Raw genomic sequence first — 531,087 nt, 5'->3', positions numbered from 1 at the left:
AAGAAAGCATCAGTTCATTATTTGACCCAGTAAATGCATGTAAATATGTCAATTGAAAAGTACATAAAAAAAGACTTGCCACAAAATGAACCTCGCTTGCATTAATCTCTCGTCGAAAACTACTCGCAAACTTAGAGCGCACTAAAGCGACCAAAGCACAGATTCCTTCCGGCGAAACCCATTCAGCGCCGACTTCAAAATGAGCGCTAATGAGAGCAGATGGTGGTGTGCCCTGGCAAACCAAATCAGCGTACCGAGTTATGTAGCTTGTTCGTAGCATGATCAAACTTAACTTTGAACAGGATTCCAACAAATACAGAACGCATCAAAGTGAATGCGTTTCAATGGAAGTATCGAACAGTTTCAATGCGAAGCGCAAGCATAACCGTCCACAATGGCATTCTGTGCCATGATGCACTGCAATGTGCAATATATTCTACAAGCTGGTAATATCCCAGCGCCCAGGATATGTATCTCCCGGGGGATGATAATTTAATAGCTATTGCAGCACATCTAAAAGCATGAAAACTTCGGACTTCCTTTTCCGAAATCTACTGGGATTTTTTAGCTCCCCCGAAACTAACGTTCAACCCACATCACCTTCAAGGTTGAAGCTTTAAGCTGCGGACGCTTTTTCTTCCGAACATACATTGGGCTAGTGCCCGCCCACCACCAGCACTCGCCCGTATCCATGCTCGCCACCCGCCTTCTGTCAGCCACCTGGAACACGGCGATGGTCGTGATCGTAAATCAAATTATCGAGCACTAAATAACCCGTTTGCTGGTGGGCGCTGAAAACGAACGACTCTCGTCCACGAGACACTCCGTGGCAATCGAGGCAATGGGTGTGGGTGTGTGTGTGTTTGTGCCAAAGGAATACCGGACCGAGGGCGACCGTACTTTCTAAATTGAATGTTCATACTGTTCCAGCTGTTTCCAGCAGCTTGGCTTCTTTACTGCTGCTGCGGCTGCTTCGTTCCTCATGTCTGTCCACCCGTTGCGTTGTGCGATTCATTTCACCCGGGTCCCGTAATCAGGGGATTACATTTTCACTATCGCCGAGCACACCGAAACCCCATCCCAGCCGCGTCAGACACGGCGGAGGTGGCGACGGACGGCAGCACGGTGGCATAAACATCGCCAACGAATCTTCCCGCCAGCATGAACAGGGAGCGTTTTCTGGTGCTTGGACGTTGTGCGCCCGCCGGCCCGCTTCGATGAGTTCATCTTTCGACACCAGGTTGCTATGACACGCATCCACCCGCCTACCAAGACACGGGCGAGCGGGCTGATGGCTGTGGCGGTGGAACAAAGACACACACACACACACACACACACACACAGATCAGAAAAAGCGAAAGAGCAAGCAAAATTAAGCCATAAGCGAAGCCGAACTGGCAACTCCTTAAAACCCCGTGAACGAATGAGGAGGAAAGAGATGGGAGAGAAGAGAAGAAGATCGCATTTTCCAGCGGAAGCAATAAATTAAATATCCCAACCCTCGTCGTCGCTTTTTGGGGCAAAATTCGAACACATCGGTTGCGTTTTTGCTCTCTCTCTCTCTCTCTCTCTCTCTCTCTCTCTCTCTCTCTCTGTCTCTCTCTCTGTCTCTCTTTCTTTGCGTCGTTCCGACTCGCAATGATTCGCCTACTATGCGCCGAGCCGTGGGAAGGGGGTTTGGTCTTTCCACTTCACTCCCTTCCGTGCTGCACCTTCCATTACTGGGCCGTTTCGATTATCTTCCCATACATTGATCTATTGCCGTTCCCTTTCCTTTCCACTCCATCGTACAGTAAAAGTGAGCTTTTCGCTTAGAAGACGCGGCGAACCTTTTCTCTGCTCCTCACATTCGCTTTGCCAATGTCACTAATCATCCTTGCGGGGCTTAATGCTCCCCTCTCTCCCCGCGGCTGCCGTCTACCCAAGCCACCCGGGCAGTTACCATCGATACGGTGGCTGGTAATCTTTAAATTAAAGCCAACTTTCTCACAAACTCATCTCTCCACAAGCCGCGGTCCGTACCACGGGACGAAGGTTACGGCTGCGGCTAGGTACAAGCCCACCACCAACAGCCCATCTGAGCTGAGAGATTCTGTGCGCCTTACGAGAACGAGAACGAATGAACGCAATGGAGAAAGCTTTTTTCTGCCGCTCACTTTGTCTTATTTTTAGCATTTTTCCTAGTTTCCCCCCCATTACCTCTCCGGTACGGATAATTTATCGAGATTGGCAGCGGGACGGTGCTGAGAAGAAGGCACACCCTCCAGGTGCGTTCTTTTGGAGAAATTGCAATTAAATCGACTCCAACACGGCAGGACAAATTAAATTTACTTATCGAAAAAATATGATGACCATGTATAATGATATGGGCGAACATTTAATTGCATCTATAGATCAGAGGAGCCAGCTTGCAATGCTACGGTGCCAATGGACACTAACCACTGGCTTTGGCATCACACCGAACGCCCGAAGCTAAAGGCGAAATATTACCGTAATGAACGGTTAATTAAAACTTGTGAACCTTGTGAACCTGTCGGTTAACGAATTCTTGATTGTACCGAATGGATATTATTATTTATTGAATGCCAATCTATGATTAAATGAACATTTAATATACAAATTTCAACATTGTATTAAATATCCTTTTCTCTTATTAAAATCCTCTTTTTTTAAATATCATTAACAGACGGGCACAATTGAATAAATCAAATTTGAAAATGAAATGTTCCCGATTTCCGTTCTTTTTTCTTCCTCACATTGCCTCAAGGTCAAGCAAAGCAAAGGAAAAAAAAATCATACCCAAAACCACAACACGCTCTACCGTGGCGCAGCGAAAGAGAAGTAAAACGTAAAGCCACGAGCTTAAAACTAATTATTGCTTCATGCGCGATGGCACAACCGGTTTCCATTATCCGGTCGATGGAAAAGAAATTAAGACACATTTAATCCCAAACATTGTTCCCCTTTAGGGGCGAGGGATAGGTGGACGAATGGTGGAATGGCCAAAATCAAAGGCCATCTCCCCCCCCCCCCCAACACCCATAAACCGAGCGTAGAAGCGACCGAGACAAAGGCTTTCCGGCCCCGTAACGTCAGCCATTGCAATGGTTCCGGTGGCGGTGCCAAAGAAAGTAGTGGAACGAAAAGGAGGAAGGGCGAGAGAGATACTACTTTGGAAGGCAAGAAAAAAAACACACTTCCGCCTTACGCCTTCCCGGGGAACGAAAAAAGAAGAAAAAACTTATCAAAACTGAAATCGCAACAAGACAAGCCGGCTGTTGCAGCTGCTCCCGGTGCTGTCGAGCCTGTTTCTTCTCGTGCACACCCACATCCCTCCCATTGCCTCACTCCTCTTCTCCACCATCCCTGCCATCAGCCAAACATAATTGCCCAAGGAACCGCCGATAATCGGAGCGATGGAAATTGAAGGCGAAGCGGTTTTAAGCAAGCGCTTAGCGAAACATCACAAACTTTTACTTATCCCTTGTCCCGGCCAAGAATGAGCAAGTGTGTGTGTGTGTCTGTGTGTGTACTTGTGTGTGTGTTTTTTTTTCTTAGCCTTTGTAGAGACGAGCAGCAGGCAGATAAGCGGATACGATACATCGCCAAAGCTGGCACGGGAGCTTTCCGTGGTAAAAACTTTAGCTTTGTTTCCAAACCCCTGGGCCGACGCTTTCCATGGCCATGATAGGCCGGTGGCGGAGGGAGAGGGGTTATGGTAACAGTCAAAAGTGAAATAGTTTAAATGAAAAACTTTGTATGGATTATTTTGGTTTCTTTTGTTGCACCTCCTTACCCCCTATTCATTACACCTCTTGCACACTGTGAACGCGCCGTGGGCTTTGCGGGTTTGCAGATTTTGGTACCGTGGCCATAATGAGTAACGCGTCGACGCAAAGAGGCAGTAAGCAGGGTTGTAATGGAAAGTGCTATTTTAAATTAAAAAAAAGAAGACCAAACAACTACAGCCAAAGTAGGTCTCAGCAATTAAAACTTTAATTTCTCATTTTTTGGTCCATTGCTTGCTTTTTAAGTGTGGCTGTGTGTTTGCGGAAGCAGCTGTGGAAGACTTGCAGGCTAAGGAAGCGATCGTAAGCGGAAAGAACTAAATCGTGTGAAAACTGTACTGAATTGCAGGCGATAGCAATAACTGTTACCCAGCCGGAGGGGACGCTAATTTGGAGTGTTAAAGGTTTTCAATGTTAGCAAGGTTAGTTGCTAGGAATTTTTTTCCTACTTTTTATTTTCTAGTTTTTTTCTGACATGCTGTTTAAGCAGATACATTTCTAAACTAAAGAGAAAATTTCACTTTTTAAATGGTTTAACGCACAATTCGAACAAAACTCTGCGCCACCTTTGAGGTCGCTAAATAGCTCGATTTTGGTACACAATTTTCAAAGCTTGTTTTTGACAGTTAGATGAAAAAGTGTTTTCAAACATTCCCACATAACCAAACACTTTTTAGGGCCAATTGTGTATTTTCTGCACAAAACCTTGTTTAAATATGTATATTTCCCTCTCATGAGCGTGGCATAGAGTAGTTTTTTTCCAGTATTTCATCACTTAAAAACAACCACAATCAGGAAACTAGCCTCTTAGCTTTGGTCCTCTTGAGCTGCACATGATTTCGTTCTAATTTTGGGCACTGATTTTGTTATAATTGATAATTAACTATCGATAATTAATCGATAGCTATAATTCTATCTTTTCTCGATGTTTGTCTATTTTTTAAGTATAAAAGTATGAACAAACGTGGTAAAAATGGCCGGAAATGCATCCAGACCATTGCATGCACCACAACTCCAACCTCAATGTATGCTGCGATCAAACTATTGAAGCCAAAGTGAGTTGATATGTTAGGTGGGCTTACCCAGTGCAATTTTCACGGCTAACTGCAGGACTCCACACAGCATAACACGGAGCGCAACATAACAACTGACAGCTGCCAATCGCTTCACAAAACGCTTGCGGAAGGAGGTAAAGTGTTTCATTAACTGTCGGTTATCGCAGTAGGGTGGTAGCTTTTCTATGAGCAATGAGTGGTCTACTAAGGATATTCAAAACATGTTACCAGCAAAGAAGCGTTTTCGGAAGCGTTTGGCAGCTGTCAGTTGTTATGTTGCGCTCCGTGTTATGCTTTGTGGATTCTTGCGGTAAAAACTAAAATAGGAAAACTGGTTTGACAGTTACATCCATAACAAACTGGGTGCTTTGATAATTGTTCTATATACTTTTTTCTAAGTCTATCCTAAGTTTCCATAATTCTACACAATATTTGAGAGCAATCGCAGGTCTGTTGAATGAAACAAATGGATACAAGCGCAAGCACTCTTATAAGTTCCTCACTTTGAGTATGATAGCGTATTTGGTTCGGTTGGTACACTGCTCCTTGCTCGCTGGCTGAACGGATTCAATAATTGTTGCCAATATATCAGATTTTGCGAAGGAAATGTTTTTTTTGGAAAACAGTAATCTTCAGATCATCGTTTTAATCCAAGAACTGGTCGTCACGTATGTTTTTTTGGCTTATTTCTTCGTGCTACGCCTGACTTACGAATTACAACATATCATTTCTGCAAGACATCGTTTAAACTTCAAAGCATGCTAGATTTTGTTATCGAAGTAACGTCAACGAAGTATTGAATTGTGTGTCGATGTATTGGTGAGGAAGAACACCATAAGTCATCCTGATCAAGGTGTATGGATATTAGGAGGTGAAGTGCTTCAGCGCAAATTGACATTTCACGACATGCCATAACCGCGCGGCTACATTAGGTGAAATATACAGCGAAATGAACTATTTGACAGGTGATATATCTGACAGATTCAGCTAAAGGGTTGGGGGAGACACAACATCCGCTTTCGAAATTCACTTACAAATAATATCTTCTTAAGCAGAACATTCACTAATTGGAAGAAATTTTGAACTGTTGGTTCAAAATTGATGAAATACTGGATATTGAAGTTATTCAATGGATTAAGTTATGATTGTGTGCACGTTATTTGTTTACATTGCACATCAGCTGGATGCTGTGATGCTTTATCCGTCAGATATTTCGCCTGTCAAATAGTTCATTTCGCTGTATACTAGCCTCGCGGTAACAATACTGGGGGCTCCGATATAAAAATCGGGAAGGGCTGGAGGGGGGGGGGGTATAGAAAATTGTATACGATTTGACATAACAATACTCAATGATGGCGTCCGGCAAACGTGCTAATAATTCACCTTCTAAATAAACACACCTTGATCCTGATATATGCAATCACTTAGATTCAAGCTTTTTCATCTAATTGTCAAAACTTTCCCACACTTTTTGATCAATTCTTCTGGGTGACTCGACCTCTGTATTATAGTGACTTTGGTTTTAACAGTCTGACCTCACCAATTGAAGTGTAATTGCCTATCAACGATTGTTTTTGTACGTTTTAGTTGACACGTTTGCCCATAAGATTACAGTTTGAAATGTGTCTTATTCGGCAATGGTATTTTTGTGCTTTCTTTTAAATCAGTTTTTCGATACAAATGCGTCCTTTGTAGTTGAACTGTCTGCCAACTATAACACAAAAAAAAAACTAAAAATAATGTAAGCTATAAAGCGTTTAACTATTGAGGGCTGACTGTACAACATACAACTTTTATTGCAATACAGCGAAGGAATTGCAGCTGCCTGTGAGAATATATATGTGTTTAAATTTAAATATTAAAATTGGGGACACAAAAACATTCGCTGACCTGCACACATTGTGAGGCGTTACAGTTGTGCAGCAAATTGCATGCCCAAAAATGCGACGAAACGCAATCAGCGCGACGTGCGCCTTGCCGCAGCTGCGCAACACTGCAATCGGAATTGCATTTGTAAAAGGGAAATGCATGCCGGCAGTGCACCGCTTCCGCCTGACATTCCGACCATTCCGGCCATTGCTGGCCGGAGCCGGAGGAAGAAGACCAATAACACATCCCAGCCGCACATTCCGTAGCGAATGTGTAATGACAGTGTAATGAGAGCAGCGAGCATTTTGTGGTAATGTTCGTGATGATTTTCGCTTAATGGAAAAGTTCAATTATCCGCTCGGGACGGGCCAGCTGTTACAACGATAGAACGATTTGCTCGTGAGAAAAGTCCCAAAAAGATGCATTAAATGCATTTAAAAATGCTTACCAAACTCTATCTTGTATGGACGAATTATTCCACCAGAGCACAAGTGGGCAACGGCACGGCAATTCTTAATAAAACGCAAAACACCCACTCAAAGCAAATACCACACGAAACGGAATTGCTTCCCTTGTTTGCTGCAAACAGACCATGTTTCACCGGTATTAAGAAACAATCGATCCTGATAATCCCCCACCGGAGTGCCGGGCGCTTGGATCGGGGGTTTGCAAAACCAGCTCAAAAAGGAACATGAAAGATCATGTAATTTAAATACATCATAATGATAACAATCACTGGAAACAGCACGGCTCATTAAACATCTCGAATGCATCGCCGCACACACACGCACACAGACGGAGAGCGTGTAAGGGCGGAGTTAGAGGGAGGTAGAGCCCGTTCCATCCGCCTCAGCCATATTTGATTGCCGAAGTAAACACGCACATAAAACATCCGGCCGATGTTGGTGCCGGTCGGTGGTATGCAAGCGAATAAAATTTCACCTCCAAGCAACAGCAACAAAAGCGAGCAATTCCATCAGCTACAAAAATTATACTTACCACCCACCCACCTACACACACACACACACACACACACACACACTCACAGTGAAGCGTACCTTATCGTGAAAATTATTTTCCCCTTCACAAACGCCTTTGCTTTCGCTCGCTCTTCGCACCGAGATAACCCACAGAAGCTTTGTTTGCAGCAATGTAAAAAAAAAGCTCATTTCATTTTCGATTCAACATACGACCCCTCTCCAATCCCCGCACCCCCACGCCTGCCACGCTGATATACGGGAACTAGAAGAGCTTGGGTGGGTGATGTTTTTTTTTTTCTTCATCCCGACCATATCGCATATGTTATGTGCTTAATCAAAGATGCAAATTTTGCTCCGCGCACAAAGATGTTTCTATTTTATTTTTCTTTTTGCCCCTTTATTTTCATTCGCGTGCGTGTTTTTTTCCACCCGTTTACACTGGCAGAAAATGTGTGTGTGTTTTTTTTTTGCGCTGTTATTTTGCCATTGCTGCTGCCACCACCCTCCGGTGCGGTAATGGTAACGAACGCGCAAAACAAATAGAAGCAAGCGCGAGCGAACGCTTCCAACCAACCACTCGAACCAGACGCTAAAGGCGTCGGAGGCGATATATAAATAAGAATAACCATCATCATCAACATCATCATCGTTAGCGCGACTGCTTGGATGGATAGGAACCACGTGACATAAACTGTGTACCACCGTCCCGGGCTGGTGAAGTGCATCGCGTGTGCTGAAGTTAGAATGAATGATCTTATCGGGCAGGTGGAAGGCACTGTCTCCAAGCAGCCCGAAATATAACGACACTTTCCAGCACATTATCAATATTAATTATTGTTGACATGTTAAACACACACACGCACACGCATCTCACAACAAATCCACCCATCCTTATCGCGGGGGATGCAACTCTGTGGGGGCTCACCATAAAGTTAATCCTACGGCACATGGGTCAGTCCAGGTGAGCACGCTTTGATTACTACACCCGATAGGATATGGCGGATCGGCACCATAACGATGTCGTTAAACGATCTTCTATGACTTTGTTGATGCCCCCATTTTTTATTAGCTCCTCCTCATACCTCATGGCTCTATTTCAAACCGCGTAGCCCCACGGAACGATCACCCACGGGGCAGCATATCGATCTTTTTACTGCTTCATAATTGACACGGAGACACTTCGCAAGCTGCCGGTGCGTGCCGGTTGAAGATGAGCTATAGTCCTACGCGGTGTATATACTTTTGCTAGATTGTACCACAAAAAGGCCGTCATTTTATGGGGTTGGAGCGAAGCGCAAACGAAAAAAAAAAACAAAACAAGGAAACGAACGTCCCGTTGCCACGGAGGCGGTAACAGCGAGTGAGAGCTACTTCGCGACGTTCCCTCCCATCAGCACCCACATTGGAAGGGAACTTTTATAAAAAATACATACCACGCATACACACAAACAACAGAGAATGCTGCTCGTGTGACAAAACATAAAAAAACGAACAAAACTCAGTGGTCCTCGCGCCACAGGGATGCGTCCTCGTTCAAATTCTCGCAAAATACAAATAATGGATTCAAGCGCTCGTTTTTTAAGCTGATGCAGTATTTTAGATAGTTTTATGTTTTGTAGAACTGATATTTGTGCTATGAATATTTCTGTTTATTTAAGAAGATCTTAAATAAACAAGAACTTTAAGCCATCTTAACTGTGTCATGCATTTTACTAAATATCATCAGGCTATTATTGTCTAGAATCGGTTTTTTTTAAACTCCCTCCTGGGCGCATCGTACAACCTTTTTCAGAAGCTGCAATTTTTTAACAGAAAAAGTAAAAATTCATCCGAATATACGGTGTAAGGTGGATGCACTAGGCGTGTGTATTGTAATATTTTATAATTGAACCAGCTGACCCGACAAACTAAGTTGTTCCGAAAAAAACTAAAATATTCCATTATTGCTTTTTTACTTGGGATATTTGTATCGTGCCCGTCGTCGATAGGGGATCTCAAGATCCGATCATCGAGTGTAAACCGCCAGCCACCTTACACCAAGTGTCAAAGTGCTGTATACAACACAACAACAATCCTGCTCTTTGTATGGGAGTTAGAAAATCATTATTAAATTAATTTTAGTGTAATATTTGAACGATTTTTAAGTCTTAAAACCTATTCTCATACCACCATAAGGTGTGTGCAAAGTTTCGTTGAAAATGATCCAGCCGTTTCGGAGGTTGCTCGCAACAAACACCGTGATACGAGATTTTTATATATATAGATAGACGAAATTCATAACCATTGCGAGAATAATCATTGTTTGATGAATTGATGATGAATTGTCAACATCTTAACGTGCAGCTGTCAATTAGGAAATGGAAAATAAACCTCGGTCAACGGATGTTTCGCCGATATGAAATGACAGGTGCACATGAACACACAAATTGATCAATTTTCCACAGAGTATCATGGTTATCTCAACAAGTGCACGGTTTCCCTTACACCTGCAGCTACTTTCCGTTATTCAATATTTTAAATTGGACTACAATAACTTGTTGTGTTGGAATTGGCTGCGCAATGAAGCTATCACATTACCAAACGCACTACACCAACGGTCTGTGCCTCACCACTGAAGAGGGTTTCGAAACGTTTCCTCATAAAAATGCGATGAAAAATATGATATTTCTCGTATAGTTGATCCGAACATATTCAATTGTTCAATGTGGGATTCAATTGTTTTTGCTTTTCCCCCCACTTTTCAGCTTGCGGTTGTATAACATATGCCTTTTAGGGCATTCAAATGAAAAACGACTCTTTTTGCGTGGAAATTTATGTTTATGATTGGCGTAAGTATGAGCAAATAGTCGCATCATTGCACGAGCTACGAGTAGTGAGATCAATTTCAATATCAGAATAATATGTACATCTACCCACATTACACGTAAATACGCAGCAAGGATGAATACACTTCGGTTATTCTGACGCTGTTTCACTGTGGAAGCATTTTGCAGTATTTCTTTTTTACGAAAAAATCCCCCCCTGTTCCATGTTGCCGACCACTGGCGATCGCAACCGCAACCACCACCGCAATTCGCCCGGAAAAAGTTGCCCCTAAAAACCAACCATCGGCCCCTGTTTCCGGTCGCTGACGTCGTCACCGTTAACGCTGGAATTATCTTCACTTCCCGCACAGAAAAACTGGTGTGCGTATGTGTGTGTTTGTATGTGTTTGTATGCCCTTGCACCGTGAATTGTGATTTGTGTGACGATGGTGGTGATCCATTTTTTTAAGAGCAGTCATCAAAATTTACGCCCTCACGCCGGCCCTGTTGCTCGCCCCGAACCGGATGGAGCTGGGCACCTTTTTTATGACCTTCTCCCTTCCCCCTTCCCCCGGCACACACTCACGCACTCGCATTTGTTATCTCCGGCTATGCTCCCTTCCTCGCAGTATCCAACGACAATCCTCGCGGCCGTTGCTAAACTGGCCCCCAGCGGAGCCATTGGGTGCGTTGGGGCGGTCTCCACAGGATATCGAGTGGTTCTAGTTTATGCGTGTGTTTCCGGTCGGCTCCCTGCACAACCCTGATCCTCGGTGTGCGTTTCCCTTCCCAAGCTGTAATCGGAAGCCGATAGGCAACGGAAGTTATCCTCCACCATTACAAAGGTGTGTGTGTGTGTGTGTGTGTCTGTGTGTAATCGGAAGCATTAAAGCAAAGGATTACACCCAACCATACTGGTGGCGCTCGAAATTGAACGGAAAGGAGCACCTTAAGAGGCAAAAATGGGAAACGAGAGAAAAAGAGAGAGAACAAAGTGCCCAATAAGAAAAAGAAAGGGTAAGGGAGAAACAAACTTCTTTCGTTCCGAAATTTATGCTAAACAAATTAAAGCCATTAGATTTTATGAGATTGGTTTTTGAGCCCCAGGTCGGAAAGAGGATCTCTTCACCTTCACCTCGGCTGCTGTCCACTTTGATGCGTGCACAACTCCACCCAGCGGTTGTCCTCTAACGCCGGTGGGGTGGCGCTTGGATGATGGCAGCAGGAAGTAGAAAATATGACCCGTTTCATAAAGAGTTATGGAATAATGACAAGCGCCATGGCCAAGTGGCAGAACGTGGAACACCGGAAACTGTATATGTTGTTGCTGTTGTTTTTTTCCCCTCTTCTTTCCTCGCCCTTTTTTCCAGTGCTGAACGAAATTCGGGAGTTTTGGCTCCGAGCGGATTGTACAATTTGGATTCCAGCCGGAAAAGAGATTGATGTTTATTTTAGCCCCAGAAACCCCCTTCCGGAGCGCTCATCCTCCCGCGGCCGGCCAAGGGAACGGGAAGATTTCCTCAAGTTTGTCTTCAATTTATTTTTATTACCATATTTTCCCCCCCTTAATTCTTTTTTATCTTTAACTCCTTTTGCCGAAATTCGTTTGCTGCGGTTTGCAGTTTCGAGTCTTCTCAGTTCGGGAAAAGGGGTTCGTTGCCAGTAGTGTAATCGGTTTGTGTGTGTATGTGGTTTTTCTTCCAAATCGAGCTGGCTTCCTCCATTTGCGTTCCCGCCCTGCCTACCCATCGTGCTGCAGATTAAACGAAGCTCATAAATATCGTCTAAAACCCCCCGCTGCTTGCACCACCACCACCACCACCACCGCCGCCGTACATGGTTTGTGCTCCATCCTTTGGATGGTCCGGGGGACGATGATCTGCTCATTGCTGCAAGCGAGATGAAAAAACGGAACGCCAGCCCGGAAATCGGGAAAAAAGAAATATGCCCAAATAAAGGACCACCCCTCTAGCCTTGGCGGAGTGGGGCATAAGGGAGGAAAGAAGAAAATAAATAATGCAATTCCACAACCAACAGCGAACGAGGGTAGCGCCCGTCCCCGGCCGGGCGTTGTAATGCGAGGGTTAAAAATGGGAAACCATCGTCACCGACTCTGCGAGCAAATGAACGCTTTTCCACGGTTGGTTTTTCTTAAGAAATGCGACCCAAAACCAACATTCACCACTCGCCGCCCCCCTCCCCCCCTCTTCCACTGGCTGTCAACACTGGTTGGTGGGACATGACAACAGGGGGGAGGGCTCCTCAGGTGCTCCAGTCAGAACAGAAAGCATCTTGTTTTTGGGTGGGAGAGGATAATTTTATTCTGCCCAATCTCAAATCACACCACAATTGACACTCTCAACAACTCGCTCTCTCCTTCTCTTTCTGCTTCTCTACAATGTAGGAACCAATTTCTCTTTCTGTCATTCTCTCGCTCTCTCCTCACTCAACCTACCTTTCCTATTTATTATGATTGCGACAGCATATGATCAAGAGAAGCGAGTAAGTCCGCGACCCCGAAAAATAAAAAAAGAAAATCCACCAATCGCAGCAGGCTGGCTTGCGTTTGCAACCAAACGATGATGGACGGCAGTGGCAATGGTTGCTACGAGTGTGTAAAGCATTTACCGGCCGTGCGGGAGTACAAGTAGCCCGTCACAGACGCCCATAAGGAATGGGATGTGTATGTGTCTTAGAGCCTCGCCGAGCCCGAGCGCGCCCCTTATAAAAGGATAAGTATTATTTATGTGCACGTCATCGGGGCGGTACGGATAAATTGTGACTTTGCCGTTACCATTAGCGAAAATGTCACCCGTTATGAGACACGCACTTGACTGTAGCGCTTACGTCGGTCGGGTAATCAGAGCAGGGAGCAGAATTTATGCGTATTATTAATGATGATACACCGGAATGGGCGGGATTGCGTCTATGATCAGTCTGCAGGGAGTGGGAGTGTGGTTATGGTTTTTGGAGGAGGAGGTAAAATTATACTCGAAGCTGATTACATGAGCTGTGCGCTTTGATTATCCGACAGGCCCGATTATCCCACACGTGCGTAGTTCGTAGAAGCGAAGGAACCACTAGTACGTGCGGTGTGAAGGTTGAAATGATCTTGCTCAAGTGACGTCATTCTAAACATTGCTTCATTCGTTCGTTCGTGTTGTAAACACAGCTACGTTTCATTATTCAGGAAGAATGGCCTTATTGCTTTAACGGTACTTAAAGGTACTTAAACTGAGATAAAAGTGATAATTTACCTTTTATTTAATAATGAGACTTTCGCCTAACTAACTTATGTTCCTTGGCATTCAAGCTAACCATCAAGCAGATGCATTTGGGAACGTTGGAAGTAGATACACTTCAACATTTCACAACTTTCCACGCTCAATCTTCAGTAGATCAAGATCAGAAAGAGAAAGAGAGAAAGAGAGAGAGAGAGGGTTGTCATGTTTGGGACCGATCAAAATCGATCTGGTCGATCAACACTATCAAATGAGCTGTAATGTGATCGAACGTTCGCGGGGCCGTCGAGCGCCGTTGTTGCGGGTAGTCAGTTTTTACTGACATGAGCCGAGGTGGAACGAACTATTCGAAGCGGACTGATTTGACCGTCCAGGCGATCATGGAAACCCGGAAGGAATTTCCCTTACTGGAAATGTTGGAGTTTAGAAGCCTTACCTTGGGTAGGGGCACATAACTAAACTATTGAAATAAGTTGGTGAAGTTTTAGGAAGCGTAACGTCCTAACTTGGCAGTCCGAACGAATCTGATCTGCCGTGATCGGAATTGGTTTTATTTATGCTGAAAATAAGTTATGGGTTTCGTCGCACATGTGGCAAACTTGGATATTATTGCAACGCACTGTAAAGTGCCGAAAGCTTTTAACCTTTGTAGGGTTCCGTACACACCTTTACGTTTCCGTGTCTATTGAAAAACTAATACGCGTTCCTTTATCAACACTAATACTACAAACTGATACTAAGTACGCTAAGTAAGGATGATTACACTACTACCATTAAATCTTCACTATTCATCGTTGCGCGAAAACGTAATCAACCGAATTTACACTTAATTTGCGATGCACGGTTCGATGCAGTAACGGATTAGCAAATTACGAATTAAACGATGGTGGATCAAGCCGGGCTTACACCTTTAGCGCGTTCTTTTGATTTGATGAAAATTGACGTGGAAAGAGATGTGAACGAAATAGGTTGCGAGATAAGACTAACTTAATTTTATTACTGTACAAATTCAACTTGAAGATTTAATAGTAGTAGTGTAATAATCCTTACTTAGCGTAGGTAGTATAAGTTTGTAGTATTAGTGTTAATAAAGGAACGCGTATTAGTTTTACAATAGACACGGAACCCTACAAAGGTTAAAATCTTCCGGCACTTTACAGTGCGTTGCAATAATATGCAAGGTTGCGACATACATTCGGTTTTGGAATGTGTTTTTGTCCTAATGAAATGTTATTGTTAATGGTAACAATTTATGAATTAAAGTGTTGTGATGTGTTTGTCGATGTGTGCCTATGCTGCGGTTTTACTACATTGCGAAAGAAGGTTTCAACTCTTTTGCTAAAGAATGGATGTTTTCGTCGCTGAGCTTACAAGTTGCCATGCGTTCTCGGTTCACCTAGTTTGCTGTAGTAACGCCGGATTTGCTTATTATACGTGTTTCTAGTGTTTTCAGTAAGTGTGTTACAATTGTTTTTATCTGAACGGTATGGCCTGAACTCTTCCGGTTGTCTTGTTATGGTATGATCTGATTTGCTGAGTGTGTTGTAATGAATGAGTCTATAGTGTGGTTTATAGTTTAAGTTTACAGTTTTAATACAGATATGCTACAGAGCGTACAATCTACGATTCGTGCACTACTCCAAAAGCGACCAACAAGACACGAAAAAATTACAAAAAAGAACATAATAATTTTGCTACTGAACTGCTTCCTCAGACTGTTACAATAAGATGACCGGTTGACAGCGACCTAACTTTGTCCATGTTGACCTTTGACCTATGGTAGGTGAAATCATTGATAAAGTCCATTCCGCTGGGTGTGCTACCATCAGTTTGGTACTTGACTACTTCATCTACAATCCAAGGTTCTTTGCCACCTGCTCGATCCCTTGCAAGGATTGAAATGCTCCAACTAGTATGAATAAATAACCAACCGTAATAGATCAATTTCAAATATTGAATTTATGGAAAATGTTTAAAAAGCTCATTTATGCTAAAACTGTAACTGATTGCTGGGGATAGGATAGCAGAGCATGTTGTCAAAAGGGGTTTACAATTGATTTAAACTACGTTCAAAACGGAACACACCTAACTTCTCCCAATTATGCATAGCTAACTGTGCCGTACTGCGGATGCATACCGAAACTGCACCGAATTAATTATAAACCTTTATGCCCCTTATTTTTTGTTGGCATCCCTGCCCCTGCCCCCGACCTACCCGCGCGAGCAGGAATTACATCAGCGCTGAACATTTCTCTCACCATAGTTACACACTAACTGCATTAGCAGCGTTATTACGCGTATTATCACCACGACCATCTCCCGTGTGTGCATTACTCCATTAAATCATTTGAAGCATTCCATCCCAGCATAACATTTACATATCACAGCTCCACCACCTGCTCCCCCCACCCCTGTTTCCGCTGTTCGTCCATCGTTCGGTTGACGAACCAGCAAAACCACTCGATCAAATCGCTACTGATTTCCGCTCGGTTGAGTCATTAGTCGACTGTGTGGCCCGGAGACTAATTTGCCCCGAAGCTCGAACTAAAAACCCGTTCAAACATCCCCCTCCCCCCCCCCCCTAAATGAGCAACATTCCATTGCCAGTCAGCCGCCCAAACCGCTAAGCTTCCGAACCGATCGTAAATTACTCACCCGTGGCCATATCGGTCATTAACGGACCTTTTTTCCGCAAACTGCAGGACCCGGCGGGCAAAACAGTACCGTGCGGTTCCCTAGCCAACAACCATCAGCAACACCAACCACCACACTTTCGCCTAGCAATTGACCACCGGCAACCGACACCCGGCATCTTCCGTTTCAACTACTTCGGATTCGATTTAGTGATGATTTAGTTGTGGTACGATTTATGAGATTTGCAGTTAGTTTCTGGGCTTTTTTTCTTCTGTATTATATTTAGTTATTGTTGTTGCTTTCGAGAAATTCTACAACCCATAGCACCAAAAACGGACAACGATGGCCACATTCCGGTGGCGTTAGCTTCCGGAGTTTTTCCGCATCCGGTCCCATCTCGACCAAACCGTACCTGAGGAACGGAGTGTTTTTCTATGACAAATAGTCAATTAACTCTGAAGCCCGGAGTCGACTGATTTATGGTATTGGAATAGCGAAAACCGAAACAGTTGTGCAGTTCGATGTGGGGAAGGGGATGAAGGTGTTGTTGGACGTTAAATGCCACCCCCTTCCCGACACCGGTCAAGTAAAAAGCGATACAACATTGCGCCAACAGCACATACGCTCATTAAAACATGCGCCACTGCCATAAATCACGCTAATCCACGCCAAACTTGGCACGCGGGGCCAAGATTTGGCACACAGAGCGGTGGAAGCGCGGGTAGGGCGAGCAATTGAATCACGACAGGAAATTCATGATCATTTGAACCCGACACTCCTCCCCGGTTCCATGGGGACGCTGGGGAAGAGGTTAGGGCGTATGCATCCTGCCCCACACCCGGGCTAATAGACGAGCCGCCATAATTGCTGCTGTTTCGATGATTGCTCTCGAGTTGATTGTTCCCATGTTAGTTCATCTAAACACACACACACACACACACACACAATTAAAGGTTATATCAGGATGACTAACTATCTGCTCCTCGACATGAGGCTGTATTGTTTGACGCTCGGTTCCGCTCGCGGTGCCACCCGCCGGCCGGGTTCGGTTGTGTCTAGCGTCGTGCTATGTGCAGTAACAATTGATAAATAATGTCATTGCTGATGAAAAGTGACCCCACGCCGGGGAGTGGGGACTCCAACAGTGGACGGTACCTGCACCGGTCGACATTGTCTCACAGTTCCTTCCTAAATTGTTATCATTGTAGTCATGACTGACACAGTATATTTCCCGCGTTTTGTACAGTTTCGTAACCGCTGTGTGGTAGTATGTTTCGCATTAAGGGTATTGTGTTCTAGATTTTGTTTATTTAATAAGTTTTTTATGGACTGTAATTACCTCATCAGTATTGCATTGTACCCCTGCGGTCTTAATGGGTGAAATATACAACGAAACACTATTTTACATGTAGAATATCTGACAGGTAACGCTAATGGGTTAGGGGAAATACAACATCCACTTTCGATAATCACTCAAAAAGAATATCTTTTATAGCGAAAAATTCACAACATGGAAGAATGAATCAATTATTTACCGATAGAAATTAACGAAATGGTCGATTTTAAAGTTCATGGATGAATGTACAGTGGCTTACAGTCGCTCAATTCATATTTTCCTCTATCATCTGATTTTGAGGCTTGCTGGACGGTTCTATTACCTCACTTATTGGAAACTCATTTTTCACACATCGTTGATGACACTCCTCAGCTATGGTTTTACCAAAAAAAATAGACCAATATCTACAAAAATCTTTGAAAAACAAGCATAAATGTCAAATATGGCGAGAAATTTACGAGGCATTCACTGAAAGTTGGATAGTGTCTATGCTTTAGCGAATCACCATATTGGCCAACAGAGTTCAAGAAATTAAATAATTATAATCAATAGTTATTGATGTAACGGTTGCAACGCTGAATTGATAATAAATAGTTATTGATGTAACGGTTGCAACGCTGAATTGATACTCCATGTACGCAATTATTTTTCTTCTTTGGCACAACAACCGTTGTCGGTCAAGGCCTGCCAGTACCACCAGCGAGACATGGCTCTCAGTGACTTATTGATTACCATAGCAAGATAGTCAGTCCTACGACGTATGGGGGCACGATTCATTCGGGGCTTGAACCCATGACAGACATGTTGTTAAGTCGTACGAGTTGACGACTGTACCACCAGATCGGCCCAATCCATACGCCATTGATAATCTATATTTAGAACACCAGTTCCAAAAATTAACATTAACAAATTAAATCTCTATTATAAAATTGTAGTAACGGCAGATCAGCGTTACTTTCCAGCGGTAGCTTGGATGTTTTTTGCTTAGTTTACATCCATACAATGGCAACCACATCCATCATGAAAAACGCAACGCCGACTTAGTTTTTAGTGTTTTGAAAGGTAAGGAGAAGAATGATGCAAATTAGAATTCAATAGATCAACGCCTTTCTGTGGTTTTTCGAGATGTTTCCATATATGGGCCTAATTTTTGGTTTAAGCATAGTCAAAGAATGTCATCTAGGACGTGTAAGTAAAGTTTTCCAATTAGTGAACCGAAGAACTGTCTAGCAAGCCTCAAAGTCAGAAGATATGTGTCTTATTTTAGGTGGCCACCACTGATCCGGATGTATGAAAACGTCGAAACAACATTTCTATAAAAAGTAACTGAAACAAATAACCTTTTTTTAGGGGTTACGGGTCATGCCGGCCTATATTGGCTTTCGATACTTATTAAGTACCACGTAGCCGTATCCTTGCTTAGGGCAATAGTTTATGGGATGGGCATGATCTTAAGGCGTTCGAATTGACGATAGTACCGCGGGAACCAACAGGACCAAACAATAGGAAAACAAATTGACTGCATACTTCCATGAGCGAGTCAGTTTCAGGTATTATTCAGGTCTCGAAACATAAAAGGAAGCTGTATCAAGACCTTACGGCGACCTCACTGTCCTGCAGCGTATCACACTCGCCAGGCTCCGGAGGGCTGACCATGTTGTACCTATGGAAACGGACCATAGGTCCCAGTCTGTAAAATCTTTTAGGGCATCCACAAGGACAGAGAAGACTATGTAGGCCCAAATGAAGGTGGCAAGATTGCGTGGATGCGCCCACCATTAAGACCGGGATAACGGACTGGCAGACGAAGGCGCGAGACCGTGAGCGGTTTCGGAAACTCCTGAGGCAGGTCAAGACCGCAAATTGGTTGTAGTGCCGGATAAGTAAGTAAGTAAGTATCAGGGCTTGACTCCGGCATCTGTTCCAGGACTGATATGGAATCTTAGTCAGTTCAAGGACCAGTATAGGTTTGGGCTCAGTTTCAGTATAGGAAGGTTTCAGTATATGTTTCAGGATATGCATTGGGTCAGGATCAGTTCCTAGACCATTATGGTTTCAATGTAAGTTCTGGTGTGGGTTCGCGATCAATTCCAGGACCATTACGGCCCGTATAGGGTCAAGATATATTCCAGACCCGGTATGGTATGGTGTCAGGATCAGTTAAAGCAGTGTTCTCATACCTTTTTAGGATCTCGGAACACTTGGGTTTGAAAATATGTACATTTGTCGCAACCCGTAGCTATTTGGGGCAAACATTGTATTGACTTAGTTCAACGTTTTTAATCAACAATATGTTTAAAACATATTCTAATGTTTATTTCTTTTCACGGGCCTGTTGAAAATTTAATCTTAAATATGAGGATGAATTGCACGACATGTATTGTAATATGCTTTGCTTTTAAAAAATCTTTTTTTTTTCGCGGACCACTTCTGTTAATGCCACAGACCACAGGCTGGAGGTCAGTGAGTTAAACGACCGGTAGGAGATAGAGATCAGTTCCAGGGTCAGTTTTATGACTAATTCTAACATCTATATGGGATTGGAATCAGTTTCAGTACCAGAATGTGTTCTGCAAAATTCCAGGTTTGACATGGGTTCGGGATTAGTCCCAGGAGCGACCAGAATTTCGAATCATTTTGCCTTAATGCATCCCTTCGAATTAAAAATCAAATGGAATTTGCGTTGTATCCTTAAGTTATTAAATACCTCAGTAATTATCTTGCAAACCCTGTAACCGAGCCAAATAAACTAGCTAACTGCAAATGCTTTTTCATGAAAATTGTACATAATGGCATGATTTTTTTCACGAGCAAAGTCAAAGGGTGGCGTAATCGATATTGAAAGACGGTATGCCGATACTCAGTTTAAGAAACCATTTAGGAATCCTCAATGTCTGGCAAATATCTGATATAATGCATAATAAAAGCTTGCGACAGGATATTAATATATTGTTTCCACGATTACTATACCACCAAACTGGTCCAATAAGTGGACCATTAAAAAAAGATACTTTTTTAATGAAATTAGTTCAATACCACAATATGCAATTCAAAACGAGGCAATAAAAACGCAAAAGAGTGAGTGAAGTATAGGTGTTTTGTTCTGTGGTCTGCTTCCCTGTACTGCTAAAAAAATCTATAAAACATCTATCAACTATTTCCCACACATGGTATCCACATACAAGGCTTGTATTCTCGCTCTCCTTTCTCTCATTTATACCCCCAATTGCAACCCCTCCCAACGCTACCCATCACGCTACTGAAGTATGGTATCATCCGTTTCGACAGTACACGGGCACAGCATGTTTAATAATTTTGATCCGTTCCGTTTCTCGCTATTTATTTGCAGCAATTGATTAATCCCCCAGCAGTTTTGTGGTGCAGAGCAGGACAAGCGACGGTTCAAGCTGACCATAGTTCATATCAAATATTGCCATCCTATCAAAATCAATTACTTTCGGCAAAGCAGCGGCTGCGAGGGGCTGCTGCACTGTGCCGGACCAGGGATGCTGTGTTTGTTATGTTGGTCTGTGTTTTATTAAATTTCATCGTAAAAAGCTCGCACAGAACTCACACACACACACAAACACAGTGTCATCTCTGTCAGCCATAAAACATTCTCAGTAGCGATATGCATATTTGATCCCCAATTAGTAGTTCTGGTGATTGATTGATTGATTCATAGACAGAACTACACGATCGTGCATCGTTGCATGGAGAAGGTTTGGTGCACGGAGAGGATTCGTTGTTTGCCGACGAACGACAGTGCAGTGGAAATTAATTGCATGAACTAGCTCTATGCCATACAATCTTTCATCTACTACGGCTTCCACTAAACCACTAGATGATACTGAACGTTTGAACGTTATGTTTGTGTTTATGTATGTTTTTACTCTGTGTGGTATCTGAAAGCAGTCAAGAAACGGTCCTCTTTGCGGTGTATTACAATGAATGTTTTCTCAGCTTACGGTTCAAAGTCTCCCCGGGTGGGGAAGGATTGAAGAATGTTGTTGTGAAAATCTTTTATTCTACCCTCCCAGCATCTTGGCACCCGTCGTACCCGCCGCTCCCAACAGCAGATACAGACGGAGGAAGGACGGGTCGCCTTAGTGAAAGCGGTGCCGTTGTGAAATCACTGTTTATTGCGCGGCGCTCGCAGCATACGCACACCGGCCAAGACCACCGGTGACAAGGGTAACGACAGGTAGGGCTAAAGTTTTGCTGAATGCTGAATGCCCTTTAGCTGCACGACCCGCCGCACCCGCCACCCCGGGGGTTGCAGCCATTGTATTTGCGACCCGGGTGCTGGGACGGAACGACGGGAAAACAAAAGGGTGGATGAAAATCCGTTCGTCCACAAAATGGGTACAGACATTTGCCTTTGTGTGTGTGTGTGTGTTTTTCTCCTTCTTATTCTTCCTCTCTCTCTCTCTCTCTTTGCCTTGCTATATTTCCTAGGATGGTGGATGTCTTCCCTGCGGCTTCCCAAGCAGCGTTGTTGTCCCACAGGCAGCAGGGATTTGAAAGTTTTTTGTGTGAAAATGAAGTGAAATTTATATTCATTTTCGGAGCCAGATTGTGGTACCGGCCAGCCATTGTAAAGGGGAGGTGACGTGACACAAACACCGTGAATGTGTGACACGGGCCACAATCTGGGATCTGTGGTGATGGCGAAATATTCCTTTCAATTCATTTCATTCATTAAGACGGCAAATGCCCAGCTGGGGCACCTCGGCCCCATGAGTTTGGTTTCGACTGTAGCTCAAGTTTATTGAGTTTGAGTAGCGGGGTTTTTTGGCAAATGGTTGCTTTTGGTGCATCAATTTAGAGCGCCCAAAACCGAGTTAAGCCTCAGGGAAATGTTGGATGCAAAAACTAAATGACAACAAGTTTGACGTGTGTCAGAGCATCTATTTTCACTTCTCCGGGTGCAGTTCTAGCAAACTTTTCGATAACCGGGTATTTGGACGGTTCGGTTCGCTGCTATCAAAGTCAATTACCAACAGCCAACAGCTCAATTGTGAACGCTCGATGGAGACGCCTAGTAGCTTGTAGAAAGCGTGCCATGTATCGAATTTTCATTTGCTGTTAAAATTAGTAAAAAAGAACTACAAATGAGATTACATGCAAGCTTTCTTGTTTATCACAAATGGCCATAAAACACTGTTTTTGAGGCCAGTTTCCAATCTTAACAAAATTATTCATTAATTGCAAGAAAACTTGCAACTGCTCATTAAAAACAACCTAAATTAAACCATTCCTTTAGTCACACAAATACAAGCCTACAAAAGGTGTAACTTTCAGTAAAATTGGAAATTTAAGACAAAAAAAATCTAATTCAACAATAAATATAAATTATTATGAATTATCTGATAACAACTTGCCACGAGACGTTTTCATTCGCATTACTCAAGAGACTCGTAAAATTGTCGGTCGGAAAATGCAAAATGGTTAAACATTTTCTCCATAAACTTATATTTACAGACTAGAGTAAAGTCGATGAACCTTTTTGTAACGTTTGCGTCGGTGTAACGTTAACATACTAATGTATTCAGTAGAATTTGGCATTATTTTAAAAAGAAAACCAAAACACATGAACATATTAAGTGTGCTTGGAGCAGGTTCCAGGAAGCAAAACAAGCAACGTACAAAATGTGTACACAAATCAATGAAATTTTACCAAAAGCACTCATTTATTTCAACCTATTCAATGCAAATATTTCTCTGGAATCGTAATCATACGCACAATCACAACCAAAACGCGAACCACCGTTCCCAGCAAGCTAATCGTTCGTCATGCAAATTTTGAAATTTAGCATGTGCTTTGTATATATATACCGCCTGCCGGTGCTCTCCAGCCGCGATCTTTCCACCACAATCCCCCAACTCGATCACCCCTTTTTCCCAAAACGAGCATGATGGAATGTTGGGCAATAAAATAATTTCCTCAAACGAATTTATTAAACCACCGCCACTGCCGCCGCCGTTAGAGGCCGCCGTTAGAGGCCGCCATTTTCACTCTCAGTTTTTGTTTTTTTCTATATTTTTGTATCATATACGTTACCGTGTACGCAGTAGGCTTGCGTGTGCTTGCGGTTCCGTGCACAACCTAGGTAGAAGCGTTAAACTCTATCGGACCATTTTCGGACAAAACCACACACTCCACGCTTTGGTGGAAAAAGCTACACACAGGCAGTAGCAGCAGCAGCCCAGTTGTGCCCGCTGGTGCACAAAAACCCCAAACAGCGGTCGCTGGCCAGGTAGCCTGAGGTACAGGTGAAAGTTCAGCGAATACGAAACCGTAACCACCATCGCCGGGGCCTTTGGCCTTACCGGTGCGGGGCAGGGTACGGTGAAAATGCAAACGATGCCGTTCCACACGGCCCGTGGACGTGGACTACGGTTTTGTGTGACTGGAGCCACCGAACAGAGAGATCCGATTTGCCTTTAAGGTCGTCTCCCGTTACAAACACCCACGGTCTCACCTGTTTCACGCCGGCTGGTCTGGTCTGCCAAAACACACGCGAACAGCAACGCGCTCAGCCCATGCCATGCACCCACTGGGTGGGTGAGTTATAATTTATTTGAAAATTTAATAAACCATAAAAGCTCGTTTTCCCGACGGCGGACAACCGATACCAGAGTGCCAAAAACCTTACCCCACCGGCATCTGCAAACTGCTCTAATGCCGGAACCCTGTTTTTATGGCTCGAAAAGTACTGACCGTGTTTCGAGATTGGAGACCAGTCCAGTGTTCGATCGTGTTATTCATAGTAACTGGTAACGAGACCGATAGGCTTGCTGCGATCCCCTTACCTGGGCTTCCATCCTCAACGACGCGCGCCGTATTGGAGCTGAGCGATGGATCGCTCGATTGTGTTGTCGTCAAGGAGTTTTTTTGCTAGCTTAACAAATCACAGCCAGCGGGGAAGAGTGCACGTTTGTGGAAGTATTCGTTCCCAGTTGCTATAGTATCTTTTTTCAGAGCAGTTCTATAGAATTTGTCATATACGACAAGCAACAACGGAATGTTTCAGGGCTGCACTAGAATCTGTCGTTCAACATTGTTTGTTGGCATTTTTAAAAAGCTATCAGTGCATACCACCATCAAATAAATCTTTTATAAAACCGGCAAAATTTTTCTTCAATGCGCAAATACATTCTTGTGTTGAAATCAGCTATTATTAAGAATTACTGTCACTCATTTGGTAACGTTTCCATTTTTTCTTCAATTTTATGATTTTATACCTTGTTTTGTTTTTTTTTTAAATAAATGCTATTGTAAGCACTTTAAGCGCTGCGTCAAATGAAAGCGTATGGCGGCTTTGCTCACGGCTCAGCTTTGTATCTGACGCTCAGTGATTCTCTTTAGAACGAATGAGGGAGGAAAGAAAGAACGAGAACGACATTCGCTTCGCCGCTTATCGCAATGAAACAAAAAAGCAGTGCTGCAAAATGTCACTGTCAATGTCATAAAAAAATCAAAGGTCATTGATAATCAGAGGTGATACTCAAAACGATTGGTGTGATCAATGCATCGTGACATTTTTGCGACCAACGCTTGGTTAGTCACTATGTCTTGACTTTTTTTTACTGTAATCAGTTCTGCAAAATGTCACTGACATAGTCATTACAAATTCCGGCTGAAACAAAATAATGTCAGCGTCACGAGCTCTACTGTGATGATCAGAGGTGAGACTCGAACTGTTGTTGCGACCATCACATGCTTGGTGTGCAACCAACTCTTGGTCAGTCACTGGGTCGCGACATTTTCAGTCGGTGATCATCGTGATGGTCATAGGAGATATGCGGTGCGTGCGAGTGGTCCCAAGCCACAAAATGAGCATGTTTTCTCGCTCTGTTTGACCCGACAGATAATCAAAACAGATAGAGAGAGAATGCATGCTCATTTTTTGCTTGACTCCACGCGCCAAGCATATTCCAAGAGTTTCATTTCATTTCATTTATTAATTCAATATCCGCCATCAAGGCTAAATAAAACAGACTTAAAACTAATTAAACCATAACAAATAAACAAAATAATTCATGAAAAACTAAGCCTAACTAAACTAGTCTTGACCTAGCAAAAACAATTAAAGAAAAAAAACATAGGTAGAGACTATCATAAACTTAATGAAAACTTAGAAGAATAATTAAAGAGTTAAATTAGAAGAAAAACTACGGTTACGGAAAGAGTTAAGAGAGGAGTCGAAATCAAAGAGATGGTAAAAGTGGTTAAACAACCTGAAACAGGATAGAAGAGGATCATTGAAAGTATAAAGAGTATGACGTGTTTCAATTGACAGAGGATCACGAGGACGAAGGGAACGAGATGGAACATACAACGAGATGGACGAGAGTAAATCAGGAGCATGTCGTGATTATCACCGATAGAAAATGTCACGACCAAGTGACTGACCAAGAGTTGGGTGCTAATCAAAATGTCACCAAGCATGTGATTGAACCACCAGCTGTTTGCGTGTTACCTCTGATCATCTCAGTTATGTGCGTGAGCTGATTTGAGGTTCGTTTCAGTCATGAGTGTTGGCGACTAAAACAGTGGCATTTGGCAGCACTGTTTACAGCCAGAAAAAATCATGAATATGCTTGCGCTGGCTTTAAGCTCAGCGACTCAAGCGCTTGACTCAAGCACTCGCACGTTGCATTCGGCATGTCATGACGCACGTTCATTGAGTATCAGCAATAGGTATCAAGCTACCACGGATGTGTACATTGTATTCGTTGGTGAATATCTCGTGATGCTCATAACATTTTGCAGCACTGCAAAAGAGTGATAACAGTCGCACGAGAACTTGTCGCTCTCATCATCTCTCACTCGAAAAACTGTGACGTCAGGCCGGTGGTCAAAGTGTTAAGTAACACGCAGCCGGATACTGTCAGTTATTGTCACGTAAAACGGTCCAACCAGGAAGCTTGAACCCACGACGGAGGTGTTGTTAAGTCGCGCCGATGAACGGCTGTATCATGGGACCGCCCTGTAGATATCCCCTCTTCTCCCCTTTTCGTTACCTCCTAAAGCGGGTGTAATCGAATCAAGCCAGCTCCAAAGGTTCCAAATTGTCTGCTAAAAATCTCATTTTGCTCAACCACAGCAATGCCGCACACCGGGTGCGACTGGGTTCCCAGGTTGACGGTGCTCTATCTAATTTGATACAAATCATTCCAGCTCGAAGATCACCAACCACCACCGCGCGTCTTTCGCCGGTTTTATTTATGACTTTCAAATAACCCGGCCCCAGCGTCACCGAATAATGTCCCGAAAACGATGAGTAATTGAATAATTATACATGTAAATGTACAGCACCGAGGGCGTGTGCTGCCTCTCGACTCCACCTTTCTCCATTTCACGTTTTCTCTTGTTGGCGTGTGACTTTATAAGTCAAACATGATGTATGGATGTGTTGCTTCCATCCGTTGGTTTGCTCTTGCTAAAAAGCTGCAGAAAGTAAAAGTTGCGGATAAGAAAAATAGAAATCTTGCCACGCTTTAAATGGCCACGTTCCCTACATTCTGCAGCGGGGTATATCTTATCAAATTTGTGCTAATTGTTTGTACCGTTCTTTATGTAGGCCGCACACACACACACATGATAACATTTCACTTATCTGGCGTAATGAGAGAAGCCAAATTAATTTGCACATGCTCGGCACTTGCAAGAAAAAAGTCACACAAAACCATCGCACCATCGCGGCATGATGGCCGCGGTTGTGAAAACGGAGTCGAGCGCTGGGGCAAATGACGTCAAGTGACTTCTCGCGGTGGGCAGGCCTGCAGGCCCTGACGGTGAAAAGTCAACCGGCACCAGAAGCCTTTTTATACTTGGCGCAAAAAGACAAACAACCGACCAAAAGTTCAACAACCAGCATTGATACATGGGGCGGGCCTTTTCTGTTGTGCGTGTGTGCAGGAATGCGTGAAAGAGGAGTGTAATTGAAAACACCAACAGTGAAATGCGTCCATTGTGTTTGGCTTAAAAATACTCCACTGGAAGGGTATCGCATTTTGTCACAGACATTGGAAAGCAGAGGAATTTGGATGGAGATTTTTTTAGCGTTTTTCCATTCCATTTGCTCAATACCGGCCGAAACAATATCATATCACTCGTTAGACGCTGACGGATATGTGCTAGGCGTGGTCAATGCATTCCAAATAAGGGGCTAGATTACAGTGAGCACTTTTGTATTGTTATTGGATTTTGATAGAACATTCTTTACCCAGCTTCATTGTTGAATCTGTCTTTGAGCTTGGTTAGTCTGTTAGACTGTGCTAGGTGAATATGTGCAACATACAATAGTTTCAAAAGTGGCCCTTCTATTTGGCGTAACGTCCTAACGCGTACATGCCGACCTGTACAGGCTTTCGAGACTTAATTCATTACCACGCAGCCGGATAGTCAATCCTTGCTACGGGGGGACGGTCCATTCTAGGCTTCAACCCATGACGGGCATGCTATTGAGTCGTTCGAGTTGACGACTGTACCACGGGACCGCCCCAAAAGTGGCCCTGTTTTTGATGAATCCTGTGTTCGAATGTGATATTTTCAAAAGCGTATAACTGTTTTAAAAAAACAGTTTTGTAAAAAAAACAGTCCTTACACCCCGACGATCCCAGAACGTGTAGAAGCAAGACGAACCTAGCGTGTGAAGCAGAATCTTCCACGAAGCAACGGTCACAGAGATGTACATCAAAGCTATACTTCATAGTTTGAGAGTGTTTAAAGTCTATTTAGCTGTGTTTTTGTAGAAAGATATTGGCTGAATTATACTTACTTACTTATCCGGTGCTACACGCTGAATTATACCCTGCTGTTTTTGTTCTACAGCTTGAGAAAGTAGTTCACCTCAAAGAACCTGTCGCGACGGACGAAGCTCACATATGTCTCTGAGACATGAACACTGTCCAAATCTGGCGAAACCTTCTTAGCCGCGTTCGAGAGGAAGATGTTCAGAAGGATTTAGGCCCCCGGATGTGTGGAAGGACAATGGAGGAGCCGTTATAACGACGAGCTATACGAGATGAACGGCTACTTTTATCTGTCGTGCAGTGTATCAAGCTCGCCAAATGGAATGGCCATGTTGTACGTACGGCCGTCCACAAGGACAGGTGAGACAAGGCCCAAATTGAGATGGCAAGATGGCGTGGAGGCGGCCGCCATTAAGGTCGGGCTAATGGAATGACAGACGAAAGGGCGAGCCCGTGCGCGGTTTTGGACTCTCCTGAGGCAAGCCAAGACCACAAAGCGGTTCTAGTGCCCGATACGTAAGTAAGTAGTTATCGATTTGGACGAAACTAGGGATAATTTGATGAATTAAGCAAGACACAAACGGCTTTGTAACTTTTACAGTATCTCTATACTGTCCAACACTATGAACCGTCAAAAGACCTAATAAAGGATTGGATGTCATGCAATTGATATTGAAAAGTGCAATTTTACCCAACTCCAAGTTTAAATTATGATGACAAACTAATAAATCCAAACCGCCCCAAAAATGTGAAACAAAAACTAACCTTCGCAATACCATGACGCATGTCCACCGCCAGCCTCATTCATTGTTTTACAATTGCAAAGTAATAAACTACCTTTACAGCTTGACAGCTTGATTGATACACTGGCTCGGGACCTTACCGCACGATGCTTACTTACCTTGTGTGTTTTTCTTTTCCATAGCAATTGAATTTTATAAGAGAGAGAGAGAGAGAGAGAGAGAGAGAGAGAGAGAGAGAGAGAGAGAGAGAGAGAGAGAGAGAGAGGCACGAATCACTGCAAAACAAACTGCACCTTCCGCCTGAACAAACCCAAAACAAACACCGTTCTGAGGCGTGTGTGATTTATGATCAATCCGCTTAGCTGCCGTGATATTCATTCTTTTCCCTACAATTCCCACTCGAAAACACTCGATCTTGCACTTTGACAATGGCATGTGTATGTGCACGTAGAAAATGCCCCGACCTGCCCGAAAAGTTGGACTCATCACTCAGCCTCTGCCCGGTGACAAAAGCTCCACAAAGTTGAAACAAAAACAATACCCCAACATTTGGCCCCAGATCCCTCCACCAACTTCACTCCCAGAGCTCCCAGGGTTTCAGGGCACTTGCTTAAAACAACACAAATCATATTGAACAGTTTGGCTGGGAGAGGGTCTTCCTCCTCCTCTTCCAAACTATCCATTTGCCTTCCAGCCAGATCCAAGCATGTGCGTGCCAAACCATGGGTCGTCGTACCGCGCCGAGTGCAGTCCCATGTTTTCGTGCACTTGAAATAATAAACCATCTCTTTGCTGATAGCGGATTGTGCATGCCCATAGTTCCTGATGTTGCCCTTTTTTTCATGTTTTCACCGTCCGCACCGCCGCATACGCGAACAGGACAAAAAAGAACAAAGAAAACAAGGACACCCATTATCACAGACATCAGTGAGTTTGGTTAACCGATATCGAGAAGTGCATTTTTCCCTGACGGACGATCCGGTGTTGAGCTGTTGTTGTTTTTTTTTTTCTTCGTCTTTGCGGCCAACTCTCAACTCACGGTGTCTCGCCAACAGCTGACTTTAATCGTTCAAAATTTCATCCAACTCACCTGTAGAGGGGAGAGTTTGCTGGCAACTGCTTTTGTTACGTTGTTTTGTGATTTATTTACGCCCATCTTCCCGGAAAAGGGTGAAAATCTGAACACATTAATGGATGCATTTCGTCATCGCGCACCCGTGGGAGTCAAGGGTACGTGAATGAATATGAAACTCTGCACTTGCAAACATGCGATTGAGGAATGTGGCCAGAAAATGAGCTATTGCGAGGCCCGAACACATGGAGACATATTGCATGGCATTGAAGTGAAAAAAAAACCCGTACAAATTGGTCGGTGGTGTGTAGTTTGTGGATTAACGCAGTTATGGTTTTATACAGAGAGATTTTACAGCAGTTCGGACACATTCGTAGCACTTTCTGATATTATTGCATGGATTTTTTGTTGGCGATTTTAACAGGTTTTGAATTAACGTCACAAGGAGTTCAAAAAGTGTGCCAAAAGCAAAAGCCAAGTGGTGAGAAACCTTCCTACAGTTGGACTTCTATCAACTGCAGCTCACTGTAGACTGCAGATATAATTGAGAAAACTTTTGGGCAATTTCCTCGGGAGCTCAGCTCAAATAATCTTGGCAAGAATTTCAATCTGCTAAAATAATAACCCACCACTATCCGCGCTCGAAGCTGCCCAAAATGCAATCCAACACGAACTTCCTGCTACCAATTCAATGCATTCTTAAACGCATCCCAAAAGTGTCCTTTGCCTTACCTTGGCTATACTTTCCCACTGCTAGAACTACCATACACCCAGGATGTATCGGAATCCGGGTTCGGAAAGCGGCAGCATCACTCCCCGTTCCTTCCCACTGACAGTGCACACCGAACAGTGCAGCGCAACGGACAAGTACTACGTGCACGATAAGGCTGCACAATGCGTTCCCATCGCGCTTGCAACTGCACTGCTGCACCGTGTCGAAGCTTCCGGAGCGCCTACCGGAAGCGAAAGCACTGTGTGGCTTTTGTCTTACGCTGATAAGCCATTACAGTGGAAAGGGGCCGGGCAGGAAAGGTAGAACTTATCTTCTCCTTCCCCCTGGGGTGGCTGGCTGGTGGTGCATGGAGGATTGGACGGCTAGAAACGTTGGCTGTGCGGTTAGCGATCTTTACCACACGAAGCGTGCATTCGGTTCACGGTGGTCTCGAGACATGCGACTCAAGATTGCGAGATTCTTGGCAGCTTGTGCATAATTTAAGGTACGTTCGCGAATGGAAACGCTGGAAACATGATACTCCCTTCTTTGCTGGCGTGAACTAAGCCAGCTGATTCTTGACAATGTTATTTTTCTTCTATTGCAGCATCCCACTAAAGGAAACAGTTTGGTCAGCATTAACATGCAAAGAAAGTTATGGAAAGTTGGTTCTTTCTGTTGGTCGTCTTTGGTGTCATCTGTCCTTATGGGTTGGGTGAGCTGTGAATTCTCTTTTCTGCTTTGTGCTGTAAAGCGTCGTTTGGCTTCGCCATACTCAGAGCTGCACTGTAAATCCGATGGAAGCTTTCGTTTCATCAATTGATGTTGATTGATGTGCTAAAAAATTTGACTAAAAATGTATACTTTTTTCAAATTTTGCTCCTCTATGGGTTTGTTATTAGACTGTTCGGAGAATAGATTTATAATTAGCCAAACCCAGAGATACAGTTTGGTGTATGAAAGATTTAACCTAAACTAGTGCATCAAGTTTCAAAGTATGGTAATTATAAACAGTCCACGATCCGGTTTTAACTTGACAATATTTTGAACAATAATTTCAATACATCGTTGACGAACATTTGAACCTTCAAATTGGTAGAATAAACAACTTTTCCATACAAATTAACAGTTACAACAATTCCACTGACGCTGACTCGCGTAGCTCATCTTCTTTTTTCTTTCTCAAACAAAATTTCCAACGGAAATCCCCACGTGGCATGCAATGATTGCACCGCACTAGCGACATCTATTGCGAGCTAGCGCAAACAACCAACTCCCGTCCATCGTCGGCTCGGATCGACAGTAGCCCAAACGTCAGCCCAGCCTGACAGCGGGCGTCAAGCGAAACGTCAAGCGCTCAACCTCGCACGCTAAACCGTCTGACAGATTGGAGAAAATAAACAGTGAGCACAGAAGGAAAACACACGGATTCGTCTTGCGTTCGGCGCTGTGCCTAGTGTGCCATTATTCTGTGTGAATTTGTTCGACAAAGACGTTCTCTATCCGGCCCAATGAACCGAAGGTAATGTTTAGTTAGCTGCGCTGCTGTGTTGTTGTGCTTAGACAAGAAGATTCCGGGCATGAGTAGGATTGAATTGGAGGCGATTACCTACTCCCGTATGCCCCCACCTTCACCTTCACAGTGGTGTGCAAAAGAAGTGAGGAAGAAGTGGTTCTAAAGCGTTTGTGTATATGTTTGGCATTTTGGTTCGCTTGGTGGAAAACCCACGAGCACCTTTTGCTGCTTTCGTAAAGTGCAATTTACTCAGAGTGTTGAAAACAGTGGCACGTTAAATGCCCGCACCACAGTCGTACTTCTTCTGCTCAGTGTGCCCGTGTGTGTGTGTGTTGTGGGTGTGGGTGTGTGGTGTATATTGGTGCCCGTTCGGTGTTATTCGTGGTGTGCGTTACTGCACTTTACGGTAGAGTCCGGGCATGATAACGAGCCGCGTGTGTGCGAGAGACAGACTGAGAGCAAAAGAGAGTAACGGTGTGTGTGTGTGTGGGATTTTCACTCACGAATCATCTTTGTACAACATGCACGACCGCGACTGAATGGAAAGGGGTGAACCATCCATCATTACGCAGGTGTTGGGCGGAATGACAACGGGCACAGTGGTGCTCTCGAACACACCAATACACGGGCAGGCGCGTAAGCACGCGCACCTTTACCACCGTCTACACCGTTTTCTTTCTCTTTGCGAATGTGTGTGCGCGTGCGGTGCACGCACAGCAGCCCAAAGCAGAAGCAGCAAACCTGCTCTCGCTCCTTCTTTCTGTCTCTCTCCCTCTCTCTCTCTCTTTCTATCTCACTCACTCACTCTCACACTGTGTGTATCGTATCTCTACGTCGCCGTGCAGTGATTCCTCTTGCTCGGTCAGTGCTGTGCGCCACCTCTAGCAGTGTGCTTCGCGTGTGTGCCGCGTATCGCGTTGAGTGTTTTGCTTGCAGTGACCAAATACCACACACTCACTCTCATACATACAGCCACCCACCCATGCTGGTGTGGGCGCAATGCAGGGGGAGGGTGTAGAACGTGGTAGAATTTTGTGAATTGCAATCGCCCGCTGGCAGGAAATCAATCGGTACGGTGTAGAGCAGCGTTAGGTTAGCGTACCTCGCGGGAGGAAGAAAAATACGTGTCACTGCGTGTGTGTGTGGGGTGGAACGCGCGGGGGTGTCGTGAAAATAATAAGAAACCACCGTCCAAACTCCGGATAAGTTTCGTGTTGGTGCACGGAGCCACCGTGTGCGTAGGTGTGTAGGGAGCAGTTTGCAGCGTGACAGCACCCCCTGTGCGTAGGTGTGTATGTGCATTTGCGTGCGTGCTTAGGCTTTCTTTCACAACCAGCAGCAGCAGCAGCAGTGAAAACAAAAGAAGCAACTGCGATAAAGTGCAGAAAACGAGATCAATGAGACGGGCTGTTGAACGGGGGAGAAGGGGAAGGACGGGGTCAAACGGACGAAGAACGGAGAAGCAAAAGAGGCAGGCTGAAACAAAACTAAGTAGCCTGGGCCTGGTTGTGAAGAAGTGGACGAAAACCGGATAGATTTCTTTGAGCATATTTGAGCACTAGCGGACGCACACACACACAAACACAGGCACGCATACACATCGTCCAAAAGGGGAATGTAAGGGGAAGGAAGCAACAGCAGCAATAGTGGATGGAATGTTCTTGTCCACTTGTGCAGCAAAACGGCACACACAGAGCGAGCCTACACACTCTCTGCATCCCTCCCAGCTCTTTGTGTGTAGCGTGCGCTCGCTCATGTGTGTTTGTGTGTGTATGTGCCTGTGTGTATTATTTTTTCCCTTCTTTCTTTCTTCATTCCGTTTGCAAGCGCAACGGGAACTTGTTTTTCAAGCAGAAGAATAAGACACACAATCACACACACACGCACACAGGCGCGGGGTTTCTGTGCTGCACGGGCAGCGCTTAGCAGCTAGCAACCAGTATCATCAACGGTGTGTAGTAGGCGCGCACACACACATACACACAAACACACACAGACCATGCAGGGCCCGTGTTCGCGTTTGTTTGTGCGTTCTCGCGGTAGGCTGGCTGACTGACTGGCTGCTCTTTTCTCAGTCTCCTTCAGTCCCCCGCGCCGTTCTTTCGCTCGCCGTCCTCGCTTCATCTATAGTGCGCGCGCGTGTGTGTGTGTACGTGAATGATGATTGTGTGTTCGCGCTTGGTAACATTCCTGTGTGCTGCCCGTTCATTAAATCCACTCCCGCTGTAGTACCCCCGTCGCTGTGCCGTGAGAAAGCATCGGGGCATGTGAGAGGCAGGAGGTTTTTTTTTTCTGGTACGATGTGTGTTGGTTGGACCGTCTCCCAAGACAGTCCTCAAATGCTGTGCACTACACACACTCCGGCGTGGAAAGGTGTGTTTTTTTTGGAGCGATGAACCGACGTACTAAGAATTAAGCGGTCCCCCCTACATTTTGAAGCCTCCATTTATTGGGAAACGATTGGTCAAAGCACAGGTAAGTCTCAGCTTATTCCAGTCCGGTTTTAATCAGAATTTATTTTAACTGTATTACATACTGCACCGTGCTTACACAAATTTCATAACTCCCCGTTGTCCGCACCGTGTGGTGGATTGCGTTCTTCATGTTTGTGTTTTCCGTATTATTTCCACACACACGAAAATTCTGCATCGTGGAACTTCACATCTCACAGTAGAACACAAAAAAAAACCACAACACACTGATACAAACACGCACACGTATGGCATGTAGAACCAGAATTATCATTTACGCTCCATCTTGCCGTCTCTCTCTCTATCTCTCTCTCACTCTCATGCGCATCCTTTCTCTCTTTCTTTCGCTCTCCTGTACGCGTGTGTACGCCAGACACCAATGAACGAACGCAGCGAAAACGGTACGGTTACGTGTATCGGTCACGCATTTGAGAATTCGTTGGAATTTTCCCATGATTAGCAGCGTCTTCCCTGCGTTCTTGATGATGGAGCATCATCATCGTCATCGCCGCCGCCATCATCGTCATCATCATCATCGCCCCGTGTGCGTACCCATCAACAGCATAAGGAAGTGTATCTCTCTCTCTACGTGCGATTATGCTTATTTTAGTTGAAGAAAGAAGTAGGTGATGGATAAGAGGTGGACGATGGTGATGATGACGGTAATGATGTTTGACAAGCCAAAAGGATAAAGTTTTCTTCTTGCTATGTGCGGTGGTGGGAACACATGATAATGGATGATACATGACCCGACGAGCGCCTGTTTTCCGGGGCGCAGTTTGTGTGTTTGCTACATTACGCTCCCTACTGCTCCACACGCGTTCGTTTGACGGCCATCGGAATGTTAGAGAACCTGGCGTCAGGAAGGAGCCGACTGATCGAACATAATATTAATTCGTAATTTTATAACAACGATTGTAGGCAATCCCGCTGATAACGTGTGTGTGATGTTTTTTTTTTTTTACTTCATTAAACCCGGGGTCCCTCCGAAATACAATAAGGATTCGATTCCATTTCTTCCTTACGATTGTACCCAAACGATTGTTTCGGTGTTTTCGGCACATTCAGCTCAATTTTCCTGCAGAATGATTGTCTCCTACCACATCCGTTGCGTTTGTTTTGGGACCCAGTTCATTGACGTGGACCCACTCGAAACGGCTGTCCGATGCGCACGGGCTCCTCTCTTCCCTTCCACCCTTTCCTTTCTAGCAGGTGATGGAAATGGTGCAGTGGTGCACAACACACAAGAGTGCAACAGGGCTGTTCAGGGCAAATCAGCAGGAAGGTTCTGTAAACTGTTTGACAGGTCGTGGCAGGTCCTTTTTGACAGTTCTCGCAATCCAACCAAACACTCAGCACTCAACAAAGGGTGGCCCCTCCATCGTGTTCAGGGCCTTCAGGGTGTAGAAATGGCTTCCAACATTCATCCCGCAAATGACCATATCTTGACAATTGCAGCCCGGAATTTGACAGAACTCCAGAAGCTACTAGTGTTTTTGGACACTAAAAGTTTGCGACCAACTGCGTGTGTGTGTGTGTGTGTGTGTGTGTGTGTGTGTGTGTGTGTGTGTGTGTGCGTCTCAGTATCGCGTTTCTAGACGGACGCACGCGCGCAGCCTCTCGTATCATCGGAGCTCGCAGGTTCTCTCTCCCACTCTCTCTCTCTTTCTCGATCTGCTTTTCTCATTTTTTTGAAAACATTCTCCGAGCAGCGGCTGTATGTGGGGTGGTACGTACCATCCTCTCCCTCTCACCCCCCCCCCCCCCTTCTCCTTGGTGTTGGGATGGAGTTGTGCTTCATGCTGCCTTCCATGCCGACCGCGTGTACACTCCCGTCCTAGGTTCACAATGAATTGGGCAGCCCAGGTTCAGAGCAATGTCATCATTTCGAACCGACGAAGAACGTAGTAGGAGCGTGTGTGCGCGAGAGAGAGAGAGAGAGAAAATTAGAAAGAGAGTCATGTTCTCTAAACGTGATGTGGAGTTGTATTTTATTATGTGTGTGTGTGTGTTTTTTTTCTTCACTTGTCTTTCTTTCCTTTCGTTTTCCCCTCTTCTTTGTTTTTGTGTTTAAACGTTCACTGTCGCGCTTTGCCGCGCTGCTAGTTGCCTTTATTGCTGCTGCTGTTGTTACTAGCACAATCCCCCGTAGCTTTTCCAAGAACGACACCGAACGTCCCATCGGTCGAAAGAACGTACACCAGAGGGGAGGAGGTGCACAGCATCATCATTGCCAAACGGGTTGTGTTTTTAAAGGGAGAATGGACGGGAGGAATTGAGCTTCCCGAGTGCGTTGGAAAATAACTTCCAATCAATGAATTGAGCACCACAGAACCCCAAGCGCGCGCTCGTGTGTGTGTTTGCGCTCACTCCACGCCACCACCAGCGGAACAACATCGCTCGCAAACCAGAAGCTCCACAATTGTTGGTTGTACGTTGTTGTTGTTGTTGGTTCGTTGGCTGGCTGGCTGGTATTCACTGTCCATCCCACACATTGCCACATGCTCACAACGGTCGATTACGGTCGTTTCATTAGCTTTGCGCTACTCGCTGGAAGCTTTCGGCGTGTGTTTTCATCTACAACACTACGGCTAGGGCCCGACATAGCATAAAGCAACATAAAAGCTTTTGCTGGGAACAAACCATGCTACCATCTCTGCTCCACACCAATACGCTGCTCCGATGACGACGCACTCAGAACGAATAAAAAAAAGAAAATGAAGTGCTTTATCCCTGGGACACCCACGGGGGACACTCGGAAATAAGTAGAAAGCTTGCTGGAAAATCGCACATCAACCCTCCCCAACTACATTTTGAATAAATGAGCATTATGTTTTTTAGTAATGTTGATGATAACCGTGTGTATGTGTGTGTTCTGTACCATCGACCACGGCGACGCTCAGCGAAAACCATCAACCGTCAAATGTGCATTGATTTGCCCTTTTCCAGGGAAGCGACACACGCATACAAACTGAGCACAACACATCCACACTGCACGGGGCACAATTTTTGCTCGCCCAAACCACTTCCACCTTCTGCTGCCCGTCCTCCACCTTCTTGTCTTTTGTGTCCCTTTTTTTATAACTACATTTCTCAAAACCGTAAACAGCGAATTCGTCCGCAACTCCCCCACCCACGGTGCTACCTCTTACACCCATTGCAACCGGTCCCTGAATATGAACTCAGTTTTTTGTGTTATCATAAAAAAGCAGCAAAATTGCCGTTTTACAATCTACAAGCATACATACACACACACACACATAGCTACAACGATTAGCGGGGGTTCGGGTTACTTTGACCGTTTTGTTTAACTTTTCCTCGCTGCACTGATAGTACTTCTGCTTTTCCTCCACCTCCTATTCCCTCGCCTGAGCCTCCTCCCTGACGGCCTCCTTCTCCCAGTCGGCCCTGCACATCCCTGCCGGTTTCGTGTGCTGTTTGTATATATGTAGTTTGGTGTGTTCGACGTCTGCTTATTGTTTTTCGATTCATTTCGCCTTCCCCCCCTCCTTTTGCATTGTAATCGATAGTACACCACCGCGAACCGCCCCTGTTTTGTGGCCTTTTTTCACCCACCACGGTCGCCGCCGGTTGCTTCGATCGACAAAATCGTTGTCGGAACACTTGTCAAACTGTGTGCTGCAGCAACAGCAGCAGCAGCAACAAGAACAAGAAGAACAAGGGGTTGGCAAAAAAAGAAGAAGAAGAAGAAAAGAAGAAGGGGAAAAAATGCACGCACCCACAAAGTTGTGTAGTTTTATTTTATTTATTCAGCTAACAAGCATGTTGAGCTATTTGTTCTACAAACGTGTACAAACGCAAAACAAGAATCAATTTACGATTTCGTTTGCCGATCAACAACGGCGCGGGAAGGGCGGGGTGGGGGACGGAACTTGCTGTTTGGTTCATTAACCCCCCCCCCCCCCCCCCTACGCCTTGCGCCCTGTGTTGTACAATATTCTGTTTTACTTTTACCGCTTAATTCGCTTGTATAGTTTTAAGCGTGACATTGGTGATTGCTTCCAAAGTTTTGTGTTTGCTGATTTTGCTGACGGAAAACAAAAACGCGTTCTATTCCACTACAGCGGTCCAGTTGGGGGCAGCAACGTAGTTGCGGGAAGCGTGACTATTTTCTTTGTGCATACAGTTCGATTCTGTTCGCCTGATGACGTAGCCGGTATGATTTCTGATTCCAATTAGAATTTCCCATCTCCAACAGGCAGCTACAGCTGCTGCTGCTGCTCTGTTTGTTTATTGTGATACTATTACCACCAAAAGAAATTCCCATCCTCCCCATGGACAAGCGGACCGACCTGCTGCCCTGTTCTATTCAGGGCGTATTGAGTGTTTTTTTTTTGTTCTCCTCTCATGATTATTTCTTCTGTCTGAGTATGTGTTAATTTCCTATGCAGGGAATGCTCTATCCGTTTCAATGATTCATCTAAATTGCCCAACATTAGAACGGGAATTAGCACGGTCATATGCTGTTGCGAGTAGATGTATTATTTCTGCAAGATCAACTCTATCTATCTTGCGTGCTATCGGTTGTTTGAAAATGAAAATTTGCATCATATTTGGTACAAGTATGGCTTTTTTATTGTCTTTAATTCAACGACCGCTACTGTACCTGCAGACGTGGCAGCTTGTTTGAATTGGGCGATTAATTACAGTCCATAAAATTAAAGTTCAGCTAACAATGGCGTGGCGAATTCAAAAATGTTTGGCAAAGTAATACGGCAAAGCCATCCTTCTTGAATAAAAAGATACGTTCGTCGCTTGCCGTTTTTCCTTTGATTACAATAAATCTTGCTGCGAAATGAGCTAATCATTAGTAGTTTTCTTCATCTTTTCATTATTCTGCTTGTTCTAAAACATGATAAAAAAACATACAAACAGGAAGCAATACAACTATAATATCAAAACCCAATTGTTAACAAAGTCGCCCGAAGAACAAACCTTGCCGAATGTTCAAGGTTATTTAAAATGCTTAGATGTAGATTTGTTTACATGCATCTACACTTTAGTACGATTGGGTCAAACGGAACTGGTCCGATCGTGTGGCATTGCTCACCACCTACCCTACTCCTTCAAGCATCAGTAGCTTACCGTTGCTTACCCTCCCCGGTTGGATTGTTTACCAATCGATGAAGAAGCGCGACTCACTCATCGTGTACAATTCTACTCAAGCACCGATCCCCACGGAATACAAACCGGCGATAGAAATGTGTGTGTGTGGTACTTGATTTAAACCACATAGCAACTCGAATGATTGACTGAATCCTCCCTCCCAGCGGTAGTGGGTGTGTGTGTGTGAGACAAGATTTGTGTGCAATCATCAACCTCGGTGAGTATGTGTGTGGGTGGCATATACATATGTACATATGTATGTAGTCACAATGCTGTACCGTCTGATCGAACTTTGCTGATGGATTGAAACCAGCAGAGTACTACACCTCACCCAGAGAGTTAGCGTGTAACATTCACAACAACAACAGCAAAAACGATACTCCTATTGGATTTCGTTGTCGTTGTCAATCACAGCGTGTACCGGCTAGTGATGTGCTCTCTGCAGCTATCTGAACCCACGGTTTCGATCCGTCTCCGGTTATGGGTAGTCCGAATCCGACTTCGACAAAATCGGAACCACTAGAGCTACGCCCGGAGTTGAAGTCGTGCGGAGTCGGCCGGAATAGGAATCAAACTAGAGTCGGAGTTGGTCAGTGTCAGTGTGCACTTCGTAAATAGGCCTTTGTTACTAAGAATAGCGATTATACTCCGGTCAACTCCGACTCCGAATGACACCGACTTCGCAAGACTCCAGGCGACTCCGTGTGACGTCTCCGGATAATGATAATCGAACCTACCTTCCGGAGCCGGATCGTAGTTGACTCTCGGATTTATTTTTTCCAACATTTTACCCATCACTAGTACCGACGTTTATCATCGCGCAAAGCTTTATGTTGGATTTGGGTTTCGTCGCGGGGCAACAACTACAGTAGCGCACCGAGTGTCGTTCGGAATCGAATGTTTACAGGGTTTCGAATCATATAAGGGAATAGTTCAATCAGTTAGGGGAATGTTGCAAATCGGTAGGGGAATATTGCATGCAAGCTGTGGATGTTTGCAATCACTTAGGGGAATGTTGCAATCGATTAGGGGAATTTTGCAAGCGTACTGTGGAGCTGTCATCAGACGGTGGGTGCCGGTGTAAAAAGCTTCGAATTGATACCGATGATGTTTTTTTAAAACATCGTTTGGAGTTGTTTTCGTGTGGGATTCTGATGTACACATGATAAACTAAAGAAATCCTGCTGCGGAGCCATAATTAAACATGATAAGTTAGTAAGATTGACGAAAACATTTTGAGGTATTTACAGCGGCACCCACAGTCTGATGACAGCTCCACAGTACGCTTGCAAAATTCCCCTAATCGATTGCAACACTCCCCTAGTGATTGCAAACATCCACAGCTTGCTTGCAATATTCCCCTACCGATTTGCAACATTCCCCTAACTGATTGAACTATTCCCTTATATGATTCGAAACCCTGTATCATGAGCTCTGCCCCCACACGCCTCAACTTACTTACCGAGACCCATTTGGGAGTGTATAAAACCTTGATTTTACTAACCCCTTTCATAGCCGAGCATCATCATTGATCGTTTAGCGCCGGGAAGGGGGTTTGTTGTCAATGGAGTATGCTCCCCAAAATAGACTGTGAAGTGAGACTGTGTGTGTGTGTTTGTGTAGTTATCATGCAGCTTACCACTCGTTTATTGCTACTTAATGCGAGGATAGTAAATCCACCACCATCCACTTTGGTACGGGATTTCGTGTTTGTTTCTATGCGGAGTTGATTAAAGCAAAATCGCTCGCGCATTAAAGTGAATTACATCTAGAGCACGATTAGCGATGCGTTTTTTTTTTGTCCATGTCCATTTGGTGTGCACCAAAAATAACAAGAAAGGTGTTTGATGAAGGTAGGATTTAATTTTCCTATCATCGTTAAGATCTAAAAATACCTATTTGAATCCGCTCACCGCTTCCTATGGGGAGCATCGGTTACTATGGGAGACGACATCCTGTCTGTGCTGATGTTGATGCTGCTGCTGCTGCTGCTATGCGTTTGCGCTGACAACGACGCTTCGTCGAATGGGTGGCGTTGATGAGAAAAAAAAAGTTCGATCATCGATACAACCGCTCAACCTCCCCCGGGGAGGGGTTGTTCAATCGATGAAATGCGTTTTTCGCTCTTACCTGTGCCAGCTGCTGCTCAAATGTGCTATAAATAGGTGCGCTTGTTTGGGCGATTACCCACCCATCCGCGGCAACGCTGTGTTAGGCAATCGTTTTCACATTTGCTTGCGTGGCCCGTCGTACCCAAGGTGCTGCTGCTGGGTTTAGTTGTGGACCACCGAGTACATCCTCCCCCGGAGTAGCTATTTGCCTATCACTAGCACCGACAGAGAGTGTGTTGTTGTAGGGCGTGTGTTTCTTGGAACCAGCGTGGCAAAGGTCGCAATATAATTTTGCTCCACGATCAACTGACGCGCGAATGGTTTTTCGAATGGTTTCTTCCCACCGTACGGGGCGAGGGAGTAGCATTTCTGATGAGCTGATTTATGCTTGGTTGGCCACTAAAGCAAAGGTGACACTCACGGGGACTGGCATTCGGAGAAAAAGGGATGCGCTTGTGCGAATAATGGGTCGAAAATTGATATTTACTTTACACCGACATCCTACGGAATCATTCCGCCCATGCAGATTGCCGGAAATATGGTCCGTCTCTACCACCAGGCAGCCTACTTGGTCGCCAAAAGTTGCTCCTGTTATCAGGTGAGGCAGTAAATAAACTATGGAACCTTCTCGGAAATGTGGCAGTTTCACCATCGCGCCTGTGCGCCCTTGCCCGTATCGAAACCGTTTCTGTCGTGAGTGAATGTACCATTCATCAAATGTCAAACTTTTACAATAATGTTTGCCTACCCCGCGCAGGGAATTGAGTTTTCTAGAATTTGATCCATCCTCCCTGAATATATTGGAACACAACCAACCCAAGCGGGACCATTTCACTGTATGGAATTAAAAGTCACAAAATTATATTGAAAACAAAAAACAAACAATTCGAAAAGGAAGAAAAAACTCAGGACAAATGCATATGCTAATTTACACATCGGCGTGTATAATATGCCACCCAAGTGACTCATAATTGTCGTGGTGTGGTCGCACCGGAACACAGTGTGTTAAGCGGCGCGAGGTCGCCACGGTTCATTGCCATTGGCGGGGTGTGGGAGAGTGGGCCCTGTTGTGGCGATTGACGACGACGGCAAGGGTTTTGTCGAGAACGAGAATGACTTCTAATGACGTTACATCATCGTGCCTGTGTGTGTTTGTGTGTGATCGATTGATCTCGCAACCCTTTCCTGCGCGCGTGTCCAACCGTCCGTAGCGGCCGGGGATGCCTCACAAAAAGGGGAGGTCGGAGCGAGGGGAGCGAACGCAAGCACTTCTACAGCCGGGTGCCATTTACCTCTCGATCCTCTATTGGTAACTGCTATTTGCAATGCCAGTGAATCATAGCGGGATATGAAGTCTTTTTTACATTAGCTTGTATTTTATTTTTAGTTGCACAAATGTTCATCGAATAAAAAACGAGACACCGTTTCTAATGATTTGCGAAACATTCAAAAATTCTTCCGAAAGCTAGCACATAATTCCGGTGAATTTGGATGAATGTTGGAAATAATATAGATATATCGTTTGCTTCCTCCAGCGAGGCATCACCCCAAGCGCTGCGAGCGACACACCAACTTTTATGTTCGCTCTCACCAATGTACCAACCTTCCCCGAACAAAGTACAAACGTATTTTCCAGTAGTTCTCGGTGGTGGAACCTTTTTCGTTTGATTTTTTTTTGGATTCTTGCGTTCCTTTTTCATCCGACCTCGTCCAGGCTGTCGGATGGCAGTGGAGATCAGTTTCAATTGCATCTCATTTAGAGCCTATAGTAGGCACAGTGAAATATCTCTGAGGTGTAGCCTCTTCAAGAAGAACTGTTTCTTTACGATGTAGATTTTAATGGTCCCTTCATATTGCATACATTTTATGTCTCTTCAAGATAAATATCTCCTTAAGGCGAATATCCTTCCAGCTGCATATGGGATTTGGTCGCCGAAATTCACAAAAATATTGGTCAAAAGAGGCCATGTTTTTCTCGTGGTTTCTTGGCTACTTCATAGCAACATCTTCATTAGTTTTCCTCAACAAAAATATCTCTCTAAGCAGACGGTCCACTGAAGATTCACCTTAGAGAGATTTCACTATTACGTCGTTTTGAACGGTTTGATTTGTGTGTAGCTTTGGGGGGTGATTGTGTGAATCATCGCGTGATGTGCTGCAGATCGTGCCATCATGGGATGAACCAGAAACAGCTCCCCAATGAAGCGGTGGGTTATTTTGCACAATAATTAGAATTAATCATCGCACGTCGTAGAGACCACCCACGCTCTTTATGTGTGGCGCATGTTGGATTTAATCCAAGGGGTAAAAAGGCATTCCCATGGGTGACTGTAAATTGGCAAACATGGGGACAATAAATCAAATGTCATCTTAGGAAAGCAATAATTAAATAAGTCGATTATAATGAGACGAAATAATAAACAAAGTCATTAAATAGTGCTGCCGTCCTAGTGTTGGGAGATTCAAGATTCGAAAGATTCAAAGATTCAATCCCTAGAAAGATTCGATCGGATCGGATTTCGTCTGTAGAATTTGAATCCCTAAAAGATACATTTGGGATTGGGATTCGTTTGCGATTCGATTGAATCCCAATTGCGTTTGGGATTGCAACTCGATTGGGTTTGGGATTCGATTGGGATTGCGATTCGATTGGAATTCGATTGATATTGAGATTAATTTTTCCCATCACTATTCTGTGCCCATTTGATCTAATATTAACATTACTACAAACGATGTTGCGCAAACCCCTTCCCCCTCCCTCTTACACCCAACGACGGTAATAGTCTTGTGGCACCGCACGATTGTGAGTGTGTGCCTCGTCGCAAAATTATCAATGAACACACATAACAAACACACACAGTTACACCTACACCCAAATACGATACTGAAACACTCGCAGGGCTGTGGCGATACAGCGGCGAACGCCTCCCTGCTACTACAACCCACCAACCCACCCACCCACATCCCGACTGTCTGCGACAGGCGAACAGTTCTCGACGGCCATGTGTTTTTCATCACACACACAGCACAACATACACGAGCCGGTGTTCACGCTTGAAAAAAGGGCAGCCAAGACGCGCGCTGGCAGGTGCCGAGTAGTGGGCAGTAGTGTGGCGCACCAGCAACAGCAACCAAGGGAGCTCCAGCAGCTATCTTCGCGCTTTCCGAATTGTTTCTAGCGTGGTTTTTCTTCGTGTCTTGCTTTTAAACGTTTCATGCTTTTATTTTTGAGAAAGCACCACCACCCTTCCTGCTCCGCCACCAGCCACATGCCATGGTGTGGTGAAGTCGTTTTCATTCATCTATTTCCAACATTGTGTTCATTGATTGCATTACTGGTTCGTGTGTGGATTGGTCGTCGTCGCGGTCGAAGATGGTGCGATATTGGAACGTCTTCGACGGTCGTTTTTTTTTTTTGGTTTTGTTACATTTTTCTTTGCAATTTATGATAAAAGCAGTGCATGGCACCAACTCCCGTTTGAATCACGACGTATTTGTGTCGCATCGTATGACAGCTGTCAATGGTCCGGGACACCGATAAGCAGAATGATTTGCTATCAATCGTGTCCAATCGAAACGCGCTTTATCGTTGTCGTTTGGTGCTACAAGCTGCTGATGAAACAGGCAGTAAAAATTACACAAACCCCGTATCATGTTGTATGTAGCGTTGTGTCCTACCAAATATTGGGAGGTTTTAAAAAAAAGCGAGGAAACAACTCCATTTCTGTATCCGGTTTGAGTGCACTGTTGGCTTTACTTTGCTGGTTTAACGCATCGACCTTGTGGTGGTATGAGTTTGATGCACACCACATAAGCTCCTCTCTCTCTCTTCTCTCTCCCTCTTCTCTCTCTCTCTCTCTCTCTCTCTCTCTCTGTTGCCGAACGGTGTAAACAGCAATGTATGCGAAGAACATAATCAGCAGCTGTTAAATCTGCGTTTGCCAAAAAAAAACGACACACGTTTCTTTTTCGTTTAGACCTTAAAACAACTCTACCACCACCGATGTTGTTTGTTTTATCTGCATCAATCGATACGTGTGGTGCTTGGCGCGATGATGGTACACGCGGCAAGATTGATGGCTTGGTGAATGTGAGGTGGAATGATTTCGTCAGCAGCCGCCCCGAAACCCACGGAGAGCGAAAAGCGTTGAAACAACAGCCCTTGTGTTTGTTCGTGTAGCCGGAGGGATGAAAAACACTTGACCGAAAGAAGTCTTATTGTTTGCATTACAGAGATCTCCGTTTTATTGGCTCGTTAAGGCGATCTCGTTTGAGCCAAATGATGCTGAACTGAGTGTAACATTCGTATTTGATGTTATGAGGCTCTGCATAAAAGATGGCAACTTATTGGTCTCTACAAAACGGCAATAGTGATGGATGTGTAACTGGTCCGTCCGAATATTCATATCCGTAGCGTAAATGCGATACAGACTCGTTTCCTCGATAAATCGAGCCTTTATTATTTCCCTCAATCTGTGTGTGTGTGTGTCTGGTTCGGCTTGAACGTTGGGATGCTTATGCTGCTTATGTGCGGTTATTTACAAAACGATAAGCAATCACTAGCACACACACTCACACGCTGACAAGCATCACACACCGAATCGTGATATTGTGAAGGTGAACATGAATGTGTCTCATTCAAACTGACTTTGCAGGGAGCCGCGCAATGAAGCAGGGCATCCAACCCAAACTTATCGACCGACGAACCGGGCGATAAACCCTTGACACTGAATACATGGCGCACAAATCGTGGTCTATTAGTGTTTATTTTGTTCGTTTGGTTGGCTTTTTTAAAAAGATGTTTTCCATAAAAGCAGACTACAAAATCTCGAGGGATGCATGTTGTATTTTGAAGGATTTTCCGATAGATTTCAATACGCTTGTAATTGATCTTTGAAACATTTATGAATTATATGTCAACCTTCTATATCGACGAGACTTGCCCTAGGTTTTATTCACCGTTCGTTCATTCGATAGAGAGAAAATGAGAGAGAGAGGGAGAGAGAAACCGATGTCAGCGATTAAAAATGGCTGATAATGATAGGGGAATGTATTGCAAATAAACGGTGCTACATTTGTCGTAACAAGCGTTAATTAATTGAGCTATTCAGTGGTGTTATGTTTCCTTTAATATCACTTGCGCTGGGATACATTCCCTAGTTTTCGCTAAATAATACCTAATGGCAAGCAACACCTTCCCCTGTACCAGCTGTGGCCATACGTATGGCCTTGAGTGACGTCTGTATGTCTCTGCAGGGGCGATTCGCTCCTTTACGATGTCGGTGTTAGCCTAGCAACAGCGACAACAAACCCTTTGTTTACCTAGCGGGGAAGAGAGAGAGAGAAAGAGAGAGAGGTTGAATTCCATTCAACAATATCACGATTTCAGTACACGGGGAAGGTAATGGCCGCGGTCCTCCATGATGCCGTGGTGCAATCGATTGTACGGGAAACGACCTCCTCGCCAAATCGTGGACGCGCGTTAAAAATGTGTTTTCTTTGGTTGAAAAAGACAAAAGGCTAAAGGGGCACTCGTTCTCTCTTTCTATACGGCTCGTAGGGAACACTCTACACACGAAGCAAACAAAACTCACGATAAGAAAGAATAAATTCACTCCCCAACAGTGTCCCAACCGAGCGTCAAAACGAGAGAGATAGAGAGAAAGAGAGAGAGAGAGAGTGAGAGAGTGAGAGAACGAAATGGTGAGCGGATGAAAATCGGAAAGAGAATGATAGCTCGCGAAAAAATTCGCAACCATCATCATCGAATAGAGCAGAGAGGATGAAGGGCAGCAGAAAAGTGAAGAGCAATAACCCCTTCCCCACTTTCAGCCACCTAAACCACCCCCTCCACCAAGGCGAAAGCGAAAGAGAGACACGGAATCACAGCACAAGCATGAATGGATAAAAGCAACGGGAAAGTTTTGGTGGCGGCGTTTAATGGGAAGAGGGAGAGGGAGGGGCTGTAGCTTCTGTTTTCACGACCGAGAACCGTGAAAAGTCGCCAAAGTTTTGCAAAGCGCAATGGTGGACGGAGTAGCCAATGCAGCAGCGAATAAGCATCATCATCATCTAGTGTGTGTGGGGAGGAAGTGTGGGCTTGTTGGGGGTGGTGAATCTTGACAGTACCGCCCGCGCCCGCCATCTTCCTCGTGTGGGCGCACAGTTTTCATCAATTTTTCACCTTTTTCAACGTTTTGTTTTTAGGGGTTACATGCGGTGACGCGGGTCGTTATCTTCGCGGGGCTTTCTCCTTGCTTCTACTACACACAACCGCCACCATCGGTGGATTCTTGTGGCCCTCCCCTCATCATCGTGTTTGTTGCTGCACCCCTTGCAGTGTGGTTGTAAAGTGTTCGATTTGCACACTCACACATATACACACACTGATGGGGAGATAGGGTGGATTTATAGGGATGTGTAAATGTATGGGGAGTGTTTTATTTTTCGCTTTTTTCATCGCACTTCGCTCTCTTTCTCTCTCTTCTCCTTCTCCGAGATGCGGCGGGACGCTTGGCACGTTTTTTTCGGAGTGTCAATGGCAAGGACGCCGATGTTGGCTGTTGTTGGCGTGTGTGTGCGTGTGCGTGTACTGTGTGACTTCAGTTTTGTGGAGCATGAAAATGTTGTCGCAAACCGCGTTATAATGGCTCGATCGTACATAAATGTGGAGCGTATGGAGTAAGATTTCATTTTGCAAGGGGAGGAACGAGGTTTATGCCTCAATGGTAATTTGAGGTTTGTTCCACTACTTTATAAACTCGTTCCGTTGCCTAAATAAGGGTGATCAATTTTAATTTAGCTTGAGGACAAAAAAACCAGCGGCAACATTTACTGCTGTTCCAGCTCAAGCTCCCCATGATCCAATCGGTGGAGATCCGTCACCGACTGCCCCTCTCCACACGCACGCACACACACACAGGCGTGCGTCGTGTTTTGGAAGAATTTGCGAAAATAACTCCCCATTTATGATCTCACTTCACACTGTCGCCGAGAAGAAGATCCCCAGACGTCGAAGGTACACGCTCGCTCTGTGAAGCAATGCTGCTATCCCCGTGGTGGCTTCGGTAGACATTTTTAGCATTCGAGTGGAGTCAAAACCGGTTGGTTGTGGAGCATATTCTCGCTCGGGCTTATGTTAATAGATTCGGCAGTGCGGAAGGCTATCATTTTCGCGTTACTGCCGTTTTTTTTGTTTGGTGGCCTGTTCCAGCGTGTTCGATCACATTGATTGTATGTGTGGGTAGGCGATTTGTTTTTTTTTTTTTGCGCAAAGTATTGTGATCCAAAAAATAATATTTTATTCTGTGACGGATTACAAGAAAGGAAATTTCTTTTCAAAATAACCTCATCATTTATTATTGTAGATGAACAATTAAGCAAATAATACAAAAAAGTGATCTTGTTATTATTTCGCTTAACTTAAACCCTTCTTCCAATTGATCCAAATATTGCGCAATTTGACTGTTTTAAGTTAAGCTTTTTTCATTGCTTATGATGTTTTTTTTTGTTCAATTTGCAAGGGTTTTTTTTTAATTTTGCCTTGCAATCTACTGGGTTTTCCAAGTCAGTTTTGAATATAAACATTGTTATTTACCGCATCCAAGATGGTTTTCAAGAGCTGTCAAATGGTTTATTTGTTTCAAAATGAAATTTCAGTTTCAACACATGATTTTCAACACATAACAAAGAACTGTCCAGCTCAATCCAGCTTGAGTCGTGTTGAAAATCATGCTGTAGAAATTAAAAACTATTGTGATGGAAATGAAATGTCAGATCGATATGAAACAACATTTTGCATGCGATGAATAACAATGTTTGCATTCGAAACTGACTTAAAATCCCTGTAAAACTAATATTATGTAAATTACTTAAAAATTAAAAAAATACAATCAAAACAGAGTGTTGCAAGCTACATGTGTACAAAATGATAAATAATTAAACTGATATGTTTTCTTATAACTTAAAGTAAATAATATTTCTGATTGTTATTTCGTAAAAGTAATAAAAAATAGCACCTAGTTAATTATATATTAGTTTTAGAGCATTTAGTTGGAAAATTGTCTGCTAATATTGCTAGTCTTGTTTTTGTTTTTGTTACAAAACATCTCGATATATTTTCGTGGCGACATACATTGGCGCCTTGGCGATGGCGATCATCCAGAAACTACCAATAACCTCTAAAAACACAATATTCATATTTAACTACCTTTACTACCCGTCAGCGAGCCTGAAGCCTGCTGTAAACCTCGAACGTAACCCCTAATGGCTGGGGTACTCTTTTAGTAATCGGCCATACACCATCCCATCAGCTGTGTTTGTTTGTTACCGAGCAACTAACGACTGTTCCGAGCAAACTAACGACCATCGGTTTGCACTTCCTCCCCTCTTCCTTCTTTGCCGGCTGCAACCAGTAATCGCTTCACAAATATATCAGCTCAATGAAATTGATGCACACCAACACCGCACCAGCACCACCTCTCTCTCTCTCTCTCTCTCTCCCGCTCTCTCGCTACACTCCCTTTTGCGATAGAGCGAGCAAACAAAGCGCATACTAGGGACGTGTGACTCTCGCTGTACACGGAGACGCCTCTTCTTCAAACGCGCGCGTCCGATGCAATCGCAGCTCCCTTGCAAGTCTCCGCCCGGCGAACGATGGCCACCGACAGGAGAAAGAGGAAAGGCGCGAGTGGGGGGGGGAGGGGGGGTAGGTGGTTTAAAAGCGAATAAACAGAAGCAAAAAAAAGCGTTGGAAACGATCCATCTACTTTTAGTCTTGACCGTGGCAACTGTCGTACGGGATGACGGGATGATGGTCAGAGGAGCGGGAAGAAGGTAAAGAAAGGCCACGACAAGCGAGTCAAACACAGCTGTCAAATCCACTACTCACCTACCATCAGCTACCGTAGGAGGAGGGAGGGGGCGGACGAGCAAGATAACAGACCAGCTGCAAGCGGCGAGATAACGACGACGAGACGCGCGATGATCATCGCTCGGGCTGCGGCGACTAACAAGCGTTACTTAAGCGTGTAACGTGCGCGCACACTCTAGCACACGAGTACCGTGGACAACAGTCGTGCAAACAAAAAACGCGTCACCAGTACGCGGCGCAGCTCTCTCTGCTGCTGCAGGCGGCAGTTCCCCGACATTTCAATCAGCCGACCATCATCATCCTTATCGATGTGTGTTTGATGGCGGTTGATATTTGATTAGTTGCGCGTTCGTCTCTCTTGCCCGCGGCTGTTGCTGATTGTGATTGTTGGCTCGCACTATCTATCGCATGGCCAATTATTGTCGGTAGATTTACTGGTGTGTAAGCCTCCGTTCAAACACAACGGATAGCGTTACACCGATACCACCGTGCATCGTACCAGTTGCTCGGAATGGCCATTTGTTCTAAATAGTGCACAGTGGTTCACCTCAGCGCGTTGGGCGGACTTTTCAATTTTCTGCTGTGATGAGTGATATGAATCTTGAATCGAATCTCCAAAGGTTATTTATGAATCTTAAGGATTCATGCATCTTTCAAGAATCTTCAATCTTTAGATATTTATGATTCCTTGGAGATTCATAAATCTCCAGGGATTCATGAATCTTTAGACATGTAAGATTTTCAAAATATTGAATTTGCGGGCTCCCATGGTACAGTGGTTAATTCGCACAAGTTAACAACATGCCCATTGTGGGTTCAACCCTCGCATGGACCGTCTCCGCATAGCACAATACCAAGGATTCTCGAAATCCTGTATAGGCTGGCATGCCAAAGTTATTGCGTCTATAAGAAGAATAATAAGATTTTGAAGCTTTATGAATCTTTGGAAATTTATAAATCCCTAGAGATTCGAGAATCTTTCGAGATATATGAATCTTTTGAGATTCATGAATCTTGCCAACCGACATTCAGGTGCATTCAATCATTTCAAAGATAAATTCAGATTCATGAATCTGAATCAGATGTATCCACTACTAATAAGACCCTAGTTTTATGGGCCAATGCGATCGCTCAGAATTCAACTACTCTGTTAGACACCCAAATGGCGTCACCATAATAATAATTATATAATTTATCATTATTTTTATTTGATTTTCTCTGCTCAGCAATTGTACCTTACGTTGCTTCATAGAAGTTTTGAATGGTGTCATTCTTGAGTTCTAGGTACAAGAAACACTCCAAAAGTAATTAGGAAAAACACGTTTTGCTTTGTTCTTTACATATTTAATATCGTTATCATATCTTCAAGTACTGAGTTCCTGACACGAAATTTCTTTTTGCACAAAAACTTAAAAAAATGTCAAATTCAAGTTCTGCGGCGGTCAAAACAACAAAAGATCGCAGTTAAAAGTGATACTAAAAAAGTACCTTAAGCAATAATTGTGTTCATAATATATTTGTAACAAGACAAATTAATTTCAATCTGTGCACATAATATAAAGGAAGAATAACGTACCTTTCTAAAGGTGTTTGTATAATGTAGCCATCTATGTATAAACCACATAAATAGATGCTTTAAGAATTAAATTAAAACAAATTGTCCTGAAACCATGAAATTGGGAAACATCTTTAATACGAATAATATCCTTTGAAATTGTCAATCGAAATTGTCGAAATTGTCAACTAATTAAATATACCATCTTAAATTCTCCCCCTAACATCCACCTACACCCCTCTGTGCGGTGGCGTTGGTGTGTTTGCGCACACCAGTTTAAACCCAACACAAAAACACAAAAAGCTATGTGTTCGAGCTGTGTTCTACAGCTACAACCCTAACCCTTCATCAGCTCACGGTTCACAATTTGCGATCGTCTACAGCGCGTTCGTGCACAACAGTGTGTTTGTTCTACCGAAATGTATCGCTGCTTGTGAATGGAAACACGTTACATTGATATCCGTCGCCGCCGCCGCCGCCGCCGCTGCCGCTGTGTGCGCCTTGGTGTAGTGTAAACGTTTCTGCCATCTCTCAGCAGCGCTCGCCCCACCGCTCGGTATGGCCGCCACGTTCGTTTGCGAGACAGATGGCGCTGTTTACAGTGCGCTCGGTGACGCACGTGAGTGCTGCTTAATATGTGTAGTTCGAGGCGATGTCTCAACTGGTGAGTGAGGAAGAGTATGGAAAGAATTTGGGTGTTAAATTCAAAGGAGAATGGGCATTAGAATTAACATGTAGCCATAATGTATAACACTACAAAGCTGTCAAATTGTGATCAAAATAGTCTCTTTCCGCGCTTTCAAGCCGCAATACTATAAACATTGCCAACTGATGAACAAATTTATTGCAAAACGGACATTAGTTTGCTTTTATCACACAGTTTTTTTTTACGTTTAAGCAGGACGCTCAACTCTCGTTTGCCGCCGACGACCACCCTCTGTTTGGTTTACGTCATCAGCACAGTCGCTCTCTGGCTAGGCTGGCACGGGTCTGTGGTTTTGTGTCAAAGCAAAACAGTAGCGATAATGGAAAAGCTCTCGGCGGCAGTGGCGGTGTTGTGTGTATGTGTATACAAACGTGGCCGTACGGCAACGGGGCCTCACTTTGTCCTTTATCTTAACCGTTGACATTGATGAGTTGACATTGAAACCAGCAGAGCTTGCGCGCGTTATGTTGGTGTTTGATGCACCCCCCCCCCCCCCCCCCCCTTCCATAACTGCCACGCTTTGCCGCCTTTTTGGTGGTGAATTTCACGAATTTGGTTTAGTGTAGTAACCTTTTGGGGGGCAACTACCGATAACAACGCGCACAGCAAGCATTTAGCGGCTGCGTGTTGTGCCTCGCGTTTGCTAATTAACAACGCGGCTGTGCCTGTGTGCGATGTTGTGCTGACTCCGTGTTTTGCTTGACAGAGGTAACTACTGACACAAACCTACACACACACACGTGTCACTAATATACCCCGTGGATGGGAAGGTATTCGCGAGAGCAGCGGAGATTTTGTAGGCAAATGTTTTGGCCAAAAAAAACGGTCAACATTTCCTGGTCACGTTTAAAGAGCGTCTCGGCTCTGCACACTTTCACAGCGTGAAGAAAGACGTCAGGACCCACGGGTGCCATTTTTTGTTGTATTTTCCCGGGATGGCGGGCAATTTGCGTAATGATATTAGGTAATGGTATTTACTATTGGCTTTGCGTCTAGCTCTGGCGTCTGTTCTACCCGAGAGAAACAATAAAACACACCGATATGTATTTTTAAAAGGGAAAATACCAACAAATCTTCTGCGGCATGCTGCCCGTGCACGTTTTTACGATTTGTGTCGAATGAAATGAATCGTTTAGTAGTTGTAGTAGTAGTAGTAGTAGTATACGGTTGAGTGCAGAAACTCTCTTTGCGTGCGCTACATTGATTCATCCTGCTGGCACTGAACTGACTGATGGAAAGGGGCATCTCAAACAAAAGAATGACACACAATAGTGTGGAGCGCCGTTGCGCAGTGAACGGGAAAGAAGTGCAATTAAATGAAACTGAGCCCCAACCGTCATTCCCAACGCGTAAGCCAGCGCTACAAGCACTCGGTCGCAGTGGGACACATACAGAGAGAGAGAGAGAGAGAGAGAGAGAGAGAGAGAGAGAGAGAGAGAGAGAGAGAGAGAGAGAGAGAGAGAGAGAGAGAGACAGGGGGGGGGGAAAGAGCTGGCGCGCGAACGTCCAGTTGTCGTATCGTGGTGTTCCGCTGTCGTTAGTCAACCATTTTACTGATCGCGAGAACTTAACCCTTCTGTCTTCCGCCGCCCGCTTCTACCACTCCTCCACCCAGTGATACGACATCGCGACCATTTGCCATTTCTTTGGATCCGTTTTCTGTTCGATGGGATTTCGTTTGTGTAAACTTTGACTGGCGCGAGCCAGTGGAAGTTTGTGTTGGCAGCGTAAACATGCCTCCACTCTGTGGGATGTTTGTAGTGCATCCAACACTCACAGTTGTCCAATAGAGTAGACGGTGCAAAAGGGTGTGCAATCACAAGAAGTAGAACAGCAAAACGTGGGAATGAAGAAACACAAAAAAACAAACATGAAGAATGCATCACACTGCAATTGATGTTTTAACACACATCGGTCGTGCATTAATGAGTAATAAAGTGTATTAATGTACCGTTTTCCTTTCTCTCTTTCTCACTCTATTTCCAGATCCGATCCGAGGAGGAACCAATTTTCACCCCGAGACAGTGAGCGACAGTCCAAGGGGGGAGGCTTTCTCATTTCCCGTGTCTTGCACTCGATGTGCAAAAAGAACAGGAATCCCGATCCAAGGGCATCGTCTCAACCTCCATACGTGGAATGGAAACTTTTTCTGCCGATTCCTGTATGACGCATTTCTGTCTCTCGATCGCGTTCTCTCTCTCTTCCTCTTGTTGTCTTGTAGTTGGCACCACCTACCCTGTGACGCCTTGTGTAGAGTAGCGTGCCAGCTGCTGCCGTTGTGTGTGATGCTGATGTGTACATCCTAACGGGTTGACGGAAGGAATGCTCTCTTGATTAATTATTAGAGTGTCTCTGCGCGTGGTGGAAAAAAGGCCATCAGGAAATTACATCGGTTGGGAATGGGAGGAAAATGAAGAACATTCGCCACCAAGCGCTGTGGGCTGGGCAGGCTGCCAAACGGCTTCGGCGAGCTGGTTGGGAACAGCTCCTTCGAATGTTGTTCTGCGCCGTGGCGATATTAATCCGACCTGACTCTTGATGAACATGTGTGTGTGTGTGTGTGTGTGTGTGTGTGTGTGTGTGTGTGTGTGTGGTGTGTGTGTGTGTGTGTGTGTGTGTGTGTGTGTGTGTGTGTTGTGTGTGTGTGTGTGTGTGTGTGTGTGTGTGTGGTGTGTGTGTGTGTGTGTGTGTGTGGTGTGTGTGTGTGTGTGTGTGTGTGTGTGTGTGTGTGGTGTGTGTGTGTGTGTGTGTGTGTGTGGTGTGTGTGTGGTGGTGTGTGTGTGTGTGTGTGTGTGTGTGTGTGTGTGTGTGTGTGTGTGTGTGTGTGTGTGTGTGTGTGTGTGTGTGTGTGTGTGTGTTGTGCTTAGACCCGGACAAGTCATGTACATCAGCTACGAAGCTCTTGCAAACATGATTAAAAAGAATAGAAGATAACGCGATGGTGCCAAAAGAGAGCGCGATTTTACTTATTTTTTTTGCTTCGAACAAAAAATCCGTACTACTGAAACAACCCGATTTCGATCTTCATCATTTTTGCATCCCTGCATCGGAATGACCGGTTTTAGTTCGTATTATTTGTGCTAGTTTACGAACCTAAAAATTGACATTACAGCTTTGGCACGCTAAGCGACGAACTTCGAATCGGATTTGATCTTAAACTTGATCGTTAACAAATGAAGCATTGGTCATGTGTGGACTTTCCCTTGTTTTTTATGTAAATAGGAATCACGTAGACCTCAAACAAAGAAACTTGAAAATTAATCTAGTATGATGCTTTATTTTTGCTACATCCGTTCCAACAATCTCACCAGAGCATCTCCGTTCGTGCTTTACCAATCTACCTTCCATCTCGCTGGCCTGTGCCTGTAATACCTCACTTTGCCCCAACACCCAATACTAGAGATTATGGCACAACAACAAAAAAGCGCTCCTCCCCGATGTTAACCAATCTGTGGCGGGGCCCCCCTTCACGCAGCGCACTACATTGTAATGTAAATCCAAACTTACATATTCAACGGAGCCTTTGTCCCTCCAGTGAGTGCCAGGGTTGATGTGACTCGTCCGTTCTAGTGTGACCCATCATCGGTTTCTCCATCGCTTTTCCCCCCTAAATCATCGCACACACCACTGCACACACTTGGTGGATTTTTCCGCTGCCGTTTCTTTTTTCTGCACACAACACGCTCTCTTTCTCTCTATATATCACTCCATATATATACCGGGATTGTTGTATCGCTGTTGGCGTTCTCTTTGTTGTACTATAATCCCACCTTGCACCCTTACCACCCCCTTCTGGTCGTTCGTGTCGATGTGGTGTCTATGGTTTGGTACGGTTAAAATTCGCGATCGCCATCACGAATCTTACTGCCCTCTGCAGCTGATGTCATCGTTCTTCCTCTTTGATTCACCCCATTCGCACACACACTCACACACACACACACACACACACACGGGCGCGCGCTCGAATTGCTTTGGAACGGCGTTGCAGCAACATGCACGATAAAGGCAACAAAATACGCGCGAGCTCTCTCTCTCTCTGTGCGCTTTTCTGTGGTGCTTGCGGAGAATGTATGGGGAGAAAGGCAGCCGAAGCAGCATAGAGCATCATCATCCTGGGCCATCGAGCCGTGAGCTGGGTGTACAGAAGCGTTCTGAAAACAAACAAAAAACCGCTGTTGCTTGATAGGGCAATTGAACGTTCGTCGCTTGCTTGGATTTAGTTTTCATTTGACAGGACAGACGGGAGACCGTATTAGTGATGTGATTTGTGGAGTGCACTCACCACTCCTATCCGACTTCGACTATTGTTGGTCCGATTCCGTTGCCGGCAAAATCGGAACCATTAGGTCCGCCCGGAGTCGGCGTCGTCCGGAATCATCCGGAGCCGTGCGAAGTCGTCCGGAGTCGTCTGGAGTCGTCCGGATTCGGATTGGTTTGAAGTCGTACGGAGTCGTCCGGAATCGTCTGGAGTTGCCCGGAGTCGTTCGGAAACGGTGTCGACCGTAGTCCGGCGAATTCCTCTGGGCGACGACCCTGGACGACTCCGGACGACTTCAAACGATTTCGATTCCGGACGTCTTCAAACGGTTCCGACTCCGAACGACTCCGGACGACTCTGGACGACTCCGAGCAACTCCAGACGTCTACGCACGACTCCGGACGTCTCCGGATGACTACGGACGACTACGCACGACTTCACACGACTCCGGACGGCTCCAGACGATTCCGAAAGACTCCGGATAATGCTGGGCGGACCTATATTAGTCGACTCCAGAATGTTTGCCAACTTTACCCATCACTAGACCATATAATAGACTTCCGTTTCTCGTACATCCTGTGGTAGGAGATAACCTTAGGAAGACAAGCATGCACAGCGGCGTCGTGTGTGTGTGAGTAGTGCCGTAGTGGGATTCAGATTGAGGGTTTATTTTCGGCGACGTGCCGTGAAAATTGCACGTGATGTATAAATGGTTGCATTATAGTAGTAAGTTACACTAATACTATATTCCTTTTTCCCCCGTTTGCTCGTTCCCTTCGTTCCACAGGCCGATGATGTTTACTACGTGAACTGTGGTTTGGCTGTTTGATTATAAAGTGTACAGTGAAACGATACGTGTGTATATGTGTGTGTGTGTGTGTTTATGTATCGTGAGTTTGTAAATATAGTAGCAGTCCAGCAGAGCAGCAGCAGCAGCACCACCACCACCACCACCCTCTTCTCTATAGGCCGTTCTTCTCCGGTGCAATAGTGTGTTGTAAATATAAACGCGACTCTTCTTCTCCAACCAACAGTGCAATAGAAGTGACAGTTGTAATCGTGCCCAAGTAGCACTAAATGATTCGATGCAGTGCTTGCGTGTGTGTGCGTTATCACTCCTTGAAGTGTAGGAGTGCGTGTCACAGTGTATAAGTGCGGCAAGAGTGCGTGATGTGATTAGTGCAACGGGGAGGTTTTTTTTTTGGTTCTTCAATAATAAAAAAAAAGATCAGTTCTTAAGTTATGTGATACATCGCGCACCTGTTTCCGCTTTGGCTTATTGTTTCGTTGCCAAGCGTGTATTTGCGGGGTGCGAGCGTTTTGTTGTGTATGCATCAGGTGAATGTGGTGTCGTCGTCGGTGCCGTTGTTGTGTGGTGGCCACCGCTCGTTTGCAGCAGCAGTAGATGGAATCCGCCGCGTGCCCGTGTCTGCCCGCACGGTGAGACCATGGTCCCAGCAGCAACAACAACAACAACAACAACAATGGGCATCATCGTCCGGCGATGGACGCGGTGTGCATGTGTCAAGCCGTAAAGCCCCCCCCCGCACCGTGTGCGCGTGAGTGTTGTGTGGGGTTGTCCGTTCGGCGGGTGTGTGGTGCAATGATACGATAATGGTGTTGGTGCATGTCGCATCCCGCGCTACTACGCTACTTACCCTTGGTACGCGATCGCCCGTCGTTTGCCGTTGCTGTGTAGGAGGCGTCGACACCGAGCCCGATACAAAGCAGAAAACCAACGGCCACAGCGAGCGCGGTGGCGTCGTGTTGATGTTGTGGAGCCCCAGCGGAGAAGCAGGAGGAAGAAGGGGAGTCCCCAGTTGGCGAGAAAGTGGGCCGAAGACGTGTTTCCATCGCCAGTTTTTGCCCATGCAGTCGCCAAGACGGGGTTAGGAAGGAGGAAATGAATCAAACGGTCGTGCGTCGTGAATTTCTGTGTGTGTGTGTGTGTGTGTGTGCGTGTTATGTGCAGCGACAAACAAATCATGTTCACGCTTGATGTGTAGTGAAGTAGTAGCCGAGTGAAGCAAAGAAACAGCATCACAAACCCGCGAAAGTGGGGGGGAAGGGCACGCACGCGAAACAATAATACCTCGGCTGCAGCCCCGCGCGCGCGCGTTTGTGAATCCTTGTGAAGTAGCTTGACAACAAACAAACAAACAAATAAACAAACGTAAAACCCGAACCACGACGCACAGCAGCGACAACTGGTGCAGTACAGCGGGCGGCACATTACGACAACACCTTTGGGAAGTTTGCCGCAAGCTTTGACAAACACAGTCGCAAGGACGTGTGTTTAGTTCGGGAAGCAGCAGTGAGCCCCGCTAGGCAGCTTAACCGTCAAATCAGTGGAGTGAAGCAACAAAGTACAACAAGCGACATCTATCCACCTGCAAGGATAGATACTGCAAGTGCAAGGTAAGTTATGAGTTATTCATTGCAAATTCAAATACATAAAAAGATACAAGAAAACATTGAAGTAATAAGAGAAAGACATTAGCCATTCGGAAATGGACTGTGCCTATCTTGTTAGGTATGGACAAATCTGTCGAACGATCGAGTCTTCTTCTACTTCTTCTATTTGGCGCAGTGTCCTCGCGGACTTGCCGGCCTGTACAGGCTATCGAGACTTAGCTCATTACCATGCAGCGGGATAGTCAATCTTTGCTACGGGGAGACGGTCCATTTGGGGCTTGAACCCATGGCGGGCTTGTTATTGAGTCGTTTGAGTAGACGACTGTACCACGGGACCACCCCTATCGAGTAAAATATACTAATTGTCGGTGTAGTGATTATTAAAACAGTCGGAAACTAATACATCCCGATTGTCCCGACTCTAAACCTTTGCCATTTTCCTTCGCATCTGTAGGTGTACGTGTGTGTGTCTTGGCAGTGCTTATTCCAATGGTTCTGTGGTGTTGTGTTGCCAAGCAAATGGGCAGACACGCTGCTCTGGCCGCCCCAAACAGTGCACCGAGAGCCGATCCACCAGAAGCAACAACAAAAACACGTCCACTCGAACCATCCTGCCCTACTATACCTACTACGGTCAGCGTTTCTTACGCAGGAGGACGAAGCAATGAAACAGAGAGAAACAAAGATGAACAGAGAGCACAGCAGCGAGCAGAAAGGGTTAATGAACGGTAAAAGGAGCGCGAGAGCGCGGGTGACCGATGTAGAACCGGGGGCTCGGGTGGTGCCTGTGTAAACACAGTGTTGGCTATATTTACTTTAAATTTATATTTATAAATCCTCCACCGGAGAGATGTGCGAGAGAGCCCATCCATTTGTAGGTTCTCGGTGTGTTGCTGTTCTGGCCGCTAGGGAAAAGGGGCAGTTTTATGTTGCAGATGCGTCTGTGTCTCTGATGGAAGCGTGGAACACACACACACACCCTATCGCGTACACATTGGAGCTCCCCGGACGGGGATGGGGTACAAGGTGCATCTTCGTCTGCTTAACGGTTAATGATGGTTGGGGCAGGTAGCATGGTGACCCTACGACGACGAATCACGACAAGCCAAGGGGCGAGAGTAAAGCGGCTTTGCAACCGCGCGCCTGCAGAAGGGAAGGGAGCTGTGTAGAATGACATCGATTTCAGAGTCGATGGGCAAAGGGATGAAGATAATGTCTAATGCTCACGCCACAGAAAATGAGAAGAGAAAATGACCACAGCAGAACAAAGCAACGCGCAGAAGCGCAGGTATCGCGGAGATCGGATCGCGATCCACATGCGCGCACTGCCCGTAAGGTGGGCCCTTTGCTCGATCGCAACTGATAGAACGATGGAGTGAGGGAAAGAGAGGGGGAAAGCGAGGGAATAAGAGAAACAAAACGCAGCAGTTAAGACGCGAAGATGAGCACAATATCAATAAATACGTATCATTGCACGAAAGGATGCTGACACAGTGGAGGCTGTTGCATGAACATTGCGTTCTTGTTGCACATTTTTGCACGTCTTTCCCTCCTAACAATCTTGGTTCACAAGTAGTGGAAAAAACCGGTACCGTTTTCCGAAAAAGGAAAAGCATTTGAAGAAATAAAAAATGCTCATGCAACAGGGGGCAATACTAAACTTGTTTGTGGAGTTTATTTGTCCAGCACGGGCGAAGTATGCAATATGTAGGGACACTGCGCATGGTGATAGCATGTGCATGGTTGGTAATTAAAGACATTGTATTTTCGATGGGGTGTGCTATGTGAATGAGTTGTCATCATCGGTACGCACACATCTGGCGAAAGAATTGCAATGAAAACGATTATAAAATATGGTATTCCGATGATTGAAGCATCACAGCACCAAATTGGGAAAGATGGACACTCTGTCATGGGCGGGAAGTGAGATACTGAAATATTTTTCTTTTTTATTTGCTTCTGCTATGTGTCAATTTTTGGGGCATATTGGTAAAACAAAGTAAACTTATTAAATTTCCGACGTTTTGTAGCATTCTATAATAATTCAATGCAGTGTATTCGTAATCAAATTCGTGAGCCACTGTATGTATTATCATCACACGCTATTAAACCCTAACTGTTGCTGGCCAGTTTCCAGCAGTGAACTTCTGCTCAGGTTTTTAATATGCACGCAATCTTAACAGGCGTGTTGGTGGTGTGTTTCGTTATCATGTGTTGCATGTTTAGTGTAATATAACAATGTATACGAAACACGAACCTTGTCAAAACAGAAATGCGTAAAGATGTGGTTTACTTTCCCTTTTTAAATAAATGGGCACCTTTTGTAAAACACCTGCCACTCATTCAATAAATTCTGTTCCATTCAAACAGCCTTTGGTGTTCTTGAAGTTTTTGCTTCGTTCGCTTCACTCTCTCCTACCCCGCCATAGCCACCCAACCTAAACCCTCCGTAAGCTTCACTTTTATCATCGCTTGATACAAAAGCTACGGTTTTCTATGACCTTGGCACATGTGCGTGTGTGTGTGTGTGTGTGCGTGATGTAAAATGTGTGCTGAAAATATCGCACATACCGTTACGACGTGTCATTCCATCCCTGCATCCAGCCCATTTTTATGCACACGATGCTGAAGCAAGGAAAAAGAATATCAAAGCTTTGTTTCATTGTGCCAACGGCGATTGACCGAGGCCCACGTTTTATAATGCGTAAATTAAAGCTCTCTCTCTTGCTCATGTATTGAGCGGCCCTAGAGGTGGTTTATTACACTCGGAAGCTTTCAAAAGAGAGGGCAAAGTGCGTCAATCTTACCCACACACACACACGCACAAGCGCGTTATCAAGCCAAAATCCTTCTAGGCATTTGCTGTGCGTAAGAAGCGTTACCGCCCAATCACCTTCCTTGCTGTCTACCGTCAAGCTTTTGGTTCCAATGGCTAAATGCGGCACAAAAGCTCTGTTTGATCCCCTGCAGTAGTGCCTTCTACCTCTTTAGGGGAGGGAGGTTTTTGCGCTAAATCCTTTTTCGATTGCGTTCGGATGCTTGTGCTTCCCGGCCATAAATAAAGTATTTAGCTTTTTGTTATAATATCCAACACGTTGGCGATGTGTGTGTGGTTGTGTGGGGTCTAACGTATCCACCACCCAAGGAGGAAGTTTCGCGGAAGGAGTAAAGAAGCTCGATTGCTTTTAACGATCTTCCCACACACACACAAACACCCAGGGGAGTGAAGGGAGATTAAAATGTAATATCCTGCCGTGCGGCGATAGAACGGTCGCGACCCTAGCCTGTGCCAAACATGCTATGTTGGCCAACAATTGTAATATACACCCATTGTTAAAAATCACTCCACTTCCCTCCTAACAATTGCATCCAGGCAGCATTTTTGTTCAATTAGAAAGGGGAAAATTCCTCATATTATCACGCCAGCGACCAACATTGTCTTTCGTGACAGGTTTACAATCGGCAAACCTATGCTATTGATGTCGGTGTTACTTACTTACTTCCGGTGGCGATGTTAGCAATAAAAATATGTTTGCAAACGCTTTTCATAGCATACACGATTCTCTTATATCATACGGCGAGACAGTTTGGGAAGGACGCGGAAAATAGAACAAGAGTAGAATGGTTTCTTCTTGACGAAGGTGATTTGGCCGCTTATATGTGCATACCCGACACGCGATGCCATAAGAGATCATGGGAGATGATTGTTAAGATAAGAAAACGTGCCCAAAACGAGACTACAGGCTTAAATATTTGGGTGTAATGAAGGAGCAGATTGGTAATGTATCGAGACCGATGACGTACAAATCTTTTGGAATAAAAAACTGGCGACAATGTACCATTTTAAGCAAGACGTACTTGTTTGTATATTTTGAGGCTTCCGTTTATTATCCTGTGCCTTCTTTCGTCAATCTATTTCTCCCGGTCCTTAGCGTGACCGTCTTGACCCCATCTTGTCTTACCTCTCTGTTGTTATGGACAACTCAGAAGGATTTTAAGGTATATGTATTGATGTGTATAACATAGCCATCCCACAGCGTTTCGTTGTGGTGACTGCTTCAATCTCCCTCTACACATATGGGTCCGAAAGTCCTTCAGAGCATCTTGCTCTCCAACGGGGCTAAGAAGATTTCGTCGGTTCTATAACCCGTGATAGGTGAAATCATGACTTCAAAAGTGCGTTCACCTGTGGGTTTCGTCATCCCAATGCAGGTCGGGATTTTTTAGTAGGATCACAGATTGTACTCTGCTGCCTGTGCTTGATCCCAATGAGGCCTATACCATCACCGTATGACAAGATATAGGATGACTAAAGATGTTTTTCGAAGGGTTTTCCCTCGCGTCACGGATAGCCCTATCTAGTGCCAGGTTGAACAGGATATAGACGAATTTATCCCGTAAAATTTGGCAGAAAACTCTAGATGATAGCTGAGAGTTTTCCATCAATCTTCACTTGAGAAGTACCCTTGGGTCTAAGCAATACGGCAAAGCCGTCCCTCCTGAATAAAAAAAGTACACCTGGGACATAATCATTCAAGCCAGCTGCATCAATTTGGTCGGGATTTTAAAAGAACTCATTGCGACATACATTTCTGGCGACCTGGCCATGCCTTCGTATGCAGTTTTTAAGTCTGTAAATAGATAGTATTTTAGTGTGTGTGCTAGTTTGTTATGAGAGAGATGACTTGTCCATCACTTTGAAAATAAAGTCAGAAACTAACGCTACCGAAACTGAAGCAACCGGTCAGAAGTTATTCAGTAGTCAACTATTTTCAGTCCCAATTGACGTTTGGTGCGCATAAACATTACTGTTTTACAGTAAAATGTTGTAGTACTACTACCATTCCCCTTTCGAATGGGCTGTTAACATCGATCAGGTTCCTCCTTTTTTACACATCATTATACCCATTAATGCCCTCTTGTTTTTTTAATTACCATTGTATTCCACACCTTCCTCCACACAAATGCCCCGGATCATGAGGGGAACCAGGCTAGCAATGTTGCCAGCAACCTGAAGACGCGCAATGAATGTATAGGCAGTGAAAATCTCGCACCTATTTGCATATCTCACACGATGTCTCCCTCAATCATATTCCGACACCGGCGGATGTCACTAATCACTGCCGATCGTTTAGCGCGCGATCGTGCTGTGCGGAGGAGATTTGAATTTACATTTACAATCCACCACCACCCACGGCAAATGATGATCGAAAGTAAAACCTCCTCGCTTTGCGGTGTGCAAAACCGTTCGGCTTATTTCCCGGAGAAGTGGCCGCTACTATCGCGCTACAATCGTTATCGAGTTGTTGCATTCGGTGCAATCTATTTCCAGCCCACAATCAATCGTGGGAAATAGCAACGCGCATCGCCCCTTTGCTCGATGGATACACGATGCGGTCTAGTTGTGAAAATCTCGCACTTAGAAAGACGCCGCCCCGAGGTGCTTTAATTACCGCTGGCTCTTGAGCCTCGGGGCACTACTGGCATTCCAGTGCGTTTCGTTTGTCGGTTTGCCTACCGCATAATGTACGATTTCTCCCGGCGCCCATTGAGTTCTCTATTGCTATCCGGCTTTGGCACTCCGGTCGATCACGGCTGAACCATGGGGAACTCTCTTTATAGTTGATTAAAAATAGTTTCTGTAAAGCAGTTTGTGGTATAGTAGATTGATGAGTATGCTCTAATAATAATTTTTTTTTTTCGTTTTCTTTTTAGGCAATTCGGAACATATGATATATTCCGAAAAACTATTTGTAGAACGTGACAGACATCCAGTACACGGAATCGTCGACAAAATTGCACCGTGATCATAATCGCTTTCACAATGGCGGACACTGATAAAAGGATGGCAGTGTTGTTCATGTAGTGTAGCGACTGCATAAAGCTAATCGAGCGCCTAAATAAAACAGGTAGCGCCACCAGGAGATAGGAGAAGCAAAAACAAAAAAGCATTTAAAAAAGCAGAAAATAGCATATATTCAAACATTAGCCATAGGAGCGAAAGTGCCAAGCCTTGATGCGGCCCGTTCTGCCCAACCTGCACAGCTGGGGCAAGCATGATACCGCAAAAACAACCGACGCCAGCATCAACATCAGCATCATCGTCGTCCTCATCGCCATCGCACCATCAACAGTCCGTGAATGCTAGTGTCACCGTGGCCCACAGCAACAGCTCCAGCATGACAACGACCGTCGTCGCCGTTAGCACCGGTCCCGGAACGGCAGCGACGGTCGGTCCATCCTCCGGGACAACGACGACGGTAGCGGCGGCGTCGTCGGCCGCGTCCGAGAAACCCGTCACACAGAATGCGACACCACGGCAGCACCCGAAAAAGCGCAAGTTCGATCTTGCCGAGCTGGAGGAAATGGAATCACATCGGCCGGTACCGCCGCCACCGCTGCCAGTTCCACCGGCTGCCACGCCCGCACTGTCGCCTCCGGGCGGGTCCAACGGAGCGAAACAAGCGACAACACAGCCGATGGACACCGGAGGAGGAGGAGAGGATGATAGAAAGGCCGGGAATCGTGGTGCGCTGTACGAGCAGTCTGCTGTCGCATCGCCAAACGCATCGTCTACCGGAAACATCGCGGTATTTAAGAACGGCGAGCCAGAGGAAAACGGAAGCTTTGGTGCGTACCATCATCAGCAGCAGCAGCAGCAGCATCATCACCACCACTATGGTGCTACCAATGGTAGTTTTGGTAGGGAAGGTGACAGCCCTGGTAACCATCATGCCACCGACGTACGGACAGGCAATAGCATTTCCACGTACGATGTGCCTGTGCACCATTCGGACCGATCGCACCGTGAGCCGGTGGACAGTCGGGAGCGGATCGTGATGAACTCGGTTAGCCACCGGTCTCAGCTAAGCAGCAGCCCCGGTCAGGGCCCGCAACCAGCAGGTTCACCCGCAAGCAACGGTTCCACGGTGGTGCACAACGCACACCAGCACCACCGTGGCAGTCCGGGCGCAATGATCAATCTCACCTCCGTCCCGACCACGGCAACGCTGCTAACGATGGTACCGGCCGGTGGGAAGGCACACCAGCTGCAGCAGCAGCAGCGTTCGTCGCTCTATTCGCATCAGCTTCACCAGCACCAGCAGCTGGCATCGGGGCGGCATAGTCCGAGCATGATGATCGCTGCCAGTAGTAGCATAAGCAGTAGCACTAACAGCAGTACCAGTAGCATTAATAAGTGTAGCAGTAGCAACAACGGTGCCACCTTGACCTCTTCTCCCTCTCCCTCCTCCTCCTCCTCGTCCACTATCGCCACGATGAATCGATCTCAGAGCTATACCATTTCCACGATCACGCTGCAGCCGCAGCCAACCGCGTCGACGGCAGCGTCACCGTCACCCGGTGCCATCGAATCATCTAGCCAGTTGCATCAGCAGCAGCAACAGCATCCAGCGATCGGACACAATCGGCAGATACTGCTTGCGGTCGATCCTGCTACTATAAGGCACCATCAGCAGCAGCAGCAGCAACAAATTTTACGATTGCAGCCGTCGTCCGCCACACCGGAGGCGTATTACGTGAGCAGTAAGAAGCTGCACACGATGCCATCGTACGGGTAAGTTTAAGCGACAGACGGCGCAAAAAAGGGTTGCATTAAATAGGGAAGCTACATATATCGACGGCTAACCTCTCTCTATCTCTCTCCGATGCACGTTTATTGTCTTGCGCGTTGTTTGCGCTCCGCCAAACCACGATTGGAATTGCTAACCCAAGCGAGTAGAATATAGAATTTGGTCGTAAAAAAATACTATCATGTAACGGAAACGAAATTGGTTCAAATAGAACCTCACAAACTTGCCTCATTCAGTGCACTCGTAGTTTTCGCGATTCACGCCCTACCGCTCCAGATTCGACGATTCCTTTTTTGCAATGATGATTGTCTGAATACAAACATTACGGTACAGACCTTCGTTAAAAACATTCGGCGTGCTGATTTGAATACTATACGCCTTGAGCGGGATGGATCCGCGGGGTACTTATCGTCTGCTCGCTGTTTTCTCAAACACCGATGTAGTAGAGAGCGGGCTGGTCCAATCTCATACATAAACAAAACAAACTTCTACAACTGCCGGCTCTGCTATCCATACGATTAGAATTTTCTAGTGCGTCTTGGTGTGTTACCCGATTGCTAATCTCATGTTTTCTTCGTTCGCCCTATTTCACAGCTCACCGGGAAGCTACAAACCTTCCCCGACGCCGCCATCGGCCGTTAGCAGCGGGAATGCCACATCGACACCGTCGCCCGTCCATCACCACTCGGGCCCGACGTCGTTCTCCATGCCGCAGCAGCATCACTACCAACATCAACAGCCGGGTCAGCATTCCCAGCAGCAGCAGCAGCAGCAGCAACAGCAGTTCCGCCAACAGTCACCACCGGCACCTCGTCCATCGTCCTCGTCCAGCACGACCGCCCAGCTGGAGCCAGTTCAGCTTTCGGCGGCCAGCGGGCAGCAGCAACAGCAGCAGTACAGCACTGCTCCCGTTGCACCCGCTTCCCCACTGATCGACCTCAGCGAATGGATCAACCATCGGGTGCTGGCCCGCCGGAAAGACGTGTACGACTCGGGCCGCATACGGGCGACGGCCGCCCCAGGGACCGTGGTCATTGGGTTCGACCAGCCGGAAGGCAGCCATCAAACGTACGAAGGTGTGCTGGACGATGTGCACCACCAGCAGGATATCATCGACGACGTGTGCCCGGCACTGGCCGATCTGCAGCCGGGTGTGAGGGTGTGCGTTAGGGCTACCTGTGTCCATCCGCATCCCGTGACGTCCAACGGGGGGGACGTGTTTGTCGAGGGCATTGTGAAGGAAGTGCACGGCAACAAGAAGCAGTTTTCGGTGCAGATTGCGGGCGGCTCGATCGCAGACAAGCAGGAGGTACGGGGGTGTACACTCAAAATCAAAACACATTTTCGTTACCGAACATGGTTCTAATTGTATTCCTTTCATTTCATCCATTTTTCCACAGTTACGAATAGTGAAACGGGTTGATATGCGCCTCCTGAAACCGCCCTGGTGGGACGAGCTGGAAGATGCGCTGGATAGCTATAGCGGTGGCCACACGGTGTCGGCAGTAGATTGTGGCCCGAGCCGGCGTAACACAAACGATCATCATCATCTTCGTTCCCATGAAGGAGATAGTAGCACCGGAAAGTTACAACAGCAGCAGCAGCCACCCGCCATAGTAAGCTACGTCCTAGCAACGTCGACCAACAGCGAACATCAACTACACGGCAGTGGTGCCGGAACAGCAGGACAGCAACAGCCCGCCGGCACTGCCGCCACCATCATCTACACGAGTGGGGCACCGTACAAAAACAGCATCAGCATAACGCAGGGTCGTGGTGTGGCCAGTGCCGGCCTACGGTACGATCCATCGCTGGGAGCAGCAGCGGCAGCAGCAGCCGGAACGAGTGATCAACAGCAGTTAAAGCAGCAGCTCCATGTGCCATTGCAATTGCAGCACGTTCTACCAGCAGCAGGAGCGGGATCGGGTGAAGAGCAACAGCACCATTACCGCAGCGCTGCCACCTCACCATTCCAGTCCGTGCAGCTCACGATTGGTGGCGCTGCTACGGATCATCGTGATCGGGATGGGGTGGAGACCGCACACTACACCACTGCTGCTGCTGGTGTTGCTCACGCGCGCTCTCATTCGCTGCATCACGTGTCGCATCCGGTGCAGGTCGGGATGTCTCCGGCGCCGGCCCACAGCAGCAACAGCAACACGATCGGCAGTGGAGCTTCGTCAGCATCAGTGTCGGGTGGTGGTGTCGCTGGTGGTGGTCCTCCCAGCAGCTCAGTATTAAGGACGCTCAGTCCGGACGATCTGCGCATCGCGAACCGCAGTTACGACAACGAGAGTGACGACGAAGTGCGCAGCAGTTTTCCCATGGAAGGAGGTAACGACGTCGTTTTTATGCTTTTGATTTCCCCAACTCATACATAGTTCACCTCTCACCTTCTATTTCACTTGCAGAAGCGGAAAAATACTCAGGTAGCAGCAAGCGAAGCAGTATGCAAAGCCGTGGAAGTACCTCAAGCTTACTGGACCAACGAAGTACACCTCGATCTCAACCTGCAACCCCAAGGTACTTGTTGTGGCGATGGTGTCACGTCACATGTTTAGTGAAGGTAATGTAATTCATTCGATTGATATAATTCTCGGTCATATCATCAGATCTCAAGCGGCCACACCGCACCGGTTCAAGAAGGGCGATGTCGTTTCCACGCCCACCGGCATACGGAAGAAGTTTAACGGCAAGCAGTGGCGCAGGCTGTGCTCGAACGAAACCTGTTCGAAGGAATCTCAAAGACGAGGCTACTGCTCGCGGCATCTCAGCCAGAAGGGTAGCAATGCGCTCCGGTCGTCCACCAGCTCGGTGACGAATCATTTCAACAGGTAATGGCTGCTGTTGAAAGCTTGAAAAAAGGAGCTTTATGGGTCGTTTGGAAATGAGTTAAAATTGATACTCAACTCTTTATTTTCCTGTTTCGTTGCTTGCAGTAGTCGATCGAGCAGCAAAACACAGCTAGATGAGGAAACATCTAGAGATTCGGAAACTTCACCCCATTACCGGGTGGCGGGACGGTTCGATCAGGACGAAACGGATGCGGCCAATATGCTGGGTAAGTTGAAATACTGTTTTCCGCGTCAGATACCAATGGCAATAGCATAGCATAAGCTCGTGAGACGTTTTTCAACCAGTACAGCGGTCACAAATATATGAAAGCAGTTGAAAACTCATCCAACTAGCGGCAAATACTGATGTTCTTATTGCGAACTCACGTGGCAAGCAGTGTAATGTATCGGCACTTGGTAATTTTAATGGGATTTTTTTATTGTAAAAGAAAAAAGCAGTAGTGCCCAATGAACGCTATTAATGCGGAACGCAAACATACCGCGTATGTGAAATTTCGCGGTTTTCTATAAATTATTTTCGTGTGCAGCTTATAGTTAATATAACGAATAATTTTGACTGAAGTAAGTGGCTTTAGTCACTACATTAATTATTTCATTTTCACTTTTGAATGAATTGAAGAATTTATTTGCTTTTACAGGGGAATCTTCCTGGGATTCTCATAGTTGTGGGACTCTGCCTTGACTCCTTCTTAACGGAAGTGAACTTCATTTGATGGAAAGTAGACTCTATGGCACCCTTTTTGGATAGACTCCTTGTAAATTCTTATTTGATTTGTCCAACAAGGGTGCAATAGAGTCCAATTCCCATTACATTAAGTTCATGTAAGAAGGAGTAGATAAAGTGTCCCTCAGCTATGAGAACTCCTGGAAAACCCTGTAACGATTGATGTGTCAAATCAATGCAATTTTTGCTCAGAGAACTGTCAAATATAGACACGACACCCGCGTATTTCGGGGACCACCTGTAATATACTAAAAAAAAAACAATCCGAGTTCAAATGTTTAGGTTGACACGATCCTTGACAAACTGATTCGAAATGGGACGCGGCAGTTCCTTGGAACGGAAAGCATTATATCATTGAAGAACCGTGTCTCTGCGGTGATGATTGGCGAAAATACCTCGTTCTGCGTGATTTACAACCGAAATTCAATTTAAACATATTTCTCAGAACTGAAATAAAACACTCAATTCACTGCACAAGATTCCCGTTCTTAGAAGAGCAGAAAAAAGCAAACCCAAAAGTTCAGTGATTAGTTCAGGTGATCGTAATTAATCTCCTTCGCTAGAAAATATAGCCGCCACCGAACCGAACACGAATAACGCGAATGAAGTGGGAGCCTTTCCGTCCGCAAGGCGCTCCTATCCGTTCTCGCACTGGGCGTTTGCACAACACCAACACACACGCACAGGCAGCCAGTCGGACGAACGTTGATCGTTGAATAAACAATCAGTCAAAACGGACAATGGGTTCGAGATTTTGTGGGTGTGTGTGTGTGTGTAAATGGTCGTCCACTAGTAAACGCATGCAGCGACGGGCGCACATTTCCAAGAAGGACTTTATTGGCATTTACACACCCGTTGAGCACGGGAGCACACGAGTGAGAAGGAGAGTTTAATCAAATCGGTACGCCCGCCGGCAGGAACAGTTTTCAAGTGAAAGTCATCCAACTTCCTTTCGGGCGTTTTGTGTCGTTGTGAAGGCGTAATTCTAAAAATATTTGTATGCTTAAATTAGTCACTTTAGGCGCGGTTGTGCTGCTACTGTTGGTTGCGAAAGTTTCAGTGCGAAAAGTATGAACTTTATGAACATGAACATGTACGATCTGCAAAGTGGTGCCGAACTGTACATTAAGTGTTTGCGTAAGTGTTGCTTGCACAATCTCAATTCTTTTTGGTGGGTTTTTCTTACGCTGGCAATGGGATAAGAAAAGGATAGTCAGTTAATTATTTGTTTCATTGCGTTCATAGCAAATATCCCAGCATCGATCCACTGAAAAGATCGCCATCTTGTTAAGTCAGACTTCGTTTTCTGTGTGTGGGGAGCATGTGTATGAGTGAAGTTTATTTGTTTTATCAAACACTGATATGTCAAGGATTGATTGTTACCGTTTGATTCTCAATTATTAAACATATTTCCATTGGAAAATAGTCCTTTTTTGTATTGGGAGAATTGTTCTATCATTTGCACTACTATCCAACTAAGATGCGGTTCAATTGATGGTTCCTCTCTTTTTCTCTTTATCCAACACAGTATCACTTAGCAGTTCCCGCTCAGCGACTCCGAGCAATTCGTTCTCCTCGCCAACCGGGCACGGATCGTCCCCGCTGGCAACACAATCGCCGGTAATGATTGGCAACCGGCAGAACCTGTTTCTGCCGATCGGCAGCCCGGCACCGTCCAACGATCCGCACGGCAGTATCGGCAGTGGCGGCAGCAACAAGTACAAAACGAATACTCCGAGCCCGAGCCCAGCGCACGTCATTGGCGGCGGTATCGGCATCGTTGGTAGTGGCGGGCCTGCTGGCAGCGGCCATCACCATCAGCTGATTCGCCCGGAATCGCTGCGGCCAACGCAACCGGCGGTCAGTGGTGCCGGCGCCGCGCCACCACCGACCGGTCACGCGACCAGCGTTATACGTATGTCGCCCCTGTACTCCCAGCATTCGGCCCATCCGTCGGCGATTTACGCCAGCTATCCTGTGCATGTGGCAGGCGGTGGAGGTAGCTCATCGGCGGCACAAACGATTAACGCTTCTTCACAGCAACAGGCTGTAAGTGTGGAAGCTGTATCGTCTAATGGCGTTGCCCAACACCAACAGCAGCAGCAGCATCATCAGCAGCCGTCGCAACATCAACAGCAGCTACATCAGCAACAGCAAGAACTGCAGCAACAACAGGAACCGCAGGAGCAACCTCACGCGCTGGTAACGACCAGTCGATCGCAACCGATCTCCGGTCCGGCACAGCACGTTGCGCAATCAGCGTCGCCGGCCGCCCTCCACCATCATACGATCATACAACAACAGCAGCAGCAACAGCAACAACTGTCGCAGACGACCTCCCAACAACAGCACACAGTGTTATTAACCAGTCAACATCAGCAATCCTTAACCGTGCCAAAAAACGGCATTAGCACGGGTTCCACCTATCAATGGCATGCATTGCTTCCGATCATAAACAGTCCGTCGGCGATCGCCAAGAGCAACCTCCATCCACATCATCAACACCACCACTACGCGCACATGGCGCACTCGCAGGCCTACGGACCAGCTGCTGCCGCAGCAAACACTGCTGCTGGCCCACCATCATCAGCGGCAACGACGGCGGCGGTTGCCTCGCAGCAACCATCGCCGATTGGAAGCTCCTCCGCAACGACAGCCAAGCCGTCGTCGGCGGGCGCATCCTCGATGGTCATCGTGCCGTCGAAGGTGTACTCGTCAACGCCACCGCCTCCTCAGCCAGCCGCCGGGGAGGAGATGGTTTCGATCGACGACGACGACCAGGGAGACGATGATGTCTTTGAAGCAGAGCCCGTGAAAACAGCAGCACCCAGCACGAAAAACTCTACCGCGCAAGGTGGAGCAGGAGAGCAGACAAACAACCGGTATGCGGCCGGTAACGGTAATAATGGTAGTGGTGGTGGTGGTGGTGGTAGCGGTGGTGGTAGCGGTGGTGGTGCCGGAAGCCATCAACTGTTGCGCGGCATGGACATAGAAGCGCCGGTCACGGTCACGAACAGTAAGACAAGTTCGGCCGAGAGTGCCGAATCGATCGCAAAGCGACGAACGCAATCATGCAGTGCAGCGCTGCAGGCCGCCGCCGCTGCAGCGAACGGTGGCAGCAGCGGAGGTGCCGGTGGAGGCGGAAGTGGCAGCGCTACGCCGAAGGAACCGCAGAGTCCGCTGAGCAACAAGAAGGACGCTAAAATACGGCGCCCGATGAACGCGTTCATGATTTTCTCCAAGCGGCACCGGGCGCTGGTCCACCAGAAGCATCCGAACCAGGACAACCGAACGGTGAGCAAGATCCTGGGCGAATGGTGGTACGCACTGAAGCCGGAAGAGAAAACCAAATACCACGAGCTGGCGAGCGAGGTGAAGGAGGCGCACTTTAAGGCACACCCGGAGTGGAAGTGGTGCTCGAAGGATCGCCGAAAATCGTCCTCCTCGGCGAAAGAAGGGATGGTTGGTGGCGGCGTGCCTGCGTCCGGTAGTGGGCCGGGCGGGTTAGCATCAGCGGGAGGTAACAGTGGCCGAGGCCGCATGGATTCGTTCGACGGGAACGATTCGTTCGATGAAAGAAGCCCCAAAACGCCGTCCGACGTGGCAATGCCCTCCGTTGGGGGAGGAACGTCCGCCGGGGGCGGCAACGGAAGCCAGGCGAACGATATCATTCCACTGACCGTTGCACCGTACAACACAATTGACGAAACACCCGAACCAGCGTCCGGTGTGATGATGATGCTGCCACCGACAACGACGGCCAACCACGGATCCGTGGCTTCGTGCAACACTGGCAGCCAACACAATCCGGAACCGATGGTTGTCGATACGGCAAGCCGCTCCTCCTCGCCGTCCCACCAACGGTACGCCGAGCCGGAGGGGCGGGAAAAGAACGACGAACGGATGGATATATCCATTACCGATGAGCAGATGGACGAGGGGGGTGATGTTGCTGAAGACGATCAGCCGATGACGATCGCGGACGACGAGTCGGTACCGCGAAAGGCACCACCGTCCGCGCAATCATCGAACGACGCGGCGGAGCTCGATCTGAAATGTGCCGAAAAGGTAAGCGACTCGGATGTGGAAGACATCTCCGGCAACGCCAAGGGCAAACAAAACCATGGGGAGATGAGCTCGTCTCAATTTACTGCTAGTTCTTCCACCAAGGTACGATCAAGTGTAATCGATGGGGCGTGTTGTGTTTCCTTTTAAGTTGTTCTCTCCTTTTTGTTTGCGGGCATTTTTGGCGTGAGATGGTCTCTATTTGTGTTCAGCTTATCAGCCATGTTTCGAGAGCTCTCTATAACTCTGCTACAACGACTTTGTTTTGAATTTGTTTACAGGTTTCACAATCGACGGTTTCAAACGACTACCATCACGGCAGCAATGGGGATGTAGCGACAGATTACTCCATAAAAACACTGACAACAGCAGGCAGCAACAATGGTGGCCAACCACCAACAACACCCGGTGGGCCCAATTCCGCCTCGCTGGACGGCTCTTCCACATCGTTACTGACGTGCAAACCGAAACCTATCAAAGTGGGTGCGATTGGCAGCAGTACTTCTACTGCTACTACTACTACTACTACTGCTACTACTACTGGCGGAAGTAACACCGCTGGTTCCGGTGCAGATAGCAATGGCAGCAGTGGTGGCAACAGCGTAGCTGCTGGAAATGGGGCCAGCGTACAGGGCGGTACCATGTACCAGCATCATCACTCGCATCCTCACCATCACCACCACCATCCGATCGGGTATGCGTACAGTAGTCCGAAGAACCCGGTTGGTGTTTCACCATTCCAGCCAACAGGTAAGCTCTAGTGTGATATGGAGGACGTAGGTAGGCGGCACCGGAATGAATTCATTATTCTTCATGTCCGTCCTTTAGGAGGAGCATTTAAAACGATGCCACAAAGTCCGAAAACCCTGGGCAAGCAGGATCATCCATCGTATTTGCTCTCGCCGGCGCCATCAACGCCGACGGCGTCCTCAATTAAGATGGAACCGGCAGAAAATCTAACCAACAGCAGCAGCAACGGCGGCACCCGTAGCAATGTCGATACCATCTTCAACTTCTCATCCGCTGCCATAAAGGAACAACATCTGCAGCAGCAGCAGCCAAACTCGCTGTACCACGGGGGGAACGATCAGCAGCAGCAGCACAAATTTCTACTGGCCGTTAGCAGCAGCAGCAGTAGCAGTGTGGCAGAGCCAATGTCGGGCGCGGTGGCCGCAAACTCAACGTTGACCGTTACACCGCCGAGCAGCAGCTGCTCCTCGGAGGGTGGGGCAAGTAGCCTCAGCAACAGCAGCACCAAATGTAAATCGCTGTTAGAGTTTAATCCCACCATTTGTTACACGATCTCGAACGTTAACGGTAGCCATGCAGCCGCCAGTAGCAATGCAAACCATAAGCCTAGTACTAACGCAATAGTGATGAGCATGAAGCAAGGTAAACTAATCATGGATGTTGTGAACACTGCTACCAGTACTTGTACTACTACTATTACCACTAACACCGCTAGTGCTAACGAACCTACTAATCATCATCACAAACTGAGCCGTACAGATACCACTACCGAAAGCAATCATCATCCAACTTCTTCTCATCTAGATGTTGTTCACCATTCTAACCATCAGCTTTCATCATCCACGACACATTGCATAAATAATACAGCTAATCGCTCTTCTACTTCCGATGTTGTCATCACGAATGCCATTACTAATAGTATCGCTACTAGTACCACCACCACCACCACTACTACTATCACTAACTCTACTACAACTTCCGCTACCGTTAAGCCTTCCTGTCCGATTGATGTTGTACATAGCGATAAGATCTCTTCTTCATCTACCACCATCACCACAAACACCATCGCTCATGCCGCGAAAAAACCGTTGAATGTTGTGAATGTTGTAAATGTGACAGCAAATGCATGTGCGGTGGGCCCACCACCGCCAGTGACGTCCACCAGCAGCAATGGGGCAGCGTTGATGAACGCCGTGGGAACGCCTGCACAGGGAGGTAGCGGTGGTGGTAGTGCCGCCACCACCCCTCCTACCACCGCCTTTATCATCAACACGTCCAGCGGTGGTGGCAGTGCCATTCTACGCCCTGTCCAGCCAGCGATGTCAATGATTGCGAAAATGGCAAACACAACCACACACCAACCACCAACGCAGCCCCGTTCGGATGCCGATGAATCGGCCACCGGTTTGCAGCCTTCGGTCGTGTACGAAACGATTCTGGTCGAACGTCCAGCGCAAGTGAAACACCAGGGATCGACCTTCACGACCGTCCCGTTTAACGGTGCACCATCGACAGTGATGCCGCTAGCCACGAATGGATTGATGTTAGCATCCGCTTCTACCGCTGGCGGCAACACGCTGAGTAGTACGGCGTTACCGAGTGGAAGCATTATCGTATTATCTCAAGCATCGCTGAACGAACTTCTGCTGCATGGTTCTTGCACAACGGCAGCACAACATCATCAACAACAACAGCCCCATAACGAAACTAACGGCAACAACACAGAGCCAATAGTGGCAGCGAGCAACAGAGATAACTCCAAAAAGCTACTACTAACAGCTGGTGGAGGCACTGCGACAATCACTAATCTCATCAGTTCAATCACAAACACCTCAACTATGCCCTTCTCTTCCATCCCCTCCCTTCCATCCTCGTGTAATAGCGGTAGTGTAGTCAATGGGAATATCTGTACCACTAGCATCCCCATCAGCTCATCCCTCAATGTGACTAATTGTATCGTTGTGCCTGATCATACTTCCTTCACTACCACCTCTTCTACTACTGCTACTACTACTGTCACCACCTGTGCGACTACCATTGAACCATCCAGCACTACTAACAGTGCGGCAAAATTGTTAACATATACCATAAGCAAAAAAGGCATCACCACTGCTACCTCTTCCTCCTCCACCTTCCCCTCCGCCGATCATCGTGCTCCTCAGTCCAGCACCTCCGACCCGTCCTACATCAACATCATTGCCACCACTTCCACCACCACCACTACCACTTCTACTGTCCCCACAAACAATTCAACCATCATGAACAACAGCAGCAACACGAAACAGACGATTATAATGATCAATCCAACAACTTCAACAGTTCTACCGGTGGCATCATCCTCCGCACCGTCGTCCGTTGCTGCATTGCCCACATCGCTGACGATGTCCTCGGTTGCATCGTTACATCCGCTGCAGCAGCACCATCAACAGCAGCACCAGCACCAGGGTGTTGGCGCTACTGGCGGCTTCTCGATGCTGTCCACCATCAGCACGGGCAGCGGCGCCGGCGGTGGTGTACTGGCAAACACCGTCACCACCAACGCGAACAGTGCCACTGACCTGACGACGGTACTGCCAGCGGCGAGCAGCAGCAGCAGCACCACGACAACCATCCTTGCATCCGCCGCCAACCAGCGTCTACCGGGCCGGCAGAAGCTGATGCTGTGTCCACAGGTAAGCAGGCAGCAGTGTATTTTCCCGTGCGCTTGTTATTTATACAGTAGGAAGCTTCTGGCTGGCTGGCTGGCTCTCCTTTACCAGACCAGCTGGCTTCAATTGGATTTTTCTCGCTAGTAAATCATTTTTCAGTAGAGTTGACACTAGATTTATTGCTATCACCACACTGCATCATAGATTCATTCATCTCATCTCATCTGCAAACCCACGATTCGACTCCTCCTTGTTCCCCACGTGCCACCAAATTCCTGTTCCAGCCGATCCATTTGCCATCAACCTCTACTGAATTCCCTCCGTTGCTAAAAAAAAGCTTCCCAAGATGTCCTGCACACCTCTCAAAATGATTCAAAATCAACACTGGCTCTGTTGGATGATGTGTTTTATCGCTGGATTGGCGCATTATTTGGCAAGCAACAAACAGTCAACCATCATTTCGCGCGTCGAGCCTCCTTCGCCCTCGTAGCCGTAGTTTAACCCACCCAATTCCTGTTTCTCCTGCCTTCTTCTCCCCTCCTGGAATGTTTTAGATTTTTTCTTAGGTATACCCGAAGGCACAATTTCTCCCCTCAAAATTGATTATCTCTGTAGCTACGTAGTATCTTTTACCGCATGCAATGTGCGCTTCCAAAGCACGCACTACACACATGAACACATAGACGCTCCACGTGTGGATGATGCTTAGATATTTAGTCCTTTTATTTTTGAGTTTCTTGCGTAGCTTTTAGTGGAGCGCAGTTGAACGGGGGGGCTCCCTGTAGGTTTCTCTATTCATTCACTGTTCAAAAGCACCGTGTTCTTGTTACGTCGTCGAAATAGTTAATTCACATTTTGCCCCGTTTCGATTCTTTTGATTTCAAGCGAATCGCTGCTTCTCGATGCTGCAGTTTACCGTTTGTTAAGTAGTTTGTTAAGTAATGATGCGTGCGAATTGCTACCGCTTGATTGCTCTTCTTTCTTTTTCGGCTCCGTTGAGCCTTTCCCCCACAGTCTCTCAAGTTCCTTTTAAGTATTGTTTTTTTCGCTTTTTGGTTATACTACTAGCTAGCCTCCTTTGACTAACGGTTCTTCCAACTTACACATACTTACTTACTTCTCTCAATTCCAGTTTGCCCTAGTCCTTCCCGATCACCAACAGTTTACGCTGACCGATCGCTCTAAGATTTCGTTCGCGAATCTTGCCACGGCGACCATTAAACCGGCCCAGGGCAACACTATCTTTGCCGCCGTCCCCTCCCCCTCATCCTCCTCCGCATCCCCTTCCTCTTCGTCTACCACCACCGTCGCATTTGCACTAACACCGTCGCCATCCTGTTCCGCATCCGCTACTACTATCACTGGCGCATTGCGGCCAGCCAGCAGCAACGGAACCATCCAGCCGCCGACGGTGGCTCACGTGAAACTAACCAACATCCTTCCGACAACAATAACACCACCTACTTCATCATCCACCTCTTCATCATGTTCCAACACCCTCACCACCACATCACATTCTTCTTCTTCTTGGTCGTCGTCCTCGGCGTCGTCGGCGTCGTCGTCGAGTGTGCTAATTAAAACGCAGTCGGCAACGGGCGCAATCGTTCCGAATGGTATTGGGACCACCAACGCTGCCGGTGGTGGTGGTGGTGGTACTACTACAATAAACGCGTCCATTCCCGTACAATATTTGATCCAAGGCAAGATACCGAATCTTCTCATCTCCACAACACAGGGCTACCCGGCACAGATTCAGCAGTCGCCGCATCACCATCCGCAGCAGCAGTACGCCACGATCAAGCAGGAACCGCCGGAATCGCCCGGCGCGAAACACTTGCTACCGGTAACGCCTACATCCAACACTGCCGGATCGGTGTACGGTAGTAACAGCAACAGTGGTGGTGGTGGTGGCTCTACTGTGCCCTCCGGTGGTAGCAGTGGTAACGAACGGGACGCTTCGAATGAGGAGGAGGACATGGAGGAAGATTACGGCGAGGGCGGCGATGGTGGCACAGCGGATGCAGCAGCTGCTGCAGAGAGCAAACAGTTCATTTTGGCACCGACGCCGGCGCAACTAGGTCGCGCTCCGCTACAGCGGCGTCAGATGAGCAGTGGCGGCTGCAACAGCAACAGCAACAGTAACAGTGGTATGTTGCAACCGGAGCAGCAGCAGCAACAATCGGCGGGTAGCAACAATGGTAGCATCACCCAGCAACAGCAGCAGCAGACACCGATGGAGGATGACGGTGGTGATGAAACGGCGAACACGTCGAACGAACAAAACAGCCACCACGCGCATCATCAGCACCATCAGCACGCCTCGATGCCGTCTGCCCTGCCGACACCGACGTCCGCCTCGATGGAGGACTACCACAGCCAGATCTCGCCGTCCACCGCTAAGAAAGCCTTCTTTCGCAAGGCGAAGCCCGACGATATGGATAAGTAAGTAGTATTGCGCAGCGGTCTGGCTGACGGTATGCGTGAGCGTTTTTTTCTCCAGTGACTGACCCCGAACCATTCCAATTGTTTTGCTTTACGCAGCGTTCTGCGACAGGTTGACTTTGAGAAAAAGTTTAAAACACTACCCCAGTTCAAGCCGGAAGATTGTCACTCACCCAGTGCCATTATGGCGTCGTCACCACGTGTGTTCACGCAAAACTATCGTAAAAAGCAAACCACGACTCACAAAACGCGTAAGTATCATTACACCCAGCACCAGTTTATGACTGTTTCGGTGCATCAAGTAAAAAACTCTGCTTTCGCTTACAGTGGTGCCGGATGAAGATCAGCATAACAATCTGCATTCGGATGGCAGTGCGCCTCCGCTGTCCAGTACTGCCACCCCGTCCAGCTCGTACGTGATCGGGAATCGATTTTTCGGACCGGATTTCAACATGGAACAGTACAAAGGTACTGCACTGAATCAACCGAGTTCTCCCTTCCAATTGGCATCCACTAAAAGAGTCCCCTTTACTACACGTTCCACTTTCAGAAATGTCGGCGGAAATGGGCCGGGGAGCGGTGGGAACTGGCGCCGGAATGGGCGGCGGTCCCGGTGCTGACGATCGTTCGCCCCGAACGCCCAAAACGCCGTCGCAACGATCGGTCAATTCGGCGGAAGAAAAGGGTCACCGGAAGATACTCGAGCAGCGGCGCAATCTGGTGGTGCAGCTGTTCAACGAGCACGGAATGTTTCCGTCAACGCACGCCACCAACAGCTTTCAGGTGCGTTATGCATCTCGCTTTGCTTTCGGGTTGGGCTTTGGTTGGGCCGCGCCAGCGCGCTCTGTCTAGCTTCTAATATTCTAAATACGCTTTGTATGTGTCCGTTTTTCCACCCCACAGTTGGCACACAGCGACATATTTCCGAACAAGCAGAGCCTGCAGCTGAAAATACGCGAAGTGCGCCAGAAATCGATGGCCCAGCAGCCAGGTTTTACGCCACAGTCCGCTGGTCCGATCACTCCGACCGAAATTAGCGGTGGTAAGTTAGACCAGCCTGTGTGACGTTACCGCTCGAATCGGCAACATTTTTACCCACGAAAACGTGCTTTCCCTCCTTTTGGTGGTGTTTTAGGTCAGTCCGATAGCAACCAGCAACATTCGTTGTTGCATCAGCAGCAGCAGCAGCAGCATACTCAACAGACACAGCTTCACCATCAACAGCAGCACCAGCAGCAACAGGAACACAGCATCAACTAACTCTAACTCGATAGTGTGTCGGACGATAGGCTTTAACAGTTTAACAGTTAAAGGTAAGAGCCCAGAAAAATAGCTGACGAGCTGGTTTCCTCGCTTTACGAATGGGATGACAAATAGTAAGCACGAATACACGATATCATCAAAATACAAATCATCAATTACAAATTAGCGGGAATGATGCAACAAAGCGAGGGGAAGCGAAAGAGAGAGAGAGAGAGAGAGAGAAAGAGAGAGAGAGAGAGAGAGAGAGAGAGAGAGAGAGAAAGAGAGAAAATAGAGAAAAGTGATAGTGGTAGGTGGTAAAAATTTTAGCTGCTAAAAGTGAACGAAGTAATATTGTGTATAGAGAGATGCCAGGGCTCAACACACATTTGCGTTTTGTTTCGTGTTCTTGCGCATACAACATTCACTTTCCAAACGGCAAAGCATGGTTTGAGCGCGGACAAAAATGTTCTTCCGTTTAGCGATTAATGAATTGCCAGAGTTATATTATAGCAAAAGCAGCAAGCAAGTTGTGGTTGGTTACGAACGTAAAGAAACGGAAAAAAAACGATTTATATCGCAAACGATGAAGTAAAACTTCATATCCGAGTAGCAAACTTCTTCTTTAACTATATAAAACAAAACAACAAACACTCTTTTTCCAGCAATCAATGCCCCAATACAATAGCTCTACAATAGCCCCCAATTAATATAATCATCCTTACAGCAATAATAGTGTCGCCATTCCTCCTGCTATATAGTTGCGTTATACAGCATAGGACCCCTCATCATACGTACGACAGATCGCAGTTAAATACGACTGGGGTGGAAGCAAACATTTATCGCTATTGCTTGTTCTTCTTTTTCCTCTGTTTTACGTACCGCAAACAAATCATCTACAAAACACACATTCGCACACACGCATACAATACCTTTATGTTAGGGAGCTTCTTAAGTACGTCGTTTCTTATTAGTGTCCTTGGCTAAGAGCTGCAGATTGATGTATAAAGAGAAGTAAAACAAGATGTTGCAACCGAATGTGTCTGTTCGTATGTACTGCTCCCTTGTAGGGACGGTTCCGTGGAACAAGCAGATTCCTTATTAGCTCTTGTTTGTTTAGAGATGACTCCGGTTTATTGTTTTCGTTTATTCTTTATAGTCTATGCTTACGACGCCGCAGCCGGCAGCAACATTCGCACTTGATGTGAGATAGTTCATAGTGGGCAGGGGGCAAAAGTGTACAAAGCAAGCAGCAAGATCATGATGATGATGATCATGTTGATTGTGTAAATTTACTTTCTGTGAAGAAGTTGTGAGTGTGTGTGTGTGTGTGTGTGACGCCACACCGAATGTGATGTAGTAGATGTGTAATGCAGATTATAGAACAATTGCAACAATATGCTATGCTGTACATTAAAAAAAAGTATATCATCCAAAATGACAAGTAGCAATCATGTTTCTATCATTGATTACGAGTAACTTGAAGCAAGCCGTTCGATAGAACGAAAGCAAAGGAATGGAACGAAAGTACTCACAAATCGTCGTAAACCACGTACACTTTTCGTGTAGACGGGGAAGACAGCCAGCCAAGCCAGCACGTGGGAGGATCAATCCGGTGATTTTAGTTTTAGTAAATCCTTGTCAAAAAGGTATAGAGAAAGAGCAAACGCGTTCTATAAAAAGAAGTTATTTTCTCCCGATTATTATCTTAAGTTGAGAAGAAAAAGATGTCGGGGAAGGTAGAAACGAAAGAGATATGCATAGAGAGGGCTATGGAGCAATATATGATATCAGTGCAAGCGTACACGACACATCTGGTTGCTAACAGCAACCGAAAGGGCGAACGTGTACACGTGTTTGTATATACTGGACATCACGGGAACACATGTGTTGTGTGTGAGTGGGTGTGTGTGTGTGTGTGTGTTTGGAACCCTCTTAGTGTCTTTTCCCCCCTCCATTGAATGAACTTGATTAGAAACAGTAACCAAAGTGTGTGTTATTGTGCGTTAATGAATTGGATGACAGAAACAGAACAACCGTCAAAAAAGTGACCGCCATTATTGTTTCCATTGTTTTCACACAATTTGTATATCACACATTGTTTGTTTGTGGGTGTTAAACAAGCAAAAGTACAACAAATATACTGATCGTAGTGAAATTTGATGCAAATAGTAAATATATGGAGCGCAGCTTTTCCGTTAGTTCGTCCTGTGTGTGTGTGTGTTTGATAATGAAATTAGAGGAAATGGCGTACGTGTGTGCACTTTTGTAACCAAGGTTTTGCCTGTGATGATTTGATATCAGGCACTGTTATCACAACAAGTAAGATAGGCAGGAAACGCAGTATAGAGGGCGTGAAAAGTGATCAGAGGAAGGAGAAAGGCTTGTTTTTGTAAGATACATTTCTATGATTTATTACTTTTCGGGTTTCATCAAACCAACCATACAGAAAGAGTACAAACGTATTTGTTTACATAATGAACTAAATTATTCCATCCAAATTTGATCGATTTTACTTTCTGGGTCTTGTTTATACGTTTTACATTAGTTTCGCATTGCGCATTTGAGTTGTTAATCCTCCGTTCCTTTTTTTCTATGTTCTATGTTTGTGTTGCTACTCTTTAGTTGTCCCTTTACTTTCAAACCATTTTGCTTAATATTGACAACAGTGGGATTGTCTGGGTCGGAAATGGCTGCCTACCCTCAGTTAGAATGCGCTCTCGTTTTTATATGAAAGTGCAAACTTAAAGATATAATCTTAAAGATAAAAAACACACACACGCACCCGCACACACAAACCCAATCCAACACGCTTTTTTGGTGGGCCATACGGAGGAAAATGGAACATGTGTTTTTCTCTCTCCAGGTTTATTGATAAACACAACACGACGCGTGCACTGCTGTGTTGCACGTTTGTTTCTTTTTAATTAGTAGCGTAAGATCGATAGAAGAGAAATTAAGCTGACAAAAACCACACAACACACAGATAGACAAAGGCTTGTTATGAGCGGAAGAAGTGGCCGGCGGCAGGAGGAACTGCACGTTTATTTTATCTGTTTTTTTTAATTCAATTGAGATAAAGTAAAGCCACAGAAGCAAATGAAATTGCAAAGCGTGAATGTATTGGTGGAAACAGGCTGAGAAAGGTGAGCAGCAACTAACACAAATGCGCGTGATTGTGTGCCCCTGCATTGTGTAGCATGCATTATTGACACATCAAGAAAAAAAAAATACAGGATGATGAATGATATATGTAAAGTGTGTGTCTGTGTGCGTAGAGGTAAAGCGCCATTGGCTATTAGCGGACGATGCGGAAACAAACCACACAGCAAAAGTAATTCTAGTAAACGAGTGAGCTAATAGCAAATCCCCCTTTCAGTAGTTGTGCAATTAGGATATAAGAAGGACACACCACAAAATGAAGCTGCATTGTGAAAAGAATTATCATATTGTATATGATTGATTATAGTAGAAAGCATAATTACTATCTAGCGACAGCATGGGCCAGACCGGTTGAACATATACGATGAATACGATGGTACATTTGTTGAACGAGTATGTGTGTGGTGCGGGGGACGAAATTCGCATATTAGCCAAACAAGCACTCCCAGCACCCAAAAAGTCAACATCATCATTCTCCTAACCCCATCCTCCTATCCCCTATCCCATACATTAAGCAACGTTCGGAAAAATTAGGAAAATCACATTTACAATTATACTCTTCTCTACTCGTTCCGCGCAACGTGTGTATGGACGGGGCGGGGTCGGATGGGGTATATGTTGTGTGTTAGAAATATAGGTTTGATGGAAACCACCGTGGCCACACACGCACACCCATACACAAACAGACTCAACAAACGGGCGACGATGCTCTGATGATGATGATGATGATGATGATGATGATGATGTGCTAATATAAACAAAAACGAACGAATTTCTAAAGTTTTCCTCTTCTTTAACTCACGATGCAAACAAACAGACAAACAAACTGGAATATTGTATACACAGATACACAAACAAACAAACAAACAAACATGAACGAGCAAGTGAGGGATGCATTATATACATAATAATAGTGGAAATGAAATGACAAAATGATCACACAAATTAAATGGTAAAATAGAAGAAAAAATATGATAAAACAACAAAAAACAAACAAACAAACAATGTTAAAATGCCTGTAGGGCGACCTGAGAAATGTAAACATTTGATATACAACAAAATGCGCACTCGCTAACTGATAAAAAAAGAAAGAGAGGGAAAGAAAGAGGGTAGAAACAAATGATAGCATTGAAGCATATAATTCCAACGCAGAAGCCGCGCAGCAGCACACTCTCCTCTTTATGTTACGGAGTGTTGTGGCTCTAGTAGTGACAATTTGAGGAAAAAAAAGTCCATAAAAATAACATATTTTTACCCCAAAACAAAAATGGAAAGAAAAGGTTTGTGTTAGTAGTTAAAGTCGAGAGGCCAGGTGCAAGTGACATAAAAAAAAACTCCCAAATACACAAATGTTGAAGAAAAGCTTTTTTGGTGCGTTGTGTTTGTTTGCTTGCATGCATTGCTTTTAGCTGGGTTGTGTTGACACGGTTCGGGGTGCAGTTTCGGAACCGTCTTTGAAATTCTTTCGTAATTCTAATATCTAACAATCCTTTTCACCTTTGAAAGGGGGCTCTAATTTTTCCGATTCACAGCACTTTACTCGAGAGTCTTTTGAGGTACAATTCCGTAACGGAAATTTCACATGTTCCTTTAAAAGTGGTGAAATATTGCACCGGTTGAAATATTTCCTCCTTCATCGACTTGAAATATTTCAACTACAATATATGCCGACTTTCATTTTATTGACGATTTTTTTCCTTTTATAGAAACGAGCATACCGAACGCAATTAATGTGATTTTGTGAAAACTATTATTTACCTGCTGTTGCTCGTACTGATTGGTGCATATTGTGTCGTACACTCTCTATTTGTATTTTCCACAGCCCATCCAGTATCAAGGCTGTCAGACAATGTCGACATTCGTTCCACTGCACTGAAATTTTGGCGTCCTGTCAGCTTTCATCGCGAACATCGAAACGAATGGGCAAAAAACCTCGAAGAAAAACGCCTCTGTCCGCAGGCAAAGCGAACAATTTCTAGTTCAATCGTGTTGTTGTGCAGCATTTTTAGATGTTTTTGTATCGCGTGCGTTATCAGACGTCCGATAAAAAGTGATTGTGTGCGGGGCGGGCATATTACCATTCGCTAATAATCGTCGTGCAGTGTTCGTCAGCTACGAGCGTCATCGTCGTGTAGGGCAGGGTACAGCAAAGAAGCGGTCCCCATCATCATCAACGTAGTAAACAGCGTACTGACCCAGTCGCTGGTAAACCCCATGGAAATGGTGTCTCTGGGGCCGAAAAAGGATGGAAATCCTAATGCCGAATTCTTTACCGCGCCGGAAACACTGCAGAACTTCGAAACGGTGCGGCTGTGGTTGCAGAAACACTTCAAGAAGGTAAGGGTTTTTTTTGTTCGCTGTGTATTGTGTCCAGTGAGGTGAGCCATTTTGTGTGTTGAAAATGTACGGCGCGCGGGTGCTGCAGTTGTGGCAAGTAATTTGTGCTTTTGCGCCTGTGTTGCTACTGTTGTGCTTGGTTAATGCGGCAAGCCAAGGAAGCGATTCTATTGATGGGAGCAGAAAAATGTGGCCGCAAAGTGCAATACGGGCGATATTTGATTGCCAAAAGGGTCGTTAGTTTGGAAAGGGATGTAGGTGGAGGTAGGTGGCAGGGGCAAGAATACCGGGTTCGCAGCAGGCTTGGGTAACACAAGCTGTCAAGGGGCAGTTAACCCTTAGCATCGAAAACATTCAAACCCTTGCGGATCAGTACAGTTTTGTTGTTGTTTTTGTTGAAATGTTTTTAGTAATTATTAATGATGGTTTTGTGATGTATTTGCTGTTTTATTTATATTAGTTTCTTGCACCAGATCCACCGACAAAGGAATCTTTGGCCCATTTAATTATACAATTCATTCAGTATCAGGAAGCGAAGCTTGGGAAAAACTCTCAAGATCCACCAACAACGCGTTTACCGGTAAGTGGAGTGAGTGGGCCGTCTTTAGATCCTTGTTGCACTTACAAACAACACAGCATGGTGACCTTTTATCTCGTTAACTCTTTCCGCTTCCGTAGATACGATGCTTTATGGATTTCAAACCGGGCGGTGCCCTCTGCCACATACTTTCCACTATGTACCGCTACAAGGCGGAGCAGCGCTGGCGCAAGTTCGATTTCACCGTGAACAAAAACCCGATGCGCAAGGACCCGATCGGGCAGATGGTGCTGGACATCGAGACGGCACTGATCGAGGCGGAATGCATGCGCCTGCCGATCGTGTACATCCGCCCGGAGGTGGACCGTGCGACGGCGAACAAAATCACCGACATCGTGACGAACCATCAGGGCGAAATAACGGTCGATGAGGAAGAGGCCACGCACATCATCTATCCGGTGATTGATCCGCTGCCGGAGGATTACGCGCGACCCACGTTCCGGCGCGATAAGCACGTGATGATCCACTGGTACTACTTCCCGGAGTCGTACGACACTTGGGTGCCGAATTCGTTCGACTTGCCCGACAACATCCCGGAGAGTCCACCGTCGCCGGCCGAGCGCTGGCGCGTGTCCGCCTCGTGGGTGATCGATCTGGACGAGTACAACGAGTGGATGTCAGAGGAGGACTATGAGGTGGACGAGGGGGGACGCAAAAAGGTGCACCCGCACCGGCTCGGCGTCGAGGATTTGATCTCGAGCGTGGCCGGCGGCGGTGGCGGTGGGGCCAGCTCGGAAGATAAGGTTAAGAAAACGCCCAAGGTGGTGAACTCGAAGCGCAAACGGTCGCCCTCGCCGGCTGCCGGCAAGGGTGGCAAGCGGAAGAGTTACCGTTCGCCGGCCGCTTCGTCCGCTGCCTCCTCCTTCCAGAAGAAGCCGCGCGCGGATGACGAGGAGTCGGAGGATCTCACCAAGGACATGGAGGATCCGGCGCCGGAAACGAACATTACCGAGGTGAAGCCGAACATGGGCAGCTCGGGTGCGTCGGGCCCGGCAACGCCGCAGCCCAAGCGCGACCCGGACATGATGCCGATGAAGTACGCCACCGTGACCGATCTGGACGACGAGATGGGCATGAATGCGGGCGGCGCTGGTGGTAGTGGTGCGGGCGGTGGCGGTGGCAGTGGTGGATCCGGAGCGGGCGTGGGCGGTGGCGACGACAGCCAGGCGGGCAAGACGAGCGACAGCAGCAATACGCAGGACTTCCCGACCGGCAGCAAGGACGATCTGGAGGACAACGTGACGGAACAGACGCACCACATCATCGTGCCGTCCTACTCGGCCTGGTTCGACTACAACTCCATCCACGTGGTGGAGAAGCGCGCCCTGCCCGAGTTCTTCAACGGGAAGAACAAGTCGAAGACGCCCGAAATTTACATGGCCTACCGGAACTTCATGATCGACACGTACCGGCTCAATCCGACTGAGTATCTGACCAGCACGGCCTGCCGCCGCAATCTGGCCGGCGACGTGTGCGCGATCATGCGCGTGCACGCGTTCCTCGAGCAGTGGGGCCTGATCAACTATCAGATCGATGCCGATTCCCGGCCGACACCGATGGGCCCACCGCCGACCTCTCACTTCCACGTGCTGAGCGACACGCCGTCCGGGCTGCAGCCGATCAATCCGCCCAAGACGGCCCAACCGTCCGCGGCGAAGAATTTGCTCGATCTGGACAAGAAGGGGGCTGTGCTGGGCGAGAAGAAGGACGAGCTGGCACCGGGTGCGGCGGCGGCGGCAGCGGCGGGCGCCAACGGTGGTGCCGCGCCACTGATCGGCCCGGACGGCATCAAGGTGGAGCAGGGTCTCGTGCCAACGGCCGATCCGAACGGCCAGTTCGGCCTGCGGTTGGACCAGTACGCGAAGAAACCGGCCGCGATGCGCAACAAGACGGCGGCCAGCATGACGCGCGAGTGGACGGAGCAGGAGACGCTGCTGCTGCTCGAGGGGCTGGAGATGTACAAGGACGATTGGAACAAGGTGTGCGAGCATGTCGGGTCGCGCACGCAGGACGAGTGCATCCTGCACTTTCTGCGGCTGCCGATCGAGGATCCGTACCTGGAGGATGACAACACGTTCCTCGGTCCGCTCTCGTACCAGCCGATCCCGTTCAGCAAGGCGGGCAATCCGATCATGTCGACCGTGGCGTTTTTGGCCTCGGTGGTCGACCCGCGTATCGCGGCCAGCGCGGCCAAGGCAGCGATGGAAGAGTTCGCCGCAATCAAGGTAAAAACGGAGCGCCGAATTGCCACCTTGACCAGCGGTAAAGAAATAATACGGCTCTTTGGTTTTGTGTGTTTCAGGATGAGGTGCCCGCTTCCATGATGGACGCACACCTGAAGAACGTGGAGAAATCGAGCTTCGGTGGAAAGTTCGATCCGAATGCGGGGCTGGCAAGCAGCGGTATTGCTGGCACGGGCGCCGAAAAGGACAAGGAGGACGAGTCGGCGGACGGCAAAACACCGGCAAGCGGTGGAGCGTCCTCGGCAACGTCCGCTGCTGCAGGTGGTTCCGGGGCAGCGGTCGCTGCGTTGACTCCTGCCACACCGACCCCGGCAGCTGGCGACGTGGAGATGAAGGATGTTTCGAAAAAGGATGATGCTGCCGGTAAGTTGCAATCGGTTCAATCTAGTAGGCTAGTAGCAACGTGCAACCAAATCGGTATAGTGCTCGTATATCGTACGTGGCAAGACGTGTTTGTGTTAGTATTTTAATACTTACTGCTTCTCTATCCTCCACTCCCATCGGCATTTGCATGCAACGTCCTTTTCCCTTCTTTTTGCTCTTTATCTTCCTCTTTCTCTCTTCTCTCTCTTTCGCTCCCTGTTCCGTTTTGATTCATTAACGTATGACAAAAAAAAATGTTCTGAAACTGAATGGTAATGCTTTAGAAAAAGAAAAATCTTCCGATGAGACAACCACTGCTACTAAATCGCCTGATTCCGATGCTACTACAGCGACGCCAGCGGGCGATGCAAACGCCGGCAAACCACCAGGAGCGGCCAGCGATGCCCCGTCCGCCTCCCCAGACGCGAAGGAAAAGGATGGCAAGGATGGTAAGGATGCTGCTACATCCTCGTCAACAGGCACGGATGACGCGGCAAAGGAGAACGGCGGCTCCACCGATCCGAAGCTGTTCAACGAGGGCAATCTGCAGGCGGCAGCAGCGGCTGCCCTTGCCGCTGCCGCAGTGAAGGCGAAGCATCTGGCCGCGGTCGAGGAGCGCAAGATCAAGAGCTTGGTAGCGCTGCTCGTCGAGACGCAGATGAAAAAGCTCGAGATAAAGTTGCGCCACTTCGAGGAGCTGGAGACGACGATGGAGCGCGAACGGGAGGGGCTGGAGTATCAGCGACAGCAGCTGATACAGGAGCGCCAGCAGTTCCATCTGGAGCAGCTGAAAGCGGCTGAGTTCCGGGCGCGCCAGCAAGCCCACCAGCGCTTCCAGATGGAGCAGGGCCAATGGCAGCAGCAGCAGGCACAAGCGCAAGCGCAGGCACAGGCACAAGCGCAAGCCCAGGCGCAAGCACAGCAGCAGCAGCAGCAGCAACAGCAGCCGCCACAGGGTCCGGCAGGGCCAGCGTCCGCTGCCTCCACCGTATCGGCGACCCACTCGAATGTGCATCCGTCGCAGCAGCAGCCACCGCATCTGGGCGGCGCCACCACCAATCCGGGAGCTAGTGAGTCCGATATTCAAACCCATGCGCACAGTACCACCAGCACGATAGAAGCACCGCACTAACATTGCGCTCCCATTTTTTTTTTGCTCTCTCTCTTCCTTTTTTCCCCGTCGCCGTTCTCCTTCCAGATCCGCCAAAGCCGCCATCTATCGCTGGTGGCCCGGGGATGGGGCCGGGAGCGCCTGGACCAGTTCATGCAACCAACAACCCGGTTCAGGCGGCGGCGGCAGCAGCAGCAGCAGCAACAGCGGCACCATCAGCACTGCCGGCGACAGCATCCTTACCACCATCGGCCAGCCAAGCACCGCCGGCCGGCATGCCAGCGTCCAACGGTATCCCCCCTCCTACTTCATCCACCCCCAGCTCTACCCAGCCGCCCTCTACGAATCCTACCGACGGCATTACGCCAAATAGTATAATGCCCACGGGCGGACCGGCTGCACCATCCGGGGCGGCTATTCCGCCTCCCTCGCCACACAGCGACCCAGCGGCGGCGGCGGGTGCAGTAACAGCACCTCCCGGAACCGTCGGAATTCCCCCGTTGGGGGCGCCCCCCTCTGGCCCTGGATCGCACCAGCCGTCGGCAGACCAGCAGCAGCAGCAGCAGCAACCCCCGGCAGCGCCAGTGGCGGCACCGGCTCCTACCGAAACCCTGCCCCCAGCACCAGCAGCGCAAACGACGGGAGAAGGTGGAATGCAACCGGTCACGGCAATGGCGACCGCCACCAATCCGTCTCCATCGTCGGACGGGCCGGGAGAGCAGCCGGCAGCACCAGCGACGGCTCCGGACACGACACCGGCGGCGACCGGTGCAAGTGAACAGCAGCAGCAGCAACATCAACAGGACAGTGGAGCTGCCGGTGAAGGGCCAGTCGGTGGTCCGCCAGCACCGCCACCATCATAACTCCGTAGGAACATCCTCCACCGGAAGCGGCAGCAACAGCAGGAGGGAAACAGCCAGCCCGCGATCAGCAGTCGTGCCGTCGTCGTGCGAGGCCGGGCGCGCGGTGGTGGCGGACGAGCGGCAAGCGAGGGGTCGACGGCACCGGGGGCAGCGGCATCACGGTCTGCCCGCCGGCGCGGCAGCTGAAGAGAAAAAAGAGGGAGTGGGAGAGGGAGCGAGCGCAGGAGAGAATTATTAGAACACACAGACACATAGACACACACAAACACATACAGATTGTGTACAGAAAATGACTAAAAATACTGCGCTAGCAGCACAGACGAAAGGAATGAATCTTTTGATTAGCGTTAGTTAGTTTGGGGCGTAACACAGGGGGAGGGGGGAACTAGATTGCTTGATAAGTGTATGTAGGAAAGCATAAATAGTGACGTTCACCTTATCCCCCCGACTGTCCCTCTTTGTCTCACACGCACGCACAGTTGGCACCTCGCTGCCATAGCAACTTGTACTCCACGTATCTCCTGTGAATATGTCTCTTCAATGTGTGTGTGCAAGTGGTTCTATTTGGAATGCGAGGGTTGCATATGTGTCCCATGTTTTGCCGAAGGGTGCAAAGTGTGTGTGTGTGTTGGAAAAAATGTAATTAACGTCAACCATATGTGTACCGCGCGTAGTATGTCGCCCGTGTCTCACACACGCACACATGCACAGGATCGATTAGGACGACGTTTTTATGTTGTGCGTTAATGTTAGTTAATTTAAAACCCATGGCACAGCATACCAGCTCCATGCACGCATAGCCGCCTTTGTTTCAGTGGTTCAAAGCAACCTGTTTCTTTCGGTCCCACACCAACCACCCAACCAACAACACACACGCAAGCAGACGCGCAATGCATAATTTCTTCTTGCGCGCTCTTGTCTTGTACGATATGCGTACGCTCGCGTTCCCATTGCGCGTGTTTTGTATCGCGTTTCTTTTTCTTTTTGTTTTGCTATTCCTTTTACCACCATGTCCAGAGTAAGCATAGATGTAATAGTGACGATAACTATATTTTTTTTTAATGTATGACAAAACAGGAAGGAAATAGCAGGTACGAATAATAAACAACACATTATACTTCTAGTAGTACCACGACACGTGGAACACATGCATAGTTTTTTGTCGCGGAATTTTGAGTAGAAAAGGGAAAAGCAGTTTTAGAACAAGCGGACAGTGTTGTACACCATTACTACTACTATAATAATACAGCTACTTCTCTACTACAGCCACAGCTTCGGTGGCCCTAGGTGCATTAAGCGAACTACGAATAAGTGAATAATAAATTTAAATTCCCTCTATCGGTATAACAAAAACAGCGTGTGTTTGCGACAACGGCCTATCGTCGCTTTGTTACTTTTCATTACCATTTGCATTTAAATTCAATCCCTTTTCCAGCAGTGTTCCAAATGAATGATGGGCCTGCTGCAGTCACTTTTGCAATTAGGCCGGCGATCGTCTGCATGTAATGTCTTTTTTGCCCTCCTTTTCGGGATGTATTCGAAACAGTGGTCGAACAGAGCATGGCTGAGTTGCTTTTGAGCAAAACACGTAATAATTACTACTGTTTATTGTATCATATATTGATGTTTCACAGTCCAAGGAAGGTTGCTGTTGGCTTAGTGTTATTGTATTAGTGTTGTTTTTTGTCTGCCCCTCCCCTCCCACACTAATTACTCATTGCCGATCATTCGATCTTTAATTGCGTTACCACAATACATACCACACGTTAATCGAAACCGTGCACAGTAAGTTCGAAACTAAACGACATCTTTTGAAAAGAAATAAAATCCTGCACAAAACCCATTTCGACATTTTGCCAACACAAAACACCCAAAGACGCTTTCGTTCGCTTCAGTTCTTCATTAACTCGCTCCCCCCCCCCCCCCCATGTTTTACAATATCTCTTACTTGCGTCGTATCGACGGTGTTAGCACACCCAAACTTTGCCCTTTTGAAGGCAGCGCGCTTTCACGACAAGACAAAACGAAACCTAATCGAACATATACGGCGTCGTATCATCCAACACCGTTGTGGTGGAGATCGATTTCGAGCGTGCATATAGGTTGAAAACGTATTTCCACTCCCCTTCTGTTCACCTTATGAGCAATGACTTATCACACTAGAGGCTGGTAATATTTACGTTGCTTTACACGTGAAATTAAATTATAACGATATTGCCTGATTGTTGCATCCGATTCCACCAACCTTATCACCGTTTCCGGAGTGATGTGGGACGACGGGCCATTGAGGCTAGGAAAAGCGCCTTGCAGCAGGAAGCTAGTGCAGAAAGCAATCCGCATTCGTTGGCATTGCCAACGATTCCTCCTCTTCCTCCTCCTCCTCTTCTTCATCCTCCTGTTCCTCTTCTTCTTCACCCTCCCCCTCTTCCTCTTCTTCTTCACCCTCCCCCTCTTCCTCTTCTTCTTCTACCTCTTCGTCAACCTCTTCACCGACAGCTGTTGCGGGTGGTGGCTCTTCCGTACCAGTACCATCGCCACCCTCGCCGTCGAGCGTCGTCTCGTCCAGATGGGCTACGACCAGGGGCAGTGCGGCGGTGTAGTGGTACTGCCGCGGCCCATCCACCGGCGTGCTGCTGCTGCTGGTGCGCGGCTGTCAAATGCTGTAGTCCTTGTTGAAGTTGACCTCGATGTCGACGCGACAGATCGGACAGTGCTTGTTCGTCACCAGCCACTGGTCGACACAGTCCTTGTGGAACAGGTGCATACAAGGGAGGCGGCTGGGAACGGGCAAGGGAAAACATGTTAGTGCCATTTGCCGGCACGCAAAACCTAACCTGTACGCTGCAGCGGCACTCACCGAACGTCATTATCAATTTCGAACTGCGACAGACAGATCGTACACTTTTCGCTGTCCTCGTCCGTCTCGCTGGCGCGCCTTAACCGTTTGTACTTGTGCGGGAACGTGTGTGTTTCGATCATTTCCTGTGCGGAAGAGGGAAGGAAGTTGGTCGTTACTAGGGAAGCTCCCTTTCCCATGTGCAGCCGCCACCGTAAAACACCTACCTGCGTGGCACCCCGACTGGTGCAGGAATCTTCCATGACACGCACGAACCGATTCAAGCTGGACAGCAAGCTGGGCCGGAACTGCATATGTGTGTGTGTATAAAAATAGGGAAAAACGAAAACCTTTGTGAACACATCTGCACCTACATCGGCAATCGGATCGATCTGGCACCAACGCCCACTTACCCCAATGCTGAACTGGATTTCCGAATGGCTTCCGAGAAAGTTGCCCTGCGTCGGTATGTGATGGTACATGTGATGATGCACGTGCTGATGGTCGTTTCGCCTGTCGGGGGGGTGGAGGAAAGAGTAGAACACACACACACACACACATAGTACTTCCTAGTTCATAGCCCAAGAGCCCATTAATAGCTAACACTTACCGGAACAGATAGTTTGCATCGCTGGTAACACGCCGCAGCGGACGATGCACGCGCAGATTCAGCCCCTGGTCGGTCGACGGGGCCGGGTTCGTGCGCGGATGCGTGTTGTGCAGGTTCGCGTAGTACCGATTGAACGGTGGCATCGTGCTGGTGCGCACGGAGATCGGAAAGCGAACGTAGTCGGTGGTGCCGTCGCTGCCGGTGGCGCCTCCACTGCCGCCTGCCGCGCTGCTGTCATCCGTAGCGGACGGCGGGATCGATGAGGGAGGCGGTGGCGGTGGTTGACCCCGTGTGGCACCGGCCGTACTGGTGGCGGACGAGCCACCGCCCCGGAAATTCCGAAGCTGGACAATGTTGTGGCGGGGGCAGCTAACCGGAGGAACGTCTTCCTGATGTGTCCGCTGCTGCTGAGCCGCAACGGACGAGGAGGAAGATGACGAGGCAGAGGAGGACGAGGAAGTGGTGGAGTGGGCATTGCTGCTGCCCGCGGCTGTTCCAGCGGTTCCCGGTACAACAACGGCCGCCACCAGCGGATACATCCCGTCGTAGTGTGCGCCCCGCGCGCTGTAGCTCGTCATCGGGGCCACCCGGGAGGAGCGATGATGCAGGGGCGGTGTCGCGGTTCCGCCGTTCATGCCATCCCCTCCCCCACTGCCGGCCCCATTCACGACGGACATCATGCGGCGCTGCGCTTCCGCCGCCTGATGCTGCCGCAGCCAGAGCGACTCGTGCGGCGCGTACGGGTGGCGCCGCTGGATGACCGTTTCGAGCCGGCGGTGCAGCTGCGACGCCCGCTGCCTGAGCGCGGTGAGGCTTTGGGCCAGGTTGAGCGGGGGCGGTGACACGGACGACATCGCCGGCAGGGGGACACGCGCATCGAGAGAGGCGGACGGGCCCCAGCTGCCGCTGCTGCCAGTGCCTTCGGTGAGCGTATGGTGGTAGTGCTCGAAGCCACCAAACCTGAACCCGTCCACCACGTGTGGTGGTAGGACCGTCGGCGGCGGCAGTGATGGCGGTGGTGGTGGTGGAGGAGGAGGCGGAGGCGGTGGCGGTGCTCTCGATCCTCCGGGCACAGCGGTGCTGGCAGCAGCTGCATTGTTGTTGTGGTCGTTGGTCCGGCGCAGTACCGGCGGTGTCGGGGCGAGCAGCTCCGACGGCAGATGGTGGTGGTGGTGGTGGTGGTCGTCCGGTGCGTCTAGGTCGTGGCAACTTCCCAGCGGATGACAGCCGGAATAGTCGATCGGACTGTCCGAGCGGGACGGGTAGGACGATGGGGCGTGGTCGCGCCTTCGCGTCATCACCAGCGACGAGCCGGCATGGTGGTGGTGGTTCGCCGGTCCGCCGGCACTGTTGCGCCACATGCTGTTCGGCGAGTAGTGCACGTTCAGCGGCCGGCCGTGGCTGTAGCCGCCGGCGAAGCTGCCGAGTGATGTGTTGTCAATCACGGAACCGGCCGAGCTGGACCCAGCCGCCCCGGCAGAAGGCACGTCTGTACCGTGCGTCGGCCCTCCACTCCCGTATGGCGGCTGCTCGATGATGTCCTCCTCGTTCGATACCAAATCGACCACATCCGGAGTGATAGCAAGACCACTGCCGCCACCGGTCACGACGTTGCCTGACACCCCGTCCATCTGGCGCTGCTGCTGCTGCTGGGCTCGGGAGGCAGGCGAATAGGAGGTAGATAGAATGGGCGAGGGTGTGATCGTTTGCAGCGCGTGCAGTTGATGGTCCGGTCCCCGCGGGCGCTGACAGTGCACGCACTCCTCCGACAGGAGGTGATGCGAAGCGTTCGGATGTGGCTGCAGGTAGTGCGGATCGTTCAGCGAACGGACCAGCATCGGGCAGCGGACACAGCCGCAGTCGCGCATCGCCAGGTCCGTCGGTGCTGCACCCTCCTGGCGCGGGTAATGCCACCGGCGCATGTACCCGTGCCTGGCCGCGCTCGCCGCCGAGTAACTGCTGTGACTGTCCGGTACGCTCGCCAGTGACGATGGAACTCCATCGAGCCGGCGCTCATGTCGACCGGAACCACCGGCAGACGAGCGTGGATTGTGCGCACCGGACGGTGGTGTATTGAGGTGGCGCGAGCGAGCGGAGCTGCTTACCGGCGGTGTGCCGGTACGTACAAAGTGCGTGTTGAGCAGCTTGTGCGAGGAGGATGCTGGAGGGCGCGGTGACCGGTGATCCATGCCCGAGCTGCGCAAATCGGACGGTGCGGCTAACTCACGGCGGCTGCGCTTGTATTGGAGCGCGTGAATAAGATAGCGGCGCATCACAGAGGTACTGCCGCGTTCCATGCGCAGCCGCCGCAACCAGGCGGAGCGTTCCTGTACCCAGCTCGGACGGACGCCGGAACTGCCACCGGCGTGCTGCGCCGACCGCACCACCTCCAGATCGGTGTCGTCGTCATCGTCCGAATCGTTGGTCAGATCGATTGGTTCCGCCCGGGAGGACGGGTGGCGGTTACGGGTGCGCCGCTGGCGTCGTAGCACACCGCTGCTGCTGCCACCATCTCCACCATGCCCACTGGCGCCACCGGCCACAGACGCCGTGTTGCTGTACGGAGCTTTATTACCACTCGCTTCGGTCATGCGCTCGATCATGATGACGTCATCGTTGTCATCACTAATGCTGATGCTGCTTGAATCGGTGATCCAATCGAGCTGCAGATCGGGATGGGGATCCAGCGCCTCCGAACCGAACAGTCGACGGGTGGTGTCGGATGGGTTCGTTTGCTCGTCGTTGCCTGCCGGCGCTTGCGATTCGCCGGCTGGAGTTGCTCCATCCGCTGCTTGACCTCCGGCCCCGACGGAGACCGAACTCGATGCAACCTGCGTTTGCGTGTTGTCCACTGCCAGCGGGTCCATCGCAAAATCGCCCTCCGTCTTGCTCTCGCCAACCGCACCAACGTCATCCTCCACGAGAATAACGTCCTCCTCCATGCCTGTTTTGATGTACGCTCCATAACCATCTCCAACGCCGCCACCGTCGTTACCACCTTCGTCGTCCGTATCGTCGTCGTCCTCGTCGTCATCATCATCGTCGTCATCGTCGTCGTCGTCGCTGTAGAACGGAATGCAATTTCTTCGCCTGTTTAGACGACTCGGCACAAACAGCGGACCAGCAGCTGCTTCGCCACGCCTGGGCCGATTCAATCCGCTCGGTCCCGCTTTGGACGGTTCGGTGGACATGGTTGATTGCAATTGTGACGTACCACTGCCGGCGCCAGTATCCGGTGCGTCTGGGGCGCACACCAAACTGAACGATTGTGACACAACGGGTCCTGCGTTGATGGGCACGGCAGTATCATCGGCTGTACCGCTGTCCATGGCAACCAGTGTCTCGTTGTCCAGGGTTATCTTCGCATCCTCCGCCTGCTCGTGTTCGATTTCAACGTTTGACAGCGGTGGTTTTACATCCACAGGGGCGGCGGTTCCACTACTGTTACAACAGTCCGTTGTTGTGGCCGCCACTTCCTGCTTAACTGTAGGCGCACTCTCACTAGCACACTCGGACGGAACTTGTGGTGGTGGTGTGGGGCGAGTCGGCAGCTCCTCCGATGGTTCTAATTTCACGATGCCCTGTTTCGTGTCCGGTAACGAAACGGATTCCGTTGATTGGATGCCAGAAGATGAAGGAAGAACGGGTGCCATTGCTGCTGCTGCCGGTGCCGGTGTTGATGCAGGAGAGCACGAGCAACACTCTCGCTTAATCGGTGGACTGTTTCGCTCCTCCCGATCAGGTCGTGGTTGCGTGCGGGAACATTCCTGACAAAAGCACCCACCACCATCACCATCACCTCCACTACCGCCGGCAGCATTAGAATCAGTGGCAGGTTCCTGTTTAATCGTAGGCCGGCTTGAGGAGAGCGCCAGCAAATCGGGTTGCTGTTGAACCCGTCCAAACACGCGAGACGATTCAGCGCTGATGCCGGATCCGCTCGGCATGCCACAATCACCTCCATTGATGGTCGGACCGTCAACGACACCACCACCACCACCATTAATGCCCACTTCATAGGGTTCGAGTTTGACTGCGTCCAACATTTGCAGCGGTGGCTCATCCCGGGTCGGTGTGGGTGGTGTCCGACAACCAAACGCTCCGTTAGGAACTTCCGTCGGTGGTTCCGTTTTAATCGTTGCACCACCACCCGTTGTCGCACACGGCTCCGGGACGGTTGTTGGTTCAATTTTTACCCCCACACAGCCGGACGAATCGGAGCGTGGGGCCGGGGCCGGGACCGGGACCGGGACCGTTGCTTCCATCGGCCGCTCCCTCGTACAGTTCCCATTGCTGTATCCATTCCAGCAGTTGCTGCTCAGTGCCGGTGGATGGTGCTGCTGCTGTGCAACGGCGTCATCGTCGAGGAACCGTTTGCGAGCGCGTCTCACCTCGCTGCTGGTGGATCTGGGTGGCATGTCGGCGTGATCGTTGGTAGCGTACCCGAACGCCCCGGTGGACGGCGTGTAGCTGCTACCCTGCTGCTGCCGGTAGTGCACCTGATACGGGTGCTGCGTTGGAGTCGGCGCAGGGGTATCATTGACAAAGGTGCGGCCTCCGTGGCTCGCATGTGTGCCGAATGTGCTGCTGCTGTTCGACGACGACGACGATGACGACGAGGTGGCCCCGGACTCACCCGGATGAAACTGGCGATACATCGAGCCGAATCCGCTGTGATTGTGCTTCGAATAGTCGTAGCGGACCCGCGTACGGGACGAGCTGGACACGGACGACGAAGGAAATACTGCGGCCGGTGGGATGGGCATTATCGGGGAGGGCGGTGCTGGTGCTGCGATCGAAACGTTCGGGTTGGAACTGCGCAACGGGTAGTACGACCCTGCTGCACCACCACCTGATCTAGAACCTGTTCCGCTACCCGTTCCCGTTACGGCTCCTCCTCCTCCTTCACCCCTTTCGCTGCGATCGCACATGTACAGACACTCGTCGCCAAAGATGTCCGGCACGGCGTGGGAAAACTCCCGATTGGGACGGGCAACGCGCATCGGGGTGGACGGTGCCGGTGCATAATCGAGCGAATTGCTCCCGCTAGCAAACAGCGATGGTTCGATATCTCCATCATTTGACCCTGTGGGAAAGGAAGGGGAAAAGCAGTGATTAGTTTCATTATTAGATGAAAAGGGTAGGAGTGTGTGAAGCCAGCATATATACCCGGTACTTCCGGTGCAGCGTCGACGTTCGATTGTATGGCCGTGTCGAAGATGTCTCGCAAGCTGTCCACGGTCGATGGAATCGTCGTGTCGAACAGGTTCCCCTCCATCCATTCCGAGGGACATCCCAACGGCGTCGGGGAGCCACCAGCAGCCACAGACAGGTCCGGTGGCACGTAATCATCCTCGCCGTTGCTGGTGGTAGCGGCTGCAGTGACCGAAACACTACCACCACCGCCAGCCCCTTCTCCAATCTCCCCGTTCATTAAACTAAGCTACTTCCTACTGCTTCTTTGACCGTCACACAGTTGTTATTGCGTGCGCTTATTTTTAGATAAGCCTTTCCGCTAAAGAGTCCTCTTATTTTAACGTATGACCAAACTGACGCGTGCGGGAATGTCACCTACGGCTGCACCCAGCAAGCAAACTGGTGTGTCATCTGGATCGCAGCAGCCGTTTCATTCGGCCAACACTTTTCTCCGTTGCCGTTGCTAACGCGCACGCAAGGATGGTGTGCACTCACAGCCATAAAAAAAGAAACAAATGTTTCGCCAACAATCTTCCTGCTGGCCGCAGCCCTTGCCCGAGCCAACGACGGCGCCACACACGAAGCTAGAACGTGTCGTAAAATGCACACCCGACACACAGCCTTGCTTGTGGGAAGCGGATTGGAAGCGACACACAGCGCGTTGCAACTACACGGGCCTGCACACACTACACCACTTGCAAGTCCGACGGCAGTCACCTACACGCACGCAGTACGATTTCATCTTCACCGAGCACACTTGCGTGAAGCCCTAGCCCTAGGGGAGCAGCAGGGCGGAATGGTGAACGTTCTTTCACGTATTCTCGGAACTTGGGCGTTAGGGGGTAGGTCGTTAAAAAAAGATTCGGACACAGGTTTTCGCAGAATATCGGACCTCGCACCCCCAACGCAGTCATACACATACACACACACACACTATTACACCACCACTGTGGAAAAGGCATACGAGCACGGAAGTGGAGTGTCTTCTCGCTGCAGCGTATGCGATTATTGGAACGTCAGCTGCAGGGGAGGATTCGTTTAGAGGAAAACCCCCCTTCTATGACCACAACCAACCAGCAATGGGCGGCGGTCTAAGTAGCTCTCGAAGCACTTGGTTCACCTTTTTATCATATGAGCGCTATGTGTGAGCACCACACGGCTGCAATCGACGGGCAAAGCAGTAATGGTGCGGTGAAGTCATTCGGTTCATATCTTTTACGACGCAAATGCAAATCGCACATATACGGAACACAAACACACAGGATCCACCACCGATAGGGGGACCCCGTCTACCTCGACATCACAGTACACACACACTCACATACACTGCAGTTTTTGCGTTTTGCCGTCGTTCTGTCTTTGGAATTTTGGCCCTTTTTCCCGCAACGATGCAGCAGCGAGGCAGCAGTGCGGGGTGGAAAATCAATCCGCTACGGTGCGGAACGCAGCAACCAGAAATGGGTTTCGCTGGAAAACCGAAGCACCACCACACTTCAGCCGCGCACGTCCATCGCACATCTGTTCCGAGCTCGCTTTGTTGACGATCATGGCAGGTGTGATAGTAGTGGTGTGCCTACCGTCTGTGCAAAGGTGCTTGCAGGGACGGGTGTCTTTCGCATAGCGCTGAATGTACAAACAAGGCAATTTGTCGGATGGATTGTGGTTTTTAGATTACAAATACTGTTGAACTAAATATTTACACAGTAAAAATGTAGCAATTATCTTTATCATGAGCAAAATCACAAAAATTGTGCAACTGTTTTGGTGTGTACCTCGTGTTTCTATGAATCTTGCACGAAATTTGACAGGATGACAGACGAAGGAAATGAATGTATCCACCAGGTGAGGCAATAAAAAACGACTGATAATTTTCAATGCTAGAAATAATTGCTGAATAATAAAAACGACATTCAAAATATTTTGATAAAAATAGTCAAAAATGATATTGAAGTAGCAAACACGTTCTGTTTGCTAAACTGCTTTCCTATCACCCGTCTCATCGACCGTCAAACGCACATTCAATATGGTGGAATGTCACGACGAGCTCGGTCGCGTACCAACCCGACCGTGTGCACAGTTGCAAAACAAGAAGAAGAATCAGCGAGGTTTCTTTTCGGTCATCCACGCTGTGACGGCAGCACTCTGGTAACTAGTTTCTTCGCCCTTTTTCCGTGGAAAGCGAATATTTCCGCACTTTCCACGGCCCCGCACGCAGTAGCAAAGCAGTGTGAAAATCCCCGCCTTCCGTGCTCGATTTCGTTTCAGCAGTACGTTTGCGTGAAGCAATCACCAGCCACATTGCTCGGTAGCCATGCCGAAGAACAAGGGAAAGGGAGGTAAAAACCGTCGTCGCGGTAAGAACGAGAACGAGTCGGAGAAGCGCGAACTGATCTTCAAGGAGGATGAGCAGGAGTACGCACAGGTCACAAAAATGTTGGGCAACGGCCGACTGGAGGCGATGTGCTTCGACGGTGTGAAGCGGCTCTGTCACATCCGTGGCAAGCTGCGGAAAAAGGTAAGCATCAGTGGTTGGGGTAGGGGCTGCCGCCCCTTGCAAGGTGCATTGGTTGGTGGTGTGTACGTTCTTTCCCCACTCCCCACTCTTATACTGCCTTCACGGGACAAAGAGCATCGTGCGAGAGTGCGTGGAAAGCATCGTTGCCTTGCTACTGGAACTTTATTTAAGGGATGAGTAATACCCGACTGTGGGAACATTCCCGACCCGTCAGCACAATTTTGCCAGTTTTAGGAAGTAGCTTGTGGTGGGATTGTGGGGGGTAGTAGTGGAAAGCAATTTTTGCGCATCGTCAATGACACAAGCCAGTAGTGAAATGCAGGTCAACCAAGCCATGCACACCACCCAACTCGCTTGCATACGTGTGTGACGAGGCGAACGCGCAATTAACTAATAACACTAATATCGCACCCTGCCTTTATGCCTTGGTGTGTGTGTGTGTGTCTCCTTTTGCTGTGTTTACATTTTACAAACAGGTCTGGATCAACCAGGGTGACATCATCTTGATCGGTCTGCGAGACTACCAGGACTCGAAGGCGGACGTTATCCTTAAGTACACGCCGGACGAGGCCCGAAATCTGAAGACGTACGGCGAGTTCCCGGAGTCGGTGCGCATCAACGAAACGGTGACGTTCGTCGAGAACGACATGGACGACGATATCGAGTTCGGCGACGACTACAGCTCGTCGGAGGAGGGCGACGCAATCGACGCCATCTAATCCTGCCGCATGGCCAACAACAGTTCCAACATCCGTTCTCCACCGTGTGGCGGTGTACGACAGACAAGAGAGGAAACAGCAACAGCAGCAGCAGCAGCAGTACTGTTTAACAACAGAAACGGAACCACAGCCACCAATAATTAACAGCAAGTCCATACAACGCTGCAGTATGATGCAATGTAACGAATGATGCGGAAGGTGCTTGTGTGTAGTTCTGTGAGTTGCAGTAAAATATTATTGTTTTGTGAATCGAAGCCGTGGATGAAGTGAATTGTGTACTGGAAGGAAGGATATGGCACGCGGTGGGGCAGCCGACAAGTGAACTATTCGTGTTGTATAAGAAGTTCCAAATTTCCAGCCGAGAAGAAAACCGTTTATATAGCACAGATACACCTACATAAACACACAACAACCGGATTTGTGTTCTGTGTCGTTAATTACGCAAAGAAAGTCGTCCTAGTGTGGTCATCCGCCTTGAAACCTCGAAGGAAGCTTGGAAGCTTCGGCGTGTGTAGCAAAAGTGGCGTCTGTCTGGTAGTAATTAGTCAAAACAGAATGGTCATGCTGTGCAATAAGCTTATCGCAAATGATGTGCAGCATTGTTTACCAAACATTCGTAGCGTTTAGTTTCCGAAAACCATACTAATTGACAGTGGCCATGAAATGCACAACAAATCGTGCTAACATATTAACTGGTCCTCATCTGGTCTTCCTTCATCAAAAGACCAGTGTTGGTATTGGCTAGCTGTTGGTGGAGTTACAGCTTTAACCAAGGATTAACGAGACAAGGAAATAAGTGATGGCGACACCGCCAGCGGATTTACTAGTAAATTCCCGCGTAAAGCTGATGTTGAATGAACATCCTTTAGAGTTCGCCCAAATCTATGACCTATGTCGAGTCAAATGATAGGCACGCATAGTAATTTTAGGTTATTCTCAAGCAGAAATGGCAAGATACCGCGCGTCACAGAAGACGCAAGGTTACTGAATGGCAAACCGGAGAAGTTGTTGATATAAGAATTCACTCCCCACCTTACCTTTAGATTTTAGATAGTAGTTTTTTAACCGGTTTTTCTTGTTGCTCTTACTATCCACATACCAACAGAGATATATGATATATATTTTTTATGTTTCGTCAGCCATAAAAAGGAAAGGAGGGTAAATGGGGCAATACTCTACAGGATTTTCTGTTTTCAACTTATCAGCACAAAGGTAAACGCAAATATAAAACCGTTAGGATTTGACTTGCAAGCTCTCCGACGCAAAGCACGACGCAAGACACCGATCCGATTCGATCACACCATGCGCAGCTGAAGCTACTTCACAATAGCTGCGCGCGGGTAACTGACACCGCTGCACGCCGTGTCCACGTTTGCGCAGCAGTTGACCGCGGCCGGACTGCACGATTGGCAGCAGACCGCCCCACTGGCGCACGGCTCCTCGATGTACTGCCCGGGTGGCGCGTAGCTCAGCTTCTGCACCGTGTCCGAGTCCATCGGCAGGTTCGGTGGCTGGTAGCGGGCTCGCTGCGCCCACGGGTAGTGCTCTTTCTGCGGCAGACAGACGGGCATGTAGCTTAGCTTCTGTGTCGTATCACTCTCCATCGGTTCTGGGGGGAACACGGGGAACAAAACGGGAATAGTATAGGGAGCGCGCACAAATACAAGTACACGGTTACTTACCCTCCGGACGTTTGTAGACCAGGATGGGTTTGCACGATTTCGTCGGCACAATGTTTTCCTTGTTGGCCGGGTAGGATAATCGGTTGACGGTGGCACTTTCCACCCGTCCCGTTGGCATCTTGAGCGATCCTTGCGGCACGATCGGGTCCCGCTTCGCTTGCCCTTTGCAGACAAAGTCGTGCCGCTGCGTGGTCACCTCCTGCATGGGCCCGTCGCCGATCAGCGGTGCGGGACGGGGACGGATCGGTGCCGGCCGTTCCGCATGGCAGTGGGTGGCAAAGGATGTCTGCAAAAGGCAGGTGGCAAAAAAGACAAAGGAAGAATTGACAATTTTGCGTCATTTAAATTATAGCAGAAAACGACAGAATCGAGGCATGCACTCGCGTTTTAGGATGTTGGAAGGCAATTAGAGCTTCGTTCGGATTCGAATGAGCCTTTGGGGGAGTGCTGTTTGTATGTACATCATATCGGTTTTAGAAGCAAATGTAAAAAACAAAATCAATTTACAATGATTATTTTGTGTAAAACGTGACGGTTCTGGTTCAAGGACAAAGTGTGTGCACCGTGAGCAATTACATCATTCAGCTAGAGAAAGGGCTAGTAGTAGTAGTGTTAGTAGTAAGGATGTACTTTCCTGCAATTACCTTGAATCGATAGCTGAAGCGTCACACGCGTTCGTTACGTGAAACTTAAAATGGCAGTGTGCACGGCAGAACTTTAAACTCAATCTACGCGCAAATTACGCAAACGTCTAACACACGTTTGATGATGATGCTTACGTCCCCTCCCTCCCTCACACACATTATACCAACAACAACACTACACCAAATGCAACACAACGCTCTAACTAGTACCGAGAGAGAGAGAGAGGGAGGAATGTGGCTCAGCGGCTCAGTGTCCACACATCAAACCGTCCCGAGCGGCCGAGTCCGGCTCGGGTCAGAAAAAGTTGGAATGATCCACGACATAGCTAGGATATACCTTGTACACGGTGTCGTCGTCTAGTCGCTGCTCGGCCACGCGGAGATTGGCGACGGGGCGTATCGCGGGCGGCCGCTCGCCGCACGTGGCACTGTGGTAGCTCTCCTTGTAGACTGTCTTCGATTCGAAACCCGAACCGGCAGGTACGGAAAGGTTGTTGTACGGCAGCACCATTTTGGCCCGCTCGTTCGCGCAGCCCGGCATGAAGCTCTTCTTGTACGTCGTCTCGTTGTCCATCGGCACGTCGGGCGGCTGGTAGCAGGCGCGCCGCGCCCACGGCACGTCTTCCTTGGGCGGTGGGCAGATCGGACCGTAGCTGAGCTTTGTGGTCGTTTCCGACTGCATTGGGACTGGCAGAGAGGAAGATAAAAAAGATAGTAGAGTAGGTGCAACAATGACCAGTGAAGGTTAAAACCAGGGCACCCGCACTCACTCTCGGGACGCTCGTACTCGCGCATCGGTTTGCAGGAGCGGGCCGGCTCGAAGCTGGCCATGTTCGGGCAGCTGTAGGACAGCTTGTTCATCGTCTGCTTTTCGAACGGTGCGCTGTGCACGTGCATGTGCCCCGGCGGGACGATTTTGTACCGCTTTGGTGTCGTTTTGGCCACGTAATCATGCCGGCTGGTCGTCACCTCCTGCAGCGGTCCCGGCTGTATCAGCTGATTGCCGGTAGGAACTATCGGTTGCGCTCGATCTACATTGTTGTAACCAGGGTAGGAGAGCTGCAGGGAGAAAACGTGGGTTGTTACGGGAAATTAATTCAATCATCAACACTAGCGACATCTGGGACTCTTTTGTACTAAGAGCTAATTTTTTTTTTGTAATGCTTCACACTTACCGCTGTGACGGTGGTTTTCTCCAGACTGCCCGAATGTGGCACTAGATGACTCTGGGGCTTGATCGGTAGCGGGCGAGCATTGACGACCAGCTGGGGATCGGCATTGAAGGACGTTTTGTAGGTCGAATCGCCACCGAACTCCACCTCGGGCGCTTTGTACGTTACGATCGGCTTGCAGGACTCCCGTTTCGGTGGCTGGACGTAGCGCTGTGCGACGAAAAGGCGGATCGGAAAAGCGATTTTCACTAAGCAGCAAGCTATTTTACAAACATCTGCTCCCTCCCCGGCTTACCACACGCTTCATGGGCACACATCCCGGCCTACCGCAGGCACAGTTACAGCACTGTGGCATCTCGGCCGGGCAGCGGTCAGCCGCGGGAACGGAACAATCGTCGACGACGATGGCGGGCTGCGCACAGGGCTCGGCACAACACGGGTAGGACGGATCGAGGCACGCTGTGTCCGGAATTTCTCCACCGGTTGGTGCGCAGCAGGGAATTTGGGGCGCTGCTAATGGTACGGCAGCCTCATCGCAGTAGACAGTGCAACCCGCTGCACATGGATCCTGCTCCGCGACTAAGCACACTCTGTCGGGATCGGACAGGGAAGAAGAAGCATTCAAAGGTCATGGATAGCACACACTCACACACAGACACACAAGCAGCGGATTAAAACACGCGGCTCCACATTACCGCCAGGAATTGGCAGGGTGAATTGGGTCCTCCAAACCTACCTACCCCCCACTCCAACTCCCACAAACCTGCACAGTATCGCCCGATTGTTGCGAGGATTATTAAATCAATAATACCTATATTTACGCTATTTAAACAGTTCCCCATCGGTGAGGTGATACATCCTCTCCCACACACCTTCCTCTTGTGTCCTCATAACGAGGCCAAGAGCATCCGTGGCCTTCGAAAGGAGCGGCACACACTTCGGAACAAGCAACCCCACGACCCACCCGTCTCCGCTACCAACTCACCCTTCCGTTTCGGCCATCGGGACTTGAACTTCCGGTTTTGAATGGCTTGAAAATTTCGAACCTAAATTTGGGCAGCTTCAGGCGTTCGGAACGGCGCGGACGGACACGCGAGGGGGCACGATCCGTTCGGGATGGGATGGTTGCAAAAAATGAGCCCACTTTGCTGTGCAAGCAGAAACGTCGCAGCCTGCTTGGTTTTTTTTTCTTTTCGTTTTCCCACGGATTCGCTTTTCCGCGCGCTGCATTTCCAACGCGACCCCACGCTATTATCCGTGGCACGGAAACGGAGGAGGGTGGGCGGGCGCAAACAAAAGGGAATGGGTATGGCCTACTGGTAGTTTGTTTTGGTTTTTGGATAGCCAGAATGTTGCTTTCCACTGGCACATGACCCGCTTTCTGCTCGCTGGGGGGGAGGTGGGTGGATGAGTGTTCATTTCCAGGTCAAACAGTAACGAACGGCGGTGCACGTGGGACGACAGTGAACCGACTGGCAGAACACCCTACTGAGCTGCCACTGGTGTGTGTGTGTTTGTGTGTGTTGTTCTCGTTTAAATTGAGTTTTTTTTGCGTGTAATGTTCTTCTATTTATTTTTGGTTCCTTTTCTTACATCGTTGCTGTCTGTTTGCGAGCATGAAATTTGGTATCATCCTAATTATGCATGCCCCACTTGCGATTGTCCGCTGGGTGTACTTAATGATCCTGCAAAGCTGTCTCGCGTACCGTTCGCCGGGAATTGATTCGATTTTTGTTCTGCAAAAGGGAAATGCAGCTTTTTTTTACCAATAATGGGCGACTACCGAAGGCCGCGCGTACAGGAACAACATTAGGGACAAGCAGGAAACGTATTTCTATTTTAGTTTTACTCCTCCCTCCTTCCCACCGTTTTGGCCTTGGAAATCGAAGCCCAGCGTCACAGTCCATGATTAAATAATGCCCCAACAAAAGGTTAACAGCACAAGACACTACACCACTGCGAGCCTTCTGTTGCACAACAAACATTAATTCAAACCACACCTTACAAATGAAACGAATCAGGCTTCATCGGCACTTTTGGGAACATTTGCTCTCAAGTTAAATAGTGTAAAGAGGTGTACATTTAGCGGAAGAAGCGTAAATCATGCGTAAAACCTACAGGCCACACAGGTTGCTAGAGTGTTCATTAGTGCGGATTTTTTTTTGGGTAAGCACACTCATTGAAGCGGAAGTGGTGCGAATTCCATCCTTATCGTGTCGGGCGATCGTGAATGTTTCACATTTTTATAACACACAATTTCAGTTTGGAAATGAATACCCTTGGCCATCTACCCATTCTGATCGAATCGTATGTATACTGTCCCTCAACACGCACTGTGTAGCACCAATCTGTGCGTGCAAAGCTAATCACCGTTGGCTGTGTCTTATGGGATGTGTGAACCACTTAGGCACGTGTCACGCTTCGTTCACGCTTCAGCCACTAGACAGACACGAGGAGGCAAAGGAGAAGGGAGGTGATATTGACGGTAGAAAACGAGGAAAAAGCTCCGAGCTTACTTAATAAAACGCGAGCGATCCAAAAATCGAAGAGCCCACTGGGGCACGCCACAACACCGCCAACAGCAAGGAGCAGCGGCACAAGAACCGAACCGAACCGAACCAGGGAGCGAAACTGAATGCCGAAATAAAACCGTCCCGCGAATGGACTCTCCAAAACCGGCGGCGGTTCGACTCAAAATCGACCAGCGTTGGTTGGGGGAAAACCGAGGGGCGAGAGAGAAAACTTCATTCAAATGCAGGTCAGCAGGGTGGTGGCAGCGTGGGAGCTCACAGAAGAGGGATCACATTCGAGAAAATGAGAAAAAAAGCCTCATCGTCCTGTGTTGCGAGTGAGCGCACGGTTAACACTAACACACAAGCGGCCGAGCAAACATACCGGCGGTGCCTTAGTTAAACTCCCCCCTCCCTTGTGGAAGCTTCACGGTCGAAAGGACGCACAGCCACACACTGCTGGCGGGGGTGTAACGTCGAGAAAGAGAATTAGAGAGTGAGAGTAAGCAAAAAAAAAGCAGGGGGAAAATATCCTTAAGCAGCACCGCTCATGTAACGGTAGGAAAGAGTTGGCTGAAAGGCCTCACAGCTGGGGGAACGGTACAAACATTTCCAAATCCTTGTCCCACCTGGCAACGGACGGCGAAGGACGACGAGTTACGCGTGTAGCCAATCCAGGATAATACGGTGGCTTACACTTTAGATTGAGCGGGTTTTATGCTCCCAAAACGGTGGTACGCGTTGTTACACGCATTTCCGAACAAATTCACACCCTCTTAAACCAATCCCTCCCCCCCCCCCCTGCCCACCATGACGCCATGTTTGTCTTGGAGCGGGCTAATCAATTTCCTCTATCATTGAGGCAGTCCTGCTTGATTGGGAGAGACTTGCGAGGAATCCGACAAACGTGCTGCGACGTTCCTTCATCCGACACGCGGGGTTTAAACAGGTCACGACGACGTGGTACTGGTACCGATGATAGGACAATGCGATGGGAAGCGCAACCACGTGTGCATGAATTGTGTGCAGAAATGCGAAGGACATCGATCAAACACACACACACATTTACTACTGGGAGGGAGGTGGTTCTCCTGCTGTTTCCTTCCCTTTGTTTGTGTCTACCCGTTTCCCCTTACTTCTGTGTCTGCTTCCGCTCTTACGCGATGCGCGAACTGTTGAACATCGATAAATGCACACAAAATACAATCAGGAAAAGGCAAACACACACACACACATTACTAACGAATATTTGAAAAACTTTTGAAATTAGGTCGACGAAGAACGGATGGCGGTTTGTCGTACCGAGTTTGGTTTTGGCTAGCTGGCTGGCTGGCTGGCTCACTGACTGTCTCGGTGGATAACTGCAAAATGTGTTGTGCCACTGTTTGCTGTAATTTGTAGATCGCGTGTCTGGTGAGGATGGTTTGTTGCGAACATTACGAGGAAAAAAAAACAATTAAAACGGTGCATTAAATATTACTTTGGTTCAGTTTCCTTTTTCTCAATATGTAACGTCCCCGTTGGTGTTAAATGCAATGGCGGAAGAAAGAAAAATTTCAAATACCATGTTTGTTAGTAGTTTTAATTATATTTTACAAACAAGATTCCAGAGACAGTAAAGGAAAGGAAACCGGAAAAGAAATGTGTTTTTGCCACAAACACACAAAGAATCGAACAAAAAGAACAGAACGAAAGAAAGCAGGAAAAGAGCCAGCCGGGAGATAGATCCACACATACACACACGGGAAGTACTTCCAAAGTTCATGAAATTCCGTGTGGCACAAATAAAAATTTAGTAAAAAAAAACACTGCCTCCTCCCTACTCATTCTCCTCTCCTTGGTGTGTGGTGGTGTGATGGCCAAGTATAATTTTGTTTCCTAATTGCACAGAATACCACATGTGCATCATTTGCGTGCTGCCGCTGCTGCTGTTGCTACCTTTTCCGATGCACCACACACACACGCGCGCACACATACACTCGTCCTTCTTTGTTCTATCTATTGCAGAAATACTTCCTGCCTTTCAGGCACGTACACACACCGTTCGTAGTACACCGATTCCTTCTCGCTTACACCCGTACACTCACACAGACACCTGTGTGCTGCGCGTGAGGTGTTGGGTGCATTTTGGGTTGCTTCTTTCCTTACGCCATCTTTCCCTCCACGCTCCGAAGGGAAACGAAATTCCAAACAGAGAAAATAGTCCCATGGCGCCCTGCCCTCCTTCTGTGGCTGGACCATGAAGAGAATGATCCCCTGGAAACCGAACGAACCATTCAACCAACCTCCCTCCCCTAATTAAACTCTTACTGTATTCACGCACCCCGAGGAAAGTGTCCCAGTAATGGTCGCCCCGTGGGCTAGCGAGTAATTGCAGTAACGTCCCGTGTTGCACCCCCTCACCCTACACGTCACGCCCGACCTGACCTGACTGTTTTCGATAATCGATTACTTGCGTATAATATAGTAGTAGTAGGACTAGTGGATATAACTTGATTATGCAGTAACTCGCTTTCGTGTACTGATGACTTTACGTTGTTCGTTTCACTTTTAGCGTTTATCCTAGGGAAACGCTTACTTAGATAGGACACCGAAGCATGCCGTGAATGCGCGCGGCACCCCCCACGCTAGACTAAACCTTCGCGCGTGTGGCGCGTGATGTTTGCAAATCAATCCAACCAACAATATAGTTGCTATTATACACATTTTTGTTTTGTTTTGTCGGTAAACGAAACAGAGAGAGAGAAAAAAAAACAAATAATTAAACAAGAAGAGAAAAACACACGCGCACACAATCACAACTAGTAAAATTAAAACTGAACCTGGCAGCGCTAGGTGATGCCAAACTCCCCATCGGTTTCCCTATCGCAGCCTGAGATAATAATAATAATAATAATGGTCTGTCCTATGTGTCCGATGAGCCGGTTCCCTATACGGTGACGACCCTTTCTTGCCGCACACACCTTGTCGCCGCATCGTTGTGATGAAATATTATGCTGCCCTACAAGATTCGGCCTCATCGACTACGTACCGGCGAACAAACGTCCGCCGGGAGTGTGTATGCTTGTGTGGTTTAGTGGTTTTGTGATTACTTTCGAACCTGATTTAAATATTCCCTAGTTGTGTGTGTGTATATATAAACGTTTAATATGTACCGTTGCACTTATTGTTGGTATTGGGTTGTTTTTTTGTTTTTTTGTATGTTCGCCCTTTTCCTTTTTTTCGTTTAAATTAACTACCTGCACACTTGTGCACGCCTGCAAACTAACTGTTCCTTTCTCTCGACTCTCCTTTTTTAACCAGTGCTATTATAGAACTATATGCAGATCTTCCAGTTACCCTTCCGAAATAGACAGCGTACAGTAGGGCACCGTTCTATGTCGCCTTCCCTTTGCTCACGCGGGAGAGATTGCTTTCTCGCCGTAGCTTAGTGTCTTGGTGGCCGAACATGCACGCGGTACACACCGGCACACTCCCCTAACACCAAGAGAAGAATGGACTCTTGTTTTGGAAGCGCTGCTGGAATGAGAAAAATCTCGACGATCCCGGATTAACTTTCGATCTGAAACGTAAGAGAGGGCAAGTTTAATTTTGGGGCTCACTTTCTGCATATTAAACGGCAATCTTACATTTACAAAACGTGCAAAGACAAGCATAACAAAAAATAAATAAAAATAAAATACATGCAACATTGGGTGGTGTAAATAAAGAGAGGCCACACTCTGTTTACTGTTGTTAATTGGAAGCGCTAAATTAATACATCTGGATCGTGCAAACCGAACTTAAAAAAAGGAAAGAAGGGATGCTGTGTGTTAGTATAAACCGAACCGAAAAGCAGCTACGAAAACGGCTCCAACGAGCCATACATGTGAGGTACACACAAACACACAGCTGTACAAGTGTGTTAGAAGCACAGCGTGTCCGCGTCGGAAGCAGTGCGTGAAATCCGGACCAACCTCTCGACGATGACGGCCGGCATCTGGACCAGCTGGACCGGGCTCTTGCCGTCCTTTAAAGCTTGCGTTAGATTCAGCATCTGACCGCGCATCACAGACATCTGCCGCTCGAACAGGCCCCGGTCGAAGCCCTTGTCCTGCTTGAACAGCTCGTACAGCTCGTTGCACAGCTCCTCGCAGAAGTGCGGATCGGACAGCGACGGCAGCACCAGATCCTTGATGTCCTGGCTGAACGGTTGCTTCGCCTGCGGCAGCCACGCCCAATGGTACGGGTAGGCGCGCCACGAGTCGGGATGCTTGAACGGGAACGCGAGCCCGTTGTCGATGGCGGCGATCCGAATTTCGGGCAGCTGCACCAGATTCCAGTCGGTGTGTTCCATCATCTCGAGCCGGCTGCTGCTGCGCGGGATGTACCCGTTGCCGTTGGCCGCCGCGATGCCGTTCACGCCGTTCGGTGTCGTGGCCGCCGTCGGGCTGGTCGGCAGGATCGACGGTTGATCGTACTTGATCAGCCAGTTGTCGTTGCCCCGGTCCGTGTTGCGGATGATGTAATCGAGCACGACCAGCCGCTCGAACTGTAGCTGAAACTTTTGACCGAGCCGCGTCGGCAGCGGCTCCTGCTCGAACCGGCGCAACCAGTAGTCGGCATCCTTGTACCCGTCGACGAACAGCTGAAACGAGCCGGTCTTCGGCGGGAGCGACATGCGGTTGAACCGAGCGGCCGGAATGCGCTCCTTGATCGTCTTCTTGATCCGTGCCTTCTGCCGGTCGATGCGCGGGTAATTGAACGTTTCCGACACGAGGCGCACGACGCGCGTCTTCGGTACGATGTTTAGATTTAGTTTTTGGTCCACTAGACTAGCTCCGGCCTCCGAGAGATACCTGCCGACACAGGGGCGAGAAAGTTTTTCATTAGTATAAGGAAGGGATTGCGGTCTCTCACTCTCTCTCTCTCTCCTTCTTACCCTTGGTTCGGTATCAGACAGGCGCGTCCAAAACAGCACGGACAGCACAGCTTGTGCATCCATTTGGTCCACTTGGGATTTAACCTTCCGTACGGTTCCTCATCTTTTGGTTTAAAAACGGCAATTACTTTCTGTAAATTACATTCAAACAGGAGGTTTTAGTACATGGCACAGGTGCGTGATCTAACCTTACACTCGGTAAAGCGCATCGAGCTTCATGTACGATTCATACCAAAATTTCTAGCAAACTGCTTCAAGCGAAAGAAATTCCCCATACATCCAATTCGCCCCAGCTGCGGTGCGCACAAATGCACAAATTGCACAACGCAAACACTTTAGCCAACGACGAATTGAATGAGCGAATCGTTTTGGGTAAGAGGTTGTTTATGCTGTTTGCTCTCCGGTAGGGATAATCGTCTTAGTTTGCTTTCCCGACGATCACCCAGATGGTGGATGAGCAGCAGTTTTACTTATTCTTTTTTTTTACTGACTTTAACGGCGGTGATTAATGTTCACTTACTTTGGCGGGATTTTTCACAAAGTAGGACCCACTGCTGCCTTGGTAGATACGTTCCGGATAGATGCCAGCATCGATCGCTATTTCTGCCGAGTACACTAGGTCACTGAAGTGAGGATCATCTGGAGAGTTAGGGGAAAATGGTAAAAAGAAACAAATGTTTTAGTATGTATGTTTTATACGACGCATTTCGCATTGTTACTGTGCAATACGTGAAATTGAAGTTTTGACGTGGCTTCAGTTCTAAAGCCGTTTTATGAGTATGGTTTCACTTTAAAGTATCAGTTTATTATGTGTTGAAGGTGAAGCAACACCAATTATTCGTATAATACGGATTGGATTCCCTTTCAAAACAGCATAGATCAATACAGCGGAAAATGTTTACGTGGCAGATACATTAAGCGTCCTTTGACACTCTTTACCAGCCACCACATAATACAGATGTTTATATTTATATATTTTGTATTTACGTCTGGCTGTTGCAAAACTATATTGGAAGCAAAAATAACACCATTGTGTTTTCTGACGTTTTTCACTTTTCCTCACTTCACCAACGTTCTTGAGGACAGGCGCACGAAAAAGTGCACCTAGTTTCTTATCAGTCAGACGGTATGCGGTTGTTGTTTACTACACACCACCACTCTGTTCTGCATTCGTCTACAATACCGTGCCATTCGCATACGTACATCGTCGTCCGCCTCCGCCCTTGCTCCGCTTCCTCACACCCAAAAACCCACGCCAGTTTACACGCAACTAACACCGTCGTTCTAAGGCGCAAGCTGAATGAGGTTATCGCGAATGGAAAAGCGTATACAGCGCGCGTTCGGATTCGGTTCGTTTCATTTTGACCATAACGGCTTCTCCCCCCTGCCCTCCCATCTTCTACTCTCACGGCCACAAAGGAAAACTGGGTTGTAATTTTAATTAGTGGCTTTTGCCGAAAAGTGGACGCCGGTTTGTTTCAGCCACAGCAACGGGTTTTGCGGTGCCCGGAGGCAGGCAGGCAGGCAGACATGCCACATCCATTTTACGCGTGCATTTAAATCCGATTAAAGATTTGCCACGTTTCGTGCAACCCGAGGTCGCGCACTTTACGGCCCCAAATCAATGGACGCCCATCGCCACACCACGGGCAGCGCGAAACCGACACGAATATTTGCTTAAATTAAAGGTGCAATGGTTGTGAATTGGCAAAAAAAAGAACTCTGCTCCTCAACAAAGAACGCGCTTTGGCTTGTGTCCAATAAGCGTACAAAACCGACCATATCGAGAGCCAACCCCCCTGGCTGGGATAGTAATAATTGTGGGAAGAGTACGTGTGCTTTCCCCATCTATTCTGGGCGGCTGAGTTGGTATGTGGTATCATTTTGCCTTCAAGTGCACTCTTCTGCTGTGCATCGTAAGAACATTTGCAGCCAACGAGTTCTTGCTGCTACTCCTGCTGATCCCCAAATATAGCGATTCGTTCGTTTCTTATTCAATATTCGCTTTCTTCTTATGGAACCACTAAACCGAAAAATACCACAAGGAGCCATAGCGAAACCACAGAGACAGAGAGAGAGAGAGAGAGGGATAAAGGCTGTTCAGATAATTCAATTTTTTGTTCGAATTATTTTTGGAAAGTACGGAAATGGCGCTCTTTGGACATCAACGGTGGTGCTCTATCCAAGGTCGGGCGTTTTTTTTTTCGTCGAGCTACATCCACACACACATACACACACAAACCCTGTACGGTTTGGAGCGGAACTGAATCATCGCGGCTAGAAGAATAAGATGTCCTCACCACACCGAAAGGAACCGAAAGCTAATCGATACTTTTGCCTTCCACAAGGGGGAAAAAGCTGTAGAGCGATAGGCACACTAAAATGTAAACAAAATTTCATTAATACCAATGCGTCCCCGAATCGGGGGCATACAACATTTTCTCTCCAATATGCTTAGTTGCCGCTCCCTTCAGTAGCGGTGACACAGTGTAGAGCAAGTGCAATTGCATTCAGCCGAGCATTCGCTTGCCTACTGCCGGGGCACCGTCGAGATGGGGTGGAGAAGCAAAACGTTTTCTCGAAATTACCATAACACCGTGATCGATATCCTTCCACCGTTCGCCTGTGTGGGATGAGGGTGGTTTTGTGTGCTGACCACCGTTCAACCCCTTTTTCTTCCGATAGACGCAAAACCCCTTCCTTTTGGGGGACACTGGAGGAAGCAATAAATGTTCTAGGAAGCGTGTGTGTGTGTGTGGTGTGTCTTGATTTGCCCACAACAAACCCGACCCAAACCGCAGAGGGTGGGATAAATGTCCGCATACAACCATTCTTTGCGTTTGCTGTCCCTCTTCAGAGTGGGATCGACGCAGGGTTTCCCTTCTATCCTTTCAATAGCAGAACTACAGAAACTACGAACAGAAACTCCCCACACGCACAGCTGGCCTAAATCTCACAACAGTCCTACTGTAGCATACTTCACGTGGCGCACGGTCGTCGTACTGCCCCCCCGAGCGCAAGGCAAGAACCACGTGACCCAAACGCAAACAAATGAGTGTGTGCGTTAGAAGACTACTTCTCCTTCGCACGTACGGTTTGTGTCGTACGCTACAATACTTCCACAAAGGATAATATGCTCCCTTGTCCAGGCGAGCTCAACTGCGTCCTTTGCATGTTTTTTTTTTCCTCCCTGCATAGATTCCTTACGCGTGTCTGTGTCTATTAGCCAACCATTTTACCTGGAATATCGTTGTACGGATAGTAGTCCTCGTCATTGATAAGAAATTCTCCGTTGATACATTCGACACGGGTCGAGCCGTCGTGCAGACCGGTACCGGAACCTTCGCCGGCCAAGCTCACGATGGCGGTGTTGAACTGGAACGTGTTGTGGCTGGGGCCGCCGTGCTTCACCCCAACATCGAACTGATCGTCGGGTGGCGCAATAATGTTGCCAACCGGTCGCCCCGGACCGTGATTTAGTCGGCCAGCCGCTTCACCGGCGGGGCAAAGAACTGACCCCGCCAACAGGTCCGCCGTGCCCAGCAGGTACGTGGGATTGATCACGGAAAGCGGACACCCGTCCGCCATCGATAGCGACGAGGAGGGTGGTGTCGTGAGCCGCCGATCGGGCTCGTCCTCCGCCACGCCATCACCACCACCGTTCAGCGGTGCGACGACATTACTATCGTCCAGGATGAAAATGTTGGAATTTTCCACGAGCATGGTGCGGCCGCATGAGTGCACGGCGGGGGGAGCTGGGACTGTTTTTACAAGGCCAACAGAGTCGCAGTGGCGTTCGTTCCCTGTCTCTGTCCCTCTCACACACACACACGCGCGCGTTGGGGTGTTGCGTTGGTGGAGTAACTTAATTACTGGCTGCACACACCTACACGTGTGACTGCTTGCTTCCACGCCACGAGGGCATTATAATCCGCCGGAACAAGGATGTTCCCTGCGCGCGAGAGGTACACCTTTGCGGTACACCAGTTCAGTGGTTCAGTTGCTTGCTGTCAAAACGGTAACGAATGGTGGAGAGGGTGGCATATCTTGAGCACGGCCAAACGCGTCATCAATTTTCCAGATAACTGCGGACGCCGTAGGAGACAGCGGCACTACGTAGTAAAATATCACACTGATGACAAATGGCGATAGAAAAATAAAAAAAACACACACACACAATTCCAGGCCACTTATTAATCACGGTCACTGTGTTTACACAAACATGCTTCAGATGCAAACCGACCCCGACTACTGTGATTTGCTTTTCCCAACTGTACACACACACACAGATGTACACACTAACACATAAAGAATTTTAACCACAACCACCCCTGCGTTCAAGGCGCGATATCGTCGTGGCCTGCTAATTCAAGATGCGGGCGACCCAGGAGCGGAGCTGAACAAAAAAACCAACGCAGACTAGCACACGAAGCGACAACTTTGTCTTAGCAACACGGTTCAGTGCAAAAACCATGACCAGCGCGGCACGACACGGCAGCTCGGAAGTTAGCAGGCGGGAGGGCGTGCGGCAGAAAAGGAAGCAGCAGTCAGTAGCACAACACAGGGCACACACACGCGAACAATCTTCCCCGGGGCCAACGCCGACCGTCCGAGCCCGTTCCGACGGTGCTGTACACAACACCACCACCAGACGTATTGTGCGGTCCCCGCGCGCTGGTGGTATCGCTCGAAAGTGAAAACTGCAACTGGCGAATGGCGCCACGGCTCGGCAAGCCTCGAGCTCGAAAGCTCCACCGAAACTGCCGTGGCCGACCGGCGGTGGAAAATCAGTCGAGCTTAAACGACCGACGACGACCACCACTAAACAAAACCGAAGCTGTGCGTTTGTGTGAGTATGCTGGCCCCGTACAAGGGGGGGGGGGGGACCATTAGAGTGGAACTGAACGCGTGCTGAAGGAAAAACGCCGTGGAAACAGTGACGTCTGAAGTGTGGGTTTGTCACCGAACGGTGGTCCTTCCCTCCCACCACCCATGTCCCGACATGACGGCCGCTGTCAACGGCGGTGGTGAACATTCCATGAAAAAAGCTTCGTTACTGTCGTATCCTTGCTGTGTTTGCCATGGTGTTCTGTAGTGTGTGGTGTGTCGTCATCGATTCCTTTCGGAGGTTACAAGTGCTTCTAGGAACATCTTTTCCGCGAACCAGTTGTACGAGGTTGGTTGACTCGAAAAGCTCGCCAAAGTTCCCGTTCGGAGCTTTTACGACCAACCCTGGTCGGTCGTACCACAAAGCAAAAGGGCGCCGGAGCTTTGCGTTGTCAGCAAGTGAAGCGATCCGTACAGGGATGCATTTTGGTTGTTCGGTGCACACTTGTCAGGAACCAAAATATAGGCGAATAAGTGTAGTTACTTGGTATGAGCACAATTCCCGAAATTTTACATTTAATTTCGTAAAATCGACCATCCGGTCAAGGCGATTGTGTCCAGGTATAGCACATACAGTAAGAAGTGTTCTGGGAGCATTCTTGATGTAAACAACCCTTGCCACTAAGCACTATTAGCATTAGTAATTGCATACAATTCGTGCTGTTAAGCAAATGGGCAAATTGTACTCGTCTCCTGCTTAAGCGAACTTAAACTACCTTCAGTGCTGTAATGTACTAAGGAAAAAGGCCATATTTTATACCATCCGTTCCGCTGCCGTTCGAACGTGTAGCTACGTTCCGCTGCCGTTCGAACGTGTAGCTAATCAATGAAAACGATGGACCATTGCAACGGTCCATCCCGCACCACACACGCACACAAAGAGGAATGAAACAACGAACAGCAAAATAATGGTTCGTGCTTCACTGCCAAGGTTAAGTGCGTGCATGATGGCCGTGCTGGAAAGTGGGGACGACACAGTAATACTTAGCCGAATCTTACGATCAGTTTGGTTTCGTAGCCACAATAACAAACGGTTTTGCTTGGTCGGATTTACTACCAAGCTTACTGAATTCGCTACGGAACGATTAAGTGGCTCGTCGTCGTTAGTTTGAATGCTTACGAACAGCGTCCCTGATAAACTGGTGTAATTCATGAAATCGAATGCTGTTCATAAAGCTGTATTACACTTTCATGGACGGGACAGCACCCGGAATGATGTAACAAAATGGGACAACCATTTTAATGATGAAGAATTTCAAACATTCTGACAAAAAGCAGCGACATTTCGAGAGCTTATTACCCCGGCACCCGGCAGTGATAAGAACATGTCGCCCCGGAAGAGGAAGGACTTTTTGCTGCTGTTGTCGCGGCCGGAACGAAATAGTAATACGAACGCTACAAAAAACTCTCCTGCCACCAATTTGTTGTGCAATGAGTCGTGTTCTCGCTTGAGAGCCAGCATCTCCATCGTGCTGGCGTGGCTGGCGAGAACTGCGATAAGCCCTGGTAGGGCAGCCTAGCTGTGGGGCAACAAACGGCACACCATTATTCGAAGTAAATCAATCTCCCGTCGAGGGGTTGGTGCCGCTGTTACCCAACCCCGACACCGACGGCAGTAGCAGCAGCCATTTGCACTGCGCATTGGAATGAGTGAGAGCAGTTGTAGGGTTTCCTTCGAATGACGTCCGTGGGGGCATTGCCTGACGAATTGCAACGCAAAACAACCTGCTCTAGGGCTTGTTGCAATTTTGACTGAAGTTCGGGCGGGGTGTAGCTGTCGCATTTGTCAAGAACAGCGTGCTTTTGCAAAAGTGCATAAGCGGCGCAAGATAAGCGTCCAATACATTTTCTCTTCTTAGCTTTCGGGGCACAGCGGTATGCAGCATGTTTGCCAAAAGATTAATCATTTTGCGGTTGCGCCTTCCAGTTGTATCACACACACACATACCGCCGCTGCAAATCTTTCATCATCCCATTTTCAACAGGGTCGTTAGGAGGGAAGAGACCCCCCCCCTCCCCATTAGCATACACCGCCTTGGGAGCGATGAGTCATGGAGTTTGGAAGAGGTGTTAGTACGTGCGTATGTAGCGGGCCACTTACCGGGAAACTGATTGTACGTAATCTCATGATCGCGCGACCCCAGCAGGGGCTGCGACTCTCGATCGATGCCGGAATCCAGCGTGATGCCTTCGAAGCTAACGTCCGGCAGGACGAGCGGCGTACCGTCGCCGGTGTCCACTACGGCGATGGTGGCGGCCACGGTCGCGGCTGAGGTTGCGGACAGCCGCGACGAACCTTGGTGGTCGTAGTGGTGGTGGTGGTGATGGTTGTTCACGCTCTGCTTATCGGCTGCAGAGGAGGAGGTGGAGCACGGCAGCAGTAGGTCGCTTATGATTGCATCGTTCACGCCTCGCTCACCGTGGCCCGCTGCTAGCGGCTGCGACGCTGGTGGCGGTAGTTGCTTTTGCGGGTGTCCACCGGTGGCACCGGAAACGAACGCTAGATGATTCACCGTCCCGGGGAGTGTGTGTGTGGTCGTCGGTGGTTGCGCTTCTGCTGCTGCTGCTGCTGTGTGTCCGTTTGATGTTACGATGGCACTGGCGGGATTCGTCGTGCTTGTGTCTCCGAAATCCAGATCCACAAGCGTTCCTTCGGAGGTCATTTGACCGATGCTGTTCTTTGTTATCCGACGGGTGAAACCATCGAACACAACCACGCACACTTGCACTAAATGGGTTTGGACAAAGGGTGGAGAAGTTCGTTTTTCCTACTTTTCACTCGTTCGCGCTGGGAGGGGGGAAAAGCCGTGGTTCACTACAGTTGCAGGGGCGGTTTGCACGACACTGGTAGGGTGGCTGGCTGGCTGGCTGGCTAGCTCACTGGCAGCCCTATCCTAAACCGCACACACGCGCAGCATCAATGTTCGACACGGATGGAGATGTTGTTTGGTCGAGCAGAACACACTGGCAGCCTCACCCGTGAAAGGTAGACCCGGTCCGCGGCACACGCTAGACTGGCTTACCAACAGTTCACCGAAAAAAGCGGTCGTCCTTCGCGCGTGGTATAGAATTCGGCACTGAACCTGTGTTGTTTTGTCCAACGACTAATGTGGTGGTGGTGCTGGTGCTGCTGGAAGGCACACAGAGCTCATTATCATCTGACGTTGTGCTTGTGTGTGCGCGCTGGGGAGACACGCAATTTCTACCAACAACCCGTTTTACCGATTCTGCGGACGATGATGGCTTTCTCGCCCAATCCGAAGCGCCAAACGGAACCGTAACTTGAGGAGGATTGCTTTTGCTGCTGTTCACCGTAAAGCGGTAAAGAGAAAACAAAACTTCCGTCGAATTTGCGTTCCACCCCAGCTGGTCTTTCTTGCAGCAACCTTTTTTTTTTATTTAGCAAACTGACTGATTGCCTTTTACTGGCGCACCAACACAGCCGCACTTTTGTTCCGTTCCGTGTGTACACAATGCACACAGTGCACGGACGCACGCACACAGATTCTGTGTTGCTGTCATCTGCGTCATTGCGTCAAACGCGCACCCGCAAAACAAATTTGAGCAATCGGTGAGCTCACATGAGGTACGGGAACGGAACCGAGCAGCGGTCGCGGTCCCTCGGTGCGGAGCACTCGTGCAGGCGGGCGATATTTTTATAGCACAATTTTATCTTATGTTAATCTTGAACTCTGTCCTGTTATTTCTCGTTAATAAGTACTACTTCATATCACAACAGTTACGGTTAGCAGCTTTTACGCCTATGGCAGTTAGCAGTTATAATTACAGGCGGTCCCCGAGATACACGGTACCCAAGCGCCACAGATTAAGCTTAAACGACTGGAAAATTGAATATCCATAGGAAAAAAATGAAAGCTTCACAGCTTCATTGGTTTGATCAATAGATGGCGTATTACAACTCATCATTATATTGCTATCCTTTTCTTGCAATGTGTTTCGACAAGTTTCATCTTATAATGACCTATATAGCCTTCTAACTTTCTGAGCAAAAATCTATATGAATGGTCGTGTGGTCAGATACGTGGGTATCAACACCAACGACCATTACTCAAATCTCACTTGCTTCAGTACTGGTGGTTTCTGTTGGAGTTCCCAAGCGCCACAGATTAAGCTTAAACGACTGGAAAATTGAATATCCATAGAAAAAAATGAAAGCCCCACAGCTTCATTGGTTTGATCAATAGATGGCGTATTACAACTCATCATTATATTTCTATCCTTTTCTTGCAATGTGTTTCGACAAGTTGCATTTTATTATGACGTATATAGCCTTCTAACTTTCTGAGCAAAAATCTATATAAATGGTCGTGTGGTTAGATACGTGGGTATCAACACCAATGACCATTGCTCAAATCTCACTTGCTTCAGTGCTGGTGGTTTCCGTTGGAGTTTAGTATTTAAACAATCGTATCGCCGTTCTAGTTCTAGCGATGCATAACTTCAATGCGAAACCATACAACAGTACAGAGGAAATGAGAAAGCTCTCCTCCAAGCGATGAAGCTCAACTGGTTGGGGTATCCCACCAACAGATAGCGCCACCAGCTTTTTTGCTATTTTTAGAATGCATGAGTCGTTTGGCGTCTGCTAAACGAAGTCTTTCTATATTCCGTTTAGGTAGAGAACTTGAGTCGTTTAGAAGCCGTTTAGTGGTCGTTTAGTGGATTTGTGGCACTTGGGTTTAGTATTTAAACAATCGTATCGCCGTTCTAGTTCTAGCGATGCATAACTTCAATGCGAAACCATACAACAGTACAGTACAGAGGAAATGAGAAAGCTCTCCTCCAAGCGAGGAAGCTCCACAGGTTGGGTATCCCACAAACAGATGGCGCCACCAGTTTTTTTGCTATTTTTAGAATGCATGAGTCATTTGCCGTCTGCTAAACGAAGTCTTTCTATATTCCGTTTAGGTAGAGAATTTGAGGCGTTTAGAAGGCGTTTAGTGGTCGTTTAGTGGATGTAGAATGCAGTAGCAGTGACAGAGAGGGACAGCATGTACAAGTAGGGAGAATAGGTTGACAGTTGTTATTGAACCACCGCCGAAGACGGGCGAATAAATATTACACCGAACCAGAACTCTACAATTGGCGCAGTCGGTACGATTTTTTGTTGGTGGTGTGTAAAACGTGCAGATAAGAGATGATGGAAAGAGTGAGTCTGGGGAAAAAAGTTGTAGCACGTAGCGTTTTACGAAAGAAAGGAACAAAGGTGAGTTCGGCAAAATCCCGAAGCATTGTCCCAAACGTGGAAAGTAAATGACAGCCATGTTGCGTACCCAATCAACAAAACTGACGCTTACTAACAGAACCCAACAAACATTTTAATATGTAAGAGCGAGAAAGTATGATTATTTTTGCTGACCGGGAAAAGAGAATGAGAGTTTGGTTTGAAATCTACAGCGCAGTTTGGCAAACTAAAAAAAAAAATAAGAAAGAACATGAAAAATCGAGAAGAATGCAAGTCCGGTTGAAGACCGTAGTACATACCCAAATAATACTATTGATTAAAAAAAGAGAATGCGTGTCCGGTTGAAACTCCGCAGCGCAAAGTAGTGTTTGTAATAAAAAGAGACTTTGAATAAATATAATTTTAAAATAGCATGCAAGTCCGGTTGAAGACCGTAGTGCATATCGAAATAATTATAATGATTATAAAAAAGAATGCGAATCCGGCTGAAACCCCCAAGCGTACAGTGTTTGCAGAAACAGAAAGATGTTGAAAAAATTTCAATTTAAAAAAAGATGCGAGTCCGGTTAAAAATCCGTAGCGCACTAGTTTTGATGAAAACTGAAACAGTAAGAAGCATGCAAGTCTGGTTAAAGACCGCAGTGCAAATAAAAATATTTTATAAAAAAAACAAACAGTCGTAAAAGGAGATGCGAGTCCGGTCGAAGACCGTAGCGAACAGCAATCCGAAACAAATAAAATGCGAGTCTGTTTACAAATCCATAGCGCAGTTTTTCCATAGTAAACAGGCAAGTCCGAAAGATTCGAAGTGCCGTAATAAAGTTAATGTGAGTCCGGTGTGATTCCGTAGCACAATAAGGGCAAGTCCGGAGAAATCCGTAGTGCCATATTGTAATGAGAATGTGAGCCCGGTATGATTCCGTAGCACAAAAGGCAAGTCCGAAAGATTCGAAGTGCCGTAATAAAGTTAATGTGAGTCCGGTGTGATTCCGTAGCACAATAAGGGCAAGTCCGGAGAAATCCGTAGTGCCATATAATGAGAATGTGAGCCCGGTATGATTCCGTAGCACAAAAGGCAAGTCCGAAAGATTCGAAGTGCCGTATTAAAGTTAATGTGAGTCCGGTGTGATTCCGTAGCACAATAAGGGCAAGTCCAGAGAAATCCGTAGTGCCATATAATGAGAATGTGAGCCCGGTATGATTCCGTAGCACAAAAGGCAAGTCCGAAAAATTCGAAGTGCCGTGTTAAAGTTAATGTGAGTCCGGTATGGTTCCGTAGCACAAACGGCAAGTCCAGAGAAATCTTTAGTGCCATATTGTAATGAGAATGTGAGTCCAGTACGATCTAGTATGAATATCCAGTATGTAGCACCAAAGGCAAGACCGAGGAATTTCGAAGTGCCGCATTAAAACTAATGTTAGATCGGTATGGTTCCATAACATAGAAATCAAGTTAGAAGAATTGCCATACTAAAATAGGAAAATTGATATTTTGCAGCATACGCTGACGACAAAAGTAGAAAGGAAAGTATAGTGGTGGAAAAAGAGATTAATCTGGCAAGCCAAGTTGTCACATAATAGACAACATAGATTAATATAAAAAACAAGCTAAAGAGTGGCTGGCAGCGCGAGAAGCTCAATGTGCGTGACATCTTGAATGTGATTATGTGCGATAAAAAGAATGCGATTCCGGCTGTTATATGAAGTGCACAGTTGCACATAAAAAAGCGATAAAGAGAGACGGAGAAAGAGAGAGAGATAGAGATAGATAGAGAGAGACAGAGAAAGAGAGAGAGATAGAGATAGATAGAGAGAGACAGAGAGAGACATAGAGAGAGAGAGAGAGAGAGAGAGAGAGACATAGAGAGAGAGAGAGAGAGAGAGAGAGAGAAAATAAAATTGAAGATTTAGAGAAAAAATACAATTGAGAGACAGGATACAGTAAACAAAAAAAACGAAAAGAATGTAGAGATAGTTTGTATTATGTGATAACATTTAATAGAATAAAACAAAATTAGATGTGGTGCTGACTTTTGATTAATAAGGCACTTTTGATGCATAAAAAATACAATAGGCAAATTTTGTTAGAGTCTTGTTAATTAGGAATCTTGTTGATAACTTCAAAGAAAGTAATGTAATGCGAACGAAAATCGGGGAATAATTCCTACAGTTAAAAATAATTACATAAAATCGTTAGTCATGCATTTATATAAACAAACGGGATTTGTTTGCAAATCAAATGCTAATACATCACGACAGAATTGTGATTCAACCGAAATGCACATGATGATAGATAGATTAGAAGACTTGATTATAAACTATGGATCTAGCTATTGGAGATTGAAAAATAATCAATTTGTTGATTTCATTAATCGTTATTGTGTTTATCCAACAACATGTAGTATTTTAAGAATGCAGTTGCTTTGGAGGTTTGTGGTAATGATAGAGTATTTCAAAAATATTAGAGGGAATCATTGCTCTTCCTATGCTTCTGATACAATACCAAAATTGATAACAGGATACAAGTTCAAAAAAAAACATTGGTCCGAAGGGTTTACTCGCTATAATAGCAATCCAGATAGATTGTCCAGATCTCCAGATCCAGATCGACCAATCCCAATTTCAACCCATTCCAGATGGAGCTAGGCTAATTGCTATGATAGCTGCTAGGATGAAAGGACGTCCAATTTGTCAGCCTACTGACCGATTTTGGTACCTGGTTTAGAGCAAATTAGCGATAAGTTCGGTTAAGGTCTTGAAGTAGGGTTGAATAAGGTCAACGCAAACAGCTGGTAAAAATTAGGCTCCATCGAGGATAGTAGCCAAAGCAATTAGAAGAAGACAGGCATATGATTGGACAAATGGGCAAAATTATCTACGCGAGCGAAGGTTAAAGTAATCGAAATGAAGTCACTAACAGATTGATACACACGGACAACACAGAGTAACAAGCTGATCATGAAGATTATTAAAATAGGATGGGAAATTAATTTTTAAATGCTTAACAATTAAAAAAAGAGATCATAATGACTACTTAAGGTAGTTGCAATCTTACATCGCAAAAAAGGGAAATGAAAATTCATTACGGACAAAATGAAACATAAGGTTAAAAAAAAGAAGAAAGAAGAAAATTTAAGAGCATATACAATAACATGTTTGATATTTTGCCACACCTTCCAGTACGTGTAGATAGCAAAAGTTGGTGCAGGAAAAATCATTCCTTCATGGAATAAAGAGTAACTGACAAACATTTTGGACGAGTCCCAGGTCAGTAGATTATACGTGAGATAAAAAAAAGAATTCAAGTTTGTAAAACCAGCCCGTAAGACCAGCCCGTAAGACCAGCTAAGATGATATCTGAAAGATAATGTCCATAATAATGTAATGAAAGATTATGTAATGTCTATTGATCATGGTGAGACTGACAAAAGCTAAAATGCATCGGAATGAGTTAGGAAAATAGGGAAGAGTAAAGTTAACAAGAAGTATAGATACAAAAGATAGTTCGAAGAAGCGACGTATTGTAGGAATTGTGATAAATAGAAGAAGTAAATAAGACAAGAATCAAACATTACTGCAAATATGTAGAATATACGTAATTTATGTCAAATAGGCTTTGAGATGTTGAAATAAGTAAGCGTTGGAATAGGAATCTACCTTGCAAAAAAAAAAAAGTCAGACATGAGTCATCGATGAGGAGAGTTATAAATGTAGATGTGTTTGAAGTGTTAAGAATGAAGTCAAGCAAAGAAAGCGAGAAGGAAGATGACACGGAATTTATAGGAGCAATGCAGAAGCAAGTGACACCGGGTAGAATTGAACCAACGAAGGATGTTGAAGCGGTTGAGCGCAGATCTCAAAGAAAAATCAGCTGTAGTTACAGTTACATGTATCGGATAAGTATTGAGTTTGGGAATTTTAAATGAAAAATGAAATTATTTTGAAAAATAATGTTTTTTGCAGCTTATCTTTAGCGTAATGCACAGGACTGTACCCTGAATCATGATGCAGAGAAGTCCTTCGAGGTAGCCGAGACACGGAAATGTACTACACGCAATAGGATTTCAGAACACGGAGAGATGGAGCACATATATGATACAACCATCAAGTTACTAATGCTATGAAGGAAGTGGAAGAATAGAAGATCGAGATGTAGATGTACAAAAAAAAATCATTTGCAGGAAACCACGACAGAGTAGTCAGAATCATGAAGTATTATGACAATTAAAAAGTTAGACCATGCAAATTTGGTTTTTGTTAGGATTTAAGGATTAGACGTAGATGTATATACAATCGATATTGTAAACCGTGAATTGTTTGCTTTAAGTTGAAAACCATAGAAAATCTGTATAACAGAATATAAGAGAGGCTTTTTTTTCACTGTTTTTCTTGGAGGAGGAAAGGGATTGTAGAATGCAATAGCAGTGACAGAGAGGGACAGCATGTACAAGTAGGGAGAATAGGTTGACAGTTGTTATTGAACCACCGCCGAAGACGGGCGAATAAATATTACACCGAACCAGAACTCTACAGTGGATTTGTGGCACTTGGGTACCTCTTATACGCGGATTCGGAGATACGCGGTTTTATAAAATTTGACAGTACTTTGAGCAAATTGTAATACTTTGACACATGAATTGTCAAATCCCAAATAATGTTCTTTTGGATCGAATGTTAAAAACCATTTAATGTGGTTTAAAATTGTTGTATTCAGTCAGATTCATATCAAATAATTAATTAAGTTGCTAAAACCACCCCTTACTTGCAAAATTATATGACAATTAGTATTATTTTGGTTGAAAATCACGAGATTCGACTTGAGCGGAAATTTGAGATTCGCGGTATTTTGTGACCGTTTTCAGTCCCCACTAACCGCCCAAGTGACATTTTCGAGCAGATTGTTAGCGTTTTTCGAGTTGCTGGAAGCTTAAAGAGCAGGCTTAAAACTGGCTTAAAGAGCAAGCGATGTTGCAGAGTTTAAGCTTATTATAACAGTTGAAACGTCAGAGTGAAGCGTTTTTTTCTGGTGTCATTTTGAGAATTGTCATCACGTTGTGCACAAGCTACTAGCCCAAAACAAAACATGCGTACTCTTCAATCCGTATCAAACAAAAAGTTTATTATAAAACACGCTTCACGTTGTTTTGTTATTTTCCCTGCGTTTCTCCACTATTCTGATACTCCTGGATACATCGTTTATTTCTTGTTACTCAGTGTTTTGGTTGTTGAACACCGAGGACGAAACTGCCAGCTTCTTGTTTGTCTGGCTTCTACCGAAGTTCTGACATAAACATGTTTTCAAGCGTTTATATGAGACAATGGGTTCCCAGGTGACAACTGTTCTACATTTTTAGCTTAAACTCCTCGTGAACAGCTCGATTTAACCCATTGCCTCATATAAACGCTTGAAAACATAGATGTGTGAGTGAACAACGATGTGTTGAAGCGTTGAAGTTAATGTCAGAACTTCGGTAGAAGCCGGACAAACAAGAAGCTTGCCGTTTTGTCCTCAGTGTACAACAACCAAAACCTTGAGTAAGAATAAATAAACGATCTATCTAGGAGTATCAGAATAGCGGTGAAACGCATGGACCAAGAAAACAACATGAAAAGTGTTTTATAATAAAATTTTTGTTTGATATGGATTGAAGAGTACGAATTTTTTGTTTTGGGTCGGTAGCTTGTGCACAACGTGATGACAATTCTCAAAATGGCACCAGAAAAAACGCTTCACTCTGACGTTTCAACTGTTATAATAAGCTTAAACTCTGCAATATCGCTTGCTCTTTAAGCCAGTTTTAAGCCTGCTCTTTAAGCTTGTAGGAACTCGAAAAAGGCTAACAATCTGCTCGAAAATGTCACTTGGGTTAAATCGAGCTGTTCACAAGGAGTTTAAGCTAAAAATGTAGAACAGTTGTCTCCTGGGCGTGTATCTCGGAGACCGCCTGTATAGCATTCAGCTAGAAGTTAGAACAGCTGAAATTATAGCATACCTAAGGCCTGAAATTTGAATAAGTCTTATTTTTTTAAATCCAAAAAACTACACTAAATAATAATAACAACAAATAATGGTGGATAAAATAAATTTTAAAAATGTAATACAAAGGTTATCAAATTTTTTAGCAATATTCGAGCAGAAGATACTACTCGAAAACTCGCAATGTTTAGCGGGCACAAATGTGTGTGTTTATGTTGCACGATTGGCCGCTGGTGGTGGCGGAACCCTACAAATGTTACTTTGCACCGGAGGAGTTTGTGAGAACATCTTCGCTTCCTAGAAGTTGTAAAACAAATGATCAGCTGATCGTGTGGGAAAATCAAAACAAATCATTGATCTATCGCGCGCATGTGTGTGTGTGCGAATCTTTTGTACGAGGAAAATGTTACAGCACTGGCAACAGTCGGGAGATTTCCGTAGGTTTGAAAACGATCTCGTCGATTAATTTTATATATTTATTTACATTGCCTTGTTGACTTTCTAATGACGTTGGAGTAATGGCAAATCTTTTCCTCAACCCATGCCACAGCCTGAAGATAGGAATGCTCGTCGCAGGCCATCATGGTCTTGATGTACCGTCGGGACAATAAAATTTGATTGAACAAGACAAATTGCCCCGCGTCGTGTGGTGGTGAAAACAAAGCCACAAAAGGCGAAACAAGTCTGTTGACAACAGGCCCGTTTCCCGCATGCTGGTCTGGAATTGTTTCAAGTATCGTTCCTCTTCATCCTCCGTAACGATCCAATCACCCCTTAGATCGGGTTCGTTTGTCTTGCGATCTTTTCACGCTGTCCTTCCGGACGGCGGCGCAACAAACAGGACCGTTAAACGAACAATTGGCACGTTTCCGGCATTTCTCAACAGGTACGCCGAAAGAAGAAGAAGAAAAAAACAACTCACAAACTCCTTCTAAACTGTTCCCAAGTTTGTCCCAAACTGTACACGATCGGTCGGTTTCGGGACAGCCGAATGACTAGCCCTTTATTGAAACCGTGTTTGCGCCCCACACCTAGCACTGCACGCGGTCGTCTGTGGCGCAGAGGGCCGTTCCCCATCGCTCCACACGCTGTGCCTCCTCCCCCCCCTTGTCGAAACCAATTCCATTAGTTATTTATCTCTAAATGTGATATGTTTTATGGGCAGTATGTGCATCAATTTAATAAACGGCTCCACTCTCGGCCGGCAGCAGCGGGTCCAATTGAATCGAGCAAAAGGGGTCGCTTAGGGCGGCACTTCGGAGAGTACCAACGTCCACACACACACACATAAAACGATCCACGGCTGGCGCGGCCGCGTGTGTCCAACGGAAAAGAACGAAGCAGATGATCATGATGATGATGATGATGTTGGATCAAGGGTCAATCTCGTGTGAAGATGATTCAAATGCAATTGCTGCTGCTGCCACCACTGCTGCTTGTCGGCGAACAGAGCAAGGAGAGACAGCATCGCCCAGTATCGCGAGGGACTGTTGGATTTAGTGCAACCGTGGGCAGGCGGTTGGAACGGTTCAGTTTCTTCAGTTGCGCGTGGTGCGGCAGCATATTTCCGACAAACAAAAAAAAAAAAAAAAAAAAGGGCTGTTACATTCCGTTGGTGCATTTTAAATTTGCTTCTTGCGTTCGCGCTTGTCGATTTGTCAAAAGCACGTTTTTGACGTTCTCGCGCGCATAGCGCGACACGGCAGGCCACACAGCAGGCTGGGTACGGTGATTCGGATCGATATTGGAGCGCTAGAACTTTTATCACCTACCGGGGCAACACGGTGTCGGTCCAGGCATAAGGAAAGCATCCCAGCAGGCGCAAAGCAACGCAAAGGGTCGCCTGCTGCTGTTGGCGCTACTGTTTTGTGGCATTTTTGGTTGTCGGTTTTGGTGGTGGGTGCTGGGCGCCTTCAATGTGAGCGAAAAGGGTGGTCTCCTTTCATTGACCAGTGCCAAAGTGATAGTGTGTACCACGCAGCGTGTGTGCCAAAGGATTGAAAAGGTGGCTCGCCTCAGTAGCTCGAAAAAATGGGTGTAAATGATAGTGAAGCTCGCAAGGATTCGATTACATCATCGCTCTGCTCGTCACATTTGGATCTGGAGCTGCTGCAGCGAATGTTTGTAAAGAATGAGCCAGATGTAACGATTGACTCGTACGAGGTATGGATGTTGGGCGGGTTGGTGAACAAGAATTGGTACAGGTCGGAACAATGTCCCCCCAAAAAAGCAGTTTCTTTTACAATTCGTGAGCTTTTTGCACGAGGAAAATAAGTTACAATTTCCTTTCAATGTGTTCGTATGATTTTATTTGAGATTTTGTCTTTTAAATGCAATTAAAGCTTAAAAGTGGTGTAAAACCGGTCATCGCCATTATTCTCCTGTCGAATATCGATTTTTGTGTGGGCGTTTAAAGTCACACAGGATGACATTAGTGTCTTCGAAGCTCTGCTTCTCTTAATTTAACGCTTTTTTGTTTCTCCTCATCAGGAAGCACAAGGGTCGGGACGCGGCGACAACTACACGGCCGCCCTCTTCCGCATCGCGCTCAAGGGCCACACGCTCCCGGACGGCGGCACGAAAAAGCTGAAGTGGGAAAAGAGCATCATCTGCAAACGGCTGCCGGACTGCAAGATCAAGCGCGAAGCGTTCAAAAGCGAAGCGCTGTTCCGCAACGAGGTCGTGTTCTACAACACCATCATGCCCGAGTACGTGGCGTTCCAGCGGCGGCAGGTGGAGACGGTCGGCGCAGGCACGGAGCCGGCGAGCGAGCGGCTCTTTCAGGCCATCCCGCACTGCTACCTGGCCCGGGACGATCTGATCGTGCTGGAGGATCTGCGGGTGCGCTCGTTCACGATGCCGGACCGGCAGGCGGGCCTCGGACCGCAGCAGCTCGAGGCGGTGCTGGCGGAGCTGGCACGCTTTCACGCGATCAGCCTCGCGTACCAGCGGCGCCATCCGGCCGAGTTTCGGCAGCTGACCGGCGCGCTCGAGGAGGGCATCTTTTCGCAGGCGAACGAGGAATGGTACCGCCGGTACTACGACGTGCTGACGCGCAACGCCATCCAGATGGTGCGGCAAACGGTGCCGGAAAAGCGGGACCATCTGGCCAAGCTGGAGGCGTTCCTGGGCAACTGTTTCGGCCACCTGGTGGAGCTGGTAAACCGGACCAGCGAGCTGTCGGTCATCTGCCACGGCGACTGCTGGACGAACAACATCCTCTTCCGGTACGATGACGCCGGCGCAATCGCTGAGGTAGGGAATGCTGGACATGCGGCCAGCGGAAACGTCCGCAACTGTGCGTCACCGATGCGTCCCGAAATGCTTTCTCTTTCTCTCTCTTTCTCTCTTGCAGACGTGTTTGGTGGACTTTCAGCTCATCCGGCACGGTTCGCTAGCGCTCGATCTCGCCTACCTGATCTACTGCTGCACCGACGGGGCGCTGCGCAAGAAGAGCCTGCAGCACTGGCTGCAGACGTACCACCAGCAGCTGGTGCGCTCGCTGCGGCTGCTGCTGGGCGGCGGTGGGTTCGCCGAAGCGTTCGGCTCCGACCAGCGGCTGTGGGAGCAGATCGGCGACGAGTTTAGGGTGTGCGCCCGGTTCGGGCTCGGCGCGGCCATGGACATGCTGCCGATCAGCACCTGCTCGTCGGAGGAGGCGCCCGATCTGTACGCGAGCGGGACGGAGACGGCCGCCACGCCGCCCGAGCTGAACGTACCGCCGAACGAGCTGTGCCGGCAGAAGATGACCATGCTGGTGCTGGAGCTGATCGATGGCGGCATGCTGTGAGGCGCAGAAACGAAGGAACGCTGACGGTGGCGGTTTAAAGGCTCTCTAGAGGCAGGCGTGCCGGTCGTTACTAGCGATACCTGAGCGTTGGGACCTGCGAGGGGAGGGTCCGGGGAATGTTGGCAGTATTTTAGGGGCCCCGCAGGGCTGTAGCAAATGTACTATTCGTTAGTCAACTGTGCCGATTATGCACTATGCTCGTGCTCGTTTATGCTACCCAATGACAATAAATATATGATATTATTATTATGCACAATCGCTCTCCAATCGCTGGCTTTTCTTACAGGGACAAATCAAACGCATCGAGCAGGTAAGTATGTTTTTGCTTCTTTATTTATCAGTGTTTTACCATTAACCACGGAGGTTGGTGTAATATTAAATGGGTTTTGTTTGTTTGTTTGTTTTTTAATGCTAAACGCGCACTGCTTATCTTACGATGGAAAACTTGTTCGCCCAACTCGCGCGAGTGTATATTTGGAGCTAGGTATTAATATTAAATGAAACAATAAGGCGACAAAACACAAACGAAGAAGCGACCATCGAAACAAGTGTTTTTTCTCTTCTTCTTCTATCGCTACAGGTTGGCGGTTTTGTTTGTTTTCCACTTCAAGCTCCCGTATGCAAGGCCCGTTACCAAGGGCGGCCCATGCGCGAAGAAAAATGCACGTCACACATACACACATACGTCCTATATGTAAGAAAAAGTAACATAACAAAACCACCTGACCAAACACACGCTCCAAAACGTGCGGCTATCGAGGCCACATCTAAATCGCACAGACACAAAAAAAAAACATGCTTTCGGTCCCATTCTTTGACAAATTCTAGCAAACTTTGGCTTGTCCTTCCAGCGTGTGAATAGTAAAGGCTTTGCTAGTGATTATCTTAATTGTTAACCCTAGCTAGTGGTACGCAAAAACAAAAGATTGAGAAGAATTGAAGCACAAAGCTCATTCATTCTATCGTAGTATCATTAGTAGCTAGTAGTAGTAGTAGTGCGCGCCCCGAAAACAAGCAACAAAGCTCTACCGTTTCACATGTGCTTCCTCATATCAATGTTCGTTTTCGTCTCAATTCCCAAATATTTCACGCTTAGTTATACCCTCGATTTCCCCTTTTTCCTATACCAGAGATGCGTATTTATCAAGACGTTGTGCGTAAATAAATAGATGATGCTTGTTGTTTGGTGTGTGTGTGTTACAGATTTGGTTTAGACTGTTGAGATGAGTGTGCTGAAACTGAAACTTAGATTGCTATCAGACAAACGACCTACACACTATTGCACATCCGCCGAACGCTCGCTGCCCTTCTGTGTGCTTTGCTGTACGTCACCTACCGACAGTTTTGTACTCCGGAGCATCCCGAGCACTTAAATAAGCCGTATAATTGTTCAAATGATCGCATACAGTGCAGAGGCAATAGGGTTTTAAAATTTTGTAGCAACTAAAGCTATTAAAGATAGGGATTTTTACGCCTCCGCTCCACTGTCACTGTCACCCTTTCCGTAATGGTTAGCAGCACAATCGACACAGCAAAAGATCAGTAAATTAAGTTAAATAAATTTAAAATGATGATACATTCATGTTTGCAAAGCTTGCCGGTGTGCCTCTCTTAAGGAAATAGCGCGCAAAAAAAGTATTATAACTCGCCGACGCTCTCTCTCTCTCTCTCTCTCTCTCAGACAGGCGCTGTCCGAAGTCGTACCTCTATCGTTAAATTACTTAGCTGATTGTGTTTCTGCTCTGGCCAGCGCCTCTCGGAACCGGATACCGGAACCGAACTGAACCGCTAGGGGAAAACGTTTTCCTTTTGGGGGGCGCTTTGATATGGAAGAGTTTGGGCCAGGAGGCCAGCGATTACTTCGTCGCGGCTGCTCCTCTTTCAAGAAAACTATCCCTATGATCGTACCAGCTGCTTCCCCCAGGTTTCCGGTCGCGCGTACTGCTTCTTCTTTTTCTTCTTTGGATGGGTTGGAGGTGATAGTGTTTCGAGAGGTAACTTTGCCTACCATTGCCTGCCCCGCCCGGGCTCTTCCGAATGGGTGTGCGCGTTGTTGCTGTACGCGGCGGGACGTTTACCAAAATCCGGACGACTTGCCGCCGGGCGGTGCACGGACGCGAATACACGAGCGTGCCTCCGATTTGTCCAGTTCCTCTGCAATGGTGTAGGAGAAGCGAGAAAGGTTAGAACAACTTCCCAACTAGCCCCAACAACCCAAGGGGGGTTTGGCCCCTGTCCCGCGTCCCCGCCTTACCACTGATGGAGAAGGTCGACTCCTGCATGTTCTTCTGGCCGTCCGGCCGATGGCCCCGGGCACTGTGGGGCGTGCTCAGCTGCGAATCGCCCGAGATCACGCTCAGCGCCGGCCCCGGGATGTACTTCTCCGGCAGGGCGTACGTATCCGGGATGTCCACCTCGTGGCCCGACTTGGCGTTCAGCTCCAGCCCCTGGATGCCGTTGCGCGCGTGCTTCTCCTCCAGGCCCTCGTCCGGGCGGGCCACACCGTTCAGTGCATCGTACACGAACGACGGGTAGACGGGCGTCTCCAGGAACGAGCCCTGGCCCTCGGCGACGCGGATCAGATCGTACTCGACGCACACGCGGCCCCGCACGATCACAAACTCCGGCACGCCGTGGCACTTCATGCCCTCGAAGATGTTGAAGTCACAGGCCTGATGATGCGTGCTGGCCGAGATGGTCCGCACCGCCTTCGGATCCCAGATGAGCAGGTCGGCATCGGACCCGGGCGCAATGCGGCCCTTGCGCGGGTAGAGGTTGAAGATTTTGGCCGCGTTCGTGCTCGTGATCGCCACAAAGCGCTGCGGATCGATCAAACCCGTCTGGACGCCCTTTTCCCACACCACCGACATGCGGTCCTCGACACCGTTCACGCCGTTCGGGATTTTGGAGAAGTCTTTCAGCCCGAGCTCCTTCTGGTTGCGGTTGAACGTGCAGTTGTCACTGCCGGTCGTCTGCAGATCATCCCTGGGAGGGCGAAAAGTAAGCGTTGCGTTAAAATTTGCCATCAAAAGTGTTGAAAATGGGTAAAACTACCACACTCAAACAACAACAAACAGAAAATAAAACAAACAAAAAAATAGCAACATAAAAGCAACAGATAAGGCAAGGCTGCCGCAGGTTGGGGCTGGTTTGGGGGCAAACTTACAGCGCCAGGAACTTCACCAGATGCCGGGGCGTTTCCGGATCCTTCCGAATCGGGGGGCTGGTCGTGTAGTAGACCAGTTGGTTTGGCTTCACGCTGGTGAGTGTGCAGCCGAGCGAGCTGGCCAGCGTTTCGCCGTACACTACCAGACCGCGGCGCTTGGCCTGCGACAGCTGTTCCGCAGCCAGCTTGCTCGTGACCCGTGTGACGTACAGTGGGGCCTTCGTCTATCGGGGCGGAATGTGGGGATGTATGTGTTTTTGATGATTTCGTGGTTTTTCGTGGAAGATGTCGGTGAAGATGATGAGTTCGTGGTGTAGTTTCCGGTGTGTCCCGCGAGGTGTGTTCGCGTTTGACCCATTTTTTGTAGAAGATTAGAAGCAATGTTACACATTACGATGAGCAGTACACACAAAGCCACACACACAAATGGGGTAAATTTCGCAGGTTTTCCAGTTCGCAGCATGATGGAGAAAATAATGTTTGAAAAAATGAAAGCAAAGAGCTTTAGTGGTTTTAGTCGCATTTTGGGTGTTGGTGTTAAGGCTTAGCACTGCAGCAGCAGCGGCAATGTTGGAACCGGCAGAATGTTTAGTGGACAGCACGACGAAAAGCGACCCCCCTCTCTTTTCAGAAAACAACAACAATCAGCACACAAAACAACCGTCAGTCGGCGACGTCTTGGAAATGGAATGATTCTCCCATTTGTTGCATCTTATAATAGCACACCCCAACAACACAGCTGCTGAGCTACTTACTGAGCTAACAGCTTCATCAGAAACTCGGGCGTGGTCGGGTCCGGTCTCAACGGTGGGCTCAGCACGTGGGCGGCTGCATGGTGCCAGCATTTGTCGTAATAGTGCGTACCGTCGGTACCGAGTGCAGCCGCCAGCGTCTCACCGAAGATCCCGGTGCCGTTGTAACGGCGTCGAGCGCGTGCCACCTCAATGCCGGCCGATTTGCTCATTACATGCACGACATACAGCGGGCAGTGAGCCTGCACCACACCAGCAAGGGAAAAGTTATGCGCCGGGCGAAGCGACACAACCGAAGGACGAAGGACAGCGTTGGAAAGGAAAGATGAGAAGAGTGTACCGGAACAAAAGAAGAAGAAGAGAAAAAGAAAGAATAGTAAAATATAAGAAAAATAGGGTAAAAGATGAAACACGTTGAAATTAAAAAAGATTTAAAGAGGGGATAAACCGATACATTGGAATCATGCATACATTAGAAGTAGAAAAGGAAATTAAAGAAACAGGAACGGAAATCCGATCCAAACAACACCGGGTGGGAAAGTGAAAGTTCAAGTTCGTGCTGGATGGAGCTGTTGCGTGTCTATCGGCACTTTTCCATTGACCCCCGCTGCTGTGTAATATCCTTGTAGCAATGTTATGAGTTCAATCGTGTGCAAAGGTACAGAGTAGGTCAAGTACTCGCTCAGTGGAGTTTTAGGCTGATGTTTTCGTTTTCCATAACTAAGACCCTCCAAGGTCTTCACGCAAACAGTTGTATTATGGCATGAACCATAGATTAACCTTAGATCAGAGGCATTGGACCTACTGTTGTTGAAAGCTTATTTATAGCTCTGTAGTCTGCCCAGGCAAAAGACCCAGGCCCATCAAACAGGTCGCGCCAAACACGCTCAACAGTTATGATTCTGCATTGCAGTAGAAAAGATGAGGAGGTCCTCTCCGCATTTTCTACAAGACTTGCAGCGGCAGGGAAAGATATGAAGTTTTGCCATTTAAAGATTAGCAGAGACAGCTGGCGATAACGTTGTACAATATTTCGCGTAACAAAACTACGCCGTTTGTTGTTGTTTAAGGATGCTATCTAATCTGATACTGGACGTCAAATATAGCTCAATCTTCTATTGCAGATTGGTGCTCTTGAAATCGTCCCAAAACATGCTGTGGTTACCTCAAAACTGCCCACTCCATGATAGCTCCATCTAATCTTATCACCGCTCTCCGGTTCTACCGACCATTGCAGTATCATTAGACCGTAGAATTCAGTGACACTTGTCAGTTGCCCTTCTGCTTCGGGTTTTTTTTTCGGGAGAATCCCAAAAGGCCCAATAAGTACGTGGCAAAGAAACATCTCCCCGTGTACCTACCTGGTGCGCAATAACGCAGGCGCGATTGGTGGCCTCGGCCTCGACTTCCTCCGAGCGGGATAGCTCGTGCCCTTCCGGTCCGGTCACACCCTCGGTCAGCAGTTTGGTAACGTTCTTCGCTATAATGTCCCCATTTTCCGCGTGCACCATCGCAACGGCACCGAGCTCCTTGCACGTCTCGAACACCTCGTACAGCTCGGAATCGTTCAGCTGGTACAGGCCCTTGTACGCCATGAAGCATTTGAACGAGTTGACGCCACGCTCCTGGCACAGGATTCGCATCTCGTCCCGCACCGACTTGGACCACCAGGTAATGCCGACGTGCAGGCCGTAGTCACACACCACCTTCGGGTCGGCCCGGGCACGCCAAGCATCGTACGCTTCGAGCAGCGATTCGCCCTTCTTGGGAAGTACAAAGTCCACTGTGGAAAAGGGGGCCAAAAAAAAACCATCAGATTGGAGGCCGTTTTTCGGGAAGGGTGGAGTGGTTCTTCTACTTACGTATAGTTGTGGTGCCGCCGGCTACTGCGGCCTTGGTGCCCTTGTAGAAATCATCCACCGAGACAGTGCCGCCGAACTCGAGCTGAAAGTGTGTGTGCGGATCGATACCGCCGGGCATGACCAGCTTGCCGGTCGCATCGATCGTGCGGCACCCACCGGGCACAACAAAGTCCGCACCGGAACCAACGTATCTGCGTATGGAACAAAGCAAAATATTTTCAAAAAAAAAACCCGGAGCTTAGCTGGATGGAGTGTTAGAGGCCAAAACGATGGATCGATTTTTGGCAACTGCGGGAGTCCCGCCCGGAGTACAATTTTATACGCTGGCCCGGTGCCAAACAAGCGCTGATAAACTTCGAAATTGCAGCTTGGCAACGAGCGCACTGCCGCATTATGGATAGAATCCCATGATTGTCGCATTTGTCAAACGAACACGCACCCCTACCCAACTCCAGCCCCCTCTATGGCATACTTACCGCACAGTTCCATCCTCGATGTACACGTCCGCCTGTTGCATTCCATCGTGGTTCACGACGTGGCCGCGCTTGATGTACAGCCGATTTTGCGCACTCTGCCGGAAGAGAATGGACGGGGAGGAAGAACACTTTCATTACTCACATCCTTTGCAAATTTCATTTAAATTCCCTAGACGATTCCCCGCGAACCCGATTACGCCATGGTGATTGAATTGCTTTTCCCACAAGAAGAACTTCTGATCCCCTCCACACCTCTTCATCGTTCGGTGCGTTTGCAAGTTCCATGCTTGAAATATCCTCTGCCGGCACCGTATTCGTGGACGATTCGGACGTTACTGTTTCGATTTGTGTCGAGGCGTCGGCCGTGCCATCGGTAGACCGAAGATCACGACAGATAGGTTCTTCCAATCGGGCCTCCGGTTTCGCCCTGCCGTTGGCACTATCTACCATTGCCTCGGACATCTTATCGAACTCTAAGGGACTGGTAGGAACACAGTGAGCTTAAAAGCAAACACACAGACTTGTGAACCACAACACACAAGCAGTTTCGTCTTAGCTGAGGTCAAAGATTAGAATGAGGGCAATAGGAATGGCGAAGGTATGTATCGGCTCGCCTGTAAGGTTACTACGATTGTATGTGCGCATTGCAGAAGCGAGATGGTTGCATGGTGTCGTTCCCAACGCTTACTGCAACTAAGTATTCATACAGGTGATACAGTGTGGTTTGATATTTTATTATTTGGCCAGAAGCTGAATTTGGGTAGAAATTGACAACATTTTCGTTTTGCCACATTTTGACAAAAACAAAGAAGAAAAAACAACCACAAAACGAATTTGCATTAAAACCAAGCAAGCAGACGGGATATATTCAAGTCCTTTGTAAGACGGGTCCGGTCCATGTGAGTATCGAACCACGATCTGGTATTTATAGTAGCCGACGTGTCTTGTATCAGACCATTTAACCGTCCCGTCCGTGTTATGGATATCCATTTTACAAGCTATTTAAATGTGTAAATAAGATAACAGTCACAGTCGGTATCCGAGAAACGCGGTTAATGCGTTCCCAAGATCAAATATCCGCGTGGATATAATAATATCGCGACTATCAGCCAAAAGCCGGGTAATATATGGGTTATTTTTCGGTCACAAAATGATTATTAATACAATTCGGACAGAATTAATTTTACTGAATTGAAAGGGAGAATTATTTTACACTTGTCTATTTATGTGTCAAATCGTTTTTCTTCCTATCCACATATCTCGGGAGCAGCCAGTATTCAGAATTGGCATACGAAAACTTATTAACTAGTCACTTTAAAATTAAACCATAAGAAAAATACGCCTAATTGTAATAATCACCCCGCAAAACAATGGCTGTATTATGCTACGCCTTGTTTCTAATGTAGTTATAATTAAACCATTTCTTTACGGCTCATAGCCCGCTAGGTAATCAATAATCTATATTTAAAAGCCACCCCAGGTGGCCCAAATTGGCAAACCTCTAATGTTCTACACTCCCCCGCAATCCCTTCAGCCAACACCTCGGCCGTAAAATAGTGCGAAACAGAGTTTTTCAGCAAAAGAGGCCAACGTTACGTCCATACAAAAAAGAAACTCTTTTACGCTGGCCAGCCTCAAGCACAAGAACGTACAAGTTGTTATCTAACATTGGCCCTTTGCAGCCCACTGCTAGTCCCCTTGTATCTGGTCAGTGTAAAACTCAAAGCTCCAAAGCATTCCGAGGCACTGTTGGCTGCCAGCTCGAGTAGCTTTAATAACAACTTAATTGGGAATGTTCACGCAAACGTTGGGCCCGCGGGCTTTCTTGAAGGGCAATAGAATTAGTCAGCAAATTTAGGCACACGAAAGCCAGCAATCGATTCGGACGGAGGTACGTCCTTTCACTCGCCAAACTGTTTTGAGGGAAGTTGGTTTGGGATTGAAATTGAAGCGTCTATCCCAAAAATCACCAAAAAAAAAGCAGAGCTTACACGATCACGTGTAACTGGAAAGAATTGAGCGTAAAACAATTGCTTTTTTGTTGTTATTGGTTTGTGTGTTTGCTTCCTGGTTTGTTGCAAAGCGGATATCTGTGGGTGAGATTTCAATTTATCGCCATGTTTTCCGTACGACAACACCGAGGTTGGGTGAAAATGGTGAAAAAGAAAAAGCTTCCAAATGAGGCCACTCATTTGTTTCGGAGGGGCTCAAACAAATGATTGATTTTTAATTTCTTCTTTTTTTGGGTTTTCAATTGATGCTGCAGCTGCTGAAGAAACAACTCCAATAGAAGTAATGCAGTAGAAGTGGAAAAGCTTCAAATCGCCACAACCGTATCTTAAATCGTGGCAGAACCGTATCTTAAATCGTGGTGTAGATGGTGGTGGTGCCAGTGGTGCTTCCTTTCCAATTTAAATCGGTTAATCATCGTTGGGAGGGGGAATGAACGCGTGGAAACGGTCCAAAGAACGGGGAGCATTAACACATAATGAAGGGCATGAAGTGTGTGCGATCGGCGGCTGGAGTGTGTTGGCAAGATTTAGCGGTCGTAGCAAGGCTTCCTCGTTTTCAAATGCTACATTAGGCAATGATAGGCAAGAACAATCCAAAGAAAAGGTAAAAAACCCAACCCTAATACTACAAAATGTGAAGAGCTTCGTGCCGGCTTATGTTTTAGCACCCCATTTTTGTGCGTGCCCGAAATGCTCCTTCGCTGGATGCTTTTCTTTGTGCAGTTGTAACAGTGCAGCAGCAAATAAGCATACTGCACTTGAGATTTTGGTTCTCTTTTCGATGGGTTTCGAGCGGCTGCTGTATTGGTATTTGAGATGCACTTCAGCCGTTAAGCACTTCGATCAACGGGAACGCACCTCAACGGGAACTCGTCGTTTTGTTTTGTTTTACACCGAGTTATGCGTCCCAGCGGCCATGGTTTGCGATTGTCCATGCGAGAACCTGCTAGCATTTATTGTCAATTGTGCCGGCAGCGACATCCGTTGCGTGTATGATTCAATAGCTTGAGGGTGTGCTGAACGATTGTAATTGCGTTTTTTTGCTTCCAGTGACACCATTCCAGTAAACCAGGCTTAAAAACGGGGTGAGTAGCTGCAATATTGGTTTAGTTTTAATCACACATTTCGTGGGTAACCGTTTTAGTGCAAAACTGTGTCTATTTTGTTATTTTAATGTATTTATTTATGTATCTACCGACTCTCCCAATCACTTGTGCACGTCATTGCAATTTACTTCCCGCTTAACCATTTCTGTGCATTTGCCATATCGCAAGTAACAATTCAACTAAAGGGGTCACACAATTAAACGAAATCAACACGCGACGCAGCGGTCCGTCTGCCGTCTGCCTGATAAGCAGGTCTCCTGCACTTTCGAGCTAAATTATATGCCACAATTTTGTCCCAAGAGAAAGCTCGGACCGTACCAGACACAGGGACCCTCCGCTGGCTTCTCCGATAGCGATCGTTTGCTCAATTTAGCCAATCTGACACATGCGGCGTAACATTCCTCCCCAGAACCTCCAATACACCACCACCGCCTGGTCGGACGGCGTTTTAAATGTGGCAACCCTCATTTCCCAATTAGCACCCAAGCACACACACACACGCACGAAAGGAGAAGGGGTCATCGAACGGTGAAATGTTGTTTTTTGTCTTCTTTTTTGCCATCCGGAAGGCCTCTTTTGGGCGATGACCAAAGGAGCTGACGTAACGTCCGCCTCGTGTTTTCTCCAGTTCCGGACATGGACGCGGGGTAATCGTGTACTGACTAGAACAGCACCTTCTTTCGAGTTCGTTTCTTCGCGTTTATACCTCTCCGGTGTAATGGGGGGAAAAGCCAGAATATAGCGAATGCACGGCGGACTCCCCCCTCCCACAGTTCCGGTCTGCTGCGTTGCACCATCCAACCCGGGAGCTGGTAAGGTGCTGTTGGTTTGTTGCTTCCCTCTCCCCACTGTTTTGTATTTGCTGCATAGAAGCACTCTCTGATTCGAATTCAACACCGCTTCGAGATGGTTCTATTCTATTGCTCGCGTCTAGTGCTGCTGCTTACCACCGCGCACCGGAAATGGGCGGTTGGTGGTGCCAGCCGCAGCCGCGGGCCAGCAAACAACACAACTTTCCGCGGCCAGTTTTGAGCAACAACAAGCTTTAATCGACACAAACCAAGCACCGCGAGCCCTCAGGTGCAGATGAAAATTGTGGGCCATTTATGCCCCTTCCCTCCACAAGTAAGGTGATTGCACCGGTTTGCCCGTGTCTAGCAGCAAAAAGGGGTTTGCGAGGCCATTTTGGAGGCCAAGAAGCCTCCTCTTTTAAACCGTACTCCACCACCCAGCGGAGCCAAAAACACGCCCCAATGTTTCCCCAAAACACTCTGCGAGGTCAAAGCGAGGAAAAATGATAACAACAAAAAAAAAGTACAAAAATTGAATTAAAAATGACAACCTGCCACCGGGTTGCGACAAATGAAAGCAACTAAGTGAAACTTAACCTTCAGCCAGCCCTCCGGCAAGCATACTATAAGCGAGTCGCGGAAAATCAATAAACACCAAAGCCAACAGGCCACAAAACAGGCCACCAACCGTTGAACCGAGGCACTCCGATATCAACAACAATTCTTTGGTGCACAAGGAGAGAAAGAGCCAAAAAAAAACATGTAAATAAGTCAAAACACGATACATCGACTAGCTTCCCGTTTGCAGGAAATGCAAACCATGCCTCTCCTATTGGGTGGGAAAAAAACACCCTAAATAATGTCTCCTCCTTACGATCGGCTGAGGCCGGTGCGAGTAAGCGAGCAGGGGGAGGACAGTGTGAATCATTTCGGGACGGATTATTTACGAAGCGTTCGGTTCGGTTGCCGGGTTATTAATAATTCATGGACATGGACTGTAGACTGACGAGACACCATTAGGCAGGCGAAGGGTGAGAAGGGATGGAGGAAGGGTGTAGAACGATGGAAGGTTGGGACGGTGACGGTGTGGTGCATGGGGTTGCATAAGGGAAACAGTTTATTGCCGGATCGTGTATTACTTGATTGGTGTGCGTAGTAGTGCAAGCTAGTTTTATTTAGACTGTTTGGAGAGAACGATTCCGTCGTCGTTTATTTCTATCTGACTGTGTAGCATTAACAGTAAAAGAAGTTTCCCCCTTTTCTGTGGCTAGTGGAAAATTGTTAAACAGTGCATTGTATGGCAGGGAATGCGGGATTGGCAGAAGACGCGATGGATTAAATAAATTTCCCACTTATCGAGATTTTGCTCCTACTAAATGGTTTGTGTTTCCCCTTGCATTATTATGTGTGATAAAATATAGCATTTAAATATCACTAAATAAAACTATATTTTACACTTTTGAAGTTAATAGGTACTTTTTTCGATTATAGAAGTGCTAACAATAATAAGCAAATGTTTAAAATTGTAAGATTTTAGGCATTGCTTATGCTATCAAGCAGTATTATTTCATTCCTCTATTTCTAACACCCCCGGCAAGACATTCGGCGCAATTTAATGGAATTAACACCATATTCATCATTTATGGTATGCATCGGTAATCGGTAATCGAAAAGAGAACATGAGCGACACAAAATCAATAAAACCAATCACCCAATTGGAAAAGTGAATACTCAACTAGCCAAGGATAGATTGAGCGATAGGCAAACTAAGCGGACGCGTTATGTTCCCCGAGAAACGGATTAACATTCCCTGCTGGATTATTGGATTACTAATAAAACAAAGAAGAATACATTCTCAAGAACGGGCTAATGTATAATTATTGTTTTTTACATTTAGCTGGGAAAAACATCTTTTTGCTCATACAGTGCAACCTCTCATAATGAGTTTAATCCATTCCAATGTCCTTCTCGTTATGCGAAAAACTCATTGTGCGGGAAGCTCTTTTTCATGCAATTTGTATTAAAAATTGAAATAATTGGTTCTAGGTCAAGAAAAGTACACATACAGGGATTATATGCATCACAACCGTACGGAACACCTCCAAGTGGCAACGGTAACGCATTCATCAATTCTCAGTATCGAAATCCTCAGTATCGAGAGCCTCCAATATTGTCAAATAAGAGGGAAAGAAATGGAGCAATTAAACTGAAGATACTACCTCACTTACTACCATCTGAAAAGAGTTATCTGGACGAGGAGTGAACGAGCCCATGGCCCGCCCCGGCTTTTGGTTTCGATTTTTGTATGGCTTCTCGTGAGTGTTGGACTGGCAGTGGGCGTTAATGTGTCACCTCCCTTACACTTTTCCTCCACACTTATATCTGCCTCTTTTGGAAATAGCTTGATATTTAACAATTCTTAGTATTGAAACTCTCGAAATGATCACGATTTCTTATCGGGAACAAAAATAAAATTGCTCGTTATGCGAGATTTTACTCGTTAAGAGGGGTATACGCAGAGCATTTAGATTAGCTCGTGTTGCGAAAAGATCGTTATGAGGGGTTTCAATGTATTTATTTCAATGCATTTATTATTATACGGTTTAAGCATTCTCGATAGAAACGTTCTACGTTTTCAGAGGAATTAATTTCCTCGCCTATTACAGCACTAAAAATTGAATTGATATTTTCCAGTAAAATGGAACATTAAGTAAACGTTTTTCTTACAGTTGACTGAATAAATTCTCATGCAAATGAGTATTTAAATTTTCGCTAATCCAGGTCGCTCTAACATGACTCTTCGGTACCTCGTTCATCTTTCACCTTATCGCGTTTCCCTCCTCATTGGCTCGATTACGTGCGCTAGCAGTTTGATAAATGGTTAATGGGCTGCTTCACACCAAAACAAGGCTTCATATCTGAACAACCAAAACATTCCCACCAAACGATACTCCCTGATGCCGCGCCTCCCCACCACCTGCGCCCCCACCCCTTGGCTTACCTGCAGATGAATCGGCACTTTCTTCACGGGAGCCGGTGTTGGGGATGCCATTCTTTTTGTTTTTGTTTCGATTGTTCACGCGTATCACTTATCGACTGCTCTCTGGGTTGCTGGATTCACGGATTCACGAGAAGCACTTGCGGCCGTAATCTTGTGCCCGAGTTTTCACACCGAAAGGCTTGATTGAGGCTGCCGGTTTCCCGCAGATTTCACACTGGCAACCCTTTTCTTTTCACACTTTTCCAACTCACACACGGTTCACACGCGTCAAAGTGGTATTGTTTTTTTTTGTTTGTTTGTTTGTTTGTTTGATGTTTTGGATCTACTATTGAGACCGCTCCAATATAACGTCACGCCTTACCTCGCACAAACACCTTCCCGCGATGGCAACGTGCTCATCAATATCGCATTAACACTGAGCAGAGCACTCTAGATCGTCGCTGGAAAAGAGAAGCACACAAGAAGCGCATTATTAACCGATGTCTAAGATGCGTACACCAAGAACCACCCGTCACCGGGGCGGTTCTTTCCACAACGAAAAAACGGAAAAGACGGCAACTTTCCATCGACAAAACGAGTGATCATTTGCGTTACCATTGCCGCGCTAAAGAGGCATCAACTTTTCGACGCCAAATTAGTGTTCGCGGTTGTGTTAGCTCATTAGCGAATGAAATACACACACATTCGATTGCGTTCCCGGCTGGAACACCCAGTTCCAGTCAATCGTACGCCAGCGTTTCGCTTCGCTTCGTTTCCTTTTGCACTTGATCGTTTGACTTCCGTTTGGGTGCTGCTGCTGCGGCTGCGGTGGTGCTTGGGAAAAGGGTTTCGGAAGTTTGTTGATCCAATTTGTACTATCCTACCCCTCTCATCTGCCCCATCGGGAGCGGACGGACGTGGCCGGTAGTAGTGCCGCCCATAGGGTGTTGAATTTCGCCTCTTTTTCCCTCGTCTGTCACCGTGCGGTACATATGGTTGTGCGGTGACATCGTTACACTTGGCCACCCGTGTGCAATGGGAACGGTTTCGATGTTGTATAGTAATTCGATTAAGCTAGAAACAGACCGCTTGCCGGAACTGGGCAAACGGTTCGAGGTAGAGAAGAAGTTTTTGTCTCCAAGCCATTGGCGGAAATTGAAGAAAATCTGCTTCGAATACCTGCGTCCAATTGGAGTTCCTGTGAGTGTTTCCCCCTAAAGAAAATCATTTCCGGGCGATTGACTAACTAATCGGACTAACTATGGTTCACTTATTCACAGGCAAGAAATGAGCATCCCTGTACGATAAACCCCTTCGGTACACGTTGGCTAAAAGCAACGAAGCGTAATGCTCGGTGCGCAACTGTTTGCGCTATTATTTAACGCATTCTACGCAACACGTGGCACAGCAACGAGAAACGGCTGGCCTAGCGAGACGAACGCAGGACGGAGAAGAGCAATGATCGCACATATATTTTGGTCGGAGAGTAAGGCGGGCCGGGAAAGAAGATTAATGCACACTTACACACACACACACATACATGCACGCAAGATGCCCGATTGAAATGGTCGGTCTACAAAGTGATCAAACAGACATGTCCATGTTTGGTTTGGCTCGTTAAAGCCTTTTATGCTTACCCCCCTTTGGTGGTATGCGCGGCACAGGTACCGTCTCATAATCGTGATTTCCTCACGCCAAGAACGTTTCTCTGAGCGATCGAGTGATCGTGTTTTCTTTTGGTAAATGGAAAAGGTGTTCGTGGAGAAAGAGTGCCGCACTGTTTGTGCTCTTACGATCATTGTGGCGGTGTTTTAACGGAGCGGCAAAGCAATACACAACACCAACAGCACACAGCTTCTCAGTCGTCGCTTGAGTAACAAGCCCGACTCGACCGCGGTACGACCAGTTTGATGTGACGTGAAAGAAGTCACATGTGCATGATGTTTTGAAGGGCTTTCAAAGCAAATCACAAATATGAATCCAAGCCACTTGCCGAGAATTTTCACGGCAAAGTGTGAGCAAGGTTATGTTTTCTTTGGCTGCCTGTGGCATCTATTACTACAGCCTCAAAAAACCAGGGCGCAACTTCTACCCGACGGTACAAAAATGTAGAACGTTTACCATTGGAAGGGCATAATATTTTCAAATCAATCGTTGATAGTACCACCACTGAAACGACTGCACGAGAAATCGGCAGTATCGGTCCCCCATCTACAGCTGGCAATCGGTAAACATTAAACATCATCATTACACTCCAGGAACAGGAGACAGGTACGCGATTCATTGGCATTCAATCCTATCAGCCCCATCGCTTATGGGACATCGTAAACAATACCGTTAAAGTGGACTATTATCAGCTCCGCACACTTATCGGCCATCATTATCGCTATCAACCGCAAAGCGATAGTGGTAACAATAAAGTTTATGGTTATGGTCTGTAAGTCATCCGACGCCGGCGTCAAACTGTAGCAATAGGAGACGAACCCTTCCCGTGGAACTGAATTTTCCCACTAGACACTATTTGCATCTCCCGTTGGTGGACATGTAATCCAAAGATGGCGTTGCATAATCTCCTCACACGTCGCCGATGACACTGAGAATGCAGCCCGGGCCGTGGGACACGATCTACGACAACTTGCGGACGGCAAAGCGCGACATACGCAAACGTAAGCATTCACTTCTAACAGGAGATTGAGACTAATTTTATGCCGTTCACCAGAACGTGTCGCTGTGTCTACTCCTGAAATCTAGATAAACTTCAGTTGCCCATCGTTCTCACTGTCAGACGGGACGGGATGCACCAATTGGTTGGTAGTTGTTTTGTTCTGCTTTTCGAAGGAGATTTTCACACACACGCACACACACACACACACACACACACACACACACACACACACACACACAGAGAGGTAGAGGGTCCAAAGGGTGGGGTTTGAATTTTCAACACCGGTGGAAATGGCTGTGAAAATCTAAAAATAATCCCCCGTCTACTTGGATCGAGAGCAGGGAACGTACGATCGACCAATCACCAAAACGACGACGACAACGTGAACCCCGGGGGAAAGGAAAAGTCACGGTCGTGGTAGAACCCGGTTTCTGCTATCACGCAGTGAACGACCACCAGCCGGAAAATGAACGCCTGCCCTCCCCCCTTCGGTGGGATGGATTGGGGCATGGCTTTAAATACATTACAACGACCACAACGAAAACAAGCACCAAGCGAGCAAGCGAAACGGTATTGTTTTCCGGCATTTTTCCGTCCATTGCAGTACTACGTTTTCACCGATTCTGGGCGTTGGATTTTCGTTAAGCCGATGCTCGATGGACGACAGATAGAGATAGAGAGAGATAGGCCGTGGATGAACGGTACGGCGGAGTCAATGACCGACCGGGTTGGAGAAGCTATCCGTCTATCGGCATTAATATACCCATTCTGTTTCGATTCCAATGGCAACGTGTGTAATTCGGTTCTACCTTTGTGCAGGGCTTTTCGCTTTTCATCTCCGTCTTTTCGCCTCACTTCACGTGCGAGTACGGGGTAGCCCCTTTTTGTAGAACGATGGCGGTTTGGTTCGCCAACAGCCAGTCGGAGAGTTAGTCAGTCGGTGGCGATTTTATCATTAAAATTGTTTCTCTCCCTCTCTCTCTTTCATTCTCAATTTTTTTTAATATCTCTCTTATACTCTCCCGTATGAGACGGTACACGATTCACTTGTTAGACGGAGATACCCCCATTCCCTTCTGTTTCGAGAGGGTGAAATTAATTTTCCTTTGCGCGATTTTTCCACCATACGTGTGGCGCAGAGCGTGTGCGCACCGTGTTAGGGGAAGTCGCTGTTTTTGCTGAAACAGTGAGAATAGCAGCAAACCGGACGGAGGGTGAGTTTGGGCCACAATACGATACGGTGCTGCTGCTGCTGCTTCAACGCTTCCGGTTGCCGGTTTCGTCTCGTGGTGCGTGGTGGGTTTTACTGGCATGCTGTATTTATTCCCCTCCTGTTGAATCGTTGGGACATTTTCACCCACTTTCACTTCACTGTGCCGCTTTTCCGAGCGATGGAAAGGGTGCGTACGTGCATAGAACACAGTTGACGCACTCTCACACACACACACACACACTCACACACACACAAACGAGAAGAAACCGCCCAATGTGCGTTTCAACAGTTCTGTGAAGGGGGTGTGTGTGCAATTTCGGGGTAGGGTTGCACTTTTTTATGATAATTCCGTCCGTGCTGCGATGATAGTGTGTGGTAACGATGCACCATTACGTTTAAACAGACACACGCACACACACAAACAGATCAGTTTTTTACCAAGTGGTATGGTACGCACGCGTCCGTATGCACTGTACACCGGGAGGGAGCGGGGGAAAAGCATACAACCGTAGCAAGTAGAACTAGACAACGTGGGGAAGATGGTACACGGGGAGAGCCTTCATAAACAACGCAACACAACACGGGTCACCACGGGAGGAAAACCTCTTCACTGCAAGTGCGCTACCTTTTTCCCGTTGTCCCATGTCCATGTTGCATTTCTAATCAAATTAATTTTTCATCGATTTATCTCCACAATGCAAAGAGGTTTCTCACACCAAACAAATACACACACACAAATGCACAACCAGATCAAGTGTGCCATCATTCCGCACGCTTTCGGGTTCGGTGGCACACTTTACCTTCCGTTACTTATTTCTTTTCCCTTCTATTCCAACGCCAACTACGGATCGGAGGCGCGCCCCATATATACCAGGCTGGGCGCGGGGAGGTGGGGCGGGGCGGAAAGCTGGCTGTGGGATCTTTACAACTCCGCTGGCTAGCTGCCGAAGCGATGATAGTTTATTTCGCTTCCCTGCCCCCTATCGCTCCGTTCAACGGGACAGCGATGGAAATAATGCGATGAAAAACACAGCCTCAACCCACACACACGCACACAGAGTTACACAGCGGGAAAGGGGGGGGCAGTCGTGCGCGCCTTGGCAATAGTTGCGGAAGTAGGAAAATGTTCCACACAAACCACACACACACACACAGACACACACACAAACACACACGCGCACTTGCAAGTCGGAATTGCGCTATGGGTGGATTAGATGAAAAACGAGCAATATTGGTCGAGGGGCTGTACGACGAGCAGGAGCAGGGAGGGATGATGATGAAACGTACGCTAAAACGGGGGCTGGCTAGAGAGCAGCGCTAGAGAAAGCACGTCCACTCGCGGCGAAGGAAAACAACGAACAGAAAACGCATCGCAACCCGACCGGGCACGAACCTTCGCGTTCGGACCGGACCAGCAGTTGAGCGAAGCAACGCGCCGTGCTCACCGTTCTCGCGAGAGCGTATTTGTGTGTTATAGCGAAAGAGAAAGAAAGAGAGAGGGAGCGAAGTTGATCAAAACATAGATAGATCGGCAAGATAGGAAGAGGCGACGACGCTCCGGTTTGGGGCAGATGGGCCTGCATGTTCCGGTTCCCGACGCTATTTTTTTTTAAACAAAATATTAAATTAAATTTATGACTGTCTGTGTTAAAATTGAGCTTTAATCGGGGGAAGATAAAATATAACGCAACAAACGGATAAAACACTGGTATCGTAAGGCCCGTGCAACTGAGAGATAATTTCGAATATTACCTTATTCGCAATAAAATACATTGCAACAAGTTTCATCTTATCGAGCGATTTACCCAAATTGGTTTGCACTGCGCCTTGCTGTTTTTTTTTTTTTGCTTTTTCTCGCTGGTTTGGCAAAGACTAGAGTGTAAAATACAATTAAATTACTGCGAAAACCTATAACCAACGGGCACTGGAGAGAAGCCAATCGGGAATCGGCTACGAACGGTATTTGCGCTACTTAAGATAAAATGTGCGTCGTCCAAGAAGAAGGGACCCCGGGGAGGAAGGAATCAAGCACTCGGGTGCTACCGAACCAATCCACAACGACACCGACCGCCCGTCCTACTACTCCTTCGCATGGTGATACTTGACGAACGCGATCGCTGCCAGCTCCTTGCAGAACTCCTCCAGCACCACGATCGACTCGAACAGTGGGTCGTTGATTTCGTCCTCCTCTTCCTCGACCGCCGTCCCCGCTGCCGCTGACTCACCGACGCATCCCGCATCACCCGCCTCCCCGCAGTCTTTGTGGTAGAGGGGCGGATTGGACAGCAGCCGGCGGCCCGTATCCTTGATCTTCTCCTGAAACCCGTCCACGCGCGGTATCTCCGACAGCAGCTGGCGGGCAAGAAACTGCATCACCGACCAGAGGGTGGTAGCGCCGGCCGCGACCGGTATCTCCGGGTTGAGCAGTATCTCGTGCAAATACGGGTGCGGGAAGAGCGCCAGCTTGGACAGGATCGCAATGACGGCCAGGTTCAGCTCGTACGGCTGGGTGTTCATCTGTTTGACGTGCGAGAAGAGGAGCTTCAGCAGCGGGCCCTCGTAGAAGCTCTCCTCTGAGATGCCACTGTCGCCGCAGGTCTGCAGATCGATGGCGTTCGTCTGGCTGCCGTCGGTGGTGTACTTGGGGTTTCGTTGCTTTTTCGGCTGCTTCATCGGGGCCAGCGGAACGACCGTCATTAGCCCGACGGCGCCGCTAGTGGACAGTGGCGGTTCGACGCTCGTCCCGGCAAGCGGCGACGAATCGCCACTGTCCGGCCAGATTGCCTCGACCGGCCAGCTGAACCCGTGCGTTTTCTTTATCCACGTCTGGTAGTGGCGATTGGCGTCCTGCATGTACTCCTCGTAGCAGATGCCGCCCGCATCGCTGACGATCTGTCTTGGCAGCAGCAACAGGAAGCTGCAGGGGGTTGCAGGGGAGAGAAAGCAATCCATTAGAAGGGAAATTGAAAGTCTGTCTTTTGCTTTGTTTTGCAACAACGTACTGATTGATGACGCGCAAAATATTGCTTGGGGCAAGGGTGCGGGACTTGATCGGATCGTCCGCGCTGCCACGCCGTCGCTCGCGATTATCCTCCTCGTCCGACCACGACTGGATGGTGTGCGCTGTGCCATCGTAGTAGCCTCTGGTGTTGATGTAGAAGAACAGCATGCCGTGCAGAATCTTTTCGTGTGGATTGTCCAGCAGCGACTGTTGGGAGAAGAATGTCTTTCACTCCGTGTCCGTTTGTTACCTTCCGCGTACCAACACTCACCTCTACGAACTGCAGTGTCGGCAGGAGAATGTCCGTATTTTCGTGCGCATTCTCTATTAAAATCGTAAGCAGACAGTTGTTAATGTCCATCAGTTCATCCTCACCGATGAGCCAGTTTGCAATTTCTGGGAAGAGAACAAACTTAACCATCAATATCATACTCCTCTACCACTGTAAGACCCCAGCTGCTCTACCTACCATCCAGCAGTGCTTTCGATTGTGTCTTTTTGATAATTTTGGCCGTCAGCACCAGCATAAAGGGCGCATAGCAGCCGACCAGCGCCGGTTCGATGTAGCTGATCAGCATTTCGTCGCGTACGCGCGGTCCCAGCTCAGGCACCAGCAGTGCGCTCTCCTTCAGCAAGCAATCACAATAGTCCAGCCAGCAGAGAAAGGCCGTCAGCTGGTAGCGGCCGATGTAGTGCGGCTGCTCGGGATCCCGCGGGAACAGCCCCCAGGTTACGTTGGCATCTTCGATATCACCGGTGTCCATATCTTCCGGAATTTGCTGACAGTTCGACGCAAGCCGGCCGGCCATCATCGTTGCGAACCGGCTGATCGTGTTCCGGATCGCCTTGCACGAGGGCTGCAGTGTTGGCAGCGAGGCCAGTATTAGCACGCCTTCGCACGCTCGCACCACTATGGTGCTATCCTGAGGGTGACAGGAAGTAGGTAAAGATTTAGTTTGGTTAGAAGCGTAAAACCGCACTCGCCACTTACCGCACTATCCAGATAGCTAACTATCGCATCGAACAGACTAAAGTGATCCTCGTCATCACAATCACAGCTTTCGGATTCTTCTCCACCGTTTCCACCATCGACCGGTGGCAGATGCTGGGCGCTTTCCTCCCTTCCCGCCGACGGCCCTTCGCTCGCCTCCTCCGCCACCAGCGAGATGCGCCGCGAGTCGTACTCAATTTTTGTGCTCACAAACAGCGGATTGTTTACCGGTGCCTTGTTCACGCCCAGCCCCTTCCAGTTGGCCAGCATCTGTGCGGAATGGTGGTGAGACTTGAGGAACAGGTTGACCAGTACCGAGTCCTTGCGCACGAGCCCGGCCACCGTTTCGAGGAACAGTATTTCCTCGCGCTCGTACGGCGAGGCGTACGTGCCGCTGCAAATGTCCACCAGCCGCTGGACGGGCTGGAATATGCTGGCATGCCCGAGCGGTGGACACTTGAGGCAGGACAGGAAGCGTCGCACCCAGTTCAGCACGATGTAGCGCGCACCGGGTGGCGTATCGTTTACCGCGAACTCGATCAACACATCCAGCGGCCGTGCGCTTAGCACGAAGTCCATACATTCGGCCTTTGGTGGTGGTGGTGGTGATTGGCTTGGTTGGCTTGGTTTCGCTGACACGCTTTCCACGCCGCTGCTCGATGAAGCGTCGGTGGCGGTGTCCGCTTTCGTGGGAACCTCCAGCCGCTGCTGCTCTTCGCGTATCAGTATCTGCAGCATCTGGTCCAGGTGCGATGGAATGTTGGTATCGTTGATGTGTATCTTTGGTACGGTTTTATCGGCGACGTAAAAGTTCTTCACCAGCCGGTAGTGATAGTCAAAGTCCTGCAGGGCTGTGGGGGGTGGTGCGAGCTAGTGGGCAAGCAAAGAAGCAATTAGAAAGAGTAAGCTGGTGGACAAGGAAAAGCAAATTCTGATAAATTATGTAATTTGAGCGCGAAATTACTCCATTCCACGTGGAGTCAGCGCCATTGGCCGGATAGAACACGGCTGAAAGGTGTTCATTTCAAAGCAAACGCATACACCCGATAAAACCATCTGTACAAGAACAGTGCATTGCAATCAAGGTTCGCTTATCGGGCACTTACCACGTCGGCTGCGGTTTGCAAAACTTCCGACAGTTTTCCAAACATTTTATCGATTTCGGTCAACTTTCGGCAGAGAAACATCAACTTGCGTACGACGGTTGGGCTCGGCGTGCTTTGTTCACGTAGCAATCGCACCGATTATTGTGAGCACATGCTTTGGACCGTACGTGGGCACAAACCGCGCACGAAATGAATAGTTAAGTACGGCAATTACCACACCAAAACTTTGCAAATTGTACATTTACGTTTTTGCACCCGTTCTGTATTGATGTTTTTTCTCGTTGTTTTCGTGTGTTGCTTGTGTTGACAACTGAATGCACTTGGTTTGACATTTGCGATGCAAATCGATGAAGGGGTATCGAAATCGATGAACGCAAATGCAATGATAACAAAAAGAAATAATAATCCTGTTTGATTATTTCCTAAATTATAAAAATACAACATGCTTTTGCAAAAAATATGTATTTTACTTTTATTCTTCAGAAAAGAGCCGCCAATTTATGACGCGTTTAATTATGTTTTCCGCGGTTTAATCGAATGCGTGAAATAATCTCACTCGATTTTCTCCACATTTGACAGCGGGCGGTGTGTGCTGGTGTTGGTGTGTTCGTTTGTTGCCGTCAAAATCGATTCCACGTCAAGAAAGTGTTTACATTCTGTATTTTCTTTTTGCCGTAGCAAACGCCGGGCGCTTAATAAAATGGGTAAATATTTCAAAAGGAAATCATTTTCCACGACCGTGTCTAAGTTTGTTTTATCAACATCCTTTTCTCTGGGTTATCTTTGCAGCTGTATCGACCTCGGTTTCGCTAGTGCTGGCGTCGCTGTCGGCGGTGCTCATCTTTTCGGGCATGCAAATGTATCGGCCCCTGTTGGCTTCCTCCCAAATGGCCACAATCTTCGGTGGATATCTTGGCTCGTGGCTTTTTATCCTTTCCCTCACGGTAGGTAGTGAGCGTGTGGTGCAATACGACGGACGGAAGTAGCTAATTCTGATATGGATGTTTTTCTTGCAGGCGGTATCAAACCTGGAGGCGACAGTGCTTGGCTACGGATTCCAGGCCAAGTTCTTTCCGGAGGTTTCCTTCTGTCTGGGCATCGCGCTGTTCGCCTGTGGAATGGTGCATCGTGTCTGTGTGACCTCTTGGTAAGTGGACCACGTGGCATGTATATTATTGTACGATCCGGTTGGTTAGTAAATATTTGCTTCCACCTACTTCCAGCATATTGTTCTCCGTCGCCGCCCTGTACTACGTAAATAAAATCTCGCACAAGGTACACAACGTAGCGGTACAGGTGGATAGTTACGCCAGCAAGAAGAAGAAAAAGTGAAACTGTCCATTTGGAGTTTGTGGTGGTGGTGTCCATCATGCGAGGGCCGCAATGCAATTTTGGATTTTCATCACTTAGCTGTAAGAACTAACAAACATATTTCTACTTCTCTCTGCTATTCGTCAGGTCAGTACTCACAACGGCAAAAAAAAACTGATGAATAAATTACATTCTTAGACGCTTGCTCTTATGATGGCAAGTGGTTTAATTTCTCTTCTTCTTCTTTGGCGCAACAACCGCTGTCGGTCAAGGCCTGCCAGTACCCACTAGTAAAGTGAGCTTGGCTTTCAGTGACTTATTGTTACCATAGCAGGATAGTCATTTCTGCGTATGGGAGCACGGCCTATTCGGGACTTGAACCCATGATGGGCATGTTGTTAAAGTCGTACAAGTTGACGACTGTACCACCAGACCGGCTCGGTTTAATTTAATCATTCAAATTTTTACATCCGTTTTAACAAATGGAGCAATTGTCACAGTCGAGGACACAGATAATAAATATCTATGCACTTCTATGGCTATGTATGAGAATGGTTTGAAAGAAACGTTGAAGACAAAATTTGGGCAGTAAAAAGCAAAGTAAAACATTGTAACTCCTTCACTGCTTATGGCAAATGCATTTAAAACCCAAAACAGAAGCGGTGTGTCATTAACATGTAATCAATTTCGGATAATTCAATCGCCCTCAACAACACCTTCTAATGGATGTGTTGTGTTTTAAATATGTTAACTAATTTTATTAGTCAATTATCTAAATGGTTTTCTTTTTGTTTGCTTGCTCTGACACTATCCTTTCCCCAGTGTTTACATTTTGCCGATATTATTACGCCTCCGTTTTCTGCATTTTGGTCGATTCTGTGAGTTAGCATAGCCATTGAAACATGAGCAGTTGCTCTTACACCATTCCCCCTCCCGAGGTGTAAGGCCTTCCCAATTGTTAGTGGTGTAACAATTTTCTTCTAACAGCAGGTTGGGGGAAAAGAAAAATCATTATCATTATCATATTGTTACCATCAATTTGTCGCCATATTTCTGTGGGGTGTTTACTGCCATACTGCCGCAAAGGCGTTGTTTTCTTTCGTCTCTAATTCTTCTCCGTTTTGCATAATTAGTACAACCAGTTCGTATTACGGTTATTACCTTCGCGATGGTTGTTGCTACTAAAATGGAAGTATTGGGTAACGGCCCTGCAAACAGTGTATACACCCCGTACTACTGCTGCTGCTGATCAGTTGGAGTTGTTTATGATTTGCTATCAATTTGATACAGGTTTAGCTACTCTACTTTTATGTAAAAACAAATCAAATTAAAACGAAATTGTATGACGTTTTTTCATCGTAATTAAACAAATTTTAGTTTGCACCCTTATTGGTCGACCATGGAGCCATAGAACAAACCGAACTATGTGTGTGTGTTTGTGTTTGTGGAATGGCAACGGAAATTTACGTACATTATGCTCTTTCCTGCATCGTTCTCAACCATCACAAACTAATGGTTTAACAAAAAAAAACTTGTACATATTTACACTGTTACAACATTTGTGTTTGGTTAAAGGTTGACTAGCTGTTATGATAATTTAATAAACAAAAAAGAGAAGATAACAATTGTACGTAGGTAGGTTAAGTAAAACAAAAAGCTCGCGATGGAGCATTTTTCCTCGCACGGTTTTTTTGGTCGAAAATTCATACAAACTGCTCAAACAGCACCACATGACACGATCGTTTGCGGGAAGGAGTTTTCGTAGTTTGGGATTAAGGGTGAGTGTGACGACGCCAGAAACGCACAGCGGTTTAATCAATCGTTCCTCATCGAGGGAGGGTTTTTGGGCAACACAGTGTAAGTGCGTTAAGATCGTTAAGAGCCGTTTGCAGACCGTTTAGCAAACACGACCGTTTGTCAATTATTCTATCATTTGTTCTTTCTACTTTCGCCCTCTTACTGTGATTTGCATACATGCTGCTTTTTTACATTCGCTCTCCTTTATCTCTTTTCTCACATCCACACTATTCGTATCGCTTAGACCGCATTTGTGAATTTTAGGGGGCTTTTTTGTGTCGCTTTTGGTGTACAATATTCACGCCAGTCTCTTGTCAGTCAAACAACACAACAACAACAACATAGAACAATCCCATTTTAATCGTGAAAATGATAGGACTGATCAAACAAAAATAGCGGATTAAACAAGATAGAAAAAAAAATCAACAATTCTCTTTGTTTTTGGTTCACCAATTAATAAAACTCAACATTGCCATATCAACATTGGTCGGGTCAGGTCGATCCGATAGGGCTGACCAAACAAATGCAACCGCGCGCGCGCACACACACACACATACACCCACTCACACACCCACAAATCCGATGAATCGATCGGAGGCGTGATTGCCTTTCAATATGCACTCATGTACCGGTAGAAGAATACTTTTTTAAAAACATTCAATTCATAACACCTCTTCTTCCCTTTGCATTTTTGCTCCGTGCAATAATTGTCCCAGGACCTTCTCACCCATCGCGTTATTGTAATCCGCTGCAGTTTTGTGCATTCTGCTCCGAAGCGATCGGTTGCGGGGGAGAGGGCGAGGCCTTTAAGAGATTGGAGTTTTATTGTACATCACACAATAGCGCCACCGCTTCCACCCAATTGAAGCAAACCCATTTTAATCTCTCCTTTTATTCTTCTTTGCACAATTGAGCACAATGAAAGCATTTTGTGTGTTTGTATGTGTCCTTGCATGGGACCGATTTCATCCCATTTTAAATTTCAATCGAATTAATCGACCTGTATGCATTTATATGTATATGTGTTGAGCGGTTCTTCTTTTAGTGAGCTTAAATGCACTTCTCAATGCACCGCGTTCGACGTTTTGTATGTGTGTGTGATGCTATGCTGTTATCTATAATTATGCTAACATTCACTCCCAATATCGCTTACATAGAAGCATCATTCAAATCCATCGGTTTTTGTTTCATCCCCCACACTTAACACTGCCCTCGTTCTCATCCTTTCCCGCCGCTAAACAACAACAAAGTTCAAATTGCTATTAATGTACGCACAGCAACAAAAAACGTTACATCTTCGATGGCCACATTCACACACCACACTCATACCTATGTACAACATCGCGCTAATATCGTTTCCTATTATTGTTATTATTACTACTGTTATTGTTATTAATGTTATAATTAGGTTTAGTACTGCAGCACGTTGCACAGGCTTTCTGGCTTGTTTCCCACCGTTGATATTGGCCTAAAACATACAGAACACATGTTTTTTTTTGTATTATTATCATATGATTGCAAACGTTTCCCACAGTGTCTACGAACAGCCAGCCACCGTTTGCTTGCTGGTAGAGTATTTTTGAATTTTGTTCTATTTTTTCTCTCTCTCTCGAACGGGCTCGAAGGCGCCATCAGCGAGGGAACTAATCGGGTAGAATCAATTGCAGCTAATTAATTTGTAACCTTGCTCACGAAACACTAAACCGAAAACATTACCAAACTATCTAAGAAAAAAAAGAAACCCGCTCATGAAATAAATGGAACTAATGCTGCACCAACTGTGAGCGGAACCGGTTTAAAAGAGTGTATTGGAAGCTTTGTATCGCTACAGTTCCAGCAACAGGATGTGGCCGGGGTAAGTGCCTCCTTATATGCCGCTTCAACGAAATAAGTTACTTGGTTTTGTGGTCCTTAATATTATTGTAAGCTTACAGCAGATACACTCATCTTCGCACTTGGTTCTGTTCAGTATTAGATCGCACCGCCTGTTGGAGTGCGCCTGAGCATTTGCTAGTTCTCTAGCGAGTGTCTCCACTCGATAGCAATGATTAGCATGTGTTGCAGAGATATGCTGGGTTTCTTCCAAATACATGCAGGTTTTAACACACGCTTAGAGAAAAGGTGGAAGTGAAAGCGAAACAGCAAGGCAACTGAAGTATCGCCCTTGTTTCATTCTCACTTTCACTTGATCACTTAACGCCTCGCGTCCGCGATATGGATGATCGATATGGATCGAACTGGTTCACATACAGACACAACTCCCCCGAACCAGTGTGATATGGTGAGATGTTTGCTTGCTGGAATGGGTATCTCTAACGTAATGCAGCTGCCCTAGCAGTGTGCATGGCCTTAACCACTATATTAACAACCTTCGTTTTTTTCCTCCCCTAAAAGACACCCTAGTTAGTTTCTCTCCCCTGCTACAGTCCCTTCCTCATCCTGCTGCTGCTGCTGCTGCTGCTGCTGCTGCTAGGGAGAAAATACACGCAAACTTCGCAGCAGCGTCGCGAGCACATTCGCTAAGCACTCCGCATTGAGGGCGAGCTGACCTGCCCCGCCCGGACCCACGCGCACGCAGGCCAGCTCCCGGAAGCTGGACGCCACGTCGTGTATCTTCAGCACGATGTTGCGCGTCTGCAGCGGTGCCGACGTAGTGCGCGTCAGGTCCTGCGCCAGCTCGGTGATGCGCCGCAGCGCCGACAGGCAGGCGGTCAGATGCTCGGGCAGGTGGGTCAGGTTCGCGTCGGACATCGATACGACCAGATGCTTCGAGGCGGTCACCAGATGCAGCGCCTGGTCGGTCAGCTCGTCGCGGGCCTGCTGGAAGCGGTCCTCGTCGATGGCGCTGCCACCGCCCGCCGTTTGGGCGGCGGAGCAGGCCGCCGCCACCTGGTCCAACTTGACCAGCAGGCCCGCCATCGCCACGTCCGTCTTGGCCATCAGCGTGTCGACGTTCAGCACGTGCCCGTTCCTGTTCGACAGGATCGGACTGCCCGGGTTGCTGAAGGTGATGCCGACCAGCGCCGGCGACGCGCCGCTGGTCGGCAGGGACGTTTTGCGGGACAGCTGGGGCGAGCAGAGCAGCGTCAGCTGGGCCCTACTGTCCGGCGGCGGGTTCTTCAGACAGACCGGCGGGCAGTCGCTGTGCGAGCGCTGATGGCCGGCGGCTGGGTTCGCCGGTGCGGGCAGGCTCTTCCCCTTGTCCGGCTGGGCGTCGTCCGCTGCGTGGTGATTGAACGCCCGCTCGATCTCCCTGTAACAGTTCGGATTGCGGTGAAGATGGGGCGACCCGATGCCGGCCGTCCGGACGGGGGAGGAGTTGGCGGACAGGGACACTACACCCGCCGGATGGTGCAGATGGTGCTGCAGGTGATGGTGCGGCAGCGGCGGCACCGGGGGTGACGACTGGTGGTGATGGTGAAACTGGTGCACATGGTTCAAGGTGTTGGTGGTGTTGGTGGTGGTGGCGTGCGGACTGTTCTTCAGTATCGGGACCGGGCTGCGCAGGATGCAGGGCTTGATGGGTACCGGAGGTAGGGGCGGTTTCTTCGGTGGCAACGTGGCCAGCAGTGGCACCGCCGGTGGTGGTGACTGCTCGAAGCGGGGCGGTAGCGAGGGAGGATCGGCTGGACCGAGTTCGTAGTAGTTGCCGTTCGTTCGCCCCGCCCCATACTGCCCCCCGGTGGTGGTGGTGGTGGATGGAGGCGAGCGGGCAGGCGAACCGAGCCGCAGCTGCAGCTCCGCACTCTTGGGTGGTCGCTGTGGGGGACTCGGCTGGTTGGTGGAGGTGGTCGTGTGCGGACAGGGTTTCGGTGGAAGGGCCAGCGGGGGGACGGTGTCGGTGGCAGCAGCGCGCTGCTGCTCTTGTTCCGCGTCGCCGTTCTGTTTGTCCTTCGATTTGGACTTGGCGCAGCACGAGAACGGACCTTTCCGATCGACGGTAGGATACTCGATGACATGGCCATTCGATGCACCATTACTACCACCACCACCGACATCACCATTCATCATACCCTTGGGGCCATGGGTACCGTTTGCCGTTTTGGGTTCGTTCGCCGCGCCGGAAGCGGCCACCGCTGCCGCACTGTTGCTGTAAAGATCGTACTCCGCCGTCTCGGTGGTGGTAGTGTTGGTGGGGCCCTCCGTCGGTGGGTAGTACACCTCGAACCGGGTCGGATCGTACGCATACTTTGCGAGCAGCGCACTCGCGATCGCACCGTTCGCGACGGTCGAAGGAATCGACGGGCCGCCGTTGGTGGAGCCGGTGCGCGGTCGCGGCACCGGCTGGTGGTCCGCCTCATAGTTGAGGTTCTTCAGCGTGTTAATGTTATTGTTCGCGCTGACCGCGGCATTCGGCTTGGGAGGGGTGGTATGGTTGGGCCGCCGGCCGACCGGGGAATGGTGGGTCGGGTCGGATGGCGGGTGCAGGGGTCCCGGCTCGGTCCGATCGCTCAGCCCGGGCGGCGGTGGGATAATGTACGAAAGGATCTCCTCCGGCGTCAGCTCGACGGCCGGCGTAATCTTTTGGGTCGGGGGCTCTATCGTTACCTGCTTGAGAAACTCTTCCAAATCGCCGGTGGTGGCGGTGGAGGTGGCCGCTGCTGCGCTGCTGCTCGCTGGAGTGGTCCGGCCTGGAGGCGCCTTGTTTGCACCCGTGCCATCGTCAAACCCGGTCGGCGGCACGCTCAGCACGTTCAGATTGTCCAGCTCGTCGGGCGTCTGGGGTGGTGGGATCGAGCGAAGATCGATAATGTCCGGATCGGTTTCGATGATCGACTCATCGCCGAGCAGCTCGTACCCGTAAAGGTCGGCCAGCTTCTTCGCGGCCAGATCGGTACCGTCCGAGCCGAGTTCGCTGGCCGTGCTCGCCTCCTTCAGCTGTCGCAGATAGTCCTTCAGGCTCGTGTCCCGTCCCTCGTTGCCACTGTCCGGACTGTGCAGCCCGAAGCTGGTGCGGATGGTTTTGTTGCGCGCATTCGCGCCGCCGGCACTGTTTGTGGCCCCGTGCAGTGCCAATGGTAGCGTCTGCTGTGCGTTGTGCTGCATTGTGAGGCTGCTGGTGGAGCTTTGCGTCGTTTTATGGATGGGCGAGCTGTTCGGGGTGTACAGCGACTCGGAGTCACTTTCGCTCTGCGACAGATCGTTGCCGAGCGCCTGCAGATCGCTCAGTATCTGGCTCAGGCCAGACACTTTGCGCTGGGTTTTGGGTGTGTTCTGGGCCGACGAGCCGACCGGCCCTTCCAGCTTACCGTTCAGCTCGGCGAACGGGGCGGTGTAGATCGAGCTCAGACCCTTTGCGATCCCATCCAACCCCTGGTTGATGGTTTCCGTCAGCAGGGTCAGTGAGTCGCTGTGCTTCAGCACACCGGGACCGTCCTCGTTCGAGCTTTGCTTGCTGCTGTTGAGGCTTTCGCAGTCACTCTCGTCCACGTCGACCGAGGTTTCGCGCCAGAAGTTAAGCTTGCCGACCGGTTTCACGTCAAACTCGTGCCCATAGTCGCCGTGCTCGTTCAGGTAGCGTTCCGAGCTTTCGACCATCTTCTGCATCTCGGCGACGCGGCGCAGTACCTCCTCGTTGCGCGCTTCCGAGACGGCCATCGGGATGCCGCCGATCTTGCCGCCTGGAGCCACTGTCCCATCCTTGGACAGGCGCATGGTATCCTTGCCGTTCGCTTCGAAATCGTACTCCTGCAGGCTGGGCCGGGTGTTCTTGTTCGAGATGCGAGCGCTGTTCGCGTTGCGATCGCACTCATCCGACCGGCTGGACGAGCTGATCGAGCCGGTGGCACTGCGGAACCCGGTTGAATGGTAGGGCGGTGGCATCAGGAATGCTATGCTGTGCGTTGGCTTCTCCGTGGGCAGATAGCTCCAGCCATTGCTGACGACCGTGTGCTGCGACAGGTACGGGGGCGCAATGTCCTCGATCTGGGTGTCGCGCTCCTGCTCCAGCGGCAGTTCCTTTCCTGTGAATGTAGCCGGTGATATAGTTGTTAGAATGAGGTTTGAATTTTAGAGCACGCAAGAGGGCTTCACACTTACCGGCCATCAGTCGGTAGTAGCCCGCCAGCACTATCGCAAACTCAGACGCGTCGCGATCTTCCATCGCGAAGTGTATGACACGATCGGGACTTATAAACACGGTCACCGTGTTGGAGACGTCATCGTCGCGCGTGACCACCACACGGATTAGTTCCTCAAGATTGCAGATCGGTTGAGGCTGGGGATGAAGAAGTTAAGAGGAGTGAATTAGAATTGTTTAGATTGTGAATGTCCTAGCGGTAACAGGTTGTTTGGAAAGAACTGTTGCCTCAGACTATAGAATAACCGGTTGGCAGTCATTTTGCTTGCGTGTAACTCAACTCCATGCTGTTGTAGGTGTTGACCTTTGACCCGAGAGGGGCGAAATTTTGAACGACTTCAAAGAGTGTTCACCTTCTCGTACGTAAGTGGTGTTAGCATCAGTTTAGTCTTTCACTTGTTTCCCAGGTCTTCTGGCTCGATAAGAGACTCGCAGACCAACGTTTTCAATGCGCATGCCAGGATATGGGTTGATTTGAAGAAGGTGGTCTCAACCTTCAACTATCGAAATCTCCTTCCGCAGGAAGTAAACCTAATCCCGGCGTTAGATCATTCGTGGTGGCAAAAGTATTGGGAATTCTTCATCTACTTTCAAAGTCAATGTTAATACCTTTAGCAGTTTGACCGGTATTTTAAAATATGTTATTGAGTTATCTTTTTGTACATCCCGCTTTGAAAACTATGAAGTTATGGTAGGCATCATGTATGTATTCTGTCATCTTCTCCAAGATCCAGTATTTTTAATTCACTTTCCCATAACTCAGTAATAATTGAAGAATTGATGGATTTTAATTTCTAGTATACGAATACGAAGTTGAGGCGGCAAGATGGCGTGGAAGCATATTGCATGCATATTCACACACACACACACACACACACACACACACACACACACACACACACACACACACACACACACACACACACACACACACACACACACACACACACACACACACACACACACCTATAGCAGTCTTTTGATTGATGAGCCTTTGATGATAAGCCTTTGGAGACCCTTGTACCAGCCACAATAACTCTTAAAAAATAACTACAATATGAAACAGTGGCCAGTAATTATGAACAACCTTATGGCTTACATTCCATCATTTCTTTTGCCAAGTCTCGTTAACACAGAAGCACTATAACGATAGTAACTGAACCATGATCGAAGATCCATTAGACGACCATGTTTATCGTCTTCCGATAAGCTCATTACATCAAACTTATCCCACCAGTCTTATCGAAACACAGGTACACGTAACAAGACTTTTCCAGATAGTTTATCTTCCCCCAAATCTATGCAACCACTTCACACCGATGCATCCATCCTCATTAATAGCACGACAAGCAAACAAAGTTGTACAACCGCTGGCCATGCGGGAACGGTAGAAAAGAAGAAATAAAAAGAAAGATCATCCTCCTGAACAACCCCAAACTTTGCGCTCGCTGTACCCTCAAGAAAATGAGAAAATAAGGCCAAAACTTCAGGCAAAAGGAGAGAAAGCGAAGCTCAACGAGATAAATGAGGTGTCAGCCGTTGAAGCTAGCTTTACCGCTTAGCTGCTTTTAACGCAAATTATCCTGCCTCTGAAACAAACTCATCCAGAAACGGGCAAAGATTTTCCAAGAATCAATCATGCTCCACCCCTCTGCAGGTTTGTTTTTTTTTGTGGAGGTGAATTTTGTTGGAAACTTTTTCCGGGGGAGCGGTGTGGAAAAGTTTCGCTTCTGCGGAACGTTTATATCATTCTCCTTCCATACCCGGCAAGTTGCCAGAAACGGTCCCTGTGACTGAGATCCTTTCGGAAGTAGTTGAACTTGCAGCAATGAATATGAGTATGCATACAGGGAAATTCATCCATAAGCACAGAAACTCACACAGCTTGATATCTCGTCTGCCTATGGCCAAATTGATTCAATCCATTCACCGTAAAGCCTACCCCCTTCAAGGAACTGGGGAGATTCGTTCGTTTTGAGGAGGGGGGGGGGACATTTTTCGTCTGCCGAAGATATATTTTTCAGCAGGTGGTAGTGTATGTTCGCTCTCTCTCTCTCTCTATCTCTCTCTCTCTCTCTCTCTCTCTCTCTCTCGCTCTCTTGTTCTCTCCCTTTTCAACACTCAACCGCCAATCGGGGCACGATGGAAGCAACAGCATCCAGCCAAGCACAGGAACTCATTCTTTCGCTATAATCGGAAAACTTTTAAAACATCCGGTACACTGTAGAACTATTTTCCTGTGCGCGTACGTTTACGTTTCACTTCGAATCATAGTTAAGTGGGATGGCAGAGTAGAAAAAGAGAGAAAAAAGAGAGAAAGATAGAGACAGAGTATGGAACTTTCGGTCTTATCCCAAATGGTTCAACGTGCTAAAAGCAGTTGCGAAGTAATAAGGTTATGAAGGGAACTGCTTGGAAAGATTTGTTCACACCGCAACCTGAGGAGGGTGCGGAGGAGCTGGGGCACTAGAAGCAGTCTTTCGCAAATCTTTTCGCAGTATACGTATTCATTATGAATGGGAGTTGGTGTGCTGAGCAAAGTTTACTTTTTTCATCAAAAGCTTCCTGGCGTTCCGAGATTGGGCTGGAAGTGTTACTAATTCCTTTTTTGTTCTTCAATTGAGGCGATTTAAGCTCATGCCGTTCAGCACTGTGTACCTTCATATAGTTTTTTTTTGAGCTTTTGGGGTTCATTTCATGAATTTAATGAAGCAATTGAAAGTTTTCCTGTTTATATTGGACGCTTTAAGTTAAACTTAACACAATCACATTCTTTACATTCACTCACAACACTGTCAAAAGGGCAAAAAGTTGACAAATTAAAATGCAAAGATAGACGCTACTCTCGAAACTACAATAAAGTTTACAGAGCAAGCAGTAAAGTAGCAAGCAAAAACGATTTGTTAGAAGCTCATAATGGAAAATTGGATTCACGACGATGAATGGCGGTGAATTACTGGCCCTGAAAACCTGAATAGAGCAGAACGGGCTCCCTGATTAGCACCACCATCATCACGATCAATCGTAGATCGTCACCTCTCCCCGGAGTAATCTGTAATTACCATCCATTTCCAAGACTAATGCCTCGTCAAACAGCATTTTCTAAAAGCCAAACAAATCACGCTTCCGGTTCGAGGTGGTCTTCATCGTCACCGTCCTGATCAATCCTGCTGGAGTTACTGGGCCAGCAGGAGTTACTGGGTCGTGAAGACTGCTTGCGCTCTCCAGGAGCTCGCGGGAGGGAGAGAGAGAGAGAGTCAAAATTAAACAGCGGCCACCGTGAAAACGTGCGAGCGAAGAAAAAATGTGCGAATCTTTTTGGCGCACCGTTTTGCAAGTTGTAAGGTTGATCGTTATGCCGGTTACGTGGCGATACGGGGATACTACCGCTACACACACACACACGCGCGCGATCCATCACAGTACCAAGCGGTTGCGCTATTAGGGCGAAGGTGCGTGCGCGTGAGGATGGATAATAAATTCTCATTAAATATTTGCCCTAGATTTTCGTTAACAGATCTCACGGGCGGAGTGGTTGTTGCTTTCATTCCGTCCCGTCGTCCCATTCGGAGGCCCTACATTTCCGTCCTGTTAAATGGGTGGGGGGAGGGGCGACTGGTTTCTCGAACCGTCCCTTGAAAGTTTTCTTGGGAAATTGTTGACCAAGAGGTGAAAGGGACCCGAGGGATTGCAGAGAGGAGCAGCAAGCGTGAACCGTGATTTTCGGAAGATTGGTGCTTAATTACAGCTCGCGGGCAAATTAGCTGCCTCTCGAGGGTGTGTATGTGTGGGAAGCAACTTTGGTCTCGTTCCCCCCCCCCCCCCCCCCTCTTAGAAGTGGAAGTGTATTGGGCAAAAGTTTGAGGCAACAGTTTTCCGGTTCAGTAGCAGTACAGGATGTTGTTTCCTGCCCTTCTTTGTACATATGACAGTAGCTGCTTCCGTATGCTGAATGACTGCTTTTCATGGACGCCGCGCGCTCGCGGTTTAACCGTTTTAATCGAAAGAAAATAAAGTTTAAAGCATCCAGCCCAGTTTACTTACCACCGTGTTGCGTACGCCAGCAATTTGGCTCAACCCGAACCGGGGGCTAACGAGCAGGACCCGCTCGACACCGTCGCGCTGGTTCGTGCTGAAACACTTCGCACCGTAGCTCGGCAGGCCGGAGATGATGTCGAGATAGTGGATTTTAGCCTGCAACGAGAGGCGCAAACCGTACTTGGATGACTGCTGTGGAAATGGACCGGTGGGGGACCGGGGAAGCCAACACATACCTGCAGCTGGGTGAGCATTTTCGTAGACGAACCGGTCATCTGGGAGTTGAGCTTCAGGAAGTGACCGAGCAGCCGTCGCAGCTCCTTCCGTTTCATTCCTTCGATCAGCGAAGCAGGCACAAAGCGATCCAGTCCAAACTCTCGTCTAGTCGCGGTTCAGGGAGTAAAAGAGGGGAAGGGACAGCAGAGGATAGAAATTTGATTAATATTAATTACAAAAGTGCGAAAGAAAACGGCGGAATTCTGGCACGCCACGAAATTAAATCAAATGACCCCAAAATGTCAGCACACTGTATATGAGTGAAGCTCACGTTTGACCCATGGCTCCGTACAGCGGAGAGCAAAATAGGAGGATGAAAATAAGTCAGCGAAACTTTCCATGCGCACATTGTTTTACATGCTGCGAAGTAGCTTTCGGTTGTGAATAAATTCTTCGCCCGGGAAACTTGTACGTACGCCCTCCGACGCGTACTTGTCGCCGCGTGGTTGCGAACACGAAAGGAAAATCTCTACATTAAACACGAAAGAAAAACTCTCGCACCAGCGAAAACTTTTCCTTCGTAAGTATCTAAACCACACACACACACATACACACTCTCTGCTTGGTCCCTTGCATCTTGTCATCCCGGCCGCACGGAACTGCACTGCAATTGCACAAATATGTGTCACCTTGTAGGCAAGCAGGATGGAGGAGATGGCGGTTCGTTGCCACTTCGGTCCGGACAAATCCGGATACTTAGCGCAGTGGTGTTGAGCGGTAAGCAATCCAGCCAAACTTTCCACCGGCTTCCATCCCGGACTGGAGGACGGTTGGGGTGAGTGGGCGGCAGAAGAAAATATCCGAAATGCCGGAACACTTTGCACAAATTGAACTAATTGCATGGCAAGGCGGAAGCGATGGGTTTGCATTGTCATTGTCTTAAGTTGAACGTCGCGCGTTGGGAATGCTTTGAAACACTAGCGCGCACCAGCGTTCCACGTGGCCCTGTAAAAAAAAGGGATGAGGGACAGGAGAAGGATAGTTTGGAACAACTTTTCACTTGCCATGGAGTTGTTTGTGTTGTTCTTATTATTAAGTTCCCGGCAGCTCTCTGCTAAGGGTACAGTGACTTTGGGCAAACGATCCGTTTCATATGTGGCTAGCGGGGTAGAAGCATCGTTTAATGTGTGTGTGTGTGAGGGTGATAAAATATTTGACAAAAAAAAAGAACCGAATAAAAGCGAACACGGAAATGCTCCAAAAGTCTCTTGCAAGTTTTGCGTCGGCAAGAAAAGCACGTTGTCTTTCGAAAGCGCTGTGATTGCGTGGACCCATCGTTTGTAGCGAATGTTTTCTATACAGTTTTTGTTCTTCATTCAGTGTGTTTTTTGCCTAACGGCCCTTCCTTGCACCTCTTCTTTCTTCCGCGTACTTACTCAACAGTTTTTACAGTCAGTTTTGCTGGCGAAATGTTGTTTGCCAGCGCGTGCTGGTGCATGTGCAGCGCCGCTAGGCGTAGGGCCACCTCGGGCTGCAGCTCCGGTGCGAACCGCTCCTGCGTGACATCGTTGCAGCACTGCAGGAACAGATAGTCGAGCGCGTTGAGGTCCTTTTGCGCGAGGGCGGCGGCTGACACGGGCACGAACGTTACCCGGAACAGGCAGCGCAGCTTGTGCGCACCGGGCCGTGCCGCTATCTGTTGGAAGGAAAAATGAGATTGTGTTAAGGTGTATTTGACTGTAGAGAAGACATTTCATATTCATCGTCATAATTTTAAATTTCTTCAGCATGATTTTCAATACGCCTCAAGTTGGATTTATTTTGACAGTTTTTTGTTATGTGTTGCTAATCATGTATAAAAACTGAAATTTCATTTTGAAGCAATTACACGATTTGAAAGCTGTTCAAAAAAATGTTGGCTTACATTAATTGATAGCACAGCAAAAGTACACTTTGCAGTTCGTTTTTAAAATAATGTCTTGCAATGAATCTATTTGTTTGGTTTTAGACTACATTTTTGGTACAATATGTTTTCTTTATGTTTTAGTGAACTTCTCTCTCCTGACACGTCAAGTCAAGCTTACAGAGAGCTTACTTTTTGTTTACAGCTACTTAAAAGTGCTAAAACAAATTTTAAACAACGAACAAACTAACAAACTCCTTCCTGCACGGGGGGAAATGTAATCGCTTTTCAATTAGTGATTGGCATTCCATCGATTTCCATCATTTCCTAATCCTTAGAGTCCCCCAAAACCCGAAATGCGAACTTCGAAAAGATTGATGAGCGCACAAAACTTCCGACGCTTGCGTATCCATGGGTTGGCTGCGTTTGTGTGCCGCAGCAGTGGCTGTAGAAGCTGTACACCCTTCACACCCCTTTCCACTTACCCGTGCCACGGTTTCCTGCGGGTCCAGCAGGGTCAGCTTGTTCCGCTTCAAACTTTTCACGTGCTCCACCACGAGACTGAAGTGCTCACCGGCGGTTAGGCATAACTTATCGCGTAACGAAGTAACAACATTCTGTGGAAGGGCAAGGAGAAAACCACGAAACGAGCAACAGGTGGAGGTAGGGAAGAGAAAAGAAATGAAAGGAACAAAGATGTAGAATGATTAGTGAGGGTATTGGCAATTGAAATGCTGCTTCACAAAGGCGCAAAAGCTTTGCTTTTACAGAATCTCATTATGCTGGGCGCGCGCCCCGCTTACGGGAAGTTTTTGGAAGCAGTGAAAGAGGGAATGGTAACACATACCTGTACAGTGGTGGTCGAGTCGTACTTGAACGATTTGGTTTGACCGTTCTCGAGGAACACTTTCAGCACGTTTGCCATCGGCGGCACGCACAGATCGCCGAGGGAAAAGGCAGATGGCTGTAATGAGATAGGCGAGATAGAGAGAGAGAAATAAAGCGAGATGTGAAACAGAGAACACACGATAAGAAGGCTACACAAATGGAGCAAAATAATTACAAGATTTCCTTTTTGGGATGAAATTTTGCATTCCCTTTGAAAGATAATTCCATAACCGCTTCCGGCCAGAGCGTTTCATTATCCTGACGCTTTAAAGTCGGGACAAAAAAATAAATAAATAAATGGAAGGCAAAAATTCTAACCGACAAAATGAGTGTAGAATTTCCGGTTTATCTGATTTGCGTGTGAATTATTCAGTACAGTAACAACGCCCAGAGACTGCCATTATCTTATGAAACATTTTAAGCACAAAAAAACAGAAACATTAAAATTTCCCTCCTTGCGAGCGGAGCTCGTTCGACTGCATTGGCACGGGAAATTAATTAATCTCCGGAAAGAAAGATCGTTCGTGTCTTGTGGGAAATATGGAAAAAATGTTTACGAAACAACCATTTTTCTTGTGCAAACACCACCGCAAAGATCTGGCCGAAGCAATTGGTCAAACAGTGCTGGGAAATGGAATGAGTGAGTTGTTGGATTGGGTTTTCCTGTTTCCAATCCTCCGTCGTGTGCCACCATGCATTGTTACAAGGCAACATTAACAACAACAGTATCAGCAACAGCAGCATCGTCAGGAGGCATTTCATTCGGGCTGGATTTAAAATATTGCCCAAAGCCTCCGAGTCGTTGCCAAGGCAGGAGACGCAGCCGTGCGTTGTGGGAATGGAGCTTCCCATCCTGCCGGTCCCGACTGGTTCATCCCGTAAGCCCGGTCTGAGGAAGTGCTGATAACATTGTTTCGTTGCATTTATTCCTCACATCCGGGTTGCTCGCTTCTATATTCCCCCGGCCCACCACTCCTTGCTTCCTCCGCGATGTCAAAGTCAACCGTTGGTTGTTGGAAAAGTAGTCATCGGAAAGCTTTTCGGGGGAAAGTTTTCTCTCCGTCCTCTGTGGTTGGAAGACTCCGTTCTCTCCCTGTTTGCTCGAGACCCCCCAACACTTGACCTACAGCAGTGCAAAGGGGGCCAGACAAGGGAGGGTTGAGTGTAGTTGCCGGATTTTCCAAGGATAATACTGTGGGCAGAAATTTGCCAGATTAATTATTCAGTAACCGACGCTCCTGGCGTCCGACGTTTGGCGGGTGCGGTAAAGCGTCGGGTTTTGGACGGGTACAAAACTGCAATCGGGCGACTGGTGTAGTGCGGACACTACGGAACTACGGATAGTTCCGCACCGAACGTTGGGCAAGCTTCGACTGCAACGCAGGACTTTTTCAAGCGTGCTCGACTGAAGTGAGCAGATATGTGTGTGAGTGGCTGGGCGAGTGTTTTTGCAGTGGAAGATAGAAGGGAGGGAGAGTAGTGGTGGCATTTAAAAGCTGGATGTGGTGAAATGTGTGGTTTTTAAATATTTATTTACTAACAAGGGTTATGATGCCAGGAACGGCGCACTGGGAAATAGTTTTACCGAATAGCCGACAGGATTGCCTGATGGAGAAATAATAACGAGTTTTGAAGAACGGACTTTTCTTTTCGATGGGTCTGTTTATGTTTGACATGTTTGGTATGAAGGAAAAACAAAATAGGGTAATCCTGAACAAAAAAATGTATATATAATGTTTTGGCTTACTGCATGACTATATGCATGTATAGTTTCTGTACTTTTTATGGTACTATCATGAAATGCTCGTAAAAAAGTTTAGATATTATTGCCAAAATACAATGAATTTGAATAAATCAACCACATTAATCATAATAGTTATGATAAAAACTTCTTTTCTGCTTCTTCTTATTTAGCGAGAAAGGTTCTATCCAGTGCTGCAAAATGTCATAAAAAATTATCACTGTCAATGTCGTAAAAAATCTGACTGAAACAAAATCCATGTCAGCGTCACGTACTCAATTGTGGTCATCAGAGGTGATACCCAAAACATTTGGTGTGATCAATGCATGCTTCGTGACATTTTTGCGACCAATGCTAAGGCAATCACTATGTCATGACTTTTTTACTGTGATGAGTTCTGCAAAATGTCACTGACACTGATAATCATGACAAATTCCGGCTGAAACAAAATAATGTCAGCGTCACGATGATCAGAGGTGAGACTCAAACAGTTGTTGCGACCATCGCATGCTTGGTAACATTGTGTGCAACCAACTCTTGGTCAGACACTGGGTCGCGACATTTTCAGTCGGTGATCATCTCGATAGTCATGGGAGATATGTTGTGCTTACGAGTGTTTACAAGAAACAAAAATCACCATGGCTTCTCGCTCTGTTTGACCCGACAGACAATCAAAGCTGACAGAGCGAGAAAGAATGCTCATTTTGCTACTTGGGACCACACGCCAGGTATATTCCAAGATTATCGTGATTATCACCGACAGAAATTGTCATGACCAAGAGCGTGACCAACAGTTGGGTGCTAATCAAAATGTCACTCAGCACGTGATTGATCCTCCAACTGTTTGAGTCTCATCACTGATCATCTCAGTGGTGTACGGGAGGAATACCCTTTTGTCTTTCTTAACTTAACTTATTTTCAACTTATTTGTTATGATATTCGTTTATATGAAGCGGTATTAATCTGATATTTGCCTTAAAACGTTATGAGTGACCTTTTCACCTTTTAACTTTTGATTGTTTATAAGAGATAAGTTAAGAGATATATAATTTATATAATATTTTACCATAATATATCATAAATAACATATTTTACACGATAACATACACATTTTACATTTTACACTATAACAACAACATAAACTATAGTGTTTACATGTATTGCATATTACAAAAATGTTATATTTAAGTTATTACTAATCATAAATAGGTTTCCATTAGCTTGCAGGAAAATTAATTATTTACTTTAATTTTGCTTTTCAAACTCGTAACAGTTGTTGATGTCGTTTTATTTTTTTACGAGGCTTTTTAGCATTCGCCTCTCGAACTTGTAACAGTGGAACATTCATAAAATAGCAATAAAAATATTGAAAATATACCAATTATTCATTTATTTATTCATTCCTAATTTCCTTTCGTTTGATTTTTTTTTATTTTCACACAACATTTCCTGGTTTCATACTAAGCATTTTAAATGTAAGCAAAGTTCCTGACGCGCCATTTTCAACTCAAATTACCAGCACATATTCATTATCAGTTATGGGGAAATCGCGAACGTGCTTCGAATAGGTGAGCCACAATCAAAGGTGCTACAAACAAGGCTCCTACACACCTTCAATCACCAACGCCAATGTGGTTCAACGAGTTGTGTAGGTCCCGATGAAGGGGAAGAAGAAGAAGAAAAAAACTAACACAAAAGTTACACCGCTACAACATTGCCATGATTTAAATATGCTAATGCTACCACACACCATGGCCCCGGTTAAATCAGGACAATTTTTTACCCACCCCCTAGGGGCGTGATTTCAGCAACATCGATAACCACCGCCACCGCACACAGACACACACCTATACTCCCTCACACATACGGGTACACCATGGAATGCCGCGGAGTAAAAGGTGGGCCAATGACATGATCGGGACCGCGGGCCGGAACAATCGGAAACATGATAAGGGTTTCAACATTTCCTCCCTCCCCTCGCCCCTCCTCACCTCACCATGTCGCTCCATTACCGGCACACAGTCAACAGAGCTTGTAATGGAGGCAAAAAAAGGAGCAAAACGAGGGTGTGTGAGCACGAAACAGCAAGACCGAGTGTGTTACGGGTCAAACAACGGTACATATCCATAACCTCACACACACACATCGGAATCATGTATCATTTTCCACCGTCTGGCGGTGTTCCAGCACACGCTAGGAATATGTAGATGTTGCACTTTCTTTGTGAAAAACGATCAGGAAAAGAGCTCACGTAAGGGAAAAGTAGGTGAAAGATAGAAAGACAGAGCAAGCGAGAACGACAGAGCAAATGTGAGTAGGTGTAGATAGGAATTGGCAGCTCAAATGGATGCTGGAAGGGTTAAATAAAAGATAGATTGCGGTGGGTCGCAAAAGTATTATCGGCTAAAGTGGTTCAGCGAGTTAAAGGCTGGCAAGCACACATCGTTCACGGCGAGGCTGGCGATGTTGTTGGCAAATGAACATAGGAAACATGGAGAATTGAAGGAATCTTCTTAAAAATTAATTCCACAGCACCGAACGTATGTAGGGTAGAAGCTTTTAAAGATTTAGGCTAGATAAGGAATTTACTTTAAAAATGAAATATTTTGTCCAATCGTGCAACGTTGCCAGTTCGTGGCATTCCCGCCCCCTTTCAACACTCCTCACCATTCGTCCCCTCCCTGTTGCCGCAACTCAGAAGGAACACATACGGCGCGATGAGCGTAAGAACAGTTCCTTCGCCCGATAAGGACAGAAACAAACAAGCGAGCGATAAGAAACAGGCTGCCAACAAGATGGTGCATTTGCGTTTGGCAAGGAGCAAAATAACTAGGCGACATGTAGCCGGATGCGCAAACATGTTGCTCCGCCAAATGGTGGAAGATTTGCCGCCCAAAGTCGCACATGTTCCCGGCACGAACAGGGGGCGGAGGGCCAGCCCGAGGAGGGGGACAACGCGAACCGGGAATGAACGTAAGATGAGCAAACAAGGCGTACTCTGCCGGTTGCGCAGAGATATCATGTCATAAGGCACACACAATCCGCAGACTAAATATTTGGATTGTTATCGGCGGTAGTGGTGGTGGCGACAGGGGCGGGCAAAGCAAGGAATAATGCCAACCCGGCTAACCGGAATGGAATGCAAACGAATGAGCGGACGGGATGTGCTACAATTTTCCGTTGTCATATTTTCTTCCTCCCTTTTTTTTTTGCTATTCTCTTCAACTTCTTTGCAATATCTCGCTAGCGCAGATAAATTCCGAGAGCAGGTATTATCTGATCCTGTGCCCCTTTTCCGCGCCGACTTGTGGGATGTCTGCATGTTGTCTCGTTGTCTGACGCCCCCCTGGTCCAAGTTTTCATTCGCTGTGCAACGGGCCTTCGCCCCAGAATCAGCTCGAGCGAGGGTTTATGATTCCCTTTCGCCGTTTCCTGATTGACGTGTTTCCCCGCTTTCATTGCGGGGAGTTTTTAAAAGCGAAGTGGAATGAAAAATCGAATCAGCGGAAGCAAATCGTTCGCCACCAACGGGCAACCCACCGATACCGATGATCAAGGGGGGGGGGGGGAATCAAATTTTCCATCATTATGCTGAAACAATGCAAAACGGTGCGGGCAGCAGCATTTTGGCTCTGGCAGGATTTTGCGTTGGCAAAAGTGACGGGCCAGAATCCAATCGCGCCCGTTGCCAGCGCTGGCAGATTTTGGGCGAAAGTAATAATTGAAGAGATTTGCGTTGGAGTGTACTGAACGTTGCCATGAGAAAGAAGCCGCTTGATGGAGCCTCAAGGATCGGTGCGCTTATACAATGATGCTATAATTTACTGTGATTGATATTGTAGGTTGAACAGCCAACCAAGTGTGCTTTTAAAAATGTTGCAACTCCCGACAACAAATCGCCCTTGATTCTTCGTTCGTGCTTGGCAATGACTGTCAGATCAGTAATAGGAAATGGTGTAAATGCGATCACGGTGGTTTTGCATTGCCAGATTGAGTGGCATACTACTGTTGGCTGTCTTTGCAGACGTACTTTGAGGAGAGCTAATGGCTTATTGTATCAAGCATCCAGGATCTTCCTAACATCCAGTGTCACATATTCGATTATTCACCGCTCTTGAAAAATGAACTGCCAAGGAAATGGATAAAGAGTGCCTATTAGCATGCTTGCCTGCACCAATAAGTCCATCTTGGGAGCGCTTCAGCCATCAAACACATCAGCAGCGATTGATGACAATTGTCTTCAAGTGGTGCTAAGATGTCAAACGGATGCCGTTGGTTTCTTTTCTTTGGTTTTGCAAAATATTCCAAAGTGACGGGGTTTGACGGATGGATTTTGAAAGGTTTTAGCATCATAATGCATTTTTCTGCTGTACGTTAAATAATATGTGCATTTTTGGTGTTAGAAACTGAGCCTCTCGTTTGAAAAGAATCGATAGAATTGATAGTGATTTGGAATCTTCGCGTCAAAGTCTCCACCTTGTATCGTAATAAGGTACTTCAAATACATATCCTCCCGTTCCCGCTTGTTTGCTGTTCATAATTGGGTAGGTTTGGCGCATAATCAAAATTATTTCCCTTAACATATTTTTGCCAGCTTCCAACCTATTAAAAGAATGTCGGCAACAATGTCGGCCACGCAAGTAAAGTTAACGTAACATTGAAATCTTAAAAAGAGGTTCAACAAATTCTTCTTCAAGTGCCGAGATAAACAACTCCTACGGAGAAAAGCGCTATGGGAACCAGGGGCCGGGATGTTGCGTACGACCTCATTATGAAGTAAAAGCATTTATGCGGATGTAGCGAAGTAAAACACTTCAAGTTAAAACATCTCAAGTTAAAACAAAGTTCAAGCAAAACACGCCTCAAGCAATAGCGCGCGCTTCAGAAACGCAACAAACATAAACAGGTAGTCAACCGTTCTCACGGTTCAAACGAGGAAGTGACTTACGCAATTCATAAACCATAGGTATATGTCGCATTAAATATAAATAAAACTTGTTATCAAAATAGTCATAGTTACAGTTAGCTGACCTATATGCGGTCAGCAACTAAATAGCATATAAGAGATGAAAACCTAAATAAAGTAAGCGCATTCGAACACAAACCTCAGAATCGCTCGTTTCTTAATAGTCGGAGGCACTCTCCGGTCGACGAAGGAAAAATATACCCGACTCGGTGTAAAGCACCGGCGTTGGGCGCTGCGACGGAGCAACACATCCGCCAGCAGCATTAATGGTGGCTCCAGAGAGGAACTAACGACCTCCTCGTAGTGAATAGCACGTGATTCAGTCCAGCATAAGCGCCGAAGCACCGTGAGTGAAATAGAACGGCAACTAAGTGCGTAAAACAGCACGACCGCCAAAAAACCGCGAGTGAAAGTGCGTAAAATAGTGAAGATCACAACCGTGAGTGAAATAGATAGGCAACAAGGTGCGTAAACCAGCACGACCGCCAAAACACCGCGAGTTAAAGTGAGTGAAATAGTAAGGATCACAACCGTGAGTGAAATAGATAGGCAACAAGGTGCGTAAACCAGCACGACCGCCAAAACACCGCGAGTTAAAGTGAGTGAAATAGTAAGGATCACAACCGTGAAAGAAATAGATCGGCTACAAGGTGCGTAGACCAGCACGACCGCCGAAACACCGCGAATGAAAGTGCACAAAGCATTAAAATCAACACCAGGAGTGGAAAAGAACGGCAAATAAGTGCGTAACTAAGCACGACCGCCGAAACACCATAAGAATAAGGTGACATCATAAACAAAACCCGAGAACCGTTAGCGAACCCTAGAGCACGGAGGGTACCGACAACGATATAAACAAACTAACGGCAAAACGTCAAAAAGCCAAATCAGCAAAAGGCTACGCCAACGTAGTGACCATTCGGTGGTTACACAGCAAGGTCGGCGACAACGAAATAAAAACAACGAGTAACAACAATCAGCTTAAGTTTCAATGGAAATAGCTGATTAAAAACATCGAATTAAACAACAACGAGTAGGCTTACTCGGTTTGGAACGGACAGCAAGCAGTGACTCATCGTCAGGTCCAACAAACAAAACGAACAGCGAGCGACTAGCGGCAAGTCCACCGGCGTCTCCAAGCAGCAAGCAGCAAGCAGCGACTCATCGCCAGGGCCGGCAAACAAAACAAACAGCGTGCGGATAACGGTCAGTGCACCAGCGACTTCAGGCAGCAGACAGCGATCGCAGACGTTCCAAGTAGCAGAGCGGGGCCGGCAATAACGTGACTGAAGAAAGCATCCAACCTACTAGAGACGACTATACAGCAGTAGTCGGACCAGAGAAGAACCCACCAGATCGACTAGCATCATCAGCAAGCGGACATCCGTGATACGGCAAACACAAGCATCTCAAACGCTGAGTGAGTAACAATGGAATTCATTACTAATCCAAACGGTCATTGTAAACTTTGTACTAACAAAGATGAGTGGGGGAAACAGGTCAGTTGCACGGAATGCGACAGGTGGTTTCACCTGAGTTGTTTGGGGGTAAAGAGTACCCCAAAGAATTTCGTATGTTCAAAATGTAAGAAATCTGAAGAAGAAAGGAAGGAGATAAAGAAGGCTCTAGAAGAATCACAAAGACTTTGCGAATTATTAAAGGAAAAAAGAGAGAAAGAATTAGAACAAAGTAGTAACAATAAAAAGGATTTGGAGCGGTTACAAGAGGAATTAAACGAAGCCGCTAACGATGGGAAAGAAATGCGTGAAGCATTAATTCAAACAGAGAAATTATTGCAGGAAAAGATAGATAATGAAAAACGAAACAAAGAATCACAGAAGCAGCAAGAAGAAGAAATAGAAAGATTGCAGAAGACTCTTGAAGATCAAATCATAATAGAACCAAAAAAGCAGGAAACAAAACAATTGCTAAGCGATAATGCTCCGAAACCCGAAACAAGCGAGGAAAATATTTCGCTTACCGAAAATATTAACAGACTTGTAAGCGCACTAACTGCTAGTTCTTCTGCTGGCAAAAGTACGCTTATGGAACTTCCTGAATTTGATGGTAGTTATAAACTATGGCCTCGATTTAAAACGGCCTTTGATGAAACAACTAAGAAAGGAAATTTTTCAAAGCTGGAGAATCTGAATAGACTACAGCGATACTTAAAAGGGAATGCATTAAAATCAGTCAGTGGTCTCATGTTAAGTCCTGATAATCTCGAGAAAATTATCGACCGATTAGAAAAACTTTATGGTAACCCCGAAAGCGTCTACAAGTCTTTGCTTAACGATCTCACAGCTTGCAGACACATATCAATAGAAAATCCAACATCAATAATAGAGTTTTCTAACGCGTTGAATAATATGGTAGATAATATGAATCTACTGGGGAGAACACAATATTTAAATGATCAGAGGCTCTTAAGCGACCTCATAGCACGGCTATCAACAGATCTTAGAAATAAATGGATTGCAAAAACATTAAATGATCAAGAGATTCACACATTAAGTGATCTTGCATTATGGATAAAACCAACCGAAGACCTAGCGGCAGTGTTGGTAGCAAATGAAAATGGTCAGAAATTTCGAGGGCACCGATTAAATGCTCACTTACAGCCCAAGATGTATTCTAAAGACAATCATTGTCTGGTATGTGGAAGGGCTCATGAAACAACTCAATGCCAAGAGCTCATAGATAAGCCAGTATGGCAGAGATGGAAACTGTTAACCCAAAGGGGCATTTGTACTAATTGCTGCAAATACAAAAACCATAAGGCAGTTAGCTGCCGCCTTCCTGCTCAATGCAGAGTGGAACGTTGCTCACAAAAACACCATACGTTGCTCCATAGGAAAGAGGAACAATCCCCATCATACATTCCTCCACAAAGATTAAACTTCCACAAAGAGGACAGAAAGCTTTACTATCAAATCATACCGATCACATTATATCACGAATGTGCGGAAATAAAAACATTTGCCTTGTTGGATCCAGCGTCAGCAACAAGTCTTATTGTTGATGATGTAAGAAAACAGCTGCAACTAACAGGGCCCAATATGCCTCTTAAATTATCGTGGACGAATGGAAACATACAAGACGAACCACATAGTCAAATTGTTTCTTTGAGGGTACGTGGGCCAAATAATAAAATGCTCAGCATCAAGAATCTACGCTCGGTGAAGGAACTCGACCTTCCCAGACAAACGGTAGATGCTAAGAAATTAAGCAAGATGTACAAACACTTCAAAAATATCGATTTAGAAAGTTACTATGATGCCATTCCCACAGTTTTATTAGGTCTCCCACATGCTTATTATACTCAAAGCATTGGATATCGCTCCGGAAAACCTAACCAGCCAGTAGCTCAAGAGACTCGTTTGGGATGGACAATATTCGGAGGAGGAAAACATTATTGGCAAAATGATATAAACAAGTGTAGTCCTCTATTTACAATCAAAGATCAAAAAGAAGAAGATGAAAAATTAATGTCGTCACTCATGCAGAAATTTTTCTCAACTGAAGAGTTTGGAGTTAAATCGAACGAAGCGCCAATGCCAAAATTAGAACAGCAGGCACTGGAAATTATGAAGGATACCTTGGCATATAAGGAAAACCGATACGAGATAGGATTACTTTGGAAAGAAGACAAACCACAGTTACCAAATAGCTATCCCCAAGCCCTGACAAGATTAAAATCACAAGAAAGAAAATTAGAAAAGGATGTTGAATTAAAAGAATGGTATCACCGAACTATTGCGGAATACCTAAGCAAAGGATATGCTCGAAAGGCTACCCCTGGGGAGCTGCTCGAACATAACCGGAAGATAAACTATATTCCTCACTTTGCTATAGTAAACAAGAACAAGTTTCCACCTAAGCCTCGTCTAGTATTTGATGCAGCCGCAAAAAATGAAGGAAGGTCACTGAACTCATTCCTCCTATCCGGTCCTGATGCTACCACATCTTTATTTGGTGTACTCATCAGATTCCGCGAACACGAAATTGCTTGCTCTGGTGATATAAAGGAAATGTTCCACCAGGTAAAGGTTAAGCAAGAAGATCAGTGTGCCCAACGTTTTTTGTACAGAGAATCTCCTAACAAAGACCCTCAGGTCTATGTTATGCAGGTAATGACATTTGGAGCGACATGCTCCCCAGCATGCGCACAATTTGTAAAGAATCAAAACGCTCTAAAATTCGAACAACAAAACCCAAAGGCGGTGAAGGCAATTACCGATAATCATTACGTAGATGATTATCTGGATAGTTTCGCCAGTATTGAAGATGCTGCCAAAACAGTAAACGAAATCATGACAATTCATAATAAGGCTAATTTTTTTATACGAAACTTTGTGTCAAATTCTCATGAATTGATAAGCTCTCTTCCTGAGAACAGGAGAGCGAATAAAGAGATGCATTTTATCGAAAACAAGGATGATACTTACGAGAAAATTCTTGGCATGCACTGGGACACGAGAAACGATACTTTCAGATATAAACTGAAAATTCCACCACTAGAGGATAAAAAATTGACCAAAAGGAATATACTTTCAAATATAATGAGAATCTACGACCCATTGGGCTTGGTCATCAATCTCACTACGGAATCAAAGGTCCTCATGCAAGAACTATGGAAGGAGAAAGTTGACTGGGATGATGTATTGCCAATTAACCTCCAAAGAAAATGGCAGGAATGGCTCGACGCTATAAAAACTGTTGAAGATATTAAGATCGTCAGATCCTATTCAAACATTAAGGGAGACTGTCGCAGAGAGCTGCATACATTTGTAGACGCCTCAGAAAGGGCTTTCGCAGCCGTTGTATATCTAAAAACAATACAGGGTAACACAGTAAATGTCAATATTTTGGCAGCTAAGTCAAGAGTAGCTCCCACAAAACCACTTACTATACCAAAGTTAGAACTTCAAGGGGCAATACTTGGTGTAAGACTTGCCGATACCATTAAAAAGGAATTGAGACTGAATATAGATGAGGAATTCTATTGGACAGATTCAAAGACAGTACTAGGATGGATCAATTCAGAAGCTCGCAATTACAAACAATTTGTGGCATGTCGAATAGGGGAAATTATCCATCGAACATCAAGAATTCAGTGGCACTGGATAGCTTCAAAAGACAATCCAGCAGACGAAGCTACGAAACCTAAACAAGGGCACTCGATATGGCTAGAGGGTCCAGATTTCTTGAAACAAAAAACATTAGCAACCCTCAAATCGGAACAATTTGCTACAAACATAGAGATCCGACCGGTGCACATGATTAGAGAAAAAACGGTGCAATTCAAGGATTGGAAAACGCTTTCAATCGACTGGTGCTCTAGTTGGATACGCATCAAAAGAGCAGTCGCACTAGGCTTAAAGTTCATAGAGAAACTAGAAAAGGTAGTAAAGCATCAAAAGCATTCCTCAACAATAGATAAAACAATTCTAGACCGAGCAGAACATGTTCTTCTGCAGAAATGTCAATGGGAATCCTTTCCAGAGGAAATGACTAATTTAAGCCTGGGAAGACCCATTCCCCAGAATAGCTCTATAAAAACATTAAACCCTTATGTGGAAGACGGCTTGTTGAGAGCTAAAAGCCGCCTAAATAACATAAACTACTTACACCTTGATACAAAATGCCCAATAATTCTACCAAAAAGGCATCATGTAACCGAACTTGTAGCAAGACACTACCACTTACGCTATATGCACAAAAAAATGGAAACGACTATTGCAGCTATTCGACAAAAGTATTGGATAATAGACATACGCGCCGTCGTTAAACACATGATAAAAAATTGCCAAACATGCAAGAATGAGAGGGCAAAACCAAGTTACCCGATGATGGCATCACTACCTGCGTGTAGAACAGCAGCGTTCCAAAAACCGTTCACACACACGGGAGTCGACTACTTCGGCCCGTTAAACGTAACTATAGGAAGAAGAGTTGAAAAAAGATGGGGGGTGTTGTTTACTTGTTTAACGACACGAGCAACTCATCTGGATATTGCAAACGATCTAAGCGCAAATACGTTCATAATGTGTCTTAGAGCAATGCAGCACAGAAGGGGAAAGATAACTGATATCTATAGCGATAATGGGACCAATTTTGTTGGAGCTCATAATCAGCTGAAAAAACTAATAGAACGTTGTGCAATTGAGGGTACTAGGTGGCACTTTAACCCACCGGGAGGGCCACACTTTGGAGGTTCTTGGGAACGACTCGTAAGGGAAGTAAAGAGTCTGCTCCCCACTAACAAAAATTTTCCGGAGGCTACATTGAGAGCAATCTTCACGGAAATTGAATTCATCATAAACAATAGACCACTGACCCACATACCAATAGAGAACAGTGATGATGAAGCACTTACCCCTTTCCACTTTTTGATAGGCTGTTCCGGCGAAGCCGAACCAAGCACGTTGGAAACGGAAGTGACCAGAATCAACTGGAAGATCGCCCAAGGGGTTGCTCGCAATTATTGGAATCGCTGGATATCTGAATATCTACCAACAATTGCAAAACGGGGAAAGTGGCACGACCCTGCGAAACCGCTAGAAGTAGGAGATATAGTAACCTTCCCTGACGAAAACAAAACTGGGAAGTGGTTGAAAGGGAGAGTAACAAAGATATACCCCGGGAAAGACGGACAGGTGAGATCAGTTTCATTACAGGTAGGTTCCACAGAACTCCGAAAACCTGTTGTGAAACTAGCTGTCTTAGACGTTAGAAGAGGCGAAAATCTCGAAAACACAAATTCATTGCAAGATAAAGAGTCTAGACGCAAGGATAAAGAATCATCAAAAAATAAGGATAGTAAACCTACCGAACGGCGAAGAATAACACGATCGTCAAGATGAATAGGTGGACAACAGTAGTAATGATGTTCGTCAGTTCCGCATTTGGTCTAACAATAACACCGATTACGGAACCTGGACTTTTCTTTGATCACTTAGGGACGCTCCTTATTGAAAGAGGAGCTTGGGAAACTACGTTCCATACAAAAATATTCCCAAAAAACGACACCAACATATTAACACAGATAAAGTACGATTTAAACGAAGCGTTGAATCCAATCAACGAGACTGATACTAAGGTTCAGAAGCTTAGGGAAAGCCTTATCGACGAATGCAATTATGCTATCAATCTCGTCAAAGAGGCAACAAAATTCAGAGTTAAACGCAGTGGCGGAGTATTCGGAGTCTTGAAGGATTTTATTTTCGGAGGAAATGAGATAGATGAGCAACTCTCGCTGCTCAAATCAACAGAAGATTTAAAAATATCCAAGATTTCAGATAAGTTAGATGATGCGAATAATAATCATAAAAAGATAATGGAGCAAATAAGTGCTAAGGTAGCAATGATAGACGAAGGAGCAGCCAAGCTCCGGAAAGACTGGAACGAAAGTAAACGAAACATTTTTAACAAACACATTCAAGAAACAATTATGCTAGGGAATACACTAGTTCAACAAATAATAAATAAGTATCAAACTTTAAGGGTAGATCCCTTGAGTCATTTCAACGAGCTAGAAACCATTTTGGACATCAGATTAAGGTCAAACAATGACGTAACGATTGAGGCTCCTATATTAAGGAAGAAGGAATTAATAGCAGGAGAAGTAATACTTCATATAGAACATATAGTCATAAGCAAGGATAAATTTGAGATTTTTGATATAATTCCGATTCCAGACTTTACAAACGGTACAATACTAAACATAGAAGAAACACGTGTAGCAGTAAATAATGACCAAAGCTATGTATATCCACATGAGATGAAGCCTATTAATACAACTCACTATCTTTCATCTAAAACCATAATCAGAAAAGAAACAGATTGTATAGTTGCCGCACTCCTGCACATATCAATTCCAACAATTTGCTCGATATCGCATATAAAATTACCTCTTACTAAATTCTATATGTTGAACCACCCAAACCAAATACTGTATTACTCCGCGCAACCACAGGAGATTTTTTTGAATTGTAACGGCACACTTACGAATCCCGCCTACAACACGGGCATTATCACGCTTTCACCGGCATGTAAATTAGAAACCAGATCGATGGAAATACGTCCGGTAGTGGTGAAGAAAAACGAAATATTCAAAACATATTTTAAGCCAATGAAGGAACTACCGTTTAAAACCGCCGTTTCTAAAAACGTCATTTACTACATGTTAATAATAACAACGCTCGCGCTCATACCATTAACTATATTTGCAATTTTTACGATTAAAAGATGTAATAGAAGACGTCAACGTCCTCCGCCGTTTAAGGCACCAACAGAAGCGTAACCTCTCACGAGAAGTTACGGGGGCCGGGATGTTGCGTACGACCTCATTATGAAGTAAAAGCATTTATGCGGATGTAGCGAAGTAAAACACTTCAAGTTAAAACATCTCAAGTTAAAACAAAGTTCAAGCAAAACACGCCTCAAGCAATAGCGCGCGCTTCAGAAACGCAACAAACATAAACAGGTAGTCAACCGTTCTCACGGTTCAAACGAGGAAGTGACTTACGCAATTCATAAACCATAGGTATATGTCGCATTAAATATAAATAAAACTTGTTATCAAAATAGTCATAGTTACAGTTAGCTGACCTATATGCGGTCAGCAACTAAATAGCATATAAGAGATGAAAACCTAAATAAAGTAAGCGCATTCGAACACAAACCTCAGAATCGCTCGTTTCTTAATAGTCGGAGGCACTCTCCGGTCGACGAAGGAAAAATATACCCGACTCGGTGTAAAGCACCGGCGTTGGGCGCTGCGACGGAGCAACACATCCGCCAGCAGCATTAATGTGGTTCCCATACCGGGAATCGAACCCGGGCCTTCCGGGTGAGAGCCGGATATCCTAACCACTAGACAATATGGGAACCACATTAATGCTGCTGGCGGATGTGTTGCTCCGTCGCAGCGCCCAACGCCGGTGCTTTACACCGAGTCGGGTATATTTTTCCTTCGTCGACCGGAGAGTGCCTCCGACTATTAAGAAACGAGCGATTCTGAGGTTTGTGTTCGAATGCGCTTACTTTATTTAGGTTTTCATCTCTTATATGCTATTTAGTTGCTGACCGCATATAGGTCAGCTAACTGTAACTATGACTATTTTGATAACAAGTTTTATTTATATTTAATGCGACATATACCTATGGTTTATGAATTGCGTAAGTCACTTCCTCGTTTGAACCGTGAGAACGGTTGACTACCTGTTTATGTTTGTTGCGTTTCTGAAGCGCGCGCTATTGCTTGAGGCGTGTTTTGCTTGAACTTTGTTTTAACTTGAGATGTTTTAACTTGAAGTGTTTTACTTCGCTACATCCGCATAAATGCTTTTACTTCATAATGAGGTCGTACGCAACAAGCGCAATAAACTGCTTTGTGCGTCGGTGACACGGGACGGGAAGGTTCATGGTTGTTTTGTCGGCGCGAGCAATATTCAACATTCTTAAGCGAAGGGCCCCCACAGTGTTGCCGTTGGAATTGTTGTTAGCAGGTCGGTGGCTTTAAAGCATACCATTTTTGCGTCCCACCGGGGGCAGTTGGGAGGGTTGCAAAAAAGGTAAATCTAAACTTTCGGGTTTTTTTTCAATTCTTGTACCTACCGCGAGTGCTGCAACAGGAGGGGAATAAAGGTTGATTCGCTTTGAAGCGAAATGTGGGTTGATGAATTTTTCCGGCTTCCGGATTGATGGACTGGCGGTGCGCGCACACCAAACCAACACACACACACACACCCCGTGAAAAACACATCATTAGCAGAGGCGGTTTGGCTACCTTTTTGCTACGCAGCTTCTCTAATCCGCATGCCAACCAGTTTGCCGAGCACAGGGGGAACGAGTGGTTGGTTGCACAGCCTGCGAGCATTATTAAAATACCATAAATCATATATTTAAACCCTCTCCTTGCCCATTCGCAAGATCTCCATTTTGAACATACCCCTGGCCACAGTGGCTGTGTGGTTTTGTTTGGTTTGGAAAGAATGGAACGGAAGGTAGCAAAAGGAATGGGCGGGAGTTTGGAGGTTGCACTTGCCCCACGAGTTGGAAAGAATTTGATGCCGACCGGAAATTATGAGTTATTGCCGAAGGACCCGGGCAGGGGCAAAAGGGAATGATTACATATTTATTTATGGATTAGGTACAAAACCAGGGGGGGAGAAAACAAGAGGGAAAAAGGTAGCACACAATCAATAAAGGCGATGCGTGGAGCCCTTTGTTTTTCTTCCCTTTGATTATTGGTGACGTGCTTGACGAGCAAAAGCAGAGAAATTTATTATTCATTAACCACATGATAACAGCACGAACAGAGGAAAACCAGAGCTTGATACTCTGCCCGTAACAATAATTTGTTAAACACATAAAAACAATACATTTTCACGCAAATACAATCATTCAAGTCGATGGTGCACCATCAACTGTGTTGCACGGTACAATGCCTTTCCAAGATGGAGCGCAATCACAATAGCTTGTGTACATAAATTGGAAGTTATTATGCTCAACAATGTTCCCCGATTTCACTGCATCCCATTATATCCGCCATTACGGTACAGAGTTGTGATTTGCCAGGCTAGGCCGTGAATCCTCTTTCCCCCGCAGTAGTAGCTTGCCGATCCCGAAGGGTCCACTTCGGACCATTTCGGTGTGCGGACGGAGTTTTTGTCACCATCACAAATTGCCACTTAAACCCTTCCGGAATCCGGACCAGCAACAGAAAAATGTGTGCGACCTCTCCAGAAAAAAGGGGTTTTGCTCACAATCGAAATGGTGGCAAAACCGGTCGTCTTGCGCCTTCGCAATTTGCGGTACCCTGTGATTACATTCATCGCATCCCTTCCCTTCCTTTGGAGCTGTGTTAGCGAAGAGAAGGAGGGTTTTTTCCCACCTATCCTTCTGGAACCTTCTACTGGTAAGAGGTTGGTGTGAGCTGCGATACAACGTCGTCAAGATTTGTCGTACAATGTGGAGGGGCGCACTGGCCAGAGAAACATTACCTCCGACAGCTTCCAGGGGGGGGGGGGGGGGGGGGGGGTGGCGGATATAAAGCTGCTCCGAAGGGAAAAAGAAAAGTCAAAGAAGGACACAAAAAAAAGGATGCTAATCTTAAGGTGCCCGAATCATCATCTGGCCAATGTGGCCCGAGCGCCAATGACGATCATCCATCCCGCGTGATGATGATCCCGGACCGGAAAGCAAAGTTCCATCAGCCGTGCGAGGCAGAATGTTTCGCAACACGACACAATGGCAATAAGCATCGGGACGGATCGGAAAGCTGCACACGGCCACTCCCGACGGGCACTAGTAAAGTGGTAAAGGTGGTGGTGTAAGTAAGTCACAGCCAACAGCAAAAATAAAAAGAGAAAATAGCAACAGCAAAAAACCTCGCCCAGCCACTGTGTTTTATCTTTACCAAGAAGAAGGCTGACTACCACTTTCGGTTCAACTTTATTAAGACCCGGCCCCATGCTGCCATGCTTTCGCTCCGTTGGCTCCGGTGACCATTTAGGACCGGGCAAATTGCCAAACCACTGCCATTCGCCAGGCGTAGATGGCAGCTGAGTAGCGTAGTGTGCCGTGTTAACTCTTTTCCTGCCCCGAGTGTTCCCGTCTGGCGAACAACCTAATCAGCGGAGTAGTTTCGGGGCAGGTTTGCCTTGGGTTGCTTTCTGCTCGGTGACCCCGTACAAGGATGGGATGGGTTGGCGAAGCGTTTACGGGCTTCCGAGAAAATATTGCGGAGAGAAAATTGTATCGAAAATGGATCTATTTATAAATAAGTAAGAAGGAAGCGCGCACCGGTGTTGGGCCCGGACCAGTTGGGCACTTCCGGCTGTGGATGACAAAAATCCGTTATTTCCGATGTGTTGCTAAGGTTCTGACGGTGGGTCACGGTGGCGTTGTGTGTAGATGCAATAAAAGTTTATATAACACGATAAAATTAAATTGTACTTTGCTTTGGTAAGCAGTCACTTGGCTTGTTCTTTTTGTGTTTTTTTGTAGCCCAAAAAGCCCATAATATTGGCCGATAAGGGTTTAACGGTCGAGTGAGAGACGTTTGGCGAGTAGTTTGTACATTCTTATTGGAGTTTTCGAAATAGGGCCAAATAAAACAATGTTTTCGGTAATCTAATTTTATCACTTAACAATTTGCGTTTTGGCGAAGTGATTAGTCTCCTTGAACAGTCATTTGAAGCGAAAAAAGCATATTGAACGTAAAGCTCCAAACATACACACGCATAAGCGTTCACCAAACCACAACTGCAAGATGGAAGCAACTGATAGAGATAAGCATTGGGTTCGTTTTCCATTACTAAAAGGTCGCGATAGAAGCTAGCTAAAATGACATCGCTACTGCCGACAGCTGATCCTGCTGACGGTGTTGCTCTTGCTCTTCCCAACACGCACCACACATCCACATTCAGCCATTGCCATTTGTCGGCCACTGGGCTGGGATGAAATATTCCGGGCAACTTTTTTCACTTAATGTCAACTGTAAATTATTACGGTTTACACAGGGACAGTGGGTCAAGAACCGCCCTGGGTGCAAAGAAACCCCTGGTCTCCCCTAACCCCGGAGGCAAGAGAAACCACTCATCGCAAAACCCCAAAGACGGGCTGCGAACCATTCCATTTTCTAATCCTTACGCCGAGTAAGAGTTCGTGACCTCTTTGAGAGCAGCTCGAACACCCCCCCGCCAGTGTGAGGTGGTTGCGGTTTAACATCTGAAATAATTTCGTGTTTCACGTGAATAATCATCAGCATCCTTTTTTTTTTATTTTATTTTCGGAGGGATTTCCTTCTTTTTGCTTCGCTTTCTTTTTGTTTGACTTTTGCTCACTCGCAGCAAACGTTCAGGCGGGGCGGTTTAGCGGGCCGTCGGATTTGGTTGGAGTGAAGCGATGTGAAAGATGATAATTTATATAGGACTGGGCAAGTAAATTCTAATCCTGCCGGCGCTTCGGACCGGTTTCAAAGTCAGCGAAGGATTAAACGAATTTGGTTAATGTTTTTGGTTTAGTTTTGCAGTTCGGCAATGCGGAGAGGTAATGGCCTTACACAGATGGCTGGAAGGTAATAGCTGGGGAAAGCAAAGACGATGATGGGAAGCTTCGGCGTGACTCGTTGCAAGTGATTTGTACTCAATTGTCATATGAAGTATACAATTTAAAAATTGCTACGAAAAATTTTACATCAGACTTGTCCACATATTAGTTGTGTTTAGTCATTGGCTATTTATTGGGGTCTTTCATTTTGTATTCTTTTGCATATGTAGTATTTACTGTATTTTACCTAATTTATTTTACGTTTGATCCCTCTATCTTTTTGTGCAAAATCCTTTTCCCTTGCAAATTAAACGAGCTAAAACGGGTCTAGTTGACAGCAGCTAAATGAAAATCAAACACAAGGACGCAAGGAGCGTGTGCCGATAAAAATGTTATAGAAACGAGTTTACATAAGATCAAACGGCCGATATAGACCAACGGCAACAAAAAAAAGGCAAACATTCGCTGGCATTTCTTTCGCGATCCGGCGTCCGGCAGCTCGACCGAACGAACTAATTAATTTCTGTGTCAACAGAAAACTGTCATCAAGCTAACTAGCAGTTAATGTGGCCCGGTGCGCAACCTGACCGAACGCCGCCCGAAGCTGGGTTGGTACTTGTTTTACTCTGCACACAAAATAAATGGCCCTATTGGATGACTGACCGGTCATTTCACCAGGCAAGAGAAAGAGAATAAGATAGAGAGAGAGAATGAGGAAGAGAGAAAAAACAGGACCACAACTTTTACAGTAAGGAAGGTAAAAGATTGGGCAACAAAAAATAAACCCATTTCCATGCGTTTCACTTTAAATCAGTGTACTCTTCGGTGAGTGAAGCTGGTCCTCTTATGATCCCTCCTTTCGTTGCCTCCGCTCTTCCGCAGCGCACTTTAGCGCAAAACGGTTTACCCGGCATAAAATGGGTCTAATTATGTTCCGGCATGATGGGTTTGGAGTGATTTTCCTGCCCTTGTCGCCATAAAGTGGGCTCATAAAGCAAAAGCGGGAAAAACACTATGCATGCCTGCCCACTTTCCCGCTCTCTACGCACCGGGTTTGCACAATTTATCCTTGGTAGTATGGCAAGTTTTTGCAAATGAAGTGAAACACAAAAAAAAAAAACAAGCAGACAAAAGTTAATCTAAAACGTAACTAAAACATGGATAAGCAACCGAGCAAAGTGTTTTGCGGTGGTTAGTTGAGCTTTATAGGTCGTAAATGTTGTTAGCACAAACTCATTTCCACCGAGACGTGATTAGCCGCTGGATCGAGCCAGCCGAATCGAGGGTGCTAATTTTGTGCCCCTGCCACGCGTTTAAAATCATGACCTGGGCCTGGAAATGAGCTACTTTCGTTAATTTCCTCCGGCAAGGATTACTTCGACGGAGCGATCAGCAGATTAATGGGATGCTTTCGCTCTCGGTTGCGTTTTCGATTTATTTCGATTAAACTGTTGGCAAGCTGAGCTGGTGGGGATGGTGTATTAGTCGTGGTGAATCATTCACCGGCTAGCGCTAAGCCAAAGTGATGGAACATGAATTGAAACGATACAGCAATTATTTAAGTAGTTAAGCCTTTTATACTACAGACACACAAACAAGTTTGACCAGTCCGGTTTAATACGTATAGTACATACACAAGTTTAGGTGCAATAATTTAATTAATAATTGACAACAATGAACATTTAATGCAAAATGTGATTTTTTTTGCTCTTTTTTATGTTATGGATCGTTGCCCTTTTCGTGAAGCATCGAGGTAAAAAACTATACCCAACGGCTGTTTCTACCTAGCAGATGTTACGTGACGCAGGAATGATGCAGGAAAGTGTGTGTGTGCTATCGACAATAAGTACCGATCGATTATTATCTTAAAATGATTAATTATGATGAAGAACCAATGAACACACCGAGAAGCGGCGACTCGTTGCGGTAATTGTTAACAACCATCCTCTTTGGGTACATGTTTTTTTGCACTGTAGTTGTTCTACACCATCACGGCACTGCCGGCGCCACCAGCAGCTCTGTGACTTTCTGCTTCTGGTTTGGTCCTTTTTTTAACGCAAAATCGATGAGTGAAGTTAAGAGTCGCTCTCGGAACGTCACGTACTCGCACGGGCGCACAAAGTACCGTGCGCCTCCATCGAAGACTCCGACTGTGCGAAACAAGCAGTGGGGCGCGCGGTGTTGCGGCGAGGTACGATGGGCATGTTGGCGTAACAAAAAAGAAAGCTTTATAAATTTCACTCATCCTTCCAGTGCATGAAAATAGCGAGCGTGCCATCGTGGTTCCAGAGGGCATGCATCATTATCGTCATCGTGATTAACGATTTTCCGGCCGCGGGAGAGTGAAATGGCTGCGACAAAAGTGTGGCGCTTTCCCCGGCCGCCCTTCCGACAATGGCGTGTGCGTTCTGGCAAATCTTTCGCGTTGCTAACGAGTCGTTCTGTGAGGGTGGCAGTGCTTTCTTACAGGCTTTTCTACGAGTTTATTATTTGACTGATGATGACAGCATGACGGTAAAATGGAACGCAACAGTTTCGTCAAAGGCGACGTAAAAAAAGACGTGCCTCGTGGAAAAAATGGGCAATCATCTCCAACCCCCCCTCCCCCCTTCCCTTTCCACCTTCATCAGCTTGCGGCGCGATACAACACGAGCCAGGAGAAAGATGTAAGCTACTCCGGCCTCCGGCACTCCATGTCATCGAAATTATTATGATTAATTTAATTTTGAAATTTTATTATCATTCAAACAGGCTTCATTGGTTGCGACGAGAGAGACAGCGAGCAGGCAAATCGGCAAAATGTGCCGCGGAACTAGGTGGCCGGATGCGTCGGGGCCGGGGGCGGAACTTTGGCAATTTGTTGTGATAAATGATTTTACGGTGGGTGTGAAAGCGGAAACCGCCCGATTAGATCGCTAGTTGACGGCTGAGCACAATATCCTACAACCCTTTTGCCCCACAAACCGCTTCCCCCCCCCCTCCCTCAATGGTGTCGAAAGGGATGTTTTGCGTGTCGATCGGTAGCCGGGTGCCCTCCGCAAAGGGGCAAGGAAAAAGTTGATCAGGAAGTTTGAAGGAAAACAATGGTACAACACTGCTGAGCATAGGACGGCCTGTTGTTTGACGCAGCAACGATGGCAGGCAACCCATTTGCGATAAGTAGGCGAGAGTCTCAAGTGTTGATGGCAACAACAAAACCCGATTGAAATACAATAGGACGATTACGATTGATGTGTAGCTAACCAAACTTTTTATCTACAAAGGCTAAATATATTTTTATACACGCGCGCAACAATCAACGCTCGACGTCTCTCTTCGCCTTAGTCAATGATTATGTATCAAGATTATGTATGTAGGTTCAGATAGTTATTTCGTTTGCATGAAGCAAAACATGTCTGTTGCAGGTACGATCGGTTGAACGATGAACAGCGGTGAACAGGAGAGACCTGATCTATGGTACGCCTTATCGAAAAGCTTCAAACCCAATTAAAACACGCAAGAGCTGCCGATTCCAGTAGTTCAAATGAACAGACTGGGTCGTCCTAGTTCTTCAAAACGAAACGATTTTCCCATTTCTTTACCAAACCACATAAAATAAAACGTCAAAACCAAACCACCAGCATATGTCACTAAACTTTGGCGGTGGCGGAAAAAAATCCATACGAAGGAAAAGTAAACCATTTTTCTAAATCTTTATCGCTAAGTGTCTGTTTGCAATGGAACAAATTTGTGCAAATCATTCCTAACGCGCACAGCACGAGTTCACACGGTAGCTTTTTCATCTTTCCGGCTGCTATAGTACAAAAAAAGCGGTTAAACAGACCGATACACTAAAAGGAGCCGCCACTTCAGGTGCCGAAAAGAAGTGGCCCACCTGTCTCGTAAATTCACCTCTTAACTAGCCCACCTCCCCAGGTGCCCAGGGCAATGGGAGGCATCGTCTGATGAAGCACCAGGGAAGAGTTGGTCCGTGCGGGACTTGTTTAAATTTAATTAGTTCCGTCCGTTCAACCGTTTCCATGCCTGCTGGGGTTGAGTTTCCGCACTGCCGTGTGTTGTAGGGTGTGTGGCGATGGTTGAAGAAATTGGCAAACTTGTCCACCTTTGGAAAAGGGGTTGGTCCATGTCTACCTCAGCCCATCCCGTGCGTCCCGTTCTTGGCAGTCTTTTTTCACTGCCTTTTTGTGCAGTTCGTGTGGCGTAAAATACTGCCAACGCAATAATTGAGTAAGTAACACACACACACACTCAGGAATGGGGCGAACCGGAAGCATAAAATATAGCCCTCGCACTAAAAAAAAAAAAAAAAACCCGTAGCAATGTGTGGCCTCAAGTGGTCCTGCTGCGCCCGAGCAAGCCACTGCACACATACGGGGGAAAAAGTGAATGAAATGGAAAAGAAAACAAAAAAATGCGCACACACACAATCGTTGTCGGTGGTTAAATGTCTTTCGTGTACTTACCGGAAATAATGGCGCCCCGTTAACGCAGACACTCTCGGCAAACCGGACGCGGATTGGGCGTGATTTCAGCTTCGCCTTCTTGCCCGCCGACAGCAGCGTCGATTTGCGGCCGACCGCATTGTAGAGCTGCGGCTGGCATACCAGCAGCGTGACGGAGGTTTCACAATTTCTAACTAATTGTATCACATGGTCCCGGGGTGCGTCTTTGACGTCCTCACCGTTTACAGCTAATATTTGGTCACCTGGCTCGAGCTGAAAAGGGAACGGAAATGGGTGGCCAAAATCAGGCTCGGAAGCTCGGTAAAGGAAGTTTTAACTTTAAACCAAAATGGCTAGTATAAGCTTTGTGAGTGTTGCAGTGTGTTTGACTTTAGATAATAATTTCAGATCTTTTAATGTACAATGTTTCAATGTCCTTAAATATAGTAACACATTTAAAACAGGTTTTAAGGGCCGCAATTGTTGTTGCCCATACTCTTCCGCTTTGCAACCACAATTGAGCGCAATGACGACTTACCTTATTTACACTAGGGCCACCTTCCGTGACGAAACGCACGATCACAGGCTTTTCGCTGCCGGCCACGAACCCGAACCCGAGCGTGGGGCTCCGCTGCAGTACGACGACACGCGGTTCGGGCGGTGCGTCGTTGCCATGATGCCGTATCGGTTCCTCGTAGGTGGTGGTTTTGTTTAGGTGGCTACAACACAAATAAGAAAACGAAGCGGTACGATGGTTAGCCGTGAGTAAATCAACCGCTTAACCGTGCATTGATCCCCGATTTCACTCACTTTATGTAATACGGTTGTCCCTTTTGGTCGATTGCCTTTTCCCAACCGTACGGCAGGTCGTTTGTCTGCACCCAGTTCTCGATGGGCGGTAGCCAGCCAGCCGTGCGCGTTATGTGACTGAAAAAGTGGTAGCGAAAAAAGAGGACAGAAAAAAGAGTGGTGATTAATAAATCAACTTGAAAGTAATCATTACAGTGAAATGGTTCTCTAGCGGGGCTGCCAGGTGGCGATGGCAATAATCATAAATTAGTATGCAACAGTTGCGCGATACGACGATGGTTTGGAATCGTTGCGATTTGTTCTCGGTGGAATCATGATTTTGCTAGCTCCCGAATCGCATCCAAAATGCTGAAATTTTAATCACGTTTTATTGTATATTAATTGTTTTGCTGCGGTGCCATTTTTGTTCAGTAAATCTTGAACGGGATTTACAAAGGCAGTTTTTAAGCAAATTACACTTAGAAGGTGTATTAAATTATCAAATGAATCGAGTTTACAAGATACGATTGGTCGAACGATGGACAATTAGCATGATTTAGCTACCATCACAGCAAACCATTCACCGTGTACACGTTTATTTAATTTCAAATGGGAAACAAAGGCACAAAATCATGAAGCTTGTAGAGGTAATATCTCGCATTTCCACCTAACGCACGTTTGGGGAGTGGAATTACAATCAATACGATTTAGTTGCTAATTAAAATTATATTTTTCCACCAGATTGGAGAACATTCGGATTACCGGTTCCACCGTACTGTGTTGCAACACAATACCTAACGAGCACTTGTAATGAGATGGGCTGCGCGTTGAGTGGTAATTTGATTTCCAAATTTAGAATCGCGCATTATTGGTCCGCTTGGTGTAGAGTTCGGACCGGGGAAAGTGGCTGAAGGAAAGGTTCACCTACTGGTCGATGTGGCGTTATCAACATGCAATGGTTATAGGTATATAATTCATAAACATTTTCTCAAAAATGTATGCTTGAATATGATTAAAGAAGAATAAATGAATAAAATTAGCTACAAAAATAGACAAGTTTTCTGCGCAAATAAAAGTACAAAGTTGCTTCAATTTACTGGAAAAATGCAAATTTCTATGCTTTATCAAAAAGCAATCCTCAATCTAGCCATTAATTGCGATTAAACGTTCTTCTTCCACTGCATACACACATTAAATCACAAATATCAACGAACGATTAGCTCGTAGAAAGGTTACAGTTACATGTGGCTGAAGATAGCTAAGATTGAGATATTTACCAGGATTGGTTGCTAACGAGGATCGACACGTCAAACGAGCCCGAACCCCACCCAAGACGACAAGAGTGGCATATAATGAATTTAATTTGGCATGCTGAAGATGAAGTTATTTATTCAAATACCGCGCTGCTAAACCGTTTAGAAGCCGCCTTGGCAATGTGCGCATACCCTCGAGCCAAACGAAGCGCCCTGCTAGAATGCGAGCAGAAACTGGCGCCTACAATGTTGAGTAGAGCGGCGACACAGACACGCCGAACACTAGAGGGAAAGCCACCGAATGAACGAAGCGCCCGTGCAAAAATTAATTTAAATCCCGTACCTTTCACACCAGGATCTTTTGTGTTCTAAAGCGGGCCGTGCGCCGAGGATGAGAAGGAGTAAACGCTTGTTGTAATTTGATTACTGCACACCGGCAACCCACACACGTTGATACAGCGGGGAATAAAAGCACCGCGTATTACAGAGGCATGGTCGTGAACATTGACGTGTGGTTCGGTTGTAAATATTTTTTGTGACAACCGTGCTTTGTATGGCGAGAAACTATTTTACCGCGTTTACGGTGCGCGTCAAGCACCATGCGCCTCCATGGCGTCGGCGGCAGATGGAGACGCCTGGTGAGTTCCTTTTAGTGCGATAATTGTATCAGTGAGGATACGTTTTGTACTGATAAATTGAAGCACACAAATACTTTTAGTGCATCACTGAACTTTGGAACAATATTTTCGATTGTTTCTGTTATTATGTTGTAAGTCTTGCGAAACATTCATGTTATAGGCATGAAAGTCGTCATCCGCTAAAGTAAATAAAATAATCAAAAGCACGCTTTTGTAAACAACCATAAATGGTCGTGCTGGGTAAAGCAATCCCAAGAAATCGATATGAAATGAATTTAAAATTCAATTACCCTGTTGGAAACGCACCTACCACCAGGGCGTGACGCAGCGTGATGTGCCACATGAAAACAACCATCAATTCCGCAGCAATCAAATCTCACTCACGATTCAATTTGCCGTTCAATTTTGCTCACACAAAACCGCCCTCAATCACTTCTCATCACATCAAACCAAAATGCACAACGAACCAGCACGAAGTGTCAGTTAAAACTTTTAATTTGTCTGCGAAAAAAAAAACATTGAACCGTTTGACGAGAGGGTGAACGAAAACTGGCATGTTGATATTTGCCTGACAGAAGCATTACACACACACACGCGCGCACACCGTACATGTCGTTCAAAACAGCGCGGTAAGGTGATAAAAATTTTATGACCCTACGTCGCTTTGCCATTCGTGGTGCCCAATTCGCGCTCCAGAGAAAAAAAACAAGTGTTGATTGGTTGCCACTATGTGGCAACTCGTCGCAGTTTTGAAACCTTTCCACGGGTAAACGTTTCCAGTATGTGCAACCGAACGAATGCGAAAGGATTTGGTAGCTCATAAAGCGTTTCGTTTCAGCGCCGATGAGCGCACCGCGCCCACGCCAGAAACCGGCCTCATTCTAAGTGTTTGAGATTGTTCGGGGAAGTGTCGTTTGGTCCATTACAACACACGTCGTAATATGGTTACCGTTTATCCCTTGTCACTGTACACACACACATGGGGTGTACAGAGTTGATGGAAGGACAGCAAGGGAGCAATGTAAACGGCCGTGTACGAGGTAACATTATTTTCCGTTTGAACTGGTGGTTCATGCTAAAGGCATTTAAATCCCATGCGAATTGATATAAACGATGTTTACAGCTTGTCATCCGGAGCGGGTTTTACGGGCGCGGTACTACACTGTTAAGCGTGAAGAATTGTATGTAAAAAGCACAAACACACAAAACAAAACAACGGCAACGGCATATCCCCATCGAGCTGCTAACTGTTATCGACGTCGAAGCTTTATGTTGGATTTTGTTTATTACTTCCGTTCTGGTGGCAGCACACCCCGACCCACCCAGTGGGTTGTACATTTGATTTAAAATTGCTTGCTCTCGCGAAACCGCGAATGTTTGTTCGCACATCGTTGTAGTTGCTATTTGGCTTGTAAAATAAAGCGCCCTTTGATGTACTGACAGATATAGACTTTTTTATGTTGTAAAACAATGCTGTTGTGTACTGTTGCTTTGACTTATTAAAAAGGATGTTATTGTTGAAACCCAGATTACATCTCGCCACATTATGCATGCATTGTTTATTTTTTACCATCTCTTGTTTCCCTTCTATTTATTTTTACAATGAAATTTCAAGCGATCCATTTCAAAATAGTACTGCACCGAACGTTTAATTAGCGCGAGCTTTAAAATTTATTTTATCGCCATAAGGCACACCACACTTTTTTCTCTGTGATGTGTTCTTCCCGTCAAAACTGAATGAAAACGATGCTCGACTGCACGAGATCTACGCGGAAAATGATAATTTTTCATTAATTTCGCTCTCCTGCGCAGTGGGCGAGAAAATATTTACTACCCCTTAAACCGTACCGTTTAATGGTTGCGGCGGTTCCGGGGCACATCAACGCGGCATCCTTTTCACCCTCCAGGAAGTCAGTAACATCATTTACGGACGGTAATTGAATCTGATAAAACGAAACAAAAAAAAAGCATTCGTTCCCACGAATTTTCGGTCATGTATGGCTGCCCGTCCTGTTCACCGGCCGTTTGCTGTGGTGCTTGTGAACGCCAATGTGTCATTGGTACTTTCCCTGTGGAAAGTTACTTGCCACAAACAGCCATGCCGTGGTAGAATTCGTACCTTGCCTTTCCTTTGCCTCCACTGAACAATTCTACCTGAGGGTAAAATCGACAACATTTGACCAGCATATCCTTTCGCTTCAATTTCTCGGGAAAATGTGTGATGAGGTGTGCCGAAACACTACAAAGTAAATCAACACTGCAATGGATTAAAAACAGTACAATTACAGCGAAATAAAGCCAATTACGCGGTGCGCGCAGGGTTAATAAAACAGAAAGCAATCAAAACTTCCCTTCCTGCCCAGTTTGGCAAGAATCACAGCCACCATTTATGTACCATTCCCCTTCAAAGTTTCGTTTGGGTTAGTTTTTTTTCTTCCTCCCTCGAATCCTCAATACGTAGTTTAAAGGTAGCGGAAAAAGGCAGCGGCCAGGCGGGAAGAGTTTACACTTTTTGTACCAAACCATAATGCGATCATCTCCAGTTAACCTGCTAAGGGAAGTTTACAAAGCTTCGCTAGAAGAGCTAGAGAAAAAATGGCCCAGAACTACGATATCTCTCTACCGGTATACCCTGACTGCGCCGGTTGCTGCCTAGAACGGGGGTACGATAGGAGCGGGAAAAGTGCGGTAAGTTATGCACAGTTTCACCCAACCCCGTACCACCTGACCAGAAAATCAACGCACGAACGACGTAACGGCTCGAACGAGCAGTGAATAGATGGAGAGTGTAATAAATTGCGCTAATTTAATCGCTCGTTATCTGGCGGTACGTTTCAGCTTCCGACGAGATTTTTTTCTTTCTTCTGTGAACCACCGGGATGCTTACTTTTCGCTCGGATCATTTCCCACTCAAAACTAGGGTGTGGTGTGGTCTGATATCAACTAAAACAACAAAACAAAAACAAATGCACTGAAGTGACAACTCGTTGATTGCAATCACAAGAGCACTTGGCTGTGTTGGTGGCATACTGTTGTGATTGTTTTACCAATTTGGGAAGTGCGAGCAAGTTCGTTTTGAATAATGCGAAAAGTAATTCAATTTTTCAGTCGAATCAAATAAAAATCACGTAAGTAATTAGATTAAAAAAAACGATATATTATTTACGAATGAAATTACATTTTAATTAAATTTTTCTATTATTTTTTTTTATCTTATGCGAATACCAAAAAAAGGCATGGATTGAAATGATGCATGACCAAAATTGATTTATTTTGCAGGTTTCATAAATTTGTAACAAAAAGCTCATCAAACGTTCCATCGTTCAACCATACATTTAAAATTTGACATGGTGAAAAGAGCTGCAAACATAAACTGCCTAACCCATTACGGGCGAACCCATTACGCCGAGGCGCATTAACCAAACAATGGCAGGCGGAAACTCCTTTCGCTTCTAATGTAAAATGAGATTGCTTAGTGGGCAGCATTTAATTCCGGCTCCGATCGCCGAACGACAATACCATTTACACACTCTGTTTACCGTAATTGCTCACCACGGAGATCATAAAATCGGAGGCTCTAGCACTCCCCGGCGCCTCCTTAAGACTAAATGACCCATTTGAAATTGTGCTTATCGTTCGCATTTAGCTAGAGGACGCTACGCTGCCGCCTGCCTGTGCATAAATCATACCAGCTCCGGCTCCTTAAAAGAGCTGATCTGTGCGCCCTGCTGCCATTCGACCTGCTGGCGTAAATCAGGCAGATGGGTAAGAGCTAGGACGTAAGCCATTCTTGCCCATACCGAATGGTAAGACAGCAATCCAGCAGGCTCAAGGGGGCAACGCAGTACGGTTGAGCATGTCTCACTTTTCGGCAGACAGGAGGGGGTGGGGGTGGGGGGGAAAGCATAACAGTAAACAAATCAGTTGCCGCTTAAGAAGGGCTTTGGTCGACTGCGCTCTCGTCGTAGCCGCGCGTCTCGGAATGCTAGTGTAGATGGTTCTTTTTCGCCTGTTGTGTTTTGTAAGCACGATATTTTAAACACAACCTCCCTGGGATGGTACTGCGGTCGTTTGCACGTTTGTAGTTAATTTAGCAAAGCTTGTAGCCGATATGATGAATGTACTGCCTGTCATGTGAACCAACCGGCTTCCTGTTCGCTGAGCTGGAAGTGCTGCCAGTGGTAAAACGCACCGTGTGCTGCGTTGATTTGTCGCAAACGCAAACAAAATCATGCTCGTTACGTGGTTATCAAGTTCACATTAATTATGTTTGTGGAGCGACGACTGTGTGCTTCCTTCGGCAAGTGATAAATATTTGCTCGATGTGTCGGTGGGCGGCACAGCAGCGTGATCAATACGGATGTGACGACGAGCGCTCAGCGGGATGGAGGTCTCTTTCTGTGAAACAACATTAATGTGCTGTCGGGAGAGTAAGAATTATCAAACACATTATTGATTTTTTTTCAATTCTTTACTCTCTTGAATCCCACTAACCAAAGCTAAACATTGGCGTACTTTTGTACACAAAGACGCTCATGGCAGTAGCAGTAAAATAAACATCAGCTCTTTACAGCACCATTTTGTTGCGCTTAAGAGTAATCGCAGAGCTTACTACAGAGTAGTACGCTAAGCACGTTTGTAGCAAGCGCGAAAGAACGACGCAACGATGCAGCGACTTAGCCCGGTGCTCGCATTAATTAGAAGGGAAATTTATTCTGTTTATGCTAGTGTTTTGTCACCTAATCGAGAATTGCAGATGGTAACAGCTCCTCATCCCCACGCCCATCGTTAGGCGCATAAGCAAGCACACACACACACACACACACACACACACACACCACACACACACACACACACACACACACACACACACACACACACACACACACCACACACACACACACACACACACACACCACACACACACACACACACCACACACACACACACACACACACACACACACACACACACACACACACACACACACACACGCACACTGTATCGTTACCTGGTTCTCCGGTTTTTCTCTCCAAGGAAACCATAAACCATACGGTTTAATGAATGAACGCTTGGTCCTCCATTCGCTTACAGCAGCAGTAGCAGCATCGCTAACACAGCGCTGGCAGATGAGGTGTTGAGGGGTGAAGAGTTTTGTAATTTGCACACCGAAGAAATAGTTCGCACGTACCGCACTCCCTCCCGGGCATAGTGGGTATATATTGTGCTGCATGTTAGTGTCAGTGAGACGAACGAAAAACAGGGCCTCAGAATCGTTTCGTTCGGTGCGGATGTTAAAGGATGATAGGCGGCGGCGAGGAAGCGTTGAAAGAATGTTGCTCTCCATTTCTTATCCTGTCTGGTTGGCCGGATTTGTCTTCCGCAACAGCGAGGCAAAAAGTGTCTGAATGAAGCAGACGTTCAAAGGAATGACAATTCCGGTTGTTTCGTGCAGCATATGGCAGCAGCAGCAGCCACCGCACACCGGATACGTCGGTACACAGCACGCGGACGGCACCGACAAAGTCACCGTGTCATGGGTGATGTGTAAATACTTTAACAGCGGTTTTCTTAGTGCAAATGTTGCCTACCTGCGAACCAAACAGCAGCTCTGCTTGGTAGAAAAGTTAACTCCTATCCGACCGAAGGATGTGCGCTTGTCTATGATGGTACGATCTTTAAAGGTTCATGTTACGGCAACACGGGACACATTGAAAAAATCACAGTGACGCGTAGGGCTCGTTCCCGAAAGATACTGTCGGAGGAGTTATCGAGCCGTTCCGTATCGTTCCTTTGTGCTATCGCTTTTGCCAACCATCGTACCATCGTGAAACATGCTCACTCGTCTCGTTCGATTTCAACATGTGCTGTTGCCTAAAAGCAAAGGCGTACCGAACAAAAAAATAAACGAAAATGATGCATCGAGACCGTGCGATGTATCGTTGCTAGAAAATAGTTTAGAGCCTGAAACCCATCGCTAGCAAATGGTTGTTTGTTAAAAGCAAACTAAATGGGAAGAATTCTTACAGCATACGTTTGCAGGGGAACTTTTGCTCTGCCTACAGACAGATGAGTTTCTGCTCGAAAGTAGCCGTGCAAATCTGTTCGACCCTGTTGCAGTATGATTCACAATACATTTCACTCATGTATTGTATCAGATTCACACAGCAGAGGTGTCTAGGAAAGGGAATGCAACAAATAGCAATACCATCCATCATACTGCCAACGGAGACGGAGATACGGTAAAATCGAGAAGACATGCATTTGCACAAAATCATTAAACCTTTTTCTATTGTACTTTGTACTGAGAGGGTGAATGATGTGTATGTGCTAGTTCCCCTTTAAGCTGTACAACATACTTCCGCAGTGATTGGCAAACTCCTACACAGATAAGTAACGTTTCCACATATTTCCCTATGATAGCGTTGAACATTACGACGAATAATTCAATCAACTAATGTAAAATAAACAAACCAATTAAATAGATTGATTCGCAAAAATGCATTGCTGCAGTGCGCGACTGCCGGGAGCGGTTCATGGGAATCAGTTTCATAAATGGTTGCACGTGCAAACGTTGCTGCTCGGTTCCAAAAACGACCGAACGTTAGCCTACGTACTGACGAGACCTGATGACTGCGTAGAGCTTACACTTCAATGAGGTGTCTCACCCTTCAGACATGCATTTAGTAATTGGTTTGCATACCACAAAAACTGCCATCACACATCTCGACCACAGTTCCCGCAGTTTGTCAATTTCCGCTGTGTAGGTTCGAGGAAAATTCAGCGCTCAGCATCAACACATACTTCTATGCATAGATCTGACTGTGAGCTTAACGCATACTTGTGCATTGTTATGCTAACAAACTTTCAATATCTACGCCTAGACAGTTTTTAATGGATTTGTGTGTATTTGTAAGTAATGGAAACAAATTCCGTTGGAATCTTCTTAGCTCTTTTTTTAAGCATTCCTTTTACTTAGACTAAAAAAGTAATTTCCAGGTCATTCATAGGAGTTAAGACAATAGCTAGAATGACAATTTTAACGCAACATAATTAAAATTGGCTAAACTGACTTTACAGCATGCTTCTTTTAAACATTTTAAAACAAAACAAAACAAAACATTTTAAGCTTTTCAGCAATTTTGGATTTCTATTAAAACATTTTTCATAGCTGTACTGCATTTTTTCATAAATAACAGAATGATTTCCATAAAGAAATACATGTATAGAAATAAATAAAAGGCCAGCTTTGAACAATGCACAATGTAATCTTTCGAAAACCTTTGTAATGTAGTCGGGCTTTGCATAAAGAAACATTTGTATAGAAATCAAAAAACAAAAATATAACAAAAAAAAAGACCAGCTTCATCAACACACAACACTGTAATCCTTTGAAAACTTGTAGCAGGAAAACGTTTGTAGTGTGCTCGTGCTAAAATCATATTGATCTCTGAACATGAAAAACAAGCCGTTAATTGATACTGACACACTATTTATAGTGCATTATAAAGAGCTAGCGCAGCGCATTCGACGAACCGTGCGCGAAAACAGAACAAAACATAACAACAAAAAAACTCCACAATACCTTTGATGACGATATCAAAAACACTACAAAAGCGCGGGTGACATAAAAGCCCACCGTTCTGATGCTACCACGTTTTTTTTTTCTTACCGGCACGTGCCCGAACGATGCACTTTCCGGAAAAGTCGAACCACCGAGTGACACTCACTTAGAGCGCGACTCATTTGACTGAGCACTACTACATTCTGCCGAGCGCTGTTGCTTTTGTCGCTCTAGTGGTGCAGAAACGTGGGACGGACAAAAAAAATGGGGGAAACACCCAACCAGCAAGCTGAAAAACTCGCTGATGGACGATACAGAAAAAAACACTCTCAGCGGTGTGGCTCACGGCATCGGCTGCTGAAATTGACCCATTCTGCAAGTTATGGGCGCTCGTTTCATTGCATTTGGTACGCCCTGGGTTTCCCGCAGCACGGGACACCGTAATTCGCGAACGTGATTATGTTTTAGCGCATCATCAGCGATCTCCACTGTTTCCCCCTCCGGTGGCACCCGTCAACAGGAGCGCTTGTTTCCCCGCAAAACCGGAGCGTTTCGTTGGTGGCTCGTTGGTGCATGATCCGGAGGTTGTTTGGTTGGTTTCTCTTTCTTTTAGGTTGTTTTTTGTTATCGTGCTGGGTTCTTTTGCTCTTCCGTACAGCGGGCGGAAGGATTTCGTTTATAAAAAAAACCCCTATTCGTTAACATCATTTGCACCAGAACGTTCGCGATAGTTTTTCATCATACCGTTCTGATTCTTTGCAGTCCAGCGATACTGGAGGGCTCCGGGCGCATCGTGGACGTGCGGCAGCACCGGCGGAATATGGAGGTCTTGTTAGTAAGCGACTGCCTAATCCTGCCGGTGGCAATGATGCTTGTCCGGTGCGCCAGTGCCAGCCAGCACAGCATATTTGGTGCTGACGTCCGAGTAGTTGTCGTGCTTTTCCCTTTGTGTGTGGCAAGTGCTTATTTTCAGACCAGTGTGTAGCTTCTACTTTGCATGATCATTCACCGGTTTGTTTGAGCGGTAATCTATCTACGGCGAGCGCGCGCCCTTTGTCTTGCTCCTCCCGTGTGCAAAAGCATGACAACTTTTCCATCACGCCACAGCAAACGGCACAAAGAAGCTTCGCGGAATCTTCCTATGAGTGGATTATTTTCTGTCCCGTGGTTTTGTTCCTGTGCGGCCACGGTTTTCGAAGGCTATTTTTAATCATTCCACAGTGTTGCTGCTGAAGCGGTGGAATGATGGGTTTGGCCTTGGTGTTGCGTTTGTCAACTTTACAGCGACATCGGATTATGGGACGTTGTGTTTCTCAAACTTTCCTCAGTGAAATGCATTCATAATAATTTAACGTATCAAGCACTGTGGAGGTACCGTCCATCGAGAAGGGAAAATATATCCTCCGCAAGGTAGGGCTTACACGTTAATGGTTTGTTGAATGCTGCTGGTTCAGGGGAAGCTTTTTTCCATTTTCCCTTCCCAGCAAAACGGAAACAAAATCAACCCACAATGAAACTGCTCCCCATAAAGTGGTTTTTAAGCTTGAACTGTTCTTGGAAATGCAATAATGATCCCGCACTAAACCCAAACGGTATGGCCGCAGTCTCCGCCACTTTGATGGATGACGCGAATAAAGCCGCTAAGGAAGCTAGAGCCAGCGAATGGGAGCCGACGGGGAGCAGCATCCGACGGTGTAATCCTTCCCCGAAATAGACACTCGCATTGAAAGCATTGGAGGGATACCACTTCCTGGACACTCCGCCCTTCCCTCGCTACCCTACTCAAAACCCCTGCTGCTTCGTAACCGATAGATACTGTTGCAGTGGTGTTACTAAAACACACACACACACCAACAACCAACCAAGCTGCGATGGTTTTTGTGGGGTGAAAATCAAAATGATGGATTTAACGTTGGATTCTCCCCCATTCCGTGTGCTGTGTGATGCGATTTTTACCAAATTCCAAAGCATTCCTTTGCGTCCGCCGGAGCTTCTTTTTCCCGCTTTTCGCCAGCTACTGCCGAAAGCCGATAGCTTACGGTCGGTTTGCTTTAAAACAGCTTCAGTGTCTCGGCTCGGCTCGGACGGGATTTAGGCGAAGATTCGGTTTTTACCACACGAGAGAGCAGCATCCACTCAGTCATTCCGTTACATTTTTACAGCCATTTTCTTTTGCATTTTACATTCCTGCTTTTTTTTTACTTTTTTGTGAAAGTTCTACCGCTGGTGTGCCACCAAAATACGAGCCGTGTTTTTGGCTGGTTGGTGCTACATTTTGATGGCGCTTTGGTTTGCTAGTCAGCGCTAGACGCGCCCTCAGCTTGCCAGTGTATGTGGTGCCGGGTCTGTCCCGGCCATAAGGTTAGAAAAACTCACAAACACACACATCTCCACCGGCAGGATTTCTTTCTTTTCGCGTCAAAGTGAGGTACGTGGCGTGCCCACCGCAAGCGCCAAGCAGCTATTTGGTTCCGTTTTTCTTTCTTTTCCTCTTCAAGTGCGCCCATCCATCCGTCATTCGTCAAAGCTTGCGCGCTGACACGCCGTGATCCTTTAACGCGATGAAAAGGATGACGATGGTTATAAATGTAATCCGTAATTGACCCAATTTTCGCTTATCTATAGGCGTTCTTGGGTGCGTGCCGTGTTACGTAGGTGCTTTCTGTTTTTCGCATTACTAGCACTCTACTATGCACCCTTTTTTATATCTTTTAAGTTTTTGACACACTCTCAGTACAGTACAGTACAGCAAACATACACTCTTCCATTTTTTTTTTCGAAGAAGCGCAGTGTCTTCGGTACCAAACGATCTTGGAGCACACCCGGAAAGCCACAGGACGACCCCCCAAAGCCAACGAAAGCAACAAAAGAGGGCCATTTGTATGCAAAAGGAAGCATTCCACATTAATGTTTATGTATACAAGTACTGTTTACCGAGCGTCGAATGGGAGCAGGCGTACTGGCCGAGATGTGGGAACGACCACTGTGGGATCTCACAGTGCATTAAACTTTGATACGGGGAGGGGAGATACTTTGTACAACCCGTTACAACATTCAACCCTGTCGTGCTTCTCCCCCATTTTTCCCTGTACGCCGAAGGGAGCTCAACCGAGGGGATGTTGTACAACATAAATCGTTGAATCATGTATTTTAGAGAATAACCTGAGGCGACCCGCGGTAGTTGACGGAAGGTGAAATCGATTCACGTGCCAGGGAAACTGTGGAAAAGGGCATGTATATCAAACAAAAAAGAGGCAACAAAAACAAGTCCGATTGAAAAGCCACGAGGGCTTAGCATTATAAAAAAAAACGCACGTACGAAGGGATAATGCAACGCAATGTTAAATGGGTACGCAAATATTGAGCATTGTAAAATAACGCACCTACACGCACCTACACAATAAAATAAACGCTACAGCGATTATTCGTTCAATGAGTGCGTGCTGTCATCAGTCAAATGCATTCTATTTTCTTTCCACGAATGTATTGTAGTTCAATTGAAAGCCCTAATGAGTGACATGCGCCATTAGCGTGCAATGTATGGATATTGTAATTCTTCATAATTTATGATTGGCTAACGAAAAAACGGTCAATTGTTATGAATGTTTTGTTTGAGCAAGTGATTTGCTCTTTTGTCAAGTGGGTACGTTTTACAAAAGAGTATCGGGTTTTTTTGGATGCTTGAAGTGCTCACAATAAAAGTGCGTGTACAACAAGAACAGGAATGGAAACCCACATGCATTAAAATATAAAATAAAAGATTTCCATTGTGCAATTCAACTCGTATACAACCGTTTATTCAACAACGAACATGCAAAGGGCACCGCAAAACGCATTCACGTAATGGTAGTAATTTGGGTGGCGAACTTGTTCGACCCAGTTGCCGAACATTCGTGTGCTGTTGGCTCACAGTTTAGCCACGTTCGGACCACCACCAAAAACAGGGCAAAGAATCCATTGAAAGCCAGCACAACCACCGCACAAATATCCGGCGAGCTCCACAGCATCAGCAACAGCCCAAAGAACGCGTACGGCTGCAGGTTAATTAGTGTAAAGGTAAGTCCCAGCTCAGCCACTGCATTGTGCACCGGTCCATAAAGCGTTAGCAGTTGCTCGAGTGCAGTTGCAACGGCGAAGCTGTTCGTAATCAGCGCAAACCGAGCAGCGATCGGTTCCTCCAGATAGAGGTAGAGCACGCCGGCAAGAAACTGACTTGCGAAGGATGCCACCATCAGATCTGCCGTACGCAGGTATATCAGCAGAAACCCGAACGTGGAAAATACAGCCGCCACGTAGAACAGCTGCCAAAACACGCCGAACAGATCGTCGGAGCTGAGGAACGGCAGAAATGGACGGAGTAAGGTTGAGTTGTCTGTCAGAAACCTGTAATTGAATAGGGCGTTGATGAGTCACTTTCCAGTGCGATATGTGTCCGCTAAATTACCATTGGAAAAGGATGCTATTTAAAGCAACGGTTGCTATCAGAATCACCACCGTGAATTGGTTGAGCAATACGTAGCTTAACTTTTGCGCTGAACTGGTCGCTGCGCTTTCGCGACTGACGCAAGTGCCACATAACAGCATTGGCTGACAGATGCCCACTTGCAGCAACGCAATCGCCAAATTGAGCGTGTACTGTGACAAAGCAGGATAGATTGTACCCAGATCCGCAACGAACGGCTGTGTTGCCGAACCGAGGCACAACACTAAGGCGCCCGCGATCAGATAGTAAAGCCGTTCGGCTTTCGGCGAGCACACCACAAGCTGGCAAAGGTACAGCACCAGCTTCGCTGACCAAAACAGCTCCGAAAGGCAGCCAATGTACCGCAGCTCGTAGGAAAGGAAGTCGGGAATGTGAAGAAGTGCGTACAGCAGCGCAATCACTGGGTGCGCAAAGTGTACGATCTTTGCCAGCAGGTCGATCGACACTTTCTGCGGGGCGGCAGCCAGCAACAGCACCGCCAACACTCGCGGTACGTACAGCAGCAGATGGTAGTGTATTTCGATGTCCTCCTCGCCCGGATCGTCCTGCTCGGGATCATGGTAATGGGACGCTACACTCAGCAGCACACCGTCGTCGTCCTCTGTCAGGGCGAGCTGCTCGAGCTCCCGCTCTCGCAGGTAGGGATCGTACCCGTAGGAGGTCAAAAACAGGGCCACCATTGTCAAGTGCAGCACCCACTGTCGGCCCCATGACCGACATCTCGCACCGTCACTGTCACTTTCGCGACCTTCGGAGCCGCCCGGTCGGTAGCGCGGATCACTACCACTGCCACCGTGGTGCATGATGTGCAAGTTGCAACTGACAGGCTCGGGTCGGCTGGGCCCACACACAAACCCCGTTCGTCAATCGTCATTCCGGTTTAACCGTGCCGGGCCCATCAGGGTGGCGCCACCAAACGGTTGCATGCCGCGGAGCTGGAGCGCCGTTGCTCCGGGTTACACCCCACGCGCGCAACGGGCGGAAAAGTGCAGTTTGTTGGTTCGATAGTGACTTCCGCGATAATGATCCTTGAAATGAGCGGGCAAGCGGGAGGGTTTCATGGCGTGAGGCCAACAGCGCCAACAACAACTAAAAACTTTGCTTCCGGGAAAATGTTCGTTTTTTTTTACTTTCCGTACACCAATTTCTACCATTGTGTGAACTTTGGGGCATCACGAAACGTACAGGTCATGAAAGCTTTCTAGAATTGAAACGCTTGTTTATGATCCCATTAGAATTCCAGTACAGCAGGTGCAGCTTGAGCAAAAGCTTTTGTTCACATTCCAACTAGAAAAGTAAAATAAAAAACCTGTAGCGTGTCACTGATAAACAAATGGGTTATGTGAATGTTTTTTTTAATTAAAAGAGTAACTAAAGGCATGCTTTTAATGTCACCCGGTTTTTTTTAATTAAATTATTTAGGTTTACCTCCACACTAAATTTGGAAAAGACATATTTTTCCACCTTAGATTGAATGTAGTAAAACGAAGCTATATTTGCAATAAACTGCCCTTTCACTAGAATATCAATTTAGTATTCAATTAACCGATTCAGTGATACGATTCAGAAATAATGCTGACCACGCAATACTCCCATTCACTTTCCTCCATCGACAACGGTAAAAATCAATTCAATAGATTTGTTTTCATTTCCCTTCCCCGAATGCGAAGTTTTCTTTTTCGGCTCCTTTGAGGCTGTGTCGGCTTTTGTTCACACGCTATCCAAGGACGGGCGGCGAGGATTACTGTCGAATCAAATTTTGGCACACCACCCCTCTCTTTACGTATACGCTTCTCGCGCTTTCTCCATCCAGTGTATTGTTGTGGTTATTATTTTTTCACACACACACACACACACACACACACACACACACACACACACACACACACACACACACACACACACACACACACACACACACACACACACACACACACACACACACACACACACATCATTGTCGTGCCCGATCATCACAAATCCATCACGTTTCAGTGAACAAATCATTGCTGTTCGATTCTCTGTACCGAAGTGTAGGCTGGTCGTCTTTTTTGAACCAGAATAATGAAAATGCCACCGACGATGAGGCTTAAGGCGCGTTGCGTATTGTTGCAGTAATAGAAAACTGTAACGGGAAATCGCCTGTCATCGGAAACAAGCGGAAGCAATTGACGGAAATTTGGGTTCGCTTTATTGATATATAGCAGCCAGCATGAAGCCGTGTTGGCACAAGTCGAAGAACAGTTCGGGTCAAGCACGTACAAATGGACCAGTTTCTTGATAACTTGATAAGTTATTGCACATATAGCAATCGTTAAAGTCTTTTGAAAGTGAGGTTTGCATTAAGATATAATAAAAAAGATTGTGTTCTATATTTCACTCAACATGGCGAGCAATGCTAAACCCATGTCCAAAGAACCATTTCACACGTGGTAAATACTACATCGCAACGTTGCCACTACTCTGCAACAAGGGACGATAGTTTTCAAGCCAGTGTAAAGGTTCGAGCTGCGGTTTCAGCACGCAAAAGTAAATGGTTCAAAACTTTTGATCAGAACTCAATTTTGCCCGGCCCCGGCTGGACCGATGCCCATCAAGTAATATTGCCGACGTCATGTTGCTTTTGCGTAAAGCTGGGCACAAGGATTCACTCAACCATTGAAACCACATCGCACACACTTTTATCAATTCCCTGTTAAGTCGATCAATGGTAAACTTTTCATCGGACGGTTTCGGAAAATAATCCAGATGAAGGTGTGCATGGCAGAACATCTAGTTGAAACTTTCTACTAACGGGAAGATTAAAACCACATGGCGACAAAGCATTTGAGCGTTTCTTTTATGCTGTATGACGTGTTAAACTTTAACTAACTTTGGGTACACGTTTTGGAGCATAAATGAAAAAATCAACCTGTTCAACAGTTCTTTGCTAAGCTTTTCACAATGCATGGAGCTCTGGTAACGAAATATGAACAATTGTTTCGAAACGAGCTGTTAGCACAGCACAGGACGAACCTACTAACGAACCTTAACTCAGCTCGAGAGGACGAACCAAAAAAACTTTAGCCATTAATGAGGGTTCAAAATTCATTCAACCTCTATGAAAATTATTGCTAGCTCCAGCAACGATGCATTGTGTTCAGCAAACCCAATGACTGAAATGAACATGGTTCTGGAATAATCAAACTTAATCACATTCTATCTTGATAATTGTGCTGGAGTTAGGTGCACACTGGTATAGTCATACCACTAGCATGGGAAAGGGCATTATGTGTTCATGTTCAATGGTGATAGTTTATTTTATTGAAACTTTAACATCCCTGCCGTTAATGTACGATTAGGAAGATTGCTACACTAGCCTAAGAGTACAGCTACATTACCGACAACGTGAGCAGAATTAGCTATTTTTCAGATGTAGAGCACTCATTTCGGTACATGCATCAAATGAGAATGTGTCGAGTATTTAATATTGGAGTGTAAACTAAATCCCATTATGTTTGGTTTAAAATAACATCAATATTCGTTTTTTAATAATATAAAATCAACAATCTGATGTAAACATTATTTTGCAAACGTGTCAATCATGGCAAGAATTAATAAATTCCAGCTCATCTACAGATCGTTAGGATCGATTTTGATGATTTAAGGATGTCATTTTCTGGAACCTTAAAACTCAATCGATCAACTATTTGATGTATTATACCTCTGCCCCTTGCCATGGTTACCACGCAGTTGGATGAAGCTTTTCCGTATAAACACAGCTAAAATCAGGGCCAACGATAACACTCATAACTTTTACATCTTCGTTACATTACCGATGATCCTAAATCAACATGGTTGGTCCAAACGTGAGGGTTCGAAATTGAAAGATTTATGCAAAGGACGATATGTAAACATCAGAGTTCCGAGAATTTTTGTTCAGGCTCGATGATGACGCTATGTGTGTAAGAATAAAGATATTGATGGCAAAATGGTCAAGAGTTTAGATCAATACCCTAGCTCTTCACAACACGTTCTGCATGGTTCTAACAAAACAGTTTTAATAAAACGGCCACATGAAAGGAAATATTTGCATATGTTTTTATTATTTAAAAACAGTCTATATGAACAGCACGATGTACAGCAAGTGTGTAAAAAGACAACCGCACATAGCACACAAATGGAAACAGCTGTTGTGGTGCATATTACTTCCAATTGGTTTCACAATTTTATGTATTTTCAACCGGGCAACTCTGTACCGTCCCTGTTATCGGAACAGTCGTATGCTGAGAGTGTATGTGTGGGCTCAGTTGCGTGTACTGTAAATGATATTTGGCACATCATGTGTAGTGCATCACGAAACAAACGAAGGATAGATATGTGGATAAGCATCCAAGAGTGCACTTTAATTCTACCATCATTGCATTCAAACCATTAAATGACCCTATCACACATGTCGTCGACGCCATGAGACAGCTGAAACGCTTCTTGAATAAAAGACAAACTCAAATTTACAAATATATAGCGAATGCAAAGGACAAAAAAAAACACATTTATAAAAACCAACCAAACACACCAGCAATTGTTGCTCGTGGGCAATATATTAGACTTTACGTTTCAATCGTTTTGTGCTAGTGCTAGTGCCTTTGTCATTGAAAGCAAGCACGATAAACATTATCCTCAGACACGAGTAACGGAAAAGCTAGGGCGATAAATTTCACTCGAACCAAATCCTTAAAATCCCTTGCTTAATGCAGTCTGGCTTGTCCCGGTCTGGTCGAATGGCTCTTTCCAAGCATCACTACAGCACACCGAGGATTGGAGGACTGCCTGCCTGCCGCCCGCCTTGCTACTCGGATACTCACGGGTAGCAGCAATCAATTTAGTTTTTGTGTCCGCCGCTCGTGCAATGGTTGCGAAAACTCCAATGAAGCATGTTGTTTATGGATTAAAGGCTTTTAACGAACGGTTCCAACTGAAATGTGTGCACTTGACTGGTTGCAATGTGTGAACATGATGTAGGGTCAATAGCAAAGCAATAATATTGGCACCATGTGTATGAACTTTATGCGTCTGCACATTCATGTTAGCGCAGAAACTGCTTACCAAAAACATGTCAACAATGTTTAGCAGTATTTTAAACAAATTAAAATCCATTGGAAATTAACACAACCAACGATGAATTGTGGTACTTTCATTCTAATGAGAAAAAAGCACCTTCCCATACTCTCCACGATGTTACAACACAGAAAATGCTGCCCTGTGAAAGGACGGAATGAACGGCTATTGATTTTCGTTTCGCGCTTTATCGATTGCTCTGAAGCGTGTTGGGTGGCGCACCCTATTCCTTCCAATGCTTGAGCATGACCGACTTGGGAGGCGGATTATTGAAACGCACCGAAGCGGAATCTTTTTCACTCTCTTCTATACCCTGAAAGTGGAGTCACTCTTCAATGGCAACGCGACACTAACTGCCAATATAGACGATATTTTATCCATTTATCGTGTCGTCCCTGTCGTCAGCCAATCAAACGCCACGTTAGGCGGGCACTATCGGCAAGTCGGAACCGGCGGATGCCTCGAAGGTATGGACCGACGGAACGACACCCTCCAGTGGCAGTGATTGATTGAAAATAATGCTTGCGTTGCACGTTGGGAGTTCTTTGTATGTGGTAAACCATACGTTTACGTTTTATTTCGTTATATCGCTGGCACCATATTAAGTGAAGTAAGCTTTGAAATATAAACAAATGAAAAGCGTAAACGAATTGTATACTTGCTATTTATTTTCAATTGTGTTTTTGTCTTCTAAATTGTAACCAGATTCAAAAAGTTCTGGCCGACTGTTATACATCTGCACTTCTGGATTTCGTATACCTGTCAACTTCACTCTCCGTATCAGTCTTTCCCTATTGTGTAATATTCTCCATAGATACTCACCTGAAATGAAAAGAAATAACAATTTCAAATTAAGAAATGCAACAATATTTTCCATAAACAAAAAGCTCCTTACTGTTACGATTATGGTCCTTCTATTGTGTCTGATGTATGAAAAAAGCTCTGAAACGTAATACGTTACACGGTAATGGATGTATATTGCAGTTCAGTGGAACACTCTTACTGTAATACAGCAGTAAGCGCTGAACATGCGAGTCACGTTTTAATTGAACATTGATTTCCGCGAACCAGGCAAACAGGCATTCCGAGCCGCTGCTAGCTATCGCACAGTGGAGACCGTAAGCGATAGTATGGCTTTTCCTTGCATATCGCACAATCACTGATGCACAGAATATCTCGAAACGTGACTGTGGATGGGTTTATGAGTAGCGAAGTGGTGAAGAAATAGTGATAACTTCTGTACCTCCATTCGAATGCAGGTGGCTGCTGACGATGCAAACGTCGCACGTACAATGAGCTATAACCGCAAATATCATCCTGCGTACGACTGGGCGGACGGTAACTGTCAACTGTCAGTTCGGTTCGCTTAGACGGAACGCATTGAGGACGTAATGGATGATGATTACATGCGGGGACGAAATGTTCTTTCCACGCTGCATTTAGCCAGAGACAGAGGTACTATCCGGGATTTATCTCCCCCGAGCTGAATCCAAAATGTGTACCTATTTCGCATGAGAATATGACATGGTTTTAATTTCCTGCCCAGGCCATAGCCACGTGCATATGAATTATGAGCCTGATGTTAATTGTACGACTCTGTATGACTCTGTATGACGCTGTGCTCATGTTTGCAACCCTCTTCCATAAATAGCACACACAAAAATCAGAAACCTCAAATTTGCCTTCACCTCGCCGATCCGAAGATAGTTGATGAGGGAAAGGAGAGAGAGAGAAGGTAAGGTAATGTCCGCAAGGCCTGTAGTTGACACTTCGTCACGGTGATTCCCGCGGTAGAAGTGCAAACTGCACCGTCGTCGCCACAGCGGACGAACACACGCGAACGGACCGCTGAAATAAACACAGACGCGTTCCGGATGTTGATGACGACAGCTCGAAAAAGGTGCTAATAGGTAATCAATTAGTGGTATTGATGGAATCCGCACTCGCCCACTATAAACTAGGTTGCACAGGAGGCTCCCAGTACCGTTTGTGCTTTGGAACCGCGCGCACGCTCATGCAGCGCCCGACGGTGTTTTGCTGAACCTGATTTTCCTCCCATCCGGTGGCTGCTAACGCGCGTTCGTTGTGATTGATTTGTGAGGTTAGCTTACCCAGTCAAAACTGCATCCCTTTGCCATTGTGCATCAATATTCAGTGTGGTGCTTAGCGCAACGAGAAGATGACAAAATCGGTGCTGGTGCTTATGGCGACCGGCGTGCTGCTGGTGCCGGTGCTGTGCTATTTTGCGGCTCTGGCCACACCCGGCCGCCCTTACGGTGGTGCTGGCGCACCGATCTACGTGGGTGGTGGTGTTCGGCCAGTCATAGCACGACCTGGGTAAGTGTGTGGGTGTGAGTGTGCATTAATTTTTGCACACTGTTCCATTTCCACTGAACCATAATGCTCATTAAAAACTTTTGTTCTTTTATGTGCTGCGCTGTTTTTTATTTTTGTTTTGTTCTTTGCTTTGCATCTCCCTTTTAACAGCATTTATCGAGCGCCTGTTATTTACCGACCGCCGGTTGTGGTGCAGAAAGTAATTCAACCGGTAATCATAGCCCGCCCGGTCGCACCAATTTTGGCTGGTTGATGAGCGAGAATCTCACGGTTGGTGTGGAGTAACACCAATCAAAATGGCCGAACCAATGGTGTCTTTTGTTAGAATTAATTTGCACATTTACGCTTTGCTGTAATATACTAAAAAATAAACTAAATAAACAAGTTATGCCAACAAAACAATTTGGCAACTTTAACCAAGAGCTGATCTTTCGCACTCCGCACAAACAAGGTGATAAAGATGGTGCGTCATCACGTTGGTCACTGCCGGCTCAGCGGCCACTTTTCTCGCAGAAAAACGATGATTCCAGCGAATGTGACTTCATTTTCATAAGCTCTCTCGCATGTTGAACATCATTTCCGGTAGGCTTTTGTGCTGCGGTGTGAGTCTCCGTGTGTGCTCCAAACGTTAGCATCAGCGCACCGTTTAACAGCTCGCGGAAGGAGTGGAGCCTGAAGCGAATGGAGCACAGTGAACCGTGGCTTGCATTCAACAACGTACCCGAACCCGAACAAAAGGCCACTGCAGCAGCCAAAGCACGTTTAGAGGATTTGATTTAGAGGGATGCAAGCGATGCAGCATTGCTTCACAAAAGCCTGCCTCCCCGCTTCAACACCACACGGTCACCTCATCATAAACAGCTGGTCACACACAGCCGAAGGAGGCCTGCACGGTGTGCGATAGCTGATGGCTGTAGCTAATTTATTGCACTTTCACGTCCAGTGCACCGTGCTCCGTGGAGAAAGGAGTGCAAGGATGAACATGTCGATGTGTGTGTGTGTTTGGTTGTGTGGGTGCAGTGCAGCGACAAGATGATTTTAACGTTTACTATTATTCGGTACGGTAAGCGCACGGTGAAGATGGCGGAAGATCACGGTAGACAAAGACGTTCGCTTGTTCGTTGGTTGGTATTATTTTTAATTTCCCATTAACAGTTTGTCGGGCAAGGGTTTAAGATTAATTAGATGTCATTCAAACGGCGCACCGTGGCTGAGAGACTGAACCACCCGATGGCGAACGCCCAGCAGAAATGGGGGAAAGAGTAGTCGACCCATCGGTACGGTGCGGTAATTGTCTGGAGCCGGTTGACATCGGTGACAACGTTGCCACGTGAGCCATGCTAGTGTGTGCTAGATGTGCACGGCTCATTTACGACGGCCAAGGATGTGGTACGCAGGTGTGCGCAAGCTGTTACGAAGCGAAAATAGAGTTTAATCCTGGCCTTGGTGGAGTGTTTAAGCACCACATGGCACTATAAAATGGAGGTAGCAGATGGTACACCATATAGTTCCGATTAGCAGCAAAGCGCGATTGATGAAGTTTTGCTGGATAAATACATTACTATGGGAGTACGAATGAAAAGTAATAAACAGGACTGTTTGCAAACTGGTTACAGGGCAAGCAGGTTTTTTAATAAAATTGTAACGAGTTATAAAGCAGCAAGGTGCATGGCTAACATTTTAATATGATCCTAGGTTAATTAAGTTATTCCAGTAAAGTAGATCAAATACACCCATTCATGGCACAAATCATTGCTATGTTATCTATCATAGTTAATGCCATTTGTGGGATAACAGCTAAAGTTCATCATCCTATCAAGCAAATATTACGAGCCAAGCGATTAGCTCATCATCATCGCACAGGGAAGCTTTTGCTCAAACACTTCCGGTTTTCAGCCTCTGCCAACACGAAGGAGGAGCTAAAGGACAAAGTGAAAAAAAAACCAGCTGCAAACACTTTTTTCCGTCATGTCATTCACTAATTGACATCCACGGTCCTTCTGATGTCCTTCTGGAGAAATGAAAAGTTCATCTCGCACCTTCAACTTCCACCGTTGTTCAATTTCTAATCTTGGCACGGTTGAAGACACGACACATAGCCGTCGTAAGATATTCATAGACAGAACATTGGTTTTGCTGTTTGCCTGCCTTCTTTCGGTGCTTTCCTTTGCCCACAACGCTCTGTCGTTCCGGAGACGAAATTAATTAATTGAAAATGTTTGAATTTCATTAGTGCGCGCCGCCTAGCGTCCGTGTCGATGGTACCAAATTTCCGGTCAAAGTTCGGCACAGCATTTCCGACCACCATTAGACCGCATCAAAATGTGTCCATGTGTTTGGGGCTTAGGGTTTCGCTCTCGTTTGTTTCTATTCGTCGTGGGTCGTTTGTTTCTATCCTTTACCGAATATTGCACACTTTTGTCCTAGCTGTACATGCATTTTCAGCTTCCGATAAGGTCAGAAAGATAAGCAGCGACACACATATCCACCGGCTCAAAGGACTACGCACCACCGGGCCTGGTAAAAAAGAACGCACGTAATCTCATTAAATTTACATGAGGCTGATCAAAATCTAATTACGAGATCGAACCGTATCTTGGGATCGAGCGGCCGTCGCCGAAACTGTGTGGTCACACGGTAGCAAAACGGTTGTTAGATTTTTTTTCTTTAGTGACTCCGGAAAGCGAACAACTCGTCCTGGGAGGACCCGAACGAACGAACGAGCCTAATCGACACCGACCGAGAGGATGGATTTAAAAATTCAAGACCAATGATTTTTCAATCGTGTCCGGCAGCTCTTTTTTGTGCCGTTTGCCGATTTTTGTCCTAAGTTGGGATCATTTTTATGTCTCCGACGTGTTTTTTTCCTTTTTTAGTTTTTTGGTGCTTTTCATTTTCATTTTCCTTTTTTCCGGAGTGAGGCGGGGCAATCAACAACAGCACACACAAAAAAACCGACCGGATGCTTTTTTTTTCATTGGAAAACGGCAAAACCAAAAACAAAAATCAGCACACGCACACAAACGCCTCAACAAAAATGGATGGTTTAATCAACGGAAGTACGCCATTACTGATTCGGATTGAAGGGAGCTGATTTCAATTCAGGGCTACCCGAGGATCGCCGCCTTCCGGCCAGCCCGACGACGAGGAGCTCGCTCTGTTCGCTTCATATTTATCGATTTTGCTAATTTTAGTGACATTCTGGGTAGTGGTACTACCGTTGGTGCCGGAGCAACGGTAACCGAGCCAGCATGGTAAGGGTGGTAGGCATGGTTCATCAGTAGAATGATGATGGATAGAGTAGAGTTTGGGATTTGGGAACGATTTATGCTGGCATTTGATTACTTCCGAAAGTCGGGAATTTTCATGCGAAAGGGTTTACTTTGGTATTTCATACCGACGAGGATGAATAATCTTAGCATCGACTTATTTCTGGTATTAGCGACACGAGTGGCTAACGAGAAGACTGGTAATACAAATAAACGGTTATAATTATGAGACCAACTGTAATTATTCAACATTATATACTGATAGTCGGCATTTCATTGTTTTTGTTTCGCAATTGTATATAATGTTTCTGCATTTTCATCACTAATCAGCACTCGCCGTTGCTCATAATAAAGATCTAAGTTAGTATTTTACTTATTCTACAATAATGTATGCACCATTGACTGTGTAGAATTCTAGATTTCATACAATTTTGTGGGTCCATTGAAAGCATTTTTCGTGCTTCCTATTGTTATTCCCTTTACAAAACCGATGATGCACTTTGTTCAGTTGTTCCTTTCATTTACGCAAGCTTAATTTCTGCAACGTATGATTATACTTTCGACAGATTGATGGCTAATGCGATAGGATGCGATAGAATGATATCAATTGAGAGAAAATGAATCCATAGAAAGATTTATTATTAGACGAAATCAGCAACATTCATAAAGGACCATATCAATGCTTTTGAAAACCGCCGTTCTTTGACCCAGCGCTCAGTACTAAACTATGAACAGAGGATTTATGAATAACTAGTTAGCTTGCAGATTCGTACACAAGCGACTAGTCGCACGACCTCATAACCGGACGAGCAGTGGAAGGGAGTAACCAGTGTATTATATATTTGAATTGATGAAAACTGCGGCCATGAGGAAGTACGAACATATGCCATAGTGAGTGAGTGTGGCATAGATTTTGAATGACACACAATCACAAATACCAAGGAGAATTGTAAAGTAAAATAAATCAAGTAAAGTGTATAAAGAATTATAAATATTGAATGACTGATTATTTTTCAAATTAATTAATCTATACCAATCTGAACTAAGTCGACATACACAACTTGTTATAACGCATTGGGTTTGATGACAAAAATTGACAACTTTTGTATATAAAAAAGATAACTTTCCCACGTCTGATGAGCGAGTAAGTAAACTACAAACTAAGAAGCTGTAATATACCATCGTGGATTTATTATCCATCGACTTGGAATATTGTTCTACGATAAGCAGTAATTCGATACTACCATTCCATTAGAGGTGAAGTGGTAGTCATAAAGTTCGTAATCAAATCTCGTTCCCATCGCTCCACTTTAACCACTGTCATTCGAAGACAGTAATTGTATCAATCTGCACACTGCATGCAAAGGCAAAGCGGGGCTCTGTAAGCTACTGCACGTTGTAACTGATCAACATCAGCAACCATGATATCATCTTTCTCCGACCGTCTTTGCTCGGTTGTTTCTGGGTAAAGTTTTTGCATTGACATAGTTCTTGCCTTACCAACCGCCGCGTTGCACTTGATGGAAAAGCAAAGAAACGGAACGTAGTTTGTCAGCTATAAATACGATGTACATCTTAGGTCTCCTCAGTCACAGTGTACGACACTTAACCATCGAAAGCGTGCTCGAACCAAATTGTCGTATCGTGCAACGACAACTTCTGTAAAATTCATTTAAAAATGAAGTTCTTCCAAGTGGTGAGTGGCTTGTCCCTTAAATTTGCTTCGGTGTTTGAAAATGACCACCAAAACCTTAATTCCTTTTCTCTGCGTGCTTCATCTGTTACAGTTTCTAATCCTGTGCGGTTTAATTGCATCCACACTTGCCGTCCCGGGACCTCTGCTGCTAAAGAAAGTGATTGTCAAACAGCCAATATTCGTGAAACCCGCCCCCGTCATCGTCCATCGACCGATTGTGGTGAGAAAATTCGCCTCCCGTGGTGGATGGTGGTAATGCGGATGGAAAGCTACAGGGCCCATGGAACTTCCCACACTTCGGTACACCGATGGAGCAAACAAATCTTATTATCGGTCTCCTGGCTGACTTTTACCATTCCTATTGCCGCCACTCTCACAAATCCTCTTGGTGAAGCATTCCAAATCACTGCATCGATGACATGATCCAATTAGAATTGTTACCGTTACCGAATGAAGGGCGTTTTATGCATTCGCACATACCCAGAAATTGCTTCAATTAGACGAAAAGCAGTCCACTCAGCAGCAGGGCAAGCGTAAAACTGACGAGAGCGTACAATAAATCGATTAACAGGAAAGTTCCTGGCAATCCGTTACGGTTACTACCCTGTTAAACGGCTTGTTGAAGTGTTTCCTGCATCAGTGTCAGATCCCCTTTCCATCTGTGTCTGTGCGTACGTTCCGTATGTGTGCCCAATTTCGGTTGTTGATTTTTACACATGCATGTTCCCTTCGATTGCGCCGAGCATGTGAAGCAAATGAAAACCGCCGGCTGTAATCCATCCCGAAACGAGAGTGTTAATGGTCCCGATATCCCTGAGCCTTCCGCAAGTCCATCTGTGCTGCTCTGCATATCATGAATTGGATCGTACCGCTTGAATGGGGCACTGGTGGAGGGTGGTCAAAAGTGTGGCAAACCAGCCCTTCGCAAGGACACACCGGAAATTTAGCAGCAGCAGTTCTCATTTGCAACAGCATCTAGGGCAACATTGAACCAAACCGAACACCGGAAGAAAGTCCTTGGATTTGGGTATGGTTTCAGCTTCAATGATGAGGACACTCGTAAAATCCAGTCATTATCGTAAAACTATATACGCTCTGCTCTTTTTGGTGGAAGAAGAAATGGTCGGACAGAGCAAGAAAAGAAAAACAACAGGAACAAAACGGTTGGGAGTTCCCAATTTCATTTCTCGTCGTTGCTCCACAGCTACCACTGCAGGATGAAGCCGTTTGGGAAGCGCGCTGGGCAAGACGGTACCACCTATCTAAACCGGATTAGTACCGGTCGGGTACGGGTTGTACGGGATTTATCTGGGCGGAACTTACTTACCAGTAAATGACCGGTTGGCAGGTTGTTTGGTCCTTGGTGAACGATTAGTGCCAATTGAATTACCTGTCCCTGAAGGAACGCTTTCCCAGCACGGCTCGTGCGCACAAAAACCTAGCACGGCGGATAACAAGACAAACAGCATGAAAACGACATCAAGCGACGAGAACGCAGGGATCTCTGGTGGGGACTTGGCCCACATGAAACAAACAGTGTTGGCTGAAGTTTTGAATTGAATGCCATGCGTTTATGCAGAAGCCAGTTTAGATTCACTTGTGCTGAAAGTGGGATGATATGGGTCCGTGGGTTGGTAAATGAAATTATATAAACCGATGCCTCTACTCCTTCGAACAGAAACCTTTACACACGGTGCGATACACCCAGAACGGTACATCGTTTCAATCTGGCAGAAATTATACTCCTGATCCTTTGGGAAGCAGAGTGTTGATGTTTGCTCATGCAAAAATACTTCAATTAACTTTGCGGCAAACGAATATTTACTTTCTATTTCTTGATTGCCAGTCTCCCCTTATTATAGAATGCGCTGTGGAATTGTACATTACACATAAGGGGAAACTTGATCTCCGGACAGCTAGATTAGCAAAACAATTGCTCATCTCACACTGAAACAGTGTGCGTGTCACTGTTAACACTGAGCCGGGTAGACACATGTCACGTCGCACGTCAGCAATCGGCCAAACCACTGTCGATTGGATTGAAGCTAATTTACGTGTTTCCTTTCAACGTGTAAAGTGAACGGAAGACAGGAGGCGCTAAAGTCAATGCAGCTCTACTGTTCTACAGCACGGGCACAGTTATCAAACACACCAGATGGCATTGTTTTGACGAACAAACAGATATCCCAATCCTTACGTTTCTCGTTCCTTTTGCTGGTTCATATAACGGTCACCACTTTCTCAAGTGCCAAGCAAACATGGCGAATGGGATGCAGGGCCACACCAATCAATCGCTGAAGGTTTGTAACATTGTGCTTAATTAGAGGCGAGTGTTGCATTCTGCTGTGATGCTATGGAATGTAACTGAAGTATTATGCACGAATGGGTGAAGCGTTTTGCATCAGCCTGGTGGATGTGTCTCCAAACCTTTCAACCCCCTAAAGTATTACCTTTAAAAATTAAGTAAGGGAAACAGATTCATTCTGAATGAAACAAGAGATTTTTACCGGCGTTGTAGACTGTTCTATATCGCATTCCTGGCGGTAAGGTTCAAATTCAATCTGATACCTATCTTAGCAAAACATTTCTGTATCTACTTAAATGTTTTCTGCTTCCTGGATTTCTTTTGAATTTATTACTTTTTTATTATTATCTTGGTGCCATTACCAAGTGCAGACTTCCTACAAATAATTGAGTCTTTTATGTGCCACCAAAGTGAAGAATCAATTGGTGCCCGTTGTCACAGAACCGGGCAAGATGGTTTAATTAACAATTGGCGAGCAATTGATGACCTGGAGCAGATCAATGTTTGATTGTGTTCTTCTCCATCAAGAGACAGACAGACAGAGCATGATTACACTTATCTCTAAGTAGGACAATGATGGACCGGAACCAATTCAACGGAGTGGTACTTGACGCTCGATGGGAAACGCTAGCATCGTACAGTGGAACAAAATGAGCCACAAACACATCACCGCTCAGCGTAAACCAAACCGAGAAGTTCACATTCGTACCTTCGGTAGAAGTTGGATAGAGGTTATAGTTTTCATAGAAGGTAGTACAATAGCATAACCTTTATTTAACGACACCGGCAGACTTTGTACAGTCTACTGTTTTGGTTTTGTGTCACAAAAGCCGAATATATTTTCTAGAACAAAGAATCAATTATAAACGGTACGTGATCTCTTAGAGTGACAGTGGCAAAGTGTCAGCGACAACATCAAGATATAGCATGTTGAACCCGTGTAACCGGATCGATTATTGCACATTTTAAGATTGAAGACTTCATAAAAGGGCGTTTCTCGAAGTAGTATGTCTTTCTACATCGGCAGAGATGGTACCAAAAGATGGCAAGGGAGAAGCGAAATCCAAGCCCCAGAAGCTCTCTGGGGAGCCTCCGTGGGAAGGACTGGCATTCTTCACGTGCCGTTCGTATTATCCTAGCTACTTGAGCAGAAAATTGCTCGTCATATTTGTGCTATTAGCGCAACGGAAAATTGATTGTCAAGCGTACGCACGAAGCCTCCCGCCGGGAGATCTTTTCCGCGGAAGATGTTATTGCTTTTGAGTGGGCCAAAAAAAAAAGACGATACACATTCATGATCCGTTGTGGAATGTAGGAGTCGAGCCGTTGTCATTGTCTCTGTTGCCACTTTACCGTAAGCTTCACCATTACTGCGTTAAATGAATATATTGATGGATTGTTTCAATTTCACAGTGCTGAGCATTGGAATAAGAAATCAATGATGGCACGAGGATGAAGGTGCATGTGTATGATAGCGAGGGACAGGTTTTTGTAGTCTTTATAAAGCTGATTCAATGGATAAGATTCAAATAACTTTAAAAATGAAAAAGCACTTCATTGTTTTTCGTATGTCATTACAAAGATGTCTAATTGAAAGTAACTAGTAAAGTAATTTAAAGCACATTAAATTAAATTTAATATTAGGTAAATAAATAGTAAATTTAAAATCCTCGTTACACGCAAGCTCATCAAAACGCCAAAACACGAAGTCTAAATATGAGTCCTTTTTGTTACATATTACTTCATATTCACGATTCGGAAAAAATAAAGCAAGGAAACATTGCTGCTTATACAAGCAACTATTTTTAACAGTACAACAGAACCCAACAACACACGTCCTACAATCATGTTGAACATCTACATTCCAGGATGTGAAGTTGTGTACGTTTTTTTTTATTTTTTTTATATTTTGGCTGTCGTCATAAAAACAGTATCCGAAGACACATTTCCAGGACTGCTGCACAAGATGAGATTTTTTTCACCCTCATATGCAAAATATCAAACCCCTCGAACCACGAAACGTGCTACGAACGGGAAGGAGCTTTCCCTACTGCCATCCCTGCTCCGGTGTCTACTGCCAGAGTCTTCGGAGTGCGTAGTTTTGTGTGCGGAAGGAAAATTAAATTGAAAGAGTTTTATAAATTGAGTTTTGTTGTCAGGTTCGCTGCATGCAAGTATTACATTCTCGACTTCGCGAACCGAGCAGCGATGGAGACGCCACAGTTGCTTGGCTGCCGGTTGAGCGGTTGGTTAGTTCCCTCCGTGCACCAGCAGTCAGCCAGCCGATCGGAATGAACGAGCTCGCTCTGTACGAAGTTTTCGCTCGGTACGATAGGGTGTGCTTGCGCAAAAGAGATGACTGAAGCTCTTACGGTTGGGTGAAGTGAATGGGAATGAAATTTCTATTTGTGCAGGAAATGCGCTTAAGCATGAAGAACGTAACAGCGTGCCCGCTCGATGGGACAATCAACGTTTGTTACCTTTTTTTACTGTCGCTTTATTTTTGCATTTCATTTCATTAAAAACGTTCCTTCCAGGAAAGCATTTCTTCGCACGAGTAATGAACAAAAAACGGTTTCTATATTTTTCCAAAGACACGCACTGTCTGGTTGACAAAATTAATTAAATAAAACATTTATTTTTCAACAAAAATACAACCGATTGAGACTGGTAAAGAGCTGAGCAGATTTACGATATGATCCACTGCCGTCCAATTTGGTGCGTTAGATATAAGTATTAATGTTCCCTTTTCACATAACCCTCGAACGGGACACCAACGGGCTGACAAATGTATCCGATAAACATGGATAGCTCTATTAAATTGGGTCCGGCAGTCCGACCCACCCGAGCCAACCAAGGGACACTACTATCGCCGGGGCCAGATCTCGCCGTTCTGTTTCGCTCCAGTACTTACTTGCAGTAGTAAAGACGGCCATCCTTGGCCGTGTGGGCCGTCCAGCCTTCCTTCAGCTGCTCCTGAAGCGTCTCCAGATAGCGGCTCACGTCCTGGATCGGCGGCGTCGACGAGGCACTGGAGGAGGAGGTCAGTGACGAGGGTTGCTGGGCCGAAAGTAGGTTCGGTGCATGTTGCTGAAATTGGTGCGGCTGCTGGTGCTGCTGTTGCGACTGCTGCTGATGTTCGGTGCTAAGCGTTGGCCCGGGCTGCAGGAGCATTCTGCTGCGGTCGACGTCCCGGCAACGACGTTCGACGTCGTTATCGGAGCGAAAGCAGAAACCAAAGGACTATCTGTTGTTGCAGGCAAAGGGGGAAGAGATACGGGGGACAAGAACGTAAAAGAAAGTTAGATCGTGAAATGGGCTGAGCGGTACAATTAATAGATAATGATCAGACCAATTAAAGGCTAATAAACAGATTTCAGAAGAGAAAAGCCGTAAAAACTAAATTTAGCTAATTTAATCCAGAAGAGTGTTTGTCTCATGTTAAATAAAGCCTAGTTCCTGACAAATTACACACAGGAGTGACAGTGTCATAAAGTCTTCACTTTGGTTCAGATTATTGGATGGTTTTGCATTGCAGTTTTTTGATTGCACTCAAATTCCCACACGAGTCGAAGAAAATCGATCAAATTAAATCACAAACATATGTATCATTAAACACATTCCAAGCTGTGGCATAATGCTGTCATACGAAGTACGTGTGTATTGTTCTAGCGAGCGCTTATCAGCTCACCGCGTGGTACACACCATGTCACAAGCAAGGTTCGCCAAACGATGCGAGACTAGTGAGCGCACCACTCACCACCAGAGTCTGAATAACAACCGAGCTGTACCTAATCTTTCAAACACAATCAGCCCAGTTGCCAGCCACACGTCCTGTCACAAATCGTTAAGCAGACAACGACCTGGTATGAAAATTGTATGTGGCATTCATGGCCGACGTTTGGGTGGGCATTTCCCTTCAAACGTAGATCTCTTTCTCATTCACTGTCTGTCTTGTGTGTGCCATTGAACCGTGCGCATTGAATGCAGCCGCATCACAAGCGGCCCAAGTGAGAGAACTGTTTATGACAATCATAATTGCAATGTGCTTTCCTTAGTGCCGCGCGCTTGATGAAACCTTCGACCGTCTTTGCTTTTGCTAAAACAAATGCGGCAGAAACTGCTATTTCAAAAGCAAAGAAAAGCTTTGAGCTTGAGAATTATTCCATTGTTTTTTTTTTGGTTTTACTTCTCGTGTACTATAACGCTTTGACAGCAGCATCGCATAGAAGGTGAAAATAATGGCAAACCATGCGGTGGGTGCAGTGTTAAAGCAGAAGGACACTTCAACTATCTATATCGTTTTTCATTAACCCTTCGGTGATGAGTGGTTAGAATAAGATTTATTTTCTTTTGTAACAAAACATAGGATTCTCAGCAGAAACTTCTGAGTTGAGTATGACTCTATAGAGTCTAAATTTATCACGTACAATACATAGTGTAAAACTAATGCTGCAAGTGTGTTAAACAACATTTCCAGCAACCCACAGCAGCAGGGTTAAACCCAGCGACGTGCAGTGCACAAATAAATTATGGTTGAGCGTTGATGACGAAGACATAAATACTGGAATGTTGAGTCTTCAGAAAACTGTAGAAAAAAACACACACACACTAACACGAAGCAGAGCGTGCTTGCCAGCAGGATCTACTGGATGTCTGTCTTCATAATTGAATTCTAGCGCATACCAGCCGGACAACGAACGCTTTTCCGGCATCTTCCATCCACTCGCATAGGAAGTTTTTCTTGCCTTAATGGCAGTGTCTTCGGCTACATAGCACAAACTGTTTTCTCCCACGCCTCTGTGTGTGTGGGTTATCGGGAGCAGAAGAGTGAAAGGATACAGCCCCCTACAGTTGAAGCCTTTTAGCTTCGAAACGGGCGAAGCAATTGAGTTTTGTGCAACAGCTGCGCTTCACAGCCGCTGTCAGTCACACTCACGCCCTGCAACGCAACCAGCACCAGCTCTCGTCCGTGCGATGGTGATGGATGAGTTTCAACCTCCTGCCGGGCGCCACTTTCATGTTTAATGCTTTTTAAAAAAAGGCTCGAGTGTTGCGAAGATGAGAGATTGTTTCCGACTATTTGGCGAGCTTCTTGCCCATATTGCTGCTTTCCCAATCCACATTCGCACAAGGGTTGGCCTCTTCATGGCAAACCGCAAACCAGTCAGACGAGAAAATGCATGTTGTAGAAATTGCGTGGGTTTTCACAGAGGTTTTATTCATTACGCCAAGTGGTTATTATGCAATATGGTGTGGTAGACGTTGAAATTGTTTTTATCAATACCTATTGTTAAGAAAATGTTACTACAAAAACTACTACCGAAAAGTGTGCAACATCATTTATGGAAAACAATATTTGTCCAATATGCGGGGGGTTTTCAACAGAATGAACATTGGTTACTGTACTTTGTTTTCAAGTCAGTTTAACTTGGTGTATGACAGTAATAGTCGGCCCTGCGTAACCGGCAGCCGGTCCAAATAAAGATCGTTACACGTCCGGTGCGTCGCATTCGCGTAGATCCGGCAAGGGATTATTTAGAATGAAAGAATATTTTTCTTTCTTCGATTGACCCTTCATTCCCATGGATTGTGGTTTCGTCTGGTTGCCACATCCCACTATAACAATTACGCTTTTGTTTATCCATTCAAACGAGCGAAATGATTGCGATGATGATTACGCTGATAATGACGCTGATGTTGATGATACTACTCAGTTTCTTTACTGTGGCTAGAAATGTGAACAACAATTTCAACATGTTTGTTAGCAAGCAGCCGGAGTGAAAGTCCTGATTTTCTTCATGACAGAGCACATTGTAAATGAAAATAAACATCGCTTTGTTGGTTGCAATTGTGATGCAATGCGGTTTTTAAATTGATGGTTTTGAATTTGCATGCAACCTTGACGTCTAAAATCATAAAATCAATGACCGAAAGCACGACATCAAATAACTGCGGTTACTTGCAGCTTGACTTGGAAGAAGTGGTTTCTAAATCGAAATCGAGTTTCGACAAGTACATTTTCCTACGACATTCCACCAAATTCTAGTGTACAGAGAGTCACCGTACAGCACCGATGGGATTGCAATTTCCGGTCCTGCCATTGGTCAGCCATCAAATACGAGGACATGTTTAGTATGAAAAGCATATGCAAAGCATGATATGCAATTTTGTACACGAGAAGACTAAGGGATGCCGATATAAAAATACAAAATATTTGAACAACATTCTGAAACCGAGTTGAATATTGTATGGTAATTAAAATCTAGATACTATGAATATATAATTTAAAAATAATATTTTTAGGAGGCTTTTATGATGTTAGCCACCCGTGTTGTATGGAGTTTGACACTGGGCAGCTAAGTCAAACTAGCATCAGTATTTCGAGCTACTTTATTTCATCCTGAAAAATATGCTCATGCATTATACATTGTTTTGTTCGACTTTTTTAAGTTTAATATTCAATGTTAAGAACAAATAAATAGCAATACGGCTTTTATGGACCGTTCCTCATGAACAAAAAAAAAACAAATAAACAAAATCAAATCAAACGCAAACTTAACAAAGACCGAAAGTGTAAACTTATTTAATACAAGAAAAAAAAAATTTATCGTTGATTATTTTTTCCGGCAATAGCCAATCTAAAAAAATAAAACTGCATTGCACTCATCAAAACAATGCTTGGCTAACGATACCAGTGTTGTGGAACGTGTAGAAAATATAAATTTAATGGCTACACGCATCATTTCTCGTTAAGCTATTGGGAAAATTTATTCCTTAAATTTTCCTCGTAGAGAAAAATTTTCGGAACATTTTGGGAAGCAGTGCGACAGTAGGCGCTCTCTTTGAACGCATGAAATGAGCAGAAGTTTCAGCATCACCGGCGAGTTATTTTCGTAACGACGTTCGCTACCATCTCATAATTGTGATGTGCATAAGCAATCGCAAGCTTCTCCTAACACATGAATATTCAATCAACCGCTATCAACTTTACTGGCATAATTTGGTGTGTGAACCGTCGTTTGGGGAATTAATTGAATTTCTTTCATTACTTCATTCATTAGTTCCGATGAATGAATGATACTTCGTACTATTATGACATGTTTTTTTGTGTTCTAAATATTCTTACCAACATAATATTGATACGAGTTTTTAGAAGGTGTTCGAGTAGAATCACGAAAAAAAAGGTTTTCACACAAGCACGTTTTTGCAGCTGCTTTATTGGTAATTCACTTATTTTATTGTCCAAGATCAAGTATATCGCACCAAAACAAAGCGCTCAAAAAAGGCGTGCTTCCTATCCCCCTTTTTTGATTCAACTCCCCGATGACGCGTTAGTTTTTTGGCACTTTCCCCTCTTCTTTCGGGTTACCTGATGGTAATCATCGCTTTCAGCCGCCGCGCACGTTTCTTCTTCTCAATGCCTCGGCAGTGATGCCATCATGCCCCGGTCCCTGCCATCCTATATGAGAGCAGTGGTGCCATCACTCCCGAGCCCGTCAAACATTTTTGGCACGATGGCAGTGGTGCCAACAGAAGGATTAAAAGATTTTAAGGATTCCAATATGTTGATGTTGAGATCTTGTATTTTTGGAAGCTAAATTGGTCATATAAATTCTGTAAAAATTGATCAATCCTTAACCCGATAGCTACACAATGTTAAATTTAGGACGTATTGACTGAATAACATGTATACAACAAGAACCGACACCAAAGTTTGAAAACAAGTAGTCAAAATTTTTCAAATACATAAATTGTGCCCCTCGTCCATTGATCTTAGCCAAAATTGACAGCATCGAGTGTTTTCTAGACGAAAAAGTACAAGAAAAGATTGCCTATCTAGGGGCTAAATATTGCTCACCAAGGAGCTGCTAAAGTTTCCCTCCTAACAACCTGTATCACTTAACATTTTGTCCAACAAAAAGCTCCCATCGCGACGACGCGATGACATTCAATTAAAGCATCTCCTAGCCCCCCAGGGGGCAAGGCAGGCCAGGTGTTTTACGGAGTTTCTTGTAGTTGGTTGTCGTTGTTGTTTTTTTTGTTGGGTACTTTGTTATAGCTCCAAAAACTTTTCCAGCCCGCCTGGCAGATATAAGTCATGCTGGATGTGCGATCCTATTAATAAACGCTTCCCGGCTATGGGTAATGTGGTGCCACCGGCGCTCCAACAGTGGGAAAAGCTTTTCCTCCCGACATGACATTGTTCGGCCGAACTTCCGCCCGTCGGTGGCGATGGAGATACGCACGAAGCTGCCGTAGGTGCCATGCCGAAAACTTTTACAGAAATTCCACACGGCAGCCTAAAGACGACGGCGACCATGAGGATGAATTCGACAGTGAGCTTTAGCTGCGCTCGACTCCGATGAAGATGCCTCCAAAGCCGCACATCATCTTCGTGACGCGCTGCAAAGTCCTGTCTTTCCCGCAGGGTGGCACATTCAAACGTGTCATGTTCGAATTTTCCGATCCATCAAAAGGGGCTCCAGCACCGTGGAGAAGCAGGAAAAAGGGGGGGGGGGGGGGTGGGAGGTTTACCAACCAACCACCGCCGCGTGCTGTCGCAAAACGGAGCTAAACGAAAACTTTGCGTAAGGATATTAATTCACCGTCGCGAACAAACCACCAGCACGACGAACGAGGAATGTACAAAGTTTCGTTCGTTTAGCTAAGAATTTAAAGTTCGCATATATGTGACGAGGCCGTGACGCGCAGATGTGCGGTGGAAGACGTACGTGTCCGGCAGCACGAGCGAAAGTCGTTGAAAGTCCTTTCTAGGCCCGCGCCTTCGCAGACAACTCTATCACGAAACAGCGAACATTCTACATTTTCCCTGTCGAAAACATTCGCTTTCCGTGGGTGGTGCATATGTGGGTGTGTGTGTGTGTAAGAGACACTGAGAGAGAAAGAGAGAATGGGAGGGAGAACGTGAGAGGGAAAGAGAGAGTCAGAAAGAGAAGGACAAAGCAGACAGAGGGACCGCAGAGTGTAGGACCGTATTTGTTGAATATAAGTGCAAAGTTCGCTGAATAGGAATTTATATGCTCTTTCGCGATTTCGCAATGTTTGGCATTTAGATCTCAATAATTGGTCGAGAAATATGTTCCCCAATAGTACGCTACAGTAGAATGAAGATCTATAGCATAAAAGCGAAGATTCATGACAAGCATGTTTTGTGGTGGTTGTGGTGGATGCTGTTTCATTTCGGGTATTTATAGCATTTACATGAATTATGATTGCACGTGTAACTTGAAACAGCCAAAAGAAAATAGCACTACGAGCTTATATAAGCTAATGTATTGGCAGGATGTTATCATGGAGTAAATAAAAAGTAAAGTATTGTAAGGCTTTCGCAGTAGTCCTAAGAAGACGCATGATTTTGGCGGAAATAGTACAAGACACCATGAAGCTGAGCATGTATGACTCAAGGTACGTTTGTTTTTCCTTGAACCATGCGGCACTTGATGCAATGTAACAATCAAAGAATGTTACATTAGTATCGCGTATGCGTATGCGAGTATAAATTTCGTTTTAAATTTCCAACAAACACTTTAGCGAAACATTTTCCTCCCAACGATCGGCCATGGAGCCTACATTCCTAAGTAAGGCCACAGCCAGTTTACCAAACCATTGGCTGATTGGCGTTTCAGAATTCCACACAGCATTAGAGAGTAAGTGAGATACACATAGGACAGAGGGCACAATAAGACCGGAGCAAAACTGCCTGTCGGATCAAATGTCAACAACCATACGCTTACAAAACTGGTGCTAAGCCGCCGAAAGAGTCGACCTGATATACCGACAGAATTTTCGGTGCGCTACACGCCAGCTAATCCCACCGTCGTAATCTTCTGATCCCATCGCCGTGCCATTTGAACGGTGAGCCTTCTGAATTCTCTCCCATCCCGCTCGCCATATTCCGCCCAGCATTCTTCCGGATGGCAAATGTCAAATCCTGTCCGATTGGAGCATGGCGGGGGAGTTGGAAAAAGTTCTCCCATCGAGCATCGCGCATACTTCCGTCCCCATTCAGTGGAAGGCATACACGCTAACAAGACGATGGTGCTGCTGCTGCGGCGCAATATAGTTCACTGCAGGCGTCATTTGGGGTGAACCTTTTTTTTCTTTTCGTTACCTTTCGTCATTTCCCCCCCGCATCGCCGGTTCCGGATGTACGGAAGTATCGAATGTGAACCGAATCGGATTCTTCCACAACAGTATTTCGTGGGATTGTTTATGTCAGACGGCTGCTGCTGACACGGCCGTAATCGAGCCGTGCGCCGCTGGTTTGGCGGGAGGAGATTGAGCACATAAAAGAATTTTTTATTTTTTAAAAATGAATGTGGTAAAGCCGTTTCGTAAGGTTTGTGTGTGTCCCCAGGCAAGCACAATATGTTCTGGCACTGTTCGGTTTTACGGTTTCGGATGAAGTTCAAAATACTTCAAACGATATTTTATTCCAAAAATAAAATATTACATGAAATATCTGATATAATCTAAATCAGACATACTAAAACACCATTCACGTTCAATTTCAAAGTTACGTCAAATTTGAGTACGCAGGTTCTGTACACCGTAGCGCAGCAGCAAAGTTACCTTACTTCGAAACATTCGCAAAAGTAATTTTAAACATCTAATTGCGACTAAATCAAAACTTGAACTCCGTTACAGGTCGTCACGCAGTTGCGCAGCGAAAGGAAAGTTTGCTTCTTTGAAAACTCTTTGACACTGACACGCTCCGCTGGTCGTTTGCCTTCGGCAATTTACAATAACCACTTCGTTACGGCTTTTCACCTCCCAATATCTAACACAATCTTCTTGCTCTCCGCTGAAATGATTTACATCGCCGCACCAGATTCGCCGCATCCGATTGCTTAGCTAACCATGCGAAAGGAGAAAAATCACCTCTCACTTCATCAACATTCCACCATTCCACCGGCGCTTCGTTTTCAGGCCCTTAGTACAAATTGTACCGAAGTTGTGTTGGAAGCCGGCACATTTCTTACGCTTAGCTATCATCCTGAGCGAGCTTGAGAGGTCCTTGTGACGTTTCAGAATGACAACGAAACATTAATTATTTAGTGATAAAGCGATCGAAAGCGGTATTTGGACAATCTCAACAGATTCGAGGCAGCAAGATTACAACCAAAGTAGGGACTAGTGTATTGTGGCTCGATTAGTTGTCCAATTTGAATTTATAGACTATATATGTTCATATAGCTATATTTTCTTATTACCAACCAAGAAAAGTACTTCACAATGTTCAAGCGGCGTAAAAAAAAGTCTTAACAAATTGTTACGAGTCAAAAAGGTATAAGGTATAAGGAAATCATTAGCAATCGGAGAGATCTGATTTATTTTTTCTAAGTAACTAGAAGCTTCACCAACCGAAATGTCAACGGATAATCTACTTCTCAGGAACATGCTATAACCAGACTTAATAGGAGTTGTACGTCCCACTTAAAAGTTTCGTCAAAATGAAAATGACAGAACGAAACGATCAACAACAACACACACCGGACGACTACATGGCAAAAGCTAGCAGTGCTTATGTGCTGTAACGAACAAAGTTACAGCATCAAAGCAAATCGTGCGAAGATGCAACGACAGTCGGGACGGAGCTTTCATCTTGCTCATTAGTATCTCCATATGATTTCAATGAAATTGCGACGAGTAGTCACACCATTGCCGGTAATGAACCAGCCCTGTCCCGTAGTGGAGGAACACCGTACAAAAATGGTGAAGTAAACGGGTTTTATAGAAAATAGAATTATTTAAAAGCAACAAAACAAAGAGCAGTGCAATATGTTTGCTATTTCTCATTCATTTACATTTAAATAGTTCTTCCATTCAATTTGCGGGACAAGTATTGTTTTAACATACTAAAAGTTTGAGTAAATATGAGAAGAAAAAACTAATAAGAATGTGCCAACTAGAACGATTTACACGTCTAGAAATAAAATTATTTTCGCAAAAATGTCGCATGCTCGTCTGTCTTTCATTAAAAAAGCAACCCATTGAAAACAGTAAAAAAGTAGACACAACTAAAAACAAAGTTGAAATACACATGTATTTTAGCAGATACTGTTCCATTTTCTACACTGTGTCACCCGGCCAAGATTGTGTGTGTGCTAGTTTTTCTATGATATCAAACTCCCTGCATCCCACTCTAACCATGCTGACCTATTATTGCGTTTAAAAAGATTGCCGTTATGCAACAAAATGTAACGATTGCCTCTAGCCATAGGTGTATACACACAAACACACACACACACACGCACATTATTCGAACCAAATGAAAACTATGCCATGGGTTGCTTGAAAAGGGAAAACCAACGTTTTCCCAGTTTCCAATTCTGTGGAAAACGACATCCCCCCACCGGCTGTCTGATCCATCAGAGGGTTTCCCCGTTAGGGAAACTCTGCTCTAGCCCGGTATTTCCTTCGCATCTGTCGTCAAGTGGGACACGTCGCACTCACTGCCTCCCCCTCCCCGAAGGGGCTATATTTAGCAGCAAACTTCATGACGAGTGAGAAAGCCCCGAAACCACTTCTCTCCTTACCACACTGGCATGCGTCCGCAAAGGGTCACCACCGTACCCGTCCCATCATCTCGCTGCGAGCCATATCTGCTCTAATTTATCCACCACTCACACAGGATGTAGCCGGAACACGGGAGAGTACGGTTCCGGAATCTGTCTCTGTCACGGTGTGCTTATGGGGTCTATATAATGAATGACGTTTTGATTTTTTCCCACAAATTTTATATTTTTTCCTTGTTGAAACATTGACCAACGAAAGACAAAACAAGCCCAATCATTGCTTCAGTTTGCGTTCATGCACTTTTCGCTTGCATTTTTATAAGTTCAACGTTCTCTAAACGGTATTGAAAAGGCAATAAAGACTCTAAAATAATCAAATAAAAGCCAAACCCCATTGATCAATAGCCTACACTGATAAACCGATAATCCAAACGAACTAATTGCTGCTAAACGATGCATATTAATTGCCAATTATGCTTCACTCGCACTAGCGAGCCATTGAATTTGCAAAATTCTTACCATCAACCAAGCAGCCTCTCCAACAGACAAGCTGGAAAGATGCTTGATTTGCTCCTAATTGTATCACCCTCTTGAGAGTGTCTCGATGCACCAACCCACCAACAACCCCGGAGGGACGATTTAAACCGCTCGTGCATTATGGAACAGCGAAGAGAAAACAAGACCGATAAGAAGTGTCTAATGTGGTGCACTCGAGCGCTCTCACACCATCTCGCCACTGTCTGAGCATCAGCTCGGCAAATCAGACCAGCAATAAAAAAAATATATATATATCGATCTGAGTGTCATAACGATATTTAAGTACCTCACACGATACGTCTAACACTGCCAATAACCGATGCCGTCACGTCCCTGCTGCATGCGTTAGGGTGGTTTAAGCATCGGGCAAACCACACCAATCAAGTGCTGCCGCTTCTTCTGGTGTGTAATTTTTTTTCTCACTCTCTCCTCCTCAGTTTTCCCCGCTTTATCGATATCATCCACATCCACTCTTCTCTCAAACCATACAAAAAAGTACTCTCCGAAACTGGTCCCCACTGGGCACACAACTGGCTATGCCCGTGTAGTTGCGCCTGCTCTTGCCAACCAAGCAACGGAGCTAACGCACGTTCTTGATGTAAGCGGGCCACAGAACATCACCACAGAACGGTGCGCGGAGCAGAGTGTGTGAAAAGTGTGTCAAACACAGCGTTCGGGGGGGCGACATCCGAGATGCTGTCGTCGTTTCCTTCTCCGACTGGTTGGCCTGAAGTGGCCATTTATGTAACACACTCGATCGGTGGCACACTCGTCACAGGAAGTGGGACGCTGCTGCTGCCACACCGGGAACCCGCCCGGAACCGGTTTCCATTACATGATTGTGAATGGGAAGATGGGGGAGACCGCTGTCGGATCTGATTCCCGGTTTTCATTTCACCAGTGCCATGTTCCACATTTAGCCCAACCTTGGCTTTGGCGTATCATTGCGGCGTCCCTTGCGTTTGCCTGCAGTCCAGGGAACTACGCCCGACATTCCAATCAGCCAGAGGCGTGTACTCGGTGGTTCACATCGAATCGTTTCGCATCCGACACTACTTTCCGCTAACTACAGCACAATCGTGTAAGATGCGGTTTAGTTGTGATTTTTTTTTACTCCAGCATCAGTATCTTGATCTTTGCCGGTCTCATGGTACAGTCGTCAACTCTTACGACTTAACAACATGCCCGTCATGGGTTCAAGCCCCAAATAGACCGTGCCGCCATACGTAGGACTGACTATCCTGCTATGGGAGGAAATCAATAAGTCACTGAAAGCCAACCCAACAAAGTGGGTTGGCAGGCCTTGACCGGCATCGGTTGTTGAGCCAAAGAAAAAAAAAATCAGTATCTTGAAGAGTAACGCAATTCCAAAGTTTGCAAAAAAATGAAACGATATGAACATGAACGAACAACGAATATATCACACATTGTACCACAAACCGGGTGATACTCATACTAACTCCTACATACAACAGACAGAATGGGCGAGACACAACTTCCCGGTTCAGCACTGCCCTCGTCCATCCAACTTCTTCCAAATGGTCATTCCAACTAACATGTCGGAGGAACGCAGAGGTTGGCAATCGGTGCGCACGGGTCGTGAAATAATAAAAACAACAATAAATGTCAAATCGGGAATGGACTGAGCGAACCGAATGAGGGAGCACAGCAGCAGTAGCAGCGCACCAGACGCCTCGCTAACTGATTTCAAAACGAAAGTGTCCACAGAGGGAGGGAAGAAAGTTAGGCACGGGCGAACCACAAATATGTTGTGAATGATCCAAACGTGTGAAGTTATGTCGTTTTTCCTGCTGCCCACTGTAGCAGGGGTTCTTCCCCACTCCATATCTTTATCCTTCGTTTCCTCGTTTGCTCGCAACTGACAACCCGTTGAGCCGGACCCGACGGCAATTGGCGGTCGGAAGGGGCAGGCAGTCATGCGGCAACGTGTGCGTGTCAATCATGCTCATGGACTCGGACAGTGTTACGTTCCACCGGGATGGCTGGATTGTCGCACGTCAAGAGAATAATTATCCATTAAATTTGTTAGTTTTTCGCTCGACTGATTGACACTCCACTTTGGACGCAATTTATGAGCGGGCGTTGTGTTCGGCTCGCTCGCGATCGCTGGGAGAAAGGCTCGACAAACGTTCGTTGGCTTAATAGTGCGTTTCAATCGGTTAAAGCGTTAATCATACCGCTTTAGGTGGCAGAGGAACGCTTGAAAGGTAAACGTAGCGAAGGGGAGATATAAACGCTCTTCAATAAAGAAAACATTCCCTTTTACAGGCAGCAATACACCGCCGAATCGATGTATTTTTTTTATTGTATAGGTTAGATAGGTCGTGAGTGCTACACTAATTTTTCCTATCAAGAACAAATGCTAATATTTGACGTTTGTTTTGTATCAAAGGTTTACTATTTCTTTAAAATGCAAAGCTAGAATTGATTCCTGAAAACTATCTCCAATACACGCTTGATGAGTCTTATTAAATTGATGGCCAATTCTATTTTTCATAGTGTTTTTTAAATGTATTGGCTAGTTTGCCTGTCTTATTTGGCAAAAAACGCAAAAAATAAGATTTTAAGTCAAACAATTGTTGGAACTTCTATATTTACATAGATTAATGTATTACATTTGGGGTTATAGTTTAGTTTTGTAGCAATAATACTCTGTCAAAAGTCTTACACTCTACCCATAGTCTGGTGCGAAATATTTTGTGAACAATCTCAATTTGGAAAAAAAAAAGTTCAAGGATAATATAATCTTTTTTGAAAGTATATATAACATACTATACTATGTTATAAAGTATATAACAAACATTTCAAGCATTTGATTATTCATTACTTTTGTTTCTTGAATGAATTCTTGATGAATAAAATCGTCGATCGAATTCATCATTAAAACATACCTTGGATTCAGTTTATCGTAAAATCAATAAATAAGTCTAGGCTACAAGTTCTCCTACAATCCAAATCCAATCATAATTATGTCTGGGTTTTCCGTTAGTTCAACTTTTTTTACTACTTGACAGAATTGAGATTGTAACACACGACAGGTAAGCTGTTTAAGCATTTTCTGTTGCTGATATCTAAACCATCGGAGCTAGCCCAAAATCGAATGCTTTAAAATAATCAAAACGCTACTCGCTGGGGGCGAAAAAGTGAGACGCATCGTTCAGATGAATTTTAAATAATCCACATTTCACGCCGAGACATGTTTACACAATCAAACGGTTTCCGACCGAGGTTACCCACTAAATCACCTTTCTGTCGTGGTTTTTGCCTTAAAGGCGACTCCATAAATTGACAAACACACAGCTTTTTCATCTCACAGCCACTGGATGGAAGTTGAAATCTTACCACACACAGAAAGCAGAAGAAGACCACAGCCGGAAAGAGACACTGGTTGAACCGTTGCACCCGAAAACTCCCAAAGAGATGACTACATCGCAACGGGGAGGAAGCCACTCGTTATTGATGCGCAGCAGCTGACGTAGTTGTCGCGCGTACCTGGAACTATAGAGTGAGGGAAACAGAGGAAGAAGAAGAAGAAGAAAACAAAGCAAATAACGCATTAGAATCTGAACTTTCCGAACAACCCAAACGCACCCCCGAAACAAAAGCATAAATCATAACGCATTTCCAAACACAGGCGCTATTTTTCATCCCGTCCCGGTCAGGGCAGCGGTGCCTTTACACAACAGGGTCAAGCGAAGGCACTGGATCACGCTGGATACCGACAGCACACGGAAGATGCTCGCCCGCCTAACAAACGGCAACGATAGTTCACCCATTTTTCGTGTCAACCCCGCCTTTTCTTCCCTACCCGCTTTGCTGCGACACGATACCGACCAATTTGTCCAACATCGGGGCTAGAATATAAAACAACGAACGAACGAACGGGGTGGACATATATACCCCTCCGCCGGATCCAATGCCAAGCAAAATGGTTCAGAGCATTTCGTTCGAGCGGTAACGCACCGCAACAAACGGTAAAAGTTGATGCCCGGAGATAGCCCTTGCAACAAAGACGACAACTGCGGCGACATATCGGGTCCGGCCTGCTGCAGCACCTTGTTAAGGCAGGGACACGGCGGAGTGAATGATCTTTCGCTCCGATATTAACTGGAACAAATGTAAACACTCTCGAAACACACCAACACACACACACACACACACACACACACACACACACACACACACACACACACACACGCAGTCGTGGCGGTCTTCGAGCGGCAGGGCCCATTCCACCAGCGAACCTGAAATAGAAACCTCGTCCCAAAACGTGTTCTAGCGTGTCTTTTGCTTTCCACCTGCTCTCTATCTCTCGCCAGCATTGCTAGCGAGCCTGTTACCCGCGGATGCGTTGTATCCGATCAGCATTTGATTGGGCCAACACTCTTGTCTGGTATATGAGCTATTTCCAAACACACCCATCGATACGGTCGATAAGGTCCTGGCATTCTCGGGAATGGAACACGGAACCGCGTTCTTTCACTTCAATCTTACGTCCGAGCAACGTGATAACTCTCCGATTGCCCCGGCTGGATTTCGCACATTTGACGTTGAACTTGCTAGCTTGTTCCGGTTAAATCGGTGCCCTCGTCTGTCAGCGTCAATCCCAACGCGTCCGAAAACAAATAAACATGTCACGAAGTGACGGTTGGGCCCCTCCCCTCCACCACACGAGAAGTTTGAGGTTTGGTCAGTTTTTTGAAAATGTGCACAGGTTATGAAATCCGCACGTAGTATGTTGCATTCTCCGTTCGGTGCAACGTTGACGAACGGGCGACCAAATCTACCGATATCAATCGGTACCACGCGCTCCACATAACGATCGCCGACAGCCGTTCGACTTTTGGGAATGGCGGGAATGGAAAATGATGTTTTAAACTATTTCTACGTCTAGACGCGTGGGTGACGATGTGTTAATCGCTTATCGATTTCGAACACCAACATATCGCGCAGGGCGCCGGGAATCGTTTACCATAAACATTGCGTTTTATCGTGAAAACCACACACACATACACACACAACGGGCAGACGTGACGTGATGATGGCGAATGCCGTTGCGGTGGTGAAGGACGAAATGTTTTATTCATACTCGTTTTCGACTCGACCGATACCGGCACGATAGAGGGGTTCGATTAAAAATATATATTGATTGAAATTCGGAGCGAGCGTGTGACAGGCAATTGAATTGAAACACAGCGGGGTTTCGCTTAATTTTGGCGCTCGTCGGAAGCGAGCAATGAAGTGAAAAGCAAACGATTTTTGTTGATCTAAACCGTTGCCAACATTAGGAAGCTTAGGGAGCTTCTGCAGCATACTTTAATTCGTGCCACACGAGCCACAACAGTTGATTAATCATTTCGAATTGCACCTTTACCGCCACACCACATCGCCTCACGCAGACAGAGCACCATTTATCAAGCGCCGTGTTTAGTTCCGGGTGGATCCGTTGGGCAAAAGGTAAGCAAATTCGAACATAAATCTTTCCACCCGAACAAATCCCAAGCGCACCCGCGGGAAATCCGGACGAAAATAAAAATGCTCCCGAAACGAGACCAAAGCAAACAAAGCGCGACCGATAGCATCGATCGGAACAAAATAGTTAACAAAACGGACACATCTCTCTCGCTCCCGGTCTCAATACAATTGGCCGCGAAATGCGGGCCAGTTCATCGACCGGCTCGACACCCACTTTGCCCACCCAAATGCACGCGCACACACGCACACATGCGCCGTATGTTTTTGATCCGATCCCATTCGTTCTCCCACGGAAAGGAATCGGAAATCGTTGCTGCCAAAGAATGCTCATCGATCACGTCAACGCGCGTCAAGCCGAGTTTCCCGGTGGGGCCGAGGGGGGGCGAGTTTCGGTTTTTCGTTTTCACAATCACTCCATCGTCGTCATCGACCCTATTCATGTGCTTCCATACCCCACGGGCAAACAGCCAACGCTCCTCCTTTCCGACTCTCCCGCTTTCTGTCTTCCTCTCCGTCGAACAATCAGCAAGCCAAAATTGCAGCGAACGAAAGGATCTGCGAACGGCTCTCGAGGCTCGTTTACCAACGTCCAAGTCAGCGTTCGGTGGGCGATTAATCATCGCTGCGCCGCGGAAGTCGTCAGCCCGAGTACCCTTCGGGTAAGTCACGTCTTGCCGGAAAACGGCACTTTTTCTTAAGGGGGGTGGCGGCAAGGCAGGCGACACACTAGCGGTTAAACGTGGGTGTGAGCAAGCGGTTCGCCTGTCTTGTTTTTATTTTTTCCTTCAGTCGTTGGCCTGGGGTGGAAATTAATGCGCCCGTTTGTCGTTCATCAAACTTCAAACTCAGCAGGCAAACACACATCCGTCACGCATCGGAATGATCGGTCGGGACCGATGCCACCGGTTTGCTAAGTGGGTGAAAACAGAAGCATCCCGCCGTTTCTGTTTCGTTGCAGCGTGTCCGATCGGTCGGAGTGTGGTTTTAAGAAGAAGGAAAGCACATGCTGTGTCCAGACTGAGGGGAGCGCCGATAAGCAAAGAATAACGAGAATTAGCTGGCTAAAAGTAACACTCGCGCAATCGAAGCGATATCGAATTTAACAACTTTTCTTCGCCCGATGATGGGGAAGCTGCAGAAAGAAATAAACTTTTATTGCTTCCATTACCATCGACATCAACTGACTTTCTGGACTCTCTTAAGTGCGATTGAAGCAGTCTGGTGTTTAATGAAAATGTCTGCCAAATGATAAAATTCATGAAACACAATTTAGTTATTGGAATTCCACTGTTCTTTTTCTTCTGTTAATCCTGTACTATTGTTTCAAAGAGAATGCTAGAATTCATCAACCATATATTTCATATGACGGTACCAAAATTCAACAAAAAGCATGATGTATTTCTAGCTATCACATTACACCCAAAACATGTTACATCCTTCATCAGGTTCATCATTCATCAGAAACCTCACAGCTTTGAAATCGTAAAGCTTGCAGACACTTGCAACTGCAAGCAATTTATTTGAGATGATAAAAATTGCATTCGTCTACCATCTATTACCCCCCCCCCCCCATCCAGCTCGAATCCATCAACCATGCTGCACCACAAAAGAACAATTCATCCGCAGCCCTACAAATATGCCGCGTTGGATGTAGCGCTTCTCTGCACAGCACAAAACCCAAGAACAGAAGAATAGTTATTCTATGCGCTTCTCCTTTCCTTGGTGCCAGACTGTCGTACAACAAAACGGCCGCATTCGAGTGTTGGAGTGTTTGCACGTTTGGGAAAACATTTGCATAATACAGTACAAGTTCCTGGCGGCCGTCTGAATTTTGCAGGTAAACAAACGAAATCGCCCCAAAGCGCAAACCCGCTCTGGCCCGATCGAATTGTGTGCGAGCTGTCTCTTAGGCTCGATTTTGCAATTCGCAGTACAAATCTCAATTCCAAAGTCCGGGAAATAGGCTTCCAGGCGGATTGTTAGCGAAGAAGTTTTGCTTGCTTTCCGGACGGAGGCTGAAATTCAAGCGATGAATTCGTGTTATTGTTCCTGGCGAGAAGTCAAATGCAAAGTCACGAACATTTTTATCTAACAATCGGGCGATGAAATAATCTTTTCCCAAACTGGGGGCGATCAACATGGCGATGGTGAGCTGGGTTGGAATTTCTGGGTAGGAAATCCCAGGGGACAGCACTTTTGTTCCACGAGAAAATGTGCTAAGAAAGACGGGGTTTTCGTTTTTAAAAGCTTTGTCACTCGGTGTGGAAAAGCGAAGGAATCGATAGTAAAAAGGGCTGATGGCAAGTTGGCAACCAACACGGATGCATTTCCTCTAACGAGCAGCACCATTCATTGTTCCGGGTGGATTGTTAGACTTCTTCACCATAAACACACGTAAAGTAAAGAATGCATTATTGCAATGCTTGAAACGAATACACTTGATGCAACTGTTCTGCAATACCTAACAGAGTTTAGCGATATATTTGTTTAGCCCGTACACACTTCAAACAAGACATAAAGGAATATTTTGAATAGCGGTTTTGCATGTTCATCCGTGCTACAGCTATCACACTTCTCATCATTTCCTAAGCTCTCAAATTATGACCTTTTTGTAACCGTTACACGGTTCATCAAACGGCTTTGTTCGCCATTCAAGAGGTTATCGATTTTTTTCCTTCTTTCTTCCTATCTCCTCACAGCACTATCGAACGGTGTGTGCATTTGTTTGGTGCAGTGCCATCAGCGTTCGTCTTTTGTCATCTTCCTTTCATTTCCTCACACGCACACACACACACACAAACTGCAACCGGATAGTCTACGAAGAAAGCGGACCGCCGCACGATGCTGTGCAGCCCCATAATTCACTTCACCGTCGTTTGTAACGCTGTAATGGCTGTTTCGTTCATCCAGCACAACTCGTAGATCCCCCTTACCCCCCTCAGACATTCCTTCCCATCCGCGAACAATCCATCTTTCTCACTTCATCCTTAGCAAAGGAAAGGTACCGCAAGATGCAACGGAACGACACAAAAAATCAAACTATCATGCAGCTCGCTGCAACGTCATCATACCCGCTTCATCGTCAACCGGTCGGAGTGGAGCTGCATTCGGATCACGGAGCGTCTCTACCCTGCCTACCAAACAGGCGGGGCGGCCAAATATAGCTTATCCGCCCATTCCCGTCGCCCGTTTGGCTCGCCATCGTTTGTATAGCTTACATTTTCCATCGAACGCTTTCCCGTGTTTGCACTTCGCCATAGAGGGGGGGGGGCTCTCCTCCTCGGACAGCAAACCGCAGGCAGCCCCGTACTGCATTGTTCAGTTTGGCCTCCCGGTATCGATCCCGGAGGTCGATGAAGTGGACGCCAAAGTTGCTGCAAATAGCAGTGGTCTTATCGGGCGCATTCGATGACAGAGGCTAAGTGAACGCGAGCTAGGGGAGAAAGCGCAAAAAAAGCATGACAAAACATGCCCATCCGGTTCATCCTCCACCGAACGGTACCGGCCATCAACGGGTACGGGAATGTTACCAATTTTGTACACGATCATCGCCGCATCGGCATCTTTCCGATGGATTTCCCGGACACCCGGCAACATGCATTGATGCTCACCCGAACACAGCACTGTTCGTGCATTTGGAAACATGCAGTCAAACCTATGCTCGCTCGTCCACGGGCATTGTGCCTGTGTGAAGATGCGTACATTCACCGAGCATCCAATCAAGCACAGCTGCTCAGTGGGTATCACAACGGCAGCGCGGCGGAAGAATGGGTTGCCGAAGAGATTTTCCGCATCAGTTGCAGTTGCTTTTCCCGCTGCTTAAGGGCTTCGAGCATTGCACTCCCCGGGGCCCAAGTCCACACAAAGAGGGTTCTCAAAACACAACGTCGAAGGGGGAGCCGGGAGGGACCGTTTTTACATACACATCGTTAAGAATATTGCATCCCCAACGGACAGAATGATGACACGTGGCAATAAAAAAATCCCAACGGAGTGAGTGTAAGCAAACATCTCATTTCTTTTAACGGTCCATTTTTGGTGCACCGAACGTCGTACAAACACTCGCCGCTATCAAGGTATTGTGTTTGAACATCTTCGTGGCGTTCTGTGTCATATCTTTAAAGTTTATTTAAAATACTGTTCATTAAAAATGGTTGGAATGTGTTGACGGTACATGAATTTTGACCATTATAAAAATAAATCAAACATTCACAAGCACTTTTGGTATGCAAATAGTGCAAACGACGGCACAACAATGATACTATTCCATTTAGCTTTCCATTTTAATCATTCATCCGGCTACCGTGCCGGCACAAACATCATAAGAACATCCTGTGGGAAGTAAAATATTGAAAATGCACTTTGAGCCCATTGGGAGTGATACCGTTGGGCCGCATACTCTCTTCTTCGTACATCAATCCCTGCAGAGGCGTTTAAAGAAAATCAATTCTACCTCGGGGAGTTCTTTGCTGAATAATAAATTAAAGTTCTTGTGTTGTATATATGCACTGCACTTGATATTTGTATTTGATAGCAGACAATTTTATGGGAATAACTTTAAGGTTTGTATGCCGTACTTAAGTTATTGAAGAACGACAAATAGCTATTGAATAACACGGTCATGTTAGTCTCGTGAAGCGTTCTTGGACCAGCAGCAGCAGCAGTATCATATATGGACATTCATTCAGTATTATTCAAATAGTGTGAAGTGTTCGAACAACAAAACAATCGAAACGCTACACATACCGCTTCAATATGAAAGATTCGCCATTTTCAGATACTATTATTAACACCTGGATCGCTTGTTTTTCATTAGACGTTCTGCTACTGTTGCTGCTATGCCTTCATATGCTTAAAACGGAAAATCCTCAAACACTCTGGCAAATTTGGCAAAGGTGCTTTGCCGGAAAACTTTCCAGCTACAGAAAAGGATCACCGACCACATGCTCGACGAGAAAGATCAAAGAACACGGGCCCAAAGAATGGGCTAGCATGGAAACCTCGCTAAACGCCTACAGTAAAACATGATCGGGGTGTGTCTAACCGCAGACAGAGCATTTGCTAACGCACAACATAGGATTTAGCAGGGAAGCAACTAAGTGCTAACCCAATGGCACGGATGTACGCTGGGTAAACTTCGCAATAACATAGCTCGCCCACTGCAACAATGTTTAAAACTAGTGCCACAAAACACACACGTACAGGGCAGCCATACTTCAAAGCAAGCAGTTACAGGAACCCGAACCCGTGCCGTGCAGACGTTGAGCGCCGACAATGGCACAGACAGACAGAGATGTATAATGTTCTTTTTGCTGGAAATTGAAATGAAGAAGAAAAAAACCCGTGGAAATGATTTGCAAAAATCACAGACAAATGTATGTTTCGAGAGATTGAGGCACATGCTTTTCATGGCCAAGTCTGTTGGTTAGTGAAGTTATCTCAGTCACTGTGAGTGCTGCTTCTTTACTGTATGTTATTTCAAGCAGAACTTCAATATTACCTACCCAGGTTAAAGTGTTCTACATTCATATTTCATGCTTTAAGTCTTTTTCCATAACATTTCATGGAAGGTTTCGTACTGTTGAAATGAAATGATTTTGTTTTTTAAATGATATTTTAAGAACTGCATATTCATCACTAGCCATAATCAACCTTTTCTCCCCATTTGACGAACTTCACAAACAGCCACAATCGGAAGAGTGCAAAACCATAATAGCGTTTACTTGCGATGACATGCAGACAAAAAACAGTGCCACCAGAACATCGCATCCCAAACCCACACACACACACACACAGGCGAGCGATGATGAAAGAGCCAGTTTCCGGTATACTTCATGGATGTCAAAAGGGAAAATCCCAAGTACGTAAAGGGCAGCAGAGTCACATAAAAGGGAACATAAAATAGGCCAAAAGTACTGTACAATTTTTCCATTTTCCGCCAGCCCTTGGCACGGGTGGGGCAGGAAGTACTTTTTTGTTTATTTTCCCTTTTTCTCTTGCAATTCCACCCAGGTGGAATTTGCGGTTCCAGCACGAGGTGGAAAATAATTCTCAACAAAAAAAATTAGAACGATGTGGCTAGTTGTGTAGCGAAGGTATTCGCGGTTGCTAAGTAAAATGAAGGTGACCTTAAAACGAATCTATTCGTGGCTGGCCATTGAAACCAGGTGGACAAGCTTTCGTTCAAAGTTTCACACAGAGCTGGTGGTATATTTTAAAGCTTTTAATTGTGAGCGACGCCGACTACAGAATTATCAATCAGCAACATTACATTGAGCACTTAACTTAATAAAGTACGGATTAATTAAAGCTTAACTGATGCGCATGCAAGCAGCATAATTTCACATACGTTCACATATCATTACATTGAATCTCATATTTCCAATGGCAATGCAACCGATACGATAAAAGCCTGCTCCCCTCCCACCACGAGGAAAAACATTCCTGCAGATTGCCGCCGTTTTTGGGAGATTTTTTCCCACCTCCTGCCTGTTACTGATACACCGATACGCTTACTGAACGATGACGTGATTAATTAACATCGTGAATAACGAGTAAAGCTTTGACTGCTGCCCAAGCTCCTCGCTGCGGACCGTTCGCTACCAGTCGCTTACATGGTGGGCGCGCGCTGACTGTATCCCTCCAGTCTCGGGGCTGAGCGAGTTGATTCATCGCGCCCGGAATGAATAGCGCAACGATCGAATTTATTATCATAATTTTATCCACCCGCCACCGAATGAGTTTACGGTAGAAGATGAAACAAAACAAAAAACAAAAAACCAAGCCACTTGCAGCCTGCTCAACCAAAGACGAGGCGCTTTTCATGCTGGACCCGCGAGGAAGGTAAGCATGATGAGTAGCGGCAATTTTATTACAATTATTATCTGTTTGCCCAACTCGAGACTAAGGCAAGCCTAACTAGATAAGGTTGAAAAGGAGCAGGAAGGCGGTCAGAGTGAGATGAGCAAAAAAAAAAACAAAAACCAACACGCCCAAGTGTGCTGGCAAAGCGCAAATTATACCATTCAGGTTGAAGGAGGGAAAGGGCAAAAAAAGTCAAGAAAAATACACTTTTACCATCCAACGTCTTCTTGCAGCTTGCAGCAAAGATCCTTTCACGGACATCTATAAAGAAAAGCGCACACATTCACGTCAGCTCAGTAGTGCTGTGGTATCCCGTACCTTGTGTGTGCTCGCGTTAACGCACCGGGGATCGTCTTTTCGGGTGGTGGCTTTGATTCTGTGGCCCCTTTTCTTCCCTGCCGTATCGGTGTCAGCTTCCCGGACGTAGTGAATTGTATGTAGAGAGGGGGGAAAAATACACAACCATCTTTGGCACCGTTCTATCATGGGTGGCTTCAGTGCGGTGGCCTTTAGGCTAACACCGGGGCCTCGGCCAAGATTACGCTCAGCCCCTATATCAACGTTGATGGTGATGATGATGATGGCGAGCTTGGGGATGGTTTGCCAAAAAAAAATGGCAAAGAAAAGCAACGTCGAAAGGTGCAACCGTGCCAATGCCCTTAATCAGCACACACACACAAACACAAAGAATAATTTTCCGCCGAAGAAGCACACCAACAGCATAATCCATATGCTGCCAACGGTGGATAGTGATTAGAATTGGTGCCCATCTGTGGTGACACTCGATTATCGCTTAAGCGGGTTGTGGAAGTATAATACCCAACGAAAAAGGAGAAGGTAACGCGGAAGCTAAAGAGTGAGGGGGCCGAAAAATCGCGCCCAAATCAGCAGTTTAGCGCTGCAAAGGTTTCTCCATTGATATTCATGAACAACCCACCCAGCCAACAAAAAAAAGCTCTCTACGAACAGAATGAAGAGGCACAAAAAAGTACAACTCTCCAAATAGCAACCGTGTACCGTGACACCCCCTGCCAGGTGTCTTATGAATTACGACGAACGACGGGCGCGGTTAGGATGCCACTACGATGGCAATAAGGATTAGCCGATAGGCAGGAGGCAACTCCCTATCTAAGCATATTTTTTGCCACGTTGTATTTCCCACAGATATCTCGACGAGAAATTTTTACCCTGCGTTACTGGCGAAGGAGTGAGAGCACCCGAGTTTGGCTTATACAGTTTGACCTCGTGTGGTTCTCGGTGTGACTCGGCGTCGGAAAAGCAGAAAAAGAAAACAAGCAGCAGCAGCAGAAGCTAGCAAATTGCGAAACCTTAACCAAAACCGACATTCTTCACCCGATTTAATCCATCCAGTGTGTTGCGACAAGGGCGGACAGTCGGGAGACAAGAGTCGGGAAAATATTGTCAATTTTCCTACCTGGTTTTACGATGAAAGTATCCTCAAGTAGGGTGAAGTAGATGAGCGGGGAAAGGGAGGAAGACCGATTTGATCATAAAAATAAGCGTAGAGTAAAAAAAAGGAGTAAAATACATCTTCTAAACCATAAAAGTCTTGTTTTTCGCAACAAATGGTGATGTAAAGGGTTTACGATAGGGTTACGCAGAAAGTGTTGACAGATAGCAGAGATTGGATTTATTACTATGTATAGGACACTCGTTTTAGCAATGAGTAATAGACATTACTAACTTGAAATTGGACCTTGCATTACAATATTGGTTGTATTTGCGATTATTAATTCAGCTGTATGCACCAAACTTAATACAGAGAACAATAAAGATATTAGAAGAATTCCTTCACAAATACACACACGGGTATTGAAAGGGAACACTCTACTACGTAACATCAGCAATCACACTGTCTTTGCAGTGCAGTTTTAAAGCAAAATGTTATTATCTATCGAAAAACATTTTAGAAATCATATCCCTTTTCTTGAAATAGTGGTTAAAATGCAACAACCGTCTATCACAATGCATAAAATTCCTCTCTTCCTTTGATGAAGCAGCGTTGGCCAGCTAAGTTGCAAAACGAGGTTAAGTTGTACCGCTGGTTAAGATTAATTCAACATTTAAATATTCAATCCCAATGCAGATGTCGCGGGTAGCTTGCGCTCGATTTGTGCGCATCCGCTGCGGCAACTCTCCGCCACGCCAGACAGTTCAATTCCAAATTTGGTCACACGCCACGGTATATCCTCCACCGTATCTCCCCTTCTGTGATTGATGGCACTTACTGGTTACGCTCGCTTCTCCCCAGCAATTTCAACTTGCGCATCAACCCGCAACAAACAACCACACAGCCAAAAGCATTCACGTTCTACCCCTACGTCCACATTAGGTAATTTCAATCCACTCACGTTTCTGGCCGCAGGAAATGTGGGTTGTTTTATTATTTGTGTGCTACCGACCTTACCGGGCTCAACCTTACCTGGTTGCCACCTCCCCCCCCCCCCCCCCCCGGACCGAGGCCTGGTGTGCATCTCACAGTGCGGAAAGTGTGTCGCATTTTGCATACAATGTTTTCGGTATGACATTTCCAGTCGAACATGTGTGACCGATACCGGCGGAGTGAAAGAATTTTTGCATATCGATACGTGTGCGACCGGTGAGCAAGTGAGGACAGAAAGAAAAAAAAACAACACACATACTCGCCATTAATGTTCGGTATGCAGGGGAGCAGTAACGACTTCTTCAACTGCACTGGTAGTACGTTCTGTCGTGTGCGGCACGAAGACGGCAGTACAAAACTCCACACCAGCTGTTCTACACATTGATCGAACTGGTGTAGCCAATTCAATTGCTCAAACACACACACATATGTCGTGTTTCAGCAATTCTTTGGGGAGCATGTGTGGCGGAGCTGTTCGACATTCAAGTCCCAAAGCTCATTACATTCAAATTATCTTCCTGCAGTGTACAATGGCGATTACCTTCTTGCTCCTCCGAGCACGCCCAACGGCACACGATTACTGGTGCAGTCAACAGTATTGCATTCTTTACATTCCCTACATCCATCTAGACGACTGTTTGTTGAAAGAAGTTGACCTACTATTGCACAATCTGTGGTTGAAACGCGTTAGCCGAAAGGGTTTCATGTGCAACACACACGCGGTGAATAGCAAGGTTGAACGGTTCAACTTACAATGTACCTCCCAGATAAGAGCTTCAAACTAACTTCTCTAGTACACTTTATACTTTATCCGATTTTAACTGTGCTCCACACATTGCACAGGTATTGAATTGTACCCAGTAAACCGGGGTGCCACGGATAGAGGCACACACACACACGCTTCACTCGCGCAAAATCAAAGCACGGATGCAGATTGTATCGTACATTCCTCTCACACACGCTGCAAGTGCAACCGGTGGCTTTGTAATGCAGCACTATGTGTAATTTGCAATTCGAAATGCTTCCACCAACCCCTGGTTTTGGTTGGAATTGGTTAAGAACCCAAACCGGTGTAGGGCTGAAATGAGATTGTGGTTCCGTGCCAAAACCCCAAAGCACACGGTTGCTGAATTGTAAATACTTCCCCGTACACACACGCTGATTGATTGATTTATGTTACGGCGAGATTGTGCGAGGTTGGTAATACCGAAAAGCTGCAAAGCACTCTTACACAGGTTTACGAAGGTGAGAGCACACAAAAAAAATGAACGGAATTAGTGCTATGTTGGCTTTCTAGTGCGAAATAGAAATTAGAATCTGAGTTTTCAATTTCGAAATTTACCTCAGTTGCAGGCAACGCACGAGAAAGCCGTTTGTGATCCTTTTGTGCATTTTAATCGAATTCCTATTGCACCGACTGGGATTGAAGAGTTCAGTTGAAATTGTGCCAGTGCTATACTGGGTAGGACTGTTATTAAAAAGAACTGGGAAATTTGTTCCACCAACAAAAAACGCACTTGAATTATTCCTTATGTTACTTGATGAATGGGCCGACTTCTAGCAACATAGATCACAAGTTAGTCAATCATGCGTTGAAATCAAGTTGATGTTCGACATCCTCCCACTTTATACACGGCGCCTTTGCACGTAGCATTCTATTTCTGGAGATCACCGAAGCGCCTAACATTGCTTTATCGCCAATTCCCCAACTAACAAACCACGGAAAACGAATCAAGATTAACCCGCCCCCCCCCTTGCCCCCCCGCTGGCTTTCACAAACACAGGCGCCTGATTGAAGTAGACGCTTTCATTGATGAAAACATCCGAGAAAGCACATTCACTCCATTTCGTTGCCCTAACCGATTCCCTCTCCGGTCCAGTTTTGGAGTTGGGTCTGGCGATGCTTCAACACGAGAATCGCCTTCATCACGCCACAAATGGAAGGAAAACATTTATCCCGTCACCGACAGTGCGATTTCACGTAGTGAAAGTCACGTATGTAAACCTGCTCGCGTGCCTACCGTACGGAGCGGGTTCTGTTCTGTTTGTGCGGTGGCAGGATTTTCCTGGAAAACGGGAAAAACGATCTTTTCCGAAAAAAACAAAGGATACTCGTCCCTTCTTGAACCGAACTAGTACGTACGGTGGGGGAAGAGCCTTGGTTTGATCTGATAGACTAAAGGCAAATCGGCTAGGAATGGTGATGGTGGCGATAGTACTGACAGACGGCTCTAACCTCATTCATCTGCAACAACAAAAAACCGGGAAGTGCAATCAAAACTGCTTGACCAAATAACTCTCGGAAGGCAACGGCCAGGCCGACAGAAAGGCTGCGGATTCGGCTTGCGGAGATATTGGGAGGAAAAAGGTAAACAAACCAATAAAACTGTCATGAAAATGTGATTGAGATTCAGCAAATATGGCTGAATTCGAATGATGACACACCGAGTGGCGGCATTTTGGGATGCGGAAAGAGGAAAAACACACCGACCAAGAAAAGCTGGTCGATATTTCGACAGCAAGCGTGGAGTTTTCCTCACGCGAGAAGAAGAATAAAGGCAAGATAAGCGATCAGTCGGAGACAATATTTGCGCCCTGTGGAAGTAAAACGAAATAAAGATCCCTCATGGCGACGAATTCATTTTGTTTTGATTGGAGTAGATATTTATTTGCATCCATTTCTCCTGGCTGAGCTGGCTTTTCGCTGCTGCAGACAGTTTGTTCTATCTTCTGCACCTTTGCATAGTGTATGTCCTACAATTCCTACAAAAAGTTGTTATTTCCCTGTATGTAATGTAACTGATGGATGTAATTTGTTTTTATTCAAATTAAATGCTATGTATTATCCTACATGACCTATTGACTGCTCTTTAATTTAACCAATCTTCTAACGAAACAAAAGCAAGGTTATATTACGTTTGCTTGTCTCTCACACACATATAGATTTTGTGAAAATAATTTCAATCCTTACATCCCAACAGTACGAACACGCTGCAAGCAATCATAATGCGCACATTCGACACCACGAAATTCAATTTTAAATCAACCATTCCAGTTGCTTCCGGTGTTCTGATGCTCCCCATCGCAGGGTCCAGTGCCACCGTCAAACTACTGCGCACACGCACACATAAAAGAAACCAATTATGAATTTCTGCGAACTGCAGCTCTACCATTCATTTGGTAACTTTTAATTTAGCACTGTAATTGAAAACACGTTTCCACTGGCATCGTTCGGTTCGGTTGCCGCTGGGTGCTCCTTTTATTGGTCCCCATTCCACAGTCCCCAATGATTAGCATACGTTGCTGAAAAGCCTCATTAACAGCTGAACGACTGCGCATACGAGTGCCATTGTGTGTGTGTGTGTGTTGCGGAGATTTTTTTAAGCATTCATTAGCATATTTAACACTTCCTACTTCCCGGGGCACCGATGAGCCGGAGCCCCAAACGACCACACCACAGGCACCAGTTATCCTGGATGTTTCATGAGCGCGACCAAGAAATGACTAGCAGCGAGTAGTATTATTTTATTTTTTGTTTTTCTCTGCTGCCCCATTTTTTGTTTCATGTAGCGGAGTTCATGCTGGTGAGTTTTATTTTTTGCCTTCCCGCACACAAACGGTACACCGACGACGACAAAGATGCAGCCGATATGTGCCGCCCCATGGTCCCCATGGAGTTCGGTTGGCACTGAATGGATCTCGTTTAAACTTCCGCAAAACTTTGCAGCACCAGTAACCCACGGCACGGTACGAACGAACGGACGTGTCTGCTGTGAGTGCCGCCGTGCTGCGGCAGAGGAAGTATAATTAGCTCGTAACCTTCAACTTAAAAATCTGCTTTCTGCTGCTTTTTAAATTTGTTTTCTTTATTTTCCGTCCCGTTTCTTTTTCTTTTGGCATCCGTTTCGATTCGCGTAGAATGGCACTTAACGATCTATTTGTGGGGAGGGTGGTAAAGTTAACTTCCCAAAATTGAGTTTCGAAGTTGCTAATGGTGTTGGGCTGGCGCCGTTGTCGGGCTGTTCCATTATCCTCGGTGTGCAATCGAATGAATGACCCCGGTGCGTGCGTAGCAGGAACTTTACGTCAAATTGTTTATTTTATAGTGGTAAGATAGTCAATCGTAATTAATAGCTGATATCAATACTTGGACATAACATTGTTGTTACAGGAGACAAGTGATATATTGAGCATATTGATAACGCAACGCACTACAGCTATTTCCATAAAAACACACACAACAGATGTTTAAAATTTCACAAGCATTACGAAACACCAGAAAACACAACTTTCATTCTACTCTAATGCTCGTTGAAATGACCAAAGCCATGATGCTCTTAGGATCTGAAGCTTTAAAACAACGATGCTATCCGTCGGAAATGCTTGGAGTTTGATATGATGGCCAGATTGTTTCATCGACCGGCACAAGAAACACCTTGAATACCGAGGGAGAGGAAAACATAGGTAGTACAAGTGCATCTGCAAAAACTGAACATGCTGCGCTTCTCTCTTTCTACTTCATTAGGATAGCAAAGGATTTGCTCCGAAACTATCACATGACATGTACCATCTGTTTGACTTTCGTAATCTCGGCACGGCATGGCTAAGCAGATGCACAGACCATACCTTGATGGATACTCGTGTAATCTTGTGTTCTTCCCCCACTAGAAGTTAATCCTGCTTGTGAAATGGGTTTGTTGTTTGTGCAGCAGAAGTAGCCGCAGGGATTATTGTTCCACAGTTTTGTACCATTAATGAAAGTGACATTCCTTTGATTAGAATAAAATACTCATTACAGTTTAATTTGTCATTGAACATTCACTGTTATTGCTTGGTTATTAAAAAGTATTAATGGTATCTTTCTATCCTTTCATATTTCAAACTGAATCGTGAAAGCTAATCAGTAGTTATGTCATTTGAGAAGATTTGCAGTGATGTAAAGTAGCTGATAACAATATTTAACAATAAAATAAAAGAAAAGATTCAGTGTTATGATGTCGAATACCATCCCACACGGCAAATGTAAAAAGCACTCAATATTCTTTGTAATCGAACAAAACCCACGCTCGGTGTAAGTGTACTTACGATTCCCAATAAGTGGATTTATAAGAGAAAAACACTTGCTAAAGTGTACCAAAACTCTTAAACTCCAGAAAGCTACACCACGCTTCAATACCGAAGGGTAAATCGAAATCAAACAGGAAGCAATAACCCATACACACCCAAGCACACACACACACACACACACACACACACACACACATCGTCACGTGAACTTTAAACTCACCTGAGCGGAATCCGACGTTCGATTGGAAACCGTCGAAAGTTCTATTTTGAAAAAAACCCCATCCGACCGAACCGAAGGGTAGGTAGGCTTTACAAACAAGCCACAGTGCAAATTTTATTTATTTATTTATCGAAACGAAAGTTCAGACGCTCTCCCTTGACTCTCACTCCCGTGCTTCGTGCCTCGTAGGGAGACATGTGCGAAGGTGAAGATGGAAAAACTCTATATCGTGAACCTCTTCTTTGGCCGTAGGCGTATTTGTATGTGTGTGTGCCCCATCGTTTGCCAACGGAACTACCATCGGCAAAAGCCGTCCTACCACTCTCCACTCTCCTCTTCTTTCCGATCGACCCACTCCACGATCAGTCAGGTAGAGCCCACGAGAGTGCACCGGCCCGGAACGGAATCGCTGGATGGGCCTTTTTTTCTAAGCACTTTTTCCACCCTCTTTCCTTTTGCCGCTGCTACCGGGGTGGATTGCTTTCTTTCTCGCGCGTTAGGTACGTCAAGTTTCAGCGCCACCCATCCCCCTTTGTCTTCATCCGGCACTTTGTCTCCATCCAATTCACCTACAAAGACGAAGCTAGAAGCTTCGAACAGAATTCAGTTTCGCTTTCGTCTCAGATTGAAGCTGTTGTTTCAGTTTCACCATCCGTCGGCACCTTTACCTTTCACACCATACATTGTGACAGGAGAGGTAGGCGTGTGGGGCGCGTTTGGTTTGGTTAAGAATGGAAAGAAATCTGATACTGCTTCCCGAAGTCCTTTCCGCTCCTCCTCTGGTCACCTTCTCACCCGGGGGGGGGGGGTCCAGCTCCCGACAGCTCCAGCACAGCTCCCGAGCGCTCGTTCGTGTGTCGATTTATTTCCCATTTAGTTCAAAGCAGAAGTTCCTCCCAAGCGGAATTACCGTGAGGATAAAGTGTTTCCTTCCTGTTTTCGTTTCCCCCTTCCTTTTCTCCTCAGCTCCCTCTTTTTGTTTTTTTTTCTTCTTTTTGCTGCTGCTTCCCATCCCCGCTGGAAAGTAAACATGCGAAATAAATCAATTCCCTTGGCCTTATCCACACTCAAAGGTGGCCCTCCGATCGAAACAATGGAAGCTTACCGGTTTTGGTGGAAGGAGTAGTTCTTGATATCAGTTTTTTTGTCGTTCCATTCGCCACAATCTGGAAGGCTCGATAACGTGCGATTTGGGCTGCTTGTGGTGTGAGCCATTGAACATTTTCACGACCGGACGACTTCCTTGTGCCGAGGCGGAAGACACATTTTCGCAACCCCGAGCCGACCCCAATAAGTATCCGTTTGTCTTATTGTGACACCATATATATTCTAACGGCCCGCACTAGGTGACCTTTGTCTTGCAAATGGTGGTGAGAGTATTTTCGTATCAATCGACGAGGTCTATTCAATTTAATAATGTCACTTGCTTGTCACACGTGGAAGGATTTACTCACGCTACCGGGTAAAGGTTATTGAAGTTTTGTACGAATTACTTCGGACCCGTTTTCTCTTATTGCGTGTGTTCTTGGTGTGGGCATGCTCTACATAAAGTTCATCCTTCATCTGATTCAACACAATAACCAACACCAACAAATGGTTGGATCAGCATCTCTCCGCCCATAAGCAAAGAACGCAAGTATGTATCACTCTCCGCACAGGCGGGGGTAGGGAAGACAAACGAAACCAAATAAACTGAACCTCGTTCGAGGGCAGGGCGAGTAGATGTACCAAGAACATTACATCAAGCGCCCAACGGAGTTCAGCGCGTTTACAAAATTGAAACCTTGTCAATCAATATAAATATCATTTGACGCCGCTCGTGCAATCATCGCACCATCGTCCTTGCTCGAGCCTTGTAGCCTGAGGCTGACGCTCATCTCCAGCACCGTGTATCATGTATCGAGTCGTACACTCTGCTCCACAGTCAGGCTATGTTTAACTGTTTGCTTCTTTCTACCCATGCAGCGTACCGTAGCGACTTGTGTGACGACGACTTGCTGCATCACACACTCACTCCACTCTATCAACTCTCTGCTGCCGGCGTTCACTCAAAACCGCGCTTTTACAACGTTGTGTCGTCTATTGCGTCAAGGCCTCTAACCCATCTAGTAACATTCCCGTACACGACCAAGATCCTTCTCGAAAAAGGATGTTCGAGATGGAACAATACAGTCCCCACCTCTCTCTCTCTTTCTCTGTGTGTGTCAGTGTACGAACCTGCCACACGTGCTCCCGCCGTCGTGCTTCACCACCAGCACACACCTTTGTACAAATTCAATTTCCCAGCGACGTTACACAGTGCAGAGAGCTTGCCCATACTTGCCCACCACTCCATGCTTCCTTTCCTTGGGCAACTTTGTTTTCCATTGCTGCGTTTGTGGCATAGAAAACCACGGGAAGTACGTGAAGAGTATCTTGCCACACCGTTGCGTTTATCGTTCGCATTTCCGTCGTCAACGACCGAAAGATTGTCTAGCGCTTCGGCATACCGATTCTTTGCCAAGCCTTTTTTTATTCCAACACACTCACATGTGGAAAGTATCATTCAAAGTGCTGCTTTAGCAAGTGAAGCGAACCTGCACACAGCTCAATTCAAACGTGCAGCGACGACTTCAATGCCAAAAAGGCACAAGTCACATCCCGTGGAACGCGTGATGGCAAGTAGTAGCCAAACAAAATCAAGAAGAAGCAACACCACATGGAGAATGATAACAATAACAGTTTCCGGTGTTATCGGTCGTCGAACACATTTCCCTGAGCCATCGGCAATGCTGCAGCCGTGATGATGGAGGATGTTGGTTGGCGCATTTTTCGACACCTTCAACAAGGTTTGCCTGTTAATGTTCGTTGTCAATCCGGATGGATATGGCATTGCAAGTAAGTTAAAGCGAAATGTTACATTTTCTGCGACCAATAGTTGAAATCGGAATTATTGATTGGTTTATGTTGAAGTTTTTGATAATTTTGATACTAAAAGTAATATTTTGTTGTAGCTATTAGTACCAAATATAAGTATTTTGGTTGTTGAACTATTTTTTTAGTGATTTTCAATCTGAAATGTATATTTGTAGAGCTAAGTAAGTGTAAACAAGCGCACCAACCTTTATTCTACGAGGGATTCTTAGTTTAGATGTCCATATCACCTACCTGAAAATAAAATATTGTAAGAATAGCATTAAAACTACATAATTCATCCGAAGGGTTTGTTACTACAGTCAACAATCAATTAAATATTGATTTACATAGAAAAACCATGGGACCTTGTAACGTCTGTTTCAATACTAAAAACGGACAAGTTTTTAGTATTAGAACAGTAATTACTTCTTTAATATCATCGCAGGATTATATTTCTTTGGTAGCTCTTTCCCCACAACACTAATCCTCCAACTAGACCGTAAAAGCAAATAGGTAAAGCCCAACTCAAATACACTGAAAGCAATGGCGGCATCTAAACTGCTCAACAACATCGTTGAGGAGCTTACTGGCCGTAAAATGCGTACTGAGGCTTAAGAATGCATCCCCGCTTATTACGCTCATTACTTACAATAATCCAATTTGTTTACCTGCCTGAAACTGGAGCGACTGGCCCCAACCCCAAGGAAGGCCTTCCCCTGCGCAAGAAAAAGTGTCTGCAAGGGGCAGCAACAATTTAACATCTTACCCTCCCATTACAGGACAGGACCGAAGAGGGCAAAATATCCTCTTTAAGTCGGTGAAAAACATAACGCCAACAATGCGTGACCATTAAAAGGTAAGTTCATCTAAAGTTATGCTTTAAGTTTGACCAGGTAATTCCACTTTTTTGCATAAACACTGAAGATGATTGTATGAATATGAAGCAATTATTTAGCATTTGTAAATAACATTTTTTACAGTTTTTGACGTTGGCCATTTTACTTCAATCATTCGTTGGTTAGTGATGACAAAAAGCCCTGAGAGGTCCAACGCCTCTAATTAATATGAAAACATCAACTGGTTAGTAAACTCATTTAAAAATAGGACCCAATTTTAAATAAGTCAAATACTTCAAATACTTAACTGCTTTAAGCTTTGCTGTCAAAAAGTAAACCAAATTATTACGTACACCTTTTGAGATCTTTCAAACACTTTCTGCACCAGAGAAAAATACATCTGTATCACCTTTCTGACTCGCAAACACACATAAACACACGGGGGAGAGTTTTTTAAGTTTGTTTTGGTTACGCAAACTGTGTCGGTTTGCTAGCCACTGAACAAAGACAAACAATCACCACGTGGTGCGCTGCTACTGTCCCAAATAACCCCCCTTTGCGGGGCGCCACTAAAGCTTTCCAGCAGCCACTGCCTGCCGTGCCGCCGTGTGGGAAGCCATGAAAGACAATGATCGAACAATTATCTCATGGGCACCGCACAGCATCCCACACAGCCAGCCCGAGCGGGTGGCATCGTTCTCTAAATTCACCCTGAACCCTGGCACAAAACGCACCCAAACCACAGAAGGTCGAAGCGCGTTCAGCTCTCGTCGCATGGAAATTGAGCTGCGCACGCTATGCCGTTTCGAATCGAGCGCGCTTTAAATTCGACTCGGAAGCAAACTGATGGAGTAATACACTGATGCGTGATGAGCAGGTGGCGGAGAAGGGAGTGGGAGAGAAGCATTGTGCGAGGAGGAACGGAAGGAAGCTGTAACGAATCAACACAATTGCGCTGCGTTAGGCACAATGCGCTTTCAGTGAGAGGCCACTTCACCCGGCGGCAGGCGCTGGCGTGAACGAGGTGCGAATATGCGCATTGCACACGGTCACTACACCACCACCCACCATCGCCGAATGCGGGTCAGTGAGAATGGAAAGAAAAGTGTTTGGTCGGTCCCGTGGACTCTGGCGACGGGGAAACGATTTCGTAAGCCACACAACACATACCGGGATCTGTCGCAGGAATGAAGATGAAGTGGCAAGGAAATTGCTTTTGTTGGGAACAATATTGTGAACAGCAGTACAAATTTTATGGAAAATTCCTCATATCTTATAGTTTGCAAGCATCTCAAGCCCCCAGTCGGCATGCAAATGAATAAATAAACAGCGTTTGAATGGATTCCATCCACTAGGTACAAAGTCAAGTTTGGGCGTTTGCGATGCGATGCGAGATTTGTGCGGGGGGATGCGAGATTTGTTCAAACTTCCCAATCAGTCCAATTTGTTAGTGGGACTCTCCTACACAAGAAGGCTCATCACAGGCCGGGGCGTTACAAATGAGCAAGATAATTTTATGGCCGCCCAAACGCAGCCACCGCAAACCGAGGCGCACCGTACCCCACACCCCTTCGAGCGAAAGTAAAACCCAGCATGTGGCTCCGTAAAGATCTGTGCAACGTGGAGAGCGGGGGCGATAAGGAAAAAAAACGGGGGCACACGGTGCACGCAAAGAAAGCAAAACTTCGAACGAATAACCAAAACAAAGTGTAAGATAATAATGAAAATAAAAGTTACAGATTACCGTACTGCATTCTTCCGACGCCGTCCAGCGCCGTCTATGTCTCTCTCTCTCCCAATCCCTTTGTCTTGCGCTTATTCCGTTTCCTGATCGAGGCGTTGTGGCTGGAGATATGTCTCACCCTTGCCCATGCCTGGTGGCCCAACAACACCCGTTTTCGAGTGTTTCTCGCGCCAAGCAGATTGCGAAGTGCGTGATTTGGCCAGCATAAAGTTATGCTATTGTTGTAAACTTATAAAACACCAACAAACACGAGTTGAAGCTACGCTGCCGACTCTTTCCATTCCCGTTTGCTTGATGCCCGGCTTCGGCGTTCGTTTATTATTTTTCCCCTAACCGTCGTTCCCGCCGCGTACACGCATTTGCAAACAATCCCAGGGAAATGGCGGTACCCGGACCGGATGGCTCTTCCCGTAGGCCGGGGCCGTCTTGGAGCGCTTCCCAGGAGCGTTGCGCCACTACCAAACACCATTACAATAAATAAACAACAGCGCCCAAAACCCGACACTTCCCATTTTGTGTTCGGCCGGGCCCACGCAATCTTAGTTGTAACATTTTTTTGTTGTTGTTTCCTCTCCCTCTATCTCTCTCTCTCTCTCTCTCTCTCTCTCTCTCTCTCTCTCTCTCTCTCTCTCTCTCTCTCGCTCTCTCTGCTCATGTCTCTTCGCCCGATGCCCGGTGGTATTGGATCGTAAAATTGCTATTCGCACCGTGCTCAACTCATCTCGCCATTGCCATTTCGTAACCGTGCGTGTGTTCTCTTCTCCCGCGGGCTGGCTCTTCCGCACCGAAGAAAACTCCACCCCGACCACCACCACACCGTTTTCTGCGCGCCCATCAGGGAGAGGAAAAGATAGCAAAACCGTCCACCTGCCTACCACTCCACACCGTCAGCGCGAATACCTGATGAAATGGAATGGCGCTTCCGGCGTGAAGGTTCATTATTTGAGCATTAGATATCATAAATTGGTCAGCATTATCCGGATAGCGGATAGTAGGTTAAGTGGGTCGGTACATGAGCACCTGCAGCCTTCGTTTCGGGGAAGCTTTTCCTGTTACATTTCTCAAATCACTCGGAGGTAGCCCATGCCAGGGCTCTGACTATCCTCCAAATTGGTTCGATGTGCACAAGTAGCAGCTGCTTCGCCACAACCGCTACTACGGGCAGCTTATGGGAAGTTGGAATTTGGAGAGGGAATGGATCTTGGGATTTGGATGTAAACGGGCTACACACACACTGTTGCTTTGGGCATCTTGACCTGTTTTTGATTTTATCATCTACTTGCCCAGCGAAGGAGGGTGGATTCGTAACGCGCGAAGCACAACCTAATTAAATGGCCGACATAATTGGGCACTGATGAGCACACTAGAACTTTAACTGCTTGAGCATGGGCTTAGGTATTGAGGGTGTTGTACACACGAAGCAGACGGCGGAGCTTTATGATGCGAATAGCAAACACTTAAATGCATCAACATGCGTGCAAGAGCAAGATAAACACTAAGACAAAATAGAACACAATAATTCAAAACAAACCGGTTTGGTTTTAAAGAACGTTTCATAAAATAAATGAAACATCGACCGCATACACACAAAAAATGCTGCACCATCATGGCAACGATTCTTGGAGTTGCGTTAGCTCCTATCAAAACAACAACACCAAGCAAACTGTAGCAAATTAATTTATCGTGTAACGAATGCTTAAAAGCACATTCAGACACACACATACACACATGGCCCGTCTATCAATCAACATCTTTTACAATATTTCACTTCCGCTAGCCAATGTATGCGGCCCACCCCATTAGCGCTAATCTTTATCGGTGCCCGGCAGCAGCAAGCAGCAGGGCGGCACTCATGCGTTCATCTTATAATATCCGCCCGCCGCTAAGCCGCACAGGCTAAAAGGTTCCGCAAAAAAGCAAACGTAAAAATACCCCTTCCCGCACTGTAAACCGATCTCCGAAATTCTGCCAATGTGTTCATGCTTGGTGGAGCGCACGCGGGGCGACCGGGAGTTGGCGTTCGGCATTGGCGAACTTATCGTATTGAGCCCGTCCCCCCGTCTCTCCCTGTTAGTGAAATGGAAGGGTGCTGAAATTAATGCTGCCAAAACTATATTGCCAATGCCGAGGTCATTGAAATGTTTATGGAGCTGATGATATGATAAAAGCATTCCCGCCGGCCCGCCAGTAATGCACACGATCGGTTGCCTCTAATTGTGGGTTACGCTTGCTGGTGGTGTGCGTGCTCGGTTCGGGCTTCGAGAATGAAGCCGAAATGCGTGGTAATGGAGTTAGTGCAAGCTGTATTACGTAGTGTAGCAAGTATTCACGCCATTCTCCAATTGCCAGAGGTGAAACGAACAATGTTTATTCATCTACAGTACTTAAACATTTCGGGTCGGCATTTGGTTATTTCATGTGCGCTACACGATAACCAATTTCGTGTCTCATTTGGGACTGTATGCCAACGCAGTTTTATCCAAAAAAGGTTCAAAACAACATGTTCCTTCATGTCCATTTTCTCTCCTGCCTCCTTGCTGTGTAATCAATCAATTAATCTGTAAGAGAAATGTTTCGTATAAAAATAATGTCAACCAACGATTAAAACCAAATTGCGTGACCGACAATGATTAAGCCCCCCGTTCCCACGAATTCGTTCATTGAAATCGATTAAAAGTGATTGCTACCACAAGTTCCACCATGCTAATCAGGGGGCCTTGGGAAACGTGATAAACCAGAGATATCAAACTAGTGGCCCGCGGGCCAAATGTGGCCCACGAGGTCTTTTGGTGTGGCCCGCGACCGCTTGAGCCAACGTTTATTTGTAGAAGCATTTCTGCACAAATATGTGATGAACAATTTTTTAAAGAAACAACTTGCATTTTAGCTTCAGTCTCATACTAATGTATAAAACCCGGAATGTCCGGAAGTATCTTACCCATCTGTATGTGGTTTTGGAACATGACTTTTTTATTTTTAAGCAAGGTAATACTCAAATTACTTGATGACAAGAAAAAAAAGTATTTTCTATAAGAAAAAGACTTGGAAAAAATTACAAAATCACTCAACCAACAGGAATTTAAAACTCAAGCTCTTAGATTTTGTGGCATATTGTTTTGGGAAAGGTCGAAGTCCTCTTTAGGTATCAATGCAGCTTAGAACATTTTACTTCTGCAAAACGTGTAGAAAACAGATGAAATCAGATGTCAGCACAAACACGTATCACTTTTGATAGGCTGTTACAAACGATCACAAGCTTTCCATGAGGCATACTACCAAGATCAATGTGATTAGAAAAAAAAACAGGTGGGCTTATGGCTCTGTTTTTGATGCCCATGGTGAATTAGGATTTCTATGGATATTGGCTGGACGGGAGTAACGGTTACGAGAGACTTGTGTGACACCTTGGACTACCCGACCGTCAAATTTCAGATTCGTCCAAGTCTGGACTCGACTGGACGAACCGATCTGTAATAGTTTATGGAGCTTAGGCAGCATCAAAAGTAAGAATTCACTGTTTTTAACGTACTTAAATGCTGTTCACAATTAATAACAGTTCAAAAATATTGATAATCAAAATGACACCAATATCAAGATAAAATTTATTTTTCTCTATTGGAAACTAACGTAGTCATGAGACATGACCAGTTTTTGTCATTATCTTTGCGTACTTATCTTGTTAGTTGACTCAAAACTTTGGAAATGTATGAAATATCAGGAGTCTATAGCTATTTGAAAATAATCTGATAAAAAAATTTACATTAAAGTTTTAACTAATGCAACGTAATTATTATGCCAAAATGAAATGGCACTGCTAAAGATCTGATTTTTGTATCATATAATATTATAAAATACTAGGCTGCGGCCCGTACTACTATTTTCAGTACCATTTTGGACCGCGTGGTCAAAAGCGTTTGACATCGCTGTGATAAACTCTTTACTTAACGCCGCAATCGTAACGCAAACGAATCGGGGTGGACCGAAAGGGGGGAAACATTACGCGAAAAGGGGCAGCTAAGGGTTATGATCGATGGGCGTCCGTACCTGTCCACCCCGTTTCACCCAGTTCTACCCGCCGGTAGTAATGGCGATTATGGTGACCCGTTAACAAATGAAACCATCTCGGAGCGTTTTTTTTTCTTCTTTTTTTGTGTGCGTGACCAGAGTGAGAGAACGAAAAGAAAAGCTGAAACTCACGCCATTACTTCACGCCTTTCATCACAGGCCGTCGTGGCGCGTCTCACCTCTGCCCACACGATGGAGGTCACGAGAGAGGTTTTCCCACTTTTTTTTTTCTTTTGCCTCCCAGTGTACCAATATTCCGGACATCGAAAAGGTCACAACGGCCACATGATTTAGCACTCAGGCGGCAGACGACGAGTCGAAGTGCCGCAACGTTACGGCGGGCGCGGGAAAACGCAAGGAACATTTTACTAAATTTAAGTTGTAAAACTTTGTAAAGCAACCACATTAAGTAATGGCCGAGCACTAGCTCAATCACACTTATTCGTTTGTAAGTGCATGCAAATATACTCTCACAACCACAACAAAAGGAAGACATATTTAATTTCTAGCACAATGTCCCATGACTTGCTGTCATAACGTTTGCGACAGAAATTATACACATACCGCATTTTTATTGCATCGGGTCCCATTGATTGAAAGCGTACGTAAGCGGCGTACAGCTCCACACAGAAGCGGGCGTAATTTGTTAACCTTTGCTCCCGATCACACGCCACCCTCTCAGACAAAGGTCACGCCGGTCAGTGTGCGATGCCGACCGTACAACGATACGGCCACTCACCAGCACGGCAACGCGTAGGGGTATCGGGTTCATTTAATGCTGGGCTCGCCATCACTAAAAGAAAAGAGTGGCGTGCCGTGACTGGATTACGAGCGAGCCGAGCGGTCCGGAACTTTCATTTATGTGAAAAGAGTGTAGGTACTTTTTGTACTTACCATCACATTGCTGCTGGCTGAATACCCAGCACCATCGAGAATCTCGATATTGCAAATGTGAACAGTCTGGCGCTCAGTTTGCAGACACTTGAAAGCAATGCCATGCAGCTCTGTGCTTGGTAAGTATGCTTTAATATCCAATTCCAATTCCACAAAACAACTCGTACGATCTGGCTGTGTGCGATATCTCGTAATCGATCAGTGTTGTCGACATAGTAATAGTGCTCACCCTGGGAGACATACGAAGCATTCGCCGGTCAACATAAACCCCTTAACTTAAACAGCGGGTGCACAACATGGAGATACTGGACGTTGGTGCGGGCACTTTCATGCCACTGGTGCCCCTGGCGGTCTCGGATGTTGATTTGCTTCGCTTAGTTCTGGGCGCGATTATTGATGCCAAGGCCGTCGGCTGCAGCATCGATCGCGACGCACGCGGATAATTCGGTCGCCTTGTCCGCCCCACGCCAGTGGTCCGCCAGCAGGGTCTCTGCGCAGCGATGGAACCGATGCGATGGAAAGCCATTTTTGATTTTAAATGAGCGACCGATTGGGGCGAGAGCGACGGCCTGTCCAGGTGCGGGACGGCCTGTTAATGAGCAACGAAACGATTCATTGAATTTACAATAGCACCACAAATTGGTGCTGTCATTGTTTCTCGCCGCTGTTCATTTAGATTGCATCAGTTACAGCGGCCGACAACGAGAGATCGTCGCTTTTCTTGTGGAGTTTTATTTTTGTTTTGTTTTACTTTTTTTTACATTGCATGCCTACTGCGATGCTGCTGCTTACATTAACAACAACACCAGCATGCGTATTTGCCAATTGTTCGAATTAACCTTCACAAGCCCGTGCGGTTCGCCTGGAAAGTGCCCACCCTTGATGTCGATTAACGTCAAATCCGCAAAAAATTGCCAACAAAAAGAGCAATTTAAGTTTTTTGGGGGTTTTAGTTTACAAGACCCGCACATACACAATCAACACCATTACGTGCATAAAACGCACACACATGAAACAAAACAAATCGAAAGGAGTAAAAAAATGACCCAAACAAAAAGAGTCATTTAGGGCAAAGCAATTCCCCCTTTTTCCGAAGCCATGTGGCATGGAATTAAAAAGGGCAAAAGGCGATGTTGCAGTGTCGTTGTGCAATCTGGTCCAGGGTGCAGCAGCCAACCTGTGAAGGGCATTTTTAAACATCTCCTTTAAGCTCGATCCACTCTCCCAGGTTTTTTTGAGAAACAACACCCAACAGCCTTTTAAAGCTTTGGATGCAACATTAATTACACTGTTGCAATTCGCTCATTTGCTTCGAACCGAACGAGCGCGACTGTACGTGCCGGGCCCGAACTGCCAAATCAACACATTTATTGGGCTTGTACTACCTTCCCCATAATGGTAAAACTTGGTGCAGCAGCAGAGCCCGCGGGCACTGCACGGCTTCACAAGAAGAGCCTCCACACACACACACGCTCAATAAGCAAAATCATTGTATTGGCCCTCAGAGTGCATACGGGACAGCAGTGAGCACCAGATGTCGATGATTGTGCACCGCAGCACCAACTCCTCCTTGTATGCGAAGAAGCTTGCCGGTCCATTCTTCTTGCAAGTGAGCTTTCAGAGCAACAGAGACCCCGTAGGCAATGTCGGTCGTGCATCACGTGCCTGCATCAACGCATTTCACTTTTTATGCACAGCCGGCCGAGCGTGGCAATGTTGTGTCGGTACTCGGTCGCCGCCAGGTCGGTGAAGAAGTGGCGCGTGTGCCAAAAAAGACACACGAGGACGCCGGCTATGGCGTCGGAGCGGCTTCTTCAACAGACAGAGGAAGTTTCTCGCTCACGGATGCATCGAGAACATGGCCAAGTATGGCTCGAGTGAAAATGATCGTAATTGACGACAGGGTAGTAAGGTTGAAGGTGAACCCGACAAGCTGAGTTTGAAGATGTTAAAGCGAAACCTCCAGATGCTGCAGCGTAATGTTCGTCTTGAGATCTAAGCAGAACTTCACCACTTCACGGCATAGACACGCTCGGTTAGCACGTTCTACCAGACGGGATATAAAAACAAAACAGATTGTGCAATTAGCAAGCGATCTTTGAATCCAATAGATGGTAATGTAACACGAAACTGGAATTTCTAATATCCAGAAACTGTTCAACAGATTATCCAATTCTATGATGAAGCAATCATATGAAACCAAAATGAGTCTACAAAACTTGATTAAACCAGTCGTGTAGAGTTATTCCAGCTTATAACCAGCCTGCAAGATACTGAAACGTACTGTTGTCTCCAACTTAATCCGCAATATAAAAGAGAAAATTGCACATGTCTTAAGTTTGGCAAATAACCATTATTTACACTTAGATCACATGTTACTAAATTTCGACAAAACGTGATAAATCATACATCTATCGTGTGTCGAAAGCATGAGCTTGCTAACGACGCACCAACAAAACGGCCCAAATCTTCAGCCTCTAACCTTCAGCAGAGCACAGCGAACAAACGTTGTAGACAAAGAAGAAACAAACCAACCGCCTCAAAGCATACACGGGGTTTGCGCTAAGCCACGCTGCACTCTGGCCAGGCTGCCGCTGTTTGTCCGTGGTGCACGCCTGCGTTCCGTCGTCTCTGCAAAGATGCAATCGTCGGTAATTTATTCAAAACTTTCAGTTTCCACTGCGTAAACCGCTCCGCACGGGGTGTCCCTCCTCGCCCGACTACGGCCGTAATAGTGTTCACGAACTAATCGGCCCATCTTCTGCGCCGAAGACGAGCGGGCACAAAAGTGGGCCATTTTGCTAAACGACTCACGATGGCGACAGCGAAAACGACGGCTAAATTAGCGGTGCATTGCGTAACACACACCGGTGGATGGCGCCCGATTGTGTTTGTGTCGGCTTTTTTTTGCGCCAACTGCGGAACTTGCCAGGTTTGGGCCAGGTATGGGTGTGCTTTTGCGTTTTCACGACCGTGTCTAGGAATTGTCATCATGGATTGTTTATTGTGCAGTAAGAAGGCAATGCAAATTCAGAATAAAGTATGTCACAACTTCTTGAAGTTATAATCATCAAACAGAAAAATGATTTATGAAATCCATTCCTTGATCATTGCCACCTCCAGAAAAGAGACTCCAGCTTGTGCACATAAATCTGAAAACCTGGCGTTTGCGTCATTCAATAAGCTCCCCTGGGCGTCTTGACACCTGACGGGAGTTGGGCTGGTTACGTTTCATTTACGACGCTTTCGCACAATACACACTAGGCAGCATATAATCGGTTGACGCTGATGCTACAATATGCTGCAACCAGGCCTATCACTTCGCTTCACAGGGCGACCACTTTCGCTGATGAATTTATTGTTGTTTTTTTACTCATATCTAGGCCTTGCTTTTTCGTGCTTCTTCTTCCTCTCCGGCATCAGCTGATTACCGCTTTTCTCCCACCACCAACCTGTCAACGAATAAAGCATCATAAACGTGCATATTGTTCCGGCACACGCTGCCAATATTAAAACACGTTCATCGTCGTGTGGCGCAAAACAAACGCACAACTTTATCGTTCTGTGTTGTCTGGTTGTGCCCGTCGTCATCGTCTCCAGCTTCTTCCACAGCCGCTCTTTCACAAGCCGTACCCATCGGTCGAGCGGCGTGAAGGGCTTGAATGTTACCATCGCCAAAGAGAACGCCCTTACTTATGCACAAACATAATCACACACACACACACACACACACACACACACACACACACACACACACACATACACACATACACATGTACAAATGCATACACCAACGTTTCAAACGCACCCGGTTGGTGCTTTACGTTGGCGCGATCACCTAAACGATGGGTCTTAAATTATGCAACAGCGTGATTAAATCAGATTAAAATTTAATTACAAACTCATTGCCGGGGCTTTGGCGGAGCTAAGCGCGCCAGCCAACCGCCGAAACAACCGGGCTCTCGGGGCTTTATGCTTTATGGGGCATTTGCGAAGCAAAGGCACAAGAGGATGGCCCCCGCACCGGATCCGTTGCGGAGTGAGGAATACTTTTACTTTTTTTTATTTTGGTTCGCACTGTTCTTTCGCTCAAAAGTTTTCATGTGTTTCGATGATTTGGCCACGCGCATCAGCTTCCGGTTTGGTGGGCCGGCGAAGGGCTTAACACGGCTTGAGTGGCACACGAGTTGCGGGATGTATGTGTGTGTGTGTGTGTGTGTATGTGTGTGTGTGTGTGGGTGTTTCGAGTACCATATTTTACAACACATTCGAGGCAACACCATCACTTCAGGATTATGTTGAGTGCAAACAAATTAAGGCCGTGAGGCGGGCTCTCCCGTTTAATTTAATTTTTATTCATGTTTTTTTCCTTCCCATCCGGGTGATGCTGGGCCCAAGGACAAAGACTGTTGATTGAATGCTGATGAAATGGTGATGGTTTACTGTGTTCGCCAAACACATCTCCTATTTACAATGCAGATGAAGTTAAGGGTTTAACGTGCGCTTTAAAGCTATTTAATTCAACGAGCGCTTTTATCTTTTAAAGCGATACTGGCAGAGCCAAATCAATCAATTTAATGGCTACAACAATCTACTTCCGGAACAAAAGTACAACAATAACAATATTACAGCATTACAGCGCGTTTTTTTTTGGGATCGCAACAAATGGTTGCCGTGCAAAACATTCAACAGCACGATAACAACATCAATCGAAAATGCCGGCAGTAGAAGTTAACAACTAAATTACTAACAAGCCCGATGGGGGGCGGGGGCACGATTGCTTCGCCTGACTTGCGGCCAATTTTTCGGCACAGAAGCAGAATCCGTACCAAAACACAGAAGCGTAGTGGAACCAAATTCGAAAATAGACTGCCCCAAAATGGTTCAATCAAAAAGTTTATGGATACGTGTTCGTGGTGTGGAAAAGTAAAAAAAAAAATACACACATCTAACGAGCGGTCATCCTCGAAATAGAAGCAGCACAAAAAACGAAGGCTTGAAACATCAACCCCGAAACGAACTACGGAAATGGGTGGAAAACTTTCAATTTTATCCAATCAATCACTGAACTGTTTCACGTTCTACGGTTGTTGCGAGCGACCGGGAAGACGGTAAGGGATATGGTTCGTTTCGGGCAACCCCGTGGCAGCGTAATGTATCGGGTACAATTTGAAAACCTCGAAACGTGTTTACGTGCTGTTGTTTTTTCAGTCTAAATCCACGCTGTGCAAGCATCTGGCAGCAAACTAGAACATGGTTTGAGGTGTGTAAATGGGACTTAACAGGAGAAAGAAGGGCGAAAAAAGTCCAACCAATAAAGCGGATCCGGGGTTGCCGAGGTGCACACATTCGTACACCGCACTGGACGGAACGGGAAAGTTGATTAAAAAGGACCGGTGACAGTGTCGAAACGGAAGTATGGCCCGAAGTACATTTCCGAAAGCGGGACCATCCCGACCAATCGAATGCGAAATAAATGTGCAACGATAGATCGCTGGCACCCTACACACACACACACACCCTCCGATTACACCCCGGTGCTTGTATCACGCGGATCGATTTAAAACTGCTATCATAGCATTTTTCGTCCCAAGTCCCAGTAAATAAAAAAAGGTCCGCCCAAATTGGGATTGGTTCAGCCGGCAGCGACTTTCCCCCATGCACGGCGGCCCAAATATGGGTGGAAAAAAGGCGTCCCCCACCCTCTAGCGTTCCAAATGGAATCCAAACAGGATGAACGGACAGAGATGTACGAATTGAAAACACATCGAAACACACACACACACTCTCGGAGTTGATGACATTCCATAAAATTGTTCAAAATACCCCACGGGGCAAGGGAAATGGCGTTCTGCACGCAATGAATTTTAATCAATCACGCTTCAAACGCATCCACCTTGCGAGGTGGGAGGGGGGTGGGCAGGGACTGGGCGCAACTCCACGGAGTCTTGGTCAAAGGGGGAAAGACGCACACAAACACCGGTGATGGCTGTCGATTGGTTTGGCGAATTCTGTTTCCGGTTTTGCACGACTCCGGGCTCCGGACCTTTTGGAGTAGAGCACGATCACTTTCGCCGTTTCCGGGGCCTGCCTTAACGAGACGACGAGCCACGTTCACAGCATGGCTCTGACCATCGACGCTGCCCCGAGAAGTTGGTGCAGTACTAACTCGCGATTACAGTGGTTTATTATTTGTTTTCTTTTACTGAGCGGATGTTGCGCGATAAATGCTCGAACGTGGAATGAGTGATACTGAACAACGATTGAATTTTTAACGATGTTGACACCTGATTCAATTAACTCAAAACCAGCGACACGCAATGTCGTAAATAATATTTTATAGCGGCGCTTGCTGTACACAATAGTGGTGGGAGCTCGGAATTGAACCTACTCGATTCCGATGCCGTGTTCGGAATCCATTCCGGAGCCGATTCCGATGCTGCAGTCGATTCTCATTCCAGATCCGATTTTGAAGTTGACTACGGAACCGAATCCGGAGTTGACTCCGGAGCCGATTTCGGAATTGAATTCGGAATAGGTAGCTGAATCAGAATTGGCTTCGAAATCGGAATGGACCTGGGAATTGCAATTTGTTCCGGTAACAGAATCAGCATTGACTCCAGAATTGGAATAAGCTCCGGAATGAGAATCAATTCTTGAATTGGAATAAAAAGTTTCAGAAGCGAAATCAGTTCGGGAAACTACATGAGAATTGATCGTTTACAAGTTGAAGTTTGAAATCAATACGTAGCATCATTGGATCCGAACATTTCTTCTCATGGAGATGCTGAACCCGGTTTAGAATTCGAAGCCGATTCTGATTTTGAAGCCAATTCCAATTCCGGAGCCGATTTCGATTCTGGAACCAATTCCGATTCCGGAACCGATTATGATTCTAGAACCGATTCTCTACTATCCGGAATCAATTCCAGAAAACTTCGGAACTAGCCGGAATCGATTCCGACGAAAACTTCATTTTTCCCATCACTAGTACACAAGTGCTTTATATTCGGGGATGAAGCAAAACAAGCAAACTATTATTATGTATTATATCACCACCTACATTAAACATGTTCAAAGGTTTTGATTAACAGAAATAAGGCAAATATTTAGTAAAACTAGTAAACAACTTTCCAATCTAGCTTTAAAGATAGATAATAAAAGATATTCAATTGTATATTAAATTTATCATCATCATTTCACTAATTATGCCTCACATTTTCACTTAATTTTAAGCGCTGCAATCTGACAAATTTTCATTATTAAATTAAGCTGTCCTGGTGTACCCTCTCCAAATAACGACCTGCCATGAATGTTAAACGAAACGAATCATTCCATTAAACATTATGATAGCGCTAATCACAATCCGACCGGCTCGAAAGTATCCGTGTCTCCACCAGTGAACATTGATTGAAGTTCGACCGTTGGCAGTAACACACGCGGGCGCAACCGCGAGCATTTCCAACACCAAACATACTTTCGACCATTTCTCCAAGCAATCGAGCAAAAAAGGTAAGGTGCATTTACTTTTCCACATCGATGCCCTTCCCCCTCGGGTTCGTCCGCCATACCATGAGCGGCATTACACGGCCCACCAGTAACAGAGGATGACTTATTAACGTTGCCCAAGCGTTTCGATGTACGCGCCAACATTAGTGCCAACATTAGCAGTGTGAATACACACACACACACAAACACAAGAAGGGGGTTTGTCGAACCGAAGTCATCGGAATGTCTTCATGCATGACCAAAGCAGCAAGAAAACAGTGAAACCGAGGAATCTCACACAACCGAAACGCTGCGCCGCCACTGTGTGCGCTCCCTATTTGTGCTTTATGATGCAAAATCACACTCTCTTATCGCTAGCATAAACTGCGTTGCTTGTCAAGCACCTGTGAACATGCTTGCTTAACTTTGGATAGTAGTTTTGAGGATTAAAAATGGGTTGCCGCTGTCGAACAGAAGATGGGATGAGAAACAGCTCAACCCCACAGCCACATCACTTGATTGTTCCAATCAACTGATCTTGAGCTCCGAAGCATGATCTGCAGCATACTCGCATTTTTGGAAAGGGATAAACCGAGGGTTCCAATGCATGTCGCGGTCGGCTTCAGAAAGTTTCGGCAGAACAGGAAAGCCAGCACAGAAGAATGAACCGCTCGATTATGTCTGCCGAACCCCAGTGGCGAACGGGCGACCGCAAGGTCGACGACTTGTATACCTCTCGACCGCAGACAAGTGGCGTTCGTGTGCTAGGGCGACCATAACCATAATGATTGAATCGATCTGTTTTCACTACACACAATTCCACGTGGCGATGCGTACGCGTACGGTGCGGTACGGTTGCCGGTGGTTATACCGGTTAGGGGGAGAAAAGCTCCCAGCAACTTGGCGGCACGCATAGCTCTCCCACTTCCACTGTGCCGGAGCAGCAAGTTCATAATTCCGATTCCACCAAGTGTCGCCGTACTTTTCCTGTACCCCGGTGTGTCAGTCACCGATCCGTCCAATTGCTTCATGCCCCTTCGATCGTATGCCCACTGGTTGCCCTGCCATGTCCGGATAGCAAGGAGCACATTCGGCATGTTCGTCACGTTCCTCGGACACTCATTGACTACAGCGCGTTCCGTCGTCGCTGGCAAACCCAGACCCGTCGTCGGTTAACCGACCGTACACAGCCGGTATAATGAAGCTCCCGGTACCAAGCAACCGACCCATCAATTTTGGTCTTAGCAATAACAGAAGAAACACCCATCTACACACACACACACACACACACACACACACACACACACACACACACACACACACACACACACACACACACACACACACACACACACACACACACACACACACACACACACACACACACACACACACACACACACACACACACACACACACACACACACACACACACACACACACACACACACACACACACACACACACACACCACACACACACACACACACACACACACACACCACACACACACACACACACACACACACACACACACACACACACACACACACACACACACACAGACACTCCATCACGAAAACAGAAACTGGAAAAAAGGGTTTACAAAACTGAAGCCAAACGTAAGACCCAGCACGAAGACGACCAATACCGGGAGACCAAAAACGGCTTGTGTGAGTGTGTGTCGTATGAATAATTTTATCGAAAGCTTACCCAACCGATCCGATTGTGGTCCGGGATATGCGTTTTACTTATCGGTTCATCTGCTCCAAAACCAACGGGAAGGTTTTCTGTGTATCTGCACGCCTTTGCTGTGTGCTTGCTGGCCCTTTCAAAGCTTTAAAGTTAATGAAAGCGCATTTGCACATAAATCCCCCCCGGGAGGCTTACCAATTGTGCCTTGAGTGCACGAAAAATTAATTAAATCGAACACAGCTTCGGTTTGGTGCAGAGCACGAAATCTTGTCTTTTAGGCGAGAAGCACACGCCAGTATGAAATTATTATTATTATTATTATTATTCTTATTAATATCCAGCAAGCTTAATGTATGCTCCGTCTTCAAGAATAATACATACACCGTTTGCACACTTTGCTGCCCAGCCCAGGCTGCTGCTGTTGGAAAAGGGAGAAAAACAAACAAAACTACCAGAGAACTCAAACTCTTGGGGAATGGTGCATGCTGTCAGTACACCGAGCCTTTAAGCTTAATGTAATTACATTAACGGACAGCAATCGGAAGCAAACTTCATTACTTGATGGCCGCTCAGCTCAGCTGGCAGCGTCGTACAAAAAAAAAGTCAGCATATTGAATCATCTCGTCATACGGTGAGCCAACCGTCCATCTACTGACAATTTCGAAGCGTTCCAGTCGAAGCTGTCTCGCCAATGGTACGCAGTCAAGGATCGTCGGTCGATTCGTTCCGTCTGTTAGAAACTGTTTTATTTTACTTCTTCTTCTTCCTCGTTCGCCAAACCAACTCATTGCGATGCAAATCGTATTCAAATGAATCAATACGCCCCGCACATGATCGGTGCTGCCCTTTTCTAGTAGCAGCCAGGCAGTGCTGGAGAGTACCGCCCAACCAAATACTGCTGGGCTAAAAATCAATCGCTTCGCTCGACCCACCCACCCAACCGACACGACACAGCGAAGTGCTTGTGAGGAAGGAAAAAAAGAAAACACCGGTACTCCCTCACGCTCCCGGTTATAACCGTCGGATCGATGATTGACTGTGTACCACCATCGGCACCCAGAGTCGGGGGTAGAGTTCGTTAGAATTTTTGGCCCTAAAATAAAGTACGCATAAACATACGCAATACGACCCGCGTTCATGTTGCGACCGTTTCGAGTGCTAGAGGCGAGCGAATACACCGACATTTACCAACACCGTTGATGAACCAACCGGAGGAACGGTGGGTGTACAAGGCGAAAAAAAAAATACAATCTCACAAAAAAATGAATAATAAAAACCGCACACCGACATTAAGATTCACTGCTCCCCGTACTCCTTCTTCCTCCGAACCACCACTAGAGTACGTCTGGCTGGAAAAATCGCCATTTCGAAGGATGGATCCGCGGAAGGACCCGCGGTAGACACAGGAAACGCAAACGAACGAGAAAATCAAAGTCAATTCCCGCAGCAACTTGTGCAGCATTTCCCTTGCCAATCCACCGTCTACCGGCGCCGTCGTTCCCAGTACCCTCGAATGCCGCGGTGGCCTAAAGGTGTTTTGCTTTGCTTCGGACGCAAACATTATGTATATGTAGGCAGGAGAGTAAGATCTTTCCTTTTTTTGTTTTGCAAATACTACTATCAGTAGCAGGCCTTACGCCGAAGTTAGCGATCCAAAACATTCGATCCTCATAAATATGTACACCAATATCTCTGCGTCATCATCTTTCCCAAGCCAACCCCGACAGTAGCGAAGGCTGAGTGGCACGGCGGCCCTATTTTTTCCGCCTAATAGGAAATGGTTACATTTTTTTTATAGAGATTTATATTTCCTGTTGCTTTTCTCTCATTGATGCTTTGCGTACGTGCGATACCAATCTCAGACTTAGTATCGTCGGAATAGTTATTCTTTCCAATGAAAGATATTTGAAGAGGAAGTTGCAGGTCACCCACTCTCTCTTTCTTTTTCGATTGCGATCGTAGTATTAAACGATATTAGAAGCATCATTTTCACATCTTTATGGGTGGATCAAAATCTGAATAAGAAAATGATTCTGATTCTCTTGTTTACATATGTGCACTTATTGAGAGTCAGTGTGTGAGTGAGAATCCAGCAAATGAATGTCAGGACTCAACACAGTTTATATGAATCTTTTCGTTATTTACTCTTCACTTGTTTATGATTCACTTTTTCACAATTTACTGGAAATTCACTATATAGGACGGTGAGTCACTAAACTGCCTAAAGAACGAAGCGTTAGTAGGCACGAGGAAAGAGTGGATGGAACCCCAAAGTCTGAAATACTAGTCAGTCCTAAAATCTGAACAACTAGTTCTACCCGGAGTCGAAGTCGTCCGAAGCCGTCCCTAATTGGAGTCGTCCGGAATCGGAGTCGTCCGGAGTAGGAGTCCTCTGGTCTCAAAGTTGGAGACGTATTTTCATCGTTAAACTCTGACCCTAAAGACTTCGACTCCAGACGACTCCGATACCGGACAATTCCGACTCCACACGAACGACTCTACCTCCGACTCCAATTCCAGTCGATTCCGACTCCTAAACCGGGCGACTACCGCACGATTCCGAACGGACCATCCCGAGTTGATTTCCAAATTTTCGGAGGCGGATCCAAGTCAACTCTGGATTTTTGCCATCACTAGCAGTGAGTCGCTGGAAGACGCAAAGATCCCGAAAGAGTAAGTCACTAGTCAGCGTAAAGAGTGAGTGAGTTGCATCCCACAGGATTAGCGGAAGGCTTTAAGTGCTAAAGTGCAGTAAGGATAAGTATTCCCTATAGTCAATATTCCGCTAATATTCAACTCACTAAAAATTGTTATTACTCTCATTTAAGTTGACTATAAGCTTCCAAGGCACTACTCTATACGGTTATATTACATTCATGCAGCATCTATGAGCATGTTCCCACTAAAAATTGTGAACCGTGTTCCTACAAGCCTTTGTCAAAGGTTATCAAGCAGTGCAATTCTAATATAAACAACGTTTTAGTAATTGATGCCACTCAAACCAATCAGTATTTAATTGTAAAACAATTTCCTCAAAACGGGGATTACCCGTCACGATCTTGCCGTTTCATATTATTTCACCTATCAGCACAAGAACGTTTGCCTCCAGCGAAACGTAGAATAAAACAATCACCTAACGCCTATCTCGCTGCACCTTTACTAATTCTTCCCGCTTGCGTGACTGTGACTCCCCAAATATCGACCCTCCCCCACCACAAAACAGTCACGACACGGAACGAACAAAGTAACACGCTGGTTCTGCCCGCAACACTTCGTTCCAAACCGCGGCGCCATCGCGCAAACCCCAACAACACCCCCCCCTCCCAATGTTCATTCCAAGTTCATTTTCGTCCTCGTCAATTGCAAAACCACACCACTTCATAGCAAAGAGGGAGGCCAGCACCGAACAATGCATGTTCGTGATTCATATTTGACCACAGTGCCCCGTTGCACCGCACTAAAAACCTCAAGTGAATTCCCGCCAGGACTTGGTCGGTGTACTTGTTGGCACCTTCAGCACACGACGTGAGGTAAGCCCAACCCAACCCATCCCAAATCGTTTGCGGTTCTCCATCCAACCCAAACCTGCAATCGTTTTCAGCTCGTGGGAAAATGGGTGATGTTTTTTTTGCCACCCGTCCGCCAATGTTGCGATCGACGAAACGTGCAGAGCAGAGCCGGGGGAGTGCTGATCCGGCAACAACACATCAGCGCCCATGGTACCCCATGGAAAGGTCGGTTGGCCGACCGAAAGACGAGAAAAAAGATGCTTTATTGATTACCTTCCGTCGGTGACATTTAACCGCCACCGAAGCGTGCCAACCCTTTTTGTTCCTTTTTGTCGGTCTTTTTTTTTCTCGAGATGTGTGTACCACGGTGACTGCAGGCGACACCCACGGACGGAGTTTTATCGGTAGTTAGTTTGTTTTATGTACTACACCCAGTCCCACCAGAACCAGGAGTTTTCCAACGTGACCCGATTGTTCCCGGGTCCGAGATTGGTTTGGGGGGGGGGGGGGGGGGGGAGGACCGTGCAGCACCACAATCGTACCTCTCGTGCCGTGCTCGTTCTTTCTTTCGCGCCAATCGGATGGCATAGAACTAATGGGCTAGACGACGTCCTCCCTGGGTCGCACCCCTTCAGCAACGTTTACCGAACAGCCCCCGGTGTGTGAACGATCGGCTGCTTCATCGCAACCAGGTACGGCGGTATCGTGACATGATTTATCAGCTTGTGCTCACGGTGTGCGCATAGGAACAGTTTCCTTTTCGGTTTCAATTTAAAATGCAGCAGTAAATGCATTTCGATTGTGTGACCTGCTTTCCTTTCCTAATATAGGATACGGGTACAAACTTTTCATATTTCAAACGTAATCCATATGATGAGCAGGGAGAAAACAAAATGTTAAAACGTAAAATAATCTTTTTTCCTATTTCCCTCGAAAGCCCTAATAGCACTTTAACGCTGCACTATAAAATCCCAACCGTAAGCTGTTTCTACTTCCCTCCAAGGTACTCAAAACTGCACGCCTCGTGCAAGCTGCGCGGTTCGAGACGACGGCTCGAAAGGGAAAAAATCTATTGCCTCTAGCCAACATATATTTCCTATCGAGGCGCTCTCTAACACATGATCCCATTTATTAGTCGGCCGCTCGTTCATTCCAAAACAAATGCCCGCAAACGTAAAAGGACCCCCGCCATCGCGCTCCCCCGTTGACAAATGGGAAAAGGGAAAGAAAATGATGATGTCTCTAAATGGTGATGTGAGAGGAGGAAAGTGTGGAGGGGAGAGAATTCCTGCACGTTCCTTGCATTTGTCCCACCCCGCTCGTCCTTTGCTTCGATGACAGTTTTACGAGCGAAACAGATTAGATTGAGCAAACGTGATGATCGTTATTGGTGACCTTTTTTGTTAGTAGGCGCTCGTGTGTGTGTGCGTGTGTGTGTGGATGAGCCCGACTGAAGCCAAATTATTCCCCGTAGGATTGACAAATGTTTCTATTTACCCAAAATAGGCCTAAAGACATTTTCCTTCACCCGGTGACTGTGGGACATTTGCGTCGAGACTGGTTAAGAGAGAAAGGCAAACAATTCAAGCCTCTGGATGTGATTTGAGAATTATTACATCAACAGTGTTACGATCATCCCCCAAGTCTCCCTACCCTCTATCACAGGGCCCCCAATAAATCTCAAATTAGGTTAGTAGGGATAAGAAATGAAAAACAGTGGCCCAGCTTAAAAAAAAGGCAAATTGAAAAAGCGCCATTGTTGTGTTGTGTGGTTTGTGGCTGTGGGAAAAATGCTGCACCAAATCTCAGCCGCGTTGTTCGGTGTTGCAGCATCCAAAAAAATAATCATTTCCCCTGCGTTGGTGCGAGCGCCAGTGACGACACCTTTAATCGAAACGACTCTCCTCCCTCCCCACGCCGCAGCTACGGTGACAATGCTAAACCGCTTCAACACCTTTTTTGCAGCACTTTTCCAGCAGTTAGCAGACAAACAATCACCTACCTTTTGTGTTTGAAATCGCGCGTCTGGCTAGTTTCCTCCGACTTGTGTATGGCGTTTGTGTATGGCGCAACCCCTGGCCACTGAACGGGTTGTGTTGTTGTGTGTGGGTGACTGACTGCGGGGCAGGTGACAACCGTGGTTTCTGCTACCGCGGGAATGGGCTTACCGCAGCAGGACCGAAGCCGATTGGGGCAGCTGCACCTGTTGGCGGTGGTTTCCTGTTGCTTCGATAACGTCGCGCTGTTCCCGTACCCAAGTGACAACACTGCGCCCGCACCGGCCGGGCAATAAGAGCTGCATTATATTTTCATCAACACACACAGACACACATACACGCACGTTCACTGGCCGCAATAGAAGCGCCGGGCCCCGGTGATGGACAGTGAATTAATTCCCGCCAGCGAAAACTTTATTGCACACAAACACCCACCCACCCACCCGCCAAAGAGGTGTTCCACCGTGAGAACCGTGGTCGGAACCTCCCCCCCTGTCGCTTTACGTAATGCACTGCACTTTCATTAAACACACACTTGCACGCCTTCACATACACAGACACGTACGTTCACTGCACCGGGGGGAGATATTATTTAAAATCATGAGCTTTTTCCGCTTTTTTGATAACTATTTTATTGTTGCACCCACACTTGTAACCGCTTGCACTTATTGCCCACGAGCTGCGCGCAGATTTAAAATATTTTTCAACACACACACACACACAAACATGCACACACGCTCAAGAACTCGTTGATGAACTTCTCAGTTTACGTCACGGAGAGACACTTGTGCCTGCAAATAAGCAGAACAAATATAAATTATACCACGCTCAGAACAGCAGGCAAAGTTGCCTCAAGAAATACAAAAAATGAAATAACAAATGAATAAATATATAAAAACAGTTGCAATAAAAGTATATAGAAAGAGGCCTTTTTTGTACATCCATGTTGCATCATTGGTTCAAGCCTAGAATGGAGCGTCCTCCCTCAGCAACGACTGACTATCCGGCAGTGTGGTACTGACATAAGTCTTAAAAGCCCTATATAGTCCGGCTCGTACGCGTAGGACGTTACGCCAAATAGAAGATTTGTACAAATTATTTTTTAGCATTTTTTAATCAACATTCATCCATCTACAACCTCTATTGTGCGCAAAGATTAAAAGTTTGTCTAGTTTGAAAGATTAACTAATTTGAGAAAGTTCATCGGAAAATTGGTTCTCAGATGTGTTGTCACAAGTTTTATATGAATAATCAAATTTATTCTTTAACTATGAGAATTGTTCAATTTTGACCTATGTTTTATGTTAATGTTTGTGCAAAATCGGAATGATAAGGCAAGTGGCTGAAAAGAGAAGGGAGAATTAAAGCAGAAAACCAATAACCGCGGATAATCAACCATTAAAATGATATTATGTTGCATTATGTTGCAGTGTTGCACAAAAAAAAACACACAAAGACTGCACACAAGTAATGTATGCACTCACACCGATACGACCAAAGCTACCACATTCCTTTTCTCTTTCATGTACTGTGGTGATGCTTCAGCTGCCGAATGGCAATACATTGAACGTTTGTTTGTTTTCGTTTGCGCATAGCGAATAAAACGGCAAACCAACCGACACCGGACCACAGCGTGAAAGCTGCAGTTTGAAATATATTATTTTAGCAATGCACTCAGAAATCCGGTAATGCCACCCCCTGGAGTGGACCAGCTTACATCCCCCCCGGCAGGCACAGAAACCCAGGAAGAAATAAACGACGTGCAAATGTGTGAGTAGTATGGCCTGTAGAAAACGTAAAAAAACAACAACAAAGTTTACGTTTTTGTTCGCAGCAAACAATGTCGAGAATTATTCATCACCTAACCCCCCACACACACACATACATACAAACGGTCACACTTGCAGTATGTGGCAGTATTTATGATGATGCTATATCTCACCAGCAGCAGCAGCAGCAGCAGCAGGAAAGATAACGTGAAAATTCGAACCAAATGGAAATGTGCTAAGGGGCGCGCGCGGGGGCCTTGGGAGGGACAAAAAAGAAGAAGACCACAACAGGACGGACGGACGATAGAATTCCAACCCTATGACGTAAAACGTTGATAGCTTGGCGGCAAACAAAAAAATCATACTGCAACCATTTCTTTTTTTTAAGCTCAAACTGTGACAATTGCATGAAAATTTTTCATTGAGCGTTTCCCATTGTTTTCGTGCGCCAGATTTTCTCACTCCTATGTATGTGTGTGTGTTTTCGTAGCTTCTCGTTCAGCTTTCAGCATGTCCGTCTGCTAGTTTTCCGGTTGGCCAGTATACGGGATGATTTTTTGAGAAGGGATGCGCAGGCACGGGGAGCAACTTTCTCGTGAATAAAAATTGCAACCCTCCACCTCCAGCATCACAAAAAAAAATGGATCCCGGCCGGCCAGCCTTGCAAACATCACACCGCCAATCATAACACACTTTCGAAGCAATCGTTCTTGCTACTACTTTGGGGAGAACTTTTCGACGGGTTCCCTCCATTGTTTTACTCTTTTGTCGGCTCGCTGGTATTGTTGAAACCACTTGAAATGCTTTCATTTTCACATTTGTGTCCTTTTTTTGAGGGGGCGGGGGAACAGTTCTACCCGAAGACATTTCCACCGACAACTATTGCCGCGTTCGGTGCAAGCTGTTCGTTCGAATGGTGGTCAGTTTTTTTTTTGTTTGATGAGTTATTCTGATTCTACCCACTGGGAATTGTGAAACGCGTTCGATAAAAAGTAATCCCACACCACCAACTGGATAGTACTTCTTTAATCCAATGTGTGACAGTTGCTGTCTCAGTTCAGAAAGCTGCACTTTTGCGTCACACGTTTTTCAAACACGCTTATCAAACACTGGCAAACGTTCGATAGCAATCATCGTGCAAGAAATCAGTGGAATTACAGGGTGCGATGAGTGCTGAAGGAACTGAGGGTCGAACTGATACGGTGAGATACCCTTTTCGCTATCTTGGTGCATTTTTCGTATCATTTGATCAGCGGTGAAGCTTACAGCATGCTGTAGATGTGCAACGCTGATTGTGTGCTGTAAAGATAAAACAAGAACAAACAGAAAAAAAACATTAAAAAAGATGAATTACAATGCTACAAAAAAGTGTAAAAGTTCTTCTGGAATAATGATTTGAACTGTCATTTATTATGCTACACTACAAGCAAAGATGCATGATTTCATCGACCCATCGAGCAGTAGCACGAACAATGGTTGGAAAGAAAAGAAACGTAGAGAGCATAAGCATTTCTGTTTAGTGTGCTGCTCCACCGCTATACCATCATTACTTTCCAGTGTCGGTGGAAAAACTTTTGCATCACTTGGGGGCAGCACTCAGCCCACACATCCGGACAAGGGAGGTGTGAGAGCGACTGATGCAAAGATGATGAAGGTAAGGTGTCGGCGTTGACGGCGGTAATCGAATATTTGTCCGAAAACATTACGGACGAGACTTCGCCAGAACGCCACTTGGTTTATTATCTTCCTTTTTTTTTGTTGTGCGAGTGCTGCCTCTTTCCAGCAAGATTTGTTTCTATTTTGTTATCCAACCTTTGGGAGTACAACCCCCGTACCGTCCATCCAACCGTCTTGGACAGCGAGCTGCTACCAGCCCACTGGTTGTAGGGATGCGAAAAGAAAGAACCACGGCAGCAGTGCGGGACAGGGATTTTGGGGGGCGTTTGTTTGATGGTGAAAGTTTAATTTGATATACACACTGTTGTTATTTGTTTGATTTTTCTTTACGTGGGGCTTTCACCGTGTAAGAATTGGACAAAAACATGAAAAGAAAGATCTAAGGAGAAAGAGGCACACCGGGGGGCGAAAGGGATGACAACAGAACAAGTGTACGCTTTCGGCTGTAAGATGAGGATCAACTGCGCCTTTCCGTCTTGAAATGGTTTCAGCGTTATTTGATTAGCATCAAGTTGTGGGTCCCGTGTCTCGTTCATCTCGTGCAAAAATTGGGCTAGCTTTGTGCTACAACTTTTGCAACAGAAAAGAACCGAAGCTTCATTTTACATTTCCATTCTAATAATCTCTAACTAAAAAAGCTCGCTGTAAAAAAAGTAGTACAAACATTTAACAAAAAAAACACCACCCAACCTGCCCTATGCTTTATTGCGAAGCCAACGAAATAAAATAGATATAAATTAATGGCCTGCCTGAGATAACGATCGCTTTTTTTGATGGTCGTAAATCGGGGTAGTCAACAAATCCTACGACCGACCGAGTTGATCGTAAAACTTGTCACCTTACGGTTGGAAATAAATGGCATTTGTCAACAGCAGCAGACCTCCCCGTCGCGCGGTGGTGAGCGCTCGGCAAAAAAACAGGCAAACATACCCACCCCTGGCTCAGCAGTAGCAATATAGCGTGGGGAAAAATAGCCCAAAAACCCACCCAGCCGCTCTTCCATGTCATCTTCCACCCGGGACACTTCCACCACGCCACGCGCCAACAAACTTGTAAAAATACGAAAAATGCCATTCCACCTGGATGCTAATTGCGAAATAACATTTTCAAACACAAGCACACACACACACACAAACAGTTCATAGAGTCAAGGTTACCCACCGGGGCGCTGGTCGGAATGCTCTACTAGGTCCAACCGTGAAGGCACGACGGCGAAAGAAAACTCCGGCAATCCGCAAAAAAAGGCAACACAAACATCAAAGGGATCGGTTTTTCGGCTGTATTTTCCGGCTCGTTTTACGTTCTTTTGTCGACCGGTATGGGGTTTACCATCTCGGGACAGTTTTTTTTTTTTTTGTTTGCTTTCGTTTGTCGCTGTATCATGAGCTTTACCGGCCTCTCTTTTTGCATCACGGTGTCACGGGAGAACCTTTTGGGGTGAGCATTTGCTCCGCAGGACCTCACTTAAACCAGCGGTAATTCTATGTAATACCATTGAGAGCGCTGGTTAAGTTGGCCATTTCTTCTTCCAGAGACTGCTTTGTGCTGCGCATCGTGAGCTTTTTGCTGCCTCGATCTGAGCTTTCCAGAACCCAGGGAAGACACACACGGGCAGACACTGTAAATTCTAACACTGGTTGTGTTTTCAGCAGTTCCCAAGTTGGTTGAGGCCAAGTACTAAAACATACCAGCGGATCAGTTTTTCAACATTGAACATGAAGAATGCAATTCGAAACAACAACAAAGCTAGGACCAGTTCTGCTTAAAGCACGCCAAACCTTACCCGCGCAGGGTTGATCGAAGTACCGACCGTTCTTATTGAACTTTGAGCCACTTATTGAACATTAGGGTCCCTTTACGAGACACACCCACACCCCGACACACCGCTATTTTTTGGCTGCCAAATCATCTACCAGCCTGGGTGGGGTGGACACACGCCGAGCTGGAATTTAATATTCTACGCAAACTGTCTTCCGTACCGGCACAAACAAAATCAATCGAGCGTAAAATTACATCGAAGCCTTTCACTGCGAGCCTTCCTTCGCTACCTCTCGCATGGTGCAGATGCCACACAAGAAGGGGATGTGGATGAGGGGAGCAAAAAATGTAAAAGATCTAGAAACAGTTCTGATGCTCATGCCAGAAGAACGAAGACGCCGCCGGTGAAGCTTCAAAAGCGCTAACGTGATTGTTCGCACGGGTGTTAGCTGTCGGACCCAAAATAGCAGCCCCTCCCGGTCCGTAGCAGTATGGCCAGTGCCACGAACACGGCCGTAAAACATAAGCCCTGTTAAGCTGATGAAGCTGTTTTTCCTAATACTGCTGCCGATTGTTTTCATCCCGTCGAGCATAAATACCTTGCCAGCGGCGGAAAACGAAAGCCTGCGACCGACCGCTCGCCACCGACTGTCGAACGTCTTCGCCCATTAGCGGAAGGCTTTAACACACGACACGCCATAACCATTTTGGAGCGCTGAGGCACTGTCAAGAATAAGTCAAGCGTACAAGCTATATACGGTATATACACACCCTAGCGAGCTTTCGAAGTATTGGTTCAACTGCATTCTAGTATCTTGGGCTGTTGTTGGCCACTTGGAAGGATGCGACAATTTCGGTGGTGAAATGCTTGCCACTGGTTGGGCTAATGCTATAGGATGGCTCTTGAACGAAACTCGCAACCCAGTAGGTGTGTGTATATTAACGGTTAATGGTTTGTGAAGCAACAAATAGCACAATTTTTGCTACTAGATATTATCGTACAGCCCGTGGGCAAAGGACTTTGGGTTCGTACTGTAAACGTTAACCGGGGGCGAAGAAACTCAACGCCACAAATGAGCACTTTATCGAATGTCGTTAGTGCTAATTGACGCGTTATTTGTGGGTGGATAAATTTCCACCCGCCGCATGGAAGCCTTTCTCGCACAACAACTTTACTCCATTAGCATTACGACGGCAGGAGGAAGCTGTTAGTGGTTCATCGAATTTCATCTCGCACTTGTACCCAGAGGTACAGCGCCAGACAACGCACACACCGGAATGTTTCTTTCTGCTGCTGTGCTATGTTTTCTTAGTCCATTAACATCTTTAGTGATACCATTAGCAGTTACGGTGTGTTATAATTGTTGGAGTAAATTTTGTATGATGTACTACTATGCGCTTTGCTGGTAACACCAATTCTATGTAGCTTAGGTTTGATCTGAAGCGAAGAGATCTGGATTTAACAAACATTCCAAGAATTTACCAAAGTTCTTGAAGACGATCGTTATACGCTAGAGACATAACCGCTCATCTCCTATTTCATAAGCTCTCAAGATTTACTCTCAAGTTGATAAGCAACATCTACTTAAGCAGGTTCTTTACTCCCTCTAGGTAAAAATAGATCTAACGAATATTAGCACCACTACACTTTCCGTGGAATACTCCATGATATTTTCAATCGACGGACTTTTAGTCTTTATAAGAATTTGTCCTAGAGATGAAAATTGGTCAATGCTTCATCCGGCAACTTTGGATGGACGTCTTGGTTGGACAATGAAATTCCACAAATGTTCCCCATGGCATTGCCATTATTTGCATTGGATGGCATTTGTTGTTGTGTTGTGTAATAATTATAACTTTTAAAACATCAACAAAACAAAATCTCCAAAGACATCCTCATTTACAGTGTTCTATAATGAGATCCACAAACATCCTGCTCCAGAAAAAAAAACCATTACATTAACGAAGAAAACAATGGACAAACTAACAGAAAACATGATCCACTAGCTGATGATTAAAAAGATTATGTACAAAGGACCGGCCGAAGCAAAATCTCATTAGTCGCACGGAACGGGAAGCCAGCGGCGGATAAAGCAGAAAAAAGGTTCACTAAAACTTTCCACTCAGTTTCCTGCTCACTGGCATGCAAACCAACCAGACAACCAACGGCAGTAGTAAAATCCTGGCTCAAGTTTTTCACGGTTTCATTTTCCAACGGTCAGTGTACACCACCGGCGACCACATTCATGGTTGATATTACAGTTTCGTGCACTGGTACGTTCCGTGCTGCTGAGAATCCAAACAAGTTTCTAGAATTTGCAAGAAATAATTTGCAGAAACAGTGCTTGACTCACAGGGCAAGTGTGGTTTTGCAGTGTTTTTGTTTTGCCTTCTTCTAATTTCCATTGCATCTTTCCAGCCAGCATAAACTACTGGAGGTGTTACCAAACACTCCAACCCGGTGGCGGCAGGTCGAGAAGGGGTGAAAATGGTTTGACCGCTGACCGCAAACAGGTCGGTGACCGTCTCGAACCGGCAGGACCGGAAAATTGCCGTCTTTTTGTGCACGTAAAATAATCTTTGCCTTCCAGTGCCCTGCATGTTCGCTGTAGTTGTTTCATTTCCCTGCACCAGCCACCACGATGGTGTGATGCCGCTTATAAAAATCTGCACCCAAGGTAATGGCACGTCCTAGCGTGGAAAGGGCGCACAAGGACTTGGAATTTGAGGTTTCTTTTTCTCTCCTGCACTTGCTTAGTGCCGCATAGTAATCGTACGCCCGGCATACGGCTGCCCCTAATCTGCAACCTTATAGAAATCTACATCCCACGGGGCTACAACACATCAAAACGAGCACATCATAAACGACGTCTAGCGTACAGGTTGGCGTCGCTAAAACGTTTAAACTTTCCGACCCACACATTCCATGTTTTGCGACAAACTGTACAAATTACTATTCAAACACGCTTCCGGCAGAACCATGACGGTTGACGATGGTATGGTCGATCCGGCAAACGCTCGTGTTCGATGTAAGGGTGGAAGCATCAAACACCACTTCCGACCGCACCCACACAACGATTCGTATTACACATACGGCAGTGCGGCTCAAGATGACGCAGTACGAACGCAGGTCCAACGCCACGCCACGTTCACCCACGGCCAAGCGGTACGATTACCAATCGTTGCCACGCGACAATCGCGTCTCACCGGGATGACATCATTTTTGACGCAATGTCAAACCGAAGGAACAGTTGTTTACTTCAGCCCCGAACCTGCTTGGTAGAATATGGCCGGCGCAGAAACAACACACGAGACGAGACAGCGCGAGTGCGCCAAAAATATACCAACGACGATCGTTTGAAACGTTTGAAGATGAGAGGCTGATCGAAGATTGAGTCAGCTCCAAGATGCGCTGGCGCCAGTGCCGAGAGTTTGTTCTGTTGGTGGCCAGTTCGGTTGTGCGTTGTGCCACTTCCCCTACATTGTGCAACAGTGCCATCGTCCCACATTCGTGCTGGGGCGACCACGAATGCCAAATGATGTTTCAATATTCATCCGCTTGAACCATTCATAAACTCCTTCCTATGGAATTGGTAAGCGAGTCATTCTCGGCCAAGATTTCTTTGCCCCAGGATGTAAATGGATATAACCGTATACACAGATCGACACATCTTGCAAAGCGAAATACAACACCAGCACTAACCGTGCTATGAATGAGAAATCAGTACTGACCTACTTACTACTGAGGTTTAAAATAAAAACAAGGGAAAGGAGGGAATACTTTTCAAAGACTGTCACCTATGTGCTGGAATGCTGTTGGAAGAATTAAATACATAGAAAAGAAATGATCATGATTAAGGAATGCGCCAAAGAGAAAAAATATAAAGTAAGCAATTTGCCATACACTTATTTGAATCATTTCCTATTCTAGCACGATGGATATGTATCAACACGCTAACAGAGAACATGATCAAAATTAGACGTCATACAACGATGGTGGTTCCATAGAGCCGTCAGCAAAGGCAGGGTTTTCACATATCGCATGACACGACGACTGCTTACGATCCAATCATCTGGGCTTTTATTGAAGGATAGTCTCGCACGTAGCAAAACTTTATCTATTCAACTTATGACTTTATAAGTAAAAAGCCTTATGACCTTATGTGAAAAATGACGTCATTGAGGTCACGAAGAATAAGAAGAATAAGCCATGTTAACAAACTCTGTAATGTAATGTGGTAGGTATAGACGTTCCAACTTTTTGACAAGCCAGAGCAGTGTGCCTGCCTTTGGTTCCCAGCGAAAAAATCCGCATACCACCATCGTGAACATTGGCTAATCTTATAACCGCACACAACCACATTTGTGGCGCAAACCTCTTCATACACCAGCACGATCATCCGATCCCACATCTACTAAAAATCGCACAACTGAACTGAAATATTAAACTGGGACGCACTTCAAATCACCACCACCACCAACGAAAGAAGATGGCTTCATCGGTAAAGTTTACATCATTTGTCACCACAGGGCAGCGTGTTGGTATGCTGGAGAAAGACGTGGAAAACGTAAACGCCCGGCAATGAGACGATGCCATACGAAACTGCACAGTGTGCGCGATTTTCTGGTCTGTCATAATAAATTATTGCCGTCGTCGCTGATTCGATCGCGTGACAGCTGCTGCTGTGCCAATGAGGGGACATATCGGACCGGTATTAGCCAACGAGAACTCACCACACACAGTCTGTGATAGCAGCAACAGCAGGTCCATTTTGCACACCAAATTAGTTGAGACGGGGTCCATGGTTTGACCTGGAACACACGAATGATACCTTGAAACACCCGAGAGCACACTTCCAAACATAACCCCTTGCATGAGCGCAACGACAAACGCTCCCCTGGCACAATGGTGGAGATTGATTCCACACCACTATACACCATTTTCGGTAATCGTTCTTCACGTTAGCCACACGCGACGAACACGGCGTCCGAAGTTGCCTCTGGTGATCTCCACACTTGCGGGAAGGTAAACGTGGAACCGTCAGTCGATGGGTCTGATGTTGTTCGTGTTGTTTGGTTTCCGAAGCATAATTCCCACTGCAGTAATACCCCTGCCGGTCACTGTTTACCTGCACAGCGCCTAGAATGCGCTATTCGTGCAGAAGTTGGCACCATCAAGTCAGAAAATTATGATACCGCACACGATTTGCATGCGAGGTACACCGTATTTAGGCAGCTTTTGATGCTTCGGGACTGTTGATATTTACTCTCCTTTTAGGGGTGGATTAGCGATGGGTGCGACCACTCTACGGTCCACTTACCTGGTTTGATGAAGATGGATGCAAAACTTGAAGCCGTATTAGTAAAAGGCTTCTCAGAGTATATGCAACAATCTGATTGCATTCTATCCAGAAGAATTGAAGAACTTTTTCACCATAATATATTTTATCTTCGATTCGAATGTACTTTAAATGTTACTTCGAATGACCAAATTTCAATCAAGACTTGGCGAAGTCATTCCATGACTCTATTGCAATGGAAATGAAAATCCAATGAAAATAAGCTCTCAGTACCTAAAACGGTCTTTCTACGCAAGCAAATCAAATCTCTGTGACTCTTAGTGCCAGATACACGATGTCTAATTGCACCATTAGCACACACACACAGTACAAGCTCTCACGTCACTGGTGTCGCCAGTAGTTGGCTATTTTCCCACACGACGCGTTCAGGGGGGATGTGAAGCGCATCGTTCATGGAGTGGCGGAGTGTGGAAAATTACACTCCATTGTATCAGTCGTAGTCGTCACAAATCGTGGAAATTGTAATCTCCGCTCATTCTCACCTAAATCTGTCAACACCAGACACATGCCCGCACCCATCGTCGGGCCCGTCGCCACCGGGGCCTGTTGCGTGCTGAACATAATTTCCAAACACCAGCAGCCGTTATTAGCAGCTCACCGCTCAGCATGTCTAGAGGACCATTACACACAAAATAATAAAAAAGCCCTTCTTAGAAATTCGGAAATCTCTCTCGCACTAGCAGACACCTTTAATGGGGCATTAAATTCGGACACTAAAACTCAAGTCATTTATGCGCGTAATAACTGATTTGGCGAAAGGTTTCGCACCACCCTCATAGACAAACAGCAGTTCGCAGTCGTGTTTCATGGCTGCCTTCGGTAAATTTCTACGCTGGAAGCGTTTTTTGTTTATTTTTATAGTATTACATTTTATTACCCTCTGACCGTCAATCATGAACCATACCCATCCCCCAGTGCATATCCACGGGCATGTGGCTTTGCTGCCCACTGCTTTCCAGAACCGGATGTGAAGTGTAAATAGTTTGCCCAAAAACTATTTGCAGTACCGACCGCGCGGCATCGGGTCATCAGTTCCGCTGGACGTACTTCTGCAGTACAGACCATCGCACTACCGCACAAACCTCGGCTCGGGTTACCTGCACAAACCAAATAGCTAAATAGTATTCTTCCGGCCATCGTTAGCCAGTCCATTTGTAGCAGCGTCAGGCAAATCGGGGGGAATGTCCCTAAAAGTCAGCGCGCGTCAATTGCCGCCATTCCGTTTGCCGCACATGCATCTGACGGCTGCTGTCGGTCCGAAGTACCGGTGCAATGGCGGTACCATTTCGCAGACGCATTCCCTCCTTCCACCCAAGCAAATCTAATTGAAAACACACACACACACCCACCGTACTTGGTGGGTTTGCGACGGATAGAATCGTGTCCAATCAGTCCCCAGCAGGCCCAGACCGGAGCTCCTAGGCCCTCCGTTCCCTTCCTAGTGGCACCGGACGGGAAAGCTCGAAACGTGCCAACTACAACGTGACAGAATTCGCCATTTCACACAAACCGGGCTGCTGCTGCTGCTGCCTGACAGCGCGCGCAAGTATTCTGTTGGATGGATTCGTTTCATTTTGCGAAACTGCGCCCGGGCGATTCGCCATGCTCGAGAAGAGATATATTGCTCCTGGTCCGGCTTCTTGACACTGTGTGGGCCCGTCGTGGACACCGCTTTCCCGAAGATTCCCAAATTGTGCGCCTGACGTACGGTCGGAGGTGGGCAGAAATTTGATTCGCGGCATCCAGCAATCCTGACAGCATCGGACGCAGAGCCCGTGTTGGGCGAGGGTTTGGAATTGGGCGGAAACTTTAATGTGTGACAACAAATTACGGTAAATCAGTATGCTTTATGTGTCAGTGTGGATGACGCGCGCGTACACCGGACAGTGTGAAAGATATGCTGCTGTCCTGTAGGGCGCATAGGTTCGGTCGGTTTCGGTTGGTGCAATTTTACCAACATTTTGCAAAACGAATAAAAACATTTTCTTATCAGTGCTATTGCCATTTGATTGATGCATCCCCTGTATCCTCTTCCTGTCACGCGCAGTTTGGGTCAGAAATTAATTTGCACGTCCATCATCCTCCTGGACAGCGCAAACAATGGTCACGAAAATAGGTTGCGAACGACAAACACCGAAATAAACACCACAAAACTGCAATACACTCCTATTGTCCATTCCGTTCCAACAGTCCCACACTGATAAAGGCCCGGCTGGCTCCCCCAAGGTTGTTCCTCCATAGGTGTGCGTCCTCGCAGTGTATGGTGGAAGTATTTTTATACCCACCATCATATCGATCATCGAAGACAAAACGGATCAGAAAACTCAATTACATTCTGCTCAATCCTGACCGGCAACAGCAGCAGCAGCATCTCCGGCCGTAGGAAGTTCCTGCTTCGAAACACATGGACAAGGAGACGCATTTTATCCCCAGTCCGCCCGTGACGATGACTAGCGGGGATTAAATGCTTTACGTCCGGCACAAGGATGAGCATGCCGCCCATCTTTCCTGTCGACCATCATCATCATCATCATCTTGTGCAAACAACAACAACAACAACAACAACCTTCATAAATTTATAGCAGAGCGGGACAGCTTCACGTCACAAATCAATTTAGTGCCAACGTCAAGCCGTGGAGCGATCACTTCTACGTGGAAGCGACCCATCGCACGCATCGCTCCCATCAAGCCAGTGCGGCCCGGGATGGTCGACGGATGGTCTCACCCTCCCGGTGTTCGGCACAGAAATAGAGTACGGCTTGGCCAAGGTGTGAGGTAAGCGACGGAGCACGCCGGGAGCCGTTGAATTGCGCGCGGTGGTTGTGCCCGTGGCGCGAATGAAACGGCACGGAGATAAATTCTATTTCTTCACGAAATAAAAACCCACACACGGCAGCGGCGCGAGCTCATAAATTTCAATTCGAGAAGCCAAATCCAAAAATAATCCAAAATTTCTTGCCCGGCCAAGCCCCGGGGATGCCGACGGTGGCTGTTGTCTGTTCCAGTTCAGCCCCCCGAAGGGCAACGGGCAGGACGGTAAAAGTAAGAGCGCGATCCCTTCGCACCACGAGCATGACCACCGCACCCCAAAAACCAAAAAAAAATAAAACTTTGCACTTTTCCTATTTTTTCTACCTTTTCTGCACAATATTTCCAATCCGCTGGTGAGACACAGTGGGACATCACAAAGTAGGAGTAAGTGGATTTATCAATTCAACGCATGTCACCGACGTGGAGCACGGGCCGGGCCAATGCCGAGCGAGCGCAGGGCATAGCCCGGGGCGGGACACTCCGATCGATTTCGATTCAATTAAAAAGCAATAAAATTAAGCCTTCCGGAAACCATCTTTGTGTCGTTATAGCGCTGTCGGTTTTGGCGTTGGAGGGAATCGGGTTTTTTTTTCTTTTCCTTTTTCTTTTTTGATTTCGCAACTTTTGGCTGACCCGAAGGGCGACAGATCGATATGACTTTTATTTAGATGGTACCAACAAAAAACAGAAGGTGATCAAGATAGGAGTAGGACACTGCCACGAGCCCGCAATGTACCAAAAGCCAATCGATTCTGACCACTCACCTTCGGAGCCGTCTCGCTGCTTGTCTGGTCGTATGTGTTTTTCGTTATCTTCAATTATACGTCATATTTTTCCAATTTGAATAAATGATTCAGTTAAGATTGAACGTCACCACTTTTGGTAGTGATACGACCTTAGCTCCATAGAAAGAGCGCGAACAGTTGGAGGTAGACTTTACACTGCTGTCTAACTAGCTCACTAGAAACAGTATTCTTCATTTTGCAATCTTCCACGCAATCTACCGTAGTTTGTGTTTGCATATTTCTCACGTCAATCATTTGACAAATCCTGCTGACAGGCACCGTAGGGGCCTTAGCTCGGCAATCATCGTTTCTTATCAGTGCAAAAGCCAAAACAAAGTAAAAAAAACCAATAGCAACACCCGGCCCATCAGCCGCCAGCACAGCAGCACGTTACCGCAACGTAGATCGCACGATTGTTTCAGATTTTGTGGTAATGGTAACAATATACACGACACGTTATAGGAAATGTTGCAGTCGTTGCATTGGATGCACCGATAGCCCGTAGTTCGTTCGCATCTGATGCAAGGCGTCTCGTCGGCCGATGGCTGATAAGCGGCAATTCCAGCTGGAATGCAAACGTGAGAGGCCAAGTTTAGCTGACAATAGCGACGACCGATGTCGTGTACCGATCTCCCTACCGATGGGCAAAACGGGAATGGGGAGCGCAGTGTTTGCAAATTGGGCTAGCAAATACTGATAGGGAGATGTGTCCTCTAGCGATGTTTCTGACAACTCGAACTCGACACAGTGGCGCATGATTTATGGGAAAATATTTGCTCCAAGGTATTTGGTCCAAAAAGGCAATGCGCAAGCTGTAACGTCGATATCTATTTCAGAAACAACATCATATAATAATTCGAAAGTATTAAGCAAATCGTAAGACGACGATTCAACAGCAACAGTGACATAAATCATCCAACCCGCTCGCAAACATCGTTCGTGATTACCTTGTGCCGGCTGACGCACGAAACACTGTCCTAAAACCGCATCTCGGAAACCACCAGGCCAAGCCATTTCTCGCAAATCTAACTTTCCTACACGCTCAAGTTTCCACTCCCTGCAACTGGGGTGCCTCCCGACCGCTGCCAAAGTGCACCGATATATCATCACCTCAGCCAACCAAATTCAATAGATACGCAACGTGCACGCAAAACGTGACAGACGCCACAAACCTCATGCCGCAGAACGAAATCAACTCACAAACGGTACGACCTGCAGGACAGTAGGAAATGGGCTTCGCAGGTCGAGTGCAGCGGCGTTGGCGTTAAAATGCAATCGTGTCAGCATTACACACCGACGCTCCCCGCCAACAGATCAGCCAAACAGATTGCACTGGAAAGGGCGAGGAGATATGGGTTAGGAGGAGGTTTGTGTTTTAAAGTAATTAAAACCTAATGGTCCCACACGCTTGCGTTAACCGCCCGGCAACGTGCTGCCGGAAAGGATGTGCCACTGTGCGGTTGCACATGCAGTCGCGGCGTGCTTTTCACCACTGCCTCTGAACAGTTGCTTTAGAATAGTTGTGGCAAGCAGTTGCGGCAACGTTCCAGAATCATCAACTTCTTTGCCTTACCTGCACTAATTGATTGCACAACTCTTGCCTTACCTCACACCCAAAAAGGAAGTTGGGTAGGAATTACTGGAAGAAAAAGCGTCCGCCACATCTTGCCGAATCACTTTTGCAAAAGTAATTCTGACGCTCAAAATCTCCAAACAACTCTGAAAAATATTATTTTTTATAATGCAAAGCACCGAAACGAACTGGTCAGCATGGCAAAGCGCTTCTGTCCAAAAGCTCTACGTCATCTGTTTGGCAATGGCATTAAAATACCCGACGAGGAGTGAGTGAAACCTCCACAGATTGATAGCGAAGTTGAGTTGGGTTGCGTTGTGATAATTAACTGTCCAGCCCAGCAGTTGTAGGAGTTCTAGCGGCGGGATCTAGATGCTGGGGAGCAGCACGGAAATAATTATGTTCGGCTTACAGGCCATCATAGAAACAGATTCAAACTATTCCACTGCAAATGAAGGCTAATTTTCTACTCCAAACGGGCAGAGTGGAAGGAATTGCAAAATTTAACTTTGCCTTGCTTTAGTTGGACGATATCAAAATCTAAATCTAAAGCATACATACAACAACGTTAGCAAACTTACCTCAATGTTCTGCACCACAGTGAACGCAAACGACAGAGTTCGCAGCATCCGCAGCAACTTTAACTTGTTTCACGAAACCCGTACAGTGCAGCCTTCAAATTAAGTCATCATTTCGATGCTCTCTTTTCTACCGGCCAACCTCGTCACGGGCAGCAAAATTCAGAGTCATCAGCTCTCAAATTGTGTGTGGCCCAGCGTTTGCTTCAAAGACGGTTTCCGCACTTGTTTTCTTTGGCTGCGTTGCGTGTTAATCGCGATTGTTACTGTCGGCATTCGACGGTGGAGGTTAGCAAAATAGTGCGCTGGCATTGGAGTCTGCGTCTGCTCAAGGCACCAGCAGGTAGCACATTATGGCACACTGCGCGCTGCAGGGTACGGCCACCGACGAAGAAAAGGGGAGCGGACAAAAACCACGTAAGAATTAATGGCCTTGCTTCTCGTTTGCGTTTGCCTTGGCTCACGGTGTACCTACACATGCACATGCACTTTTACACCCTTCATTTCACTTTCATCTTACAGTGCCGCGTGTTCGTTTTTACTTGCCGCCGGCTGGTACCGCCGCTGCCATGCCTCAAGGTAGTCTCGCCATTTTCGGGTGAGGGAGATGGGGGGGGTGAGAAAAATATGTTCTCTAAGGGTGGGTTTTTATTGTATAGTATAATTTGGCATTATACTCACACAACCGGAATGATAAAATGAAAAAAAAAATAGCCAAACCTATCATTGAGCAACCTTTCCAAAAGAAGACAAACAAACATAACCCAAATTTTTCTAAGCTAACACCTTCTGTATGATCAATTCTTTTCACCATTTTTTTCTCGATTAGACAACATCGAAACATCTAATTAGCGGTAACGAAAGGTTTAAAGCACGGTACCCACCGTGGCACGTGAACGATCGATTTGCGCTGCGCATAATGTGCGTGTGCGCTCTGCGACCCGTTGCCGCCAGTGTGACGAATTTAGCATCAGCATAGGAGAAAACTCGATGCTCGATGGAACGTTCTCTCTATTTTTCTTTTTGCTTGTACTCCTCTATTTTTTACCAAAAAGCTTCCCCCCCCACAGCTCACGGATGTTCCAATTTGTGCTGGACTCTTCTGAGTCTAGAGCAAACCTCCTAACAGAGTTGCGATCACCGTCGTGTCATGTCTTCTGTTGCTCTAGTTTTCGATCACGTTTTCCCTCACCCAATCCCGTCTTCTAAACGTCCAAGAAAAAGGGCAGGCCCGGCATCAAGCAGGCTTTGCGCTGATTGACATGCTTGAATTTTGTCCTTTGGCAGCCGACTCACACACGCCAACAAACACACAGAGCACAAGGCACTCTTTGATCTTTGGCAGAAATATATTAATATTTCACTTGCATCACAAAAACAACACAACAAAAACTGTCCAACGCCACACAAGGAAAAAGAACGCGTTCATTCAACCTCCGGCGGCCAGATTCTTAACGAGCCGCACAGACACGGGTTAAAAGGGGGGAGGGGTATTCTTGAAATGTTGCTGTTTGGAACGTTAAATGATTCTGCAGATTTGGCACAGCGAGGGTGCACGACAAAAAATAAAACAAAACCCACACACCCGCCCATTGAAGCATATTAAATCACACAACACTTGAGCAGGGTTTGATTTGCATAACTGTTCCCTTGCTTTTAGTTCTTCGAAGCAGAGATTTTTTTTTAATAATGTGCACCGACATATACACACACACAATCACAAAATATAATTAATTTGTTTGCACTTTCTTATAATTACAGTAAAGGTTGCAATAAAATTAAAATTAAATTTAACCGTGATAGTGCGTTTGACATTTCTTTCTATTGTTTGTGAACCCCTCAGTGCAAATCACCACACACACACAGTTGCGTTTTGTTGATGGAGCCTAACGTCGCCGAATGTCGAATGGCCTTTGGCAGCTGAACTGAACCCAGACGACGGGGAAAAAAACGGCCTTTGGGACTGGCACACGAATGCAGCATAAAACGTGTCACCACAAACTACATCGGATAGAAACACTCACACACAGCCACCTTCGCACCATCGTTTGGTTTCACAGCAGCGAGCAGCCGCAAAGCTTAGGCCATTTTTGTAAAGCGCTTGGCCCTAAAAATCGGGCAATATTTTACAACAAAACAATACAAAAACGCAATCCACCCGCTAGACACAAACGCACCAAACACACACACACACACACACAACACATTCCGAATAGGCGACGAGCTTGAATGGGTACCGTTGGTGTGGGAGGGTGGATGGGAGCCGTCAGACTCCAACCACAAACGCACACCTTCGTCAAAACCGCACACACTCACTCCGCCACACAACGTACCACGACGATCGACGCACACACCTTTCACACCGCTTGCCACACACATAAAACCGGGGGTCCACAGCAGGCCGAACCCAGTGTACGTGGGATGGGGGGGGGGATAGGGGGGAAAGGTACAAACAAAAACAGAAAACGCTCCGCTCACCTTTGCAACGCTTACTGCACACGCGAGTCTTGTGAGCCGGTTTTTTTGCTTTTTGCACGATTGAAAGATAAACGCTTTTTGCTCTGTTTTTTGTCTTCTGTGTGTAAATCCTACTGAAGATACCACACACACACAGACACAGACAGTCCCACGTACACACACGGAGAGGATAGCTGTTGCGCCGTTTCGTGAAGCCGACGAGGTAAGCACGCACGACCTTTCGCTAGCACGATCTCGGAAATACTCACAGCCACCAGTGCACGGCAGTACCATGAACGTGCCAGCATCGCAGCAACTTCGAGGCTGCTACGATTCGCGCTGTCGACTCTCTCCGCCGTACACACAAGCAGCGGTGAGCAGCGCAGAGAGTGCGTGAGAGCAGGGTTCGTTGGGAGCGCAGCAGCGTACGCGCGCACGTTTTGGTTCCTTTCGAAAGGGGAGTTTTGCCCCATACGGTTGTCAAACACGCAGCGCCAGGAAAGGCACAGTAACGGAAGGCAAAGAACTGCCAGCATAAACGGACAGTACCCTGAGTGAAATGATTCACTTTCTTAGCACAATTATTGTGATTTTTGTGCATAGAAAGTAAAGCACTAGAACGTTGCTACGATTTTTTCATGCTACAAACTACCGAGTTGGACAGCCCTGCTCCCAGCTGCTCCCCGCATTTTCTAACGGCACACACTCTCTCTTTTGCTACACTTTTTCCCCACCATTCGCTTCCCTGCTGCGCGGGGTGGCCTTTGAGGGTGGAATGTTGTTTATGTTTTTGCTCTCGCAGGCATCGCATAACATTCCCGCTCCCAGTGATGAGTTGCGTTGCTGGCCGAGGGGTTGTGAAGCGCGGGGAAGGGAGAGTAGTTGTATGCCTTGGAGTCACAGAAAAACTGTTGCTTTTGCCCTTCGCTATTCGCGACACCGGTGAGAATTTCACCAGTCCCTTGCTCCTTTTTTTTGTGTTGTCTGTTTGCTTCGGGTGGCTCTATTGGGAAAGGGGATTTAGCTCGATCGACTCACTGGCGAACGCTCTCGTTACATGGCCATCGAATGTGTTCTGTTAGGCTGGAATCGCATGGAAAATTGGACCATTCTTTACCTTTCCAATTTGCGACCGATAATTGTTTACATTTCAATTCACACGACCAGCCACCAGTTTCTTGGCCGCCTTCGTCGATAAAGGTTATTAGTCGAATCTGGACAGACGGATACAGAAACACGGATGAGAAAAGTTACCCAGAGTGTTGCTCGTATCTAAGCAACAGTTTGAGAGCGCGCAAACGCTCAGTTACGAAACGACTTTTGAATCAGCTTAGCTTCCCGATGGAAATCGATGAGCTGTTTGAGTTCAAATCTGTCGCATGAACACTCCAATTTTTGCGGTCCGATAGGCCATACCTGCTATCCGACTTTGTTTCATGCTGGGCCATGATTTTTTGGACATTCTGTCACTTCAATATCAATTATTAATCGAATGGCGAAATAATAAATATAAGAATTTAACATTGCCCAGTCCATGGCACTTTCATGAAACTGTGCATTGAGCCACTCGAATCAATAACCCGTCGAGGAATGGATTTGCACAGATTTTCAGTGCTTCGTTGAATTGAGCAACTTGTAGTGTCTGAATCATCAGCCACGTGTGCAAGATGTGCAAAAATTGTGAAGGACACAGCCCAAAAAAGTAGATATTGTGAATTGAATAAATATGACTAACATCCAATAGCTGCTTTTTTCACTAGTTCATTTTCAAATTTAAGGTTTTGCGGGAGCTTGACAATTTGCCTGGACAGTCTAAAGTTCGTGCTCGAATTCATTCGAGCAGCCACTTGGGTACTGACTTAAGGAGAGTTTACATGGAACCATGTCAATCTTTGCTTATAAAAAAGCTCTTCAGGCTTTTTGATTTATTCAATTTTAAGCATTTCTATTTCACATTTATGAAAAGTTTTAAATTTTTTAATGAGTTTGATAAATTTTATTCATAAATTAAATTTGTACATGTTTGCGTGCTTAAAATTTGACACTTGCCAAACGTCAACCCGTATAAACGGGCCCTAACTTGCACAAACAAAAGGAAGAAGCAGAACAGTTCGCACACAAGAAAACGGTGTGATGATGTGACTAGAGCAGTGACGCGAAAAAGTGGATATAACTCTGAAAAGAAACTATTTCAATTCCTGTTGTGAATTCTATGGACGAACGATTGTAACAAAGAGCAAGACGGCTTCCACCGTGCATCCCCCTTTCCTTCTCCATCACGCGAAAAACGCGAAGGAAAAAGGGGTGGTTGCGTTCTGGGCGACTCGGGCACACTTTGGTTGTTAGGAAGGTCAGCGGAAGGAAGAGAAGTAAAGCAGAGGAACACATTCGCGAACATTTGTTGTGTACCAACAAGCTCCGAGCTTGCCACCTTTTTTCCCGAACAGTATTCTCTTGTGGTGCGAATGAGCGTAGAAAATGTGTGAAGTTTAGTTTTAGTTTTTTTATGTTTACTTTCATTCATTCATTTGTGTTTTTACCTTAAACTGTACGTTTTACCAATACTGTGACGCCGCGACCTACGTGTGACCCCGCGCAATATTCACGCGTGCAGCAAGCGTTTTGTGTCAGCTTTTCCTCGCCACACCGTACGCGCATTGTTTTCGGCGACAAAGGACGCCAACAACAGCATTGTGTCGAAAGTAAGCGAAAAGAACATTAACATCCCGAACAGGAAACCGACCACGAAAATGGCCGACAAATGGGTGGGCAAGTCGGTGTCGATACACTGCCGGAACGATATCGGCATCTTCCAGGGTATCATCAAACGCGTCACACCGTCCGTCGTGGTCATCACGAAAGCGGTCCGGAACGGGATACCGCTCAAGAAGAACAATGTGGAGGTGACGCTCAGTGCGGTCGACATTGCCAAGCTGGATCTGATCTCGTGCAGCAACGTGCCCAGCATTCCGTCGAAACCGGTGGCCACGGTGGCCGCCAACTCGGGCATGGTAACCTCGCTGGATGACCAGTACGACGGGCTGAAGCTGATGAATAATGGCAAGCAACATCAGCAGCAGCAGCAGCAACAGCAACAGTTCCAGAACGGCACCGGCAGCGCATTCAAGCTGGCCACCAAATCACCCGCTCAAAGCAAGTATGCAAACACACCGAACAACACGACGCAACCCGTCGTCGGGCAGGGCAAAAGCACCGCCAGCAGCCACCCGATCGACATTAACAATGGCAGCGCCCAAAACCACATGGCGTCGTCGTTCACCGGCGGGTTCGTCGGATCGTTCGGCAATGGGCGACCGGTGGCCACCGTCAGCCAATCGCTACCGCACGTGGACGGTAGCGCGAAGAAGAACGGCGGCAACGGCAACGGGAAGACGTCGCGCAGCCGGAAGAATCTGGCCAAGGACAGCACGTTCGGCTCGCCGGACGACGATCCGCTCGAGATGGAGGGAGACTTTGATTTCGAGAAGAATCTGGCCCTGTTCGACAAGCAGGCGATCTGGAACGAAATCGACGCGCACCAGACGAAAGCGTCCGAGGCGGCCGCCCGGCAGCGCAATGCGCCCAGCTCGGCCGCCAAAACCAAGTACCGGCACGATGAGAATGTGCTCGTGTCGACACCGGCCCAGTACCGGCAGATCGTGGTTCAGCGTGTGGCGTCCCGCGACGCGCAGGAGTACGTGACGGACGAAGGGCTGGTCATACCGTCGATACCGGCCACCCTGCGCCACACCGTCGAGGAGTACGCGGTCAGCATGGGACTGTCGCGGGAGCGACAGCACGACTTCCTGGCCCGTGGTGCAACCGAGCTGGCGCTGCAGCTGCTCGGTGGATCGAGGCGCCTGACGCCCAACAACCAGCACCAGTGGCCAAAGATTGTGATCGTGTGCGAGGGCAAGCTGGACGAGGTTGGCATATCCACTGCCCGGCAGCTGGCCAGCCACGGTCTGGAGACGGTCGTCTACCTCTGCTCGCTGACGGAAGCGACGCAGAACAGCTCGGAGGTTCCGCTGTACATGGCGACGGGCAACAAAATTTCCGTTGATGTTAATAGTAAGCGTTTGTTGCGGTGTTCAAAAACAACAAAAAAAAAAAAGATCGATTAATACTTACTAAATTTTTCTCTCTCTCTTTTCTTCAACTCCCCCCTCGGCAACAGCTCTACCTCCGTGCGATCTCGTGATCGCCTCGGTGCAGAACCCGCGGCTGACCGATCAGTTGCGCAAATGGATCAGCTACAGCCGGGCGCCGGTGCTCGCGATCGATCCGCCCGGGGCCGGTCTCGAGGGTGTCTCGATCAAATGTTCGATACTGCCCATCCTACCGCTGGACGGGATCGACCAGAACGATGCCTGCGGGCGGTTGTACCTGTGCAACCTGGGCATCCCGAATCAAATCTTCCGCCGTGCAGGCATCACGTACAAAAGCCCGTTCGACAAGTTTGTCATTCCGATCCACCGAAGAAAGGACGAGTAAGATGACGGACGGGCACCCATGACAAGATAGAAAGAGGGAGAAAGAGAGAGAGCGAGCGAGAGAGATTTATAGACAGCGTTTCCGTTTCCATGCGGAGAACAACACTTTTATTTCCGGTTTATTCACGTCTTCTATCAAAAAGGTACAACACCTACCAGCTCCTACACCAATGGAAGAGACATTAAAATTCCGAAACATCCTGTTCCGATTACAAATGCAAAAAGAAAACAGAAATGCTCCGACCACAAACGTAAAATAGACTCGAGTGAAAATTCTTCTGCAATAAACAAGGCAAACCAAACCCCCCACATAACCTCCCGGCAAAACACAGCAAACCATGGAATTGATTTACTTAGCAGGAAAGAAACGTTTCGTGCTGCGCACACTACAACAATGGACTTTCTTTCTATTGTCAGACATCAGATAAGGCGCGATTTATAAAATGCATTCTCTTTTTGATTTATTTCAATTTTATTGAAAAAAGTATGGTGTCGACACCGTAAGCAGTGCCATCATCTCATTCGTATGGCTGATTCTTTGAGACATTCTTCATAATATACACAATGTCGAGTGTAACAACAGTCAAGCTTAAAATAGGGCGCTCCTGCGAGCTGGTAAATAGTAGATCTTCTCCTCCCACGCCTCAACGAACGTACACAACGCGGTTCTACATCTCCTCGACGGGCTCCAAATCCAGTATGTTCAGTATAACCCGCAGCATATCGAACAGCGAGCGGATGAGGCATAATCTGGCCAGCATGACCGGTTGCAGCCGTGGTCTGTTCTCCGTTAAGATTCTAACCCTGCGGTAATACTTGCTCAGGCACTTGATCAGGCACAGCGTAAAGTTTAGCAGCTGGTACGGTGCGATCCGTCCGTCCGGCCGGCCGTACCCGATCGTCTGCTGGATCGTGTGCGGGAAGCGCATCAGGTACGCGTACAGCAGCAGCCACTCGTCCGGGTCGGTCAGCAGCGAGAAGTCAATGTCGGCCACCGGCGGTATGGCACTGCCGGCGCCCTGCTCCACCAGCTCGGTGTGCTTGCGCAGGATCGACGCCAGCCGGGCGTAATTGTACATGATGAAGGAGGCGCCCTTCGACGAGCACTGGTTGCGCAGTATGCCCTGCTGGCTGCGCATGTCGATCACGTGCGTGTGTCTGGTGTGCAGCATGTCGACCATGGCCGCCGACCGCCCGAGGCTCGACACGAGCCGCTGCAGTTTGCTCACATCCGGCAGCCGCAACCCGTACCGGTGCTGCGCGATAAGCTGCATGTCATTCGCGCGCAGACCGATGTACTGGGCCGCGTTCTGTATCTCGCTGCCGGTAAGCACGCTGCCGCACAGCAGCTCGATACACTGCTCCGGCACCGCTTTGCTCTTCTGCTGTACAATCTTCACACGTGTAGCGTTCGCGGCCGGGCAATCGACCAGCTGCTCCTCGTCTGCCTGAACCACCGTGTATCCGGCGTGCTGGAAACAATTTTTCACCACCTTTCGCAGCATGTCAGCCCGGAATTCCGTCAGCGACATGGTGGTCCACTCTTTGTCGGTAGGCGCTTCGATGTAGATGGTGCCGGCGGTCGCTGCACGCGCATCGGCTTGCCATTCCTTCTCGACCAGCGTGGCACGAAATGCGGCGACCCGATCGAACCAAATGTGCACCACGTTATTGGCGATGGATATGGCACCGAACGGCAGGGGCCATTCCTTGCTCGCGGTCAGCAGGGCCTGCTCGTCCAGGATCAGCGCGCTATCGGCTTTGCTCTGCACGAGCAGATCGCCCATCTGGCAGAGGTTTTTGTCCAGCAGTTTTATGACGGGTGTGTGGCCCCGATCTTGCAGATAGGAGTGCAGTAGCTTTTCGGTTTTCGTTAGAATTCCTTCCATTTCGTTTGCTTTGCAGTTTGAATGAGTGTTGTAGCTTCGCGCGGCGCGATCAACAGTTGAAAGGCGAATAGAAGCTGGTCGCGAACGATGTAAACAAACATGACATTTCGTGTCGATGCGGGGGTACCAAGGTGAACAGAGAAGCAAAGGTGTCCTAACGTCTGATTCTTATAAACATTTACATTTGTTTCAAATTGAGTACCAAACTCATTATAAAATGAGCGGAAAAAACTGAAAATAAATTTTTAGACACATTTTAATAATTGAATTCCCTCTCTGCACCACTCATTAGACGTTCGTGCCAAAAGCAGCATCCACGCGTGCTCCGTGTGCAGCAACCTTGGCCGGCTATGTTTCGCATCAGCTGTCAACACTACGCAGCGAAGGAGAGGAGACAAAAAAAAACTGCGACCGAAAGAACATCGTGCGGAACGGGACCGAAGTGTGGAAGAACATAAAGAAATTAGCCCCACATACCACCGCTCGGGCCACGGTGGGGGAATTTCGTAGCAGTTTTCGTTTCCGGTGCATTGATCGGGTGCGTGTGGTGTCCGTCTCGTCTTGCAGCATCGTGCGATGCATCTCGGCCACCCCCACGGGCACAACCTGAGTGGATGCGATTCTGTGTAATTTCTCGTGATTCATTGCACGCGCAGCAGGCTGAGTGAGAAAAAAGGGTCGTGCGTGTTCGCAAGATTCGGCCAGCAACATTAGCCCCTAGCACCATCGGCAAAAGCAAAAGGCTACGCAGTACAAAAGCATTGTTCTAGGGAGTAGCGGGGGGAAAAGGTCGTGGAGCGGACCGCGTAAGTGCATAATCGGGCGAGTGCAGCCCTCCCCATTTGTCGGTGCAAAACTCTGTCGTGGGATGCACCCCCCAGCACCCAGTGTGAAGTGTGCATGAGAGGGGTAGTGGCATGTGCAAACCCATCCCCGTATTCCCCCTGTTCCAGTGCAGCGCAAACCCGTTCCGCCGCACTGCCGCACTTCGCTCGATGACTAATCCATCCAACCGTATCGTCCGGCGCAACAATACCGTGGTGCAGCTGGCGGTGGTGGTGGCGGCGTAAAACACTCCACCCAGGACGGGCATGCGATCGCAGCCCAGAGCAGCATTCAGACGACGCTACTACTACTATCGCCGCACGGTCCGTCACCGTCCGGTTCCGGTCCGGCGCAGACTATCGGGTTAGACGTCATGACACCGCAGCGACCACCGCGGCGAAGGGCCCAGTCCGTGGGCAACTCGAGCTACGGCTCGAGCCCGGCCCTGTCGTCCCACACGCCCCGAGGATCACTCTTTACCGCTGTAAGTATGGGTGGGCTTTTAAGGGTGTGTTGGTCCGTTCGCGACGGGTTGATTGTTCCCGACCGAGGACATTTTCACAAAAGACGCTGATGCTGCAAAAAAAAAACAGCCTCTTCTAGCACATCGCTTCCGGCATGCGAGTCGTTTGCGGCTTTTTCCATCGCACAAAGGGGACGACATCGTTTCCCGTTTTCCCCGTGTTGCAATCCCGGTGGGGATGAATTTTGAAACGTGTGTCGCATTACGGCAAGTAGTAGCAGAAGAGAAAAAAAAAACAAACACACACACTGCTTCAGGTGGACACTATCTAAAGCTGTTTGGGAGAATGATGATAGGCCTGGTGGTGGATGCACTGATAAGATAGCCCCGCAGGATGGATGTTACGGTTCACGGGAAGGAACACACACCTATCGGTTCGGTCGACACTGCTCGCCCAGCGGATGAAGCACATCAGCGTGATGTGCGTGTGGGAAAAGGAAGGTGTGCAGAATGTGAAACGATTGTTGTCAGCATCATCTCTCACGTGGACGAACGTATGCTAGCTTATTGCTAGCGAACGGAGGGATCCACGGGAAGGGGCCAATGGACTGTCGGGTGGTGGCACAAAACAAAACACAAAGTGACACAAGAGAAAGCTAATCATTTATGCCGCTTATTGGGACCATTTGACACAACCATTTTGAACCAAAGCCGTATCTGCTTGGTGCAAAAATGCTGATGAAGCGAAAATCGTTATCACTCATTTCTAAACCGATAAGCCGATGGGAAGTTTGGTAGAGCAAGAGAGCTATTGGTACAATTGAATTGATTGATAATGGAAGCACTTTCACTACTGACGTCATTGGGGGCGATTCAATGTTTGCCAAAGTTAGGTTCGACTCTGTCTTTCCGACCACTTAGCAGGCGTAGATGGTCTAGGAAGGGCATCGATTTAGGTTGGCAACGGGATTTGTGATCATTCGAAATGCACCTGCTGTCAAACCTTATCACTCGCTCGCAGAACTTTTAGCACACACTGATAGTCGGAACATGGATGGGCACATGGAGGGTTGTGAATCCCTTTTCAGATAAATTAATTTTATTTTTTTCTTAAACTTTTGCCCTTTCTCGTTGCTTTCTCGTTCAGTATGCCTAACAACAGACTCTTCCGTCCCAATAATCTTAGGTACAATTTGGCAGGCCAAAATGTCGTTTCCGGTACAGAATTTTGGGTTAGAAAAATGGTGCTCTAACACTCCAACACTCTCACACCGGTACGCTTCTAGTTCGAACCAACACATTGGAGATATTATTGGGTATTTCCGCAATCGTTGCCGGCGCGAAGCTACACACCAACTGGCGGGTGGTCCGCGTGGTGCGCTAATAACGCTCACGGTCGCTCGCACGGAAACTGGTTGTCACCTGTTCCACACCGTGAAATACTAATTTGTGATATATTTATACACACTCACAAACTTCAGTTCGCTGTTTCTCTTTACCTCTCTCTCTCTTCTAGCAGGAAGGAAGAGACTTTTGGGGCGTTTGTGTGCAAATATTTACCCCGTCGTCTAACAAACACTTTGACAAGTTTTCGTTTTCAAATGTCCAAATCGTTGTACATCACAAGACACGGCACCCACGTTAACGGGAGCCGTAGCTCAACTGGGCTATCTTTTTTCTTCTCTCCCTTAATCCCGATTCAAACACACACGCACGCACACTGATATGCTGCCACGCAGAATCGATTCTTCCCGTGCTGCCCTTCTCTCGACTTATCTTGCCACAAAGCCAAGATCAGTGAGATGGAATTTTCCCACCGCGTTTAATCCCGGGTGGCTTAATTTCCAAATCAACGCCGATAAACGATAAACGGCGCGTATCGTGGCTGTGAGTCAGCGTGGCAAGGGCCACTGTACCAGAGCGGCATGCGAGCAACTTGTTTTGGGCTACCAGTAGCTGCTGGCTTGAACACAGTAGTGTGGCGGCAACCCTTTCCGGTGTCCGGTGAGCAGTTGATGACGCAGGATACATACACAAGTTGCGCTGTACAGTATGGGTAGCCGGGTATGAAGGGAAGGCGGACAAGTGTATTCCCTCGTAACGCTGCCCTTATCTGCCATTCACTATCGGTGATAAGCGTTGAGGGCAGACAGGGTTTCGGTGCAAAAAAACCCTTGCAGAGCTAGTATGTGTGAGGTCTCTCGAATGTCTTGCTTCACGTCCTTAGCATGTAGTGGATGGATTTTGTGTGGGGGTCTGCAAGATACACTGTACACCCCAGCCCGCCGATTCCTTCTCTCTTCTACAGTTACGTTCGTTTGTCACGGGGCGAGTTGAGTAAAACGCACACGCAGCGACTAAAGGGACCGCTAAGTAGGGACGCTCTCACCAACACTGATCTAGGCAAGCCACCCCAGCAGACATCGCCCTCTCAGCACCCGGCATCTACCCAGCAGCGACGACAACAACGACGCCTGCTACGATATCCTCTGCGTGTAATGTACCACGACCAGTATCGCCACCACTACCGCGCACACACTTACAGGCCCGGTTGGGCGATAGACAGCTAGGCAGAGTGTTGTGTAGTGGAACCAGAAATAGCACCACACACAACACAGTGTGCACGTTCGGTCGGTCGTGCGGTCGGTCGGTCAGGCGGCCTCGGTCAGGCTCCAACGTTCGCACACTACCAAAAGTCCGCAAGTGTGCAGTGAGAGTCGTTTTGCCGCGATTGTGTGTGTCGATGAGTCGGGTGCGTGTACATGGTTGCGAGCAGATGTTGCCGCGGGTTTTGCTGTTGCTTGTTGCCAAACTGGGTGCCAGTTGTGTTTCATCCGGGTGGAAAAATTGCGTTTTCGTGCAGCTTGAAGCTGCGCGCGGCCCCCTGTATAATTGTGTTTTTTGAGAAGGAGGCGAAAACAGTGTCCCCGATGGGGTAAACATTTCAGTGACTCAAAATTAAGTGCGACCAGAAACGTTAGAAAAGGGAAAGGAAGCGAATCGGAGTGCCCTAAGGGGAGGGGGTTATAGTGTTCTGTAGCGGCAACCAACAAATCGAACGAAATGACGCGAACCGGGATGTTGATCAACTTGGTAGGCAATGATTGTGAAATTAGATTCTTTCTAGTCCCCCAGGCTGAATGGGTTTATAGCACAATTTTCCACCATATTCGCAGATTGTGATTATTTTGGTCGTGTCGACAGGGATTTGCTTGATAAGCAAGGGAAGCAGCAGCGGAAACGCGCGCGCGTGATTAATGAAATCTGCCAGTGCACTTGTGTGGTTGTGCGTTTTTATTGATTAGTTTCTTTTTTCTTTTCTTTTTTGCAAATCAATCCCGCTTCGTCGTACCTCCGGGAATGCTGTGACTTTCTTCCTCCAGAAACACGAGTTTGCTAATGTACTTTCTTTCTGTCTGTCTCTCCCTTTTCTCGGACCTTCTATCGGGCCGACCCTGTTGCATCATCAATCGTTGCTGGTGTGGGTGATGCCGTTGATGCTACTGACCGAACCACAAATCGCACAGAACGAGGAAGATGTATGCTACGTACGCATCCGGGTCCTGGGGGCGAGCGGACTGGCCAAGAAGGACATCTTTGGCTACAGCGATCCTTACGTGAAGATCGAGCAGAACACCATCACCGGCGACGTCAACGTGGACCACATGGTGACGAAAACGAAACGAAGGGTAGGTAGTAATCCTGGTCCTGATTCTCAAATCACTCCCACCCCCCCACTTCCCTAACCGCATCTAATCGCACCCCTTTGCCATCCTCTCCCACCAGACGCTGAACCCGGTCTGGAACGAGGAGTTTGTGTTTCGCGTCAAACCGAACGAGCACAAGCTGGTGTTTCAGGTGTTCGACGAGAATCGGCTGACGCGTGACGGCTTCATGGGGCTGGTCGATCTGACGCTGATCAATTTGCCGCACGAGAGCGACCAGCGCACGATCGCGCCGCAGCGGTACACGCTGCGGGCCAAGCGCCAGTCCAGCCTGCGCGTCAGCACGAAGGTGCGCGGCACGCTCGAGCTGTACCACGCGATCATGCGCGACGACGATCCGGCGATCGGGCGCACCCGCACGGCGATCGGCGGCAGCAATCGAGCTTCGGCCACGAGCACACCGCTGGCCGCGCACCGCAACGCCGGCCTGTACCCGCAGCAGCAGCTGCCCCTGAACCATCCGCAGCATCCGCAGCACCGGCTGCACCAGCTGGCGTCGCTGACGGCGCAGCCGAACGATGCGCTGCCGCCCGGCTGGGAGGTGCGGCAGGATCCGGTCGGCCGGATGTACTACGTGAACCATATCGCGCGCACCACCCAATGGGAGCGGCCCACCATTGGCCCGTCCCAGCCCGGGCTGAACGAGATGGTGGCCGCGTTCCAGCGTCGCTTCCACATCAGCAACGATCCCGACAATGGAGGCAGCGGTAGCAACAACACGAGCATGGTAAGACCACGTGTCCTGAGTGGGTTGTGTGCACAGGATCATCATATTCCGGGGGATTTGTTTTTTTGCGCAAGGAGTTATTTTTTTTTTTTAAGTGAGATGTTTTGTTTCTGGTTTTTGGTCCTTTCTCCAATGTGGCTGTGCTCAATTGTTTGTGTTTATCGGACACGTACCAAAAGTGGGTACAGTTTGAAAATCATTCTTGTGTCTTCCTAATATGGCATATCTCATGTGGTGTAGAGTTTTATCCACAAATCTACATATAAATGTGGCCAAAATCACTACAAAAAACATTGCTTTTGAAAAACAAAATCTGAGACATGCTTAAATGTCCATCGACAGGGCCGAACATTCTTCCATTGCGCGGCCCACTGCCACAAATGTTTGTTTTTTGTACCACGTCAGTATCGCCACGCGCTGCGCGAGTGTCCGGCGAACCACAGTCTCTCTCGCCGCGTCCATCTTGTGTAATACCCACACGCATTCAATCCGCAACTCGCATCTCGTTTATTCCACCTGTACGCCCATCCCGTGTTTATATTTACCCCGCTCTCCCTATTCAAGGCCGACACTGTCAGTATTACTTCGGAAAATGGCGACACCACCGCGGCGGCGGTCGGGAATAGGTCGGGCGCCCCCGGTATCGGCTCACCGATGGTGCTCGCGGCCGACCACCCGCTGCTATCTACGCTGATGGCGCAGTCCGGCGACGGTGGTGGCCGAGGCACGGCGGTGGCCACTCCGGAACGTCCCGCCAGTGCACCGCGCGGCGATGACGCGGAACCGACGGTCGAGCTGTCGCCATCGCCCTCGGTCGCTTCGATTGCTAGCAGTGGGGCGGGCGGTACGTCGATACGCCCGATACGTCCGGCACCTCCGCCGCCACCCGGAGGCGGCGGCGGCGGCTCGTCAGCGTCGTCGGCCCGCGCCAGTCCCGTCGGCACGCCGGTACCGAGCCAGCGACGCCGGTCGTCACCCGGCAGCAGCGAAAGTGCACAGGCGACCGCGATCGAGGCAGGCAGCGGCGAAGCGGGAGACACTTCTGGCCCGTCCGCACCTATCGCAACGGCTGACGACGAACAGCCAAACGCAAGCGCGCCGGTCAATGGAAGTGCGGAAGGCGGCGCCCCGTCCACTGTTCCACGGGAGGTTTGTTGAATGTTCCGTTTCTTTTTTTTACTCCTTTTGTTGTGCGCCAGTGGAGGGTGCAAAGCGTCTCTGGCTGGTTTCTATCTTTGTTTGTTGCATCGCTCACCGACGAGCTGCCAGTGTGCAATCTCGCCCCGTTTCTTGCTGTTTAACCCTCTTTAATAACCCTCATTTCACCCTCATTAGCGCGTCCTTTTTCTGCTACCGCTGCTTAGCTAGTCGCTACTACACCTTAACCCTTACCTTTAACCATCCGATTCGATACTGATTTCATGTACTGTGGAGTAGTGGTGAGCGTAGTTTGCGGCCAGAAATGCTCGCAATGAAGGTAGAGCTGGCATGTCAAAATTACTAACGGTTGCAGTGTAGCGTGCGTTTCGTACATAGATTAACTCTACTACCTCCATATCCTTTTCATCCTCTCTATCTGTCTTCTTCTCAACAATATTCTCTCTCTCTCTACCACCATCCTTCTAATCCCGTGCTGAAGGTGGAAGGGAGATATACGGGACCTAGGTGACGGTCTTCCTGTAACTTTGTTCAATTATTTCACACTTAATCATTTACCATGGTTACGGGTTGTGTATGTATCATCATCATCCAGATTGTTTCCTCATACTTGCTACACGCTATACACGTTCGGGGAGCACTAGGGAGGGGTGCAAGTTACTTAGCCGTTTTTTATTTCGTTACACACTCACAGAGGTTTCCAGGGTTTCTCATAGTTGTGGGACACTTCCTCGACTCTTTTTTATGGGAAGTGAATTTCATCTATGGGAATTGTACTACATGGCACTCTTTTTGTACAGGCTCTTTGAAAATTCCTATTGGATTTGTCCAACAAGGGTGCTATAGAGTCCAATTCCCATTACATGAAGCTCTTTTCTTATAAGAAAGAAGTAACAAAGTGTCCCACAGCTATGGGAACTCCTGTTAAACCCAGTATTGCATGCAATGGTGGAAAACGGGGGAAAATGACACATTTCTACGCAGCAAGCACAAGTACACCACGTACTCACTTTCTCCCGGCAATCTCGGCTCTCCCCTTCCCCCGCAGGTCAGTGAAACTGCAACGTCTTCCATCGGTAGCGAACAAACCGCAGCGACGACGCCCAACCGACCGGACACTGCCGGTGGTGGGCCAGCGGTGGCCGTACAGCCAACATCGCCGAGTCATCCAACGACTCCGGCACCGACGGCACAGCCGAACGCGACCGGCCTACCGCCCGGCTGGGCCGTCCAGGTAGCGTCGAACGGGCGGCTGTTTTTTATCGATCACATTAACAAAACCACCTCGTGGGTCGATCCGCGCACTGGCCTGGCCAGTCCGATACCGAGCGCCGGGTCCGACGGGGTTGCGGCGGGCGGTGCTGGATCGACCGCCGGCAGCGGCCACGGCAGCCGGGGTGATTCGCGCTCCTCGGACGACAACCTGGGGCCACTGCCGGAGGGCTGGGAGGAACGGGTGCACAGCGACGGGCGTACGTTTTTCATCGATCACAACACGCGCACGACGCAGTGGGACGATCCGCGGCTGTCCAATCCAAAGATCGCTGGCCAGGCGGTACCGTACTCGCGCGACTACAAGCAGAAGTACGAGTACTTCAAGAGCCAGCTGCAGAAACCGAGCAACGTGCCAAATAAGATCGACATCAAGGTGCGGCGGGCGTCCATACTGGAGGATTCTTATCGCGTCATCAACTCGGTCACGCGGCTCGACCTGCTCAAGACGAAGCTGTGGGTCGAGTTCGAGGGCGAGACGGGGCTGGATTATGGGGGGCTGGCGCGCGAGTGGTTCTACCTGCTGTCGAAGGAGATGTTCAACCCGTACTACGGCCTGTTTGAGTACTCGGCGATGGACAACTACACACTGCAGATCAACCCCAACAGTGGGCTGTGCAATGAGGAGCATTTGAACTACTTCCGGTAAGAGAGAGCGAGAGAGAAAGATAAGAATCCTTGTGCCGTAATCGCGCGTCTAATCAATTTGTCGCCTGTCCAGGTTCATCGGGCGCATTGCGGGCATGGCAATCTACCACGGCAAGCTGCTGGATGCGTTCTTCATCCGACCGTTCTACAAGATGATGCTGCAGAAGTCGATCGACCTGAAGGACATGGAGGCGGTCGACACGGAGTACTACAACTCGCTGCTCTACATCAAGGAGAACGATCCGAGCACGCTGATGCTTACGTTCAGCGTGGACGAGGAAAGCTTCGGCACGACGAACCAGCGCGAGCTGAAACCGAACGGGGCCGATCTGGAGGTGAGCAACGAGAACAAGGACGAGTACATCCGGCTCGTGATCGACTGGCGGTTCGAGGCGCGCGTCAAGGACCAGATGCAAGCGTTTCTGGAGGGCGTCAGCTCGCTGGTGCCGCTGCATTTGCTCAAAATTTTCGACGAGAACGAGCTTGAGCTGCTGATGTGCGGCATCCAGAGCATCGACGTGAATGACTGGAAGAAGAACACGATGTACAAGGGCGACTACTACGCGAACCATGCGGTGGTGCAGTGGTTCTGGCGCGCGGTCCTGTCCTTCAACAATGAAATGCGCTCCCGGCTGCTGCAGTTCGTGACCGGCACGTCGCGCGTCCCCATGAACGGGTTCAAGGAGCTATACGGCTCGAACGGGCCGCAGCTATTTACGATCGAGAAGTGGGGCACGGTGAACAATTTCCCGCGCGCCCATACCTGGTAAGTAGCGTGCGGTCCCCCCTCTGGGTTGCACAATCCAGCACAGTACGACGCTAACGTTGTTCCCTATTTGCAGCTTCAACCGGCTGGATCTGCCGCCGTACGAGAGCTACGCCCAGCTAAAGGAAAAGCTAATCAGCGCAATCGAGGGCAGCCAAGGTTTTGCCGGCGTCGATTAATGCGCCTCCCCCCTATGCTGCGGAACAATACTGGAACACGAGTAGGGCATGCAACTCCGCGACAACATTGTGGCACGTATACCTGCACGAAGCGGTTCTTTTTTTGTTTTGTTTGAGATTAAGGCAACCTTAATGCCTTTTTTGTAATTGTTGGTGCCCACGCTGGTGGACGCACGGATGTGTTTAAATGAGTTTGGCATGTTTCCCACATCCCAAGCTGCAACTGGCCGGTTCCCACTGGTAATGCAAATACGCAAAACGGAAAGCCATAGGTAAATGACTCTACTCGTGCATTGATACACACACACGACCCAACACATTCCGTGGTAGAAGATTACTTATAAATCAGATCGCCTGTTAAAGAAAAGATAGAAACTAAAAGAAAATAATTATTTATCGGCCCGCTCTCGGGTGGTCTTTTGCGAAACCGAGTAAAATGGTTGTACATCGGAGTGAGCAGAGAAGGCAGAATCAGGGGACAGTACAGGAAGTGCACTATTTTTAGGAGCATGTTATCCTAACCGTATTAAAGTAGAGAAGCAACCAACAGAAGACACCACATGCCGCCTGTCAAGTGCGTGTTGCGTAATTGGCGCTTTCTATGGTTTTGATAAGAGGATTAGTGCCTTCAGCTACGTTTCTCTGTCGTTCCTTTAAATGTTTTTAAACGCACTTTTGTGTAAAAAAAAAAGAAAACTTCACAAAAACACGCCCATTTAACACATACACACACACACACACACACACACACACACACACACACACACACACACACACACACCACACACACACACACACACACACACACACACACACACACACACACACACACACACACACACACGAAAACGAGGTCAGGCAAAACCACACGCGATTCCAAAACGTTTCATTGGGTTGTGCATTGTAAAGTGAATTGATTTTAATTTCATCTTGCAGCGGAGATCGGTAGACTTTTAAGAAGCACACATACACACTTTCGTTTGCATCACACAAACACACGCGCACACACAGGCACCAAAATATATTTGAAAAAGGTTAGAAAACCAGAGGTTGAATCCGTAGGCAAGCACAGGGAAAAGTCCGGTGCACGTATTATTTATCGGGAGCTCTGTGGCGCTTTGTGTAGAAAGTGTCGTAGGAAAATAAGGACGTAGAGCTATCGTTACTTATGGATTTAGCCACTAGCAGCAGCAGCAGTAGCCAGGCCACCCCACACCAACGACCCGCAAAACGGCAACAATAGCTTTACAGTTAATCTTCGCGAAAAGATTATGCCGGAGAATTGAGGAACAACCGCCGTGTCTCTTCTTTACCCCCTCAACCTGTTCGGCGCACAATGATTAAACGTGATTAGTGGGATACGATAAGGTGTGTTAAAAATATCCCGTAGCAAGGACTCCTTCTGCGTGGTACTCAATAATTCCCGAACCCCTGTATTGGCCGGTATGGCCGCGTAGATCGTTACGCCAAGAAGAAGAAGAAGAAGAAGAAGGTGTTAAAAGTGTGCGTTGTAAAATTACGCCAAAATGTTGCTGGTGGCTATCGCCACCGTTCCCCCCAAAAAAAGCCACCCCTCTTATCCATCCTCTATGCTATACTATCCTTAGTAGTAGAACTATCGTGCGGTAATCAGTACGCAAATCCTGTTGTCCACGTACCGTTGGTGTAGTGATTTAGTTAGCAACCGCGCGAATGTCGCCGTCGTTGCATCCGGTGGGCTAATTTTTGCACAATTGATATATGTTTATTTTTATTCGATCGGGAAAACGGAGCGAAACAGTATAAAAGAAGCGGTTGAAGTATGAAATAATGAATAATGAAATAGTAAAGTGGGAATTGACGTAAACGAAGCGGAAACACATACAAAAGTGATGCTAGTTGTAATATTTGGTAAAAAAAAGAATACACAAGAGAACAGTAATAAAGCATTACAAATCGGTTGCTGGAAGTGAAAAGAGTAATGAACTTTTCGAGCGATTTGAAAGAAACATAAAAATACCTTATCGACTTAATAGCAAAAAAATCCATTTGAATGAATTTTATTAAACACACCTACTCATACGTCCGGCACTGTCGATGGCAGCTTTCTTCTTCCCTTTTTTGTTGTTGCTCCGCAGCTGTCATTCGCATCGCACAGGAAAGTCAACAAACGACTCCCAGAAAAGAGTAGGATACAGACGCCCTCCCAGCTATTACGTGGTGTAAATAAAGCCGGCAAGCCATAAAATTAATCTCGTGGTCTGCGTGTGGACATTTTGAGGGCCGGAAATGCAACGTTCGCATCTATTTCTCCTCTGCTTGGCCGGCTTGGCACTAGCCCAAAGCGTCCATGCCGAAGCCAAATTAAAGATTGGCGTAAAGAAACGCGTCGAAAACTGCACCGTGCGCACGAAGAAGGGCGACCTGGTGCACATGCATTACACGGTAAGGGGCTAGTAAAGTGCACTTCACCCTGCATCCCTAAGACCCAATCAGGCGATCCAGCACCATTAACGACGGTTCCTTCGATTGCCCCGGTATCTCCTTCCAGGGTACGCTTGAGGATGGCACCGAGTTCGACAGCAGCATTCCGCGTGGCAACCCGCTCACCTTCACGCTTGGCATGGGCCAGGTGATCAAGGGCTGGGACCAGGGGCTGCTCGGCATGTGCGAAGGCGAGAAGCGCAAGCTCGTCATCCCACCGGAGCTGGGGTACGGGGAGCGTGGGGCCGGCGAAAAGATTCCCCCCAACTCGGTGCTCATCTTCGAGGTAGAGCTGGTGAAAATCGAACGCAAAACTGAGCTGTAACTTTAGCGACGACGGGGCAATAAAAGCGTCATTCAGCGTTTGTGTCGTAAGTAAGTTTAGTAGCAGTTTAGTTTATTTTTGTGGGATTTGTTACATCGTGAAAGATGGCGTGCGCGCGCGGACATGAGCGTGTGCCAGTCAGTACAGAAGGATGAATTGCGGTAGGTATGATTATTACTATTACTCTAAAGTATCGGCTAGGGGCAAACGGACGTGCTAATACTTCTTGATAGCTTTCCTTATGAGCGCCAACCGCTGTTTGTGTGCCTCGGTCACGGTCGCTCGCTTGTAGGGTCTCAGCTCGTCCGTACCGAAGCCCGGTATCCACATGTTCCAGTTACGTTCTGAAACGGGGGGGGGGAGGCAACATTCGTTATCGTATTTTGGCACCCTTTTTCGGCGAAGCCGAGCCAGCTTCTTACCCAGATGCAATTGCACGTCTCGCACTTCCACCTTCGGCACCTTGCGATGTTTGGCCAGCAGGCACGCTGCGTTCACGGTGTTTTCGACGAAATCGTCCGCTATCTGTAGCAACAGCTCTTCCACCTCCTCGTCCAGCTGCTCGGTCGGATCGATTTCGCGCACCAGCTCCTGCAGCCGCGGCTTCGTTAGCAGCTGCGTTGCGCTGTCCGTCCCACCGCTGCCCGACGCGGCAGTCGTGCCGGCCGCAGAGCTGCCCCCGGAGGAAATCTTGGCACTGGAGCTTCCGCCGATCGCGTTCGCTGTGGCTGCCGTAGCCGGGCTGCTTTGGGACGGTGACGCCATGCTGCTAGGTGTGGTGTTGATATTGCTGTTTAGTATTGGAGCATTAGAGCAATAGGACATTTTAAGGGCAATCAGAGCAATACATTTAAAAGAGTAACTAAACGAAAACGATTCCCTTTTCGATTAACAGTTAAACAGTTAAACACAACAGAAAGGCAACAGCTTTGGCGTGTTTTGTAGCCTCACTTCTGTGCTGTACTCCATATGTGTCGTAATTTCTGGGGTTAATGGAAGCAGTTTATGTGTGCTGCATAACGCCAGCTACTAAAGAAACCATAGAAAACATCAATTAAATTAAACGCAAATCTACGAACCTCCTACACGGCAGCGCGTATGTTGACTGTGCTGGTTTGTTTGGGGTTGAGGAAATATAGTTTGACAGCTGCTGTCAAAATGACAACAAGACGTTTCGTAAATTCGTAATCAAATTTGTACCTTTTTTTTAATTTCCTCATCGATTCGGTTAATATTAACAACAAATTCGTATTTTTACGTTTTTTGCATTGTTTCTCCCTCCAAAGTTGAGATTGTTTCTCATAGAAAGAACCGAACCAATAGTCTGATCATCTGTTTTTTTTCCATCGTGTAAGTGTGTGCGTGTAATCACCCCCCCTTTGGTAATGTTTTGATGGAACATGCAACTTCCAGCAGTGCTGTCGTTGGGGCTGTGTGCGTAGGGCTCTGTTCCGTCAATTAAATAGTTACGTCGTATGAGCTCGCACATTCGGCTGAATTAATCGCACAAACATCTCGCTTGCCGTACACGAACGCAGCAACACATCGCAGCTCCAGAGACCTTATCGTCCCTGTCAACAGCAGCAGCAAGCAGCAGCAAATACAGGTGGTTGGGCTCCGTTCCAGGCACGGGGTTTTGACGTAATCAACCCGGGCAGGAATCGCGCCTTTCCCGCATCATCGTGCTTTTTTCTACCGTCGGTAATTTGGTGTGCTTCTTTTGCAGCAAAAATGTCACTCCTTCGAACTTTGGGTACCGTTCTGGCAAGACGTAGCCCGCTCGCTCGGCCTCCATCCCGGGCCGTGGTTAAGGTAGGTGACGAGCACGCGATGACCATAGCGGAACCTGGTTCTGCATGCATCAGCACACATCCACCAAGCTGCAACAAAATATTCACCCTAACCCGCTGTCCTTTCTGCCCGCCAGTGCCTTTCGTCCGATGCCGCTTCACAGCAACAGGGCGCGAGCGGGCCCAGCTCGCTGCACGCAAAGTTCCCCGGCGCCCTGGAAGCTTCGTTCGTGACTACGCCGAAGCTGGCACTGCCCGAAAGCATCGAACCGATCCCGATCTATCGCGTGATGAACAGCGAGGGTGTGATCGACGATCCGTCCCAGGAGCCGAACCTCGAGCAGGCGACCGTGCAAAAGATGTTCCGCGACATGGTGCTGCTGAACACGATGGACAAGATTCTGTACGAATCCCAGCGCCAGGGGCGCATTTCCTTCTACATGACCAACTTCGGCGAGGAGGCCAGCCACATCGGATCGGCAGCCGCCCTCAGCCCGGAGGACTGGGTGTACGGCCAGTACCGTGAGGCGGGCGTGCTCGTCTGGCGCGGCTTCACCATCTCGAACTTTATCAACCAGTGCTACGGCAACGCGGAAGATCAGGGCAAGGGTCGCCAGATGCCGGTCCATTACGGGTCGCGCAAGCTCAACTTTGTCACCATTTCGTCCCCGCTGGGCACCCAAATTCCGCAGGCGGCCGGTGCGGCCTACGCCTTCAAGCTGCAGCCGAACAATCAGCGCTGCGTGATCACGTACTTTGGGGAGGGTGCTGCTTCCGAGGGCGACACCCATGCGGCGTTCAACTTTGCGGCCACGCTCGACAGCCCGGTGATATTTTTCTGCCGCAACAATGGGTTCGCCATTTCGACGCCCTCGAGGGAACAGTACCGGGGGGATGGTATTGCGGGCCGGGCCGCCGGGTACGGGATGGCGGCCCTGCGCTTCGACGGCACGGACGTGTTTGCCACGTACAACGCGACCAAGCTGGCCCGCGAGTACGTGCTGCGCGAGAACAAGCCGATCGTGCTGGAGGCGATGGCGTACCGCATTGGGCACCATTCCACGTCGGACGACAGTACCGCGTACCGGCCGGCGGAGGAGCTGGAGGTCTGGAACACGGTGGAGCATCCGATCGCGAAGCTGAAGCACTACATGCTGCGGCGCGGCTGGTTCGACGAGGCGAAGGAGAACGAGTTCGTCAAGTCGGTGCGCAAGCAGGTGCTGTCGCAGATTAACCAGTCGGAGCGCATCCTGAAGCCGGACTGGCGCGAAATGTTCCAGGACGTGTACGCGGAGATGCCGGCCCATCTGAAGGAGCAGCTGCGCGCGATGGAGGAGCACGTGGAGCAGCACCGCGAGCACTACCCGCTGAAGGATTTCAAGCAGTAAGCGTTGCGAAGATGGCGGTTTTGTCTTCCCATTCTGAACCTCGTTCACAAAACAAAAGTGCATTTATTAGCTAGGTAAAGGAGGAGTGTAGGATTTTCGGAGCGAGAAGAAGTTGCACGAAACGATATTTTCATGGCCGCGGTTCCATTCCACGGTATCTTGTTGTACCTTTTGTACGTTGTGGCCTAATGTTATTGCTTAAAGCAAACGCATATATCTAATATACTTCCTACGCATAATATAACGCACCTGCTGGTGTTCTGGTGTGTTTGTGTTTATCCACTCTAGCGATGAACTGAGAAATCTTTAAACGAATAGCTGGTAATCTCTTTGGGCACGCTAAATACCGCCTTGTCGATACGGCTGGATGGACTCCCCTTCGTTTGCAGCCAATGTTTCCTGCAAATCCAGCGAAAGCATTAACAAGAAGAATAAAACAGACACTGGCAACAGTTGCTAGGGACGTGTCGACCACGCTTACATTTCATTCATCGGCTTCTCTTCGCCTTCGAGCTGTCCTTTCACGGTGCCATCGTGTGTGTTCATGCACCAGCCGCGTAGTCCCAGACTTGATGCCTGTTTTTGCGTGAACTGCAAGGTTCGTGAGACGAACATGCGATTAAAATAACACCAGCCCCCTGAACACGCAGTCTATTTTCGTACAACTTACCTTGCGGAAGAACACACCTAGAACAATGCAAATTTGGTTTTGAATAAAAGGTGTTGTTTATTGGTGCATTCTAAAAAACGCAGGCTTACCCTGTACAATACCAAACACTTCGAAATCACAGATGAACAATTTTGACGACATCTTCGGCTCGAGCGTGCGTTCGATGTGGTCCGATTTTGCGTCACGGTTGCTTCTTGCAAAGCTTTCCTCACCCGTACGGCAATCGGCGTCGATTTCAGATGCACCGCAAACTATTCCATCCGTTAGTGGCCGGGTTGCTATGATAGCGGCGCAGGATATGAAAACAAACAACAAATCAGCTGTAATCATGGTGATTTATGTATAAATGTGTTAGCTGTCAGGGGTGCTCAACGGTAGCAACAAGAAGCTGGCCAAATACACGGAAATGGATTTTATTTAATGTTTATTTTTGAAGCAGAAGTAAAGGCAAATTACGTTGTATTTGTATTGTTTTTTTAGAATTGAATAATTAGATTAAATAGTGGCTTTGATTGTATCACTATTGTTTGAAAACAATCTACGACAACCGGTTGGATAAAGTGTACTGAATCGATATCTTATTTTTAGATTAAACATCTGCCATTAATGAACGTGACAAAAAATTCTCGTGAAAAGATTTACATGTTTTAATGGCTCTAATTTAATCTGCTGCCAAAACAGTTTATTTCAATGTATCGTTAACGCCTCGTTTCAAATTATTCAAACATCGAGATCACACCGTGACAGCTGGTTTGACGTTCAAACGTCTTATTCGTAGAAAAAAAAAACTAAATTGCCTCTCCCGCAATCAGACGTTTGCCAGCTGTCAACTGCCGAGATCGTTGGCGCCAAGCAAATGTAGCGCACTCAAGGTACAGGTTTTGAGCGCGTAAGCCACAAACAAATTGCTGCCCCGCAAGCGAACGAAGCTTCGTTTTTCTGCGTGTCGTTTGCCCATATTTATGCGCTTTTTGGCGTATCCCACCGGCAACAGTGTAGCGTAAGTACGGCAAGCGTCACAAGATGCGGAAGCATTGTCCTTAATGCTTGTGCGCCCCTCTTTGCAGCAGCCCCTTTCGGACGCATCTCGCCAGGAAGGCCCGAAAGCAAAACAACAAAACGACGCGATGCCGCTGCTGAAGCGAAAACCGCTCCAGAAGGTCCCCGACCAGGAGCGGCTCAAGGACGGCGATGAGGTGTTCGTGTGTGAGACCACGGGAGAGCTGTTCAGCGATTACGACGATTTCTTCAACCGCACGATGCTGCTCTCGTCCACCGTGTGGAGCTGCGCGATGACGGGGCGATCCAATCTGACGTACGCGGATGCCCTTGAGAGTGAGAAAGCAGCCAAGCGAACGCTCAAGTCATTTCCCACCGCACTGAAGGGTCCGATCCTGCTAATCGCCTCGCGCACCAAGCGCACCGCAATACACGAGCTCGCCAGCGATGTGCACGGGTATGCAAAGGACGTGTTCTTCAAGGGCGAAACCGTGTACACCAAGGCGGCCGACTCGGAAACGGTGCGGAAGGGTAAGATCGTGCGCGTGGTGCTCGGCGAGCTGCCGAGCGACCATCAAAATCCGTCCCGCTTGCTGTACCAGATCGTGGGCAGCGATGACGAAACGCCCGCCAGCTACACCGTGCGGGGTGATGCCGTGACGCGCGAGCGCAACTGTCTGTCGCGGGAAAAGTGCAAGCTCTTCCTGAAACAGCACGTCGAGCTCGGGCCGGATCAGGTGCTGTGCGTGAAGAAAGCATCGCTGGAACAGTTTGTCACCTCCAAGGGCTGCACGGACGATAAGGTGTTCTACGGCCAGACGCCCGACTTTGGGGTGTCGAAGAAGCTGCTTACAAAAGAAACAACCACATCCGGTAAGGGCGAGAGCAAGAAAAAGGCATTAGCAGCAAAAGCAGCAAAAGCAGCAGCAGCCGGTGAAAAGAAGGTGAAAACAAAGGAAGGCAAACCAAAGGGACCAAAGGGAAAGAAGGAGGCCGGCCTAAAGGATGCTGCTAGCAAGAAACAGCAAAGTATGGCGAAGTACATGCAGCAAGCCACGCCGCAAGAGTTGGAAGCGTTGAACAAGAAAAAACTGGACGAAAAGAATGCCCGCGCCGAGGAGAGGGACCGACGAAATGCACTGGCAAAGGAACGCAAAATGACAGAAAGGAAGCTGCTGCTTTCGTACGTGGCAATGGCGCTGAAGCAATACGACTCAATCCACGAGGACCAGGAGCTAACGGATCAGCGCGTTTTGCCCCCGGCCCGGCCGGTGCAAACGCAGCTCGGTGCGGAACATTTCCCGAGCTTCATGTTCATTCTCGAGTTTCTGCACCAGTTTGGCGACATACTCTCGATCGAGGAAAAGTTCCCGGGCGGTGTCACGATGGAGCTGCTCGAGCGGGCCCTGCTGGGCAGGGCAGTGAATGGGCCGCTGAGTGACATCTTTCAGGTACTGCTGTGCACACTGTTTGCCGCGCTGAAGGAGTCACATTCGTCCGAGGAATCGAACCTGCCGCCGGAAACGCTGCGTGTAGTGAACTGGTGCCAGAAACATTTCGCCGCCAAGCTTACCGAGCTGCCCATGGATTCGACCACCGTTACCGAGCTGCTGCGGCTGCACCTGGTAGCGTACGGGCAGCCGAACCATTTCGGCGACGCGTGCTTCACGCTGATACGCGACCATCCGCAGCTAATGCGCACCCTGACAACGCACACCGTCTTTCAACTGCCTACTGCGATGGTGTTACAGGTTCTGTGCGCTCTCGTGCACCAGCTGCTGCAGCTCGACGAGGTGCTGGAGCGGGTAGAGAAGGTCGGGGAAGCTCGCGCCAAGTTCAATAACAATCGGACGGCCCAGCGTCGGCTAGCGAAGCGGACCGCTTCGCTGAAGCAGGCGGCACAGGACAGCATGATGCGAGAGATGGCCTCGCTGATGATGGTCGGCGACCAGCCGGCCGACAGTGCCGAGGTGGAGAAGGGTCGCGCACGGTTGAAGCAGAAGCTGCAGGAAGAGCTGGCGCAGATTGAGGCGAACGCGAGCAAACAGCTGGCGGAACTGAAGGACCATTACGAGGGTCTGAAGCTAAGCTACGGCCTGTACGAGGTGTATCTGGGGTCGGATCGTGCGTTCCGCAACTACTGGAAGTTTGAATCGCTGCCCGGGTTGTTTGTGGAGCACGACGGAACGTTCGCTGGGTGCTGCTCGGAGCGCGTGACCCCGCATCTGCCCTGTCTGGTGGCGTGTGATCCGAAGCTGCGCAAAAAGTACATCACCGATGCGATCCTGAAGTGTGCTGGCAATAGTAACGGCTTGCTGGACGGCGTTCTCGCTGGCAGACAGGAGCAGAAGGATTCGGACATTTGCGCGCAGCTACTGCTGCGGGGCATTGCACTGCAGGAAAAGGACGAGGCGCGCAAAAAGAACCCTTTTTCGCTGGCTAAAGCAGGGGAAAATGCTTCCGTGGCCGAAGATACAGCGGATAATAAGATGGAAATCGATGAGCCGGACAGTAGCGTCCCTCCCCCGGCAGCACCACCCACCAACCGCGAGCTGTTGATGTGCACTGGCAATCCGGAGGATTGTACTGTGCATATTGCAAGTCGTCAAACGGCCCCCGGAACAACCTGGAGCTACTACGCAACGGCCGACGAGGTGGATGCGCTGATTGCGAGCCTGAATGAGCGCGGCTTGCGGGAAAAGTCGCTGCGCAAAACGCTCGAACAGTATCGCGATGGTATAGTCGAGCGGTTGAAAAAGTGTCCGGTCAAGAGCCTGTCCCACAGGCAGCCATCGGAAGCTGCTTCCGCCAGGGCACAGCACAGACGGCAGTGCAGCACACTACCGGTACCACCAGAAGCGGTAACGAACGAAACGCTGGAAATGATGTTCCGTGACCAGTTGCTGGACATGGAGGGACGCATTCATGCCGGCTGCTTGGGCGAGCTGAAGGTGAACAGTATTGAGAAGTGGCGCACGGCGATTCTGAACCGTTCGTACGATGCGCAGATCACTGGCCAGCTGCAGTGGGGCGTAAGGCGTCGCAAACGGCTGGAGGAGATGTACTCTTACGAAAAGTTGGACCAAGACTCTTCCAGCGAAGATTCGGGCGTGGAAGAGACCGAGGTGGCGGACGAGATCGATTTGGCGAAGCTGCGAGCACGCGATCCGGGCTACGGGGACCTAGATAGCGCGGAACGCTCCGAAAATGGGACAGACGGCATGGCGCTGGCAGAAACATCGGACGAAATCCAACGCACCGTACATTCGTTGGCTTGCGCGTTGCTACAGGTGGCGCAAAGCATTGAGCCCAAGTTCTTGCGCCACCCGTTCGGACCGAAGGGACGCTGCAAGGATCGGAATACGATCGCGACGATGCAATTTCACGGCCAAAAGCGGCTGCTCCAGTGGGAAGGTTCGCTGATGCGGGCGACCTCCTACTCGCAGCTATTTCTCCACTACCACATACTGTACGATGCGCTGTGCTGGTCGCGCTCGATCGAGCGGGCCGTGTGCATGGTGTGCAGACGGAAGGGTGACGCCAACCTGACACTGCTGTGCGACGAGTGTAACCGGGCCTGCCACATGTACTGTCTCAAGCCGAAGCTGAAGAAGGTCCCCGAGGGCGATTGGTTCTGTACGCTGTGCCGCCCGTCGGACGACACGGGCATTGTCACTAGAAAGCGCACGCAAATCATCGAAGATCTCGATTTGGACTCGGACAACGATTCGACGGCTGAAGCGACCAACGAAAGCGAAGATGACGAGGAGGAAGATGAGGAGGAGGAAGAGGAGGAGAACGAGGACGAGGCAGTGATGGAATCGGAAGACAGCACCACAAGCGAGTCGGAAAATCGGGCAAGTGATGAGGCAACAGACACGGAGGAAGCGTTTGAAGAGCAACCAAAAATTGTGCTGAAAAAAACCCCTGCCAAAACTATCAAGAAACAGGAGGCAACGGCGGCGGCGGTGACGGTGGCGGCTGACAAGCAGGCTTCTCGTGGTGTGCGGGCCGCAGCTCGCAAGCAGGAACAGGAGAGTGCCACACGCAAATCGTCCAGAAATTCGATCGCCGCCAAACGTGCGCGGCTTTCCGATGGGCGGGAGTCGAGCGAAAAGAAGACACCGGCGGTGGTGGAGAGGAGTAGCCGCTCGAGCACTGGCCGTAGATCGACGAGACTTTCCGGGCGTGGAGGAGGCGAAACGTAAATCGGTGTGTGAGTGCATTTTTTAGATAAATTATTCCATAGCGCGGAGGATAGACATTGCATTAACAAATGGTAACTATTCTAATTTTTATATAAGTAACGCCTGAAACAGATCGATTTTTATCCCAGCGACATAAACTTTTTTTTTTATTTTAAACATTTAATTCTTTAAAATAGGCAATAAATGCAAGACTTTCTACTTTAAATACATGTTTTGTGAACTTCATTCCAATGTGAGTGTATGTAATAATATTACAAGAATGTAACAAACAGTTATTATCGATCGCAGATCACTCTTCGGTTTACTTTCCAGAACTCGAACCTGTTCATGTTGCAGGTATTAATGTTAACCCAATTCCGATTCTTGAATTTTAATGCCGGAAGTGTCGGAATCAAATCCGACCCGCGAGTGCAACGACTTCGGGTCGGGTATTGAACCTACCTTAACCCGACCCGACCCGAAACTCGCCGCATCAACGGGTTTCTAATGTTTTCTTGCACCTACCGGAGCCGTTGCACCTACTGAACCTACTTGTACCTTTTGGGTCGACCTGAACGACTTCGGGTCGTTTATGAATGGCTCCGATCCGATAGGTTTGGGTTGACCCGCCCATGACTACTGTCTAGAAATAATAGTATAAACATTGATCGCAAAATTAATATTCCAACATAGTACTCAACAGTTTCACCTACGACAATACAAAACTGGAAACCTGTTTTGAAATGCCAAACAGCAATCGGGCACTCCTGAACCCGAACTCCACCAGCCAACGCTGTAGTGTAAACGGAAAAAACGACCACCTCTTTGGCAGCTGTCAAGTACTGCCGAGAACCCACCCCTAATCAAAGTGTGCAGGCAACAAAACAAAAGACCTGAAAGCAACTACGGTGTTGGTGCGTCGCAGGGAGGAAAAACGGGACACGCAAACGGGCCCCAAACACCTGTCAAAAAAGACGGGACAGCGCAATCTGCGAAGGCACAATCCGCCAACGACGACGATAACGGCAAACAATAACAACAACAGCACAACTAACAACAACAAGCAGCAGCAGCAGCCACTTCCAGTTTGCAACCCTCGCGGGGTGTTGTTTTGTGCGAACGTGAAAGAGACAAAGAGGCAGAAAGAAGAAAAGTGAAATCCCATCCATTCCTACCCCCACCGACCCACCCGCCCAAGTTGAAAAGAGAAAGTATCTGGCGCTAGTGGGTGTCTGTGCGTGTGTACGTGCGTGTGCGGCCAGTGGGAAGTCTTCCTTTGGCCATCGCCGTATCGTGCGTGTTTCCGAGACGGAATTCTTCTCCACCATCGCACTGCCACAGTTGCAGACAATCCCGCGCAGCTGACCTTCCGCCCCTTTCGGTTGGCCGTCCTCACTCGCAGCTGAGAGGTCTAAGGGCGCAGGGTGGCACCGCTTTGCAGACAGTGGTGGGAATCGGCCAGAACGTCGCAGAACGGAACGATAGCTGTGTGGTATCAGGAAGAAAGGAAGGGAGAGGAAGAAGCTGGTGTAAAAATGGTTGGTGCAAGCGGTGAAAAGTGAAACGCTCTCTGCACAAGGGAGGGAGTATGCAGCCGAGAATATAGTAAGTGCAGGGTCACATTTCGTCACCAGCGGAAAAAATAACCATCCTCACCACGCAGTTTCGAAATAATGCTTCACTAAATCGCTCTTCTTACGTGACACACAAATCCGTCGTATTCGGGCGCTCGAAAGTGTGTGTGTGTGCGTGTGTGGCTGTGTTACTTTATTTTTCTTTCGCTTATTTTGTGCGTCGCGCGTAACCCCTCTGTGTGAGTGTGTGGCCACAAGGCAAGGAAAATAATAAATAAATACGCAAACGTAACGACGACCGCGCGCGCGTCTCAGCGCCGCCCCGTTGGATGGTGGTGGTGGTGGTGCCATACCGCGCTTACAGCCAGTGGTCGTTCACATTTGCGATAGGCCAGCACACCAGTAAGTGCGACCAGATAAGCGTGTGCAACCCGCTGCTAGGGGCGAGGAGAAGAGGAGAGCAGCTCATCGTGAAACGCGTGAAACCGGAATCGGCCTTGCTGGCATGTGTTAGCGCTCGCAACGCTCCTCCGAACCGGGTGTTTGCCGCGGATTGCACGGGTCGACGGAAAATGTGTGACCGCTTCCGGTGCGGTAACAGTGGGTAGTAGTGCGTGGTGACGTTGTGTGGTTTGCGGCCGTTTGTGCCACCGTTTGTTTGCTCATCCTCGGCGAGAGTGAAAAGATCACACCGGGATCGCATCGGGATCGTTTCGGCTGCGGACAACGACAACGGTAACGGGCGGGATAAGCTGGGTGAACTATATCTGGGTCATCTGGTCGGGGTACTGTTCGCGCTACTGGTCAACTTGGAGGAGGCGGCCCGCTTCTGGTCGAAGATACGGAGAAAAATGGATGGCACCAGTGGAGGAGGAGGAGGAGGAGGAGGAGGAGGAGGGGGAGGAGGTGGCGGCGGCACGGGTAGCAGTGGTCCCGCGAGCTCCTCGGCCCCCGCCTGCCTGATGGTAACCGACGACGTAGCCAGCTATCTCGGCACCCCCACCACCGCCTACCCGCACTACTCCTCGTCGCGGCACACGCCGGGCAGCCGGACGCCCGCCGGAACTTCCCCGGCCGGTAGCGCGCTGATGAATGGCATCACCTCGGCCGGACGGTGGGAACCTTGCGGGGCGGCTGCGCCCAGCATGGTGCCGCGCAAGAAAAGCTGGTCCGAGCTGAAGTGCATCGTGAACGAGACGCGCCGCCAGATGGCCACCACGATGGCGGCCTCCTTTCCGATGAGCGTGAACTTTCGCACCCTGTCCGATGGGCGGACGCGCGTCTACTTTCTCAGCCCACCGCCCGCCAACGGCTGGGACACGATACTGTTCTACGCGGACGTACCGCCGGCGGGAGAGAAACGCAGCAAACTGCTGCCGGCGCTGGACGCGAACGAGGAGCTGGAGCCGGACGGGGACAGTGATGGTATCGATGAGGATGAGGATGCGGAGGGGGAGCGACGGTCGGGAGCGGGCCGGAAACGACACCTTCCGTGGCACCAGCTGCTGGAGTCGGTACTGGGCCACCTGTCGACGAGCAACTCGCGCGAGGTGCAGCTAATGCTCGAGCGCAAACGGCTCTCGATCTGGGGCATCACGTCGTACGAGCTGCACAAGGCGAGCGGCAAAATTGTGTTCCCCGCCTGCAACACACTCTACCAGTGTTTGGACACGGGGTACGAGGTAAGGGAACAGAAACACACACACACACTGCCCCCGTCGAAATAGTGCCAAATACTTACCGAAAACGGCGTGCTCGTTGTTTTATTTTTGCAGGAAAACCCGCTCTTCCCGTCGGAGCTACGGATCTTGCAGCGGGCGGCAGCGATCGATCCGCAGATCTGTCCCCAAAACTCGGACCTGGTGGCGTTCGTGTGCAACGGCGACATCTGGGTGGTGCACACGCACAGTGGCCATAGCGAGCGGCTGACGTACGCGCACGACGGGCGCCGTTCGTTTGCCGAGGATCCGCTGACGGCGGGCGTACCGTCGTACGTGATGCAGGAAGAGTTCAGCCGCTACCAGGGCTTTTGGTGGCAGCCGGAAAGTCACGGTAAGTTTGATATGTGTGTGGTTTTAGGTTCGCGAGCGCCCGGGATGGGCTGTTTGCAAATGGCGGTGGTATCCGAGCTGCTGTAAGTGATCTTTTCACTTGATTAAAACGAAGATCATGATCGTACGCTTGCATCATCATGCGGCAAGGGCAATGAACGGCTTGTGTCGCGGTGGTTGCTCTGTACCACACGCCTCACACGGAAAGCGTAATCCATCGAGCGTAAAGATTGGCGTTTCGCAACATGTGACATTCAGTGTTTTACATGTTCTGGCACAGGCGAATCTGGTTTCAATCGAACGCTGTAAAGCTTCCAAGGGCCGTTGGGAGGGTGTAGAATGAGCGACACGGGTGGAAGGCAGTACCAGAACGCCAATGGAGCTTCAAATCGTAGTTGTAACTTTTAAGTAAGACGATGCAATAGCACCTAACCGCTAGTCGGCATCCGGTTGCAACTGAGCTGCCCAGCGGAAACCTTAGATTCCTGCTTGGGTGCACTCACAGTTTATCGATATTAGTATCGTCACACTCTCGGTATCTATTTTTATCTACCCGTTGAAGCTTGAAGACCGTTAATTCCAATCAAAAATCAGCGAAATCCCTGCAGTCAATGGATAAAAATGTAATTATACGAATACTCGCCTTAGCGTGCTTCTTGTGCGCACCGACATGACGCTACAAATCACAGCGAACACTAACACAAAACACCACCACGATCGGACGCGTACGGTCTGACCACCGAAAGCTCAACCACCACCATTTGCAGAGAGCGCATAGATTAAACCCCTCCCGATGGAACAACAAACCATAGGGTTAGGCTTTTTTCCTACCACGCTCTACCCCACCACGAGGTTGTTTAGGGAATAACAGAGTGACGGCACGTTGTTTTCGCGATCGTTGCTGTTAATTGCACACCCAAATTGGAGGTGCATTTTGCGCGTGTGTGTCTCCACCGACGAAAACGGACTTGCAAAAATGTATCCTCCTGTAACTTGTAATTTTATGTGCCCACTAGTGACCATAATATGTGTTTATGTGTTTTGTTTTAAAGATTGTAATGGGAGATTTGTGGGGAGATTGTACACATTTCTGTTTTTTTTTAGTATCAATTTGAATTTTTTTTTATTACACTGAAATGAGGATAGTGATCATTATATTTTCACTGCTTAGAGAAATGTGTTATTACGGAGATATGTTGGTCTAATTTGCCATTTATGGAGAATATTTCTCATTCAAGAGAGTTGTCTGGTACTCAAATGCTGTATATAGGAGCTTCTTCGGCAGATACCACAGAAAGGATTGGCTATCTGCAATAGTAGCAGAGTTACATGACGGACAGTGTGTGTGTCTTGTTTCCTGTTAAAGAGACACATCCTGAGATCCTTCCTGTTAAAGTTAGTTGCTTCTGAATTGAAGAGCTTTGACTCAGAAATCCATAGCCTCTATGCTATTTACGGATTTACGCACTATCGAATAAGTCTTTGCTACGGGGGTATTTGATTTGTTCATATGAGGTTTGAACCCCCGATCCCTTGGCGGACGTGTTGTTAGGTACTGCGAGTTGACCATTGTACCACGAGAACGGCCCGACGTGGAACGTATGTAGAAGGATATGTAGGCTTCTGTGCAATGGTTTATGTGGCCTTTCTGGGATATTATGGAAGCAATTTTAAAGGAAATCATGATTTTTTTTCACATGTCACTAGTTCACAACAGTACTAACGCACTCTGCCATCAACTGACACTGGTCACCGAAACACTTTCGGGTCAATGGCTCGGCGAACGAACCCAACGGCATGTCCAAAATGGGGTGCATCTATTGCGTTGGATGCGTTTTTGTATTTCTTTTTTTTTTGTGGTTCGGTAGGCTTTGTTGACGGTGAATTGAAAACCAATTTAGTGTAGCATAATTAGAAAGCAATAGAAAACCACACTCCATCGCATACGCACACACACACACACACACATGGTAAAATGATGAAAATGAACAAAGAAACCGATCGAGAGGTGCACGACGACGACGCGTACACGACCTTCACCGTATCTGACCGCAATCTCCTTTTCAGATCGGGTGAACGGTGTGCACTAAGCGGCGAAAGACATGGGGTCCAGATTTTTCCACCGAATTGATGAGAGTGATGATAGGATTGAAGCTTTCCCAATATTACACTGGACGGTTGCTACATCGACCAGACAAGGGGGCGCAGTAATAGGCCCGGGGGCTGTTTGTTGCTAAATCATATTTAAGGGTTTGGACATGGGGAGACGACACGCTGCTATACCATTTCGTGCCAACCATGTACGATCGCTCTTCAACAAATTATTTGTTAGAGTTACACCTTTTTTATCTGTAGCTAAACGTACATACACATATTAAAAAGCGTTGTTATGTTAGAAGTTAATCTATTTCTAAGCAGCCATCGGCATGCTCTAAGAAGAATGTGGCGACCAGTCCTCTATTTCCCCAGGCGTTATCGGCAGCGGACAGCAACCGTTACGCGTTACTCGCGTTGTGTTCGGTTGCCGTACGCATTGCATTGCCGAAACAATACGGAAAGCGGTACGCAAACAAATCACATTATCAGCGTTTGATTGCGTCTTCGAACGGTCGATTGGGCCAGAGCGATTGTTTCACACCTCCTCAGCCGATGATTGACTCCCAGCAGTTGCTGTATCGCTTTCGTACAGCGTTGCTGCTAGTATTGCAGTTTGTATCACCATGTTGTGGTGCGCGTTTTTTTCCTCTCCAGAGTGCCGGAGTGGTTATAATTTCACGACCAATTTCGCCAGCCAGCCTGCCAGCCAGCTAGCACCTCGTGCACCGTTTCAACATAGAACGTGCGCCACAGTCAGCATACGCAAACTGGTGCCCGCCCCCTCACACACGAGCTTATCGGGTGCATCAGCACGCAGCAGCGAGGTGGATATGCACATGCATGCTTGAACGCATCTCTTGCACAGAGCCTATCGCGCGCACAGGTCGTTTGTTTTGTTTCCTTTGCGCGAGGTGTGCCGATCACTGCACCACTGCACCGAACACTGCGCCGGTCGGTAAGCGATCGTTTATCCACTATTACATTGGCTTTTCTTTCTGTATGATTGGTGGGCGCGTTTGTTCTTCAAAGTTGATAACAATCGAATAGTGAGCTGGTTCATAATAGCTTGCTTCATTGGTAGTACGCATTTTTATGTATAAATCGTTTCAAAAATTATTTAAATTTATCTACAAACAAACGCTTTGCTGCATTCCCACAAGTTAATGCTATGTGTAATGCGTACAGCAATATTTAGTAATCTTTTCAAAACATTAGCAAAACCAACACAAATTAAGCCATTTAGACTTTTCTCAATAATGTTTTGGAATTAAGGATCCGGATTAAGGATTAAGGATTAAGCAAGATTCAGTGAGCAATTTTTCGAGCAGTTTTTTTTTTTTCATTCCGAAAGTCGCTGGATCGCACGAATCTTTGCTTGTAGTCTTTTGATAGGTGCAACGAAGGTGCTTTTCATTTAGGGAATAATGCTCCTTCTTCTTTACCTTTATTCTGGCATAACGACCTACGCGGTCATGCCGGCCATTAGAGGCTTCCGAGAGCTATTAAGGTACCACTCAGCCGGACAGTCAGTCCTTGTTTAAGGGAACGGTCCTTACGAGGCTTGAACTCATGACGCTGTTAAGTCGTGCTAGCACCAAAATATATATTAATGCATATATTTAACATATATTAATTAATATGGTCGAGAAATTTCCGTTTTCGAATTCCTAAAGTATATTGATGTAGGGCAAAGATTTGTCACCAACACATGGTGTCGTCTGAAGGAGCGTTATGATCTATGAGAAGGCGAATAAACGACAAGCCAGCGCTTTGCCTTTTGCCAGCATAAATCTCCGCATTTGTTTATTTTGATAGCATATTGGCTAGAAAAGCTAGCCACTGTTAATGATTCAAATCTTAATAAAAAAATCGCAAAATTAAAAAAAAATCGCGTGTCTTCGAATGCGCGTAAGTCGAGAACCCCGTAACTCGGGAACGGACTTGTAAAAATGACAGTCGAGCAGAAAGTGGTAGAGCTCGTATACACAAACAAAACGTATAATTTTAAAAATATAGATGTTCAGAGCACTAAAATGTGTTTTTTTTTAAGTTTCTGCTTTAAACCACCAACGTATAGCTTCGATTGTTTGCTATTGCATTTCGACATTCGTCCCTTCGTACGTTCCCCTCTTATCTTTCTACTTCATCTCTAAACTTCCCAACTGTTGCACAAACTAATTCGTGATTCAATATTGACGCACTAAAACTTGACACACACACACGTATACATTTTTCTGATAATTTGATCCCGAAACGTTATCGATCACCGACAATCGTGCAGCGTGCAGCGATCGTCGATCGATTTGGGCGACGTGTGCGAAATGATTAAAAATGCCGCCCGATTGCGAGCAAATAAATCTTTACGTAAAACAAATACTCTGACTGCTTACTTACTGTCACCACCGATCACGGCGGTGTGCCCCGACCGGACAGTTTTGTCGGATTGATCTCGTGCCGATTCGATTCCGCTTTCCGTGCTTGTGTGATTGACGCGCGGAGGAAAAATGCACGCGTGCGCTGCAACGCGCGCAACATTTCGATTGACTGGTCGGGGGGCGCGCGAGCTCCCTGTTGTGTGTTATGCGTATTTCGGTTTTTTTGGATTCGTTTGTGTAACTTTAGCACAACGCTTTTCGATTGCTTCGATCATTAGTTGCTGCACAAAAGTTCGTCCGACTTAAAATTGCAACAAAAATCGCTCCTCCGTGTATAACACATGCTCGTGCAAATGCCAATTCCTTGCACTACTTTCGGGGCTTGTTTTTGAAGATGCGTGTTTGCACATCGCGTGGCACAATTTTCGTTTACGCACGGACCAATTGCTCCCGAATTTTTGGCTCCAAAGGGTGTGTGTGTGCGCGCGTGGTTGTGGGCAGTCACCCACAGTGGAAAGGCGAAAACCTTTCGCATCCACGTGGGAAGTGTTAAGAAAGTCGGTACGCAGAGGAGGGAGAGAGGGCAGCAAGAAAGGATTCCCCCCACAGAAGTCACGTACGTAGTGTAGGCCTGACGATAGCCCGCCTCAAGAAGAGGGCTCCTTCTGTTCGGGGCCCCACTACTCGATGCTTCGGTGGAGTTGCATTTGTTCGTACCCACGAAAGAGCGTATAAAACGGCTCGGTGGTTAGCGGAATAGCATCATTCGTCGGTGTTCTGCAGTAAGACACAGGTCGAATCGACAACCAGTGTAGTGTCAGTAGCTAGCGAGCAACAAGTGTACAACTCTAGTGCCTCTAACCTTTATCGTGTCTCCGTGTGGCTTTGAGCTTCCTCTACATCTATACACACGCGTCTCATCATAATGAAGGTAAGCCGTGGGCGTTATTCCGGCACTGTATTGATTTTGACGAGCCTGAACCAAAAAAAAAAAAACCGCGTCACCATTTGCAGATCTTCATTGTGCTGTCCGTGGCGTTGGCAGTCGCAGCCGGTGCCGCCGTCGAAGGGGGCAAGGCGAAGCGGGGCGTCTGGGACTTCGGGTCCGGCCACGAGTCGTCCTTCAGCAGCGGCGGTGACTTTGGCGGGCACGACTTCGGCGGCCACAAGGAGGAGGAGCACGTGAAGCATGTGACGATCGTGAAGAAGGTCCCGGTCCCGTACCCGGTCGAGGTGACGAAGCATGTGCCGGTGGAGGTGAAGGTACCGTACCCGGTCGAGGTGGAGAAGAAGGTCCCGGTGTACGTGGAGAAGAAGGTGCCGGTCGTGGTGGAGAAGAAGGTCCATGTTGACCGGCCCGTCCCGTACCCGGTGAAGGTCCCGGTCAAGGTGCCCGTCATCCACAAGGAGTACGTCGAGGTGCCGAAACCGTACCCGGTGCATGTGGAGAAGCCGGTCCCGGTCTACATCAAGAAGCCGGTGTACATCGAAAAGACGGTGCCCGTTTCGATCCACATCAAGAAGAAGTCCCACTGGCACTGAGCCGCGAGAAGGGGCGAGAAGTTCCTAGTTGGGTTATGGAGGGTTAAGTTGTTGTAAATAAATAGACTCACTAGAGAGAGAGAGATACGTGCACCGTGCTCTGTCTGGCTCTGATAGACATGGTGAAATATTAAAACATTGGCTTTTTTATTGTGTGTTCTTCATTACAAGTAAGAGGATTTAAGATTTATATGGTTTAACCAGTTGGGCCTTGTCTTTTTGATCTTGATTAATTCGGAATTTTATCTAAAGGACTCTTAAGGTCCTCAAAAAATCTCTGAATCATCATGCATATGGTTTGACCAGTTGGGCCTTGTCTTTTTGATCTTATTTAATTCGGATTTTAATCTAAAGGACTCCCAACGTCCTCAAAACATTTTAGAATCATCATGTATATGGTTTGACCAGTTGGGTCTTTTCTTTTGGATCTTGTTTAATTCGGAATTTAATCTAAAGGACTCCCAAGGTCTTCAAAACATCTCTGAAGAGATCCTCGTGAAGATTACGTGAAAATCATATTAACGATCATTTATAGGGCGTTGTTTCTCAACAAAGAGCTCTTTCTTGTCCGTCTTCTTAACCGCATGTGTGGTCATCCCGTTAAGAAGCGTTATCGTAAATTATGCTCCACCGATTGATAAAAAAGATTACATAACGGAACTCCACCCTGTTTCGAACCTTTTGCGAGATCCTACATCACTTTGCTCCATTAGCTCAGCACCCACCAGTTTTTGTGTGAAATGGAAGAGATTTATGTCCCTTTCCCAACCACCTCTAACTCTAATTTAGATCATCCCTCTGACTTACCAGCGTGGTCCGAAGACCGTCTGTATACTGGACACAGACTGGCGACGAACCCTTTCGCGATCGTGCTGAATAAGGATCGATCATGTAATAATTACACATCAAGCCAGCGACAGACAGCGGGGGCACGCGTTTTCGGGTCACTGGGCCATTAGATCGCGTCTCGAAGTTATCGAAAGTGAAAAGTGCACTGGCCTTACTTGTTTGTGTGGCGCTTGGTGGTGGTGGCAATGGTGGTTGGTGCATTGCTTCGCGATAGATCGAGATGAATCCCGGCGCGGCACGGAGTTATTTAATGCTCTCACTACTTACCACTCACCGTACCAGTGTTTCGTGTGTGCGAATGTGTGTATGCTTATGCGCCTTCTTTTTTGCCGCCACCATTCATCGTTTGCAATCACTCGCGTTCACTTACAACTTGATCGCATGGATGCACCGGGGCGAGAGATCGTTAAGATATTGCAAAGGAAAAAAGAAGGAAAAACAGGGATAAAACTCTCGAACCTACCAACTCCACTTGCACACGTCGTCAACGCCGCCGCCGGCATCCTTGTCCTGTAAGAAATGATAATTATCATGGGTTTCGGATTGGGTTTTGAGGTTAGATCGATGGGGTAGTGTACCGGTACGGGTGCAAATAAAAGGCATTAGACGAGTGCAATTTATGCATTATCGCTAAAGTCGATCTGCTGATGGTTGCTGGATTCTTGTGCAATCTTCTGCCACTGGAACGAGCTGGGAGGGATGGGAAGGGGAAAAGTTGTCCGAGCAATAGGGGGGAGAGAAAAGAAAAAAAGGCGTCTCTGAAGTAATTAAACGAGTTCGGGTTTCTGTTGTTTTTTTTTTTTTTTGCTTTTGCGCAGTGGTGTGTAATCGTGTTAACAAATTGAGCCATAGTAATTGTGTTTAATTGAGCTCAGTAAGGTATGGAACGGTATGAGCAAAAGGTAAGCTCTCTATATGATCAGATAAGCTGAAAGTGTTGATCGAGAAGCGGACAAATGGACTTTAGGTGGAGATTTGAATTTCGTTGATTTAGCGTTGACGTACAATGTTGTTTGTTTGTTTGTTTGCCTTTCAATGTTCCTATTTCTTCCTGGTAGAGGAGGAAAGAAGCGAGTAAAACGCGTAGTACTTCTCCCCGATTTAACAAAACATCGGCATTTTCAAATCAACATGTACAGCGAAACGCGTGCGCGTGCGCATTTCACACGTGCTGATGGCGACGACGGGACGGTTGCCCTGGTGACTGCGCAAGGAAAACCTGCGCAAGACACAGACCATTTGGACAGGAAATGTGCGCTGCACCGTCCTGAAGAGGTTGGCAAACGGTTTTTCCTACCATTTACTACGCAGTTCTCTGCTGCATTGTTTCCCGACTTTCCCAATCCCGCTACCGGTTTCTCTGTTTTGCTTTAAAGTTCACTAATGAGTGAACTCTTTGCTAGAAGCGCGCCGACTGGTTGCGCGTGTTGTCGGTGTGTGGTTATGAAACTATCGCACAAAATGTTCGCTTGTGGAGGAGGGGTTTTGCTGCCCGAACGTGGGGTAAATCGGTATGTAAACACATAAACCGAGCCAGGCATTACATGCTGAGAGTGTCGCTCCACTTTATCGTGATTGTTGTTTTGTGGCCAGCTTGATGAATTGATGTTGCATTTAAATTAAGTGTTGAAATTTAAAACACTAAACATTTTGTTCGAATTAAGTTGTGGCAACATTTTCATACCGTGCCTTTTCCTTTTCGCTACAGACGAAGTCTACCGCATCGTGTACGAGGAGGTGGACGAAAGTGACGTCAGCCTGTACACCTTTCCCTCGTCGCAGTCGGCCGGGCGGGACTACGAGGAGTATCGGTTCCCGCGTGCCGGCACACCGAACGCCAAGTCCAAGCTGAAGCTGGTCCAGTTCCGGCTGTCGGAGAACCTGCGCATCACGGACGTGTGCATCAAGGAGCTGCAGTGCCCGCTAACGTTCGCCTTCCCTTGGCTGGAGTATATTGTGCGCGTCGGCTGGACACCGGATTCGCGATAGTAAGTGTGCCACATTTCACAGTAGCCGCCAAGCCACACTAGGTGTTTAATGCCATCTTTCTTCCCCACAGCGTTTGGGCCCAGCTGCTCGATCGGCCCCAGCAGCGGCTCGAGCTCGTCCTGCTGCCGGTGGACAATTTCTGCGAAATCTACAGCAGCTCGTCGTCGTCGCCCAACTGCGGGACGGCCGCCACCGGGGGCAATGGGGCCGGGTCGCAGGGCGCAGCATCGTACGGATCGTCCCCTGGACAGCAGCAGCCGCAACACCAACACCACCACCACCACCATCACCACGGGCAGCAGCAGCAGCAGCACCATTCGCATCCGCCGCGAAAGTCGTCCTCCGGGTGGCGCTCACCACTGGACAAATCGACGACGCGCCCGCTGCAGGTGATCTACACGGAAACGTCCAGCAGCTGGGTGAACGTGCACGATGTGCTGCAGTTTGTCGAGCTGTCCGAGCAGGAGGTAACGTTCCTGTGGGCCTCGGAGGAGTCGGGCTTCCGCCATCTGTACTTGGTCACATCTAGTCTCAGCCCGAACGGTTGCAGCAGCAGCAGCAGCAGCAGCAATAGCAATAACCATCACAGCACAAACTCCCATCCAACGGCACATCCAAAGCAGCAGCGGGAGGGGGCACACGGGACGGAGGTGAGTAGCGGTGGCGCCGGGACCACCGACCACTCGTTGCCATCGATGGCCTGCATCGGCAGCACGCTGGTAGCGCGCATCGTGCAGAAGGTGACGCTTACCGGCGGCGACTGGGAGGTGCTCGGGCGCAACGTGTGGTACGATCGGGCCCACCAGCTGGTGTACTTTATGGGACTGCGCGAGACACCGCTCGAGAAGCACCTGTACGTGGTGAGCCTGGCGCAGCCGAACCATCTGCGACTGCTCACCATGCCCGGGTACTCGTTCACCGTGGAGTTTAACGATGTAAGTGTGTTTGAAAGGGAAGGAGCTTGCGTATTGTAGCGTGCAGTACACGATTGATCGATTCATTTCGCGCCACAGGATTGTACGCTGTTTCTGCAAACGTACTGTAACATCTCGACCCTGCCGTCGTGGGAGCTGGTTCGAATAGCGCACGACAGCAATACGGCGAACGGAAACGGCTGTAGCCACGGGCCGTCGCTACCACCCACGCCGATCGACGCGCTGCGGCTCAGCTCGGTGGGCTATCTGACCGAGGGCGGGCCCTCGGAAAATACTCAGTACAACCCCTCGATCCACAGCCCGCAGATCTCGTCCGGGGACGTGCTGTACGCGATGGTGTTCAAACCGCACAACTTCATGCTCGGCGTGAAGTACCCGACCGTGCTGAACGTGTACGGCGGGCCGGAGGTGCAGACGGTTAGCAATACGTTTAAGGTAGGACATCGTCGACGGTTTCGCTTCATCTGTTTACGGTTCTGCGGGATGCTGGATTTTACGTCTCTCTTTTTTTTGCCCTTCTTTTTGCAGGGAATGCGTCAGCTAAGGATGCACATGCTTGCCTCACAGGGTTACTGTGTGATATGTGTGGATTCGCGTGGCTCGCGCCATCGGGGCGTTGAGTTCGAGTCGTACATCCGGTGCCGGATGGGTACTGTGGAGCTGTCGGATCAGGTCGAGGTGTTGCGAATACTGGCCGACCAGCTGGGCTACATCGACATGGACCGGGTGGCAATCCACGGCTGGTCTTACGGTAAGAAGGTCGACTCCTTCGCTGTGTTTTACTGCTCTTTTTTTTGCTAATTTACGATGGTGCCCTTTCCCCCAGGTGGCTACCTAAGTCTGATGGGGCTGGTGCAATACCCGGAAATATTCAAAGTTTCCATCGCGGGTGCACCGGTCACGAGCTGGGAGTACTACGACACCGGCTACACCGAACGCTACATGGACCTGCCGGACAGCAACCGGTCCGGCTATGCGGCCGGCTCGGTGCTCAACTACATCCAGAAGTTTCCCGACGAGTAAGTCAAGATAGAGCGAGAGAAAACGGCCGGGAGGAGGAAACTAACTGCAACCATTCACACTCATTCTCCATTTCCAACACACTCTACTCCCCAGGGACAATCGGCTGCTCATCATCCACGGACTGATCGACGAAAATGTACACTTTCACCACACTTCCCAGCTGGTGAGCCGGCTCGTGCGGGCGAACAAACCGTACCAGCTGCAGGTGTACCCGAACGAGCGCCACTCGCTGCGCAACCTGGAGGCGAGCAAGCACTACGAGACGAAGCTGCTCTCGTTTCTGCAGAACCATCTCTGAACCAGCGAGCCGAACAAAGCGAAACCACCAACCGGTCCGGGAGTGGGGTGCGGTAGGCGATTGCGCCACCTCCTATGCGCTTCCGGCTCAAGTCGCAGGGGCTGGACGATCTGGAGAAGGCTACGGCACGGCAGTACCTGCAGCTGCTTCTTCGTACACTGCCACCAGCGCGATCAACGCCCTTCGTCGTCTCTCTCAGTGTCGATGGAATCAATTCCAGTGGCGATCAACACCACCACCACCATCACCAACACCACCACTACCACCTGCTCGTTGCGCTCGTGGATGATGAGCCTGATGCGCAAGTTGCGTCTGTTCCGTGTTCACGCACTGTTCGAGCGGTGCTAGAGCCGAATGGAAGCGCATCGGCTGGAGCAGGATCAGTGTTCGCTTTTGTTCGCTCACGGGGTATATACGCTTGTGGCAGTCGCCAACGTGGTTGGCGCAGTAAGTGTGCGCTCGTCATTCTCTGAGCGGTTTGTGTGCTTCTAATACGCACAGTCGTGCCACGAGTAATTGCGGAAAAGTGGAAAGCATTTGTGCAAGACTAAGAAACGAATCCTCCGATGCTCTAATCCGGGCTTGTGCTAAAATAACCTCCCCCTTTTCCTTCGGCCAGGGATACATTCGGCAAGCGGGTCTTTGGCGAGTGGGGTAAGCAAACACCCAGTACCCAATCTATTCGCCAACTAGAACAAACGAACAAAAAAAAAACAAAATCATGTGCTCACCATGCTCGCCTACCGGCCTTACCGGTTTGCGGGCGCTGTTGGATTTTATGTGTAGTGCGTTTTTTTTTCTTCTTCTTTTGTTTAATTTTAGTTGTGTTCCATTTGTTCATTCACGGTGTGTTTTGTGTGCAGTGCTGTAGGACAGGCCGTTAGTGCGAGCAGCTTGTTGTGTTTCGTTGCTGCAGAGCGAATCATAGTGCTAAGCGCGTGTAGATAAGGGCGTGCGCGCGAGAGTGTCGTTGGAGCCGTGTTTTGTTTTCCCGATTTTTACCCACATTTGCGCGATCGAATGGGCAGTGTTCAGCGAAAGGATCCCTTTAAGCTTACCATATAGGCATATTAAACGCTTACTCTGCAGAACGTTGTTAGGGTGGTACTGGATCAGCCACACATACACATACACACCCTTACCCATGAGAGGGAGAGAAAGAGAGAGAGAGAAAAAAGAGAGAGAGAGAATCACACGGTTTTTAGTCATTTATGAGAAATTATGTACAGTGTGTTCTTTTTTTCTATTCTGTTTGCGTTTGCGCTCGCTACACGGAGCTTCGGTTGATGTTTGTGTTGTTACAGCTTTTAATTTTTAAACAAAAATATATACATTATACGTAGGAAAAGGATTGCGATATGCATATATTTTTCACTCCGATAAAAAACAAACAATTTGCGGTTGTGCATAGAGCGTGTTGTTGTATATTGACCGGCGTGTTCCCTTTCGCCCCGATGAGATCACAGATGAAAGATGTTGACCGTTCGCTTCCTCTTCTTTGGTGCTTTCGGTGAGGAAAACTAATGTAATGTGCAGCTAAAACGGGTTAGCCGCTTTGGCAACTCATTGCAAAACAAACACAAACACACACCAACAACATATTTGCGGCTTTCTAATTGGAAAATGGCAACGGTACGCTTAAACTCATGCGCCGGTTATGCCGGAATCGTGTACATCGCAAGGTGGCAGAATGATGTGTTCCGCGTGTATATGTGTTGCAGATTGGAAAGTGAATAAACTCTAGCATGAAAAATTCTAATTCTAAAGATAGTAAAAGTATGGATATTTTCCGTTTATGTATAATAATTTTTGAAAGAAAAACAAACAATTTCCGGTCAATGTCTTCGGTTTCGTTGGTTTTATTCTTATAATCAAAAAAAAGTGATCATGTTTCGTTGAAAGGTATCTAGTCGAGCGACACACTAACTTACAATCTGACATCAAACCAAAAGGTAAAACAGAAGCAAAAAAAAAACAGAACTGGGAATGAAGGACGACTCAATCGTCCTCGTCCTCTATCGTGGCGCTGGTTTCGCTCCTTTCCGATCTACCGCTGCCAGCCTTGCACTTGTTTTGTTCGCTTTTTTAAAATAAATAAGTCTAAGAAAAAACATAGTTTTCCCCGCTAACAGTAGTTCACTCGCAACCGGGCTCGGCCGCACCGTTTTTTACTCCGGCTGGCGGTAGACACCGTTGAACAGCACCGACCGGGTGCCGTAATCGTAGATGAGGAAAACGAACGGATGGTTGCAGTGGAACATGGCCGGATCGGCCGGGCGGGACGACCGGAACGAGAACGCTACGGTCGCGGACGCAGCCACCGAACCTTCCTCATTGACCTCGATCTTGGACTTTTGCAGCACCTCGTCGAACAGGATCGGTTCGCGGCCGTCCGTGAACGCATCAAAGTTGGCCCCCTCGTCGAACAGCTGGCCCAGACCCATCCGCTCCAGCACCGGCTTCATCCCGACCGTCTTCTCGATGCTGAACTTGGGCAGCTTCACGTCGACCTTGCGCGAAATGCCCTCGTTTACCACCTCGTGCAGGATGTCGGTTTCGGCGGCCAGCCGGCTCAGCAGCTTGGACAGTGCGTTCGGTTCGGCCGGCGGCAGGAAGACAAACATCGACACCTGATTGTCCGGATTGGCGGCGGCCTGCTGGTACGGCCCATCGTCGGCATTGTCTGCGCCGGGGCCAGCACTGTACGGGAGCTCGAGAATGTGGCAGCCGAGCTTTTCGTTGGCAGCTGGAAGGAAACGGTGAGCGTGTGATTAAGTGATACGCGTAAAGCGGACTCCAACCGGGGGGGTCAAAGGTGAGAAGGCCTCAACGCACCATGGCTGAACGTTCCCTCGACGTGCATCATGTCGACGAACTTCTGCTGGTCGGCGGACACGTAAAAGATTTCCTTGTTCGTTTCGGCCGCCTTAAACTTGGTCTGCCACGTGCCCTGTGAGTGAAATGAAAAAAAGGGAAAAAGGATTAACGTCTGAAGCATTCAAATCGCTTCCTCACCACCACTCCTTTACCTTAAAGTAGGCCGCATTCGCGACCGCTAGCTTGGTGTTGCGCGTGATCGCTCCCGGCTCGAGCAGATCCTTAATCTGGCCGCGGGTCGCATTCTCCACCCACCGGTTAATGTACTCCCGCTGCTCGTCCGGCTGCGTCTGGTAGTCGAGCAGCTCGATCGTGTCGGCAAACTTTTGCTGCACGCAGGTCGACACGGGAATCTGCCGGCCGAAGAACAGCTTGTCGGCCGAGCTGAAGCCGACGGCATTGCTTTCGCTGAACCGACCCCGCAGCGACTTCCGGGCGGTATCGTACGCCTCGTACACGGTCGTCTTGCTGTCGGCCCACTGCAGGTTGAGGCTGGTGCGGAGCAGCTTCTCGGTCGTGTCGCGCGCCCCGAAGTACATCATCAGCAGCACATTGTACAGGCTGTAGGGTGAGAAGAAGAGGTTTTCGTTCGGCGTTGCCGTGTTGATCGCGTCCAGCAGCCGCAGGGTAAAGATCGATTCGCCCTTGTACAGGCGGCTGCGCGACTGCTCGAGATCGGTCGCCTTTTCCGCCTTCTTCTCATCGCCCGGTGAGCATTGGCCGTTGGTGCCGTGGTGGGGCACGATCAGCAGAGTTAGGAGCAGAAGGGGGGCAACCGTGCCCAGATGGTTGGAAAGTTTCATGTTTGCCCGTGTGGTGGTGGCGTTCCTGGGTGGATAAAAAGAGAAGAAATTGTACAGAGGATTAGTAACTTCATCGCGTAAAGCATGAAAGCTCACATGAGTATAAAAAAAAACGTTTAACTGCAGCGTAAAATCCCCAAGGATCGTGCCTCAAGGATGGGAAACATTGAGCGCTTCATTTGTGCTTCAACGGTCGAGCTCTGTAGCGCTCTCGGTAGTTTATGAGACATGATGCTATGCGTCTACCGGCGCTCTCACACGGTCATGGTCAAGTGTTGCGTAGCAGCCGCATTGACGTGCATGGGATTGATTAATGAGGGAATTCCCCAACAGCTGCGGGGCAGTGCCGTACACTTACTTCCCACTTAGCGCCAACAAACGATTCAATGCCGATGGAGAGAGTTTCATCTTAATTACTTCTGTAAAGGTGTATTGCTTTGAAAGCAGTTTAGGAATAAAATATAAATGGAAGCAAATTAAATTTCCGATCTCTTGCCAAAGGTGCATCGATAGAAGAGATGGAAACTAGTGGCTCTTCATGGTTCTGTTGCACATGTCAAAAGGGTATCTCGCTTAAACGCATGCATAATGTATAGATTCCTATTCGAATCCCATCAGTCCGTGCTTTTTTGATTAGAATGGGGCCTTCTTGCATCACTTCATCACGGATGCACTTCAGTCGATTTACTTCTGTACCGCCATAGAATGATTGCTTTTTTTTCCTACTTAAAAAATAGAAAATAATTTTTTGTAGCAAAGCTAGGGTGTGGTAATCATCGTGCGATAACACGTCTATTTTCATTTCTTTGTAGGATGCTCATCGACCGGTGCTGCTTTTGCTGCTGTTGTTTGGTATGGGAAATCGACCGTATCAGAGTTTAGAGAGGGGGAAAGGGCCGATAAGAAGGTCATCTCGAAGTGATTTGTTTTGTGTCTTTTTACCCTGGCTTTCTCACTTCTTCGAAGAACACCACCAGCTAAAATACGAGTGCATTGCATTCTGTTAAGGTCGGCCATTTACAAAATTTGAATAGAAAATATAGACGCTTATTGAAACAAAATTTAAAAAAATGCCCTTATTTTTGTAACGTTTCAAATTTATGTTTTAAAATCAATTGCACACAACACTGGTGCATAATTAAAAAAATAACAACAAATGGGGGCTTTACCAAAACACATAACGGTACTTTGTAATGCAAACGGTGGATGCGGGAACGATCTATTTAGATAAATGCCAAAGGTTTGAGGACAGCAAACCGATATTTTTGTCTGTTGTACCATTTGTTAATGCAATTTAAATGAGCACAATAACGAGCATTTTTTACGACGCAGTTTTTACCGTCATGCCCGGTTGCTTCCAGTGCCAGCAATGAGAGACATTTTAATGTTGTGTTATATTTGTGTCCGTTTTTTTGTATTTTTTTGTTTGTTTTGCGATGACGTAAGATGGAAAAAGTGAAAATTGTTGCAAATAAATGAGTAACAAATTTGCAAATATAATTGAATTATCTGTTTCAAGAACATATCGTTTTAAAACCATTGTTTCCCTTTCTGGTTGAATGACTTATAAATTGCAAGAAAAAAAAAAGAAGGAAAGGTTATGTGAGTTCGATTCCACGGCCAAACTGATTCGTGCGAATAAAAGAAATAAAAAAAACGCTCCAATTGTTCAATACACATCAACTTAATTCATTTGTTGTACGAAAACCGCAAACAATCGATGCGATCGTAGGAAAGTAAACCTGCGATCACGTGTTACACCGCTGCCTTCTCGGGCTTTGTGCAGTGCGCCGACGGGGAAAGGGGAAAGACTGCACCTGCACGTTGCAAAGTGCATCATGTCTCTTCGGCTTTCCACAGCGGTACAAAACAACGCCACATCGAATTTTGGCCCCAAACGGTCGGCTATGCGGATGTGTTTTGTACAAACACAGGGAAAACTTTGCTGGGAAAATCCCATTCCTCTGTGTTACCATTCTCTATAGGATTAAAATAGCTTTAGGTGCAAGGAAACCACTTTCTTCGGGAATTTGAATGGCAACATACTTACAGTGCACATGCTCGATACACAATGCATCGAAACATCCGCCTGGGTTGTGTTGGTGGCAGTGTGCAAAGTTTCCCCCAAACTTTCCCAAACGGAACTGCTGCTGGCAAAATCCGCCCGCATAACCTTATTAACCGGGAATGCGCCCGACGGTGACGGAGGCTAGGCCGCGAGGGGTAGGGTAGGTGGTTGTGAGCCATGAGTCACTTTCATTGCATGTGGGTGGTGAAACAATGCTCCTCGAAACATGTCGGTGGTGTGGCAGAAGCAGCAGAGCATTCGAGAGGGCAGGGAGGGCGAGGGGTGGTGGGTCATACTGTTACAGCGATACAGTCCGAAATACGAGCGCCGTAATTTGAATATCAAGTCCTTGAAAACAAAAATGCAAATTTTGTATTACAAAAAAATCTTTACCCCGTTTCGGTGGGGAGGTCTCCTTGGGTGGAAGGGACGCAATGGATTAAGCCCGAAAGCGAGCTTTGGTGACGTTTTTGTGCAACCAATTCTTTTCCTGTAGGTATTATTCGGCAATTATCCAATAGGAATCTCGAATCATTTTGCCCATGAGATTTCCAGTTTGATTTCACTCTTAGTAGACTGTTCCAACTTACAACGCTTCGTAGAAACTTAACTGAACCGATGGATGCCGGAATTAATCGCGCTCTCCTTCCCGCCCTTTCCGCGTGTGCGACAATGTTTCGTCACGCACTGTGGGCAATCGAATGCAAACGAACCTTTCATGGCACACACAAAAAAAAACAACACGCACACCCAAACACAAACACAACTACGCGGACCTCTACAAACGAACCGTGGCCGCTTTAAACAACATGGCTCAAAAGTCGGTTGCGCGTTTGACTCATCCAAACCTCCCACCCCTTTGCATTGCCCACCTACACACAACCACCCGACGCGATAAAATGCATTCGAAGTGGTAACGGACATTGGGTCATCCTCGGTGGATGTGCTACTGGACGCCATTATGTAACTTGGATAGCGGTTGCCTGGTTTTGGGAAGGCCAAACTGTGCGTGTGTGTGTGTGTGTGTGTGCAAACACAGACAGACACACTCACACCCTGTCTAGGCCCTTCCGTCAAACAAAATCAAAGCCTGCTGCGTTGGTGGGGTGTAGGCAGCTTGCGTTTGCTGCGTCGAAACGGGGTTGGAAAGGAAAGGTTGCAATCGCCTTTGTGGCCTTTTTCCTGGCTTTCCTTCATTCTCTCTTTCGTGTTTCGTGTTTATTACTTAACCCACCTCCGTAAGCACCCCTTCGCACCCCTCATACACACACACACACACGCACATACAGGGACCGGATCTTTGGCACACACACACACAAACGCGCGCGCGATCAGAGTGAGAGTTTGTGCGGCGGTTCAATGCGTCATCTCAACGACCTCTTTCACAACCACCTCGGTTCGACCACCACCTTTTGTATGCGCGTCCGCGTTATGCGATAATTTGTGCAGCTTTCCTGGGGTGGTGTCTGAAGCAGGGAGGGGGGGGGGCAGAAGCAGTTTCACTTTCAGTTGCTTTCTTCCGCAACCAGAAGCGGCTGCGTTACGGAAGCTGGGACCGGAGTTGCTCTTCCGTTACGCAGCTTCCGTGCCACGCGAGGTTAATCGAGCGAGCGAGGACAGCAAAGAAGAAGAAGTAAAAAAAAATATGGTGGTTTGCGGCTATGGTTGGCCCTGGATTTGGTGCGCGTTTCCGATCACCATTTTATTTGTACGGTTTCGACGGGTTCTTGCTGCTGCTGCATTGTGATGGGTTCATCGGAACACCACACTGCGTAGCCTTCCTGTTCGTTAGGAAGAGCTTTGTTGTGGTTCACGGTAACAGAACTAATGCTAAACACCAGTGCACTTTAGTACAAGTTCCAAGTCACAGCACTTTAACAAAAACACGATCTTCTCCAACCCAAACTGCTCGCCTAACAACGCACTACAGCTGCCCGCTACTAACCTTTGCAATGTGCGCACCCGAACACTCGAACTAGTGATTGGTCAAGCTACTAAAACACAACGCCACTATTCCCGTTTCGGCTGATCCGTTCCCAGGGTTGGTGGAAAAACGCAACACCACCTCGTAAAGCTCGTCCGGTGCGCGTCCGACGCGGTTTATGTTTGCTGCGAAACTGAGTAGGCCGTGCTAGTGACGACTCGCTTATGACTTTGGTACGGGGCGGCACGAAACACGCCGATACACGCACTACCACACCAGTCGCAGCAGTGCATACTAGCACTATTGCAGTGGCGCTTTTATATTTTCCTGTAAGTAATTCTATTTCAGGAGTGGTTTTGATTTTCGCAAACAAATTGGTGGTGAAGTGTACAATTTATTAAAAACGTAATAAAAAGTAAGCTGCTGTAGCTTTGACCAGAAGTGTACGGTGAGGCGATGCGTCATGCTCCCAGTAGCGTTCGTGCGAGTGTTTTTGTTTCCAACGATCTTCTCTCGATCACTGTTGCAGCTTAAGGTTAGATAAGAGATTTGTTGGAGGCCAGATAGAAGGATGAGCTTGAAAGCTTTTCTCTCTCTATCTCTCTCTCTCTCTCTCTCTCTCTCTCTCTCTCTCTCTCTCTCTCTCTCTCTCTCTCTCTCTCTCTCTCTATATATATCTCTCTCTCTCTCTCTCTCTCTCTCTCTCTCTCTCTCTCTCTCTCTCTCTCACTTATAGTACTTGGAATACCGAATTCGATGACACGCGATGTGTGTGTGTGTGTTTTTTTTAATTCAACTCTCATGTAAGTAGCCTACTAAGGACGGCAGTAAAGTACTTCAAAGCATCACAGCCGTTCCATTGTGTGTCATCGCAACACGCACAAAGGACATCAGGTATTCACGTCAGTGTCTAGGTTCTGGAGCACGATGCGGCTACACAAAAAGCAATCTTATCAATCCTAGCCGGAAGTCGGAACCGGCAAGGTCGATCGGTGCCAATGACACGATGCTACAGTCCTACCGGAATCCCCGCAATGTTCGCGGCCAATCTATCTTTCGTTGCTATCGCAAAAGGGAAACAGAACACAGCACGTTCCGTTGCCAAAGTTGTGTTAGGACGTTCGGGAATCCTTTTTGGGATTTTTTTTTCGTAGCAACCCACTGCAAATGCTTTACATCATGTTTGCCGGGGCAAGGCGCCTCGCTTTAAGTTGCGGGCCAAATGTGAATGATCTAGCGTTCGGCGTTTGGCCCTGACCAACGCGGTAAAGGTGAACCGGTGTGCAGAAAGCAAACAGTCTGTACAACAAAAAAAAAGGCAAAAACACATACAAACTCCCCCATTGATCTATTGCCCGGCAGTGGGGTGCGTATCTGTCGGGTGAGTTATGGTTATTATGGGTGGAGAGTGAAAACAAGACTTTACAGGAGGAGTTAAGAACATCGATGGAGAAGAATATACGTTAGAGGAATATAGGATGGAATGGGAGGGGAAGGCAATCAAAAAAGATAAATAAACAAATGCAAACGAAAACTAAAAGCTTACCGGGTCTTCCAGAGGTTCTCATAGTTGTTGGACACTTCCTAGACTCTTTTTTATGGGAAGTGAACTTCATATGGAAATTCTTTCGTCAAACAAGGGTGCTATAGAGTCCAATTCCCATTACATTAAGCTCATTTCATCGATGAGAACTCCTGGAAAACCCTGTCCAACAAGTTAAGATAATTGTTGCATGCTTTAGTATTAGTACGCTTTAGTTTAGATAATGATTTACTACTCTTATACTACTACTCGAATTACCAATTCCAATCACTCTAAATAGTCAACTGACCGGTTCGCTGCCAAGGCATAAAATGTACCAATATAACAAGCTTCCGTCAGAGCTCGACGTGATGACGTTCGTTCTTTAAGAGCCCCCTGTTTCGATGTAACGAGTTTTTACAATGCACTTGCACATACCAATGGACCGGTAAAATGCAGCGGACCGGCTGCTGCTGGTACCGGCCCTAATGCATATTGCCGGTAGTAATTAGGGTATTTCCCGCACTTACCGCGTCGCGTGCTGGTGGTTGCTGGCCGGGGTGCGGTTGTGCAACTGCATAAATATTTACACTTCAACAACCCCCTCTAACACCCCCCCCCCTCCTTCCCGGGCTTTTAACCATTGTCTTCGCCCATCTGTGGCCCTCGGAGTCGGTTGTAGTGGTGGGTTAGAAGAATTTGTTCTATACTGAGGGTTTTCCCTCGAGACGTGACCTAAAACGGACAGTTCTAAACGAAATTGCAAGGTGGTATCAATGTAGAGTTGAATGATAATATTTACGAGCTGCGGAATAATTTATTTAATCACCGAGATGTGCTAAAAGTGGCATTTGAGCAATGAGCGTTTTTAGCAAATGTTGTTTCATAAAGGTGCTAAGGTAGATGAACCTCCGCAGCGTGACACATTCAGGCTATTTTGTATTCAAAAATAAATATTCTTGACGCCTTATTAATGAGGAATCAATCATTGTGCCTAATGGTGACATTTTGCCATAAACTGTTGCAAACAATAAAGTGCATCTATTTTTGTACAAAATCGTAATCAATAAATTTACATTGTGGTTGTTACATGTGGGTTTATGCGCACATAATGTTTCCTTGTTGCAACGTCAAGGGCACGATTTTTGATCCACCACCCGGAAACTGATCACTGTTGGCTTTTGGTTTGTTTCGCTTCCGCTTCTGCAATTGTTATGGTTTTTTTTCCAACTTTCTAACGCATATTCTTCCATTCACTGATAAGCTAGCCGCTTCCATGCTTAACGGGGCTCACATATGTCTATCGGCGTAAAAAAAACCAGCGAGCGCTAAAGAGAAACAACAGTTTAGCTAAACAATGCACCCACTCAACCGCAGGCCGGCCGGCTGATTAGGCGGAAATGGATTATTGTTTGATGGTTTCAAGGTATAATCATAGCATGGTAATGATGTAGTGCACGGTCGTGGGTTATGGTCGAGATTGATCGCGAACCGTGCATACAGATATGTACCGTTCACTGCGAGATCAGAACTTATTCTTATTGCTAAAGCTATTTGTTTGTGTTTGTTGGGGTGTTTTGCTGTGATGAGGTACTGTGAAGTCGATGAGAATATAAGAACATAATTTTAAAATATGACCTAGAAAGTCTTTTGTAGATTTGTTAGTTAGTTCTATTAACATTGATGATGCTATGCAATTAAAAACATTGCCATTTAGTCAAGTTCATAAGCAAAGGGGAACTAATCCCTATGAATTCTGGAATTGATTTAAACTGATAATGCTCGTTCCGGAGCATAATTTTCTCAATTAGAACGATCGGGATTAGGTTCGAAGGTATTTTAAACTTAGTAAATTTGTTCGGAATGATCAGATGCACGGAAAGATGTTATGTATCGGCAGGGGCGGATTAAGCACTACGCAAACTTAGCGGCCGCGTGGGACCCCGACGTCTCAAGGGGGCCCGAGGAAAGGAACCCCCCTCCCGCCCACAAATAATTTTGCTTCGAAATCTTTCTCTGGTTTAGAAATTCTCTTAAAACTTCTCGCTCGTCACTTCAGAAGTGCCTACATTCGCGTGACCGCATGGAGCCTCAACTCGTGTTAATCCGCCACTATGTATCGGGCTATTCAGATCGATCGAAATAGTTTCTTTCTTTATCAAACAAAACTTCGTTCTTAGTTATTCAAAACTATTTTAAGTCCAACTCTGGTGATCCCACGAGCAAATATCGAATCTTTTTCAACTCTGTTACTGATGTCGAATCCATCCGAGTCTTGGAACAGGTCTCAGATTCTGCTGCAGTGATGGCACCAAATGTGTGGCATTGGGTGAGGAAATCCTTAGACAAATTTAATTAATTTAATTAAAAGAGACAATTACCAGGCAATTAATTTCCCACCGTACACGTTAATAGCAATGTAATGCACATTCATTTTTAAAATTATTTCTCTTAAAAAAATCACTTCTTCTCTTGGACGGCAGTGTTGGTTTAGCGCGCACTGTGGATAAACAAAGAACGAACCACTCATCTCTACGACATAAACACAAATTTTGCCCTCCCCTCCCCAACCCCACAGGCCAAGCACGGTTTTCGCGAGCTCGCCAACGCTCCAAATCGGTGCGATTTTCCCTCGCGGGCGATTATTTTTGTAAGGCGTTTCCGCCATGCAATTGATAGCGATTTGCGAGGGCGCGCGAAGGTTCGTACGCCATACAAGTTCACAAGCCCAGCGCCCTCGCTTTCGATCACGGCTTAAGCACCACAGATTAAGCTTAAACGACTGGAAAATCAAATAATCAAAGAAAAAACGAAAGCTCCATAGCTTCATTGGTTTGTTTGGTCAATATATGGCATTTTGTAAATCGTCATTATATAGCTGTCCTTTTCTTGCAATGTGTTGCGTCTCACTTCATCTGACCATGGCCTATATACCCTTCAAACTTTCCGAGCAAAAATCAATAAGAATAGTGGGTATCAACACCAACGATTGGAGTTTAGTATTTAAACAATCGTATCGCCGTTCTAATTCTAGCGATGCATAACTTCAATGCGAAACCATATAACAGAATAGAGGGAAGCCGAAAACTCATCAATCGAAAGCTCCACTGGCTGGGGATCCCAGCAACAGATGGCGCCACCAGCTTTTTCGCTATTTTTAGAATGCATGAGTCGTTCACCGTCTGCTAAACGAACTCTTTCTATATTCCGTATAGGTAGAGAGCTTGAGTCGTTTAGTGGTCGTTTAGTGGATTTGTGGCACTTGGGAACCGCTTCGATTTGAGGAAGAACGCATTGTGCAGCACGTCTAAAGCTTTCTACCACCTCTTTAACTTTAAATTCACTTCACTACATCATGTTTTCATCAAAATTTAAAGCAAAAATTGTACTGTATCTACGTCCAAATTGGTGTACTTTTAACACCCAAGTGCCACAAATCCACTAAACGACCACTAAACGGCTTCTAAACGACTCAAGTTCTCTACCTAAACGGAATATAGAAAGACTTCGTTTAGCAGACGCCAAACGACTCATGCATTCTAAAAATAGCAAAAAAGCTGGTGGCGCCATCTGTTTGTGGGATACCCAACCTGTGGAGCTTCCTCGCTTGGAGGAGAGCTTTCTCATTTCCTCTGTACTGTTGTATGGTTTCGCATTGAAGTTATGCATCGCTAGAACTAGAACGGCGATACGATTGTTTAAATACTAAACTCCAACGGAAACCACCAGCACTGAAGCAAGTGAGATTTGAGTAATGGTCGTTGGTGTTGATACCCACGTATCTGACCACACGACCATTCATATAGATTTTTGCTCAGAAAGTTAGAAGGCTATATAGGTCATTATAAGATGAAACTTGTCGAAACACATTGCAAGAAAAGGATAGCAATATAATGATGAGTTGTAATACGCCATCTATTGATCAAACCAATGAAGCTGTGAAGCTTTCATTTTTTTCCTATGGATATTCAATTTTCCAGTCGTTTAAGCTTAATCTGTGGCGCTTGGGCAGCACCGCAGGCGAGAAAGAAACAGACTGACTGATGCCAGCTGTGAGCACCAACGCAACGAATGGTGTAATGCATGACGTCATACGAGCAAAGCCGATGGGTAGGAAGAAGTTCAGTGCGAGGGGGCCTGAAAGTTTGGCAAGACCGAACTGCTCTAGGTGGGAACGAGACGGCTAAAAAGTTAGAGCGAGAAATGCCCCAAACAACCCTCCCATTGTTTGACGGGGCTGCGGGCCGTCAACCGAGCCGTTCGGATAGTTCGTGCCGTTGCGACCATCCGGGCTGCGCAGGAGTGCACGATGGGACCTGCACAGAACTTTGCCTTGCCCCAAGTGCTACAGCACCAGAACTGCGTACGCTCCGTGCAAAAAGTGAAAATGCTGTGAAAAGTGACACCGCCCAGCACGGAAACCGCAACGAAATGGCTACACAGAAACCGGGCGAGTGGGCCAACTCACTGTTGGCCCGGTTCGAGGAGCAGGTACGTTGGAAAAAACCGCCCGTTACCACATCGTCGAGCAAAGTTGGCACACGGGCAGCGCCCCATTCGGGGGGCTACTGCTGGAGCTGGCCTGCCTGGTGGGACACCTGCGCAGGACGTGTGCGGGAGGAGGGAGGGTCGCGAGGGAAGCTGTCAGCAGCGCAAGGAGAAGATGCAGAAAAATCGATAAAACCTGTCCCATCTTCATCTGGCATGCGCGTGCGGGGTTGGTTGGCGTTTGTGTGTGGGATATGGCATGCTCGGTCCGGGGCAGGCGCGTAGCACCATTTTTGTGAATGAATTCGTCTTTGGCCGACGGCCAGGCGGAGGGGTGGGTACGTGAGCCGGCGTAGGCGTGCGGGCAAGGGGCAGGCAGACAGGCCGGCGGTTTGTTATTGTTTTTGTGCACGATGCTTCTGGGGGTGGGACTGTTGTAGAGTTTCACGTGGCCCATTGCGAGTTTCCCCTCCGATCGGCACCGGGAGGGGAAGTTAGCCGGCTGTAAACAATGTTCAAATGGGGGAAGGTGTATGTGTGTGTGCTGCAATGGTAGGGGTTTGTTTATATTTACATTTGCCTGCGATGCTCCGATCGGTGTGGGGAGGGCCAAGCAACAGTTGCGAATAGAAAAAGAAAACGAGTTCGTTCATCGGAATGTTATTTCTCTGTGACATTCTCATGAATGGGAATCGATCGGAGTTCGCGCACACTTGAAGCTATCCTAGATCTTAGACAACTGGCATGAATGAACGGATGCATTGGGAAATGTAACGAAAAATTTCAACTTTAAAGAGTTACTAAATTTATAGAATAAATGTTTTTTTTGTATATATTTTTAATTATTTTCTTTCCTTTCACCCAATCCCCACCCCAGCTTCCTTACCGCACCGGTCCCCATGGCACACAGGCGCGGCTCAGCATTGACGAAACGATGAACTGCTTGATACAGATATCGCGCTACCGCTTTTCGCTCGTTATTTCCGGCCTGACGAAAATGTTGCAGCGTGTCAACGAGATTGTGAGTATCGGGCCTACCTCCCCCGTTCGGGCCGTCCGGTAGTGCTGCTTGGAACCTGAGCCTAGTTTATTATCTTACAGTTTCAACCGCCTGCCTGCCGGGGTCACGAGCCGGAACGGTGCTGCTATGATTCGTTGATCATCATCCTCGAAACGCTCGAACGGTGCCTGTCCGGGCAGTCGAAAGATACGGCACGTTTCGAGGAAGCGATGAATGTGAAACTGCTCCTCAGGGAAATTTGCCAATTTATTGGTGCGTATTGTACAGGAAAAAAGGCTTTACTTTGCATCGCCGCTCACATGTGCCCGTACCGTTCTGTTCCGTGCTTCTTTCAGATATCCAGAATGAAAACAATCAAAATGCCACCTCGCTGAAGGCGCTCGCCTCGAAGGTGCTGTTCGCACTGTCCCAGAACCACTTCGGGGCCGTGTTTAACCGCATATCGGCCCGCCTGCAGGAGCTGAGCACGTGCGCGGAGGAGAATCCCGACTACAGCGACATCGAGCTGATCCAGCACATCGATCTGGACGTGCACCGGCTGACGAAGCTGCTGACGGAGACGATACAGAAGTTTAAGTCGCTGAAAAAGTCCGCCCACATGATCCTGCTCAGCTCGCTGGAGCGCGCGCTCTGGAACTGGATCGAGTTTCACCCGAAGGAGTTCGAGGACCTGCAGCGCAACCCGAACGACGAGCTGAGCAAATGCTGCGAAACGTTCTTCGACATACTGGACTCGTACTCGGAGAACAAGAAGGCCCGGGCCGCCGTGTGGCCGCTGCAGATCATGCTGCTGATACTGAGCCCGAAGGTGCTGGAGGAGATTGTGAACGCCGACTCGGGTGCGCCGTGCTCGCCGCGCCACCTGAAGAAGAAACACTTCATGGAGGGCATCAAGAAGGGGCTGGGGGCGCACGCGTCCTCCAAGCAGTCGACCGAATCGGCCGCGATCGCGTGCGTGAAGCTGTGCAAAGCGTCCACGTACATCAACATCAACGACTCGAACAACGTGACGTTCCAGCTGGTGCAGAGCGTGATAAACGATCTGAAAGCACTGCTGTTCAACCCGGCGAAACCGTTCTCGCGCGGCCAGGGCTTCAACTTTCAGGACATCGATCTGATGATCGACTGCTGGGTGTCCTGCTTTCGCATCAAGCCGCACAACAACGAGGCGCTGAAGGTGTGCCTGAGTCTCAACTCGCCGCCGGCCTACCACTTTGTCATCGTCAGCTCGCTGCTGAAGATCGTCACGCAGGCGCGGCTACCCTGGTGGCCCCAGATCGACCTGGTGTACGCACGGTCGGGCGAGCTGCGAGGCCTCTTCACCGACACGCTGAACAAAGCGACCCAGGGCTACATCGCCCATACGCCGCTGCGCATGATCACCTCGCTGACGCTCAAATCGAAGGACGCCCAGAGCCGGCTGACCCGCCCGGACGAGGGGCCAGCGCACAAGGCGCTGCTGCTGCTGATGGTGCGGCTGATCCATGCCGATCCGATGCTGCTGCTGAACAGCCTCGGCAAGGCGGGGCACGAGGTGCAAAGCTCGACGCTCGAGCTGATCAACGGACTCGTCTCGCTCGTGCACCAGCCCACGATGCCGGACGTGGCGCAGGAGGCAATGGAAGCGCTGCTCGCCCTGCACTCGCCCGACAAGATCGAGGTGTGGAATCCAGAGGCGCCGATCAACACGTTCTGGGACGTCAGCTCGCAGGTGCTGTTTTCGATCTCGCAAAAGCTGATCCAGCACCAGATCGCCAACTACACGGACGTGCTCAAGTGGCTGCGCGAGATACTGATCTGCCGCAACACGTTCCTGCAGCGGCACAAGGATTACGCGAACGTTGGCAGCCAGATCGCGATCTGCCGCCAGGCGCACATCAAGCTCGAGGTGGTCTTTTTCATGTACCTGTGGTCGGTCGATCTGGACGCGGTCATGGTGTCGCTGTCGTGCTTCGGGCTGCTGTGCGAGGAGGCGGAAATACGGTCCGGTTCGGACGAGCTTACGGTGGGCTTCATTCTGCCGAACTATCACCTCTACCAGGAGCTGTCGCACACCTCGGCCACGCTGACGTCGCCGCAGAATGCGGAATCGCGGTACAGCTTCTTCGAGCATCTGCACGGGCGTGTGACGCTGCAGCGCAACATCATGTCGCTGCTGCGCAAGATCGAACACTGCGTGAACGGCGTGCAGCCGGCGTGGGAGGAAACGTTCCGCAACTGGGAGGTAACGAGCAAGCTGCTCCAGAGCTACCCGAAGGGGAAGCCGGAGGAAGGGCAGGCGGAAGTGTTTCACCGGAGCATGGGCAAACGGCGCGCGAGCCACCAGAGCTCCGAGCACGATCTCGAGGAGCAAATCACCGAGTGGGCCAACATGACCTGGTTCCTGCTGGCGCTCGGCGGTGTCTGCCTGCAGAAGCCTCGCAACCAGAGACAGGCGACGCAAGGCTACAATCTGCCGATCGGAACGGCCGGACCGTCCCTGATGCAATCCACCACCTCGCTGTCCAGCTCGAGCTCAGGGCGCGGCTCGATGCATCCGATCATGGGATCGCTGGTATCGTCGATCGGGCCGGGCAGCAGCCAGGAGGTGCAGTACTGCCCGGTGACCCAGTTCATTGGCCAGCTGTTGCGGCTGCTCGTGTGCAACAACGAGAAGTTCGGCCCGCAGATACAGAAGCACGTGAAGGAGCTGGTCGGGCAGGAAATGTCGGCCCAGCTGTATCCCATCCTGTTCGACCAGATACGCTCGATCGTGGAAAAGTTCTTCGACCAGCAGGGCCAGGTGGTCGTCACGGACATCAACACGCAGTTCATCGAGCACACGATCTACATCATGAAGTCGGTGCTGGACGGGCGGCAAAGCAAGGACCAGAACGACCAGCCGGCGAACGCGGAGCATCTCGGCGTGACGAGCATCGAGAATCTCATGCTAGCGATCGTGCGGTACGTGCGCCACCTGGACATGACCGTGCATGCGATCCACATCAAGACCAAGCTCTGCCAGCTGGTGGAGGTGATGATGAAGCGGCGGGACGATCTCGCCTTCCGGCAGGAGATGAAGTTCCGCAACAAGCTGGTGGAGTATCTGACCGACTGGGTGATGGGCACGTCGCACCAGATCGCGCCGCCGGGCTCGGGTGACGTGACGATAATTACGCGCGATCTCGACCAGGCGTGCATGGAGGCGGTGGCGGCCCTGTTGCGCGGATTGCCCCTCCAGCCGGAGGAATCCGACCGCGGCGATCTGATGGACGCGAAGAGCGCACTGTTTCTGAAGTACTTCACGCTGTTCATGAACCTGCTGAACGATTGCGTGGACGGTTCGGAAGCGGACAAAGACACGAACAATCCGCCACTGTTGCCGCCCCGGCCGAGGGTAGCGGCCGGGAAGCTGACCGCCCTGCGCAACGCCACCATCCAGGCGATGTCCAACCTGCTGAGCGCGAACATCGACTCGGGCCTGATGCATTCGATCGATCTGAGCTACAACCCCGACCTGCAGACCAGGGCAGCGTTCATGGAGGTGCTGACGCAGATCTTGCAGCAGGGCACCGAGTTCGATACGCTCGCCGAGTCCGTGATGGCCGACCGGTTCGAGCAGCTCGTGCAGCTCGTGACGATGATCAGCGACAAGGGCGAGCTGCCGATCGCGATGGCCCTTGCCTCCGTGGTGACCACCTCCCAGATGGACGAGCTAGCCCGCGTGCTGGTGACACTGTTCGACGCGAAGCATCTGCTCTCTCCGCTGCTGTGGAACATGTTCTACCGCGAGGTGGAAGTGTCCGACTGCATGCAGACCCTGTTCCGGGGGAACTCGCTCGGCAGCAAGATAATGGCGTTCTGCTTCAAGATTTACGGGGCGAGCTATCTGCAGGGGCTGCTCGAGCCGCTGATTCGCCCACTGCTGGGCGACGAGCCGACCAGCAGCTTCGAGGTGGACCCGGCCCGGCTCGAACCGACCGAGGACATTGAGGTGAACCGGAAAAACCTGATCGCCCTCACGCAGAAGGTGTTCGACGCGATCGTCAACTCGGCGGACCGGTTCCCGCCGCAGCTCCGCTCGATGTGCCACTGCCTGTACCAGGTGCTGAGCAAGCGGTTCCCGAACCTGCTGCAGAACAACATCGGCGCGGTCGGGACGGTGATCTTTCTGCGCTTCATCAACCCGGCGATCGTGTCGCCCCAGGAGCTGGGCATCGTCGGCAAGCAGGTCCCGACCCAGATCAAGCGCGGCCTGATGCTGATGTCGAAAATACTGCAAAACATCGCCAACCACGTGGAGTTCTCGAAGGAGCAGCACATGCTGTGCTTTAACGATTTTCTGCGCGCCCACTTCGAGGCGGGCCGGCGCTTCTTCATACAGATCGCTTCCGACTGCGAGACGGTCGATCAGACGTCGCACAGCATGAGCTTCATCTCGGACGCGAACGTGCTGGCGCTGCACCGTTTGCTGTGGTCGCACCAGGAGCGCATCGGCGACTACCTGTCCAGCAGCCGGGACCACAAGGCGGTCGGGCGGCGCCCGTTCGACAAGATGGCCACGCTGCTCGCGTACCTCGGGCCGCCCGAGCACAAGCCGGTCGACTCGCATCTGCTCTTCTCGTCCTACGCCCGCTGGAGCTCGATCGACATGTCGTCGACCAACTTCGAGGAGATCATGGTGAAGCACCAGATGCACGAGAAGGAGGAGTTCAAGACGCTGAAATCGATGAACATCTTTTACCAGGCCGGCACCAGCAAGGCGGGCAATCCGGTGTTCTACTACATCGCGCGCCGCTACAAGATCGGCGAAACGAACGGCGACCTGCTGATCTACCACGTGATCCTAACGCTCAAACCGTTCTGCCACTCGCCATTCGAGGTGGTGATCGACTTCACGCACACCTGCTCGGACAACCGCTTCCGGACGGAGTTTCTGCAGAAGTGGTTCTACGTGCTGCCGGAGGTCGCGTACGAGAATCTGTACGCCGCGTACATCTACAACTGCAACTCGTGGGTGCGCGAGTACACCAAGTTTCACGATCGCATACTGGCCCCGCTCAAGGGCTGCCGGAAGCTGATCTTTCTCGACTCGCCAGCCAAGCTGAACGACGTGATCGACCCGGAGCAGCAGAAGCTGCCCGGCGCGACCCTCTCGCTCGACGAAGATCTGAAAGTGTTCAACAACGCGCTCAAGCTGAGCCACAAGGACACGAAGGTGGCGATCAAGGTCGGTCCGACCGCGCTCCAGATTACGTCCGCCGAGAAGACAAAGGTGCTGGCCCACTCGGTGCTGCTGAACGACGTGTACTACGCGTCGGAAATCGAGGAGGTGTGTCTGGTGGACGACAACCAGTTCACGCTGTCGATCGCCAACGAAAGCTCGCAGCTCAGCTTCATCCACAACGACTGCGACAACATCGTGCAGGCGATCATACACATCCGCAACCGGTGGGAGCTGAGCCAGCCCGACTCGGTCACCGTGCATCAGAAGATCCGGCCGAAGGATGTGCCGGGCACGCTGCTCAACATGGCCCTGCTGAACCTGGGCTCGTCCGATCCGAACCTGCGCACGGCCGCGTACAACCAGTTGTGCGCCCTGACCGCGACCTTCGATCTGAAGATCGAGGGCCAGCTGCTCGAAACGCAGGGCCTCTGCATCCCGTCGAACAACACGATCTTCATCAAGTCGGTGAGCGAAACGTTGGCAACGAACGAGCCGCACCTGACGCTGGAGTTTCTCGAGGAGTGCATCCAGGGCTTTCAGCGCAGCACGATCGAGCTGAAGCATCTGTGTCTCGAGTACATGACGCCCTGGCTGGCGAATCTGGTACGGTTCTGCAAACCGTCCGACGAGGGCAAGCGGCAAAAGCAGGTAGCGCAGATCCTCGAGAAGCTGATCAATCTCACGATCGAGCAGAAGGAGATGTATCCCTCGATACAGGCCAAAATCTGGGGCTCGATCGGCCAGATACCGGAGCTGATCGATATGGTGCTAGACAACTTCATCCACAAGTCGGTCAGCTCCGGGCTCGGTTCGCCGCAGGTCGAGATAATGGCCGACACGGCGGTCGCGCTCGCCTCCGCCAACGTGCAGCTCGTGGCGAAGAAGGTGATCGGGCGGCTGTGCCGCGTGATGGATAAAACCTGCCACTCGCCGACGCAGTACCTCGAGCAGCACATGATGTGGGACGACATTGCGATACTCGCGCGCTATCTGCTGATGCTGTCGTTCAACAACTGTCTCGACGTGGCCCGCCATCTGCCGTACCTCTTCCACACGGTGACGTTTCTCGTGTGCACCGGTTCGCTGTCGATGCGCGCCTCGACCCACGGGCTCGTGATCAACATCATCCACTCGCTGTGTACCTGCACCAAGCCGTCCTTCTCGGAGGAAACCCAGCGCATGCTGCGCCTGTCGCTGGACGAGTTCTCCCTGCCCAAGTTCTATCTGCTGTTCGGCATCAGCAAGGTGAAGTCGGCTGCCGTCACGGCGTTCCGTTCCTCCTGTCGCCATCCGAACGACCGCTGGTTGGGCAACGAGCGTGTGTCGCAGGCCCCGCCGGCCGATCGCGAACGTCTGGCGCTGCCCTCGCTCGAGGTGATCACCGAAGCGCTGCTGGAAATCATGGAAGCCTGCATGCGCGACATTCCGGACTGCGACTGGCTGCAGACGTGGACGTCGCTAGCGAAAAGCTTCGCCTTCTGCTTCAATCCCGCCCTGCAGCCCCGGGCACTGATCGTGTTCGGCTGCATCTCGAAAAGCGTCACCGATCAGGACGTGAAGCAGCTGCTGCGCATCCTGGTGAAAGCGCTGGAATCGTTCAACGATATCATACTGCTCGAGGCGCTGGTAATGTGTCTGACCCGGCTGCAACCGCTGCTCCGGCCGGAATCGCCCATCCATCGGGCACTGTTTTGGGTGGCGGTAAGCGTCCTGCAGCTCGACGAATCGACCCTGTACGCGGCCGGTTTGGCACTGCTCGAGCAGAACCTGCACACGCTCAATTCGCAACAGCTGTTCGACAACCAGAACATTGCCGACGTGATGATGGCGACGCGGGAACCGCTCGAGTGGCACTTCAAGCAGCTCGACCATGCCGTCGGCCTGTCGTTCAAGTCGAACTTTCACTTCGCGCTGGTAGGGCATTTGCTGAAGGGCTTTCGGCACCCGACGCCAACCACCGTGTCGCGCACGTCTCGCGTACTGACGATGCTACTCGGGATCGTTGCGAAACCGCACCGGCGGGACAAGTTCGAGGTAACGCCGGACAGTGTCGCCTATCTGACCGGTAAGTGTAATTGTCCCCCTCTCCTTTCGCTGTGTCGCACCACTTTCACACACTCACTTTTTTTTTGCTTTTTTTGTAGCGCTCGTTTGCTTCTCGGAGGAGGTACGCTCACGTTGCCACGTCAAACACACCGTACCGCGATGGCCCGTAGAGTCGGGCGGTTCGGGCGATTCGGCCAGTGGTAGTAGTAGTGATCCGTCGGCACCAAACTCGGCCGGCGGTGGCCCACTAACGGGTGGATCGGGTCCGGGCGGCTCCAGCGGCTCCGGTGGCCATAGTGTGCGCCGTCAAAAGTCTTGGGATATGTTGGACCAGTCCGCTATCCAGTACGCACGCCAGTCGCACAAAGTACAGCAGCACCAGGTAGGTTCGGATGGAAGCTTGGGGTTGTTTTCGTATGGGTGTTACCTCTGCTATCTAAACTAAATGTGAGTGACTCGCATAATCTATTGTACTACGCATTTCGCATACTATTTCGGCTCCAGCTTGCACTAGCCGTGGTGTTCTCGTTTCGTGATTTTTGAGGCTCTGTATCTGCTCAGATTTGAGGAGTTTCTTTACTATGGTGGTTGTACCAGTTCCTACCAAGCCCGAACTTCCCAATATGACTGTGAAAGACATAATAAGCTAGAATCGGGTTGTTCCAATCTTACAGAGAGGCACCAGAGGCTTATTTTATATATATGGCAGATGCTAATACCCTTGTGGAATAAGAACGCACTTTCGATCATAATAATTTTAAAGTTTGTTTCACGATGTATCTAAAGCTGAATTTATATTTCACATTGTGTCTCTGTTTGTGTAAGCTTCTACAAAATAACGATAAAACAATGACGTAAGGTATCTGGTTACTTATTCTTAAATAGATTAACAGATACTAGTTGTCGGATTGCAATAGAGCGATTCATTGAAAGTAATCAGCTCAAATAACTAGTCACCAATAACTGGTAAGAGTAACTACTTAGAGTACGGCCGCGCTCTGTCACCCTTCTAACAAGACATCCGACTCGAAGAAACGTATAGAGCTATATGGAGGAGCACCGGCAGACAGTATCAAACAAACAAGACAAACCTGTCACACTATCTACGTTTTCTCAAGTCTGATGTCTTGTGCGATAAGTGACAGAACGTGCTCTAACTGATTAAAAGTAACAGGTCATCAGCTGCAAAATGTCATGAGAATCACATGACAATCACCACCGAAAACAATGAACCTATCCGTGGTAGCTTAATGTTTATTGCTGATACTCAATGAAAGTACGCCATGACATGCCCAACGTGCGAGTACTTAAGTCAAATACGATACACTGATTGACATGCTCAGTATGGTCCCGATCAACAAAATGAGTATACTTTCTCGCTCTGTCTGGTTTGATGGTCTGTCGGGTCCAGAGCGAGAAAACATGCTCATTTTGTGGCTTGGGACCACTCGCACGCATCGCATATCTCTCATGATTTCCCATCGTGATGATCACCGACAGGAAATGTCACGGCTAAGTGACTGACCAACAGTTGGTTGCACAAAATGTCACCAAGCATGTGATGGCCGCAACAACTGTTTGAATCTCACCTCTGATCATCACAGTAGAGCTCGTGACGCTGACACTATTTTGTTTCCTTCAAAAGTTGTCATGACTAGGTCAGAATTGATTTGCACTGATTTGCACTGATTTGAGAATTGATTTGCACTTGAGAATTGATATTTTGCAGAATTGATCAAAGTAAAAAAAAACCATGACAAAGTAACTGACCAAGCGTTGGTTAATCAAATGCCAAGAGGCCAAGAGGTATTGGGAACACCAACAGTTTGAGCATCACCTCTGATTATCACAATTGAGTACATGACGCTGACATGGATTTTTTTTCCTTCACAATTTTTTATGACATTGACAGTGACATTTTGCAGCACTGGTCATCGTAGTCGAATACATTGAAAGGGTAAAAGTATCTATTAAATATTAACTTTTTAACAGTAACTAGTTACAAACAGCTATTTGGCATACATGAAATTAAAAGGATGAACGTAACTAGTGAAAAATAACAGTCAGGAGCAGGCGATTTTTACTAGCAACTGATTTTTAAAAAAGTATTTTACCAGATATCAGGTATTTTGACCAGTTACAAAAGATTATTCGTCTCTCTAATTAAGCCATATCCTAGCAACCAAAAATGACTCTGTTAGGGTGTTTTCTACTGAAAAACGGTCAAATGGCCACAGAGAGTCACACGATCGTCTGTTTTATTGACGCTTATTTTCTATCGATCTGTCCACACTTCCACCTACTACTACTCGGCTCATTTCAACTCGTATAGATTGTACCACGGGTCCCTTACCACACTATTTGACTCCTTCAAACAATCTGAGTGTGAAGTAGCGTTGATGGTGTAAACTCCTCCTTTCTCTACTCCGTTTGTTTGCTAGATTTCGCGTCTGGTAAAGATCGTGTGTTCTTCAATAGCTTCATTTGACAGTTATGATTTGATGGATTCCCATGTGTTTTGTTTGTTTAATACACGTTTGAAAAGGTTTGTTGCTGTTAAGTGCTCAATAACATATAATCGTTGCATTTCACCGGTAGCTATTGTACATACGTGATTCATTAATTGTACATACGTTAGAACCATGTTGTCATACCATCTGCTCTTTCTTTCTTGCCCATCAATCCAGTGTATCGTAATCATCATCATCATCATGCACTACATAATAATTCTGTGTGTATTTGTTCACCCTTGTACATATATATGTATATAGGCGTTGGATGAGTGAGTGGGGTTTGTAGTTAATTTTGTATTTAATGTTGCGAGAATGGGGTTAACATTTTCATACCGTTTGTCGTTTCTCGAAATCTCGATCGTTTCTTTTAGTCTAGAAGTAGAAGTTGTTTTGTTTCTGCCCCTTTGTGTAACTTGTGTAAACTTGCTCTGGTCTGGGCTAATCGTTTGAGACACACAACCACACCCGCAAACATGAACAAAAGATACACACTCAATAACTCGATGCAGTGGAAGAAAAGGGGAACATCTGCTTATTTTGGAATGTTTGAAATGCTTCACAAGTCGATGAAGGACTATTGACTTCATTCAATAATGTTACACAAGACGATACACTATACTGAAATGCACCTCACGGGGCGACAGTCGAAACGTCCCACAAAGAAACAAAAGACAATGTCTTCCTCCCTTTTGCCCAATCTTATAGGAACCGGTCGTTATCAGAGGAAAGTCGTGGAGAAGTCTCGATTCGGCACACAATCCGCACCTGGGAATGATCAGTCATTCCTCTTTCGTTACTCACGGTATCAACACCACTACCAACAACATCAACAACATGATCACCATGATCAACATGAACAGCAACACTTCAAACTCCACCACTCCAGGCATGCCTAACCTCAACAACAACAACAGCTCCATCCTTACTAACATCATCAGCAGCAACAACAACAACACTACTAACACCACTTCCACGGCCGGTAGTTTCGCTAGTGCTGTCGCCACTAACGCTAACGTCGTCGCTGGCCCGCTAGGCGTCGGTGCGTACCAAAGCCAGCGGAACGATTTTCGGAACCGCCGTTCCTCGTCCGAACCGGTCAACCATGGGCAGATGGTACTGATGAACCCGAACATTGCCAAACTGATTGCGCTCAATCAGGGCCACACGCCCACCTACGGCTATGGAGGTGGTGGAGGTGTCGGTGTCCACCAGCAGCCGAGCCAGGTCGCCATCGCTGCTGCAGTAACGGCGGCCGCGGCAGCCGCAGCGACGGCGGGTGCGGCCGCCGCTACTGGCACACAGTTACCACGGCCAACATCTCCACTGCCGCCGGCAGTTCCGACCGTACCGGTGACCACGGACGAAGAAGGCTCCGAGCAGGCGCGGGACGCGACAAAGCAAGGGACAAACAAGGACGAAAGCGAAAACTTTATCGTCGACTGCTTGCAAGACATATCATCGATCAAAGTAAGAGCGCCCGCAAAAACCGTTTCTGTTACGCATCCCACCATATCTTCCGTCCGTCTGTCTATGTTTTTTCTTTCTCTCTTTCTCTATCTCCTTCGAGATACTTTGCTAGTATTACTACTACTACTACTAATTGCTACTAACTACTGCTGGCTCTACTGTTACTACTCTATACCTAAAAATTTGAATACAGTTCACCCCCCGCTACCACTTACACCTGGCCACTATCCACTACCACTACTATAACCAACCAATTAACAACTATTCCAATTCGTGCTATGTATGCAACAACAAAAAACTCAAACGATCAAACGTTCAATCGGTTGTTGTACTAGTGCTGATGATTAAACTCCTACATACTTCTCTGTTGCTTCTCTACCTCGTTGAATTTTATTTCTTATTGATGTATTGTTGTACCTGTACCATATTCATACATTGCGTGTGTGATCATCTTGTGCGAATGTGTTTATAAATGTATGTATCCGGATTATGTTGATGTTTTTTTCTTCTCTCCCGTATATCAGTTTATCTACTGTTCAGTGTTGTATTTCAAGGGGGTACGATTGTTGTAAATGATTACTATTGTTCTCAGTGCGATCGTGTGCTGTGTGTATAGTATTTTCTACAAATGTTTCCAAATTATCTGGGCTCGATGTGTTGTAAGCTTATATTGGCAGTATGCACGCGGTATTGTGAACGGTGGCTGTGGTGTAATGGATAGCCACGCAGGATCTTGCATGACTGGACGGTATATCGATTCCCATCCCGAGCGCGTGCGCAACAATCAATTAAATTCTTTAAAATATTTGACCTTATAGTAAAAATAACCCTAATGATATAATAAAACCGTCTTTGTGTATATCTGAAGAGGAAGAAAATTGGCTGATTTATAAAATATATAATGTATAAAGGCATTTTTATACATCAAACTCTCTTCGTGCAGAGAGCTTCTCCCAAAAGAAGAGAGTCCCCTAAGAGAATGTTGTTTATGTTGTAGAAAACCTACAATTACAGCATAAATCTGGTCAGCCTTTCGTGTCTTTCTGGGTCTGGGCTGTGTATTACCTGTTATCGATTGACAAATGTGTGTATTTGTTTATTTACGTGCTATAATATGTTACAGTACAAACATTAAAGCATCGCTTCAAACGGTATCTTACCTTTTTGGTAGAGTATTTCAACTTTACTAAAAAAATACAACAAACATGCATTAGCTGACGCTATCGACCACAAAACGAATAAGAAATAGAAAATATAATGTTTAGCTTGGCACATGTGTATGTCTGGAGTGTTGAGGTAATTTGAGGAACCAAATGTCAAATTCCATATAAAAAAAGTTAAACTATCTGAAAACTTAGCCATCCCTCTAAGAACTCGAAAATATTGCAAAAGCGAGTGGTAAATCTTGCTCATATTGAACCCATATTCTAAGCTTGTGTATACGTGGTATTACTTTGATATTCTTTTTCTCTTTTCTTCTTATCCCAATTCTACTTTGCTCCACCACCTCACCGCTCATCGGAACTCAACGATGAGACTGTTGCAATGCTCATAATAATTACTCTAAATACATAACCACACTCACATGCACGGACTTGTTTTCGTATATACAAACATGCAAAATTTTGAAATAATAATTTTTGTTACACGTTCCTATGTGCCACTTATTTCATGTCACTATTTTCCTTATTTGGGTTATGTTTTCATTTCAATTGTTTTTTTTTTTATCCTGTGAACTTCTGTTTTGCTTTTGGGAATTTGTTTGAATTACTTCTTATTGTGTCTATATATATATACTACCATGTCTTGTCTATACTATCATCTGATTGTTCTTATATCCTTCTATCTCTTTCTATTTTTCTCCGTTAATACGCCTCTTTTTTCTCTTTGCATGGACAATATACGGCAATTATCAATGTTCCGGCAATGTTCGCAAATAATTGCGTTAATTCAAATCATATCTGTCTGTCTGTTTGTGTTTTTGCACTGATGTTTTTGTTTTCCTCTTTCTAAATGTTTCTATAATCTACTGTTTTTTGTACGTTTATTGACTTCTTTTTACATTTATTTCCCTTTTTCCATTTTTTTTTCATTTTTAACACAAATTCTGATTTTGGTTTTATATGATGTATGTGTTGTATGTGTTTTCCTATCATTTCCCCGTTCAACATAATATACCTACAAAAAAACAAATGGAAAAATTTCCCACACTTCCCATTAAAAAAAAGATTGCACGTATGCTGTTCAAAACCCACCGATCCTTCTCCGTTCCAACGACCAAAGAACGCCTGGGTAAATCAACGCGGATTGACAATCGTCAGAAGGTACCGGAAGCTAGAAAACAGAAAATAAACAGAAAATCTAATTAAAAAATTAAAACAAAAAAAAACATGTAGAGAATGTAAAAAATCGTCCTGCTGCATCTCCTTTTCACACCTTTCTGATTAGATTTGATGTTCACCTCTTCACTCTTGAGATATGTTTCTTTCTGTCACTGTTTTGCTGTTTAGATAATTGTGTTTTACTCGCTTTTTTGTGAATATTAATCTCGGTGCACTTTGATTATTATTTTATGTTAGTACACTGTGTGCTTTCATCGCTTTTTGGGTTTCTTTCGTTGTGTTTTAGGTTGTTTTATTAAGTTTTCTTTTGTTTATTTAATATCTGTTTCGTCTTTGTTTGCCACTAACAGGTGTTCTTAAGAAAATTATCAATTTTGTTTTTTTATCATTTTTCAATAACGTACAATTCTGGGTGGTGGGATTGTTTCAGAACGTTTTGTTGTACAAATGATGTACTGTGTATATTTGTGTTGTATATGTCTATATATGTGTATGTATGATATTTTTTTGTTAGTTTCTGGCCTTATCTCACCGGAGTTTTCTAAGCTCCTTTTATATTTTCTTCTCTCTGTTACTCTGTCACACTCTTCTTACCGTATATTTCTTCTGTCAGTGTCGGTGTATGCCTTTAGTGAACTCTTATTCCGTCTAGTGGTACCTCGATCGGTAGCGATCGAGGCGCAGGTAGTGAAACTTGCATTAAAAACACTGCAGACTAACCTGGTCTGCCCTGGCTATGTATCTGTCTGTCTGTCTGTCTGTCTGTGTCTGTCTGTCCACCTTTCTACCTATTCTTTCCTATGCTCTCTTATACATTACGCGTGCTTTTAAACCCAAATTGTAATGAAAGCATTAGGCAAAACAATGAAGTATGTTTACCGATAATAAAACCCACCGCTCGGGAATTGTGCACCATTTAGGCATATCTTTCTTTCAAACACCCTCACCACACCATACACACCGATAGTTTTGCTCACTATTCTGCGACCCACTTCTGCCGGTCGGCTCTCTCTCTTTTCCTTCAGTGCTCTTCGCTCTCCGTTCCGAGACGAGCCGAACCGTGTGCTCTAATCAATGATTTCTTTTGCGCTTACTTTATCCTCCGCACGCCGTAACACCGTACCAGGAACGTGGCTCGCGGTCGTCGGTGTCGAACGAGTCGAACGTGCTGCTCGATCCGGAAGTGCTGCCCGACTCCTCGACCCAGGCGCTGGTGCTGACCGTGCTGGCAACGCTCGTCAAGTACACGACGGACGAGGCAGAGACGCGCGTCCTCTACCAATACCTTGCGGAAGGATCGATCGTATTTCCGAAGGTTTTCCCGGTGATGTGAGTGATGGGAGATGCTATGGGAGGAATTGCGAAGGAGTGTGTTTGTGATGTTTTTCTCTGTTTTTTTTCCCTCTCCCTGCCCCTATAAACAGTCATTCACTGCTAGATCAGAAGGTCAACAATGTCCTGTCGGTGTCGAACGATCAGATCGTGCTGGCATCGGTGCAGAGCATCATACAGAACATGCTGGCGAGCGAAGACGCTAGCCAGCAGCCGCTTCACTTCCTGCAGAGCTGCGGTTTCGGAGGGCTGTGGCGCTTTGCCGGACCATTTACTAAGGTAGGATGATTTCTTTTCGAACTTCCAAAAAACGACAACGACGCCATCGCCCGTAATGCTGCGTTTTTTTATTTTCTATTCTCCCCACTACACAGTACAACATGATGGTGGAGTCGTCCGAGCTGTTCGTCAACTTCCTGGAGGCGATGGTGGAAACGTGTCTGCCGGTGGAGGAAAGCACCCCAATGCCACCGTCCCCGCGGCCGTACAATCTCAGCTCCAGCCTGAGCAGCCTCACGCTCGGCTCGCCGACGGATAAAGGTTCCTCCTCTAACTAATACTAGACCGAGATGTTCCTCTGTTTTGGTTCCGTTTCGCTGTTTTCTCGATGTGTTGTTACCGATGCCGCCGTGCGCCGCAGTAGCAACAGCGAACAGGCCGACGATCGTGACGATCACGAGCACCGTCCACGGCCGTGGTCGGACAGTTTCTACCGGCGGCTGCGGTCCCTCTTTACGCGCTGTGTCGATCATTTTCTGTAGAGCCAGACACACGTGTGTCTTTTATTGCTGTGTTGCTACTTCTTTTGGACGTTTCTGTGTGGTTTAAAAAAAAATATTTTTCGTGTCATCGTACACGCGTGTACTGGATGACGATCGTCCTGGCTAACACCACCATTTCACACATGCTTCACTACTACTTACCATTACAAAGTGAGTGTGTGTGAAATGGTCCAATTAAGTAGTTTATTTTTACTTTACGATCCCTGTTTTATGATATGTTTTTTTGATCTCTTCATCTTCATTATTGCATTGCTGCAGTAGTTTTCTACGCTCTGTATGTGTATATATGCGTGTGTATTTCTCTCCTTCTTTGTATATGTGTATGTGTTTTCGGTATATATTTGCGCGTGATTGCCAGCGCTTCCTCTCCTTTTGTTTTGGTGGTATTTTTGTGTGCGTATTACACAGAGGAATTGGATCTCTCGACAGAAAAGCAACACCTTACAGATCTTACACCTTCTTGTCCCGATTGTACCTGCCGCGAATCAGTGCAAAAGCACACCTTATAATAGAAATGTTAGCATGGTGTAGACGGGGCGTAAAGTCGGAAAAGAACATTGTTCATGCATTGATCTTACACCCATCTTCCCCAAGTAGCTGGCCAGAGCAAAGCTTACAGGGTTTCTCTCGCCAGTCTGCGCAAGCAAATGTTTCAAACTTGCCTATTACGTTTCAAATCATCGGTTCGGCTTGGACCAACATTCAGCAAACGATTTGTGCAATATTGAAATGGAATGCTACTGGTCGGAAACGATGATTAGAATGTTTGAGAGCTGGCTAGAGAGAAAGCCTGCCATAACACGTGTGTCTTACCCTTTATATGTCCCAATATTTGTTACGTCTTAAGTAGTGAAAGAAAAGCCATAACCGTAAACAACGAGACGTGGCAGCTATACGCTATACTCTGTAGCAGACGAACTGCTCATTACTAGATCTGTTAGTTAGATTATGTAGTTGTTGTAGTCGCATTAGCTGTAAATTACTGCGGCTTGCTAGCCAAGCCAACCAAATGAACACAAAACCAAGGTACCAATGTTTAGACTGTAAGAGTCTCACAGTACATAATACCGTGTCCACCGGAACGATGAACGCTTTGGAACGATACGATTATCTGTCGAGTTTAGAGAAGCAGAAGAAAGCAATCACTAATGATAGAGGGAAGGCGAGCGAGTGAGAGCAAAGCTCTTTGCTTAGGTTATTTGCTTGTTAAGATATCTTGTTCGATGAGAGAGCTGTTAGAGCTAGAGTAGGGAATAAGTTAAAGCAGCTGGCATCAACGTTGTTGTACAAACGCGTGGCGCAAGGGCGCCTATCGCCGTATGACCCAAGTGACCATTACGCCATCCTGTATGTATCCACTATATCCTAGCAATACATTTATTTATTGTTATCATCATCCGCGCGTGATCTCAGTGACTGTTTCGCGATGGGTTCGCGCTAATGCGCTATTTTCGGGTTCGTCGCCTGTGCTCTGTTGGTAGCAGAAGAAATCCTTAATCACGCGACAGGGTTTGCCACTCGCTTTGGTGTATACGTTGTATTGTACTACATTTTACATTATGTTTTCATTAAGGAACCATTCTAACGATAGTAGACCACTGGCTATCGAATAATTGTATGTGTGTATGTGTTTCAGAAAAACTATGTGTTTCAGAGTTAAAATTTACAGGGATTTTCAAGGGTTCTGATACCTTTCGCACACTTTCTGAATGCTTTCGCACGGAAAGTGATACTGCGGCGGGAAATGATAACCTGCCATTTTAATGAACTTTACAGGGTTTTCCACGATTTATTGGTTGGTTCCCATTTTTTTTTTGTGTGTTCCTACGAATTTTTGGGGAATTTTTCAGAATTTTTTGGTTCAATTGTATTGATTTCCAATCGAACGCTACCAATAAATTATGGGAACGAACCAAAAATCTATGGGATACGATAAAAAAATCAACAGGCAACAAATTATGAGAACCGACCAATAAATCGTGGGAAACCCTGTATGTGCTGACGTAGCTTTATCACCTGCGCGCCAAAGCGTACCACTTCACGTGCGAAAGAGTCCAGAAAATGTGCCAAAAGTATCAGAATCTCTGAAAAACCATGTAAGCTTTAAGCATTTAAAACTTGTCCAACATCCAGTATATTTGAAGCATGATGCAAAATTTTTGATCAATAATCTGATGTTTGACATAATTTCGATCCTATTTATTGGCTGTTGCATATTTGCTATCGGTACCATTGAAGGAATATTGCTATCTCCTAATTATTGGCTTTCCGCTTCTATTTCCAAATCTCTTGATTTTCTTTTCTCTCCTTCTCTATGTGCTTTTCCGATGTCTCTATTTTTCTTTCCTCTTTTTCCTTCTTGTTTAAATGTTTTGTCAATTTACAAATTATGCATACGGACATCCCAACTTTGAACCCTCTTTTTTGCTCAATGTGGTATGATGACTGTGTTCTACCGTTCCGTTCCATCGATAATTTGCAACATGTTTACTTTCTTGTTTGAACGTGCGGAGGTTCGTCTTTCGCTGTTCCACTTTCACGTTTACGTTCACGTTTTTTTTACATCTTTCTCAGTGTATTTAGTTGTATGTGTGTGTGCGTATTTTTTTGGGACATACTTGGAATAAACCGATCTTGTTCCCTCCGGCGCACGCGCGTTCCTGTTTTAATTCGTAGCATTCTCATCAGAATCTCTAGATCACGATGGGTTCAGTGGCAGCGTTAGCTCGTTGCGGCGTGCCTCCTGCAGCAAGGCGCGGACCGGCTCGAAGCACCGCTTCATCGACAGTCCGACGCACAATATCTAGTCAGAGATCTGGTGGAGCGCCGGCCGGATACTGCCTTCGATTGTGGCCGCAGCAGTGAGCCGTGCTGGAGCATCCACCATCACCACCATCACCACCACGAACACCACCGATGATACTGCTGATTCCCGGCGATCGCCTACTACGACTCAGCGACCGATGATCACGAACGAACAGCGGCCCTAAATCCATCAACCGATACCGCGGTGTTTGACAATTGATTCGAAAGGTTATCATGGCAACAGAGAAACTAACTACGCTGTGCAACGATTTTACATCAGTGTGCGCGCGTGTCTGTGTGTGTATCTGTGTTTGTGTGTACCCATTTGTGTGTTTGTGAATGCAGAGGGAGGTCTATTAGTGATGGGGGGCAAATTGATTTTTTTCCCGAGTCGGATTGATACGATTTCGGTTGACTTCGGGTGATTCCGGTTGAGTCCGGACGACTCCGGACAAGTTCATTTTACAATGCAAATCTAAACAAACAAAAGTTAGGCGGCGCAAGTCGCAATTACGGATGGTTATGATCACCATGTTATGAGTTGATGAATGAAAAACTACACTTTAAGGGATTTTTAAAATATTACGATGGAATTAGCTGCCATTGGATTGATCTAAAAACATCCTGTTTGAACACATTCAGGCTCATCCAGAGCCGTTCGTAATCAACCGGAATCGCTCGAAGCTAACCGGAATGGTTTGGAGTCGTAGGAAATGATCTGGAATCGTCTGGAGCCCTCCAAAGTTGGTCGCATTCGTTCGGATTCGTCCTTGGACTTGGATTTGATTCTGATTAGGATTCAGTGGATATCGGAGAGGATCTGCTCCGCATAACACATGACTAATCTCTACACGCCGTAATCGTTCTGTGTGGTACGTCATTTGTAACAGAAGGTTGGACACTTCCCAACCCATAGGTATTTGTTTTCGGATGTATTTGCGCCCAATCGTAGAATCCTATTGGAATATTCATTGGACGTAGCATTCAGTGCAGTGGTGGGAAACTTTACGGCATAACGAGCCAAAATCATCAACTCATACCGGTTAGAATTGCATGTGTAAGAAACAAATTGATGAACTCACCACTTATATGTATAATGGTTCAAAGAACGGAGAAAAGCCCGCCATCTAGCGATCACTTGATCTAGTGCAAAGCACTATTTCTTAGGGACAAACAAGCGAGGTTCCGAGATCCGGAGCGATAACTGTGCGGAAAGATGGTGTGCTGGGTAAACATTTGAAATGTTGCATACATCCTAAGATAACGAAATACAGCCTTTTCAAGCTGGTCAAACGCGTGAAAATGAAAAAAAAACAGGCAACGCAAGAATCGAAACAACTGAATCGAAATAATTTTCATTAGAAAGATTGCAAAGAAAAACAACAACAAACAAACAAACGTTTAGTACAATGTTTAGATTACGAGATGATACAATTTAATCACTCACGTTAAATGTATATTTTATATATGAATGGATTCTATCAATAAATGTTTAACATCACATATAGTAAAAAAAAACATTTGAAAAAAATGGAACGTATTAATGAAGGGTTTAAACACCCTTCTCTTTTTTTTTAAATATCTTTTGTATTTATTGTTTTGTTTAGTTTTTTTTTTATCAAAAGTGAGTTATTACAGACTCTCCAGTACAGTAATGCCCTGGCATATTAAGATGATACCATCTGCTATTCATTCAATATTTTCTTTAAGGCTCGTTTTTATACTAAACATGGATAACTCAGATTCAGATTCATGAATCGGAATTAATTTTCACAATTAATCAATTAATCTGCATCTATCATTTTCAGATACCGAATTTTCAAAGATCGCCAAAGATTTAAGCATCTCATGCATCTCTATATGTATAAAATTTCTTGAACCTTGCATTCTTCATGATTCGCTTTTGAAATATCTAAATGTCTCAAAAGATTTATTAATTTATTTATTATTATTAATTTATTTTATCTGTTTAAAAATCTTTCCTTTATGTTCCAAATATGAATTCTACTTTCTAGATCTAGAATAGTATCTCTAGAAACTTATTTATTGTTAGAGATTATTCAATCTTTCGAGATAAATGAATCTTAAAACCTTCATGAATATCCAGAGCTTCAACATTGAATAAATGAATGAATCTTCGCTTAATGAAGTACAACACTATTCGATACATGTTCATAAGACTTATCTCGCCGGCGTTGAAGTTGTTGCTGCTGTTCCAATATCAGTAAGCGTATATCATCATCGACCCAGAACATCCAGGACTACTAGGACGTAACCAGGAGATTCTGTTCCGTATCCTACAGGTATGTTTTCTCAATTCCAAACACCTAATAACCCCATAACTGCAATACCAAAAAAATGTGCTTTCTTTTTTCTGTTCTTGTTTTTTTTTTTTATTTCAAATGAAACATTTGCTTGATCCATTTACAATTCTTTGCGCACAAACAACGGTTCCAACGTTCCTGTTGCTGCACCCGCGGTTTTTTTTTGCAACACCCAGTGCAACGCACCGAGTAAAGGGAACACACATTTACGTGCACTCTTCAGGGGCGGTCAGGGAGTGTTGCACGGTGTCCCTGAAACCGTCGTTGCCCTCGTGTGGGTGGGTGCGGGTTTTACCACTCAAGCACGAAGCAAACAAGCCACCCGCAAAACAACGTGCTGCACTTTGTACCGTGGTTCCTGTGTGCCACCAAATAGCTAGCTAGGGCCCTATCTCCTAAGTGGTAATTGTAGTCACGGTAGCCTACCCGCCCCGTGCGTACGTTTTATCTGTGCGTGTGTGTGGATGGGTGTGTATGTATGTGTGCATGTGTACGCATATCAACATGTAACAGCGATTGACATGAAGACGGAAAAGGTATTTATATATATGTACATAGTTGGTGGTGGTTGGTTGATTTCTGGTATTTGCAACGTGTGTCTATTCCGTCTACCCTCCCGGTTCCCAAAAAACTGATCACCAATGGCAATCGTACACAGAGGGTGACGTTGGCATGCTTCTAGATTTGGGGAAGGGAGGGGAGTACCTATTTCAACTCGGTATCGCCACTAAAAGCCTATAGATAGAGAGCATCGTGCTGCAGAGGTTGTGATTTGCATGTTCTCTTAGTGTACATGCACACACACATACACATACACACCTACAAAGACACACACACACACTCACTTTGAATATGTTCTCGTTACATCAAATAGGAGGTATATGTTAAATAAGTTAAAGTTAGTGAATGCATCAGGATGCGCTGGAAGCAAGGGATGGTGGAAGAACCATTGGAGATGTACATTTCTCCCTCCTCCCGCCATCAACCCCTTCCTTCCATGCGCATTTCTTGTGCGTTAAGTTGGTGTGCTGTCTAACATTGATTGGTTGGTTGGTATAGTATAAGCTAATGCGCTGCTCCACCCCACTCTCTCTCTATCTTCTCCGCTGGTTTGGATTCTAATAGTGCACAAACAACTTTAAATAAGTTAAGTATATGGCATAAGTTTGTTTTTTTCCTTTGCTTTGTTGCAGCTGTTCTGCAAATACCGTACGCATCCGTTTGTTTTTTTTCTGTTTTTTCTTTTCATTCCATTATTCTAGCCTCTCTCTCCTATCCTTCCTTCTCAGCTTATTTTGTAAGTTTCCATCCACGTGTCCGTTACATCCGGGTACGAGAGTCGCATGGAAGATTGTTCCGGGTTTTCCCTTAGGGTCGGGGGGGTATATGGTTCTGTGTTAGTTCAGCCGCACCTTAGTTGGGCCGTATCGGGTACACGAACGTTTCCGACTCATCCTTCGCCAGCACGTTCTTCGCGACGCACGTGTACGAGCCCATGTCGGCCCACCGCAGCCCGGTAATGATCAGCTCGCCGGTCGGGAGCGTGCGGAACCGCGCATCCTGCAGGCTGCCCACCACATTGCCCTCCTCGTTCAGCCAGGTAATCTCGGGCAGCGGCCGGCCGACCGCCTTGCACGGCAGCACCACGGTCGAGCCCATGTTCTCGAACAGCGTCTTGTAGTGGAGCGTGATGCGGGCGCCCTTCAGATTTTTGAACATCGTGTCGACGGCCGCAACCGGGCGCAGCAGCGGCACATCGGAGTAGTTGCCGAGATGCGCCACACTGTCCACGTGGTACACGACGGTGGACGAGCTGACCTCCTGCCCGGCCGCCCGCCCAATGCAGGTGAAGGTGGTCTGGGAGGCGCGGGACGCCCGGTCAATCACCAGCCGCGTTACGACGCGTGCCACCGACGTCGGCGTATCCTCCGAGATGACGTTCACGCTGATATCTTCCCACTGTAGTGGATAGAGAGAGAGACAGAGAGAGAGAGAAGGAGGTTAGTTAAGAGAGAGTTGCGACACGATCGATGGTTTGCTACTTACATCAGCTGTCTGTCCGCTACCGTGCACCCACTGGACGGTGGGCGTCGGCGAGCCCATTATTTCGCACTCCAGCTCGACGGTGGTGCCACGGATCTGGGCGACGCGGGCCGGCGGTGCTGCGGTAATTTTCACAAACGTCGGTCTTATCGCACGGCCCCCGTCTCCACCGCGCACACTGCCCTCGGCCGACGAAACCACCGAGCCGGCGGAGGAGGAGGACGACGAGGCGGAGGCGGACGCACCGAGGGCTGTGTCCGGGTCCAGGACGACGGCCCGCCCGCTACCGGGGGTAACGAGCAGCGCCGGCAGCAGGCACACGGCCAGCATCAGCAAATGCTTCACGTTCATCATGGCGCTGCAGGGAAAAACAAACCGAGAGGGAGAGAAGAAGGAAACACAATTAAAATCAGCTGTTGTAGAAAGACAGGTCAGTCTGTCAGCGAAAGCGAGAGATCATCAGAGTCCCGTCAGGTGTACTCATTGTGTGCATGTGTGTGCGCTCGGTGGATGCTCTTGCTTCTATCAGCCGTGAGCGGCGGCCGCGTGCTCTATCGCCATTAGTGAACACACCGCGCGAGAGAAAAACGTCGCGGCGCGTGCACCGGCCCGAAGAGCATAGAGCCGGCGCTATAAAAAAGCGGGTGAACGAAGGGCCCCGAACAGAGTGGTGCTCATCGGGCTTGAGAAATTCCGCTCGGAATTGCATCAGACACACGGGTCGCGCTTTGTGCCAGCGAGTTTTCGACCATGAACAAGGCGCGCGAAATCCGACTGGCCAGGTGGTGGCAGTGAGGCCGTGCCGTATGTTTTTTTTTTTGTTTTGTCGCAATGCTTTTTAACACAGCCCGTGGTGGGGGAACAGACCCAGTTTTGACCGGTGTGTCACGTGCTGTTGTGAGTGAGCATGATGATTATGATGATGATGATTGTGCACGACAAAAGAAAGGATATGTGGCATGCATCATTTGCAACCAGTGTAAATCGGTACAAGACCAACCACAGACCCATTCATCGGCTAACATTTAATTCATTCTTTTTTTTCGTTTCAGTCAATCGTCAAGCACAACCACAGATACACTCGGTGCGATCAGAGAAGGCGAAATCAGAATTTGTGTGGGGTTTTATTTTTAAACAACATACCATGGCACGCTACTAACAGCGGAAGTGTGACGCGTGGGAAACAACGCTTACACAGAGCAACCGCGCTTCCGTTCTATCATCGAGAGAGAGCGCGCACACACACACACACACAGACACACGTGAAAGATTTTGCCGTGATGATGACGTACCCGAGCGCGTATCAAAGTGTCCCGCTTATCATCATCGCGCGCGCACTTTGGCGCCAAACGTGCGTGCGTGCGTGCTTGCGTGTATGTGTGGTGCGTATGTGATCAATCAAACCCATGCTCGAGTGACATCATTTAGCGGAGCGGTTAGAGAGAGAGAGAGAGAGAGAGAGAGAGAGAGAGAGAGAGAGAGAGAGAGAGATACGACCGACCGTGTCTATGCGTGTCGCAGCATGTTCGCACAATCCGACCGATAACGGAAATTGAACCTTCTCGCGTGCGGCGTTTGCCAGTGAAAGCCAGCTGAAACAGTTCAATGAATGGAACGGGGAGAGGGGAGGGGGATTTAAATCGAAAAACGAGAGGAGGGGATCGACCACATGGTTCGCCGGTTTAAAGTGTCTAAATTTACTACGATGAACTCAACCCACAACAGCAGCAACAACAAGGGCAGCAAACGGAAAGAAGAAGCTCACCTCTCTCTATCTCTCTCTCTCTACTGCCACCGTGTTGCGTTGGTAGTGGGAAAGGACCGCCGTTTGTTGTACCGTGCCCAGGGTGGTGCGGAGGGCACAAGCCAAATTCCAAAGGTTAAATGGCAAACCGCGAACACGTTTGGCTTGCCCCACCAAACGCCACGACCGCTGGCGACCCAAATATTCTTTTTACGACGCTGTCGTGTCGTGTGGTAGGAGAGTGGACACGTTCTTTTTTTTATTTCTACTGCTTTTTCGATTGTTGATTGTCTGCGCCGGCCTCCGCAGGCAAAGCAGCATGTTTTAAGGCCAGCCGGCCGGCCATTTCTCTCCATGCAATCGCTTGGCGCAGCAGAAAGAAGCAGGGGGTGAAAAAATACTTACTTTCTAACGTGCCTTTCGGGGCTGAAAGGGGGATGCTTTTCCGCAAATCTTTGCAACCGGGAAACTTTGCTCACACACACACACACACACAGACACTGGACAGATTGGAAGCAAGCCGTTGGCTGGGGTTGTGTTTCTTTGTTTCAAACGCTGGCGTGACGGTTGGCGGTTGGTAGCGGTGATGGTGGTGGTTGTGGTGCGCCTGGTACTGCCTTGATGAGAAAATTGCGCACACACCAAAACGAATCCCGCAAGTGCGCTGTGCAGGCCCCAAAGTGTCCAATCGAATTTTCCTCCCGCTTGCTGCGATGCTTCCTCGTGCTGGAAGAGTCTGTCTATTTCACACACAAATGTCTTTCCCTCTCTCGCTCTCTTTGTCGCTTTCTCTGTTCGTAGCTCGCTTCTTTCTTCTTTTGCTAGCTTTTCCAAGTAGCTTGCACGCGGTACAAACTTCTGTCGCTTCCTTGTCTTATTTCAAGAGCGGGCGCTCCACCTGGAGGGTCGTTAGAGTTCGCTGTCTTGTGCGCCCTTTTGCGCCTTTCTCGCGGGCGGGCTTGATGATGAAGCAACTTCTTGCAGAAGGGGGGGGGGGTTTAGACCGTTCAAGCCTTCACCTTCAGCGCCGGTTGGGTTTTCGGCTGCCGACGTCCCGGTCGTCGGTCAGGCGGTGTTTTCGAAATAACCTTCTTCTGCGGGACGAGCGTAAGTCAACCTACGCTCTAATTGCTCCGTTCCTGCGAAGGCGGGGGGGGGGAGCGGGGTGCTTTCCCTTCGACACACACACACACCAGGCGGTGATCTCGATCGCACCGTTCCGCACACACAATTGATCTTTCCTTCGGTCCAGACGCGTGCTCCTGTGTCCCTCCGTCCGTCCTTTCTGCTCGAAACTGTCTCGCTCTTTCGCTTTCTTGATCGCTTTTTTCTCTCCCTCTATCTTTCTTATTCTCTCCCTCTTTATCTCTCTCTCTCTCTCTCGTTCTTTCTGGTTCGTGCGGTTTGGACTCTCTGTCTCTCGCTCTCTCTCTTACTCTCTCGCTCACACAGACACGCTCTGTCTGCTCACACTGCCCGTTCGCTTCTCGCTATGCCGCCTATTTCGCTAGCATAGACGAAAAATCTATTCTCCGTCACCGTTGGTACAGCGGTCACAATCACCGGCCAGGCAATCCGCGACACGCGCACACGAAAAACTCAAAAATCAAACCTTTTTTTTTTTTGTATATTGCCAACACACACTCACACCAGCGTCCGGTGCGCGCCGCGTGTTATGTAATGTTTGAGTTTGTGAGATGTTTTATCAGCACATTTAGCAACATCAACTCGGAAAGGTTCACCTTTTCGCCGAACCCCAACATAGGGACGCTGCGTAGCTGCGTAGCTGCCGGCGGAGCCGTCGTGCCTAAAACAACCGCGCTGGGAACTGCGGCGGGGCTCGTTTCCTTTGCTTTTTTGTTGTTGTTGTTGCTTTGGCGGATTTGTTCGGGGGCCTACTGGCACTGCACTGGCTCACACTGCTGGTCTCACTCGAAACGAATCACACACACACACACACACACGCAATTACGCCTTTGTATGATGGGTACCAGCAGGTTCCGGATGAAGCTGCACGATGATGTCCCTTTTTTATTCGGTTGTATGATCGGTACACTAACACCACGCTACAATCGCTCCACAACCGTCGATATTGCTGCTAATAATAATGGCCGTACTACTACGGGTCGTTACCGCCAGCTTGCGGATGCTGCTTTCACACTGATGCTTGCGCGACGATGATAGACGAATTGCACCAAGGGTGGACATTAAACGCGCTGTATGTGTGCCGTGGTGCCGTGGTCCGTTGATTCGTGCTCAACAATCAAACGCTCCACACACTAGCACAGTAGTAGGCATCGATATGATACGTGTGGAAGCTGCTGCTGCTGCTACTGGTGACGTCAACGGGGCGCCGCTACTCGTCGATGGCTACTGCGGAGGATCGCACGGCAGATTACACCGTGACTGTGACTGTGTCCAGCGAGAGAGAGGGAGGGCTCAACACTACGCAACACTGCGATTGCAAGCCACCGGATCGAACAGGATCGCTCGTGCCTACTCGTCGTGCCAGAGAGCAAAGGCGGGCTAAGGCTTTTTGCTTTCGCTAAGTCACCGTCGACACACACACACGCGCGCGCGGGCTCGCTCGATCGCTATTGTTTTGTCTAGCGCTCCTAACGCCAGCTAGTATGATCCTGCCCTGCTTGCTCGTTGCCTCCTGAATATCGTGTAACGTGTAACGCGAACGCGGTACGAAGCTACAGCACACACACACACACACTTGGTGGAAGAAAAAAGGTTGACACCGTCGGGGTGGGGGGAATGGATGGCAAACACTACCGTCGACACTCGGGCTACGAATGAATGGCCGACGGTGCCGGTGGCTCGAATTTATAATCTCTCGCTCACCCGTGGCGGGGGCGCGCGCGCACCGTCCCGTGGTTCATTTTGCGTTCATTCTCTCGCACCCAGCGCCAACTGCCCTGCAGTGCCCGTGGCTGTACGGCCACACTCGCCTGTCTCTATGCTCTCCGGCGCACCGCTCTCTCGCTCTCGTGTCCTCGTAGCACGAGACAAGCGGGTGTCCCGAACCGGTGGCGGTGGTGGAAGGTGGCGGCGGCGGCGGCGGCAAACGCATTCCTTCTTCCGTTTTGTTAAAACGTGTCCCGAACATCGGCATCCCCAGCACACACGGTTTGTGTGTCGCGCGCTTACTCCGACAGATTATTAGCTTTACCCTCCCAGCGGAGCGGAGTGCAGTTGCGATACTTTTACTTGTGTTACTTGGAGGGCGAGAGTCGAAAGGGCTTCTGCAGGCACCGAAGAAACACGCCAGCCGGAAAACTGTATCGATGGTGGATCGGGTTGGTGGCCAGCGTGGCAATGGCGGATCACAGTCATGATCAGAAGCCATTAGCACCGTTTCGTTCGCCGTTCGTTACATAAAATTGCCCCAACCACACATCCGAACTAATTGGGGGTTGGCAAGGGCTGGGGGAATGCTTACCCCCTCCCCCCACTCCCTCGCGTTCGACACGGTCAACCCCCTGCATTACCTCCCTCGCTTTGGATTTGAATCCGATGATCTTTGAATCGTGTAAGCCCCTCCCCCCCCCCCTTCTTTTTGTCCACCGCCGGGTTAGGTTCGTGCCTTCGATCGTTCGATCGTACGATGCCGTCGTTCGTGCCCTTCCCAACACCTCCCCGAGTTAGTCACACGACAGTCCATGGTGGTGGTGGTAGTGGGATTGTTTCCTTCTCGCGAGACCTCCAATCGGTACCACGTTTGCACCAGCGTTCTTAGGGGCTCGGCATCTCCAGCGCAAATTTCCCCGCGCTGAGCGACCAGTGAGCTCTAATTAGAAGTTTTTTCTTCACTTTTTCCAATTGGTCCCATTGGAGGTGTTAATGAGAATTGCTCACCGTCCCAGTGACGCGTTTCTCCAGCAAGGGCTTTCTTTGCCGCCCCTTCTTCCGAAGCCGAGCTCGAGTCGCTGTCGCACGGTGTTTGCCACACTTGCAGCGCAGGGATTAGGCGACCCTTTTTTCCATCCCCAGCTCCAGTTGCTGGGATGATAAACCCGGCCTGATGGGACGATGATGGGCCATAAACTGATGCGGGACAAAGGGGGAAGAGTGGGACGTTATGTGCATGCGGCGGAAATATTGCACCGGAATCACAACCTTCCCGTGCTCCCGAGAGAGGTACTAGAGAGCAATGAGTTGCATCACCCGCGCTCTGCATGCTGTGAATGGGAATACTTGGCGGATGTGTGTGTGTGTGTGTGTGTGTCTGTATGTGGTGTCTGGGCAGAATGTGACTTTCACGTGATACGCCATGCGATGGGCGAGCCGGCCGAACATGAGAAAGGTTGCTGTGCCGGCCGTTGCCAGCGAACGCTCGAGGGCACACTTGATGCCGGGCGAAAAAGGGGGAGAAAACACTACTCCCCCACCCGCTGTCACCTATTTCGATGTGACAGTTTTCGTCAACTGTCAGTAAAAAGGCGGGGGTATAGGGAAGGAAGCTAAAACCGGGCTATAAATAAACGGTTAAGTTTAGTTTTCTTCCCGGAAAACCTTGAGGTGCGCGCTACCTTGCCGATGATGATGAGCACGGTGGACAGCGCGCCCATTGCCAAATACACAACAATTAACACCCTCCGGCGGTGACAGTCGCGATTGTTTCAATGCTTATCAGTCACCTCCGCCAAACATCTTCCGCTTCCTCCCCCAACGCCGCTAGCTGAATTCGCTTTCCAAGGTTTAATTTGCTCAACAAACAAACAGTCCAAAAGGAAATAGATAGGGCTAACAAAACAGTGCGAATCAATTTCGCTGCCGTCCGACAGCAGCGCGCGTGAGATACACATTTCGTCGTCCTGTCGTTTTCGTAAACTTTCCATAGTTCCACGAACACACCAGCACGTGGGCGGCGTTGGACCGTAGTCCGGTAATTTTCCGATTGGAATTTATTACGCACCACCACGCGTTCGGTACGCGTCACGCTGGTAATTAGCGGGAGCCGTGTGTGTCTGTATGTGTCTGTGTGTGTATCGCAAGTTACACAACAAGCCAGAACGAACGTTTGAGCAACGATTGGGGGCTCGACCCAATCGAATGGGGCAGTGTGATACACGGCCATTAGCTGGTAGAATGTTGCGCGGTGGGGGCTTAATTAAACGTTTCTCGCACACGTGTGCTTGCGGGTTGGGGGTTGCAGGTGGGGGATGGATTTACAGTGACTAACAGACTAATCACACCCGGTCGCCCCACATTAAGTGTTCACATGCGAATGCATGCGGTTCACTACAGTGCTGCGGTGGTAGAAAGGGCCCCTTCCAAACGACCCAAGAGGGCCGGTCCAAGGTTTCTCCCAAACGGTGTGACTTTTTTCACGGCGCGGAAAACACTCAGACGGCTTGACATTTTCCCCCACACTGCCACTCGACGCAACCGATGGCCAGAATTTCATCATCCATCCAAGCGACTTCCTCGAAAGTCCAACACACACACACACGTGGTGCGGGGTTGCGCTCGCATATCAGCATGAAGCATGAGGCAGAAGGAAAAAAAAACCCAAAACTATCCCACGTACGCCCCGCTAGCCTTCCCCCCCCCCTCTCCTCCAGTAGGGCAAACAGCGCAACGGCGAGGTAAGAAGCAAAAAAGAAATAAATTGTTTAAACATTCCTTCGCTGCCATCGGAGTCGGAGTTCCCGCTGCCCCCGTTGAATGTCAACGAATGGCGTGCCCCTAACGGTAGCACACGGTTGCCGCAAAAAAAAAAAACAGACATACACCTTCGGGAAGAGGCGCACCAAAGCATGTGGCATGTGATTACAGATACCGGACAGCTCACCACCTCGCAGCCCTCAGTGTATACCGTGCTGGTACTTTCCTGTCCATCCCGCAAAGCTAACATTGGTTTCCGTCACATCGGCGACCGACATCCTGTCCATGCCGGAGTATCCGTCGATGCCTAACTCCGGCCGCAGCCGGCAGGTAATGTTCGGTGTGCTGCAATCTTAAAAGCTTCCAGCGAATGGCCCACACAGTGTGCTGGGGGTGAGGGGAGAGAGCGGAAGAGTGGGATAGATATCTTAATGCTGATATGACAATTTCTCTAACGACGAGCCGTCTTATCACCAGCTGTCGCCAGCGGGCTCTTGCGTGCCATTGCGTGTGAGAAACGCCGGTAAGCATGAACTCCGGGCCTCTCCTTTCCACTACCCGGGGTACGTACGGGGTTTTGGGTCGACGCATATCTCGGTCGGCAACCTCTCCAACACACACACACGTGGGTCAACTGTCGCCACGACCTTCGATGGGTGATGTTGCGGGGTTTGCCCACTTGCGACCGATCGATCAATCACCATTAGAAACGAATCACGATTGGAATCACACGCTGCCCGTCCGCCCGGTGAGATGCCTCCGTGTGTATGTGGGCCAGAGGCAAGCCCTTATCTTTCAAACCGCTCATGTGAAGCGATTCGCTGCTACGCTCCATAACCCTGCAGGAGCACGCGTAATTTGCAACGACATCAAGAAGCGTATCGTGCCGTTGTCTTATCGCACATTCGCTGGGCGCGTACGTTTGAATGAAGGATTGCTCATTATGGGGCGTTTGAAAATTCTTACAGGTGTGTGCGGATCAATTGCGGTGGACGATGCGGGGTTTCGATTGTAGGCAATTACGTTGTAGGCTATTGGCCAGCTGCTGCCAGATTTGACTGACTCGAAGATTGAGCTGGAATTTTCAGGACTGAAACCCCGTCCAATCATGCCTTACTAATGGGAAACTGTCGGAGATGGCAAATCGTCGAACGTTTAGTTTCTATTGGCAGATGGAAATGTCGCATCTGAACTTACTGCACCTTTTTTTCTAGCAAGAAGTTTAATCGTTTTTACTAAATTTGTTACAATCTTTACGAAAAGTTCAAGCAGAAGCTATCTAAAAAGGAGGATTACAAAACGCGTCGATCAAACTATCACTGATTTGCACTGCCGCGCGAGAGGCATCATTAGGCGAGAGCATCAACCACTTTCCCAAACTCGATCGAAGAGGAACGATAGCTACAGTTGCCTAGATACAACGGTTGCTTTAATTTACTTTATCACTATCCTGCTCAGTGATGCGTACAATATGGCATAATCCTGAAAAAACGTCCACTGAAGCCAACATTTCATTTCATTTTTTATCATTTTGATAATCGCCACGATCGTTCCCGTGTTCGATCAAGTTTGGGCAAGTGGCTGCATACTTATACGTTAAAATGTGTAAGTGCTAACGAGACCCTTCGTGGCTCAGTGTGAAAGACGTACCGCATCGGCTTCAAAGGCCTTGGCTCCGACGGGGTTCAATTCCCAACCAAATGATGACGCGCGTGACACAACTCTAGTTTTATAACAACCTTGTTTTGTAGGTTAGTTTGCGGTTGATCAAGATCACTAAAACAAGAGAGAACTGTTGTATTTTCAAATAACCGAATTATAGCTGTCTGGTGGAGTGCCAATCCTTATGGCCACGAGAATCAAAACTCTCTCCTCCCTTCCCGTTTCTCTCTCAAAATGAGGGGGATTCATTAAGTGAAAAATATGTTAGTCTTAGCCCCACCTACCACCCCCTCCCCCCTCCCGCGGTGATCAATTTGCATTCAATAACCAATTTACGTTAAATCGTGCGATGCAAAAAGCTTTGCCTTTAATGCAATATTGCTCCCGGGGCTGTGTTGATAAGATAGGGCTTGAGGGAGGGTGCGCGATAAGCGTCATTCGGTGGCCGGATGACGACCAAACCTGATGACGGGACGATTTTTCCATCCCGATTACGCCCCAGATCGGGAAGGAAATGGGTGTGGGTGCTTAGCTGTGTAGAAACAAAAAAAAAAGAGAGAGAGAAAAACGCAAACAAACGGCTTAAGAGAAGCTCCCCGAGATTGATCAGACAGACGAATGTCGGCTTATGTATGACGGCTAGCGCGAACCATGGTGCGAACCAGGTTCGCTCTGATTTGCGCGAAAGGCTAAGGCTTAGCGGAAATGGGTTTTCAGCGGTGAGGTAAAGCTGAAACCACCCTCCGCAGCCTTCCGAAAAGACGGCGGTGTGCTGCGGAATTACGCTTGCTAAGCCGAATGGAAACGGCAGCGCAAGGGGCGAATGGAAGAGAAATCATTAATGACCCAGCAACAGTGCCCGATTGGCAACGCGCGAAAAAGCCATTCGCCTCTGTATAATCCCTTCCCTTTGCCCGTGGCCTCACATTACTCCCCACTCACACACACACACACATAGACACGTTTTTAAAGGGCGATCATCCACACGGGCACTCCCCCCCCCCACTCACGACGATGCCGCGCACACCGGTTTTGATTCGATATCTGCCATGCTGTATTAATTTCACACCCGTTGCCTCTCGGGACACACTGACAAGTAAATGTATGTGTGTGTGTGTGTGTGTGTGTGTGTGTGTGTGTGTATGTGTGTACGTGCATGTGGCTTAAGCGGAGTGTGATCGCGACCGCGAAAAAAAAAGCGGCGGCCGCAAAAACCCCAGCCAGCCGCTCGCTCAGCTGTCGCACGATCGCACTCTGCGCACCAGCCCCACCCGGCCTGCCTGCGTGTACACAACGTGTCCGCACCGGCTGCACCATGCGCTTTGACGCTGCGACTAGTGTTTTAGGTGGGACAGGGTGGGGAGGGGGATGGATGTAGCGATGGGGAACCCCCCGGGTACGGCAGCCGCAGCATCAGCCCCAGACACGATGGAGCCGATCACGTTCGGGCGCTGGTCGGCGATCGGTCGGCGATCGTACGCAAAGACCAACGCGCGCGCGCACACACTGTTGACGCAACTCGTGGTGGACAGCCGGAGCTTGTGACAGGGCGTTTAGCAGCCGGGCTCGCAGCCATCTTTTTCTCTCCCCCGCTCCCTCACCGGGAGCCAGACTGGCTAATGAATGACCGTGCAAGTTTATCGCGCGATCTTTTTGCTGATGTGTGCATGTGTGGCCGTTGCTTCTGCCGTGTCATTTCATTCCTCACTGTAGGCTGCCGGTCACTTTCGTGATTGGAAGCGTTTCGGAATTGGCACCCCCCCCCTCCCCCGATCGAACAAGAGAGACAGAGAGAGAGAGAGAGAGAGAGAGAGAGAGGGAGTGGGAGAAAGAGTAAGCGAGGATTGTACAAAAGCTCCGCCATCCTCCTTGCCGAAACGATCGCGCGAGGAAAGAACTGACGTCAATTCTTGTCTCTTTCTCCATTTTCCCTACCAAAGAGGGGTAGAAGTGAACTGGGGGGTTATGTTTGACAAATTTATGATTCACGAACACCATTAACGTAATGCTGGCGGCACGACACGCCGATGGCCAATCTACTGCTGGGGACCAACGAACACGTGCTTTTTTTATTGCTTTCGAGAGTTGGCTAATGGTCAATTGAGCAAAAAGAAAGAAAAAAAAAGAAGCAACCAAGATTGGTATAGGAAAGTCCACGATATCGGCCATCTACCCGCGCATCTCCAAACGGCCTAGACCGCGTGGCCTCTCCCAGCGGCGTGTGGTCAATGCGATAGGTTAGTTGCGCATAGATAGGTGCGCATCCGCCTCGTTGGAGCAACGTTCGTTGCGCGCAACGGCAGCACGGACGCAACGTGTGAGTGGCCGGCTGCATCGCGTGCTGCAATTCTATTGCACGAAACTGCCGGCCAACCCACACACCAACACGAAGTGTGTGTGTGCATGCGTACACGAGGCAGATACGAAATCAGTTCAAATGAGACAGCAGAACGACTCGCAACGAAGTATCGCAATCGCAACGAAGCAAACCGGCCCGGTTGTATCCTTTTTGCCCTCACCCTCATCTCCCCCCTCTCGTCGAAAACGGAACGACTACCAAGGTCAAAATAACTATAAAAATGACATATTACACAGCTCACAGCTGTTCGCACGTTCGCTGTCAGTTATGAGGACGGATGCGTTATTGCATTCGGGTGGGAAGGGTGGTGTAATGAGGCAAGGGGCGAATCAAAAAAGGTGACCGGGTAAATGAACAGGTCAAGTGACGTGTCCTCTCCCTTGCGCCGGAGCGTGCGCTTCCACTTCCTCGTCAGCTTGTGCAAAACGTGATTCAATGTGATCATCGTCGAATCTTGCACGATCAGTCTTCTTTTTTCTTGATCTTCGATGATCGTACAAGGCAAGAAAAGCACAAAGCATTTGCCTGCAGGCCTGTTGCCCGACTTGAAAAACGACCGGCCGGGCTGGATAGTGTGTCCGGCGTGCGCCAAACTAGTTGGGCACCAAAAACTAGTTTTACCAACACACCAACATGCAACATTCCTGTCCGCGCTCACCTTCGCCGTACCTTTACGGAATGGGCTGGAATTTCCGTTCATAAAACGTTTATCTCGAACATTTAAAACGAGCACGCGGTGGTGCCACACTAAAAAGGAAGAACCGCGCGATGACTCACGATCGTTAATCGGGGCTCCTCCGCCCGTTTGCTGCTTCCACGTTCCGCACACACACATACACAACAAGCCCTGGGGGCAGTGATCCTTTTTATTCTTTTCCTTTCTGTGAGCTGATACGACGGGCTACAGAAGCCTTAAAATGGCACAGTTTTTTTTTTGTATTTTAAATCTTTAAAACCTGGTCCACTTGACGACAAACGCCGCAGAATGGTTGGCTGCATGTAGGGCCGCTTGATCGCGGAACTGTCGCCGCCCGCCCTGCCCTCGTATATTGTATGCTCGAAACTGGATTGATCGATGTCACCCCCCCCCCCCGGGTAGGAACAGGGAAAAGAACGGGGACTGGAGAAGTACACGGAGGCAACGTTCTACATGATCACCGTCACGTACGCATGTCAAAGGCCATATAGAAAGGGAAAGTGCTTCGGTACGTGCTATTAGCCGATGCCGGTCTAACGATGGGAAGGAGGGAATGTGGAGGGAAGGAGTGAATAGAAGAATTATCTCGCCTAGCACCGTGTGCATCTAGTACGGTAACTTTCCCGCCCGGGGGTTTTACATTCCGTGTTCCGTGGTCCGGGCAGGTTGACCACCGGTCGGGTGTGGGGGACGATGATGGGATGGGATGGGGAAGGAGGGCCTGTATCATGTAATTGGTAAGCTGTAATCGCGGGTTTTCTCGCGCAATCAGCCGCCACTGTTGCGCGTCGTGACGTATTGTTGTAGGTGATCAGTGCCGCTTATAGTGTGTGTGTGTGGGCAATTTAATGAATCATTGAATTAGTTGCATTAAAACCGAACCGTTTGTCATTCAAAAGTTAAGTGGTAGAATAATCAGAAGCGAGATGACTTGTGAGTACGATTAGATCCGATTGTTGCATACCTCGTGGGCGATTGTCTGGCCGAGTAAGGGCATGTAAAAGTAGAAAAGGATAATTGATTTCACCACCGTTCAAGACGGTAGCATAGAAACGGTCTATTATGTATGTATTTGATGGGGCTTCTAACACCAGCACGACATTCTAATAGTTTTAAAACAATTTTGTGTTCTCAAAGTTGTGAGACAGTTACTCGCAAGAGTCATTCTTGCCGGGACATGAACTTTATACTATTGGAATTGGTCTCTATGGCACCCTTCTTGGGCAAGCTCACTGGAAATTCCTATTGGATTTTGGCCAAAAAGTGTGCAAGAGAGTCCAATTCCCAACGCATTAGGTACATTTCCTCTTAAGAAAGAGTAAAAAGAAAAAGACGAACAACTATGAGAACCCATAACCCTTTTTTATTAACAAAGCTGGTAAATTTAGATTATTTTAATTTATTTTCATTTACTCTTTCGTTGCAAAAAATTGTACAAATTAAAAAAACACCTCAAACCTGCTGGTTGATGTTCGTGCTTAGTGTTTTGGTGAATTAGAAAGAAACGATCCTTGCGATAAGGGCCAGTGACGATCGTTGCACTAAAAATAGGCAACCGTGTTCGGCACGATTATTTTGCTTGGCACGCCAATCGACCGCTCAGCCAGCAAATCGAGTGCAGCAAATCAAATAAATACACACAAACCCCACTTCCAACGGCCGCTGTAATGGAGTTGCATGAATGACCTGTACAAGGAACCGTGCGACGGAGCGTCTTCAAGACAGGCAGAAACGTCCACACACACACACACACACGGCCACCGTCAACTGATAAGCAGTATCACCTACAACATCCAGCAGGGCTTTTGTGATTTGCCCCGGCACGTTCTTCCCTACGAGCGATCACGAGACTAGAAAATGGGCGTTGACATGGATAGATAATGGAACGTCACGTGAAGCTGGGCAGGCAAGTAACGCTCCCGTAACGCCTGTACGCGAGGAGTGCGGTCCAGGTGCTGATGTGCATTTGTTCAGTGACGGTAATGGCTACTGCTCGAGATGGATGGCAACACTGATCTAACACTCGCTTATCATTAGCCACCAGGGCGCGCTAGCTTTGCACGGGTTAACGTGCAACGGGTTGGCAACACTGCCGTTGATAGCATATAGTTCTCCTTCTTATGCTGACCGGGTGTGGCTGATTGCTCGCTGGCGGCATTGCCTTATCGAAAGCCACTTCATACGGCAGGATTGAAAGCGCCTCAAGGAGGGCATTAGTCTTTCCACTGCACTGCATCTTTGCAAATAAGGTGTTGTTTTATAATCGCAACAACAACAGCGACCACTTCATTTGCTGCGTGATGTGGGCCAGCTCAAGAAGTCTGACCAAAAACGGGTCCCATAAAAATCTCCTTAGCGATAGGCCAAATTGCCGGCAGTTCTTTGTGTCGCTGCGAGCGGCAAACTTTCCTAGGTTTCAAATCCATCATTCTATCGGGATGTTGCGCGAAGCTCAGAATGCGATGGTTGGTAACATATGGTTGCGCACTAATCAGTGCAAGCGAAACGCTGCTTATTGCTACTGCTCGTTCCACCTCATCAAACACACACACACGGCAAACGATCGATCATGTTGGGTGTTGGGTGTTATGCTATTAATACTTTTAATTATTTTGCCACTTCTGGCCACACGGCGCTCGTCACTTACCTTGGTCTCTGGTGCGGCACTGTTACTCGGAACGCACGGGGTCGTTTTTCCACCGAAACGGTCACACTTTCCGGGGAACTCTCGCGGACGACGAGCGGCTTGACGACGGCACGTGCAGCTACTCGGTTGCACTGGAACACAAGTTTAAACGCGACCAAAGCTAATGTGCCCACTGTTGAACGTCCCACGCAACAGGACGAAATGATTGTTCTGCACTGTTTTTTCCTCCTTCAAAAAATGAAGTTTAAAATTGTTTGCAACCGGCACACTCTCGCGGCTGAAAACCACACCACACTCACTTTTTGTCCAATGCAAATTCTCTTTTATTTCTCTGCAAACACTGCCCACTACTGCTAGCTGCTACTACAACTCTGTCCTGCACTGTTTCCACCGGTTTCCTTTGCTCAGCAGGGTTTGCTGGGTTTTTGTACGATCAGATCGTTGCGGCTATCGACACACGATTAAACTTCTGCCGGCACTGTAACTTCCTTTTATAATCCTTGATGGAAATTTATACACTATCCGCCGCGCACCGCACACCATCCCTAGCCGGGGCATGCCACCCGCTTGCCAAGATTCCCGCGCGCGCATACACCGCACCGCACCGCCCAGTCGGGCGAAAAAGAGAAGCAACGGCTGCGAAAAGATGCTGCGCACCACCGCTTGCCAAGGGCCGGTAGGAGCATGGCGGAAAAGTAGTCGAAATGGATGGACCAAACGAATAGGGGAAGAGGGGGAAGCAGGGGGTTGCGATTTGAGTGTAGCTAGAGCAGGAGGAACGACACAAGTGGAGAGAATAGATGGCACGAGCTTCTCGCTTCGCCTGCTGCTCGTCAACTGTGCAACAGGCAGTTAGATCGGGGCGAGCGAGTAAGATGAAGACAAAAAGAGAGAGAGAGAGAGGGAGAGTGCGAGTGTAGCGATGGATATCATACGAGCAAGATGGAGAAGGATGCTGAGCAGCGCGCGGTAGTAGTAGTAGTAGGCGATGGATTGGACGATATCGAGCGGCAAACTGCTCCAGCACGCTTCGCGCGTATAGCGAAACCCTTCTGTGCTTAATTGTTAGCAATTTCTGAAAGCTTTTCGCTCCCTCTCTTTCTTTCTCTCTCTCTCTTTACCTCTCTTTCTCTAAACAATTAAAGCTTTCAAGCAGAGTTCTATGACACGTTACAGGGAATCAAATTAAATAAATAATGTTTAATTGTTCCTTTTTTTTTTGTTAAGCATGTTGCCGCCGCTGCTTCTCCCCTTTTGCGGCAACGGTTTTCACAGCAAATTTGAACCGACCGACGATGACGCATCGTATCGGCCGGGAGGGCACGGCGGGTTGGCTGGTGGTTGGCAGTTGGCGGCACTATGTCCTTTCTTGCTTGCTGTGGCGGAGAAAAGTATATTTGAGCAATTGACTTTCTACAACGAAATGCACCACCATGCTGACCGAGTGTGTGTGTGTGTGTGTGCGCTCAAAGGACCCCCCGCCGTGGGGCAGAAACAAATGGTGATGGTTGGGGTCTGATAAGGCGTGATGATGTGTGCCACTGTATGCCACTGCAATCGGTGACGTTCGGTTCAATTGATGACTTAATTCTTGACAAGCGGCAGCATATCGATCATTTCAATTGGCGATGATTTCTTACCCACCCGCCTAGTTATTTAATTCAATTCCGAACCAATCCCGCCCGTAGCTGCGCAGGCAAAGGGATGGCCAACGCGGCAGGGCTGCAGGGTGAACCTGTTGCCCCCTCCCCCCTTGTCCGGGGCGTGATGCGCGCGTCATCAGGCGGCGGAGGTTTGATGGTGCCGCCTGGAACGCGCGACGATCTGCGCTGCGAAGACGATTCTTCCTTCAAGGTGTTTCGGGGGCGAACCATTTCAGCTAGTCGGCTGCGGCCATCAATTTATTCCCACCTATAATCGAGGTTAGACCGGCAGGGAAGCACCTTTACCCGAAAAAAGGGGGAAAGGAAAATGCTAGAGCGTCTAGCACACGGGCGAGTGTACACTTTTTTATCTTCCTTTCTGCCTTCTGCCCCTTCCTCATGCTTCCCCTCAGTAGGGGACCTGCACTCCTCGCGCAACGGCGAGGCTACACCCCTGTGAAATTCATCATTAATCCATTACAATTCGGTTAATAGATTTTGCTGGCGCTTCTCATCAGGAATCCTGCTGCTTTTCAATTGATTGAAATGAAGGCGAATGTAAGCGAGTCGGCAAGAAGGGAGTGGATAGGGAGCTGCGAAAGGGGAAGTGTGGGGAAGAATTTGCCGGATAGGTGACGCCTCTGGCCAGTCTTCACTGCCGGATGGCTGGCGGCTGGCTGGTGAGGGTAAGGCGCCGGGAAGCGGTTGCTTGGATACTCGACCAACCGCAGCCCAGCCTGCGGCGATTACGCCGCAGCGACGGCGCGGGACGATCCTTCGAAGCGCTCGTAGCCCGAGCGCCCAATTTGCCATTCAGATGTACGGATGTCCTCTCCTGGCTACTGAATCATGCATGCAAGATATTAGAGACGAGGTGTTGCTGATGATGATGCTGCTGCTGCTGCTGCTGCTCCTGCTGCTGTTGCGACGTTCAGGTGTGTGTAACCTGCGACAGGCTAGCAGTACACACGCAGCAGGGAGTAGAGCAATCCGCGCAAAGCTCCCGCCTGGTGAGCGATTCCAGCCGCCGAATTAGAATATCAGAAAGACAAGTGAGGTTACGATGTGCATGACATTTGCATCCATGAACAGAACTCCCCGAGGGAGGACACGACATCGAGCAGAGGCGCGTATGTCGGGCCGGTTTGGTGCTGGAGCCGTACGAGTCGTTCGTCACCGGCTCCGCGCCTGCCTCTGGTGGTGTTGATCTGGAATGGTTTAGATACAATCGAATTAAAAGAAGCCCCACATACGCTGACAGTAATTAGCTGCCTCGGGGTAAACATGGTTGTTGGAAAAGAGAAGGAAGGAAACAGGGACATGATTCCTGCGTGCTATGTGGGCTAACAATGCATGGCAGTAAAAAGTAACGATCCACTAAAGAGATACTAGTTGATGTTGTATTTATCTGCTGTTAGCTCCTTTAAGAAGAAGGCTCTATTATCATGCGTCTCCATGCGGATCATCGTACAGCAAGTGGACGTTTTTCTTTCCCTGCTCATTAACTCATCAGTATTGATTAGTAACTCACTAATTCTTTTAGTAACATTGGCTAAAACAAGGCAAAACGGGACAGATTCTCATACAGGATCGTTCCTCCGTAGAAAAGACAAACTATCTAGTCTGGAAGTATCTAGTGTGGCCTAAAGATTATGGTACTGAAAAAGTACTGAAACAATGAGCATGTTCTTCCTAGTTCCTATGAGGACTTGCTTGACTTATTGTGAATCCATGTTTGTTGGTGAATTATTGCAACAATCAATATTGTATTGCTGGAGTGTTTGTTAGTCAGACAAATGGTGGATTTACAGTAACTGAGGCACTAGGCAGTGGCCAAAATGTAGCCTTCCCGATACTTGAAAACTAGCATCTACATAAATTTTGTTTCAATGGAGAGCAGAGGGTTCCTATCCATAAATCAGGTTAAAAATTGAAGACTTCTCGGCTATCTTTTTCTAATTACTGATACTAAAACATGTGTAGGACTTACTATCTTCGGCATCCCCAAACCGATGGAGATCATCAAACCATTTCCGATATTAATTTCCACCTAATTGCAGCACCTTTCCATCGCTTGGCGCTGAATGTGAATCATTCCTCATACAGACTCTCCCCATTTGTAACAGATTGTCTTTGACATTCCATTTAAATAGTAAAAATAACTCTCATTAGCCTTTATCAGGACGGTGGGACCGCGTAGGACGTTATGCAAAAAAAAAAAATGGAATAAGACAAACAATTGGTAAAACAACATACTCAAACGGAACCGTTCACCGTTTCCTTATCAGCCCTGTTAATTATACCAAATAAGTCCGCTAGGCATTCGGAGCTAAAAATATCGTGGATTTTGGTTTTTGCTTGGCCAGCATAATAGCAAAATAATCTTTCCGGCCCGTCGCGGGGTCATTCCATAAGGCAGCCCTGAGACACTTGTTGGGATGGTTGAGCGTCATTGCTGTTTGTGTCCCATAACGATGGGAGAAAAATCACTCCAGTCCACAAATAGATTAAGTAATTAAGACGTAACTGGCGTGTCCAGTGTGTCCAGGGGCTTTGTTTGGGTGACACACACAAATAGCGCAAAGATTAACGATTTGCACTATTAAATGATATGCAAAACAGCCAACATCTGCATTTTGAGACTACCAAATGATGGTGCTCTTGCGGAAAGATGACGAATTTAAGTACGTATTGTTTTAGGCATCATAATATTCTCACCATAAAACAATACGTAAGAATGTAATTCGAAATTGGAGTTGGTCAATAGTATTTCTCGTATAGGGAAAAAAAAGACTAATGAAACTATGTGAAATGATGACTAAAGGCCAGACAGTGAATTGGAGATATGGATCTAGCAAAGACACTTTATTGGTCACTAAGCTTTAGCTAAGAAGCTAAAGAAGAATTTTAAAGGTGAGTGGCCAGAAAAGTATTGGAAAGTGTTAATAAACAAACAATTCTTTTTTAAGGACAACCTGTACAGGTTTTTACATCCAATGATGAGTTGTGGTCACATGCTAAACATATATCTTCCAGGGGTTCTAGTTATCTATCTACAATATCTATCTAATATATTAATAATATCGGAATGATCATCTCTAAATACATAAGAAAAAAATATATATGGAAAGATACTTTTTTTTTGCTTTTGCAACTGTCCGGTTAATTTCTGGACTATAAAATTTAACTGGATTGCCTCGTGGATTAGTTTAAGTGCGAACTCACGATTTGTGATGAGTTAGTCTTAGTTAGCACGAGGCACGCCATCAACAAAGTTGTTAATTATTGTAGAGCAAATTTCTTATTTAGATCACTTTCTAGCTTTTTCGAAATAATTAAATAAATTTAAAAAAAAAACATTTATAACCCTTACAAGCAGGATTCGATTCCCACCTAAATGTTTTCCTTCGAAGGAACGACCAAAACCTAAGGGCCAAGCAAGCCAAAACACTATAAAGAAGAATAAGAATATTCCACATAGTAAGTTTAATAAATTAACCGATAATGCCTTATATTCTCATTCACCCATTTCAAAAGTCTACGAAAGTAAAATATTCGTTAAGTAGCGGCAAATTTAAATTGCGGCACATTGCAACCGGTTCAACTTTTCAACCCCTCTCCATAAACACATGTCAAAAACGTCATAATTTTATTTACAACGAAGCTGCAAAACAAAAGGGGATGGAGAAAGGGGTTGAACACGGTAACATATTTTTCGACTACGGTTATTTGCGGCTAATTAAATCTACCACTCCTTGCTAATCAGCTGTTGGACTAGTGTGTATGTGTGCGTGCATGCTCGAAGGTAGATAATCCCATTCTTCCATCGTTTGGCTTGGTTTTATTACTTAAACACAACCGCCCGGTACGGACGCTGGTACGTGTGTGCCCTTGAAATCACACTGAAACTGTGAAAGTTTGTGACATTCAGTGGAATTTTATTGCCCGTGGTCATACTGTTGCATCAATTTGTGCAAGAAGGAAGTTGATTCGCTAACAAAAATGATAAAAGTGTTGTGTTATACAATTAAAACAGCAAATACTCCGCTTAGTATTGCGGCAAGAGGATTCGCAACGTCCGGCATTCTGAACGAAAACCACAAGTAAGTCAAAAGAAATGGGTAATCCAACAGGAGCGCAACAGGTTGCTGTTTTTTTTTTCAGGGAAAGTTCCCCGAAAAAGTTTCTCTTCCGGAATGAGATTTTACGGCAACGTTTTCTTATTGCTTTACTTTCTTTTCAGATGTAAACTGTTAGTGGTTGGTGGGGGCGCCGGAGGATGTTCCGTGGCGGCAAAAGCATCCAACAAGCTGGGGGCCGGAAAAGTGATTGTGCTGGAACCGGCTGATGTAAGTTGCAGTATTAACAGCTAAAAATACTTTCATCGATCTTTATCAATTGAATGTTGAAAAAATGAACCAAAAACCAATGGGATTCTTCCTAATCAAATGAAAGTCAATTGGCTACTGCTGCAATATCAGCAGCAGTGCGGCTTATCGACTTCCTGTCGCTTCGTGGTTGCGTTTGTTAGCCCAATTGAGTGTTGTAAAATGCATGTATTCTGCTTAGCAACATTCGTTACGCATTGTTCTCTTTTTGTTTCAACGGTTTCGCTCTTAAGCTGGCCTTTTTTGGTGTTATTTTTATTTATCTCAATTAGCTAGTCTGGTCTGACAGACTTAGCCGTATTTCGACCGGACATTTGGACAGTCATCATTGTGTAACTTGTGTTAATGAACTAAACAAACTATAGTGACTTTGCATTTTGTCCCAAGCAAAAAAGATCGAACGGGAAAATAGCCGTGAATGTTTTATTAGTACTCTCCTACCCCTTGTTCGTTTCATTTTTATTGCTCTAATGGCCTCGAGAGAATTTATTTACTGCTAGGAATTGGATGGGGCACAGCAATGCATATAAAAAAAGCGTAATAACAATTTTATATTTCTCAAGCACGCTGCTCCTACACACAGGGTTGCTCTAGTCAACTCAAAACCATAAGCAAACAATTCAATCCCGTAAAATACATTTCAACAAAAGCAATGGAAACTCAAATGATCTGTCATTGGTGGCTTTGTGTACGTTCGACAAACTTTTGATAATGTTGAATTTGGATTTTACCAATTGAAAATGAAGCTTAAAGTGTTGGGTTTTATACAGAAACCCTGTAAATCAATTAAAACATCATTATGCTATTTTCCTTCTTCCAGAACCACTATTATCAGCCAATGTTCACCCTAATCGGCGGTGGCATTAAAAAGCTGGAGGACAGCTTTCGCCCGATGAAGAGCGTACTGCCCGCGCTGGCCACGTGGATCAAGGATTCGGCCGCAAAGTTTGAGCCCGAAAGTAACACCGTCCACACCAGTGGTGGTGATACAATCGAGTACGAATATTTGCTCGTTGCCGTCGGATTGCAGCTGAATTACGACAAAATTCCGGGCCTGCTGGAAGCCCTTTCGATACCGAACGGGAAGGTGTGTTCCAACTACTCGCCGAAGTATGTCGACCGTACCTACCAGGCGCTGAAGAACTTCCGCACCGGCAACGCCGTGTTCACCTTCCCGAACAGTCCGGTCAAGTGTCCCGGAGCGCCCCAGAAGGTGCTGTACATTGCGGAGCACTATTTACGCAAGGTAGTTTTGGCAGTTGTGGCTGGCTGACAGGGTTAGTGCAATTGATTAAAACAATTTTTTTACTTCAACCACCAGTCTAGAAAGCGCAAACATGCGCAGCTCCATTACAACACATCTCTGCCGGTGCTGTTCGGCGTAAAGCACTATGCCGATGCGCTCTGGGAAATAGTGAAGAAACGGGACATTAATGTAAATCTGCGCACGAACCTAGTCGAGGTGAAACCCGGCACGGATGAAGCTGTGTTCGAAAATCTCGACAAGCCGGACGAACGGTTTACCGTTAAGGTAAGGTTAAGTAGGTCAGGTGCCTGCGGGCAGGCCACGGACGAACGGGTTGGAGAGGGCACTATTGTAACATGACATCAATCCAATGAGTGTGTGTGTGCATACGATTTGCTTGTGCATATTTGCAGTACGAGCTGCTGCACGTCACGCCGCCGATGGGTGCCCCGGATGTGCTGAAGGCTTGCAAAAGCCTAGTTACCGAGGTGGGCTTCGTAGACGTGAACAAGGATACGCTGCAGCATCAGAAATTCAGCAACGTCTTTGCGATCGGTGACTGCTCATCTTCGCCGAATTCTAAAACAGCCGCGTCCGTCGGTAAGCGAAAACGAGACCTCATTGTACATGCAAATGAAGTAGGCAGGCAGGCAGGCAGCCAAAGGCAGGACTGTTGTTCCATTTGCATTGCATATGCATATTCGATGATGGTGGAACGATCCATTTGTGTGAACGCATCTTGTCGTTCTTTTTCTTCCTTTCAGCCGCCCAGTCGCAAGTGGTGTACAAAAATTTAATGGCTGTGATGGAGGGCCGCACACCTAATCGAGTTTTCGACGGGTACGCGTCCTGCCCGCTGGTCACGGGATACAACACGTGTATGCTGGCCGAGTTCGATTACTCGCTGACGCCCTTGGAAACTTTCCCGCTCGATCAGCGCAAGGAGCGCTTCACGATGTACCTCATGAAGAAGGATTTCATGCCCCCGCTCTACTGGCATCTGCTGCTGAACGGTCTGTGGAATGGGCCGGGACTGATGCGAAAGTTGATGCATTTCCGGCTGTAAGCGCAACGCGTTGAATGACCTGTCTGGTACATTGGTTTATTTTGCTCTTGGTTGTCCAACTTTTCGATATCGATCGAATAGAAATGAAGGGATGAGAGATTATACATCACATTAGTATCGATCTAACCACTGCAAACTAATCCACTGGTGATTGAATCAAATTCAAAATGCAATTATTTCACAGTCTATCTTCTGAATTTTAACGATAGTATTGTAAATGTTTAAACGAGCTTAAATCTAAATTCTACATGGTATACAAAATCATTTGGCAAATAAACTATCAATGCAAATAAATATCAGGCGCTACATTTTAGTAAAAATATTTTAATAAGCATTATTTTCAACAACTATTCATGATCATACATCCTTGTTTGTAAATTTTAAAACAACACAACAGTGCAAGGGGCAATATCCCCGTCATGAAATAACGTTTTCAAATCGTTTTCTTCAATTACGTATGTATTTAAAAATAATTTTGAATGGCTAAGTTTTTCTCAATTTTTTGCCATTTCGTTGTTTTTTCTTGCTTTTTTGAAAATTTCTTTTATAAAATAAAATAAACATTTCTTTCCGAAATGTCCTTGGATCGACCACAGTGCAGAGCCAGACCAAAACAAACAAACGTCAAAACGGTTTCGATTTGGCTTCTGCTGAACTTTGTTCCGCATCATGCGATTGTAAACTTACGGTTCAGGAGTTACTCCGTTTTGTGGAGCGTCGTGAAATGTGAAAAATTGTGCATAACGTGCATTGAACTTACACCGATTCCATCTTTCCTTTCAACGTTCCCACATAAAGACCATTCCGCTGGCGGAAGTTGTGATGTGCTTGCGGCCACGGCTTCTCCGCTTTAAGATCGTTAACCGTACTGCGGGCTGATTATCAAGGAGGCAACGATTCCTTATCTATTCCTTATCCCGTGCCACAGCCATTCGCTTGCCTCCCGTTGCACACGTAACATGGGTCTGATAGGTTTGGTGTTGATGATTTTGGATCCTTTCAAAATCGTACGAAACTATGTATTCAAACCGGTCGCTACGCTGGGCCTGGCCGCTGCCGAGGAGTACCGAGCGCGGAAGGAAAAGAGTGTGACCACTACGAAGAACGTGTTCCTGAAGCTGCTCGTCGTCGTGCTGGTCGGCTTTTCCGTCGTGTGGGCCTCCATCTTCCTGTACCTGTACTTCTACTACTCCTACATGCCCTCCGTTTTGCACGTGAAGGATGTGCACCTGAACATACGGTATGTGCCCATGGCCTGACGGCAGAATGTGTGCAGCGCACGCTTCACCGAAGCAGCATGACCGTTATTAACTCGATTTCTTCTCGATTTGCAGCGAATGTAAAGATAATGCGTACGATTGCAAACCTTATCCGACGGCCAACGTTGCGATGACTAATCATCAACGGTTCCTGATGGTGGGACAGCCATACAAGATCGTACTGAACCTGGAAATGCCCGAATCTGAACACAATGGTAAAATAGGTAATCGGTTGTAGCAAGTGTTTGTCCTACTGCTCTCGGGAGGGCGGTGTACTTGGGTTGTAGCTGGTGTTGTAGTGTGTGTTTAAGCATCCTTCCACAACAAACCAATTCATCTTTCCTTCTTCCCACGTTCAGGCATGTTCACCGTGTGCGGTACGGTAAAGGACTACGGGCACGTCGAGGTGGCGCGTTCCTGCCGCATGTCCATGCTGCACTACAAATCCGACCTGTTGAAAACGATTCTAACATTCGTGTTTGCGCCACTGCTAGTATTCGGCTATCGGGAGGAGAAGCAGCTGGTAACGGTGGAGCTGTTCTCCAACTTTCTCGACGACTCGACCCATCCCGCCACCAACATCGACATCACCATCCACTGTCGGGACATCCAGCTGTACTCGGCCCAGCTACAGGTGGTCGCGAACTTTACCGGCCTGCGATATCTAATGTTTAATTGGCCCGTGCTGTCCGCGCTTATCGGTAAGCAAGTCATGCCTCTTCTCGCAGCGCTATGTTTTCGCTCGTCGCGGAATGCGGATAGTAATGTACCTATATTGTGTCGTTGCAGGCATTACCACGAATCTATTTTTCATTCTAATCGTCTGCGTACTGAGCTGGTACCACTGGGACGATACGGAGTGGATATCGGACATCCGGGACAGGTACCAGCAAATTGTGAAGGGCGTATCGAAGGTCGCTGCAATGGAGCAAACGAAAGCAGTCAACCCGCTCAAGGACACAGACACGCCATCGAAAGACTGGCTTCTAGACGAGGAGTGATATTGGTATGGAGCTAAGTGGGGTTTTTGTTTTTTGTTCGTGGGGTTGTAATAAAGTGTTACATTTTTTACATACTTTTTGATGTGATAGTATCGGATCGGAGGGTATGATGTATTTTTTAAATGCGCATCATTTAAAATAACGAGCAGAGCGCACCGACTTTGCAGGATGGTGTGTTTGACAGGGGTGTCAAACTCGTGTCGACCAACGGAACCCTACAACGTTTGCAATCGACAGTAAATGTGTCCAATAGAAATTGTGCAATCGCAATATTTCGCAATCAAGATAATTATCAGACAAATTTAGTAACTTCATGTTGAGTGTGCCACCATAAGTAAGTTGTGTTTTCCATCGATTGATTGATTATCTATATAAATATGCATTATTTCTTCAAACGGTTGGACTATCACCAATTCTATTAAATATTTTCTAGTGGAGTGAAAATAAGCATTACATTATATCATAGATATTTCAATAGTAGTTTTTTTTACCACAGGAATAGACAACAACCCTCCTTGGGTTGTATGTCGACATTTCCGACCAAACGAACCTCGTTCAACAACTACAGTCGCTATGCGATCGTACAGTTCAGTAAAGTGATCGAGGATTTTGAAACATATAATTGTAGATATAAGAAACATTTATGAATCCAGCATTAAAATATAAGAATCACAAATGAAAATACCAATTATTGATCTATCCGGCCCACCAATACAGTGTGGCGGTAATATTTAATTTAATTTAATTTTAACACCCATGAGTCACAGGCTGGATCGCGCATCAATCAAAATTTAAAACCACCAACACACATTTTTTCCTTCGCCCACCACTTCTTTACCCCGCTTTTCTCCAACGGGCCAGAAGATTTAATTTGCACAAATCTTACTCCTTCCCACAATCGAATGGCCTTGGAGGAAAAAGGAAAATGCGTGTCCGTAGCTTGTCTTACAGTCACAGGTACGAGACAACCAGAGAGAGAAAGAGTGAGACAGCCCGAACACAGCGCAGCTTCGTCGTGGCCGAAATAATAGGGAAATTGAAAATGGTTTTTAAAAATAGCACAATCGGCAGTTTGGCTGCCGAGCACGTTTCACGTTCTGTCCTTCCCAATCACCCCTTGCACACCCCCCCATCGCGTGCCAGTTATCGCGCAGACAGTGGTGGGGCGTAGTTCTCTGACTCGACTTGAAATGTTTCCCTCCCTTCGCCTCGACCCGAGTGGGCCAGGGGGATCGCACTGATGCTCCTATTACGCAAGAGCCGAGGGCGCATTATCATGCGCAAATTTGGCAAACTTGGTTCCTTCAAAACGGAAAACGAGATTACACTTCCATCTCCTAGGCACGGCACGGACAGCAAACGACAGCGGGCACAGGCCGGCGCGTAACGGGAAACGATCAGCAAACACTCCAAGCACTCTCAAACCCACAAGCTACAGCGCGGGCATGATGACATCATTGCAACTGCCGTCACAAGGCGGGTTGTAATAAAAAAGTACACACACACAATCTGTTCAAAATAGTAGAACCTCTAAATGTCGTCAGGAGAGAGAGAAAAACCCGGCTCCTTATGGAGTTGCTGAATCAAGAAAACAAAAAATAGAAAGAAATAGAAAGTTGTGTTTGGGAGCGTTTTGGGGGAGAGAAAGCTGAGCAAACATGAAGTAAAGCACTGTTGAACTACGGTATACACGTTCATACACACCTTCTTCGCACCGGCAGTACGAACACCAAACAAACATCGAGAGAGTTATCCAAATTTTTCGATCTGTCATCAGCTCTTGTCTGATGAACAATATGTTTACATCGAAGGTTCGAAAATAAGTTTGAAGATAAAAGAAACACATTTACGTACACATTATCAAAGATTCTTTTGTTGACGTGTAACGGTCGCTATTGTAAGAGAGAGAGAGAGGAGTTTGAATTTGCCTTTGGTCTATCTCATTCGATATGTACCTCGCATATAGTTCGCTTATGATCATCAACAATGATGGTGAGATGATGGGGAAGATAGGCTTAGAGCTGCGAAAATTCGGCCAAACCGTGTGTCCAGTCATCTGGCAGTCAAATAAACGACATCTTTATGAGCCAGCAGCAACAATGAACGGCAACTGGTGGTAAAATGACGATAATTTCGCGGTTTCATGTCTGGTTCCCAGGCGTCTTATGTCTTTTTTTCTGCACAATTCTCCAAGAAAAATCTTCAACCTCTCGGTCGATGACACTCTGCGCCTCATACGCTCATAATCGTAGTACGCATTAGATCACAATAGAGCAGCAGTGTTGCAGATGATCGAGAAACGATCGCGATCGAAGAGAAGGCGGTGAAGAGAACACCCGCTCCACATCATTTCTTGTTTTTTTTTTTCCAACAATTAGAGACTCCAGTGCATGCATTGCGATACGTGTACGTCAATTATGCCAAGATACAAATCATCGCGTATGTCGACACGTACTCATTGCTGGTAAGCGATGACGTCTCTCTCTCTACTGTCGTCTGTAACACGCTGCTGTCGACACGCATTCTATCAACCGGTGCTGGAACTCTGGCTTTGGATATCGTGCGTAATTAAAATTATCATTCAACACACACACACACACACACACACGCACGAGCGGACGTTAAATTAGAATCGGAACTGCCCCCAGACAGGAAGCTCCGTTCGTACGGCTGCCCGGAAGAACACACACACTGGCAAAGGGCCGATTCCAATCGCAATTGTCCCATCCGCCTGTTCGTCTGTTGCATTTTTGCGCACTCTCCCAACCCGTCCAGCCCACCGGTCGGGAAAACGGGTGAGTGAGTAATTAGAACTTAGATTTACAACCCAACCCCCCCTACGACTCCCTCTCTCCACCGGAACTGGTTAACGCGAACGGGAGTTTGTGCAAACAGACCCCCCCCACCCGCAGGCCACAACACCACCATTCCGGAAGTTGGGTACATGAGCGTTTCCGTTTGCTCCAAGCGGGTTGGCGGAGTGAAAGAAAAGAAAGTTGTTGGGGACCGGGAGGAGAGGGAACGGATAGCAACGGGAACGGATCCGGCATTGGGTTTACGGCACTTTTCTACCCTCTTTCATTGGCCGGCCAACGAACGGAAGGAAGTGCATGTATAGAGTATGATTGTGGTCTGCGCGCTCATCCTGCAAGCGATCTCAACACTCGGCAGACGATCAAGTTAAGGGGGAAAAAAAGGAAATGATGTCGGAGGGGGAGAGGGTAAATTCTAGCAAAAAAAGATAAGAGTCTCTTAGCTACCTTTAGTGCAAGGTAAGAAGACGGAAAAAAGAGATCTTCATCAGCCCTATGTTGCTTCCTATCCGTCACCTCGAATACAGTGGAGGGGTGCTGATCACTTCCTGAGTGCTGTGATAACTAGGGGTCTCCGGTGTCTCCCTCAATAGAAAACAGTCAACACACAAACGCACAGACACATCGCAGACCGTTCTTGCCCCATTTCGCCCCATCCCTCCACACACGCACTACTTGCTGCTTACCCGACTACGCAAAACGCCCGAAGGCGACACATCCGGCTGATTACTTCATCGGATTCGCTTGCGCTTTATCCCCGCCGCAGCCGAGTTTATTGCTCCCGTATGGATCTCAAAAATAAACATGTGTGGCGCGCGCACACGCAACGAAAAAAAAGAGTATCAAACAGCTTAACGGTGCGCGTAATACGCGAGAGACATTCGCAGTTGGGACAACCGAAGTTTTGGGGACGAAAGTAAGGGAGATAGAGATAGAGAAAGGCACTAACCATGAAACGCTACCATGTGTCAATACGCTGTCGCTGGCGGCTTAGTGGTCGGTCGTGGGGGCATTGAAGGAGGAGTTAAATTTGGATTAGGATATTGTCGGGAATAGGCACTTAGGACGGTGATGGCGCAAAAAGAAGTACAATTTCCAAGCTTTACCCCTCTACACACAACGACACGTAGTGGGCGACAGGAATGAGCTACTATGGATGGTTTTGACTTTAAAGATTGACTTTGAAGAGGTTTCGTCGGAATAGTGTAAACTTCCCAATAAATCGAGTTCTCTTAACTTAGTTCATCGTTTGTTCCTCTGGACATGGCAATTGTATTTCGCATACTAGAATGCATTTTCAAAGAGAGCAATATAAAAAAGTAGTAGTGTTGGGTGCGTCTGATTCAGTTGAGTTTGAATGAATCTTTGAAAAGCTTTAATGAATCTGGATCTCGATTGAAAAGAATCTTGAAAAATACATGAATTTCAACATATCTAGGGAATAATGAATCTTCAAAGATTCATAGAGCTTGAGCTTCTTCTTATCCTTCTTCTTGGCGTAACGATCTACATGATCATACCAGTCTATAAGCCTCTGGTGACTTCATAGCAAGTATAAACACGTAGCCGGATAGTCTGTCCTTGCTACGGGGAGATGGTCCATTGAGCTTGAACTCAGGACGGCCATATTGTTAAGTTGTGCGAGTTAACACCACTGTACCACGGGATCGTGTAAATTCAATATCTTGAAAATTAAAATTCTCTACAGATTCTTGTTTTTTTAGAGATCTGTGAATCTTTATCGAATCTTTATTCATGCATCTTTGGAGATTCGATGCGACATTCGATTCATGAAACACAATACTAAAAAGAAGTAAGACTTGTTGATCTGCTCTAATGGTGTTAGTGATCCACCAAACCCGTTTACAGTCTCGAATTCGAGCAGTTTATGCGCTTCGAAGATATCAGCGTAACTGGAATATCGGCGTATGTCAAATATCACAATTTTCCGCCAAAACACGTTCGATGTACGTGCAATTTTGATTAAAAGTGAAAGTTTTTAGCATTAAAATAATTATGTAACAAGGTTCGTGCTAATTTTCTAAGCACATTATTTTCTTTTTCGACTAGATTAGATTAGTATACAGTTAGTACGCTAATGGTGATATTTAGTGAATTAACGTATAACAAATCTCAGTGGTTCCCATGGGCGTTATAAATATTTCTTAGTCCAGCATTTTCGAGACGAGAAATCATTGTAATAGCAAATCATGAACGCCCGCGTCTTACTTAAGGTAAGCAGACCACACATTGGTAGCACCAGAACAACCCCTCCCTCCCCCCTCCCCCCACATCTTTGCATATCGAAGGGAATTGAATCTTTATTAATTCAGCTCTAACCTTGAGCTGAAATTTTCAATTCTTCAACCATCTGGTACCCACATTGAATGTGGCACCAGACACAAAACAAGCAACGTCCCCTTCAACACATCCAGAGCAGCAACGATCCTGCTAGTTGCGCATGTGTGTGTGTGCGTGCGTTTCTTCGTCTATGTGTGTGTGTTGATAACGGATGAATTACCCAACAATGTTCACAATCACAGCGATAACGCACAGCCCCTTAACAATACACAAAACAAACACAGAGCGTTAGCATCCCCTTATTCCCCCCCCCCCCCCTCTTCACTCCCTTCAGTACGATCCACCGTGTTCGTGTTCAGCAGCTGACGGAATGTGCTGAACTACGTCTCTGCGTATGTGCGTACGCTAGTACGTACGCAAATGTGCAAGTGTTCGTACTGCCGTGAACGCATCTTCCGCAGCAGCCCGACTTTCGATGACGTCAGCAACAGTAGGCGAGTGCGTGCGCACGCAAGCAAAGCGACAGCTCTCTCGCTCTCGCTCTCTCTCTTTTTCGATCAGTTAATTTACGGCGCCAGTGCAAAGTGTGTTCGATTGGTGTCCAATTGTCCGCGTATGTAGAAAACTAAATGTCTTCAAAACGCGTACTCTTATCGTACTCATCATTGTCGGGTCACACCAGCGTATGGGCCGTAGACCCAGCCATGACTGTGTGTTTGTGGCCTAGTTGATAAGCCGCAAATTGCTGAAGTTTGTTGGCTAGCAATTTCTAAGCCCAACCCACGAGATCAAGGGGGTCTGTGCGATGGGGTGCGCCTAGCAGCTGGTCTGCCCCTGTGTGAGTACATTTAAATTTTAAATGCCCCGCGCCGGGCGTGCGCTCTCTCTTTCTCTTTCTTTATCTTTCTCTCTCTCTCTCTCTCTCTCTCTCTTGTCCGAGATGATAAATCTCCGGAAGAAGTCTGCAAAGGCGTGGCAGGATGGGCCAACACTATTGCACACTCACACGCACACATATATACAGGAAAATTCGCTTCCGTTGCGTTGCAGATAGAACCACGTCTGGCATTGGGGTGGCCGAAAGTTGTGAGTGGTGGCCGAAGGGCTAACGCCGGTACTGGGGGTGTGTTGGGATGGGAACGTGGGGCAGAAATTGCGAAAAACGAAACACACTAATCGACAAAACGGTCGAAATATGCAAACAGAATCATTCTCGAGTCGGTCGTTTCCTCCGTTACATCTCCGGCTGTCTTCTTTTTCTGCTTTTTGTTGTGTGTGTGTCTTGGTGCCCCAAGCACCCCTATGGCGTAGTGTGAGATCTCGTGATCGGTTGTGTTGGGAAGCCAGGCGCCGGAATTGGCACCGTTGCGGCCCCTTTCCTGCGCATGGCATCCGTACCTCACCCCCTCGCCCCCCCCCCCCCCCCCCACCATTTGGAGGCCATTTTTTAACGGGAGACGATAGTATCTCGGTGTGGGCCCTATATGTAATAGACACGATCGGTATCGCTTGTGTGTGTGTGTTTGCTCCAGTTTGCGTGTTGTGTTCGTGCGCGGGAGGTTAACGCGATAGATTAGAGTCGCCGACATTGCTGCGAGCGCTTGGAACGCGCAAAGCAGGTTCGCTCGCTGGTTTGCTGAAATGCTCTATTCTCCGGTACGGAAGTAAAGTCACGGCTTTGGCCAACGCTGGCCATCGATCACCAGCATCACTTACTGTTACCATATTGCCTGTGCTCTAATATCGAGATTGGCGCATGCAGATCGAATCCTAGCTTGGCCGGCTTATGCCACTTGAAATTCTTGGCGATCTTCGGCAGCAGTTTCGGGCAGTTTAGCAACCGAATTGCCAATAACGGTGCTCCATAGAGGAAGCTGTATCAGGCGTTCGTTGGTTTGTATGTGATGTTGGTGTTTGAGGCGAAATTACACATCACCACTGCTAATCATTTTTGCATTTGGAAATGTTTGGAGAAAGCTATTCCATTTTTTTTTTCAATTCGTATAACAATATGAAGAAAAGAAGAGAGCAAGAGTGACTACGTTAGAAACAGTTTCCAATTCCGGTTGTATCTGTTGGTTTCGGCAATCCTAAAGCAGCAAATTTTATTTTTTATGTTACTCCCTATTGTTTTCTGGTGCTCTTTGGAAATAACTTATCAAGAAAATAATGTCATTGAAACAATTATTTCGATTCTTACTTATTTTGTGGCATAATATGAATTTTGCTGAGCTATTCATAAATCATAATCATAATCATAATGAGCTTTCCACGAAAGTGGAAATTTGAATGTTTTGTTATATTTACTTCACGCGGAGAATTCAATTACCTTTCGTTCGTTACATAAACCACACTGAAACAGTCTAAACTAGGGGATGGGTAATCATGAGCGAACCTGGAGAAACGTTTCGGCACCTTGATTGGAGTGAACAACATCAGGTTCAGCTATTCAGCTTCATTCAATTGCCGAATCTAATGCAGTTCATGCAGGAGGTTTCAGAAGGTTCTCATAATGTTGGGATACTTTCTTTACTTTGGCTTACGTGCCAATATCCTCTAGGAATTTTCAATGTGTCCGTTCAAAATCTAATCCAATAGGAATTTCCTAAATTGTGTCAGTCCAGAGTCAATTCCCGGCACATAGACGTCTACTTCCACCTAACAAACTGTCCCAAAATTATGAGGACCGCTGAAAAATTCTATAAAATCCTGCAAACGATCGTACCATACTTTCCTGGGTCCTATTAACAACATTATAAATGTCGGTCTGAAGTTACTGACAACGATAGGTCCAAAAATCGCTCATAAGTTCCTGAGAACAATCACTAGGAATATTGCTCATATGAACAACGCTCCAAATATCGTTCGCAAATAGCTATGAACAATCGTTCCTTTCCAGCAGGGAACGAATCCAATACACTCGGTCAGACTTTTTTCCATCTCTCTGTCCAAATATTCGCTTTTTCTACATTTTTGAATGCTTTTCATGTGACCAGCAACACTAATGTACTTCTTCTTTGGCACAAAAACCGCTGTCGGTCAAGACCAGCCCTGTACCCAATAGTGAAAGTGAGCTTGGCTTTCAGTGACTTTTTATTACCATAGCAGGATAGTCAGTCCTACGTATGGGGGCACGGTCTATTCGGGACTTGAACCCATGACGGGCATGTTGTTAAGTCGTACGAGTCGAGTACGAGTAACACTAATGTACATATTAATATATTAAATTATTGTATTAATCGTGTGTGAAAGGATGCAAGCTACGCAAAAAAGGATGTTTATTTACATCATCTTTACCCTTCTTCAAAACAATGTATCCCCAATATTCATCTGGAAAGAGCACTACTTAAACCGTGTGTGTGTGTTTTTTTTTATTATGCAAAAACTTTCTCAGCCCCCCCCCCCTCATTCTCTCCCCTCAAACACGTGCGATACTGCTGCCGCTGCTGTTTGCGCCGGGCTAGTCGCTGCTTTCAAAAGGAAATTAATCTCCTTTCCATCTATCTGTATTACCCGCCCCGCTCCCCGGCGTAACGGCCTATCCCTCAAGATCGTTACCGTAGCCCTCCCCTCCTTTACCCACGGAGGTCCGCGATCCAATCAGCCGCGATTGATGTGCAAAAAATTGGCGCTGCCAACCCTTTTCTCCACTACCTGGCGTGGAAGTGGCGCAACGAAAAAAATGGCTCGTTTTGTTTGGAATGGAAAAAGAAAGAAGAAAAAAAGGTAGGACTACAAAAAAAAAACCACACTCGAAACAAAAAAAAGGGGGAAGAAATGCGTACCGTGGCGAGACCAAATTGGCAATCGCGGGGCGAATGCAGGACGGCGAAAGCAAGATAAAAATCCGATAGCACCAACAACCAGCAACAACAACAACATCAGCAAACACACATACAAACAAAAGAACAGCAAAACTGGCAACAGCAAAAGAGGTTTCCGCGATCGAGCGACTCGGCTGGGCGATCGATCGCGGGAGGGTTCGGAGGAAGAAAGGAAACACACATAAAGAATTCAACCCTTAAAAGCCAAAAACTTAAACCGAAACCGAAAAAAAAACAAAAAAAAACAACGGCAACCAAGAACAACAACAACACAATCCGCTGTTCTGCAGAAATCGTGAGATGGGGTGTCCCTCCCTCCGGTGGAAAGTGCGCTTGATTTATTGACCGGCGTTTTGGTCTTTTGGCCGGCCCGGCCTGGCCCCCGTCGTCCGTGCGTTTGGTCCGCGTGTGTGCGGTGTTTTGCTAAATTTATTCAAATTTCAAGTTCAATACACAAAATACCGCAGGCCATTCGATTCGAGTGCGTGCAAAAGCGAGAGAGAGAGAGAGAGAGAGAGAGAGAGAGAGAGAGAGAGAGAGAGAGAGAGAGAGAGAGAGAGAGACGGGCGATCGGTCACGGCGTACAAACGTAAGCATAAACCGGCCTTCCTTCATGGTCCTTTGGGTCCTACGGGATCTCAGATGCCGTCAAAAACCGTTTCGCACGATGACGCTGTTTGAAACCCCTCCTCCCGAACCACCCAACCCCCACTCCCCAGCCATCGGAATAAAAACGGCAATCCGTTGTGCGGCCAATGTGCAGCAACCCCGCCAGCAAATGTGGCATTAAATCGGCCCAATGTCGAAGGTGACGCATGCCGAAACAGCGCTACAAGGTGGGTTGAGGGTGGCGGTGGTAGTTGACGATTGTGGTTGCAGGCAGAAGGCGAAGTGGTAGGCGGTGTGTCGGATTGCGCAGGAAGCGATAGAACCGGAATGGCAGAGCGGGTGAATGGCCCGGATCAGATCGACCTACCTACCCGAAATGCTTCATTCTAGAAAGAGAGAGCGAGAGAGATGAAGAAAGAGAGAGACAGAGAGAGAGAGAGAGAGAGAGAGAGAGAGAGACAAGCTAAGGCGAGTACGTTTATGCGATCGACCGCCCAGAACGATCCTTCACTCTCCACTTTGGACCACACGATCGCTAGGGGGTGGCGGGGTTGTCGGCCTATGGGTGATTGGGGTTGCGTTGGGGATCGGTTCGGGGTGGGCCCAAATCCAGGCCACCCGAGTGAAAAGCGCAAAAAGGAAGCAAAACCGTTTCAGACCTCCGACCACGACCAGCGAGCGCTTCAGACTGGTGCGGCGTGAGGGAGGGAAGCGGGGGTTCAGGAAAAGAGAAAAGTCTTAACGGCAAATGTCCAACAACGCGACCAGTAACGGACAGTGACGGCAGCGGCAACGAGCGGGCTCAAACTTCCCGGGCAGCGGGAATAAACAAAACTTTTATTGAAATACACAAATTTAAAGCGATGCCAACACGCACCTACTTGGTAAATTCTGCTCACCCTATTTCGAATATTAGTCGGTCCGGGGGTGGAGATCTGATGGGGTGGGGAGGGGGAGAAGGGCATCAGATGTTAAATTTTGCTCCATTCCGCGCTCAATCTCGGCTCAAGAAAGGTTGATCGGCAAACGGCAAATCGCGCGGCTCGTTGAAATGCGTCAGTGTATGGGTTTTTGTTAAAGGGAGACTAAGATAGATAGAAAGAGAGAGAGAGAGAGAGAGAGAGAGAGAGAGAGAGAAAGAAAGAGATAGGAAACCGATCGGAACAGACACAAAAAAGGCCACAGCAGGGAATGTTGAAGCGAAAGCGACCGAAGCGATAGGCCGCAAAGGTCCGGAGAAGGGCAAAGGGGAGGGCGGCGATCTGATGGGGTGAGCAACAAGGAACAAGGCAGGGGGAGGGGGGAGGGTAGAGCACCAAAATGAAAGGAGTGAAAAGCGCTCGGTCTGGTCTTCGGGCCGGGCAGAAACCGCATTCCACGATCAAATTCCCACGCATTCATCTCGCATAGTCGTTTCCAGTGAGTCGTTGTTCCCGGGGCTCGAACCACCACCCCACCCGAGCTCCCCCACCCGCCCTCCTCCCACCATCCCATCCGATGCATCATTTTCAATCTCTTCCCTTTTGATCCTGGTTTCGCTGGCAATGCGTGCTGGCCCACTCGCGCACTATCTCCTTTTCGCTCTCGCTCTTTTCTGCTCGTCGATCGTCCGCAGAACCTAGCGGCTGATCATCGTTTTCGCAGCATCCGCAAGGAACCAGCGATGGATTGGCTGTCGCGGGGGACGGGGGGGGGGGCGGTCTCGAGGGTCTGGATGGAGCAGGGGGTCTGGGGATTGATGAAGATAAGATGAGAGAAATATAGAGAGAAATAAAGAAAGCGGAGCGAGAGAGCAGATTGTAGCTCGCGGTTGGACGCCAGCCGACCGACCAACCGACCGGAACGCGGTTCCGCAGCCCAGAGCGCCAGAGATCGTCAGGGAAAACGGGGCCTCTCTGGGAGCTTCTTCGTGGGTTGGTGCACCGACAGCATGCCGCAACGGGCAGGTAAGTAGAAGAGATATGAAAGAGAGCATGGGGAACTAAACGGGAAGATTCGTTCATCAGCAACTCCACATATATGGGCTTTCGGCCGGCGCAAAGTGGGCTTTCCTAAAGGCACCAAAACGCGGCCCGTCTGTTCCTCCGTACCATCACGTTTCCCCAATCGCGTGAGTGAACGATCTTTACGATCATGCGGGATCCTTTTTTTACGATCGCAAGTATATTGTATGTGGAGCACAAGCAAGCAAACGCACACGAAGAGGGCCGATTTTGGGGAGCGAAACGATGCCATTTCGCTTGCGATACGTTTCACGTTCTCGAAATCCGAGGGAAACAATCTCAGCGCCCTTTAAATACAGGCACAAGTATTAACGACAAGTTGCAATTGTATCGGTAAGGCGAGTTACGAAAAGTTAAAAAAATGATAGTAAGGCGTGGAGTTTTCTGTTCTTTGAAATTGAATGGTAATTGTGTGGAGTTTCCATAGTCTTTTCTCCAAATCCAATCGGTAGGCTCATCTCCAAATGCTCGCGTCACCAGTGGAAAGTGGATACATGGAATGTTGAACACTTCGTAGAATCGAGCCGGAACCATCAAACAGTCAGCTGTTTTATCAGCTGGATATCAGCCAGCTGTTTTATCAGCTGGATATCAGCCAGCTGTTTTATATGGAGTTTGACACATCAGCGATCAGCGATCGACAAATTACAGCTCGTGAGCCACATCCGGCGCTTTGATATCGAGATGGCGACTCTTCACAGTTAATTATATTTCATAGAACTTTCACACATTTTTCTCTCGGTTTAACAATCTGACTACGAATATGTTTGTAGAATTTGGCTCTTTCGGCTGCCGTAACGGTTGTCGACCGCTGGCCTGGATTATTTCAGCCTGAAAAAAGGAAACAAACGCCTTTAACGCCGGCTTTCTAGGATAATACATTTTCCTACATTTTATTGTTTTTCATTATGTTATTATTGTCCGAAACCTGACTTTTCAAACATCCGTATCGGCACGTCATACCACTTTTGTATTGAACTGACAGTTTTTAACGACAGTTTTACCAAGTGATAGCGGGTCATCGAAACAACGTTATACCTAAGGTAACTAGCTGTTGCAACAAGGATGAAGATCTGTTTAGTAACCAGGCAGAGGTCCTCTCGCGGTCTACTTTGAGGAATGACTCAACGACTAGTTTAACGAACATCTAGAGGCTCTACTAGCAGATAGTGTCATGCTATTGCCCCCTAGCATTGACGAAACCAAACTAGCTATGCGTCGGCTAAAAATAACAAGGCACCCGGAACCGATGGAATCGCAGCTGAACTGATCAAGAATGGAGGTGCACGAGATAGAAAACCAGATTCATCAAATTGTTACTGAGGTGTAGGATAGCGATAGTGATTGGAATCTCGTTGTTGGACTGCAACAACTGCAGGGTTATTACGGTGTGGACTACCGCTTGTAAAATATTCTCTCTGATCCTTCAGGATCTTCGTGTCCCTCACGCCGAAAAGATAGTCGGAAACTATCAAAGTGGATTCCGAAACGGAAAATCAAGCACTGATCAGATCTTTACCATGCGACAGATCTTGGAGAAGATGGCAGAATACAGACACAACACAACACATCTCCATTGATATCAAAATTGCATAATAGCATAACCAAGAATCCCGGCCAAACTGATAAAGCTAGTTAGAATGACTATGACCAACGTCACTGGCCAGGTCTCCAGGACGGGCTTGCCTGTCTCCTATTCATCTTGGCGCTAGAGAACCGGCCATCCGGGACTGGAGGGTGGAGACTACGGGAACCATCTTCTATAAGTCAACCCAGATTCTGGCGTATGCTGATGATGTAGACATCATTGGTCTGCGGCTCTCCTATGTAGCAGAAGCCTACCAAGGGATCGAACAGACGGCAGAGAACCTTCGATTGCAGATTGATGGTGGTAATATCACCGACCTTACCAGCAACAAATCCAAACTTAAGTAGACGTGACGTACAGATAGGTGTATGCACTTTTGAAGTCGTCTCAGAATTTACATATCTTTGGTCAAATGTCAGCAACGACAATAGCATGGTAGCAGAGCTGTGCGCAAGGATGCTGGTTGTCAACCGGCCATTCCACAGCCTGAGAAATCAGCCAACCTCAAAGAACCTGTCGCGACGGAGGAAGCTGGAACTATATAGCAGCTATATAGTATCGGTACTCACAAACGCCTCTGAGCCATGGGCACTGTCCAAATCTGATTAAACTATCTTTGTCCCGTTTGTGTAGAAGGACAATGGAGGAGCCGTTATAACGACGAGCAATACGAGCTGTACGGCGACCTCACTGTTGTGCAGCGTATCAAGTTCGCCAGGCTCGGGTGGACTGGTCATGTTGTACGCATTGAAACGGACGGCCCAGCCCGTAAAGTCTTCTTAGACCGTCCACAAGGACAGAGGAGGCGTAGTAGCGCCAAATTCAGGTGTCAATATGACGTGTCAATATGGCAAACGAAGGCGCGAGATAGTGAGTGGTTTAGTAAGTAAGAAAGTAAGGCAGTTCTACTGTACTGTAATCCACGTTCCTCTTACTCGTTGTAGATAACAAGATAAAAAACCCCATTCAAATCAGAATAGTCCATTCCAACAATGTGAATATGAATGGTTTATTATTTTTAGCACAGCTATATCTTAACAAGTCAGTATTTCAAAACTTAATTTTTCTTTCTTGCCACTTATGTCTTAATAATGCCTTCTTTTGTCTTAATCGAAGAGTGTGTTTGTCTGTCTTGTTTCAACTAGTTTAACGTACAATTTACAAAACATAAGAATCTATCGATTACAAAGCTATCAAATAACATCCAATCACCATTATTGACCCAATCCATTATACTCTCTTTTCTAATGAAGTTTTGACTTGATCAAATACTTGTAGTATTTGGAGCATCGTTTATGTTAAGCAGTTCTCCCATTGATAATAGACGCGTTATTTGCGTTATTTTTGTGGATGATCCCTTACTATAATTGTAGAGGTTTTGCATAATTTCAATCAGTTTAAAGGAAGGTTTATTATTTACATAAAAAACAATAACCACATTGTAGCGTTCAATCTACAGTTCTGATTATTGGTTGAAAAATCACCACCCATTGGGTCTAAAATTCCAAAACACAACCAAAACCAACCAACAAAACAGCTATCATAGCACGGACGATCAATAGCATCGTCGTTGCATAGATTAGGAACCGTTCGTTTGTTTTGTTTTCGTTGCATTCCAGCGCCCCGGGAAGGTCATGCGGACAGGGAGACATGTTGTTTTTGTTTCCTTTGGGCTTTTCGCCATGCCGAAAGCCATTGAACTGATATAGCAGCAGCAAAGGCTGGGAAACATAAACTCTGCCATATTATGTTTTGTTTTTTTTCTTTCTTCAAATTTCTAACTCTACCGAACCGATTGTGAATGATTATTTAAATCGGGGATCTTTCACTATTTGTCTGTGTATGTGCGTGTGTGTGTATGTGTGTTTCCATAAAGTCCAACAAACCACCACACAAGGCTGACTTTATCTCCCTCTTTCTAGTGGTGTTTTATTTCTTCTTTTTGTTGCTGTTATTTGTCACTAACGGTTCCTGAGCTGTTGAAAAAATGATGTGAAGAGGGCAAGGATGGGGGGAGGGGGAGGCCAGTGGTGAGGTGCCCACACAGTGTACGACCGCATTCCAGTGTACCCTTCTATCGTTGCCGACGATCACCACCATCGCGGAGTGGCCTAAGAAGCAACCGAGAGAGAGAGAGAGAGAGAGAGAGAGAGAGAGAGAGAGAGAGAGAGAGAGAGAGAGAGAGAGAGAGAGAGAGAGAGAGAGAAAGAGAGACACACACACACTTACACAGAGAGGCGAGGGGCCGGTAACGAACGTCTCTTAGTTGGCCACTTTCATTCAACAAAAAGCCCCGGTGTGTGGCCTTGCCTAGTTCGCGGCGAAAGAATGCCAAGTCCCGTTAGAAAGTCTTTCGAGTGTGCGCCGAATGTTCACGGTCAACGTGCCCCTGGCTAGACCACTACCACCGTACACACCCATAAGGCTGGACAGTCGCTGTTCCACCCTATCTCCCACCCCATGAGTTGGCAGGCAGCAGCATCGTCAGCATCGGAACCGAGCGGTGTTTCAGGAATTTCGTGCTGGCAAAGCAGAAAAGTCACCAATACAGGGCCAGCTGGACAGAAAGCCATGGTGCCTCGTTTGAATGGTTAGATGTTGGAAGTATGCAGGAAGATAATATGCGAACATATCAAATCGAGTTATTCTTTTGCTTTACTGTGTGTGTGTGTTTGACGCCACAATTGCGTGAAAAGAAGGAATTTTAAACTTCAATGGTGGCAAATGCTGCTGCATGATCATGCTGGAAAAAGGCACGATCACTTTAAAAAGGCGTTTTTTTGTCTTAAGCTGGTCTGTTATGAATCACTGGAATCGATCCACACGTCCGGGCTTGCAGAAGTTGGCATTATCATGCATTCTGATTTCCAAACCGCCCGTTTAAAGTCCGCTTACATCCATGCACCTTATGCAGTCCAATAATTGGTAAGGACGCATAACGACAAATACTCAACCAACCTAGGCGATGCGCTGAAATGTGACGCTCAAAAATGTATCATCCTGTAGCCGAATTGAACACTGCAACGCGAGAGCACGGGCGAGTCAGCAAGTGGCAAATAATTCCCCCAAACCTCAGTACGGCCGTGAAAGCGACAAACAAACCCTCGCAAACCTCGTACATTGTCGAACGGCGGATGATTCGGAGCGACAGACACTCTTCCCTCGGAGCAGCAGCAAGGCAAAGAAAACAAATCCCCCCGACATGCAAGAACGACCTGCCAGGCTGGCAAGTTTTGGGCCAAAATTCAAAAAAAAAAAAAACCAAAACTTCACCTCCCCGCGACACACCAACGCGGGCGACGTCCGGGCAGGAATGTGTGCACGCGGATGTATGCTGCTGCATACAAAAATCGGTTGGATGTCCGCGCCTGCCCGGTTGGAGTCAGGCAGTGCTGTTGTGCGCCGTCCAAAAACACACCTAAGCTGCCCTTGCGTAAGCAACCCTCCCCAGAGCCACCCGCTTATGAAAAAAGCTCCCCGTATGTGTGTGTGTGTGTGTGTGCGTACCGGAGGCCGCCAGGTTCTCCGGTTTCAGCAAACCATCGCAACATTCCAGCGACGGTTTGAAGATGTTTCTAAAAGCCCTCAAACCCTTCTTCCACTGTAGGTTTGTGCGCTTCGTTCCGAACTCTCGCCCCGAAATGTAGATCCTGTTCTCTTCGGACCCCACCTCAGTATGTGTGTGTGTGTGTGTTTGTGCTGTTTCTCTTTGCCTCTCTTGATCGCATTTATTTCGCTACCTTTGCAGGTTTTGATTCTGGAGCTTCGCGATGAAATATCCATGGCGGTAGTGGTCACACTTCAACGAGGGGCCCGGCGGCTGTACTGGCATGATCACGGAATGGAATGCAAGTTCCTTCACCTCCATGTACCATATCCACTCACCCCCCATTCCCCACCCGGGGCGGGGATGGCGAGATCGTTTCGATCGGTTTGGAGCTCGTAAGCGACGAACCCAAACTGCTGATCGCGTCCCAGTCAGCATGCGTCTAGTGGGCGCACAAAAAGGCGCACACACCGGCTCTAACGGCTAACTATTGAAGTATATGTTTGTTTGTGTGTGTGCACAAAGCTACTGGCCACTGTTTGGTCGTTGGTGTTCGTTGGAATGTCTGCGCTTAGACTGTCCAACAAGAAGAAACGAGGAAAAGGCAACCTTTGCCAAGGTTTTTGACCTTGAAAAGCACCCTGTGCACGGAAGAAGAACATCGATTCCCAGTTCAATGCAGCTGCCCTTGGGTGTACCTTGTACGAAATACACACACACACACACGCGCACAAAAGACTCGCTAGACGCATGGCTGGTTGCTCGCCGCTTCCTACCGAAAAACTATCCCAAAAATTCCACTCACCGTCTTGGCGTACCTTTGCTTTCCGGTTTTTCCGTCGGGCGCGCCAATATTTAAATATCGCGAAAACGAGAGAGTGCGCGCGAAACCCGAATTTTTGTTGGGTGGAAAACGACGGGAAAAAAGGGGTAACAGCACAACCACCCGAGGTGGCCAAGGGGCGCTTCCCTTGGAATAAAAAGTGATCGGCGGCGCGGCGGAAACGAGCACAAACCCAAAGAAAAAAGGGGTTCGTCTCCTGGCCGCCCGTGTCATCCTTCACGCTCTCTCTCTCTTTCTCTTTCTCTCTCTCTCTCTCTCTCTCTCGCTCTCTCTCTCTCTCTTTTTCTTTCGGCAGGGCATTTTGGGCATGCCGCGTGTCCCTACATTTCGGGTGCAAAGAATGCCTGCCTAATTAGCAGAGGGAAAACGAGTCGTCACCGTCGTCGGTCAGGATCCGAGCCAGGATGATAGCAATAGACGACGACGAAGACGACGGCGCTGCGTCTTGAAGCCTGTTCCCGAGCAAGAGTTATGGGAAAATGGCAAAGGTTTGGCCTGCGCTTCCACCACGAATCCTGGAAAGAGGCTGCAAAGGAAGGGTGACGGAAAAAAACGGTCGCCTTTCGGGTGTGTGTGCCCACCCAAAAAGGAAGGCCTCGTCGTTCACAGCAGCAGCCCCTTTTGCTAACGGCATTTTGTTTTGTTTCTTTGCTGTTTTTTTTTTATTGTACACATTTTTGGGTTGCGCAGATCGGTGTGCTTGCGCGATGCAAAGCTTTTCTATGCGCGAGAGGGAAGCAGCGGCGAGAATTCGAGAACATCTCCGGCCATTCCGGCCATTCATGGTGGCTTGTTGGTTGGCTGACTGTGTTGTCCCTCTTTGGCCGTTTTGTGTTTTTGGTTTCACCACACCCCCCCCCCCCCCCCTCCACACATACACTCCACAATCCGATGGGGATTTGGAGCCTTCCGCAGCAGCCGTTCGCGCAGTTCGTCGCCTGTTCACGCACACCTACCGCGCGCGTGCGTGTAACACTAAACCCGCTTGAACCGTTGCTTTTTTTCGGCTTTTCTGTACGTATCGGAACCGCCGACCATCAAGCGGGGAAACCTTACACCTCACTCAATCGGTAATTAATTAGGCAGAAAATTGCCTCCCGCGGTGCAGATAATCGGCCCCAGATCGGGGACAAACCCAAGCAGGGGTTGGAGGGGGGACGTGTTTTGTTTGTCGGAAACCTATTGCGGACCTCGGCGATCGGGTTTCTCGGGTTCGCCGTAGAAAAAAAAAAACCCCAAAAAGCTTCAAAAGGTCCCTGGGCCGGTTCATTCACAACAACGGAGAAAGAAAAGAAAAAAAAAACAGTGAGAGAAAACTGACCAAAACGGTTCTATAAAAATTTATGACCTGTACCGTGTCCACCTCTTGGTTGGGCTTGCTTGGGTGGGAAATTATGTGCGGTGTGCCTGCCTGGGCTCTGTGGACGCGAGATTTGCGATATGGTGTGCGGCCGCCCGGAGTGGAATTTGGCTTAAAGGTCCATCCGACCGGGCCAAAGGGTTCGCAGGGTAGGGTTTTTTTTCTTCCCGCTCCAGCTCTGACGTCCGACTGCACTGATCGTCCATGATCTACATTTGCGCTGTACACTCGGCCCCGAACCCGATAATGGGTAACAGGATGTGGATAGAGAAAGTTCCCGGCCCGTCCGGCTTCGTCGTGCCACGATTTCCACGTGCGAGTTTGTGCGTCCGACGTTGGGAAATTATCATAGGTATGCTAATGCCTTCACGCGGCGAGCGAGCTTTCCGTGTCCGACCTAGAAAAGCGTACATTGTATGGTGGTGGTGGTGGTGGTAGTGTGGAGCACGCACCGTCACCAAGCCGCGTGCAACGCGTCAGCGCGAGCGAAAAATGTGTCTCCGGTGCTGGTCGAGGTGCTCGTCCGCTGGCGACACGAGGACACTTGATGTAAAGGTCGGAACGGAGACAAAGGAGAAGGGGGAGGGTAGGGACGGCTACTGCATTATGTAACAGGAGGGGGCGCGCGATAAGATAACATTCCAGTGGGTGGTGGTGTTGGGCGTCCGCCACAGCGCCCTATGCTGTTTCAGTAGCGTTCACATGACTTGTTGAAGCAGTGTAGTTTGGAATGCTAGGTCATCGCTTGTAGATTGGTTGATTGGGAGGGGTGCTGGGAGCGAGGAAATCGGTTGTCTATTTTGTTTCAAACACCAAAACCACCATCCTCACGCGTTAAAGGTGAACGCGTGAGGACCTGCTGCTTCTGCCAACAACAAATTCCTGATATTGTCCGGAAGCTTGAGCTGGAGCTTGGAGATGCTTCCGGGCAGAGGTGCGGAAAGCCTGGAACGCGAAGACATTCATCAGCGTCGTCACGCGACGGTGAAAGGTTTTTCACCGCGGGTCGCCAACGGAGAGCGGCAGACCAGCTGATCGCGATCGAGCGAGATCGTGAGCTGAACAACATCCGCGTTTACATGCGCTAAACAGCGCTCATTCATGGTTCCAGGGCTAGGGCGCAACATTCCCGCTGATGATGGAGCAAGCCGAGCGCTGGTGGTCCCTCACACACACACACCCAGGGCAGGCTGGTTTCGGATTGACCTCAAATCAGGAACTGGAAACGACATTCCTTTGGAAGTGGCCCTCTGGCGGGGCGCGCACTGGGAACGAGGAAGCTTTCCCGGAGATCGCGGTTGGCGTGGCATTCTCAACCCGGCCGTCCGCTTGTCCGGGCAGTTTGTGGAACACGCCTGGGAACACGTAGAAGGCGCAGGGTGTATAGGGGGTAGTGTTGGAATTTTTGGATGCGCAAAAAATCTTACATCTCACATGACCTCAATGGAGGAGCCCCACGGTAACGAGTCGTTTTTTTTTGTCGCTGATAACACACAAACACTTTTCATCCCTTTTTGTGGCTCGTTACAGCCAGCTAATCACGCACCGGGAGAAGATGAATGATCAACATCATCATCATTGTGCGTAATGAATGTAGCAGGGGAAAAAAAACTTGGACGCTTGGAGCATGGTTGAAAAAGATCATGTTGCCATGTGCTAACAGTTTCCTAGAGAACAAGGGTCTTCTGTTTGCTGACTTTGTACACTTAACCATTTGCTGTCACTCTAATCTGTAGTCATATCTACTACAAATGACTCCTTTCTGCGATTAAATGGCTATTAAATGGAATTGTTCTACCGTATTTATTTTCAACGTTTACTATTTTTTTTACCTGCAATAGCGAATTCAATAAACTCACAAACTGTTACCGTTTTTGTTTCTCTTTTTTTTGGTTGGTTTCGGCGATATTGGCCAGGCTTTGCGCGAAGGAATGTCAAACATTTTCACCACGGCGAGCTGTTTGAGCGCATTGCGCATGTAGTTGCGCGAGAGCGCCAAACGGCTGCAAAGCGACTATTGGAACCCGCGCGTGTGTGTGTGTGTGTGTGCGAGTGAGTGAGAGAGAAAATGAAACGGCGATAGAGAAAGATCGACGGCACGGTGAGAGCACCAACTGAACCAATCTACAAGCGACTCACATAACTTAAAATTCGTGATTCGCGGCAACTAATACATTTGATGAACGAAAGTTTTAGCTCCAAAATCTACTAATTCGTAGCTTTGATGATTGTTTTGGCTTGAGGGTAATGTAATGAACCGTTGAATGATACTTATTGCACATTTCATAAATGCAAATGTCATAAAAGTACACAATGATTGTCTGTATGCCCCTCCACGAGCAGAGCCCTTCATTTCTTTGCCTCCCTTAGACTTTCTAGTTCCAATTAAAATTTACCAAAACCCTGCAAAGCTTCGGCAACAGTGTGAAGCAAAAAAAACCACTTTTCATTTGCATGTTTTTTTTTGTGTGTTCTGCCTCTGGTTCGTGCAACTGTATTGGGGCAGCCTTTACACACGCGAAGGAATGTCAAACATTTTCACCACCACGCTCTCTGAGCCGTTCGAGTTGTGCGCGTGAGAGATAGAGCGAGAGAGAGAGCACACTCATGCCAGCGCGCGCGTGAGACGAAACGAGCGAGTGAGAAAGAGAGAGAGATCGAAAAAAGAGCGAGAGCGGCACAGCATCGCCGAGAGCGCGCTGAACAGCTGAACCAATACAAAAGCTGACGGGCCCGCAGCGCAACAAAAGAGGGAAAGAAACACACACAACCGCACATCCTCAACGCACGTCAGGCGAGGAGCAGCTCCGAAGAATACCGAAGAAACGCCAAACATTCTCAGAAAGACAGGTATCGAGTGAAGTCACAGTTTCCGCGTGCAGAGCTCTTTGGTGGTGTGGTTCGGTGTGGCCGTGGTTCGAACCGTGGCCGTCCCTTCCCGCAGCGGCCAGCGGAATCAGTGTGTTGTGTGGCGCAAGGTAATGAAGAAGTGTTTTAGGCGTTACGGCAACTGATCGCGTGTAGTATGCGTGCGCCATACACTGCTCCTCTTTGGAATTGGGGGTTCGCTTACCAAAAGATGTACCGCGGGTGCGGGTTGAACACTCTGAATTCCTATGGCTACTGTGCGAGTCATCTGTGCGTGTGTGTGGTGTGTGCTGCGAGGTGTAGTGTGTAAAATGTGTGCTACCGCAATTAGTTCCGTTACTATCTGCAATTGCTGGTGCGTTTGATCTTTTTTTTCGGGGGAGGAAAATGTACCTTTTTCGCTGGTGACGGATTTTTCCATAGACCGCGCTTTCCCGCAGTTTGCGCCAAGCGCGACCGAGCAGGCAGGGAAGAGAAGGTGTGTAAAATGTGGTGTAACTTTGAACTGGTTACCGGTGGACTTTGGACTGCTGATGAACTGCTAGTAGACTCTGTAGAGCGGTGTGTGTTGCGCGTGTGTGTGCATCGTAAAAAAACAGTAGTGTCTCTGTGTGCTGCGGTGTCTCTCGCCGAGTTGATCGCCAGCGGTAGAATAGAATGGTTGGTCGGTTGGTTGGTGATGTGTGCGCGCCGATCTACTGTGGCTTTGCTTTTCTCGCGTGTGCGCTCATCGTCTTCCCCGTAGTGTGTGTTGGTTGGAGGGTCTCTAGAAATTTCGGTTGAACAACAGCACGCACAGCAACGCCGATGTCACACACAATACGCATTGTAGGATGTGAAGGAGGAGGGAGGGTGGGGGCCGAGTTTGCGGATTAGCAAGCAACGTAACGACCACCAAAGGACGCACACACACACACAACACGCCGTGTGTGTCGTCAGTATCTTCTACCTTTACCTCTTTACCTTTTGGAAAAGTGATGAGCGTTTTGCACGGCCGCTAACACCACACCGTTCCCGGAACGGTTCCGGAATTAGCCCAGCAGTGTGTGTGTGTGTGTCTGTGACGATGAAAATCGGCAGCCCAACAGCAGCACATTTCTTGCAAACCATCTTCTTCTTCTCAGGCATAGAGGTCTACTCGATGAGCTCTCTGTGGTCTGCACCAACACCACCCTGTGCTTGGTGTGGAGGATTCGTTCGATTTTTCCCTCCGCATATTTCCGTGGCACTGTGTCCGAATCTAATTGAAGTTAATTGAAAGCTTGACTCTTGGATTGGATGGGGCCGCGACCGACCGCCCGCCAGCCGCACGGTGGTGGACACATTCTTCTGCCGTGTTTGTGGAACCAAATATGGATGCGGGGCGGGTGGATGACAGGGTGCTCTGGTGGTGTGGCGGTACACGCGCGTCACCAGCATTGGTTCCGTGTGCGGTGTGCGCGTTGTGCTCTAGCTGTGTGTTGCTCCTCGTTTTCGGCTAACTTGTGTCACGCATACACACAACACCACTTGACAAAAAACCAAATTTGTATTAGATATAGAGCACTAATGCGTGTGCACACGGCCAGTATTGTTCCCGCCTTGTGTAAGCAATAGAATAATAGAGTTTGAGCAATGATGGTGTACCAATTTGAGGGAGAGTTCAGTTAAATTTGAATACAACTAACACACAAACACACGCAGATACATTTTGGGGTTAAGAGGTTTTTGGTAATATGCAGAGTTGCGCATACAACACACAGACACACCCGTGGTGGTGTCACTTGCCTCATCCTCAGAACGCCCGTATCATTTCGGGGCGCAGAGGGTGGATCAAAGTTTTCCTTGCTTTCAGAAGAAGGAAGTGTTGCTGCTTGAACAGCCACCAACACACACTACACTGGGCAAAAAGACATCCAGCTCGAGGGCCACCACACACAGTAGGCCATGATTCTTTGCACTACTACTGCGCAGTGGGTAAGTGTTAGCTTTTCGAATTGCTGCGCAGAAGGCGAACCTCTCTACATCCGTGCGGTGTGTTCTACGATTGTTGTGTTGGGGTTTTTGTTTCACCTGTGGCAGCAAATCGTTTGATGGACGCTAAGGCGGTGCACACATACACACACTAGGAGGGGTGCTAATACAGTATGCAAAGAAGCAGCGCGTGTGGACACTTCCGGAGCTGCGTTGTGTCTCGTCCTTCAATTGGAGGGAGGTTCAAATAAGTTGTGGAACGTTTTCGTTCGAACACAACTGTCTTTTCGTCCACAGCAAAGCACTTACATCTAGAATCGGGGAATCGTTCGTAAGCCTAGAAACTGGCCTAGAAATGTTTAATTCGAAACCATGAAAACACGGCGCAACTCAGCGATAAATAACTGATATTTCAATTTGTCTCGTTTCTATTTTTTTGCAGATCGGATCGTACCCTGGAAACCAAGTATGGGCGACCCAATAGAAAACGGAAGACGAGCAATAATTATGCGCCCATTCAACAACTTGCAGCAGCATTCAGGAGAGTGCCAGAAGTGCAATGAAAAAATCCGGAGCAACCATCCTCACTGGGTGTGTTTCTGTGTGTGCGTGCACGTACGTGACAGCCAGCTGGCGCTATACAGGATCGCCAACGACGACGACCCCCCCCCCCCCCCTCCCGTCAGAGGGTGATTGCAGTCAATAATAATCGTGCTGGTTGTGAAGAAACCGGTACATTATCAAGCAACGCCCCGTCGCTACATCCTCCAAAACGCTGAGATGTGAATTCTCTCCTCGAATGCGGGGTGGCAAAACGCAGAACGACGACACCACTACCATCCAATCATCACGGCCCCCCCAACAGCTTGTTGGCAATCGCGTGGTACAAAAAAAAAAAAGAGCAAGAGAACCTGAGGACGAGGAGCGCACCCCTTATCCCGGTATGACGGTTCCGCGGGTTGCTGCTATTTCGTGAAGGAGAACACCACCACGAGATTTAAATGAGTTTTCGTCGCCCCACTGCTCCCCGTTGTGGAGCCGATGATGTAAGTATCACACACACACACACACTCTTCTCTAAGCAAATCAGTTGGTGGGGGGTTGGTGGTGCTAGCATCTCATGACTTTGCGCATTGCATTGGTTTAAAAAAAGAGATGGACAAAGGAATTAATGTGGGTGTTTTTGTGTTCTTACACACAAAAGAATTATTAATTTGTTTAGCGTTCATAAAGATTTTGTTGTAAAAAAAAGTTTGGAAGCAAAAACACGACGGTCGATCACGGTCATAAGCTTCCTTTAGGATCGTATGCCCTTTTGGTGGAAGATGGTGTGCGATATGGCATTACCTGTTACACACTGTGGCTGGAACAAGCAGCATCTTTCCCTTCTCATGTGTATGTACTTAAATCACCCCTTTCTTGTGGTTGCCAAGTATGTGTGTGTGTGTGTGTGTGTATGTTGTCAAATTACTACCAATTCTAGCTCTCGCTTACTGATAAGAATGTGCATGTGAGGGAGCGGATTATTTTTAGCCGTCTGTAGTTACGGCTGCGGCTAGCAACAGAGCATCGGGCGGGCTACTACATCATGTAAAATCATTAGATAAGCTGTCTCGCTCTTTCCCTCCCTACTTTTCGCTCTTTTTTACACACAGACACACACACACAGTCACATGCTCTCAACGGCAATGCAGGAACAAGCGGATCGAGGGAATAGGCCACAGGGCGTAGGCCCGTGGGACCCGAGGAAAACGGTTAAGAAAAGAGGAGTTTTGTTCGACGAAACAGGGAGGCCAGTAGTGTGTGTCCCTCTCTCTCTGTCTCTCTCTCTCGCTGTCTCTCTCCGTATGGGGAGTCCGCATTGCGCGTGCGAGAGTATATTTGTCTTGAGTGTGGTGACACCCTCGTTTAGGTCGCTTCCTCTCCGGGGGTGTCGTTTTAGTAGTATCGAACCACCAACCCCCCCACCAGGGGGTTTAGTAATAGTGTGTCCGGTTGTCGATGAGTTGACGATCTGCTCCTCATCCATCCGGGCTGGTTTCTCATATTGGCGGCGCGATGGTAGGCGCCGCGATTCCGGCCGCAAGATGTATGCGCGCAAATAAAGTTAAGCTCGCCGCTCTCGGGTTCGGGATGGAGCCGCGAGCAGTCGTGTAGGCCGTTTGTGCCGCCGAACGCAGGAGGAGTTTGTCGTGGGCTAGCTATTTTAACTTGACAGTTAAAGTATATTACACCACCGCCGGAAACAATGGCGAATTGGTGACGTACGGCGATGGGGTTCGTAGCAGTGTTGCGCACAAAGTGGGGCAGCCACACAGAGGTGGGACGAATATATATGTATTACACAAACACACACACACAGTGTGATGTGTGTGTGGGGCGATGGCGCCAGACATGAATCTCGGGGGCGATCTTTCTAATCGCGCGGCTGTCCGGAGGAGCACGCGAGAGATAACCTTGCCCATTGCCGATCCACAAACCCATGACGAAAAAAATCCCCCTTTCGGTGGCCAACACTAATATGTGTATAAGCGTATTATGGCTCGAGATCGAACCACGCAAGTCAGAAACCCCCACGATCATGCGCGCGCCCCGCGTTAGTGGGTGTTTTTAACGTCCGTTACTATCTTTGGTTGCAAACTGGAAGCTTCAGGCCGACGCGCTCTGCATTGTAGAATGAGCAAAAAAGTGAATACTTTTGCAACAACAAAAAAAAAAGAGCAAATATGTTTCACATACAAACACAGCAAACGGCGGTTTCCGTACCCAAACGGTAGGGAGCGAACCTCTCTCTATATTTAGTACCCAAAAACGGATATTGGGATCTGTGACTGATTTATGGATTAAAACATTTCCCATTTTCAAGGTTGCGCATCCCACACTAAGGCAAAAGTGCGGCGAAGAGAAGAGAACAATCTCTGTAAAAGAGCGGTGAAAGACAAGAAAGAAAGAAAAAAAAAAACAATCTCGCACAACCCAACCCTGAGATTCCACGATCATCTGCGATCCCACACACGGGCACAACGGTGTGTGAACCCCGCGTGTTGTGTGCATTGAAAACCCAGAAGTAATAGGAAGCGAAAAAGAGAGAGAGAGAGCGAGAGTAAGTGCGCACGCAAAAGGGCGAAATGGTGAAACACACGGAGCAAAAGAAGAGATTCCCTCGTGAGAAACGACACTTCGGGCAACGGCACAAAAGCCCCCGGAGGTCGGCCGAATCCAGTTCACTTTGTCCCGATTCCGACTGTTGCTGCTGCTGGTGCTGGTGCTTGGGTTGAGTGTGTGAATCTTCCCTCGCCTGCTCGCTCGCACGCTGGGATTATGGTCACGTCCGTCCTGCAGATCCCGTCCCATCAGCACACCATCATCATCGTCCGTGGTGTGTCCTACCGAGAAGGATGAAGGTGGTTGGTTTTGGCATTGTAAAACCGGCGGTGCGCGCGCGGCGGCGTTGCACAAACGTCAAGAGAGCACATCGTCGGTTGCGGTGTGGTGTGTGTGTGTATGTGAATGTGCGTGCGCGCGCGCGGTCGAGTGGGTTGGTTTGGTGGTTGGGCCCGGGATCGGTTTTTGGTTCTGCACCAACCAACCAACCCAACAACCATGGTGGCGCGAATGGTGGCGACGGGGACGGAGTTGTTCTCACGAGAAAATGTACAATTTTCTGGGAACCGGACCGATTCCGAGATGATTTCCGCTATCTTTCTACGCGGGGCCCCCGATGCGAACGACACACGCGCTCTTGCCCGCGCCCAGGGTTGCCTCTCCACCGCTTGATTGTCCCGCCGTAATGTTGTGTCTCTTACTCTGCAGCTCGGCGAAAGAAACTGTTGATCGTTTCTCAGTTGTTTTTGTTTTTGTTTATGGCCAAAATGATATGGAGATCATCATTATAAACAACAAAAATTGAACCTTTTGCGCGCCTGCTCGAAATGTTATTGCTGGTCCGTTGGTTTCCCTTCATGCTCACGGCACGGGAAATAGGCCAAGCAGGTCAGAGAGAGAGAGAGAGAACACCATTCTCCCCGACTGCATTTAATCATTGTTTATGTTGCAATCAGCACATTTTTATTGAATCTACCGGATGCTACATGATGATCATTCGATTATTTGAAGATTATTTGAATGTTTGAATTCGAATTAAAAAGTGCGTTTTACTGCTCTCTCTCTCTTCCAAAAGACCAACCAGTGTTTGAGGTCCTCTCCGGTTCGATCGGTGCCATCAAGTTGAGCCTTTAACTTATCATACAGCAAGAAAGAAACTGTGCTGCGGCCTATGTGTGATTCTTCGCCACGCCAAGAAAGATGGCCAACGGGGGGTGTGGAGAAGTGGAAGAAAGCAGAAAGGCAACGAAACAACATTCCATTCGCCTGTCGGAGAATGTCTGCGCTGCTGTCGGGCGCGCTGCAAATTCTGGACAGGGCCGACGACGGCACACACACACACACTTACCGCACTCACATTAAACCAAGAAACTCCAAATGGGGCCTGTGAGGGGCAAGGAAAAGAAATGATCCCACGGTTTGTGTGTCTCTGTCGCTGTGTGTCTGTCTGTCTGTGTACGAGTGTATGCTGCCCTTCGATGGGGCCCGTGCACATGCAAAATGGAGCAAAAACAGAGGGAAACACGACGCATGTCACAAAGTGAAGGGGGGGGGGGGGGATGGTGGCCAGAGATCGAACCGGTGGAATGTGTGTGCGATTTAAACACACGGAACGATTAGTGATGAAGGGTAAGGGAGGGGGGGGGGGGTGCCTTCGGATCTCCCCAAAATACGTCCGTCGTGTCATCCCATATGCGGTCGCGCTTGGTGTGTTGCTGCTGCGAACATATTTGCTATCATTTTATGCTTTCGGTGGTCGGGCGGGTTCGTTTTCCAATTTCTTCGCTCTCTGGTTCTGTGGGTGTGTTTGTGTGTGTGTGTGTGTATACTTTTATATCTTTTGCCTACACCCTTTTTCGGTTTCTTTCGCCCCGTTCGTTTTGGGGTTTGCGTTCGCCGGCTTTTTCTGTGGTTAGAATGTGGTTCTTTCTCTAAATAGAGAGGGAGGGAGAGAGACAGGGAGTGCCCAGTGTTGCGGTGGAATGTGTAGCCGGTTTTCATACACCCCCCCCCCCCCTTCCTCACGGGCCATTTCTCGAGCCTGCTGGTATGCTGGTTGTGTCTGTGTGTCCCCCTTTTCTTTCCTTCCTTCTGCACGTAGACATGACGGGAGAGAGAAGGTGGTGCTGAGGATCGCGCTCGATCGCCACTCTTTGCTGGGAGACTGGTGCCACCCATGGGAGAGAAGGTGGTGCTGGTGGTAACGGCGCGAAGGAGAGCGAAGCGCAAGCCAAGCCGCCGGTGGTTGGTGTTTAAAGGAAATTTATGAATGAACTCAATCCATTCCATCGGAGGAGCCTTCTGCGCGCGCGGCAAGTTCAACGAACTCTCTCTGCGCCTCGCTGCACGGCGGGACGGTAGATGGCCGTTTGAAACGAATGGTGTATTGCATTGGCGTGTTTCGTTCGATCGTTCGAGTGTGTGTGTGGGTCTGTGTATTAGAGGATGAGATTGTTCGATTGACACCAAGAAGCAAAGGAATGTTGAAGGATGGAGGGGAAGGTGGGAGACACGTTAAATGTTGCTGTGGTGTGGGCCCAACAGCGATAAAAATGTCTGCGGCGGCGATATGGTTGGCTTAGTTTATGCTAAAACTAATGCTAAAGCTTAGCAGCAATACCCGTGACAATTTTCGTGAAATTGCTTGAGAGCTTCCTTACTATGAACTATATTTAATTATCCATCATTTTATGGGTTTCTCATATTTACTATTCAGTGAAGCTTGGTCATAATCCTTCTGGTCATTAAGAGAAGTTCCGATGCGCACTACTCAACCCTCAATATTTGAGAAAGTAGCTGAAATCATTATCAAAGGCACAATAGATACCAATTTCAGGTATGGCCTTTTCTTTCTCCAACTGCATGATGATGGTTGCACCAAATAATCATACAGGGAGAGGTGCGGGTTAGGTACGCGTGTAAGGGTTATCGAAGGTTCAAACAAGTGCACTGCAGCGCGCACTGCACCTCATCCATCCACGCTGTTCTGTATGTAGTGTGCATTCAGTCGACTGCGTCCAATTAGAAACTCCATTCCAATGCAACGCGCAGCTCGCGGCTCAGCGGCGCAACCACACTCGAATGCCGTCCTCCGTTCCCACCTTCTTCCCATAGCCACACGCCACTTAAGTCACGCAATTGGATTGGGTTGGGTTTGGAGAGAACAACGCACGGAATGCGCTCCCCGATTGTTGCAGTTAATAAAGTTATTAATGGATTGCACCATGCATCCGCTGCGCGCTATCGCGGCGGTATTTATTTTTCTACCCCGCGCGCGTCTGGTGGCGGCCGGTCACAATCCGCCCTAGTATTAGTAGTCGTAGTTCTTCGACACCTCTATCTCGAGTCACAATTCGACCTAGTTTTTGAGCAAACACACAACCCAGTAGTAGTAGCAACATAGCAGCGAGCGACGAGAGGTTCATGTTCCGATTTTCCCCGTTCATTGGGTCCATCTTATCCCAGTGCGTGACGACGACGCGACACTTACGGCGATCCGTGGTGCGCGTCGTTCGGGGGGACGGTTTGCGCAAGCAGTGTATATTGCAGCAGGCTGTTTGCCTCTCACTTGCGGTTTGTGGGTCGGCGCATGCGTGCGTTGTTCCGGCTGGCGAAAGATGGATGGTGTATGTTGTGCTGTGTATTTTCATGACTTATTTCCTAACGCGCAGCGGACTGCTATAAACTGCTGCCGCTGCTGGTTGCGGGAGAAGGGCGAGGGCAAAGAATGTCTCTAAGTCGTGCGAGCGAGACTTACTTCCGGTTGTGGATGGGGATTCTTTTTTTCACTTCTCTTCTGCCGTCATCTATCATCTGCTCTCGAAATCATCGGGAGTAACGGGGGTTGTTCCGTTTCTTCCGGCAATGTCGAGACAACGACGGTTGGTTGTGTTGTGTTGGGAGTGTATTTCTGTCCCTTGGTTTTGTGTGTGTGTGTGTGCTCTGTTGTAAGAGAGAGAGAGAGAGAGTATGTGTCTGTTATATATTGCTGATATGGTTGCGAGATCATTTGGAAGCAATTGAAGTTAGCTTATTTGCATTTTTTTTTTTGAACATCTTTCTAAATATCTGGCAACTTGTTACCGTATTTGGTGATAATAATATGGTTTAGATTTTTTTTTTAATTGCCAATGTTAGAAAGGAGCTATTAAAAGGAAACTCTATCCATTCCTTCGTTTTACCCCATCTTTTATGAATTAGCAACTTATCCAGTTCCTCTTTTCTAACACAAACACGCCGCCGCCACGCTACATTTGAATAATGGGTGTGGGAATCGCGAGAAATCGTGTCGTCAACGCGCGGCGCATATATTTGGCCACATTCAATCATCGTTCACAAATTGGGGGAAAAGAAAATAAAGCATTCACTGGCTGTGTGTGTGTGTTTTTTGCGCTTTTCGTACCTTCCGTTTTTACACGTAAACCGTTTTGCTACTTGCCGTGGTTTTTTGTTTGCCAAAGAGAGAAAGTAGCAGCTCTAGCGGATTGGGAAAGGGGGAAAAGTAGTGAAACACACTCCGCTAAGGAAGGGAGGGAGGTCCGTCAAGCGGAAAGAAACTAGTTTGGGCGAGCCATAGCAAAGTAGTTACCTTCGGCTGGTTGAGAAGTGGCTTTGTGTTGGCTCTGTCTTATCCTTTTCAAAATAAACCTCTTTTACCTCCTTTTTTGTTTGGTTCAAAGCCGAGCTGACCTTTAACGCGCGAGAGCGTGCGAGCCCGGCTTTGAGCAGCCTTTAGCAAAGAGTTTTTGGGCATATTTTACACAACTGACTGTTAATGTGGGGCAAAAACCCTAAAAAATGAAGACAAACGCACTCGAAAAAACGGAGGGAACTGAAAAATAAATTAACGGGAAAACCCGCGTTACAAGATTAGATTCTCATGCATTTTTTTTTTGTTTGTGTGGCACCAATGAAGAGGGAGAATCAAGCGCGCGCACTGCCTTGCGTACGCGCACGGGAGTGGTACGGAGTGGTGGTGTGGCATGACAAAGCGGAAGTGAAGGTACTACCACTCTACACACACGCTAACAGTTTCGTTAAAACCTTCACGTGTGGTGATGTAATTGTGTTTGATTTAGACGCACACACACACACGTGAACCCTTGTGGGGTGCGATTTTCGCGTTTTTAGAAGATGAAATGTGCGCACAACTCTAGCGTTAAACGTGCGTCGGCTGCTTTTCGGACTCGACGATCTCTCTCTCCCTTTCTCACTGCTACTTTCTACTGCGCTTGCGTGTGTTTGGTCGGGGAAAAGTAAAATCTTTGTGTATAAAGAGACGCGGTTCGAATGGTGAAGGCAAATGTGTTCGTTCGTTCGTTCGTTCGTTTCATGCGTGCTTGCTGGTTTAGTTTCCAAATTTCGCGGAAATTTGCGAGCGTGTTTCACGAAGGGAGGTTTTAAGAGGGGGACTGCTAGGCTACCAACCAAGGAAAAGGAGTTGGCACGAAACAACGGAGCAAAGCGGCCTTTTAGAGTATACGCAAACAAGGTTGTAGGAGGTCCAACCAATCTCCAAAGTTCGATTCCCTTCGATCGGAGTAAAACTAACGGCATCTGTTTAAAATCATCGTAACATATCAAGCTGATCTCACTCAATTTTTTTTTCATTACATCAAGCTGTTCAAGGAGAAAAGCACATACTCGGGTGATCTTAAACGCCCAGAAATAAGCGATCGAGTCCGGATGAAACGCACGTATCTTTGTAGAAGTTCACGTATCTATGACTACAATGGAAGCAGCAAAGGAATCTCGTTTTATATTGCCCCAGGGTTGATCTTGCCCCCCCGACCAGCTTTATAATGCCTAGGTTGCTTTCGCAGCAGGGAGGGTTCCTATAAGGGTATTATAATGAAGGCAATATGACTAACACCTGAGGATTTTATGATAGGAAAGGTTGGGGCCGTATATAGGTTCTGAATGAATTAAACATGTGCTGTTCATGATTGCTCAACGCCATTGTTAATTGGTTGCCAGAGTACCAACATCTATCAACGATCACACTGTCGTGGACTAGTCAACAATCCGAAGTCGACTCCGATCCGACTCCGTTAATTTCGGAACCGACTACGGAGTGTAGGCCCACCCTGCATCATCCGGAGTCGTTCGGAATTATCCGGAATCTCCCGTGCTCCGACTTCAACCGACTCCGGACGACTCCGAACAACTCCGAACGACTCCGGACGACTCCGGATGACGCTGACTACCAATGACTCCGGACGATTCCTAACGACTCCTAACGACTCCGGACGACTCCGAATTCTCTAGGGTACTTTCCAGGGATGCTTGATGGTCGTTACTGGGGAGCGTAATTATACAACATCATCAGCACTTGCTCGTTAGAAGGAGACACGCAAACGCAAGGCTTCAGATAGGAACGGTAGGAGAGTGTGAGAGTGGAACCTATAGTGTAATTATTTGTGTAACTACCCTCCGCTCCTGGCGGTGTTTTGCTGAATATCATTTTCTATTTGCATTGAATGCATCATCATGATGAGGTGAGTCGACGACGACGACCGAAAGCAAAACGGTTTTACATGCGCTCGATAGATGTGTGCAAAATGATGGCATCTCCATATACACGAACCTGCCAGTGAGTTGGTGTTGTGGTTTAGAAAACATTCGCCAATTAGTAAACATGGGTTTTTCCACCTCATACGACTAGCTGCTTTCTCACACATCCGCAGCTTTCCAGCTCCCCGTAGCTTTTCCAACCGGATCGCCCGGATTTCCCAGATAATCACACACATACACGAGACGGCTCCTCTTGCTGCAAGGGCTGCCGCTTTAACCCTCGTTCTTCTATATGCCACGATTTTTTGGAAAGAAGATGAACTGGGGCGGGAAAGAAAGAAACTAGTTAAATAAATTCCCATAGTCTACTTCAAAGCCATTCTCTCCCTTCGCGAGGGAATTTTGTTGCCTTTCCCTGTCTCATAACCGATTATAACCGTAATTTTTCTCGGTTATGTGCTGGAAAGGAGGAGGGAGAAGGAGAGTACACCTTACCACAGACACAACGAAAAATGGGAAGCAAAAGGAAGGGTTTGCTTTATGAGGAATCTTTAGTTTTTCTCCCCTTTCGGTTTGAATGGGCGTCTGTTTGTCCGTTGCGGCCCCGTGTTCGGTGGGTATATTTAAAGCAGTGTTTAGCTGATTGACCGACAGCGTAATTGCTGCCAGGGTAAGAACGGTATTAGAAATCTCCTCGGCCAAGTCGTCTCCTCTTTTAGCTATTAGTACGTGCCTTGTGTGTGTGTCTGTGTGGATTTGGTTCGGGTCACTATTTTCACGGATGTGCCATTTCTCAGGCGCACGAGCGCGCTCGCGCAAAACTATTCGTCCGCGGTGTTTGGCGTCGTCGTCGTCATGTTCGCCTTTTATGTTTCGAAGATGGTGGAATGTCGGCGCCACGCTGCTGCGCCAAGTCGTTTGTGTGTCCATAGTTTGTGCGTTTGCTGGCAGCCAACGCCTCTGACCTGTGGCTGGCCCTGTGACTGGCCCGACGCGCTCTTCTCTCGGGTGCCGTCGAATGGCTGGAAATGGCCTTTTTTTGCAGTTGTCGCACCGGAGGTGGGTAGAGCTTGTCGTCGGCCTCATTCGTCGTGAGTCGGCGGCGGTACGTGCCCGTTTGTCAAACTTTCGTTGCCTTTTTTGGGGAGGCTCTGGGCCGGTTGAGAATCGCAAATGTGTGCGTCGGTGGTGGTTCGTTCGTTCGTTCGTTCGTTCGTTCGTTCGTATCCGGAACCAAACACTCTTCGCCACTATCTTGGAAACGGAATAAAGGAAGACAAACTACTGGCCAAATCACCATCGTCGTCATCGCCCTCTTCGCCAGTTGGCAAATAAGGCCTGTGGACAGTAGTGAGGAGCTGCGCTACTACCTCTGCAATGCATGGGAGGAAGATAATTGTGAACAAAAGTAGAGTGTAGTTTTTGCAAAGCAGCAACAGCAGCTAGACTTTTTCTGATTCATGCTCTGCCCTCCTGCCACACCATCCATGGTCATTCAGTCGTAGCTGTTTGATGTTGGTAAAAACCCACGGCCAGATTGAAACGGCCGCCCTCGGCCTGACCAAAGACACACTACCTACAAAGACAACCTTCTTCAACTATTATTTTGTATCGTAAGCCGCACATACCGGGCAGGCAGGCAGCGCGTGCGTTCAAATATTTGTCACGCATTGCGCTTATCGCAGTCTGTGTGATATGTATTCTGCTTGAGACATCTCCTCTTCAGCCTTTATCTCTTCAACGACCCTGGTTGAAATATATTACAACACTTCTTACAGCAGCACGGGGGTGAGCAAAAGGTATAGAACGTGTCTTCTTCGTCGCTCGCTGTTCGACACGGACAGTTTGTGGCAGTTCCACCTGTGTCTGTCTCTCACGGTTCCGATTTTACGACGGCACGAGGACACACGGGCGCGCGTGAACATGGTTTATGTTCATGTACGAAGGTTGTTACAACACCAACCCGATAGACAACGACAGACAGACACCGAGGGTAGAGAGAGAGAGCGGATAGAAACACTGCCGACAATGTTGTCTTTTGGTGCGATAAGGTGTGGCGTTTTGTTTCTTCCCCCCAATGTCAATAGTACCTGCTCTTTGGCGCCATTGGCCTGGACTGCTGTACATCTCTTTGCGTTGATTGGATTTTAAGCCTTGCTGACACTCGGGGTGGATAATGTGGAACCAATCGCTACCTATCGTTAGCAGCTAGCTAGATTTAAGATCCGCTTTCTTGCTCTTACGCAATGACTTGAACCGGAAGTTGCGAATGGCCCATCCAGATTCGAAATGTTTGATGTCTCCTCCAAACACAAACAAGCAGAGCAAAAGGGAGCGAAAGACTCTATGAATGACTTAGTAATCAACAACTGTCCCAGATGTTGGTTGGACTCATCATGATGGACTGGGCTGCTGCGACTCGTCTTATCAGGGGGTTAACCGAACCCCGCGCACGTAACCTTTACACCTTTAACTTTAGAAATCTCCTCGGTTTGGCCTGGCCTGCTCATCTGCCAGCGAACGGGGTCAGCCTCTAATCTTTTGTCGGCCAGCGGGTTGTTGTGATTGGACGAGCAACGACGTGATTCAATCAAGAGCAGCCTCCTTTCGGGTGGTTTAAATGACGAGAATGGGTGTATTCAGTTCGCATTTCCAGTGGCGGTAACAAACAAACAATGTTGCTGATAAGCGCAATACAACATTTGTTTCTTCAATGGTGTAGTGTAGTGTTGTGCTGTTTGGATTGTTAGTCCGATTCCAACTCCGGCAAAATCCGAACCACTAGTTCTGCGCGAAGTCGGAGTCGTCCGAAGACGTGCGGAGTCGTCCGAAGACGTTCGGAGTCGTCCAGAGTCGTTCGGAGGCGTTCGGAGTCGTCAGGAGTCGCTCGGAGTAGTTTGGAGTCGGAGTCGTTTAGACTCGGCCGGAGCCAACCAGAGTCGGAGTCATTTGGAGTCGTCTAGAGTCGATCGGAGTCAACCGGAGTCGATCGGAGTCAACAGGATCCGTCCGGTGCAGTGTGCTTGTGATCAGGCATTTAATTTCGTTGTCTTTCTTTTTCTTTCACTTTGCGCGTGTACTTCGCGGCCTACAGACCTTTGTGTCGGAAGCCGACTACGGAAGACTCCAACTCCAACCGATTCCAACTCCGGACGACTCTGGACGACTTCGGGCGACTCCGGACGATTCCGGACTACTCCGGACTATCCAGACGACTCCGACGACTCCGACGACTCGGACGACTCCGGACGACTCCGGACGACTCCGGACGACTCCAGACGATTCCGGACGACTCTGTCTCCGAACGACTCCGGATAATTCTGGGCGGACCTATCTTCCGGAGTCGGTTCCGAAATTATCGGTGTCGAATCAGAGTCGAATCGGAGGCCGTTCCGGATTTTTACCAACTTTACCCATCACTAGTGTGGTGTTTGTGTTTGTGTGTGAGGTAGCATCTATCACCATCCTTCTTGTTTAGTAGCAGCCTTAGAGGCACAGCTTTAGTGCTTATGTGCCACGTTTAGTTTGCCATTATCAACCCGGTCAGTCATTCCTTCGTGTACAGATGATGATTGATTTCATGAGATCGTCGTGTGCGCCTTGTGCATTGTTTACCGTCGGTCTTCAGAACAGTGTGTGCGCGCCGACCTTTGGAATTTGCTCTGCTTTGAAGCACAATAAGTATGGCGCTGCTGCACTTTAGATTGCGCGCATACTTATCAGTTATACACGAGCTCCTCACACAGAGATCCAAGATGCATTTATTACATTCACTAGCCAGGCATGTTCTTTCCACCCACCAGCAGGACATACGAGAAGAGGAGTGCAACAGGAGCGCACACAGCATCATCGTGTGTGTGTGTGTGTGTGTGTGTGTGTGTGTGTGTCTGCGCCCCGGACCTGTGTGCAGTAGACGTGAACGATGATGATGATGCACACGACACACGCGATGCACATGAATACCGCGGGCGTGCGGTGTGCATTTCATGCGTGAACGGAAGGGGAGAGCGAGACAAAGAGGACGGGACAGGGTGAGGGGAATGCGTCTGAACACATTCTCTCAGGGTTTGGCAAACCACAAGAGACGCGCCGTACTTATCCCCACAGAACGTCCGCGAAGAGAAGGAAGAACACACGGGCGATACAATCCTAGGCACAACTCCACACACACACACACACAAACGGGTTAAGGATTTGATGCCGATTAGAGCGAACGAGAGGGACGAAAAGCGAGCGAGAAACGATACCCCTGCGAAGAAAGAGAATTAGAAAGGAGAAACCGCAATAGCGCGGCGAACGTAAAAGAACGAGAGAGAGAGAGAGAGAGAGAGAGACAGAGAAAGATAGAAAGAAACGGAGCGACAAACCTCCATCGGTTCGCGGTAGTGTGATGTGGGAAGTGCGAGAGCGAGTCAGCAATATGCGCCTTGCTGTTGCTGCACCACCACCACCACCACCACTACTGAGCACGGTTGGCGGTTGATTTCATTCAGCTTTTTCAACCGTCATTCATACGGCCGGGCGACGACGATGTACTTTCTGCCTTTCTGCCGGCGCAACCACAACCCCCCCCCCCCCCCCCGTCCGGGCTCACATAACAACCGTGCCCATTCATAATTTTTGCTTCATTCATGGGCTGCTCGAACGATGTAGGGAGAGAGTGTAGAGAAGGAGTCGCCGCTCGTTTTGGTTGCTTTGCCCCTGTAATGCAATTTTCCAAAGCATGTTCTGTGCTATGTATGTAGGCAGTCTCGTGGGTATTTAAATATCCAATCGTTTTTTGGGGGTTAGGCGGAAAAGAGTGTCCCTTAAACCTTAAATCTTACTCAGGATGATGAAGAAACCCCACAAGAGAGAGCCCCAGCGTTTTATCGTTAAATGTACAACCACAGTCCAACGTGCGAGGATCGATCTCCTCGCGCATTGGTGTCTTAGGGTTCGTTTTGTTGCAGTTAATTTGTAACTATTATTACGTGTCTCGAATGCTGTTGTGCCTGCTATTATTTATGCGCCACCAACACACACACTCACACAAACACATATTTTAAATCTCGTACGCCCCAAAACTAATGAGCAATTATTCAGTTTTTTGACTCCTTTTTCGCTCTGGCGCGCGGTGTATTGTTGTACGCTTGGTAGAGGATGGCGCCTCCGCGACGATGGCTCTCCACCACAGCGAGAACCGTGCCCTTCCCCCCTGCTCCCTCTGCTGAACCCCGTGCTCCCTCCGCCAGCAACTGAGAACTGTAATTTGTGTTTTTAGTTCGATCACGTTCAACGTGCACATCATAATGCTGCCCACCACCCATCACCAGCGAAACCCATCATAAAATAATGCCGACAAACCTCCTGGGAGGGAGAGAGAGAGAGAAAGGGGATGAGAGGGACTACAGGCCGCAGGAATGCACGTAGCGGATCGGTGTCGCCGGTGCGGATTTTGGGATGAAGGGGTGAGGGACGAACGATGGATGGAGGGGAAAAAAGCGAAGAAAAGTAATTTTCTTGTGTGGCGCCCGCTTGCTGCACATGATTCTCAAGATGTATCTCGCTCGGCTGCGGGTCCTCCGCTCGTCTCTTGCGGCAAGCGTTGAAATCTTGAAATCGGCATCAGTTGATGGCAAACTGCCGAAACACAACGTGATTGGGTGAAGATGCACTATCCCGGAGGTGGTTACAACCCTCCTCTCAGTAACCGTGGCGTTATAATTCATTTTGCTGGGTACAGTGTGGTCTCCAATTGAGGGCATTGAAGCGATATTTGCTGTGGCTGTGGCTCTTTGGGCTATAATATGCAGGATGTAACACCATCACCACCACTCCCCAACAAGCAGCCATCGGGGCGAGTTAAACTATGAATGTGTATGGAGATGAATCATACTTTTCCGTGTCACGACCACCAGCCACCACCACCACCCCACAGAAGGCTTTAGTTTGAACAAAAATCACAGTGCCAATCAATGGCATGCCACACAGAGGCCACAGATGGAGGTTAGCCTGCCTGCCAGGAGGAGAAGCAAGAGACGAAGAAGAGGAAGAAGAAGCACTGGATCGTGTCATGGCACACGCAAACTTGTTTCCTCACCCGGGGGGTCTGCCCGAGGGGGAAACGAGTTTCTCGGTGCCTTTGCTGTGCGGCGTCAGAGAGATAGAGAGAGGTGTTAAAGTGTGGCGCAAGGGCCTCCCGGAAAGAAGGGACAAGTGTGCTGTTTGTGTGTGAGAGAGGGGAGTGAAAACTACATTCCAGTGGCGCGCGTTTTACCGAGAAACTTTAAATCCAAAAGCGCCGTTGCCGGCTTTTCTGTTGTATGTATGTACAGATAGATATATCTCTCCCTGTGTAAGTAGTTGTGCGGCGATGATGTGGACGGACGGACGGGGACCGGCCACGGAGTCACGTAGTAGTCGATGGTCAGGTTTGAAATGGGTTTTTTTTCTCCCCCTCCTCTCCCTCCCCATACACCCCATAGCGTGCGTGTATATTAAGTGCTATGCAAATTTCAGCTCGATTCCGGTGAAAACCTTCGTGAAGTACACTTCTACCACCACCAACCTACCCTCTGGAGTGTTGTGTGACTTATGTGTATTATAACACGCCTGTTCGTCTGTTCGTTTGTTGGTTGGTGTTTTTACTTTTACACACATCCCCTAGGAGGAAGTTGATCGTAATTAGTTGTTTGTTTTATGTTTCGTTTGCTAACAGTGTGACAGCGGTGAAGGGTCCTGGTTTTTGCCATTTCGGTTCCTCATTGTAAGCAAGACATTTTAGGCGGGTTATTTGTTGGGGTGGGAAGGTTACATTGTCGTCGTCAACGCTTCAACTCCACCATCCGTAGACAGTTTCTTTGAATTCGCTCTCGCGCGAAAGGGATCCGATGACGCGCATTCCATTCGCATCAGATCAGCAGTTTTGTGCTGTGTGCGCCGCCAGGGTTTAGTGTGCTGCGTGTGTTGGCGGCCTCCAATAGGCCTTTGGTGTTGATGATCGCATGCTCGAGATTACAGTGTGTGTGTGTGTGCCTCTTTGTACGCAGAATGTCGCTTAGTCATAGGCGTTACGCGGTCGATCGGTCACCGCAGATATTCGCCCATAACACATAACCGCTCATCAGTGTGTACTCTACTCTCACACTGTGGCAGTTGTGTTGTAGGTGTTGGATGGTTCGTGATGGGATTCTATCGAAGAGGAGGGGGGGGGGGGGCTGAACACCTCACCGTCTCAGTGTCTAAGTAAGACACAGTTATGTAAGCAAACCGGTTGTCGGCATTGCCGAGGACGAGTTTTTGCGTACCGAGTGCGCGCCACAGACACAGACTCTGTAACACACAAGCGTGCGGTGTATGCATGATGATGAGAATTATTCCAGACCTTGCTATCTGCGGCCGCTTTGCCTCTTAAAGCTCTTGCGCAAATGCTAAAGGTCACCATCACTCATATAATTCGTGTTCTTATGGCTCACTCGTTTTGTATAACACGACACCACCACCCGTTCAACGGACGATCCTCTTAAATGTGTAAAAACGAGACTCAGCTTCGCATCTGTAATATCAAAATTCTAACACATTTATTTAATTTAAATTGTTTTTATAATTTTAAACTCCATCTGGAACAAGTTTTTCGCGCATGTGTCTAATGTTTTCTCTCTTCATTTTTGTCTATTTGCAGAATCATCAAACCTTTATCAGGGCGCCGTTTTGACTATACTTCCGGTTGGTCTTTTTTTTTTTTTGGCGGCGGCATGTACAACGTGTGTCACAAATGTTCTGAGGGCACAGGAACCTACCCTCCAAACCGTGTGCCATGAATGTGGATCATTGAGGGGCACACACGCAGTAAGCAAACATCATCAACCAATATAGCAGCGAGTGAGCCACCTTGTGTGCTGGCGCAGAGCATATTTTCGGAACCCGTTAGGGGGGGAGCCTTTTTTCCCTGTGCCCTTTACAACATTCCCTGCGCAATGGGGTTTGCGCATGTCTCTGTGAATAAGGGGGAATGTGGGGGCTCTACTTCTAAGAGAGTTGACTTGTTTTTACACAGTAAACTCTAGCGGAAGTTGGCTCCAGATGTTTCTAAAATGTGTGTCACTGCATCTGCGTGTGTGCGCAGTTTGATTGGACATACATTGTACACCCCACACTTGAGAAACGATGATTATTTCATTATCAATCGGTGTATTGATTTTCTTACAATGCTTTTCTAGCATTTTCTTCTAATCGTTACACAAACGGTTGCTTCATTCCTCCTCTTACTCGTTCATATTACTTTTCTCTCCCTCTCGCTCTCGCTCTCTCCTCTCTTTGTCATGGTGTATTACTCTCCCTCATACCACACACCATTTTGCGACTGACTGATCCCTCTAGCTTAGATCGCTCTGATGGATGATGTGCATGTGCCCGCGGTAGTGTTGGCGTGGTGTGTGGTAGTAGTAGTGGTAGTCGGAAGCGTGCGCGGTACTGGTTTTGTTGTCCGCTGTGGGCCCAAGCGCAGAGGCGCAGAGGGGGACGGCAGTGGCGCCGCCGCTTTTGATTCAGGCCTGTGATAGTACGGCAATTTTCTGGCGTTAGTTCGTGAATGAACATCGTCCAGTCTACACCACAACGCGCGGGGTGCGCTGTGTTGCTGATCGCCACAGCAGCCCCAGCAGCAGATCCGGGGCCAGTTTCCAGTTTGCCAGTCGTGTGCATTCCATGCTCTGAAGTGGTGGGGTGCATAACAAAAAAAAAAAAAAAGGAAATGGAGTAGAAAAAACAAAAGGAGATGTTTTTGGTTCTCCACCAGCAGCACCATCAATTCTCCTTGTAGTAAATTTCTCTTTGTGGCCCTCCCAGTGTCGATGAACGATCAAGCGATGAAGCCGCCAGATGTACCAACGAAAGAGACAGGAGGTACGAAGTAAGAGCAAGAGATTAAAGAGATACAGGGAGAGCAAGGAAGAAAGTGCAGCTTTATAAATCGGAGCAAAGGTCCGATCATTATCGATCCAATGTATAATATCGAAGTGTGGCCGCATGAGAGGGCCAGAAACCGCGCAAACCGCGCGCGTGTGTGTGTGTGTGTGTGTTTACACGAGGGTGCAACATTCCAAAGCCCTCCAGGCGGTCCGTGTGTGTGTGCGGTGTGCTGCGCGCACCAGTTAAATCAAAAGACCATCACGTTGCTGCTGGTGTGCTGCCAATCCCCCACCATCCAAGCAGTCGCCTCCAAACCCTTGGATTGGTAGTTGAAGTGGTGGTACACCACCAGCGTGTGTTGTACTGTAACGGCATTCGGCTTCGGACTCCTTGGATCTCCTCCTTCTGGCTCTTGCTTCGCTCCTATCGGTGTTCAGCTGTTGTGTGGCGGCATTCCTCCGGCTCGTTTGCTGTGTCGACCAACGTCTTTGGTGGTGGAGCGCGAACCCTCTACAATGTGTGGAACCAGCAGGGGAAGTGTGGAATGTTCGAGTGTGTATCAACAAGCTCGCGCGAAGACGCGCAGAGAGAGAGAGAGAGAGATAGTGGGGTTGTGGAGTCGCCCGTGTGTCGTGAATATATGGTGGGTTATCATCATACGACCACCACCATCACCGACCGACCTGGCGGTCGCCCAGTTGTTGGCTTTCACTCGGCATTACCATGATCATCTTTATCATCATCGTCGTCGCCGTGTATTGCTGGAGAGGGCGGAAGGGCCCTGCTGGCGGCAGCTGATGGAATCTTGTCCTTTTGAGGAAGATGGTATCAATTTTTAGATCGCTCAAAGACAACCCACTACTACATCCATCCCACCTTTCCCCCCAAGCGGCGGGGACTGCGCGCTATGAGAGAAAGAGAATCATTCATAAAAGTCATTCAGCGGAGGGGACTGATCGTGTGCCACTCGATTGCAGCAATCTGGGTAGAGTGTCATGGGGCGAAAAACCACCTAACAGGAAAGCGGCACCGGGGTGATGGAAGCAATACAGGGGGCGTAGGGAAGAAGAGAATCAGGAATGTGGGGGCAGGGCTTGCTCTTTTTATGGTTGAAAGTGGGCGCCCGTCGTCGCTTCCCCCCTTACACTGAGCGATATTGGAAAAGAAAGTTATGCTGCTTTGGTGGTATTGGTGTATTATTTCGTCTCGTTGCTCTCTTTGCTCGCCCAACACGAAAGACACACACGATATACAGTGCGGGGGGGGGGGGGGGGGGGGGGAAAGCAAGGCAAGGGGGGGGGGGGGGGGATTGTTAGTAGGGTGGCTGCAGTTTATTTAGAACGGGATATTGTAGTGCGCGCGTCCCTCCTGACGCACGACTGCGCGAGAGTGGCCGCGAGTTCCACCGGATGTTTACTCTATATACATAGTGTAGAGGTGGGGGGGAATGGTTGAAGAGTGTGAAGGGCATCGGAAGGAAAGTCGACAAAAAAACTGCACACACTCACACTGACATGCGAACGAACAACATGATCATCATCGCTGTAAAGTAGTCCAGAGTCCGGGTTGAAATCGTGATTGGCAGTCCCCCCAGCCCTCTCTGCTCTCTTGGCGTGTAAATTGAAGCCTCATGCCTCATGGTGGTGGTACTTTCATTCACAGATTTCTGTCCACTTTGTTGTGCGCTTCCGAAGGGGGGGGGGGCACAAATGCGGGAAGTAAAATAAGAAGCACGCAAAAGGAGCGTGTCGTTGAGTAGGCTGTGCAGCGCTGATTATCTCAAGCTAAATGGGCAGTGTGTGTGTGTAAGTAGGCGCCCATGGGTTTGCCGCACAGAGGTCGAAAGTACAGATACGGAGCGAGGAGCCGTGACCCATTCCCTGGTGTGTTGGTTTGGGTGTACGACGTGCAATGACGTCCTCTTTTCGGTGCGGTAAGACGGGTTTTTATTTTGCTTTATTTTTTTTCCTTCTTCTTAACCTTTCACATTCCAGCTTGTGTGTGTGGCTGGATTGTGTTTCTTCTCAATACATTGTAGCTTGAGTGCTGCTGCTCCATGGCGGATGTGCCTTACATAGCGCAGAAAAGGAACGCGCACCCGTGAAGAGGAGCAGTGGAAATGTGCTGCTGCGCCTACTTTGATGTTTCGAAACGTGGCGATGTGTGGTGGTGGTGTGGTGGTGCCTGCCTTCAAGTGAAGAAGGGGAGAGCATTACCGACCCGCTAATTCATGAATTTCCTGTTCGTGTGCGTGCGTCCGTGCGGTGATGTATTGCTGCATCTTGAAAGGAAGTCGTCCTGCTTCGCGGCTTATACCTGCAATCATAATTTTGACACATTTTTAACGAGAAAAGCTCCGCACGGGTGTGTTATTTTTCGTCCAGGTGTGGAGGAGGAGAAGTAGCAGGAGCAAGGCACGATCGCCGCTGGTTTGGTTAGCGCGCGGGTATAAAAGCATAAATCAACGGTAATTGTTCGTCGATTACATTTTAATTTACACATCATCATGAAGGGGGGAGGGGGGGGGCATCGGTGTGCGCGCAGCTCGGATGGAACCGAATTTTCTTGCTTGTTGGTGGTGGGTGATGCGTCCTTCTTCAAGCGGCAAAAAGGGAATCGGCGAGAAAAAGAGAGCCAAAGGCCACCACCGGCGGCCGACAGCTTTATCATTCGAAGTTCGTGTGTTTGTACCTCCACCATGCAAAGGGGAAAGCACATGAGACCCTTCGATGAGCACGAAATTGTGTTTCTTCTTCTTTTTCCCCGTGAACGTGGGACCGGTAGGAGGCGGCAGCGGCGGCGGCGCTAATTAATGGTTCAATTTGTTGTAGAGCGCGCCCAATGCGCCTGGACCTCTCTGGCGGTGTCTGGTCAGCCACTGTGACTTGTGTTTTACAATATTGTATATTTGCTTATTTATACACATACACACACACGTACACCACTGACCAGGCCACTTTTCCTCCCCTCTCTCTCTCTGCTGTGCTGGCTCGTTTAGCTAATTTTTCTTCTCTTCTTTCAGCTGCTAAATCTAATCAGAAACACCATCCCACTGCCACCCGCCCCCTGGTCACCTTCTTGCGATCGCTTCGATCATCATCAAGTCCATTGAGGGTTGCTGCTGGTGTTGCTGCTGTTGCCGTGTGCCTCGGCTCTCCACCTAACGATCGCAGAGGGCCAGTCGGGGAATGGACAGGCGAATTTCTTCATCAATTAGCCTGTCAGCTACACCAACGGCGCGCGGGAGGAGTAGCTACGTCGTCGGCGGGTGATGAAGAAGGGGGGGTGGAGGATAGAGAGAGAGTGCACATTCCATTCGCGCAGCAGCAGAGCTCGGTGGATGGATGGAGAGCTGTTGTTCGGATGATGGCTTTCCCGACCCCGGAACGCCGCAACCATGTTGCTGCTGATGCTGCTGCTTCTGCAACCCTTCATCGTGTGTGTATTTGCTTGTAACTGCTCATGCACGTAAAAACACACAACACTACCCGAGACTCGAGGTGTTGGTGGTAGGTTCGTGTTTAAGGGGAGCGCTTCCTTTTTGGCCCCAGCTCTGTGAGGCCCAGAAGAAAACTGCTGGCCAGCCACGAAATCAATTCGCTGGCAACAGACACACCGCTCCTGGTAGCAGCAGCAGCAGCAGCAGCAGTTCGTCGACCCGCGCGGGCACGACGTTGCATTCCATTGGTGGAGCAAAGAGAGAGAGAATAGGGCGGCTGCGCGCCTGTGTGTCACCACGCACACAGCTCCCCAGTGAAACGAGTCTCTCTGTCTCTGTTTCGGTGCTTTGTGTGTGTGTGTGTGGTGGTCGTAGCCATTGACTTTCTTTGACCGCGAAAGCTCCCAAAGCCTGCGCAGACATCAATTCTGGCGATAAGAGGGAATAGCGCATGGGAACGGAAGCAGCAGACACACGGGGGAAAGGAGTGGTGGACTCCAATGGGTTCCCTTTCCTCAAGAATTTCTCCCAATATGTCCCGTTTCGATGTGTGTGTGTGTGTGTGTCGGTGCTGAGATTGAAGTGTTGATGGTGTGCTGATCATCGTTAAAAGTTGAAGGACCCACCGATCCTGTTTCTTCATGTGTCTGTTGATTTGGTTGTGATTTAGTCGTCGGGATTGGTAGGAGAGGGTGTGTGTGTGTGGATGAAATGTAATCACAGAACCGGTTTTCATTTTCGATCTGACTTATTTTTTTCACAAACAAGTGAGATCACTTTGAAAGCTGATTTTGTACAATTAATTCAACGAGACCCAAACCACACAAATCAACCACACCCGCGTCATGTTGCCAAAAGGAATGGGAAAAATGAAGTGAGAGCGAATATACAAAAATATGTGTGTGCGTGACAGCAAAATGTTGGTAAAATTATGAAGATTGGTGATCTATGTAGCAATACATACTTAAAAGAAGCAGGTGAGTATATTGATCATCATCATCAGCGCTTTTTTTTTTCTTCTTTTGCAGATACAAAAAAACTTAAAATTAAATCCCAAAAAATGATCCCATTAAATGATCTTCGGAAGAACTTGTGGCACAACGATCAGCAGAGGACTCGAGGTACTCAGACACGGACATGCTATATATTAACCTTAGTTCCTGTACGTGCTCCTTCACCACATTCTTCATCCAGGTCCCTTTATCCTTACAGGGTTTAACAGGAGATCCCATAGTTGTGGGACACTTTGTTGACTCTTTGCTATATGAAATGAGCTTAATGTAATGGGAATTGAACTCTATAGCACTCTTGTTAAACAAATCCAATAGGAATATACAAGGAGCATGTCCAGAAAGGGTGACATAGAGTCCAATTTCCACCATATGAAATTTATTTCCCATAAGAAAGAGTCAAGGAAGTGTCCCACAACTATTAGAACCCCTGGAAAACCCTGTATTGGAGATTTCGTTTGACTTTTTTGCTCTCGCTCTCAGTAGTAGGCAATGCTTTTTTAGCTCGCACAACGGCCGCCCGGGTGATGATGGGTCACTTGGATGGAATGCACAATTACCCTTGCGTTGTCAATCAATCAATGAAGTCATACTGCGCTGAACCTGAGACTAGCTGCCCCTCTATGAAGGGTGATGACGCCGATGATATGAAGCCGCTGACAAAGGGGGGGAGGGGGGGGGTGTTCCGATGACTAATGATTGCGTCTCAATTCGAGTACAATTTGTTGCCGTGCTGTCATATTGAAGAAACTGATTGAATTACATCACTGCTTGAGCTGTTAATCATTTAGTAAGTTACTGTGCAGGAATTTGAAAGATGGTGAGAAAAGCAACAAGCATTTCTGACATATGAATGGAAATGAGAAAATAAAGCCAAACAAGAAAAAAGCACTTCAAAATAACAAACTTGCGTCCAAAATGAGAGGCGACGCTTCTTTCTCGTGCACCGCGATGAAGGGTGCAATAAAACTCTCTGTGTTTGCGGTGTATGGCCATCGAAGGTGTGAGAGACCGCCCCCCCCCCCCTGTCCTCCCAATGTTTTCGGAATTCCAAACGGCCAGCAGCAGCTGATGGAATGCGCGCCACCCTCTCGATCGCGCTTCCCTATTTTATTCCACTTTAAAGCAAACACCATCACCACCCCTCCCCCCACCCATCCTAGGTCAACCGTTATGCTGCTGGCAGTTCGGTGGACGAAGGTGAGGTTAGGAATTTAAACTATGCGCTTAAACGGGTTTGTATCTTCTTCCCCCTTGGTCTAACACTTTTGGCGTACGCCGTTAGTGTACGCCAAAAAAATGAAAGGGGTTGCGGTAAAACAAGACGGAAGGGACTAGAAAAGGGAAGCAATACAGAGAGAGAAATAGAGAGAGAGAGAGAGAGAGTAATCCTTTTGTATTTTGCTGCTGATGATGTTGTGTTGTGGCTGAAAAGGCCGCCGCCGCCGCTGAGGTTGATGGGTCCGTTTTCGGCGTGAACGGAACGTGTGAAGCGAAACCGGTTCTCGTGCTTTTTTATGGGCGCATTGATCATGTTGCCACGGATCATTTGCCCCACCATCGCCGTTGCCGTCGCTGCCGCCTGGATGGAAGGATGAGGGGATGGTTGTCTGCCCCGGTGGTGGGGGGAAGAGACAAAAACGCAGGTATGCGATCCCGTCTCCTCTGCGGACGCCGCGGGAGCAGCGAAATGAACCGTATCACACGAACCCCCCTCACCGATGTTTTAGTGTTATAAGCTGATATTTTCTGTGTCGGATGGTGTTTTTGGGAAGGAAAAGGCTTAATTGGGCTCCAGGAGTGTGCGTTGTTGTTTGGTTTCTATCTCAATTTTCTTTTACTGTATATCTTTGTTCGTTATTAAACGTAATAAAAATGCTTTACAATTCACCTACGAATTCCAATCTTCAATAACGGTACAGCATGTGCAGACGAAGCTGGTGCTTACCCGCCGTGCAAATTAGCACAGCGGGATCGTTTCAGCCTAACGGTATGCAATGTACCTTCTCAACTCTTATCGACAATTGCGCCACCTATACGTCAAGAACTTACATTCCACTGTTTCAGCCTGTCAGTATACAATGTCTCGTCAAAATTCCACTTATCGATGAATGCGCCATCTATAGGTCAAAAGAAATAGTATGCCACTGTTTCAGCCTGACTGTATGCAATGTCTCGTCACAATTCGACCTATCGACGATTGCGCCACCTATACGTCATAAGAAAAAGCATGCCACAGTTTCAGCCTGACTGTATGCAATGTTTCGTTCGGATTCGTACCTGAAGGTATGCAATAATGGAGCAGCTCTCTCTAAAGGCTTTTTACGCCCGAAGTGTATGCAATAGGTGTTTGCTATTTTCACCACAATTGTCGCTCCCTGATTGTATGCAATGTTGTTCCTATGCAATACTCCAAAATGTATGCAATGTGTGAAACAAATTTTTGAAATTGTTGATGGAATTTAGCGGTTTTTTTCGTTTATTCCACAAGGATACCAGGAGTTTTTCTGAAATGTGTGCGTTTGAAGCTAGTCAAAATGCCAACACAGCTTTGACCGAAGCAATAGCAACTGGATAAGAGGCATGAATTCGAGCATGACCAAAAGAGAAAACAATACATGAAAGATGTTAGCAATACAACAACATACCTGTGTGAGTTTTGCCACTCTAATTACTGTGATATATTAATGTAAATGATGAACAAAATAAGAGACAAACACAAAATACAACCCACTTTGTTCCAAACATTTTGTAAGTATATTTTCTGCCTTTAGCCTTAGATACAAATTACATTACATACATTGGTTGCGTGTGTGTGTGTCTTTTTGTTGTTGTCATAGAATGTTAAATATATTACTTGTCCAGATGTTTCGGTTTTGCTTTTTCTTAGGTTCGTCTCCAAATCCCTCCCTCCTTTCTCCCTCTCTGTCACCTCAATACCGCCAATCAACAACAACGCAACGTGTTGCATGTTCGTTTGCGGAAGAAAGGGAGGTAAGGAGAGAGAGAGCGAATAAGAACGCCACACGAGTGGGAGAGATAGATTTTATGCGTGTGTGTGTGTGTGTGTCTTGAGGCGATCTTGAGATCATGGGCGAATGTCGAATGCCTTTTGAACGTCGTGTCTGAACACGTTACGAATGTTTGTGTAATACACTCACTTGGTTCCACTAACTAATCTGCTACAGGCGTATAGCCCGTTTCATATGAATGAGTAAATAAAAAAAAGTCAGAAAACCCCTTCAAAGCCTTGTTCGAGATTTCAAGCAAAATAAACAAAACAATGATTGGAAATGATGATTCCGGCAGTGCTGTGTGTTTTGTGTAGTTCTAGCACCCTTCAGATAACTCTGCCGAAGCGTTTCCATTTCGCGACAGTTTAAAATATAACGGTTCTGTTTGTACGTTTGCTCCTTTTGCTCTATTGCTGTGAGTGTGTGTGGTGCAGTAACAGTAACAGGTTGCGCCCGAGAAGTATGCAATTGCGTAATTCATCATCACGATTATCGCTAACATCGTCATCATCGCCGCCGCCTTTCGAGGTAGTTTGGTAGTGGAATTTGCACACTTCTAGAAGCGAACAGCCATTTGCCTTCTTCTGTCACCATTTGAACTTTAAAGTAAATGCATTAGTGTGCAAAAGTGTAACGTGTTTGAATGATTGTGTTCAACATTCGAACGCGTTTCCATCCCTCTCTCACGCTCTCGCTCTCTTTATTTCTCTCTACGTTTCTCTCGATTAGTGCTAAGTGATGCACACACAGACACACGTTTTTTGCGAGGTTTTTTTTGTTGGTAATTTTTGTTTGTTTGAAAAGGTTGGATCAAAAATCCATCAACCAAGAGGAGGTAGATTGCGTTTTGTTTGTTTATTTATTTATTTGTTTGTTTGTTTATTCACTTGTTTGTCTGTTTTTTTGTTTGTTTATTCACTTGTTTGTCTGTTTTTTTGTTTGTTTGCTTGTTCATTTGCTAGGTTTTTTGTTTCTCATTTGTTTTGTTCGTTTGTTGGTAGTTAATTTATTTTCCTTGACTTCTTTGGTTAATTGTATTCTTGTTTATATGTTTATTTTTCTCTATTATTTTGTTTGTCTTGTCAGCTTGTTTGTAGTTTAAATGACAGCATAATTGGAGCACCAAAAAGGAAACCTTTCCTTTTTCATGTTTTTGTCCTTGTTTTTTTTCAAAAAATACATGTAAAATGTGCCTGTTTTGGGTTGTAAGAATTTCAAAATTGCTTTTCCCGCTCTGTTCCCCGAAATTGCTCCCCCAAATCCCGGCTTACACACACACACATACCCATTCACATCTGCCACAGGTTGAAAGGACGCGTTATTACCATTGTGCAGTCTACTTTGACGAATAAATTTTATATTTATTAATACCGAACCAGGCCACACATACACTCACATACACTCACACATTCCGTGGTACCACTTTTCTTCCACCTTTCGTCAGACTCTGAGACAATCTCCACGGTAACCCAACGATATGGAGGTAGACTTACACCGCGGAAAGAGTGAGCGAAGATAGCAAATGGACGTTTGTGTGTGTGTTTTTTTGTTTTCAATCCGAAGACTCTCACACACACACACACACACACACACACACACACACACAGTTTATGGGAAAGCATCTTTGGCGAAGGAATTTAATAAATTTCCATTTCACCCGCGCACATTACACCGCAGCCGCCGCGCGTAACGCAGAAAAATTGTTTCCCCGAAAGAACCAGAAGCTCTGTCAATCTCTGTGTGTGTGAGCGCCTCTGTGTGTGACCAATATCAGGATCCAATAGATCTTTTCCAGTTGGAATTTGTGGCCAAGTGGTTTCGCTCGAACCCCGGTTTTCCAATTGCTCCAATAGCGAAATGGTGGCCAGCGTGTGTTGCTAAGCCCAAGGTGCTTCTCATGGCCTGCTGGAGAATTTGGAGGCAGCAGCAGAACAGCAGAAGAAAGAGAAAAGCACAAAATAAAGGAACCAAAACAACCGTTCAGCAAGAGCAAAAACAGCGAAGGAGCAAGAAATTCTGCAATGGGTGAGAGTGAAGTGAACGACTCCACCGAAAATCATGTCCTGGCCATCACCAGGAGGAGGGTGGGAGGTCCAGTTTTTGAAAGGACCAACCCCAAAAACTAAGGTTTATCTACAATGTTGGGCTTTTTTATTGGTAGCCATTTTTATATCTGCTTCTGACATTGCCCCATACACACATATTGCCATTACGCGTCGGCCGGTGGAGCAAGCAAGCCCCACATAAAACAAAGACCGGGAACAGGGGTGAGTGGAAGCAACGAGGGGGGTGAGGGGGACTTTCTTTCAGCCTTTCCCAGTCTGCGCTTTGCTTTGATATCCCGAGAGTGGGTGGGTGGTTGGGAGGCGCGGGTACATTTGAGGCTCGAATATTCCCCCCCTTTCTCCCCCGGATTTACCCCGTTCTTAACGATTTTGGCGCGCGCGCGTGTGTGTGTTCGTTTTTCATTTTGTCATCACTGCACGCAAAACCATTCAATCGGCGCTCGAGTATTAGGGGCGCGTGGCGTGGGAAAAATGTGCCCCCTTTCCCATCCCCTATCTCCCGGCCAATCCAATGGCGATACAGGTTTTGCTTTTACCTGGCTGATAAATTTGGGCGACTCTTGCCAGCACAATCCAACCCGCTCTCCAACCACCTCCCACCAATCCCACCCAACGAGTGCAATAAAACATGAAATGTTACAACAACAACAACCAAAAAAAGTCAATAGATAGATTGGTTGTGGGTGTGGCAGAAGGTGAGGTGTGGAGGAGCCTTTTTGGATAAAAATAAAATTTGTTATGTAAAAAGGCGCCATGTTTTGCAGTTTTTGACGAAGACGACGATGGCGGTAGCGTAGCGGGTACCCCCGTGGACGACTTTTCAACTTTCAATAACGTTACTGGCGAGTTTGTTTATGGCGTGGCTCGAAATGAAAGAGGGTTGTTGTTCTTTTTTTTCTTAGTTTTCTGAGAAACTCAACGCTTGATTCGTTTTCGTTTGAGTTTAACAAGCATTGTATTTTGGAACATGTAGACGTATTATGTGTAAAAGGGATCGCATTGTATAAGGGAAAGAGTCTTAAGGAAACAAATTCTTACAATTATTTAACTATTTATCCATTTTTACCATTTGTTATAAGACCAAACATTTAAAATTTTGTTTGCAATTTTATTGGTTTATGCTTGTGCTTTTAAAATTCAGCATAAAAAGAGCTTTCAATGCAATTTCAATTTCCCTGTCAATGATAGGACACACAGTGATAGAAGATTGTCAATACACTACGATCTCACTTGACCCAGTTTAATGGCTTTTGTAAAAATTGTATTTCCATTTATTTTGCAATAAAAAGTCAGTATTAAAGTGTTTAAAAGCATATAATTCGAAATATCAAGGGATTTCTTTGCATTCGAGGATCAAATCAGACGATCCAACGATATCTGCCCCAAAAGTATGAAGACTGAATGTAAAGATCATTTGGGGTTTAAATGGATTTGAGCGCTAACCTAAAAAAACAAACTGCCCTAATGTGCCCCCTTTCAAACCTGGCATCGTGTGTAAGTCTGCAAGTCTCAGCCGCAGGTATAGGGTTTGAGCAACGTAGCTCCATCCTCGTCAGACATGATCCACAAGAAACATTTTCTCTGAACTTGATTAATTTTCAGAAAATATTAAACCAAATATTCGGTTTAATAAGCTCCTGGGCTTGGAGGTTTTTAATTTATTTTTTTGGAAAAAGGTCTAAACAATCTTAAATAATTTATCTCACTCCTATCCCTCTAAGTAGCTTCGTAGTTTCGTCCTGTGCTAGGTGGAATAAATTATTCGACAATTTCACTCTGCTACCAAAACTCGTTGACTTAAAGAGCGTGGAAACTTAAGCCTTAACACCGACGCAGCTCAGTTCGAGGCGCCAAATAGCTTTCAATTAGAGATCAAAATCGTCTTATTATTCAAATAGTTTTTCTTTCCCACTCCTGAACGCGCGGAATAGTAATCTTTCAGTTGAGTAATTTGTCACTGATTTTGTCCTCCTTCTTCAACTCTGCCAAACGTCTTTATCGTCCATCTATCTAACAATAATATAAAAAAAACTTCAATCATTCCGTTTCGACACCTCCGAATGTCCTCAGGTTGTGCCTTCCGCTGGAACTACCATCCCTTTGGCCGAGCCCGCCCGATAAGCGGAAAGCTAATATTTCTCACAACAGTTTCATTGGCAAGCATTTGTCAAAAAATGGCCGCGTTTTTTGCTCACTCCTTGTCTTGCGGGCACACACACACAGACGCATAAATTGAATTGAGACAGCAAGGCGACTGGTCTTAATTTTGCACCGCTTTGCTTCTTCGCTTACTGCCAGCAGCACGGTGTCGTATGGTTCCGGCCGGCTCACGCGTGGCTCAAAGGCTCGCCCACCATCAATAACGCACGGCAGCGGAATGGAAGGCTGAAACTAACAAGAAGCTACACAAGAACATCTTTGCTTCCTTGGTCGCTGTTGCTTGTCCGGTAGCCAGCGATTGAGCCGCTAAAAATCGACGGAAAATGACACCTTCCGCTTTGTAGCCTACATTCAGGCGTTTAGCGGTGAGTTGCGCTTCCTCTAGTGTGCTGTGCCTGTCGCTACTACGACGCACACTTCTCGGTCTCACAAGCCGCAATCGCTGTGGTAGTAGTAGTAGTAGTAGTAGTTGTTGTTGTTTTCTGTTTCGTTTTTCCTCCATTCTTGCGCTGATTCGGTATTTGAATAAATCGACAATTTGCATAAGAGGAAGAAATGTTGTTCCCTCCTCACACCAAGGTAAACAAAAAAGCGCCAAACTGACAAAACGCGCCTAGGCCTAGGGGGAAAGGCCCACCTCTCACCCACATTCATCTCTAGTCGAGGGCATTGTAACGCCACTTCTTAAATCACCAAATCTAACACAAACAGCAACAACGAAAGAAAAAAAAACAACAACAACATCTGAAAACACATCAACATCAGGAATGCAAATAATTTAATAAATTAATAAAATTATGATGGAAAGCCGTTCGCCTTTCGGGGCCACAGGGTGGTCCCGCGTTGCCGTCCATCGGGTAAAGGAACATTATGGGGGGCAAAGTGGAAAGGGAAAACAAAACAGGAACGAGCAACTTGTGAATAAATTAAATTGCGTTAAACTTTTCACCCGGTGAGTGTATTTTACATCCCCTCCCAACCCACCCCTCCCCTACCAAATCAGGCCGGAAAGGACCCGTGGCGGAGCTGGTGGTGCCCATAATGAGGTGCGCGAATAAGATTAACGTAAATATATAGGCTCGTCTACACATTGGCCTGGTCTGCTTCGCGTTTGTGCTTCCTTCCAGCTTAGAGGAGGCGAAAAGAGGGATGAGGGAGGGAGTGAGGAGGAGTTTTCACAGCTTGCTTTGTGGGAAGCAATGTTGTAGTGTGTTACCTAACACACAACATGGTAACCATATGGGTTAAGAATTGGGACTGTTTTAAAGTTGTTTAAGAATTTTGGTTAGAAAGTCATATAACATCAATTTGAATATTATCAAATTTAAGGAAAGGATCGTTTATAGTTCGATAATTTCACTTTCGGTGCCTTCCATTTTACACTTCACTTCAACTTATCAAGCTGACACGATTTCCCTGAGATGGTTTTGTTTGTCAATTGTGTTGTTGCAATTTTGTTGACCTATTTTTTATGAATTTGTTTCTGTCGTTTGCGCTTTTTGTTGGCTTATCTTTTACGTTCTGTTTGTCTTGTTTGTTTTTTATTTGTTTTATATGCTCTTGGTTTGTCTCTTTCGTTTGTCTGTTGTTGTTCCTTCTTCTGCTTGCACATTGCGCTCTTACCGACTAACGTTGTTCATCTTCCTCGTTTTTTTGTTTTACAGTTTATTTAAAATCCAGTACACCTAAAATATTTTATATTTCATCCACTAATGACTAATTTTGATTTTGTGCCTCCGATATATCTTTTCGCTCCACCGCTTAACCACTCTTTGCTGCTCTCCCATCGTTGCATGCAAAACAGATTTAGCTGTGTTATCAATCATCTTTCCAGGATTTCAAAACGTAAACTAACGCGCCCCAAGCGATGTGAATGCTCATCCACAGAACACGGCAACACGCGCCTACATACGTGACAAAGTAACGAAACCCAAAACGCCCGTTGGCTGCTCGATTTTCCTTTTTATAAGTGTTTATTGAAAACAAACAAATTCCTTCGGCTTGCTCTCTCGCTCCATCTCTCTCCCTTTCTGCTCTATTTTGCGATACTTTTTGATTGTTGGCTCATGAAACTTACTTACTTACGTTTGATTTGGTTTGGTGGTACGAAACGAAATAGAGTAACGTAAACCTATAAGCACAGTCGATCACACGATTGTTTTTTTTTGCTTTCCCATTCTCTTTCCTCCTTTTGCTGTGTTTGCTCTTTGCCATCTCTCCACACCAATATATTCACCAATATTTCTTCTCCCAACAATTTTGATTTTTTGCTCATCTTACATCTAAAATATTTTTTCCTTTTATGTGTATATGTATATATATATATATGTTTTTTGTCTTTTGTCTTTTGCAAATAGATTAAAGTTTTGGGTTTTGTTTTGCATTTCTATAATGGAACCGTTCTCTTTACTTTATGGATGAGGATGGGTGGCGGGGGGGAGGGGGGGGTGTTAGAAAAACAACACAACAATCAATATTATTTCTATGTCTAATAATCTTACTACTATTATTATTATTATTCTTATTATTCTTATTACTATTATTATTTGGCTGTATGTAAGGTTGCAAAACAAACACCGAAGCGTTCAAATGAGACATGTTTTGGTAAAGTTTTTGGGGTTTTAAATGATAGTGCTTTTTACGAGTTTAAGATACGCACGACAAAACACTGCCGATTTACGTCACAATGAAGTGAAATGGTTCCTTGACAGTCCAAATTCAGATAGAAATGTTCTAAAGATAAGGTATGGCCAAGTTTAACGTAAAAAAAAACAACTTCAAGAGATTTATTAGAACATACAAGCTAAAATGGTAGCGTGGCGTAACGACACTTAATTTTTTGTTAGAAAATTGCATCACGGGTCAGAGGTAGTTTAAGCGTGTGTCGATCAACAAAAAAGTGAGGCTATAAATAAAAGTTTGTGAGGGTTTTTTATTCGATTTCAGCACAAAATTGCGATTTCCCCTCTTTCCCTCCAGCTAACGGAATGGAATTAAGCAAAAGAGAATTTATAAAAAGGAAAAATATGTTTACGATATACTGAATGTTTCACGGACATGGTTATAAACCTTTTGCTTCCAACATTTCGGAACAATGTCAATGAATGTTTGAACAAAAAATCGAAATAATTTGTATATTGTAAATAAATCGTAGGCGATACTTGAAAAAACATTATGAAACAATCAAAAACGTTGCGTTGTAAAATGTCCCACCAGAAAATTGTAACAGTCCGTTCCGTGGCAAAAAAGGTCCACAAAATAGGGAAAAAAGACACGGTACAAACACAAATAAAAAAATCGAAAATAAATCCAACATTTTGCAGCTGCTCCGCACACACACACACACCGGGCGATTTTCGATTTTCTGCTCATTATTGAGAATTGTCGTCGTTTTACTACGACGAACAACGAGAAAAAAAAGTAGCATCCATCCACCCTGTCAAATTTCAAAAAGGGTTGGAAATCCCCAAAAATTGAGCCGCTGTCACTGGTGTGGCACATGCTGAAATGGCGTCGAAATCGACGAAAAAGAAAAGGGTTCCTAGCCAAAACTCGGTACCAAATGCCGTCATACCTCTTTCCCTCTCCCCTGAGTCCTGTGTTTTGATAGACCCGCGCCTCGCCCTCTGCCCGTGTCGCCAGGACTCGTGCGCACACCACATGTGCGTCGCGCCGTGGTGGTGGTGGTGGTGCGTATCGTAAAATTAATATTTATCTTTCACGCCGCTGCGCTGCTGCGCGCACACCTTAAAGGATTGCAGCGCGCTGGTTCAAAAGCGAAACATTTAAAAAAAAAAGAAGAGAAGGAGAAGAATTATATAAGGGACACACATGAATGCAGCAGAGCAGCACTGTTTTGGGGGAAAAAGTAGCGCTTTACACCAAAATTGTCCGTAAAGCGCACGAGCGGCGACCCCTTTTCTACGCACCCGTGGCACCCGTGCGCTTGTTTGATTAGCAACTAGGAATGCGACTAGAGAAGGTACGGTTCGGGTCCGTTACCATCTAACCCCTTGATTCGGCTGGCGAAGTGGGACCGGGGCGAGCGTAAAGGACGTGGTGACGACACCATATGCACCTCGAATTGCGACCCTACCGGTGTGCATTCTCGGGAAGGTGTGTGTGAGAGTGAGAGAGTGCGATGGAAATGTAACGTATAGCTAGATTTGCCTGCTCTTTTTTTTGAAGGTTTTGTTTGAAAATTGTAGATCCCTGTGTACCTTACCGAACTTAGTCCTCTGACGTCCAACGAGTCCCAACGATACGCGGCACGCTCGCTCGCTCACTATCCCCGACACAAGTGACGGATGAATTTTGCTGAATTTTGTTCGCTTTTAAAATTCCCGTCCCCTTTGTGAGACATTAAGCTGGGGACCGTTCCCTCTCGCTGCTGGCCCTGGACGTGTTGGACGGAACGGGAAGGGTCCATGCGGTCCCGTTCTCGTTTGCTTCGGCTTTCGTAATAAGCTTTAAGAAGCCTTTGCCCGTTTCCCTCTCGTGGTACGGTGTCGCGTGTTTCACAATTTTACCGGATTAACGATTTCTCCTCCCCCCTTTATATTGAGGGATTTTCGATCCGTTTTGTTTCTTCTGCTTTATCGTCAAACATTAGCAACAGCAGACGGGGCTTTTCAACGGGGCTCATCAGGCCCGATAATCCTTTTAATGCCACACTAGTAATTTGCGCTTTCTTTCCTTTGTTGTTAGATAAAAATGTGTAATTAGAGAAATTTCTGGTTTAAGAAACACGCAACTCAGCGGGAATGTTGTTGCTTCAGAATGGTTACAAAACACATATTTCTTGCAGCGACATTTCAATCAAACACATCGTTTAGACCGTTTCGCACAACAAACGTCGTCCTGCGCCGCAAACTCTCTCCATCCCCGCTCATCCCGCCAGACGTTGCTTTCCTCCCAGACAAGGCGTGTATTTACGACCACATGTTAGTGACGCCACGAAACACCCATAAATGTCAATTTGAATAAGCGATAAAAGCTCGACCGGCCCTCTGGGTCGGTCTGGGCGAAGGATCGCGACATCTCTCGATATCCCGATTGCCACCGCACAGACGCAGCATGTCGTTGTTGACATTTTCTCGCTTTTAATGTGTGCGACTCGTTGCTTAGTCGTTGGTGGGTAAAAGCGAGTGGTGGGATTGGTAGGCAAATTTTGGTCCCACAAACATAATGGATCGCTTAAGTTCCGTGATTCCCCAACAGCCCCAACCGGCCACACTTTGGGGTAGGTCAGGGCCGATTTTGTGAAGAAAACTTTCCGGCCCGAGACAGAGTTTTCATCCGGCAGGAAAGCTTCCTCTCGATAGCGCCCAGGCGCGCCCTACCTACGGTGTCAGTGTTGGTAAGGAAGCAGCAGGAGAAGCAATAAAAAAATGGCAATTAAAAAGCGCAACGAACGGACAACCTTCTTTTTTTTTCGTTTGGTTGGTTTGTCGGTTCGTCCCCTTTTATTTTCCCCGGGTGCAAACTTTCGCCCGATCGTTTCACGTGCCCGGCGCGTGTAGCGTTTTGCGCGAACCCGATTGCACTTTGACCGACACGGAGGACGCACACACACACACACACACGCGCGCACAATCGGGCAACCCCAATTTCCACGGTTCGCGTAAAGTTTAGAAAACAACCGGGTAACCCCTTGACGGGGTTACCTTTCCATCCCTTCCGGTTCCCCCGGTTAGTGTTTTCTCCGTACGGGGTTAGTGGCACGTAATTGAAACCTTTTACACAACCAGCGACAGCAGCGACACCGAGGGGTTTTTCGAACCGGAAGCAGGTAGGACCCGTGTGTGTGCGTAAACTTTGGCGACCCTTTTCTGGTTGATTAAGGTTTTTTTTGGAAAAAAATACTTTTTTGGTGGAAAATTTTTAACAGAAAAAAAAATAAAATAAAACAAGTCAAGCTCGGCTCACAATGGGCCGAATCGCAACAGGCTGCTTAAAGGAAGAATAAAGGGATTGGAAAAAAAAACTCAGTGTTGTTTCCCCTTTTCAATCGATTTTGTTGGGTGCAAAAATGGTCGAGAGGAAAGCAAAGGGAACCAATTAAAACATTAGCTACCCATGCATCAATTCATTATATGTGTGCTGTTGTGTCGATTGTGTTTTTTTTGTTGCGTGTTTGCGCTTGCTGATACATTGTTATACAAAAAAGGGTTTTAATAGATTCGCTTGCAACACCATTTATTAGATCCCTTTTGCAGAACGTTGGCAAGGTTATTGTAAACTTAAGCTTTTGGATTAGATCAACCAACAACTTTCCACTAGTTCAATTCTGAGCATTCTTTTTGAAAATGTTCTTTATATTCTTACCCCCCCAAACAACCGAATCGCTCCGAAAGGTTACACCCGAAACTATGACAAACGATGCTGCTGCCCTCGATGTGGAGCAATTTTGCGCCCGAAAAACCACAAACTGCCAGGGAAAGCGTACAACAAACCCCACACGCGGGGGGTAAAAAACAATACCGAAAAATCTCATTACATACTTGTGCGCCGTTTTCCATCCGCCTTCGCCCCAGTCTCTTCCCGGGGCAAAAAATGCTCCTTTTTTAGCCACTCTTGTTGTCCATTGGGGGGGGGGGGGAGAAAGCATGTATGCCATGGAAGCAAAGCGGTAAAACTTGCCAAACAACATGCCCACAGCAAATTGCCTACCTTCGCACGGAAAGGACAAACGATCGGCCCGGGAGGAGGGGGGGGGGTGCGTCGGTCGCAACGGGGTAAGGAAGCTAAAGGATCTTCCTTTGCGAGGTAAAAATGTTTTTGCCCCTCACGCGACCAGACGGCACGGAGGCAGAGGCGGCAGGTGACGGCGAGATGAATATATTCTCAAAATTTTGCTCCATATATTACAAATCGACCGACATCGGCCCCATTCTGGAGGCTTTGGCGGTGGTTGGGGAAAGATGGTTTTATTTTTACCCTTCCAGCAAAGAAAAGATCCATCGAGTGGGATGGGAGTGGGACAGGAAGGGTGTGGAGTTTTATCACACGGACGCTGTAAGCATAACGCTTGCATACAGTGTAGTTGAAACGTAATGGCAGCAAATTGAATTTCGGAACGACGAAGCAATACTTCTTGGTACGGCAGCCTGGCGACCAAAGTGGTCCTTCGAACCGGATCAATTGCGCTGACGACAAACAGCGCTGAACGCATGGTGCAAAAGTTGTTTTTTTTCCTTTGCCATTGCTTTCGATAAAACATACAAAATGCGACAATGCTAAAAATAACAATCGAATACTCAATAATTTCATACCAATAATTCTCAAAAGTGAAAGAAATGGATTCATCACATCTGTTTGAACGCTCAAGACTCTCCAAGGTAAGGTGTGCACCTCACAATCCTCAATATAGTAAGGGGGTTGGGGGTGGAGGGGGGGGAGGGGGGACACAACAACCACATCCATCCTATATACTTTTCCTTAGCAACCGAGCAGCAATGCTGGCCGGGGAAACTCATCGTTAAAGATGGAGCGCAGCAACCGGTGCGCTGAGTGCGTGCGGTGAGTGATTTTCCCCGCCAACTGTGCACAGAAACACACCCACACACACACACCTCGATGTGAGCCGGTGAGAGTGACCCACACACACACACACACACAACGGTGGGAGAAATCGGAAAAATCGAACTCACTCACGAAAATCGGTTGATCGGTTTATTGAGCGATGGAGGGGGTTTGCGTATTTTCTTCCCTCTCCATCACCAACACCAACGCCACCATCGCACAATCGAACATCATTCAATTTCTTCCACCACCATCATGTCCCAGCACCCGCTGTCTTCGTAATAGTGATGGAGCATTTTTCGTTGCCCACTCTTGTTCTCTCTCTCTCTCTCTTCTGCTCGCGTTTTCCCTGCCACGGTGGGTGCAATGTGAAGAGGGAGGCGGTCGGAAGGAAGGCGCCGGGTGGATCGGTTTGTTCGAAAGAAAAACCATAATCGAACTCGGGCCCACTATACTGCGCTTGAGAAGCACACGTTCGGGCCTCGTTTTTTTTGCCTCTCACGGGTGATGAAAAATGTTGAGGCTATGTGCATGCGTGTGTGTGTGTGTGAAGTTTTTCTTTCATTTTCGGCTTTTCTTTAGGAAGTTTTATACATTTTTTTTCTCCCTCTCATGGGCTTTTGGGCAATTGGGGCGAGGGTGCAGTGAAGTGCAGGGAGGCACATATTTCTTAAAGGTCCTTTTGCGTAGAGGTAACACGCTCGAAGGCGCTGAAGGCGGCGTGCGGGGTGTAGTGTTTCTTGTGTAGATTTGTGGTTGTAGGTGGAAGCAGGCGGCAGGGACGACCAAAAACTCGATAAGTGTTGGTGTCGAGATGAAGGGAAAAAGGAGCGGGTGGGTTGGGGTTTTGGAGGGGGGGGGGGGGGCACACAAAGTTCGTCTTCTCGCCTATGGGTTTTCCTTTTGCGAACCAGGACACGGCACAATTGCCTCTCGGTGCGGTGTGCGGTGGGTTTGCATGGAGCGAAATGGGCAGGAGTGGAATATTGATTTTCAATAACGTACAGGCAGCAGCAGCAGCAGCAGCACTTTATATTTTCATTTTTATTTATATGTAGCAAAGTTGGGTGGTTGTGCTACACTGCCCCGCGGTACGGGGGGAAAACTGCCAGCGCAGAGCATGTGCAATGAGCGGGTACGTTAGGGTTGCTGGGAAGCGTTCCTTCGCCTTGGCCGCCTGGTGTTGGTGTGCTACGCACTGTGCAAAGTGAGTGCAAAATTTAGTTTAGAACTCAATTATGACAAACAGTTTCATATGAGTCGAGCCTAAAGCGTTGGCGGACTTAAACTCTTCACTGTGCTCGTCATTCAGCAAATCATGCTACTGCAATTATTGCAAGGAAAATTAATGCTCCCTTCATCATAAAATGTCCATTATTCTAGACATTTGAAGGTTGACGTTACAATGTGCAATCGAGGGACGCCTCAATTCGCACCGCCGTCGCCATGGGCAACGGGACGGCCGCGTGCGATGTAAGATAAACCGGCGCAAGGATATCACCGCTTGTGTGTGTGTGTGTATGTGTGTGTCGTTGCCATATTTAGTTGCAGGCTTAAAAGTGTGTCCATCACCACTAAACCGTCTGTTTGCATACTCACACGATAGACAGCGGTTCGCAGTCCGGGGAAGAAAAAAATCCGGCAAAACATTAACCACAACGGGACCACACTCTCCCTCACTCGCTCTCTCTCTCTCATACGTGTGTGTGTGTGTGTGTGAGTGTGCGAGTGTAATGTTGAACCAGTTTCAAGGATGCATTTGCCTGCCTGCTCGCACATTAGCTTTGGTGGGTCGCCGGGCAGTGTGAAAAGCAAGAGGAAAACCCACCACCGAGTGACCAGCGAGTGTTGCTATGGTCGAGAAAATCATCATCCCACCCACGCACATGAAGTTTTATTTATTTTCTGCTCTACCCCCTGTGTGTCCTGCCACTACACACCCGTACGAGCGTGTTCTGGAGCGAGAGAGAGAGAGACAGCAGCGAGCAGGGCTTGTGAGCAGGACACCAAACCAACCGGCCGAACCGGACAACACTTGCCAACTTTACACACCAACTGTGCCGAAAGGGCGAGAAGTAGTGTGCGGAAAACCGCAGCGCGCGATATCGCCTTGCTCAGCAATTTTACACCCGTGGGGCGAGAAAACCCTTGCATGCCAAGATTTCAAAATTTGATTCTGTATGTAAACTAACCGTTACAATAAGGGGTTAAGTTGCTTTGAAAAATCAAAAATTAAACTGATTTTCCATTTTTAAAAAAAGAAATTAAATATATTCACTGCAGCTAAGTATGTGACCACCAAAGGGGGGTTGCAAGGGTTTGCTTGGTAGTAGGGAGCGCCCGGAGCCCGCCAACCCGCAAGACAAAACCGTTCGTCGTCTACTTCGTCGCCGGGAAGGCCAAGTTGTCTTTAGCAGCATTCTTTATCATTATCACTAGCACGCGCTGCCCTAGTGGACGAAAATCCCCGTTTCTCGAATTTCCCTTCTTCAGACAACATGCCCCCCCACACACACACACATGGACATGTGGACATACACATTTGTGACCGATTCAATGTGTAGTTCCGATTGCTTTCCTCCTTCCAGCAACTGTGGCTGTGTGAGCTTCTTTACACAATTCAACATTTTATGTAGCCCGCTCGTATAGAAACTGCCGTCAAGTTTCGTTCTTTTGTATCCTTGCACGCTGTCTCTCTCTCTCTCTCTTTCATCCTCTGTCTCGCTCTCTCTCTCTTTCTGAAGACATTTGGTGCCCAGTACGGTAAGGAGTTCCAGCGTCTTCCAAACAACCCTCCTCCCCTCTCCCCATGAAGGGACTGTGCAGTGGCGCCTTTTGGTCAGTTTATTTCTTTTCATCTCTTAAATATTTTTATATGCCTTCATAAGCACCCTGGTGGAGCCATGACAACGCCCCAAACGGCGGACGCGGCTGGACGTAATGGCCACTGTGGGGGTGGACGTTGGACATAGCATGAGGGTGTCGCAAGGGATGCAACAACAACAACAGCAGCAGCAGCAGCAGCCCAAAGCAAAAAGCTGCCCGCTATATTGCCATTTGCTGTTTGTGTGCTCATATGTGTAGGATAGCTAGGACCGAGGGCTTTTGGAGGGGGGGGGGGGGGGGGGTTAAATATTTGGGTGGGGTGTCGACGGGGTGGGCGTTGCGGGTGGCGACAGTGACGTACAGTGTGCTCGCCCGCCGATGGTGAACGGAAATGGAGCCTTTGCTTAATTAATTAAAAGAGCAAAACGAACGGAACGCGACCACGCTGGTGGGGGAATGGTAGGATGAATCTGTGATTTTTGGAGGGTTTTTGGTTTTGCTGGTTCAATAGATCCTCCAACTCCGTTCACTGCCTTTCAATTCCCTGATGTCACACACCCTCTCTCTCTCTCTCTCTCTCTCGCTCGCTCTGCAAGTACAACGCGAGATATAAAGGATAATTCTTCGAAAAGATGTCGCTGTCCGCAATATCGCACACACATCCTAACAGCGAAACAGGGGCAGGGGAAGGAAGGATGTAGTTAACACGGACCGCTCTGGTGGCAGAGGTGGTGTTGGTGGTGGTACAGACAGACGGTGCAAAAAATAAATTGGAAACCATATCTTTCCAACCGCAGCAAAAGTGGCCAAAATTCCGGCACCGATTGCCGATCAATAAGGGAGGCGCGGAGACCGGAATCAGCGGTGCTTCATCCAACGTACTCGCACACAGGCACGCAGAAACTGTCCTTTCAGTTGTTCGACAGTTTCGGGCATCGATGGAGCCGATTCGAAAACTATGGAAATTCGTTGCTTATTGACAAGCAATTAGAACTATCAATAAAAACATTTGCACCAGCTTTGCCAACGAGGGTGGACCGGATTATGCTTTCCTAAGCAGATATCCTGCAGAGAATGTATGGAATATACTTTGGCCAAAATCGTATTGGAAATGGTCAAATGCGTATTGAGTTTCGCTTTTATACGTATGCGTTGGTATTTTCCTGTAGAAAATCTTGTTAGACAAAGGCGAAATAGAGCGTAGAAGACGAACCCGCTGCTTATACCTCGGCTCCAGTAATACAATCGATCGTTTGTAATAATGAAGGCAGATCAAATTAGATGCATTATACATTCAGCCATTCTGCCTCGGAATCCATAATGCAAATTGAAAATTTTTGAAAATCAACACAAAAACAACCTTCCCACCCCAGAAGCTTAACCATGTTCGGTGGGGAGTGCTCATATTTCTTCAACCTCAATCTAGTTAAAAGGGAAGGGACACACACACACACACGTACTGATCATCTTCTGCACCGTGTAGTGATGGATTTTGGGGGTAGACCCACAATCCCAGACCATCCAACGAAAGGCCCCGTACCAACTATTTGCGCCACCGGAGGGCGCCGAGCGATGAAGTAGTTATGCATAATTTAGCCATCGCTCAAAATTGGAATAAATTTTTCGTTCACTCTAAACATTCCGGTCCTACCGGCCGAGATGGAAAAAAAGGAAGAAAAAAGAACACCCCAAATACAGACGATCCTGTCAGAGCCTGCACGATTGCAGCAGCAGCAGCTCGGAAAGGAACCGACGCCCGGCCCCGGCGTGACGAATGCAGCAAAACTTTGATAAATTATTCATTTTGCTCAATCTCATTTAAAATGGCAAAATCTCCTTCCATTCAACGCAACTGTGTTCAATTTGTTCAAACCACTTTCCAGCCAGCTCGCTTTCCACCTCCCTTGCCTTTTGCGGGAACCACATAAGTCAAACTTGCGCTACACCTCGTCCGCCTGATAAGAAGCCGCCCAACGACGTCGTCGCTTGGGATGACATTTACCAAAAATGAAAGTTGAGCAAACGGAAAGGGGGGGGGGGCGTTAAGCGAACGAAAAAAAACAGACGCACCAGCACCGGCACACCGAAGGCTTTGTTGGATGGATTTTGTAAAGTTTAATTAAAAATTCTACTTTACCTTCTTTTTTTGGCTTTCCCCAGGCTTTCCAAGGAATGAAAAGCAAAAAAAAACAACAACGATACTACAACATCACAACACGGTAATCTCTCTTGCGGTGCTGATGGTAGGGATGCAAACACACACACACACAAAATGTGCTTAAAAAAATTGAAATTCACCGGTGAAAGGTGCGAACAAACAGCGCCATTTCCCGGGCGTCGCCTTTCGTTTTCCATAAATTTGGAATTTTCCAAACGATCGCCAGGCCAGTGAACACAACCACCACCACTAGGACATTCTTCATCCTTCATTTATCATCAGCAAAAGGCGAAAGTTTTGTTGTTGTGTTGCTGCTGTTTGTTTGTGGGGTTTTTTTTTGCTTCGTTTTTTTTTAGATTCTCGTCCCATCTCGTAACACCGTTTTCCATCACTCAACGATTGCAATGGGAAAAAATTGGTGCGATAGAGTAAAGCAAGAAGGGATAAAAAGAAGGTCTCCCATGGCACATCGGAACCCAACAGGCGTCAACTGATGAGCATAAGGAGCAACAAAAACAAAAAAAACTTAGACAACAACAAGAAAAAAGGCATTCCACAACACCACCATCGAACCACAAATACGCACCCACCCTCTCCCTACCCTCACACACCATCTATCCTGTCGTTCGTCGTCGCAGTCTTTCGTCACAGCCACAAACTACAGCATAAAAATTGAGATATATCAACCATGCTCTCGCTCCTCCACGCCGTTCCGTGCGCTGTTGCCCTTCCAATGCATCCGGTGTGTGTGTGTTTTTGTGTTGCTGCTACTGCTGTTGTACCATGCTTAATTTTCTTCCCCCAACTACTGGCTGTGTGATAACGAACCAAGAAGTTCAAATAAAAGTAAGAAAAGCAAACGAACACAAACAAAAAAAAACAACGCAAAAATCCAAACCGTCACCTGCTTCGCGAAGTAACGTTTTGTGTTTGTTGTTGCGTGTAGTTTTTTTTGTTCTGTTTTCCCAATGCGAGCACCCGGGGACTTTACTGGGGGGGAGGTGGGTGTGTACCACACTACCCGGCGAGGTAAGATGTATTTTCTAAATAAGCCCCATCCTTGCCACCATCGCAAGACGCACGACGATAGACAAAACCTGCCTCCCAAAGGCCGGGTGGGGAGCAAACTGTGAGGTTTTTCTTTCTCCGAGCATACACATACACACACCGAAAGAGAGAGAGAGAGAGAGAGAGAGAGAGAGAGAGAGAGAGAGAGAGAGAGAGAGAGAGAGAGAGAGAGAGAGAGAGAGAGAGAGCGTGTCTTTGCATTGCTGTTTTTTTTTCTTCACCATTCCGTCAACTGGCATTCTGGAAGGGAGAGGGAGGTATTGGGAGGCTGGCGGCGGCCTGGGCGGGTATAAATCATCCTTCCATTTATCTCTCCGGTCTCATTTCACGTTCTAGCCATCAAATTCTTCATGCAATCGCTCGCAACCGCAACACGCCACCGTTTCTAGCCCCTCCAACACCCCTCAGTCACCCCAAAAAGCGGAGGGAAAAAATAGAAGGAAGCAGCATTGCCGGTGCAAAACTCTTGCTTCCCAACTACCCTCCGAATTGGTATGCTGCCGCTGCTGCTCTCGGCAAAAGTGAAAGTTGTGAAAAATAGGATCTACTCCACCGATGAAAAACGCAATGCATTGCGGCGGGCGGCACAGAGAGGCGATAGGGAGGAAAGAAGGCAACAGAAAAAAAGTTTTCTGTTGTCGGAAAATTTTTCTTCACTTTCATCATCATCGCCAGCATGAGAATGGCGTTTTTTTTTGTTGCTGCTGCTGCTACTTCTTCTCTCGACGCGCGTTGGTACGACTGCGAATGTAAGTGGAATCTTCACGGGCTAGTACACACGGCCGGGGCACTGTTGGAATGGCAACGAGAACAGGAGTCTAGAGCAAGACGAATTTGGCCCCAAAGTTCGGCTCAGTTCTTACTCACTTTTTCCTTTACACATTTTTGTGCAAGGTAAAATTATCTGGTAAAAGAAATTGAATGTTTGGAACGTTCCGGTAAAGATGAAAAGTGTGTTGACTTGCACAAAGGAAAACTACGGAGCTACGGTGAAAGGTTTTTTCGTAATGCATTCGAGCGACGAGAGAAAGCCTATGTGGGCACATTTGCTTGTCGATGACGAGACGGTGAAATACAGCGGGAAGATGAGGTTATAAAGCTTTGTAATAAGCCTTATTTTCAATAAAAAAAATTTCTATTTCTAAACGCAAAACGATCATGTGGGTCTAGCTTTAGGCAGGATTTGAACCTAGCACATACGTGGAAACGAAATGCCAAAATGCATTTTTCCAATAAAATTGTGAAAGAAATCTTTGCTATCAGGGAATTCTTAACAGTTTTAGTTATACTTTTAAAAAAACCTTCGATTATAAAGAATTTAAAATAAAACTTGCCTTAAAACAGATTGGTCGGTGCCACTGTACAATCTCACCCAGTGCTGTCTTGACCCACGAATGGTTTTTACTCCCCGGGCTAGCTGGGAAAGGTAAAAATTGGCACAAGCAACACATTGGCCTGCGTAAGATATTCCAAACGATAAGAGAAGAAGCTTTTTTTCTTCTTCATTTGCCCATTTTCATGTTTCTATAGAATCTGTAGATAGCTGGAGAGGCAAAGGACCAGAGGAAAACATGCCAATACTCACCACACATATAGAGGCTTTGTGTATGTGTGTGTGTGCAGGAGCAGGAAATTGAACAACCCACATTTGCTGTACCAAAACCTCAGCAAAAGCAACAACAAAAAAGCCCATAGAGAAAAGCGCAGTTTCACGCAAGCAGTCGGTAACCGGGCTCTGTGTCCTAGATTTGGTAATGGCAACAAGCCCGCAAACCATGGCCAGTGTACGTTGGCCTGATGCTGCATACCCACAGAATAGAGAACATCGAGAAACGCATCTTTGGTCTGTGCGTAGAGTAGGGTGGAAAATGAAAACCATTTCCCTTCTTTTTTGCAAAGTGCCACCATCACGACCAGCACCACCACTATCGACGGAAGTGCGTCAGCGTTAGCTATCGATGGTACCACGTCCATCCGGCACTGATGAATGTTTATGCAAGCTTCCAAGATGCTGGTGCGTTGCTTCCTTCGTGATGTTTTTCAATATACCTCAATATGGTGTAGCCCTACTGCCATCATTGCGGTGTGGAGTCCAAAACTACCAAGCAACCGACGTACAAAAAACAGTATGATTCAACCGAATAAATGCGTTCGCTTTTGTTGATTCTGGATTCTGATGTTAGAGGGCCAACTAATATAGAGAGGAGAGGATGGGAAAAAGGCAGAGTTTTTGATGTATGCTACACGTTTTGTGGTTGTTTCGCAATTTCACTTTACGTAAGACGAACGCTGAAGAAGCCCGTTGCACATGTGGACACGGATCTGCGGCACAGCAGCGCGCTTGTGGCCGATGGCTTGTAAATCGACAAGGTGGTAGTGTCGATTCGAACCTACCACGCTCCCATCTAGCTATACTATCGTCAGTTTACTTAGGAAGAGGGAAACAAAAGCATAGAAAAAGGAAAGGAAAGGCGAAATAGGGGGATAGGGCGAAAATATAGATTCAATCCCAACTAAATGAACACAAATAGTAAATCAAGCAGCCAACATTTCGTCTTTACTTGGACGTGCAAAGAGAAAGAGTGCACAAAATAGACTCATTTTGGAAGGAATAGCTGATTGAAAGGTGGAGTAGAATGAGGCCGAAGGTCCATTGCAAATGTACAAGCCGGAGCACTGATACGTGCAACGCATGTTTACTTAGCGTGTGAAAAATTACAAACAGATGAAGCCGTTGGACACGTTAACTCCAGTGAGTTTATGTTGCATTAAGAAGTGAAGGAGTTTAAAGCAAAATAAACCATTTAATTCCAAACACGCGCTGTGCCTTCGCGAGCGACAAACAAGGATGCTAAAAGTTTTGCAACCCAATAACATGACATCAAATGTCGTAAACTGACCCGGACTGAGGGCGCACACCACATTACGAGAACACGATAAACGACTGCTTGCTGTTTTTTTTTATTGTCGCAGTTGAATAAACCATATTCAAGCGTTGTAGGAGGATGCTTCCTTTTGCCGAGAAAGGATGTGCAATTTTATAGGTTATAAAACATAATCCATCCACAAACCATAAATTGCATGATGGATGGACCCCAACCAACAACCGACATTGACTGTCGAAATCTTCAACTTGCAGCAGCCAGCCCTTAACCCAGCATCCGTCTCGCTCTCCCTGTACACTCGCCCCTACATCGCCTCCGTACAGTGAGTGTTCTGTTTGATGCGATGTTAAAATCGTAAACGGATATGATCTTTTAACGATTATTTGATTGAGCTAGGCGTGGGACGAAGGTAAATGAAGTGCTTTGCAAACTTGTGTTTTGCAATTAGTATACGGAAACTCGTAAAAAGCGTGTACCATCCATAACCACCTGAAGCGGTCAGCTTTGCTTAACGGTAAAAAAAAAAAAAAACAAAACAAAACAAAACGACTTTTCAACTCATTTGTTGCCATAACAGAGCGATATAAAACCGCGTGAGAAAACAAACAAAAAAGAAACTAAAAAACATTAACTTGGTAACTGGCATTTTGAAACTCACGTTCTGTTTCCTTTGTATTTGAGAGCAAAACGGGTTTGTTTACGGGTTTTGTTTGTGTTTTCTTGTTCTGTTTGCTTATTCTTTGTGTGTTGTAGGAAGGTGATACGAGAGGAGTTTTTGAACCTGAACCAGTGGCACCTACAAAATAACAGGTGCACAAAGGTACAAAAGGTTCTTTTGATTTTTCGCTCATTTTTTGTTTTAAATGTATGCTTTTTCCACCTTCATTTGTTTTGGTTGCTAGAGTTGCATTAAGTTTAGGGGTTTGCTTCAAAAGGTACGTTTTGTTGTTACTTGCTACTTTGTATCTTTGTCCGGTCTAACATTTACACGCACATACTATTGGTTTGATTTTCCGTTTTGCTTGCACTTTTGTTTCTATTCCATTAGCCACTTTTTTATCGTTTGCAGCGTGTTATAGGTTCACTTATCTGCTGCTATTGTTATTGTTATTTTTGTGTTTCATTTCTTTCTTTTTTTAAGTTATCTTCCTTTTCAAGAGAAATTGTTTGTAATAGTGTTTGTTTGTGTTTGAGAGATAATTCACACATAGTTTTACATTGTTTTACCTTCCTCTGTTAGTCTATTAGTTTGCGTTTGTGTCTTGTTATACTTCCTGAGACTGTTGAACAATGTTGTTTCACGCGATTTGCATTTTGTTTGTTTCTTTACCCGCCCACGAAGCCCCCAAAAACCTTAACCTCATAAAACACTGCTTTGTTCTGCTGCTACTAATAATTGTTACGATATAAGTTTGTTTACCATACACACACACTGTCCACTGTTTTGCTTTTCACGTCCACAACAAACAATTCTGCACAGTGGGAAGGATATCCAGTGCCATCGCCGCTTGGCTTTGGTTGCATATTAATGTAATGTTACGCGTACGAAACTTGCTGCAAACAAAATTTCCTCAATAAGCAGTTTTCGCGTTCCTAGAAACAGTTTTCCCCCCTCTGAAATTTTGTTCCATGTGAAGTATGCTTTCCTTCTTTGCAGCTGGGGGTTTGTTTTGTTTGCAGTGGGGCGTGGATTTGTTACTAAATGTTTGTATTTTATTTCTTTCCTTAAAGTACACACAATTAGTCCTGCAACCATAGTAGTAGGTAAGTTAGGTTTCGGTTTGCGTTCCCTTTCCTTACGTATCCTTACACACAAAAATGTCTGTTGTAGTTCTGGACGCCTGAGAATTTGTTCTAAGATATATATGTGTGAATGCATGCGTTCAATTCATAGTTAGAGTACGAGAGACATACGAATAAACTCCAAATTTGCTGCGTTCTAAATGCAATTTAACTACACATACCATTATACCATGCACTGTCGTTACATGGTTGCAATATTTTTCGATTTCTTTCTTTTTTTTGTACAAAATCATCAACCATCATCCGTTGGATAAGGTTTTTGTTATGCTTTTTCTTTACGCGATGTGTTTGTAGTTCTGACCTATCTCATTCGCCTGTTTTGAGAAGGTGGATTTTATGTATTATGTGATGTTGGTGTAATCATCGTTTGGCTCGCCTTGCCGATTCCTTGAAATGTTCATGTTTTTTTTTGTTGCTATAATAATCGATCCCATTACGTTATCTCGTTGAAGCATCCACATTTCGCGATGTACGGCCATTCGCTGTGTTCAGTGTTCCCGGCGCATCGATTACAGGTTTCAGCCGTAACCGATTATGCACAATTGTTCTCGCGTTGCACGATTTCGAAACGACAGGCTATCGGATATCGATCGCTGCTACCCTCTGCCTCGGTTACGCGTGGTTGATGCGCTTTTTGCATTTGGCAGCTCCCGTGCTCGAGATACGCAGCAGCATAATGCGCGTCGTAGGCAAGTCGTCGGTAAATTGAGCCAATCTTTGTACTACCCTGGTGGTCAAGTTGTTATTTTTTGTTTTATTTTATCTCTGTTCGGTTGGTTTGTTCCGTCCACTTTCGTCGCCCGCCTGCTATTTGCTATCAACCGCTGATCAATTCTGGACAAGGGTCATCTAGGCGTTGGCCATTGTATCAGTTTGCAAAGGGACTGTGAAATGAAATTCTTTTTCGAACAAAAAAAGCACTCTCGGTTGCCATCGAGTTTGTCCATCTGGAGGGTTCATTTTACAGGATAGTGCAACGTAAAAATATTACGTGCCCTTGAAGAATGCAATAGAAAAAATTCATTCGTTTCACAAATTCGGCACATGCACTGCCGATAGAATTACCTAAACCATATTCCACCCTTCGCAAGCTTGCTGCTGCAAAATATGGAAACCAAAAACTCACTCGCCCTCCGGCTAAAATGGGATGCAAATTTTTGATTCCTACGAGTGTTTCGGACCGACCGACCGACCGTTTGCCCCGTGCCGATGGCCGTTAATTCATCGATACAATCGGCTTTTCGCTTGTGCATGCGTCCTGCAGCAGCAGCATCAGCAGCAGCATGGAATAATTATAATTTATGCTGTTAATTTGGTTACGGTTCGAACGACCATTCCCTTCAAGAAGGGAGAAATCAGCAATCTCATACAGTTGTGAGTGTGTGAATTTGAATCTAGTAAAATTGAAGTCGTAGAATGCAAAAGAAGAAATACAAATCTATGTACACACACACATACTACACAGATCAATGAATCATGAATATCCGAACAACGACGCAAAAAAGGACGAAAAATCTCCCAAAAACACCAAGCGACGAACGTGTCCTGTATACAGGCGGAGGCTGCAAATTGGTTCAACCGTCGTTGTTCAATAGTTTTTAGGACCTTCGGGAAGAGATACGAACCTTCTGCAGTCCCCTTTTCTCCTCGGTTCACCCAAATGGTTTCGAAGGGAAACGTTTGTTAACATTGACGGAAGGGACAATGCCGAGGTGGCGATCGGTTTTCCTTCGAATGCAAAGCATGGGGTCCCCCCTGTGCAACAACAAAAACCATTATTATTTTCAAAACAGTGTGTAACATATCGCGGAACGAGCACGCGATTGGAATTGAGCATTGAGAGGAAAAGTAGAAGAAAAAAAAGTTTTCCTCTGAATGGAATAGAGCATTACATAGTGGCAGGGGCCATTAATTGTGCCAGATTTTGAATATTTTCGGTTAAATTTTTGGGATTGGCATGCCCTTGCGATGCCCAGGCTTGGTATCCTGTGGCGAGTAGGGTCCGATTTTTATGCCAAGCAGCAATAAACGTTCAGTATTGAACAATTAAACTAAAGAGAAATCGAAATTCGAGCCCATCTCTGCAGGTTCGTGTCGGGAGAGGGGAAATGTTGTGTGCAGTTTCCCTGCCGCGCTTTAAAAGCGGCCCTTGGGTTGAAGCATATTTGTGTGTAAAAAAATGTAATTTATCACCACAAAGCTGCGACAGTTTATGATGCATTTCGTTTTCCAGCGTTATTGATTTTTTTACGACAAACTAGTGATACAGACACATGTGTGTGTGTGAGTGGCAAAAATGGTGTCCAGCGTGATAAATTGGCAAAAAACAGCGCAGAGCACAAGATTTCTGGCGTGGCGTCAAATGCGCTCCCTCTGCCTTTGGGCGATAAAAATTGAAGTGGACACATCACACAATAAGACTACAATAACACTCGAACTCACACACGCAGACGCATCATCAGTCACATTCGAAAACAACAAAACAAAAACCTTATGCTTCCCAAACAGTGAGCCCCCGAGTCCGAAGAGGCGTAAAATAACACATAACCGCCCAATAGCAGTAAAGGGCCAGAGACGGACGGAGATGGTGGCATTCCAACAAAAAAACACCAACCCAATGAACCGTTCGGTGGTCATTAACTGCGCACATACATAAATTTAATCAAATTTATATGATCCTTACTGGTTCGCCACCAATCCACCCTCCCCGCCACAAAGTAGGAAATGGATTGACCAGTTTTACAGAACCCATCCGCACAGAAGTTCGAAGGGGCTCGCCATTAATCCACCCCAGACTGACCAGTTTGTGGGAGTAGTAGTAGTAGTGGTAGTGTGTGGAAGGGTGCACGACAAAAACCGGACGGATTTATATGTGTCCCAGCGCGTTCCGGCTCCCCGGGCCACGACGACCCAGCGTTGGATGTTGACGTTACCGCCGAAATGGTATCAGTCTTCGAGTTCGACAGATATTGGATCGGTTTTAGTCGTTTGTCGCATGTCTCTTTCTCTTTCTCACACCCTCAACCCTCTGCCATTAGTTTTTACTGTTATTTTTTTTCGCTTTTTCGGGCACTGGCACTTTCGGTAGATATTATGGGAAAAATCGAAATAAAAACTTCAGCTTCGATAATGACTTCGAGATAGCATAATGAACGCTTGAGGCCGCCGAGGAAAGGAAATGGCAGGCGTACGCGCGTGAAACAAAAAATAAAATCGATAAATAATTTATTTTCCCTGGGCCACCGCCCGTCCCTGGCCACACCAGGACTATGCCAGCGCAGGAAGCGAACAAAATACTAACGACGGCTTATCATAATAGCCACCGAGAAAGAGACAGAGGGAGCGCGCGAGAGGGGATTTTATATTTTGATAAGAATTGTTTGTTTGCTTTGTAACCACAAAAAATACACTCCTTTCGCAGTTGCTGCCACAGAGAGGGTGAGATATTGGTGTGAGTGTAATAACAATCGCCACCAAACTGTCCAGCAAGTTTTGGCCGTGGCTCGGTACAGCTCCATGTGTTGCTGGTCACATCGAACGAAAAACGAAACATTTTTTTTATTATGAAAACCACTAATGGGTCGTTCATCAAAATTGTGCACACTCGGTTTGGGACATAAAGCACGCGCCGGCAAGATGGGTGGTGTCATCCCGAAGGACTCGCGAACATGGCGCCAGTTTGTTCAAACTTTTCCGATTTACAAATCTCATCTTTACCGACGGCCACGGCTATTTCAATTCATAAAATAACACATTTAAAATAGCGATAAGATTGTTGGTTCTCCTCAAACTTTAACTCTCAAACTGACTGTAAAACATCGAAACCTTATCGCTCCAACAATTTCCATTGTGAAACGGAGCGCACGAACGAACTTCAACGTCGCAAGCTTTCAAAGACAGCGAAGCAACGTCTGAGGCGGCGCCTAATAATCACTTCATTTCGATGCAAAATGCTATCGCGCCATAACGAATCGGATGCCACAATCGTTCTACCATGCCACCGTTGAGAAGGGAAACTTCACTGACTGAGGAATCCTGTGGTGTGTGTGTCCTGGGTGAATTTTCTTTGGGGTTTCTTTCGCAGTGTTTGTGTCTTGTATCACCTTGCAACCCGAAACAGACTTCTAGATCTAGACGATCTAGATTCTACGCTGTTGAGCTGTGAGCTAGACAAACACATCCTTGTCGACAGCGTTACAAGAACCATGAAGCAAGCGATTATGTGCCGTTACGAATGATTCAATTAAATCGGAGTATGCAAAACACCCCCGTGCTGGGACGTCAGGTTTCGCTATCTCTTAGCGACTCAAGTCGACTTGTGGTGGATGTCTAAGGTGGAAAACGATAAACAAAACATTCAACACGCATTCAGTCATTATTAAAAAGGGTGTTAAATATGGAGCTAATAGTGTGTTCTATATCATCTAAATATGGCATTCAAAATAATTGATCCTCCCTCGTGTTTACGTTTCAGCGCATGACATCGAAAGGTTTTGAATAAATTTCAGCAGAAACCAGAGATTGATAGCAGATAGCGCAACGTGGACGAGCGGAACATCATTAGGATCGTGTGATTATCTGCTGGAAGTTCAGTCTCTTGTTGAGGTATTGGCAGTCGCGATGTATAGTTGATGATATTCGATCAGGCGCCAGATTTGATCTTTGGTGTAGTTTTGTCCTAACATCTGCCTAATACTGGGCTCTGTCTCTGTGTGTGTGTCTTTCGTCGAAGTTAAATAGTGAAAAGGTGTGATACCAACTATGGCATGTGTTTGATACAGTACTCTATGTAACACCTTTCGCTGCTTCTGCTGTTTCTCTAGGTAGTTCTCTTCTGCAGCATTCATCACCAGCCGATTGCTCGGTCTTACAAAGCATACACACTGGTCTTTAGCATGTTCTAGTTGCATTATTATCAATTATTGTTTTGCCCTTTGCTGTTACGACCCGGTCGCTTTTGTGTTGTGGATTCTTGCCCGTGTCTTTTGTCTTCCCGTGGTGTCTAGTCTTCCCGGTCACAATTAATTACAAACACTTCATATATCACCCGAAATTATATATTACAAATATATGAAATATTACTAATTAATTCTTAATTACTCAAACAATCCAGCTTCCGAACGCCCCTAACGCACACATCTCGCGCTCCTGTAGCCCGTGCTTTGCTTACGTCATTTGTTTGCAGTGTTACTCTCACTTCCTTCTGTATATTGTTTCGTTTCTACTATTCCGCTTTCGAGCCTGGGTACGCTTTCTTATTGATCCGTTTGTCCGCAATTGCTAAAAAAAAGGCACACAGCATTGTACAGTTCCATTGTTGTTTTTTTTGTTTTGTTTTATAGCAATTGCAGAAAACGTGCTATTATCATCATATGTTACGCATCCATAGTCCTTGTTTTGCTATTTCTCGCATTTACGCTCTTTCCCTTTCTCTCTGTCTTGCTTGGTACCAACCCTGAAGATTCTTACAGGAAAGTCTTTCCTATCTTTCCACTCCTTATGTCTTGTTTCGAAGGAAACCAACCTGTTGGAGAGCCTACTACGCACCCGCCTGATATCCTGCCGCTTCGCCACAAAAGGTGCCAAAGCAGTGGATTAACAATTGTGCAGAATCGCTTTGCGAATTTCCGCGACCAACCGTACGATACACTGAAGAGGAAACGACGGGGTTTTCTCCCGGTAAACCTGAGCAACTGCTCGAGAATCATGGATCGCTTTTGCCCGTTGCGTAGATTTGCGGGGATTTTCTGTATGTTGTTTTATCTTAACGCATCGCTGGGATTGGGACCTCTAATGAGGAGAAGGGAACTATCTTCTGGTTCGTTTGTACTACACTACTAAACTGCTAAGCGGGACTGATCGACTGATGGAACAGCAATTACTGCTACCGGAAACAGGACACTAAAACCAGAAGAGCTCTGCGAGAACCGATTGGGAGTAGCCACACCCCCGTCTGCATATGACCGAATCGGGAAAGGGACACACCGTGACACCGAACGGAAAGAAGTCAAAAAAGTAAGCGTACAAATTATTTACACCAAGGTTGTTATCCTAAGGATCTAGCAACTCGCCTATTTCTACTGCGTACTGGCTGTACTACGGGCTGCTCGACTCCTCCATGATGTCAAACACGAGACGGGAAGATCGCTTAAACTTAAATGCGATCACTAACTTAAACTAGCTCTGCTGCTCCGAGAGTTTGGTTGCAACAAATGTCTAACGAGCCTCTTTGGTAACTACTCTTTTGTGGGTTGCTGGTGGTAAAAGGATTGCGTTAAAACAGCTGAGGAAAAAGAGACAGCATACTAACACTAACAGCTTAAGTTTTCTTTGTTTTAAGGGTGTTTAGGTAATTACGCTAGGATATATATATAATAATGTATGTATATGTATATGTATAAGTATATGCTATAAATGGTAGATTTTGTTTAATGATCTAATCGCCCTTTGGTTTCGGTTTTGACTAGCAATGATTTGAATGTTTGGTTCGCTCAACATATTACGACGACATATTACGTACTGAAGGAGGAAGTATTGTGGCCAACGGGGAGCTTGCCCCGAATTTCCCGGCCCTGTTACCCACTGTACTTTGTGTTGCTTTGCTTTGCGGGGTTTATTTTGGTTATCTTCGTTTAAATAGAATCTCTTGTACTTACAGGATCTACGGCGCCTTCTGGTAACTTTCGGTGTTTGTGTGAGTTTGGATAAGTATTTCTTCGCTTTGCGGCGACATGTATTTTGTCTACGTTCTAAGTGGTAGGTGCACTACCTTTTATCATCCCTGAATAGTTGCGTGCCGCCACACGCCTTGCCCTAGGTAGTTCGCAGTTACGTTTAGCCTAATATTTGTTGCACTCTCTTCCGGTCTGCCATCGGTTGTACCATCGAATACCCTGAGTAAATGGTAATTCATGTTTTGGAATGATTCCCCTATACATCATCATCCATGATTTGTGTTTGTCTGTGTTTGCATAAATATACATTCTGTCTGGGTTTTTGTTTGTTTGTTACGTTCTTGTTTCACTACACTACACATAACCTAAAGATGCAAACAATCAGAAACGATGTAGCGCTTTTAAAACATTTCAAACAAACACTTCCTCTCTGCGCTCAATGGTACAATCGGTTGCATAAATTATTAACAATCCCTATTATGGCGTTCACAAAAAAATGATATTTTAGCGCTACACACTTATCGATTTTGTTTGCTTGTTCGTCTGTTTATGTTTGCGGATTTATTTGCGTTTTTCCTATCACGCGAAAATGGCCGCAAAGCACAATGTAGGTTCTGCCGTCTCTATCCTTCTTTCAACGACGCATAAGACTTTTTCTCTAAAAAAAATCTATCATACCCGAAGAAATACAACAAGTTCAGTTGTCAGTTTGTTTCAGTTTTACTCATAATAGGAACTTTGTTAGAACATCACGAAGAAGTTAGCCTTCTCTGCTTCCTTCCTGCCACGCCGCTAAATGAATCTCCTGCACACAGGCGCACCCGTGGTCCACTCTTATTTTCATCCGCCTCTTACGCAGGAGCAGATGAATTACACGCTTTATAGCTATTTTGTTGTTATTTTGATTAATTTGCCATATCATTTGAAAGATTAGTCGAGACAAACATTCATTGTATTTTTTTGTTTCGATCGCTTTTTGTCGATACTTCGCTTTGCTTGGGCTGTGTGGGAGCGATTTGATAAAAAGCTTGACAGTTTACTGATTCGGTTAAAACAATCATCCTTCCACACAGCGTGACAGCGGGGACATGGCACAGAGACTTTATAATGACCTTGCTGGTTGTTTGTGTTTGTTAGCGTTTTTTATAGGTAACTCTCTCTTTGGTTCAGTCTTGCGCTTCAATCCTGGATGTAAGGTGACACACCTTTATCACCAATGCCGGCACGCACTACACATATGAAGGAAGTTTTGCTTAGTTTTCTGCGTGTTTATGGCCTTAGTTTTGCATCCAAACGCGTTTTGGATGGTGATACTTGTTGCAACGATTACGATTAAAGCCCTTCTGTCTTGTGTGAATTTCTCTACAAGTGTCTGACAGCGTCGAAACAGACAGGCCATAGCATTATGCTTGGTTTGCTGCCGGCAAACAAAGAACTTATGCTTTCGCTCCCGGCGATTAGGTCTACTTTAAAGGTTAGGGGTTTTACATTCACTAGCTTCACATATTATTATACTTTCTTCTTCTTCTTCTTCTTGCGATAGATCTAGGTCGTGGATTTGGATTTTTGTTTTCTTCTTCGAAAGGATAAGTTTTACGTACGTATTTGCGGATTTTCTTTGCGATACAAGGTTGATTTTGCCCCGTCAGCACCCGGTTCAGCCGGTCGGGCCATTTGGATGACTAGAGACTAGAGAGGAAGGGAACGGTCTGGGCGTTCACACCCGGTTCCCACCCCGGCCCGGTTTAGGCCGGGCTCAGATTGAACGATATTGTCATCGGCGAGAGGATACGCTCTTTAACGGGTAGGAAAACAACGGCTGGTACGAACCTGTGATCCGGGGCGAGCGGCGACGACCCGTCCGCCTTGTCGGACGCATCCCTGGGCGACCGGGGGCCCCCGCCGGCACCTGCCGCCGACTCCTCGATCAGGAACGACTGCATCATGAGCGGGCCGCTCTGCTGGGGCAGCGCGTACACGGCCGGGCGCTGGGTCAGGTTGGCCACCTCGGAGAGCATCGCGGCCGGTTCACCGCGCACCGACGGCGACGAGGCGGGCTTCGGCGAGGCTGGCTTCGGCGGTGCGTCCAGCTCGGGGCGGGGCGATCCGGCCAGCTCGGGGCTTTGGGAGCGTCGGGCCGGCTGCTGGTGTAGGTTGAGCGCTTCCTGCGACAGCGAGGGTATCGGGGTGGAGGCCGGCGTCGACGAGGGCGTTTCGGACGAGGTGCCGGGCATGAGCTGGCTGGCCGACTGGTCCTTCGCCAGCGAGACGGCCGATTCGGACTTGAGCAGCGGTGCGAACGGTGCGGCTCCGAGGGCAGCGGCCGCAGCAGCCGCCGCCGCCGCAGCCGCTGCCGCCACCGCTTGCGCTTCCTCTTGCTGTTGATGGTGCTGCTGCTGCTGTTGCTGCTGCTGAAGAAGCTGCTGCTGTACGATGCTCAAGCTGGAGTGCGACCGTTCGTGGATGAACAGCAACGGCAGCAGTGGCGTTGCGAACGAGCAGTACGAACACTGGTATCCCTTCAGGCCGCCCATCGGCGAGCCTGGCTGTTGCTGGTCCGGCCCGAACAGTGCCGGAATGCTGCCGGCCCCCTTCGGCAGGAACTTGACGGCCTCGGCCGGGCTCAGCCCACCGAACGGCGACTTTGGCCCATACTTGCCGCCCTCGCTGTTTGCCGCCGCCGCCCCGTTCGGTACCTTCAGCGACGGGCTGTTCGATTTGCTGCGGCTATTGCCACTGCCGGCGCTTCCCGGCCCATTCCCCATCAACGCGCCACCGTTCTGGGCGCCGAGCTTCTGCTCCAGCTCCTTCAGCTTCTCCACGCCCACCTTGCCGTGGTCGCTGAGCAGATGCGCCCGCAGCCACTTGGCACTGCGGAAGCGCCGGCTGCACAGCGGACACACCTCGGTAAAGTGCGAGTAGTACCGGTTGCTCAGGTCGCTGACCTCGCCCGGCTTCAGGTCGGCCGGTCCGCCGGGGAACCCGGCATCGGTTGACTCCGCGCCCAGCTCGCCGGCCAGCGCGGCCGCACCGTTCTGGCGTGGCTGCGGCAGCGGTGCGCCCTCCTCCACGATGCCGTGCGTGTTGTGCTTGTGCACGCGCAGGAAGTACTTGCTGCACAGCTCCTTGTTGCAGATGTTGCACACGACGCCCCCGATCTGGGCCCCGTTCTCGATCTCGATGCCGTGCATGCGCTGCATGTGCGTCTTCATGAAGTACTTGTTGCACAGCTCCTTGTTGCAGATCTCGCAGTAGCTGCTGGTGGGCGTCATCGAGAAGCTGGGCTTGCGGTCGGCGTACGCGGGAGCGCCCGGTGGCATCGGGACGTTGCCACCGGCCGAACCACCGCTTCCAGTGGTCCCACCCGGCAGTGGTCCCGTCGTTGGACGCTCCGGCGTGACGAAACCCTCGCGCTTCGGACTCGCCGTACCCGGCAGCCCGCCGCCGTGCACCTCCACCAGGTGCTGCTTCAGCATGTACACGTTCGCGAACTCCTTGTCGCACTGCTTGCACGCCTCGAGCGCATCGGCGTTCGGCGTGGGCACGCGCGACCCTTTCGGGCCGTTGTTGTTGTCCAGCGCGAGCGCCCCGTGCTCCTGGATCATGTGGGCGTGCAGCAGGTACTGATTGGCCAGCTCCTTGCCGCACACGCCGCAGCCCACCTTCCGCTGCTGCTGCTGCTGCTGCATGCTGTTCAGATCGTTCAGCTGCATGATCATGGACTGTAGCTTCTGCAGGTCGACGCTGATCGCCTCCGCATCCTCGTCGCTGCCGTCCTTGCCCCCCTCGGCACCGCTCCCGTTGCCCGGTGCACCGTCCTGCGACTGCTGCTGATCGTCCGACTCACCGCCGCCATTGTCCAGCTTCGCCGACGGGGACTGTTCGCGCTTAATCTCCACCCCCTTGGCACCTTCGATCGCGATCGAGCCGCTGCTGTTGCTGCCATTTCCCGCTCCGGTTAGCTCACCGCCACCAGCCGCTATCAGCTTCCGCAGTGAGGAAGGGGACGCGGCCTGCAGCGCCATCCGCGCGCCGACAACATCCGCCGCCGTACCGCCCATGATCAGGTTCAGCGGGCTGGTCTGCAGGAACGGGGCCCACGGTTGGCGCGCCTCGTCCTTCAGCTCGTCCGGCGTGGGCAGGATGCCGTGGCGCTTCAGCCTGTGGGTGCGCAGGAAGTACTTGTTGCAGTACTCCTTGCAGCAGATTTCACAGAACGCTTCCGGGTTGACCACGCCGAGGCGGCGCAGCTTGTCCGCGGAGAAGTTCGCCTCCTTGGCGGCCTGCATCGAATGGGGCGACAGTTTGCGGGGCTGCGGCGTGAACGTGGCGTCCTCCTGCTCGATCGTGTAGTCCTCGCGGAACCCATCGGGAAGCTGCAGCGCACCGGACGTGATGCTTGTGGCGGAGTCGACACCGCCCGCGTCTGGCGCGTCCGGCCGAGAGCTGGCGTGTTTTGCGGCCTGTTGCTGCTGCTGCTGTTGGTTTTGCAGCTGCTGGTGGTATTGTTGCTGCAGATGATGCTGAAGCTGCTGATGAAGTTGCTGCTGCTGCTGCTGCTGCTGCTGTTGTTGCAGTTGATGATTACTGCTACTTGACAGCTCGTGAGCCTTGCTGCGATGTTTGCGCATGGCGCTGAGGCTGCTGAACTTTTTGAAACAAATGTCACAAAACACGGTGGGCTGTATTGGGTTGGGCGTTCCTCCGGCGACCTTTGGCGAGTGTGCCGAGCGGGCCGGCAACGGCGGCATCGGTTTGCCCGCACTTTGCTGACTCTGCTGCTGCTGCTGCTGCTGTTGGCCAGCTGCCAGGGATTGGGCATGTCCCCCCTGCAGCATCGACTGGGGCGCCATACGATCCGTCTCGAGCGCGGCAACAGCCAGCGCCGGCAGCTGCTTCTCCATCGGTTCGCCCGCCAACGGGCCCGGGTGCTGCTGCAGCTGGAACACCTGCGACAGCTGGTGAATCGGATTGAACGGGTTGCTCATGGCGGACAGGGCGGAGCTGTTCGCGTCCGCGCTGCCGTTGCTCGCGGCCGGCTCGTAGATGCCGTGCTTGTTCGCCTTGTGCGTCTTCAGGAAGTACTTGTTGCAGAACTCCTTGTTGCACAGGTCGCAGTAAGCTTCCGGGTTGAAGATGCGCAGCGGTGGCACGCCCGGTCCGCGCCCGGCCCCGCTGCCCTCGCCGGCCGGCCCGAACGCGGACACAGACGGCACGCCCAGCAGGGGCAGCTGCGGCAGATAGCCCGAGGCGGACAGGGCGGCGGCCGCCTCCGGTGGGAACGGAAAGGACAGCCCCGCTATCGAGATCCAGTCGTCCGCCTTCGGTAGACTGCTCCGAATCTCCCCGTCCCATTCCGGGTCCATCAGCAGCTCCTTCTTGAGCGAGATCTTCGGTGGGCTTGCTGTCGTTGCGTGCTGTTCCGGTTGCCGTATTCCCTCCCCATCGTCGGCCGTCGGTGAATCGTGCCTCGGTGGCGCGTGTGCTGATGGATGGCCATTACCACCTTCGCGCTCACCGTCCTGGCGCTTCTGCCCATCATCCTCACTGGCAGTGGCGCTTTTTCTAACAGGCGACTGCTCGCGGCTTCTCGGTTCCTCTTCGGCAAGCGATTGGGCCCGCTCGTCCCGGCCATCGTCGTGCTCCTCGTCCTCACTTCGCGCCAGCGAGCTCGACTCACGATCCGCCGCTGTCCGCACGCCGCTCAGCGCGATGAAACTGTTCAGCTTGGAGGTGAGGAAGCTCTCCGGCAGCGTTGCACCGGCACTGGCTAGCCCGAGAAACCCTTCGCTGTTCTGCTGCTGATGTTGCTGCTGCAGCTGCAGGTGCTTCTGCTGTAATTGACTCAGGTTCGAGAGGAATATCTTCTGGAAGTTGTTCTGCTGCTCCTCGAGCAGGGCGGCTTCCTCCTCGTCGTCGCCGGTTTCCATTGCCGGGCTGGCGGGATTCGGCGACCCGTTCGCTTCCCCCGTTGCTCGATGCTGCTGCTGCTGCTTCTCTTCCGGAGCGGGCCGCGCTTCATCGGCGGACCGTTCGTCCACATCGACTATCGTCGTGTCGGCCGCCGGTGGCACCTCGATGGCCGCACCGTTGGAGGAGAACCGGATCGGCATCGACTGCTTGCGGCGCTTCTTGGACAGATCGGGCAGCGAGTCGGAGCTGAGCTGGGAGGTGGTGGTCAGCGAGCTGCTTTGCGTTGTGGCCGCGTTCAGGAACGAGGACGAGAGCGTACGCTTGGACGCTTTCAGCGTGGAGCTGTGGGAGCTGTTGGTTTGCGATGAGTTCGAGGCATCGCTCAGCACCGCTTCCTCGCCGCTCAGTTCCGGCGGCGGTGTGGCGTAGACTGAGGCAGCCATCGCGCGCTTGTTGATCACTGTTACGGGAGACGAATGGAAAGAAGGCAACGATTTAGAGACATTTTAGAGGTTCGCATTAAAAACAGAAATTGAAATGTTTGTTTGAATATTAAAAACATGTTCATGAACTATCTATGTGGTGGGGGCAGGAACAGAAACACACATCATTTGGCGACATCTGTTCCCGTTTTGGAGCTGCAGAGTAGTGTGCAGCGGCTTCGCAATCTACGCTACGCTTTACAACCACACCTCACGAATCGATCGATCAGCCAACCACCACCGTCTGCTCCGGCAACCATCGGCATAACGCCCCAGAAGGTGCCAAAATAAATGTGTTTTTCTCCCCCCTGCTTTCGACCCCGATGGCCCCTACAACCTAACAACTCAAACGGTGAAACGAAAAAAAGGGTTCGTCGCTTGTGCGGCGCGGTTGGAAGGCAAAAGGCGCGCGGAGCGGGATAGATAAACATATTTTTCGATTTTATTTCGGCTCTAACGCGCGCGCGCTTCTAGCTGATAGTGAAGCGCAACCATCAGCAGGACCAACTGGCTGTCGGCTGGCAAGGGGGGTTTGTTTTTTTCTGCCTTTTTTACACCTGCCTGCTTGCCCGCACTCTTCCGTTTCTCCCGCATGGCCAGATAAAGTTTGCTGTAATCAGGAGTGAGGTGTTGGTGTGGTGCTAAAAAGTGCGTTCGGTTTGAAAGTTGCGTTTTGGCCCGGGCGGCCCGGTAATGGCAGGCAGACCAGGTTGGGCAGTGTCCCCCCGCAAGAAACATCAACGCGGTGTTAGGGCGTCGCCGGCAAACTATTAGTCACCCTCCTGACAGGGAGCGTGTGTGTAGCAGGGTATGAAGAAGGAAAAGGAGCACCGTGAAATAACGAAAACATGTCGAGTGTTGAAATTAGAAAAGCATAAAGCCACAGCCATTTCGAAAAAATCGACCCACCCGTGTTCGTGTTTTATGAATCGTCCTCGAAGGGCACTCGGAAGCCGTGGATGCGTACTCTCCCTCCCCCAAAAAAAAAAGAAAACACAGCCACCACCCCCGCTAGTGGGCACACCACCGATTAATATATAATTGTCGAAAGTTTCTTTTCTCTCTTTCTCTCGGTAGACCCCTCCCTCGCTGCCCTGATAGGGTTCGTTATCGTACATATTTAAAATGTAGCATTACCATATGCACACACACACACGCACGCACACACATGCTCACTAACAGCTAGCTTGAAAGTACTCCATCATAGCTGTCTGGGGGCGAAAGGTGGCCCCTGGTAATGGTGTGTGTCATTACCGTCATTAGTTAAATTTTGTTTTCACTATTGCGCAGCCCATGAGGGTGGATAGGCGGTGGGTGACGATTAATGGCTAAATCGTCAAGAGAAGGACATACCGGCCGGAGGGCAGAGTTATAATGACTCGTGGCCTTGCCTTATGATTGTAGAAGCTTGAAGCTCACTTTTGAATGTATTCTAAAATTCTACATTTTAATAAAAGGTTTAAACTATCGCTCAACTCTTTACGCCTTCTGTTGCGTCCGCTGCAACCATTCGAAGGGCGGCATATCGAAAGGGCCTCTGGGACACCGACAAGAATAATAATCGTACGTTCAACAAGGAACATCTGCGACATCTACGACACACACACACACTGGTGAAAAATCAAACACAACTTTACTCCGCCACTTTACAGCAGCAGCAGAGAGGAGAGAGGTGTTTTGCGGTATCGCCATGCTGAGTCACAACACGATCCCTTAATGGTCGCCGCCTGCTGTACCGATTGTACCGAAACAAGCAATGAAGTGACTGAATGGTTTTTGAATGAACCTTTCCCGATGGCGCGGGTTCGGACGGTCCGCCTCGAACGGCTCGGAGGGAGAGTGCAAGACCATGACAAAGGAAAACACCCGAAAATAAGGGATAGCGAATTTAAAATCCCAACCCCTGCTTACAAAGCAAACAGTGCACAGTGTAAAGCAATGTGATGACGGGTGGTGTTGTGCCGCTCAAGGTGCATGGGATTGGTAGTTAGCAAACAAGGGGTTTGTCGCTTGATTTGCTGAGGCTGCGGATCTGCATGCGGCCCTTCGCAAAGCCAGATGCAAAATTAATCTTTAAACTGTTGCTCTCCTGTTGCACTCAAACCACTGGCTTTGGTTTATAATTGGAACGGTTGGCGCCAGTTTGTCGCGATTGCCTTTCCTCCGCCTGCAAAGTAGCAATAGAATATTCAATAATATCGACAAAGAAAAAATACCAACCCCACGCACGCATCACCGAAAAGTTAACTCAACCGAATCGCAAAACGGGACGGACACCAAGCACAACAAGAAAGAAAAAACGATCCTCCCGATATCTAAAGAAAAACAGTTTTACAAAGTGATATAAAACTTCCAAACAAAAGGAATATAAAACAGGCATATTCCATTCCGCGTGTGTCTGTCTGGGGCCATTATTCTTCTTGCTCCTTGTGAGCCGTCGACAAGCTGCTGCAAGCAAGCGGGTTCGTGTTTTGTGCTCAGGTTTTGAAACAATGCTAAGAAAAAACACTCACAAACATTTCCTCAATTTAAAAACAGTGCACCACCATAAAGCTGGCTGGCTGGCGTTGTTTCTCGGCTCACATCACATCTTATGGCACCTTCCCGTCCCATCCGTTTGACTCCCACATTTGGGTAGGTTTTTTCCAGCTGGGACCAAGACCGGCACCAGACACGGAGGACTAAAGCCATCGAAAAAAAAGGACAGTAAAACGGGAGGCGATTTGTTTGCAATCTACATATTTGTCAGACGCATTGCAAGACAAGACGAACAAGACCATGCAGCAGGAGAGTGGGAAGGGATGTGGGTGAAAGGAACGAATTTTTCAGTGAACAGATAAAGACAACCAAAAAAGAGTGCAAAGTCTGGATTCTATCACGATTGCCGAATGAGAAATGGGAGTTTCCATCTTCCATATTTACGAGCTACAAAAGTTGTTGCGTTGGATATCAAAAACGGGGAGTCGGCGGAGTCCTTTTTTCTGTCGGCGTATGAATTTTATTCATTTTTTAAAACGGTTGTTTTCCTCTACTAGCTTGTTTACTTCGCAGTGGCAAACCACTGTGGAAAACATGAAAATAACGAGAGGCAAAAAGGCTGCGGATAAAACTATCAAACTATACTCATAAAACGGAAGCAAACATAAAGCCAAACTGCTTCCTTCACAAATCGTTCTACAGACACACACACAGTGGGGGGACTGATCTCCATCCATTTAAGTACTGCTGTTTTTCTCCTTTTAATGTAAAGTTTTGATTGGAAACTTGAAAGCTGTTTTTTTAGACCATATTAAGCACAACACACACTCCTAAGAAAAAGATTACAAGTACACAGAGCCGCTTTTTAAGTACACATTTCCACGCATTAATAACAGTTTTTCTTAACTGTTCTTAAGTTAATTTTGCTTTAACGTTTCTGCTCCGAAAATAAACACACAATTCATCTCATCGTCATGCCGTTCTTAACACTTACATTTTAACTGTTTGTTCTGTAAAACCTTTCCTTTCACTGTAGTTTTCGGTACCGTACGAATCTCACGACACACAAAAGCACGAATATCTTCGACACTCTGTATCGCTCTATTACTGACGGCACATTTTCGCACCTCTGCCTTCTGTCTCGCGCGCTATCCCGACGGATACTGACGAATTTCGGTGAAAAAGCAGCAAATTGAAATCCAAAAAATACTAACACTCAACCAAACGCACAACCTTTTCCCTGCCTCTTTCCCCGCGGCTGGCCAGCATCCCCTTGGCGGCCTGTTGACGCTAATTTTTGGGCAAAAAAGAAGAGAAAGAAAGCAACAACAACAACAACAAAAAAACAGCAACTCAGTAACGAAACGCATCCTGCTGCACAATCGGTCGGGGTTCGTCGTCTCTGTCTCCCTTTTCGCTCATTTTTTCTTCCCCCCGCCCCTTGTGTGAAGAAGAAAAACGCGATTTTTGGGTGAAAAAATCGAAAAATCCCATTAAAACCTCGCCCCGAAACCCGAATGTGGGCCAGTGGGACGGTGGTCCTAAAACGGAGGGAAGGGACGGGATTTGCGCTGCACCGTTGCACCGCTACCGGTCGTTCCTGCTGCTGCTGCTGGTTGCTGGCTTGCGGATCACAATGCAGCACAACCCCCGGCGGGCACAACAGCAGCAGCCTCAAACCGATCGGTACACACACACAGCCATTAGGGACGCGTGTCATATCGAATAATGAGAGCGTACCGAAAGACGACGAACACGGGACAACCGATGGATGAATGGCTGCTGCTGCACACATATGCATACCGGTCAGTGGCGACAACAGTTTCAAAGGGATCGCGAGCAGTCCCGTCCAATCGCATCCCTGTGCCGATTCGGGGATTATGCCTCATGCCGATCACACACACATTCGCTTGCTTTACACGCAGCACACAGCAGCAAAGCTAATAATGCACCCCTATTGCACCGCGGTCCCGATTGATTGGAAACTGTATTCAATTTTTCGGACCTCTTCACTCACTCGGCCCCGATTTATGTTAATTTCCTCGGCGTTCCTCGGCGGCTCCGGGTGCTATGAATTATTCGGTCACCCCCTCGCCAGTATTCGTTCGGGACACGAGCCGAGAAACGGCGAGTGCGAAGTGCTGTAATTGTTGATCATAACGAATTGTAATATACGTTTTTTTTGGTTGCTTTAGCTACCCTGATACATTTTGGCTTTAAAAAGCGTTCAGCGTCTTTCTAAAACGCCTTAACTGAAACACTCCTACAAAACGCTTCCACCACCATAATTGACCTATTTGACGAGCAACGAGCACATCCGGGAGAGGAATACAAAAAAAAACAAAAATAAAGCCACCTCCATATCCTCCTACCGAAGAAAAATCAATACCGGCTTTTCAATTAGTGGATTTCGTAACGTTCATCAGAGCCACAAAGCCTACGTTCATTTTCCGTCTTATTGCGGTGTTTAACACCCTTCGCGCAGTGTAATAACCCGCGGTACCCGCAGCCCTGGCCGTTGTGACACGGTTGTGATTTGTGGACGTGTGTGTCAACCCCCAAAGGGGGGGGGGGGGGGTTCCCAAGATACTAATCCTCCTTCGGAAACGCTCACAGGAAATTTGACTTGTCCGGTGGGCCATTCGTTTTTTGTTTTGCGGATTGGAAACCGTAAACTGGCCTTCTGGAAACCCTACAAGGACTTTTCTTCAAAATTGTCTTACTCTGATTTAGGCGCACCTTGAACGCATGCACACACACACACACACACACACACACACACACACACACACACACACACACACACACACACACACACACACACACACACACGAGCCTGACAACGCTAAAGCCGTCCATCATTTGTGCGGCGAGGAATTATTAAGAATTCAAAACAGTCCCCGGTGGTACAGGGCGAGGACAAGGCGCAAGGCGACGAACCTCATTGCTGTTGTCATTGCGCTGGGCCGCCGTCTGCGTATGCAAAGGTGCCGTTGCTGTGCACGACGATCGCATGTGCTGAAATTTATTGGATTTCAACTAAGGATAATCCACCCCCGGGGGTCGTTGTCGTCGTTGTGTCGTGCGGTGGCATGTGCCCCACAGACGTCGGTTCCTGGAGACGACGGATATTACGGCACGGTTTGAAGGACATTCACAGAAACCGTTCAGAGTATACCACCCACCAAAAAAAAAAAAAAATAAATAAAAACACGCGGGGATGAACGAGAAAATAAAAATCCTCCACCGGTGTACCGGTGTGTCTGTGTGTTACCTCACAGACGCTTTGCGCCGTATGTACCGGAGGTATAGTGAAATATAAATATTTATTACCCTTCAATGCGGAGTTGGGTACACACATTGCGGGAGGTTGGTAAAGGAGGCGAAATAAAACAAAAGCCCCGAAGAAAGTAGATCAGACCATGAAAATCCTTCCACGCCGGTGGCCGGTGGGAAGAGTTGCCCAGCTCCGTATTTACCTATTCAATGAGAGCGCAATGTGGGGGGGGAGAAAAAAAAGCTATAGAAAACTGTACGTCTATCAAAAACCACCCCGAAACCCTGTAAAATAAAAATCAATTCTATTGAAAGCTGCCGGCGGAAGGGGTCATGAAGGAAAACTAGAGGCATCCCCCTCGGTATGCGGCCGCCATTCGGACATAAACCAAACAATTGACAAATGCCCCAACTCTTACTGCTTTTGCTAGGAAACAGCGGTGTGTGTGCCAAGGATTCCAAGACGGAGTGGAACAGATCCCCCACACTGGGGAAGGCTTTCGAGCGCGTCTTTGCAGCCAAACACCAACGGGCGCTGCTGGTAGGACGACGCTATAATAATAAAGTTATATTTTAATGCATTCATTATGGTTACGATTTTTTTTGTTTTCTTTTCTTTTCTTTTGCTCGCTCGGTTTGGTTCGCTTCAAAGCAGCCGGGGAGCTTTTTGAACTCGAGAGGAAAAAGGGTATCCACAAATGGGGAGGTGGGTCGTTTGAATAAATTGATAGTTATGGAAGGAAACTATCAAATTTAAATAAAAATAGCTCCATATAAAACAACAGCAGCAGCAGCAACGATGGTCATGTATTCCAATGTTTCTCCATCTGACTCGGGCGCCCGTACTTTCCCGGTTGGCTGACTTTTGACAGTAAATTTTTACCGCATTCAGATCGCCTTAAGTTGCCATTAAAAAAAAAGAGGTTAAGCAAATGAAGCTAAACATGCTACCCCACAACCCAGCCCACTAACCGGCAGTTTTCCTTCCGTTTTCAATCGGTTGGTAGTGTGTGGTACACGATGGTTTTACTCTTCTTCTGTGAAACTTTCGATTCCACTCGTAAGTACTGCAATTGTTACCCGTTTACGTGGAGCGTTTGTTGGGGGGAAATCCTTTTTGAAAACAAAACCCTCCACTAATCACCTCTCGGTAGCACTCTCGGACGGTCAACTACTATCTTCCCTCTGGTTTACGTAACCCATCATCCATTTACATTTCAGCCTTTATTGTGTTACAAGAGCTAGTTTTGTTGCCTTTTCCGTTTTTCTTCGGTGAACTTTTTTTTTATATCTTCTCGCCTCCAACCTCACCTCGTTTGACTGGCCCAGCTTTGGCTGATAATCTGCCAATGTCCACCAGGAGAGGGCCAACCCGATGACAGAGGCGGGACCGGAGGGAGATGGTTAATTTTACGACACGGGCGTCTTCCGTTCTCACCTCAGTTCAAAAATCGTCCACCAACACGACACACGGTGGGACGCTCGGTCACTAAAAATCAACATCCAGGTGCTAAGGCGCTGGCCGCCATCAGCGTGGTGTGGTCACCAATTTCGGCTAATTTTATTACGGCCGTTCGCGCTCACTGTTACGAAGTGCTTTACTTTCATAACCTCGCACAGAGAGAACGTGTGCCACCGGCGCCCACCGCTCGAATATGCGCCATCTGCTGGGTGTGTGTGTTATCCTCAAAAATTATGTACCACCGCTTGCCAGGGCGCTTTCGACACCTTCTCCTCGGGTAACTCGGGCAATTTTGGGTGTCCACCTTACTCAAAAGGAGAGACAGAGAGAGGGAGAGGGAGAGCGAGAGCACTAGTAATCGAATGGGAACGCTTGAGCTTCAGGGCAGGCTGGGACATGCTGTTGGTGGAACAGGGTGGAAGTAATCGAGGGAAAATCGCCCCCTAAGCACCACCGAAGGTACTTTTCACATGGCACAGGCACGGTGTGCTGCCGTGCTTCCAAATGAATATGCATTGTTTTTATTCGAACGAGCGCTTTTGAGCGCAATGGCGCCATGGCTGTCCGAGTCTCATTAGCGTCATGCTGGTTTGTGAACAAAGACAAAGCAGCGCTGATTTAGAACGGCTAAGCAAAAATGTGCCACCGAATGGGGAACGGGGAAGGGCAAAGTCGCCCTTAAAAGGACGCAAAAGTGTGCAGGCAAGCAAGTCGTACCGTTTTGGGCCGCAATTGTTTTAACGCGTGTATTTGTACGGCATCAATTGCAGGAGAATTGGTTTAGCTTGTGCTACCATTTCAAAATGGAAAAGAAGACAATAAGAACTATTTTTCTTGCAATGATCCTACTGATTGGAATATTCTTCATAATAACTTTTTTTTTATTCGGGAGGAACGGTCCAAAAAGGCCGTATTGCTTAGCATCCTTCATAATTGATTGCATCAAAAATCGATAACATGTATTAGTTATTTTGCAAAATCCGAGGTGAGCAGAAACGCTTCCTGTTTGATGGATATGGTAAATCTATCAATTCTTCCATTATCCTACCGTATCCAAAGAAGCGAGCGAAGTGAAGAAGTGAGAGCGTCAAATTAAAGCCTAGTTCAGGTCCCCTTCTCTTAATTGACTGGTTTGTAAGTCTTGGTGCAGAAGTTGAAAAGGAAATTCAAACGTAACGAGTCCATGTTATGAACAGACAGATTCAAGTATCCGATTCCAAGTGGTAAAAAGGTGCTTGTATAAGAGTGTCATTGTTATCTAGTGGCGTCAGCTTAGGTTGTCCAAAGTAGACTTCTTCTTTTTTGGCACAACAACCGTTGTCGGAGAAAGCCTGTCTGTACCATTAGTGGGCTTGGCTTTCAGTGACTCATTGATTACCTAGAGCAGAATAGGGGCATGGTAGTATTGAACCCATGACGGGCATGTTGATAAGTCGTGCAAGTTGACGACTGTACTACGAGACCGACCGTGTCCAAGTAGATTATCCACGAGTAAAAGCGGGTTGATAGTGCTGGTTGCAAATACAAGCACTATTTTTAGCAGAGATTTGTGACGCCATATGTGAAACGAATAATCAACTCGGGATGACTACGAGTGTCAAGGAACGGTGTATGCTGTTCATAAGGCAACACTCCAGTAATTTTGCGGCCAAAATTGAGTTGCAAGCTGAACCTAAGGTCATACATGAACTTGAAACTATGGCCATGGAGCACCAGAACATTTATTAAGACTTCTTAGGATTTTTGAAATAATAATAACACACGCAGAAGTTAGGAAACAAACATTTTATGGAGCAATAGTTGGAGAGCTTAAGTTTGGAATCTAAATGTTAAACAAATAATGAAAACTTATATCAAAGGATAAATCGACTGTGCGCCATTACCGGATTGCTCTAGACAATTCAACATCATAAACTTCATTTTCAATTCTTAGAATCCCATCTCAATTTAATCTATTTTTCAATTTTATCTGTATCGGCTTATGTCATGGAGATACCTTGAAAACCCCCTTTAAAAATAGTTTCTGTGCAGTACAAAGGAGCATCATAATGCTCATCCCATACAATGTTTGTGATTTTGAATCAGAATGATTGGTACTAAATTCCCCAATACTCCAAATCGTTACGAGACTCTCGAGAGAATTCGTGGCATGCACAAAAAAGGACACACATAACCCCTTCTGTTTCGTGTCGCTCAATGACTCATTTTTGTGCCAGGATGTATAATTTAAGCAACGCTATTTATCTTACCTCTACTCACCCACACCCCCCCCCCCCCCCCACATCCCTTCTCCGACACCAAATTCAAATACGTGGACTAATTTTTCACCTACGCAGCAACTGTGCACCAGCACCAGCCAACCAGCCAGCCAGTACCACAACGACAGCCAAAAAAACAACAACCTCCCGAAATGAAACAACACTTCGAATGTCCAGCACCGAAAGCCTCTGCTCGTGTGCCTTCTTCCGCCTCTCCTCCGATTGTCTGTTTTTCGCTCAGCCTTTTTCAAATAATTCATTATGCGCGCTCCACAGCCCGGCAAATAAACAAATAGTGCGTCCCGGCCCGCCAGACAGGCCAATGTTTGCAGTTGGCATAGATACACAATCGTGGCATACATATAACCCGCACCGCAACCTGCAGCTCCCAGCCGTCCCACCGTACCATTCCATGACGGGGTCTCTCGCCTTCGTCTTCCTGCCTGTCTTGCCGGGCTTTGTCCCCGCTTTTATGGCTTGCTCATTCCCGGTTCAATTGATCGGTGCCGTCCAATCCATCGGTCGAAGTCATTTTCACCGCTCTCGGCACCATCACTCGCTCGCTCCCTCTATCCTGCTGTCTCTTTCTGCAACCAAGTGCGCTCACTAAAGCAATACACATCCTTTCGGTATCGGATCGACAAATAGTCGAACGAAAGTACGAAAAAAGCCAAACTCAAAACGGACAAAAAAATTGGAGCAGCGCAGAGTTTTTCTTCTCTTTTATCCGTTTCCTTTTTCCGCACACAGTTGACCAGTGAACAATGTAAAAGCCTCCATATCTCTCTCTCTCTCTCTATCACTCTTGCGTATGTGGGTGTGTGTGTGTGTGTTTGCTCGTGTACTTCTGTTATGTGCTATCTCACACGTGTACACCACAGGAAGGAAGCAACATCTAACGGTGGTAGGAGGTGAACAGTGGCCGGGGGAGAAAAACGCGGGGAGAAACTTTAATAAGTGACTTGAATTGTACACACTTCCATCCAAACCCTGCAAGCCCCTTTTCGTCGTATCATTCCTTCCTCGCACACATTCGAGTTTCTTCTAATTTTCCTTCCCGACCCTTTCCCGTCCTCATCCACGTTACACACTTTCACTGGAAAATATGAAAGAAGCGAAACAGCAAATGGGAAAGCAAACCCCGTACAGAAATGAAGACAGTGGGCAACAACATTTTCCAGGAAATCGTTGCCGCCCCCGCACACTATCCTTCTACCCCTCCCGGGAGGGTGTTGGTGGTCAGGGAAACACACGCCGTGGAAGAAGTCACAGAGGTAGGGCCGAAATATCTCACTTCGTTCGAATCGTAACGAAGGCACACACAGCATCACCAACTCTACACACACACACACACACTCGTCGGTCTCTCCTCCATCTGGCTCTTTTGCCCGTTCCAGCTGCGCATCCAAAGTCCGGCCAGGCGGGAGGGCGACGATAACGACCGAAACGAGGGCGCACACGTGTATGCGCGCGTACATAAATGTTGCTCCTAACATCGGCATCGATATGTGTGTGATGTATGCGTTGCGTGTGTGAGGAGTTGGCTGGTGGGATGCTTCAGGCGGTGAAGAGCAAGTGCACGCTTATCGTCCTTTTTTTTGCCGGGCTAGCTTTTGTTAACACGCACCGCCAGCCTTCACATCCTACCCTCGCCACCCGCAACTTATCCGGTCCAGTCCGTGTGCTTGTCCGTGCTTTTGACGTCTTGCTGTCAGTCAAACTGATGTCTTTGTACACTTCCGAGATGGGAAACTTCTCCATTAATGTAGCAATGTAAGGCGTGACGTTATAGTGATGCCGCAGTTTTTATTTTCAAAATGTCAAAAATGCTCCATTGTTGAAAAATAAACCCCATTGAGTCATGTAAAAGCCCTGTTATTTTGAAGCTACCGTGCATTTGTAATACTTAGATAATTCGAATCAAGTTTCGAACATTTTTTAAATGTTAAAATCACTCCATTAGACTTGTCGTTTGTCCAATTTTCTCAAAGTCTACCCTGTCGTGCACGCATTTAAATTTCTCCATCGAATAATGCCACCTTAGCATGGGCAGGGAAAAAAAGCAACAAAGATTTTCCCCTTTTGCCCAATGCACAGGGTCTTTCATTCTCTCTCCCACATACACACACACATCTCTCAATGGAAGCGGCATGGTGGTATCTCATTTTCCACCGCGCAGTAACTCACGGTCCCAAAAACCAAAACACCACCGCCCGGCCGGTTTGTTTTTGTTTGGTTTGCCCGGAGGAGAGCTGCTACCTTCGACGGGCTTTCACTTTCTATATGCTCAGCTTTTCCGACTGCTGAAAAGTGAAAGTCGCTCAGCGTTCTCAGCGCCGGCATGCGTGTCGTACGACGCGACAGACGAGCGAGCAAAAGGACGAACCTGCTTCGGCCGAACGCATCGAAGAAAGTGAAAACTCACCCGAGAGCAGCGGGTGACGCGTGGTTGTGTTGGTGAGTGAGTTTTTAATTTTTTCACCCATACTCCCGAACGTGCGCGCAAGGAAACGGGGGAAACTGTTTCAGTTTTGGTCGGTTTGCACATAGGGCTGCGAGGACACGCAGGCGTACACTTAAGCAACCACTAACCTTCAGCGATGTGCAGTGGTACCGGTGTGTGTGTGTGTGCTTTGTCAGGGAAAGGGAAAATCCTTACCAACAGAGAATTAGTTTTTCTGTCCCACTTTACAGTGGCGGTACTATGGTATGTGTGCAGCTTATAATTTATTGCGCATTTTTATTGCTTTTCTCACACAAGAAGCCATTTGTACAGAATTTACAAGGAAATAGCACAAGGAATGTGTTTCTAAGCTTACATTAACTTGTTCATTCCAAAACACCTATTACAAAAAGGCAACTTGTTTCACTGTAAGGATAACAGTAAGTCTTGGTTTGAGCTTTTCGTTTTAGCTCATACACTATTTTAGAAAGGATTAAAATTGAACACATTTCCAATCCAGCATACTTTAAGCAAGTAACTCTTCCCAAAACCAGCGTCACAGCATCCTTGAAATGCACTAACGAACCCTTCATCTAACCGAAACCCCACCGGACGACAGCATCGCCGCTCTAAATTAGGTCAAACGGCGCACATGCCACAGCATCTCCATGTTCAATACACAATCAGACACGCCCGGTCGATGGCACCGAAACCCCTTTTTTGTGTGCGAAGTCTGCCGACCTTGTCCTTGAAACTTCAAACCCCCTGTACCCGATTTTACAATTTCATCGTCGAACGGGACGACACAGCAGCCAGCCCCGAATGCCGGCGACGACATCAAACACAACAATAAACCCATCTCAAAACCTCACCCACCCAGCAACCCCACTGCCTGCCAACCATCCCCTTTGCAAAATATAATAAACTCCTCAATACGGTGCCCTGTCTTTCTCACCGCCAGACACACACCGCCAGCTGCGCAAAACTTAAAAAAGTGAAATAAAACCCGGCCCGGCAGGTCTAAAGTCAACAAACGCGCGCCGTGCTGCTGCCCCGCAACTTCCTGCGTCCTTTGTGGTGGTGGGGTGGGTGGCTTTTTGGCCGAACGAATGGCTGGCGAATTTTCATTCCACCCACTCCCCCGCCCACCTAAAGACCATCAAACTGCCATCGTGACTTTCTGCTCCGACTCCAGCCCAGCATTCACCGTGTACCGATCATTCGATCCTGCTCTCTCTCTCTCGCTCTGTCTCTCTCTCTATGTTCTGCTCAACCATGCCCTAAATCTCGTTTGTTTTACATGAGTCCTTCTACAGACGCAGCCGGAAGGAAAAGCAGGGGAAGGAAGAGGATATTCGCAACAGGTTGCATCATTCGAGAGCATTTTAAAATAATTTCTCCCCGCTTCATTTTATGTATTTGAAGCGGCGGTGCCTCTTATGTACGGCACGCGCCCCGGAAAAACGCGCTGTCCCTTTTTGGGAGGGAGGATTCGTTTTTTTACTACCATCGGTACGATGGCGAAAGTGATTGTTGCGTGCCATTTACGAAAGTGTGTCAAACGTGCGCTACAGATGGGTCCTAAATGAGATGGTTTTTTGAATAACACATTTTCGATGCTATTTAGTGCTATGTTAAGCATCGAAATTTATTACTTACAACATACTTGTAGCGTAATATACTTATATTTGAAGAATAAAGACAAATCTCCAGCTTTTGTATCTGGAAGATGATAGATTGCTATAACAAGCGCGTATAAATTAAAACATTTACATGCCTCACGCATACTTTCTTATCATTTGACTTGACAAACTCCAAACGCTGCGAATCCTAAGAGCAGTGTACTCGCATCGTATCTATCTTACCCAGTTCACTTATCGCTCTTAGCATCTTCAAGCTCCCAGCAGACAGCTTTGCGAAACAGATACCACTTGGGGAAAGAAAAAAAAAGAGCTGGACCAAAAACAGTGCTGTATGATGAATTATTGTTCAAAAGGGAAGATAAATGAAACAGATTGGTCCAGCAGCCGGCAGAATTACACCGAAAGCCGCGAAGACGAATGTGCGAGTGTCCTCATCGAACGAGGCAGCGAAAATAAATCTGTAATCTGTTCTGCCCATTATTCCCGGCCTCGAAAGAAGCATACACGCAGATAGTTCGCATGGGGAGCTTCGTCGGGCCGGAGAAGGTTAGAATAATTTATGTATGAAACTGTCACTATCGTCCCGGGGGCTCATCATTGTCATGCGTAAAAATTTGGCCCCGATGATCTCGGTACGATATGGTCCTTGCTTATCCTGATCCATTATTTTGTAGCTGTACGAACATTGTGAGCTTCCCTTCCTGTTGCTGATGTTTACCTTCACAAGTCTTTCTCATAAATTTATGTCCTTTTTTTAGTTAACAAATGGAAACAGTAGAGAGATAGTGAAATGGAGGCGCTGTATCTTTTATCATTGCCGTACGTCTGTAATTGTATTACACTATTAATCTGTTTAGTAAACAAATATTATTATTTTTTAACAAACTTCTACTTGCATTTTTGTACTTCCGTTGTAAAAAAAATCCCAACAACATCGCATTTTATCCACCAAATCAATATACATCGGTACCCTTATCCCTTACGAAACGAATCGTGTTTAAGTGCGATTTCTTGTGAAGCCTTCCGGTCTTACGAGAGCTACTAGAGCGCGTACGCTGAGCTTCGGTCAAGGATCTGCGATGCAATAAAAAAAAAGGAATCGATAATGTAACTGATTCGTCGTTGAACCACTAGCAAACCATTCTAATAATTAAACATCTTGCTTGCTAAACTTGCTTGCCTTAACGTGATTCTAAGTGAGCAAAACAACCCGCTAGACTATGTAGCTGGAGTGATACAAAACCTCGAAAAGTTTCAACCGGTCTTAAATATCACCCGCTGCGTTAATTATAAATCTAAACTTTCATTGCTCAATTACCCCTATTTCCCGGGGGTGAGTTAATTTGATTCCCTCTGTCCCTGTTTCAAACGCTCTATAAGCCATCGTCACGTTCGTGCTCGTGCTCGGGGGAACAGTAGTGTTTTTCGCTAGAACGGAAAGGAAAATGTAAAAACTTTCCGAAGAAACCAACCGAGAAGACACACACACACCCGCATACACCATTGGACAACCGCCACGAACCCACACACACACACGCAACTGATTTGCATTAGACAGCGCACATTCATTTTTATGTTTTCCTAAATGTGTACAGCGCACATTAAGCTAAACACATAAGAGCCTAATAAGAAATTACATAAATATTAATTTAATGTACACCAGACCAGCAGCAGCAACACAACCACCCATTTCGCTGCTTCGCACCTGGTTCGGTTGTGTCTTTTCTTCGGGGAAAGGGAACGAACCACGTTTATTGTGGATTTTGCCTTCTTCGAAACCTTCTTCGACGAAGCGCAGGATAGTAACGTGTGTCCACTTTCGCGCCGAGCCTTGGAGTTGAGAGGAAAATAACACCCAGCGGGATGCGTGGAATCGGGATGGGAGAGAGGACCTTAAGATAAGAGTATCCGAACCGGCGCCGCTACTTGGTCGGCAGAGAACGAAAAGGGAAAAGTTGGATTAATTTTTACTTTCCATTTATCAGGCCACTGGACAGGAGTGGGCGAGTGTTCTTGAATTTCTTAGTGAATTGGTGAATGTCTGCATTGAATGGACTTTAATATAATTAGACATTAACGATTTCAGTATAAAACTTATACACCTGCACCATAAGTTTCCCTGTATCATACATATATTTATTTTGTCGTTAATTAAGTACTTCACAAATCCTGGGTGCCAGAGGTAAAAATGTTAATATAAATAAGGAAACTTATCCTCCAAGTGCCTTTCTTTATAATTACCCTCAACCGCGATGAAAGAGCGAAAAACGGATGGCCAGACCATAAAGTTGAGGAGTGTTTAACCAGGTCGTATGAAAAATTAAACAGACATAAACTTAATTTTTACTTCGCCTATGCAACCGAAGGCCCCGTCTCGGTGCCTAGCTTTGGTGCCACAGCGCCAGAATAGACAGCACAATGTCCCGTGCAAAGCGGCGAAAAACATCGCAGCGAGCCTAGAACGGGCACGGGGACTTGGAAGCGAGCACACACACAAACCAGCCACCAAACGCACCAGGACCTTCAGTCACGCAAACAACGCGTTTGTCTTCGTACGGAGGCGGTGTTGATGATGAAGTGGTAAGCACGACTACAGCCTTTTGGGCCATTTGGTTTTCTCTTTTTCTCTTTCTCTCTCTCTCTCTCCCGTCCGTAGTGGGCTGAATGTAATGAGTTCACAAACGATCAAAACGACCCAGCGGAAGTGTTCTAGCGTCGCGTTGATAAACGCAGGGCGCCGGTTGGCGATTTCGTAGGGCCAACACCACCCTGTCACACTTCAGCACATTCGTTGGAGTGGAGACGGAGAAGTGAGGCCAGGCAAAGCTCACTACGGAAAAGATACGTCGGCCCAGAATCTGATGAAGCCATTTCTATGCAAAGAGATCAATCGTAAAATTATTCCACTGCCAAGCCAAACCCGCCTAGGCTTGCTGGTGACATAAAATTATTACAACCCAGAAAGGCCCAGACCGTAAGGGGCCACAAGGGAGAGAGGACATGACGACGACATCGCCCTGCTGCCGTAGTTCATTTTACACATATTTTAAATCGCTGGACCATTGGTGCTATAAAAAGGCGCGAACGATGAAGCATGTTGGAAGCATGAGGGAGTGCGTGGAGTTGTAAAATTAATGCATGATTAGAAGCCTAACAACATTTCCTATATAAAGTTTATGTGTATATTATGTGACTATGATTTCCTATGTATGGTCCACTTTGAAAGTGGAAATTTGTTGTGGGATTGAATGTTAAATTGTAGTTATTTTTTATCAATATTTGATAATCAGAAAATATTATGAATTACGTATCAAATGAAAGACTAAACATCATAATAAATGTCCTGTACAAAAAGGTCACCTCATAATCCTGTTCATGTGTATCCGTTTATTCGCTTCGAGATTATGGTTTTTTGTTGAATTTCAAATTCAAATACACATCGTTTGATGCATCCAACTATTTCATATAACTTCATATTTCAGTTTGTTTTTTAGTAAAATGTAACAAAAATAAAATAAAGATATATTTTCACTTGCAGGATAACTCTAATGTCTTCATTCAATGGAGATACTTGATCTGGTTTAGAAAACCAAGTATAGTGCACATAGTGTTGTCGAAAGAAATCGAAAGTTAATGTTACTTTATATGAAACTGGTAATAAGCTAAATAGACAACTTTTTTTTGAAGACAACACATCTACATACGTCGGAAAAAGATTCTAGAAAGCAATGCGAAGAGTATGAAATAAGATGCAAACCCAAGCAACAATGTAACACAAAATATGAAAAGTTAAGCAGTAAAAGGGAAGCATTAAGTGAAGATGACGTGTGAACATAAAAATGCGTGGGCCAAAACCCACACACACACGCATAAGGCAAGAAGGCGCCGTCGTGTACACTTTGCTCGACAAACAACCAGAAAGAAAGACTGCATGCGAAAGGGCAATGAGGTCGGAAGGGAGGGAGGGTGTAATTTTTTCCCCTTTTCTTCGCTGTTTCCCCTTACCATTTATCTAACGTTTCCCGGAAACAGGGCGAAGAAAAAGGAAAATCAAATCTTGACAGGTTTTCAATAGGGAAAGTTAGCAGAAACTTGGTTGTGTGTTTTGAAAGCGGACCAGGACGAGCAGCCCCGTTGGACGTTGTTGGATGTAATGAAAATGACTTTATGTTGAAAATGAATAAACGTATGCTGAGCGGAGAAAAATGACTGAGCTAAAGGGACGAGATATGTACGCCAAGATAGAAGGAATTAAATAAAGTAGAAAATAGAGCAAGCACGAACGACTCGAAAGATAGAGAGCGAGAGAGGCAGCAGCAGCCTCCTCGAAAAGCCTGGCCCCCGGTCCCGGGGAAAACGCGACAGGACAGCGCAAAAATAAACATTAACAGCAGCCTGCGGTGAGGAGAAAATTTATACATCCACCGACGAAATATGAAACACTCGCGCTCATTTGGCCAAAAGCAATGGGCGAGGGAAAACCTCGGCCGAGGAAAAGACGTAAAGTAAGCACCACTTTCCAGCACATACACGCAAGCGACCACGCATGCACGAACACACCACACACACACATGAGGATGATGATGATGATGATGATGATAAGGCTCGAGAGAAAAATCGCCGCCCTGTTGTTCCGCTTTCCACTCCGCTTTTCCCGTCGACGCACGGACGCTGCCCAAGACACGATGCGTTGCCCAGACCCCGAGGGCTAGCGCACATAAAGATATAACGCCAACACACGCGCAGCATCACCCCCGCCGCCGTATGCGCACAAACACACGCCAACACAGGCGAGAGTTATAATTAATTAAAAATATTATATTTATTGTACATAGGAAATTCAAGCAAAATATTCGCTTCTCTTTTTCCTTCTTCGCCATGCTGGCGTGCATGAATCGGTCGGTGTGCGCGTACTAACACACATGCAGACACAATCTGGCTCTGTATTTGCGAGCGCTTATTTATCATACATTTTAGCTTTTAGCCCGGGTGCTGTTGATTGGATTTCGGAGTGCAAAATACCGAAAAAAATAAAAGGATCCAATGGCGAGATTGGACAAAGAAGTTACCAGCTTTACGGGCAGGCAACATACACCCTCACTGATTCACACAGCTACACACACACAGCTTTTCGCACACTATCGATTTGTCCGAGTTTGCCAACAGTGCACAAAATATCTATCTGTCGTAATGTTGTGTCATCAAGCAGCACACCGGCACAGAGGCAGACGGAGACGGATCACTCGACCCCTCGACTCTGCCTCTCCGGAACCCTCCCCCATTGGTCCCGGTTCCTGGCCAAATGTCTTGCATGCTGCTCGTTGCACTTGGAGGATGGAAAATAAAAGTATAATCCCAACCTGGCCCGGGCTGGCTCTACCTGGGGGATTATGTGTGCTGAAGAATTCAATATGTACCCGGTTTATAGATTGCGTCAAGCGGGCGCAACCCCTTTTGCTATGGCACGTAACCCTCCCTCTTACCAGAGTGCGGAAGAGAAACGGCAAAACACACACACTACACAGGAAAATGGATGGATGCGATGGCCTTGCCACCGTAACCACTCCAGCCCAAGGTAGCCCTAGCAACCCCTCTCCACGGGCGTTATATGTATGCTCCCTTTCCAGGGCCGGTACACGCTGGCGGAGGAATAAAAAATCAGAAACATAGTAATGAACCTTATATCGATACGTGATCAGATTAGCAAAATTATTTTGCAACAAGCTGCAAACCGAGTGCCGAGGACCATCCAACACAATTACGGACTTTCGGTGCGCCGGCAACGGTGTCTGGGAGGGTATGCTGGATGGTGGAGGGGGATGAACTATAGAGGGATCTTCCTTTTTTTTCTTTTTTTTTGCGTACTTATTGGTATACATCGCTATCGGTCGGTATTTTCCAAGACATTCCTGATACGGTTCTTCTGTGCAGGAAGGAATCCCGACAAAACATGGGCAACAATGCATGCAGTGAAATTAGATTTTGAACTTTACGATGGAATTTCGTCGTGAAGGATGAGCAGGTGGCTTGGAAAATTGTAACAGTATTGCCAAATATTTACAATTTAATCACAACTTAATAGAAGAAACATTGAAAAGCCTTAGTAAAAGCCGATTCTCCAATAACACTGCAATAGTAGCAATCCATATCCATACATCAATACTAATAATAAAACATTCGTCCCGACCCTACTAGATTCGTTCCGTTCCTTCCATGAAGCTGAGTGTTCCAAACAAAATTACAAAGTAAGTTTTTGCACTCACGTGATGTTGAATAAGAGAAGATTAAAACAGGAACTGTTTTTAATAATTTAAAAGGGCAAAGGAAGAAACTATGTGTTATTTTTTTTTCTAAAAATTGATTTGATTTCTAGGAATATACCATTTTTCTTCACATATCTTGAGCAACAACAGGTATGTCAAATTTTCCAACAAACACTCAGATATTCATAAATGAAAAGAATCTACATTATGAGTTCCGTTCCTTTGCGAGCAGGAGCTAGTTCCGTTCCGAAATGAATTGATTTTTCCAACACTATTCCCAGCTTGGGCAATAAGTCAAGGATTTTAATAAGATTTTCCAATAAGATTATCCGAGTAATGGAATTCATGATTCAAAACACCAGCAAAAAGGAGTAACTAAGAAAACGAAAACAATCGCAGAAACGGTAAGAAGGCACCAGCAACGAAGGAAACAACATAATGCAAAAGCTAATCTCCCCTGCCACACGTGTGTTTCTTCTTGCAGTGTGACCGTTGCTGCAGGAGCAAACAGGAGTCAAAAGCCGTGCTGCAGCTTATGGGCCAGAGAGCCTGGCTCGGGCCGGCTTTTACGTTTTCAGGTACTTCTGGCCCTTGGTAGGGCCAGGGAGGAGTGCCCCCAAGTGCCAACCAACCAACCATGACGTAATGTAATAAAGTATTGATTGATTTCATTTTTCCAACCAATGCGTGTGTTTGTGTATGCGACGGATATTGGGGCTGTAGTGCCCGGGCATTGGACGTGCACTGCACATATTGCAAACGAAAGGTAATGGAATTGGTTGCCCGGTTCGGGATCATACTATGCTAGATTAGCAGGTATGTCCCCGCACGCACGCCGGATACAAAATGAATCTCCCGTGATGAGAGATAGAGTCGGTCTGGCCCGGTGGTGGAAGGGTTCGTTTCGTTTGCTGCTTTATGCACGATATATATACTGTTAAAAAGACGTACAGATTCGATTACTATTTTGTGCTGTGAGTAGAAAAAGGGAAAAGCAAGAAATTCCAGCAATACACGAGAGTTACTGCCAAAGTGAAAGTACGAAATGGTTTCTTTCTCTTGCCACAGGCTTGGCCAAGTTTTGATGGAAATATTTTTTTCCATACCCTCTGAAAAATGAGGACGTAGGACGTCAAAAGCACTGACCGCGCTGCCAAAATGCACTTTCCCTGATTAAGCACGATGATAGCATACTGGGGGAAAAAATACTCCAACAGTTTGCTTTTAATCTGATTGTCAAATGGCAAGAATGCCCGAACAAAACCAACAAACAAAAAACAAAGGCACAAACGTCCTTTAAACAGCCCTTGCCACCCGGTTTTCTTTGGTCCGGGAAAAAAAAAACTGAAATTATAAGCAACCTCCCGTCCTCAAAAAACCCATCCCAAACGCCTAACGATCATCAGCGGTCAGACTCGGTCAGAGCGTCAGGCCACCTAACGATGGAGACAAGGGAGGAAGAATAGAGAAGGATGTTCCACGCGTTTTTCTCGCGCATACGACAACAGCGCACAATAACAACGGTAAAAGGTAAAACGAATGATAATATACCCTTTACATCCCTCCAGTCATCAAAGGGACGGCCCGGAAAGAAGGACGACGACGACGACGACCACGCAGTTTTTCAAGTCCAGCACGAGCTCCACCCTAAAATCGTCGTAACCATAATCATCAACCTAATCGTCGTCACCGTCAGCAGGCCGCACCGCACTGTCCAGTGCTTGCCGCAGGAAATCGACCCCCCCCCCCCTCTCCTCTCCGCATATTCGTTGGGCGCAATGAAAATATCATAAATGAAAAATAACCTAAACGCTATTTCGGTTTTAAAGAACCATGGCAGGGCATTAGGGGCGTAATAATTGTGAGCACGCGATTTCGTTGTAGCCGACCGAGTCCTCGTCATCGTGCTCCTCGTGGCGGTTGTCGGCATTCACAGGGGCAACGAGCCGAGCAGGGAAAGGACAGACCAGCCGGGTGGACTCGTTGGGCGGCGCTGACCGGAAAGCACAATCCAAAGCAACGCGAACGAACTGCGCCCACTGCGCCCTTAATCTGTAGGAGGGGGGAAGGAAGTATTCCCAGTTCAACCTAAACAATTCGTTGGCCGCGATAGTGTGTAGATTTCGTTTTTATGATTAGATTTTCTGTTTTAGAGTTCTGTTTTAAGATTGATTTTTGTTGCTGCTGGTTGAGTTTTTTTTTTGCTCTCCGCTGCAAATAAGCGTGACAGTGTTAAAGTTTATGCCCGCGAGCTGCTACAATAAAACAACGCCCAACGGTGGGGAAACCCCTTTGGGAAAGGCAAATTAACCAAAAACACATCGGATAGCTGGATTTATTTAAATTAACTTTATCGACCGTTCGACCGCACGGTTTGCCCCTGCGTTTTGCCTCATTCCGCGTAGGGAGAAGAGGGAAATTAAACACCCTTTTCCCCTGTGATGTCTCCACTAATTCACGTTCTTTAGGTGTATGTATACCCAGTTTCGGCTTTTAACTGCGCATTGTAAAAAAAGGAAAAACAAAATAGTTCACCAGACCAAAGGTCATAACTTGAAAGTGAAATTAATGAAAAACGAAAAGCTTTGCTTAGCTGCTACTGGCAGGGCAAAAGCGGGTAGTTCTAATTTATAGCACCGCGAACGGCCATTTCAATTCAAACTGTGGCGCACGGTAGTAGTTTTGGCGTGAGAAGAAGGGAGGGAGAAAGTTATGATTTTAATGGCGCACATATTTTACTGCTTTCGTTGAATTTTTAGGTGAAAATAAACTGAAGTGGAGCTGCTGAAACATCTTTCCCAACCCCATTAAAGTAGCATTAACAGTAGCAAGTAATAAGCAAGATTTGCATAGTAAATTTCTATTGAAATTGCCCCAACCAAAAGCCAAACTTAAAGCCGTACTCCTTTTCCCGCATGGATTGTACCACATCGTAGCCAAACTTTAAATCCCTCGACGTTAAAAGTAGCACAACGACGAACCTTTAAAAATACCCATCGAAAGGAAAGGTTATTATAGCTCACTCTTCTTTCCTCACCCACTCCCTGCCCACCAGTGCCATCCCTAAACATCGTTGCGTATGCGCGCAACTGGTGATCTTTAAAATTTAGCACAGACCGTCTCGTAAACCCACACCAAACAGCAAATCTCACTTTAATGCTTGCTGGCAGCTGTGTCGGGTGTGGTTGGGCGTTGAAAATGGTGGGTGTTCGACAGGCGATGAAAACTTTAACGTGACCCTGGACCGTCGCAAAACAAACCCCAACCTCTCTCAAGCGGTGTCCTATATCCCACGGCAAACGGCTTTAAACTGTGTGACGATAAAGGAGCAAGATTCTTTAAAGTCATTTGCCAGGTTCAATCTTTCCGTTGCCGTCAACGCACGAAACGGCCGCTTCCCACCCACGACAAAAGTCTCGTCCATGTAAGATTCACGTTCTCTCTATCTCTCTCTCTATCTCTCCTTATACCTCTTCTTAGCTTCGTATCTCTAAAATTCTAACGTGAAAAACGGGCATCAGAGAGGCAAAACCCATTGGAAATAAGGATAGAGAGATGCAATAAAAAAAATTAGCTACTAAAAACTGTCCATGTATCTCCATGCCGTTCCAAGCACACACACACACCCACATACGCCCACACACACACATACGTGACGGGGGAGAATTATCTTTTGCTAAAATGAGTATTTTCGGACCAGTGGTCACTAGGTAAAAATGCTACTAACCGAGAAACACATAAAAGTTGCAAACACCACCATCCGCCGGCCGCCCAACCACCAACACGCCTCCCAAAAACACACAAACCTCCAGGCAACCATTCGGCCACACACGCGCGCGCAAAGGACGCATAAGGTTTCGCTTTCGCTCTTCAAGTACATCACACTCATACAAACACACATACACATATACATCGGAGACATCGGTGGGCGAATGGTCTTCTCGGTCGTGACGGATTCGGGAGAAAACGGCCCTACATTTCCTCAGGATTTTCCTTTTCCGCTTTCTTTTTTTTTATTTACATCTTTCCAAAAGTGAAAGTGAAAATCCCGGCCCCGCGACCTCGGTCCGATTTGAACTGACCAAACCTGAAAAAAACCCTCCATAAACCCGAACGATGTGAGCGATGCATGTGTGTAGGTGCCCGTGTGTGTGTACGCGCACAAAAGTAGGAAAAACAGCAACAGGGAGTGCGGAGCTGATGGGAGGAGGTGGAAACAGAGCGGACGAAAGTGAAAGTATGTACACAGAGGCATGCATATGGGGTAAGGACATACATACACACACACCCATCTCCCTTACCACGCTAACAAATCGCCCCGTTCCTCGCCCTGCAAAGGGAGGAAATGGCGTGAGCACAACGACGACGTTCGCGAAAAGGCAAGAAAAATAAAGTTTGCCCGCAGACGACGATGACGGTTGGAGGCTATGTCTTCGTGGGCCTATCGCAGTGTGCCAGAAAGGGAAGCGAAGCACGTGTGAACGGAAGTGTTGCTCTGGAAGGAGCGAGTGAGTGACAAGAGCGCACCAACCAAAAAGGGAGAGCCCTGTGGAGAGCGCTGTGAACTCAGCGAAAGAGGGCAAGCTCATAACTCATCTCCTTTCGCTGGGGCTCCCTTTCCCTAGGCGCCAGGGGCAGGAAAACTGTGGGGATACACCACAGTCAGTGTGTGTCTATGTGTGCCTGCGAAGTTCAACATTTCAATCGTATCTTGGGAGAGGTTTGTTTTCTTTTGCCCTTCCTTTTGCCTTCCGGTAGAATTGCCACAATGTCCCGGCGCTTTCGAAATTTCTTTCTCATTTAACACAACTTTCACTCCCTCTGCCACCATCTTTTCCTCGCACTGATATCCCACCCTGCACCTTCCCCCTTGATGGCCGCAGTCTCTCATTTTCTTTTCTCCAAAACCCAGCAGAAGTATGTGAGTTTCTTTTGAAAAACAAGGAAAAACTCAACCCCAACCCCTATTCACACGCACACACACACGAGACGTTCGGTCATTTAAATTGAGGCCAGCGTCGGGCCAGCCCCGCAACAGAACAAATTCGTCGGGCACAGCCGGAATACAGGATAACACACTATCCAGGAAGTCGCAAGACTTGTAGGCTGGCGGAGGGTGGCGGTGGAGGCGGCGGCAAAGGACCAGAAAACGCACGCAGTTGTGTTAGGAGGGTGAAGAGAACAACAACAACAAAAAAACACTCATCATTGCATCCCCATCCTCTCCGTCCACCGCCGGTGTGAGTGATGTGAGCTTCTTTGCTTTTTTCCCACCAGACGACGACGACGACGATTTGATTCGTGCTCTCTCGCTCGCTGGCCCGCGAAACTGACCGCCGTCGGGGAAGCCGGAAAGAGAGGCAACATCCGCCTGTCTCCCTGCCCTGGCCGTCCACACAAATCGCCCACGTTGGATGGACGAACGGCCATTACATCACACGCCACGCCAGTGTCCTCTGGCTGGGCCCCGTTTTCCAGCCACCCCCAGCCACCAACGCGCCTACTACTACTAACTGCTCTCAATCGCACATTGTACTTGCACACCAACACACACGCACACGCATCCTTGGATCAGTTTTTATTTTATTTCCTTCACTACCACCGGCTCTCTCATAGTACCCCTCCAACCCAACCTGAGTCCCTCAAGCGTAACGTGCTGTAGTAGTGTGTGTGTGCATGTTCCTGTGTTGAGGTGCGGGGAGGCCTGGGTAATAAGGGGGGGGGGGGTGAAAATCGAAAGTAAAAACTTTTCTCATTTTTACATTCGCTCCGCTTCAACTTTGTGGCCCCCACGTTGAGCAGCATCCACCACTGACCGTTGCCTTTTTTCTGCACCAGTTTTCTCTCGAGTGAGAAGGACCGACGTACACAGACAGAGACAGAAATAGAGAGAGAGCGAGAGCTCAGATTCAAAGTGAGAAAGACGATGAGCGATAAACTGACCAGCGGAAAGCCCATGCGAAGGGAACCACACTGCTAACTGGACTGGACTTTCTCCGATTTGTTACGTCTTCCTCTTCTTTTTATAATGTTAGACGAACAACACACGCCGGACACGCTCTCCTTCGGCCGTTTGTTTTCTCCTTCTTTTTTTTGCATTCCCTGCTTTCTTCTTTGGCAGGATTTTTTTTTCTCTTATTGCGTTTTCCACACCGCACACGCTGGCACATTCATCTTTTGGGGCTGCGGCTCGGCTGGACAGTCCTACCAACTGCTCTGCCACTATCCATCACCCACCCAACACCTCATCCTCTCGAATCGTTGCTCAACTTCCCTATGCAAGATGGACAAGTGAGCCTTTTACTTTTCTCTTTTCCACTCACGGCCAACCCACGGTGACTGACTTTGATAGATAATTTTTCTTTCGCTCTCCCCCTTTCTAGCACGAATGTGAATTTTCTCCTTTCCATTTCTAAATTCTTCCCGCACGCACAACATTTTCCTTTGCGCGTCTTGCTGGACTGGACTTGTGTGTGTGTGTTGATGTGAGTGTAAGCCTCAGCATCCCTACTTTTCTTTTATCGCGTTATTAATTTTACGCGATTTTTGTTCGCTTTTGTTTGTTTGTTTGAAGGCCAGTCGGACGAGTCCTGTCCCCCGGTTTTCGGCACCGAACACACCTTGGCATTTTTCCTTCGCTTGCTTTTTCAACGGGGAAATTACTGTGAGCCTTGTGCATACTTTTTGGGGGGCAATTTTCTTTTCAAACTAAGGCAGATTAATGGCATCTAATCCGCAACTGCCTCGATCGATGGTTCTGCTGATGGTTTTTGTGCTTTCCAGCTCGGACTTCGATTGCCAGAAGCTTTCTTTTTTTTGTTATTGTGTCGTTGCTTCCTATGGCTTCTTTATGTATCTGTGTGTGTACTGTGTCGTCGTATCAATATCGTACAAAATGCAATACATAGTGCACAATCGCCAAGCATGAGAGTGTACATATGCTCGGGAATAATTATTTACACGGTTTGTTTCTATTCAATCCACTCCTTCTCTCCCACTTCCCAAGAGTACAGCTATCCAATTTGTAATATGAACAGATAAGGCAATGTGTTTACCTTTGCAGCAAAATAACGTAACACAAACAACACGATCGGGTACATATGAGAAGAGTCATTGGGATGCTGTTTTCCACGACTTGCCAAACAAATAGCGGAAAATTTAATCAATACTAAAGATATTTTTATGTGTTCTGTTCACACCCCCATGGTACAGGTTCTGAAGAAATTCCACAAAGCACTGTTTTATCTAATTCATCTAGGATAATGTATTTCAGCTTCGGTTGGTTTGTTCGCAAGAACGGGGAAATTACGTTCCAGGAACGAAAACAAAGCTCGCTACACCAGAAAGGTCTGATGAGTTTTGGCAAATATTTTTATTCATTCTTTGAAAATTAGTAGCATTTGTTTGCTGCTGTAGCTTCACGTATCATTCTGTACGTAGAAATGAAAGAATTAAAAAAAAAATGTGTGTGTGCATGTTTTGAAAGGAAAAAGAACTTGCCCGAAAGAGAAAACGAAACTAGAAAGATTATGTTTGTTTAACAAAAAGGTTTTAGGGAGTATCTAATGCATAGCAGAGCAAATAGCATTATTCGTCATTTAGGAGATCTTTTTTTTTAATTTATTACCTTTCGTGAGATGTATTTGATTTCTGTAAGATCGTAAAAATACATATTGAAACGACAAAGGTAATAATTTAAAATTATGCTGCTGTTGCTATACTTCAAACCGGCTTTTGTACCTAGGGAGATCGTGTATAATGATGACTACAATGAATAGTAAAGCTGCCTTCTACTGGGTTGCTTAGTCGATTCCGCAGTACTAACAACCTTCACATTAACAGACAAACGCAACAGATAGCAGGACAATGGTTAGAGTTTCATTTCGGAATGGTTTTACATTTGAGATAACGTTATCATTTAATGTCATAGTGCAGTTGAATTAAGTGCGATTAAAAGCCATTACTAAATTATACATAGCGTCCCTTTCATATGAAATCTCAAAATTCCAACAATCCTAATATAAATATTAATCTCTTTGATCATAAAAAATGAAAATACTAGAATGACTTGGTAATGGCAAATCCTGTATACGTCATTGCTCTTGGTGGAACGATGGTGATGCACTTAACCTGATAGTAAGGCAGAGAAGTAAAAAGGGAGGCGCAAGGGCTAATAACTGAGTAGCTGAATTACAAATGAATAAATAACTCTTTTTTTTAACTTATAATTCCTGGCTATCTTTTACTTTTTAGTGATTTTCATAGATAATTAAGACTGCTGCTAATGCGTTACAACATATACAACAGGCTCATAATTTTCTTCCCAAAATTCCTAGAGCACAACTACAAGTTATTATTTACAGTTTTCGATTAACTCAATGCACGAATGTACAGCCAAATCTTTAGCACACTTCAAAGGATCGTTTCTAGCAGCCCAACCAGTGAACGATCGAAATGATCTACCAATATAGCTATCCATTGATGCCACCGTAATCACGAGGAGGTTCAGGACATGTTTCAATTTTCGGTGACATTTGTCCATTTTCCTATCAATAACAGACCATCCAGCGACCAGTGCCCACGACAAGAGGACACTTCATATCTGCTTCTTTCTCTTCCCTCTGCTCCCCACCATTTCCATTCCCATTGGCCGAATAGCGAATAGCGGTTCCCGTTCCTGCATCCTGCAAACCACTTTCGCCATGTCAATTCTTACTGATTTCAATGTAATTTTCTTCTCATTTATTCAATGACATGGCGATTTGATACATTTTCCCTACGATTGCTGCTGGACAGTCACTTCCCCGCTACCTATCTTCACTTGTCCTTCCTCATCCGGATTCTCCCTCCACCAAGCCCCCTCCCACGTCAGTTGGATTGTGTAACGTCAACATGTACACACACTGGCGAAGAAGCGACCTGGCAATTGCGACTTCTTCTAGCGGCAGCGGTGGAGGGGGCGCGCGCACGGATGGCTGGCTGGGCAGATAAATTTCCTGTTTGTGGAAAATTTCCCCGAAACCCCACGGCAAACCCTGCAGCTCGCCATGTGTGGACGTGGGTGGTTGGTTGGTGGGTGGTTATTATGAGTACTGTTTTTTTCTTCCTCTTCTTCGTCCGCTCCTCTTCCTGCTATCGCACAGTTATGCTTTCTTCCGTCCCAACCCCGGCGACGACGGCAACACGCGGAAGGAAGGTGGCGAAGGTTTTTTGGTCAACCAAGCACCGGCTCGAGGGGCGCCTATCCTATGGAGAGCCATTCGCCGCCACTCTCGATATCTAGTTAGGCGCACATAATCCACCCCAGCCGCCGTGTGTGGCCGACGAGCATAACAACAACAAAAAAACGACACCCGCCCCGTTATGAAAAGCTACCGTGTCATCGCCAACAGGCAGCATAGTAGTTGGTAGAAAGAGGCGCGAGGGTGCCGAAGCGGCAGGGAGTGAGCGGGCAGTCGATTTTGTCCACCGGATACCACACGACGACACAATCGAGCATACATCATCGCCAACAACATCATCATCAACATCGTCATCATCTTCCATCATCGGCACTTGTATCCTTTTTGAGGAGGGTGGGCAAGGACGGGTGACCAGGGAAGCCGAAAAGAGGTGCAAGAAAAAAAGGCAACTCGTACAGAACCATGTAACGAACCGGGTACCGCCGCGGCCAGTGTTGAAAAGTGACACAGGTCGGTCCTACTCCTCCCCTTCCCGATGCTTCCAGTGTACGGCCCGACCCGCCAGACGAAGAAGACTAAGAATAAGAAGCCTCTTCAAGGTGATGATATAAGGGCCGGGAGGGTGAGGGCCAACGGGGCAGATTTCGCGCAGCACAAGGGGCACGCAGGGAAAACGGGATGAAATAAAACCGTCTTTATGCGGGCACACGCACATACACAGGCGCGCGCGCGCGCGAAACGTCACATACACTACAGAGGGTGGCCAAAAATAGGCAAACAAATATCCTCCAGCCACCTTTTGCGTGGCGTATCTTTATGTCCTTTCTCTGCTTATTCTGCTTCTTCCTCTGACAGGACAAATCGCCCATGTACGAATAGATACATGCACACGCGCTCCTCACCACCGCACCCAAGGCACAGGGCACAGGACACAGGCGAACGCAAATAGGACCAGAATTGCCAGCCCGTCCACCCACTCCCTTGCCATCCTTGTGTGTGCCACCCTTGTGGTGCCGTCCTTCGGTGAGCGAAGGACATTACATTCGCCACGGTGAAGGCTTTTCTATTTCCTAATTTCACAAAAAATAAATTGGAGGAAAATTATTAATATTTATTTATTGATGATCTGATCAGAAATATTGATAAGACTTCGCCCCGGTATTCGCTCGACGGTATCGGTGGTTTCGGAGAGGGCAAACGTGTGTGTGTGTATGTATGTGACGGGCAGAAAGAAGCAGAAGAGTTTTCTTCTTTCTTATTTTTTTTTGCTTGGCCAACGGAATCAACTGTTGTAATAGGAGAGAAAATTGCGCACCAGTAAATTGGTGGTTTGAAGGAGTTTGAATGACCGGAGGGAACGGGGAGTGGGGGCAGGAAATGGAAATATGCAGTAGAATTAGAGAAGGACCATCGAATCGTTTCTTCGACAACATTCAACCGGTCATCGAAAAGTAAAGCCCTAAAAGAGTATTTACTATTGTTGATTTAAATGTAGTCTAAAAGAGAGAGAGAGAGAGAGAGAGCTATCTTAACTGTGGTTCATTGATTGGCCGTAAATTATCTACTGGAGATCTTTTACAATACTTATGTCATGTTACATACCGTTCTGATTCAAATTACGGACAGCTTCAAACTCCGGAAATTTTTCATGTATTTAACAATTTTTTTTTTCATGTTTTATCGCTGCCCATACTGATTATATTTTTTTAGATGATTGCCATGACGTACTAGAATCAATTAAAAATGTGTCTGACCCCTATTAGGCCCTAGTATGCCACAGTAAATAAATATTTTCTATACGTCAGTTCATCGCCTATTTGCTAAACCACCTATTGCTTTTTAGCAGTTTTGCTAAAAACCGACGCCAGTGTAATTTTGTCTATAATTCTTCATTCAATTAGGAATTAATTGTCGACGTAGTTATCAACGTGATAACAACAGTGTTGTATCATATTGTGCTCTGAATTTATTTTAAACACTAACAGCATTAAATGTCCGGAATTCGAAACGAATTATTTTTACCTTGTTTTTAATTCCGGACAACCGAAGCAAATTCTGATCAATTACATAAATATATATATGTTTCTTCTTCTTCTTTGGCACAACAACCGCTGTTGGTCAAGGCCTGCCAGTACCCACTAATGAAGAGAGCTTGGCTTTCTGTGACTTATTGTAACCATAGCAGGATAGCAGGCCACCGTTCTGAGGCCATCGACCCTCAGAATTGGGTGTCCAGAGCTTAAAATAAGTTAAAATAAAAAAAAAGATGTATTGTGCGGGTAAAAGTCAAGATAACTGACGAAATTCCGTGGCTGTCCAGATTTTGAATCAAAACGTCCGTAATATGAAACATGCAGTCGAAACTGTCCGGAACATGAATCAAAATATCATTGTAATTTCATGTATTTTTGCAATGTTTTGAGTAAAATTATTGGAAATATTTTATTTTTCCTCAAATTTAGAAGGTTTGTTTTAGTTAACTGAGGTAAGCAGAGCTATTATGGCCGATTAAATTTGAATTAGCATTAAAATTTCAAATATCAAAAATGTCTTAAATGTCCGTAATTGGAAGCATTACGCTATATGTATTGGTCAATTGTTGTGTTTGTGTTTGCATTGTGACTAAAATTCCGAGAAAGATTCGTTTATATTTATCTTGAAATGATGTTAATTAGAAATAATTGCGGTACGCAATCGCTTAGCAGTGTTTTGATAAAATTTAGCACAGCTCACCGTACCGAGTACGACCATTGTTTCCTCGATAAACTAACCGTAGATAATCTAATTTAATGTAAACAAAAAAGCTTTGTCGTTTTTTGAGCTGTGTTTTTACAACAAGCATGTTTTTTAATGAGGAAATAATAATAATGAATCATTAAAACTCCTTTGCGCATTTGTGTGTTTTTCTTATACAGTACATGAGGAACGTTCCAAAAGGGCCGTATTGCTTATGTGTGTATACTAACTAGCAATGTACTAACCAAATAGTTTCAGTAAAAGGTTGGTTTCCACGCTCATGCAATTTGCACACACAAGTTCTTAATTTTGACAGAGAGCTTCACAACACCTTCACCAAAAAAAGGAGTATAAATACAAATAAACTTAACTATCCAACAAACAAACTCTTTCACATTACTGGTACCAATAAATGGATACTCTTGCCGCAAATTAAATGCGATAAATCCCTTCATCGTTCCATTCGCAAACCGCACCCTGCAGGCGAGATTGTAAAGTTCAATGGCCTTTATCATCCTCCCTTCGGTCAGCCAGGCTTACAACTTCCGGCTCAACATAACCTGCTGTTTGTGTGTATTTTGGTGAGTGTGTGCCTGTGTGTCGGTTCACTAATTAACCCTGAAGAAGAACATTGCCGAAGGTTGTTCCCTCTCAGCTTATCTCGGCCTAGCTCAGCCCATCCACCCCGGCCATTCGATACCATGCACCACCTACTAGGGGTGGAATGTTTCACGCACTGGACCAGAGACTGGACAAAGGGATGTCGGTTCCGGTCACCCTAAGGTACAGTAACATCTGTGATGTTTGAAAGTTCTAAATAGTCTCAGAAGAGTTTGATTCTTTGAATTTGTTTTAAATTTTGTCTTAGATTAAACAAAAAACACTAAAATGCTGAAACTTTCTCTTACCTTAGTGAGCGTGTTTAAGCACTTCTACGCCGCTCGCCCAACGACATCCGGATTGCACTGTATTGGTACTGGTAGGAGGTGAGGTAGAATTGGTACAGAGGCAAAACGGACGTTCCGAACACCTCTTATTCTTCTTTTTCTTCTTCTTCTGCTTCTACTTAATACACACTTTCTGCTTTTCTTATCACAATATTATTATATCTTCTTTTCCCTACTATGTCGCGCTTAACTTGTTGCTAGTACAGTGGGATACATTCACGTTGGTCGGTCACTAGCGATCAGGCGAGAAGACAAAACAGACAACGTTCGATCATCGTTGGATGAAATTCCGAAACAACTATCAATTACATTACATTCACACAAGCATTATATGTTTTATGTTGCATATACTTCTAAATATACTAGCGATTTATTGCCCCCGCCAAGAAAACAATTTTTTGAAGACATTTAATCCACCATTTGAGCAATCAAAGTTTTTGTTCGTGGAAAAGATTTGACTGCTGGAGTTTTACACAACCACCGGGAATGTAAAACTGTTTCTTTTTCTTTGTTTCGCACCCAAACCCGATTTATAGTTTCTGTTGAATCGATATTTGTGAGTTTACGAAACAGTTTAAGCTTCCACCTAGTACATAGGGGCCGGAATAATGATAATAAAAAAACACGATCCCACCCAATACCCCCAATCGCTCCGCACCAAACCCATGAATTCATCATGATTCTTGAGGAAATAATAAAAAAAAGGAATGCAAGCCCCTTCGATATTTTCTTCTATTTGACACGGAAACTTGAAAATAAAAACTTCCAACGCTCCCACCTACCCACATGGTCCGAAGCGGGATTCAACAAAGGAAGGATGTGTCGTAAATCAAAAAAATAATCAATTTTGCTCCAGTTGGGGAAAACGGGGCGTCGTGGAGAGACGCTGAACAACGCTGAAATGGAATCGCGTGAAGCAGTTTTAAAAAGGTATCGAAACGCACTTTGCACCACAGCAAGTTCTACTAAGTTTCACAAATGTTCCTCCTTGTTGGGGATATTCACGCATCGAAAGCACATTGTATTTCCGCGAATACTTTTCGGCACGGAAGGGCGCACATTGCACAATTAGTCACACGCTGTTAGAATCGAGCAAGCCCGCGGAACATTCACATTTCCGAAAATCCTACAGGATTCAAACAGGAAAATCCATTACAGATCACATCACCACTGATTGAACGGTCTAGTGTTCTTCGTGTGTGCCTCTGTAATGTCCTTATGACTTCAGCTACGGGCAACACTTCGGGCAAGTCACTCCAGGACGCGAGAAGCACACAAAACATTCGGGCACAAAACTTCACAACGATAAAACACAACACCTAACTAATCATTTCAAACACACTATAGCGTCCGTCCGGGATGGTATACGAGCGCACACAAACACAGAGCGAATGTCGCGCCCGCGTTGCCGCACTACTTGCAGTAGAACCGATGCCGGGCCTACTTTGTTGTATTATATGTTGTTGCCGTGTGTGGTTACACTTTTGCCTACTTTGGTTCACAAAATTTCCCCCCTAAAAAAAAGAGATCTCCAACCCCTCGTAGCTCCGCTTCCGTCTGTGCGTGTGAGTGTATGTTTTTGCTTGTGTGTTCCTGGGGTAGCCGGGCTACACGCGCCGTTCCGGAGGCTACCGCTTCGGACGCGACTTTTTTACAGACTGACTGACACTGTGCGGCGAAGGTGTGCGTCAGACTCGGACTCCCGAGCGGTCGCGGTTCCGAGCAACCGTCCATGTAACCACCCCGCCCGGCCCCGTGTCCGGCTGCTTAAGGGCACGACGATACCCTCCCCCACCTTCCTCTCGTATAAGGCAGCAACAAAAAAGAACGCACTCGCCCCATTCCGTGCAGCGACCGCGCGCACCGGACAACACATGGCAACGCCGAGGACGAGCGCGAGACAGAGAAGTAGAGAGCGAGACAGAGAGAGGGAGAGAGCACGAGCGTGATACAGAAAGAGACAGAATATTTCAATCCTACACATTTGTCGTCCTCAAGGCAGAAGGAGAGCAGTACTAATGCAGAGCGTTTGAACAGGACAGCAGGAGTGGTGGTGGTTTTGGGGAACAGGACAGCAGCCGGAGAGCGGAACAGCATGCAAACTTTTCTCCTGCCGATTTTTATTTCACGCTGGTGTGTTCACGTTCCTTTTCAACCAACACACGTTCGCGCGGGTGTAGTTGTGTGCGATCGGTTTCCCTTTCGTTTGTCCTGTTTTTTTCCTCGTGTTGTTGGTTTCTGCAATGAAGGCGCCCACTCGGTAAAATCGCTTACTGGGGGAAGAAGGATATTTGAATTCCTCTCCCCTTTGGTGAGCACCTCCGCTAGCATCGCCGCTCCCTACACATCAATGCAGCTCGAAGGAAGGTTGCAGTCGCATCGCACTACACGCTGTCGAGGCAGCTGATGGTTGGGAAGTGAGAAGGACAGAACGTGCTAAGGTAGGCACGATTTTTGACAACACATCCCTTTACGACGTGGAACGTGTACAACTGGAAGGGAAGATATGAAAGGAAAATAGAAGAAGAAAAAAACAAATAATCCACCCTCGCACATCGGTGCGGTGCGTTTTTCCGATGATATGCATTTCGCTTTATGTTTCTCACAGCATCCACACACACACACTCGCACACACAGCGAACAGTTGCGATTTGCTGTAGCGCAAAAGGACACATGTGTTCACCTTCTACAATCCCTTCCACAAGGCTTACCTTGATGAATGAAGAATTTTTGTAGTAAGAATGAAACAATAAACTTAACATTCGTTAATTGGTTAATATATTTCCGTTTATTGAAACATGTTTGTTCTCGCTTTTGCACTTGACTGTTCAATCTGTAAATATTTGTGTGAAAAGCATTTTTC

At 47.1% G+C, this 531,087-nt stretch overlaps 27 protein-coding genes, 2 long non-coding RNA genes and 1 other non-coding gene across 76 annotated transcripts in view; 17 read left to right on the top strand and 13 right to left on the bottom strand.

Moving 5' to 3' along the window:
• The first annotated feature begins 32,404 nt into the window (after nt 1-32,404).
• Nucleotides 32,405-86,731, top strand: LOC121588037 (putative transcription factor capicua). Of its 11 annotated transcripts, none has more exons than XM_041905542.1 (18): nt 32,405-32,521; nt 58,403-60,033; nt 65,746-67,606; nt 68,217-68,931; nt 69,023-69,956; nt 70,034-70,145; nt 70,235-70,456; nt 70,562-70,683; nt 72,730-75,371; nt 75,548-76,016; nt 76,095-76,658; nt 78,336-78,688; nt 79,797-81,106; nt 81,206-81,357; nt 81,434-81,574; nt 81,657-81,889; nt 82,010-82,148; nt 82,242-86,731. In XM_041905542.1, exons 3-18 carry the CDS (start codon nt 66,087-66,089, stop codon nt 82,364-82,366), a joined length of 9,753 nt encoding a protein of 3,250 aa, XP_041761476.1. In that variant the 5' UTR covers nt 32,405-32,521; nt 58,403-60,033; nt 65,746-66,086; the 3' UTR covers nt 82,367-86,731. The 11 variants fall into 11 exon arrangements, with proteins under 11 accessions (XP_041761476.1, XP_041761475.1, XP_041761477.1 ...); XM_041905541.1 differs by lacking the exon at nt 32,405-32,521 and adding an exon at nt 33,366-33,585; XM_041905543.1 differs by lacking the exon at nt 32,405-32,521 and adding an exon at nt 33,366-33,607.
• A 625-nt stretch (nt 86,732-87,356) lies between these two features.
• LOC121588039 (SWI/SNF complex subunit SMARCC1) lies at nt 87,357-94,130 on the top strand. Of its 2 annotated transcripts, none has more exons than XM_041905554.1 (6): nt 87,357-87,847; nt 88,308-88,427; nt 88,526-90,670; nt 90,748-91,051; nt 91,402-92,121; nt 92,250-94,130. In XM_041905554.1, exons 1-6 carry the CDS (start codon nt 87,725-87,727, stop codon nt 93,023-93,025), a joined length of 4,188 nt encoding a protein of 1,395 aa, XP_041761488.1. In that variant the 5' UTR covers nt 87,357-87,724; the 3' UTR covers nt 93,026-94,130. The 2 variants fall into 2 exon arrangements, with proteins under 2 accessions (XP_041761488.1, XP_041761487.1); XM_041905553.1 differs by having other exon boundaries at nt 91,336-92,121.
• A 796-nt stretch (nt 94,131-94,926) lies between these two features.
• On the bottom strand, nt 94,927-103,416 carry LOC121588038. Its single transcript, XM_041905552.1, has 6 exons — nt 101,641-103,416; nt 96,472-101,557; nt 96,275-96,374; nt 96,089-96,169; nt 95,883-96,007; nt 94,927-95,802 (listed from the first exon to the last, which is right to left on the bottom strand). The coding sequence occupies exons 1-6, from the start codon at nt 101,903-101,905 to the stop codon at nt 95,679-95,681; spliced, it is 5,781 nt and encodes a 1,926-aa protein (XP_041761486.1). The 5' UTR covers nt 101,906-103,416; the 3' UTR covers nt 94,927-95,678.
• A 281-nt stretch (nt 103,417-103,697) lies between these two features.
• LOC121588043 (eukaryotic translation initiation factor 1A, X-chromosomal) lies at nt 103,698-105,318 on the top strand. Of its 2 annotated transcripts, none has more exons than XM_041905562.1 (3): nt 103,698-103,812; nt 103,933-104,182; nt 104,659-105,318. In XM_041905562.1, the coding sequence occupies exons 2-3, from the start codon at nt 103,979-103,981 to the stop codon at nt 104,899-104,901; spliced, it is 447 nt and encodes a 148-aa protein (XP_041761496.1). In that variant the 5' UTR covers nt 103,698-103,812; nt 103,933-103,978; the 3' UTR covers nt 104,902-105,318. The 2 variants fall into 2 exon arrangements, with proteins under 2 accessions (XP_041761496.1, XP_041761497.1); XM_041905563.1 differs by having other exon boundaries at nt 103,706-103,812; nt 103,936-104,182.
• A 693-nt stretch (nt 105,319-106,011) lies between these two features.
• LOC121590580 lies at nt 106,012-124,191 on the bottom strand. The gene is made up of 12 exons (XM_041910376.1): nt 122,819-124,191; nt 116,351-116,469; nt 115,831-115,961; nt 114,866-115,747; nt 114,392-114,471; nt 110,916-111,198; nt 108,695-108,989; nt 108,403-108,609; nt 107,998-108,286; nt 107,565-107,914; nt 106,584-106,869; nt 106,012-106,510 (listed from the first exon to the last, which is right to left on the bottom strand). Exons 1-12 carry the CDS (start codon nt 123,378-123,380, stop codon nt 106,218-106,220), a joined length of 3,777 nt encoding a protein of 1,258 aa, XP_041766310.1. The 5' UTR covers nt 123,381-124,191; the 3' UTR covers nt 106,012-106,217.
• A 9,151-nt stretch (nt 124,192-133,342) lies between these two features.
• On the top strand, nt 133,343-135,943 carry LOC121588042. The gene is made up of 3 exons (XM_041905561.1): nt 133,343-134,063; nt 134,391-135,155; nt 135,256-135,943. The coding sequence occupies exons 1-3, from the start codon at nt 133,932-133,934 to the stop codon at nt 135,688-135,690; spliced, it is 1,332 nt and encodes a 443-aa protein (XP_041761495.1). The 5' UTR covers nt 133,343-133,931; the 3' UTR covers nt 135,691-135,943.
• Nucleotides 135,944-137,237: 1,294 nt separating this feature from the next.
• On the bottom strand, nt 137,238-154,098 carry LOC121588041 (dihydropyrimidinase). 5 transcript variants are annotated; one of them, XM_041905557.1, is made up of 8 exons: nt 154,001-154,098; nt 148,857-149,296; nt 141,947-142,041; nt 141,471-141,661; nt 140,970-141,391; nt 139,612-139,850; nt 137,945-138,675; nt 137,238-137,844 (listed from the first exon to the last, which is right to left on the bottom strand). In XM_041905557.1, exons 2-8 carry the CDS (start codon nt 148,905-148,907, stop codon nt 137,765-137,767), a joined length of 1,809 nt encoding a protein of 602 aa, XP_041761491.1. In that variant the 5' UTR covers nt 148,908-149,296; nt 154,001-154,098; the 3' UTR covers nt 137,238-137,764. The 5 variants fall into 5 exon arrangements, with proteins under 5 accessions (XP_041761491.1, XP_041761492.1, XP_041761489.1 ...); XM_041905558.1 differs by lacking the exon at nt 139,612-139,850 and adding an exon at nt 138,857-139,080; XM_041905555.1 differs by lacking the exons at nt 148,857-149,296; nt 154,001-154,098 and adding an exon at nt 142,199-142,579.
• A 397-nt stretch (nt 154,099-154,495) lies between these two features.
• LOC121589468 (protein FAM160B1-like) lies at nt 154,496-158,136 on the bottom strand. Its single transcript, XM_041908412.1, has 6 exons — nt 157,812-158,136; nt 156,706-157,575; nt 156,184-156,637; nt 155,986-156,110; nt 155,716-155,921; nt 154,496-155,630 (listed from the first exon to the last, which is right to left on the bottom strand). Exons 1-6 carry the CDS (start codon nt 157,890-157,892, stop codon nt 154,793-154,795), a joined length of 2,574 nt encoding a protein of 857 aa, XP_041764346.1. The 5' UTR covers nt 157,893-158,136; the 3' UTR covers nt 154,496-154,792.
• Nucleotides 158,137-158,403: 267 nt separating this feature from the next.
• On the top strand, nt 158,404-159,354 carry LOC121589469 (protein KRTCAP2 homolog). The gene is made up of 4 exons (XM_041908413.1): nt 158,404-158,515; nt 158,601-158,755; nt 158,828-158,958; nt 159,035-159,354. Exons 1-4 carry the CDS (start codon nt 158,512-158,514, stop codon nt 159,141-159,143), a joined length of 399 nt encoding a protein of 132 aa, XP_041764347.1. The 5' UTR covers nt 158,404-158,511; the 3' UTR covers nt 159,144-159,354.
• A 2,657-nt stretch (nt 159,355-162,011) lies between these two features.
• LOC121601615 lies at nt 162,012-305,050 on the bottom strand. 11 transcript variants are annotated; one of them, XM_041930449.1, is made up of 16 exons: nt 304,725-304,966; nt 302,250-302,512; nt 287,878-289,003; nt 285,941-286,726; nt 244,125-244,280; nt 230,597-230,929; nt 199,062-199,178; nt 198,790-198,970; nt 198,273-198,524; nt 174,003-174,119; nt 173,641-173,772; nt 172,689-172,948; nt 171,273-171,417; nt 171,043-171,192; nt 166,959-167,136; nt 162,012-166,882 (listed from the first exon to the last, which is right to left on the bottom strand). In XM_041930449.1, the coding sequence occupies exons 6-16, from the start codon at nt 230,854-230,856 to the stop codon at nt 163,389-163,391; spliced, it is 5,286 nt and encodes a 1,761-aa protein (XP_041786383.1). In that variant the 5' UTR covers nt 230,857-230,929; nt 244,125-244,280; nt 285,941-286,726; nt 287,878-289,003; nt 302,250-302,512; nt 304,725-304,966; the 3' UTR covers nt 162,012-163,388. The 11 variants fall into 11 exon arrangements, with proteins under 11 accessions (XP_041786383.1, XP_041786404.1, XP_041786378.1 ...); XM_041930470.1 differs by having other exon boundaries at nt 288,971-289,003; XM_041930444.1 differs by lacking the exon at nt 302,250-302,512.
• On the bottom strand, nt 189,571-189,642 carry Trnae-cuc. Its single transcript has one exon. It is a non-coding gene; the product is annotated as a tRNA-Glu (tRNA).
• Nucleotides 305,051-306,798: 1,748 nt separating the features above from the next.
• LOC121589626 (enhancer of mRNA-decapping protein 3) lies at nt 306,799-309,523 on the top strand. Its single transcript, XM_041908689.1, has 2 exons — nt 306,799-308,774; nt 308,881-309,523. Exons 1-2 carry the CDS (start codon nt 307,454-307,456, stop codon nt 309,195-309,197), a joined length of 1,638 nt encoding a protein of 545 aa, XP_041764623.1. The 5' UTR covers nt 306,799-307,453; the 3' UTR covers nt 309,198-309,523.
• A 121-nt stretch (nt 309,524-309,644) lies between these two features.
• On the bottom strand, nt 309,645-311,465 carry LOC121587831 (DALR anticodon-binding domain-containing protein 3). The gene has a single exon (XM_041905033.1). The coding sequence runs from the start codon at nt 311,083-311,085 to the stop codon at nt 309,865-309,867; it is 1,221 nt and encodes a 406-aa protein (XP_041760967.1). The 5' UTR covers nt 311,086-311,465; the 3' UTR covers nt 309,645-309,864.
• A 16-nt stretch (nt 311,466-311,481) lies between these two features.
• Nucleotides 311,482-321,217, top strand: LOC121587830 (E3 ubiquitin-protein ligase Nedd-4). Of its 4 annotated transcripts, none has more exons than XM_041905028.1 (7): nt 311,482-312,394; nt 315,901-316,062; nt 316,160-316,825; nt 317,390-317,974; nt 319,032-319,900; nt 319,977-320,669; nt 320,746-321,217. In XM_041905028.1, the coding sequence occupies exons 1-7, from the start codon at nt 312,284-312,286 to the stop codon at nt 320,846-320,848; spliced, it is 3,189 nt and encodes a 1,062-aa protein (XP_041760962.1). In that variant the 5' UTR covers nt 311,482-312,283; the 3' UTR covers nt 320,849-321,217. The 4 variants fall into 4 exon arrangements, with proteins under 4 accessions (XP_041760962.1, XP_041760966.1, XP_041760965.1 ...); XM_041905031.1 differs by lacking the exon at nt 311,482-312,394 and adding an exon at nt 314,670-315,125; XM_041905030.1 differs by lacking the exon at nt 311,482-312,394 and adding an exon at nt 314,671-315,466.
• Nucleotides 321,218-322,964: 1,747 nt separating this feature from the next.
• Nucleotides 322,965-323,690, top strand: LOC121588321 (peptidyl-prolyl cis-trans isomerase FKBP2). Its single transcript, XM_041906101.1, has 2 exons — nt 322,965-323,272; nt 323,379-323,690. Exons 1-2 carry the CDS (start codon nt 323,117-323,119, stop codon nt 323,634-323,636), a joined length of 414 nt encoding a protein of 137 aa, XP_041762035.1. The 5' UTR covers nt 322,965-323,116; the 3' UTR covers nt 323,637-323,690.
• LOC121588320 (transcription initiation factor TFIID subunit 12) lies at nt 323,688-324,789 on the bottom strand. Its single transcript, XM_041906100.1, has 3 exons — nt 324,716-324,789; nt 324,059-324,426; nt 323,688-323,980 (listed from the first exon to the last, which is right to left on the bottom strand). The coding sequence occupies exons 2-3, from the start codon at nt 324,399-324,401 to the stop codon at nt 323,853-323,855; spliced, it is 471 nt and encodes a 156-aa protein (XP_041762034.1). The 5' UTR covers nt 324,402-324,426; nt 324,716-324,789; the 3' UTR covers nt 323,688-323,852.
• Nucleotides 324,790-324,840: 51 nt separating this feature from the next.
• Nucleotides 324,841-327,062, top strand: LOC121588318 (2-oxoisovalerate dehydrogenase subunit alpha, mitochondrial). Of its 2 annotated transcripts, XM_041906097.1 has the most exons (4): nt 324,841-324,986; nt 325,053-325,242; nt 325,363-325,448; nt 325,564-327,062. In XM_041906097.1, the coding sequence occupies exons 3-4, from the start codon at nt 325,368-325,370 to the stop codon at nt 326,812-326,814; spliced, it is 1,332 nt and encodes a 443-aa protein (XP_041762031.1). In that variant the 5' UTR covers nt 324,841-324,986; nt 325,053-325,242; nt 325,363-325,367; the 3' UTR covers nt 326,815-327,062. The 2 variants fall into 2 exon arrangements, with proteins under 2 accessions (XP_041762031.1, XP_041762030.1); XM_041906096.1 differs by having other exon boundaries at nt 324,841-325,242.
• LOC121588319 (acylphosphatase-2-like) lies at nt 326,858-327,828 on the bottom strand. Its single transcript, XM_041906099.1, has 4 exons — nt 327,574-327,828; nt 327,485-327,501; nt 327,296-327,405; nt 326,858-327,213 (listed from the first exon to the last, which is right to left on the bottom strand). Exons 1-4 carry the CDS (start codon nt 327,812-327,814, stop codon nt 327,099-327,101), a joined length of 483 nt encoding a protein of 160 aa, XP_041762033.1. The 5' UTR covers nt 327,815-327,828; the 3' UTR covers nt 326,858-327,098.
• A 486-nt stretch (nt 327,829-328,314) lies between these two features.
• Nucleotides 328,315-332,933, top strand: LOC121590937 (bromodomain adjacent to zinc finger domain protein 1A-like). Of its 2 annotated transcripts, none has more exons than XM_041911135.1 (2): nt 328,315-328,484; nt 328,555-332,933. In XM_041911135.1, exon 2 carries the CDS (start codon nt 328,612-328,614, stop codon nt 332,689-332,691), a length of 4,080 nt encoding a protein of 1,359 aa, XP_041767069.1. In that variant the 5' UTR covers nt 328,315-328,484; nt 328,555-328,611; the 3' UTR covers nt 332,692-332,933. The 2 variants fall into 2 exon arrangements, with proteins under 2 accessions (XP_041767069.1, XP_041767068.1); XM_041911134.1 differs by having other exon boundaries at nt 328,552-332,933.
• A 586-nt stretch (nt 332,934-333,519) lies between these two features.
• LOC121590938 (dipeptidyl peptidase 9) lies at nt 333,520-349,162 on the top strand. The gene is made up of 8 exons (XM_041911136.1): nt 333,520-335,926; nt 336,020-336,296; nt 344,867-345,146; nt 345,218-346,082; nt 346,161-346,517; nt 346,611-346,833; nt 346,909-347,101; nt 347,199-349,162. The coding sequence occupies exons 1-8, from the start codon at nt 335,096-335,098 to the stop codon at nt 347,401-347,403; spliced, it is 3,231 nt and encodes a 1,076-aa protein (XP_041767070.1). The 5' UTR covers nt 333,520-335,095; the 3' UTR covers nt 347,404-349,162.
• Nucleotides 341,515-342,445, top strand: LOC121590940 (zinc finger protein 512B-like). The gene is made up of 2 exons (XM_041911139.1): nt 341,515-341,698; nt 341,782-342,445. The coding sequence occupies exons 1-2, from the start codon at nt 341,693-341,695 to the stop codon at nt 342,307-342,309; spliced, it is 534 nt and encodes a 177-aa protein (XP_041767073.1). The 5' UTR covers nt 341,515-341,692; the 3' UTR covers nt 342,310-342,445.
• Nucleotides 349,163-349,233: 71 nt separating the features above from the next.
• LOC121590939 (serine protease inhibitor 88Ea-like) lies at nt 349,234-353,208 on the bottom strand. The gene is made up of 4 exons (XM_041911138.1): nt 353,134-353,208; nt 350,433-351,108; nt 350,239-350,353; nt 349,234-350,149 (listed from the first exon to the last, which is right to left on the bottom strand). The coding sequence occupies exons 1-4, from the start codon at nt 353,166-353,168 to the stop codon at nt 349,572-349,574; spliced, it is 1,404 nt and encodes a 467-aa protein (XP_041767072.1). The 5' UTR covers nt 353,169-353,208; the 3' UTR covers nt 349,234-349,571.
• Nucleotides 353,209-360,898: 7,690 nt separating this feature from the next.
• On the top strand, nt 360,899-381,148 carry LOC121587755 (neurofibromin). Of its 5 annotated transcripts, none has more exons than XM_041904845.1 (10): nt 360,899-361,088; nt 361,963-362,106; nt 362,187-362,358; nt 362,442-369,377; nt 369,457-369,740; nt 372,577-373,338; nt 376,807-377,009; nt 377,105-377,291; nt 377,387-377,552; nt 380,471-381,148. In XM_041904845.1, exons 1-10 carry the CDS (start codon nt 361,029-361,031, stop codon nt 380,599-380,601), a joined length of 9,045 nt encoding a protein of 3,014 aa, XP_041760779.1. In that variant the 5' UTR covers nt 360,899-361,028; the 3' UTR covers nt 380,602-381,148. The 5 variants fall into 5 exon arrangements, with proteins under 5 accessions (XP_041760779.1, XP_041760781.1, XP_041760778.1 ...); XM_041904847.1 differs by lacking the exon at nt 372,577-373,338 and adding an exon at nt 375,567-375,662 and having other exon boundaries at nt 362,172-362,358; XM_041904844.1 differs by having other exon boundaries at nt 362,172-362,358; nt 380,483-381,148.
• Nucleotides 381,149-382,967: 1,819 nt separating this feature from the next.
• Nucleotides 382,968-400,503, bottom strand: LOC121587758 (neural/ectodermal development factor IMP-L2). Of its 2 annotated transcripts, none has more exons than XM_041904853.1 (3): nt 399,692-400,503; nt 384,970-385,324; nt 382,968-384,882 (listed from the first exon to the last, which is right to left on the bottom strand). In XM_041904853.1, the coding sequence occupies exons 2-3, from the start codon at nt 385,318-385,320 to the stop codon at nt 384,337-384,339; spliced, it is 897 nt and encodes a 298-aa protein (XP_041760787.1). In that variant the 5' UTR covers nt 385,321-385,324; nt 399,692-400,503; the 3' UTR covers nt 382,968-384,336. The 2 variants fall into 2 exon arrangements, with proteins under 2 accessions (XP_041760787.1, XP_041760786.1); XM_041904852.1 differs by lacking the exon at nt 399,692-400,503 and adding an exon at nt 387,116-389,531.
• A 4,498-nt stretch (nt 400,504-405,001) lies between these two features.
• On the top strand, nt 405,002-408,356 carry LOC121587756 (sulfide:quinone oxidoreductase, mitochondrial). The gene is made up of 6 exons (XM_041904849.1): nt 405,002-405,437; nt 405,578-405,683; nt 406,543-406,968; nt 407,044-407,253; nt 407,382-407,568; nt 407,733-408,356. The coding sequence occupies exons 1-6, from the start codon at nt 405,337-405,339 to the stop codon at nt 408,032-408,034; spliced, it is 1,332 nt and encodes a 443-aa protein (XP_041760783.1). The 5' UTR covers nt 405,002-405,336; the 3' UTR covers nt 408,035-408,356.
• Nucleotides 408,357-408,653: 297 nt separating this feature from the next.
• LOC121587757 (seipin) lies at nt 408,654-410,368 on the top strand. 2 transcript variants are annotated; one of them, XM_041904851.1, is made up of 4 exons: nt 408,654-409,274; nt 409,369-409,508; nt 409,653-409,994; nt 410,083-410,368. In XM_041904851.1, exons 1-4 carry the CDS (start codon nt 408,994-408,996, stop codon nt 410,292-410,294), a joined length of 975 nt encoding a protein of 324 aa, XP_041760785.1. In that variant the 5' UTR covers nt 408,654-408,993; the 3' UTR covers nt 410,295-410,368. The 2 variants fall into 2 exon arrangements, with proteins under 2 accessions (XP_041760785.1, XP_041760784.1); XM_041904850.1 differs by having other exon boundaries at nt 408,655-409,274; nt 409,369-409,517.
• Nucleotides 410,369-431,658: 21,290 nt separating this feature from the next.
• LOC121587759 lies at nt 431,659-453,752 on the top strand. 2 transcript variants are annotated; one of them, XR_006004104.1, is made up of 3 exons: nt 431,659-432,161; nt 434,447-435,050; nt 436,871-442,721. It is a non-coding gene; the product is annotated as an uncharacterized LOC121587759 (long non-coding RNA). The 2 variants fall into 2 exon arrangements; XR_006004103.1 differs by lacking the exon at nt 436,871-442,721 and adding an exon at nt 451,286-453,752 and having other exon boundaries at nt 431,660-432,161.
• Nucleotides 453,753-453,824: 72 nt separating this feature from the next.
• LOC121587760 lies at nt 453,825-457,881 on the top strand. The gene is made up of 3 exons (XR_006004105.1): nt 453,825-454,447; nt 454,509-454,981; nt 455,537-457,881. It is a non-coding gene; the product is annotated as an uncharacterized LOC121587760 (long non-coding RNA).
• Nucleotides 457,882-478,435: 20,554 nt separating this feature from the next.
• On the bottom strand, nt 478,436-530,046 carry LOC121590985. Of its 9 annotated transcripts, none has more exons than XM_041911228.1 (3): nt 530,020-530,046; nt 528,186-528,456; nt 478,436-495,514 (listed from the first exon to the last, which is right to left on the bottom strand). In XM_041911228.1, exon 3 carries the CDS (start codon nt 495,495-495,497, stop codon nt 490,887-490,889), a length of 4,611 nt encoding a protein of 1,536 aa, XP_041767162.1. In that variant the 5' UTR covers nt 495,498-495,514; nt 528,186-528,456; nt 530,020-530,046; the 3' UTR covers nt 478,436-490,886. The 9 variants fall into 9 exon arrangements, with proteins under 9 accessions (XP_041767162.1, XP_041767161.1, XP_041767158.1 ...); XM_041911227.1 differs by lacking the exon at nt 530,020-530,046 and adding an exon at nt 529,717-529,870; XM_041911224.1 differs by lacking the exon at nt 530,020-530,046 and adding an exon at nt 529,761-529,870 and having other exon boundaries at nt 528,186-528,522.
• Nucleotides 530,047-530,994: 948 nt separating this feature from the next.
• Nucleotides 530,995-531,087, bottom strand: part of LOC121588591 (ralA-binding protein 1) — a 3,946-nt gene continuing 3,853 nt past the window's right edge. The window contains exon 5 of the mRNA XM_041906688.1: nt 530,995-531,087. This exon is cut by the window's right edge and continues 1,608 nt beyond it. The gene's annotated coding sequence lies outside the window, so the exon portion shown is untranslated.

This window comes from Anopheles merus, chromosome 2R (genome assembly GCF_017562075.2).
Source record: "Anopheles merus strain MAF chromosome 2R, AmerM5.1, whole genome shotgun sequence".
In the NCBI taxonomy this organism is placed as follows: domain Eukaryota; kingdom Metazoa; phylum Arthropoda; class Insecta; order Diptera; family Culicidae; genus Anopheles; species Anopheles merus.
Note: the sequence above shows the minus strand (reverse complement) of the source record. Positions and strands in the feature narration are given on the sequence as shown.

Excerpts from the sequence above, each read along its gene's own strand:
- LOC121588037 (XM_041905542.1), top strand. The coding sequence starts at position 66,087 with ATGATACCGCAAAAACAACCGACGCCAGCATCAACATCAGCATCATCG. Across the intron at positions 67,607-68,216 it reads CACACGATGCCATCGTACGG|CTCACCGGGAAGCTACAAAC; the intron begins GTAAGTTTAAGC and ends CCTATTTCACAG. Across the intron at positions 70,146-70,234 it reads TCTCAACCTGCAACCCCAAG|ATCTCAAGCGGCCACACCGC; the intron begins GTACTTGTTGTG and ends TCATATCATCAG.
- LOC121588039 (XM_041905553.1), top strand. The coding sequence starts at position 87,725 with ATGGAAATGGTGTCTCTGGGGCCGAAAAAGGATGGAAATCCTAATGCC. Across the intron at positions 90,671-90,747 it reads AAGAGTTCGCCGCAATCAAG|GATGAGGTGCCCGCTTCCAT; the intron begins GTAAAAACGGAG and ends TGTGTGTTTCAG. Across the intron at positions 91,052-91,335 it reads GAAAAAGGATGATGCTGCCG|AAAAAGAAAAATCTTCCGAT; the intron begins GTAAGTTGCAAT and ends GTAATGCTTTAG.
- LOC121588038 (XM_041905552.1), bottom strand. The coding sequence starts at position 101,905 with ATGAACGGGGAGATTGGAGAAGGGGCTGGCGGTGGTGGTAGTGTTTCG. Across the intron at positions 96,375-96,471 it reads GATGCAAACTATCTGTTCCG|GCGAAACGACCATCAGCACG; the intron begins GTAAGTGTTAGC and ends CCCCCCCGACAG. Across the intron at positions 95,803-95,882 it reads GAAATTGATAATGACGTTCG|CCGCCTCCCTTGTATGCACC; the intron begins GTGAGTGCCGCT and ends GCCCGTTCCCAG.
- LOC121588043 (XM_041905562.1), top strand. The coding sequence starts at position 103,979 with ATGCCGAAGAACAAGGGAAAGGGAGGTAAAAACCGTCGTCGCGGTAAG. Across the intron at positions 104,183-104,658 it reads GTGGCAAGCTGCGGAAAAAG|GTCTGGATCAACCAGGGTGA; the intron begins GTAAGCATCAGT and ends TTTTACAAACAG.
- LOC121590580 (XM_041910376.1), bottom strand. The coding sequence starts at position 123,380 with ATGACCTCCGAAGGAACGCTTGTGGATCTGGATTTCGGAGACACAAGC. Across the intron at positions 116,470-122,818 it reads TACGTACAATCAGTTTCCCG|ATGATCCTCACTTCAGTGAC; the intron begins GTAAGTGGCCCG and ends CTAACTCTCCAG. Across the intron at positions 108,287-108,402 it reads AGAAAACCACCGTCACAGCG|CTCTCCTACCCTGGTTACAA; the intron begins GTAAGTGTGAAG and ends TTCTCCCTGCAG.
- LOC121588042 (XM_041905561.1), top strand. The coding sequence starts at position 133,932 with ATGGGTGTAAATGATAGTGAAGCTCGCAAGGATTCGATTACATCATCG. Across the intron at positions 134,064-134,390 it reads TAACGATTGACTCGTACGAG|GAAGCACAAGGGTCGGGACG; the intron begins GTATGGATGTTG and ends TCTCCTCATCAG. Across the intron at positions 135,156-135,255 it reads ACGCCGGCGCAATCGCTGAG|ACGTGTTTGGTGGACTTTCA; the intron begins GTAGGGAATGCT and ends TCTCTCTTGCAG.
- LOC121588041 (XM_041905555.1), bottom strand. The coding sequence starts at position 142,408 with ATGTCCGAGGCAATGGTAGATAGTGCCAACGGCAGGGCGAAACCGGAG. Across the intron at positions 141,662-141,946 it reads ATCGAGGATGGAACTGTGCG|ATACGTTGGTTCCGGTGCGG; the intron begins GTAAGTATGCCA and ends TTCCATACGCAG. Across the intron at positions 138,676-139,611 it reads CTGATGAAGCTGTTAGCTCA|GGATGATCTGCAGACGACCG; the intron begins GTAAGTAGCTCA and ends TCGCCCTCCCAG.
- LOC121589468 (XM_041908412.1), bottom strand. The coding sequence starts at position 157,892 with ATGTTTCTCTGCCGAAAGTTGACCGAAATCGATAAAATGTTTGGAAAA. Across the intron at positions 156,638-156,705 it reads TTAGCTATCTGGATAGTGCG|GATAGCACCATAGTGGTGCG; the intron begins GTAAGTGGCGAG and ends TGTCACCCTCAG. Across the intron at positions 156,111-156,183 it reads ATCGAAAGCACTGCTGGATG|AAATTGCAAACTGGCTCATC; the intron begins GTAGGTAGAGCA and ends TTCTCTTCCCAG.
- LOC121589469 (XM_041908413.1), top strand. Across the intron at positions 158,756-158,827 it reads TTTTTATCCTTTCCCTCACG|GCGGTATCAAACCTGGAGGC; the intron begins GTAGGTAGTGAG and ends TTTTTCTTGCAG. Across the intron at positions 158,959-159,034 it reads CGTGTCTGTGTGACCTCTTG|CATATTGTTCTCCGTCGCCG; the intron begins GTAAGTGGACCA and ends ACCTACTTCCAG.
- LOC121601615 (XM_041930482.1), bottom strand. The coding sequence starts at position 230,856 with ATGCTCCTGCAGCCCGGGCCAACGCTTAGCACCGAACATCAGCAGCAG. Across the intron at positions 199,179-230,596 it reads GGCCGTCTTTACTACTGCAA|TCACATAACGCGCACGGCTG; the intron begins GTAAGTACTGGA and ends CCACTTTTTCAG. Across the intron at positions 173,773-174,002 it reads ACTCGACCACCACTGTACAG|AATGTTGTTACTTCGTTACG; the intron begins GTATGTGTTACC and ends GCCCTTCCACAG.
- LOC121589626 (XM_041908689.1), top strand. The coding sequence starts at position 307,454 with ATGGCCGACAAATGGGTGGGCAAGTCGGTGTCGATACACTGCCGGAAC. Across the intron at positions 308,775-308,880 it reads AATTTCCGTTGATGTTAATA|CTCTACCTCCGTGCGATCTC; the intron begins GTAAGCGTTTGT and ends CCTCGGCAACAG.
- LOC121587831 (XM_041905033.1), bottom strand. The coding sequence starts at position 311,085 with ATGGAAGGAATTCTAACGAAAACCGAAAAGCTACTGCACTCCTATCTG.
- LOC121587830 (XM_041905028.1), top strand. The coding sequence starts at position 312,284 with ATGACACCGCAGCGACCACCGCGGCGAAGGGCCCAGTCCGTGGGCAAC. Across the intron at positions 316,063-316,159 it reads TGACGAAAACGAAACGAAGG|ACGCTGAACCCGGTCTGGAA; the intron begins GTAGGTAGTAAT and ends CTCTCCCACCAG. Across the intron at positions 319,901-319,976 it reads GAGCATTTGAACTACTTCCG|GTTCATCGGGCGCATTGCGG; the intron begins GTAAGAGAGAGC and ends TCGCCTGTCCAG.
- LOC121588321 (XM_041906101.1), top strand. The coding sequence starts at position 323,117 with ATGCAACGTTCGCATCTATTTCTCCTCTGCTTGGCCGGCTTGGCACTA. Across the intron at positions 323,273-323,378 it reads TGGTGCACATGCATTACACG|GGTACGCTTGAGGATGGCAC; the intron begins GTAAGGGGCTAG and ends ATCTCCTTCCAG.
- LOC121588320 (XM_041906100.1), bottom strand. The coding sequence starts at position 324,401 with ATGGCGTCACCGTCCCAAAGCAGCCCGGCTACGGCAGCCACAGCGAAC. Across the intron at positions 323,981-324,058 it reads AGACGTGCAATTGCATCTGG|AACGTAACTGGAACATGTGG; the intron begins GTAAGAAGCTGG and ends CCCCCGTTTCAG.
- LOC121588318 (XM_041906097.1), top strand. The coding sequence starts at position 325,368 with ATGTCACTCCTTCGAACTTTGGGTACCGTTCTGGCAAGACGTAGCCCG. Across the intron at positions 325,449-325,563 it reads CATCCCGGGCCGTGGTTAAG|TGCCTTTCGTCCGATGCCGC; the intron begins GTAGGTGACGAG and ends TCTGCCCGCCAG.
- LOC121588319 (XM_041906099.1), bottom strand. The coding sequence starts at position 327,814 with ATGATTACAGCTGATTTGTTGTTTGTTTTCATATCCTGCGCCGCTATC. Across the intron at positions 327,214-327,295 it reads GAGAAGCCGATGAATGAAAT|GAAACATTGGCTGCAAACGA; the intron begins GTAAGCGTGGTC and ends CTGGATTTGCAG.
- LOC121590937 (XM_041911135.1), top strand. The coding sequence starts at position 328,612 with ATGCCGCTGCTGAAGCGAAAACCGCTCCAGAAGGTCCCCGACCAGGAG.
- LOC121590938 (XM_041911136.1), top strand. The coding sequence starts at position 335,096 with ATGGATGGCACCAGTGGAGGAGGAGGAGGAGGAGGAGGAGGAGGAGGG. Across the intron at positions 336,297-344,866 it reads GTGGCAGCCGGAAAGTCACG|ACGAAGTCTACCGCATCGTG; the intron begins GTAAGTTTGATA and ends TTTTCGCTACAG. Across the intron at positions 345,147-345,217 it reads TGGACACCGGATTCGCGATA|CGTTTGGGCCCAGCTGCTCG; the intron begins GTAAGTGTGCCA and ends TCTTCCCCACAG.
- LOC121590939 (XM_041911138.1), bottom strand. The coding sequence starts at position 353,168 with ATGTTTCGATGCATTGTGTATCGAGCATGTGCACT. Across the intron at positions 351,109-353,133 it reads GTGTATCGAGCATGTGCACT|GAACGCCACCACCACACGGG; the intron begins GTAAGTATGTTG and ends TTATCCACCCAG. Across the intron at positions 350,150-350,238 it reads CGAGGGAACGTTCAGCCATG|CTGCCAACGAAAAGCTCGGC; the intron begins GTGCGTTGAGGC and ends GTTTCCTTCCAG.
- LOC121587755 (XM_041904843.1), top strand. The coding sequence starts at position 361,029 with ATGGCTACACAGAAACCGGGCGAGTGGGCCAACTCACTGTTGGCCCGG. Across the intron at positions 362,359-362,441 it reads GGAAATTTGCCAATTTATTG|ATATCCAGAATGAAAACAAT; the intron begins GTGCGTATTGTA and ends TGCTTCTTTCAG. Across the intron at positions 373,339-376,806 it reads AAGACATATCATCGATCAAA|GAACGTGGCTCGCGGTCGTC; the intron begins GTAAGAGCGCCC and ends ACACCGTACCAG.
- LOC121587758 (XM_041904853.1), bottom strand. The coding sequence starts at position 385,320 with ATGATGAACGTGAAGCATTTGCTGATGCTGGCCGTGTGCCTGCTGCCG. Across the intron at positions 384,883-384,969 it reads GTAGCGGACAGACAGCTGAT|TGGGAAGATATCAGCGTGAA; the intron begins GTAAGTAGCAAA and ends TATCCACTACAG.
- LOC121587756 (XM_041904849.1), top strand. The coding sequence starts at position 405,337 with ATGATAAAAGTGTTGTGTTATACAATTAAAACAGCAAATACTCCGCTT. Across the intron at positions 405,438-405,577 it reads ATTCTGAACGAAAACCACAA|ATGTAAACTGTTAGTGGTTG; the intron begins GTAAGTCAAAAG and ends CTTTCTTTTCAG. Across the intron at positions 406,969-407,043 it reads CGGAGCACTATTTACGCAAG|TCTAGAAAGCGCAAACATGC; the intron begins GTAGTTTTGGCA and ends TTCAACCACCAG.
- LOC121587757 (XM_041904850.1), top strand. The coding sequence starts at position 408,994 with ATGGGTCTGATAGGTTTGGTGTTGATGATTTTGGATCCTTTCAAAATC. Across the intron at positions 409,275-409,368 it reads GATGTGCACCTGAACATACG|CGAATGTAAAGATAATGCGT; the intron begins GTATGTGCCCAT and ends CTCGATTTGCAG. Across the intron at positions 409,518-409,652 it reads TGAACACAATGGTAAAATAG|GCATGTTCACCGTGTGCGGT; the intron begins GTAATCGGTTGT and ends TCCCACGTTCAG.
- LOC121590985 (XM_041911228.1), bottom strand. The coding sequence starts at position 495,497 with ATGGCTGCCTCAGTCTACGCCACACCGCCGCCGGAACTGAGCGGCGAG.